Source organism: Seriola aureovittata, chromosome 6 (assembly GCF_021018895.1).
Source record: "Seriola aureovittata isolate HTS-2021-v1 ecotype China chromosome 6, ASM2101889v1, whole genome shotgun sequence".
NCBI classification, from domain to species: Eukaryota; Metazoa; Chordata; class Actinopteri; order Carangiformes; family Carangidae; genus Seriola; species Seriola aureovittata.
This window is the reverse complement of record NC_079369.1, coordinates 7013098-7507193: the sequence shown is the minus strand read 5'-3', so window position 1 is coordinate 7507193 and position 494096 is coordinate 7013098. Positions and strand designations below refer to the sequence as shown.

Below are 494096 nucleotides of genomic sequence, written 5' to 3'. Positions count from 1 at the left end.
GTGCATTTGTGTGTGTGTGTGTGCATTTGTGTGTGTGTGTGTACATGATTCAGAACTGAGGAGCAAAGCCAGCAAAAACATCAATGTGAGCCAGGTCTTGCATACACCGTCGCCCTCGCATTCTGCTCTGCCAGCTGTGTGTACACTGTGCAGTGTTTTGTTATATGACCCTGACTGACACTCTGGAAATCTGGCTTCATCAAGCTACTTTTAGCTCATCCCTCAACAGCACTGGAAAGTGTTGAAGTACATTTACTCAAGTACTTTACTTCAGTATTCCCATTTTATGCTGCTCACCGAAACACGACATATTAAAGAGAAATATTGTACTTTTTTTGCAATATTTACTCATACCTCATTTACTCAGACACGTGGCCAACACACATGGGCTTATAAGATGCAGAAAATACAGCTGCAGTGGTGAAACATTTGTCCAACACAAACATAAAGTCATACATGTAACATTTCGTGCAAACAAAATAATGCCCCAAAAAAACAGTCACTCCAAAAACATAGCTTTAAGTTGAATCGGGTGAAACAAATGAAAGATATTTTAGTAAAAAGTGGAGTAGTATAATACATGAAATGGACTTTGTCTTCAGGCTCACAGAAATCAGCAAATTATGAACACTGAAATTTCATCATCAAGTTGATATGGTGAACTGTTATTACTGAATTAATACTGAATTGTTAGAAAGCAGTTCAGTTTCTGATGAATGTAAATCCAACATTCATTCTCTTTTTGTTCTGTTTTTGGTCTCTACCAACTTCTGAGGGAAATATCTATTACAGCTGCTTAGGTACAACTTTAAATGCAGGACTATTACTTGTAACGGAGTAGATTTGCACTGCTGTATTGGCACTTTATCAGTCATTTTGATGAACAGCATAATAACTACCTCTCATTTTAATTTTTACTTTGAATGATAATGAGGTATATACTTTTTAATAGGATTATTAATAATTTTCAAAAACAGCTTGGATTATGCATTTATGAGGGCATGGAGAGAAAAGATGAATGAATGAAAACATGAAAAGTGCAGTGATGTTTCATGTCAACTCCACAGGAAGCAAGCAAATGAATTATTTTTCCCGCAGTGAAAGTGGAGGGCACTTAAAAACTGCAGCCACTGTGCCCAAAACAGAATAATATGAACAATGAAATTTTACAGAATTAGACAATTACAGTTTAAGATATGAGCTATTGACAAGAAAATAGATTGAACTCAATTGACCTGCCGAAGCCCAGCCTGAACTCAAACCTCCCTCTATGGATTTAAACTGGGTGCAGGCATTAAAGGGAGCTTGCTGTAGAGGCAATTAGGTTATGCGTCTTTGCCACAGACAGACGACCTCTCATTCTGTAATATTGTTCTGAAAGGCTGAACTCGCACTGCCACAAATGGAGACCGGAATTATCAGCACCACTTCAGCCAGAGTTTTGAAGTTGAGGAACTTTCTCACACTATCTCAAATTTCTCCCAGAAGTCGGCGAGGATCTCTGAATGTGGAATTTCCCAATCCAACGAGCACTCGCTTCACCGAGAGGAAATCCCTCCAGCATGCTCTCCTTCTGCACCAAGGACGTGACTGCAGCTCTCTGTGTAGTGGTCACAGATTTGCTCCAAGGCCTTCTGTCAGTAACATGCTGTCAGCACCCGGACAGTAAGACGGGTTGCTCCGTGGGGAATTTAGTCAACGCCACGTTAAAAAAAAAAACCCTCAGATCTGAGTACTTTTTCCTCCACTGTCTCTCCACAACTGGATTTTCACATCTTAAAAGAAGAAAGGTGAGGAAACCTGCTTTATTCTGCTCTCAACTACTTGCTACTTACAGGCTACTTACTGTGCTCGCACGTGAGGTTATGCGTGGAGGAAATGGCAGTGCAGTGTGGTCGTTCTAATGAACTTATGAAATATTAAATCAGAAAGATGTGTGATGTAGCCGCTAGACAGGCAGTGGCTGTATCCACACACCAACGCTCATAAGTTTAGGTTCTAATGGCGGCTTCCTCAGGGACGATACTCCAAGTTCCTTAGAAGATAAAAGTGCGCGCAGGCCATGGAGTGAATTGTAGGCGTTGTGAGAGTAGGTTTTGTGACCAAGGTGAGATAAGGTTCAGTAGTTTGTTTACTTCAGGAGCCACTCAATTCCTTCCCTCCCCTTCAGGACCACAATAGCTCACTGGCCAGCCAATCTCTGCTTGCTGATATCCTGCATTCCCCTGCACTCTGCATTCCAGCCATTTTTCTCCCTTTCCCCACTTTTTCCTCTTATCTTTCCGCCTTCACTTTATTCCCTCAAACTCCTTTCTGCCACCTATCTCTCTTCCACACTTCTTATTCTCTCTGTTGCTTTCCCTGCCTGGCTTTCACTCTGTCCTTCCCTGTGACTTTGTGTTTCTGCTGAGGCTGTCTGCTTTCCTTCATCTCTTCCTAACAGACACACAAACACAGCCATCCATCTATCCATCCACACACACACACACACACACACACACACACACATAGATTCACAACCCCATTCCCACACAAATGGCTTGAACTGTTTCATTAACCTCCCACTATTCTCTTTCGACCCATTCCGGGATTGTTGAAAGTGCCCGGCGAGTAAACCAGCGTGACTCACTCTTGATGTGGGGAGTGTGACAGCTCGCTACCAAAGAGGAGAGCTAATGGAAAGAATGGAGGTTGGACTGTGGTAAAACTAAAACCCACTTTTCTTTGGAGGCATCTATAGATGACTGGGCAAACTCTCTCCCATTCATTAGCCACAGTGCACTCCATTAGATGGTTAACATTTTCAATTAACTCGGCACTGCTGCCTGTTTAATCTGCCCCTCACTCTGGGGGAAACCTTTCACAATTTGGCCAATTACCCATCTCCACAAACCGACTGCTTTCAATGCATTATATGTATCAGTAGCAGCATGCTTCAGCCAAATTACACACAGAATGCATAAGGCATTAAGAGGGATCGTTTAGGGAGATGGGGTAATTTAAGAAGCTATTTCCCAAGGGCTAATGTTGTATGGATATGGTGCCTGTTTGTGTGTTCAATCATAACAATGTTGATGTCTGATGCAGAATAAAACTTAATTCCTGTGGGGATAATCTACAAGCACTGCATTGCTCCTGCCTTAGACTGAAATGTACACCATCAACAAATGAATCATGTCCTCAGACGTTTGTAGAGAGCGATGCGGGAAGCATTTCTCCAGTTTCCACATCTTGATAAAGACATCCTTTGTTTCAATATTATGAGTCAGTGAAAAAGATTTCCAATAATGAGGTTACAAGTTTTACTTTTCTTATATTTAACCACTCTTACTGTTGACATTAGTGGGGTTATTTACATTTTTCAGTGTGGCTGTGGTTTAATGTATATTGTAAAAACTAGGCAGCAAATGAAAATCTCACACATCAGAGTCCCATCAGAAGACAAAATCCAGCTTTTGCAATGGCAAAATATTTTCTGGGACCACACTACTTGTAGTCTGTGCTTTCAAGGCACAGAGAAAGGGAACTGCTATAAATGAGGTGGCAAACTGGAATAATAGCTTTGCAAACGGAAAGCAATTTAGAAACAAATAAACAAAGAGCTATAGAACTATTGTTTGGGTCAAAAGTGTGTGGATTTTGCTCAGCTTTTATTTTCATTTAGTATGAAATGCAGGAAAAGAGCAAGTCACAATGTGACAACGAGGTAGACCACAAGATGGTGCTGATATGGAGAACAAAAGCGAGGACCAATAGAAACACAGGTGCTACAGATGATAGTCTGATTACTGACTGATACAATAAACCTATTGGATGTTTTTTGCATGTTTATAAAAATATATATAAAGAAGTTTCTTATCCATCACATCTGCCTGCGCCTGGTGAAAGCCTGAGCTGAAACAACACTGGGCTTTGACTCTCTTGAATAATGCTGCCTGAATAAAGATAAAGAAGAGTCTCTGTTCAGTTTTCCAGTTAGTTCAGTTCAATAACCACAAATTTATAGCAGCTGAGATCTTTCTTCATTTGTGATGAAGACCTTATCAAACCAGTATTTTCTCTTTATTCCTTTGGATTTTTTTTTTGACACAGAGCCAAATATCTATCTCAAGTTTGTGAAAAACACTTCATAGTTCATAGTCAGATGTGTTCTTCACTTCCCTTTGTCCAGTAAACATTAAACATTGAACATTAAAGGCACTGGACAACCACACAGGTGTTTTCACTTATTGCCTGATGAGACCTGTGGTAAGGTCGGGGGTGGTTGAAGGCATGCTGGAGATTTCATGCGCTAATTTTGACACAATTTAACACAAATGTCTTATAGGATGAAGGATGGGGTGATGACAATTTATGTCCAAAGTTCAGAGGTCAATTTCACCATGACATCATCATGTTTTGCAAAAAAAAAAATTCTGGACATTATTCAGCACTGTAACTCAGGAAGAGAGACCATATTTCCTGCAACTTGGCTGGTTGGCGGAGTCAGAGAACTGCCAGGTGGTAATTCTAACCTTCATAAGATTAAAGGCCCACACAGGTATTTGCACTTATTGTCTGATTAGACTTCTGCTCACGTTCATGTTAGACAGAACAGTGCTGGGAAGGATATGGGATCCATCTACTAATATACCTTTTTCTTTCACAGGCTGTGCCCGGGGTATTCACCATCCTTACTCACTGAAATAGCCTGTTGGGGTACTCAAAAGGAATGGAGCCAGCATTGCTGTAACCACAACAAGTTGGAACCTGTGATTTTCTTGATATAACAAGTGAAGATGTCTGCTGTGACAAGTGTCTATAAGGACAGTAAAAGTATAACTTGTCCGACTGACAGGTGAAAGAAAACTACTGGGAGAATCGTAGTGCCTTTAAATCCATTTCCACTGCTACATTTGACTGGTATTAATCCTATTTCAATCTATTTCTTGTGTCACTTTTCCGTGACCTGTTCCCCTTCTTTCTGCTTCTACGTCAGGCGTGTTCACGGGCCCTGACCTCTGTCACAGGCTGATAAATGACAGCCAAGTCAGAGCCAGCGTCATCCCACCCCTTTGAATTTATAGTGTGGCCGTACTCTGCTGTTAGAGTCTCATCTGATTTCATTTCGTTCTCAGAAAAGAAAGGTGATGAGAAGAACTGATGAAATGAAAACAGTGCTGTCATCTTCTAAGCAAACTAGTTGTAACAGATTCAGTCACTTTCCTGCAGTGTGACACCATCTTCTACCTGACTGTCTTTTTCTCTCTGTCCTCACATTGAGTGGTATCTTTTCACTCAATAAAGTGTGAAGTGTGAAGGAACTTTAACCAGTACCTGTCAACTGAGCTCATCTTCTGTGGAATGTGTTGGTTTCTTTGAGCACTCAGTTGATCAAACATGTAGCTACTATTAGTGTTATTATTCTTGTTAACAAAAGCATACTGCATACAGGTCCATCTCTTTGCTTGCCAAAGAGCTGGCAGTCAAATGAAAGAAAGAAGTACTGGATGCTATTTATGATGACCTTGCTCTTACATAAGATGGAGTTGCTTGCTAAATGCCATGCAAAGTGAATATCAAATGGGTTACCATCACAATCCAGAGCACATAAAAAACATCTAAATTACTTCGGCACTGAAATCCGGGATACATAATTCTCCATAAATTATAAATGTCATAGTGCATCAAGCAGGACTTTGCTTATTAATTTAGTGGCTCTGACTCTAAATTCACACAGTAGCAGAGACTAATGGGGTTGGTGAGAGTACTCAGCGAATCATTAAAATCATCAACTTTGATCATCCAGGTCATTTCAGAGGTTCTTTTTCTCTTTGGGGAAAAAAAACACCACAAAGCTGTCAATACCCTGCAAACTGATGTGATGTTTTTTTGTTTACAGCTCAAGTTCGTCACTCACAGCAATTATTTCATGATGTTGGACTTGCCATGAACTTGACTTTAATTACAGTCTGTTAGTTGCTATGACGATAACATGGTTTGTTCTGCTGTGTTGGCGCATCACCAACTCACTCCCACTCAGGTTCTCTCACTGGCAAACACTGGGACACATGAGGCAGAGTGGAGCACATATACTCCAGAACGACACATTGATCGCTTATCAACTGGGACTCCTACACACATAATTGATTTAGAACTGTTAGTATAAAATATGATGAGCTTTAGGTCGAGGCTCTATGGGTGGCAATGTCATTTACTGGTCTGCCGCTCAGTTGGTCCCCCACTTTGATCCAGACTGAAACATCTCAACAAATTTTGGATGGATTGCCTTTAAAGTTTGTACAGGTATTCACAGTCCCCTGAGGAAGAAGCTGACTGACTTTGGTGATGCCTTGGCTTTTCCTCAAGTGCCATTATGAGGTTCACATTTTTGTTTTTTAGTGAAATGTCTCAACGACTTCTGAATGGATTTACATGAAATTTGGTACAGATCTTCATGGTTCCCATTGGATATATATCCTACTGACTTTGGTGTGACCAGGACTTTTCCTCTTGTCCCACCGTGACACTGATATTGTGTAATTTTGAGTGAAATGTCTCAACAATGATTTTATGGGTTGCCATGAGCTTTGGTACATACATCCATATTACCCTTCAAGATCATTTGTAATAATTTTGTTGATCCCTTAACTTTTAAGCAGGCACCATTATCAGGTCACAATTAACTTTATTACTACTTATTTCAGTTTATGATTAAACACAAAACAGATGACATACCCATCAGCCTCAGCTGTACTTTGTGTTTAGTGCTAGTTTAGTGCTTAGTATGTTTTGCTATTGGTACATAACCAGCACTAGTATTAAACAGCTGTTTACTAACCAGTCTAAAAGAAACGTCGCAAATGTTGTCATTTTCCGATAGGGGCAAACTGTAGCCCTCAATCTGCTCTGAAGAAGTAGTGCTGCTGACCAACAGCCACCACCACTCGCTCCCAGCAGGAAATCACATTGTGCAGCAGAGAAAACATACAAATAGCACCTTTAAACTGATGGAAGCAGTGCAGCATTTATTATATTCTTCCTCTCATTTAATCAGGTTTTTCCTTTAACGCCGATTTGTATCTTGATACAGAAAAAAAAACTGCACCCAAACACGTGTTGTTCAAACCAACTTTTATTTTTCTCAGAACAATTATCCATTTTGTAGTGGCAAACATACTCTGTAATAAAGCTATGTGCATGTAACATTTATAGTGCAATTGGTGGCCCAGATAGCTTAAAAGTGCACTATGTGAGGTAAATAGCAATTATTGTAGCTTTGTATTTCTGCTAATTCAGCCTCAGTGGCTACTCTCAGCCAAACTATTCATGCTCACTAAAGTCTAAGCTAAGATGCTATCATAAAATAAAGCTCTAAAGTGCAAATATTTGTAGAGCAAGTAAAATATTTACTACTTGGCCTGTTCAGCTCTGATAATGAGATTGCCAGGTCTTAGTTAATGAGAAAAATGACTCACATTGTGCCAGAGGGTTGCTAACCAAGCATGGCACCCGGTTACAGGCATTTACACTTTGTACAATCAAAACTTACAGGGCATCTTGGATTTTTTCCATACAGTGAGGCAGATCATGCTGTCTCACCCAGTAATGAATGCTTTCACCCTGGCACTGGCATTCTGGCTCAGACTGGGGCTTAGTGCTCAGGAGCCACAGTGGGGGCCAAAAATGTGCTCCACATACACGCAAACAAGGATGTTCATGGCAGACTCTCTGATCTGATGTGTGCCTGAGTGATGATCAAGCTGCTGTTTAATCTCACAGTTTTCCAGCGACAGATGTGCTTACATACTCACTCCTTAAGATGATTGACTGACTTTAGACGAAAGGAAAATCACCCTAATAAAGATGTCACCCTTAATTTTACACAGCCTCACTTCTCTCTGGCAAATCTGCAAATGAGTACATCTCGTCTGTGAGTGTTTTACTTTAAAAGCGATGAATGGAGTCTGGCTGCTAGGCGACAGTTGTTGCAGTCAAATCTAAAATTGCATCCCCCTCTTGCTCTCAGTCTTTCTGCTTTAAATCACCCTTGTAACATTCATGGGGATGCTGTTGCTGCTCTTCCTCCTTGTCAAACTATCTTTAGGGCTTTTTGTCGTTTCAGCACCTGCTCTTTCATCCTTGGTCTTGCGGAAACAGTAGACCCCATAGAGGCGGAATTTTTTATCAGGAAAGCCCAAGTGTCGGACGCCTGGCTGGGATCCTCCACAGCGAGAACGTGGGTTGACTATGGGGTAACGGATGCTGCCGTCCTCCAGCCAACCGGCTTCACAGCGGTCCAGAAGCTGGAACTTCCATGCTGCATAGAGCTGACCCACTTTGGCCACCACAGAATCATCTCGAATGCAAGCCTTCATTGCCTCCCCATAGTTCACCTTCTTAAAACGTTTGAGGAAGTACACTTTGCCTAGGGGAATATTGAGGGAGAGGAGAGGATGTTTGTTATAAGAACATGTGAAAAGGTGAAGAGAAACAGAGCAAGTGCATTGTTCAGAGAGAGAGAGATATGAGTGAGAGAGCGAAGCCCCAGAGACGAGCTGAGCCCTGAGGGTAGATATTCTCAGTTTTCCTGGCCTCTCCGCCTGATTGTGTTCAGAATATCAACTCATTCAAACAACTGTCTGGGCAGCTGCTCAAAATCAAAGGCAATACTCTGTCAGCGGGCAGCACTCTAACTCAACATTACTCTTAAAACGCTTCCATTTTTACTTTCATCTCACCTTAGGGAGACTTTTCGCCTGGCAATATTAAAGAAATGGGTGTCCTGATTGGTTTAATTGTTTTGGTGTACTGAGCTGGATCACAAGGTAGCCTCCCCTACGAAAGAAGCACAGGAGAAAGAACCAAACCAAGTCTTCTCCGAACAACTACTGCTATCATGAAAATCATGTCGCAACCTCAGCTTTGCACTTGGCTCAGCTATTGATTTTATGCTTGTTTATGTGACTGGTGGCTATTAGAGAGGCAGAATATTGTCTCATATTTCCCCAGGGGACATTCAGTAAATACCTTCCAGCTGGACGGAGACTGGAGCATCGGTCACGACCACTGCTGAAACCTCCTGCCCACAACAGACTGTCCACAATAATTAACACACAAGGGAAGCCATGAGCAATCATTTAAGGTTTCTGTCATATTACCTATTTCTCACTGAGGAATGGAATTGCTTCTTTGTCACAGTTTGGGCTGTCCCGAAACGGGTTTGCCATTCAAATAAAGAGCATTATATTTTATCTAACTACTTTTTAGAATGCATGAGAAGTTTTTAATTCTCTTTCAAACTTCAAAGAGGTGCATGCAGGCTTGAAGCCATGCTTTTCCAAACTGAATTTTTAAAATTAAAATTAAAATAAATAATAAAATTCCCTGTCAACCAATGATACAGTATGCTTCTCTAATGTGGTAAATGTCTTAAAGAAGTAGGAAATATGCTTGTTTCCTTTCTTGCCAAGAGTTGGATAATATGGTTAACACCACTGTCAGCTAAATATGAAGCTACAGCCAGCAGCCAGTTAGCTTAGCTCAGCACAAAGACTGGAAGAAGAGGAAAAGAGCTATCCTGGCTTCATTTGAAGCTAAGAAAATCCACCTACTTGCAATTCTAAAGCTCATTAATTAACATGTTACATCTGAGTTGTTTAACCTCTACAAAAACTTGTGAAAACGACAGGTCTGTACTATTTCTTTGCTGGGACAACTGCCTTCCTATCTCTGCTGTTTGCCTGTTTCTGAGAAAGAAATAGTTTGGTCACCTGTAAAAGAACAAATTCTTAAATTTTTACACTTCAGTTTTTGCACAGATTAAACAAATGTGTTTTTGAGTGAGATTTGGAGGTGGATTTTTAAAATTCTGGATAGAACCAGGCTAGCTGTTTCCCCCTGTTTCAGGTCGCTAAGCTAACCTAATGTTAACTAAAAAGACTATTAAAGACAACCTATCGTACAGACATGAGATTGGTACTAATTTTCTCATCTAACTTCTCAGCATAAAAGTAAATAAGCCCAAATCAACAAACTATTCCTTTAATAACCAATGTTGACTTGTTTCAACTGCCCAGAAACTACACATAAGTTTAATGCTACAAAAAACTAATCCAGCCTCCCACTTTCCAAAGTTTGTTTGAGCTTATGAACCTGGAGGTGGCATGTATGACGGAGACAGTCGCAGACTCTCTGAGGGAATGTGATGTAAATCAAAGAACTTGGAGATGAAAGGCATTGCTCGGCACCCAGCGGACTCTGTGGCCCGAGCAGGGCTGAATCAACACAGCTTGATCTAAATCCAATGGCCTTAGGCCTGTGAGATCACAGGCAGAGATTAGAGACATGGGCCTCATTTCCCCCACGGTCCAACACTCATGATACATCCTCTTTCTATACAGTATCACAACAATCCAGCTCCGCTCGTGTCTTGTTCTCTTCCAATCTTGAGCCACAGATGCTGGATACTGGGCAGGATATCGGCATTTAGGAGTATGATCGTGTATGAAAGCGTTTTGATCTTCAGATACACACATGCATGAGCACAAAACTGCAGCCGCCAACCTACATAACTCTCTGATTCTCACCATTGAGCTTGGAAGTGAAACAGAAAGCGTCATAACGCTCATCTTCCTTATGCCTGTAGCCATAGTTACGAACACCAGCGGGGGTGTCCTTGCGGCCACACTGGTCTCTGGGATGAGAGATAGGGTACTGGACTGAGCCGTCCTCCAGCCATCCAGCATTACACCAGTCTAGTCCTTCCAGCCAGGCCTGTGGAAGGAGATAATGTAGGTTGATGAGTTATACTGAAGGATTAAAAACATTATTAAGAGGAGAGAAAATGTGGTTTATCACCTCTGACATAACTTCATAACACTCTTCTTTAATGTGTAGGGATTTTAAAAGTGTGACGACAGACCTGCAGTAAGTTTTCAGGTCATATGCATATTCTTAATTTCAGAGTCGCTGCTGCTCCAAAGCTGTTGTATAAGGGTTGTAGCCTGTCAGTGCATCATTACATCTAAATATAGGCCTATAAATGAATGTACTTGTAGTGATCAGAGACCTCCACCCTACCCTTTTTCTTTCTGCCTTGAACATGACAGACTGTCCGTTTGAGGTGTGAATGTACCTTATGCAGTTGAGAGTGGGAGGCCAGGATGGCGTCCTGCTGTTTGCAGGCATCCTCAGCCTGGTGGTAGTTGAGCTTATAGCGCCCCTCACGGGGGTAGTAGGGAAACACCACACCTACAGTTGACAGAAACAAGTTTATTGTTGAATGTGAGGCTGTAAAATTATTAATTTCATGTACATCTCGTCTGAAGTGAAACATTTTTTGACCAACACTTTGGACAATAGCGAGTACAATTGAATATTAGATATACTGTATCATAGCCTTGACAAAATCCCAGATGGACCTAATTCCTGACCTTCTAAGTCAAGGTTGACAAATCCAGTATCATCTTCCATGTCATCGGTGACTTCACACTCATAGCGTCCATAGTCCTCCAGTGTGACATTTTGAATGATCACTGAGGCGTCACCAGGGCCCGCCTGCTCCAAAAACACACGGCCTCTGTACCCTCCAAATACACGCTGCTGCCTGTAGAGATTTCACAAAAAATGTACTTTCCTTAAAAGCTGCTAAGAACACAATTAGCAAGAAATTGTTCAAACGTAGATTTCTAGTAGGATACCTCTCTGAATAGCTTGAAAAAAAGTGTTTTCTATGAGTGGGCTCATAAAAATACTTACTCCATAGAAACATGATTTGTGATAATATAATATATTATTGTAGTAAAAGGAACTCAATCAGTCAAATCATCATACAGTATTGTTGGTTTGGGCCCTACAGCTGATGAACAGGAAAATTTAACCAAAACAATAGGTACAGATTGAATGAGTGAAAAATGTAGATGCAGAATTTACCTTCCAAGCGCCACAAAGACATCCTCAAACTGCAGTGCATCTGTCACTTTGGTCCATTTAATCCGGATGCGGGCAGGGTCCGTGTCTTCTGGCTCGTGATGGAATCTGCAGGGCAGAGTGATGGAGCCACCACGATGTGTCATCACTTTACCAGGAGCTGTCTGCACAATGACCGCTCCGGTGTCGTCCTCTGTGGGAAGGTAGAAGACAAAACTAGGCAGGATTATCAAAATAATGCATTTGATGATTGATGTTTGTAACTTGTCATCAGGGTTAAGACCTGCTTAAGACTTGGACCCAGAAACAGTTTGAACATTTATATATCCTTCTCACCTGGAATTGTAAACATATATTTCCCATATTCATGCCTGGAAGAATCATGTTATATAATTTCAGACACCCCTAAAGTGGACCATACCATTTCTTATTGACCTTGGTTGAACATCTCATCTGCCTGCCTCACTCCCATCAGTGGCTCACATCCTTAAAACTCTGTCACGTGCGTCGCACAGACAGGTAAATGTAAGTAGCAGTAGCTAATTGTCTAGCTTGTTTTGTTTCTGTTACTATCTTCTGAGGGTCTGAATTAGACTTGTGTCAAGTATCTACAGATGAACGCTACTATTAGCTAGTTTCTAACTCTTGCCTTAAGTTACAGTTTAGCTAACTAATTTTAGCTGGCTGATTGCACACCCTTTCATTTTCAGTGTTGACTTGGCATTTCACAATAAATATAAAATGTCATATATTATCAAATTTTAGCAAACACTGGTGCTCAGTCATGGGAAGTGAGACAATGGTGGACTGGCTGTTGTACAGATATGTTTTAACATCAATACAGAGTTTATTATTCAATTTTATTAGTCTTTGTGTGACTGTGTTGGTTTAGTTACTATTATAATAGACACTCTTTTCACCCTTAACTACAATTCTGAGGTACTTGGACTTTACTTTATTTTACGCTATATATATTTCAGAGGGAAATATTGTTCTTATTACTGGATTTATTCAACAGTTTTATTTAAACAAACAAGATACTTAAGAACCGTAACATTCAGTTCACTGAAGCACGTGCCTCCACTGTACTGGGTTCGCTTTTGCCCTGGAGAAAAGGTTCATCCCCCCAATTGTCATTGTAGAATTCGCACACTTGTCATTGATACAGTACTGCTCTCATGACCAGATATCTATATTCTGAATAGTGCAACTTGGTTAAATTAGGGGATAAATATTCATAAAAGTGCTGCATAAAAGTGAATGCCTAAGGAATTCCCCATTACCATTCAAATATGCACAGTTAAATCCTTTCAGTGCTGTTTGCAATCAACCTTGACACTGCCAATATCTGTCATTCATATTCTAATCATAAAATTCAATCTTTGATTCTCTTTGTGAGGGATATCACAGCACAATGCCTGCAAAATTGAATCATCGTCGGCTAATAAAGCCTGAGCTGTTTACTAGTTCAGTCACATTACACTCTCAACATTCAGCATATCAATAGTGGTAAACATTTTTTTATGAAAGGGTCCAGTGTGCAGTGTAGTCTCTCTTCTGCCCGGATCTGTCAACAGTTTACCCACTCCAAAATTTTAACCTCAGCCTCCGCCAAGAGCAAGTCACCAAAATCATCCAAGACTAATGGTAAGCACGGACTTCACCATCCAAATGGGCAATAACAAGATCTAGTTTGCATTTTTGGCAGACAATTGTTCAGACGCTGTTTGAGTTTGTACGTGCGTGTGTGAGTACCTAGGCAACCAAAGAGTACGCACATGACAAGTGAGGTGTAAACATTTAAAACATTTAATGAGCGGCTGCAAAAGGTTTTCTGCTATGTTGTGACCAGATAAAGACACCTACAATTATCCATGCCAGCCAGCAATTAGTCCTGTCACTGCTTACTGCTCACTGCAAAGTTGTTTATCACCAGCAGCCATGAAAGTTGTGTTTGATCAAAACTTTAAGTTCATTATTTCCCAACACTGAGCGCTAGGCTGCAACACACTGATGTAAAGACAAAGAACACCATGTTACCATTTGATTAAGGAGGCAGCAGTTTACAGACTGCTGTTAATAACTGATTGTGTTTGCAGATGGGGAGGGCTTGCCCCTGTCGCTGCACTAGTGACTGCTATTAGTTAGTAAGTGCATGCGTGAAGGGCTGGGAATCTGAAGACCTCTACATGCATTACACTGCCCTGGTTTGTCAGAGAAGTTCACACAAACCCGCTGTGCGCTATTTGCACAGCACAAAACAACTGACAGACAAAGTTACCAACTAACTGAAGGGTTAGATGAGACTAACAGTGAGAAAAGGAGGGTCAATATTGGACAGGTGGCTCGAAGCACAACTGCAACTGGATGATTTTGCTGCTAATAGTCAATTGTTTTCTAACATGTTTGCCACAACTTATGAGGCAATAATATGCCAGAGGTTTGTGTCTGCCGGCTCACTGTGGAGTTCCTCTGCCCCCAAGTACAATTTAATTGAGTTTTATTTATTTATTTATTTTTTATTTTTTTAGGTACTTTCGATCTAATGCTGCTTCATTTATGCCACTAATTCTCGAAAGGTTCAGAGAGAAATATCATACCCTTTATTCAACCACATTTATGCAGTGGCTCTAGTTTCTACTTACTTTGCTTAATATGCAAAGCAGCAAAGTTTGATTGTCAAGATTTTATATACAAAACATAAACAGCATCTAATCTATAATGTTGCTATTACCCTACCCAAAAAAGTAAATCAGCTGCATCTTTAAATGGCCGCTGCACATTAATGCAGTAGTTATAATTATTCAGCAATGCATCGTATGCAGTCTTAACACTCGACGTTATGAGTACTTTTACTTTTGAAATTTTGATTTTGAAGCTATATTTTGCACATACTATGTCTGTACTTTTAATTAAGTAAACAGATTGAATGCAAGATGTAATGAATCATTTTGACTTTTTGGTAATGCTGCTTTTAATCAAGTAAAGGAGTATAAGATATAAATATTGTGCCACTGACTGCAGCAAAAATAAATCTACAGTATCTCCTCTGAGCAGTTTTGTTGGGACAATACCAGGCAGGCAGGAGGAGGAGGAATTCAGTCATTTGAGAATATCTTCTAATACAAGAAAAGCTGTATATCTGTTCACTTCTGCTTTGTAGATAACATAGGCAGCCAGCTCTCATGCAGTCGATTATTTTAATCCCTGATGACATCAGTTTTCTTAGCAAGTAAATAAATGGAATTTATCGCAGTCCTCAGATGAACAGTTTGGAGCAGTGTTATTAATGGCTTTGATAACATGTTAACCTGAATTCGAGGGGAGATTCTTAGTGATAAACCAAGAAAATGAGTAAGGTCAAGTGTACTTCTACAGCCCAGTTTCACGTACAGTGTCTCAGTAACCCCTTCAAAATACTGCATTAAAACCTGCGAGTATTCCGAAGCTGCTTTTCTCCATTAAGTTTTTAATCTGGAACCCAGGAGAAGATTTAACGAGTGCTATACAATATCAGTCTATAAGTGACACCATGTTATTAAAACTGCACCATTCAGCCACCTCACTTCTGTGGGGGAAGTGTCTCTGCAGAAAGTGTATGCACCCTAAATCTGGGCCCATTTCAGTTATGCATATTATGAGCGCTGTAAGAAATATGGAAGAATAAAATGCCCTTACCAAGAACATGCACCACTTTTCTCCTTCCTTTTTCTATGTCAGCGGGGAGGGAAGTCACTGATAGGGCAGAGGTCAGGATGAAAACCACAAAGGACGTTTTCCCAAAGGTCATAGGGTCAGACCATTTTGAGAACTGCAGGAAAGAAACACAACAGAGAAACAGGAGCATCACAGGCTCACCTGAGGTGGAGAAACCTGAACAAATAGCACCCTAATATTCCAGGGGCACAATGTAGACCTAAAAATATATTGGTGAAGAGAAGCAGAAATAGGACAACAGCATGACATCCTGGTATTCACTCCAAAGAGTTGATAGCAGTGGAAACTTTGGTATGAAAGTGGGACCTACTGTACAGACACGGCGATGGAGTAAAAATTAGCAGTAGACTATAACCGCACATTTCCCTTGCACCCCGGGTAAAATCCTTCAGTCATGCTCAAACCTCCAAACATCATACCAGAGAACTCAACCTAAAGTGTTTAAATGTTGGGTATCACAGCTGGTCAGCGAGTTAGGGAAGAGGCAACAAACAACTTTCACAAAACAAGAAAATAAGGTTACTGTTTTTTGGTTTGAGAGTCATGCTCTAAAATAGCTTAGCACTCTGCTACACTCTCTAGCTTTAACCTGCCAGCTCTGTAGCTCACTGCCACAATATGAAAAAAAGAGATAGTCCTGACAGGATAGTCAAAACTTAAAGCTTGTTTGGCACTTTTTTTTATCCTCAGTGCCAAGTGCAAGCTGAAGGAACAGGAAGTATTTGGAAAGTTTTGAGGGAGGAAGGCTTGTTTCAGTAGAGGCCAATGGTAAATGGAGAAATATGTGGAGGCCAGAATGACAATAAAATCTGTGCTTTCTGTACATAGTACACATATATAATAGAGAAGGGCAGAAAATGCTACAACACATTTTAAAACTGTCAGTGGTGTCCAAAAGTCTGACAAGTGGTGTTAGACTTTTGGACTCTTGAACAATCTCCTCTGGCAGTGACCAATAATGGATCAGCTCCTTCTGGAAAGTTTCCGCTTCTTATTCTGATGAAGTGCTCATTATCTTTGTGCTCTCTCTAGATTAAGGATGAGCTTGTAGTGGATGCACAGATCACTACAGTGAGTGGCTTGTTTATTTTGACCCAATATACTGTATGTGACACCAGTGGCGATGGTGCATAATGGATTGTAAAGGAGGTAGCCCTCTGCAGAGTACAAACCTTCAACACATGCTCAGATACACGGGCTTGTCTTTTACTGCATTGTGCATGGAATAACATCATCATAACAAAGGAGTCAAGTGGGTATTCTGTTACTGTATGCACTGCTAGAGGTCTGCATCGTCAGTGTCACCTGTGAAAAATCCTCTCCTATGAAACAGCACTGCTGCAGTACATAACATCTGAATATGAAGACAGGCCTCAGTGAAGCAGAGTTACTAAAGCAGCTACTTCACATGCACATTGCACACTAAAAACAGCCCTGCTGCTGCATCATTTTTCTCAAGGTTAGTCCAGTGGTCATCCCTGCAGTTCTCAGCAAAAGAGAACTGCAGAGCAGATCCGCACTATTTGAGCACAGAAGTGAACTTACCATGGCTATCACAACAGGATTAATGCCTGGATGAAGCAGATGTGCCGCTGTGCGCCGTTTAACTCCTCAGCCAGGCTAAATGTTGTTCTGCAGCAGCACTCACCTCTCTCCTCCTCTCTCCCTCCCTCTCTCTATCTCTCTCTCTCTCTCTCTCTCACTCTCTGTTTATAGTCCCATCGCTGATCTCTCGCACTGCAGGGGAACCACCGGTGTTTGTGGGTCCCGCAGTCCTCCAGTGACGCAGCACACACTTGATTGTGCAGACTGCGTGGATAAGTCAATCACAGCAATGATTTTACACTGATTAAATGTTTGTGAATGTCTTTACTGTGTGTTATTGAATCCCATTAGTGTGACACTTATTGGTTTGAGTGTCACACTTTGTTTCAGTTAATGCAGTGAAATCTCATTAACTTTCAGAGAGAACATTGTTGCTATTAAAGGCCAATGGAGGCTGTTTGTGTCGATATTATGAATGCAGATTGAAACTGATCATTTCATTCAAGACAAATCCAATTCTTCCAAACAACTGCGGCTGAGGAAGAGAGAGATCATAAAGAATTTCCTTCATAAGTACGTTTCAATGAGGGCACAGTAATTCACATTAATGAATAATATCAGTGGTGCAATGTAACTAAATAGCCTATAATTATGTGAAGACAAATTTTTGGTAGTACGTCCATTTCATATGACAATACACTTCTACCTCAATTACTGGATAATTTGATTGTACTTTCTATATATAGATTTCTATATATCTATATATATTTATTTGGCACCTTTTGTTACTGGTTATTTTGCATTATATTCAATATATCATGATTAATATAATATTAATTCAATATATTCAATATATATTGATTAATATAATATACAGTATATGCTTGTGAAGCATACTATGAATTATTTTACTTTTGATACTCTAAACATATTTTGCTAATAATACAAAATGCACTTTTACCTAAGAGACATTTTTAATGCAGAACTTTTACTTGTAATGGCCTATTTTAATATTGCATCACTGTTAGTTTTAATCAAGTAAAGGATCTGAACATTTCCTCCACTCCTGAACAATAAGATGAATAAATACCAGACTAAACATGAATTAATAATGACATATTTACAATTACTCATTTGACAGACGCTTTCATCCAAAGCAGTGAGGGACATCACTAAAGCTTCAGTGCAGTAGGAGACCTTAGTGTTAGTATTATTATCATATCATGACTTCATCAGGGCCCATTTAAAGGGATAGTTCGGGTTTTTTGACATGGGGTCGTGTGACGTAGTCATCAATAGTCAGTGCATTACCTGCAGTAGATTCTAATCAGCACACGCCCAGTTAAAAAAGCTGACTGGTGGCAGAGCTATGTGTTGCTGTGCACATGTCAGGAAACGTAATGTATTGCCTTTTTATTTATTAAATAAAAAATGCCCACCAACTAACCTGGCCAAAAACAAGTGGTTAACAACAACACCACAGAAACAATACCCGAAAGGACACCAGATTTGATTACGGTGCAAATGACCAGGATATTCAGTGGGCTCATTGACTTTATTAGATTTGCCTTTGAAGACTGAGTCCAGCAATGGTGAGTTTGTACTGAAAGTAACCAGATTGGCTGTGCAGTTATGATATAGAGTTTCCAATATGTCAGGAAATGGTCAACAGGCTCACATGAAAGCAAATATTTTTTTTGCTTTTGCAGTCCATTCATTGAATTTTCAAGATGTTGAAAGCTGCTGCGGGGAGGCAAGTCGGCTCATGAGTTTCTGCATCCTATGCTCTTTGCTCTATATCCACTCACCAATGGAATATGTTGTTTAAGAGCATCACTGACATGTCTAACACTGAAGTCTCTTTTTAAGCACCATATGGGCATGCGGTGTGGACTCAACAAGAGCCTTCCATGATGGTTAAATAAGAGAGGCTCTTGAGATGATAGCAGCAGACAATGAGAAGAGACAGGACACTCAGCATGAGACAGCTGCACTTTGTGTTATGAAAAAACGAAACTGCGCTGATGGATACATTATTGTACGCTGTGCCGCTGAGATTCAAGTTGACTAGAGGTGTCTGGGAAGTGGACCTGTTAACTGCTGTGCATCTGCCAGAGTGACTGCAGTCCTGTGTGGCATCACTGCAAGAGCAGCTAGTACAGTTTGAGACATTAGGCTGGGTTCGCCCTGGAGCGTCACAGACCTATCAGCATGAGATGTAGCAAAAGAAGAAAAAAATAGCCCACAGACAATAAAGTGATGCTTTGTGGAAGCTAAAAACTTCAAGGTCGAAAACATTACTTTGACGGATCGCTTTCAGGCTTGAGCCAACAGCTTCAGACATCAACAGTCTATTTGATGTGTTATTTACCATGGTCTTTAATGATGGTCACTCTCAAGTGAGCAAAACATTCTCTGCCCTGTATCAAAAGGATTTAGACAAGACCTTTGCAGAGGAGTTGCTCCAGTTTAAGGCCCTCAGAGCAGAGCACAGAAAGATTATCCTTCTACAAATCTATTCCAAGTTGAGAAATGAACAACAGGCAACTTTTTCTCAAATATTGTTTTAGCAATGAGGATTTTTCTAAGATTACCTGTTACAGAGGAAGGAGGTAATTTTCTCCAATGAAATGCAGAGAAAATTAACTGAGACCAACCAATGGGGCAGAAACATCTACCTGCACTGATTCAGGGAGCTGGATTTGAGAATTTTAAATCCCGGTGTGTGGAAGCAAAATCAACATAGTTCTACTAAAGATATGGATCAAGCATTACTGTTTGTGCATTGGCGCATAAAAAGTGTCCATTATAGATGCGTTTTCAGTTCTTTCCTGGAGATGCACGGGTGAACAGAGCTGGCTATGTTGGTCAAAAATCAATGAATGCAGTAATTCAGTGTTAATGGTTAAGAATAAGTAAATATAAGTACAACAAGATGACTACTTACTGATGTATGCAGGAGTGTTGCCCACCACTAGATCATATGGTATTTCAGCATAAACATACCGGCTGAAGAGAGCTTGAGTCAAATGCAGCCAAATAGAGCAGACCGGTGCATACACTTACGTCCCACCCACCTTAAGTACACAAATTGTACACATTTATTTAGGAGCACAATGTAAACTTAAATGATGAAGACATAAAAACTTTATTTTTTTTTAAACACAAGACCTCAAGATTAAGTCATAATGCAGGACCCTTGTCATTTCAGTTGATTTTGTTATATTATGGTTCATATTCAAAAAGAAAAAAGAACAAAACAGGAGGAGAGGAATGTGCATTCAAATGAGCCACTCGACTGTCGACCAATCAGAATCACTGGTCAGACATGAATACTTGATTTTGAAGTGGTTTTGAGCTAATTTGATCCCATGGGTTGATAAATATACAAATGACATACTTTAATAACCAATGCCTTGTTATGTACTGCGTAACAAGTCAAAACATTACCTAATAGCCTCTTATTCATTTATGAATGAGGTTGTGTCACACATCCGTTAAAACATTTCCTCAAAATACATTTGCTTATATTTTAAAGGGAAACTCACTGGTAATCCTTACATCACTACTGTATGAATTCTTTAGTTGTACTTTTCACAGCCACTGCTCCACAGCTCCCCGGGGCCGCCTGCAAAGCCAAGCAGACATCTGCAACAGAGATCCCCTGTGACTCCCATCATGGGATTACTGAGCGGTTTGAAACAGCCACATTTGATTTAAAAGCCTCTGTCATACACACAGAATGCACAGCTAGCATGTGCAAGCAGGGGTGATGCCACACTTCAGCATGAAAAAGCTGCTGAGGGAGAGTGAATTAGATGAGTCTGCCTCTCTCTGTCTGTTGGCCTACTGCTCAGCAAAGTACAAGGGATAATTGCATATGAGTGGGTTACTGTTATTGATGGAGCAGGGACGGGTTGCACTGCTGTTTTAAAAAGCTTTATCTAACCACATAAATAACCCCTTTTATCTTTGTCAAGAAAACACGGTGTGTTCATTTAAATGACTGAACTGCATCATATTACTGAAAAGGTTTGGCAGATAGAGTCACAATTTGTCAATTACATAATGACATTACATGGTGTGCTGATAATCTGCTTTTTTGTCAGTCTTTTGCCTTTCATACTGAGAATAGTCCCCACAGTATTGACAATAGTTTCAACAGTCTTTCTTCTAATTAAATGCAAGAAAAACCTCTTTGACTAAGCCTGGTACTGTCACGGTTCTCAAAAAAGAGACCCAGGAGCACGACTCAGGAGGCAGATGTAAAAGTAAAGAGTCTTTACTTAGAAAAGAACAAGGATAAGAAAAAAATCCAAGCAGGCAAACAAAGTACAAAGGTATCTCAAAAAAGGTCAAAATCAGGATCAGGATCGGCAGCAGTGGAAAGAGAAGGAGCATGGCACAAAGACTATCTGGCAGAGAGCAAGTGAAAATGGACCAGTATGTGAGCTAATGAGGAACGGGGAACCGGTGAGTGGGTGAGTGGGGAGGAGGAGGAGGAGGAGCGGGTCAGGTGATACTGCTGTCGGAAAAGGCAGACAGGTGGGGGTGTCTGAGGTGACAGCAGAATTAGAACACGTATACACAAGCAAGTGGACTGAATGAATGAGAGGATGAACGAGCAGACTGAAACTCAAAACCATGACAGATGGTTATCTAAGTGTGTTTGTTAAGGCAAACAAACACAGAAGTCATTTATTTGATGTCTTTTTAAAACACAATGAAGAGAGTGGCAGCAGGCTATTTACCGGGCCACCCACATAGAGCAAGCACACAGCAGGGGAAAAGAAACAAAGAGGATCAAGGGATGTAAGTGGAGAAGGGATAAAAATGCTCGCAATTTGGGCACAAGGGATCAGACAGAAATGCAGAATGGCAGAGGCAAGTCGTGGTTTTCCTACTTAAACCGAGAAAGAAAACATGTCTTTTTTAAACTGAGACAGGCCGGTCGCAGCGGCAGTGTGTGTTGACCTGAGTGAGTGAGTGACAAGAGCTGCTGTTGAAGTATACGTTACCCTCTGCAGCACATGTTGGCACATCCTTGCCACTCAGCTCTGAGTAATGATCTGTGTTGGCTCCAGTGGTGTTGAGTAAGAAATAGCAAGAATATTGTCCATACTGAGACCCCCACAATGTCTATTTTACCATGTCTATATTACATGGTTGTGGGCTGACATGTGGACATCTCCAAATACTCCACTTATGTAAGAAAGTTTAAACTGCTGTTGAAGTCAATATGTTATTACTGGTTTATTAACTAATTTGGAGAGCGATGCAGTCAACTTAGTCAGTCAGCCAGGAGTCAATAAAAACTGCAGTATTTAATTAGCTTGGAAATACATTGTTAAAGTGCTATTTATATTGTTGGCATATATTAGAGTTTGATTTTTTTTAATCAATACACAAGCTGGCATGTTTACTGTTGAATTCACTAGAAACACGAAACACAGAGAAACAGAGGCCTTGTTGTGACATTCACTTGGTTGTTTGAAGCAGTTCAGTCATGCAGGCAACATAAAAATTCATGTCCAGTTTCTCACATTTAGCCGTCCACTGTCTGTGTTCAAAAGCTTCAGCAAAGAAAACTGCCATGCGCTTTCTTATAGGATTGAATGCACAGAAGATGCTTTGCACCATTTTATCCCATCCCACCCTCAAGACTTTTCAGGTTATGAAAGGTCCTCTGTTTCTGTAATACAATAAACACTGTTGGATGTTATTCATGTCTATATACCTTATAACCAGCTACTGCAGTCTATAAAAATGCAAACTCAACCATATGCATCCGTTTTTATGTGACATCTTCAGGAACAGTACAGGTCTGAGTATAGGTCTAAATATAAATCATAAATCAAAATGGTTCCAATGTCACGTTGGATGTATATATACATCAGGCATGTCCAAAGTCCGGCCCGGCAGCCAATTGCGGCCCGTGTTCAAGTTTTCACCGGCCCGCAGCCTCTGTCATAAAATCATTAATATGCGGCCCGCCAGCTCTGTTGACCACAGTATAAAATACACGCATACAAAATAAGCTATTTTACATTTCACCAGAAGATGGCAGTAGACCTGTGGCCGCACTCTCGCCGCCGTGACCCTTGTGTGATCCTTTCAGCCCATTTCTGACATGGCGACTGTAGCTAAAAAAAGAAAAATTGACAGCGAGGGCCGCCGCCTCCAGGACAAGTGGAAATTGGAGTATTTATTCGCTGAATTACGAAGCAGTCGGCACCAACAGATCCCTCTTGTCAACTTCTACCGCCAGCTGGATGAAGGCAGGTTCCAAGAGCTTCGAACATTTGCTAAGAAAATGCTGAGCTTGTTTGGCTCGACATACTTTTGCGAGAAGACATTCTCGGTTATGAACATTAACAAGTGCCCCGTTAGGACGAGACTAAGTGACTCTCACCTGTGTGACGTCTTGCGCATCAAAACCACTGTTTTTGAGCCAGACCTGGACTAGGCCTACATACTGCAGTCGAGATCTCAGTATCACCCTTCACATTAGTGCAGGTAGGATATGTGTTTAGTCCTCTGAGGTGAATAAATTCTAAAATCTCAGTGAATTGATTTTTTTTTGTGATGATCAAAACCAAAGTTTTGAATATGCACGGACCACTGTTTGAAATTAGAAGTTTACAGTGAGCATTTAATAGTGAATAATATGTAATGTTTCAAATGAACCTAGATATGTTTCACCTTCCCAAAAGTTTTTTTTCCAGACAGACTTTTTCTGCATTTTATGTGGTCTTCAAATATGAAAGGCAGATTGATTTTGGCAAAAACTTGAAAATGAAAAAAAAATGAAGTATGCCATTTGCAATAAAAATTTCATAAAATAGTTCATTTGTATTTAATGTTAATGGTTAAAAGAATGTCAGGCTGAATGGTCGGCCCCCGCACATTTTCACCTTTCCAAATCTGGCCCTCTTTGCAAAAAGTTTGGACACCCCTGATATACAGTATGTATATACAATAAGGAATAGTATAATATATATGGAATAGTGAACAGGTTCTATGAACTATGAAACAAGACTTTACAGCAATACTAGCAGCTCTGTGATAGTATTCTTAGGCACAGCAGTGCTTTGATCTGAATGTTCATTAGGTAAAATATTTACCATGTTCAACAAATCAGTTCAGGGTAGTAACATGCTAACAATCGCTAATTAGCACTGAATACAAAAGTGTAGCTGAGGCTGACAGTAATGTTATTAGCTTTGCAGGTATTTGGCAATAAACCAAAGTCTTGGACCTGATGTTATCACTAGAGGAAAAGTCAGATGATCCCAAAAGTCATTCATTATCTGGGAACAATGAATGTCTGTACCACATTTTGTGCCAATTCATGGACTAGATCAGAATAAGTAAAAAATAATGGTGGCACTAGAGGAAAAACCATGGGATCATGAGTCATTAGCACTGGGGTTGCAAGAGGAAATGAATCATGAATGTTTCCAAACATTTCGTGGTAATCCATCAACTAATTGGTCAGATATTTCAGTCAGGACCAAAGTGTTGGACCAACAGACCGACCAACAGGCCAACATCACAATCCATAGAGCCATGCTGCTAGCATGGCTAAAAACATTGCTATATAAATCTACTTTACTGACCAATCGGCTGTTGATGCATGACATGAGGAGTCAAAGCACTGAAAGCAAACATTTAAATAACCACTAAAGACAAAGATGATGAGCAAAATAATCATGTATTTTGGTATTTTGAAATTTGGCATTTGAAATAAAACAGCTCTTTGTGAATCATCAGATAAGTAATTAACTCCAAAGGTCAGAGAAGATTAAAAATTATTATTTTTCTTTGTACTTGGTATCCTTCTCCTCACTGTTTGGCAAACCTGTTTGCCCAGGGAAGGGGGCGATCTTCAGGAAGAAATAGGGGTTACTATGAACCCGCAGGGCCACCAAGATGGGAGTGGCAGCATAGAGCAAGTTAGTTACCAGCACACACCAGAAAACATCATTTGGGATACGAAATGGAGCTGTGGTACGAGGGTGGAGGGACCCTCCGATATGGGCCCACTGGCACTGGAAGGAGACACAGAGCAAGAGGTGAGACTGCATTGTCATAAGTGAATACTGCATATTGTAACAGAACTGATACGTGTACTGTCATCTGTTTTGTTCTATGTTCACATCAATGGCAGGTCAGTTAATGCCTTAAAGGGGCAATTTGTAACTTCTTCTCTGCTACCAAATGTGGTTTTTTGCAAGGAGTGGAAGGTGGTGATTGTCGCTTGACAAGAGCTTCGGCCATCGTTGCAAGACAAGGGGTCATAAAATGCTCTCTGAGCAGCGCCACGACTTCAGGGCAGATAAGGTTAACGTTGGTATCGCTTTCCATCGCTGGAGACAGTGGAATAAACAAAGGAACGAGGTTTGACGATGAACTCGTAATATTTCTTCTAGACTGGTAAGTAAATGTAGCAATTGCTATGTAGCAATAGCAAAACTTACAAATACGGTAGCTCCTTTAATGTCTACACATACCCTCCAGAGGACCAACTTGGGAGGAAAGAATTACTTTTTTTTCAAACAGCCATTAATCTACTGTGAGTAATGTACAGAAAGGGGTCTCTAATGGAGGTGATAAACCACTTCACAGAAGATGTACAGACTTAAAAAGCTGGCAATTTAGAAAACAGGGCAGCCAGTGTCTGCAGCCTTTTATAAACAGCAAAAAAAGACTTTAATCAAAGACTTGCCTCCTCATGGTTTCAATTTTCCTGTCAGATCAATATGGAGAAAGAGCACCAGCAGCTTGTTTATTACAGAAAATATACTTCAAAGGATAAATGTGGTCCAGGTAATTATTAAAAGGATGAGAGCTCACGTCAAGGAGTTTAATTACAGTGACACATGTCAGACCTCTTTCTACTGAAGATGCTGATCTGAGGTCAGTCATTATCGCAAGGAGTTAAAGCAATGCACCTAAATGTCAGTGCAGCACACTTCAGTATACAACACCTGTATCCTAATTATGTATCTAGAACCAGTTTCACTTATCGACTGTTTGTCTTCAGGGTGTTACCTGAATCATGGCTCCAGCAAAGAACACCGTCCAGTCTGACATCCATGTGCACCCGGGCTTGAGGAGACCGTAAACAAAGGCACCCAAAAGGGGCAGTCCGTAGAAGAACAAGTGCAGCATCTGTAAGAACAAATGTAACCCAATTATTCACTCACTGAACTAAACCCAACATTTCATCAGTTTTTTCTACCACATTTTGACTGGTATCTGTATTCTACAACATAAATTCTGTGGTTTAATGGTAACACACTGTAGGTGAGTTGATATTGATGATATAGAGATGATGCATTATAGTTAATATTCCAGTGAATAGGGATGGGTTTCTGGATACAGTGAAAACTGATGAATACAGTGACGCAAGGCTTTCCACTCCATCACTATCACTCTATGTTGTTGGGCCATGACCAGCACTCCAGCAGACAATTAATACAGCACATCCTCATTCTCCTTTGGCCTACACTGCACTTCACCTACTTACACTGAATACAGAAGAGGGCTGCTTAAAGCACAAAATACGATCACATGCATCCTATTTAACATGCTGCATAAAAATAGCACTACCATAGTGGAAAAAATATTTGGAATTTGCAGCAAAATCACAATAAAAGTTGCAGTAAAAATGTAGGTAAGTATCAAAAGCAAATGTGATCAGCTTTGTTTGCACTAGAGCATTAAAATTTTATCAATATTTTTACAGTATTTTGATGCTGTATATGTTCCCGGTGTTCCTGGGTCCAACTACGTCCAACTAACAGTGCATCATTTTGTCACTTTAATCTCATGTTGAATTTTATTCTGCAGTGTGACTAGTGTCTGCACCTGTTAGGTAAATGTAGTACAAAAAAAGTACAACACAACACCTCTGAACTGTAAAGAAGTAAAATGAGCTCTCAAAATGGAAATACTCATTCACTATCTCAAAATTGTTCCAAAGTGCAGTGCTTGAGTATTTTTCTACTTCCCAGCTTTGCACTCTCTCAAACACAAATTTGCGCCCTCAGCACAAATTACTACTTCCACACAAGGGTCATTACAGAGACTGTCTTGACCTTCAACTTAAAATATCTGGCGCATGAAAGCCAGTTTCCCACTTTATAAAACCCTCAAATTATACCACTGAACGGTTTCTTTTCATTCTGGCTCTGAGGTCTAGATGAATTCTAATGAGTTCAGCTCAGGCCCTGAAAGCCAATCATATATGCCCTTCGGTCTTTTGTTAAAATGTCGTTTTAGCGCTGCCACATCTGCCACATATCGTCCATCATCATCACTGAATAAAGAGGTCAGTAAATGCAGAAACAGTGTAGCCTTGTGAAACAAACCAAACTCATTTTTTCACACACACACATGCACTCAAGCATCCATGAGCCAATGTTAAACCCACACACACACACACCCATACACACACACAAACACAGATTTAAAGAGGCAACCAAGACATACTTTCACATGCTGCACACACACCCTCCTCCCACCCAGTGAGATGTTGATGGGGGGCTTTGGGCGAGGGATTAGCTTATCAAGTTCTCAGCATGCGGTTCGTCTGTCTGATCAATGACTTGCAATTGTGCCTAGACTGCCGCCCCGACAAGGTCTTTGGATAACCTATTGACAAAGCTGTGTACACCAAACAGAACACAACAAAACCCACAGCTGTGCAGGGTCAGAAGGAGAAAATAGAAAGGAAAGCAGACTCACCACCAGTCACAGTAATAATCTGTTATCCATCTTAAGCAAATGAAAGAGAAAGACAAAGATGCACTGGCCTCTCAACCTGCACTCATTGTTGTTGTAATGATGAAAAATGGCTCTGTAATCAGCTGCGAGTTCCAAGAGTGGAGGAGATAAGGGCAAGCCTCCCAAAGACTGAGAGTGATATCCATGAAAGCAGTGGTCCATTATGTGGCTGGTTATTTAAAACAGACTGGAGAGGAATTTTCAGGTGTTGCTGGTGGAGACAGAGAGGCTGAGTGTGGAGACAGAGAGAGAAAAAAACAAAACACCCACCATGACTCTGGGGTAGCCCACAGGATCCTTCAGGTAGGGTTCATAGTGCCTCAGGTAGACAGAGCAGGCCTCAAGTGGAGAGTCCAGAGCCACCTACAGGGGGTGGACAAAATAACAGAAACACCTCACAGTATAATGCAGTTCAATCGACGTAGATCATATATCATAGACCTGGACATTTCCTGGACAGTCTGAATAACAAACGAATCTCCAGATAGACATGTAAGTTTTCAGTGGTGTAATTGGTCATTAGAATGAGACAATGATTGTGGTTTAAGGATTTTTTTGAATATTTTTGGAAATAGCTTTGCTTGCTTGCAGCGAGTCAGATGATCAGATCTATATCACTCTTATATTTGCCCAGTAAATATGAAGCTACAGCCAGCCAGCTGGTTTTGTGCTAAGCTAAGCGGCTGCTGGAGGTAGCTTCACTTACCATACTGACATAACAGAGGTATCAATGTTCTCATCCTCCTCTTGTGTTGTTTCTCAAAATGTCAAACTATTCTCTTCAGTGACCTGTTAGCAAGGGCAGCATCTTAAGTATTACATTTGCACATCACGTCAATGATGTCATGTCACCATGTGGCTCAGAGTTGGCCCCCTTTCTAGTTTGTGTAGCTTCTGATGAGAAGGTCTTCTCTCACACTCTCAGAGGTGGTGGTAAATGCAGAGAGAGCGGGGGAATCTATCAAATAGGGCACTTCTATCTCTGCACAGAACTAATGCAATTAGTAAAATTAGTCACACCAGGAAAAACTACTAAATAAACCACGATTCATTCCTAATACTGTGAAATCCTTAAAAATAATAAACTAATCTGCACACCACCGCGTGTGTTTGTTGTTTATATTGGTATGTATAAATGTAGGGCTAGGCCTACACATATTGCTTGTCTGTGTGGGTAATTTATTTCTTACTAACCTGATTTCAATCAAGAGAACGTGAATAAAGGTCAAGAAAAATTATTCTGTGCGAAAATGTGAGTGGAATCCTGCACAGTTTCATACATGTACATTTTTTGGTGCGTACGCATCTTTCCAGCTTCGTACGTAATGTTCCGCAGGTCGACCAAGTTGAGGTCGTCCCACGATTCAGTGTGAATTCTACGCAAGGCTTTAGTACACGAGGCCCCAGGTGTCTTCCTCTGTCAGCTGATCCACACCTGCTGCAGGTGGGTCAAGTTCAGAGTCTGAGTGTCGATCATCGCTGAAGCTGGTATGGTGAGGAAGGACGCTGACCTTCAACCTGGAGGTGTGGGCTCGAATCTCAGATCGGACGACCTGAGGTACATTACACAAGTGTGGTTGTATGCGTGTTTGTGCGTGTGTGTGAAAAAACAAAACAACAAAAACTAAAATAACAAAACAAAACTACTCAAACAACAACTTAAAACGCTGCGTTCACGAAACTCGTCCGTCCGCTGCGATCGTTCCTTGCGCATTTCCGAATTTCCACGCTTTCCAACAAAGATGAACAGAACAGGTATGTCCAGGTGAGCCCCGGCATCTAGCTAGCTGAAGGGGCATTTTGGCTGCTTTTGCTTTTAGTTGACAACTGACATATCAGTTTCTGATGGAGGGCGGAAAAATTTCTTTTAATTATTATTATGCTATCATTATTATTAGGCTATCCTCACCTGTCTTCACTCAATGGCGGGTGTAGATACGGGTGACATGGCCAGAAAAAAAAAAACTTTCGCGATCGGTTTTCTATCGCTCGTTTGCGCATCACGTCAATGACGTCATGTCACCGTGTTGGAGCAGGCGCCATTTCTAGTTTGTCCTCTCTCACTCCACCAGTGTGTATGTCTTGTTTATATTGGTATCTATACTGTATATCTATATTCATAGATATATATAGAGAGAGGTGTTACATTATTTTGGTATTCATTATTGTATATCAATTTACTAATTGATGATGAAAGCAAAAAGGTCAGTAGTCAAATGACAGTTGTGCAGTTTATTTATTTGATTGTCTATGTTATTTGTGTGTCTATAAGAAAGATAGAGACTCTATTTTTGTTACTTTATTTTGGTATTTATGATCTTATATAATTTCAGTAATATTTTAGCAGATTAACAGGAATATTATCAGAATATTTCAGAACTTTTAACAGATATTTTCAGAAATATCTGCAGGTTAAATGGTTTGTTTTCAGAAATAATATCACAGGAATGTTATTAAAGAAATTTACAGAAAGAATTTTCAGACACACTGCAGTGATTTTACACCTATCGGATTTATTATAAATGAGTTATATTTTATTAAACAAATTATCATAACTTATATATATATATATATATATATATTGCACACCATACAAGCTAGAACTGCCACTGCCTGTTAGAATATGAAATAATAGCATAGTAAGTATGTTAAAGTACACTGTTTATAGATAGTTGCCTTAGGCTTTAAAGTCAGATGGTTTTTAGAAAATAAACACATAACATTCCCATGTGGGTCAATTAGTTGAATGTATTGCTTGTAAAAGCAAAACTAATACATCCTGTATGAACCCTCAACACTCCCTGGACAAACCACTCTGTACGAAGAACATTGCAGGCTACATGACTTTTAAAACTAACATTACAGCCCTTCCCTGAACTCTGTCCATTACATGAACGTGATGTACACTCACCAAGCCTCTGAGGATAGTGAAGGCCATGGCAGCTAACAGCAGCAGCACCAGGATCAGGTCCAAGGGACGCCACACGAGTTTCATGCTCTGAGCATGTTGAGCCTAAGGGGGAATGTCAACACAACGTACAGTATAGTGCTGGTTAGTCAAGGTCATGGTTTCATAGCATACTCACACTTTAATGAGAGCTGTGTTTCTGTAGAATGGAATGAATGGATGCATGAATGTGTCTTCTCTCTCCATGTTTTCATAGTAATTAAACCTGCATTAATTGATTTTAGCCACATAGGAGAACCAAAAATAAGCTATAAACACAACACTGACATATTCACCATTTAAGTTGATAGGGTGAGCTTAGACGGAGCAACATTAGCATTTATTTGAAGTCATATTTGTGTTCCCCTGACAAAAGTAAGTCCAATATTAAATCTTGTTTTAGCTATGCTTTGCTTTCCACCAATTCCTGAGAGAGGTATCTGGCTCTTTAGCTGCTAAATGCTCCACCATGCTCACCAACTAGTTGCTAGCTTTGTCCACCTGCATTTTGGTAGGCCAGACAACCAAAAGAAGGAGCTGAAAGATGCTAAAAAGGATCTTTTGCATAAAAGTATAAAAAAAATCACTCATTCAAGATCATCTTGTACTTAAGAACCATCTACTGTATATTATACGGTTAAGAATGACTCAAGACAATCACTGGATGATGTCATAGGAAAAAGAAGCACCAAAAGTATCATACAAAAATTTGGCAAGATATTGTAGCTCCACTTGTTGACAAACTCAGATGATCTTCTTTGAGATTCAAGTGAGCACACCTCAAATTCCTACTATCACACTGACCATCACCACTGTATGCAGTACTGCACAGATTAAATACCTTCCACAAACATTTGCTTTTTAAGCCTCTCCACTTTCATATCAAGGTCTAACCATCCGGACTTACATTGTATCCACCAATTAGTGGTCTGTCCTTGGGTCTTGTAAATAGTGTGACAGCTCCACATACAGGCATCAAAAGGAAGAGAAAGTTGAGCCAGAAAGCTGGACGGATCTCTGACCCATATTTACCTGCCAGAAAGAAAAAGAAAGAGATGTTTATTAGATGGTACTTAACCATACAAAGATGCACTGTAAACATTTCAATGTAATTCAGTGATTAAATAATTAAACTTCCAATTAAAACTGTTATAGTGCATGACATACAGTACAGTACGTCTATGATAACACAACAGAGAGAACACGTTGCCTGCAGACAAGTTTGATCTTGTGACACTTTTGTATGCAGTTTGAAGAGCCAACAACAGATGCTTTAAGTCTGTTCTCTGCTTTGTTCTGTGGGTTGTGATGGCAGGCGAGGCACGGGGCTGTGTGCGTTTTGTTGGCAGGCTGAACTGTGACACTGATGCTACACAGCAGTTCAGATGTTGACTTGATTAAAGCTTGTCATCACGGGACCGGTAGACGGGGAATAGAAGATGAGGCTCACCTGCCACAATCCCGGCAATGAACACACTCATGTTAGCAGACAAAGAGCCAGCCCAGATCAAGCCGAGGGTACGGTAGGCTTTCCTGCGACAGAAACCATAAATCAAGGGTGATTATGTTATTGTAGAGACTGTAGGTAATAGGATGACCCCAGAAGTTGTTGGTGAGTTCAAGTAACCTAAGTGGTATCCCAGAACTTCTTATACATCTGTCATATGCATTTTGTGTAATAGAAAGCTGAACAAAGTTTCTCCCAGTGGTAAAAGGCTGATATTGTTCAAAAGAATATTTCATTACTGTGATAGCCCCTGACCCAAGGCAGTGCTTGCTCTGAACTCCTGAACTCACTGACTGCACTTTATGACTAACTTACTCAAGAGAACCCTCTCTGTTTTAAAAAATACAGTTTTATTCAGGCCATTGTGATTCACAGGGTGCAAGTTGCTTAATATTATTTACTATTTATTTTTTTTAAAAAAAGCTAAAAATACAAAAGCTAAAATATTGGAAAATAATGGCTCTGAAGCTTATCATGCACTGTCGAAACTTTTAATCTACTGAAATGTATTCTTACTACATTCAGGCTTATATACACATATATACAGCTTCCACAGCCTTCTACAAAGTTGTTTGCTCAGGTAGATAGGGTATTGCCCGTTCTCTGTCATTTGAGGCAGGCAGTTTGTAGCGTGGAGTAAGATAAATGAGCTTGACAGCGGACTCGACCTGCACCCACCTGTCTGTTATCCTGCTGATCATCACCAGGTACATGATAAAGTGTGCTATTCCATCCCAGTAGCACATCATGATGGCATATGCTGTTCCCAGATAGGGCTCTCCCTGAAACACATTTCATGAATACATATTATACAGTATAGAGTGCTAATGATATGACATTTGGTTAACATGGCTGCCTGTGTTTTGATTTACTGTTTGTTCAGGGTGTTTAGCTAGATGATATGGCCTGAAACCTTCTCTGCTGTTGCTTAAATAATCTTTCAAAGAGGTTTTCAAGTCAAGTAGATTTTCTCTTATTGTCATTTAGTGCCATTATAGTGTCATTTAGCTGTGACATTAAGAAACCTACTGTTTTCTGGTAGAATTCCATAAAGCCAGAAATAATGCCGTCATATTCCAGGGCACTCGTCAGGTCAATGACACAAGTGAAAGAAAATTCAGCAAAAACTGCAAAGGAAAGAAAACATTCAGGGAAATAAAAAAAAAAGAACATACCTGACACTGGAGACACAAAAATATTTAGTATAGAAAGTCAGTGTTGTACAACATCAGCTTCAGATTTCACAGAAACCTTGACGTGTTAAGCAGCTTTATCAGCTTTGAACGTTATTCAGAGCCCACTGTGATTTTGAAAATTTTATGTAATTACTCAATCTGCTTTGTCTACCTTGTTTGAAAAATATATACACATATAAGTAAAAAAAATGCCAAGGCTGTAATACCAGAGAACCTTGTGTCTCATGAACGTCCCTCCAACTCACAATCTTTCAATCTCTTTTTACAGTTTTTTTTTTTTTTTCAAAACATTTTCCTTCAACTGCCCTATTATTAATTTATGTGACAGCATCTCCAACAACTCCTCCAACCTGAATGACCATATAAGTTGTTTGTCTTGACAAGATGGGGAGAAAATTAAGTCTCAAGCAGTGGGGTGGGATAGAGGCATGTTCATATTGAGTCCATGGGGAACAGACTTCTTCTATCCTCGGGTGATGAGTCCAGCAGAGCTGAAAGGCCACGTCCACAAGACAGAATTTTAAGTGTGGAGCTACACAAACCTGTGTGGCATGTGGATCTTACTGATACTCTTAACTAGAACTATAAACTTCTACTAAATATGCATTTTCCTTTCACTTACTACTCAAAGTCTGGCAAGAAAATAACAGATACCTACCATACCATTTGTGAATTTGATCTAATTTGAAAAGGGCAGATTTGAGCATCACAGAGGTCATTGGTCTTTTCAGTAGAAGGCATCTGAACAATTAATGGACACATAACGAACATCAACTCATCATCAAACACGGCATATTGGAGATTTTCAGGAGACCATTTGGTAGAGATGTCAGGTGGCTTGGACCATAACAAGAGCTCGCCGGTCTGCAGTACAGCTCAGGAAACAGCACAATAAAAAATATGGAGTGTATCAACCAGCTTTGGCACACACAAGGTGCTTCTGATCAGTAAACCTCTAAAGTATCTTTTAGAGGATAACATGCCCATTAGGCTGTTAATGACAGTTAATGTTAATGTAACCCAGATTGATTAGCCCTAGTATTGACTGCACGGGGTACAGTGCATATTCATGGTGCACTTCAAGGTAAAAAACATGGGGCAACGGACCCCCACATGGTTACAATTGTATATTTCACTTAGGGAAGTGTCACTGTTAAACACGATTTGGATGAACAGAAACAGCACATTAGATAAACGAGCATCTACACATAAATGTAAGGAAGTTGGACAAAGCACATGTCTGCTTCGGTGATTCATGTCTGATTCACTTCAAAGGAAACAGTTGCGAAAGCCATTACAAAGATTTACTGCCTGAACATTACAGAATGTCATTATAAAGAGAGACTGTGTGTGTTGTGACATGGGCGTTGCTCTGCAGATACCGCAGCTTAAACCGCTGTATCGCACCCCACCCTTCCGATCTGTCCTTCACACACAATACACAAACCCACACACACACACACACACACACATACACACCCACATTCTGTCTCTCCTGTGTACTGGTGTCTCTGTAATCCTCAGGACAATCAAGGGTATCTCTGACATCTAACAGGTGAGATAGCAGGGGGGATTATGGCTCTCTATCATTGAGAAGAGCTGGCCACAGCTTTGCACTCATTGTTATGGCTCTCCCATACAATGCTAGCATTGCCTTGGGCACCGAGTAGCAATATATCACCTTGTTTCTGTCCCACTAGCATTGCCCCTGGCATCAGCTGCAGGGCTGTGTTTGTGGGGAAACCCTTGGCTAGAAATGGAGAATATAGTTTGTCTGATAGCTACACACAAAAAAATGGTAAAATATGAGACAAATCCCATAGAAACGTTCAATTACGAACTGAACAAACTGAAAATGAACCTTCTCATGGTCTTCACAGTGAGCCAGTAATGGAGTCTGAATAGTATTATACAGGAGAAGTGACTGCAGAGTCTAGTCTTGTATTAGCATTTTCAAATAATTGTGCCTTTTGTCTCAAGGTCAAGCAAGTACTGAAAATAATAGCTAAAAGGTTAAGTAAGCACATGCACTGTGAATGTCCTCAGCCGGCAGAGGGTCAGTCATGCCTCAGAAAAGTCTGGCTAAGCTTCATGAGCCTGATCAGTCTAAGCAGCTTTCGACATATTGGGTGAAATCACTTCGAATACAATTCAGGTTTTCACTCCAAACCAGTGAGTGGTGAGTGAAAGCTCTGGAAATCCTTTTGTGGGAGTTGGATTCAGCTTCAGCACAATGCATAGTACTTATTAACTTCTGTGTAGCCACAAATTCCATCATTTGGAAATACACCGCAAGTTAGTTGGGAAATGCACATAGTTGTGTTAATTACCAAAGAATAAGACGTCTTTAGGTGGGTTGCCACGAGTGATGAGGAAGTAGAACAGAAATACAACCAGCAACACAGCAACGCCGATCTCCAGGATCACGTAAGGCCTGTGAAAGAAGAAAAATGTCACTGTTTTTGAAGAAAAATAACAACACATTGTCCAACACAATGTCACTGCTGCAATTCTAGATGGCAATCTCCCTCTGATTTTCTGCTTCATTCTCTTCACTAATTAGTTTCTCTCGTAGAAGTTGTGCCAGTCTTCTCTTCAGTATTAAATTAGTAAATGATGATGAATGGGAAGTCAGAGAGAATGATGATCACGCAGTAACACAGTTAGCACCGGGAGAAATAATGCAGAAGTGTGAGGGGAAATCTGTGTAAAAGATGCACGGTGTCCAGTGAGAACAAAGGCACTGCTGGTGTGGTAGTTTGTGTGCCTGGAGATTCCTGGTGAGATGGTAGTGTCACATTGAATTTACCCTTCTGATTAACTGTCATCTTAGGCTACTTCTTAAAAAAAAAAAAAGTAGCCGGTTCATATGTAATCCCAGAGCTTTTAGAAGTATATTATTTAGTTTGAAGCAATGACTATCATTGGTTTGAAGCGTCACTTGCTCATGAGATTTGGAAAGACAATGCTGATTCTGTAGTGCAAAATTTTTCAAAATAAGATTGAGTCTTTTTTATTGTATTATATGCATCGATCGGGTTGTTTTGTAATGAATGATAATTTAAAAATCCTAGAATTAGCTTGCTAGTCTGAACAGAATATCAAGTTTTTTCAAAGAAAAAGTTACAGAACGGTATTAATAATATTGTTTACTTCTAAAAACAGATCTGCAATATTTCACCCCTCATACTGCTGTGGTGGTATACGCCTACCAGAGCTTAAAAGCACAGCTTCACAAAGGTTTAATTAATCATAGGCAGAGGTGTGGGAAACAGCAAGCTAAGGCCATGTTAGTTCAGCACTGCCATCCATGTTTACTGGTCAAAGGTACCACTGCCTTGCACTGGAAAAGATTAATGTGCTCAAGGTATCTCCCATTAAACAACATTACATCCTCGGAAAACTCGCACCGTGTGCTTGCAGAAGGAAAACAAATGCTGCGAGAGCAAAGGGAAGCTCCCTCGCTGCCTCTTCAATTCAACACTACAGGAAGATTTATGCACACAATACTGTTTGTTTGGAGAGTGGAAGAGCACAAGGCATATTGTATGTCAAGAGCTATTTATCAAACTCTTCTGTGCAGTCTGTATTGATTGTCAGTGTCCACACATTCAAAAAAGAAAAAAAAAGATCCAGCAGAGATATTCACACAGGAGGAGTAATATCTGAGAAATGAGAAATATCTTATGGTCAAAAAAAAAAAAAAGACAGAATGGAACATGTATTTTACCGCTGGCTCTGTTTGTTCAGCCTATAGTGTTGTGTTATGCAAACATCAACTGTAGACAATACTATAAAAGCACTAACCCAATGAAAAGACAAAACAAAAATATTTGAAACGATCAGTTACAGCTTAGAAAAGTAAATATCTTCAACATCATCTCAGATTATCTCAAAAAATTCTGTTCATCTTGAGTTCTTTTTGTTCCCTATTCATTCCTTTTTACCCTCCAAGAGATGACAGGTTTATCATTTAAAGACTTTTCACAATTGGCAAATACACCCTGAAAATTGAACTCATTGAATTAGCAGTGCTCAACATGGTCAAGGATTTATGAGATAGTGACAGTCAAATACAGACAGAAAAAATGAGTTTTAAGCTTATAGTGTCCTCTGGTGGTGGTAGAGTAGGCCTATACTGTGTCAGCCCAAATCACCTGCACTATTACATTTATAATCTTTTAATTCTATGATAATTGAAACAGTTTCATTTTATTTTAATACATTTTATTACAGATAATAATTATATGCATTGTGGTTGTATAATATTGGTGTATAGCAAAAGTAATCATTTACAGCTTTTCCCCCAAAACAAACATTTAAAAGATTGGACTATATGTGGAAACTGAGCAATAAGAAATCAATAATGACTTACTCTTGAAACTCGGGGATGTTGTTCATGGCATAAAGAATGCCCAGGGCAGAAAATGAAAATAAAAACACTAAAGTCTCCATCTCTTCAAAAGCTGTTCCACCCCCCTCCCTGCAGCAATGCTGAAAATACAACACAGTTATAAGTTTTAAGTCAATAATAACCTGTTCCAGCAATAGGAACACTAAAAATATTGATATCAAAATTATGCAAAGACATCAATATATTCATGAAAACTGATGAAAATAAAATGAATCTTTTAAGAAAAATTGCATGAATATCATGAAATAAAATTCAAATCAAATCTATGGTTTTTAATAAAATGGAAGAGAAGCAGAGCAGGCTCTTACCGTCTGGCTACCCTTTCAGTGGATTAATCAAATTACAGCTGCCCTGAGGCAGACATGGCCTTTACTGGGGAAATAATGAAGTGGAGACAAAGAAGCTTTTGGGGGAAAAGTTATGCAATTTGGTTTTGTCAGAGATTTACATAAGTCGCATTAGAGAATAGGCTGACATTCCACTTTATACAGCAACACAAATTTTCAAGTTATACTGATTCCTGTTCAATCCGTGCTGTGTTTTATGTTTAATCCACTGTATATAATGCTCACAAATACTACAGTTTCTAACTTTGAGAACACTTTTGAGCAACATCCTGTCCAGTGTGAACAAGTCCATTAAGATTAGACACATCATACAACCCTTATCCAACACACCATGGCTCTCCAAACATTTTCAGCTGGTTTGCCTTTATCTGTGTGAAGCAAAATGGCCTAAGAATAATAAAAAAATTCTGCATATTGTTGTACATTGAATGGATGTGACGAATCTATAATATCTTAAGGGGGATTAAGCTCTGAAGATGCACTGGCACTTGGTTGTTTTTGTAGGCTCCCTTCATTTCTCTCTCCTTTTAATTCTTCCATGACACAATGGGGGACACGTCTTGACCTGAAGTATTTGAAAATGTTCTCACATCAAAAGACATTTTTGCATTTCAGTAGGTCAAAAAAGTCAAACAGATGTAGCTGGGTTGATTTCCTGCTACTGAAACTGACATCAAGTTTGAGTCTTCTAACAAGAATTTTTTTGCCTCTTCTACAGTGATGATTCATATAAAGGAAATATCTTTGACGTGTCCTCTGAAATGAGAAAGCTTGTACTGACACAGGCAAAAAATAATAATAAAATGTGAAAGACCAACTGTAACATCCTTGCATTTCTATCTAGGTACGCAGTTAGTGCAGACGATTTTGGCTGTGACGTGGCTCACACTGAAGACACTAACAGGAAGTGGCAAATATTTCTGCAGCACTTTCTCCAGTCATGATCAAAATTGGTCAGGGGAGGCAAATCCTCATAGTTTAATGTCTCTCGTTTACATGCTTTTGCTCAGCCCCTGGAATTACTGCTCGCCACTTTTACTCTTCAACGATTCTGTTCAAATGGCTACTGCTTCAATTCCAGCTAAGGTTGAAACCATTTGTTTGCAGAACAATTACAGTAGGGGGCGCCAAATTCAAACCTAAAGGGCAAATACCTTCCCAACATGAAAAAAAAGTTGCATGTAATTTTGAGATATAACATATATTTCTATTAAAAAAATTTAAAATATCAAGAATTGTTTCCAAACATTGTTTTAGGAATTGGTACACCACAAGTGTCTGCTGTTATTGAGTTCACCACTTCTGTTACAGTGAAGCTGTGAACTGAGTATCAGGGGCAATGTCAGTCCCAAATGAATGAATGAGTGTCCTCAGTGATGAGCTAAGATGCTTTATAATGGTGTAGTTGAAATGCGCCATGATGCATTTATCGTGCTTTTACATCCTGTATAATCAACCACTACCTCGTTGACACAAGACAATACAGCAACAATAAAGCAACAAATACAACAATATCAGGCAGGGAAGACAAAGCAAAAACCTGCCGGCATCTCTCCTGAATACTACCTTAATTTTGAACACAAACACACACACACACACGTACACACACTCCGCCCTTTGCTTGCTACCACCCTCCTTTGTTGGGAAAAGGGGGGACTGTTATACCAGGAAAACAGTAGCTTTGCTGGAAACAACTGGAGTTCTTCCAGCTTGGTCGTTCAATAACAGACAATGGACAGATGGATGAGCGACCTGCAGGATGAAGATGCACATGTACTCCATTTAACATCCAAAATTAAATACACTTTTATACAATAACTGTCTGCGGGGAAGTAGTCCAAGTGATTTTAGTAAAATTAAATGTATGAAACAGTAACAAAACATATTAGGTTGCAGAAAGAATCATGCAATGCAAGTCAAATGCAATGCAAATGGTTATAATTGTTCCTTATTCTTTTTGTTTAATAACTGGTTTAAACGTTAATGCCATTTATGCTCAGCATCAGATTTTACTATGCATTTGTATTATTTTTTTCCATATGCTATTTTATGTTACTGTGTGATGCTCTTTCTGCTAAGTCATCTCTGATTTTACCCAGTGAGCACTTTTCAACATTGTTTAGTCACTGGCTTGCTTATTATTATAAGTAGGAGTAGTAGTAGTCTTAACAGCTGCAGTAGCATTAAGTATGCTAAGTATTTTGATCTAAATTTTTGAAATGAAATAAAACTGCAAAACCTGATGATACTGTATACTAATTAATCTGAGGCTTTTAATTTATCTTTCGTGGCTGTTGTTCTGATATGTCTTTTTCCATGAGTAGTTGGGTTTTAGTGTAGAAAACTAAGGAAAAGTTGCCTGTGAATCTGAGGTTGTTTTGGAGATTCATAATTATCATGGCCACCACATTTTCTGACAGAAACATTCATTTATTTATCTATTTATAGACCTGATTCAATTCGTAGGTATGATCCAATTTAACATAAAAAACCTTCAACAGTTTTATGTTACACAAAGTTACACAAGGCGGTACGATATAGTGTAAACCATACTATGTAGTGTAAATTGAACTAAACCACACTCAAGTTCTTCAAACTGAAGTCTAATTTTCATAGTGGAAGTAACATTTTAGTCTGGCAGATTGTTTGCAAAATGTAAATTAATAAATAAGTAACATTATGAACATCACACCTGATTTAGCTTACTTTGAATTTGTATTACATAGCTATTATTCCTCTTTAGTGCGTTGGCAAAATGGCCAATAACTGAGCAGTAATGGGTTAAAGTCTTGTCTCATTTGCCATGATATGTATTTAGTCGTCCGAACCTAAACAGTGGCTCAGGTGTTCCAAACATGACTCTGATGAACTATTTATGGCCTGGCTGTTTTCTGCTCGCGATCAACAAGCGGCACTGCGCGTGACGACAGCGGCGGAAACATTTTTTCGCTATTCAAAATGGCACCTTCTCAATCAGGAAGTGGAGAAAACAACTAAGAAGAATAAGTTGGATAAAATTCCTCATTTCTGTTTCTTTGACGCGAGTCTTCGTTCAAAATCAGCCCGTGTGGTTGGGGTTTGGATTGCGACTAAGTAACACATTAACGGTAAGTGTAATTCGAGGATATTGTCAAAAGGCGACCGACACATCGGCAGTCGCCTTGAAACAAGATGCGTTCTGGACAGCCTCTCCTAGGCGCGCACGTTTTTTACGACGGGCTACGCCGCTTCTTCGGCGGCTGTCTTGAGTTAAACGTTATCACAAGGAGACGTTATCGCTAAACTGAGACCAAGGGAATGAGCTGAGACCAAACGAAATTAGGGTAGCTGAATCAAATAAAAAGAACCGTAGCATTATGGATATCTCGAACTTACTGCGCCAGCGTTAAGAAAGGCCAGGAGCTAACTAAGCTAGCTAGTTACTTAGTAATAAGCTATTGCTTTCATATTAGCTAACCAGCCAGTAATGTGGGTCATCGCAAAATACACTGCCAACGTTAGTTTTAAAAGAGAAACATGGTAGTTTATGTACTAAAAGTCTCATCTCAGGGTCAAAAGATGTATCTAAGATGTAAGATTTTCTTAAGCAAACCACATAGTAATGTTTTTTTTCCGTTAACCTTCGTAGACAATGTACAAAACGAACATACCCAGTCAGAAAACGCAATGAGCTATGCTAACATAGCTAGCACAGTAGTACGTCTGTTATTAGTAAACTAATTTGGGATATTGCTACATTTTGCCATCCGTGATTATCGTCCATGAAATTGAAGTGGACAAATTGTTAATGCTTTGTAGTCAACGATAGCTTGGTTGCTAACGCTTGTTAGATGTTGTCGTTGGTCGTTCGGTAAGCTAACAGTAGTGGCAGTAACACTGTAACGTAGAGCTTTAGCTGCTTTCCTTTGTGCTTGTGCGGACACCAGTGTGCCCCTGTACCTTCTCTCAGAGATCCAGATTCGGGCTCACTATGGTACTAGTTGTGTGAAAACGTCACATAAAACCCACGATGATATATATTTACATTGATGCATAAAACATACACAAACGAGGAAATATTCGCTAAGGCCAGTGGAATTGCTGGAAAGGGACTGTAGCGTTATAATCTCAGGGCACCTTGAGTTAGATGAAAATTACTGGAGCTCTCACAATCCTTTGTGGGACATTAGTAATAACACAGGAAAAGCTAACCAAAATCAAAGTTATAGTTGTAGACGTTTTTTATAACAATAAACTTTGGTGATCTCCGCAGTTACTGGTGTAATGTTGGATAACTGAGTGCATTGTATCTAGTACAGGAATGTATCCCCACATTTTTTCTTTGAATTATACAGAGTCGGAGCTTCGTATGCATCAGTGGCTTGTAAGAAGGAAATGCTTGCCAAGAAAGAAGTGGCTGTATTTAGTCTGCATTGCTTTATGCCACTGTACCATCATGATGTGACTATAGTGACAAACACGTCACTGGTGTTTTCTTAAATTTCCTGGATTGTGTGTTTTAATATAAAAAATAAATACATGGTCTCAAAATGTTAGCTTAATATGTGGCAGAAACCAAACGTAGGCTACTGGGATATTTGGTAATGATTCAGAAAACTGAGTGACCAGCTGGAAATGAAAATAGCTCTCACAAGGCTGTCCCCTCTAGTTCTTTTTCTTTCCTGCAATTTTCACTCTTTAGTTTCCAGTGTGGCTGTTGCCTGCAGCTAAAGCTAGTCAAGCCCCTTACAAGCCTTGACATAGTAGGTTGCCATGGTGGCTGGCTATTTTTGTAATTAGGTAATTTCTCCCTTATTGATGGATAATATTTGGTGATTGTGAAGTGAATAACAAGCTTGGTTCCCGTCACAGTTTTAGTCAAGTGCCCGTAACCCCAGTGGTGTGGTCAATGGCCTTGGTGTCATTTGCTGTCAAATTCCTCTTACAGCCAATATAGACTTTAATGGCAACAGAGAAGTTTAAATTGAATTGTCAAGCAGAAACAAAGATGAAAACCACAACTCACTACTCTTTTCATTGTTTCACCAGCCCAAAACCTAGTGCTAATACTTAATTATTATTAGATGCATATTCTTAGAGAGAGTCTTATTGGCAGGAAAATTGCTCCATCATATGATGTTCTTTTTGTTTTGTCTTGTGAATTGGTTACTTTTGGCAAGACGTACTAGTGTGCCATTTCACCTCCTGTCCAGGGAAATAAGAGCAATAACAGTAAAGGTAATCTCTGAATTGAGCTGGTGTATGAGAGTTAAGTTGTATGTTTGTGCTGCAAAGTTCCCCCTTTTGTAATTCATCACTGTGTTGGACAGTTGATGGCTGTATGCCCTGCAGGGGCTCTGAAGGTCACAACACGCCCGATCTGTTGATACCGTGTTTTGAGCCTACAGGAACTGTAAGGATGATACAAAGGGATGGGGGTGTTTCACAAAGTTGGATAAGCAAGTTAGTTAGATAAGTTTGAAAAGTGTTAAGATACATATTATGACATTTTCATTTTCATAAATGTAATGGTGAGGTTTTGTTTAATACATTCAGATAATGATTATAATAACCAGGAAATGGCATACTTTTTTTCGGGGGGATATTAGTTTTTGAGACACTCCCTCATGGAGTGAGCCCAAACAGCTGTGATCCATGGTTCAACCGTCGCTCATGCCCCCTGCTCTCTGTTCTCCCTCTCCCTTTTTTCCTCCCCTCTCCAATTGGTGCCAGTGATAAATCTCATTTATGGCCCATGGGCTGATTAGAGTGAGAGTGAAAAATGTGGGGTGGAGGAGGGGAATCAGGCCTAGGTAATACATTTGATTCAGTTCCTGCTTTCCCGGAATCTGGCCTTCATTTGATAATAGTTCATATATTAAACACAACATGGATATTTGGTCAGAAGAGAGAGAAAGAACAAGTGACATTTGTCAGGAATAAGTGGCCACAGTGTTCACCTCTACACTGTGACAAGAAACAAACCAGTCCTTTATGTGTATCCCATGTCCCAGCTAGTATCCAGACCTGGAGGTAATGTGGATCTCTCCCAAGCCACATAAGAGCTCTGTAAGAGATGTTTGAAATGCAGGAGAGCATGCCACTCTCTGGCATTCCTCGCCACTTTGCCTTAAGGATTTCTATGAAAATAGTGTGTCAGCATCCCTCTGAGAAATGAAAATACTGATTTCAAAATAAAACTCATCCAAGAAAGAAAGATGAGATTAATATCACTGTAATACCACTATGATTGATGACTGAATACTGTGTGTCATTGTTTCAGTTGTTGGCTTGGATTTCTAACCAGCCCAATGTGATAAACAGGGAAGGAAAACACAGTTATTTGAAGGGTGGCACGGATCCTGTGTTGTGAAACTTTGTAGTAGAGTAGCATATGTAGAATATCATACTGTATATGCCATATTTCACACCCACAGGCTTGTGATCAACTAATGCTTCCCAACACAGGGCTTTCTTGGCTGCAATTTACTATATAGCAGACCTGAGGACTCACAGTGTCCTTGTTTTCTGCCTTTTACACAAGATGAGAACATCAAATGTGTGTTATCCTAATTTGACCCCATTTAACTGGGGTTAAACATGCAGGTTTGACCCTCATTGCAAGGTGTGTTGGTAATGTAGGTCACTGGATATGAGACTTTTTCCCCTGATGTTTGGCCTGTGTTCAATTTAAAAGTGTTATTGGTATTTCCATATGTGATGGAGGCTACATTTTGATGTAGACATTAATAAAGTTTCTGCTGTTATTTTCTGTCTCATCACTTAAGAGTGCAAACTTAATGCAAAGGAGTTTTCAGTATTCTCATTACCTTTAGGTGACTATTGTAAATACAGTAGTTTCGTTTTTAATCAAGATAAAATCTCTTATGCATATTACAACCCTACTGCAGAACATTTTGACCAAATTTTTACACAACTCGTAGCAGTCCTGATCAGAGTGGAACAAAACAAATAACCAAAGTGAGTTCTTTGTGATGTGGGCGTTTCAAAACTTGAGAGAGGTGAACATGGTGTGCCTTTTAAAAACTGCCGTCTCTGTAACCCACTGTTTGACCACACATGTTGAGCAAATTAGTTTACTGTAACAACAGTTAGTCGAAGGTGGAGGCAGTCATAGTAAGACCCTGTCCATAGCCATATTATCACTGGCCACTGTAGTCCCCCCCTGGTGTGAGGGCACAGTGTTAGCAGATATGATCACTGCACATCACATCATAGACAAAGCATGCTACTAATGTGGAAAATTTGCATTCGCCAATGAATTTTCCTAACCCTAATTTTTAATCATTTGAAATTTCTTGTCTTGGTGCCTTAAGATTGTAGACAGGCAGTTGAATTGTTGAGTTTTTATAGTCAATGTGTCCATTAGCTAAGGAGAAGTGTATTTGCATTTCTAAATGTTGTTCTGAATTGTCCTTTAACAAACGTGTTGCAGGATACCCTAAGGCCTATGGTTTGGTGAAGTTTATTGAGTTGTCAATATGAGTAAATATTTGCCATTCTTGTTTTCTAGAGGACTAACACAAAATTGAATCCCCGGGGTGTTGACTTTAAATGTGTCCGTTACGGAGAGAGAACATCTTGTTTATCACAAAAAGGTTGAATCTTTATTGGTCAGCTGCTCTGAGCCCGTGCCGTTTCATTTAAACCCTGTGCCGAATCTTGATCTGCTTCGTCCTGCCTTTTATGCACTGTTGGCAGCCAGTTTCTTTATTTATCTGAACTTTCTTTAGTCCATAAAGAATGGTTTGATTAATCTCACATTACATGGTCCAATTGGATTTATGTGTGTTTTTGTATGTGAGGCAACAGTTAGTTTTCTTTCCCTTGTCTTTGATCTTTTTTCAACTCATGTAAAGCGTACCTTTAAAAGCGCTATATAAATGAAATGTATTATTATTATTATCATTATTATATGTCTTCAACCGATCCTTTACAGTTATGGAGGCAGTGTTGGAGGTGGGATTTGTGAAGATTAAATGGAATTGAGCCAGAAGAGGATGGGTTCTGGCAAGCATCGCCACACTTCTACTAGAGTATAATGCTGTAATACACTGGGATTCTGATTTCTCGTGTTAGTGATATTGTTTACTTGCATAGCCAGACTGATAATAGATTTTTAGGCAATATAGAAATTGATGTTTGAGATGTTTAAGACAAAGATAACTTCAATATTATTAATAAAGATTACTTAAACTGTTTTTAAAGAATTATGACCAAGATGTGCAGTGAGTGGGGCACTTTACAGTTGAAAATTAAATTTGTTGGTGCTCTCTGGTGTACAAACATTACTCTTTTTAAACATATCTTTTCTATACTGCAACTTCTTGTTATTTATCAGAGGGCATACCCTTATATCTGCTATGAGTATACTTACCTGCATACGAAACATACTTTGCACATTCACACTTGTAATGCACTCGAAGATATTTCTAGCCCCACGGAAAACGGGGCTGGTGTAGGATTTGCCAGGGCAGGGACTTGTCCTTTCATTTGGCGGGCACTTGTGTTCTTTTTCACTCAGGATAGTTTTTAGATTTACTTCACAGTTATTTCTTCCATCTAATCACTTCTATATCATTTTTTGACGACAGGTCAGGCCTAATATTCTGCACTATTTACTGGTCGCCAGTGGCATTATTGTTCAAGAGTATGATAGCAGCCTGAGTCGATCCTGTCGGTTACTAGCTGAAGCTCACAGATGAACTGAACTGAATTGACCTTACCATAGTGAAGTGGCACAGACAGACACAAACAGGCTCCCTGACACTGTTCATGTGGTGCAATATTCTCACGCTTGCCAGATAAGTGAGATCAGTCTGAGCCAAGCAGAGTACTGTCTAGATTTGAACCGCAGTAGGCCAAAGTTCAGAAAACTTCTACTGGCAACTTAACTCACAGAATTTCACTGTCCTGTGTATCTTAATTTTTGTTGTGATATAATCGTTAATTTGTGTGAGACACAGGTTTGCTCCAGTCCCCATTTCAGGATAAGCTTCAGTAGGTGCACAGGAATGCCTCCTGTTTGGGTTAGGGTTATGTACTATACATCATTATATATGGACAATTGGGTTTACAGTTTCTGCTTGTAAAGTCGCAACAGTCAGGAATACTCTTGCAATGCATGTTTGAAACCTGTCTTGTACAACGCAGTCCAGTTCAGTAGCCCAGATTTTGCTTTCCTGTGCCCTGTTGTTTTCTTGTGAAATGTGCATCTGATAGTTTTTGCTTGGTGTTACAACTGAGTCTCTGAGTAACCACGACTGAGAGGTGTGCAGGGGGTGGAGATTTAGAGGCAGGGAACCAGCTGCCTCCAATCAGTAGCAGAATCCAACTCAGGGTCAGACTGGGTGAGAGGCAACAGCCCAAACCATCGGCTTGCTGTGACAGGAGGGAGGGAGGAAGAAGAATGGACGTAGGGAAAATGGGGACATAGAGACATATAGTGGGACCTGGCTAGAGAGGGATTGTGATGGAAATAGGAGAGCAGCAGGCCGTTACTAGAGGAAAACAAAGAGGGATAGTGATGGAAATGGGGAAGTAGGCAATATCACTCGAGAATACAGGGCCAGTGATGGAGACAGTGAGAATAGAATGGGAGGGTGACAGAAATGCAGAGGATGATGGTCCATATTTAGAGAATTGGAAGGGCAGATATGAGTAGGGCAGATATGAGTAGACCACAGCATTAAAGTGGGAATTATTTGATGCAGATAAAGCCAACTCTAACAAGAGGAGTAATGTTGTTTCTGATGAAAAAAAAAAAAGTAGCACTGGGTATATACTGGGTACATGAGACCCCACAAAAACTAAAATGGAGTTATAATTATCAAATATACAGCATATATCCTCTCTTTCTAAGTTAGCACTTTACATTTGGCTAAAGTGATAGCATTTCTAAAACATTGTTTTGTGAATGTTTTGCAGAGTTTTCAAAATGACAGAATATAGCTTCCACAGTAATTACATGCAAAAACAAAGCACAAGCACTAACATATCGCTATTTCCAGCCTTCAGAATTCATTGAGTACTTTTTTAATAAAAATTTGTTAAGCTAATATCTGTTCACCTAACTAGTTGAACCAGAGCAATAAGAGTAGAGAGTTGCTCGCAGCTAGTGTGTGTCATCATCCCTCTGTTCTGAGGAAATTAGATGACAGAGGAAAACGGGACAAAGAGGCAGCTAAGTGGATCGTTCTCTCTTTGATCAAGTCAGCCTTTGATCTATTTCTGGTGGGTGCTGGTGGTGGCAGTAGAAGTAGAGGGATTTGCTCCCTAAATGAGTGTCATCAACCCACTGTAAACTATTGTTTGTGATCTTTTCCTGCTTCTCTGCTCTTTGCACCATTCTGCTGTAGTCGTCATTGTCAAACTCCTCTTGGCTCTCACCTTTCTTTCCTCTTTGCTCATTGGCCCTTTCTCTTTGCCTGATCCTTTATTTACCACAACAAAGGCATCCTCTGGGCCACGAGAGCTCGATTAAGTTCCCCCTTAATGGATAAATCACTTTAATGTCTCGTTCAGCTGGTGTTTATGGGCACGAAGATATTCATCATCATGGCAAAATGGTGCTGAATAGCCACTTGGAGTGGGTTGATGAGAATCTAATTAAGATGAATTGTTATTCCTTTTATAAGTAGCTACATCTTTGAACCCTTTTCAGTTAGGCCAAATCATTCAAATGACTGCCCGTTTATTCAGTGTGTTCCTCTGTCCTGTCCCAGTCAAGACAACCTCTTTGATAAATATTTGTGTGGCAAAATGCAATAACAACAGGCTCCTAAAACCAAATTTGTTTCCATTTCCTGGTTTTTGATAAGATGAAAGATTCGGTTACACAGTCATTCGATCATTATTTTCTATTCAGTGTCCTACCCTACTACTAGGCTGTTCACAGCTCCTTTGTGGCAATGTCTGTAATACTGAATGAAAATTCTGTTTGTGGGGAGGAGAACAGGAATGGATAGGTAGCTAATGTCTATGTGCTTAAGGGTATGCGTCATGCATGTGCACGTTTGGACATGTGCACACAGAGGCAAGTATAGGCCTTTTGTGTTGAAAAAGGTGCTGATTAATAATGTAGGCTGTTTTGAATGACAGAGCCTTGTGTTTCCCAGGGAAGTAACTTGTTCCTTTTATGAATATTTCATCACATTAACTAATGAATCCAGCCAGTCTAGGCAATCATAACCAACTAACAGCCCCCTTGCTGCCGTGGTGTAAAGCAGCTGGGCCCTAATTATTTCTAACCTGATTACTGGTGATGCTGATGGAGTCAGATTGGTGATGAGTGAGTGTTGTGCTTTGGATTGAATGATCGCCGTCAGCCAGCCTGTGAGTACAGAATACAAACGCACACTACGACAGGAGAGTTATACATGCATTTGTGTTTTCGTGGATGGATTACTGAATGGCCCGCCTCACCACAAAGAGATGCAAAACGACCACAAAGAGACTTGAGACAACCCCAAAGAAATGCAAAACAACTACAAAGAAAAATACTATTACAAAGGGACCTAAAACGATCACTGAGAGACGCAAAACAATTACAGCAACCTTTTTTTGTCTGTCATTCCCCTTTCCTGGCATTTCCACTCTTTGACTTGTCCACATTGACATTGCAGTGACAGCAGAAGTTCAGCAGGACAGCAGCAAAATCCGTGTCTGCACTGGATCAGTTCAGCTAGTACTGCTGCACATGGCTGTTGTAGCATTTGACAAGCACAATGATATACTCACCTATACATGTAATTAAAAAAATACATGAGCTTTTGATCAGTGTCACACACATACATGCAAACAGTTAAATGGCCAGTGTAAATTTGGCTAAAATGCCTCTTGTCGTTGACACCCTTTGTGCCGCATGTAGCTGATTTTGAGAATGTGGTTAATGATGATGAAGCCGAGCTGTGTTGAAGGATTTTCAGAGAACCTTAAGAAGGATTTAGTACCCTGCCAAAGAAAAGCAATGAGATGAGTGTGACGAGTAAAAGGAATACATGTGAGAGATGATGAGGACACAGTGGTCAACAGGACAGGGGGTGAGGTTGAAAGAATAAGCCTTGATTTTTCTGCTTTGTGCTAAGTGTCAACCTCAAGAAAATGAACTAATGGTGGGGACACAAAAGGAAGTGAGATAAAGACTATGCTTCTGTCTCCACCTTAGCAAAAGTTCTGCATTTTCTCCCTGTCATACATTCCCTTCTAGCAATGCACTTGCCACAGCATTTGAAGGGACACATGCATGCATTCATGTGCTCAATAGCCAATACATGTATGTGTTTTACTACTTAATTACTTAAATGCCTACTGGGTAAAGTTGTACATGACGAGAAAAACAGCCTTATTCTATTATATACACACAAATGGTAATTAGTTGCGGATGTGGAAATATGATTTGTATATCAACACTCCACATGTGAGTCTCCATTTGCGAGTGAGATGGCACACGCGCCAGGCAGGGTGGTTGTTCTCCTCGTGAGCGTTAATCATGATTTAGCAGCTTAAGGAAGTCACACTTCCCTGGATGATCCCCATGTGCTCTGGCAGGTACTGATATTTAGTAAAGGCCACCAGCATACTACCAGGGAGTCCACCACAGACTGCATTTTTAGTTCTCACCTAATGTACTGCCAAGCACATGTTGGGTGCTGTAACTAACAACACACATAGTAAACACACATCTTGTGTTTTTGAAGTGACAGAGCTGTGCTGCTTGTTAACCTCTGTCTGGCTGACAGGCACAGTGACTCACGCAGCCTAGGGGAACCGATGGCCTAGAATGAAGCCACACAGTGTCTAATTCGACCAAACCCCCATGTTTGCATTCTAGTCCATCTTCCGAGATATAACACACAGTCTGTCCATTTCTGCATGTCCAGCGCATGGTATATTGGCTTGTTTCAATTTTAAGCATTGTACAATTGCTGCATATGAAATGGCCTAATCTCCCTGCAGTGAGCTGTTGCATTAGGCCACCCAGAGAGAGAGAGAGAGAGAGACATGCATGGGAGGTAACTGCACAAAAACCAGCAGCAACCTTTCAAGTAATTAACAGATTTAAAAGATTACACTCCAAAAGAGTGCTTATCCCCCCCCCCTCTCTTTTTCTTTCTCTCTCTCCGTTGGTTAATAACAGAGCGTTAGGGCTTGTGTCTTATTTAAAAACTGCCTTTTCCTCTTCACCATATAGGACACACATTTGACTTAGCAGTCTTCATACAGGCTGTAAATTCAAATATTGACAAAGACGACATATTTTTAAGTTGGCAGAGGACCCAGAGAGTGCAGACCTCCACCAAGGCCAATACCCAACAACATACACCAAACTTAAAATAAGAAAATTCAAATTCACAGTAAATGATCTCGATCTACCCCAAAATTTAATAGGTTCTTCCCTGACCCCTGCCACATCCCTCCACCACATTTGGTGCAAATTGTTTGACTACTTTTTGCATAATTCTGCTGACAAATAAACAAACAAACCAACAAGCAGACATGGGAAAAAGGTTGAGGTTACAACCATACAGGGTTATAAAATGCTGTGTGTGCTGATTTTTGTTGAATGAACTACCCTGCGCCGCAGTGGGCATGTCTTGTTCTGTATCTTTTGTTTTCTTTGTCCCTTAACTCCAGCCCTCTTATCCCAGCTGATAGCTTTCTTCATCACCTCCCTCTTTCTCTGTGGAGGTTAGGAGTAGCAGGGGGTTTTGCTGTTTTCCGGTAATGAGGGGCCTTACAGGAAGGGGATATCTGGGACCGCTCTTGTAATAATCAGTATCGATTATCCTCAGAGGCTCACTGGAGGGCTGGGGGTTAGGGAAGAGGGGACAGCAAAAGACAGACATTTTTTCTGTTGCTAAGAGACAGTAAGAGGCATAATACTGTTGTCTGTGGTTGGTAGGGGGAATGAGTGATAGTACTATACTACTGGGCAATTATAGATTTCAGCTTTAACGTGAGCTCTCTGAAATACTCCTTTCATACCAAAAACTATGACATCAACTACTGAATGTGCTTTCAGACCGCTATCACGGAATAATTCATTGTTCAGGTATTTGAATCTACAACTGTAGTTTCATAAACATCACTGAAACCACAGAATTCAATAGAATGACATAATTGTATCAATTTCTGTTTAGTTTCTCTATCTTGCTCACCCACTTATAAGCTTGCTTTCTCTTTCCGTCACTCTATTTTCTTCCTCTCTTTATTTGAAAGCAGTTAGATAGTCATTTGGCATTGTTTAAGATGAGAAACTTGAGACCCAGGTAAAGTTGGGCTAATGTAGGATTATTAACCCAGGTTGAGTACTGCACATTAATCCACTCATATTCACTACAAATATGCATTTAGCCGTGGTCACCATAAAGGTGTAAAAGAATAATTCAAGAGCACCATGGATTAGTTTTGCCTATTTAACCTTTGACCTAAATTGAACTCGTAAGACATTTAAGAACCGTTGCTACAGCCAAGCCTGCAGTGTCCTTAGGGTGTTTCATTCAGTACAGTTCTGCAACACCAAAGAGGCTTCACAAGGCTTTCAAGTCTAACACAAGCTGCCTTGCTTTCATCTGGACTCAGAGGCTCAGAGCTGGTTATTGATATTCAAAAAATATCTAGTATCCCTGTCCTTAAGACCTCCTGCTTAGGAAGTTTGCCAGTTGGTTCTCTGCATTTGGCTTCCCCACATTTGCTTCACCCTTATCCAGACAGTATCACACTGGCAGCCTGAGGGTAAAATGGCCTCCCTTTGTGTGTATTGGCTATGTGAGTGGTGAATATGTTAGGTCAGGTCTCTCTCTCCCTCTCTCCCCCCCCCCCCCCTCCCCCTCTCACACACACACACACACACACACACACACACACATGCACACACCCAGACACACAAAGGCCCTCTTATTTAGACCCTCATGAACTCTATTAGGATTTATTACCTCAGCTTCGTCCCCAGTGAACACGTCTGGCCTATGTTCCATATTGGGGGCAAACTGGAGGAAGGAATGAAGGAAGGGAGAGTGGAAGGAAGGTAACAGTTTGATTAGTTTGGGGCAAGGGAGTGTTACTGACATTACACAGATGTGCATTGTGGAGTGCTGAAAGATTGGATTGATTCAGCTGTCAAACTGGTGAGATTTGTGGGATATCTGTTAAGCTTTCAATCTGAAAGAAGCAGAATGCAGTTATGGTTTTTTTGTATATTGTGCAGATCTATTGTTTGCACGTACTGGGGTAGTGAGATGAACCTCACCTCCTGCACATTAGTCCAATTTATATTTTCATCAAACCTCAGTAGTAGGCAGCAGAAGTACAAGATGCCAGCTTTTGACTCAGGGTTATTTGGTCTTAGTGAACCCATATCAGAACAAAGTAGGTCGTTGTGGTCAGTTTCCCAATTATAGGAAAGCATGTCTAATTTACTCAGACAGATTAAATAGGGAAATCATGATATCTGTAAATACTAATATTACTTACAAATTCTGCCCTGCCATCATATATCATTTTCATTTTTCTAATTCATGATTGTTGTGTGTATGAGAAGAAGAGATACAGGAGTGGGGAACCTGTTAGCATTGCAGGAAGTCTTCTGCCAGACAGTCTGGTCTAGCCAGTCAAACTTGTCATTATATAGGACACGCACTGCTTGAATTGTTAAACACGCATACACACATAGCTGTTCGTGACAGAAATGGGCCTCCTGAGTGCATACTATACTAACTGCCTGATTACGCTTTATGGCTCTGAAAATTTATAGAATTGTGCAGCTATAGCTGTATCAACATTTAGTCTAGGTTTTCAACATATCTGTAGCCCATATGGTTCACACTGTTGTATAGCTCCTATGGTGATTTTGATTGGTTCTTCAATAAATGTGGAACCTTCAGTGATGTCAGATGACAACCAGCTAAGGAGGGCTGTCAATCAGTGAGAATAAAGGCTTGTACTCTGCATTATAAATACGATCAATTTCGACAAATTCAGTTTGTGTTGTGACAAAGGCAGCTAGAATCAGTCTTGAAGTGGAAGACCAATTGTCTAATTTGCTTCATAAGATAAAAGTAATTTGTTATTGTCAAACATTTATTGGGATTTTATTATATTTCTCTTGTGAAATTAACTTGTGTGTGTGTATATTTTTATTCTGTGGCAGACTTAATACACTTTCTTAGACCACTTCTATGTTGTTGTTTGTTCTGTAATATTCTGTTTACATAAAATGCACTTCTATCTTCTTTCCATTGTAGACCAGTGTTACAGTTCTTTCAATGTTATATGATAATATAATAATGCAGGTGGACAGTTTTATTTAGGATGTGTTCTAAAAGAAGTGAGATTAGCCACACTAACTTTTTAAATGTATGTCTTTCCACATGCTTTTATATGTGTGCAGTATTTTGATGTGGTATTGATATTGATCACCATGTTCGCTGGTTCAATTCTTATGTTTCTCCCTTTCCCCTACATCCCCTCCATCTCCACTGTCATCCTCAGGTCATGGAGAGCATTTGCCCTTGTTAGAAGTACAACCTAGGACATAGCCAGCACGTGGGTGGCGGTCAGAGGGTGCGTAGCCTAAGTCAGCTGGTGGTCATGTGTGAAGCTGTGGTCTGATGCCCACCCTCCCCTCAGCGCTGGCCATGGACGGGGAGAACTACCTGCATCCAGAGGGCCCTCAGCTGGACAGCAGCTTGTTCTCTGTGGCCGCCTCTAACATGGAGGTATATTATTACATTAATTTGCATCCATATGCATATTCACTTAACTTTCATGGGTTGTGTTTTAAATGCAATTCAAATCACATTTTTGATAACTCCCTTTTGTATGAGCTCATTTTCATAGAGGTGAAATAAATTCCTTAAAGTAGATTGGGGCAGGTTAGTTTAGGTTTACATGCTCTTGCTATAGGATTTGTGTAGCACTTTGTTGAAAGTAAAAGCCTTTTTTGTTGAAAATGTTAGTATGGTATCATTTTAAATGTGCCAGGGGTCACTTCAGCAATCCCAAAAGATTGTGCTTAAATAGATTTAATTATGTAATAACTGCAGAACAATGCATTTTTTTCTTAGGAGTGTTGAATATAACCATGTTGAATGACATGCCTACAAACTTAAACTAGCTTGAACATATAGACTTTTTCTTTGTACACTTTCTCCACTATCTTATGGGTAAATATACTTCAGCTGTACCTAAATTTAAAAACACAACACCTCAAATATTTACTACTATTCATCAGAGCACTGGTGTATGTGACATCTCTGTGGTAGAGCACTCATCTAGAAATATGTGAGAAAGGAAGTGATCCTACTTGTGGTATTATTTGCCAGGCACAGCTGTTAATGAATTCTTTTCCGTTTCCCATGTAGAAGAGACCAAGTATTAAGGGGTCATGTCACCCAAATTTTCTCACTTATCCCTAGTGGTATCAAAGCATGCAGGGAGTTTTATGTGCCAAGGTTTTGAGATATTTGCCATCTGAGATTCTTACTGCGACTTTAATATTTTCCATGAAGGTAAATGGAATTTTGTTTTTGGTGCTCAGAGTGTTGAAAAAGTACATTTAGATTCAGATTAAATTTAAAATATTCCTTATCAAAAAGTCCCCAAAGAATTTGAGCACAGCAAACAAAATTCTATTGACCTCCACTGTAATGAGCTAATGACAGAAATTCTCAAACTAACCACATATAACTGAAACACTGCCTCTAAGGATAAGTGTTTTGTAATTTGCCTGAAGTGACCATTTAAGGGCTTACACAATTACACTGAATCAAAATGAAGTCAGCATACTCTCTGACATCAGTTACATGTGGTATTCCGAAGACCATGTGGAGCAGAGATGTTTATCTGAACATCCTGTGCATAGTGTTTCACCATAGTGCATGGCAGAATGCACCAGTGTAATGGTGGTAATAGTATTCTCTTTTGAAAATATCAAATGTAGTTTGATACCATGTAGTTTTTGCTGATAATTTTGCCAGAAGATACACCACTGGAGTGACAAACACATAGAGCATGTGTTGTTCATGTTTTAAAGTTATAGGAAAGCTTTGTTATTTGTTATTTTTATGCTTTTTACAAAGTGTGATAGATTTTCATTTTGTGTTTTAGAGTTCAATATATGCGTCCCCTGGATCCTGGGGATCCTTTCCTCAGCAGGCTGGATACAGCATACACTGCCCTATGCAATCTGGAAACCAGTAAGTGTATATAAGCTCACACAACATACAATATCTTGTATTACCATTAGCTAAGAATGAAAGAATATCAACTGAAAACATCACAAGTAAAGACAGTGTCTTTTAAGTGACTTTATGCGCTGTACACTGGTACATACATGGCGGTTGAGAGTCTTAAAGAGACTGTTCCATAACAAATACCATGTTCAGTGCTCACAACAGACGACAGATTCTTTAGATGAGGTCTGTAAACCGTTGGAAATGGGCGATAACTACCCACAAGAGTTTCGCGCATGAGATAGCAAAATGTCCCAACTGTAGTTATTGTGAGCATGATGTTTGTGCTGTGGGTGTCTTATGAAGGTTTTGCTAATGGCGAGCATGTTTGACAAATGCATTATTGTCTGAGACAGCCACATCCATATAACAAACAAATATACTTCCTTTATATGTGTGGATCTTAATAGGACACAGAGTTGCAAAAATAAAATGAAATTTAATTCATTACATGCAATACATGCTGCTATAGTCACTCTTATAGTCATATTACACTGGACAAATATGATAAATTCACTGTTGTTTATTTTGCAACAGAGACTATATTATCATAGAACTAATATAGATATAAAGAATAGAAAATAATGATGTTGCGGGTTATACTTGTATTTGAACTTTCCTGAAGATAAATATATAAATGTGTGGGTTAGTGTTTGAAGTGGAAGCTGGGTGATGCTGCTTCCCTCTTAGTTGAGTTAATATAAGGCGTTGTGTCCAATAATTGATGTGATGCTTTGCAATATTAAATGCCGGTGCACCAGCCCATCTTAAGTTTTCTCCTCTGAATTTAAAACTGTCTCAGTGGGGCCGAAATGTTGCAGACATTTGAAATCTTATGTTGACTTATTTTTTAGAGTTGATATGATCCCATTATTGCATTGCTGACACCTGGAGTGAGCACATACAATCTGGTCAATACATCACTTTTTAACCTGACACTAAATAACCAGCTCACGTCATTGGGGATGGTCTCCTTTATCTGACCTCGTTCATTTCCTGTAGAGGGTGGGCTGACATCTGCTTCACTATGGGGGGTTAATCGCAACATCTTGCAACTCGGCTCTGTTTTTATGACTTCACCGCTCAATGAGAGGTGTTTGTCTCTTTCTTAAACCATAAGGTGTGTGTGTGTGTGTGTCAAGGGCTGTGCAACACCTTGTCTACATTGGCCTTGTAGAGTAAGCAGCTTGTCAACCATGCAGCAGCAGCTGCAATCCTTGTCAGTTTCTATTCTGCATCCGTTGAGCCACAGTAGGCTGTGCATTACTGTGGTTTTTTACAGAGATCACAGCCCAATACACAGTCAAGGTAGTAGAAAAACACAGCAAATGTTCAACACGTTTTCTTACCTGGCTTCAGTGTAGCAGGGCTCGGATGTTGGTTTGAACTTTGCCCAGCCTTGGTGGACAGGGATTTCTATTAGGAAAGAGAATTTAATTCAATGTCACTGACAGTTAAACAACACGTCATGGAAAAGATATTGTCATGTAATGCTGGGGTGTGTTGCAGCATCTGTGAATGGTGAATATCAGCTATGAACTGTAAGAGGTAGTGTGTCTCCTGTAGGGCTGTGCAGTAACTACATAATGTCATGTTTTTGTCAAAAGATTTTGACACTATGATGACACACATCTGTGAACATCTACCTGTATGTATCCCAGCTGTACCATGATGCATGGACTACATTTGAGATTTGTGTGGGTTTGATATCTACATACAGTGTCTCTTTTGTGATTCTGTAGTTAACTTATAGAAAAACCTTTCATGTTTCAAAAATGAATTTGAAAATTTAGTCATCTCCAAATGTGTCATACTAAACATAACTCAGGAGGTGTTTCTTCTAGCAGTGGTGTTTTGTATTGTTATAGATGACGTGAGAGTACAGTCTGGGGTTTTCAGGTTCACTCAAAGTGGAAATTTCTGACATCAAGCTGGTTTTACAAGATTATTCTGTTGTAAAGACCCTCATCTAGACAGAACAATGTGGTTTGAAAAGGTATCAATTCAGTATTATTTTATGTCAGTAAATGTTTTGTCCTGTAGCAGACATGTTTTGAGTTCTTATAACAAAGAAACAAGACTCTGATCATGAGGTCACTCTTTATTATTTCAATTTCTTTTTTTTTGTCTCCACTGTTTGACCAAGTAAACAGGACAGAGGTCTTGAAGCTCCAGTTTTTGCATCTCTTCTTGTCATTACTCTACATCTTTTTTCTTCACTCAGTTCAGTACTTCTGATATTTAGTCATGCTTTTTATGACACTTCTTCACTCCTTAGTGAATAGTAGTATATATATATATATGTATGTATAACTTACGCTGACATTGTCAGAGAGCGGTTGAATCAACTCTGTAGGTATTGTTTGAGATGTTGGTTTTGCATGATACAAGGCAGTTTCTCAAACTCGGAGCTGGGAACTCACATGGGGTCACCTGATATTCACGTGAGGTTGTGGGAGACTTCCAAGATGGATATACTTTATATCTATTTCTGTATGTTTTAAACAAAGATATTCTGGACTTAAAATTTGGGGCAACTGACTAGAAAAGCCTGGGAAATCCTGTTGTCAAGTGTCCAGATGACTGTGTAAACCCCCTTAATAATGTGTCTGACAGAAGGGCTCTATTTTTGGGGTTCGCACATGGCGAAGAGTGCAACTCCACACCAATGAACTGGCATTTTCCTGGCGTGTACCAACGTTATTTCCTCGCCTGCGCTTGTTCGTCCTGGTGAGTCGCCATGCACCCCACTGGGAGGAGAGACACAGCAGAGGGTGTGCCAATCAAGCAGCACACTGCAATCCTGGTGCCAAGGATAACTGCCTCTCATGCAGGCTGCTGCCTGCCTGCTCAGGTCAACAGCTCAGCGCACCTGTGTTTGCACCTGTGTTTGCACCTGTGTAATATTTTGTCACTTTATTTGGTGAAGGCACACATATACACCCCTATAAGATCACACAAATCTCTTTATTCACGTGTTGATCATCTTTCCATTTTCATTGGTAAGATGATCACACAGAAAAAATAAAGTTTTATTTCAGTTATGGCATTAATGCCAGTGAGACAGAAGAAAGATAATAATGAGTGACTCTTAACCACCACCTGTCATCCAATAACAGCTTGCAGCCTAAGCTGATGGCCTTTCCTTTACAATAGTGTCTCCCTTTCCAGCTGCCTGCAGGCAGAAGGTATCTGTTCATTCTGCAGAAACTAATTGATTATGTGCACTGTCAATTCACATTTGCACACAGCAGACCCAGTGGTTCAACCACTGGTTCGGTTTTGTGGACCCAGCACAAGACTGTTGCAAAATAACCACAGAAACCTCTGTGCTTATGTTAACATCAAACTTTGTGGTTTCGATGATTTATTCTGTACAGTTGTAACTGCAGTGTAAATCAGCAGGGGTGTGGGGGACTGATTCTGTGAAAACAGTCTACACAGTCACAATTGAAACATTTATCTTCATTGGTACATTAGTACCTATCTCTACTTACTAATCCTCCCCTAGTGTCTCCATCCAAATTTTTAATCATAGTACAGGACCAACATGATGTGATAGACATTGTTTGGAAGTTTTTAATTAAAAAACTCAGGGGTTGCATTGTAGTCTGGAGTCCTATGGAAACGATGACGTAGACAAAGACGCTTCCTCATTGGGTCTTATTGGTCATGACCACCAGTGGTGAATGCAACTTAGATAACAAATTACAAGTGTCACTGACCTAGTTGTCTTTGCTAGCAGTCAAATTCTGCATTTAAATGCTACAACTGCCTTCGCTGTTCGTCTAAGGAAACCTCTCCCAAATTGTCAGTGCATCTAGCGGGGAGAGCGCTATGTTTAAAGGGGAGGGGTAGTGAATGTGATTGGCCTCCAACATGCTAAAATGTATAATAATGTATGTTCTCTGTTCCCACCTTGTATTTTGTTTGACTATCACAGATACTGTATATTGGTATCAACATCAACTGAACTGAGTCAACAATTTAAGTCTACAGCCCATACATATCACTAGATCCTTGGTATCTTCCCTAGTGATGCTCTGCCAGTCCCATACTATAACCATGTACATGTCTCACTGATTTTGGTCTGGATGTTAATATTTTCAAAAAAAAAACTGTGTAATGTAAAAACCTCTAAAAATAACGACCAGTGTTTTGAATATCTTCGGCAAACAGCAGTAAGAGTTTGTGTGATTCGGTCTGTCCCACACAGCTGAACCTGGATATTCGTTTACAGCTGAAAAATAAGAAACAGACCACTGAGAAACAGACCATTGATGTGATTCTATTTTATGTCTTGTATATGTCTGATGCTGAGATTGTCTTGAGTTATCAGTCTTGAAAGCTCAGATTGTTTGCAGCACTTAATGTTAACATGGCTCTGTGAGACAGGAACCCACTATAGACCACATTTCAAAGAGATTTTCTGTAGAAAAACCAGACCCTCTTTCTTTAACCATTTTCCTTTTGATGCAATGACACAGTGAGATGAGTCAAATGAAGCTCAAGGTGAGCTTTTTGATATCCTTTCTCTAAAGTTACGTTTAATCTGCTGCCTGTCATCTCTGTGTTATTTGCTGTTGATACTGCCGGCCGCCAGACTGGAGTGTTTCCCAGTGCTATGACTCAAAGTTCACTTATTGCACTCTGCTGATAGCGTGAGAGTTAAATTTCATGGGTGTGTTGGTTGTAAGGAAGCGTTCTTCCAAGGAATCTTTGCAGTTGGTTACTTACTGATGTCACTGTTTACTGTTTAGCATCAAGTTGTTCAGTAAACTCTTTGATAAACATCTGTGAAAGGAGCATTAAACCATTGATAATCACTGAAAGGGGTTTTGTTTTTCTCATGGTCACTTTTAAGAAACCTTTGTCTTTTAGTGAACACTGTTGAAATCAGTTTAAGTTACACAAAACTTGCCACAGTCATGCTGCTTATATGAATATAAGGACAAGGTTTTGTTTTAGTAAGAAGTTTATAGCATTTAAAAATCAAACATCAAACCTGGACTGAAAATCACCTTTTATCACTTGGAGAGTAATTCTCTCTTTTTCTTAACTAGCTAAAGCACTGACATAATACTCTTTCTATTTCTGTGTCTTTGTTTTTACAGTCACTTAAAGGGAATCTTTCCAAGTAAATCTGCTCTGGTCAAAGTCCTTCACTTATACTAATATAAGGTGTAAAGAATGATTTTATAATGTATATTAATATTTTATAATTTGTTTTCTAAGCTATTTCAAGTCCTACTGTAGTCAGCTGTAGCTGTTAGTGTGTTTAAAGAATGTTGAAGAGCAGCTATCCGGCTGGGCTGCATTGTAAATCTTTATGATTGAGCCACTTTTTAATGTTTGAAATTACAATGTTGTTCTGACACTTCAGGTCTGTAATTATGGCCATTATTTACTTTATCATTGATAAACATCATTCCAACCAGAAGTCAGATAACCTGGTATCGTTGTAAACTTCATTGATGGAAGCCAAATGTCTAAAAACAACATTGTTACATGGCCAATATGCTTTTAGCCTCAGATAAAAGATTGTGCAACGATAATAAGGTTCATGTGATGATCTGTACACAACCACTGACTGTGTAGTATGGGAAGGCTATGTACACAAACAGTAAGTCAATCACCTCCTTTGGCCAAGAGCCGCTAACTGGCTTTGTGCTTTTGGAAAGCAGCTGATGCCAGCCTGCCCAGACCTCTGCTGTAATAATATCACTGTCATATCATTGCTGACTATAAGGGCCAGGAAGGGGATTTCCAGTGCAGGTGATTGTTACCATTCAATGTGCTATGATCTTTCTGAGAACTAACCGATTATTAACCAGTATGAGCTCATGACCCTTTTTCTAGTTTATAATCATCGCTCATGAATATAGTTTATTTTCGTACTACTGCCACTGCTGCAGGTGCAGCCTGTTAAGTTCTAATTACATGACTAATGTAAAAAAACACATTTTTCATTTCACAATTAACATCATAATGTAATATGTAAATCACAAAATCATTATTTTAGTTAAAGTAAGGACATATATTTTGCAAATATTACACATGACACCTGTTTTGTTGTCTTCCAACTGCGTGTTTCACATGACTATTATAGTCCATTCATGGTCAAGTGATTGTGCCTGAAGTAAAAGTTAGGTTTGTGTAATGAGTGCAAGGCTGCGGAACCACAGCACATTCAAGTCAGCAGCGTGGAAACATTTTGGTTTGTTAAAAAAAGGTGATTTTGGAGAATCACTACACCCCTACTGATGATTATGACGGTTACCCTTGCCTTTATTTTTTCACTGTGTCGGGCAACATTCATTATTTGCATGATTATGGAAAACAACCATAGCAACCAAAAGTTTCCACCAAAAGTTTGTGACTTTTTCTTTTAACATGAATTTGTGCATCAGTGATCACTATTAGAGCATAAACCTAATTAAAAAAACTGCTGTTTGTATTGCGGCCCAGTGATATTTGCAGTTCTCTAAAAGATGATGTAGGGATTCTTTACAATAGAAACTCACTAAAAATAGAACATTTGAACATGGAAATGATTAAATATTGAATCTTGCAGCATGTTGTTGTTCAAAAAGGCAAAATAATCACAGGAACCATGTTTTTATAGACTTGATTCTACACACTGGCTTAGGGCAACCCTTTCCCTTGGTGTGTTTTGAACTTAAATCAATCAGTCTCACTGATCTCTGGCCCGTGCTTGAGGACACAGAGCCAAATCCTGTGAATAGCTTTGGCCAAGCTCATTCCCTCTGAGCCTGAGCCCTGGCACATGATTGGATGAGAGGAACATGGGAAGGTGCAGTTACAGTTCCACCTTGACAAAGCTTTGGTTTTGCTTTCATTTTGCCTTCACTATCAGCATAGTGGGTTGTTACATTATGACGACTTGTACTCAGCAAGAAACTGAAAATATCTCATTATGAGGTCTGTAGACTCGTTTCTGATAATTGGCAACACTGGGCTAAAGCAAAATGGTTGGTTTTAACAGAAGGTGGATGTTGGATCTTCACGCAGGTCAGAACAGTTGTTACTCTTTATCCCTTGACTTTCTTTTCAAACTTTTACCTCTTTCTGCCATGTTGGACCTATGTATAAGTGTTTCTGTCATTGTTATTTTATATTTCACAGATATACTATATTTTCAATTATTCATTCTTTGGTACTTTGATTTAGAAAGGTACAAGAGCCTATAGCTTCACTCCAATCTGGCATCAGCTTATTTCACAATTAAGTGATCGGAGCGTCGTCAGCAAACAAAACTGAAAGTGTTTTCACCTGTTAAGTTTGTGTAATGTGTCAGAATTGTTAAAACAGGATGTATTGTTGTAGTATAGTGTTAGATCACCATATTTTTGCTTTAAGAGCACTAGATCACCGTCTAAAACTGTTTTGACTGTGCCAATGACTGCTTGATCACACAGGTTGCTTTTTAGTGCCACTTTCATTTCTCTACTGGAGCTGCTTATTGCACATTAATAGAAGGCTGTCTCGGTACTTGCTGATTGTAAGGTCTAAATTTGTATGATGCATGTGTCACTTTTATTTGTGTACGTAGCAGTTAAAAACACTAAACCTCTTCTTTCCCCCATAGGCAATACCACTTGAACAGCAGCACTACCACCACCACTCCGGATGTGCACATGGACATGTACTCGGGATTCTCTGACGTAGACTTTTCCAGCCTCAACCTCCCTCGAAATGGAGATTTCCCCCAGGTTGGTTTTGTATATCTGGTGTGCATGTTGGCATATTTGTATTTGTGTTAAAGTAACACACACACACACACACACACACACACACACACACACACACACACACACACACACACACACACAGTGTAATGCCTACAAGAGCCACTATGAAAACACTCATACCTACTCAGACACAATTTACCATGGCTCCCACCCACTGCTTTCATCTTGTCTTCTGTGTGTATTCAGCTCAGCTTAATTTACCTTAGAGAAGCCTGATTAAAGCCTAGTGTTGTCTAGACGACTGCAGAAGTAGCTGCCCCATTCCTGTCAAGGCATGTCATTAATAAGACACTGTAATTTAACACTGTAATTCTTCTACACTTCCACACTGCATCTTCAGAAATCGATGCGATTTTCAGTCATGCTTGGAATGACTCCACAAAGTGAGATATGTTGTCTGGAACTTTGTGTCTTGAAGATTATTATCCCCGGAGATACAGCTATAAGAATAGGACATTCATTTCTGGACGTGGACAGTCAAACAGAGGTTCAGCCTTATACTCACTTGCATATTTACCCCACCATTCCAGATGGTTACTATCCTTCATTTGCATTTTCTATTTCTATGCACTTTTGTGCCCATCCAGCCAAGTCCTTATGGTTAGCACCGTATGAATAGGAGCCAATTGTAATGACACAGACCAGTGAGTTTCTAATCTGAAGCCTATTTGGGCTGAGCTGATGAGTGCCATTATGGAACCATATTAAAACACAATATGCTATGATGATGAGTTTTAAAGAAAGGCAGTCATGGGTTACCAAGCGAACTGGCAGTATCTCCCTCATGATTAGCCTGTCTGACAGGAGAAAAGGCATAGCAAACTGTTTTTTTCTTGGTTCAACATAAGGCCAAAGCAGTAAATAATAAGAGAGGCACTTCTTGCCTTGAATATGTGTTTTCTAAAGGTTCTCACTGGATAATAAATTGTTCTTATTATATCTCTTTAAACCTGACCTGGATTTTATGTCCCCACAAATTCAAATTGTGTTCTTGGTGAAAGAGCAGGGGTGAGTTTAAGTAAACACACTATTAGTAGTTCTGACAAAAAGGGTTGACAGTGAGTCTGTGGATTATCCAAAGTAACCTAGACATTGCTTTATTCTGGAAAGACAAGTTCCTGTTTAGTTTTAAGTGCTATGAGGACCACAAATAAAATTCCATTTGTGTCAGATCAGCATCTCAAAAAAATATCTCAAAATCCCAGTAGATAAAATTGAAACTACTCTGTCTGTGTAGGTAGATACCACTTGGTGTAAGTTTGAAAATATGTGGCCCAAAAGTCTGAGACCACTTTACCATTCACTTGAATAGGAAAGTGGTCTCAGACTTTTGGACATAACTGTACTTAGGGAGAGTTGACCCTAAATTGAAATAGAAACCGAAGTGGCATCCTACAGTATAAAACTACACACTTATACTGAACCAGTATTAATTTTCTATAAATAAAACCACTTATTCACATTGTTGGATAATGAAACCCATTGAATGGAACAAGCACAAGCAAGCATTAAAATTATCGCTTTTCATGCAGGTTATTTTATTTTAGTCACACATCTAATGCAGCATCCGCAAGACTTGAATGTGATATTAATAAATTCTACATTTCATTAATTCTAATGAAAAAGTACAAATGTGAAATACAAATGTTGAATAATCCACTTTAAAACAACATACTATAGATAAGTTTCACATGGAAGGATTTTCCTTCAGCGTCTGTTATTTGTCTCTTGTAGCCTAAGAGTTTGATAAAAGCTCAAGGTTACATTTTACAGTTAATTCAAGTTAATGTTAAGCAAGGTTTTGCCAGATTAAGTTAGGTTCTTAGAGGTGAACATTATTATGTGGCTGGCAGAAGAACACTTTCAGAAATAGTGTTTTCTAGATAGGACTATTTAGTAAGTATCACATCAACAGTCACTTCAGTTAAAAATCATAGGACATTCCCAGGTGACGTTACACCTTTGCAAGCTTTTGATGTCCGTTTTGAAGCTGTATTAGACTAATTTGTCCACGTTTGTTGCACACTCAAATTTCCAAACATCTCTGTTAACACACACTTTATACTGTATTTAACAATCAGCAACAGAAGGGAAGCACAAGTAGACAAACAAAGGCAAATGACACATACGAGTTTCACTTCATGTTTGCGTCCAGGTGTGTCAATGAGTGTTAGGGCTCTGTGGAAAAAAGAAGAATGTTTAATTTTAATATAAAGGGGGGGGGATTTCAAGAACTACACAGGATGGCCTTTATACATAAGAAAGTGATGTCATTGCATGTGGGGTTTCCCTAGTTTTTTGCATCTGCCCGTTTTAGCCAATCTGCCTATGGCTCTCTTCCTTACAGGCAATTACAAGAGTTCATGATTATGTGGTACATGTTGGATCTAATCATCTGTTCACAGATTTAGAAAAGTATGATGTGACAGCTGTCATTTATAAGTGGTGTAGTTTAAATTAGCTCCGTCATGATTGGTGTGTTCACAAGCAGAAAGTTCTGTTTCTTGGCACTGGGGATGTGGAATGTTATGGTGCCTGTGAAGTGAGAGAGAGATGTGTTCTGCTTGTGTTGTGCTTTCTCAGCTGTTCTTTCTAGTTTTGGACACTCCCCGCCATGTGAGGCATGCAGAGAAAATGTAACTCACGGGGTCTTCGTGACTCATCCACCACCTCACACTCAGCACCCTTTTTCATCCTCCATATTTCTCTCCCTCCTTCACCATCAAATGGCACCCTGCCTGTTTTTTCCTCAATATATCCACAATCAGAAAAGCCGGATTTTTTTGTTTTCTTTTCACTGTTGAACCATGACAGTACAGAAGATATTACATTTTGGCAAGTGTGACTGGGAAGAATATTTGATGTGATTGTTTTTTTTTTTTTTGACCGTTTGTCAGGTGACTGCCATGTTTACCTCAGCCACTTCCCTGTTTCAGTTAAAGCTGTATAGTCATTTTGGTTTGCATGGCTTTCCACAGAGTGTTTTAGTTTGTTTATGCAGTTCAGCAGAGCTCTGCTGGAATATCCTCATATTGTAAGGAAACACGCTGTGGCAGCATGTGGACAGGATGTCTATCTCTAGATTGCTGGTAACTTGAAAACAAGAGCCAAATGTTTGTTTGTATTGGATTTAATAGACTTCTCTTTGTGACTTGATATCCCTCAGATTAACAGTCAATTACAATATATCATTATCTAACAACTGAAACGGAATACATGAGCACTGTACAATGATGTGGACTTTTAATAACATTTATTCGATGTGGACAAGAGAACTGGGCTTCAATAGCACCAGAAAATGTCCCAATTACATTATAATAGAAATTTCCACCAAAACTTTTTTTCCCTTATGAGGCATCAAATTTCTCATAATGAGGTTGTAAGTAATTCATTCATATTCACTAACTGTAGTGACACACATTTATTTTTATATTATGTATTTTTTATTTTTTAGATATCTATATAGAAAGATTAAATAGATCTAGACAGCGGCTTTATGAAATTACTTACAGCTTACAGTAATTTATCATTTGTCATATGTCAGAATCAAATTGCTCGGTCCGTTCCAGGAAACTTCCCTTGAAATAACAGTTACACATTAAACCCTTTCTTGGCAAACTATTAGGACCCCATAAAATAAAGCATTATCAAAACTCTCAGCTTGGGCACAATAAAAAAAAAAAAAAAAAAAAAGATGAACAATGGACGCTTTGACCAAACAAAACTGAGGCTGCATCATATTTTCTGATCTTCATTAGCTCTTTACAAGAACGAATGACAGGTTGTGGCTCGCATTATGTAACTGCACTGTTCACAAACCACCGCAGTCGCACGTGCACACCTGGCTCATTTGTTGATCTAAAGGACGTGAAGCTTTTTGCAGAGTGTCAGAATGAAAACAAGACTTACTGGAAGGCAAAAAACCTGAACTCACTCACTAACCACTCTGGCTAACCTCAAAGAGAAAACAGCACTCTGCAAGAACACGCATTAATTCACGTACTGTATTCTTTAAGTATGCACACACACTGTACATACACATTCACACACTCTAAGGCACGCTTAGGCATATTCACAGTCTTACTCTCTCTCTACATACTTGCTCTGTCTCTGTGCGGTTCTTCTCAATATTACACACATGCTCTTCTGTGCACAGTGCACTTCTAGGAAGAGTTCTTTTGAATCAAGTCTGCTTTTGCAGCTCTTTTCAGTCCAGCTTTTTGCAAAATTAGAATCACTTTATTTGTAAATACATCATACTAAAAATTCTGAATGTGTCCAGCAGCGGTTATTGAGTGTCTCCATAGCACCCATTCGCCAGCTGGAGAATTAAGGTCAATGATTTGGTCATGAAAATCCCTGAGCACCCATGTTGGCAAGAAAAACCTACATCTATGCACAGAAAGCCCACATTTAGTGTCAAACTGGGTTGGAAAATAATAAGATCCACTGATTCCAGTAATGCATGCATTTACTTTTGAACCTTTGCAACATCACAGACCATATATCTGATCCATTATTACACTCTTACTTTGTGCAGATGAGTATAGTTCAGACAAAAATAAAAATAAAATTCTCCTCAGAATCCCATGGCCTCCAAACATACTTAATGTATCACACTGAATTACAAGGAAGTCTTTTTTTGAAAAATATGTGCACAATACATTTAGAAATGTCATTTTGATATAATTTGACGGAGTTTTTTTTTTTTTTTTAACTTAGCTTGAAGAAATCTAAGGAGAGAAATAGAAAGGTGCTCTGCCTCAGGTGTTTATTTTACTGGCAAAGAAGACTATCTTGTTTTTCTTGACTTATTGTTTGCAGCAAGCACATCATGATATAAATCAGTTGGTGTTTCTCGGTTACTTCCTTATAAGACACACTCACAACACAGTCATTTGGATGGCCTAGTTTAAAGAGGAAGTTAAAGGTTAATTTGAAGGGTTGTTAATAGGTGCCATGTTGTCCTCGTGTGATGTGTGCCCCCATCTAATCTAATCTAGTTTTAGTTTAGCTTTAGATGGTTCAACCTCTATCTATCCTACATTTTATAAGAAGTGTGTTGTGGTCAAAAACAAACATGCAAATATGCAAAGCATTTCCTTCAGCATAGTACAGGTACTGTATGTATGACTACAATCTAAACAACAATAAATTCTGCTTGTCTGTGACCTCAGTCATCCATATTACACACTGTCACCGGGTTTTTTGGAAAACAACCTTAAGAGTAAATATCCGCAAAGAGTGCATGTTGGGTGCTTAGAAATAAATTACGAGAAATAAATTGTGTGTTGTCAGTTAAGTCATGATGTGAAGGGATGGGTTCTTCTTTCTTTAGGCTGTGATGCAATGAGGTGTGTGTGTGTGTGTGTGTGTGTGTGTGTGTGTGTGTTGTGTGTGTGTGTGTGTGTGTGTGTGTGTGTGTGTTTAAGAGTTTAAGTATTCTACAGAAGCTCATTAATGATTCATCCCTCTCCACTGACCCTCTATGTCCCACTAACACACACATATTCACAAACACGCTCACATACACATTATTCAGAGGATTCCCACTCGTATGATGACACCATGGACAGGCGCCACAGCGTCTCTGACAGTCCGACTCCCCTTCAGTCCAGCAGAGATGGACATTACAGTACCTCACCATGCTGGCTTGATATCATTATTCCTGGAAGCTGGGTGTGCAAATGGACCCCTATTCCACCCATGAGGGAAATAAATCACATTATTCTTGTTTTTAAATACAACAAACGTCCTCATTTGTGGCTTGTAAACATTCTTTTTCTATCAGCAAAAGCTGATGTTACAACATTGTCTTTGATCACCATCTTGGATTTGTTGGAGTAACCCATTTGCCATCAGATTCCCAGAATACTTTTTTTTTTTTTTTTCAACAATTGTATCCGTGATTCCAGTAAGTGGGAATGTCCATCTGTGATATTTGTGTGATTGCACACAGATAGAAATACTGGATGACGACTGAAAGACCCTTTGAATTGGCACATTTGCAGCTTGAACTTGAACTGTTAATATACTTCTGACCACTTCAGCTGTCTTCTTGTTATTTTCAGCTGTCTGTAATGTTTTTAGCATAACCTCTATTGGAAGACCATGTGAAAACTCTCTGAGATGAATAAACAGGAGAATGTTTTCATAGGATAACTGACAACTCAAGCCTGCTGAGTTCAGAGAAGTAACTCACCTCACCAATTATCTAGACGACTTCTTTGGTTTTTTCTTATCAGCATTTGCACTTCTAAGCTGTAGATCATTACAATAATCACTAATCATTACGAGAATAGCAGTCTTGAAATTGAGCCTGTGCAGAGAAATAGAAAGACAAAGAGCAGAGTATGAAATAAGACAGGCAGCCAGGCAGGGAGTCAATCTCTAAATATAATGATCATTAAATAGTGGCCCAGGCCCATTAAACACAGCAGTAAGCAGCAGGGTGTGAGGAGCGGCCAGGTCCAGAGCACAAAACTGTTTACACTACAAATGCGGTTGAGTTACACCATGTACAGTAAAATGGGCCCGACTGCCAGTAACTCTAGTCACTTACCAACAAAAGCATCATTTCCTGAAAGCTCCTCCCCTCCTCCCTCCCTCCTCTCCCCACCTCTCCCCTCCCCTCCCCTCTGCTGCTCTCTCACTCACTCTCCAACCACCTTTTTGAGCTCTGAGGAACTAGTCCTCAAACACTATGACTAAGCCCTCTATGCAAATGCCTGACTGTCCTACCGAAGCAGGAAGCATGTTTTAGACTTGCCCGTGTCTCTGTTTGTGAGAGCAACAGAGTTTGTATGTGTGAGCTCATTGCCCAGAGCTTACCTGCGGTAGAGGCAGATGTGTGTGTTGAGGAACTGGGAAAGGACTAGTGAGAGTCCACTGCTGGGTTGAAGTGCACCAGCTGTAGGGTGAATACCAACACTTTGACCAACACATGGAAGAGGCTGTCGCATTCAGGGATTCAAGGTGAAGCAGGAGTTTATGTGTATGTGTATTTTACTCCCCCCCCCCCCATACTGCAGCGTTTGGACCCATGTCTCTCATGCAGTTCTGGACTAAATTGTATTCACAGCTGGGACGACCACTTCCCAAGGTTTGTTTGCTTCTTTTTGCCATATATTACACTGGTTCAAGTCTGTTGTTTTAAGGCTTGTGGTAATTTATATTTATACATAAGTATAATTGTGACATCATGGCGAGTAAGTCTTAAATGAGGAATTGTGACTAACAGAAAGCTACTTGTGTGAAGAGTTTTTATTGTCCTTATCGAGAAACTTCTAAATAAGACGAGTAAGAACTTTATTAACCACTTATGGCTGTGCTTTTAATTTTTTATTTCCTTGAATGAGTTTTGAAAACACTTCCGTGTAATTACAGTACTAATGGGGACAGGCCTATGATTTTTCTTGTCTCTGTTTTTTCTGTCTGGAGCCTGACCTACACTGGAATTGATGTTAAAGTCATTTATAATAGAGTTTATGAAAAGGTTCATAGCAGGTGACCGATCTAAACTTTAAAAAGTCCTCAGATTAGTTCCTATAAGATTTAATGTCTTTGTTTAATATCTAGTTACAACACTAATCCACCTTCTCTTAACTGAAAGAGAAAGATGTCAAAGAAGTTAATGCAGGGTATAGATTATGCCTCAATATTGAGGGTAGACCTGTCAGGATATGAATTTCTGTGCTGGCAAGCCATTGTGCCATTCAGTCACCCGTTGCACCATTGAGACTCTTATTCCCAGCCAGGAACTATGACAAATGATTGCCTGCCTCAATCCTTGCAGTCTTCCAGTAAGTGCTAGAACCTGATATCTTGTCAGGCTAAATACCACTCTTGTCTGTGTTGTGGGTGGCTATTAAATATGCCCATTGTTGCATTTCACTATGAATAGAACTGGAACGTTATTTATTTATTTATTGATCATTCATTAGACTACACTGTGTTTGTGGAAACTCATCATTCTAATGACTCTATTAGCGTAAGGCTTGCTGAGCCCATTTTCACGGAATTTCTGATTAAGCTGATTAGCTCACCTCACCATGTCAGCTCAAAAAGTGTGACAATTCACATGATCAGTGGTTATACGTTCAACAATGTTTTCTCTAATTAAATGAAAATGTACATAGTAGACTGAGGAAGAGCAGTTGATTTGTAGTCCTCGCAGTAATTTGACTGTTAAAGGGAAAATCATGATTTTTTTTTTTTTTAATTTTTTCTATCATTAGGCTGTAAGAGTTACTCACTGCATAATGTAATGAAATAGATGGTTAGATAAATAGATTAGCTCAGGCTACAAATGATCCTGTAGCCTGGGCCCATTTGCCTCTGTTAGTTTCTCTCCAACAAGCTGCCCGCTGACTGGCCATGTCTCCGTCCACAACATCTGTTAGTATCCAAACATCTATATCATGTAACATCGTGTACTTACCATCTTATGCCACAAAGTTTGTTCTACAGCCTTGAAGGATAGGTTTTATAGTCTGCCATAAAGTAAAGGACAGGTGCTCATGTGAACACTTAAAGAGGTTTTGCTTGCCATAATCATTCTTCCTGTTCATATTGGCCATTTAAAGATCCCTTCCCAATGTGTTTCCAGTGTAAGGGATTGGGGGGGACAAAATATACAGTCCTTGTTCCATGCAACATTTATCTGAAGTTTATGCAACATTTTAAGTAGGTTTCTTCTTTCTTCCTTAGTGAAAAATACCTGACTGGTTTTAAGAGAGACTGGAAAAAATGTGAACCTGTTCTTCTCTGGGCTGCCTCTCGGTGGGCACATGTTGTCAGTTTCCTGGTATTACATTAAACCTCAAACATGACCTCGGTGTGCAGCTTACGGGAAGTGAATAAACGATGGTGTGGATGAGTGAGAGCATGAGGGGGGTTGATGAGTGGTGGAGAGAATGGGGGAGTGAGAAGATAAGAGGATGGGTGCAGGTTTCCTATGCTGCAAATACAAAGGATGGATGGAGGAAAAAGGTTGCAGCCTTGTGTATCTTGCATGGCGTCTTTAACAATATCTAACCATGCAATAAGTAATCCAATCCAAGAGCATAGCGTTAAAGGTGTCGCATGTCAGTGCCAACTTGAATTGCAACTGTCAAAGAACTCCAGGATGGCGCAAGCTGAGAATATAACAGGTTGATATTCAGGTTAATTATTGTTGGCCTTAAAAAAACAATTCATGGCTACTGAGATGCAGGATCCGTAATGTGGAAAGTCTGTCTGGTCTGACAGGAGACAGAAAGCAGACTTTGCAGTAGGATGAAGATGTCAGTGCTGGGTGTTACGGATCACCAGGTTTTACTATTAACAAATTATTCAATCTCATTTGCATCAGGAGTCACTCGTGGTGATGACATAATGTAAAGATTTTACTTTTCTTGTCAATTGTTTGCGTTAATGTGTTATTGTGGTCTTCAAAGTATACCCTTTTGGTTATTTTCCTAGACATAAATAAATATAAATAAGTATCTCCAACAAGAATTATTGAGTCATATTTTTTTAGTTTGAAAAGTAAAAAACATTGTTAAATACTTCATACTAATCAGTGTTTCAGTAGATCCTATTGTAAACCACTTTTCATTCAAGGCTGCATGCCCTTTCTCACTAAACACTGTACAAATTACAGCATACAAACTATCATAGAGTAAAATAATACTACACTGAAACAGTCTCAAGTAAAAGAGGTAGAGCTAGATTCTTTGCAGTGGTTAGCAGTGTCATCTCACGGCAAGAAGGTCCCGGGTTCAAATCTGCTGGCCAGCTGGAGCCGTTCTGTTCCCTTCGTGTCTGCATGTGGCTGTCTGGAACGCTCCAGTTTCTTCCCTTTGTCCACAGAAATACATTTTACATGGCGCTAAGATTTGCCTGTAGGTATGAATGTGTTTGTCCATGTTTGCCCTATAATATACTAGTGGCCTGTGTTCGGTATGCCCTGCCTCTTGCTCACTGTGTGCATGTATGCCCTCTCACATTTAAATTTAAGTGTTATCTTTTCTAAGAAAGGTTCATTTGTTCACAGTTAAAACGCTGGTCTTGTCAGATTTTCCGTCAGGGAAAAAAAGCTGTAATGTTGTCTCTGAGCGTTTGAAGCTCATTACATCTATAATGGCAGAAAGACATAGTGCAGAATATATTTATTGTTTTATTTTTAAATTTTTTTGTTCATCTCTTTTGCCCTCTTGATGAGGTGTCACACTGCTTGACTAACGTGATCGAAATTTTGGGGCCGCTGTGTCCCATAACAGATTGAACTGATGCTTAATTATATTCCTGTTCTCCCCCAAAGTGAAACAAAGTCAGTAAATATTAGTTGTTAATAGCTTTAGAGAGTTCCTTCAGCTTGAGGTTGGATGGTTCACAGGATAATCAGGATAAAAACCAGCAAGCAGGTATCATTAGGGGAGAGTGTAGTTAACTTATTGTAATAGTCAAAGTGTCCCGTTGCCCCGGCCACTCTGTCCATGGTTGTAACGGAGTAAATTACCGTGCTAGTTACCAGTGGATTCTTTACTAAGAACCAAATCAGAAATTTACAGGTACTGAGCCGTCCATCCTGAGTCACAGCCTGATAGTAGTCCACTAACCACAGGTGTGTGAAAGTGTGGGTGTGTGTTATGCAGACAACAAGAAAGAAATGAGAACCTGTGAATATACACTTCATATGTTTGATTTCATACAATTTCCAAACCTCCTCATCGTCAAGTGTTGGTCTCCCACATAGAGCAAGTAAAAAAAGGATTTGGTTAAAACACTGCCTAATGTCAGACACAGAACTATGACTTTGAATTTCAACTTGGGCTCGACTGTATGACCTTCTGTTTTAATCCTCTAAGGATGATATAATTTTAACTGTGTGCAGCTACAGTACTGTTCTTAAAAGTTATGACCCAGTTGACAGTCGCATTGTTTCACTCAAAATGTAATAACATTTTAAGTTATTCTCCAGGCCACGTTGTCTGTTAGGGATGACGGCGTTTAACCATGTTGAAAGCGTTGTGTGGTATGCTGTGTTGAAATTTCTGCATAACTGAGACGTCATCTTGCGTCAACACTCCCTTCACATCCACTTTTCTCATCACTGTGGATGCAGGCTCACATATACAGTTAGTTTCTCACACACAGTTATTGTCACTGTTACTGTGAGTCATTTTTAGTGTGCTTTGTGTTTCTTGTTTTTTTTTTTTTTAAAAGCAACAATTCTGTTTCAGAAGCCCATCAGCTCTTTTCTTTACTTTTTCAAGATGTAGGTTTAAACTATATACTTGACACCAACCCAGAAAAACAGATCTGGTCCATTTTTTTGGCTCCTTCATCTGTACCTTTCATATTTTCTCAACTTGTGCTGTTTTACACATTTAATTCTTTTTGTTCTTCTTTGCCGGAGAGAGAATCTGAATTTGCCAGGTAGGTTTATTTGCTGGCAGCACCCTGTGTTTAAAGTCGTCAGCTCAGCGTAAGCTTCAGGCTCTTCTACACACACAGCTAGTTCTTTGAACCAGCTCCGTCATTCAGCTGCTTGCTGGTACACTTGACATGGCATCCTTTTATTTCCCAGAACATCTGAAAACACCGGAAAATTCCAGGAGGCTTGTAAGCAGCAAGTTGTCGCTGGCTTGTTTTACCCAGACTTGGCACTGCATGAAGGCCTGCCTGTCAGGAGGTTGTTGGGCTGGGTTATACCGCTTTGATTGGCCCAGGGTAGTTGGTCTGGGATCAGCTAGGCTTGGCTCTGTAGGGTAGACAAGGATAACCTAATAATTTTCTTTTGACCCCACAGCCATAAACGTGTAAATAGAATGAAAGTCATAATTTTTCTCAGACCATTGCCTCAAAGTAACAATAGAAAATTTAATTTCAGCTTAGTCAACCTGCACATTAGGAACAAACGGATATAAAATCCAAGTATAAATCAGTGATTAAATATTATTGCCATTAGTTTTTTAGCACCAGTGTTGGCTTTGCGAGGGTCCTAAGTGGAGCTCTTTGTAGTCAGTGAAACTGCTAAATCTTTGGTGAGGAGCTCTCTAGACCCGAAACCTTTGGTTGTCTGTGATACAATTTTTAAGTTCTTGAATGTAGTTTATGCTGGAGGTTGTCTGACCAAATTGTCTTACAGACCAAAACAAGATGTAAAACTTCCCATGTGTTCTCATACACAAATAAAATTGCTTTTTGACAAATTAGCTCCTCAATCAGATTTATGTCTGTATGCCAAAGACAGCTCATACTGTCCACAAAACACTTGTTGTGATCAATGACGCACCATAACAAATCAATTTAATATTGAAAATAAATAAAAATCGTAAATAGCAAGTTAATCAAGGAGCCAGTTTGCCAAAAAAGTCAGTGCCTGCTTGAAGTCTGTGAGAAGGTCAAGGAAAAAGAAAAAGCTCAGAGCTGTGCTATTAAAGTCACAGCCCAGCAGATATGTCAGGGATGTAGGACATGCAGACAGCTTGGCATAACGTAATCCAGAAAGAAAGAGAGACACCACTGGTGGCTTTTCAGTTCCTGACCCCAGACCCTCCTCATGTAAGAAAACACACACACACACACACACACACACACACACACACACACACACACACACACACACACAGACCCAAACATGGGCCATCAATCAGGTTCTGTTGACTGTATGGACAAGGTCAACAGCTGACCCTAGAAGGGAGAGCCTGGGGTGGGGCTTGTTTCAATCAGCTGATCATAGGAGTGGGGTGGGTGATTTAATAACCTACTGCCCCACCATCCCACCCACATACACACAGTACAGCTACTGACATATAAGACGCTTTCAGTGAACCTTCTTCACTCACTGACGAGGTTGTGCACGTTGGTTACACTGTTGTTTTACACCACCTACATTATAAACAAGAGCCTTGACATTTTATTTTCCTTTTATATCTGTCGTGTTTGTGATTTGATTCACACACCCCCACCATTATTTTTACAGAAACATTTTTAGACTCAGAATAAAAAGAGAGGATTGAAGGTGGTTCAGTGGTAAATGTGTTCAAACAGACCACAGCCATTTATGATTTTTTTTTTTTTTTTGTAAAAATGCTGTTAAACTTTCGTTGATTTTGGTCATTAGTATACTCTACAATGTACAGAAGTAATCTTAAATGTATGTGTGAAGTAGTGTTTCTAACGTGATGCCATCTCAGTCCTCGTTTAACTATGTGGCAGGTGATTTTATCTCCGGAAAAGACGTCAAACAACACGCAGATTAATATCAGTGAAAAGTTAAGTGTTGGGTTAAATAGATCCTCTTCCTGCTGCAGAATTCTGTGGGAAAACAAAATCGGATAAAGAAACACCGTGTGGCTGAAAGGGCAGAGAGGGATGGGAAACGAGGGGGATAGAGTTTAAAAGACTGGGAGAGAATAAGAAGGAGATGACAGAAACGTATGGGTGAGATGGTGAGGTCATTTGAGGTGTGTGTTTGTGTGTATATGTGGGTGTGTGGGGTAAGTGGGAGGCCTGGGTGACTTTCTGGCCTTGGAAAAGCAGCCAAGCTGGCAGTGTGTAGGAGGGGAAAGTCCTGGGCCTGGCCTGTCTGCCTGGGGCCTCGGTCTGGCCTTGCACTGCGGCAGGTTATTGAGTTTAACAGGATGTGGCTTAGGACTATATACAGAAGTGTATACCTGAATTTTGAATTTTGATAGCAGGGGGACATTTTAGCCTCTAATATAAAGTAACATAAATTAAAGGCAGAAAAAGTATTTTCTTTCTAAGATTAGTTCAAGAAATTGTCCACCTTTGGCTTGGTTATGGACTGCATCAAAAATAATTGGGGGGTCTTTCCAGGTGGGAACTCAGTAAGGAATCATGTCACCAGCAACAACATGTCGACACAACAACTGTTAATTTGCATCGTGCCAAAGAAAATGTGTGTGAAAGGAGCAGCTGGCAGCATGTGTATCACAGGAGGAATGTGGCTGGCCATAAATTCCCCAGGACAACAGTGGAGATAGCACTGACAAGGATTACAGAGAATTTGACCACACAAAATTGGGCAAGGAAAAGGGGATAACAAAACAACACACAAACAAACAAAAAAACTAAAACTGTCCATAGTTTGATTACAGAGGCCATGATTGTAACATAATGCAGCTTATCAGGAAAGACAAGCCACATCCCCTGAGCTTGTTCTTTTAACAACATGTGCTTAGAAAGATTCCTATCAGATAAACCTTACTTATATTTCAGTCCCTTTTTAAAGTGATCTCTGTCAGAAACACACAGCCATCATTGATGGGATTTTTAAGTAGAAAGGTTTTTTCCTTTAATAGGAAAGAGCAATATTTACAGACAAAGAGAAGTACGCAGGCAGATGGAAACTATTGTTTAGAAAGCAAACTAAAATATAGGACTGCTAGACTTCCTTGTATGGTAGTGCCTGAGCTTATCACAGGGGCTTTGTCGTAGCCAGTGTCATTGCAATCATTATTTCAGAAATGGCTGTTCCTCACTTCTCACAAGGCAACTCTTGAAGCTGCATGCGTAGCACAGAGAAATACTTTTTTACCTATTTGTGTTTGCTAATATTCAGTCACCTCATGAATAAGGATTCACTGGGATTTTTTTTATGGAGGGGGATATTGTGTGATACATGTTTCAGATTACTCATCCCACTGTAAATACATAAAGCTGTTTGTGGGTGGCTTATGCCTAGAAGTATATTTTTCCAGGTCTGATTTCTTAGAGCTGATAACCACCATCTTCAACCACAACCATCAAGTAACTCTGCAGCTCTGTAGGCATCTTAAGAGCTGGAGGAACTTGTTGCAGCTGTTGCAGCTTTTTTTTTTTTTTTCTTTTGCTGGTATGTGCTTCCATTAATAATCTGTAGATAGATAACTATCATCATCCAGATTCTAATAAAGTTTACTGTTTTGGAGGATACACAGTATGACATACAGTTGCATATGTTTGGTTTTTCTCATAGTATTTGAGCACACGATTGTTTAGATTGTGCCATGTCATAGACTAGTGATCAGATGGATGGTTTCAATTTTATTCTGTGAGTTGTAAGAGTGGGATATACAGTAATGCTGGCTTCAGCATTCATAGCAGAGGAGAGAGTCAACTGGAAGAGGAACACATGAAAGGCAAAAAAAAAACAAAAAAACAGAAGGGTGGACAAATGACAGGAAAAAACGTGCACATGTGGTTTCACATGTTCTTCTGTGTACATGTACACACAAACACACACTGATTTTTCTTTTCCTGCTATTCCCAGAAATTACAATAAAGATTTCAAGCAGATTTAATTCCCTGAAAGCAATTTTGAAAGAAACACATGCACACACATGCACACTCACATTCAGATAATTTCTTATTGCATAGCAGGGAGGGAGAGAGAGAAGGAGGGAGGGAGAGAAAGAGAGAGAGGCAGGATTAGAAGTTTCACAGTTTTGTGGCAGTGTGCTGTGGAAGGAGCCAGATTACCATCAGAGCAGTTGGAATTCAAGCCTTATCTCTGCTCGACAGGGCCCGGTCTTGAGAGCAGTAGATGAACTAACCCTGGGTACGCGCCTGCCGGGGGACTAACACTGCTGCCTCAGTTACGCTCTGCTTAACAACTCGATTAGCTTGGTACTGAAACTCGGCCATGTCTGGGTTAGCATCAACCGAGACATGGTCGAGTTGTCTGTGATTCCTCTGTATCAGGACTGTTGGTCCTCGTAATAACAACACTGCACCAGCACAGTATGCTCCATTACATTACATGGATTTACATGATGTCGAAGGCCTAGAAGTCACATTGTAACATAACGTGGAGCAATGACCCGCAGGTCTAAATACAAATCACATATTTGCAGAACAAATTGATTTAGGGCAAGTTTCAGCTTGAGCTTGAATTAATCCATTGTGACGCAGCACATTGAAGTCATTCAAATTTTACAGGTTTCATAACAGCTAACAATTTTTACAAGGTTAGTTATTATGACCGCTCTTCTTTTATTGCAACCAAACTTACTCTGTATTTTCATATCAAATCTGGTTAAGTAGATTTTTTTCATAATTTTTTATCAAATGATGGGTGTCTGTTCAAAACAAAACTTTTCGACTGATCCTGCTCATCCAGTATCGGTGTTTCATTGTGCTGTTTTCCATGGTGAAATACATGTGTCTGTGCTTTTGTGTTGTTCCGCAATTCTCTTTCTGTGGAATGATGCCTCTGGTTATACGGTGTCCCTTTTCCAAGACTTATTGTTTACTCATCTGTCCACAGTCAGAAGCGCCAAGAAAAGAGGGAACAGAGCAAGGGGTGAGAAGGGGAATAGTATGAGATGAGAAGACAGACAACTGACAAGATAAACAAACAAAATGGTGACAGGTTATGAGTTTGTGAGGTGGTAGTTATATTTTACAGGGACCCTACATCCCTCTGTCACCCCAGAACAGGCATTTTTTCCATTCAACTGTCTAAAGGGTAGAACAACTTTTGTGAGGCCGCTTTCAGAGCTCATGCCTGATCTTGCCATCAGGAAGCAGAAGCACACACACACACACACACACACAGACGCGTAGACAGACACAGGAAGAAAAGGAGAGAGAAAGGTAGGGTGAGAGAGTTGACGAGAGAAGCATAATCATAGAGCTACCAGCAAACACTGATAAGCTGAGTGCTGTACCCTTTAAAAAGCACTCTCTCCAGCACGCAAACATCTACATGTTATGCTCTGTGAGTTGTTTCTCTAACGTCATAAGGCAAAAATATACACATGTATCTGTGAGCACACACAGGGCTGGGTCTGTGTTTGTCTGCCTGCTTCTCATCCACCTCACTGGGCCCCATTCCCACATGATGTAGTCATGTTAACAGTAAGAGCTCAACATCTTGTATTCTCATGCCTGCAAAACATTTTCAGCTGAACTGTGAGCAGTGGTTGATACGCAGCTATGACAGAAGCCAACACAGCTTCTCCGCATTAATCAGTAGCAGCGTATTGTTGAGATTTTAGTCAGCATCACAATTAATCATTTATCTCCGTTTCCAGACACACAGTTTTTACTTTGGGCTCTCACAGCGCAGTATTGTTCTTCCTCTGTGAGTTGTCGTCAGACCTAATACCATATTGTGCTTCAACCCCCCTCATGACCACTTGTGGCTGTACACTTTCTGAAAAAATGTTGCTCTGGCTGTGCTGTATGCCTGTTTAAACACAGGACGGTTACAGAAATGTGTAAACTTAACTATATAATAGTGTGTTTCTTGGACGTTATGTAACACAGTAGTGTGCAGCAGCAACAAGACCTCAAGGGGAAAGGTTCAACATTTTGGGAAATATGTTTACTCACTTTCTTAATAGGGGCTGGCTTAGCACAGAGACTGGAAACAGGGGGAAGCAGTTACCCTTCTCATCTCAGTGAATAAGCATATTCCCCAAAATGTGGAACTATCCTTTTTTATGTGAGGTAAACAGTGAAATGAAATTGCTGAATTAGCATGTCGGACTCACTGGGTTGTGTTCAAGGCGGTGTCACGGTCCTCTGGAGGGTTTAACTGGAACATGGGGGTGTGGGAATCTCCATGCTTAGCCCACAGAGTATAAATATACATGCATAGAGTCACACACATTGAGGACTAGGAGCAGACACGCACCGACACAATAAAACGAAGAGATCCATACTCCCTTTTCTAAAAATAGTTTCTCTTCAGCTCAGCTTGTCTGTGTCTACCATGTGCTCTCCCCCTCCCCATCACTCAATCCCTATCTCCCCACATCCATGTTTATACGTCTCAGGGGGCCCAGGGGTGCCAGTGAGAGTCTGGTTAAAGAACATGGCATGCTAATGGTTTGGAAAGGATATGAATAGAGGGACGACTGGAAGGGAGCCATGGCTAAAATGACACACACAGACACAAGCACTTTCATTATGCTCGCTTTCCATTTTACATGCTCACTCTCACACGTCTGTGTGTGATTAGATTTTGTTTTGGCTGCTGGTGTTAGTCCTGAAAGAGTGCCGTAATGGCTGAAGTCCAGATTGAATGTGCCACCTTTTATTGTCTGTGGTTCACCTCCATTCATAGGTTTCTTATTTCTATGGTATACACTATTCCTCTGCTCCATGATGTGTGCTTTGTCTGATATGGTATATTTATTTAGGATTCACAGTCCTCCTTTAGTCCCATGAATCGTGATGCAAAGGGAGTGATATGAAAGTTATGTCTGGCTTGGTTTTGATTTAGGAATCTATGTGTCACTTTCACAGTATAACACCTCCTCTCTTTCTCTGCCTTCAGGACCTGTCCTGCATTGATGACCTCTCGACAAACTCTCTGTTCTCCTCTCCGGCTGACTCACTGTCGGAGTATGCTGATGCCCAGTCCTTCATCAGCACAGATAACCTGGACACAGTGCCCACCCTCTGGGACGTCAACACTAGTACCACCACACCAGCACAGAGCCAGCTAGAGGTCAGCAGCAAGCGCTCACAAACACACACACACACGTCATCATTACCAGACACACTGGTTACCACACCAACAGCTCATCTTACAATTACTATGCAACAAAAACTTTTTAAAGTAATCACATGCATGTGTGTACTGGGGGTAGACACCAAGCACCAGCAAGCCAGGATCAGATTGTCCTCTGTAAACATTAGTGCTGATCTGGCAAGCTGCTACAAGTTTCATTCTCACTTGGGATTTTCATGGTGTAGCAGCGTTCATGCTCATTCTTCTGAAAATACACAAATGCCACAATGATCCACAATACAACTGTGTTTGACCCAGGCTTCAGTGTTATCTACACTCAAAACAATAATTTTCTTCTATTAATATTTAATTTGATAGCAGGCAGAGCAGGACAGACATGAGGCGCCATGGTTGAATGAGGGATGTTCCCTGTGTTATTCACCCATTTGCAGCATAAATGCCTTAAGTCAGCTTATAGTGTCCTTTACACAGTTAATTGTTGTTGTTTTCAACACTTTTCTCTTTACCAAGAATTGACAAGTTTAACAAAAGCTAAAATCACTGTAAAAGAATAAAATTAGTTCCTGTCTGTCAGAGGATAAAATTTAACACGCTTCAAAAGTGATGTAGTCTGAACATAAAAAAAATTATTTGAACCAATTTCTTCACACACTCTTACTTGCAAATGCAAATCCATTTCAGTCATCCATTGTTCTTAGAACGTTCTCAATACTCAAATAGACTGACTGAATGTCAACATGTGGAATCCAGCTGTTCTGACTCTGCAGCCCGAGCACATCAGACTCCCGTCATACCACTTTGTTTCCTGTTGTCACAGTGCTGCATGAAACAGAATCTCCAAATTAGCAACTGAGATACGCATGAGATTCTGTAAATAATAATTATGTTTGTTTTTGGTGCACTACCTCTTCAAAGACGCTCATTGAACTGTAGTGTATCATGGTCTCCAAGCTGGTGATCTCAGTAGAACAACTTTGTTTTCAAATGTTGTTCCTCCAGTCCTGCCTACGTCGCCGCCGAAGCCTCTTTGAATTAGATGAGTCCGAGGATATCTTTTTGATTTGAATCAGAGCACATTTATTTCTCCTGCCTACTGAAAGCCTTTTATGTTTTCCTTTTCATTCTGCCCTCATTTCATCCATTATGTTTCCCACACACACGCAGCTTTATCTGCCTTTTTTGTTGTTGTCGCTGGCTTTTCACCGCCAGACAACAAATTGCATTTTGTTGAGTGCTGCTCCATCAGACATCCACGAAGTGCCCATATGCTCTCATGCACATGCATTACAGACAAACACATGCATACACATACAATGGTTTCTCGTGTTGTTTTTTGTTTCTCTTTTCTCATGCATTTGGCACTGTGTTTATTTGAGTTTGTATTTCTTCATTTTATGTTTTGTTGACAGCAGAATGGCACCAGCAGGTTTCATGGCTTGGCCAGTTTGGATGATATAACTGCTATTATCAGCACCCCACCTTTAGGAGGATTCCAGGTAGCCGCACCAACCTCTCCAATCTAATGTTGAAATGAAACCAAGCTCTCTAACTCAATGAGCCTATTCATCTGCAGTTCTCAGTAATGCAGAGATATGCAGATTGTGTCATATGTCTAAAGTGCTGCAGTTATTACCCTGTGTTTTTGCAATACAAGATAAACCTGAGACTGTTTTACATAGAAACATAACATGCCACTAATCAAAGAGTGAGGGTCACATTTTGACAGCGTAGTGCGTGAAGGTAGTAGTATGTGATGAGTGAAACTATGATCCTTGTGCCTTTTCTGGCAAGTCTATATTAACACACATGATGAAAGCATTGCTGCATATTGTATATATGGGACATTCTTTCCTATGCACATTGCATAGAGAACAAATAATACCATATACTGCATTGTCCCTTCAAGTTGTTTGTGACAACAATAAAAGCTTTGTAATATTGAGTCATCCATCAAAATGGGACTCTCCTCATTTCAAGTTTCTCTGATAGCATGCATCTGTTCTTGCCTGAATATGTAAAGCACTTTTTTGTCTACAGTTACAAACATGTTAAAAAAAAAGCCCTCTTTCATTCTGCTTTAGCTGATTTCATGCACTTTTTAATTTCATTTGTTATTTTACTCTTTCTCTGGTTAATATTCCTTGATAAGGAGTTCTACATGTGCTTTGCTGACTTCTTACTAACTGCTCACCCGCCTCAAACTTCCAGCTACAGTCTATTTACTAAATCGTCTTCACCTAAGCTGAAATAAGAAAATCCCAGAAACAAAACTCCCAAATGCCACGAATGTTAATGTGAATTACATTGATTAAATCTTTACGTTGTTTCCAGGCTCAGAGAACCCAGCCTCAACCAGAGGAGGAAGAGGATGCTGAGGAAGAGGAGTCAGAGGAATTGGGTCACGTAGACACATATGCTGAGTACAGACCTTCTAAATGTAGGCCACTAGACTGAATGTCAACATCTACTTACCTATTAATTCATCTACATTTTTCTTTTTAAATACGACATGACACTCCTGCAGTTTGCTGTTAACATTTTTATGTTCCCTTCTTTAACCCTCTCTTCAGCCACCATAGGAATTTCTCATCCTGACATAGTGGTGGAGACCAACACACTATCCAGTGTCCCTCCTCCTGACATCACATACACTCTGTCTATCCCTGAGTCAACTATCAAGAATGGCTTGCTGTCTGCTCTGCAGCTAGAGGCCATCATCTACGCCTGCCAGGTACACACACTTGCGCACAAAACATAAAGCACTTATTCATTTTGGGACTATAGATAATTAATGCTTTGATTATGTTAGAAAACTTTGTTCATGCATTTGCTCTTTATGCACCCTCAGCAACACGAGGTGATACTTCAGAACAACCAGAGGGCGGGCTTCCTGATCGGAGATGGGGCAGGGGTCGGAAAGGGACGCACTGTGGCAGGAATAATCCTGGAGAATAACCTTAAAGGAAGGAAGAAAGCACTATGGTAAGAGATTTACTACTCTGGTAGACCTCATGCAGGGGCCTTAAAACAAACTTGAAAACTTAAAAACAGCTGCAGTTTCTCTGGTTTACAATACTTGATTTATAGTTTGGTGCTTTGTGTCCAGTTGTATGCCAGGTTATATTGTAAAGTAGGAGCTAGTCTGTGCAGTAACCGGCTGAATTACTGACTTTCCTGTTCTTTCCCTCAGGTTCAGCATATCCAATGACCTGAAATTTGATGCAGAGAGAGATCTAAAAGACATAGATGCACCGAATATTCCTGTGCATGCCTTAAACAAGGTGGGTCCAGGTGGAATTAGTGTGACAGCCTGAGAACATGTATTTTATTCTTGGCAACAGCTGAAGTTATATATGCATCAGAGGAGAAAATTCAACAAAGCAAGCTATATTCTCCACTTTTAAACGTTTGATTTGTTTTTGTAGATAAAGTATGGAGACACAGCTACCTCAGAAGGAGTCCTGTTTGCAACTTACTCTGCGCTGATTGGAGAGAGCCAGGCAGGAGGGCAGCGGCGGACAAGAATTAAACAGATCCTGGATTGGTGCAAGCCAGACTTTGATGGAGTTGTATCCTTTCATTTTAAAAATGTCACATACATCATCTGTCCAGCACAGAACTGACATTCCATGTGTTGCTCCATCCCGCTTTCATTTGAACACCTTCACATCCCAACCGTGGTTTTACACAAATTGGCATTGCCTCGCTGTGTTGTTTGCCCTTGACCTTTCACCAATACAGATTATTTTTGATGAATGCCACAAAGCCAAGAATGCCACATCTACAAAGATGGGCAAGGCAGTGCTTGACCTGCAAAGCAAGCTGCCACGGGCCAGAGTGGTGTATGCCAGTGCCACAGGTAGGCTTACACCCAAATAGACACACATTCATACACCTAATGCAACACAATGAGGATTTTGAAATGTTATTTTTTTTCTGCCCCAGGTGCCTCTGAGCCAAAGAACATGATCTATATGAGCCGCCTGGGAATCTGGGGTGAGGGCACGCCCTTCAGAATCTTTGATGACTTCCTACACGCCATTGAGAAGAGGTTTGTAGGAAATTCACTCCAGAGCTTTATGCTTTCAGTCATGTGGATACATATCTTCATATCGCTGTGCTTACTGGAAAATTCCTTACAATTATTTTGCAGTTATGGCTGGTTGACCTGTGATTGAATCATGTTGAATAATTTATATGACAGAGGTGTCGGTGCCATGGAGATTGTTGCCATGGACATGAAAGTGAGCGGGATGTACATTGCCAGGCAACTGAGTTTCTCAGGGGTATCCTTCCGCATTGAAGAGATCGGACTGGACAGTGACTTCAAACTGGTCTATAACAAAGCTGCCAAACTGGTGAGCATCCTGCCTCTCATTAATGAGGATTAGTTGCTAATAGTGTGTCTTTATTATGTGTGACATAAAAAAAAAAAAAACACTGTACTTTAAACTGACTGTGAACATCTGGAATCTGTGTCCAGTGGGCGGAGGCGTTGCAAGTGTTCATGCGTGCAGCAGATGAGCTGGGCCTGGTCAGCAGGAAGTCTCTGTGGGGGCAGTTCTGGTCGTCTCACCAGCGCTTCTTCAAATACCTCTGTATTGCTGCCAAGGTCCGCTGCCTGGTGGAGCTGGCCCAAAAAGAGCTGCAGGCTGGAAAGGTCAGTACAGCACACTCTTGAACACTGACTCATATCGTGTGTGTATAATCTAGAAGAAAAGAAATCATCAGAGGAAGATCCAAGCAAGTGATTTCTCATAATTCCATAGATTGAATAGGTTTAGGTTGAATTAGTGAGGAGGGACTGCAAGCTCAGAATACTTTTTTTCAACTGTATAAACGCTGTGTTGATGCATAGTGTTGTCAGTACTTTGCTTTGTCTACGTAGCAAAGTTTTGGATCTTATTTGGTGAATCTACAAGTGTCAGTCAGGTTTTTTTGCACCTCCCAGTAAAAAGGTTGACTTGAGTGTGTTTTAGTTAAAAAAGATTTCCAGAAATGAGTCCTCTATAAAGAACTCCAGGTAAGGCAGTAGAAAAGTTTGGTTTTTAATATGTAGTTATTTTTTCTCGACCACAGTGCATCGTTATTGGCCTCCAGTCCACTGGGGAGTCTCGCACCAGAGAAGTCCTGGATGAGAACGATGGGCATCTCGACAGATTTGTCTCTGCAGCAGAGTGAGTAAAATGGAAAATGTTGTGTGTTTGTTTGTTTGTTCCAATGTTAATAGGTTTATTTGAAAGGATATTCACCAAAAATGACAAAATGTCTCAACGGCACTGTCTGAACAGTGAAACGCTCACTCACAGGTGTACGGTTTTACATTGTTGATACCTGTCTGACGCCTTTGACCCTGTTGAAGGAGTTGTCTGTTTGCTGGAAGCCATAGCAGTCTCTGGGTTTTTTCTATTTTTTTTGTTGCTACACCATACTGCCAAATTATTGTATTGAAGTATTCAGGCCATATTTGAGTCGTCACCATTTATCCTCAGTGAAACCAGGAAATCTCTTAAGATATTAGCAGCTATTTAATCAACAAACGACTCATCCAAGAAAAACAAGACAGCAGACATGCCTGAACGTCTGAGTATATTGGATCAAGCACACGTTCATCTGCGTGTCAACACCCGGCACTGACAATGAAGCCATATCAGGAATGTACAGAGTCTAAATGCCTCAACTACCTTGTGTTGTCCTGATCACTCTACTGTCAAAATAAAAGTTTCTTTTTCCTTTTCTCCTCTTCTTTTTTGCTTTAGGGGAGTATTTCAGTCCCTTGTAACAAAACATTTTCCTTCAGAGAAACAGAGAAGGGAGAAGGCACCAGGGAATAAGAGAAAAAGTAAGTGAAGAGGATGCATTTGTCACACCATGTCAGCATGTGGACCGTTAAATAGTTTGCCCATACGTTTTTTCACTATTACTGGATGTAGCCAGTCAGCTGACTTACCAGGCATTTTCCCTGCAGTGTAAATTTAACGGTTAACAGAGTGTTGATTGTATGTATCTATATATATACTCGATATTTTTGTATATCTGGTTGTTTGCGTGACATTAGGCACCTTTGATTCGGAATAAAACGCCCTTCTTCTTGCATTCTTGATTTATTACTACTTTTTTACTACTAAGTTCAAATGTCTTATATCATATTTTGGCTTCCAATCAGGGAAGCCTAGAGGTCGCCACCCCAAGGTACCTAAGCACACAGTGGACAGCGGCGGTGTGATCAACATCACTGATGACAGCAGTAGTGACTCTGATGGCATGGACACAGACTCCAACTCCTCACCCGACTCCCTGCTAGACAATGATGATGTCATCTTTGTGAACCACACTAGCTGCCAGACAGGTAGGGAGGTTCCCTTTTTTTTCACTGGTTTGTGTTGTCAGTAAGATTAATGTGTCTGAGAGTGTAGCAGAAGAAGATATTGTAGCCGTTTCAGAAGTGTCTCAATGAATAATATATATGTATAGACAGTGAAACAAGCTTCCACTCAGTACTTGACAGTGTAACCTTTTGCACCCTGTTATTTTTGTGACTTTCACCTGCTTGGATTACATAGTTAATACCCCCTCTGCTTTGTGTTCGCAGCAAGGATAGAAGACATGAAGCAGGGCCTCCTCAACAAAATATCCGTGCTGGGAAAAGAACTACCTCTTAATACCTTGGATGAGCTCATCGATAAGTTTGGCGGACCAGATAAAGTCTCAGAGGTACGAACCTTAGACACTCAACTACAAAACTCCAGCTGGTGAGATTCACATGTTCTTCATCTGTCGCCACCACCTGCATTGAAGTGAACGATGTAATTTCTTTATCTACAGATGACTGGTCGTAAGGGTCGTGTAGTTCGTCGTCCTGAGGGTAGCGTCCGCTATGAATCACGGGCTGAGCAGGGTCTTACCATCGACCACATCAACATCAAGGAAAAAGACCGCTTCATGAGTGGAGAGAAGGTCAGATACATCAAATTGAAATATATATATATACGTATATGTAATGTCTTGAATGGCTCCACCGTCTTCAAGAAATTCACTGCCTTCTAAACATTGTTCATTAAAATCTCCCCCAATATTCCAAACCTCACTCTCTATTCCAGTTGGTGGCCATCATCTCAGAGGCAGCCAGCTCAGGGATTTCCCTGCAGGCGGACAAGCGAGTGAAAAACCAGCGGCGCAGGGTCCACATGACCCTGGAGCTGCCATGGAGTGCAGACAGGGCTATTCAGCAATTTGGTAAGTTAAGGAAATCAATCTTACAATGAGCCTTTCAGAGGTAAAGGGGGAGTAAATGCTTGAGACTAAAACTAAATTATTAAAAGTAACTTACAGAAGAGGAAGAAGTCTGGAAAATGACTCATTGCAACTGACACCATTGTGTTAACTAATATGCGGCTTGAGTGTAATTTTTCTGCCGCTCTTCATCGTATAACAACTTGAAAGATGGACTGGTTTCTGTTTGTCAGGGGTTCATCAGCTTTCTAGCATTTACTGCTTTCAATATATATTTTTGAAACAGGTAGCAATGTTAGAGTCATAGGTTATCGGGAATATCAAAAGAGAAATTTGTAGGAGTAGTTTCTTCTTCAAGGTCAGGAGAGGGTCACTGCCCTGCCAAATGTTATTCCTCACTCTCATGTTTAAGCCAGAGGCTACCAAATTAGGACAAATGCTGTCTTGTCTGACTGAAACACTGCTGGTCATATGAGGCTGTGGTTGCTACCAGTTATTTCACATGGCATACTCTAAACATTTAACCTTTCACACTGAAAACAGTTGCAGTTGTTTAATCCATTACTGAGTATGAGCATTGCTTTGCTGCAAGTGACAAGGATTTAGAAAAATGCATTCTCTGTCTCTGCATCTTCAGTCCATCCCCCCCCCCCCCCCCCCCCCCACACACACACACACACACACACACACACACACACACTATCGCAGAGAAGTGGATGATGAATTAATTGGTCATAGTAATTATCAAACGTATTAAATAAGACTTTCCATTAGCGACGTCCTTTCAGCTTAGTATGAAATGGCGGGTTAATAGTGGGTTAATGCTCACATAGGCCAGAGCACACATTGTGCAAATAAACACACACACAGTAAAAGTTATTTACTCACAAGAAGAAAAAACATTCCAAAAGGTTTTTCTATGTAAATCAAGAGACTTGTTATAGTCGGTCAATAACACCTGGCTAAAACAGAGGATCTTCTCCTATCAGAGCAAAGATTAGTTTTCTCTGTTATTTGATATTGCAGATCCTATTCAGTCATCAGGAATACCCGCTTCTTACTTTTCTGTTTCTGATTATTTATCCTGTCTGTCAGTGGGTGCAGCATGTGTTCACATGAAATCAGTAACTTGTTTTTTGTTAATCATATATCATGATCATGTTTTGTGTGTCTGGTTGTTGACACCAATAAAGTCTGTTGAAACCACAGCTGTTGCACATACAGGGACATCAAGATAAGCTGGTGTGAAATTATTTTCAAATGACAAAATCTGCATCATTCCATACTGCTGGTGTGTCATTTCAAACCTTAGCAAAACAATACCTCATTTGTGAAGAATATTTCCCTCAGTAGTCATCTTTTTAACACTTTTAGTTGTAGAGACTGTGTCTTATCGTCATCTTTTCCTTGTCTTTTCAGGTCGCACCCATCGGTCCAATCAGGTGACAGCCCCAGAGTACATCTTCCTCATCTCAGAGTTGGCTGGGGAGAGACGTTTTGCCTCAATTGTGGCAAAGAGACTAGAGAGCCTGGTAAATATAGTGGCCTTATTAATGGGTTTATGTGGATGTGCATGTTGAATTCGCTCTTTTTATTTTGCACAATTTCTTTTGTCCCATATTTCCTTTGTTTTTCTTTTTAACTCAGTGAAATCTGTGTTATGGGGAAACAATCCTTTTCATCTTCTTGTCCTATGGAGTGTGAGAAGAATTGTTCCACTGTAAACAGAGAGGATCTGTGCTTTGTGTTTATTGATTGTTGTGCTCTGGGTTGCCATACGACTCTGCCATTTGCATCTTAACCCTGCTCTCACCCTCTGTACTTCCTGTTTCGTGGGGTGTTCCCTACACTAGAGATTCTCTGTAGAGTCTCTTTTATTGTTGGTTCGCTTGAAGTTACATCAACTTTTCTCCACAAACCCTCAAGAGACTCTGGGTCTTTCCCCTCTCCAGCTCCAGAATGGAAAACTGAATAAGCAGAAAAAAAGCAAAGAGCTTGTCTGGATAATTTATAAGTCTGTGGTTATTTTCCACAATTATCAATGCATTTCAGCACTAGCAGTCATTTATTTCCATAGTGACACAGCATGACAGTTCTTTTGGGAAAAGGGTAAGGAGGGTGCGAGGGAATGGCAGTTCCAGGAAGTCGTTCCCGTGTTTGCCAGCTGCGTTCGGTAATCTGCATCAAGAATAGGTCACATCTCGTCTGGGTTCTTGCCTGCCTGAACCCGATACAACACAAATACACACACACACACACACACACATAGTCACTGCAACTAGGCGGCTGAATACCTTTGCAATGGGCTGACTCCAGATCAGCAGTGAAGTCATATTTGGCGAAGGCATTCCTTTGTTTTGGTATCCCAAGGCATTTTTCTGTGTGGGCAGAGCCAGCAGCTGGCCACAAGGCTGGTCTGCTGTTGACTTGGCGTCTTCTTAACTTTCCTTCACCTCCCTCACAGTACATTTGAAATCTTAAAAGCACTAAAAACCACCAAACACAGGCTAGGATCTTCAGTATCCTCGGCATTCAATTTTACGTATAGATGATTTGCTTATCACTTTGCAAAATGTGTATTGAAGTCCTATTGAGGCACAAAGTAATCCCAGTAGACAGCTAAAGAAAAAGTTTGCCTTCATGCCTCAACCTCATTAGTTTACTCTGACACCCTGGACACACACCAGGCTGCGTACTCACATTGGTGAGTGTGAGTGTGTGTGCGTGTAATGATGCTTTCCCATGCCGCTGTTTGATGCAGAACAAATGTACCTGCATCTGACAGAGTTTGGACCCTTCATATTAGACTGTTGTCACAGGTTAAGTCCTGGGTTATTTGACTCAGAGTAGTTTCACAGATGAGACATCATTGATAAACCACAGAGTTATATCAGACTGATTATAAATATATTTGGCAAATTGTGTTTTAGATTCTAAACATTTTTTGAATTTGATGCCATTTCCTTGTGAATATATTCGGGTTTTGAACTGTTGGTCCGACAGATTTTTTATAGACCAAACGATTGATCTATAAAGTAATCTACAATTTAACTGTTTATGAACATAATGCAACCTTAAGTTAAAGTGGTGGTTAAAGTGTTTACAGTGGAAACCGTGCTTGGAAAATATGCAAATAAAGTTGTGGATTTCTACAAATTATAAAAAGTTAATGCAACATAATAACATCCACTGTATGACAATGTTAAGTAACTGATTGAGAAAAGCAGAATTAATAGCTCAAAGTCCACACCGATATACACTGTAATGTTATATTAATCCTATAATAATTGTAGAGAAACAATATAGTTTTTAGCTGTAGAAGCTGCACTCTCTCATCACTGTGTCCATCTGTACAAGTGTGTGATGATGCTCAGATGGCTGTTAAGCAAATACTGCTAATACTCATACTACTACTACTACTGCGACTACTACTCATAATAATAGTGATGATGATGATGATAATGATGATGATAACGATAATAAGAATGATAAAGATGTTGCTAATCCACTTTGCAGGGTGCATTAACCCATGGAGACAGAAGAGCCACTGAATCCAGAGACCTGAGCAAGTACAATTTTGAAAACAAGGTAAATAAATTTAAGAACCCGAGAATCATATTCTGATGTTCAATGCGAAAAATGTGCTTCTTTCAAATTTAAACTATTTAAGATTGTCTCTCTTTTAGCAGTATACAGTATCTGAGAGAATGTGTTCGTAATAACTGGGTTTCCCTTTTCTTGCAGTACGGTACCAAGGCTCTGGATAAAATCACCAAAGCAATCCTTGGCCACATAGAGAACAAGGTGCCCCCACCCAAAGGATACCCCGGGGGTGACGCCATCTTCTTCAGAGGTCTGTTTTAGCTTCAGTTGACTGTGCTGGTGAAGCTGTTCTCAGTTTACAGATGCTGCCAAAGTTTTCTATGATTAATCAGTGAAGCAAATATGTTTTTATTTATTTCAGACATGAAACTCGGAATGATGGATGTGGGCATCTTTTGTAGGGAGTCTCGCTTTGGGATCAGTACTGAGAAAGGTAGGGTACCCAAAGAGGCATGTGGGCAAATTTCATTCCAGTATGCTCAGGCCACCTACTTCAAAATATAACGCAGCTGTCTTTTGTGATCATCTGTCAACACAAAATTAGTTTCATTAACTGTTCCGTGTTCTGTTTTTATCTCAGACTGCAGCATCACCAAGTTCCTGAATCGTATCCTGGGCCTGGAGGTCCACAAGCAAAACCATCTCTTCCAGTACTTCACCGATAACTTTGACTACTTAATTGAGAAGGACAAGAAGGAAGGCAAATACGACATGGGAATCCTAGGTAAGGAGCTCAAGTGTCACTCATAAAGACCAAATTTTAGGTTTTACTTCAAGGAACAATCTGTAAACATAATGGTGGCCACAATAACAACAAATAAAAACACAGGAATGGAATCTGATATCACTTTAAAATGTATTGACAGGCCTTTTAATGAACATACTAATACTGGACAACAACTAAGTTATAAATCAATTATATCAGTAATTGTTGAAGAACACTGACAGTAGCTGCTGTTTGTCTGTCAATGTACAGTACCTCAAACTGGATCGTAATTGGCCCTTGAGAATTGAGTTTTATAAAGTTAGTTCCTAATCTTCTAATATTGGTAATTATTTTTGGTTCACTTGTTCTTTGTGTCTCTGACAGACCTTGCCCCAGGTAACGATGAGATCTATGAGGAGAAGCAGGAATCCTTCCTGACAGCTGGAAACCCTCAGGATGGACAGGTTGTTCTCTATAAGGTATGGACCGCATAACCTCATCTCAGGTGTCTCCGCAGAGGGGTTTTCAGCATTATGTTGTGAGACAATGACATCATTGTGTTATATCATGAGTTATCCTGCCATGTCTAACCTCAATTTTAAAGGATTCAAAATAAGAATTGTGTAGCACAAATTAAGAAATGTGTCGGCTATGTGGAGCTGTATGTAGAATGTATCGGCCTTGAGAGGGGCAACATTTAGTCTGAGCACAGGCATAATCTAGGCCAAGACTGTTCTTACAGCATCACACGTCACGTTAAGATGTGACCGTCTTTGCCTTGTAACAGACTGAACACTGCTTTGTTGTGCCTGCCAAGACAGCTTGAGCGTTATGAACCAGAAGCAGTGCTATGAATATACATGATGGCCAAAAAATGCAAATCTTATGCTCTCTCTTTTGAGTTTTATCCAGTACGGCTTGCAGGCTCCCAATAGACCAAACAATGGAAAGTTCACATTCAATGGCAGCAAAGCCATCTTCATAGATTACGAAACACATACTGTTGACTATTCATTAAGATTTTTTTTTTTTTTAAACATTTGCACTGCACACAGTTTTTGGATACAAAGAGACTTGGCACAACAGTGAAAATGTTCCACATAACCTACAGTCTCACAGGTAGTAGCAGCGTCTGAAGTTATGTGTTTTGTTTTGATGGATGTCACTTTGCTCGCAGTAAGACTGTGATCATACAGGCTTAGCCCAAGGCTAAGGAGCCTATGTAGACAGTAGTTGTAGGTGGGAACAGGATAATTACTGGTATTTTCTGCTTTTCACTGTCGGCTGCAGGCTAACCTACATTTGACATTTCATAGTTGGCAGCAGGGCAGAATGCTGCACATTCAGGACCAGTTTAGCAAGTAAAGAGAGAGACTGTTGGGTACATGCCTAACTGTGGTACACGATGAGTGTTATTCACTTATACATCTGTATAACTGCATGTTATGAATTATGCGTTCATTATGCCTGTTTACTTTCAGGCAGTGTGTTGTTGCTTGACTGCTTAGCTCCCCCTCATGCTTTGTCTGTGTTTTGTTTTTTTTACCCCTGTAGATCAGTGTGGACAGAGGTATGCCCTGGGATGAGGCTTACAGCAGGTCACTGAAGCTCAGTGGTCATGATGAGGGATTCTACTTATCCCAGAAGGTGAGTACATGTCATAATAAGAAAACAAACCTTATTATTTAAGCCATACCTCATAGAATAGCAATGTGATGACACAATAGATGTTCACAGAAAGGATATTCTTGAACAAAAATTCACTGTCTGTGCGACCTCTCCACAGCTACGAGGTAACCACCCATGTGTGCTGCTGGCTGAGCAAAGAGGCAAAAACTTCACTGTCTTCAAGCCCAACATCGGCAAGCAGACCCACCCCGAGAGCTTGGACAACCTGCACCAACGTTACCGCAAGGTAATGGCCCAAGTGTCTGTCGATGAACCGGTTAATACCAGTGGCTATACACTATATGTAGTCTCCATTTGTTTGAGAAAAAATTATCTTCTTAGTATGGGAAAGGTTTGACAAAAGACAAGGCAGCACATTTTCAGGAGTGACACATCATGCCTGCTAAAATGATTTGCAGTCACCATTTGGATAATTTAGAATATGGAGTCTGCTGCCCCCTCGTGGCCATGGAGAAGTACTGGACCAGGCAATATTAAAGGCACTGTCGAGCTGAAAAATGTATTACAGTATATAAATATATAACAGTGGGGATGATGAAGTTTCTTTTACATTCATGTAGCTGATTAAAACTTTACTACAGAGTGATGATTAATGACCATTCACCATAAGCCCACTGAACACTAGAGCCACCTACTCCTTTATACAATCAGTAATTATAAATCAGATAAAATTATGTTATGACTTTGGTAATAAAGAGGTGTCTTTAACTTCCAACGAAGTTTCTCTGTTGGTAAAGATGGATTTTTAGCTAATTTCAGTTTATGTTGCTTTTCCAGGTGACTCCAGAGGAAGCCAGAGACAGCTGGGAGAACCAGTTCACCTTCTCCTTCAAGAAGTGTAGCCATGCCAACTGGTAAGCAAGAATCCACAGTGTCCCTTGGGATTAATGGCTCACTACATGCAATCAGGCTGGTACTCATTAGGGCTCAGTCAGGGTGGATTTAAGGTCAGATGCCATTCCTAAGGATTTGCAGATCACCTGAGAACTAGTCATGAAGAAATAACCTGCAAGTCTCACATGTGACCTTGTTACCAGGTGACCAGTTAGTGGTCTTAAAATGTTTTTAAAATGTTACTATGGAACAGTCAGCCTGCCATGTATTTTTCTTGAAAGAGGGATTTGTAAAAATGAATTATAGGCTCCTTTGGTGTATGTATAAAAGATGCGACTTTTTCTTCTCTGTCTTCTCCCTAGGAATGGGAAGTGTAAGAAAATAGAGGAAGGCCAGGAGTGTCTGCAGGGCATGCGCCTGCGTCAGTACCACATGTTGTGTGGTGCTCTATTGCGTGTGTGGAAGCGTGTATCCGACGTGGTGTCTGACATCACCAGCACCAGCATCCTGCAGATTGTCCGCCTTAGAACGAAGCAGCATAACAAGCAAGTCGGTTAGTACATGCCCCTGCCAGAAGGATTCACACTTCACTAACACAATGCACATTTGTATTAGTTTTTAGATTTCACGCTGGTAGGAATAATCTCTAAATCTTGATAGAAAACAGGTCTAGCTCAGAGATTAAAATGTGAATTTGAATTTGCAGATCTCAGTGAGTTGTTTTCATGGTAGAGTGGGATGTTGTCAAAGAGCTGACACTTCTTTATGGCAAATTGAGGAAATGAAATGAAATTTTCCTATGATTTCACAAAGATATAAAAGATCATGAAATGGAGCACACATTATAGAAACACACAGCTGTGCATATTCAAAGTTAAACCTGTCTATCAATCAGTACATGTGCTGTGATATCACCGTTAAATGAAATAGTCAGAGTAGAAAAAAGTGTTTATTTAACTAATAATTTGGTGAAGTCTGAGTGTTTACTCTTCTTCTTTCCCAGGTATCAAGATCCCAGAGAACTGCGTGGCCCGTGTGCGTGAGGAGCTGTTGCTAATGGACGAAGAGGTGAAGAGAAGGCGAAAGGAGAAGGAGCAGCAGGCTGTGGAGCAGCGGCTGACGGAGGAGCGCATGCGTAAAATGGAGCAGGAGAACAAACACCTCCTGGCAAATCTGTTCAACTCGAAACCCATGCTTAACCAGTCCCTTGCTCAGTCTCTCGGCCAGAACCAGATCCTCAAACTGAAACTGAACCAAAACGCTGTACAAAGGACACAAAGTCGAGGCCTCTCTCAGCTACAGAGAATGCAAGGCCAAACCCAGTCCACTTTACAGCCGCCCTCCCAGAACTTAACCCTGTTGTCCTTACAGAGAAATCCCAACCAAACCCAGCAACGGACCCATAACTGGCCCAACAATCCCACCACCACCTCCACCACCAACCAGGGCCCTCTGCCCAACACAGTGAGTCACAGCTCCAATTTCTCTCAGTTTTACCCCCAGCCCTTCATTTCCCCTTTTTCACACATGAAGAACCCGTCTCTTCCACTCCATCAGGCCACACTGTCTCCCAGCTTGTCTTCCAAGAATCCCATGAATGAGATCTTGGACCTGACTGTCAGCTCACCTTCCCCCTCCCCAGACAGCACGGAGGGCGGGCTAGGTCTTGAAAGTCTGGCAGGACATGCAGCAGCATTCGGAGATGACTTTAATCTGGAGTCTCTGATTTCCCAGAATGCACCGAATGCCCAGCACGCTGCACAAATACAGCAGCCTCTTTTGCTACCACAGCAGCAGCACCAGCAGCAGCAGCAGCAGCAGCAACAACATCTGCAGGCCACACAGCAGCAGCAGAATCACAACCTGCTGGCCAACAACCACCCCCAGGACTTATTAGATTTTTTTGACTTGCCCCTGTCTCCCCAGATGCCCACACAGAAAGCCAGCCCTTCATCCTCTACCTCCTCCTGCTCTTCTTCCACGTCCTCCACGTCTTCTGTGTCAAACAACCTGGTTCCTCACGTCTCCACCGGCCTCATGAACTCATCCACCCTCATCCCAACATCGTCCTCCTCTTCTCTTTTCTCCAGCCCGCCCTCTTCTTCTTCTCTGTTTCCCGGCTCTTCCCCCTGCTTCCCCCCCAACTTTCTCCTCCCCCCGTCAGACTCTATGCCCTTACCCAACGGCCACTGCAGTTCCGGCACTCTCGACGTTCGTGAGGCTCTGAACAGCATGCTACAGGCCGGACCGGACCGCAAGTCTGTTATTCAGTACCGGCAACAAGACTAAGAGCTTAGAAACAGCAACAGCTCGTCTGGACTGTGTTTTTCTTTAGGTCGTTTTTTTTTTATTTGTCTTTTAAAGCAGAATGCGTCTTGTTCGCTGCTGTCTACGATTGCACCCCTCGGACCTACTCCCTCTCCCCTCAGGGCCTATAGTCACGTCACTGCCTGTCCTGCGCTCTGCTCACCCTTCTCTCCACCCACCTGTAGCGTTCACCTGCTTGAGGCTGTCGAGGTGATGGCGGGCTCGATCAATGCCAGATTTCTACACCAAAATGTGTCCTCCACAGTGAAAGGCAGCTGTTAAAAGAAAAGTGAAAAAACAAACAAACATGTGATAACTGTATTTTATTGAACACATGAGCTGTCCAAACAAAAGCTCATTCATTGAGGTGTGGAAATCTTTAATAAACCTCCCGCTGCTGATTTTTACGAGGTATGATCGGTGAAGTTGCTGGAAGCTCTAAATGCCTTTCACCAGTTAACACCACATCTTTAGAATTTGCTTTACTGTTACTTCGCTTCACAGCCATTTGTCTTGGCTAAAAGGCCGTATGCAAGGCTTGGTTTGAGTGATACAAAAGATAGTTAAACTGGAAGACAAGAGAAAAAAAACACATTAAATCTTTTAGCTGATTAGCCATGAAATGCCTCAGTTTTCTTTTTTTTTTCTTCTACATGCTCCCTCGTGTTTCTCTCCCTGCTTGTATGAACACTAGTGTGAGGAAAAAGGGAGAGGAAGAGCAGTCTGCTGTTGCAAACAGTGCCTTTGGAGAAATCTATAAATGCAGTCTTTAAAAATCCATGTAGCCTAATGTATAGATTTGTACTTTTGAGCGTTAGTTTTCCATTTTAATTTAATAAGGTGTTTATCTATTTAACATTTAGCCCCCTCAGTCAGTCAGTCATCATTTGTGTTACAATATGCTGGTGATGGTTTTCTAGAAGAAGCCTCCAGTGGGCCTGTATGTGCTTGTTTGATTGTCTGTGGATCTGCGACAATGTGCTAGGAGGTTAGAGTGTTAAGCAACATGGATAAAAATTGTGTCCAAATATTTTATCACTTTTTTTTTTTTTTTTTTAACAACAATAACATTTAGCGGTATGACTCCTGGTTTGATTTGACTTTGAATTTCTCAGGAAAGTCTCAAGAGGTTTGTTGGGTTGTTTTATGTGTCATTTTGACCAACGTAGGTAATGAAAACTTTGTTTCAGTCCTTGATTACAGTGGATGACAAATAATTTATTGTCTTGAGGTTTGAAAAGCAAATCCTGTTGTTTTAACAAAAGCTTCACTTTGATAGTAGCAACAAGTCCAGTTATCGTTGAACCCAGTGTTCAAGAAGAGTTCAAAATATAACAAATATCTGATTAAATGTGTTTCCATTTCAGGCATTAAGGCTATAAAAACATCTGAGACATGTAGACTTGTAAGGTTCACTGTGTATAATAGTACATGTTTAAAAACCTGTGAGATCTGGCCGTCTTTGAGTGACAATGATGCACTGTTCATGACAAAATGCCAGAATAAGTTCAAGTGATCAAAAAGCAATAAAACCATATTCTACATTTGTGATGAAACAGAAATGCAACAGTACTGTTAAAGCTGAACAGGCAAAGCTTTACTGCTACCTTTGCATGGTATGAATCTTCTTATTTCTGTTGTCTTTTAGTTAAATAGGCTCTGAAATGCATACAACCTTTGTATAGTAAGTTTTCACGGGATGAACGCAATGCGTTCTTGATGTTTTAGTCATCGTTATTATAAAAGTTATTGTTATTTATATTTAAGGGATATTTAGATTTTAGATATGTTATCCTGCTTATTAGAATAGTTAACGAAATGTTTGGTCAGGGAAGTTTCTAGTTTTCAAGATTACTATAAAACAAATTCTATTATAACCTGCCACCAAATACGATTGCACTGTTCTGTACTGCTGTACAGTGTCTGGATTTATTTCTGCTCATTTCAGTTTTGCTCTTCTCAAGTAGAATTGTTTCTCCAGCTTTGTCAGGTCCGCTCCAGACCTTTGTCAGGCCTTCAGTTCGCAGAGAGATACCAAAGTATTCCACAGACACCCCTAAAGTTACTGGCTCTAAGATATCAGACCTTTTATCAATCTCAGGAAGAAACCTTCAAGAGGTGTAACAGCGGGGCGTTAGCAGAAATATATCATTTCCCCTTATAACAGTGGTGAAACTAACCAATACATGTGCTGTTTTTTCTTAACTTTGTGCTGTGACTCTTGCTGTATTTATGTTTTAGACTTAATGTGATGGGTTTGTCATTTGTCCTTGTGAAAATGTCAGTGATTCTAAATGTTTATGCCTTCTTAGGGCAAAGATCAAAGGCTGTTTCTTTGTAAGGAACATTATTTCTCTGTGGACATTTTTATTTTTATTTGTGTTGCAGTTGTTGGACATTTAATTCCTGTTAAATTTGACAGATTTTTGAGTCGATTCGCACCCAGGTTATACTGAAATGTGCAACTGATCTGTCCAAGCCTTTACACCTCCCTCAGTGCAACAGATGTTTAGGTTCAGGTTTGGACTGACTGACTCCCCGTATCACAGATTCTTGTCAATGTTTGTTGTTTTTTTGGGGTTTTTTTTTTATTTGCAGCATCTGAAAATAGCATGTTTTCCTCATACCTTCATTAATTTTGCTTTTAATATTCCTCATCAGGCACATTCCGAGACATCAGTCTGCAAAAGATTTGCCTTTGATTCTGTGTGTTAAAGTCACACCTATAAAGCTTTATGCATTTGAGGGATATGGACCGCATTTTTAGGAAGAAAAGGCTTTTTTTTAAGAATCCTTTATTAGTGTAGTTAGGCCTTTTATCATTTTATTATCATTTTGCACTAAGAATGGCATAATCAAGTTACTGTTCTCTTGTTGGTTATGATTGAGCGTTGCAAGCTTGTTGTGTTTCTGATCTTTGATGGATTCCTCTGTGTATACTGTAACCATCTCTCTTGTTTCTCCACCGTTTGCATATTATATAAATGTTATCACTCTCAAATAATTTATTGCTAACAAAAAATGAAACAAAAAACATGCTACTGATTGTATTGTTATTGTATTTTTAAACAAAGCCTATTTTTTCTGTACAAAAAGAAACTGTGTTCAGCACTTTTATTCTGGGTTGTGCTTTTGTTTTCTATATATTTATAATTTAGATCCAAATGTATATATTGTAAAATTTGTGCCTTTCAACTAATTCTTTAAAAAGGTTTTCTACTCATTAAAGGAAGGACTATATGAAATTGCAATCTTAACTTTGTAAACAAATAAAAACTTGAAGATTGCTGAAACTGAGTCTCATTTGTTAATCTGGGTTGACCAGTTTTACCACACCCAGTTTAGTTTAGGAAATGGCCTTTGTCCCAACTAAGTGGGCGCAGTACGTGAGACATCTCTCCTTGCTTATTTAAACAGGTAACAGTAAAACTAACTGATGAGACAGAACATGTGTTATATACTGTGGTGGAAAGCACACTTTTTAGTCTAGCATATTTATTTTACAGCTGCTGCTCTTACTTGAATGAAGGACCTGAATACTTCTTCCAGCACTGATAAAGTGTAAAGGCTGAACTGTTACGCTGATGATGTAAAAACCTGTGTTCAGGCACCAACCAAAAATGTTTATATTCATACAAAATGTGAAAATATCCGGTTTCTGCCAATGATCGTCTGCAGTATCACATTATATATAAACTGTACTGAACTCATTTGAACTGGCCTCAATATGCAGCAACAGTTGAAGAGTCAAAGGACTCATGGACATTTGTTCAGGGGTGGAGGCCTTTTCAGGCATGAGTGCCTACAGGGGCTCATTAGCTTGCACACTGTTAGGACCCTAAGTTGGTCGAGGAGAAAGGGCGGTAACAAAAGTCTAGATGAAGAATTTGAAGAGTCCCAAGGTTCAGGATTTCAAAGGTTTGCTGCCAACATGAAGCACAGTGTAATGTCAGGGAGAGCCAAGGCCAAAATAACAAACACAATGACCCCCCCCCCAAAAAAAAACAAAACAAATCTGAAACTAATACAAAAGTAAAGGTTACAATACTGACCTCCCTGACTATCTCAAAAACAGGAGAAAAAAAGGGATTAAGACATTCACAAATCATACAGACAGGCACAAGCAGCATGGCAAAGAGACGGTTACAGCCAGATATGTAGAACATTTATAAGAGTTTACCTGAGAGATTATATACAGCAGACTATCTCTGCACATTTCTCCAGTGCTCTTTGTGTAAATGTATTCAAATCTCAAGCTCCATGTCATAGCTACAGAGCACGCAGAGCGACAATATGCAATTCAAAGAAGTAAATTGTTATAAAATAAAGTTTTACAGTATCATCTGTAGAGTTTGGGCTGCCTATTATAAATAAATGCACCTCTACTGATAATTCCTTTTTATTTGTCATATCAAAACAAAAGTAAATAACCACAACACAACCTCGCCAGACATGAAGCCCAGGCTTTTTCTATTCTGTTCACTTCATTTTACTTTAGTCAAATTATCACAAGCAAAATTGTAAAGAGGATTTATTTATGAGGACACGTTTCCTGTTGGTGACGCCGCACTGGCGTGATGACGTCGTGAAACTGAACTCACCTGTGGTTTTGGCCGCCGACGCCCCGCCTCTTCACCTGTCTTCAAGAAGATTTTGAAGAAAATTTTCAAACTACAGAAACAGCCAAGGCTGGCCGACGACACTTTAAAGATTTCGACAGGGGATTTCTAAACTTGGAGGAGTCGTGTGAGAGGGTGACCGTACGTCGACACAGTTGAACCTACAGAGAGGAAGTCTACAGGTGCGTTAGCTTCAGCTCTGTCAAATGTTTCCGGGTACACACAGGTGAAGCATGGCTATCAGTCCACATCACAAGTCTGACAGTAGGGGTGGGGTGGGGGATGCGAAATTGAAGTGTTTAATGAAGTAATTTTAAAGAAAACTTTATATTTTTGTGAAAGTCCGGCAGCTGTTACCTCACTCACGTAAGATTTAAGCTAGCCACGGAGTTAGCTTTGAACACTCACAGGCGTACAGCTTTAGACTGGATATGTACACAACTAGAAGCCCAATAGCATCAGCTATATCGTCTATATACTGTTTTCTTCTGAGTTTTCTTTGAGTACAGAGGTCTTTATGTCGGCTGTGTGGTTTGTTCAGTAGCATTTTGATTTAGTGGGATAAATCAGCTAGCTATAGCGTTGTTGTGTGTTGTGTTTTGTGCGGGCGGATGGATGAATGGATGGTTGGATGGATGGATGGATGGATGGATGGTTAGGTGGGTTGGGGTGGCTGACAGCTTCAAGCCCCACTTTCCTCATGCTCACCTTACTGGTTCTGCCACACATGTAGGTTTCTACCTGCCTGCCAGAGAGTTTCACAATAGTTTCGACTCTGCATTCCCAAACAGCTGCGTCTTCCTTTCCATTGAGCACAGTCAGTGTATTTACTCATACAATGTTTTACTGAGGATGATTCAGTTCTTGCTCGCTGTACTGGAAAGTTCCCTGTGACAGATTCGAGTCTTTGTGGATTTTAGAAATTAACTCCTGAATTAAATGAAATGTTTTGATCAGTGCTGAAGGCTTCTGTCAGGAGCCACCACCTACAACAACATCATCAGCAGCAGTGTGTGTGTTTGTGAGTGTGCGCGCGTGTGTGCGTGCATGTGTGTGTCAATATATGACATGTAAACAACTAATATTGCTATAAAGCAACATTGCCCACAATGGCCAAGTACTCTTACAGATATGAAAGACATTGATACCCCTGTACAACATGTATGGCAAAATCTCCAGTGGTATTTACTGTTGCCCTTACTCAACATTACTCAACTCTAAGTACACCCTAAGTACATTATTCAACAGATTCATTTATTTCTATTAACATTTGTTAACCAAACAGACATTTGCTTACTGATACGTGACGGTTACATGCTCAAGGTTGTTAACAGCTTTCCAAGTAGCTTAATGTTACATGTAATGTCCTTGTTATTGCCTTGTTTTTTATTTCACAGTCCAGTTTGGTTCAGCTTTAACAAACGCCAAACACACAAGTCTTTGTGAATTTGTATCTGCTGTCTTTATCTTTCTGATTTTAGGATTTATTCATAGAGGACTTTTTAAGCGTTGTGATTGATGCTGAATTGTTAAAGAGAGTGAATCAGTTTCTCTGTGTGTGTGTGTGTGTGTGTGTGTGTGTGTGTGTGTGTGTGTGTGTGTGTTTTCTCATAACCCATGTGAAGACATCTGTATGGGAGTCCAGGTAGGTGTAAAGTGGTTCCTTGCAGTACTTGAACACTGTTGACAGTACAGGACATGAGTAACTTGCAGTAACACTGTGTGTGTTTGGCCTTGGCCTGTGTAATTACAGCCGCTCTGAGGGCTCTGTAAACCTCTGGAGTATTTGTCCTCCGAAGCTCGATATTTACAGAGAAGCTTTGCTGTTTCTCATTAACCACTAACCACTGTATGTTGAAGTCAATGTCTCTGTCTGTCATTAATAATTATCAGAGTGGCTTGTTTGAATGATGCACTGTTGAAGAATTTCAGTTATGCATCACACTAAAAGTAGGCCTCTGTATTAACAGTGCAGCCGAAGTTAAGCTCTTAGCTCACCTGTAGTGGAACAAGGTGCTCTGGAGTTGAGTCGGTAGTTTGCATGTTGGTAAGCCAACAGGAGTGGCCTTAGCTTTGAACAAAAGAAACACACTGACAGAGCAGCCTCTGAGGTGGCTCTTAAGTCCTGAGACAGGAATGAGTGATTATTTACCTACTAGAGGGGGCACACCTTCAGTAAGTGTTTGTTTTAGTAACAGTAGTAGTTTATTTTCATGCCCGGTTTTCTTCAGACCTATTAATAATTCAGCCCTCGTGCCCCGGCTGACTAGAGGCCAGGTATTCCACCTGGCTGAACCTAAGCCATCTGCATCTGTTACTGTATGTGGCCACCACCTATTGTAAAACTAATACATTTTAATAATACAGACACCAGTCTTTGGATGAAAGTTCTCGGGTTTCTGAAGTGATAAGATGTTAACTATTGATATCACTTTCACCCCATGGTGCTCCCTCCTCTTTAACAATGTGGCTGTACTCCTGACGAGGCAGGGAACTGTTAATCAGACTCAAACAGAGAGAGAGAGAGAGAGAAAGATTGCTGCACGCTCATGCTTTGGGGCGTGCATAAATGTTAACCATGAAAGAGAGATACCATCAAAGCTGTGTTGCCACAGTGCTATTTCCTGAACCTGAAACACAGCAGGATCTGTGTAGGAACCCAGGAAACTTTACTCAGAGCAAGCAGACCTATACCGTAGCAAACACCCCGTCAATTATTAACAGCCCAGTGCTCTCATTCCCTGGACGTAACCATAGCACCCAGCAGACTGAAACTCAGCCAGCAGCCTGGGACCTGCTGCTGCTGCCTTGTGGGAAAGACTAAAAGTTAACCAAGAAGCTCACATACAACTGACAGTGGGAGCAAGCTGACCTGTTTGACTTTATGAACCTTTCAGAAAGGAAATAATTGAGGATACATCGCTAGTATAGCTAGCGTCATTGACACATGACCTGTCAGTCGGAGGCAGAATCTCAATTTATTACTGGGCTTTTTTTTTCTTTTCTTTTTTTTTAAATTTTCTAGATTTTAAATGGAATATTTTTAGGTGTCTTCTTGCTGTGGGATCTGTCTGTGGATTATTTGTCTTTTGGGGACTCACTGACTGCACAGACATTTACTGACCTGCACTGACCCATCTGGAGGTTTTTGTGTCTGTGAGTTGGTCAGCAGGTGTTTTTAACAGAAGAAGGAGGCAACGCTCTTATCATGAATCTGACGCAGCGAATTAAACTGTTGAAGCACTTTGGCTCTGTGCCCCCTGAGCCTCCACCACCACTCCTGGTGGTGCCTGTAAGTGGATGCATAGTGCTGCATGTAGCATTAACAACAGTGTTTATTGCAATGAGAGCCAGTACTGTCTGTGTTGTTCTTTAGTAGATCATGTTACCTGAACAATGTCTGTACATATTGATTTTAGTTGTATTGCACTAGATGCGTTTGAGGCCATGCTTCATAGCTACACTAAGAACAACGATATTATTGTCTTAAGAACTTTAAGAAGAAGCTTCGTCAGTCCCCACAGATCATTTGGCAGGTTCATTCCAATGTTTCCAAATAAGTGTGATTAATGGATTCATTAATGAATTAATTTGTTAAAGAAAAAAAAGAAGGAATAAAATAGGCAAACTTTATCTATAGACTCACAAATATGGTCTGTTGAATTACAAGGAATGTGGAGAGCTTCAGTCAAAGGGTTAAAGCAGTGGCAGTTCATATCATTTTCAGTGTAGAGAAGTATGTTGACATACTTTAAAGTAGCCAACGTTAAACTTTGTGGTATAAGGAAGATCAATAATTGATAACATTTTCTTCTGAGTCCCATTTCTTTGTATATAATCTTATATATTATTTATATCTTATTTCACAGTAGTTAGTATTCATCACTTCAGACTGATGCAAGACTGCATACCTGTCTGTCACATTTAAGATACCTCACTTTTCACTTCACATATCTATTTATGGGCATTTATGTACAGCAGTGCAGCTCCACCTTAAATCCACATTTGTGAAAGGGCACTAGAGAGTGACTGTGAGAGTGGGCAAAGGCTGGGTGGGGGAGGAGCGCTCCAGGTGAGGTCTCTCCTAGAGTTTTTTTTTTCCTTCTCTCCCCGCTGAGAGAGAAACATCACAGCTGGTCATATTACAGATAATTTTAGCAGGAGGATCAGGTTTCCGCTGGACAAAAGCCTTCATCTATTCGGCGCTGATCTGAGGAGGAAGTAACGGGAGTTGGATGACAGTGGGATCTGTGATTGTTTGGTTTTTTGGCGTTGCCATATGGAATATATGGCTGGCTGTTCATTGAGCGCCGGAGGCCGCAGGTGTTTTGTTCAGCTTAGAAATCCCAGTGGGAAATGGAAGTGAGGTTCACGGACCAAGTGGTAAGTAGACAGGGTGGAATACAAATGTTCTTACAGCGCACCACTGTGAAAATGCAGCTGTAAGAAATGAACAAAGGACATTCATTCTTTATGATGTATGAGTCCTCACCTAAAGGTTGCTTAGTGTTGGCAAGGTGACAAGCTAAAAGTCCAGGACTTCAGGTCGTGGGCTTAAACCAGGTTCTCATTGATAAACAGAAAATCTCTGTCAGCTTTATCTGTGTTTACATTTCTTACGTTTTTTTAGCGAATTTCAATTCGATAAACATCTGATCTTTACAGGAGCGTTTGCGGTTCATCTTAGAGGGCTTTGTTCCCGACTGTCTGATTTACTGAAACATCATGTTTGTGACTGAGATAAAGGATTTCTAGTGCAGACAGACATTGCTCTGCTTTGTTCAAACACCTGATTTGCTTTTTCAACTTGTTTTTAGGAAATTACCTAGACAGAGGACTGACAGCACAATGTCCTCCTTTACCTTCAGCTGTGGGTGGACATCAAATGCACGACATTCATCATGTAACCATATGATCACGTCCTACATCCATAGTTAAAGTTTAACTTATTGTATCACCAGTGTGCCATGATTCAGCTACAGTAATGTATTTGAATATAGGTCAGCCTGAGCGTTGCAACACTGTAGTGAAAGAGCTGTCCTCCTCAGTAGGACAGTTATGAAGTTGTATAACAGTTGTCTTTGCTCGTGCAGTTCAGTTTGCTTCGCTTGTTACATCCTGGTTTCTTATTCTTGTTTCTCCCTTTCAAATGAACGATGAATGAATGATCCAGATGTTTGAGGACTCTGCAGACAAGCTGCTGCTTGATTGTTCTGTCTTTGACTGACTTGTGATTTTTAAACTGACAGATTCGTTCATCTTTTCAAACATGGGCGGTCCACACTTATTTGTGAGCTTTGCTTCTTGCTTTGCTCACAATGGCCTGTGCACCCTCCAGCTACAACCAACTGCAGTGAAACAATAAAAGCTTCAGGTATCGATGTCGGTCTAGAATTCAAATGCAGTCAGAAAACCCATAGCCATCTTTTATTTGAGCAATCAGGTCGGTTTATGATTAACTTGGTCAAGCAAACAACCTTCGCACACTGTTCACCTACACTCCTGGTTATCACCACCAGCGACTTTGAGATTTTTGTGGTGATCATATTTGAGATGTTTACCCTTCAAAGAATAGTCTTTTATTTCGTTTATTTATTTATTACTATAACTGTAAGAAACTGAACTTCATTAAGAAATGCTGTTTATTGGCAGAATCAGTAAATTCATATTGTGTTTTTATACGATGTGTTTGGGGGAAGTTCGATACTTGGCTGGTGTTTGTGCTCTGTGAGTTCCTTTTTAAAGGTGTACATGTCTTCTGTGCTGCTTTGCTGATGCTAATACATGTCAGTGCCTTGTACTTTAGTGTTTGAACAAACTCCAGGCAGTTGTTTTTTTTTACTACAACAGTACATCACTGTGTCTCTGATTAGAGCTGGCTTTACCCTTTCTTATTTTAAGCAGGCGTCTTCTACAGTCGGTGGCCAGCCGGCACTTTGTTTTGTTTGGTTTTGAAAAGTCCTAGTATGTGGAAAATGAGAAACACGACAGGCATGCTGTCATGTTAGTGCAGATAAAAGTATGTGTTTTTTTTTTGTTGTTGTGTAAATTAGTGGTTTATGTTAAACACTGTCATTCAGAAAAAGTTTTAGGACAAAGATTTTACTCAAGACAGAATGGAAGAAATAAAGATGACTGTATGTAACGGTGGGAGATCCCCTCTTACACTGCAGTCGAGATGTTCTTTCTCTGGTGATTTCATAACACTGACCCACAAAATGTGTGAGATTCAAGAGCAGTTTCCTTATTGCTCCTAGATTCTGTTTCCAGACTGTGACCGTTTACAGAGAGTCAAAATGAGAGCGCTGTAGAGGAGGCACAGTGAGTCACTGAAAAGGGGAAATTAATTGTCCCTAGAGCTGCAACAACAACTCAGAACACTAGTCAAAAGAAAATTAACTGGCAACTACTGAATATGAAATTATTATTTTTTAACATTTGTTGGCTGCAGCTTCTCAAATGTCAAGATGTGTCGCTTTTCTTTCTCATATATGAGGGTAAGCTGAATATTTTTTTGGACTGTTGGAGGCAGCAAACAAGATATTTGAAGATGTCACCTTGAGCTGTGGTAAACAGTGACTGGTGTTTTTCATGATTTTCTGACATTTCATAGACCAAATTATGAATTGATTATAATAAAAGAATTGTTTAGAAGCCCTATTTGTCTCTGTACAAGGTTTTTCTGTGTTTGCGCCTACTGAACAAGCCCCACTGTTATATGTTGTCAGCATGAGTACACACACACACACACACACACACACACACACATACACACACACACACACTAAGTAGCCCCTCCTCCATACCGGTCAGGCAGGATTGAGACAGGTGAGAGCATGCTAAGATCAGGTTGAACCATACACACTCTTTCTACTCGGCTCTGGCTCAACTGTCCTCCTTGTAAGGACCTGGATTATATAATAGGATTAATAAATTATGATTTAATATTGTCAAATTTAAATATTCATTGGCTCAAGTATAGAATCCTTCTCATGATTGTTTTTTCTTTTTCTTTCCAGAAACCAGGCATGGAGGAGTTAACAATATGGGAGCAACATACAATAACACTAAACAAAGTAAGTGGCTGTTGAGTAATCAAATTATGAAGCTTCATTTCAGGAATAAACATGTTAGGGGTTATGATAAATTTGAAGAGCAGACCACTTATCTTTGGCGGGTTAGTGCTGTCTGGTCTGTGCTCAGTGGCTACAGAAATGCAGAGGTGAAAGTTGAGCCGCCATGTCTGGCACAGAGGCAGTTTCACTATTGTTTCCAGGGGTATTGTGAAGGATTTTATGGGTTTTGGGGTGGACCGTCCCTCAGACCTCTCACAGCTCAGACTCCAGCAGGAATTCAGATCTACACACCCTGCTGCACCAGCTGTTCACTGGAATGTGCTCCTTCTCCCTCTATCTCTCTACTGTATCTCCCGCACAGGCTCAGGCTCTACCCACCTACTTTCCTGCATTCCTTTCTCTTCACTTGTATGTCACTCTTTCATGTCGGAGCTGTGTTTTTATCTCTGTCTCATCTCCTTTTTTTAAAAAAAAAATAATCTCATCCTCTCATAATTGCAGGATCCCAAGTTCGGGTTTGGGTTTGCCATATCTGGAGGCAAGGACAAGCCTCACCCAGACGGGGATACAGCTGTGGTGGTGTCAGATGTGCTGCCAAGTGGACCAGCCATGGGACGACTCTTGTAAGTTGACTACCATCACCCTCGCTTGACTGGGGGAACATAAAAAAAAAACCACATGATCACTCGTCTGACTGTATATGTAAATTTACTTGGGAGGTGTGTGTAACCCACCTACAGAACCAGACTCATACATGTGTTTTCTTGCGTCTTGCAGCAACAAAGACCAAATTGTCATGGTGAATGGAACGTCCATGGAGAACGTCCACTCTAACTTCACCATTCAGATCCTGAAATCATGTGGCAAGACAGCAAATGTGGTGAGTATGGAGCCAAAGCACCAACCAAAAACACCTAAATTGCTTCCAATCTATGATGTATTACTGCTTACTTGTCTCTAAATCTTTGGCTGTCTCCATCTCTCCCTCTCCAGACAGTGAAACGCCCTCGCAAGATCCAAATCCCAGCCACCACCAGGCCGTCTCGGGCCGCCTCCCACTCTAACCTGCTGGACCATGACCCTCCCAGACGAACACGACGCTACTCTGACGGCAGCGAGAGCCAAGACGCCAATCACTACAGAGCCCGCAGCTCCACGCTCGATCGTAACGGGAACGGAAACACACTGCCGTTAATGTCGACGGGCTACAAGAGGTTGCCACGCCACGACGTTGCAGACAAGCCCATCAAAACTACTTTGGTTAAAAAGAAAATCACAGATGGTAAGACTTTGGGAACTGAGGAGAGAAGCCTAAGTTTGTTTGCCCTGAGTTTTTAGACAAAGATAATCCACACCTCTCAACCTTTCTGACCTGATTTCTGTCTGGATACCTGTTGTTTTCCTTTTTCTGCAGAATATGGACTAAAGCTGGGCAGTCAGATCTTTATCAAGCACATGACAGAAACAGGCCTGGCTGCAAAGGAAGGCACGCTGCAGGAGGGAGACCTCATTCTCAAGGTGAAATCAAAAGCTTTAACTCTTACAAAAAAAAGTCTTGAAGCTTTCTGAATTCATCAATAGTATATGAAACAATGAAATCCTAAGTTTTGTTTCCTTCAACCAGATCAATGGCATGACAACTGAGAATCTATCTCTGCTGGAGACCAAGCACCTGGTGGAGAAGAGCAGGGGCAAACTGACCATGACGGTCCTCAGGGACGACCGCAAGTTCCTGGTGAGCATCCCAGAGGTGGAGGACAGCGCCCCCAACAGCGAGGACGATCGGCGCCGAGACAGCAGCTCCGAGCTGGAGGGTGAGAGAGGGAGAGGGGGAGGGGGAGAGGGGGAGAGCAGGGGTAGTAAATGTGAGCATTACGGGCTGATGTGAAAGTGAAAGACACTCTTGATTACTCTTATTGTGTAAGAGAAAAGGTAATGACGTGAATGAGAGAAAATAAATGGAGGAGAATAAAATGGAGGAATCACTGGTTAAGGATTTTGACCAATCATTGTTCTTTTCCATTTCCCATCAGACATTTCGGACCTTGATGCAGACATCCCCATTCACAGAACATCCCGTCAACCCACCAGAGAGAAACGCACACGCAGGTACACATAACAACTACCCCTACACCTGATAACATGTGTAGTAGAAACAATAGTTGTACACCTGGGTGAGGCTTCATCTCAGTCTGTCTAAAATAAACCCAAAACCTGTTTCACCACTCGCATGTTAGTTTCATTTTCTAACCACCGAGCCATCTGCTCTCTCCTCTGCCTTTACACACTGATTTGATTTTAAAACTTAGTTGTTTGTGTTTCTCATTTACTCAATATGCCTATCCCACACCATCGTCAATATGGTTGTAAAGCAAACAGATGGTGAACACTGTGACAATAATGTAATACAAAATTTTAAGCTGTAGTTTGTGGTGTGGCTAAAACAAATGTGATTCTTTCAGTTCATAATGTAAAGCAGTAAAAATCTGAATTGAATTTCGATTTTTGAAAATGGCTCAATTTTTATTGTAAGAATGCTTTATTTTATTTTATTTTAATTTATTTATTTATTTATTTATTTATTTATTTATTTATTTATTTATAATCCAGAACAAGAGCTGAACCTCTTCCAGTCAAGTCTCGGGACTCATCGCCCGTGCGCTCCACCTTGACCCGTCCTCCTGCAAAAACCTACGCCTCTCGTAGAGGTCAGTCCTGCAGAGAATCACTCGCTCATACTCGCTCGTAACACACAGGTTGTTGATCACATACTCCGACAAACGCTGACTGTGTTACCTGTAGAGGTATTATAATATATAAATATAAGATTGTCTCAGTGTGACACTGAGTCAAACTGTGTCTGATACCGTTTTGGCAAAGGTTTGCTTTGTGTAGCTGCTGGAAGTCACATTGAGATTGAAATCCAGAGCATGTAGGTCTAAATGCACGGCTGGACAGAGATGATGTTTGTTATTGTTTCTTCAGCTCCATATGAGTCGGAATCTGATCGCAGCGCCTCTCCTCCTCCGGTCAGAAGAGACAGACACAGTCCGGACGTGAGGGATCAGTCCAGCAGATACAAGTCAGTTCAATTTAATTTCTTTTAACGATGACAAAATGTTGAACAAACTCTGTGATTGGAAAGCACATTCATGGTATATGAGTAGATTTTAAACATGTAGATAAGAAGAAACATTCAAAATGAATGATCATTTGAATGTTAAACAGATGAAATCAAATAAAATAATTTTGATTTAAGAATCTTTAGTTAGAATATTTATTGTCTTTTCTGGCAATATAACCAGGGTTATTATATTTATTTGATATGGAAATCTAGCAGGAATGTATTTCCTGCACAGTGAACTCAACAGCCAGTAGACGAGTACAGGACATTAAGAATTCATTTTTACATATTAGACTCTGTATATATGCGCACAAGACAGAAGTCAGCTTCTACCGTTTGAACCAATTCACAATAAAAAGCTTGAAACATTCAGACTTATTTATTCCAGTTTCAGTTTTAGTCTGCGTTGAAAGTGATAATAGCATGGATGAACACACTGCTTGGAGTAACTATCATATCGCTTTCAGTCCTTCATATTTACTTTCAGTAGAAACCTTCCATGTCTGAAATCTTTGTCATGTACAAGCACTCCCTCTTTAGAAATGTATAAAAGCAGCCAAGAAATCAGGTTTCTCCAGCAGTGAAGTAGTTACAGTGCTGTTTATTCCTCTGAATCCCTTTATTTAGTTCAGATAACCTAAATTCACCTTGACAGGTCATTAAACAAATCAGATAGAGCCGACAATTTTCAGATTGTTTAAATACATGAAAACACAACAAATGTGAAATAAGGTGTTAATAAATAACATTTTCTTTTGCTTGTTTTGCTCTTTCTGCAGAGCTCTCTCCGGTATGTCCACCCTCCCCAACCCCCGGTCCTCTCCTGTATCCCACAACCGGACCACCTCTCACACTCCCTCCAACGCCTCACGGCCCCGCAGGCCTGTGTCGGAGTCAGATTCTGACCGCAGCGCTTCCTCTCCTCCACGCAGACAGAGCCCACGCCCAGACAGCAGATACAAGTCAGGACAATGCTTTATTCAACTCAAATTAAAGGTTTTGGTGATGCAAAATGCTGATTAACAGTGTGATGATATCTCATCAATAGGATCAATAAATATACAAGGGGATGTCAAGCATCTGTATATAAAGAATTTTTTGCAGTAGTCATAAATCTTCCACATCTTTTGTCTCATCGGATTATTTTCTAACCATGTTTCCTTCTGTGGTCTTGTTATTTCCCGCAGAGTTCTCCCTGATCTGCCTCACCCCATCACTGTTCGCCAGGAGCCACCAAGGAGGGTCAGCTCGCCTCTCAGAGTCCCACCCCCAGGTCAGCGCACACACACACACACACACACACACACACACACACACACACACAAAAACAATCGAAGTTCCTTGTGATAGTACACATCCTGGACAACTCTTCAACAATATTTGCTTAATCTTTCAGTGTTTGCTGCTAAACAGGTGTCAACAGGCAAATAAAGGTCAAGCCAGAGCAAATACTCTCTATATTTCTATATTTATAAATCCCATTGCAAAGGAGAAAATGACTTTGCTTGTATAAGAGGAGTTTTTATGTCACATTTACCATGGTGACACATAAATAACAGGCAGCATAGAGGCTGAGAGAAGCTGGCAATTATCTGACTATAGTTGAATTTTAATGCAAACATATTAAAGGGTCAGTTCACCCAAATAATGAAAACATATTTGGTTTATTTTTAATATTTGGATATTTCAAAATGAATGTTTTATAAATGATAAAATACTATATGTATCAACTTAAACTTTCCCAGAGGGCGAAAAACATTATGTTGTGATAAATAATATCACAAACAACAGTTGTCATTTCGTGCTGCAGCACAGTAAGAGCCATACTTACTGCAGTTTTAAATCAGACATATTTCATGACCGTTTTTCTCTTTCGTCTCAGATTCTGAGTCTGAGTCGGACGGCAGCTCGGGGCCTCCTCATAGGCACAGCACCTCACACAGTCAAGACTCCCTCAGCAGATACAGGTACAGATGAAGGTCTGCCCAACCCCAACTTCCAACCCCCACCCACACCCCCCTCCTCCTGAAACCTAACAAGATCTCACGGACTGGAAACTGAACAGACTGTGCACGCCTTTGCCCTTATTTACATTAGCTAATCATACATTTTTATTTACTTTTAAACCATACATTACCCATTTCTGTCTTGTGATTGCTTTGCTTTGCTCATTTTGTGCCTTAAAGCCTCATTTTTCTAGCCTTTGCTTGATTTGTGTTTTTGACTGTGTACTGTGTGTAATTGTTTGTGTTGACATTTTGTTAACCAATGAAATAAAAGCGACTTTCACGGAACATGTCCCTCTCCTCTATGTGGCTAATAGTTGATTAAACAGAGGAAACTTATAAATGAAGCATCAATGTGCCAATCAAACATCTGTAAAATAGTCCCAGATGTACTGATCAGTCCTTCCCTCAGAGATACTAAGGTGAATATTCAACATTTCAGCAATAATCATCATATCAGCCACAGTTCCCCCCCCTTCTCCAGACGTAACTGAGATTTGTTGTCTTCCTCCTCCCTCACTCCCGCCTCCCTCTCTTCTCTTCCAGAGTCCTGCCCAATGTTGCCCTGCAGCCCCAGGTGGAACCACCACGATGGAGCGACGCCAGTGCCACTGCCAGAAAGCCGCCACAAAAAGGTTTGTGTACATAATGAAGTGCCTGATTGTGTTCGTAATGAGCATTATGATAAAGTTGTGGAGGGAGCTTTTGTGTGTTCTTGTTTGACTTTAAAGAGTTGTGTGCCCAAATCTAATATTTGTCTTTTGAGAAAAGCATACTTTTCTTGTGGCTTGAATCTAACTTTTCTTTTCTTCGTAATAATGTATTTTTTACCAAGTCATCTACATTTTTTTAACCACTGGTGAATGTAGTGCAGTATAAAAATGGTTCTTGTAAAAGCATTTAATTTGTGGTTTGATCCTCACAGCTCATTCAGATTCTGAGTCAGAAGCCAGTTACGCATCTGTCCCCCGCAGGGGGTCCACTCACAGTGGAAACTCCAACACAGTCAGCAACAGATACAGGTGAGAGACACTTGACACTTTAATGTCATAAAAATGTTGACTGTCTACAACATATGAGGTGTTTGTCTGCAAGGTTTGTCTCAACAGGCAAGTTACCAAGTCAAGCACCTGTTAGTCAAGTTCCGAGTGCTAAGAGACATCATATCGAAATGTTTCACAACTCAAATGTACTTTCTCATAACCAGCAACCATAAACATGACCTGAGGGACAAACTCAGTTAAATTTAAATTTAACCTCGACCAACACTGTTGACAGTAAACCTGCGGTCCATTGATAGTAACTAGAGCAGGTGTGCGATCAGAATATGGGCAGGTCACCGAATATCTGTTGATAATCAAGTGAAAATTTTGAACTGATTGGTCTTTAATATATGTCACTGTACAGTGTTGATAGCAGATTATCACAATAAAGTGTTATTGAAGGAGTCTGTCAGTCAGATTAGTCAAGTTCTCTCTGACACACAGATTGACTGTATTGATCCTGGAAAAGTTGTCGTCTTAAAAAAAAAAGTTGGTCACCAACGGGAGCTGGGGTTTGATCACAGTTATAGGAAAGATGCAAAAGCCAAGAAATTAAAATCAGTGTATTTAACTGGAAGTAGAATCAAACTCTTCAACCTGCTTGGTGAAGAAAACACAGTAGAAAATTAGCAATTCTTCACTGTGGAGATGTGTGAAATGATACTGAGTCAATGTCTGACTGGTTAATCTGCTACACGCACGCACACACACACACACACACACACACACACAAACACACACACGCGCACACACACAGAGAGGAGTGTCTTAAACACTCTGCACACACTAGTGCACATGACAAGACTTCCTGAAAAGATTGCATCACCTGATGTTTCAGTCTAACTGCAGAAAAACAACACAAGACATTTGATATGACTCTTGCGTTTCACGGTGATTTCACTCATGATCATTCTGTTTCTTGTTACGTACAAGAAGATGACAAAAAAAAGCTTAAGAGATATACTGCAGTTCTTTACATTCATTTTTCTTCCAATCCCTGTGCTCCTCTCAGAGTCCTCCCTGAGACAAAGACCACCTCGGTCGCCGTGAAGCAGGAGCCTCCGCATCGTGTCCCATCACCCACCAGACCACCTCCCGATGGTCAGTTTACTCTCCCCGTGTGTCACAGGCTTGTCCTCTTCCTCTCCTCATTTTAATTGTCATCTAAAGATTTAGACCAAACTCCTTGTCATCTCTATATTTCACTCAGATTCCTCGGAGTCAGACCAGCTTTCATATCTCAGGAGGTCTGGGAGCTCCGAGCGGGAGGAGACCCACCGCAGGTACACAGTGATGTTATTCACTTCATCAAATAAACAAACGAGTATTAAATCATATCGGACGATAATCAGAAATATGCTTACATGGAAACTTCTTCTACTTCTTCCTATTGTATATTTTCTCCCTCATTGGGACATTTGCTCCAGCACTGTGGTAAAGACGTTGTTACACGAACATCACACACATTATGTCTTCTCCTGCTCACAGTGTTCCTCGCGCTGCTAATGGAACCGGCACCCTCAGGTCTGGGATCTCAGTGAAGAGCAACCCACCACTCTACTGTAAGGCTCAACACTAGCAGTGATGTGATAAGTCAACTGACAGAAAATCAAGTTTGACAGCCGTTTGTATTCTGTCAGTATTGGACTGCAGTTGCGATTATTGATGAACGGTTTAGCAATTCATTAAGTAAAACTGCTACATTTCTGCTCCTGTTGTGGCGATGGCTCTAAGCTTTGAGATCTGAGTGTTTAAAGGGTGTGTTACAGATTTTTTTCGCCGATTCTTTTCTGGTCAAGCAGAAAGACTTGGTGGATTTTCTCTGGAACAAAGGAAAATAACTTCTGTCCCATAAAATGGGACCAGGATCAATAGATGGTGCGATAAACCGACTGCACATAATAGTGGTGTCACGTTACCTCCTTAAGCAGTGTTAAGGTTTCACTTTGAACTCTGATGGTACTTTTATGATTATTTTAGTCATTTTATTAACTAAATAAGAAATTAAGTGAAAAGATAAAGTGATAATGAAATTAAGAATCTCACAATTCCCATGCCTCTTCCAGCCAAGCCTGTAGAAGAGCCCATCTACTCCTTACCTCCAGATTCTTACCCATCACCTAATCCAGGGTGAGTAATTATGATAGTAAAGGTTTATTCATGTGGATAGCAACATATTTTTCTTCATGTTTGAACCAGTTAATTTACTTTCAAAGGAATTAAACCAAAATCTAATTGCTTTGCGTGCTTCTTCTGGCTGCCTGACTCTCCCAGGTACAGCTCCGACGTGCACACAGTGTCGTTCGTGAAGGAGGGCAGCGTGGGCCTGAGGCTTGTGGGAGGCAATGATGTCGGCATCTTTGTAGGTGGAGTTCAGCCAAACAGCCCTGCATATGACCAGGGGATGAAAGAAGGAGACCAGATAATGCAGGTGAGATACTGGTCCTATACTTCAGCTTGTGCTTATTTAGTTCATTATTACCACTTACAGCTGAAGGGTAATGAAGAGGTTAATATTCATTTCAGCATCTAGTTCCAGAAAACTTTGCCCTGTTTAGAGCCCAGTAGTAACCCCTGTTTGGAAAGTCAGCTGATTTTCAAGATTGTGGAGAGTTTGCATCAGTCTGCCAGGAATATGAGCAGTCAGCACAGTTCATGTTGTTTCACAGTGACTGTCACAACTCAGAGCAGCTGGAACAAGCACAGTTAAATAAATTGATTTATTTTGTTTTTTATTTATAACCAGAACGTGATCTTGTCGTTCAGGATGATAAATGATGGAAATCTCACTGTGACATTTATCTGACAACGGCAGATGTTAAATGTCTTTTTACAGTTTTTTAAAAATTTAAAACGGCTGGAGATAAAACGTCTTATCCCTCAAAATATTGTTACACACTTGTGTCTCTTTTTACTTTTTTTTCAGGTAAATACAGTTGATTTTGGCCATTTCACACGTGAAGAGGCGGCCAACTTCCTCCTGAAAATCAAGAAAGGAGAACAAGTGGAAATTTGCACACAGAACAAGATGGACAGTAAGTGTGGCATAAAACTGATCACAGGATAACTTCCTTTGAGTGACGGAATTTATCAATCCTAAATTTATTGTCTCTACAGTTTATAAGAAGATAATCAAGTCCAACCTGGCAGACAACTTCTACATCCGCACGCACTTCGACCACGAAGCAGAGGGACACATCGGCCTGAGCTTCACCAGAGGAGAGGTGTTCAGGGTGGTGGACACAATGCACCGTGGGAAATTGGGCAACTGGTTGGCCATCCGCATGGGGAACGACCTGCACGAGATGGATAAAGGCACCATCCCCAACCAGGCCAGGTCAGGAAGGGATAAAGAGAGATTTAGATGTCTAGTTTGAGCAAGAACCATAACTCAGCTTTTATATCTCCTGCAGGGCGGAGACGCTGGCCAGCATTGAGCAGGCACAGCGGGCGAGTGGAGAGAGGCAGGTGTCAGGACCCAGAGCTGAGTTCTGGAAACTACGGGGTCTAAGAGGGAACAAAAAGAATGAAAAGAATGTCCGTCGGAGTCGTGAAGACCTGCTGCAGCTCACCATTCAGGGCAAATTCCCGGCCTACGAGAGAGTCCTGCTCAGAGAAGGTTGTTTTGCATCCTCGCACAGATGATGTCATGTAAAATCACGCCCTAACTCGCTAACTAGTCCAACAGGTTTTAATGATCCTGAATTTTTTGTGTCTGCAGCTAATTTCAAACGGCCCATTGTCATTCTGGGTCCTCTTAATGACATTGCCATGGAGAAGCTGGCCAGAGAGATGCCTGATGAATATGAGGTGGCAGGTTGGTTTCTTCTTTTTGTCACTTTCTCACCTGATTTTTCAAGTTCAAAATAACAAAATTCCCAGTTATATCTTCCCTGTGCCTGTCACTTATTCTCCTGATATTCTATTTATATTAATATTTCATTTGTTTTTCAGAAATGGTTCCTCGCAGTGGAGGAGCAGAGAGCGCCTCCACAGTTATTAAACTGGACACTGTGAGGAGAATAGCAGAGAAGGTGAGTAGTAAGAGCCAGAACTCAGATTAGCAAATAGAAAAAAACACTCAACCAATCCTGTTTTCTTTTGTGTTTTCTTTCTACCCCTCACACCCTCTTTGCTTGTGTTTTTCTTTGCTCTGTATTCTCAGGACAAACACCCTCTTCTGGACATCACCCCCACTGCAGTGGAGAGACTCAACTATATCCAGTACCACCCGATGGTGCTGTTCTTGGACCCTCACAGCCGCAAGGACGTCAAGGCCATGAGGCAGAGGTACAGCCCCAACTCCAACAAGAGCTCCAGACGCCTTTACACACAGGCCCTCAAGCTGAGGAAACACTGCAGCCACCTGTTCGCAGGTAATGACACATGACCAGAGTCCTGCCATGTCACGTTTTACATGAGAACACATCAGACTTTATATAGTACAGTAGTCATGTTTATTTATCCATTTATCGCTGATAGATACAGGTGTAGTTGTACCAATTCATAATGTATATTAATTGTTTCTTTCCCGACTTCCCCAGCACGTATTGACCTGCAGCCCAACTCCAATATTTGGTACGAAAGTCTGAAAGATAAGATACGCCACCAACAGTCCAAACCCGTCTGGGTGTCCGAAGTCACGGTATGACACACAGCTCCTTCTGACTCACACACATCTGACTCTTTCAGGTTTAAGCCCTTTACTCTCACAGTTGTAGTTCAGCATGTTGCTACAGTCTCATGAAAAACAGTCAGAAAAGTCAACTTTCAATGTTTAGATTCACAACCTTGCATTTACTAATGTGTATGATTAAGTATATGATTAATTTGGAAGTGATTCATGGTTCCAGTAAGGAGGAAATTTCCTCAGCCCAAAAAGGAGCATGACATACGTGAAATAACAAACCCATGAAAGTTGCTACATTAGCGTAAATCTTTAATATGGATATTTAATTTATATTGTATATATCTTTAATGTAGATGTATACAAGTTTTCATTCTCACAAAAAGCTTAATTTAACGAGCTGGCACCTGTATTATCTATCCTACAGTTTAAACATCTCTTGTTGTCCAATAATACAACTTCTCTGTCTGTCCAGTTGGAGAGTGGTGGAGAGCAGGACTTGGATGCTCTGGACCAAACCCAGTCAGACTACCTCAGTGCTGCGAGTGACCTGGAGGACACTGACGGAGAGGCCTTCACAGACGGAGAGGCCTACACTGACAATGAGGATCTTGAGGAAGCTTATCCTGGTCAGGAAGCAGCCAGGCTCTCACGAGGCACCAGGCCAGCTGGAGCTGCTTTAGCCCGATCATCTGAGCCGGCCTCTGGGCACCGCAGCCCCACCTTCGATCCCGAGCCGCACGCTGACGCATACTCCGTCAGAGAAATCCCACCTTTGATGCACGTACCTGAACCCAGATCCAGCCAACGGAACAAACACAGCCCACCTCACAGCGCTTCTGAGGAGGAAGACCCTACTCATCGCAGTTTTACAGACTCTGACTTCAGCGCTCTTGATGCAATTGCGCCCACCACTCCATCAGATGGACCTCCGGATTTTATAGCCCCTGACCCAACCACTCAGCACTCTGTGAATGGGCCCTCATATGCTCAGGTGCAGCCTGAGAGCCCACAACATGCAAGCCTGTCTGCCATTGAAGAGAAATTACAGCAGGTAAATAAAATCTCTTGCTCTCATTTATAACTAGCAACAGTGAATATTTGCTGTTTGTCAGACAAAACAGACTGTTTAAATATGGAAACTGCAATATAGTGATGAAGATTTTTCCAAATATTGTTAAGAGACCAAATGATGAATCAAGTATTTTAGAAAATAATCTGCAGATTAATAAGATAATGATAATAATCGTTAGCTGCAGCCACCGTGTACTTAACATGACTGTGTGTTTGTGCTGTGTATTATAAATGCTGATGGAAAAACATCCCAACAATCCAATTCTTTAACCCAAATGTAAAGATTATGCTAAATGAGGAGGTAGGAGGCAGGTTTAAAGTCTCTATTAGTTCACTGGAACCAGTGGCTGACTGGAAGTTAATTATATTATATAACAGTTACTGTTTTAGAACATGGTCGTCAGTATTGTAAATGTGATTACGTGATTTGTAGTAAATGGTCTTCAAAATCCAGAATTGCCAATATAGTTTTAAAGTCACCCAAGAATCTGTATGAAACCAAGACTAGTCATGCTGTTCGTTTGCAGTGAGTTAAGAATCAGGACGAGCAATGAGGAGCAAAGATTATGAGAAATCCTTGTTTAAAACCGTTCTCGTCCTCTCTTCTAGGCTCGTGTGGCAGAGCCACAAGCTGAGGAAAAGAAAGGCCCTCAGTTCATCGTGTAAGTCTTCTGGGTTTATGGGAGTTATGAGAGTATTACCAGACTTAGGCTCTTTGCTAACTCTGACGCTTCTCTTCTGCCCTTCGACAGGCTAGCACACCATCACCAAGCAGTCCAGTTCAGACGCACGCAGATCCGAGGCAGCGACAGCTCTGAGGATGAAGAGGATGAAGAGGATGACATTGAATGGGGTCCTGCAACAGAACTCTAAACACATCAAGGATTAAAACTGGAGTCCAATAGGAAATTTCATCCGCCTCAAGAAACTCGTCTTGGATCATTTAGTTTTTGTTCTGCAGAACTTTAGTCACCCTCTTCAGATGTGGGATAGTAGAAACTCTTGTGTTCAAGATTACTGCAACTTTTTACTACGAGTATTAACATCTCAAAAAAGGCTCTCAGATCAACGTCAAAGTGCCTAATATCTTTCCAGATTTTTTTATTTAAATAACTCCATGTAAAACAAATCAGTGTGCTCTTTGTTTTTGTTGTTTTATGTAACATATTAACAAATTCTAGTTGTATTAGAAACTGAGTGTCTTTTTATGGAAATGTGCCAGGACATTTATGAAATATTTGAATGGCTCTTTTAACTTTTTCTACATTAAAGTATTCTCCTGATTTCAAAGTGGGTTTGTTCAGTCACACAGAATGGCAGAAGCTTATAAATGTCTCTAATGTTGAGTTTAATTTTTTACCAGGTTTCACATGAGTCAATTCAACCCTGATCAGTGATAATCACTCATAATAATGTAACTGATTACTTTTGATGTGGACAGTGGAATTTTAAAACAGGGTGTGACACAGAGTGTGGTAACAATGGCAATGTTGTGTGGAAATGTGTGAGTTGACGTGTTAACAACTGAGGAAAGTTGGCAGTAACCTGACCTTTTTTCACAAATTGTTTTGGTTATATGAACGTCTAAAGCACAATATAAACTGATATAAGTGTAAGATATTTTCACATAATAATAAGACAAAGAGCCTTGTGTCAAAATCTAGTTTTAATAACGTTGATAGATTCAAGTTGTTTTTAAATTCAAGTAGTTAATGTTATTCTTAGATGGTGCATATTGTTAAAGATCCCATATTTTACACTTTCCAGGGTTTTATTTGAAGTGTTGATCCATAAGAAGATATATTTGTGATTTTAAGAACCAAAAACATTCTCAGTGTAGTTTTATATCTCCTCTCTCAGGCTTCTCTCAGGCTTCTCTCTGGATTTCTAGTAACAACAGGTCAGTGAGCCAATCAGAGTAGAGACTCTGAACCTCTCTCCTGATTGGCTGTCTGCTTTTTGAGTGATCAAATAAAAATAAAGCAGATTGCAGGTAAACACTCAGATAAAACCAAATCCTGCAAGGTTGCAAGGTGGGTCCGGTTGGGCAGGACTTCGGGCATGGCTGAGGGCCAAGACTGCTTTGTTGTGACATCACAAAGTTCCAGAAGTCCTGGCGGCTCGTTTTAAGGTTCAGTTTCTGAATACAGGCTATGTGCATTTCTCTGTAGACTGAGGCTTTGATACTTTCACAGTATTAATACAGAACTTAGACCCGCTTTATTAGCAAAAAAAGACATGGAAATCTCACTTTGTACAATATGGGACCTTTAAATAAATGTGTGCGTAATCAAATTATCACAAACTAACAGGGGGAAAGGGAGGGGAGGGCATGAGGGGCCTGCAGCTCATCACAGCCCTGAGGCCTCCCAGCATTTAATCCATGCTTCACCACTATCACACAGTCATACTTGTATTTCACCAGGTCAGATTTCATAGTTCAGGCCTTTAGTTTAATGTGGCACTAATTATTATTATTTTTTTTAAATACATTTAAGCTTTATTGCACCTTTAAATAAGTTGAAGTGTTTTTAATATTTTAGTTTGAAAACCATCTATATACATTTATGTGGTTTGAATTCTCCACTTCATTTCTTTATAATTATACATATATACTTTTTTTTATTTTATTGTTATAATTATTTTAAACTGTTCTCTCAAAGACAGGAACTCAAACCACTTGAATTCATACAGAAAATATTTCAGAAAATATTTCCATAAAAGGCAAATAAAAAAATAGACGAGAGGCCTGAGATCCACCGTCTCTACCCGCCTCCTGTGAAGTGTCAGAGTTTGAGGCGAACACCAACATGTCAGTGTTAATTTTCTGTGCAACAGGTGCACAAAGAAGCTGCGGGTCACATGGTGGAAACACACGTGTGTCAAGATGACTTGATTTCTGTGAATTTGAACAAGGCGACAGTGCGCGTGTTTGGGTTAGGATGCAGTTCATTCTCGTTTGAAGTCAGTTTGCATTTATGTGAAAGTTTCACTTGTATGACAGTTTCTTGAGTGAAACTTAATCGGAATCAAACATCTCGGAACTTGGTGAAAAAGCAGTGTTGCACCCCTGCGTCCTCCTCCTCCCTCTGACGGAACTGAGCGGACACGCAGAGCGGATGCCGGGAGCGCACAGACAGTTTGCGGTGAGCTGCCTGTCTCTCCTTCAGTGAGCCTGCGCGGCTCGATGTGTGACAGCAGGAGGAGGAAGACAGACAGACAGTTACCGTGGCTGAAGGTTGGCCTGGATGGCACCGAGTTCCCGCTGAGCGCGAGCGGCAGAGCACCCAAGTGGCGAGTCGGGGGGTGGGTGGGGGGGTTGTGCGTGAAACTCAAGGAAGTCGGGATGGACGGGAAAGGCACCCTGAAGATGTTCACCAGGAAGAAACGGGAACTGATAAAGACGCCATCCATCTCGAAGAAGAGCCGAGCAGGAAGCCCCGGGCCGCAGAGCAGCGCATCTGCAGTGAGTAGCGCATCACTTCTGGTTTCTGCCCTCGACTGCTACTCACTGTACTGGTCTGTGTGTACGTGTGTGTACGTGTGTGTACGTGTGTGTGTGAGGTGTCAGATGACCTTCAGCTGCAGAGGACAGGGCAACAGAGAGGGGCTCCAGACCATTGGTGATAGTGTGTGTTTGTGTGTGGAAAGTCTACTTACACCAGATATAAATATTCTGGCAAAGTTTTGTGTGAGCGTCAACGGGACTGGTGTGATCAGGGTGAGGAACTGAAGTCCGTCCGGGTGGGACTGCTTGAAAACACTCATTATGGTGCAATTTCACTGGGTTGCATCTTCAGATAATTGTACGTGTGTGAACCTGAATGCATACTGACTCATATCTGGCTCAGAGGAAGTATATTTGCTGTGGGGTTTTCACCCATAAAGCAGCGTCAGGCTGCAGTGTCTGTGTGTGTGTGTGTTTGTGTGTGTGTATGCTCTTGCGAGATCAGTTTCAGAGTTGTGCTCTAGTTAGAATGGAGGCAAAGCTCTAGGGGGAAGGAGCATGCTGAAACGTGGTGGCAAAAGTAGCTACAACCCTTACTCTACGAGTCAGAGAGTTAAAAAAGCCGAGCAGAAAGGCAAGAACAGGCTGGACATACTGCCCAACAAGCAAAACGTATGGCTTAAACAGGTATGTGTGAGTATTTGGTTGTCATCTTGTGCATCCAAAACAAATGGCAAATCCCAGGGATGCTTTTCTGTTTTGTGTCGGAAATTATTTGCGCTCTGTAGTGGAGTGAGTAGTGTTCTTTGGCTTTGTTAGAGATGCACTTGTCAGGCCCAAAGAGCGTGAGGCATTAACTGCACTCTGAGTCTATCTTAACTGGGAAATGACATGTAGACCAGGCTTGAATAAAACTTTTCTGTGCATATTATTGGCAAGGTTATTTCCACTTCTGAAAATGTCACTGTTCTGTTCTGTTATTCTAAACAGTAAATGACATTTCTGTTACTGTACGCTCTGCTCGGTTTGCCACACCCGACAACTGCTTGGAGCCAGGAAGTGTTACACAACGTAACACAGGATCTTACGAAAGTCTTCATATGTGTGTTTACCAACAACAGTACTGCTTATGTTCAAGGCCGCAAAAGCTGAGAGGTGTCGCTCTGATGTCTCCATGCCTGTCAGGATGTGCTGGAAAGCGCGAATCATGTGATCATCTTGACCTTTTTCGCTCTTCCTGTCCTCTCTCAGCTGTCCATCCTCCAGGAGCAGCCTCGGAAAGATGCGGGCGACATCACCCTCTCCTCTTCCCCCTCCTCTTCTTCCTCCTCTTCAACGCTCACTCCAACCTCTGCCGGGCTCCAGGACCTGTCCGTGTCCTGTCCGGGTACCCCGAGCACCCAGCACAGCAAGATGCCGGCGATGGGCTGCCCGTCTCCCGTGTCCACCCTGAAGAGACCGACCGCCCTGAGCAGACACGCCAGCGCTGCAGGTCTGGTTCAAACGCATCAGTACCTGTTAATGACATGGCTGCTGTGTACGACCCATTGCTTCCACGTCTGAGCTGAAACAGACGAGCAAAATCTGGCCTGACAAGTATAAAATATCACTGTCTACTGTCAAGCTAATTTTTATTAGTTTTTAAATTCACTTTACCGTAAATGAAAAGTTTGAGAGTGTAAAGATGGATTGTGAAGCCTTGAGACAGTAGTCTGAAGGAGAGCTGCAACTAAACAGTGTTTTCACTTTTGATTGATTATTCTTTTTCAATAATTATTATTTTTATTTGTCTCCAAAATGTCAAAACGCGATGAAAAATGCTCATCCCACTTTCTCAGAGCCCAAAGTGACATCTTTAGGTTGCTTGATTTATCCAACCAGCAATCTGAAACTCAAACATATTCACTTTACAGAAATGTAAAACAGCAAAAAGCAGAAAATCCTCACATGTAAAGAAATAGTTTGGCATTTTTCGGAAATACTCCTAATCACTTTTTGAAGAGTTGGATGAGAGGGTTGATACCACTCTCATGCCTGCAGCTAGTTAGCTTAGCTTAGCATAAAGACTGGAAACAAGGGGAAACAGCTAGCCTTGCGCTGTCTAAAGGGAACAAAATCCCAGCTAAATCTCACTGATTAACACTTCATACTTGATTGTTTAATCCTTACAAATACCTGAGTGTAAAAAGGCGTATTTGCTGTTTTATGGGGAAACCACTTGAGACTCCACAAAGTTGCAAGTCTTTGTGCTAAGCTAACTGAGCGCTAGCTGTAGCCTTATATTGAACGGACAGGTATGAGAATGGTGTTGATCATCTCATCTTTAAGAACAAGAAAGTTTCAAATATTTTTCTAAATAAATGATCAACCTTGTTGTGGATTAATTCTGTCAGTTCAGTCTAGAAGCTCAGTGATGTTCTCTGTGTCTCCTCAGGGTTCCCACTCCAGTCATGGGTGTTCACTAAAGGCCAAGGGAAAGGGGTCTTGACCCCAACTCCTCCGTCTGAAAGTCCAGAGAGCACGGCCATTGAAGTCGAGGACATCCCCGCCCTGCTGAGGGACGTGGCGCGCTTCGCTGAGGCTGTGGAGAAACTGAAGGATGTGGTGCTGGCTGAAGGTAAGATCCACAAATCCACCTACAGAAACCTCTCCCCTGATGTCCCAATATTTCCCGTCTCACCTGTCCCACCTGAGTTTGGCTCCTGTCTCTTGTTGCATTTTGTTTCCATGTGTTCTTCGTTGAACTTCGCTCTCTGGGAATGAATCCTGATCCTCCTTTGCTGAAATGAATAATGCTTGTTTTCACCACTGTTGAGACAAAACACAGTTCTCCATTGTGTGTAACCAGGTATAATTTTCAGCTTGTGGGTTGTGACAGTGTGTCTCTTATTTACTTTCTCTTTGATGTCATCGGTTTGTCTTGTGTACATGCGAATTTGAACAATACTGTTTAGTCTCCCTCTTCCCCTTTTGTATTACACACCCCAGTCCGTTTCGACAGGGGGTTACACTGCGAGGACGTGAGGAATACACAAAAGGTTTTTGTCAGTCTTACATCAGTCCTGTTTACTGACACGTGTAATTTGGGGGGTGGGGGGCTGGGAGAGTTGGGGGTGGTGGCAGAACAACCCTGCACAAGCAAGCTGACAAGTGACTGTGCTTCCTCTCTCCAAATGAAGGGTTGCGTTTCCGCTGCGCCCACAGAGTCGACCGCACTCTTGTCTCCAGCAGGAAGCCAGCGTCTTGTTTACTGCAGCCTCGTACACACTCCTCTTCCCCTCCTCTGTGATGAAGGGAGGCTGAAAACAGCAAAACACCTTTACTTTCCTCATGGAGTGACTGCCATTTACTTTAGACTCGATTCCACCTGCCGAACAAACAAACTAAAAGAGAACCAGTGTTTTAGAATAAAGTTTCAAGTCATGAAGGTCTGGCATCAGGTTAGTCTCTCTTGTCTGAAAAGGGCAGATCTCTGTGGTTCAGAGGAGACAGAAAGAGATTTGTTTTCGTGTCGTTCTGTCGGCTGTTATCTGGGTCCGTTCTGTCATGTCCTCCGCCCAGAGTGAGCTTTCTAAACAGGAAGCCATGATGGATAGCCTCTGACAGAGCGGCTGCGTCCACACTTCCTACTCTGATAGGTAGCCTGCATCGCCGTGACCCAATGCCTCCTCTACTTAATCAGCAGCACAATCAGGCTTTCGGCCTTGTTTCCTCCCTGCTGCGATCCAGAGAGCTGGTACTATATTTCCCAAGCCTCAAAACTTTTTTTGTAAACTGAGAGTAAAGTGAGGGTAAGGTGATTTGTTTCATCCGCCACAGAAGGCAGATGTAGCACAGCACCAGAATTGGTCTCTAATCTTGCAAAACAATAGAAAAGACCACATCCTCCGAGGCACAATGTTCAGGTCAGTCTGTTCTTGTTGTCAGCTGCTGCTCACACACTCTCACACACATTTTCAGACAGACTGGGAGGATGGAGGGACCGGCTGCCCTCTGGCCTCCTCTGTGAGCAAGTTGCCTCCATTAGAAAAAGAGTGAACAGAGGAGGTGGCAACATTGAACAGCGTAAAGTTGACTGTGTGTGTGTGTGTGTGTGTGTGTGTGTGTGTGTGTGTGTGTGTGTGTGTGTGTGTGTTGTGGAGGAGGAAGTGAGGATGCAGGCTGTAGGTGTGTCACTAGTGACATCAAAGCTGAAGAGCTGACACCGTGCCTGGACTTGACCTGTCTGACACAGGTTTGTTTGTCACTGTCCGCAGACTGTCTGTCTCTGCTGTCTCCACTAACAGCAACAGCAGAAACACCGACTTGCAGACACTTAAAGGAATAGTTGGACATTTTGGGAAATCTGTTTTATTGGTTTTCGGGCAGAGAGTTAGATGAGCAGATCAGTACCACGCTCATATCTGTGATAGTGATAAATGTGAAGCTAGAGCCAGTAGCTTCTTAGGTTAGCTTAGCATAAAGACTAGAGACGAGGGGAAACAGCTAGCCTGGCTCTAAATCTCACTAATTAACACATTACATCTTGTTTGTGTTATATGTTCAACGGTGTAAGTATAGAGTGTGTTGTGTGCTGCACTATTTCTTGGACAGGAGCAATAACCTCCTGGATCTCTTGGCAAGAAAGCAAAAAGTGTTATTTTTTCCCAAAATGTTGAAGAATTTCTTTAAAACACATCCAAAATTCGCTGCAGTTAACATTTTATTTTTGGTCCAACATTACCACCAGGTTGTGATGCATTTGCTAACATGGACTTAACTCTTCATTATTGATGCATTCAAGGACACTGACCTCTGAGAATCATGAATTGTTACCAAACTTCAACCTTCATTGAACTCAAATTTTTGATGGAAGGGCCCTGAAGCCACCACAAAGGAGTGATTTCACATGGCAATTATGATGTAACTTTGACACAAAAAAATATTTAAAAAAAACTACTAGCTTGGCCCCACAGGTCTTGCTGCTTCATCCACCACGTCTCCTCTTTCCCTCCCTCCCATCCAGGTAAGGAGGGTCAGCGACCCATGGCCCATGAGTGTTTGGGCGAGGTCCTGCGGGTGCTGCGTCAGGTCATTAACACCTACCCTCTGCTAAACACCGTGGAGATCCTCACTGCTGCCGGAAAGCTCATATCCAAGGTCAAAGGTCAGTCGTTGCAGGGAAGCCTTAAACCAGCCATTACAGAAAATGAATTAAAACAAATGTAGACAGAGGAAAGTTTGTTTTGTTTTTTTTTTTGTTTGCTACGGAAACATTGACAGCATAGAATTTAATCATCTCCAGTTTATATTGATCGTGGAACATCCTTAGGTAATATACTGTAGTCACAGTAGTGTGATGTAACTGATGTTAGCGTATTGTCTATTCCTAACCACAACTGAAACTTGAACACATGCACCATTGTGATTTTTCAGGTTTCCACTATGAGGCTTGTAACGAGGCAGATAAAAAGGACTTTGAGAAGGCGATTGAAACCATTGCAGTTGCTTTTAGCAGCAAGTAAGTATCTGGTACACCTTTTCATAGTATGTCTTATTGTGACATTACAACCGTGTCGTCTTATGATAGGCCTCTGGTAATTACCACTACAGCTAATACAACTAAAGGCTGTATTAGAGTGCCAGTAATGTAAGTGCCAGTGAAGCCACAGTAGTGTCCAAATAGGTATTACAGTGCATTCAGAATGTATTCAGACCCCTTCACTTTTTTCACATTATGTTGCAGCTTAAGGCCAAAATCATTAATTTTTTTCTACCATCAATAGTCAATAATGATGAAGCCAAAAAATAATTTTTAGAAATTTGTGTAAATGTATTAAAAAAAGAAAAACTGAAATATGACTGACGTAAGTATTCAGACCCTTTGATGTGACACTTGAAATTTAGCTCAAGTGCCTCCCCATTTCTCTTCATCATCTTTGAGATGTGTTTACACCTTGATTGGAGTCCATCTCATGGTAAATTCAGCTGATTGGACTTGATTTGGAAAGACACACACACACACACACACACACACACACACACACACACACACACACACTCATCTGTCTATACAAGGTCTCACAGCTGATGATGCACACCAGAGCAAAAAACCAAACAATGAGGTGGAAGGAAGTGTCTGTGTTAGGGCGCAGATCTGGGCTACAGAAGAATCTCTGCTGCATTGAAGGTTCCCAGCTGCACAGTGGCCTCCGTAAATCTTAAAAGGAAGATGCTTGGAACCACCAGGACTTTTCCTAGACACATCAGGGAGAAGGGCCTTGGTAAGAGAGGTGACCAAGAACCCGATGGCCACACTGGCTGAGCTCCAGAGATCCTGTGTGAGTGTGTGTGGGGGGGGGGGGCCTCAGTACTGGATGTCTGGATGAAACCAGGCAACGCTCATCACCTGCCCAATAGTGATGCATGATGGTGGCAGCATCATGGTTCAGGTGAAAGCTGAACGGAGCAAAGTACAGAGATATTCTGAATGAAAACCTGGGCCAGAGCACTCAGGACCTCAGACTGGGCCTAAGGTTCACCTTCCAACAGCTCAGTGACCCTAGGCACACACACACAATCAAACATCTCTGGAGAGACCTGAAATGGCTGTCCAGAGAATCTGCACAGAACAATGTCAGAAAATACCTAAAAACCCCAAATCGAGATGTGCAAAGCCTGTCTAGTTATACGCAGGAAGAACTGAGGCTGTAATTGCTGTAAAAGGTGCTTCAGCTAAGGACTGAGTAAAGGGTCTGAGTACTTTTCATTATGGGGTATTGAGCGTAGATTGATGAGAGAAAACATTTAATTTAATGCATTGTACCTTTATTACAGACAGGATCAGTAGTGCTGTTTGTGTGTGTGTGTTAATGCGTACAAAACTGTCTATTGTTGGGAATGAAAGAGAGAGAAGTGCAGTGATGGTGACACATTTGCATGAGGCAGAGCTGAAAACAGGAAGTGGTTTTTCTCCTGCTGTATGACACAAAACCAAGTTGAAAATGTTGTTCACTACCTGACTGCTAAATGAACAGATTGCCACAGACTGATGATAAATCATGTTGACTTGATTTCCTTCACTTGAGACGAATTAAGATCAAATAGATCATTAAATATGGCAACTATGAAATGATCAAAGTCAGTATTTCCAAGATTAATGCCTTGACCTGACCATTTTAGATCTTTAAAAAATAATATATTGATAGTTAAAAGGAAAAACTTTCAGTAGAGGAATGTATTTGTTATCTGTGCAATTGAAGTATATTGCGCCAACAGTTAATCACATGTTTGTCGGTGGCATTTTGGGGTTGAGATATCTGTCACAGGAGGAAGTGAGCTGGCAGAGACAGTTGAAATCTGCCTGACAAGTCTGTTTCCTCATTCTCTCCTCTGTTTTACTGTTTTACTCCTTTTCTGTCATGAACTGAAAAACACCAAGATGGAGACAGCATTTTTCATTTTTTTTTTTTTTTTTTCTTTAACCTCCTACTTAGCGGACAAGCCAACTTAAAGACAGGATGTCAGAAGGATTTTACTTGAGTGGATGAGGAATTTGTAGAAAGTGATTTGATATACAGTGTGAAGAGAGAAACTTTAACCTGGTAGACGAGAGTAACTCGGATAAAAGTCATTTTGATCACTTCCTGTCTCCAGTGTACCTGTCGGTTTCCTATAACAGCAGGGGCATCTCCTCCTCCACTTTTAAAATCAGCTCTACACATCCCCTGTTGGTCTTTTTTTTCATATTCATATCACATGTGTAGCATGCGTGCTAAAGTGTCTGTTGTTTTCTCCTCAGTGTGTCTGAACTGCTGATGGGAGAGGTGGACAGCAGCACACTGCTCTCGCTGCTCCCCACAGAGAAAAGCAGGGTGGGTGAAGGTTTATCGCTAAGCAACCAACACTAGGGTTATCTCAACACAGTTTAACAGAGTTCAAACACCTCAATTAAATATAACTCTGCATAGTGATTTCCACTCCCAACTTTCCACTGGATGTAGAAAAAAAAAAAAAAGTCCCTGAGTTGATGATGAGCCTTGATCCATGTTCGTCAGTAATGAGTAATTTCTGTGCTGTGTAGTCGATGGAGAACTTGTACACCCCGACAGGCCAGGGAGCAGATGGAGGCCAGTTCAGGAGCGACCTGCAGGATATGGGTAGGCAGTCACTCACTCTTCCACTCACACTCCAGCTGTTGTTGACTCTTTCTAGACTCTTTTAGTGATGCTTGTGCACATCTGTCCTTCCATTCACTCTCATTTTGTCTTGTGAAAATGCAACTTTTTGATATATTTAGATGTTTGTGTAGCTTACTCTCCGTCATCCATTTACATCAGAAAGTATTGATGCAACCTTTTATTCAGACCATGAAAGCTTTTGCGTTTGTTGTTCCACTGGATGCCTGGTAGGTCTCCCCCTGCTGATATAAACACTGTGGACCACTGATGTGTTTCACAATATGAGTGACAGCTGATGAGTTAAACAGCTGCAGAAACGCAGACTTAATTGCCTAAAATTAAAGGAAAATAAAGACATGACAGTACAGAGCAAAGTGAGTGTAGACAGCCAAAACACAGAAGTGACAAACACACAGTTATCACCAAAATAAAACCTAAACAAAACACCAGATGTTGGAGGTAATCACCTTAGCGACGGATCCCCACATTCTATCTGCCTCCCACAAATCATAGTCAACAAAAACAGTTTGTTGTCATAGTAACAATTTGTGCAGTGACCCGTGTTTGTGCGTCGATGTGTAGGCCGAGTCGAGGAAGTGGATGTGATCTTGCAGCGCAGTGAGGGAGGGGTGGACTCGGCTCTGCTCTACGCCAAAACCATTTCAAAGTACATGAAGGACCTGATCAGCTACGTGGAGAAGAGAATTTCACTGGGTGAGTGGTCGACCCAGATAACATCAGATTAACCAATAAGTTGATGAAGTAAATAAATAAATCTTTATCTATTTATTTATTTAATTCATGGTGATGTTATTTGACTGTCAGAAAAATACGCAATTCTAAGACAAAAGTGGCGACTTGTGATTTGTATCTGTCATTATTATATTGAGAGACTGAGATCTGATAAGATAAATCATTATAAGGAAATAAATAGATCAGTCGGTTGTTGCAGCATTTGTGACTGTACACTTGCAACTTGTCCCATCCATTATGTTGTCACATGACTGTTCTTCTATTTTACCAGAGACTGAGTTTTCCAAAGGCCTCCAGAGATTATACCAATCCTGCAAACACAGCATAACACATGTAAACCTCTCTTTATTTTTTACCCACCATCTCTCACTGATTATCTGTGATACTAGATGTTAGAAACTAGAATAAACATCATGACATTTTGTCCATGTGTTTTTTTTTTTTTTTTTTTTGTTGTATATCAAACCTTTTCTTTCTGTGTTGTGCTCGCTCCCTCCAGCCCCACATGCCCCTCTTCTCCATCTACTCTCTGGCTCTGGAGCAGGACCAGGAGCAGAGCGTGGGGCTGCAGCAGGCCAATACCACCCTGCACAGCCAGACCTTCATCCAGGTAAAGGATTAGTGTTGTAACATGAACTCTTAACAACTTCTGTGAGCTCTGTTAATTCTTAAATCACCCTGCAGCAGTCACTCATAACCTGCTGCTGCTGTTAATACTGGACTGGTCTTGGTCCCGTACACATTGTGCTGATCTGTCAATGTGTTTTTCCCTGCAGCCTCTGATGCAGCGGAAACAGGAGCATGAAAAGAGACGGAAGGAGATCAAGGAACACTGGATTCGAGCGAAGAGAAAACTGGTACAATCTCATATTCTATATATATTTGAGCACATTTCTTTTTAATCTCGAAGTAACAGTAAGACAATGATGCGTCTTTGTTCAGTTGGAGTGTGAGGTCAACCTGCGAAAGGCCAAGCAAGTCTACATGGTCCGCTGTGAGGAGTACGACAAGGCCAAAACCGCAGCCTGCCGAGCCGAGGAGGAGGGAGGAGGATCTACAGCGAAGTCTTTGGAGAAGAAGAAAAGATTAGAGGAAGAGGCTCGCAACAAGGTATTTATCAGCAACTTCATTTTATCTGTAGTTTCTGAGCTTTATCGCTGCGGGAATAACCATGAAAATGATGGTTTAAAAACCAGACGTTATTTTTCAGTGAAACATGATAAGGCAGAATTGAAGTGATGCTTATGTGGCAGCCACACTCTCACACATCGACACACGATCTGTGCCAATCTGAGAGATTAAAAAAGAAACAAAACACAGAACAACAGAAGTATATTGAAATGTGTGTGTGTGTGTGTGCGTGCGTGTGTGTGTGTGTGTGTGTGCAGTCAGACGAAGCGGAGGCCACCTACCGGACATGTATAGCAGATGCCACAACTCAGCAGCTGGAGCTGGAGCACACCAAGGTCACAGTGCTGAGACAGCTGCAGGACGTCATCAAACAGAGCGACCAGACCCTGCGCTCGGTCAGAAGAATCACAAATAAACCTCAGAATACTGTCAACCGATGAACTCCTGTATAACTTGCATTTGTCTGCTCCTCCTCCAGGCCACCATCTCCTACTACCAGCTCATGCACATGCAGACGGTAGCCCTGCCCGTCCATTACCAGACTCTGTGTGAGAGCAGCAAGCTGTATGACCCGGGCCAGCAGTACGCCGCCCACGTGCGAGACCTGCAGTTACCCGAGCAGCCGAATGTTCACTACACATTTGAGACCTACTCCCCCTCCAGCTCGTCGTCACAGTAAGAGCTTCAGATGAAATGTATTTTTTTTTGTTGTTGTTTGTTTGTTTTGCTGAGAATTAACTCTTGACCCTCGTCAGAGTTAAGTTTATTTTCCAGAATGTTGAACTATTCCTTTACATGATAATACTTTGAATGTGTTTACCATATAATTCCACATTGTTGCAGGCAGGGCCACAGACCAAGGAATGACAGTTTCAACACAGAGCAGTCGAGCCACACAGACAGTCCTGCCGCCGGCGCGGAGACAGCAGCGGCTGACAGTAGAGACACAGAGGCCCACCGCAAGAGTAAGTGACGCCTGCTGCTGCTGTAGGCGACACTGCGCTGTCATCTTCGTAAAGATAATCATTTTCATTACTATTTGTTATTGAGTCATCCGGCCTGTTGATGAGTTTACGCCTGTAGTTCATGTGTTCATTTCACTGCATATAAACAGCAGGTAAAAGACGACACAGTGTCGGCAAAAGAAAGTGATTTGAAGTCAAGTTTTTCTAAGGTTTTTAAATCTAGAATTTTTTTTTTTTTAATCGTAGTGGGACAAAATAGACCAGAAAATGTCTGCAAGGATTGTATGTAGTCATGTTAACACATTACTCTTATACTGACTTCCATGTACTGTAGGGCAGGGCCACAAGTCATGGGGTTCAACAGTGAGCGATGACAGCGTTGGAGGAGATGGAGGCCTGGAGTCTCCCACTGCCAGCACGAGTAAGCAAGAACTCAGATTCACAGTAACATACACCACAATACCTCATTTATACATAACCAAAAGGAAGAAACCAAATGGCTCTTTTTCTCAGCTGAATTCTTCTTAAAGACACAGAGTATGTCTGAGAAAATATATTTAGTGTATATTTATTGCAGGTGACATCAGTAAAATGGCTCGGACATCATCCACTGGGACGATGTCGTCCAATGAGGATGCAGATGAGAAAGACGGGAATGTAGCTTCTTTTGAATCTCCAAGTAAGATTTTCAGATTGTCTTGTGTTTTGATTCTGCTGTTTGATTACTTGGCTAAACTGAGAGGAAACGTGGGCTGTGAGTTTCCCTGGAGTGTGTATGATGGGGTTCTTTCTCTCCAGACATTAATGGCATGGATCCTGACGTGGTGGTGTCCACCAGACCCTTCCGTAACATCGGCCTCTCCAAAGCAGCCCAGACCCATCGAATGAGGAAGCTGCGGACTCCGGCCAAGTGCCGCGAGTGTGACAGCTACGTTTACTTCCAGGGGGCCGAGTGCGAGGAGGTGAGCTCTTCACCATGTCTCCAAACATCCAACCCGCGGAGAGAAATCTGCGTCCTGAGAAGCACTTTGGGATTTGAATCTAGAGCTCTTGAAGTATCCCATTAAAGTTTTAGACAAGGTTCATCAAGCCTTTCTGTTCGTCTTCTGTCCACACAGTGTTTTCTCGCATGTCACAAGCGCTGTCTGGAGACTCTGGCCATCCAGTGTGGCCATAAGAAGCTGCAGGGCCGTCTGCAGCTGTTCGGCAGGGAGTTCTCTCAGGTAGCCAGCTGTGCCAGTGACGGCATCCCCTTCATCATCACCAAGTGCATTTCTGAGATAGATAGACGGGCACTCAAGATGAAGGTGAGAACATGTATTTATTCTGTCTGTTGAAGTGCTGATTGTGTGTGAATCTTTGCCGCAGAGAAGAAGTCTAAACTGTGGGGTATAAACCACTGCTTCCTCCTCGCAGGGCATCTACAGGGTGAACGGGGTGAAGACTCGTGTTGAGAAACTGTGTCAGGCCTTTGAGAATGGGAAGGAGCTGGTCGAGCTGTCCCAGTGTTCGCCACACGACATCAGCAACGTTCTCAAGCTTTACCTCAGACAGGTGCATGTGCAGCCATATTTTCAAGTGACTTGTGGCAGCAGTTAATGGGGAAAATGTAGCGATATCCTCTACTTGTTTTTAGGACTGTCAAAAGATCTTTCAGTCTACATGGATTATTTTATTACAATTATAAATGCCTATGAACACATAGACACACACATTCTGTATACATAATCATACAGTCACATACAGAGTATACGCACATACATGTACTCATATTGTACATTCACTTAATTTGTGAAGTTATGAATCCCTCTTTTATTAATCTGGTTTAATATATAGTAATGATTTGCCCTAAAGTTATTTGTAAGACTCTCCTGCTCCACCTACATGAAATGTTGTGTTCATGCTTAGTTCAACCCCTCTAACACAATTTCCCTTATCCTTCACCGCCAGCTGCCAGAGCCCATCATGCTGTTCCGCCTGTACAACAACCTGATGGGTTTGGCCAAAGAGAGTCTGCAGAGTGAAGGAGACGCACCAGAGCGAGGGGTGGCAGAGTCGGGCAGCGTTAACCCAGCAGTGGGCAGGGGGCCCGAGCTGGTGGATCTGGGTCCTGACACTGATCCAGATGTCCTAGTGCTGGTGGACAAGCTGAAGGAGCTTCTGAAGGTGCTGCCCAAGGCTAACATCGCTACACTGCGCTACATCATCCGCCACCTCCGAAGGTTTGTCATTATGCCACTCTCGGCGGAACAAGAAGAAAATGAAAAACCTGATTCTGTTCAATTTGATTTGGTGCAGAAATGTATTCCTGATCATTCCTCTGACTTCCTCCCTTCCAGGATCGCAGAGCTGGAGGAGGATAACAAGATGAGTCCCAGTAACTTGGGGATTGTGTTTGGGCCCTCCCTGATGCGTCCCCGTCCGACCGGGGCCACGATCTCCCTGTCCTCTCTGGTTGATTACCCCCACCAGGCCCGCATCGTGGAGACCCTCATAGTCTTCTATTCATCCATCTTCCAGTCCAAAACTTCTCAGACCCACAAAACCTCCCGGTCTGCTTCCACCTCCACTGAGCAGGTAGGTAGGGCTGTGTGTGCACTGAAGGTGGCTGTTCATCTCCTCAATTATCAAGTGTTTTTAACATTTAATCATACAAGCAGTAACTTCATGAGCTAAATTTTTGGACACTAAAATACACTGCTGAGCCTGTTTCTTTGAAATGTTGAACTTTTAAAGGCAATTAACGATAGGTGATGAATGTGACTGTTGTTTTATGGTCCTGTAGATTCATGTCACTACGGCTGATGTTGGCTCATAATGCATCTGCGACATTATTTTTCAGGTTGTCTGTTCACTTGGACTGAAAGATGAACTGATTAGAATTTGGTGGTCAAAGGTCACTGTGACCTCACTGACCTTACTAATACACCTATTAGTTGTCCGAATGTTAGAACTAATATTCTGCTTCTAAACACTAGTTTTAAAAAGGGGTTACTAGGTAATAGCTTTAGATACAAAGATTTCTGCCTTTTAATGTGAAGATTTAGGCAGAAGAATAAGACTCAGAAAAGGCAACCTGTTACATGTCATACAGTCAAAAGGTAAATAATTTATGAGCATGAACAAAACCTGGCGTAAAGGTAAGAAGCAAAAAAATGGAAGTACTGAAATGTCAGAAGATGCATTTCCTCATCCAGAGTTATGGCCTATAGTCTTGTTTTATTTGGAGCCTCCACTTCCCCCCTGATTTGCATTTAATACCCTGGCCAGACGAAAGAACATTTGACCTTGTTTTGATGATAAAGATCTCTTCATTTCCTCCCCCTCCTGGTTCAGGGTACTAATGCAGATGACAAGATGGGGAGCTCTGCCGCTGGAGAGGAGAGTGGAGGCGGAGAGGAGCAGAGTAAACCGGACTCTGACAAGACGGAGGAGGGATGTGGTAAGTTTTCATAAAGACTAGGTTTGCATAATACTGTTAACTTTGCCTTGTAGCTCCCGGTGAGTTACTGGTAGGTAGGTAAAGTAGGTGGAATACACATTCATCAATTCAAAACATGTAAAAAATCTCTCAAATTTGGCCTCAGGGTTTAACAGCAGTCATTAGCCTCTCTATCTCATTCAGGAAGTTCTCTGGGCTCCAGTGAGCTGCTCCCCGACTCTGACTCAGAGGTTGATGACAGCAGCCAGAGGACTGCCCACTCCCACACCCTGATGAAGCAGGAGAGCGAGGTGAGCATAGATGACGACCAGCTGAGCTACAGGGACAGCCTAGACCTGTCCAGTCAGTCTGCAACCCAAACCGACCCAGAACAAGACGCAGATCAGGACCAAGACAACCCAGAGGGAGGAGAGCCCCCTGCTCTGCCAGACAGCGGTCCCCCCGATGACGACACGGGGGCGGAGCAGAACCTGAGCGTCTCTCTGGCCGAGCTCAATGTGAACCAGTCCAACAACAACTACCCATATTCCCCTACTTTAAACCTATCAGGGCTTCCACTAGCACGTCTGTGTGGAAAGAAATTACCCCTGACGAGGAACAGGGACAGTGAGCCTGAGTTTGTCTGAAATCATCATTATATTATCACTGGAATTTATTACAGGAATCTGGTTTTTATGCATTAAAATCCAGGGCAACCTGCAACTGTGATGCTTATCTCGTATATTAAAATCAAGTTTTTATGTTTTTTTTTTTAACCTGTGTGGATGTTTGCAGCCGCATTGATCTATCCTGGCAGTGAAACCTCTGCATGCTTACTGCTGTTTGATGCAATTACTTCTGTCATTGCTAAGGTTTGATATGAATGAAATGTCAATTTCTAATTGAAAGTGTCTTTAATTTTTGCTCTTACAGTCCTGAGGAAATGTGGGAAGCAATCACATCACTGAGTAAATTCTCTTTCGAGTGCTGCTGGTTTCATTTCAGCACTAGAATTTAAAAAAATTAATTTAGCAGTTTCTTATAAATGTTGCCTGTAGTGCCTTTATAAGTGTTCAATCTATTTTAATAAAAATGCTTATATTTTAAAATTGTGTCTTGTTATTCCATTTATAATCTTGTTTTGATATGTTTGTATTTTACAGGCCAGAGTAAATACAAATGGGGAACAGTTACCTTAACCTGGGTAGGAACAAAATACCCAAAGTGAGTTTAGTTACTACCAATGGTGGCAAATCTCAGTGACAGAGCAATCACTTCCTGGTACTGGAGGAAGTTTACTATAGTGGGTGGTAACTTTGCATTGTGATGTGAGGGAGAGTAGACAGATAACCCTAAGAGCGTCAGTCCACCGCAGGTGCAGCATGGCCTTCAAAAGGAAAAAAAAGGTAGGCATCTAAAACCATTATAGCCTGATGTAGAATTATGAAATTGGTTTGCCCTGCTTTAAGTTAAATATTTGTTTTTGCAAGCAAAGGGTAAGATTACATGAACTGAACCAGTTCAAGGAAACAATATTTAGTTCCATTTTAAATCATTTATTTTACAAAATCTGTAACAAGATCAAATATTTAAATCTAAACAAAACAAGTCACAAAGAAGGGTAATCCATTGATGGGTGATGAAAGATGTAACATCTTCAATTTCCTTCACTGGTCCTCCTAAATGTTGATCCAGAAGAACATCTAGAAATAAGACATTTTATTTTTATTTATTTTTTATTTAAAGCATCAACACACTCATACTACACACATTTGTTTTGGCTGATTAGATCTGTTGTCTTGACTAAGTTGACACATACAGCGTTTGACTGATGTTATCCATCAGATGTATCTATGAGGCTATTATAACATGCTGAATTAGATGAATGAAAGTCTCAACCTAAACACATTTATTCCATATAACATACCCGTCTGTCACTGGACCAGTCTGTATGTGATGTACCTCCCAGCTGTTTCACTAGGCCTGATGATCTTTACGACCTGGAAAGGTTTAGGAAAAACAGCAGAATTTTAGGCTGGATTCTGGCACAATTCACACTGCAGGCAGTTAAATGAGTTACGACTGAACACAAATTCTGTTCCAAGTCTTCTTGTGTTTGCATACTTACACACATTCATTCAAATAGTTTCTGCTTATTAGCAAATAACATGCAAATACTGTCAGTGTGTCTTCAGTAGGAAGTATTGTTTATTATAACATGGGTCTTATTTTTTGTAGTTTGTGAAGTTTAGTTATTCATATCAGTGGTGCTAACACTGTATTCACCAAATTACTGATATCTGGGAACACAAACAACATCACAACAGCAAAGAAAAAAAAAAACCTGTTAAGACCTGTTAACATCAGGTTTTTGTCTGCAACGGAAAAGGGTACAATCAGCATTCACACTCAGGTCAAATGACTCTGCAGTAGATGCAGGTAATTATCAGCTCTGATCAGCGTTGTAAACACAACACCCAGGTGAACACGAAAATTTTTGCCCCTTTTCTGTCAGGGCACACAGACACTGTAAATGGGAATGTAAGAGTGAGCTGCAGCTCTGTATGGATGCATATGTCATAGATTCTATCAATTAAAACTGTCTTAGATGTCTTACCTGTCCTCTTTTTAAGCCGAAGTAGCGAGCCACAGGGTCCCCAGCCTGGATCCTCGGCAACTGACTCTCTTTTAATTTACTGAGGTAAAAATGTTAAGGAAGGACAACAAATGCATATTTTCTTAAAGACTATTATAAAGACAGTAGATACAGCTCAATTGTGGTGTTTAGGTAGATCAACTGCAATTTTAAAGGATACTATCTTGCCAGAAGTTCAGTCACCTCCTCTTTTGTCATAACAATGTGCTCTGGAACAAGCTGAAAAACAAAAAAAGAAATGCATTAAACACAAAAATATCCCTGAGGCAGAGCGTGTAAGATCAATTTGAAATATACAGTCGATTGGGATAATGCAGTGGACTCATTAGTATGTTGTTTACCTCATGCTCTGTGATGTTAATAAGCAGCTCCTGCTGTAGGAACTGCTCCAATATGTATTTGGGCGCCATGTCAACTAGAGACTGTAAGGAGACATTTCCATATATGTTTTTGCCAAGAGACCAACATACACACAGAGAGAAGTCAAATAACCACAAGACAGTCACAGCGTAATCAAGAGACATGCCTTTTCCTTTTCATCAAAGAAATGTCTTGTTAGCATTACTTTCATCTGACATTTACCTGTTTGGCTGAGGGTGTCATGCCCATCTGAACTACAATGATGGCTCGTGTGATGTTCTCTTCCTGCATCCTCTGACAGTACATCTTAATCGTTTTGATTCCCACCTTGGGCTCCTCTGAAAAGTGAGGAAAAAAATAATTTCATATTATCACAAAGATGCATGTGTCGTACAAAATAAACATAATGTTAATTTTCAAAGTTTTAATCACAAGAAAAGATAAGGGTTTATTCGACTTAATGCAGCACTGACTTAAAGTAAGGCATGCTGGTTTGAAATTTTGCTGTTCTCTGGGTACCACCTCTGTGATGACAGCTTTGCCCTAATAATCTTAATGCTCCACTGACACATATGAAGTGTTCTATGTTTTCATGCTAAGAACTTTAGATCCTTATCTCCTATTTATTTGATCTTCTCCTTATGGCAGCTCATTTTTTACATAAGGACACAAATACTATAGTTTTCATTTCCAGCAAGAAAGCTGTAAAACAGTTTAGTTCAGGAGTTTGTTATTGTAAAAGAAGTAATACCCTAGCAGGTTAGATATTTAACCCTTTGATTTATTTTATTTTCACACTCCTGACGAAATGGTGGCGCTTGCTTTTTTTTATTGTACTGACAGGAAATTATAAAAACTGTTATCTCTCACCTTCACTCATCATCCTATTTGTTTTCATAGAACATCACTTACATTTAATTCCACGTGTCAAAAGACTGATGTGAAATTGTGTCTAGGCATAGTCTGACACATTGAGATTAACACTCATATTTTTCATATAAAAAAACAAAAACAGAACAGCTGTGCATTCTGCAAGATCGGCCATTGTTGTGAGTTTACTGATGCAACAGGAAGTAGAATGTGTCCAACATGGCGGCAGGCTGTTTATACACCACCCCTGCAGTCACTGGCAGTTCACGTTGACCATCAGGTCATTCGAAGTCGAAAACGAACCCAGCTATAGTATGCGGGGCTGGATGGTTGGATGTAAGGTTTTTAGTATCTAATATTGGATGTGAACATACCGGGAAAGAAAACAAACATCTGGTCGGTGGGGTCATCGTTGTGTGCCACCAGCACAGTGAGGTCTGTGCGTCTGGGCCGACCCTCGCTGGGTTTGTCTCCAAACTGGCTCTTGAACTCGTCCAGTGTCTGGTCCAACTCGTCCTGTGTCACCAGGTAGCCCCGATCATGGCACAGCTGAGGGCACGTAGGTGAGGCCATAAAGTCAGTGAGTTAACCAGAAAAAACATACTAATTTAACAGTTAACTAGAACAAACTAGAGGATGTTGACCACTTCTAACAGCGACTACAATGCGATGTATGTTTTCCATTATTTTCGTCTCAACAACTCTCAGGCTTCGCAGTCTGAGAGAAGTGCTTCCTGAAAAACTCAGCTGAAAGTCTCTCTAGCTGTACCTGTACAAACAAGTACTGTTTCCGGTAAATCACACAAAATATGTTATGTAAATATGCGGCTTGACGGAACACTATCAACAAACTACCTCACACTGGCGATAAAACCAACAAAACCCCGTGTGTTCAACATGACAGAGCGGAGCCGCTGTTTAACTTGAGCTACACGCTAAGCTAGCAAGCTAAAACAAAAAACACTCAAACCCAACGGACCTGCATAATGGTTTTGCGAATCTTCCATAGCCTGTATGTTTCCTCTTCGTCATCCATTTCGTCTCAAATGTTCCTCTTTTAAAAAAAAAAAAATGTATTTAAATATATATATTTTTTGTTTAATTTATCACTCTCCTCCTCCTCCAGCAGACGACGCGACGCACGTTTTCGTTTACCGACGCAGCTTGATGACGCGTACTGACTGGTAGTGTATGGGTGGAGTTTGACAAAAAGCTACATTAATAATAATAATGATTATTAATAATAATAATAATAATAATAGCATTATTAGTAGTCATAATAATGATAGCAATAGTAATTAATAACCTAGCAGCGTTGTATTGATTGGCTCTGACCCCCCACCGCTGTTTCACAACAAACTGCAGGGCGGAGCCTGCAGCTACAATTTGGCTTTGGATCTGTATAAATGTGTCCTCTGTTCTAACAAAAATGAGACCATTACATGTGTTTTTCATATTTGGAGCTGTGGCAAGCAGCGGAGTACTCCTGGCGATGGTACTGTACTTTGTTTTATCCACAACGGTAACGTAACCCAAACGGTATTTGACGTGCGTTGCGGGTGTTATTTCCATTTTGCCTCACCGTGGTGGCTGTGATATGCTATTATCAACCATTCATTCATAGATTCTGCATATTAGCAATAATAAGCTAAGTGAATCTTTTTAGAGCACATATTTGACTGGTGAAGTTGTCGCCCAAATTGATATTTACTACAGTGTTACTGTTGCTCCTCCACGATTTGCATAACAAGTCCGATTGTCTGCCTGTGGGAGCACGATTATAAACACTGCGTACACAGGGAGTGGACTTTAATTTGAGCCTGCGTATTACTTCACTGAATGTGTCGGGGTGGGAAGAGTAGTACAAAGGTACAAGCAGCACTCCTCTGTTTGGCTGCTGGTGTCAGCTGATCAAAGCTTATCAATCTGAAACACAGCAACAGGCAGTCATTTTAAAGGTTTTATAACACAAGGCCATGTCAGCACGTTTCTGTTACAGCTGAAATTGTATTACTTCAGTGGGCAAAGTTTATTTCAGCTTATCCTATTATCCTATAGCAACAAAATCTTACAAATCATCAGTGGTGGAAAAAGATATTCAGGTTTAGGTAATGGGTTATTAAAGTAAAAGAAGTGATACCAAGCTATGAAGTATGAGTAACATTTTAAGGTAGCAAAAGTATAAGTAAAAATTAGGCAAGTAACATTTTAATTAGTAGTATCTGTTAAGTAATATGTACAGAGCACTAAATAGCGCAGTATTTTTCTCTGACATATGGTGGAATAAGATATGACAGCCTAAATTGAAAGTACTGAAATTAAGTATAAATATGTCATAGTTGTATATACATACAGTAATGGAGTAAATTTACTGAAAACTGTTTTAACACATATACAATTACTTCCTGTCCTGAACATAATGACTGCTCAGTCTTATCATGGAAAATCAAGATTGTACTGCTGATAGAAATCGCATCTTCCCTTTCTGACAATAGAACATCCAAAAATTTGTCATTTTGATAACATATCTTTCTAGCTAGTTTAATGTCTGTTTTGAATCACACAGTAGGCTATCTGTAAGTATTAATTAAATATATATATATATATTTTGGTTGGTACTCTGGTTTGTTATCATTTATCAATGCAAAGCCATAAAGCAAATTTTCTGTGCAGACTTGCCAGACTTGGCCTGAAACACACTTTAGTACCAATTTTCTAACTGTTTAAAACACTAAAACACTTGTTTTCCCTCATTATGATTATTTGGTTGAATGAACAAATGTTTTTGGCTTAGTCATGGTGAGACTTAGGGGGTTATGTGTGCTGCAAATCATGCCAATTCACTGATGTAACCTTTTATTTTTCGTCCTGATATTAAGCACATTATGTAATGGGTTTATGCATTTCTTCAGACTGTTGCTCTTTGCCCTGGCCACATGGTGTTCAGCCTCCCGTGGCCCAATTATTTGCTTTTATAAGGAGTCATCAGTCTTCATGAGTTTATGATAATGATGTGAACTGTGGACTACAGCAAATGTGCATTTCTGATGTGGAACAGCAGAGAGGGACCTATTGGAGAATCGGAGCCTATCAATTCTGTTAATGATCACATGGTCCCTTTACATGAGGACACTGGACACTGAGCTTCCTCAGTAGTGAGATTGTGGTTCAACAGATAGGGTGTAGCTGAAGCCACTGAGTGGTTTAGAGATTTGATCGCTCTCTGCCTTCAGAGGACCTTACTGAAGGGCAGTCATGCGCCTGATAGGGTCCACTGTCCTTTTCTCTGTCCTGCTGCAGGCTATGGTAAGAAAAGATGACATTTGGACTGAAACAATGGTTTATATTAAAGGACTGGTGCTTTTTTTTGTAGAATGTCATATTTTCTTTTTAATTTAATTAATCAGTGGAATAAGATCTATCAAATGTTTGTAAACTGTGTAATGATTTGGAGCCAGAAAAAATTCAACCCCTTTACTTTTTAAGGATGAAATGCTTGTATTTCCTGATTATTAGTGCTCCATCCTTGTTATCTAATACTCATGCAGCAGGATAGAAGTGTTAATGTTGGCTCATCTGTTATACAAACAAACCCGATTGTGCAGTTTTGAAATTAGCTCCTATCATTGAATTCTTTTTTTTACCCCTCTTTCTCCCAAACAGTCTGCCCCGACAGAGGACTGGCAGACGGCCACGTCTATTTATGACTTCTCAGCAACAGACATTGATGGCAATGAGGTTTCCCTAGACAGATACAGGTAAATCTATGCATGATATATCCTCTCCCTAAATGTTCTGCAGTGTCCCGTTACATGTCCACCAGCACTACAACGTTATGGATGTGTATCTTTGTGTTTACAGGGGGGATGTTGTCATCATCACCAATGTTGCCTCTAAATGAGGTAAAACCCCAGTAAACTACTCTCAGTTTGCTCAGATGCACGCCAAGTATGCTGAGAGAGGTTTACGCATCCTTGCCTTCCCCTCAAACCAGTTTGGGAACCAGGTACACTGACACAGGAGTGTTTTGTTAAAGCAGCATGATAGGACAGACCTGAGAGTGCACTCTGAACATTTTACATTATGTAAATGTGACAAAACGAATTAAAAAACAATCTACATGAGACTTTACAGTGTACTCTTTACTGATAAAGATGGAAGAGTTTATTCACAAAATTCTTTATAACTATGATATTTATGGTGCATTCAAGGGAAAAACAACATCATACTGTAGTAAATGAAATCAACAGCACTGATTTAGTAGTTTTCTTATTTTAGAATGACACTTGTTATATGTATAATTTGATAAGCTGTATATCTACTCTAAGGTCAAGGCCTGACTAGTACTCACGTCTTTTGTCATTTCTCACTTGTTTTACCTTGAAGGAGCCTGGCAATGAATCTCAGATCAAACAGTTTGCCCAGTCTTACAACGCTCAGTTTGACATGTTCAGTAAGATCAACGTGAACGGGGCCAATGCTCACCCTCTGTGGAAGTGGCTGAAGGAGCAGCCCAACGGGAGAGGTTTCCTTGGAAGGTAAGTGGCGAGCATGTGAATCGCTGAACACTGGGGCAAAGAGATGGGGTGGCACTTATCTTATTATGAAACAAAGGCCTGTGTGGGCAAGTTGGTGTATTTACACTGTAATGACATGACACTTCGACACACACTGGTAAATATGTTTTTGATTGAATGAAAGTGTTCACACTGATTATTTTCTAACAAATGATTTACTTTCATTCCTGCAGTAGTATCAAGTGGAACTTCACCAAGGTAAATATTAATTATCAGTAATTTATATTTTATGTACAGTATTTAGAGTTGATAAAGCAAACAATTCATTGTCTATGCTTGTAATCATTGCTAATATGGTGCCCTCTTTCTACAGTATAGCATGTTTGATGGTATAGAATGATTATTTGAAGGAACCCATAAGCGATTTTCATGAATTCCTTTATTCTAAAAGTGAAATAGTTAATTTTGTTTATAATGATTTTCCTATTCTCTCCCTCTCCAGTTTTTAATCAATAGAGAGGGGCAGGTGGTGAAGAGATATGGACCCCTGGATGATCCAAGTGTATGTACAAGCATCTGCCATTACTATACTTAGTTAGATCTTGACTGTTGTCCACTTGTATATGCTTTTTCTTTTTTTTCTTTTAGCTTTTATTTATCTGGCTAGATATATCATTGTGTAAATGATGAATTGAAAATTTAAATGAATAAACAAAACACCAAGATTAAGAGAAGACATATATTTTTGGATTTAAAATGGAGTTGAGAGAGAGAACTGTACGCTACTATAGCTGTAACTGCAGATACTGTGTGTTGTTACGTCTCTCCAGGTGTTATTAATACACTTTCATTACGACATGCAGTAGATGCCAACTTCTACTCTTGCTTTCTTTCCAGGTGGTGGAGAAGGACCTCCCCCAATACCTTTAAACTCCTAATGGATGACTGACACCTCACTAGCTGATTCTCTACTCATTTTGTCTTTCCATCATCCTTTCCCCTCTTTTCTTTGCCTCTCCGAGCATCAGTGGATATAGTTTGGATCCAACCCCAGACCAGTGACGGTCTGCTCAAAAACCCGCATGTCGGACAGGGCAGACCTGATGAAAATGGCGTGCAAACCTCCTGGGAGGATAACCAAGCTTATATTCATTAGTTTCTCTGGAGAAAAGGAGAGAGGATCCCTCAATCCATCATATACACTTGTAGTAGAGTAATCCATGGCATTGTTTTCCTAATAAAATGCACTAAGATTTTGTTTGAATTATGTTTTGTCTGGAATGTTTATTGTCAATCAGCTAACCATTGGGATTTTTCAAGTGGTGCTAGTGTTGCTCATAGAGTAGTAGTAGATTTTCATGTGTACAACAATCTTTCATGCATCTTTGTATGAAAGTGACTCAAGATCCATTTCTGTCAAACTGAAAAATGTGAATGTGTGTGAGTCAGAAAAACCTTAACAAGTGAGCACGAGAGCTTAAAATGAAACTGGGATTTGTCCTGGGTAGAAAAATGTATAATATTAACATTCTTATCTATTGGACATTGGATTTGTAGTACAGCAACTCAATACTTAGATGACAGGCACAGATACGATTTGTAGATATCATTTTACCTGTGGGGAGGAAAATATTGTCACATGTCTAGTCTAGAGATGGATGGAGAAACAATGATTAATCCCACTATCCCACACAAACCTGGTGGTTCGCAACCTGGGGGTTAGGACCCTACAAAGAGTAACAACATTAATCTCAGGGATTGCCAGGTGAGTAAAAGGATGGGAAATAAAACAACATTATGCTATGCAGAAATATTAATTTCACATTTTTTAAAAAAAATTTTTATTGTGATATTCTGAAGAGAAAATCACTTATTGAATTGCTCAAAATTCAAGGGGTGTCATGGAGACATGATTTAGGATCAATGGATCACAAGCAAATACAAATAAAGTGGGGAACCCCTGGCCTTTATAAGACTATAAACAAATACAGATGCCTCTTGATAATTCCATGATAGTTTTTTTTTGTTGTTGCTTTGTGTCCACAAGGATAGTGGAAGCAAATAGCAGTATGATGTTTTAGTCAAACTGCTTTTATATTAAACCAAGGATTGTACAGATGAATGTTCAGTAATATTGCAGTACCAATGAGTTCTTATAATACCATTGGTTCATGGTCATATGGCCTTTAAACATTGTCAGCAAACAAGCCAATATTAACAGTGTTATCAGCACTTTAATTAAGGGAAAACTACTTTTGCTTCTGAGCCAGAAACCTAATTAATTCAGCCAAAGGAAAGCATCCAATATAGTCCAAGTAGATATGATATATTTAGGATGCTGGGGTTTAGTACAAATGGTGATTAGTGAGGGCATAGGCCTGTTTGCTTTGCATGGGCACCAGTTAAGTCAAGATCAAAATGCAAAAGGTGGAATGAAAACTTGAGGAAAAGGTGTGGTTCTTAATAGAACCTATTTAATAAGATTGTTATTTTGATTGGGTTTTCAGATCTGAAAGCATCAAGATGTGATACTAGCGGAAATGCAACATAACATGATGTAAATAGTCAATTTTGACTTTAATGGTTTCTATTCCCAACTTTTCCTTTACTTTCCTGTTGTTTGAAACAGGAATACAGCGATGCACGTCAAAGGGGGATACTGATTCACCACAAGGAGATGTCACTGTCATGTGTCTATTCCCACTCCATCAGTTCAGGCTGACCTCTGAATGTGATTCAGAGCATCAAAGCGGACACACGCAGCTCTCTGCTGCAGTTCCCCCAGCCTCCTGCAGAGGGAGCCACAGCGCCCGGCAGCACAAAACCAGGCAGCAGCAGCTTCTGTAGCAGCAGCAAGTGCGGTGCGGTCGACCTGAGAGGAGCGGAGAGGAGAGGGCTCCGTGCCGCCGTCGTAAGGAAACATCGCACAGATGAAGGGACCGTCGCGAATTACTATCACATATTCTTCCGTTTGACTGTTGTTACATATCAGACAACACATTCCTCCTTCATCCCAGCGGGGTAGCACCGTCGCCGTGGGTCTATCATTCGGAGGGCTTTCCTGTTTTTCCTCCGGGAGGCTGAATGGAAGCAGCAGCCGAGGGAGCGGTCGGGCTGTCGGAGGCCAGGGACGGGAGCCCGCTATCCGGGGCCGCAGCATCCGATGATGCGGACACCGTCGTTGGAGTTAGCTACGGGATGGACGCCGCAGACATGGGTACGCTGTCACCTGTCATATAATCCCTTTCCGCCATTAATGTGAATTTCATCATCCTCATATCCATTTCCATTTAAGTGTCTGATGCTACCGCTGTGACCAAAAGTCCCGACTCATCTTTGCTAGCAAGGAATTGGTAAGCTAGGCTAGTAGCTAACTTAGCTGAATGGATGAGGAGAGCAGGTGAAGTTAGGTCCTATAGATACTGTATGTGTCACCGTATGATATGTATTGTCCATTCGTGTAGGCACAGTCGTGACTAGTCAGTAACGCAACAACCCGAGGATAGGAGAGGAATAGACAGATGTTTGAAAGACAAATATAAAGCATGGTAGAGCTGTAAATATTAACTGCCATATAGGAACAGTCAGGGGTGTAGCTACGATTTTTTACCACCTCTTCCACAGGAAGAATATTCCTCTATGTCCCCCTCCCCTGTTTTCAAAAAACAATATGTAGATTTTATGGCACCATGACTTATCACCACCTGTCACCGCCAGGCTGTAGAAAAACGTTATATATTTTTTTTGCAGAAATCATTAACGCTTTAATGTGGGCTTTCCATTTGGCACCATCTTGGCAGTTACTGGAGTCAGAAAATGCAACACTTGGCAAGGAGCAGGACTGATGAAGAAACAGCAGCCACTATGGCTGACTGAGACAGGCTGAGACACCTGGCACATAGACATTCATTTTTTATTTTATTTCAAGGGTGTTTTTTTTTTTTTCAAACTGACACTAATGCACGTGTTAGAGGACGTGAATTAGACCTTTTTCTCAGTAGACATTTTGAGTTGTCACAGAGGGAAACGCACAGGTGTTGGTAATAACATTAATTATGGCTCTGTTTTATTCAAGTGTCCCAGTAAGCCATGACAGTGAGCCAGCATGAACAATACCAGGTGCCTGAAACTGAAGGAGCTAAATGAAATTCATCCATCATTCATTTTATAATCTACACCTGTACTTTTCCTACTGTGGCATGTCAAAATGTCTTCTGTGAAACAGACATGTTAGTAAATGAGGCCATGGTTAAGATTAGACACATACCTGAAAAATTTGTTAAAGCAGGCATTACTTGTTTTTAACAGTGTCTCCCTTTACAGTTTTGTGCATTGAGTGAATAACTGTTTGCTGCTTTGTCACTGCTGTGTTGTGGCTGATTGTGTCATAACGTTACAGGCTGAATTTATTGTGTGTGTATCAGTGATGAGACACGAGGGAGGTGTGCTAAGATATAAGTACCCTCCTCTCCGATGTCTTTTAATCTGTTGTAAATTATTCCAGGAGGATGGAGCAGTATATGTGAAGGCAGGCCTAAGTGCTTCAGGAATTTTGTGTTTGTGTTTGTCAAGATTTAAGAGAAGGGAAGTTAGATTAAACAATTAGACTGGTTTAAAGAATAAAGAAAATTATGCTCTTTTCCGACATAGAGAGAAGGTTGTTACAAAACTTGTGTAGAGACGTAGAAGTAGACTCATGCATAGGCTATAGATGCCGACCATGATCCATTAATTACAGAAAATTCATCTGCACAAATCTCTATCTGCAGAATCTGTAAAAACAGGCTTGTCAAGTTCATCTGTATTCTATAGGCCAGTTGAAGCTGGTTGTAAAGGAGAGTTTGTCATATCAAATCCGCTTTGACAGACCCGTCCTTTACAGGTTTTCATCAGGAATTTTGATTTGAATGCATTTAAAACTAATTTTAGATTAACAGCACTGTCAGGAGGCAGTTAAAGGCAAGTTGTAGTTGTCCAGTAGCTAAGCTAATATATGGAGCATTATAGTATATATATATAAGACTGCATCATCAACATAGAGATGTGTGCTCCTATGTAAATGACACAGCATTATTTAATATAGCTTAGTGGCGACTTTAAAGTATACTATTGGATGTGGTTATGTCTGTAAATGCATGTATGTGTTTCTTTAGGTATATGTTGGGCTCTTGAGTCTAACTGCTATCAGTCATGCTGCATTAACTGGTGTTTTCATTGTCCCTGGTGTGAAAGGTGCTCAGAAGGCCTACCTCCACACAGAACAGACTAATGAACCAATAGCTGTCTAGTGATTGTTAATTGTCGAGCTTAGCTGTATCAGAGGATAAAAAAATGGAAGCAGGGTGCCTTTGGCTGCAGATGCCTTTTTTTCTAGCATGCTTGATGGCGCGTGCCTCATGCACCTGGGGCAATTTCACAAGTGTGTGCCTGCTCAGTCAGTGCAACCTTCACATGCAGTGGAAAACAAGGCTTTACTGGAGAGAGAGTGAGATTGCATGTGCAGATATACAGCGCTGAACAGATCCATTATTGACTACCACTGCCAAATGTTTTCAGGTTGATGGTTTACAGACAGTTAGCATTCACCTGTCTGTGCCGTATTTTGAGCCACTGGACATTGGCTGTGAGAGCATTAAAATATAATGTTTACAACAGAGGGCAACTCTTCATAGTATGATGTGATATGTTTATTCATTATTCATCTGTGGATCGGCTAATGCTGTGGGTTGAGTTGGTTTTAAATATTCCTCAGGCTGCCCTGATATGCTATTAGTGCAGCATTTAATAATTGCTTAAAAAATCCCATTAGATAAAAAGCCAGTCTAGTTGATACCTCGCAACAAGTTGTACAGTGAAACAAATTAGGATTTTATTCTGTTTCTAAAGATACCTGATGTGTCACTATGCAAAATAGACCGAAAAACACACATTTTCTAATACAACCTTTTCTAAACAGCCATTAGATACACACACATAAATCTTGTAGGCCGAAACATCTGCTATAAAGTAAACAGTATTCCTGCGTTGTAGCAGAGTAAATAAACAGACTACTGCTGTAAATCTGTGTGATTTCACTCATTAGTATCAGTCAGTAGCATGTTACTGACCAAAGCAGCCGTGGATGTCTCTGAAATACATGACTGCTTGAACAGAGATAAGATCAACATGCAAAACTTATTATATTACTTACATATACACTGTTCCTCATAAAGTTGGAATAAAATATTTTTTTTACCTCTTTCCATGAAATGATTGTGACAATGTGATTTATTTCATTTCACCTGGGTAATTGGGACACATAATGTAATCATTGCACCTGGTCAAAAGTGATTACTGATGCATTTGAATAGGAATAAACAGAGGATTACGTCTGAAACAAAATTATTTCAACTTTATGGGCAACATTGTATTTTAAAATGCATCACTAAAGGCTGCTGGAGTCAACCCTCTTAAACTGTGTTCTTTTTCTCACTATTTTAATCAAGGAATAAAGGCTATCACATTCTTAATGTCATAATGTTATCAAACATCAAACACCAACAACAATGAATGTGCAACCATCAGCTTCCTGCTAGTGATAGTATCAGACACTGCACTGCTCTATCATAGTTTCTATCACTATTTGACTTAATTAGTATTTCATCGTGCCATTTGTAGGATGATTGTATCTGAATATCCACCACAATTTTGAAGGTTAACCTACTTTTAAGTTGTCAATGTTATTCTTTTCATTGCTGATTTTGTGTCTGTCGTCTGATACAGAGCATTTGTAGGTTAAGCTAGTTTGTCTGATAAGCCTTGCAGCAGGGGTTGTTGTGGATCACACCATGACTCCCATGCAACATCTGTCAGTGAAGGGTCTTAAAGAGATAGTCCATTAACAGCTAGCTGAAAACTGTTTAAACCAGGGATTGTGTTAATTTCTATGACAGTGTAATGACAATGTAGTATTGGCGCTGCTCAATGGGAATGAATGCAAATGTCAGCTGCAAGAGTCCGGCTTGATTCTTACTGACTAGATGCTAGATGTTTTGCGCAAGATGTGGAATTGCTCAACGGAGAGCTTGGTTAACGTCAGAGCCTGCGTGTGTGTAATTGCAGACTGCAGCCCTCAGCTCAGCTGCTCTGAATGTATGAATACAACGATGTGTGGGTGTCACAGCTGGCTATTAAATAGCTGTCTGAGCATTTAGTCCCATTCAGACTCCTTCGTAATTTGTACTTATAGTCTCCTGTAAGCTTGACAGCATCGATCTCACTTATCGTCTCCCAACACTCATACTAATTTCCTCTCACCTGCCACCATGGCTGTAGGTCTTTTTTTTTTTTTTAAACTTCCTCTCCACTCCTCGCCTTACTCTCATCTCCTCTTACTCGCCGCTGAGTGAGATACAACTCATCTACTTCCTCCTCTGTGAGTGATTCCCTTGGCTCAGCCACTCATTTGTCACTATCCATCAGTCCTCCCCCTCGCTGTTTTTCTGTGTTCTCCGCTTTAGGCATGGCCTGTCAGAATTGCTGACGGAAGCACAAAGGGCTGTTGCCTCCTGTGGAATTTATCATCCATCTGTTTCCTCCGTATTATTCCTTCTACAAGGTCTCTGTCTCTGTCTCTGTCTCTCTCTCTCTCTCTCTCTCTCTCTCTCTCTCAGATCAGTTTGTATGGCTAGTTCAACAAGCTTTTATAGGAGTTTGACCCTCTGCCAGGTTGTTTGATGTCATAGTATTTAACATAGATGATGACGCAGTTCAGTTGCGTCTTATGTGCTGCTGATTTTCTCAGTAAATGGGGGATGTGTGCTACAGTTGCTATTTTAAACAGACACCACAGCACGGCAGGAGCGTTGTGTTTGCTGCTATCTGTCCTTGTGCTTAGCCAGGTTTTTTTTTCTTTTTCTGAGCGGTACCTGCTGGGAAGATCAGCGAGGGAGAGAGAGTAAATAAAGGAAGAAGAAGAAGAATTTTAGGCTTCTGTTGTGGTGAATTTTCAGTTGTGAAAGACTATATCTGTGCTGAATGAGGCTCTGGCTCAGTTTTATGCATGACTGTGGTGACATACTGCCCAGGCTTCCGTCAGAGAAGGAATAAAGCAAGGACCTGCTGATTTCAATTAAGAGAGTTACTGTCCCCACTGTGCAGTCTATTATTATTTCATAATCAGCACCTGGAGCATGTGCACAGTCAGACAGGAGCACGAAGCTGTCAAAGTTACCTGAATCACCCACATAGAATTAGTGGAGATTACTCTCAACGAAGAAAGCATTCGAGTGGCGCCTGCTTAGTAATTACACCCATTCTGGTACAGAGAAAATTGGAAGCAAGGTTAGGCAGTGTCCTGGTAGCAGCAGTGAAGCTGGATGATGATTGCAGAGCTAGTACTGGTTTTCCCTGTGTCTGTGTTGGTTTCTTTTGTATTTCCCTCCATTGTCCAAAAATAGAGCTGCACTATCTGCAAAAAAAACCCAAAAAAACATATTTCAATTATTTTTGCAGATATTTCGATATGTGATTACGATTACAGGTGGATTGGTTGTGTGACACATTTTACCTTCATCAGTAAGATTGCAGCTCCTGATTTGGATATTGCACTTGCCCATATTGTGATTTTGATTATATTTCGATTGACTGTGCAGCGCAATCCAAAAACAACTTATTAGGTGAAACCCCAAACTACCTGTAGATGTGATTGGTTCTGTGTGTGTCAGCCCTGTACTAGACTTATGACCTGAACAGTGTGTGCTGTGCACCCATTGGATGCTAAGATAATCTCCCAATAAGCTTTTAGAAAATTGATTAAAATGATTAACCGCTATAATAACAAACAATTTTAGATTATTTTTTACAGTGGTTAAAGCTCGTATTACTTTTCATACCCTAAGCCTTAGGCCTTGTGTCACTTTTCTACAAAGCATTTGAATACTAAAGTTGTGCATATCCAGAGTTGAGATAATAGAGCTGAGATGATTAGATGATTAATCCATTGAAAAAAATCATTAGCAAGTCATTTTCAATGCAAAAATGACAAAAATTCACTGCAATTTTCTTTCGTAGGAAATTGGATATCCTGAGGTTTTGACATTTGAAAATGCCCCATTGTGTTCTTTGAAATTGTAATGGGCAGTATTTATTATATGCCAAATAAAAAACGTAGGAAATAATTTACGGATTATTCAATAATGATAATAGTTAGCAGTAGCCCTGTAGGATAGACCAGATATCACTGAATTTTATTTTTTGTTATTTATGTTATTTATTTATTTATTTTAATCTCAGGTTGGTTGTTTTTTTAGAAGTCCTATCTTAATTAATAATTCTCTTACCTTCATTAGTTCTTTCAAATTCAGTGTTAGTGAATAGACTTGATCTTTAAATTCTCACCGTAGTTTCAGAGAAATAATCTGTGTTATTTACAGTCTCAGTCTGCTCAAAGTGAATTGCAAGCACAGTGGAGGACAGAGATGCTGGAGGGCATATGTAAGTTTAATGGGGTCTGAGCAGTGAGAAAATGTATTCATTCATTAAACAGTGTGAGCCTGGTTGGCAAATTCAGACTCCCTGACCCTGGAATAAGCAGCACTGTCCTCCTCTCTCATGTGATGGTGAATTTGCTGTGGATCCAGATCCTTAAGTAATCAAGGCTGCATTTTCTGGTGCCACTTCATTTGAAGTCTCTACCTGGCCTGTAGTGCAGATTTGTGTCTCTGGCTATGATTTACAGAGCTTTTTAGTGGCTAGTTTCTGACGCACTCTGTACCTACTGTAGTGATGTGCATTTTATTTATTAAATGAGTAAAGTGATGTGGAGATATACCTCACTTATAGTTAATACTTCTCTCCTTTATGCATATACATTCACGAAAGAGTTGTGCAAATAATGAGAGGAGATACAGTCAGTGTGTGTGATTATTTCAAGTGCAGAAAAGTTCCTGCTTCAGAGGTAGGATTTTCTGCCTAAGGGGCAGATTTGCACAGCCATGTTAAGGTGAGGCTGTGGAGGAGAAAATAGTTTATTCAGTTCATTACTGACCTGTCCATAATTCAGATTCAATATTATTAAGTAATAATGTGTAATAATTTAAGAATCTGTAATAAATGTTCTTAGTCAGAATTTTTATTGAAGCCTTGGTAAATGTTAAATTACTTTTTTACTACTTTAAATTAATGACCATTTTATCTCATTTCAATTATGGTATACCAATTTATTTTTCTGACCTTGTTCATGTCAGGCTAGTTTCAACCATATAATTGTGTTTTTTAAGCTTTTTTGCACCTACATTGTATTTCCAAATACATAGTTAGTAATTACTGCTTCCTTATATGTTGATAAAATTCATATTGTAAACACACAATGAAATACAGCTACAGTGCAAATTTTCCTCCACTTCCATGTCCACAGGTCTGGCCTTGCACGTCATGAAGGTTATGTTACAGTTTTAAGATTGTGTTGCTCCTAGATTGTGATATATCCTCCTGCAAAATCCCCTCAGTTATTACTGTTTTTGCAGGGAAAAGTACTTTGTTCACTCCTCTCCAGACTCTCCACAGATGCCTTTCTGTTTCCTCCTTGTTCCAACGGTCTGTGGCAGCTCAGTAAAGAGGACTCATTTTCTATACAGTTTCGAGCCAGATCAGCAGCTGCGGGCTGTGTTTGCTGCATTGTATTTTACAAAAGGCCAAGGCTGCTGTTTGTCTGTCAGTTTTTTTCTGTAGGTATTCATCTGGGCCTACAGTAGCCATGCTACTGAGGATTTTTCTTTGAAACCACAGGCAGTGCATACGACACACACTGCGCATAAAAGATAGAGGCAGCTTTCTGCAGGTTGAATGGTAAAAGATAGCGTACACCTTGCTAAGTAACTAACTGTATACCCAAGACTACTACACAACAGTGGTGTCAGATCATCTGCACTCCATGTATTCATTTAGATGGAAGTCTGCAGAGGTGGTCTGTGTGGTGCCGCATGTCAAAGATTAGTTTGTCTCAGGAGCACAATTGCAGTGTAACAGAGCATTTTGATGATGGCAGAAGACAACTAGTATCCCTGTTAAGACTTAGATACATGGTTATCAAGAAGCAATGAAAGTCCACATTGCTGTTTTTGTCACTGATGATATAAGCAGTATCATGAAAACCATTTTCTTAATAGCTGCTTCACCCTTAGATAATGTAATACAAATGTGCGACACATATATAAGAAGAACATCTTTCCATGACTCCTAATACTCTCCTCTCCTCCTCTCCTCTCATCTCCTCTCCTCTACTCTCCTCCCCTCTCCTCCCCTCTCCTCTCCTCTCTCCTCTCCTCTCCTCTCCTCTCCTCTCCTCTCATCTCATCTCCTCTCCTCCCCTCTCCTCTCCTCTCCTCTCCTCTCCTCTCCTCTCCTCTCCTCTCATCTCATCTCCTCTCCTCTCCTCTCCTCTCCTCCCCTCTCCTCTCATCTCCTCTCCTCTACTCTCCTCCCCTCTCCTCCCCTCTCCTCTCCTCTCCTCCCCTCTCCTCTCCTCTCCTCTCATCTCCTCTCCTCTCCTCTCATCTCCTCCCCTCTCCTCTCCTCTCCTCCCCTCTCCTCTCATCTCCTCTCCTCTACTCTCCTCCCCTCTCCTCTCCTCTCATCTCCTCTCCTCTCCTCTCCTCTCCTCTCCTCTCATCTCCTCTCCTCAGTCCATAAAAGGACCTTTTCCCTTGGCTGACAGCTTTCACTGCATTTTGAGGATCAGCAAGGATCATTAAGCTCAGTCCTGATCTGGGAGCTAAGTAATGAAAAACATACTGAAATTGCATAAGAGTTTGAGCACACACTGTGTGTGTGTGTGTGTGTGTGTGTGTGTGTGTGTGTGTGTGTGTGTGTGTGTGTGTGTGTGTGTGTGTGTGTGTGTGTGTGTGTGTGTGTGTGGTGTGTGTGTGTGTGTGTGTGTGTGTGTGTGTGTGTGTCATTTTGCCAGGAGGACTGAGCTGTTTTTAGCTTTGTCCAGAGAACAGGGTGCTGCTACTCAACCCTGCCAGTCTCTCCAGGAGCAGAAAAACCTCCCAGAGGGAACAGACACGCACACTCTTGAAATATCAATCTAATGTTATTAATACAACATTCCCATTAGCTATAGTGTCCAGGAGAAAATTTTAACTGAAACTGTGAATAATTACTGCAACTCCTCTCTTGTGTGTTGCTCAGTCCACACGTCATACATTCCCATAAACACACACATAGATGTCTGCATCCCTGACAGTGAGGATTTGCTGTTTTCTTGACTTGTGGAGGTGCATGTGTCCCTGTGGTGTGTGTCAATACAAACTACTATCACTATGGTGTTCATAATATTCTGTCAGAACTTGGCTGAGCAGCTAGACTCTTGCTCAGTAAATACAATTCTCTGTGCACCTCCTCACTTTCAATCTCCATTTTAATGTCTGCTGAGCTTTCAGGCCTCTCCAAGGAAAAAATATACTTTCATATCCACCTGTTCCATTAGTCAGATTTAGACTGGTGTCATTAGCTACTTTCAGTATTTTCCAAACCAGTCATTTCAGCTACTTCTCATTGTCAGTCTGAATGTTAAATAAATGGATGGTGAAGGCAGGCGGTAGATGCAGAGTACTGGCAGGTGTGGCATTTTATTGATGTTTGCATTTTGATAAGATTTCTTTTGTGAACCTTTCACCAGCAGAGAAATGTGGAAAACATGACTGTTCAGATAATGCGAGACACTCCTGCAATCATCAGTGAGTGTCTACTTAAAACAGATTATTTTTTAAAACAGTTGCATTGCCCTAACGCTGAAACACAGCAGACACAGTATGTTACAGGCAGCCAGCAAACCAGAAAAACAGACAGACGGTCACTTGACTTCCACCTGTCCTTGTGTTGGCGCCATCTTATCCTGATAATCCAGACAGTTAGTCTAGTAGCCTAGTGGGATTGGGATTAGGAATAGTAATGCAATAGTGACCATGACTTGGCTGGCTTTGCATTTAGACTGCTGTCTGTCTGTGAGACCTGCAGAAGATCCAGCTTCTTGTCTGGGTGAACCAGACTCAAGCGAGGCCAACTGGAGCAATGGGAAAGTGTGTGTCTGTTGTGTTTCTTCTTCTGAAACAGTGAAAAATTTACTCTTAGTAAATAAATGTTCTTATATTTGGACCCAGCAGCTGTTTGCCTGTAGACAGTCGGTCCATTATTCATCATCTAGTTCCAGGCTAAATGTCTTAAAGGGAGGTTTTTCTGAACCAGATGAGGGCAGGAAGCTTTTTATTAAGCCTGCTTGCTTCCCTGATGCTATTGATCATAATGGAGGATTTGGCACAGTGAAACGCTGTCGTCTCCAGCCCCCTGCTCCCTCCACACATTCACTGTATTATACAAAGTGTATGATATGCACTGACAGCAGAGGACGGAGTGGCTTTCCCCCTCTGTGCACACCGCTTTGTTCAGTAAATCAGAGGAATGCTGCAGGGAAATGTGTTTAAGGGAGAAGCTTGTGTGCCATGCCACCATGCCGGTTTAAGTCGTGTTAGTGTATTTAGAGCTGGGTTCAACCATACTTCCTACTGTAGTCTGTAAGTAGCTGGCATTGCTGATCATGTGTTTTCCTCTGCCTGTGGCTGCCTCTGTGTGTGTTTACATGCAGAAGAAGTAAGGATAAGCCGTAAGGATATTATTCTGCCAGAGTGCCGTAATTGCGAGGAACGTTTAAGCCTCTTTGAAAAGCTTAGCATTAGGAAGTTGATGACTCCTTAATTATAACTGTCGCCATCCAAGTAACTCTGCACTGATGGTCAGCTGAGAAGAATCATTGATATAGTCAGATGCGCACACAGATATCTACACCTGCACACCAGTAGAAGGAAACACTGACTATGTTTACACGCACATTACTACCAGGATTTTAGATTTTCCTGTTAATGTGATTGTGCATGGTAACATCATGTCCTAGTTACAGAAACACAGACAAGCTTGTTTGCTGGTTGGGCTGGGCTGGATTACTCTGATAGAAACCAGGATACAGTGACATGCAAACACTTATCCGTGTTTCTGATCACTGTCTGCCTTCTGCACATGTGTATCTTTGACAAAGGTAACAATAGACATGGTCATAAAAATAAAAAATCTGATTTTAAAGGAACAGTTTTCGGGAAATAGACTTTGTTTTCTTGCTGAGAGTTAAATGAGAACATCAAAATCATTTAATAAAAATAAAATAATACTGAAAATTTAATTGTTTAGTCTGTACATAAAAAGACGGTGGTAGATGAATTTGGTTACTTCACACAGAGCCAGACTGTTTCCCCCTGCTTTCAGTCTTTATGTTAAGCTTAGCTAATCATCTTCTGGCTCTAGCTTCATATTTAGTATACAGATATGAAAGTGGTATTTATGTAATTAAACAATATAAACATACAATTATTGACCTGCAGACAATGGTAAAAGGCAACAACAAAACTAAGTGGGTTCTTCTTCAACTCCCTCTGCACAGACAACAGAGAGTTATCAGAAACCTGGAGATCATTATATGTGTCTACCAAGCAATCATTGTGTGCTGAAAATGATTAAAGACGTGATAAGACCTGCAACACTAGTGCAAAGCCAAACATACTCTATTAGGACTTTTTACTGCCTCCACTTTTCCGTTCTGGACCGAGGCCAGAGACAGAGGATGAGGACCACACTGGCTCACTGGTGCGGTCATGGAAAAGTACACAGCCCGCTGGCTTCCGAGATCAAGGGCTCAGGGGTGGAATGGCCTGATGACACTGATTTAGGACCAGTTTGCCTTCCCTCAGTCTGAACACCAACCATCACTGTTGCATAACTGAGTGGAGTGAATTAGGCTAAGGTTGACCATAAATTAACATAAAAAAAAATTAAAATAAATATTAGAAAAGAGGGAGGTCCTCGAGGCGGCTCTGCCTGTCTGAACTTCTGTAGCATCCTGAACATGAGAGAACAAACAAATGACTCTCTCCTCTAATACTCACACTGTTGCCAGAGATAATATTACAATCCAACAGCATTTTTCACTGGGCAAAATACTGAAATAAGAGCTGACTGTATTTTACTCCACTTTGTACTGAGTAGGCTTTTAGAATTTGACAGTGTTATGGATTTTGGCTTTCTGTGGATCAGGTCAGGCACACTTTGACACAATAATCAAACGCTGCTTTGTTGTGGCCTGAAAAGTTAACACCCAATCGACCATCACTTAGCCTCTGCAGAGACAACAAGCAATCATCTCAGAGACTGCCTCTTACTTAGCTTGTCCTCGGGGAGTCCCAGTATTGATCCTATATGGGTCCGACATCGCAGTCAGTACGTCAATGCTGCCTACAGCAAACTATGTTAACAGTTAAGTGACACACACAATTTTTATTTTTTATTTTTGCCATTGCTACATAGCCAATGTTAGCATTAACAGCTGTTTATTTAGTCTTGAAGAAACGTTGCAAATTCAAGTCCTTAACTCGCCAAGAGCTGTCTCCAGTGGTGGAAAGAACTTCATCTACTGAGGTTAGCACGTTAACCAGTTAGCCCCTGCCCAGCCAGACCGTCTTGTCACTTTCTGATACACAGGCACTGTGGTGTCCAGACTGCCCTGATGAAGTAGCACTGCTCAGAGGATTATAACCTCTTGTCTTGTAAATGCAACAATAGCTGCAAGATTTGTGTTATCGGCAAGTGACCATCACCACCAGTCGCTCCCAGCAAGATACCGCTTTGTAGTATAAAAACAAAAACCAAAGATTTAATTTTGGAGAATTCTAACTACCGTGTCCAAAAGTTGATTGTATAACGTAATAAATTATGTCAATGGAATTATTTTTGTTGACATGTCATATGTTCTTGCGTGTTCGCTTAAAATAATGAGTGGGCTAATGGTAGCGGTCTGCATGTGTGTGCATTTGTACATTGTGTCATATGTTGCTTTGTGGCTGTGCTAATGCCCTATTTAACAGCAGCGTGAGAGGACATGTGGAAGGCAGCATCTGTCTGTTGATTCCAGGCACACGTGCCTTACTCACAAAAATGTTGGTTGACCTCAATCGGGGCACCATGGAAACAAGAGGGAGAAAAAGTGTGTGTGTGTGTGTGTGTTTGAGACAATATGAACATGGAGGCCAGAGCAGATATCTCTTATATATTTACTGTGTATACAGAGTCCAGGACACGGAAAGTAGTACTGGTTATTTCAACATCTCAGTGTCTCAGTAGTTCTCAAGACAAGTAGAATATCCTACCCTGAGTCGACTAGTCATCATATGTTTTTTCAGGAGTAGACATCTTGGGATCTGCACTATCCTGCACATCGTAAAGCAAGTTTGAACAAGAATGAACTTTGTTTGTGTCATGTGTCTTTTCATATGACTCTTTTAGTATTACAGTCACCTTATTTCATATAATGCTGTGTACTGAGGATCTTGTAGAAGCACAGGTGTTAATACAAAGTGTTTCATATCTACATGGGCTGTGTGCATTGAGGATTTATCACATTTAAGTGTTTGAATGAACTGGATTGTGACAAATCTTTATGGAAACACTGAGTTTACATGCAGATGAGTGAAAGTGCTATTGTAGTTTGTGTATGTTTTAAATTTGCAATGGTGATATTCAGTGATCTGCTCAGCTATGTGCTAACTTTCTTTAGGGCATATAGGTAGAGTAAACCCAGAATAATGTGCTGATATGATACATGTGATTGGTACTGGCATCAATACTGACTATTATTTAAGGGCTCAAGTACCAACCAGCTATTAGAGAGTCACTATTTCATACTTGTTCAATTATCTGAAACAGAAACAGAAGAACATGTAAATGAGAACAGCTTTACTGGGAATTTGGCTGCATTAAAAACTGGATATGTGAGCACAGAGAGTAGGACAGATGCAAACAGATAAAGGGCTGAAACCGACTGACGCTGTTTTCAGTTCTGTTTCTCTGTTGAATCAGTAGGAAATGCTATCAAAGTATGTAGATGTATCCACTAGTGCCTATTATGTATCCTTCATTTTCCCGGCCCATAAAACATTTTTATTACAACAGGCCAGTTCTGTTTTGCACCTGCCGTCTGGATTTTGTGTTTAGTGTTCCAAAATCACGTGCATGAATCCCCTACATTTTGAACCTCAAGTGTTAACATTGTGGTGTCCTTTTTAATGCACGGATGAAGCTCTTTAAGCAAATATACAAGGTCTGTTATAATTCTATGGTCTGGCAGCAGCATGTATGAATAGTCTTTTGTGAACTGGCAACAACCAGGGATTAAAAGTGTGACAGATTCCTCATATTAAAAAGGGTCAAACATGGGTTCAACATGTGATCATATTCGTGCATCAGGTTTGTGTGTGGAAATTACATAAATAAGTCAGTGTCTCGATTCGCCTCCTGTGGCTATCACTAGCCAGTAATGGACCTCTCCGTTAAGAATTGTAAGAGTGGGCCATTAAACCATCACATAGCAGTATGGCTAGGCAACAGTGTGAGCCAGAGGCTATTTATTTGGATGTGTCTATTTGTTGTTCCATTCCCAGAAGAACCCTACAGACTGCTGCTGCGGCATAATGGTGGAGTAGGACCTGTTTTTGCTCATGTCCTCATTCCGCAGCCTCTTATCATTGAGAAGGGTGAAATTACTTGGGTGCTTGTTAAAGGTAAATGGAGGAATGTTAACACTGATAACATGTTATCACAGAAGACTCCTGTACCTCTTGAGGTATATTTCTGCAAATAGATTTCAGTTTTTTACAGAAAAATCATCATGAGATATGGTGAAAACATTATATATATAATTATTTAATATACTGCTTTAATGTCCTGTTTTATTTAGATTCTAGCAGCTATAATGCCTTTATTTCCCTTAATATAATAATACTCATGGGTTGAGTTTGGTTCACAAATGTACTGGCCTTTTTTTGGCATGCAGTGCCTCAGGATATTCTCTGTATTTCTATCCCATCATGCCCCTATCTTAACTTCTGTCTTTGGATTTCCTCTGTTCACTGTGCTATACCCTCATCATCTTAAGTCTCTAAGTTTCTGTTATCACTCGAGTGTTATAGGATTATAGGAATAGCTGCAGGGCATCATGGTTTTGTCATTTGCACTCTCATTGACTTCTTGTAATCGTAATGTAATTACATTCCAGTCAAGCATTCTCATGAATTAAACAGCTAAAATTTAAATGTAGTTCTGCATGGCTCTTCATCTCCCCTCTTCCCAGAGCCATCTCTGTCCTGCCATAATTTAATTTATTCATAAATGGTGTTCCTGTCTGGGTGTACTACTATGTTGGTGAGGACAGGAATAGATGAATATAGGGGTGTAACAATCAGCAATCCATGGTACTGGTGGTGGTGGGGGGGTAACAGGTGCAGAATGGAAGAGATGCGGCTACAGTGAGAAACATGTCATACACTCTTTCACACACACACACGCACAAGTGCATGCATATTACACATAGGTAATAGGAATTAGGAAATGACAGAAGACACTTTAAAGAACCACACTTTGCCAGCCAATCACATGCATTTTCACCCTTGGACCTACATAGTAACATAAAAGCATGTGAGCGTCCTCTTTAATTATCTGCATTGCAAACAGTCATTCATCACTTTTTTTTCTCAAATTTTATTTCCTGGATGTTTCAGCTCGGAGGGAGCGTTGCCGGGATTGCATTGGCACGCTTAGGCTTGCTCATCCCAGTGTGAATGTGTGTGTGTGTGTGTGTGTGTGACAGAGGGAGAGAGAAAGAGAGACACAGCAGGAGGAGGGGTGGCAAACAGGCTATTCTGTGGCTCAGTCACATGGGCGTCCACGAGAGGCAGGCAGAGACAGAGACTAGAGAGGCTGACTATCAATTCAGCTGAAAACACAGAGTCAAGCTGTGAAGATGCTATCCCACTCTTCAGTGATACTTGGTTATGGTATATAGGTTGGTATATAGGCTGTTGGTGTCTCAGCTGGTGAGGGACACACTGGTTATGTACTGGTTATAGTTGGGGCTTCTGAAGATATAACCAGAAAGTGATATTTTATCATCTGTCATCCTTATTTGTCCTGAATTGTTCACAAGGCAAAAAATATCAGCACTGCTCTCTCAATTCAATTCGATTTCGATTCAGGGACAGAATGAATAAAGTGGAATCTTAAGCACTGTTGACTTTTGTGGACTCCACATCTCATAGCCAGAGATAATATCTCTTCAACAAACACAAACTGAGAATTCAGATCAGTGTGCAGTTGTTTTTTTCAGTCTGTCCCTCTTATAGATACGATTTCTGGATTTGCTATGTCAGTCACGTAAATAGTGGCAGGTCTGTATAGACTGTAATTATTCACATTGCAATTTACAAGACTGTCGTGACTCAAGGTGGCCAGTATAGCCACCAATCATCTACATTATATTATGACTTAAAATAACCTTTTTGTGCAGGTTGTAATAACTCAGTTGCCACAATATAGATATTTTACACAACATGCAGCCCTAACTGAACCACTTACAACAAGTGACCATGCACATAACATTAAGCACAGATGTACATATTTACTGAAAAAAATTTTACTGAAATTGTAAGAATTTGTATTGGGTCATTCAAATAAAAAATTAAATAGATTTATTCATTTATTGATTAGTTACTTATTTATTCAGCCTTATTGGTCACTTAAATGCATTTGTCAAAATGTCTTGTTTAAAGGCACAAAGCAGTGGCAAATAGAGCAAAAGACCTTTTTCACAGCAGAGATTTTGACGTGACATTGCAGAAAAATATATGACAAAAAAACATATGTAACTATTAAGATGAACATTTCCTGGTATTGTGTATGCGGGCTCACTAGCATTAATGTTATTAGGTTCACCTGTGCTTTTCCTCCTGTGACACGTCTGCTGTGAAAAAGGTTGATAGTGGTGTTTAACACAAGACCTTTTTCATGGGAGACATTTTGAAATGTCACAGTCGGAAAGACACAGGTGGAATTCATGTAATGGCTGTATTCCACTTAACGTGTTTCCTGGTTCACTGGAATACTGTATTGGGACATAGGTGGAATTAATAACACTTAATATTATTATTTCCACCTATGCGTTTCCTGATGGGACCAATCAAAATGTCTGCTATTCATTTTTGTGGTGTACTTTTACAAGCAGAACAATCATTATTTTTCACAACAAAATGTCTTTAACTGAACATACAGCATTCTCCCTTTTATTCCTGCTGCTGCTATGTAATGAAAGTCTTCTTCACCCAGCCACACCTGCTTAGATTTTCTCTTTACTTCTAAAAGAGGATATGTGTTTTTCACGAAGGATATTTTGATATGTCACAGTAGGAAAAGCACAGGAGTAAATAATAAAACTAATAATGGCTGAATTCCACGTAGCTGCTTCAGTTTCAAGGTCTTGGTGTTCTTCATGCTGGATCACTGTCACACTGTCAGGGCTTGTCTGCTGTAAAGAAAAAAAGAAAAAAGTATGTACTTTCAAATCTAATGCATCTATATCGGTGACCTAAAAAGCAGATCTAGTCCATCAAAAATAATTGTCATGTCATTAATAATAATAAAGCTGTTAAAACAGCCAGAAAATCTAGAAGTGAAAGAAAAATGGAAAGTGATTATATTTATATAATACATAAAATTAGAAATATGTCATCACTGATTTTACCCTCATTTATTTATTCACTACAGTCAGACTGTGCAGTTGCTGTTGTAAACATATTCACAGTTTCTTGATAAATTCCACCATCTGTGCGTCTGAGTGTGATATTGGTTACAGTGATAACAGAGAGGGAATTAATCAGTCTGACTGTTGTGCTGTCTGAATCTATCTCTCATCCCCTTATTTTCTCTTTCCCCTTTCTTTATTCATTTGCTCATCTTTTGTTCTCTTTTTCCTGCCCTCCTTAGTCTTCTCTGCATTATTATGCTGAGTGTCATACGTGTATAATCAGGCATCTATTTCAGGCCTTTTCAGGCGAAAACATTTCTGATTACATTTCTCTACTGCCTACATCCTGTTATTAGATAAAAGAAACTATCAGTGTATACACACACACACACACACACACACACACACAAAAGAATACCAGCCTCACTGTTGCGGCTGGTAATTATCACAACATAGTGTACCTTTTGTTGTACTTCTGAGATTTGTTAGACGCCATGTGTAATGTGTACAGTTTGCATTTTTGTGTTGTGTAACACATGTCAGCCTTTATAATATTAGCCTTGTAATGTTACAGTGTTAGCATGTACTTAACGGTCACTTTAACTTCAATAAACTCACAGGACATTGAGACTTTGCAGAGCTGCTCTTTCCATGTTAGTTTAGATGCAAAACGAGGGCCCCTGTGACCAACTTCAGTAAAAAGGCTTGGGCTTTTTTCAGTAAAGATGTATGCATGTTTTTGTATGTGTGTTTATGTTTTGTATGTCTAACCCTTTACATTTAACCTAAAATGTGACTGGGGGATTGGATTGTACTGTTGGCTACAAGTGGATATTGTTTATCTCTTTATTTTTGGTTTCTGTTTGGTCATAAACCACAGTATTGGACAAAGTCAGATACAGACCTGATGACCTGAGGGGACCAGGAATGAGTGGCCCAAATGTCTTGGCAATCCATCCAATAGTTGTTGAGATATTTCATTAAAAGCCACAAACATCAACCTGTCAGTGTTGCTAGGGGAAAAGTGAGGGGATCACCAAAGTCATTGGATCCATCCTCGCGGGACCATAATTGTCTGTACAGAATTTCATGACAACCCATCAAATACATGTTGAGATATTTCAGTCTGGACCTGAATGATGGACCAACAAACTGACATTGCCATACCACAATACATGTGTGCATGTTAGAATAGGACTCTGTGCCCTTGTGGCTGATGTTACTGTTTCCTGTGGTTCCTCTAGCTGACAGCTCCATACTTGTGTTTGACACTGTTATTACATAATGTTGGACTGCTGCATCCACCCTTTGGGATTCATCCTTGTCACAGAAAGAAGTAATGATGCTGAGTAATGGAGCCTCACGACTAACACTGTAGGCTCTCTCTCTCTCTGTCTCTCTCTCTCTCTCTCTCTCTCTCTCTTTCCCCCTCAGATGCTGCTGCTAAGAAAGCCTTCATCACAGAGGTGAGCTGCCATCCGTCCCCGTTATCCTCTGCTTTGTTATTCTTCTCTCTTTAGTTCATGTTTGATCGACCACATCAATATCTACTAGTTCTTTGATTTTAGCCAGACACTAATGAAAACCACGCTTGTTGCATGAAGACTGCCACAAATGTCACTATACCAGTACCAGAGAGTTTAATTTAACAAAATATTTATATGTCACTTAAAGTATTCTTGTCTGTGCTGGACAGCTTGGCTCACATTATCTTAATCCTCCTAATTTGATAAATCCCATCCATCTAACACTTCACCACAGTACTGTACGCTAAAGCAAACATTTAGAAGAATACGACAATTTTTTGAATTTTAGTTTTGATTCTACTTGCCAGCGTAAACGAAAAAGCTCAATGAACATTACTTAGCTTCAGCAATATGTACATGAGATGTCAAGCTTTGAAAACATTTCATTGCAGTGTCTATCATTGAAACAGTTTTTTTTTTTTTAAAGCAGATTAAATTCTCATTCTATGCACAGTCTGGGTTTGATTGATTCAGAGAATAAAGTTTCACTAAATAAAGATGCTTAGAACCAAAGTTTGCATTTTGCTTCAAAAGGAGCACCTGGGCTGCTCATTGAAAAACATCAAAGCTTTAAAATTGCTCTCATGCGTTAATACTGTGTCAATCCCCTTTTTTGATATTTAAATAATCAATTTTAATGAACAGGTGCAAATCCTCCTGTCCCCATAACACAAATCTCTCTCTTTCTCTCTCTCTCTCTCTCTCTCTCTCTCTCTCTCTCTCTTGTCATCAGATGCCCTCCTCCTCAGGCCAGCCTGGTCAGGGAAAGAAGATTGGTCACAGAGGAGTGGATGCATCAGGAGAGACTACTTACAAGAAGGTAACACAGACGACACATGGCAGCATGTTTTCTGGTTGAAAACAAATTCTTTTCTTATTTTCCCCATAAAAAGAACCTGAGAGAAAAATCTGAGACATTTTTGATGCCAATCGACAATAACTTTTCTTTTCACTCTGTATAGGATTGTGAAGTGTGTTTTATTTCTCTAAAGTGATCTGCTCTACCTCAGAATAGGACTCAGAATTGACAAGTATCTCACTCACACCACTTCTGCCTCTGTCACCCACAGACCACATCTTCAGCCTTGAAAGGTGCCATTCAGCTGGGCATCGGTTATACAGTGGGCAACCTGAGCTCCAAGCCTGAGAGGGACGTGTTGATGCAGGACTTCTACGTGGTGGAGAGCATCTTTTTCCCCAGGTCTCAGCTGCACAAACACACATACAAAACATACTACAGCAGTGTATTTCCAGTGCACAGATGGATAATACAGTATTAATGAATGTTGCAGGAGTGGATTTTTTTTGTTGTTGACTTATTCCCGTTTGATGTTTTCTGGAGAGAAATCTGAATTTGATTTCTGTCTCTAGTGAAGGCAGCAACCTCACTCCAGCCCACCATTTCCCCGACTTCCGCTTCAAAACATACGCTCCTGTGGCCTTCCGCTACTTCAGAGAACTGTTTGGCATCAGGCCAGATGATTACCTGGTAAGATTTGATCTGTTGTTTGCTCATTGTTGTGTCAGTGTTAGGGATGGGATCGAGAACCAGTTCCAGTTAAGAACCGGATGCAAATTGTCCCAAAGATTGGAATCGTATGCCCTCGAGCTTATCAATTCTTTATCAATGCCAGCATGTTGTTCAGCATTTTCAGTTGCTCAATGCAAAGCAGTGACATCGATCTCATGCATCTGAGCTGCTGGAAACTTGCAACAAGAATGAATCATGTTGGAAGGGAAGAAACGGTTTAACGTGTGGCTTAATTTCATGAAGACTGATGACAGTGCTGCTTGTGGTGTCTGTAAAATGATTATTTACAAGTAACGGTGGAAACATCAGCAATATGCTGACACATCTTTCTACATATCATGGGCTTAAATTTCAGGATCACCATGTATTTGACACTCTACACACGAGTGCCACTCGTATATCTCATGTTCCAATGAGATTATCGCCATGCAGGCGGGCTTAGCTGATTTTTCATAGGTCATAAGTTTTTCAGACTCACATAAAGAATCGAACCGAAAATCATTTTATTGGTATCAATAAAATCATATCAATTCCCATCTCAAACCGGTATGAATTAATGTGAATTCTTACCCCATGGATGCTACACATTCCTGTCTCCAGGAAATGTTGAGATTAGAACTATATTATGAAAATATAAGATTGTATCCACTCAAAACAATCAGAGAGCAACTATTAGTGATGTAAGTAGATCAGCAAGTGACAACGGATAAGAAAGTGTAAACACTGAAAATGTAAAGGGCAGCAAAAGAAAAGAAAAAATAACTAAGGGTAACTTCGACACGTGTGGAAGACAGGTGGGATGTTAGGAGAGAGCTGTGAGAAACCATGAGATAGCACAAGAGAGCGCAGAGTGGAGGAGAGAGGATGACTTAGGAGAAGGAAGGAAGGTCTGCAGCTTGTCTCTCCGCATCAGTGTGGAGGACCTGGAGGTTTGCGTGATTCACCGCTCTGCTCTGAGCAGTCTAGCAGATTGTACATACTCTGCTTAGTCACTGTTTATGCATGTTCCATGTGCATTTGTCTTTAATGTATTGGTACTGACACATGGATACACACTCTTCCTGCTCGTCCATACAAGTGTGCTGTCATCGATTTTGCACCTGACTCATTTTCTTAGTTGATGAGAAATTAAGATCTAGTTCTTTCCTCTGTCTTTCTTTATCTTGATCCATTTGCACTTACTCACTGATTTACTGTTTACCAGCGTGTGCTAACATTAGACTTTCACACCCTCAGAGGGACAGGGTGCTCTGATTGAATCTAATTGGTCTGATCAATAGATAGTGTTGTTAATCAGAGCACTCAGGTTCCTGTGATGTGACTCTCTTCCAGATACATGGTTGCTGCTCATTACCTGATCCTAAATCTAGACCTCTTGTGGAGGCAGAACATTTTCAAGTAATGTCCTAATGTCACCCATTAAGTATCATATTACATTCATAGTAGTAGAGTAGCCAACATTCCTGGAGTTTCTCCACACGTTTCCATAACGGATTAGTTTTCCGTAGAGGTCTTAATGAGGTGTTTGGGAGGAGTGTCTTTAAAAGCTGGGCGCCCTGTGCTCATTCATTCATTTATGTCTAACACGTTTGGCATGTACGTTGTTTTGGGTGTAACCAGGGTTTTGAGTACGAAACACAAAGTCCTTAAACATGACTGCCAAGCAGACAGAGTAATAAGACTAAAGAGCTATTACATAAACAGCACAAGAATAAGAGACAAACCTGAAACTATACATGTATTAAATACATGTGTGAATTGTATAAAAACAGTCAGCTTCATGTCAGTCAGCTAAGTCTGACTTAAGTGTGGAAGACTGATAACGATGCTGTAACCAGGTTGGGGCTGATGTTCACAGACAGCTGATTTAATGATGTATTTATATGGGAAGTTAAAGAATGCATAATGCTCATGTTGATCACATGATTCTGATCTTCACAGTGTTAGTCATGATTACTTTGTAGTGTTTAGCATATAGCTGTAGTTGCACACACTCCATTGGCTTAATATCTTTTTAGTAGTCCTTTTTGTTTCAGTGGGCTACCACATGACTTTGCTGCTAACAGATAAAGTTTTCATCGTGAACATATTCATCACTTACATTTCCCAACACAACTTCATCACCTTTAAGGTGGTTGAATTAGATCCTCAAAAAGACTTTCTTACCTGTTAAATTAGGCCTCTCGGTGGGAAGATGATGAGAACATCCAACTTGACTTGTACATGCCACAGTATGCATGTGACTGTTTCCAGTCAGCCAGCTAATTTTCCAGCTATCACGTGTTCAGTTGTTTTTGATGTGGTAAAAATATATGAAATGAAATGTGAAAAGTGAGCCATTAGCAAAAGGGAGGCGGAGGAAGCTTCACCTCTTTCAAAAATGTCTGTCATTACTTGCTTTTAAGCAGCGGAGAGAAATGGAGAGAATAGGCTGAGTACCTATCACATCAGAAGGAAACTGATGTGTGTATTAACAAACAAGTCTAGTATATAATCATCAAAAACATCAGAGTTCTGTTTCCTGTCCACTCTGTCTTTCTATGAATTTGCTGCTTTTGCTATCTTCTATCCTTGCCTCTTTTTTCAGCTGTTCTTTTTCCATGAAATTAGATTTAGATGGTTCAGAATAGCACAGACGGGTTTCCTGGAAAAGACAGGAAAAGTTGTTAATTGTTCCATGTTCCTTAAATAACAAGACAATGCAAGGGACAGAGAGGTGTGCCTGCCCAGGGGAACAGCTTTGGCATGTGACATCAAACCAGATCGCTTTATGTGGAGCAAATTTCCACAAACACTAACTAATATATATTAAACAACTATATATATATAACAACTGTAATTTCATTTGGATTAAGTGTGAGTGCAGTTTTGCTTAATACCACTTAATCACTCCATTTAAGGTTTTTCAAATTTTCTAAAATCACTTAATCTGTGTTTCTGTGTACCTGCAGTACTCTCTGTGTAATGAACCCCTGATCGAGCTGTCCAATCCTGGAGCAAGTGGTTCAGTCTTCTATCTCACAAAGGACGACGAGTTCATCATCAAGACTGTGATGCACAAGGAGGCTGAGTTTTTACAGAAGCTGCTTCCTGGATACTACATGGTAAGCAAGGACTGTGTGTGAGTGTGCGCGCAGTTAAAGGGTATGAATAGGAATGTAAACAAGATGTTCTTTGACAGTATATCTAAAGCGAATTATTTGAAAAAAAATATTTTTAAATGAAAAAAATCCAGCTTTATGTCAAAGTTCGATGAAAACAAAATGCGAAGCCTTAACTCTTACTTACTCAGGTCCAGTAATCTTCCCCTTTTTTCTCTCATGGTAGGCATGATGCATGCATAGTAATATATGGTTAATATGTATTGCTCATGCATACCAATATTATTCTCATGCAGAGCAATAAGAGCAACAGAGCAATGTCTTGATACTATTCAGTTGTCAATGCACATGCACATACAGTGAACACAGATTCATACATCCTGTACAAAAGGTGGGGAAGCCTGTCAGTGTGTTCATGTGTCTCGGTCTGAATAGGCCACCGCACACATGCAACTCTCAGACATTTTAAATGCCAACCTCTCCTTATGTTCTTATTTTGAGTCATACTTTTTAGATCTCAGGTTTATGTAAGAACCCAGAATTCTCTCTCCTCCCAGCGTGACATCAACAGCTCTATCATCTCCGACTGAAACCTCAGGCCATGCGGTTTCATAAGAGACCGGCCGGATGTACTGTACTTAAACCTAACAGAGCATGGCTCGCACCAACAATATCCCTCTCCCTCCTCTCCAGTCTGCAGGCTCGTTCTGAATGAAGTCAACCTGCAACAGCTCCATGTATGTCCATGCTACTGCTCCAGCCTCCAGAGTTCACGGTCCTCGGCCTCGTGTTTGTTCATGTGCCGCTAGCCGTGGCCAAAGACCATCGCAGGAATTCATTTAATCATTTAGGGATGCGAAAGGCTCAGCACATTTTCGGTGACCTTTTCCATTGTTGCGGTTGTGCTCTGAAGCATTTTCACAGGTGCGATTGGTGTAAGAAAGCGGTGTAATGAGAGTAGAGAGATTCAGGCTCATGAAGGCTGGCTGTAGCCTAAGGTCAGAGCAAGTGGACTAAGGAGACAAGACTGACTGAAAAGCACAAAAAACACAACGTAGATGGACACAAATAACACGGACTCACAGAAACAGCAATGTAGAGACGGGATAAACAAAATAAAGTGACTGGAAAAACAGACAACATGCAGATACCAGACAACAGATACCATGCAGGCAGTCATTGGTGGAGCTCCACATGTCTTCCACAGCTGACTGGCTGACGGTAGTTGGCTGGCTGAGGAGTCTCGCTCTGGGCAGCTTACAGATCACAGTGATGTAACCAACTCTTTCCCTTCTGTGTGTGTGCTCTTCTATTATAAAGCTAGTCTCTCCGTCCCCTCTCACGTTTTAATGTCTTATCACTCTCCCTGCCGCTATGACACTCTTGGTGTAATTTATTTTCGTTTATCTCTCACTCTGCCGCATGTTTTAATCCACTTTTTCCCCTGATTCCCTTTCACGCTTATATTTGTTCTCCATCCCCCTTTCCTCTCTCTCCTCTCTCTCTTCTCCCTCACGTGTCTGTGTTGCTGGCTCGTCACTGCTCTGCCCTCTTAACATTGACAGAAGGGTCGTATGTGGCTGACGGCAGAGAATGCTCTTTCTCTCTCTCCCTCTGTCTCTCTCTCTTTCTCTCTCTCTCTCTCTCTCTCTCTCTCTCCCTGTATAATGGTGTTGCAGCTGAAGGTCATTCACGAGTGCTGGGTCTTTTAGCCACACTTCCACAGTCATCGTTCATCTCTGTCTGCTCCTGTGTCTTTCTCCTCTTGTAGTTGTACTCCCGCATGCTGTGGGTTATCACTATATGATCCATTGCTCTCTCTCTCTCTCCCATTCTCTGCTCTCATCTCTCTAATGGGTCTGTGCTGGCACAGGTCCCAAGGTCAAAGCAGGTTTTTAACTGAGCACACAGCCCGACTAACCTCATTTGTGTGGATTGACTACTGAAATATTCAGCACAGATTGGTGATGGAGGGGAGAGACCTGTATGGAGTAAAGGCAGGACCATTTAAAAAAAATAGGAAAAGTTAGTCGTTAAAGTTCATAAAAAAATGTGTCCATGTTTAAGTTGAATTTGTTATCGCATCTAGAGAAGCGTTATGGATGACAACAAACAAGCTAAAAGAATATTTACACTGCAACATGCGCCCTGGATAAGGAACTTGAGTGATGTGTGTTGTAAATATGCGGGGCCATGAGATCACAAGACACTGAAATAAAAAACTCAGATATTTCAAATTGGGTTGAAAAGAGGGTGGATATACTAACTCCTCAATTTTAATCCTCCATCCTTTTCCTAATGCTGGCTGGATCCTAACCCTGTGGCTTGATGGTAACCACACTAGGCAGCATTGTAATCACAGTTTGAGTCTGTCCACTTTCATGTATCATAGCACTGTGAGAAAACTCTTGATTTGTGTTCACTCTGCACTCTGGTGTGATCAGATGACACATGTGTAACTGTAGCCAAAGTGTTTGTACACTGAGAAACGAGTATTGTTAATAAATTAACTGTCTGCACAACACGTATCACCTATCACATTGCTCATGTATTTTTTATTCCTTAACGGTCCTATGAAATGAAAGACGCCTCTCGTCTCTTGAGTCTCTTGAGTCTCTTGAGTTCCTGCTTATTGTGTTGAATGCAAAAAAATGTCAATTTTTCCACATACACTTGTATCAAAATCTCAACCTCTCGGATCCTGCACAGCATCAAGAACAATATCTTTGGCACATCTTGCTCTCAGGGACATATATATAAAAAAAGATCAGCCTTGTAATATGATTATAGACATTTCCCCACATAAACTGAGATTTGTGTTGGGTCTTTCCTCAAGATCCTGTCAGAGCACAGCAGCTCAAACCAATTTATGAGACCTTTTAAAGATCTTCTGCTTTCTCCCTCTCTTCTTGTGCCCCCTTTCTCCAGAACTTGAATCAGAACCCTCGCACTTTGCTGCCCAAGTTTTTTGGCCTGTACTGTGTCCAGTCGGGCGGGAAAAACATCCGCGTGGTGGTGATGAACAATGTCCTTCCCCGCGTAGTTCGCATGCACCTCAAATACGACCTGAAGGGCTCCACCTACAAGAGGCGAGCGTCCAAGAAGGAGAGGGAGAAGGCCAGGCCCACTTTCAAAGACCTGGACTTCATGCAAGACTTGCAGGACGGACTGATGCTGGACCAGGACACTTACAACGCGCTCGTCAAGACCCTACAGAGAGACTGCCTGGTAAGACAGATGAAGCGGAGACGGAGAGAATACAGTACAGCTGCTACGTAAAGACGTCCATTTACATTTTTCTGTTGCGACAGGCGTGAGAAAAACATGGCAGGATGGAGAGAGTATGAGCTGAAGGGGGAGATGGCGAGGATGGTTCACTGATTCTGAAGGAGGATCCATGTAGCACCCTGATCAAGAGTCTCCAGATAGAGGGAGTAGATCTCAGGCAGTAACGGTTAGAGGGAAGGATTAGAGGGAGGGTAGAAGGAAGGATAAAGGAGCGTAGAAGGAAGGATAAAGTGATGCCATAATGCAGTGTGCCAAAGGGAAAGAGACAGATAAAAGACACGTAGAGTAAAGAGGAAATGGAGAAGAGTAAAAAAAAAAAATCAGGGTACTGACGGTGCCCTGATCAACAAAAGAGGATCATGAATGGGAGTATATGGAAGGAGAACAGAGAACAGAAAGAGACTATTTATGATCGTTTTCGGCATTTCCAGGATCCCTCACTATAAATTTGAGCTTTTTTATGAGCATGAGGTTTAAACAAGGTGTCAGGTGTGGTAGCAGGCCTGTTCTTGTCTCTCGTAAATCACCCCCCCACATTTACATTCATAGGGAGTGTGCTGGGAGGGGGTGTATGCTCACACGCGTGCTCTCTTATACATTATTTATTCATGTGTGCATGCTTGTGCATCACTGTGTCTTATGTATGGCATTAACATCTCCAGTGTTACAGCTCTCACTCCCTCTGGTGCTGATACTGTTATGCACTCTAGATAAAAGCTTTCTTTTATACGGCACGTCTGTCAATCACTGCACACTTACATCTGTCTGTATATGTCCTTTGCTCAGGTGCTGGAAAGCTTTAAGATCATGGACTACAGCCTTCTGCTCGGGGTTCACAACATGGACCAGGCGGAGAGGGAGAGGCAGATGGAGGGCTCCCAGGGCGGCAGCGATGAGAAGAGGCCCGTGGCCCAGCAGAAGGCCCTGTACTCCACAGCCATGGAGTCCATCCAGGGAGGAGCAGCCTGCGGAGGGTCTATCGACACTGATGACACGTGAGTTTAGCCAGACAGACAAGAGGATGTTGGCAGCACAGTTCGGTGCTAAATGTCACTGCTGGCACATATTAATAATAATAAACACAGTGGAAAATAAATTAATAATGATGAATCTTTATTCAACTGCTTTTCCATACAACTGCAACTTCCATACAGTATTTCACAAGCAAATCATTTTAGACATTTTAACCTGTTCAGTCTGTAAACTTGTAATTTTCACTGACGTAGGTGAACTTTTTCAAAAAATTTTCAGAAATTTTGCCTCTTCTAATCTAAGAAGTGAAAAATTAAAAAAAAAACACAAAATGAGGTCAATTACTGCATTAAAACTGGCCTATAAAAGGAAATTTGAGAAACGATTTAAAAGGTGATCCTGAAGCAGGTTGATGACAGACTTGAGAAAAAACTACATCTCAGTTTAGACATCCAAATCAAATTGTATCAGATTTTCTGTCCACAGTTTAGAAGACACAGTAGAGCTGAGTATCAGCACCTTCGCAGTGCGGTGGACTCCGTGTGGTTATGGGATTATGGATTATTTGGTCAAAGGTGAATACTTACAGTGACAAAAGGATTGGGTCAAGAATTGAGCTCTGCAGGACTCTGTATGTGATGTTCCCTTAACAAGACATTGAGCTGTCGGAGGTGGAGGAGGAAAAATGAACCAGAGCGGATAATAACATCCCGGTCTCTAAAGATGTAGTTCTCAAGAGTGCGGGATTTATATAGATCTTCAGTGTGTAATGAGTGCCATTAAGTCGATGATACTCGGCTTGAGTTAGTGATTCAAATAAAGTTTAAGAGGTCAAAAATAGTGAACACTTCCTGTAATAAAAGCCTTAATCTGCCTGCTGGATCTAGTTTTTGTACAACAATAGCTTCCAAATACAAGTTGGTACTGCAGGAGTTTAATAATGTAGTTTGGTACTAGCAATTATTACTTAAGGATTTGTGCAAGATCTGGTGAAAACCTGCCCAAGTGTCTGAAGTCAGGGTTTGATGATCAGATTTGGACAGATAAACGAATGATTCACAGGATCTCTTCTCACGTCACAGAGCACAGCTGAAAACGTTGTTGTTCTTTTGCTGTCTGAATGACACCCTTACAATGCCGTTGTATTCTCCTTCTCGTTTTAGGATGGGCGGTATCCCAGCTGTCAATGGAAAGGGAGAGAGACTTCTTCTCTACATCGGAATCATCGACATCCTGCAATCCTACAGGTGATCATCACAGTGATTTACATGTAGTCACTCCTTCAGCTTTACATCCTTCAGTATGACACAGGCTTGAGGCCACATCTCTCTGCGTACATACTATACCTTCATATTGCAGCAGTACACTGAAGCAACGTAATTACATCATATAGCACATTTAAGGTTCTCAGCCTACAGGCATGTTGCTTATATTCAATATGCCTATGACCCTAATATATAAGACATGTTTACCATCAATTTGTTAAACTGTGCTTCTCTTTGTTTCTGCAGGCTAATCAAGAAACTGGAGCACACGTGGAAAGCTTTGGTTCATGACGGGGTGAGTTTTTAATAGCTCTGTGCATAGAGACAGCCAGTCAGATGCAGGAACATGAACTATACTGTGCACACAGAAGGTCAGCCAAAACATATGAACTCTTTTCCAATCAGGTAACAGAAGAATATCATTTTATCTTTTATTATTATATTATTCAGACATCATTCACGACATGTCTGGCAGTACACAGAGGAACAACAGTTACATTTAGCTTGTACCAGATATGATTAACTGTAGCCTCGAGCTTTATTTGTTTTCGGATCTTTGTGTGTACGAGGACTTTTATTAGCTTCATGTCAGGGAAAATTTATTGGTTTGGAGAAGAACTCGTCCGTCCGTGTGAATTTTCATCTCTTTCAGCTCATCTCCTACCTCATCTGTCCATCTCACTCCCCCTCAACCTGTAAACCTGTGAACATGCCCCTGCTCCATTCGCTCCACTCTCCCTTCTTCTTCACATAGTTATTGTAGAAGTCACAAGTGAGCAAGTCTATTTAGAAATACTAATGTTTGTGTGCTTGTGTTTGTGTTTGTGTTTGTGGATCTAAACTTATTTGAAGCCAGCTTATGGCGGAGCTATGGATTACTCAAATGTTAATTATATGCCTATCACCAGCCACAGTTGTCTTTTATGGAGCAAATATTTTAATGTTGCTGTGTACTCCATATAAGTTGCTCCTCATTGTTTTCTGTCATTGTCAGAAAGATGAACCATTACTGAGCTTTGATCGTTGTAAATCACCTTTATGGTCAGTCAGCCTTTATTGAAGTAACAGGGAGCGACACACAGTGTTGTGTGAACTGGAATTAGTGGGACACTCTCCTGCTGTCATGGAGATTGGACAATTTTACTGTTTTATTTGAATTAACAGTGTTCACGAAACAAACCCCTATTTAGAAATGTGTGTGGGCATCAAAATAAAACATGGGTCATTTTAATATCAACAAATGAAGACCCCGTTAATTTAGACACATAGGTTTACTTCCACAAACAAAACGAGACAAGTGCTATGAAGACTGGCAGCTCTGACCAGCCTACACACAACATTTTTGTTGTGTGCTGCCAGCTCTGATCTCGGTGGAAATTTGGGTACTGTATATCACTTACTGACTCAAGAGAGATTGATTTACTCAACAAAACAGAAAGAGACTCTCATTGTTGAATAAATGTAGCTAAAGCCATCAAAGCGAAAAAGCAAAATGGTGGCAGAAAATTTCTTGTACTGGAGACGTCGATCAGAGCCACAAAGTTTCTGGGAAGTGTGATAGAAAACACGAGACTACCTTCTTTATTATATCAATTTATTTTCAGTAATTATTCCAAGCTATCACACACTGAAAGTAACCAGAAATTTAACTGTTGTAGATATATTGACACTTAGGGATGAGTTCTCTTAGTCTCTCTGCTCAATCAACTCCAGATCCCTCAGCACCTCACGTCTCTTCATCCACTCTCTGTACATCATCAGCAATCTGATCTCAAGACCGAATCAGCCATATCACCCCCCTGACTCTATCACACACTGCTTACTCACGCCACTCTCCTACTCTGTAACACACTCGTACGCAAAATACAGTATGTGTGGGAGAACACGCAACCGCCTGTGCGTCACTGCTGATGATGATAGTGGATACTCCACACTTCTATCTGTGATACATACAGTTGGCTCGGTTACGTGAATGCATTCAAAGATGTTACTCATAGTGGACTCCAGTGGTGCTGATTCAAAAAGCTAACAATAACTGTGTAGGGTCTGTCTCCTCCAACAATCCTCTCCTGTCGGAGTCTAAACCAAACACCAAGTGTCATTTGTCAGTCTGCTGGCAGTGTGATCTCCGTCTGCTGCCACATAAATAATGAAGAGACGTGTCTGTAGCCTCGTGTGACTGTGTCTGTCCATCATTTGTCTTTTTTTATGTGTTGTCCCGTCTCATGGATTGACCCAGAGAAAAGAATTACTGAAATGGGACACGAAGGGACTAGTAGTCGTTTAATCTACTGTAAGCACTGGTTTGATCATTTTATCCATGCACCACTTGTCTCATTAATCTCTCTGTCTTTTTGTGTCTCTCCTCAGGACACTGTATCAGTCCACCGGCCTGGCTTCTATGCAGATAGGTTTTTCAAGTTCATGAGCAACACGGTGTTCAAGAAGAGTTCCTGTGAGTTAAATTTACATCAAGACACTGCCTTACATAGTCAAACAGAGCTGTGTGGGAAGAGCCACAGACGCAAATGTCAGATGCCAGGCTTTTCTCTCTTTTACTGCCAAGCTTAGACAGCAAAATCAGAGACAGTAGCTTACAGCCTTATTAGGTGCTGCTTCATGTCATGTGAGAGAACTGCATCAGTTTGATCCTTGTGCAGCTTTCTTTTGCAGCACTTTACAATGATTTTTGCAAAGGGAAAGAATTCCCTGCAACAGGACTTTAAACAGACATGATGTGTGATTTCCTACATATCCCAGAATGAGATCCAACATATTATCCATCCCCAACAGTGTTCATGTGTTTTGTCCCTCAGCTCTGAAGTCATCTCCATCCAAGAAGGGTCGAGTGTCATTGATGGTGCCTAAGTGCGCTGGTCCTGGTGCAGCCTGGTCAGCCAGCCAGCTGCCCTCTGAGAGGGATGAGAACATCTACGACCTGAGAGGAGCTCGCAGCTTCCCAACACTAGAGGATGAGGGTAAGTACAGTTGCAGAAGATAAGAACAGACGCCACTCAGAGATCCATAATTTACCATCCGCTGTCACTATGGGGCATCAGTGTACCATCACTATGTCACTATGGGGGATCAGAGTTTGACTTTGACTGCAGGCAGTCAAAGAGAAGTTCTTCTTTTCCAGAACTTAGCTGTTGGTCTTTGTGGAGGTCACTACATTACAGTTCAAAGTGCAGCTTCAGTCCACATGACATGACAGTCATTTACAGTCTCCTTTTGTAAACAACAACATCACTGATCTTTCCAGCCCTTGGTCAACAACAGGATTGTAGCTGTTGCCATGGGAAACAAAAGGCTACAGAAGCAGAATAGCACTTCAGAAGACATAAAGTAAATGTGAAATACTAAAGAAAAAGAAAAATTGTTTGTTTCTCTCTCTCTCTCTCTCTCTCTATCTGTGTCCTCCAGGGCGGCCAGATCTTCTTCCATGTACTCCTCCATCATTTGAAGAAGCCACCACAGCTTCAATCGCCACCACTCTGTCCTCTACCACCTCTCTGTCCATCCCTGAGAGATCCCCATCTGACACAGCAGAGCACCCCCGCTACAGGTAAAAACACACATGCACACACACAAACTGAAACACCAGAGTCAACCATTTCAATTTGAGTCCTGTTGCTACCAAAGCACAGTTGACATTGTATTTATTATTAATCTATTTTTTAGTATTAAATACAATATGTTCAACATAGTCTCGTTGGGCTAAAATAAAACTTTCTTTTTCCTTTTTCAGTGTTGTTCTGTTTTGTGTTGACTTGTCTCCACAATAGCATATCTGTGTTTTTCTGGGTTAATCTGACTAAAATCCTCAAGTCACAACTTAAACAGTAAAAATTCACATTATGCATCAGTAGTTATTTATGTGAATGTCTTAAGAGCCACACCCAATATGCTGCAGGTCTCAAGTGCAGCTTGTACTAACACTCTGTCCTCTGTCTCCAGGAGGCACACCCAGTCTCTCAGCCATGATGGGAGGTGAGTCGGGACCATGAATGCTACTTTCACTTCATAAACCTTTTTAAAAGTTCACTCAGCTGTTTTTTTTTTTTTATGATGTTTTGAGTTTTGCTAGCTCTATGTTTTCACAGCATTACACATTGCAGGGTGTGGTTGAAGGTTAGAGGAGAAATGCAAGGTCAGCCTGTTGGTTGGTGTGTTTTATGAGTAAGCCCATTCTTCCTGTTGCTAAGATGTGGCTGTGTGTGTTTTTCACATGTGTTTCATTTCCTCTGTGTGTGTGTGTGTGTGTTTTTTTTATGTGTGTCTGTTTGTGTTCAGGACCCAGGAGGAGCTACGTGTGCGTGAGGAGGATCAGCAGACCATCACAGTGGAGGTGGAGTTGAAGAGACATGACAGTGAGCCCACCATCTCTGTTCCACAGCCCTCGTCTGAAACCAGGTACATAAAACTCCCTGCAGACACGATGTCATTTAAAATAATAATAATAATAACAAAATAATAGATAAATGTACTTATTGTAGCTCTGTTTACATGAGCCCAGTATAAGTAACACAACTGTAACCCATGTATTCAAATATCACTCAGTTTAGTGAAATATTCCAAACATAAACCATGACCATTATTATATTGGCTTTACTGCTTTACTACCTGAGCGTATTGCCATGTCACAATGTAAACTGTGTTTTATGGTTTTATGGAATTTGCATTCACCTTGTCGCAGGTTATGGCCTTCGTATCAACAAGGCTATTGAGCAGTTCACATAAGAGTGACTTTTCTTTATCACATTGTTGAATTTGTTGGGTTTTCAGAAATCCGAAGAGATCTATTTCACAAGAAAAAAATGTCTGCCAGCGTTCACCAAATGGACCATGAATAATAAAAATGACACACACAGCTCGGTACCGTTTTCACCGTAAATGCCAAAAATAGTCACCTCTGTCATACGCTTCATGTAGACATGCGACCCTGATAGAGAATAGATGAGCTGTAGAGCTGCAGTGAGTCCTCCATGACCCCAATCATCATTTGACTCAGTTTGATGTGGCAATATAAATAACTTGCTGCCAGTGTCTCACCTGGGCTTTAGCCAGCTGTTAGATTAGCACACCTCACCTGTCTCAGACAGACAGACACACACACACACACACACACACACACACACACACACACACACACAGTTTCTAACATGACACACTGAGAGCAGCTTGACCCATTTGTCTATTGGGCGGCTCAGGGGTCTCCGGTTATGGACAGATAAATGCTACAGGCACTGTGTGGAGCAGGCATCTACTGCACAGTAATTAGGTTATGAGAGTGTGCACATGCATGTTAGTCTGTGTAGTATGTGAGCTGTGTGTGTGTGTGTGTGTGTGTGTGTGTGTGTGTGTTTTCTTTTAATGGGGTAACACTGTGAGGCAGACAAGGGGCCGAAGGGGCTCTGATATGGGGGAACCAGCCTGTAGAAGTAGGGCAGTGGGGCAGGAATCCTGCAGGCCTGGGGCTGCTCCCATAAAGCCGGCATGACCTGACACTTTGCATAATTTAACCTGATTTTTAATTGATTCAAGTTAATAGTAGAGACATCTAAAAAAAAAACACAACATCATGTGTAAGCCATGTGAAATAAATTCTGAGCAGAACCAAACAGAGCTGTTGCAATGCAATAACAGTGGGACTTACATTTTCTGTAAGCTGGGGTTAGGTCAGTGAGGATTAGGGTTTGGTTACTGAGAGAAACAAACTGAATAATTGGGTCTGATGCTGAGAAGACAGTGGCTAGACATATGGCCTGGGGGCCTAGAAGGAGCTGGTGGGGGTGGGGGTGGGCGGTGAGAGCAGCTGAGACAGCGACAGTCGATTAAATCTGTCTTCTCCGAGCAGCCTCAACTCACCTGCAGTTGTGGAGCTGGTTGACTGGGAGAGAGGAGAGGGAGATGAAGCAGAGGAATGGGAATAGGACAACTGATTGGAAGAGAAGACGAGTAGAGAAAGTGATTTGTGAAGAAAGACTGGGAGTGAGAGAAAAACAGTTGAACTGAGGAAAGGAAGAGTTGCAAAAGAGAAAAGACAAAGACAGAGAGTGACAGCATCAGTTCGAAAATATATGTATAGTTTAATGAAGATATATTTAGCGGAAATGAGAGATGGGGTGAAAGAGCCTTTTTAAATGGCAACCACCACCATCCTGTCCTCCTCATTTATTCAGCCAATCAGTTCCCTCTTTGAGATGCCAGTTCGACTTTTTTGCCTCAGTGGCCAGCAGGCAGGCTTTTCCTCTGATGGAGTTAAGCTAGACACAGAAGCTGAGAAAGCTATGTGGATGTGCCTAAATCCTTTCTAATAGTTGATGATCAGGCCAGGAACAATGAAGGATTGTGGTAGCACACAGCCAGCTGGCAAATCTTTGCTTAAGCAGCTAAACCACAAACACCCACACACACACACACACACACACACACACACACACACACAGATGTTGGATTTCAGTCAGAGCCAGTTACTCTAATAGGTTGGTCCTGTTTCTCTGGCCTGCTGCAGGAAAATGGCTTTTGGCAAGTGACCCAATTAAAGGCTCTTAATGTCTGCAACTGCTGTGTGTGTGTATATGTGCAACTAGGTTGTTTCTTTTGTTCTTAAACTACATGGACTCTTTGTAATAATGACTAATATCCTAATATTATAAAACAAACAAAGCAAAAGAGGTTTTCCTCAGAGGGAGTGGGGAGCACCCAAGGGAATGATGCAAGGACACTGTGCTAAGTAAAAAGAACAGGTGCAGCAGCAGTGGATGTGAAACTCGGCTCATGGAGGCAATAAAGGCACTTTAAAACCCTTAGTGTACAGTTGCACTTGTCCTCACTTTTCCTGTGTCTTAATCCAATCTAAACACACGACACGTAACACATATTTCTGGATTCAGTGTGACTTACACTTCCCAAGGACGTCATTATCTCTGATCATAGGGGAAAATATCCTTCTAACTCCAGGACTTGTCTGAGAATCACGAGTTCTCTCAGTTTTGTCTGAGGGGCAGCCCACAGTGTCAGACTTTGAATGGTCACTCATCCGTTTTTCCACAGTGAGGGTCCGGAGGTAGCTGGCGCCGAGGCTCCCGATGCCGCTGCCGCTTCCGACTGTTCGTCAGCCCCTGAAGCAGCCTCCTCCTCATCAGCCGCAGCTGCTCCCTCCTCTCCCGTGGCGACTGAGGAAGCCCCATCCAGTCCCAAGTTGGTGGTGGTGGAGGCGGACAGGGCCAGCCAGGTGTCCGGCTCAGGCTGCACCAGCCAGGCGTCAGTCGACGATGACGATGACGTGCCAATCACAGATATCTACTTTGTAAGTAAAACCCCTCTCTCACACACACACACACACACACACACACACACACACACACACGCACATATAGCCTCACACATATAAACACTTTTATGTACTTTTAGATGCTTTTAGAAATTGTTCCTGTGAAGACAAAAGTAAACTCATCTCAGACTAGGACTAGCTCTTGTCACTTCTCATCTTTTTGAGTTTCATATTTTTATTAAGTCATCAAATCATCTCAGTGTCAGGATCAATGTGTTAATGGTTGTAAAGACTGAGCTGTATGATGCTCTCCTACAGAGGCGTTGAGACAAGGACCACAAAAAACAGGTGGAGACTCAGACTGGTACGGGAACAAGAGCGTGTGCAGTTACTGCTTGATGTGTGTGGTGCATTCAGTTAAAGGACATGTTTGACATTTTGGGAAATATGCTTAAATACGCTTCTTGCTGGGAGTTAAATGAGAAGTTGTTATGCTAAGCTAAGCTAATTGACCGCAGGCTGTAGCTTCATATTTACAGTAGAGGCATGAGAGTGGTGTCTGTCTTCTCATCCAGCGAAAAAAGAGAATAAGCATATTTCCTCATGTGTCAAACTATTTCTTTGAACACAGTGTATTGCAGTGTGCACAATGTGTTTGCAGAGTGATAGTAGCATGTGCACCATCACTTTGCTGTTCCTCTCTAATACGACCTTCAACAGCTGCAGACACACTTGCATTTTGTGTAAATAACTAAAGCTTTTGCAATTTGTATATGCTCAGTCGACGGGAGCATCCTGCTAAAGTCAACTGTGTTAGTGTTGTGTTGGCAGGTGTAAATGTGCCCAAAAGCAGAGCTATAAATGAATGTATGAGTCTCAGGTTGAGCATGGAGAGTGAAGCCACTGATCAGAGTTACAGATAGAAATGTTCCCGCCTGGCTTCACTCCTACTGGGTGTCACCTATCAGGAATCAAACACCCTCTAATGTGGCATGAGAAATCCTAATGGCCAACAGGTTATTCAGCGAGCTCTCTCCAGTTATTTAACAGCCCTCTCAGCTGACGGGCTCTGGCTGATGCTCAGTTCATGCTTCAAAAGGAGGAGATACGCTCTCTGTACACGGCAGCAGGGGGTCTGTAGCGCTGCATGAGGCGAAGTGACACTGAAGTGTAACTACACAGAAACACGCTGCAGGCAGTGTGGTCACAAGTGGCCTCTAGGGAGTGACCACATATGCTGTTAACATACTGCCAAACATCCAAACCACACGTATCCTGGATATGCGATATGGATAGGAACATTAAAACTTTCAGGATCTCTACCACATCACTCAGTTTGGTCATTTAGCAGCTTATTCAGCCAACTCGTCGCTTGATCATCCTCTGCGCTCCCTGTGTGTTTCTGCTATCTCTGTCATCGTCGTCACTTCTCCTCCCTGACATCCCACACAAATCAGGTCTCTGCATGACGCTCAACCTGCTCTTTCCATTGATAAGCGCCTCAGGTGTTGGTTCACAACACTCACAGAGAAAAGAAAGAGCCGCTGGACAGAAATTTCACTGTCATCTGCTCCTATATTACTGAAAGTGTTTCTCATGGTTCAGGAGTTCCAGCTGCCAGAGGCAATTTCTTAACCAGTTCAAATCCTTATTGTTGTGTATTGTGAAGCGGTGGAAATACTTTCTCAGACAAAAATCCATTGCTTACATAATTGCTGCTTGTGCATTGAAATTTAGAAGATCCAGTTCAATTGTATATTGAACAACATGTCTTTAGTGGACTGTCTGTAAATTTGATCTAATTTCATTTGTTTTATTATTGGGTTAGGTTGGTTTATGGTTCAGCTGCTCCATCACAAAAACACTGCTGCCTTGAGGATCAAAATAAATCAGTTTTCAGTAACACTCAGCAACTTGCAATTCTACAAGAGCGAACATTTTTATACAAAACAAAATTATTCTCCTCTCTTTGCCTCTGTTTAGTGTACAAACAAACAGCAGGAGCAACCAGTTGTTGTTAAAGGCTTTAAATTATACAGGGTGTGTGGAAGAAAGAGGCGGAGAATATGTTTGAATTTTGATACAAGAGATAGCAGTCTTTGAGATCGTGTAGCTCCTCAGGGAAAACACTGCATCATTTAGCTGTGAGATGTGCGTGTGTGTGTTTGTGTGTGAGATGTGCGTGTGTGTGTTTGCGTGTGTGTGTGTGTGTGTGTGGTCACTTAACAGGTTCCTCAGAGTGGCTCGTGTCTGAATTATTCAGCCACTATCAACAGTCTCCACATTCACTTTTCATGATTCCCGCTTTGCCATCCTTCACCTCTCTACTCTACCACATCTGATTGTTTTTCTTCTTTTGTCTGCTCTCCTTCATCTTCACCTCTTCCCCTCCACCCTCCTCTGCTCTCTTCTCTCATTCTACCCCAACTTTTAAATAATTCTCACCTTCCCCTGTTCTATCTAGACCCGACTCTCTCTTCTCCACCTCTCGCTCTTTCCACGCCCTCCCTCATTCTCAGCTTTTTCGCAGTCCTCTGATTGTCGTCATGAGTCGTGATGAAAGTGGTGAGAGAGTAGCGTGTTGGGTGGTAGGGGGAGATGAAAATGGAGTGACTGCCACACCTGTGAATGTATTTGTCATCATTGATTCAGTGTAGCTCTGCTGGGTTACACACATCCATGACGCCTTTTCCATTTTCACCTCAGCACATTTCCCATTTTTTTATCGTGTTATTTCACCTGTCCTCACTCCTCTGTCCCTCATCTCTATATGTCATATCTCTTTTTGTTTGTGTCATGTGTCATGCTCCCCTGTTGTTGTCAGTTTCCTGATGGGAGGACCTGGGTGGTCTCTCCTCTCCGACAGAGGAGGAAATGCCAGTCCAGTTTGCCCGTAAGTGAGAAGAGAGATGGTAGGGTACCTGGTTGCTGTCCTGGTATTAGGTTAGATTATTGCTTGTTTGTTTGATGAAACATATGATTACAGTGTTGAGAGGAAACAAGATTTTTTTTGGAGTGTGCCGCAAGAGCCGCAGCTTGTCATGATTTGTGGTTTTCCCGCTGCAGGTGTTTGTGATTGTGTTGAAACTAAAAAACAATGCCTACACTCCCCATAGTGAAGACAATAAAGTGTGGGAGGAGGGTAAACAAAAGACAAGAAGCCTCTTAATTGACGGTGTCTGTCTTTATTTTAATCTTGTATTAATCTTCTTTTAAATTTGTTTCCTCACTCACTGACATCCCGCCTCCTCCCTCTTCGCACCTGTGTGGATCGTGTGTAAGCTCCAACGTGCTGAGCTTTGTGTGTGTGTGTGTGTGTGTGTGTGTGTGTGTGTGTGTGTGTACATGATATCAACCCACTCCACCTCCGTCACCATCGCCAACATACCGTGTTGCAGTTGCTTCTCTCTCTTAAAGGGCTGGTACCTACAGTGACAAGGAACCTACTGAAGCTCTCAGAGATTCTATGGAAAGAGCACTTTTGCTTGTTGGAAATGGAAAAAAAAAAAAACCATCCTGTTCTTGTGTTTTGCTTTGACTGAGGATGCTTTCTGTGTCTGACTGTCTTGGCATCCTGGCTTTCTTCCCATTCCAACCTCCTGATTCCCACTCCTCATCCTCCCCTGTTTGGCTGATGCAGCGACTCATCCCTCGCTCTGTACACCTCACTTTGCGTCCCAGGAGCTAGTCCGAATGGGGCTAAACAGATATATGATTCATACACACGTCAGTAAGACTCATAATATTTACAGCACTCCTCTTTACCTGCACAGCCAGTTATTTGCTAATATTTACATCTTTGTTCAAGTCTGCTAACCGCTGAAAGGATTTACACATCCTTTTAAAGACTTTTGTTCTATATGTCAGATTCACACTTTCAATGTGTCTCAGCAACATTTCCTCCTTTATGCATCCCTAATTTTCATTTCCTGTCTTGTCCTCTCTTCTCCTGTGATCTCCTGTGTCTTTCTCTCCTGCCTGCCCCTGCTGCTTGTCTCTGTGCCTCTGGCCTTTCCTCTGTCACTCTGGCCCCCTCTGCTGTGGTGGGTGTGTAAAAACAGCCTCCAGAGGACAGGACCTGGGTGTACTCTCCGCTACACTATGGCTCAGAGTCTAAGGCCCTGCCAGATGGGGATTGGGAAAGAGAGACAGTAAGTGAGAAGCATCGGACTAAAATATACAGTACAGGAGAAATCCCTTAGACAAGGTATAAATTCAGTCCTAGACCATGTTGTTTGGTGGTGATCGTTCATCCATCACAACAAGGATGGAAAGGATGAGTTGTAACTTTACCCTGTGTAAGAAGCTTCTACAGTAAATGTAGAGAAAGCTTTCTCAGGTCCCAAATTCTAATATTATTCCAAGGGTAGGCTTGGTCTGTGTCCAGAAACCCACCCCTGCATTACAGCATTCATTCCTCATTGATAAGTGGGTGGAAATGGTCAGTGGCTGCCTGCATGACCATTTAGTCCACAGCCAGCCATCCTGTTTCCCTCCAACAACAAGCTGCTCAGAGTTTACGACACCATTTTACCGCATCGGCCTGTGTGAAGCCATTACACTCATGCATCTCCAGACTCCCACAGCTCATGTTGTTAGATGTTCACAGTTCGAATGTGTACACTCAACCTACAGATGAGTCACATTTTACAGAACATGCTCATCAAACAATTGGTCCCAAATGTTTTCTTCAGTGTTAAGGCAATGTGGAGGATTTATTGAAGATGTAATAATATATATTGAATTTATGTGCTTTTGGTCTTTTAAGTTTACTTTGAGAGTTTATGGCTCAAGAGTTTATTTTCAATGTCAAAATACAAACCCAGACAGAGCTTTGGTAAATCTGACAAATTAGAAACGTGGGTCAAAATGGAAATTACTTCACTTGGCTTTGACTATTTTCCTTTAGAAGTTTTATATGAGTTTGTCCTTGGCAGGCTGCTTGTCTACTTTGTTCAGTGTAGCAGCATTTGCTCACAGTGCACTCTGTGCTATCCTCTGATTAGGTGTGATCGGCCATTGATTTTTTTCCAACTCATTTTGTTCTTCATCTTTTTCTCACCCTAGATATTATGTCCCAATCAGGCTTTTTTCACATGTTACAAAAGATAGAAACAAATATCAAAAATATTTGGCCCTATTGAAAGGAATGGGATGTTTCATTTTCCAGTTTAAAATACTACCACACTGCAAACATGCAAACCTTTCTGCTGTTGTGGCTCACGTCCAGCCCAGTGAACTCAAACACATGATGTGCTTAGAGTTGGGTTGGATTAATGGAGCAGATACAGATGAATTAAAATATTTCATGTTGGCTCAGGACACCACTATTTTACAGCATTAGTTGATCCAAGATATTCCACTAAATGTCTTTAAGATGCGAGCAGACTCACACTGCTGTAGCCCACAGAGTACACAAACCTTCACTCTATTATCACTTTAATGTGTGATACATGAATACTGTGCATCTTGACTTTTCCTATTTTCAGGTGTGCAGGGGTGTTTGTTATGCTAAACTTTTTTCTCCTTGCCTTACCCATTCTGTTTTCCTATGTCCACTTCCTTTTATAAATTACACTTTACTGTCATTAGCAAGTAATGCATGAGAAGATACACATTTTATTCCCTGTGGACATCAGTGTGTGTATGATGTGTACACTCTGCCTAATACATTCACTCTGTGTATCTCCAACAGTAAACCCTGTTCTCTGGCAGAGAGGAGCGAACGTCTCAGTGGAGAGGACTCATCTGTCTGAAGTCCAGATCTCAGCGGTAGCAGCAGGATCTCTGTCTGAGCCAGGATTTTAAACATGCATACAGAAACTGAACACACTGAGGGAGAAAGTGACTGAAAACCAGAGGGGGAAAAAAAATCCTGACAGTGACAACATCACTGATTTCCTACCATCCCTGCCTTTCACCCTTAACTAATGAAAAAGATATCAATTTAACATGTGTATGTGTGACATAGTGTGTATAAGGCTGTAGTCTTATATGTTTGACATACATGACAGACAGAAGTAACTTACTGTATGTTCTGCTTCACACAAGCACAGCCCCCCAACAGGCTCTAAACTGGCTGTCCCACTCACTCTGCAGAGCAGCACATAGAGTTGTGAAGTGAGGGGAGCCGCTGGTTACTCTGAATCCCCAATTCAAACATTTCTTTTTAATGATGTCTTCAATACAGAAGACTCAACGTAGAAACATGGGAGTCTCTGGGATAGTATAACAATGCTGTATGTTTGTCTCATGGCTTTAAGTTTTTAATTATTTAAACTTTGTTTCTGAAAAATCACATTTTCACATGTTGGATGGGTCCAAATACAACAGTTCTTTACAGTATGAGCCTCATGCAAAAGAAGACAGAGGCGAAAATCAGAGCTGTATCAAATTCAAAACACTTTGTCATTGTAGTTATGAGAAAACACTTGGTCACTGAATTAATCCATAATTGATCCAGAATCTGAAAATGAATTAATTTAAGATTTAGATTGTGTCAGTTTTTTTGACCCCATAATCTTTAAATATTAATTTTTAGCTCAGTGAGTGGATGTTTCTTAATAAAAATGCATTGGGAGACATACTTAACTTCTCATTTTACCATTTTTATCAAATGATCAAAGAACTTGATATTTAATACAGTAGAATAAGTATTATAAACACAGTTGTTCATATTTTGTACTGAGGATTCAACTTGGACAGTTTCATATCCATCCAGGCCATAGCAGCACTCCAACTGTGAGTCACTTAACATTGTCAGTGAAGGAAATTAATCGCACTGAAATTTCTAATGCCAGGACTTCCTGAAGTAGCTCCTCCCACCTCACAAACTCTACTAAAATTTGCATGGACCGGTTCGACCAATCAGGACAAGCTGACCAACCTCCTCCTTTGTACTGCCTTTCTATTCAGCACGCCGCATGCAGATTTCAGTGCGCTCACTGGGGAGTGAGTGGTCAAGCCTGTGGTGTTAAGAGGGCTGTGCTTGTGCTCATAGAACTGGAGTTACAATGATAACTATTGTTTGACCAATCAAAACAAAACCTCTAGACATACGTCATCCTCACATTTCCAGTAGTGAAAATATGCAGTTTAGTTTATAGAGGAAAGAATTAAAAGACATCATTTCCTTTAGTGAAGATAAACAGTGATTACAAGTTGTTGAATTCCTAGCATAATAATTTATATCAAATGTTTTTAAGTTTTTTTTTCTGAACGTTTCTTCAGCTGTTTTACTACTGTGAGCTTTAATTTATTTTGTCTGTTTGTATTTTATTATAAATCTTCACTGTTACTGGTACTTTTAACTTTGTAATGCTGTTTTTCTTTTCGATTTGCTTCCAAAGAACTTTAATTTTTGGTTTGATCATTACATCACTGCAGCTTTTTAGTAGTTTCCCAGTTTGTCATGTAAATTCAGTGTTACTACTTTTTTCACTACAGCTCTTGTGGAAACGGCTGAGGCTCATGACTATTGCCTTCAAAATTAGACGGCATTAATTACAACACTAAGGCAGCAGACATTGTCAGTCATTACAGTAATCTCCGCATCGTTACAATGTCTTCCAGTGTTGCCCTATTTTTGGACAAGACGCACACATTTTCTCTTTTTGTTTTTAGGTGGGGGAATAATCAGCATATCAGTGACATTTGATATATCTGGTCTCCCTCACCTCCTCACAATAGGATATCCATTGACTGGACATTTCAAATGTTTGTAGATGTAGAGCATCAGTTGTAGTATTTGCAGTCAATATCGTACCTGTTATCTGTATATTTGAATGAACACAGTGCGTCGCAGTGATGACTTGGTGAGACACAGCAGTTCGTAAATGGGTTGAATGTTGTTTGCACTTATAAAGAGGACCTGAAGATGAACTAGTGATAGAGGCCAAATAAACATAACATCACGTTATCATACTTTTTCAGTTGGTATATAGGAGTTTCTGCTCACACAGGCTGATATTTAGGCAGCATTTATTTTAGGGTTATCAAGTGTGTGTGTGTGTGTGTTGGTGAAGTCAATCACGGTCATTGTATGGTTAGTGTTTACTGTAGTCTCTTTGTGGCTGACATCTTAGGACTCTCAACTACGAGTTAAGTTAAAGTTCAACAAACCAATTTTTTAAAATCTAACTTCAGAAACCGTTTCTTCAGTCGGTTGGTATGTTTCTATGTGTGTTTGTGTGTAAGAGAGGACACATCAATGTCAGACATTGTAAAATAGAAATCAGTTCATTCTCATGTGCAGTGGCCAGTTGTAATCAGTTCGCTGTTGATCATCAGATGGAGACCATAGCAGCAATATTTTGTACAGTCTAGCTTTTGAGTTATTTTAATTGCCTTATTGAGAAATTTTACATGTAAGCCTATCATTTGTATTTTTTTCACTTGTGCTGTTGTATTTATTTTCTTTCTCATAGTTGTGCTCCTGAGAATGTGTACATAAAATTATAAATACATATATAAAGATATACAAATATATTTTCCATTTGAATCGGAGAATATTATTTTTATTTGGTTTTATTTTTGCTGCTGGGCAAGAAATGATTGCAATCTACATAATTTACTGTATCATATTCTTCAGTGTGTTTATTGAGATGCAGCTGCTGTATATTTATGGTCTATAAACCACAGCTGTTTCTTTGTAAGATATCCAAAATGGAAAGATTTGTGGGTTTTACTGCCCATGCAAATCGATAGGGAATCTTCCAACTGTTCAGCTGTGTTGTGTATGTGTTTTCAAATCGCGGTGTGCCCTCATCCAATAGAGAGAGTCCTTTACAGAGACATAGCATGATTTCAAAATGAATATGCATATCAGAAATGTGTATTTATGTATATCTGTGTATATTCATCTATTTATACGTGAGGATAAATAGATGGCTGTATGTGTGTGTTTGGACTCAATCAGAATGAATACAAAATAAAGCAGTTCTATGAATTGTTGTCCATGTAGATAATGTCATGTTACATTTTCATTAACTCCTTGATGAAATCATTATACATCTAATCTGAAATGAAAATTAGAACATCTTCAGTTGTTCTCCAAGCATGAGATTTGTCACTAAATTTACATGTAACCATTAAAGTAAATAGAATGGAAAATATAAGATCAATTACAAATGGTACAGTGTTTCACCATCATTAGTCAACACAGTTATTGCTGTATGCAATATTAATTCTCTGTCCTATTTACCACATTGTAGTTTGTCTTCAGTTACAACAGACAGCCCCTGAAGGCAACAGCTTTGCCAAATTAGTCCCAAGTCTTGACAACTCTAAGACTATGCATAGCAGAATAATTGTTTCCTTCCTGGTATTGTGGGATGTTATGAACATGGCAATCTGCCAGTTAGATTTTGAAATTTTGAGCCTGATGGTGGTGCTTCATGAGAGGCCAAGGGGGTTGCCAAACTGATCAGAAATTGTTCATGGAACAGTCGCTGTTGAGATAAGTTTCCCATCCGACCAAAATGTTGGACGGGTGGATTAACCAGCCATCACCATCCACGCCTGCCAGTGGGAAGAGAGGAGTGAATTTGCAGATGCAAATGCAGAATGCTGGGAACATCACCCGAGGCCAAGATTAAGTTACTCCCTTCAAGCACAGCCAGAGACCTCAAATGTCCATCACTGCCAGTATAAAGTAAGCTCAGAGCACACCAGAGGAGGGATCTCAAATCCAATATACCTTGTAATTTAAGGAATACAGAATAACTGTGTCATCAAAGGTCACTGTATATAAAGATGGACCTCAGTAAACGTTTTCGTTATGTGTTTATGGTCTGAATCGCTAGTTTGAAGTTTTCTTGATTAGAACATGTTCATTTTTCAAATCATGGTCCTATTTAAAAGAAAATAGACGTTAAAGCAGAGTGGGTTTAGGGCGTGATTGACACACAGGTCCGGATAGAGGCCAGAGTGTTGTCATTGTGTTTTCAGTTCACCAAAGTTTGCCTGAAAATGTCTTGTTCGGGGTTCAGTTTTTAAAAGGAGTCAGTTGTTCAATTTTTTCCGGTAAGTACATTTTGTTTTAAGCCTATTTTTTTGCTAGCCAAAATTAGCATCCCTGTTAATATAACAGTTCAGGTGAAGACGCACCTTGCTAACCAAGCTAGCCAGCTACTGCTAGCGTTAGCTGATAACTTAGCGATTGCTATGCTAACGGTACCTGGGCCCGCTGTGCAGGTAACCTGTGTCTACCTGGGTTAGCCCATGTAGGTGTTCAGTCAAAGCCCAATAAAAAGGTACATTTAATCGACGTTAGTCTAACGATGTTTGGTTTGTGTTTCTCCCACATGTGACCCAGTTTAAGTGATCTGTGTTAGTGTAATGCGCAGCGTAAATGTCAGTTAATACATTGTCCATCAAGACCTGTGACATGACCTATACAAAATGTGTAGAAAAATATTTGTCATATAGAAGATTGTTAATTTAATACTCAAACCAGTCCTCAACTGAAGCAGACATTCATGTCTATCTCTAGATCCTGTATTGTCACTGTTGAAGGTGAGCCACATTTAAACATTTCTACACATCATTGTTGTTTATTAAAGCCAACATAGAAAGTCTTGTGATTAATTACAAATTCAGGAAAAACTTCAATGTGTTGTGACCAGACATGCTCCATAAAAACCAACAAAGCAAAGCTTCATAAAAAACTTTATTTAACATTAAATCTACATTAATTTCAACAATTTACACCATTGGAGAGGTGTACAAAAGAATGTAATAAATTGATGAATTAAATAATGCGTGCAATTTACAATCATCTGTAGCTGACAAATTAAAGATAAAAGTTTGCATAATAAATAGGGGTGGATAAATCGTATTTAGTAACAAGTAGAAATTATAGTAGAAATGTAAAAATAATACTTCATAGCTAAGAGAGGATAGTGCAACAGTCTGACAGGTTGACTGAAAGCTATTGCAGCTGTCCATGAGTGATGGAGGTAATGTGCAAAAAGTCCAGGAGCCGTTATTGATCATCAGTCTGAGTGTGTGACACAGTTTATATGCACCAAACTCACAGTCTGAGGGAGAAACTGTTCTGAAGTCTGTTCATGTTCTGCAGCAGAACCAATTTAAAACACAAGGGAAGTATATGTTTTACACTGGTTTTACAGTTTAACGTTAGCGCACATGCTAACTTCAACTACAATAACATTACAAGTTACTCCTCACATGTATGATATTTGCCAAATGCGGTTGTATGCAATTTGCCTATAAAACTAATTTAACAGTTAGATTACCTCGAATTGTGACAGCTAACCGTGTTTGTGAAACAACCTGCATACTGGAAAATATTTAAATCAGATGGATGTTGCTCAATCTGCAAGAAGACAGGGCGTCAAACTTTGGAGAACAAAGGGTGCACTGCCTCTTCGTGTTCTCTGCTGTGCACGATGATTGGTCGGCATTTTCAGAAGAAAGCAGTTGATTGGTTAATCTTTTTGTCAGTCTATAAGATAACTTTTCCAATTGGTCCAAATCGACGTTGCTAAACTCACGTGCCAGTGCTCTTCCTTGAAGGCGGTTCCTACTAGCTGCCGGTGAAGAGGGCTGTTGTTGTTGTTTGTGGGAAAGTACTTCAAAAGTACAAAAACTAGTGTTGTAAAATGGGAACCCGAGATGATGAATACGACTACTTGTTCAAAGGTAATTTCTTCTTTAAAGGTGGACGAATGACAGCGCGTTCGTCCTCTTAATAACAGTTCGTGACAGAAGGAGGAACTGAGGAAGTCAACTAAGCCAGCGTTAATGCTAAAGTCAGCTCTGCTAGTAGCAAAGTGGTACACGATAACATGATAACATGACGACTGTCGAGCTAACTCTGTAGCCACCACTACTACCTATTATAAATTCACCCAGCTGTGTGTAGTACTAGAACAATTCCTCCCCAATAGTCTGATTTTTAACCCCGCAAACCAACCATCGAGTCCAGTGATGGCATTCAACGCTTGGGGAATTAGCAGGCTAACGTTAGTTAACTAAGCGGCTATATAAGCAGCTAGCATGCTAACATGAAAGCTACCTGGCCTCGTTATAAACAATCACCTGAGATGACCTGACGTTCACCCGAAACGACAAAAGAGTCAATGGCTGCTCTCTGACAGAAGCTGTACATTAAAACGGGTTTACTTAAAGAGTTATCAAAGCTCAGGCCACTTAGCTAAGTTGTCAAGTTGTTAAGCAGTGAACATAACCGCTCCCTGATTTTCTCTGTGTTGCTGATACGCTTCATCTTTTATCAGTATCGTTGGGGTTAAGAAGAGCTACAGTTAAAACTTAAATTAGGAGACAAAGGCAATTACAGACCTATGGTAATAAGAAAACCTAATTGTTACATTATAAAACAGTAATAAAAACAGTGAATTTATCTAACTAATCAGTGCATCCTTAACATGATGGGAAATGAATGTCATACAGATTAAAGTGGAAGTCCGTGAGCAGGACCAGAACTAATAGAAAAAGATCTTGCTGTAACTTATAAAATACTTAATATGCACTGCACTGTACTGTATGTATATTTTTACATTTGTGATCTACAAAGGTGATCTGAAATGACTTCACAGACTGGACTAAAGCTTAGAAATGTTGCTCTCACTGATTCTGTACAATGCAGTATGGATAGGGAGACTGCAAGCTCAGCTCCAGCATGATCATTCATATTTTAAAGTTTGTCAGACTTCAGTTGTAATTTTTTTGTGGGGTGTGTGTTTTGGTTCTAGTTGTACTAATCGGAGACTCTGGAGTGGGGAAGAGTAACCTGCTGTCCCGTTTCACAAGAAATGAGTTCAACCTGGAGAGCAAGAGCACCATCGGTGTGGAGTTTGCCACCCGCAGCATCCAGGTGGATGGCAAGACGATAAAGGCTCAAATATGGGACACAGCTGGACAGGAACGCTACAGAGCAATCACTTCAGCGTGAGTTTGTGTTTTTTAAGTGTTTATACAAGTGTATATTGTGCAGGGAAAAACAACAATAGAGTTGATGTACTCGTCTGGTTTTATCCGGTAACCAGGTATTACCGAGGTGCAGTGGGGGCCCTCCTGGTTTACGACATCGCCAAGCACCTGACGTATGAGAACGTTGAACGCTGGCTGAAGGAGCTGAGGGACCACGCTGACAACAACATAGTCATCATGCTGGTTGGAAACAAGAGCGACCTCCGCCACCTCAGGGCAGTGCCCACTGATGAGGCTCGGGCCTTTGCAGGTTAGTGTTGCCACTAGGTAAACAACAATGCATTTAAAACAGAGTCATGGAATTTAAGGAGAATTCTGTAAAACACAAACAAACAAGAAAACACTCCTCGGTTTGACCACTTAAACAAACCATTTACTTGACAAATATGCTGAACCTTGTAAGTTATTATCCAAGATGTGTAAAATTTATGTTGTGTCCACTATTTCTCATACTCAGAAAAGAACACTCTCTCATTTATTGAAACCTCAGCCTTGGACTCCACTAATGTAGAAGAAGCCTTTAAGAACATTCTGACAGGTAGGAAAAGTGATAAATTGCTGAACATAATTTGCAGCTTGCCATAAATCCTCAAGGTTACATGACTCCTAATTTTACTGAACCGTCACTGTTTTCTCTCATAGAAATCTACCGTATTGTATCTCAAAGGCAAATATCGGACAGATCTGCACATGATGATTCTCCAGGCAACAATGTAGTGGACATAAGCGTCCCCCCAACGATGGACGGGCAGAGGGGCAACAAACTCCCCTGCTGTCAAAGCCTGTGATACTTGTGTTTTCTTTTCCTGTTTGACTTTCTGTCAGTCTTTCCTCTCTTTGCCTCTGCTTTACTTCAGCTGTCACGCTGCTGTCAACATGATACCCTCATTGGTTCAGATGTCTCTGATCCAAGACTCTTGTAGCTGACATTCCTTTTTGCTGGTTTCTTTTTTGTTTGTTTTTTTCTTCCTCTGATCTGATTTCAACCTGTGTCAATATAACTTTATGACCTCATAATAGCTTTGAGAGGGAGGAAGTGTTTGCTATTATGAGGCTGATCTCAAAGCTGTAGTAAACTACAATTTCCTTTTTAATTAACCAGCGTTATGGTCCTATTGACCTGCTCCTGTTGAAGGAACGGTGAGGGATTAGCAGGCCTCTTTATTAGTGTTCCAAGTGGTTACTACTTGTCTCCTTTTCTCAGCCTGCAATGACTTATGATCTGTTAAAGTGGAATCCTGGTTTCATGTCTAGTTGACCTGATTCTGCCTGTCATGCAATACGGGTGTAGAAGAGGAGAGGAGAAGAAGGTAATGCATCAATACTTTGGAGTATTAATGTATACTCAATTTGGAGTTTGTGGTTGCCTATTTAATTTTAATTTCCCCCTCTGAGCCCTGTGCCCTCTGTGGCATTAAATTAGCATGAGCCAGACTGGCTGTGACTGTCTGACTTAATATGGGCAAGTGTGAAACAAATGAAGTGTTTTTATTTGTGTGTGCATGTATGAATGTGTGTGTGTGTGTGTGTGTGTGTGTGTGTGTGTGTGTGTGTGTGTGTGTGTGTGTGTGTGTGTGTGTGTGTGTGTGTGTGTGTGTGTGTGTGTGTGTGTGTGTGTGTGTGTGTGTGTGTTAATCTTAGTGCACAAAGATACCAAAGGAGACAGATGCAATCAGTATCAGTTTGGGTTTTCTTATTTATGCGTGTTCAAGGCTGCTAGTATTGCAGACCATTGCTGAATTTGGCCAATCCAGTCCAGGCTATTTGGGGAAAAAATTGTGTAATGCTACATAGCAAAAGTGTTGTTATAAATTGTGATGAATTTTTTTTTTAATGAAATGAAAATAGTATCAGCCTGGGACACGCCTAGCAGGCTGTCTTAAAATGAAAATCTTTCTTGCACTTATGTCCAAAATTTCAGTGGAATAAATCATCTTATATTTTTAAATACACTCAACATCTTTATTATTCAATTATATTTTCCTGATGCTTGTAAGGGAAACTGTGTTGGCTGAAAAGAACAAAATGCACTATTTGTTATGCTTCTTTTTTTTTTTTTTTTAAAGCAATTTCCCCTCATGTACCTTGAATGTGAATGTGATATCTGTTAAAGGAGAATGGATAAAAATGTGTGTGTAATCTGAGAACATTTTCACTTCGACTCCAGCCGGAAGCAGTTGTTAGTAGGTAAAATGGAACTGAAAGTCAGAAATGCAAATTGTTTACATGGTTGGCTGAAAAGCCACTTTCACCCATCTGGTAGAAATGCTTCCATGTGTGATTGATTCGATGCATTATGTCTCGTGAAATTTCACATTTCTTCAAATAATAGGTGTAAAGTCAGCAAACATAAACTTGTTTTGCTACTTTAACACTACACAGAAAATACTGAAGAATAAATAAACCTAATTCACATGAAGCAGGCATACTTATTTTTGGATACATTACTCACTCAGTGAGCCCATAACTCAACACTGTGTCTGCCACTGTTGTTTAGCAACTGTCATAGAGTCAGTGGAGCTGTTTGTACACAGCATGTACAAACATGCATGCAGCCTCACCTGACACTCTGCCTTTACAAATCCACACACATGATGGCCAGATCATCTAACACTTCACTGCATTTATGTATCAGAGGCAGGCTCCTTAAAGTACTGGATACTTGGCTTCAGACATTTTTCATTTTCATTTAAACTAATTTTTAAAACCACTTAATTTTAATAAAAATGGGTTTATTATGTACAACTTTGTAAATGATAATAAGGTTGTAGATTGCTTGTTCAAACTAACATGGTTAATTACATAGTTCTCTGGCTTCACAAGCATCGTTAACCACAATCAAAAAAAAATACAGTCCTACTTCTGCTTATTTTTCCTGGACGTTTTGCCCATGTGATGTTTTCGGGTTAGCGCCCCTCCCTTCACTTTGGTAAGCTGTTATTCACAACCCCATCTGAATTCGTCCGGATGGTGTTGGGCTCTCAGTTAGCCTGTGTTGATGTGTTCAACGCAGAGGCAGACAGCTGATGATGAGCCTCCTGGGTGTATTTAAAGACCTGGGAAAGCGGAAGTCTGGCCCGCTGTGTGATACCAGCTGAGAACCTCCAGCTAGCACAGAGCTGAACAGCGTCTAGCATTAGCCAACGGGAGTGCTGCGATTTGACCAATTCATACACACAGCGAAACATGAAACGAGGAGGAGATGCGAATATACTAGGGCGATAATGCCTGTCGCCGTAAAACACTGATAGAGAAGACCACACGGGGGTGAGTAGACCTTTTTAGTCTTTATTTTGACAGCAGCCGACAGCTAGCGGCTCACTGTAGCTGCTGACAGCTGGCAGCTAGCAGACAAAACAGCTGTGACGGGCACCGACTGGCCGCGTTTATTTACTGGACAATGAAATCAGGCAGCAAATTGATAGTGACAACAAAATGGACGTGGATAGCCGGTGCTTATGTCCTAAATATGTAAACCTGCAGCACTGCTATACACAGGGCAATTTGTGCCGCAACGCAGTTGTAGCACATTATGATATAGACATGACACAACCCTCTCAGATCCAGATGATAGTCTGGATCAAAGCTGTAACATCTGGCTGCCGCGGCAATGTTAGCTGCATTGAGTCGGAATGAAAAGGAAAATTACTTTGTCAGCAGGGTAGTTTTTTTTTAAAGGCATAATGTAGCAATATGTATGTCCATGACTATTTTTCGAAAGGTTACAGTTACATACAGTGTAATTGAATGTAAGTTTCTCATCTGAAGATTTGATTTGAAAATGCATTAGTCTGTGTGTCTATATGCATCACTAGGTTTAAAAGACTTGTCTGAGTTTTGGGCCTACCCTTTTTGTTTTTTTGGGGTCAGGGATTGTTCCTCTTAATCGTGCCTCCATGGAGGGATACTGTAACTGTTTTCCATTAATTTAAATGGGGTTAAAATTTCATCTGAAAAATTCAGTTTCAGGCCTTCAGGCTTTATCCCCTGGATAACCAGTCTCACAAAGCTTTTTTATATATTTTTTTATTGTCTGGCTCTGTTAAGTCTGGCTTTAACAGCCATGGCGTGGTTAAGAGCACCATAGCTAATAGCAGACAAGTTTAAACTGTCAACCATTTGGATATTGGATCACTGCAGTGGCAAAAACTAATATTCAGCAATGTAAATGTTATAGAAAAGAAACATATAATTATAATACAAAGAAATGTTACGACACTCAAATTACTGCGGCTCTGTTTTAGTTTTAGATCAAATGTTTTTTCTCCAAAACCTGTATTTATCATTATAGAGTGTAAATTGTTGTATTTATTATTTATAAGAAGATAGAATAAAGACACGATACCCCATAAATTATCGCAAGAATTTCTGCACCATCTGCCATGTTAAACCTCCTGTTTAAAAACAACACAACAACATCAGTGTTGAGCACAAAGGATCATATAAGGACTGGATTAATGGAGTAATGCAGCGACATGTACAGCTACATTTGGAGAGCCAGGCCTTATGTGAACAGCAACAACAACCCAGTATTTACCCCTGACCAATACACAAGTATGAGTGGCATTTTAAAGAAAAACTTGAAATGCCTACACATGTATCAGACACAAGCTTTTTTGGAAATTGTTGCTCATGTTATTACTCTTACTGTATCTATTGTCTCATCACAATAAAAACATTACACTTAGAAATATCCATTTATCCATTTCGACAGCAACACATAAACTACAGGCTGTAGCAAATTCAGCTGTGTCTTTAGCTACCTTATCTTTAGTGAGGGGTTATCTGAGGGGAGACAGCTGTTTATCAGTCTGCTGCACATCACACTCGCTGCCACAGACGATCAAACTTGCTTTTACAATGGATTAGCAGATGCTTTGGGCAAATTGGCCCATCTCCAAACAGACAGCTTTCTTTTAAATGACAAAATGTCTGTGTAGATAATGTTAGTTATTCTCACATGGCAGGAAATCATTGGTCCATGAAGCACACTTCAAGATGAACTCTGTCATAACATATAGCTAAGTGTACCTAGAACTAGGCTGTCTTGGCCTAATTGTAATTCAGAAAAATCATGATATTGTCACAATACTGTTGATAATATACTTGACTGACTGTTGTTGCTTTGGTACGGTTTATATGATATGTATATATGACATACAATATCTTGTCTCATTTCACTATTTTGAGTTTACATCTAACTGCTGTATCTTTACTCTGTTTATATTTTGCTTTTGAGGCAGCTTACTTTAGCTTCTGAATGATTTTAGAATGTATTGGGATACGTTAGTACTTCAAATTACTGAAAGTGAAAGTACTCATGTGGAAATGCCCATTTCATTTCATTTCAATATATTTTATGTTATTGGATTAAAATTATTGATTCATCAGTGTCTAAGGATTGCTTTGATGTTGTAGCTGGTAAAGGCTAATTTTAAAATGCTGCTGGGTAGTTTTAGCTACAATAATGCATAATAATTTATTTGTTGATTTATATTTTCGTTAATAATCTGAATCTATTTATAGTTGTAAAATAAATGTAGTACAATATATTGAGTACAAAGTAGTATAAAATGGAAATACTCAAGCCCATGTACCTCAAAATTCTACTTCATTACACTACTTGAGTAAACGCACTTTTTTCCAGCACTGATATTGTTTATGTGAAAAAGCCATTAACTCTCAGTCCTTCTCTCTTCCTCTGTTTGTAGAAACTACACTTCCCCAACGCGTGGAAGAGCAGAGTTCGTGCTTCCTGATCCCTCCTTCATCCCTATATTCTGAGCCTTCACACCCTCACCGCCATCTCTACAGCCAGCGTCTGGACACTGTAACCATGACGACAGGCGGGTGTTGCCACCTGCCTGGCTCTCTGTGTGACTGCGCCAGTAGCACGGGTCTATGGAAGAGTGTGGAGGAGGCAAGTGGTGACGGGTGCCAGGCGCTCTATGTCACCCAGGTCACAGCCATAGATGGGCGTTTGCTGTCCTCTGTGCTCAAACCCATGGGCACACAAAGGTGAGGCTGATTTACGCCTACCTGTCCTTTTGGGACAGATGTTTGAATTTTAACAGTCCTGTGCAGTTAACATGAACAGAAATGTCCTGGACAAGCAGCTCACAGAGGCATAACTGCCTCTTGATTCATGATGTAGGCCTTTTTACAGCGCACATTTTGACTCGTAGTAGAAAAGCACAGGAATTACTAATGATAGTAACAATGGCATTTGTTTTCCTCTTCTATTCTAGTGTTTTTAATCTAATCCAAATCCTATTTATTCTCAAAGGCATTGTATTGATGCTTCTTTGCCCTGATTCTGATTTGTTCTTATTTCTTGACCAATTTTTACTCACTGTTACTATTGTTAGTATGGCGCGTTTATTTATTGAAATGCTTTTATCGTCTTTCTGTAACTGTGAAGGACATTGTGTCTCTGGTTTTGAAAAGTGATGTATAAATATAATGTTTTACTTACTTGCTATTCAAGCGTCTCAGTGTGACAACGAGCCAACATGCTGGACCCTGAAACTGAAGCAGCTAAACGGAAATCAGGCATCATTGTTAATTTTATTATTCACACCGGTGCTTTCCCCACTGTGATACATCAAAATGTGTTCTGTGAAAAAGGCGTGCTGTTCGAGGTTCTCCTTGTAGGTATTTATCTTAACTATTTATACCCTGTAGGCTTCTTAATTTTTTCTAAATCTTGTAAGGTTTGTTACGTTACATATTATATAATTATTTATTGAATCGCATTTAGGATATTATGGTTATTTTTCAGATTATAGCCTCATTTTGAGGTTAATCTCGGATTTGTTGGAACGTATTACTCATGTATACATTTTTATGTAATTATTATATATGTATCAGGGGGAAGAAAGTAACATTTTACTTTAAGCCTTTTCAAATGTTTAATAAATGGTTTATACACTATTATGTAGTCCTAAGCAGATGGAAGTGTTTATAAATGTATTTGATCACTACTGTACCTCCTTCTGTCAGCACCCATAAGTGAAGGTGTTTAAACGGATAACGAATGACAATTTAGTAAAACACAGGTGTAGCAATGTAAAATACGTCTTCATAGGAGATGTTACAATTGGTGACAAATATTCTACATTGATAAACACTTTAAATGTGCTCATAACTTCATTTTAGTGTGTTATAAGCCATTTTTTAAATGTTTATTCACTGCTTAAAAGTTATAAATATGGGGGACTTAAAAGTGTTACCAAAATATATAGTATATATATGTGTGTTTATGGTAGCCTCCCTATTCATCCTCTGATCTTTTTGTGTATTTCATCCATTTTTGAGGTTTCTGTATATAATATATTTTTAATTGAATACGCAATACATGAATTTCCCCTAGGGGATAAATAAATTATCTTTCTATGTATCTATCAATCAATCAATATTGTAATTAGTAATGAGATTATCCCCTAGTTTCACTACACAATCATATATTTGGAGCTTGTGATCATGTGATTCTGGTTCCCTATACTGATTAATGCTGGGATTTCCTCTCTCAGAAAATTCTCAAGTAAATATCTGTTAACTTTGAACTGGTGTAGAGTTGAGTGTCTTTGCTGTGTGGCAATTCCCTTCAGCATTTTAGTAATTTTTTTTCATTTTGTCACAGTGATGGTCCCATCTGTCGTATTTGCCATGAAGGAGGCAACAGTGAGGGTCTCCTGTCCCCTTGTGACTGCACAGGCACCCTGGGCGCAGTGCACAAGAGCTGCTTGGAGAAGTGGCTGTCATCTTCCAACACCAGCTACTGTGAGCTCTGCCACACAGAGTTCAGCATTGAGCGCCGACCAAGGCCTCTCACAGAGGTAACAAAGGTCAATGCCCTTTGCCTTGTCTGCATCAATCTTTCTTCTTGCCCTTGTTATTCTCATTGGCAGGGCTTCATTGTGTGAATGATTGTGCATGTGTAAATGTAAAGAGGCTTTTCTTTTTTTTAACATCTCTACTTCCTGCTTGCTTGCCGTTTCATCATAGTGAGTCTTTTCTTTTCTTGAATGACTTAAGATCTGTTTTTCCCCTTTCTTTCCCCTTTCTCTCTATTGCCTTTCTTTCACTTCCCACAGTGGCTGCGGGACCCTGGCCCTCGTAATGAGAAGAGGACGCTGTTCTGTGACATGGTGTGCTTCCTGTTCATTACGCCCCTAGCAGCCATTTCAGGCTGGCTGTGCCTGAGGGGCGCTCAGGACCACCTTCAACTGGGGAGCTGGCTGCAGGCCGTGGGCCTCATAGCCCTCACCATCGCCCTCTTCACCATCTATGTTCTCTGGACCCTGGTAAAAAATAAATTCACATACATCAGGCTGTGGCTTTACTGTAATGCAGCCCTTTTTAAAGTACAATGAAGTAATTCATGCTATATCATCCTCCTCTCCTACCTGGTTGTCTCTGCAGGTATCTTTCCGCTACCACTGTCAGCTGTACTCTGAGTGGAGAAGAACTAACCAGAAAGTACGTCTGCTCATTCCTGAAGCCAAGGAGTCTAACTCTTCCCAGCATTCTTTGCTCTCTACGAAACTGATGAAGAAGCCTGCCAATGAGAGTATAGTATGAGACCAAATGATGGTGATGAACAGTGTCTTTTCTGTGTGGGGCTGATTCTCAGTGCATCATGCCAGCCAGCAAGACTTTAAAGAAGCACTTGTGGGCTTTTTTTTGTTGCTTATTTCCATTTTTTTCTTTGCCCCATCAGTACTTTTTTTTTCACATTGCATTTTTTTTTTAAATGTGTCCTTGTGTGGGTGCAAAACTGAGCACATTTCAATGGAGTCTGTCTGTTGTCGCGCTCGGTGTTGACCAAGCTTATGCAAAGGCACTGAAGAATGGACCAGCACATGAAAGTGAGGAGAGACATTTACAGAGACAAGGACACAGTCTCATCATCTACGATGTGACGATAACAACAGCTTACAGTGAAAGTGAAGTAAGGGATGGACCAAACTTACTTGTTTAGTGGACACAGATGACTGCAGAGTAGCACGTTGATTCATTGTTGTGCTGCACTGATGAAAGTGTGTATTCTGCTAGATACATGTCATATCTGGGCATGCACTTACCTTCTTTGGCCTTGTATTCTCTGCACAGCATTGACCATTTGGGAGCTATTTCAAGCACTTAAAGCATAGCTCTTTGATTATTTACATTTTACAATCCAGACGCCAGTACGCTGTCTGAGATCAGTCTTTTTAAGTTTAGCACAAGCCTGCTGGACGTCTTTCAGTGTTTTTTCTGCACCTGTTTTTACATCTCATCTGAGAACGGATGCCAGCGTAACATTAGTAAAACCAGAGATTGTGCAATATAACACTGTGGACATGGAAGTCATCACAGTACATGAAGAGACCTCTAACAACATGCACAGTCATGCATGCAACCACTGTCAGTAATTTTGGGGGATTTTCTTTTTACTGTTAAGTGTATTGTAAAATCATTTTTTAAACCACTAAAGAATGAACAGATTTACTATTCCTACTGAAGTAGGGTTTAACAGTGTCCTCATAGAGGTTCTTGTATTATCAGCACTTAACAAGTAGGTCTTTATATTTATATAGATCGATAGGAAACATCAAAATGGCTTTTAGAGGAACATTTCCATAAGTGTTGTTCGGTGGCTGATACCATGTACTTAAACATCCTTTTTAATGGCCTGTTGAAGTACTTAATTAGTAGCCATTTCTTTTGTTTTTTGTTGTTTTTTTTTTTTAAAGCAATACACATTGCTATATGTGTGTAGTTTCCATGGTCACAACAATCAGGGATATACAAACTTCTTGCCAGCTTGTATCATTCAAGTCATCGTTAAACATAGTTTCTCAGGAGGGGATGTTTAGTTACTGCCAGGCTAACAAAAATGTAACCCGCCAAAAATGACTTTCATGGTGGATACATTATGCAAGCACCGCTAAGGCCAAATCTGACTTTAGCTTTGTTTTGTATTTTCTTTCAAGCAGGCCACGTGCTCTTCTAGGTCCATTTGATGAATGTCGTCTTTTTCGGTGCCAACTTTCCCTCGTTACGTTGTGATGTTATCAGCTTTGTTAGCAGTTTGGGAGAGAAGAGAGAATTCACTTCTCTCTGTTGTAAATAGTTGGGTGCAGTTTGTACTCAAGTCGCTTATAGTGGCTGTTAATCGACCAGTCAGAGATGATCTTCTCTGATTAAAGAGGCAGAAAAACACAGACCACGGAGTCTGTCTGGTTTCCAGACTTCATGTCACTTTTGAACATGGTTTATTGCTTCATTCCATTTAATTTGGGTTATGAGGAAACGGTTAATTGCCTCTTGAACACACGGTGGGTTATCCACAGAGTGAGAAGGATGAAAATAAAAACCTCAGCAACGCTTGTTATACTGAGAACAATGTTAACACCAACATAATTCAGTCTATGGCCCTGATGAAGGCTCAGACTCAAACACACTGGCTTTAAAAATACAACACCATTATCCTTTCAGAGGTCATGCAGGTGATAAACCCAGAGTTCAGTATTGTTGGTATTATTATAAGTGTGCAATTTAAAATACCTGAGGTGTACTGCACAAGTGGCATTGGGAGCAAGGGAGCAACCTTTTAATCAGCTGATGAAAAAATTAATTTTATTACTACAAACTCAATTTTAATTAAAAAAAAAAAATCATTTGCTTCCGAGTTTTGTTCTTGAAATTTATAGCTTTGTCACTTTATTTTACTTTTTATTTTGATTGTCATACTTTGATCATGGTTTGTTCTTCCCATTTCTATACTTCCACTTTTTATTTATTCTCTACAAGATGGATCCATTTTGTAGATGCAAAAGCCTAAAAGTCTGTATTTTATTCTCAGTTGTGTTGATAATACCTTTTTATTTAAAATATAGACGGGAGACAAATTAAAGGAAAAACCATCATAAAGTTTCTTAGTGAGGTGTTGTCAGTCCAAAATCTCCCATTGGTGTTCAGCTGGGTTGAGATCTGGTGACTGTGAAGGCCACAGCATCTGACTCGCATCATTTTCATACTCATCAAACCATTCAGTGATCATTCATCCCCTTTGGATGGGGCCATTGTCATCCTGGAGGAGACTATGCATTTTTCAGGTTTTTCCTTTTAACTAGTCACTCATCTGTAGTTACTTAATAACAATCAGGCTTGAACAATATTTTACTTAAACTGGTGTGTAGTGTGGTGAAGTCACAAACAGACAGATGTGCTCTCAAGCATCACCTCCATGTCACAAACGAAATGTGTAAAGAGGAGGAGAGCCAGACCGTTTCAATCACCTTTTTCTTTTTTTTCTTGACTGTCAGTAAACATAAACAGGTTTCTTTTTCATCATCCACTGCGTTGATTGCCATACTTGAGAAACCTTGTGATCGGAAATTACATTAGAAGTTTAGTGGCTGCTTGTGGCTGTTGTGCAACATTAGCAACAGGAACAGGGTGCAGCTCAGTAGAGTTGTTTGGTGGGAAATTGACACCACATCTGTTTGACAGTGTAGAATTTCCAGTGACCGGTGTCTGTTGAGTTATTTCCTAGCCCTGGCCTCCTGTCTACACTAACATTACACTTTGGAACATTTATCTCACGGTGGGTTGTCCCACATACCGCCCCTGTTAATCGTTTGTTTGTTATTTTTTACTGATCTAAGAACAAAGGATTATATCCTGCAATACTTCGATGCACCCGGGGGCTCATCTGCCTTACAAGCTTATGAGTCATTTGATCATCTGTGTGTTTACTGTTCGTCATGAACAAGGCTTTACTCGAGTATTAGGATCTATCGGTGCACTGATTTGAAGCAATGTAAAGAGGTGCAGTAATTCCAAAATTGCTTGAAAACAAGAAACAGCTGAATTTCTAAGTTAATGTATTTTGATAGTTTGTATTGTATTGGAAGTATATACAACTTTGCCCACGAATTATGCAACACTGCTCCTTCTTTAGCTACCTGCCTATCCATGCCAGTTATCAGAGCTACATGAAACAGATCGTGTTTCATGAGACATCTACCATAATGTAATAATTACTTTATACATATTCCACAATTCAAACCAAGAAATGGATTTTAAATCATTGTTTTCTTTGTTTATTTCACAAATGAACATGTAGATGTTACTTATGTTGTGTTATGTTAAATAACATTTTTGTAATCTTTTAATTCTACATGTCTTCTTTGGACATGTAGGGTATGTTAATATGTGTCATTTGTTGCAATTCTTCAAGTATTCACATTTTAAATACTATGTGTATGGTGTGCTGTGGGAAAAAAAAAAAGAAAGATGTTGTCACCAAAATCCTGGTACCTGCAATCAGCCAAGAATCGTTTGCAAAGCAAATAAAAAAAAAAAAAATGTTGACAAATTATGACTGAACATTAATTCAGTTGATTTGTTTTGTTTAGATAGCTTCACCATTACAGTGTAGATGATTTGATTCGTATAATATAGCTGTTTACAGATCATCCTCTTAGCCCAGTGAGGATGAGACGTCATTACTGTAAGTCTGTTTTTGACCACGGCTCTTTGTAGCTCTTAATCCTGATGAAAAATAACCGCTGGTGTCAAGTTTTTGCCACTGTATCTCTGGAGAGTCACAGTCTCCTCGTCCTATTCACTGCATTTGGCAAATGTAAGCAGCTTACTTAGAAAAACATTATTAATGTCAGTCTCTGCCCTCCAGGAAGGAGGCAGACCCACTGAAAACAAAAAAACAAACAAAAAAAACACTAAAAATGCTGGGATGCTTCCAGTGGGTCTTGATTGGATTGGTGATTCGAATGAGGACAGGTTCAGCCTGTCTACTTAGCTATTGTGCTTACACTTGTAAACCTTTTGTGTACTGCACCATAACCTTGAAATTAGTGCCATGGCTCGGGAATTACTCAATCATGTTTCAGATTTAATCACATTTACAATTTCCTTTTTTTCTTTATTTGGCAGTTATCTAGACAACTCGTCTCTTTTTTACTTCTTAACCGAAATGCTCACCCCAACTTCACAGTAGTGGAAAAAGTACTGAGCTTTTTTTACTTAAAGTAGCAATAACACAGTATGACAATACTATAAATAAGAACACTGCATTCAAAATCTTATGTTAAGTAAAAATATATAACTATTATGAGCTAAAGGTTCTTAAAAAATCAAAAGTATTCGGTATACTGAATAGCCTAATTCGAAGTATTATATTTGTAATGTTAATTATTTGATTATCATTACTGATGCATGAACATGTAAGCGGCATTTTATTCCTGTCAAGGTTGAGCCAACTTTTCCAACTTTATATGGTAATGGTCTGGTTACTCTAACACTGCAGTATACTCTATAAATTCACCATGTTTTACATGTAAAATCTTAATTTAAAAAGTATCTATAGATGTAAAATAACTGTAGCACAGTAAAAAGTACAATGCTTACCTCTGACATGTAGTGCAGTATGGATAATGAGTACCAAGAAATTGAGGTACTCAATTATGGTCCAAGTACCTCAAATGGAGAATATATTAATACAACACACAACTTTTGACAAGAATTTTATTGTAAATTTTTACAGTTCTTAAACTGAAAGTAAAACAATGACAACTTAAGCCAAATATTCTTCAATAAATACCTAATGAGGATATTTTTGGCATAACTTAACTGATGTAAGAAGAATGTAAGAACCACACTGTCAAAAGGCATAATACTGCTTCACTGGGTTGGAGTAACTGCCTGTAGTTAATTTAAGCAGCACCATCTAGTGGTAACCGTTGAAATGTATGTCACAACCTCCCTGTGCATGACAGCGTTTCAGTAGAGTTCAAACAACTTCATAGGCTTCATTATGACAGCGACAGCTGCCTCGTTCCTGCATTGCAGGAACCTTCACATTGACTCCATGAACAACTCGACTAACCAAGTGACATAAAGGCTTCTTGTTTTCATTCATGGCAGAAGAGAAGAGCACGAGTGAGTTCAAAGGTATTATATAAAACAGCATGAAAGGTAGAAAGAAAAAGTATAGAGTGAAGGAGGAGTTGGCCGTGAGCAGTGCTACGGGAATAGAAAGTGCACAGGTGATGTGATGTCAAGGTGGATGTGGAGGAGAGGATGAGTGTCATGGGGTTGAGTGTCACAGGCTCTGGCAGCACTGGAGTTTGTTGCCCTTCTGCCCGTCAGTGGTTGGTGGGACACTTATGTCCACTACATTGTTGCCTGGAGACTCATCGTGTGCAGATCTGTCTGCTATCTGCTTCTGTGACACAATGCGGTAGATTTCTGCAGAGGGAAATCCAAGAAGAAAAAAAAAAAAGAATATTATGATGCATTTCATTTGTTTAAACTCCTTAAAACGTATATGTGCAGATGTGCAGCTGTCACATTAGAAGGGGAAATAGAATTGTGCAGCGAAATGGCTAAACAATCTAACTGTACAACTTAAATGTATCATGGTCATATCCATCATTGTACTGAATATTTTTTCATGCACTGGGTCTTGCTTTTCTTACCTGTTAAAATGTTCTTAAAGGCTTCTTCTACATTTGTGGAGTCCAACGCTGATGTCTCAATAAATGAGAGAGTGTTCTTTTCTAAAGTGGGAAGAGAAGAAAGGTACATTTTAAACATGTACAAAGTGGCTTCCCTTGTTTGTATTACTGCAGCGCTTGGTTTTATTTACCTGCAAAGGCTCGAGCCTCATCAGTGGGCACTGCCCTGAGGTGGCGGAGGTCGCTCTTGTTTCCAACAAGCATGATGACAATGTTGTTGTCAGCGTGGTCCCTCAGCTCCTTCAGCCAGCGTTCAACGTTCTCATACGTCAGGTGCTTGGCGATGTCGTAAACCAGGAGGGCCCCCACTGCACCTCGGTAATACCTGGTTACCGGATAAAACAAGACGAGTACATCAACTCTATTGTTGTTTTTCCCTGCACAATATACACTTCTATAAACCCTTAAAAAACACAAACTCACGCTGAAGTGATTGCTCTGTAGCGTTCCTGTCCAGCTGTGTCCCATATTTGAGCCTTTATCGTCTTGCCGTCCACCTGGATGCTGCGGGTGGCAAACTCCACACCGATGGTGCTCTTGCTCTCCAGGTTGAACTCATTTCTTGTGAAACGGGACAGCAGGTTACTCTTCCCCACTCCAGAGTCTCCGATTAGTACAACTAAAGCGAAAAACAAAAACTGAAATTTAAACTCTTACCAGGCAAGGATTCAAGGAAAATATGGCTTTCACATTTCAATCATTCCAGCAGTTATTTTGTGATTATTTGTGGCAACTTTTTACTCCTCCCATGTTCACTTCCATTTGCCTCATCCATTGCTACTGCAGCTGGTTATTTTCCTCTTTTTAAAATTTATTTTTAAGTGCACAGTAACTGACATCAACATACCACATTTATTTAACTGGATGATTTTCAACTGCAGTATTACAAACACTGATGCTGTCAATTACACAAAATGTATCAAACAATTAATTATAGGATTCACTGCAGTCAGGTTACCATTCAGTCATTACCTCCTCAGTCAAAGTGAAAGCGCAGACTTGTTCTGACTTTGTCCTGTTGGGAGTAGTGCCTGCTCTCTGGGAAATCTGACTCAACAGTTTCTCAAGGCCTCTTGTTCCTGTGTCGTTGTTACGAGTCATCACTACCCTCCAATCAATTTCCAGCAGCCACACTAGACCAAAGCCTCTTTTTTCTACTGTACTCTACTAGACAGATGTGACAAAGCTTATGTCTCTGTTTCTTCTTCCATAAATTCCCCAAGTATTAAAATCCCTGCATCCAAATTTCAGTCGATGCTTTGCAATGAAATGACAGTTGGTTTGAAGTACAGCAAAATAATCTTAATTATAGTGCTTAATGTAACTAAAGCTTGCTTTTATATCAGTATTAAGTAGAACTCCATCTTTTCTGATTTAAGACATCAGAGCAATAAAACTTAGTTAGACCCCATCATGTGATTTCTGAGTGCTTCAACATAGTGACACAATAACAAGCTGATTCTTATTCAGCAAAGTCAGCAGCATGTTATCAGGAAACTGAACTCCAAGGTGTAAAAGGACCATGTGAATAATGACTCAGTGATCCAGTACGTACATTAAAATTGATTGGTTTGGCCATCAGAAACAAAATAGTACTTTTCCTAATGAGAAAGTGGTCGCACACCTTTGGAGCCCACTGTGCCTGTGCTGTCTGCTCCTCAGTCCTTACATATAGAGCGAGTTTTCTCCCTCAAGGGACAGACCGCTGAGTGGCAACTTTACCACAAAGGGAACTCCTGTTTCCTTTTTCCATCAAATTTAACTGATTTCATGGGAGCGGCTTCAGAAAGTAAATCAATTTTAGTGCTATTTGGATGGTTACGGTTTAAGTATGGTTATAGCAAGGTAAGGACACGGTAACATCTCGTCGATGACAGAAAAGTTGAATTTACTTATTGCAAAAGTAATAGCTCCACCCGTTAGATTAGCTACTAGCCTGCAGGGCTACCTCGCCATACGCCCTCCTCTCTGTAAAATCTATGTAGCGAAACACATGGTTTGCAACAAACTTTGACACAAATAAAAGCGGCAATAGGCCCTAAGGTAAACATAAATATGGTGTTATTTAGAAAGAATGAGCCTAAAAAGTTGCCCAGGCTAAGAAAATAGTTGGGCTAGCTACAGTTAGCTGCCACCAGCTGATATTAACCTGACCACTGACGTTAACGCAGCTAACATTAGCATGCTAGCCTGAGCTTAACCAGTTTCCCTGCTGGATATCATCAAACAAGGTTATTCACAAGTCAGTTTCTCCTCGGCTTACCTTTGAACAAGAAATCATATTCGTCGTCTCTGTTCCCCATTGTTAGATACAATCACCTCTCCGAGACTGCGGCGCTGACGGAAAATACTACCCCTGCTCTGACCAGGGAGATGTGCTAAGATGACAGGAGACAATGCGCATATTGCGCAGGAAGAGCAGAGTCGCTGAGAGACGCAGTTACGGTAACACTACACTGTCACGTGATAGCGGTGCGTATCTTCAGGTACAGCAAGTTAAAGCGTAATAATGTGACAGATCCCCGCCATTATGACTTGTTCTCTGTAGAAATGTAATAACCTGACATCCTAGGCCCCAAAGCTGTCATATCTATAAAACTGTATGATAAGAGACATTGATTATTGATGAATTGCTGATTATTTGGCCTTTAAAATGGAAAATGAAACGTTTTTAGTTGCTTTTCATTATCCCACATAATATCCTGCCCAAGACTGCAGCTGAACACAGTTAAAGGTTTCTATTTCAATAAATTATTATTTTATTATTCTGTCAGAGTTCACTCTTGACCTTGGAAACAGTGGTAGCTTGACAAAACAATCCAAACTCAGGCTCCACTTATTCGCTTTCACGTGGTCTTTATAGTGGTAACAAATAAATAAGTAATCCATAGTATTGGCATTAATAATGATCAGCTACTATTTCCAAGGTCTAGAATGAAGTTTTACATTTAACTTGAGCAAACCCCATCCAATGATGAAGACTTTGTGTTATGGTTGAAATCACAAGAAACAGCTGCCAGGTGGATCTTCAGTTAGAACTGTTTTGCAAAACTTTGTTTCTATTGTTTTATGGTTTATGAAAAATTAAAACTACTGTTAGATTTTTTTTGACCCAACAACCATCCTATTGGATACTGGGATGTGTGCTCCTGTTTTAAAATAATCTTTCCAGGAAACTGTGGAGAACAGATTACTACAGAGTTTGTTTATGTCCCAGATGATGGCTGATCCAGATAGACACACATAATGTCAGGGATCACTGTGCAGTAGTAGCCTGTGTTGGGAAAGCCAGAATTTAAAAAAGATAGTAATTATTGCAGGACTGTTGAAATAGACTTTAATTTTAGTGTATTCGATGGGCTGAACACTGACAACAAATCAGAGCCAGCAGATGGTGCCCTATCCCTACCTACCTCAAACCTGCCTTAAATCCCATAAAATCCTTTAGGCCTCTCACTTATTCAGTAGTATGAACAATGACGTTACAAGTTATGAAATCAGCATTATATTTATGTACCATCTACATCCTCATGTTCCACCTGATCCTTTAATTTCCTGCTGAACTTCATCATTCACATTCAATAGGCTATAACATCACTGTAGGGGACTTTCCAGCTGTGTGGACAGCTGCTGAGCCTTTGCCACTGTATAAAGGAGGTGATATTAACCACTATCACCTAATATCAAAATTCTCCCCTCTCATGCTTATCTAGATTAAAACTGTTCAGCCTCAGCAGTTTGAGTTTAGACCACAACTCACAGCAAATTAACCACCACTAACCTTGTATGACGTGGTTTCATACTTTCACTAGATAAGAGACACTGCACTATTTATTGGTTGCTCGGAAGCTTTTCTTTTGAAAGACCCAATAGCTATACATTGACATTGTTTTTAAGATTCAGTAAGCTTAATTGCACTGTTCAGATGTTTAAGTCTTCACAGGTCAAAAGCAGGCAACATGTGCAACACCATTTTGAATTTTTTGTTCTGTTAACAGTTACCAGGAACAGTTTTTTCCAGCTCAGTCAGTGTCAATACCACAGAAGCTTATCTTTTCATTTCCTCTACATTTAAAAATGTATAAACACGTGTTACACACTGGCATTTGTGTCAGAGATTCCTAAGCATACAGGTGATTTCCATCCTCGTCACAAGTAGTTTCACCTGTGGATATTTTTATAAAACACCCGCCCACTCCACACATTGGCCAATCAGCGTTAAGGACACTCCTGTCTGTCAACCCGGTGACGGACAGGTCCTTGCTTCACTTTCAACGGAACATCAGTACGAGCGAGAAGATCCTGCTGATATATTATTGTTGAAATCTAGTCCAACTTCACAGTGAGAGCTGTATTAAAGTCAGTTTTATCGTGGGCATCTACTGTCCTCGCTATGGCAAAGCAACCCGCGCGACAGAGGAGCCAGCTGCCGAACTGTTACTATGAGGGATACCTGGAGAAGAGGTCGTTCAAAGATAAGGTAACTTGTTAGAGAGGGTCAAAGATTGTATGGCTTATTGACTCTGGGTCTGTATATAACAATTACTCTATTATTTTCATTGTCATTTAATCTGTCAATTTCCTAGATAGATAGATAGATAGATAGATTTTTATTGTCATTCAAACTTTACACAAGGACAAGTGCACAGCAGAATTAAATTGCATTACATCTGGCTCAAGAATATAAGAATACTACGATTATAATAACTTAATTCACAAATATAATTTACAGACAGGTATATTGCACACTGATATTAATTAAATGATTAATGAAGAAACCCTAGTTGACAGCGTCAGATTGGTTCTTTCGTTAAGCAACACTAAAAGATGTTTAATTTACCATCTCATGAGAAAAACAAAAGCAGCAAATCCTCAAAATTGAGAGGCTGGATTGATAAAATGTTCCTTGAGAAGTGACTTAAATGACTGATAAAATACTGATTGTTGTTGTTGTTGTTGTTGTGTGTGTGTGTGTGTGTGTGTGTGTGTGTGTGTGTGTGTAAGAGAGAGACAGAGAGACACAGACAGAAACATGATTCATTGATTTGAAGTTCACCAACTTTAATATGTTTTAAATGTCAGAGCCTTTCAGCACCTAATCGAGCGATAAATTGATCTATGAATTGATCTATGATGTTGTGAAGAGGAGCTCTGCTGTAACATTGTTGACCACTTTTACGAGAAGTTTAACTGTTTCATTCACTCACCTGCACTAGCACGTGATTGATATAACTGCAATGTAATTACATGCTTAATAGTTAAGTGCAGTGGTTTAGCAGCACACTTCAAACACAGCCCCAGGTAGAACAACCAGATAAAGAAAGGTTAAGTGTTGTTTTCCGTGGGCGGAGCCGCCTGTCATTAGATCATACAATGTCGCATAGTTACCTGTTATTAATGTGGACTTTGACCTGAGTTTTCCAGAAGAAAATTAGCATCTGTCAGACTGGTCTGACTGCTTCTCAGCTCTTTGTGCCATAAAGATTAGAGCGAGCCAGGAGCTGAGAGAAAAGTAAAGACGCAAACTGGTGTGGCAGGCTTTGCAAATAATAAATCCTGTGGGCTGTTCTGCCAAGCCCTAAGAGACTGTACACACTCACATGCACACTCACCTGAAACCATGTGAGAGCATGGGGGAAATGTTTTACCTGGGGCACCTCAGGCATATCCAAGATGAGCAGGGGTGCTCAGTTACATCAGGGGTTTGTTTGGCACTAATTTGGGATTCCCCTCTGTACAAACGTATCAATTTTACAGTCCAATACTTTTAAGCTGTTTTGAGTTCAGGTATTACTTGTAACACGCAGCGTCGGCGACACCTTTAGCTCTGAAACAGACAATAGAGATCCTAGACTTTGATTCATCCAAAAGTCCCATTTTACAAGCCTACACACAAATGAATCTGGTGACACAGTTACATTTCTTCCAGGACAAGCACACATTGATTTCAGTTGTAGTTATAAGCACCTGACTCATCAACTCAAATCTGTCTGGGTTTTTTTTCCTGTTTTCTGTGCTCGGTGTGCCGTCTTTCAGTCAGTATGTTTCTATTTTTTGTGTTTGTGCAGACATCCCGGAAACTGTGGACCTGCTTGTGTGGCAACATGCTTTTCTTTTTCAATGAGAAGAGAGACACTAATGTAAGTTATTTTGTCTAATAAATTACACGCATTTGGATGATTATTCCTCAAAAGAAATTCTTGATCAAGCCAACACTTGGGACTTTGTGTGTGTGTGTTTCATCAGTACATAGAGAAACTGGATCTCAGCGGATTGATCTCAGTAACGGACGACAGCAGCCAGGATCGTAAATTACACGCAGCCAGACTCATTCTCAAGATGAAAGATGGAAATGTCAAATTCACTGTGAGGAGAATATATAGAAAATATGTAAGTCATCCTCTCTTTTTTTTCAAAGTAATTCCTCTTATTTCACTGTTTTTCTCTCCGTTGTCTCTCTAGATTCCTAATACAGAAGCTCGTGAGCTATGGAAGGGCTATATCCTCTCTGTGACTGAGGTCTGTGGAGTATAACATTTATCTCACATTTTATTGTCTTATAAAACTTTAAATGTTTAAAATGTGAGTTTCATGAGACACTGATGTTTAGATGCATGAAAATCTGGGCAGATGCTGATGATTTCAGTCCATTTGTACAAATAAATTAAAGGAGAACCTGTGTGTCTCCCTGCAGCTGTCGGTACCCTCCTCTCTCAACCTGCTCCCAGGTCAGATCCACATGCTCAAAGAGGCAGTAGAAAAGGAGAAGGAAAGACTAAAAAATGTCCCTCCACCTGCTGACACCTCCAGTCACTACATCAGCCTCCAAGCAGACATGCCAGCGTGAGTACTGACGAGACACGGAAGTATTGATATTGGCCAATGTAAAGGGCCGACGCCAAGATACAAAAAACGTGACCAAAATTAAAATTTAAGAAAGAGCATTTTGAAATGAAAAGGGTCTTGAGTGGTAAAAAAAGAAAAGAAAGGAATGACTCAATTCAACAAAGACTCATTTGTTTTCTTATGAAAATTTGTGATTTTTTTTTTCAGTGGTTTTACCAAATTCCCAAACTTTTCTAGACAGAGTGGACACATGCATCTGGGTCTCTGCACCTTTACAGTTTATTAAGTTTTCATAGCATTACTGACCAGGCAGAGCTACTGTATCTGCACGTGTGGGGATTTTTAGGTTTTCAGACAAAAATACATATATGAAATGCTCTTTATATATTCTGTTTTTAATTTCATGTTTTATTGGCTGATTCACGGTATGAGCAGCTTTCAGAATTAAAAAAACAAATCTACAGGCTGAGAGCACAGCACGGTCTTTGCTACTTTGAATCTCAGACAAAACTTCACACTTCCTAGTTTTCATGTACATACATGTGTGGTCTGATGTGACGCTTTTTAATGAACTCAATGTTAGATGAATGACGTTTTTCCTTCTGTATCATCTGCAGTTGTTACCACGTCGTGTCCCGTCTGGAGGCAGAGCTGCTGCTTGAGAAAGAGGCCAAGAGAGGAAACCTGCTCCTGAGGCCTCGAAATGACGGGACCTTTGCTGTCACCACCAGACAAGACCATGAGGGGTACATACACACACACACACACAAACACACACACACACACACACACACACACACACACACACACACACACACACACACACACACACACACACACACTATAAAGTGTCGATGTGTTCATTTGTGTCTTCTGGTTGCCTCTTCTTCTCTATCAGCTCTATATTCAAACACTACCGTGTGAATCGTAAACATGAAGGGGGCTTCGTCATTGATGTGGACAATCCTGTAAGTATTAAAACATCTGGTTAAGCTTAAGGTACTTTATACTGTGTGAGCCACAGATAAAAAAAACTTCTGGTCTCTGAGGTGTTAGTCTGTTCGATATATCTGTCATATTAAACTGTTGTCCTTAAAACTAACAATAAGGTAAACTCATATGGCCTTTTTTTTTTTCCAAACTTTTGCAAGGTTTTATTGGAGGCTGAAGTGAGACTTAGATTAAATTTATTATGGGACCTCCTGGAAAAGAGGAGGGTGATTACCAGTAAACACGAGGGTGCAATAAAGATGATACGTCACATGAAGTGGCTTTAATGATGGCTGTCATGACTCACTGCTGGCATAAAATGATGCATGTGTTCAGTGTGTGTGTGTGTGTGTGTGTGCACGCGCACTGGCAAGTTGTTTTCACACCTGATTTCCTTGTTGGCACTAATGACTCACATCAGTAATTAATCTCAATTTCAAACCGTGATGAAAGTTACAAGAATGTTAATACTTATATTGTGGTAATTGAGTCATTTTAGATATGTAGTGCTATTAATATTAAAAACCTGTTTTATTTATTGGATCGTTCACCTGTAGTTAAAAACAGGCTGCTCCCTCTGCAGGTCCCCTGCACCACTCTGCATGATGTGATCAACTATTTAGTCGAGAAAACTGACGGGGTTCTGATTCCTCTCATCATCGAGGAGCCGTATGAAAAAAACATCTGTATGTACAAAAACTGAAGCATTTTCATCCCATGTTCTCCACAAGACTTATGTAAGTTGTGACTTTTTTTCTTTTTTTTTTCCTTTACAGCTTTCATTTGGTCTGATAATGAAAATGGAGAGAGAAGTGTTCAGCATGCTCCGTCAAACCTTGTCCTACCAAGTGTGCCTCCCAAACCAGGTACTCTTAAGACAAATGATAAGATGTTGTATAATCTTCTATTTTATGTTATAAACTGAGTTAACGTGCTTAAGGGAAAAGCAATACTGTATCTTAAGTGGTTGGTGAGTTTAGTTATCGTGTAGAGACGGAGTTGCATTGTTTGTCCTCTTACCCACACCCACACAATCACTCATGGTTTGCTTGCCTTTACGTCAGACACAGACAGGTAGAAATTCTTTGGTTTTTTTTTTTGCGGTTTGGATTCAAGCAAACAAAGACTGAATGTCTGGGCTTGTGGCCCCTTAAAACAATGCATTGTCTGCTTAAGACGTCTCTTCACACATTGCTTGGGTATACTGGACCTGACTAGTTAAACCAAAGTGGTGGATCAACCGATCTGAAAGACCAGCTGAGCATTACTGCTTGCGTTGGGCACTGTGACAGCAGTTGTTGTTTACCTCTGTCATTGTATTTTCAACCCTTTAATTTGTTATACAGTTGCTCCAAGAATACCGACTCCTGAACCAGTACCAGCACTAGTTATAGAAGAGGATTCGTGTCTATATGAAATGAGTGAGTAATTCTAGCAGTCCTATCAATCAGCCAATCTGACATTCCTGACATTTGATCTTCTGTCTTGCATAACTGAAACAGGTAGGACTTCATTTTTTCCATGGCTGCTACTAACTAATGTCTGTGTTCAAACAGTGGAGAAAGACATAGAGTCCGAGGATTCCTCAGCCACGTCAGGTGAGTCCATCTGTCTGAGCTTTCCATCTCAGAATACTCCCTTTACCCGCTGCACGGCTTCATTTTTAATTTTCTTTTTATGTCCTTTAGAGCTAGATAAGAAAACTCCAAAGAAAGCAATCCTGCCTCCGACTCCTGCTCCTCGCAAATTGACCCTCAGTACATCACCCTCGTCCTCTTCCTCCTCCACAAAGTCTGAGCTGAGACTGAGAACCCACTCAGACCCTCTAGCACAGAGTAAGTCCACATGTAGACCTTTACCTTCTTTAGACAATAAGTTGTGCAGATAAATTTGTGTTCTCAATTCATATTTTCCTGTTATGTCATTTTACTTTCTTGCCATAATACTGAAGCTCATCGACAGTCTGATATGCTCTATTCCCTCTCACAGCAATAACAGAGCTGAAACTAAAGTTGGAACAAAAGGCAAAGTGTGAACAGTGACCTCTCCTAGTGGGAGTCTGTTAAAGCCATCACCATCTGTGAAACAGTGCCTCAGCAGCTGACTCGCACCAGTGCAGAGCCAACCTCCCAGTCTGTCCCTGCAAGACGAACCAACGCACGGGAACAGAGATAAGCTGTTTCTACATGAACAACCTCTTCCTCCTCTGAGTCGATGCTCTGCTCCTCCTCTTCACTGGCTGCTGGTCAGCAGTAAAGCCACTCTGAAGATTAACGCTTTATTGATTGAACCTTCCCTTACACTCATTAGCGCATTAATCGACTGTAAAGAGGGATGTACGTGTCACTTTATCTTCACTGTGTCTCTTGTACATTTTGCACATTTACCGTTGACAGTGGTGTGCATTTTCTTAATCAATTTTCTATATCAGTGTTGTTTTTGTCCAATTTGTCATTTTCAATTGTATAATTTTATATATTTTTTAAATGTATCTAGTGACTATGCTCTGCCTTTACAGGCATGTGATATATGTATATATGTGTGTGTGTGTGTGTATATATATATATATATATATATATATATATATATATATATATACACATGTATATTACAGGGACGGCTGGTATAAATGGGCTAACAGGGCCCCCCCTTATCTTTTGCAAAAAGATGAGAAATTGTAAAAAAACAAAAAACAAAACAACAACAACAAAGAAAACATAAGAACAGATTGTTTTCTTATTTTGGTGGACACTAGAGCAGGAAAAGCATCAATGTCATAAGAAAAACAAGGGATATAGTTGAACGGGCTTATTTTTACAGCCCAAACACATTAACATCAACTACAATTTATCTTCGTAGTGTCAACTGTCGTGGCACGGCCCCTTTGATTTACTGATGATTTGGGCTAAATTCATTGAGACCACAGGCCACAGGCTTTTGACCAATGACGGCACAGCGAGCGGCTTCTGTAGCACCTGCTGTAGAGTGGCGAGGGAGAGGCGCGAGAGAGGCGCGTGACCGTGGGAATGGCGGGTGTTAGCATGAACGAAGTGGATTGTTTACTTTCTCATCCATTTTCTTCAATGTCTTCGGAGGAAACATTGGAATTGAAGAGACTGGGGGCACATCGTCCAAACGATCTTCAAATAACACAAAAAGACAAACCACAAAATCGTAAGTTTTCAGTTACTTGGTACCAACGTAAAGGACTGGCTAACGGCAAGTGTAGCTAAGAATTCACTTTTTCTGTTTTCCATGCTTGCTCTTTGGAGGACACACGGCTCGGACCCAGCAAGGAATTGTGGACTTGAAACATTTATCTGACAAAATTAGAAAACGTGTGTAGCACAAGTCATATTGTTAAATTGCGTAAAGCTTTCAGTGTTGGGAAAAGTTAACAACAACTCGATGAGGGCCATCTGGTTAAGAAAAACAGGCATTTGCTAGCTTTGGATTGTGGGCTAATAAATTTTGTGGGGCACGCGAGCTAGCTCTGCTGCGGTCAGACGACTCTGACCAGTTAGCTGATCATCTGTCAAACAAGACTAGCTAAAACGAATTACCTGATTGTATGTTAACTGTTTATGAACAAAAACTGGCTGATGAAATATCGCACGCACTATTTGTATATACTTTATATAAGTTTTTTTGTATTGTAAAACACTGTTGCTGCTGTAACTAGGTATCTCGGAAGTGATGCTGTTAGGGTTAGATTCAAGCGTGAACTATTGATGAGTATAATGCATCGTTACCCCATCCATCCAATATCACAACCAGCCGTCACTGTATATATATATATATGTGTGTGTGTATATATATATATGTATATGAAAAACAAAATGTACTACTGCCTCTCTCCCAGCCACATCAAAAATTAGCGGTTGGCTAAAGTAAACCCTGTTTGTGAATATATATATATATATATATACATTTGTTTTTCAGCGAAGTGAAATTCACTTTAGTATCTTTGATTGCTTTAATTCTTCAAATCAGACCCATGAACAAGTGACTTTAAGTATGTTCAATGCAGCACTTAGAAACCTGTCTATCTATTTTATGATGTTCTGTGCATGTACTTTTTGTTGCACTTTTTTTTTTTTTTACACTTCTTGTAAATGACATCCATGAACAAAGTGCTCTCACTCCTTTATTACCTCAATGACTGATACATTATAGTGGAAAAATTAAACTATTTACAATAAATTGTGACATTTTGTCAGCATGTGAAATAAAGTTAACATAATTCTCAGCTGAAAGCTTCTTTAAAGCATTGCAGGCTACAGTTATTCAGGAGATGCATTCAGAGGAAGCAACATGGCAAAGCAAGACTGTTACCATGTGTAATGTATGACAAGGACGCTACTCAGAGGTCGGGTGGTGCACAAATAAGGACTTCATAACACCAGTAAACAGTTTCCAGAGTTCACTTTTGTTTCTCACCCAGGTGGATCCAAAACCTGCCTAACTCTCACACCACAGTTTGTTAGCTGGAGCTACTGGCTAGCTATTTGTTATATTTGGACTACAGACAGCCCACTACTCATAACAGGATCTCTCTGCAGCAAATTAAGTGGCGTTATTAGGGATAGGACACATACATACTATACATACAAGCATTAGGGTGCAGTCAGGTGAATAAAATGTATACAGTACAGTCATTTCCAAAATCCTGAAGCCATGTCTTGAAGGCTCTATGACTCCACTACAAGACGTTAATTTGAGGAAAACTTCCTCTCTCTGTGCAGAGTCTGGCTGTCAGATGAAGCCCAACACTGACTCTAATGTAAAACTAACAGAACCTCAGCAGGAGGCTAAAGGACCCAGTTTCTTGCACGCAGATTGTAGGTCCTGACTACAAAGTGAAAACACTGTTAAGTCTGCATGCCCAAGAATTCAAATACAACACCCCTAATATGTGCTGTTCATTTCTTATGAGCCATGAGCCACTGGCAAAGTAGAGTTTAATAAATTCTGATTCAGTAATAAACTACATTCTATTGAGTAGCACTGTAGCACTAGGAGCAAGTTGTTATTTTGGTTAGATAGGTTGGTTGATGAATAGAGGCAGATTCAGTAGGTGATAATTACCACTAAGCTACGATACAACCAGGTTATACTGACACTGACACAATACATTGTTTTAAATTGAAATAGTGAGACCATTTCTTGCTGTGAAATATTCGCATGTTGGTACTGATCACCCGATTTAGCCAATCAGGTTGGAAATGACAAGGAAGGCACAGGGAGAGTGCGGACAGTACAGGGCTTGACCCTGCACCTGCAGCTGATCTGCATGACAGTACGGCTGACAGTTTTGGTGATGGAAAGGAAGGAAGGAAGGAAGGGCAGCGGCCAGCGCTAAATCTTTGCTCTAGCAGCAGTGGGACAGTGCTAAATGAATGTGTAGAGAGAGGAAAACTAGCAAGACTACACCTAACGTGTCCCAAGCAATCACAACAGCCAGAGTCATACATCTGAAGAATTCTGTCACTGAGGGCGCTGATGACTCGTGTGTTCCCAAAAACATTTTTTGTTGTCATGCAACACAGACGTGAGGAACAAGCTGAACCATCATACTCTAGTGATGTAACTCTTCCATGATGGCTTTGACCGCAGTCAGGGCAGAGGAGATTCTGCGGCGGGTGACTGCGATTGGGCAGAGCTGGCAAGTGTCCAGCTCTATGAGGTGGATGGATCTAGGTGAGGCTGGCGTTGGAGCTGCTGGTGCCGCTGTTCTTCCTCTGGCCGCTTTGCACTACACTGGGAACCTGCAGGCCTGTCACTACTGAGAAACTGCCATTCCACACCTGCAGGGGGCAGCACATTGACAGCCAGTTCATAAACAGAAAGGTCACAGCACACTCCTTTAGATGACAGACATTTTTAAAGAGACATTTCTCACCATGAAAGCTGGTATAAGTGGCTGCTGGAACTTGGTTTTGAAGGTGTGCATCAGCTGCTTGGTTTTGGCGTTGTAGAAAGACAGTACACCTGGAGAAAATAAAGAAGGCAAATCACACATATTTACTATATTAAAGTAGGGCTGCAACTGATGTGTTTTTTATTGTTGATTTATCTGCCAATTATTTTCTTAAATAATCAATTAATCATTTAGTTTATTATAAAAACAGTGGAAATTGTCAATTTCAAGAGCTCAGAAGTGATGTGAATATCTTACCTTCATCATAGTTGACGTAGACTCCTATACTGCTTGGGATCGGACAGTCCAGTGTTCGAGCCTTGTTGTTGTGCTTGGCTGTGAGGCTCTGCTGCAGCCAGTTGTTCAGGTGGATGCACCAGGAGGCGCTGCTTTTCCCCAGCTGGTCAAATCGGCCAAGGCTCCGCAGGGCTACCCCGACAGCGAAGGCCTTGCTTTCTTTGTCAAACCGCACTTCCCAGTACTGCTGGCCAGCGTCAATCATGGTGTCAGCTGTAATGAGACATAAGCCAAGGTAATACCAGTTGCAGTATCAATATTGAGTAGGCTGAGAGTTGTGGTTACATAACATTTTTAAAAAGGTATCACTTAACCTTTTCCACTTTTAACTCAGATCTGAATGTTTAATGTTACTCAACAATTTACACTTTAGTTATTTTGCTCCACCCAGTGAAGTTGAACCTCGAGCAGTGAAATAATTTATACTTTCAGAATAGCTCTGTTTCAAATAAATGTACAGCTGTAACTCCAGTCTGAGTTTTACTTGTACCTTGAGCGTATCCTTACCCAGCACTGTGTAGGACTCTGCTGTAAACCTGTCTCTGCCTGGACGGGCCGTCGGTGCTCTCTTAGGAGACATCAGGGCCGACCTGATCATAGACAGAGAGATGGTAGAGACTGTCAACGATTTATATTTCTGAGATGTATTCATAATGACAGTAAGTGACATGACCACAGGCCTTATGTGTGTTTTTTTTAGACCCCTGTTTATAGTCACATGCTTTTTTTGAAGTTCACATTTATACAAACCTGGCTGGAGAGTGCATCGGGGAGTTGGTGCGGTTCTTCTCCTTGCGGATGTCCTGTATCTTTCCTCCGCTGCTGTCCCATTCCACACTCAAGTCCTCCACCTTCAGGTTTTGGTGAGCCGAAGTAGAGTCCAGTTTGAAGGTGAAGGCTGAAAAAAGAAAAGGTGGCAGACTTTTTATTAACAGACTGAAAAATGGTATATTATATATCACACAATCCAATATTCTTTTCTCATTAAAACTAGTAAAACACCCTAAATAGCCACGTCCCACTGTGAATAAGTCTGCTTTACGTCTTGTATTCTCACCGTGGGTTTCTAGTGTGACCGGCTCGGAGAACTCTCCTGCCACAGCCTTGTTACACGCTCTCACTCTGAACGTCATGTAGCGGGTGTCAAAGCGCAGACCTGAGAGTAAAAAAACATAAGCGTCCATTATGAGTCAGCTTCATCAAAGTTCAGACAACAAATGCCACAAATCTCCTCAAAGTCCTGCTCCTACCCATCAGTGTGTGATCTAGCTCTCGTATCCCCTCCACCACCATCCAGGGGTAGTCCTCTCTGATGCGTGGCGGACCCTCGTGATTTGTCCGTCGATGTTCCAGTATGTAGTGGTCTATCTTATTGTCAGGCTCCGGTAGGGTCCACACTATAGTCACTGTGTTGTCACACACCTGGCACTCTGACACCTGGATCTCTGGAGTGGCGGGAACTGAACGTGCAAGAGAAGAAACAGCATTTCTGTTATGAGGGACATCCAAAATCAGTTTCAGTGCTTCACTGCAGAAACTGATGTGTGAAATATTAATTAAAGAGCAGATTTTGAAATCCTTCCCTTTTATAGGCTTCATATATTGTTACTGTTGTGTTTATCATGTCTGGTTGTTTGTATGAAAATTTCAACAAATAACTGATCACAAAAATGAAGTGAGCTGCCACATGGAACAAGGGAACTGCTGTATTTTTTAAAAATGTTTTACTACTTGGGGGCAGAATAACTCAAAGACACCTGACCGAGCCTTGTATAGTTTCATCTTGTACGATGCTATGGCGACCATGTTAGCACACAATTGTCCATTTACACATCGAGAAGACACAAGGCAACATTTAGAAGAGTCGTGTTCAGTGTTTGCTGCTAGAGAGCTGGTTTTTGCTGGAAACAGCTGCTCTCAAAATGAAACCGAGCCCTTCAGTAAATACAGGGGCTGTAAAACCACACCCGCTCCCTAAAGAGGTTAACAAGCCACAGACATCTGCAAAATTGTGTCATAACTCTCTGTGGTTCATCGCTGTGAGTGACCCCCTTTCTGAATACGTGTCATTTGATTAATAAATACTGAGAAGTGTAGCACCTCAAAACCAGACCAACAGGCAGCACAGAGCAAGTGTATTGTCTTAAATAAAGTGCAACACGGGAGTTAAAAACAAAGGCCCTGACTGTATAACCAAAGCATTCAAATGTTAATGCCTGTGTGTGGTCACAACTGATTTATTAAAACAGATTTATCTACTAAAGACTATATTAACCAGCATTTGTTGACTTTTCTTTTTGAACACTGGTTTAAAATATCACAACATAGTCAAAAGTAAAAGTAAAGAGGCATTTTCAGCTAAATGTACTTAAAGCACTGTAGAATGGCCAATTTCATTGTGTTGTATATAGATCATATTCCTGGATTATTATTATGAAGAGATGATGTTTTCACCTGTGTTTGTTTGTTTGTTTTGAATGCAAAAAGCACTAAACTGATTTGCACCAAACTTGATGGAGGAATGGTGGTGATCTGGTTAAAGGGGCAGATCCAGGAATTATTTTTTATTTTTTATTTTTTTAAATCACTTTGGTCAATTTCTCAGGAAATAATTTTTGGCTCTTGATGTAAAAAATACACATATTTATGTTGTTGAGATGTATAACTATGTACAATTTGTTGCAGATCCAGATAAAAATCCAGATCTGGTGGAAGAAAGTATTTGGCCTTGGCGGAGGTATGTGCTCTACTGAGTGCCATTGTAGTTACTGATGAACTGATGTGCAAACAGCATTTTACTGTTACAAGTGGTCGAGGTGGAGCTGATTTAAACTACCTCGTATGAATTGTTTGGGGTACTGTTACAGATTGAGCTGCCAGTCTTATAAGATGATTCTGCAACGTACCATTATTTTGATTAAAAAAAAGGGGAAAACTGTGTATCTTGAATTAAGTTTAAGGTGCATTGCTGAAACTTACTTTAAGGGGAAAAGAAAAGAACTTAAACAAATTGATTTGCATTAAAAACAGGCTTAATGTTACTTTTAATGCTTTTTTCACTATAGGAAAACTTGGTCTCAAATATGGAATAAGATTACTTGAGACAGAGGGGGTTTATGCAAAGAAAATATGTTTTTTCTCTTTGTAGGTTTCTCTTTAATTAGTAAAGTATCTACAAACTACAGCTGTTAAATAAATGTAGTGGATCAAAAGACACGATAATTCCCACTGAAATGTGCAGTATAAAGTAGCATGAAATGGAGAAATGGAAAAAATGCAGTATTGGTGTAAATCCACAGTTACATTACAATGTCTGCAAAATCTCTCATTTCTATCTGTCTTTGCATTAAAAGTAGAGCAGACCTGGGAGAAACTTGAGGCCCTGCAACATCTCCCTCTCCTGGCTGAAATCCACCATCAAGTGACTCATGTTGTCACTGGCTTTAGCCTTGAGGGAGAGGCGAAAGGCTGGAGCCATTGTCACGCTGCAGACAAAGAGACACACAGAGAGGCACAAACACACGGGATGGAAACAAGCAAGGTCGATTATTCAACTGAATCAGAGGGAAAAAACAGGTGAGTCTAGTACTGCAAACTAAGAAAACGCCACTAGCTAGACTTCTGCTACTACCACTGAACTCATCACCCTAACCCACACTTAAAAAGCGGAGCTAGAGAGGGAACAACACTCATCCAGGGAGGAGCTGACACAGGATGGTACAGACTTTAGAAGACAGTGGGAAACACAGAGACAAAAGACTCTCGAGTGGAACGTTTTCCATAGTGCTTATTGTCTACAGAGTGGGTGTGGTGGCTACGTGTTTCAATGCATGCATGCTACATTATGACACAGCTCATTGGTTACAGGAGGCTATGACAAAAGGGAAGCAATGGATGGCTGAGTACTATACCTATCCTTAATGTCTTTGGCCGCCTGGAGAGGAGAAGCAGAGAGGGAAAGGAAAAGGAGAAAGGAGAGATACGGAGCGAAGAGAAAACTGAGTTGTAGCCCATCATGTTGTCATTTGACACAAAAAAGTCGCAGGTGGCTGTGTTAAAATATCTGGTAGTATGACAACACAAGAAGGACAGATTAAATCATAAATATGGACACTGAAGTTCATCATTAATCATTAAAAATGCAGTCATAAACAGCGAGCAGGGGAACATGGCAGCGGCAGCATTACAGCAGCAGAAGAGTCGGTCAGTTACCTGAGTGAAGCCGTCCGTCTCAGAGGAGCACAGCGTCTGGTTGGCCAGCTCCATCAGCTCCTCTGAACTCTCCAGGGCTTTGGAGCAGGCGCTCAGCTGACTCTGAACAAAATATCATGTCACAGTCAAACAGAGTACGGTATCTGCAAACTCTCACACATTTGTCTTCAGTATAATGGGACTATTATGTTCTCTGCAAAGGCTATGGAGTTAGCTGCATCATTTGATAGTCATGGCTGTGTCCTGAGACTACAGAGTGCTGGATGCATGTACCAAAGATCAAGAAGTCATTTTTAAGTATATTGAGAAGAATTTAAAATAACAGCCTATTTCATTAAAGCAGGGTTGAAACGACAGTTATAAAAAATACTACACAGAAAAATCAGCTCTTTAGTGACAGAACTTTGAAATCAACAAGATTATTTTAGAGATTATTTGCCACAAAAAAATTACAATATTAAGAGTTAATTTCCAAACTATTATATTTTTAATCAGAGTTTTGAAAACAGCTTTTTAGTTTTTAGTCAGACGCTAAAATGCATCATTCATTCGGTGTTCATGTTGTGGCAAGATACATATGATACAGAATAAAGAGTTCAAGTCGCAAAATGTGCCGGTGATACATTTCCTGTTCACATTTTGTCAAATGACCACAAAAAAAAAAAAAAAAAAAAATCAACCACAGCTTGAGTACTTCAGACTGAAAAGGTGTTTCATTTTGTTCTACAAAAGCTGAAATAAGAACATCTTACAAATATTCATTCTAAAATACATTTGCTGTTATTTTGTGAATTAAAATGCAGAAACATCAGTAGTTACCTGCAGCTCATATGTGCGGCTGGCTCTCTCCTGCTTGATGCGTGTCAACATGTTTTCCTTCATCTCGTCCAGAACTGAGTGGAGGTTGGTGAACTCGGACTGCAGGTCCTCCTGCACTCGGCTGGAGTTTGCCTAGTGTCACAAAAAATGAGCAAGAAAACTGGATGAATACATGGACAGAGGAAAACTGACAAACTTTGGATTAAAATGAAGAAGATCTTAGTTCAGCAGTGTGTGCATTTGTACCTCCAAATTGTCGAGACTCTGTTTGAGAGTGCAGATGAAGTTTGAAATCTCCTCATTCTTCACGGCCAGCGTGTGGGTGATCTTACGCAGAGATTCCTGAAGAGCAGACAAAAAAATTCAACATTTTGTTACAGTTATGCCTGGAAAAAGACAAAGTCTGACCCTTTTAGACTGAAAAAGGGAAGAGCATGTAGTTTCATATTCTCCATCAGTGACTCCAAAGCTTGTGGCACAGAGGGCTGAATCACTGCAGGTTTCTCTACCAACCAAACATTACACCAGCTCTATTGAAGTGGTACTAATCAGTGTTTGGTTGAGGACACGAGCAGCTTTAGGCTTTCAGCTCCCTTTTATACATGATTAAACCCTTGTTCTTCAGACTGGATCAGAGAGGACTAGCTTCTGAACGCAGGGAAGGAGGACACTTCACGGGCGGAAGGATGCGCATTTTTAATTGAATCATGCAGCTCCAGGACGATTGAAGAGCCGACTCCAAGAGGACTGGACCCACACTGGGTCGATTATTATACAAATTACACCTCTGATATGTTACCACTCCCGTCGTATTTCCTCTCACGCTGTCTATCTCACAGTGAAAAGCCCATTCATATTCATACTGTAGGACTGTGTAATGTTTGTTGAAGCGAGAGGAGCTGCGCCAAGCCCCCACCCCCCTCCCTTCCAGTCCGCGACTGTTACGCCGATCCATCGATATGACAAAGTGGTCGATGGCTTGACCAAGATAAAGCTCACCTTCAACCGGACAAACACTGATTAAAATAAATAACGCGACTGTCAAGTACGAGGCTGCACTGCATCCACAAACTCCCCAATTTTGCAGCGTCTCCCCCTCCTTCCTTTGTACACTACGCCCTGAAACGGCTTCCCCCCACTAGAGACACCTGTTTCTCCCGCTCCGGCTCACCTTCTGGTCCCCCATCTCGCCGCACAGATGCACCGGCGCCGCTCGAGCCGCAAACACCGCCGGTATTTCTCCTCCGTCCCCCGGTTTTTGGTTTAGTAGCACGGCAGAGCTGGTACTGATGCTGCCGGGGTGCAATGCATCTTCGCACGGACACCAACCACCAACGCCTTTGGGCCGTAGTGCGTACAGCGCATGCGGCAGATGAGGATTCTGGGTAGTGGTGTTTCTGTTGTGTGAGTGAATAATGCTGCCTTCAGGTACTGTTGGACCAGACTGATAATAATTTTTAAAAGTTATATAAACCAGATTTTAAACAATAATATAGCAGCATTATTTTCTGTGTAAAGATATAGTGGAATAAAGGCCTTCTGAGTAAAAGATGAATCCGGTGTCTGGTACGGCGGCGCGTGCATGATAGTGCACGTATGCGAGAGTCCCCACCTGTTGGTCTTCCCTACATTTACAAACACACAGGGAGCGACCACGTGCATGATGCAGTTCAGCGTCCAGGTGAAAGCCACTGTTCACAATTTCCTCCTTTCAAGAAACCACGTTTTTATCTAAATAATAATAATACTAGTTTGGCTACCATGATGGAGAACCTCATGAGCTGCTACAAGGCTCCAGCTTGACCCGGATCTGTTTTTTTTTTTTTTCTTCCCCTCTGTGTGTAAGTAACTTGATGGCTACCTAATATTACCTGTTCTCATTAGCGACTGGCAACAGTACGCATGCTAACGTTAGCTAACTTGCTGTTATTGATATTATGAATTTGTTTGGCACATGTTGCTATAGCTAGCTAGCTTACTGCCAGCATTGCTGGTGTAGCACATCATGGCAACGCTGGTGTAGGTTAATGGTTGCAGTTGGGTTGTTTTTTGTTGGTTTTTGTGTACATGGCTACTTAATTCAGTTGTGCTTCTTGTTGAGTGTTTAGTGGCCACTTTCACTGGGCGTCCCGACAGAGAACTTGAAGGGAGGGTGAGATGCGACCTACAAAGCATTTGTTTTGGTCTGAGATATTGCTGCACATCTAGTGGCAGTGAGATCTACAGAACCTTAAAAACTTCTTCTTCTTTTTTCAAGTTTATCAATACCTTATTAATAATATATTTTGTTTGGCTGAAGAGTTAAGATTGCGTTTTAGGTATACTTCATAGACTGTACGTAAAAAGGTATAATTGTAAAAAGACACTATGACAGCACTAACCAAACAAAACTTTGTGATCATGCAATAAATAAAAGACAAGTTAAAACAAATGTAGATATTTTTATGCACTTAGATGTGCTAGCAATGTGCTGAAATATTTTTGATAAAATGCTTCAAGCTCCTGAAACCCTTCCAAGACTGAAATTAATCAGGGTGCAAAATGATTGCCTCTAATTTAAAACTGTTGTGTCTCTCATGAAGAGTTCTTCAAACATTTCTTCTTTACTTTACTTTTCATTACCATGTAGCAATTCTGAATTTGTCCTGGACCTTTGCTGGTGGTATAAAGGTAGTTCAATAAATTAATATCACACAGCTACATATCCAGGCAGCGTCCAAGTAAATATTCTTAAGAGGATTTGTTAGATAATGGACCAGAACAGTATCCATGACAGGAATGTATAACTCCTGGTTATTTCCCTATCCTGACATAACTTATTCAGCATCTGCATCCATCCACATAAATAATACATTTACTCAAGTACTGTTCTTCATTTTGAGGTATTTGTATTTTACTTTCATTTTATGCGACTATATACTTCAATCTAAGACATTTCAGACAGAAATATCTTTTTACACCTACATTTATCTGAAAGATATATTTATTTGTTACATGTCAGATTAAAATTTTACATGAAGAAACAAATGAAATAAGGTCATAAAATACAACATTAAGATTAAACTGGTAGCTCACTGGTGGCTTGTGACCCTTTTACTTTTTATACTTTGTATACTAACTTTTTTTGTTATTGCTTTCTACTCATATTTATTATATATATTATATGTATTTGAAATAACAGACTTTTACTTGTAACAGAGTATTTTACATTTAAAATACTCTTTTGTAGTATTGCTATACTTTTACTTAAAGGATCTGAATACTTTTTCCAACACTGGTAGTTAATAAGAATACCAGTATATTTAGCAAGGCGGTATTGATTTCCTGTCTGATGGTTTTCTGAAAGTGTAGAAAATCCTGTATCATTATTACATGGCAAATGTTTTTAAATATTACTTTGATGAAACAGTATAACTTTATCTGGAGTATTTTCTAAATAATGGTGGAATAACTAGTAAAAGGGAAGCCAAAACTCTGCTCACAAGATCCAAGAGTGATGACAATACGAATGTGTTCTGTGGATGTAAAAAATAGAGCATTTGTGTTTTTAATTACAAATCTTTGTCACTACAACACAAGTATTTATATTGTAACCAAATATGTAGAATAATACGTTTTGCTTTTGTGGCAAAGCTGGAATTGTGATAATAATGAACCAAAAACACACTGAAAATGTGCAACAAGTTACATGTTTCAGTGCCCTGTCAAATCTATTGTATGTAAACCACTGTCTTACTAAACAAATAATTTTACATAGTTTCTCTATGTATAATCTAAGACAGGACCTACTTTCAGGCTTGATGTGAAAAATCTTGAGGTTTCAGAAGCGATACACCGCCTGTAAACTTGAGATGTTTCATCTTGGCCTTTTCTTTACTTCACATACAATCAAATACAAAACACAGTCACTTATTATGCCACAACCACTGACTTAAAGGAAATTAAAGGCAGGTTTATAGCAGACAGAGTAAATCATTACAACATAACAGCATCATCTCATCTCTCCTGCATGAAGCTATACTGTAAGAAATATTATTATTATTGTCCCTGATCTCTGCTGTCTCAATTATTATATTATATTATGCCCATTATTTTATAGGTTGTGGTTGGAAATTGAAAGCTCTACCCCATCATACTTAGTTGTGTCTTGTCACCGGAAGCATATTGCTCCTTTTCTAGTAAGACACCGTGGGGACATGGTGAAATGCGTTTTCGCACCCTTGCACCAAAACCCACAAGGGTTTCATAAACCCCTCATATCGTCGTGTGCCCTGTTTTGTTTTTCACAGCAAGTCAGCACATGTATATTTATCTCAATGAGGAATTAGCTGTCTGACATCAATCTGCAGAAGTGTACAGGATGTAGGCTATGCATAGCAGTGGGGTAGCAATCGCAGGCCGTTTTGATGTCTTTCTGTTATGGAACAGCAGCGCTTTAATGTTTGATCTCCCTTGTCTTTTTCCAAGCCTACATTATTTTCATCTTTGGTTTCTGAATATACAACTTGCACTACAGTCAGCACCTTCTGTGAAAGCAACTCATTTTCATGGTACATTGATAGAAAACCCCTCCTCCCACCCACACACACACACACACACACACACAACACACACACACACACACAGGTTTCATGTCTACAGCTCTGTCAGATGTGCAGAAGGCAGGCAGCAGAGACAGGATGAGTTAAAAGAAGACCACCTCGCATATGACACAATGGAAATGAGGCTGAAGCAGTTGGCTCTGGTGCTGTTCACAGGTGAGTGTCCTGACTTGATATTTGACACATTAAGATGTTATTACACTGACAACAAGTATCCATATATGTCTAGCATGATGATGCTGAATGCAGTGATGAATGAACAGACTGAAATTTCACATGTGCAAAGCTACTGTAGAATAAAACACAGTTTCCTGTTTGTAGTTTTTGTTACTGCTGGTGAACAAACCAAAAAATTTTTTAATTTTAATGTATCTATTTATCTATTTACAGTGGCAGCAGCAGCTCTGGGGGGATCAGATCAACAATGTGTGATTGTGGGTACAACGCAAGTAAAAGTTGATTTGGGTTCCTCTCTGACTTTGTGCTGTCTTTTGTTTAAAGACACATATATAAGATTTCGGGTGAGCTGGTATTTTAACCAAGCTGAACCTTCACTGAACAACTCACAGAACATCTCTGAGACGATTGCTGGTGAAAATATCTCCACCCAAGGAGAAACACACTTGACGTTGCAAAATGTTATGCACAATAATAGCGGATGGTACTTTTGCAAAGTCACATCAGAGATTCCCTGTCATACTATTACTTACAGCAATGGAACAGAAGTAGTTATTGGTAAGTATACAGAGTATGCAAACATTTAATAAATGGTTTATAATCAAATATGATGTAGTTGTGAGCAGATGTAAAGTATATTAATGTACTGTATTTTAACTATATATCACCATAACTTCTTCTATGTAGACATTTTTTAAATAATCGTGGCTTTGTTTTACTACATTGTCATTCATTATCGTTTCATAAATCAGCCTCCAATTATCAGTGATCACAGCAGGAGCTATGGTTGCTGACAAATGCTTTCAATACTACATTATAGTGGCTTATAAACCATTTTATCTGTTTATATGCTGTATAGAAAATGCAGAGCTTTTATTATTATTTTATTAATGTTTTATTGTTATTATATTCATAAATATTGGAAATACTCTGGCTTGCCAAGACCTAACAAATGCTTGTTAAAGTATCGTTTTTTCCTCCGTCACAGCGCAGAGCTTGGAAAAAACAACGTACCCGTCACTATTAACGAGTAAACAAGGTGTGTGTGTGTGTGTGTGTCTGTGTGAGTTAGTTTGTGTGTGTGCGTGTGTGTGTGTGGATGCATACCCATGAACAATAATGCACCATGTATTTTTAGGACCCAGCACAGTCTGAGCTTGGTCCTTAAACTTTTCACCTCAATATTCAAAATATATCTGGTGGCAGGAAGTGTAGATTTTCCGCTGAACTGACAGGTTTTGAAGTCGTGTGTCCACTGGTGGAGGTGATAAGACCGTGGGGGTGAGAGATAAAAACTGGTCATGGGCTTTTCGATCTATTCCTGTGAGGTGTGAACTTCTATGGAAACCACAAAACACTTTAACACTTAACTTTATATTAGCCTCATTCTTGTATGTTGGCCCATTTGTAACCTGAGAACATGTTTTATACAGTATTTACTAAATAACACAAATGTTTTAAAATGAAATTGCGATTATGACTTATAATGGCTTATTAAGGATTAAGGACACATTGGCACAAAATATGATCACATTTCAAGACAAAGTTTTTCTCTTGTCTCTTTTCACAGTGACGCATCAAGAACAATCCCTACTCCCTTTTGCTTGGTGGGTATGGATCGTGTTGGGGGTCTCAGCTTTCATCCTGATGGTCCTGCTGATCACATATACCTTGCTGAGAAAAAGATGCAACAGAAGCGGAGGTACTCTCCTCTTCCTTTAGATAACGATCTTGATCTAATAAGACTACAGCAAACAACATCTATAGATTGTAGATAAGCTCTGTATCTACTGTAGTGTGAAAACTGCTCTGAGAAAAAGAGGGTGAGAGGTAAAGATGAAAATAATCTCACACAACCCAGTAAGATCAAATGTGCTCTAGTTACAGATGGATTCATTTCATTGCAAAGATTTCGCATTTTTTTTGTTTGCCTGTATTTCAACCAAAGGGAAAGGAAACACTTGATATGACAGCAGGTAGTTCTATCTGCCCAAACTGTGGCCGGTGGAAGCAAACTGAGTAAGCAAGAGGTATGTGTGGTTAGACAGCGCAGCGTGAGACGACTTTAGAGTGTCTGTAGGATGAACGAGGCTGCCTCCACCCTCCTGTGTGGTTTAAGCGAGGAAAGTATGAAGACATTAATTTCTAGAACAGACAAGGTCAACTTTTTGCAGGCAGAGCTCAGTGCAGGAAGTGCATACATAAGATCTAGCTACAACCAGCTGACCGGTATTGAGAACTGTGTCAGATATTTACAAAAAAGTAAAGTAAACCACCCACACCGTACCACACATCGCTTTTATTGCTTTGTGTCTCATAAAGACAATTTTACTTGCAATTGCAGCCTATAATTGACATGTAAAATACATTTCCACATAGATTATTGCTGAATTATTTGCTCTTTTAAAGGGATCTGTTTTGTCTTTACTGAAACTCTCACAGATGCATTTGATACTTCTTCAAAAATGAAGAAACCAAAAATATCAAAATATGTGTGAAACGCTCAAATCTTTCACTACTTTTGTCCATAGCTGAAACTATTAGTTGACTAATCGATCGGCAGATTAATAAGCAACTACTTTTATAACTGATTAACTATTTAAGTCATTTAATCATTCTGTGGTTGGAGCTTTAATCGTTTATATCATTGTAAACTGAATATCTTTAGGTATTTGACTGTTGGCTAGAGGAAAAAAATATATTACAAAATGTCAGCTTGAACTTTTTTAGCAGATGATTCGAGAAAATTAATATTGAGAATGTTTGTTAGTTGTCAAAACAGTAGATGATTTTTCTTCTTGTTGTTGCACAGAATTCAAATGTACACTTATCTTCAATTGGACCTGTAATACGACGAGTTAATGTCAGTGATCAAAACAGACATAGATTGCTTTTCTAATTATGTCCGTCGTTATTAAATCCTCACATGCAAAATATTTCAGCCACAATTCACACATCTTCTAAGTGTAAACAGTTCATATTGTCAGTGATCGGGTATTGTCGGACTGCTGAAACTATTGTTAACAGATGACTTTGAAATTCAGTCACCTAGTAACACATTCTTTACTTTTCAGTGCAGTTTATCACGTTGTCATTTATAGCTCACAGCAACTCATTCTCATTTCCGAAACACATTTACACACAGTGATCTGTGAGACATCGCAGGCAGACAACAGACCTCTCTGTAGTAGGAAGTAGTTTACAAGTGAATGACTTTATATACAAAAGATGTTAACCTCATTTTCAACACCTTGTGAATGTTAGAGTTCCTGCAAGACAGTGTAGTTTCTAATTTATATAATTGCCCTGATGAGACAGTGGTCTTTTGTGTATTATAGTTACTGTAAGGTGTTTACTGTGACTACGGGACACACTGAAAATGTGTACACTGTCATTCAGACGCTGTGAATGTAGACGTTTTAGTTGAAACTGATGTTTGGTCCGACTGATATAGTCAGCTGGCTGCTCAACTACACTGTTTGGAAATTAAATGTTAATTAAATTGACACGGTTCTTTTACCATTTAACAATCTGAAGTTTAAAGAGAACTTGAATTTTGGCAGCAGTGATGCACTGAATTCATCGACTTTTGGGGCATGGGTTAAACATTTTTGAGTGACGGCTTTTCATGAGACAAAACAAGTGTTGTGCTGTGAATATAAAATTGATGCAGTGTTTGCATTTCATGTTTTGAGAACATGACATCACAACTGGTGACAGTGATACAGAAAATGTGCTATGGAGAAGAACTGTAATGTGTGGCGCTTCTAATATGGCTGCTGTCGGGCCAGAAAGTGAAATGTGCTTCGGAAAATGTAATAAATTCAACATTGTTTGAGAGGCTCAGCACACGAACAACAATAATATCTGATAATTTAGTTACTTAAATTTTTTTTTTACTCCGAAAATATGTGCCTACATTTCCTGATGGATTTTTAATTTGCAAACGAAGCTTTGTCACCCTAAACTGACAACATAGACTGAATTGAAAACAGTATCTGTGAAACAGATACACAAGAAGTATTACAGCTTTCTGACAATAAATATTTGTCCATATATTAGGCCTATAAGTGGATCAGAGGAGTTTGCTCCAGTTTGAATGATTTGATATTTCAGCAACATGGATGTAATGACAGTAGATAATTAATTCCAAGGTAATTGCAGGCAGTGCCTAATTATGACTATAAATGAAGTAAAATTAATAAACAGGAAAATTACAGGTTATTTACCACTGTCCTGTTATATCAGGTATTTTATCACTGTTTTTAAATGGCTTTCTTTCCAAATATATGTCATTTTCCTTGCTTTACACTGTTACTGTCAAAAATCATTTGCACAGTAATATATAATATATAATTTAAAGGGTCAAACTGTATTTTATCTCACAATTTTTACCCAAATACATTTTATCCCGCTTCAAAGTAAATCTTCAGTGATGGAGGAACATTATGTTACTTTTATCTTTAACCTTTATTTAGTTCCTTTTTAGATGAGGTACATCCTTTGAGGGAATTTAGCCAAGAATGCTTTATAAACAGACAACATAACACTGACACAAATAACATTTTAGATTTAAATTTTTCCCACAACCTAGACGTGGTGTTAATGGCATATTACATAGATGGAGTTTGTATGTAACGACATAAATTCATCATGTGTTCATTCTGCTTTTACTCTTCAATGCATTAGAGGATCCTGTCTATATAAACATGCGTTGTTCTGGGGCAAACAAACAACCATCACCTCGGCCCGGGGCGCAAAACAACCACCTGAAGACATCCCCTTCCTCTGCAGACCTCCAGACCCCGGATAGATACGGCGAAGGCAAACGGAGGCAAAAACCGTGAGGAAGTCACGGAGCTTGTTTATTTAGACACGATTTAGACTTTTCTCCCAAACTGGACATTTGTATCTTATTTTATGTATTTCTTATCCTGTAAAATATATCTTTCATTAGCCGCCAGTAGATGGCAGAAGGTGCACAAGTAAATTTTTAAAAGTTTTTTTTTTTTCTTGTCTTTTTTTTCTTTTCTTTCTTGTTTCGAAATCTTATATTATTTGAATATTTGAAAAAGTTTCCAGCAGTAGTTTAATATGTTAGATAATAAAGTGGCAAATTGTTCTTTTTAGTGTGAAATAGTGATGAGACTAAAATTTTAATGTTTTGAACTGAATGTTTTAAATTAACTGTATGTTTATATTAAAATTTAAAATGCTGAAAAAGCAGTTTTTGTTGTACAGTTTGTAATATTTACATTTTAAATATGTGATGGTAGCATCCACTAATGGATCTGATACAATTTAATTTTACATTTTAAACGTGCGATTAAAACACACACTTGAAAAAAAAAAAACAAGTTGTCCAAACATTATTATTATTATTATTATTCCGTCTCATCTGATTGGCTGCAAAGTGAACGAGCACTTTTGAAGTAAGGTACAATCAAAAGTCACATGATCAGGCGCTGCCAGATAATCGCTCCCTGCAGGAGTTGAATGTGGAGTGAACGTTACAGGTGGAGCAGAGAGAGGCGCAGAGCCGGATCCGAGAGGAGACACGACACCAACAGCGGCGGTGTGGACGATCTTTTATGTGGACCACTCTGACAGCTCCGGGTAAGTCAGAGCTCTGTTACACGGACATGAGCCGCTGCTGTGACTTAGTGACTTGTTTGTGCGCAGGTTTGAGTCCCACTGGCTTTTTTATGTTTCCTCGGAGCTCGGGGCTGGTTGAGGGAATTGGATTGGCAGCCTGCGGGGCTGAAAGGAGCACAGACAGCAGTCTGTAACATCTCTGCCTTATCTAAAGATTATAGGATATCCCAATCTAATAATAGCAGCCGAGAGCTAGTCTAAGCAGTGGTAGGATATGTTGTACAAACACTTAATGGTGTTAGTGCCACTGTGAAGGGGGGCGAGGGGAGGGGGGTCATACTTGTAAGGTCGCCGGTACAGCTTCAGGACAAGTGCCACAGCAGTGAATGTGTGGTCAAATTCTGTGGGAAAAGTATTGCATCCACAAACCCAACTACTGTTGCTAAATATATAACTTCCCTTTTTTGTAATCCACTGAGAACCAACGAGCAACAATTGAATCTTCTGACTTTCAAAGGTAAAAAAACATTATTCACAGTAGTAAAGTAGTCCAGAAAACTTGTGAAAATGTGGATTTTGTGTGCCATTTTGGAGGTGTTAGTAGTGGCTTTCATTTTGAAAACATTGTGACTGAATTTAACTGAATGTTGTGGGAGTGAAAGTGTTAGTCAAGTGTGTGTTGTATCACAGCACATGATACATGTGTGGCTGACCGAGCAGAGGGGTAGCTGTACTAAATTCTGTCATTGCACTTGCTGGAAATTGCACAGGGGATTGCCCAATTTTATCTGTCACACTGCAGCTCAGCGGGGTCAGTGGGTGTCGAGGCACACAGCTAAGCCACAAATAATACTTTTTTTTTTTTTGACACTGGTTTGTTTGTCACTGCAGGGGTGTAGATCATAAATTACCCCTTGCAGCTCATGTTTAGAGGGACTCAGATGGACAGTGAACATAAGTCTGGAGAACCAAAGCAGGAAATAACACACCTTTACTGTTGTGTCTATCACATGATAGGCTCACATGGTATTTTTAACGCTGTGTTGGCAGCTATTTATAAGACCTGATCTGATGAAGCTGCAGGCCTGATACACAGGTGTGAGGAAAACAATATAATAAACTTCCAGTTTGTGCCACGTCTCCATCCATGATGTTCTGAATCAGTTTCAGTTAGAATATGTTTTTTGAAAGCAGCGTGTCACTGTCACCTCCATGATTATTGTACCATTTCTTCACCAATACACCTGAAAAAAAAGAAGATAATTGACCATTTTTGATTATCGATTAATGGTTATTTGCCGCTTTTCACTTTTATATGATAGTAAACTGAATATCTTTGGGTTTTGGACGGTTGGTCGGATAAAACAAGATGTCAACTTGAACCGTACCTTAGATTTGGACATTTGTCACTGTTTTTATGACATTTTATTGACCATAAATTAATTGCTTAATCAATAAATTAATTGTAAAATTACCCTAATACATATGGAAAGTAATTGGTAGTTGCAGCCCATAGTTTTGACTCAATAAAGTTCAATCAAATGACAGTCCATTAGTCCTGAAATCAGTTCCGTGGTTTTGATTTTAAATCTATATTGAAGTCGTCACCACAGTTTGTTTTCTTAGGTGTTCCTGTGTGTCAGTGAGCTTGTCCTGCATTACTGGTAGAGCAGGCAGAGGAGTTTGTGTGTTCATATTTTCCTTTTGTGCCGCAGCTCCTGCTGGGACTTGCCTGGGTGTTTGTGTGAGTGTGTTTAAGTGTACACGTTTTTTTTTTTTTTGTTACCACTTTGGGACCCTTTTCGGCATAAACCTCGTCGGGATCAGTATTCATTTCTGAAGTCCTGGTTAAGGTTTGAGTTAGGGTTTGAGTTAAGCTGTCTGCAATGAATGGAAGTCAATGCAATGTCCTAACAAGGGTAACTATGCAAACTTGTGTGTGTGCATTCAAGCATGCATTTACACTCAACCACACTTGTCTCATCAATGACAAGTAATTTGTCAGAGCAGAGACAACTATCTTATTGAACATGTTGCTGCATATTTATTCTGTTTGCTTGTCGCCTTTAGTTGTGTGAAGTGCTTTGACTGCTAGTTGTCCATTAGTTTAATGATACACGTCGTTGCAGGCTTGAAAACTGTACACACAGCATGTTTTTGAAGTATTGTTTTCACCTAATTACAGCTCCTCTGCACATCAAAACAAAAGGTGGTAATCTACTGTCATTATGATAAAAGAATGTTTTGTTTTAGTCCATCTGAGCTTGCGCAAATATAACCCAGTGCTGAACTGGGGTGTGTTTTCCAATGTGTGTTTCACAACAGTCTGTGTGACACAAGGAGTGTCAAAGGTGAACACCCTCCCACAACCGGTTTCCTGTTCAGGCCCCTGTGATGGAATAGTGTATCACAGCCAGCTCACCAGCCGGCCTGCCTGTGGACTGCTCAGCTTGCGTTTGATTGGCGGCCTTGCAGACACAGAGACAGGCAGCTAAACGGGCTACAAGCAGTCAGCACACCAGCCAGTGACTCAACCGGCATCAAACCTGCGGATCAGTTAGTTGGCCGCTCAAGTGAATCAGTTACAGCCGCAGGACGCCTCGCCCATACAGCCCAGCATTATGCATTCATACAAATGAAGACGTATGCTGGAGCCGAAGCTTACGCAGCCATGGTTCACTCCAGCTGTTTGACTCTTCACACGGCTTTTTGGATTTGGATTTGTTATGACTCACGGTGATGACAACAGTGTGCTTGTCTGTGCACGTTTAGGGTTTTATCTTGTATGCGGCACGCTGTTGTAGTGAGAGTCCATCGCAGAGTATTGTAGATATCATGGAGGCTCCTGAACAGGATATAAATATCCTCGTGCTTCAAGTGGTTGGAGTATCTGGAGATACTGCTGTAGGGCTTCTTCATCGTATTGTACAAGATCACGTGCAGCCTTTCAACCCACAGTTGTTCACATTCTTCTGCTTGATGTATAAAAACCCACCAGCGGCCACAGTGCTGACATTTTAGAAAGGTGCATGTAGGAAATATATACTCACATTTACATCTGGATTTACAGAGATGTAAAGAGACTATTTTAGTCTTGCTCTTGTTCTTTAGAAGTTCATCTTCCCTGACACTGAGTGTGTAGTTGCTGTATTTACATGCAACCAGTGCTTCAAATGTCAGGTTGACTTTCAAGAGAAAGAGTGTTTTGTAGTGTTGTTCATTGCATGCAGATACTGTTCTATTTTTCACAAATGATGTCAGTCATAAATATTAATGTCTTTAATGAGGTGCATATGTTAAAGTCCCGTATAGTCTTACAAAGGGGAGAGTATCAAGTTGTATTGAGCTGTTTAACACAGCAGTGTGTTTATTAACTGATCCCTGAGCAGGTTTCGCTGGCTTAACTGGAATCAGCATTGATCCCGTATAAACAAAAGGTGTAACTGCATTTCACACCAGTCTTTCACAGCGTATCCTTTACCTCAGTGTACAGCACACCTAATGTGATGGTGGTTTGATATTATTTTGGTCAGTGAAGTGTGAAAGTGGTGATGATTTATCCTGAGAGACGGAGCCGAGCTTTGAGACAGAGAAGAAGTGAAAATGTGTCACTTTACAAAAGGCAATCACTAAAGAAGCTGTTGCACATGTAGCGTAAATCCACAACCCATTGTTAATGACTTACTAGTATTAATAAAGGTGTGTCATTAATAAAGCTCCATAAGCAACTTTGTAATATGCCATCAAGTCGGCAGGTATTAAGATTGGAAAGCCATTAACACAATGGATTTTGGCGATGGTGTTGACCTGCCTTCTTCCACGAGGTAAGGGGGCAAACAGGCCATGGGAGGGTCCTTCCTGATTAATTAAAAGAGACAAAGCAAGCAGTAAAGGTGGAGGATATAGAGACCCTTCTCATCAAATTGGGGTCACAATATGGCAGTACAAGATTTCCTTTTATTCGTGCTTAATGTTTTATTCACAACATAATATGAAAATCTTAAAGGAGTTATTTGTAATTTTTGCTATTGCTATATAGCTAACGTTAGCATTAACAGCTGTTTACTTACCTTTCTTGGTAAGATCTCGTCGTGCTTGCGATACAATCGTAAGTGACAAACCCACAAAGAAATACAACAGAAAAGAAATGGAAGGAAAGTTTTAGCTTCTTTTAGCTAATTGTTTTTTTTTTTTGAACAGTAATCTCTGCTCTTATTACAGCTCTGAACACACTGTACGCCACCTGCTAAGCCCCAAATGACAGAAAGACAAAGTTAGAGACCAGCTGGTGAACATAGTGGAGCATTTAGTAGCTAAAGAGACACATTTTTGGGGAGTTGGTGAAGACCTAAATAGATCAAAACGGAGAGTAGATATTGGACTTATTTTTGTCAGGTGGTCAGACGACTCCAGATGAATGCTAATGTTGCTCTGTGACTGCTTGATGCTAAAATGTTCACCTTTCAGTGTAAGATGATAATATGAAATTGTTTACATCTTATTCCACTGCTGCCAAGCTGCCAACAAATCAGTGGATGCAACTTTAAATAAATAGTTTATTAAGCATTGATAAAGAAATGGTGCCATAAACATTTTAATTACTTGATTTACTTTTTTTTTTTACTGCTAAAATCCTCCTACTATATTATTTTATATAATTTGTCCAGTCAAATGTAAACATCCAAAGATTGAGAAAGAAAATTGTCATTAAGCCGACAGACAAAGCACAATGGTCTGATTGTACGAGAAAATCAGCTGTGTATGACTTACTACTGGTAACTTGTAAAAACCTCAGCTGTGTACCCCCACCCCCAAAACACACACGCCCTGTCCACACGTGCACATGTCAGTGTGCGAGTGTGACCCTGGATAAACAAAGGAAGAGAAAACGGGGACAACTGCTGTGTGCTCTTCTATTATTGTAGCCATACCTACCTGTCTGCACTGTTTGGAAGTATCTGTCAGACGCTGTGAAAAACAACCAGCAGTCATTCCATTCAGTTGTAGTGCTCAACCTACAGCCCCCTCCCCGCCCCGCTCAGCCTGGGGGGGAAAGTACGCAAGACATCGGTGCTCTGACAACAGATGAGCAGTCCTATACGTGCAGCAGCTCGTCCTGCTGTGTCAAGTAGCAACAAGGTGGGGAGCATGGCAGTTTGTTGCAAACGCACATTCAAAACCGAGGTTGTTCAGAGGCAAAGGGGAGCGAGCGCCAAGCCGTCTCTCGAGGAAATGTGGATGCTGCCGTTTTGGTTTCTGTCAACAGGCAAGGACTCTGCGGTGTGTGTTTCAAAGGATGCATCTCTATGAAATCTGCTGTATTTTTTTTTTCTCTGCGAGCTAAAATTCAAATAGAAGGTGCAAAGCAGCTGTGAGGTGCTGCTGCTTTGGAGCGGTGTGCACCATAAACATAAGAGTATAGTTTTTACATTGTGAGGCTGTTCTTAAGTATGCTTTGTGTGTTATTCTGAGAAAAAAAAGTGCCTTGATGAATTTTGAATGAGGCTGCGCCGCTCAGTTTGTCAAAAACAGTGAGAAACTCGCCAAAGAAGTGGTAAATCTCAATTCAGCATGAATCCCAGGATGGGGATGGAGTGATAAAAGCATCGAATCACTGTGATCTGTATGCATGCCCAAACCTGAACTGATCCCCTCTGCTGTTTGAACCCCACTGAGCCCAGAGGAAGCAGGTTCTTATCAGGGAGGAGGACAGGAAGACACAGAGAGTGGAGAAGGAAGAGAGAGTGGGGGTTGGTCGGCAGCATGGCACTGTGCAGATTTTCACTTAATATCAGTTTACTCTGTGAAGTTTACACAGCTATAACTGTAAGTGATGCTTCACTTCTCTGATGTAACAATAAGGTCATGATTGTTTTGCATACAGTTTGTGTTGTTCACGTATATACTTTCTTCATACTTTCTTAGACTATCATTTTCACTACATTTAAATCTTAGGTATTACTCAAATTGTTATAACAGCTGTATAATGTCTTTGTGGCCTTGAGTTTTCTTACCTCTGAGAAAAAACTCACGAGGTCTAATGAAATATGCTTTTGAGTCGTGTTATGGGAACTATAGGTTCCAGTGTTTGACCCACACAAAGGACTAAAAGTCAAGATATGTCAGCTTGACCATTGTGTTTATAATCTGTCTCTTGTGAGTCCCCCAGTTTAATGAAAATGCTATGCCAAATTTATTCACTGCCCCTTTTATTATGCTTGTTGTTCTCTAGTGAAAATTCTGAAGGATCATCTGAAGTCTATCTCTCATTCTTACTTACTGTCATACTGTGTAGTTTTGCAGATGCTAGATATTCAGTGCAGTAAAAAAAGAAGCAGCACTTTGCATTGCAACACACCAACACATGCACAGGAGAATCACTGAAAAGAGCATCTTTATGTCTCTGCATGTAATAATTATCCATGAATGATCAAGATTGAAACAGAATCAGTGGAAAGAAATCAGGTGGTTGAGGGAAATCAGCTGCCATAAGTAAATAATGTGTTTCTTTGATCATCTCATTCATAGATATTTTCATATCTCTTCTAGAAGGTGGTAGGATGAACATGATCTCCACCAGCATCCCTCACCAGTAGCTGGGCAGCATGGCTTCTGCTCCTCCTTGCGGAGAGGACACCGGCAGCTCATTAGCACTGCGCTGGAGGCTAACACCAACATAGATATACATCACGCAGGACGCTGACTTCAAACTCAGTCGAAGCAGGCTGAGCTGCACTCCACAGGCCTGGTTGGTTAAAACATCCGTATGAACTGCTTTGAAAACATGACTCGTGCCAGAGCAGCACATGTCCAGGACAGCGACATCACCGCAGCCTAACGACATCTGGACTCAGACCTTGGACCATGATCTGTCTCTGAGTGGTCGCTTTGGTGGCAGAGCTGGACTGTGCAGCTCTTCCACACTTAGACAAAACCTGGACTCTGAGCCATGTCTCTTCTCTCAGCTCTGAGCATCGTCTGTGGATTGATGCTCCATGTTTCACTGAGTGCACTCAACACTCACTACTGTGTCCCACGAAAGACTGTCCCTTACCAGAGTAAGTCACAAATTCTCATACTCCTGCTGTGTTGTAACAGTGTTTCCACCCCTGGGCTGGTCCCGTGAATACCAGATTTTGTAGCAGTTTAAGAATGCATTTGAATATTTTAACCATGATATACGAACAAGTGCTACAGCTTTAACTGCTTGGATTTTATGCTGGTTGGGAAACGCTCATTAAATTTAATGAATTTGCTTTTCTTTTTTTTTTTTTTTGCTGTGGGAGCTTTTTTTTTTTCAACTGTACAGCAGCTAAATGCAGCGTAGTGATGCAGATGTTCTCCTGTTTAGATGAGCTGAAGTTGTTCAGAGAAGAGGGGATCTCTAACTACTCCACAATGTTAATGAGAGATGACCTTGGGGTGCTGCTGCTGGGGGCCCGAGAGGCCGTATATGCTCTGGACATCAACAACATCTCAGTCAGGAAGTCAGAGGTAAGAAGATGTGAAGAGACTCACTGAGAGCAATCTGTTTACAAAATGTTAACAGTTTGGCACTCTGTTCTGATCAGTGGTGTGGTGTTTGAAGCTGATTTAAAATAACTGATGATGATATAAGATATAATAACTGATGAAACTCACGTGTCTGCAAAGCTCTTACATATTAACCTGAAAATGCTATTTTGCTCAGTGAAGCTAAAAATAAAACATCTTTTGAACTTTTATGATATTTTACTGCAGTGATGAAACTGTTTCATAAAATAATCATTAAGACTGACTTGACTGCCTGATCCTAGATTATATCAGTGATCCCCAGTGCCCCACCACCACCAACACCCACCCCCCACCCCCAAATTTTTATGGTATGACACCTTAAAATGAAGCCATGTCTATTTGTGACCCCACATCTCAGGTTACAGTGATATGGTTGTGAGTTACGGGCAGTTTTTTTTTCACTCAGTATGACTGATTTGAAGGTTTTTTAAGAGTCAGAAAAAGCAAACATTTGAAATAGGTTAAAACAAACACATAGTTTCATGTTACAGCAGTAAATATTTTTTGCATTCTCATGCCTTTAATCACTTCCTGATCCCCTGAGATTCATCTCAGTCCTGACCCCCGGATTTGAGAACCACAGGTTTGTATCCTATAAAACACAGCCTCTTATTATGGTCTTTTACTATTTGGAAATATTTCATTACATCTGTAGAAATTTTTGCAGAAATCAGTTGATGAGTTGTTGAACTCTTCATCGGTCTGTTGGTTCATAATTCTAGCTGCACAGCTAACAGTCACAACTGAAGAGGGACTGGTTTCCCAGCTTACAGGTACTGTGTAAACAGGCTGCAGCTCCTCTGTCAGGCTGTTGGGTTGCGCCCCCATTCTTGCGTGCTTTGACAAGACACTTTCCCTATGTTGATGCAGGTGTATTGGCGAGTTACCGAGGAGAAGCAGAGGGAGTGCACATACAAGGGAAAACATGCCGAGGTTTGTGTAATGTCTTTCAAAACAGAGCTCACATACGGTAACTTTTATCCTCGGGCGAAGATACAGCCTTTAAGGATGACTGTTGAGTGGAAGCAGTTTACTCCCACATACAATCTATTTCTCTGTGCATTTGTAAATCATTTATATGGGAGTGTTTTTTTCTTTTTTCCTTCCTTTTTAAGTCTATACACAGAATTCACTTTGAAGTGCTTTGCTTACAGCTTCGTACTCATAGCCCAAATAAAGGCATGAGTAGAAAACGCTTGTGTACAGCCTTGACCTTTTGGTCACCAGCTCAACTTCAGGCACACTGTGCAGTCAGTAAATGTATATGGCATGTTTGTATTTTTGCGGCTGAACTAACAGAGCTCTGACCTTGGCATGCTCTCTGCTGGATCTTGTTGCAGGTGGAATGCCGTAACTACATTCGAACCCTGCACAGAGTGAATGACACTGCAATGTATGTGTGTGGCACGAACGCTTTTAGCCCCACCTGTGATTATATGGTAAGTACAGAATATGAGGTTAGTTTAGAGCATCTTACAAACTGTTTTCTGTGGGCAGGAACTTTTGCCCTTTTCCCTTTTACTTTGATGAAAGACTCTCTATCGGGTTAATCAGTTGGCATTATTCTGTATTGTTTTTTTATTGTCAGCAAATATCATGAAAAGATCAAAAGCAACAATGTGTTAGTCCATCTTAACTCTTAAAAAAAAATGTCTCAAAAATATAGTCTCATTTTTTAAAAGAAGGCGCTGTGATTTTATAAAACACTTGTGTGCTATAGTTTTTACTAAACTTTACTCAAACAGAAGCAAGTATTGCATTCGTTGGGGACTATTTAAAGCTGCAGATTAATACCCATCTGGCGCGCTAGTGAGTATTTCAGGCGGTAGGACTGTGTGTGTGTGGGAGTCAAGATAAACTGCAGTGTCCATATTCATGGTAATGAAGGAACATATCACCCAGTGCAATGATGCGGCTCAATGTGTTTTTAATAGTTTTTGTACAACAGGATGAACTGTCTGTGTTAGGATACACAGACAGTTCAAGTGCCAGTTAGTAACATCATTTGATTGTTTTTGGTTCTCATGGGATTTGTTGACAAAAAGAAAAATGTATCTAGAACATCACCTGAGTTATTCTTTTAAGCCATGCGGCAAAAATTGCAGTCAGTGTTCAAGTCATTAGACAAAGGCTTTATGCTGCAGTTCCTTTAATGGCCGTTGTGGCTATTCAATTATTAGAGTCAACACATTGTCTCCTTTTTTCTAAAGTGTGTCTTGGTTGTGATTCAAAAAGCAGTTTAAGCCCATCCCTTCATAATGTCGGTGTTTGCTTATTTATTGCCTTTGTTGGGTTTTGATTTTTCGACAACACACAGTAGCTCATGAATGCAGTTTATTTTGGCAGGGAACTCAAATCTCAGAGGGCTGCACTCCCTTGAAAGCATCATCACGGAGAGTTAAATGGTTATTATGTGTAACTGCAGAACCACAAAACAATAATGTGAATTTGATTTAACAAAAAAAAAAAAGAAAAAAGAAAAGCAAACCTGTAAGTTTTAGTAAGAAATGAACATCAGGTTTGCTTTTCATGTAAAACAATGGCTGCGTCAAAGGTTGTTAATCATTGTAAAAACTTTTATATATCTTTTGTTGACTTTAGAAAATGGTGCGTAATAATGTCAATATATGCAAGTTGTGGTTAATGGGCTAAACATTAATCATGATAAGATATAACCAGACTCTCAGTACTTTGTCTGAATAAAATGACTCAGTTTTTCTTTCTTTTCCCTCCTTCAACAAGTTTTTCTTTCTTTCCTCTCTCTCTCCCTTTGTTTCCGGCAGACGTTTGCTAATGGACAGCTGAGGCTGCAGGGAAAGCAGGAGGAGGGAAAGGGGAAGTGTCCTTTTGATCCCTTCCAGAGATACTCCTCCCTCATGGTTGGTGAGTGTCTGAGTCAGGTTTTCTGCCAGAGGGAATGAAGCACAGAATAAAGCTGAACGCTCAAAGTGCACCAACAGAAAAGATGAGAGTATGATAAGTGTATAGAGATTAGACGAGCCACAAGACCGAGTTATAAATGTGACCTAGTATCTTTTACTGCTGCTACCTGCTCCTTTAACAGCTGCACTAAAGCAGAGTCAGTTCAGTTCATTAGTTGGCATATAAATGTGATATTGTTCCAACTCAATATGAATAATTGATTTCCAGGAATTTTTCCTCAACTCTTGTTCCTGTCCAACAGGAAATGACCTGTATTCTGCTACATCCATCAACTTCTTGGGCTCTGAGCCTGTGGTTCTGCGCAGTTCAAACTTGGCTCTCCGCACTGAGTTTAAGAGCTCCTGGCTCAGTGGTGAGTTCCTCAGCTGCAAAAAAAAAAAATGGCCATTTAAAGTTTTATATGATGATGATGTGCATGGTTAAGAGGAAAGTGACTGCAGCAGCAGTACTAATGCATGATGCGGTTAATGATATGTGTTGATATCTGACTTTTCTCTCATATCAAGTACTTATTTCACGTTTTGTGGTTTCAGAGCCAAACTTTGTCTACATGGACTTTGTGAGTGAGAGTTTTGACAGTCCCGATGGCGATGATGATAAAGTGTACTTGTTCTTCAGCGAGAACGCCATGGAGTACGATTTCTACAGCAAAGTTGCGGTATCTCGAGTGGCCCGTGTCTGCAAGGTATAAAAACGTCTAATCTATTCAAGATCTTTGGCATCTTCATGGAGCCTCATCTGACAAGTCGGGTTGTTGTGGTTAAAGCGAATATGTGCACATGACAGAGTGCTCTGTCTCTGTGTTTAGGGGGATATGGGCGGACAGCGGACGCTGCAGAGGAAATGGACGTCGTTCCTGAAAGCTCGTCTGGATTGTTCCTTCCCTGAACCCAGCCTGCCCCCCATTGTCCAGGATGTCTTCCTGCTTAAGCACAAGGACTGGAGGAACAGTGTCTTCTACGCTGTCTTCACCCCGCAGTCGTGAGTATTTACAGTAAAATCCCGTGGTTTTATGGCTCAGGGTGGGTGTTGACATAGGATAATCTAGGACGTATGCAGAGCAGTCAGTTAGGAGGAACAACAAAGGTGTCTATATTCACACAAAATTATTAGGTGTTGCGTTTGTTTCATTGTGTTTATTGTAATATAAGGTATTAAGCCGTTAATACTATAACTTGACTGATGTGTGATTTATTTATTCCATATGTAAAAAATATTCTCCAGTCATACAAATAAAACAGAAATGTATCAGTTTGTTTGACTAAATGTGTTTGGACTTGGTGTTTCCAGGAGCCTCTCCCAGGTATCAGCAGTGTGTGCATACAGCGTGTCTGCCATTAGAGATATTTTCAGCGAGGGAAAGTTCAAGACACCCGTTGCTGTGGAGACATCCCATGTGAAGTGGGTGATGTACACTGGAGAAGTGCCAGTCCCCAGACCAGGAGCGGTGAGTGTACCGCAAGAAATTTCGCTGCGTACGAGGCAAATCCCCAAAACCCACAATTGTAAATGGAGGTTTTGTGTTGCAGTGCATCAATAATGTGGCTCGTAAAATGGGGATGAATCGCTCTCTGGACCTTCCTGACAAAACCCTCCAGTTCATCAGAGACCGTCCCCTCATGGATGATGCCGTTCGTCCAATAAGAGGAGAGCCGCTGCTGGTCAAGAGAGGAGCTTTGATGACTCGGATCGTAGTGGACAGTGTGCTGGCGCTGGACGGACAGAGATACGCCGTCATGTTCACTGGCACTGGTAAACTATAGGACAGCAAAGTAGATTTTGTCACATTCAAGGAGAACTGAACTGATGTTGGAGTTATCAGAAAATTAGCATCTTTCTTAGCTTACTTTTCTGTTTGAATATTCTGGTTGATTAAACTTAAAGCCCCTGAAAATTTTAGTAGCTCTCTGTGATATCAAATTTTAATGACTGAGGGAGCATCAATCAAAGTTAAAGTTTGGAAAAAGATATCTTAAATTATTACTTTTTAAGAGTTTAAGATAAAAAATGTCAGCTAATCTTCTTCATCGGGACTGTGTGGGTGTGTTTTGATTGACAGTGCTGGCATCATAAGAAATTCCAAATCACCTTTTCTCCAGGTGAGCCCCACCCACTGCAAACCAGTGACAAAAGAAATGAAAAAAAAAAACAGAAATGCAGAAAACTCTTGTGTGAAATTCCAAAAATGACTGTGGTAATGTAGGAGCCCGTAGTTCACAGTAAGAATCTGCAATTAAGAAAGTTTTCAGGGCTTTAAAGCAGGATTAAGTAACTTCTGAAGGAAGAAATAATACATTCTTCCTCTCCCGCATGAAAAATTGAGTCAATAAGAAATAAAATGCAATTTTACAGCTACAACCTGACTTGGTCTGATCAGTAGCTTATAGCAGCTGTTGTCAGGAGACCTTTGACTGATATATTGTAGGTGTAACAGACATCAATGAGACAGATCAGCAGTTCACTCAGGATTATTCTCTCTACTTAGAATATGTTTCCGTTATTGTCATGTCTTATAAAACATTTGTTCAATCAATATCTTTTTCATTTGCAGGCTGATAGAGACGCAGTGATTTGATATGAATAGTGACAGGATACATCAAAGCCGTGATCTTGGTTAAAACTTGCGTGGTTAATGATTTTTATATAATTACTAAATGTCATTGGTATTTACTGTCTCCTGATAGACAATGGTTTTATTCAGAAGGCCGTCAACTACGACGGAGAAATGTTCATAATTGAGGAGATTCAACTGTTTGAAAACCCAGAGTCTATCACCATCCTGCGCCTCTCATCGAGCAAGGTAACTCAACACAGGCCCGAGATGGTTCAATAAAGTTTGTTAGCTCATCATCATCATCATTATCATCATCATCATCATCATCACAGGTTATGGTCATTTACTGCTACTGCTACTTTACTTGGTAAATATTACATAACAAGCTTGAGTCTAAATTTGAATATGTCGTCACTTAGAGACTGTAGAGAGGATGTAAAGGTGAAACACTTCAGCTGGTTAATTTGTTTGTGTGTGTGTGTGTGTGTGTGTGTGTGTGTGTGTGTGTGTGTGTGTGTGTGTGTGTGTGTGTGTGTGTGTGTGTGTGTGTGTGTGTGTGTGTGTGTGTGTGTGTGTGTGTGTGTGTGTGTGTGTGTGTGTGTGTGTGTGTGTGTGTGTGTAAACATAGGGCCAGCTGTATGCAGGTTCAGAGTTTGGTGCTATCCAGATGCCAGTCAGTAACTGCAGCCGCTATGACACCTGTGTGGACTGCATCCTGGCCAGGGATCCGTACTGTGCCTGGGACTTCTCCACTGAGCAGTGCTCCTCAGTCCACAGCGTACCCCCCTCCTCAGATACTGCAATGCAGAGTCTGAAGGAGGGTGACGTCTCACGGTGTCCTCAGCCAGGTACATTCCCTTACAGCGCATTGTTCACATGCGTTACTAGGAAGACTTTTTGTATGAACCAGTGTACCAGCAGCTGTATCTATTAGAAAGCATTGAAACCAACCGTGTGTTGGTGTGTGTTTTTAGATCCAGTCCCAGCTGTGGACTTCACCCTCGTCCCAGAGAACAACATCCAGCTGCCTTGCCAGCTTCACTCCAACTTGGCAGAGGTCCACTGGCGTTTCTCTGACCAAACACTTCACTCCAACCACAAATACTACATCTACAGCGGAGGCCTCCTCATCCTGAGCGCCTCTGAGTCGGATGCTGGCTTTTACACCTGTGACTCAGTAGAGCTCATAAATGGCAAAACATACAACCGAACTGTGGCGGTTTATCGTTTGCAGCTCTACTCTGGTCCGGCGGTGGGGGACAGCACCACTCCAGGCAATGAGGTGGCAAATTCCTCCGACTCTGTTCACACTGTGAATACAGCTGCACCAGGTCCGGTGCCAGATGAGGATAATGAGGACCCATCCCACGAGTCTCAAAGCGACACTGGCAGGGTGACTCGCTTAGAGGTGGCTGTGGCTCTGCTTTCGCTGCTTTGTTTCTCCCTGATGGGGGTCATATTTTGGATCTGGTTTCGAGGAGGCTGGGAATGCTTCAAGTTTGCACAGAGCGCCAGTGAAAGCGAGGGGAAAAGGCAGTCAGGCGAATACATGCACATCCAGAACAGAACTTCAGAGATAAAGCTCCTGGGGCCTGAGGCGGGGAGACCTTGCAGTGCCAATAATAATCACTCTGCTGTTGACTTCAAAGGGAACGGGGAGCACCACTTCACACCTATGGCCAACATTTCAAGTCTGGACGGTCTGGGATACATAAATGATGAGTCAGAGATTTAACTTTGCTGAGGTATAGAGTAGCAGAGTCCGAGGCCAACGAAACTGCACTAATCATCTTTCTATAGGTGCCCTTCCAACACAAGACAGTTCTCCGAAAGGATTTTCACATTATAAATTCTTTTGACTGGTGTCCTGTTTCTCCTCGCCAGTTTCCTTCACTGTCATTTCTGTACTCTAACCGGGCAGCTGATGTTCAGTTAAAACACTTTTTCTGGTGGATTTTTCACTCCAGGAAACTGCTGAAAAGACATTTTTTTTATATGTGTATTTTTTTGTATAATGACAAATTGTGAATAACTTTGTGTAATATATTGTGTACAGCCAAGACCTTTTTTTTTTCAACTATTTATTTGTTGTAAAGTCGTTTTTATTTCATCTTTAAACACTTGTAATCTACAAAAAGTCTTGTAAATATGGTCAACAACGGTGAACAAGTAGCAAACACTTTGACCTCTAATTTCAAGCCACATTTCATTTTATGGATAGTACTGTTTATTTAAGACAACATTGATCAGTCAGAGTGTACCATCACTCTTTGGCTGTTAATGATTGATCAGTACTCTGTGTACTACTCCTTTATTGGTGGCTGTTTAAAAAAAAAAAAAAAAAAGACCTACAGATGTACCTTTGTATTTAAGCATTCAAATGACACTCACAGGTGAAACAGAGTGAACGTCATACCTCCATCTTTCAAAACACAAAAATAATAATAAGATTATCTCACTCCAGTAAATGTTATATCATCATTGAGAGTGTCGTAGTGTAACGAGGGTTGTTTTTGGGTACACAGTTATATTTTAGATTCCAGGCATACACTGTAGTCTCCCTTTGGAAAAGACAACATGTCATTGGGATGTACAGGTGTGGGTGTAACTTTCTGGCAGTGGCAGTCAACTCAGAGACACAACGCGGATAAGAACCAAGTGTCAAACTTTCGGAAAATGCAGTCCTTGTTCATATGACAATAAACTTTATTGGGAGTTTGACGCGCATGTAGCTGTCAGTAATGATTACCTTCCCTCACACACAGTGGAGTGATGTATTTGAAAGCGATGCTGCTGCAACGTTTGACTGACGCGCTTCTTGTCTTGATTTTTCGAACAGATACTCCTGTGGATTGTGCGGCGGGATAATATCAACAAAAAAAACCTGCAGCGACTCCACGGTTATCTCAGACCTGTTTGTTGTCTGTTGAAGAAGACTCTGAGACCAAACTAAATTACAGGAATGTAGTGTGAATCTGCTCTGTGTTTTTCACACTGTCATTAACGGCAGCGCTCAGAGCCACCTCACGTTTCACCTCCAACAAGTACTGTAGAGATGAAAGGCCTGAAGTGCATCTCTTCTCAATTATTCAACAGTGCAGTATAAGATATTTGTCATGAACTGAATTAAGGATATATATTGATCGTATCAGGTGATAAATTAATAAAATATTGCCTGTGCAGTTTTTAAAAAAGTGCTTTCATGCTTAGCATAGACATATTTACACCAGGGAATTAAGACGATCCACGTTAGCTTTTTTTAGTGTAGTTGTTTATAAGTTTCAGAGAGCACTGTCTTAGATTTTTATTTTTTTTAGCTTCCCTCTCTCCTGTTCGTCAGTCTTCCTTTTCCTCCCAAGATTTAATGAGGTTTCCCCTCTTACTTTTATTTCTGGCTGTCTCTCTGAGTTCCTCTATGATGCTCGCAGCCTTTTTTTAACCCACACTTGGTTTCTTTGAACATTTCTGACTTGCATTTCTGAATAAATCAATATGACAACAGCATCTCTCTGCTAGGGTGAACAACTCTACACTGAGGATGAGGGATACAGAGATTTTATTTAATTTTTTTTTTGTACACACAGCAAAAATGGCCACCAACAGGGACAACCCGAGCACACGTGGTCCCAGTGGGTGACAGCTGTTTGTCTCTGCACTGTATTGTTCCTCTTAACAGTGTTTGAAGGTTAAAGATATCTAATGTCATAGACTATAGTTCAGTTGATATAAAAACAAAAACCAATAACCAACATAGTATTTATCTTTTCACACAGCAGCATTGTTTCTGTGTTAAAAGACTGCAAAAAATAAAATAGCCTATACAACAATGGTTCCTAACCTGTGGGTCGGGTCCCACTGGTGGGCCACGAAGGTATTGCAAGAGGGCTGACAAATCATTTGTGAAAAGATGTAACTATACAAAAAAAAAAAATATATATATATAATAAATGTTTTTAAGTGTTTTAAAAAGTAATGATCTTTAAAAGCATTAAAAATGTTGAGAAACTTCTTTCATAGTTTCTTCTCATGTATTCAGGCTCATCATTGTGATGAGTCGATGATAGGAACTTTTATGTTGTCGCCGGCCGGACCACATCATTTACTTGTTTGATATCTCAGTCTAGTTGCGCGCTAAAAGATTACATCCATGGCAAAAACTGGAATGTCAAAATGGATAGCAGGTTAGCAACAGGAAGAATTAAAAGGAAAGAGAGTCAAGAGACAGATGTTGAATCGACAAGTGACCAAACAAGAAAAGAAAATTGAGCTTCCCCTGCTTTAAGTATTCGGCCTTCATATTGTTCCAGGGCCAACATTTTTGAGATTTTCAAGTGCGCCATGAGGTGGAAAAGGTTGGGAACCACTGCTATTAGAGTTCATAAATAGTTCAACTCAGACCTAACCTACATCGCCAGCTGGTTATCAGACGTTAAACCATTGTAATTTCTCACACATTCAACTAGGACATACAGACACAATGAGAGTAAGAATATTTATTGTTGTTGCAATATTTAAAGGTCATTTTAACATATCTGTTATATTTTGTCACTTATCAAATAACAGAAAGAAAAAATAATAATCAAAATACTGAATTTGGCAGTTGGCCATGAAGGACACTTTTGTAACAAGAAAAGAAAAATAAATTGTCAAACTATGAGCCAGGCACCTTTTTCTTCCAGTTGGTGCTTCATACAGGCTTTGATTGGATTGAGGCAAAATTAAAGTGAGCTGCTATATTACCTGCATAAAAAAAGCCACATTCATTGGTTTTAATCAGATCATTCACTCTGAAATTTGTTGGAATGACAATTAGCCAATATCCAGTATCAGACTACACTTAAACAGACTGTGAGTACATTTGCATGCAAGATTTCACCTTACTGCAGATCCATCTACAGATGTTTTTTTTGAGAGATGTTTGTGTCAGTTTATGTTGGTTACATGAGGTCAGAATATTTGAAATAAAACAAAAAAAAATCCTATTTAACCCCACACCCATAATAAGCTGCATGCAAACACACTGCAGCCACCAAACACAAAAATTCAGTCTATCTGGGAGAAATCGAAAGCGTCGGGAACTGTAACAACAGCTGATAAGGTGCTTTCACGGCAGGTCGCTGACCACTAAAAGCAAACAGTGCAGTTTTGGAAATATAGAAACTGAGACTTGCTAAGGCGGAGTACAAACACATATAAAGCTTGGGTGTGATTTGTTTTTGTCATCAAAATAAGGGAAAGAGACAAGTGTTTTGGCACATCAGTACTCAGTGAGAAATCACAAGAGGATTAGGCACCAACAACTTTTGAATTGTTTCCAAACATTGCTTCACTGAAGCATAAGTCCAGTTTGACAAAAAAAAAAAAAAAAAGCAGCAGCATTTGTTAAGGCGACAGTCAAGCTATTTTTTCACATGCAAAATCTGTAGTAAGGCGCATCTCATGAAATCCCAGCCAAAGCAGGCAGGCATGGAGTTAGTGAGCAAAACAAATCAAAAATAAACTTAAATCCTGCCAGAACACACAAAGTACACAGAAAAGAATTCCACCAGATAAAAAGCGTGCTGTTTGCAGATTCTGTTGCTGTTTGCAGATTCTGTTGTTGCAAAAGGAAAAAAAAATTCTTCAGCATACTTCAACTTCTATCATGCAGTTCTAGTATAACACATAAAACAATCCTATCATAAATGTCCATAAGGCACACGTCCTTCACATACTGCTATCGTCAAACTGTTCACACTCTTTTGCGATTTCCAATTGCATATTTGTGAGACAGTTCATCTTCCTAAGCAAAATTTCTTCTGAGCATAAAACTGTAAATCTTTCATTCATTTCAATAAACTGTATGTAAACACAAATGAAATGGAATGGTATATTTTGAAGCTATCCCTCTAGTAGAAGTGAAGGGCTTTTAAAAAGCTTTGCTGACAAAACTCTTTGATAAAACATTTTATAGTGATCCTGTCCTCTCATTCAAAAAAAAAATATATATGCCTATGCATTTTGTCATGTAAAGGCTGAAATGATATGGCACTTTCAAGTGATTTGTTGTGCACCACAGAAATGGCCAGCTATCTGTCTCCATCCAGAGGTGGTGCCTTGCTATCACCAGTGACTGTTGTCGGGATAGCTTGGCACTGCAGCAGGGTACTGGGGCAAGCTTGGGCCTTGGGCTGTCTGAGCAACAGCATTGAACCCTGCTTCCCTCACTGGTGCACTCTTCCACATCCCGGTGCTCCACTCTTCCTGAGCGCGCTCCAAACTCCCGCCACCGCCACGATACAGTCTGTGCACCTGCCCGCGGGAAAAGAAAGAGGAAAGAAAGCAGTTCACAGTGTGTATTTGTGTCTGTTCTTAAGTCTCTCAGGGCAAAAACTACATTCAACAGTGTGTGTGTGTGTGTGTCTGCAGCATATGTGTTCACTCACCTTAATGAGCACCAGTGCCATTAAAGCAGTCACCAGAGTGAAGAGCAGAGCTGTGATAAGCATCACTATAGCGGAGCCCACATTTTGGCTGAAAAACATCACTGTCGCAATCCAGCCGCTTTGATGTGTTGGTGAGAGTCAGATGGAGTAGTACGTGTTAGTGTATCATACAGTATGGAATTAGCAAAGTGAATTTATTACAAGTATAATCCAAAATTACTAATGAGCAGTAAAGGAACATTAAGCAGTGAGGAAACGGATGCAGTGACAAACAGCATAATGATGATCGGTGTTACACTGACTTATAGTCACACATTGTCCTATGAGTGAACAGTGTTGTTATCACATGCAGATGTTCATTTACTGTCCTACTTTACTCAGTTGGAGAAAGACTGTTTCTGGTTAAACTTACAAAAGTAAAAAGATTTTTAAAAATGATTTTTTAAAAACAACTCTATTCCACATGGTCTCTGAGTAAGACTGATGTGGCATTTTTACTCTGAGAACTTATAAAATAAACACATACATTTATAATGTGCACATAAAATAAAAATACATCAGAAAAGACATTAAAATAAAGGATATAATACAACAGCGCTGTATCATATCAAGCATTTTCTAGAATTGAATTATTAAAAATGTAACTGCAGAAATAAGAACAGCATATTTGTACAAGTGTGAATAATATTATGTAATGTTATGACTTTGCTCAAATTCCCCTGAATTTAGGAGCCTCAGTGTTTAGAGTTGAACCCATGTGCAACTCAAATATATTTAAAAAATAATAAGAAGAAAAAGAACTCATTGTTGAAATCACTAATCACTAAATTACTATCTGTAAAGAATGCTTCATCTAGTCTTAAGGTCATGGCCAAAACCTTTCATCCCCTATTTACATCCAGCATCAAGACGCTGATGGCACAGCACACCGGGCTAACAAACTCAGAAACAGACAAGATTTGGCAATCAATAGAATTAAAGATTTGCAGATTGTGTATGAGTACCCAATACAGTTATTATATTGTTAACAACCACATCATGTGTTAACTTAACGGTTGTATTCTAGTGTTAAATCTATCTTAACTCTCTCTCTCATCTGATGGATAGCACATTTTCCGGCTGATAGAAACCCTCGTGACCTGCTCTCTGGTAAAACTGGCAGGCAACATGTACACAGTCTTCAAAGCCGGTTTGATTCAACTCACCATGTTCCCCAGCCAGAGATGCCTATAGTCTGGATGAGGGCCAAGACACACTGAAGGAAGAAGATGAAGAAGAAGGCCATGAAGTTGAACGAGCTATCGGCCCTACGAACAAGAAAAAAAAACAAAGAAAACAAATAAAGTTAGTGTTGCCCTATTTTTGTTGGAATGTTGCATCCGCCTACTGGTTGTCAACATGTGGGTCAAACTGACGACAAACTTACAATGAAACACGATGCATACAACTAAACAAGCCATGGAAAAAATAGAAATGTCCTCAGTAAACATGATTGGTGCATGAGCAAATCATGAAACAAGAAGCTCCATAGAAACATCATTTTTGGGCTCAAACATCAAGAGCTCAATATTGTTTTTTGCTGTGTTAATAGTATTTATCTGGTGACTCATCCCACCGAGACACTATCTAAAAGCATAAGAATAACTGATCCATGCTCTTAATGTTACATATCATAAACCAGAAATCTTAAGCAAACAAAACTCAGATGTTGTGTTGTGCTGACCACATCATTGTAATTGGTGACTTAAACATCAATTTTAACAACAAATCTAATGTGCTAAACGGAGCTTTCACAACATTACTGAAGCTTTTTTTCTCAGACCATCTCATACTCCAAACACCACTGACCTACTTCTACGCCATGGTCTTCCTGTTTCTACACTACCAGTTTCATTTTCCACTCCATCGTCAACAGAACACTTTCTGATCGAATTTAACGTTCACATCTCACATGTGACAGAGCGGCTCTTGAATCAGAGCTGCACCAGCTGAGACTGCCTGGTTCACTGATTTCTACATGCACACTTCAATGATCCTGCAGACACTTGGAGTGAAAATGGCACAATACTTTACTAGAACTTACTACTTACTATACTTTCACCTGGCCTAGCATTAATCATCGCTTGTGTAGAAAAATATGCTCTCTGGCAAGCCGAGTCCACCTTCTATTCTCAACGGAACAACAGAAACACCACCACATTTTTTGTTAACGATGAGAAGAGTAAAACCATTAAAACCACCAGCTGACTTTTGCTATTTTATACTGTTAATTTGAGTATGCTTTGTAAAATTGTTGTAGACCTGTATTCTACATCCCATTTCAGACAACCTGTTAATATAACTGCTAAAAAAAACTACACTGCAGTTTTAATAAATTGAAGTTAAAGTGGAATTTCAGATACGACTCTTGCGCATGAGATTTACCAGATACTAACCTGAAAGCTTTGTAAAGTGGTCTGAACCAGCAGGTATAACTACAGGGACTGAAGAGGATGAGCCAGAGCAGGGAGAATCCAAAGTTTGTGGCACCTCCACCGCCAGCCCACCACGCAATACATCCGATCACATTTAGGCACAGAGTGCCTGAATACACTGCAGAAGAGAGAGGACAGGAGATTTGGAGAGACAAGGAGAGGAGAAGAAGGGCAGCGATTGATTTCTGAACTTAGCAATAGTACAAGGAATGCCTCTCCCTCCAAAAAAAAATGTATGTATGCATGTAAAAGCACGTACTCATCCACAGTGTGTAGACTCTGCGCACCAACTGCTGGTGGGGTGTGGGGATTTCCTCTTCAATGTTCTGGTAAAAGCATGGCTTTATTCTCAGAAATTGAGGCAGGGGAGGAAAGTTATTAACTCGCTCTGAAACGGGGAGAAAAGTGTCATCATTAAAAACTATTTTACATTTGAATATTTCACATCATGTCTGAATGCACTTACAAATAGATAGATAGATAAATAAATAGATAGATAGATAGATAGATAGATAGATAGATAGATAGATAGATAGATAGATAGATAGATAGATAGATAGATAAGTTTTAAATGACAAACCTGCCATTTTGAAATCCCAGGTCTCCCCTGGATAATAGGAGTACACAGAAATCGAAATCAGCAGTTTACAGTCATACAGGCAAAAACAACTTTAACCAATTTGCATGTCTTTTTCTAAAATGTTGTTCTGATTACTTGTGCTTGTTTGGTTTTTGTTGTTTAGTTTTCTTTTTAACTATGCCTATGTGAAGTTACGCTAACTTTATGTGTGATATTATACAGTAGATAGTAGCTAAAGCGTGTTGTTGGGCAGCCAGCAGTCCCTTGGAAGCATACACTAGCTTACTGTCTCTTTATCTTACGTCGTTGCTTCATTTGACTGACTGATTAGCAGTTGACAAGAAGTGAAAGACCGTTACGGATTATAAATCCACAAAAAGCATAATATAGATTAGGCAATATTATCAAGATAACGTTTACCTCTTCACGTTTCCGTCGACAACTGCAGGGGTTTGGGACTCATTCAGGATGCGCTTTTCCGACACCGATCAGACACACTGCGGCTGCGCTGCACCGTTGCGCTTGTAGTTCCAAACTGTTTACATTCAACATGCTCGGGGGCCAGAAGAACTACAAGTCCCAGGATTCGTGTGAGCGGTAAACGGGAGACGCGTGATTCCAACATGACACCAGTTCGCATGAATCCCACCCACAGGCTGTATATCCCACCCATGCAATTACGGACTACATCAAGTCTTCAATCTGTAAACAGTACATGGCATGCCCTTATCATTTTAGAGCAGAGCAGTGAAACTCTTATTAAACTTATTCAGGGTAGAAGTTTCTTTCATTCTCATGGATATTTGACAACTTTCTCACTGATATGAACTGTGGTGCTGAGAGTGAGCGACAAAAATGTTTTAGTCTTATATATATATATATATATATATATATATATATATATATATAATGTATTAGGGAATATCATGCACTATGGATAACTCATGATAACTATCGCTAAGTAAACAAACTTCCAAAGAGCACTGGCCTCATAAACCGGACTTCAGTCCGACTTCTTTCTTTCATTTCACTGTCCCACAACATGGCAACCCAGACTTCTGAAAGTCAAACACCAAGGCCAATCACAAAGCCCGAAACATCCTTCAGAAGGCGTGCCCTGTGAGCAGCCTGCGAGACACAGCTAACATCTTTCGGGTTACAGCACAGGGCATGCCGGGCGGGTGGATAATATGTTTGTAACGAGAGACAAAAGATCTATTTAATTAATTTAGCTCACATAATTTGATCTTTCTTGATACAAATTAAAGCTTCATACAATTTTTGATGCGTTATTGTCCGTACAAATATTCTGAAACGTTACAATACACAAAACACCGAGCAAAGTACAACGCGGCTCTTTAAATCAAACACCTCTAGCGGTGATCAGTAACTTGGCGCTGACCAATCAGCGAAGGCTATTGAAGCAAGCGACACACTCCCGCCAATTCCGACTGAGGAGCGCGAGGCAGGCAGTGGGGTAAACCAAGGGAGTATGTGGGAGATACGGAAAGAGAATGCGTTATGTTTTATTTGAAATAAATTAGAATTACATGTAATTTAAATAGCAGCACAGCATCTGGTTTGTTATCGGGGACATTCTCGGGTGTTTATACGAACCGTGCCATTGTTTTGAAGTTGTTTTGCCCGAGAATACTACAAACGAGAGGAGCCCGGGGTCAGTGGTTGGGATGTTGGCCGCGGAAAACCCATCTGTGGACGGACATTTGGCAGCATCGACTCCCCGCAGAAGAGGTAAAGCTAATGCCATGTCTAACAGGCCTGCAGAGGGTCTTAACAACATGCCAAACGTTCACTACTATAATGTGGACTTGGTGCAGTTCCGTTTATACTAATTGGCGAGCACAACATAATGAAAAACTTTAGTTTAAAGATAAATCAGCCCGCTTCTCAATGCTCAGTTGGGTAAGGCCATTAACCTCGTTTTCCCCAACGACATCACTTAATGTCTGCTATTGTCATTGTTATGAGACAAACTTTGACTGATTTAATATGAAACTCGCCCGCTAACTTTTCAAACGTTAAAGCTAGCTGTGTATAGCTAACGTGCTACCTGGTCTTGGTTGCTGTTAGGGCTCGGTTTAGTTTATAGTCTGGCGTAGGGGAGATAACTTTGAGGATCAGATTATATATCAAAGGATAGGCTAATTGGGGGTAGATATACGGTTAGGTTCAGGCTAAGGTAAGTGGACACACATCGACTGAAAAACAGACTGACTAACCCTTCGACATAACACTGGTATTGCTAATTGCTATTTCGGAAGCTTTAACGTCAGATAAACAGTAACGTCACGTTAAAGTAAGTCATGCCTCAAAATACTAATGTTTTTCATCCACAAGTCTGTTGTTGTCCGTTAAAAGTGTATATATTTGTGGCAAACTTTGCTGCTAGCTCATAGCTACGCCCGTGGTACTTAGCAAAGTTGCTAGTTTTGTGGGGTTAGCAGTCAAGCTAGTCCTGTTAGCACCCCGTGAGGTAGTTAACGTTAGCACCAAACATAAAAGCCGGTCCCATAGGTGAACCTCTACAGCTGCTCATTTGTCGTAGATCTTCCCCAAATCCAAGGTTCCTGTGGCTGTAATAAATAATATTATAACCATTTGCTATAGTTGTTCGAAGTTTTCGGCGAGTTATTATGGCCAGGCAAGCAGCATTTGCTTGACAGCCCCTAAGGTGCGTGCCCTGCGGACTCGGCTGGGCCTGCTGCACCGACTTATATACCGGTTGGCGGGAGAGCAAACCAAACACAACCATTACATTCATTGTAACACCGTAACATTAGCACACCGACATTGCAAACTATTGTGACATTTAATGAAACATCTTGAAAAACGGTACTCTCGGGCGTTATTGCAAGTCGGTAAGAGTTTCACATTATCACGGGGTGATGAGTATTTTACGACACACAGTACAGTAGCTGCACTGGCATGTGGTTATTTCGGTAGTAAACTAACGTTACGTTGCTAAAAGCGGAGCGTTAACAGAAAGAGTGGCTGAGGGGAGTTGTTAATGTGTTAAATGTGTGATCCGCATCAAGGTTGTTATAGTTATTTCAAATGAGTTATGTACTGAGATGCTTTATTTGCAGTGATGGTCGTTTTAAGTTAGTACTGCTTTTTCATCTGCCACCAAACGCTTATCAATCACCCAGTTAGTTCAACATTTGTAAAAAAAATGGTCATTTATGGATTTTCTTCAACCAATTTCAGTGCTGGTGCATTATGTCAGACTTGTAATATTGAAGTTTAGTATTGACACTAAGTATTGTTTTCTGATGTGCCTGTGCTTTTGTTCTTTTCAGGCATGGATTGTAAGTCAAGTAACAATGCCAACAAGAAACTTGTACAAGGTAATATCAAATAAGTTTTTATTTTTCAAGATTTTTGACACTATTGAAAGATCATGACAATAAGACATTATCTGATTCCATTGATGATATCTAGATCTAGCATGGACAGTTGATAATTTAAACTAATCATGTCTTACGTTTACAGTGCCTATTAATGATTATTGCACCTTTGTGTATTCCTTCTGCCCTCTTGATTAATCCCCACTTTTGTGTATTTTTGATCCTCACTTTTGGTTGGTATTATATTTACATAGCGCAAGTTGAAATTATTGGAGTATTAACCCTACTAATACACACAAGATTTTCACAAGTTAAGATTCAGTTATGCTTTGTTATATCTGTAAATATAATATTTTAATATATTAATAATATTTTGTTATGTGAACAGATACAATACAGCAACTATTATGGTGATTCAGGGTGTTTATGTTATTTATTTGTTAATGTTTTTATTCTGCCTGCAGCTCGCCTCCCATTCAAGCGCCTGAACCCTGAACCTAAAGAGAACCAGCCGCCTAAACGCCCCTGTGCACATGCCTGTCCTGAACCTTCAGACAGGGAGAATGAGAATGAGTCCTCTCAACTCCCTGTGCACAGCGGACCACCCTTGGTTAATGGTCGTGGGCCCCTTGATGGCTTCCTGAGCCGAAGGTGCCCTGCAGCCTCAGATGAAAACACGGTTATAGATCTGACTGAGGACAAAGCTTCTCCTGTAAAGTGCCTTGTTTCACCTGCTCCTGTGTCTCCCTGCCTCCCAAAAAAAGACAAGCATCAAGGCAAAGACAAAACTGCTTCTCCTGAGAAAACCAGCAACATTGATCCCACTCCTAAAACACACACTTTAGACTGTGTCAATGATGATGAAGTAGAAGAGGTGGAGGATAAAGATGGGAGTCAGACAGAATCTGTCTCACAACTTGACACAACACAGGATTCTGACAGTGAGCCAGAGGAGCAGGATGAGTCAGGAAACGTTTCCAGTTTGGGGAATAAGTCCATGCTGTCAGCTTCATCAGTCAGCTCCATGTCTGAAAGCTCACCAGAGAAGTCCAAGACCGATGACCCTACAACTACAGTATGCAGTATTGCTTTTTGTTTAATCCCTCTTAGGGTTGTGTAAAATTAGCCAGTTTACTATCACACAAAATTAATTCATCTGTGTTTCTAAGAATTTGTTTGGTAATTCATCACACAGAAAACATTATTTCAGGGTGGTAATACAAAGTGTGGTTTTTTTTTTTGCACAATAATCTGTTATTGGTTAGAGATTTAGATTAGCATTTGCTTTCTACTTTTAATAACATTTGTAACATGTTAACTTGATGTTCACTCATGAAGAATACATAGCATTTGATTGATCAATAATTAATTTTTTTCTCACTGATTTTATCACACTAGGTACCTGCTATATTGACATACTAAAATATCTGTTTATTCGTACAAATACCTCTGCTGATAATGTAACACCAGCATTTTGAGGATGTTTGTAAGCTCATTCAGATATATTCAGATATTTTTTTACCAGAACATTTTATTTGTTGTTTCATATTTAATACTGTGAAACACCTACAGTATTTTGGTAAAATCTCATTCTTGGATATAGAACAGTATCAATATTATTGCAATGATTTGTCCAGATATAACTTGTGCATAGAAAATATCAAGTAGATCAGATGTCAGATAAGGATTATCAGATTTGTTTTCCCCCTTCTCCTCATAGGAGCCAAAGACCACCCCCAAGTCACCAGCAGATCAGAAAAAGATCAAGAGACGCTCATTGAAGGTCAGACTTCTACTTTTCAGTTTGAAAATATGGCTTCAAACACAACCTGATTTATTATCTGTTATTATTATTATCTGTATTTCTTACCCACTTCATCATCATAATCATCATCATTTATTAAAAGGGTTATTTTGCAATTATAGAGTTTACAAGAACAAGAGGACAGGCTTCGTTTGCGACAGGAGAAGGAACGGCAGAAGGAAGAAGCTAAAGCTGCAAAAGAGAAAAAGAAAGAAGAAGCTCGCAAACTAAAGGAGGAACGAGAAAGGGAAAAACGGAAGAAAAAGGAAAAAGATGAGCGAGAGAAACGAGAGAAAAAGGAGAAGGAAGAGAAAGAGAAGGCAGAGAGGTTAAAAGCAAAAGAAGAGCTTCGGAAGTCCAAGCAAGAGTAAGTAACTTCCTACTATTCTTAAGTCAATGTTTGTCCATTTTAGATGTTTCCCGTGCCATAAGTCTGTTGGATAGAACTGTTTTAACAGATTGATTTTGGTGTGCTTAAAATTTACCTCAGGGCCAGGCTGGAAGAAAAACGGAAGAAAGAAGAGGAGAAGCGAATGAAGGAGGAAGAGAAAAGATTGAAAGAAGAGAAAGATGTAAGTTAATGTAGAAGAGTGTTGGTATGAGCTATACTAATGGGCAAAAGCTTCAGTAAACTGCCCAAGGTAAAAGCAAAAAAACTGTAGGTCACAAAAAAATGAATAATCATGTAAATGTCCTAGAAAACGGACCGTTTTCAGAGTTTAAGAAGTTGGTTAACTTACTGCTTTCTTGCAACAATAGAAGTAAATGAAGCTTCGAAAGTTAATGCAAAAAATTCAGGTGCACAAACTTTTGTTGATGACTTACAAACCCCCTGTCTGTACAAAGGCAGTGTAAGTGAGTAACTGTGTTACTACCTCTGATGCATTGTTAGGACAGTACTGTAATGTAGGCAGTACTACTGCACATTCATATCAGACTGCTGAGGAAATTGAAAGGAAAGCAACACATTGGTGGGAACTAATGAAAGAGTGCTGGGAGGAACACTGAACAATATTTCATTTAAATTCAAGTTAAGATTATTTATTCTATGCTTTAATTAGTACGCTGAGACTTTTCTGTAACAATTGAAAAGACTGAGGTGACTGAAACTTTTGTGGTAGATTTGACTGAATAATTCTTGATCAATGTGTTTTTTTTACAGCGTCTCAAAGCTGAGAAAGCAGAAATTACACGGTTTCTACAGAAACCCAAGATCCAGCAGGCACCAAAGGTTAGTAGGTCTCACTCTTCAGAACACCAAAATGTGATATTGGTTTCACTTAACTTGTGAAGTTGTTGCCTAAAGCTGTTATTTTAACATCTTTACGGAATAATCTACATCACCAGTTTAAAAGGTGTAATGTTTGATTGAGTTTTACATGCTCTGATCTCCTGTACTACCTGCCCCCTCCTTTTTTTAATAAAAAATTTAATTTAATTTAATTTTTTTTTCACGAAGGTCTCGTCCAAATGTGCACATTACAACTTTTTTTTTTTGTGTGTTTTGGCCGTTTGTCCACATGCAAGCTGCAGATTAGGTCACTGAAAATGGACCTTTTTGTAAAACTCCAGGGAAAGATGTCCAGATGTTTTCAGTGTTAACATGTGGACAGGGTTAACAGAGCTTTTGACTTCTCACACCATTGTTGTTTACCTATTGTAACTGGGTAGAGTTATATTGCCACCATTTGTTTTAGCATGCTCTTGACAGTGTGTTTTTGTGTTTTCATGTGGACAAAGATTTTAAGAATGAAAGAGGAAATAACTACATACATGTGAACTAGGCCTAAAATGGGATTCCGTATTAGTAAGTACAAAATATTATAACTGTAACCTGTTTTGTCCCCTTGCCATTTCAGACGCTCGCAGCTGCATGTGGGAAGTTTGCTCCATTTGAGATAAAAGAAAACATGGCTCTGGCACCACTGTGTCGGGTCCAGTGTGAGGACTCTGTTTTGGAGGAACTTGACCGGTGTTTGCTAAACCCTGCTGCTAACCTGAATGGACTCAAAGACTGGATCGGGCAAAAGCCCCGCTGGTCAGGGCCCACCAAACCCAGGCAGGTGGACTCGCTCAGGTAAGACTGGAAATGGTGATGATCCTGATCTACATACTCTGCTGACCCTTCATGTTAGTAACCTGTATTTTTATTTCTGAAGTGAGGTTCGTTTTGTTTTTTCTGCATCTGATAAGTACATCCCAGCATGATGTTGATTTTATAAATATGAAAAAAAAAGTAATTGCATTGGTAAAGAAAATGCCCATTAAGCTTTGTTAATCCTTTGATAAAAGTATTTCATCCATACAGGGCTTAATACAAGGTGGCCTCGTCAGATTGCTTGGGGTTAGGGTTAGGGTTTTATCAAACCAACGATGCAGAACATGAAGAAGTTTATCAAAGAAAACCCTCAAATTCTCACATCTAAGAAGCTCAAACAAGCAATGAGCACCATGGTTCATGCATTGTCGTAGCTACCTCAGCCACATGAATTTGCTGTGTGGCACTTTCAGGGTGCGTGTGTTGAGTGACTGTGATTTTCATATACATATAATAAAAATGCCCCAACCTGGACTGGACTGGCAAAAAGCCAGAAGGAATGTTTGATACCACATGTATGCGTAAATATAGATTTGGAAAAATTATTATAAATGAAAAACTTCAGAAAAGATTTCCTCTGTCTTTATGGTTAATCATTATTCTCTCTCCATCTCCCCATGTATACTATTTCCTCAGTGAGTGTATTGCAGTGGACAGACCTAAACCAGATGGTGTACCGGACCGTGAACGTTACGGATCCATGAAGCTTTTGCAGTTCCATGAGAACTACCGTCCAGCGTACTGGGGCACCTGGAGTAAGAAGAGTTCACACGTCTCACCTCGTTGCCCCCTCAGACAAGACAAGGTAAAGCTATTTTGCAAAGTCATCTTTCTTTTCAATTTACTGAGATCCCAGCAGTCAGAGACATTACATACTTTTTTAATGGTAAATTAATTGTACTATATTGGCAGATGTAATGTAACACAGATCTGTATTAACCAAGAAACTAGATTATGTAGGTATGCTTTTCAATCACTTTTAAGTGATTTTAGAATTTAGCTTTGATTCAATATTTGCACTTGATCCAAGAATTGTATACCTGTAGCTTTGACGCTTACAGCTGTGGTCTCTCACCACAGGATTTGTTGGACTATGAGGTGGACAGTGATGAAGAATGGGAGGAAGAGGAGCCGGGAGAGTCCCTGTCACATAGTGAAGGGGTAAGTTTCATTGGAGGATGAACAAGTATAGGTGTTCCTTTTATTTCAAGTTTTATGTTTGTTGTGTCTACATCAGTGCCCAGTGTCGTTTGGAGAACAGAGATGTGGGCCACACATTAATTACAATAACAATTATTTTAAAACGTAGTTTATAATCATGCAAAAATATTGGCATTGTCCATTTTGAAGGCTTCATAATTGTTTGGAGATTAAAATGAAGTAAAGTATGAAATGATTTGAACCACAACATAAATGAGTCCATGTTTTTCTTTTTTAAATAAGATGCCATTTGTCTATATCACACCAAGAAAGTAGAGATGTTTAATGAAGTTAATATCTGAATAATCATATAAAATATTTTTGGAGTGTCTTTTCTGACTGTATCATCAGCGTGAAAGGAAATATACTTATATTATTTTTTCTGAACTTGAGCAAACAACAAACTTATTATTTATCTTGTGTTTTCACAACAAGGAAAGTATTATGAAAAGAAATGATAATTGTACTTTTTAAAAGACTTTGAACTCTTGGTCATTTTCAGGAAGATGAGGAGGAAGGAGGTGAAGGTGAAGATGACGATGATGATGACGACGACGGCTTCTTTGTTCCTCATGGCTACCTTTCAGATGATGAGGGGGCACTGGAAGAGGAGGTATGATGAGGAGCTGCAATATTGTCTCCTTAATCTGAAAGACAGATCTTTTAGATTTTCTTTTTTCAAAATTCTTCCCGTTTGCACCACTATTAACACGCATGTAACCTCCCAGGAGGGTGGAGACCTGGAGAAGCAGAAACTGCGTCAGAAACTGAAAGCGAGGGAGTGGGACGAGCTGATGTCTACCAAGAAGAAGATGAAGGTGCTGGAGCCCGTGGTGAGGGGCTGCGTCTGGAAAGGAGAAGGACCTGGTTTGGATCTCTTCCAGCCTTTTGCTTTGTGTCTGGTCGAGCCTTTACCCAAGGCAGACACCAGCCTCAGCCCAGAGGAGCAGTCACAGAAGTGTCAGAAAGAAGCACAGTGTAAGTGTGTGTCACCTGATTCACTTTGATATTTGGACTAACATTGGGAAAACAGCCTTTAGATAATGCACTACCAGGGACTACTAGTGCCTATTAGCGTGACAGCCATTGGATGACTGACTGTTTGTAGTTTTTGTGGTTTGTCTGGCTCCATCAGCTTTAGTTGCTCTTATCAGCAGGCATTACCATACATTGCCAGAAACTATTTTATTTATTCTGCATCTGTTAAACTGTTTTGCCAGAAGTTCTCTATATGGAAGTGAAGTGTTAGTGCTGCACTAAAGTACAGCAACACAGCACTATTGTTCTTTTTTCTTTTTTTAGTGGAAGGAAACTTAAAGTAAAATAAATTGTGTTGGTGCATTTGCCATCAGTTGCAAGAAAGATTATCATCATTGTATGCATGTTTTTTGTTTTTGTTTTGTTTTTCTCATCTGTAATTCCTGATTCAACAATCGCAAAACCACCGTTGAATGTCTTTATTTTAAGAATTGTTACATATTTAGTCATTCTAGTAAGTGCTACATTAATCCTGACTGTCCCATTTCTCTATAAGTAGGTTTACTTTAAGTTTATCTTGAATTAGTAATAATAAGTTTAAACTAAACTTATTATTAACTTATGATTAATTATCCGGTTTCTGCCAAATGTACCTTTAAAATGTGACCTGCCGAGGAGGTAGTTTTCACCTGCATCTGTTTTTGTCAGCAGGATTAGACAAAAGGTACTGCACTGACCTTGCTGATGGGATGGGCCAGGGAAGAGCCTCTTATATTTTGGGGCAGATCCAGATCATTGACCATGAATAAGAATTATTATTAGTATTATTATTAATTTTCTCTGGAGTCTGGTGTATGTTGTTTGATGTAGACCTAGGCTGAGGTCTGCGCTCTCTTAGCGTCATTCTATTTCTTATTTAAACGTTAATATTGCTTTACTCTAAAAACTGTGTAATGTTCTTTCTCCCTCAGTACTTGGTCAGCTGCTACCTCTGCTGCATGGCAATCTCAACAGCAGCAAAGTGATCATCACTGAGTTTCAGGAGTTTTGTCGTCAGCAGACCTCATCCTCATCATCACCTCCTGAACTGTCCAGCCCTCAGAGCCCAGCAGAAAACATTCCTACCAGGTGAAACAATATTTGGTCATTCTCAAAATGAAATTTTTAAATGGTAAAAGTAAATACTGTTATCCTAATGATAATCTAATCCTCCTGTACTGACTAAAACAAATGTTTCTCCTCAAACATCTCTTTAATAAGGAGTTTTATTGTAAGACATGTTTGCCTTTCAAATAAGTAGTTTTAACAAACTGCTACATCAAGATTTACAGTTTTTATATTTTACCTCAATTTTTTTTCCTTTCATCAGAATACACCTGAAGCGCCTCATAAGGAACAATGCTGTTTATGAGAAGCGCTCAACTTACAGACGCTGCTGCTGGTATGTGCACACAGAAGTCCTTTCCTCTTTTAGCCAGGAAGCTCTTCCAGTGCCCTGCCAGTGGACCTACCTCACCACAGGAGCTCGGGAAGAGTCCCGTGAAGAACCCCAGGTGGCCACAGGCTCTCAGGGAAACTCTCCCACTACACCTCAGACCTCCTCCACCACGTCTTCATCCTCCAACAAAAGGAAGAGCACAGGCAGCATGTCAATCACCAAGTTCATGAAGAGATGCACTGATCCTGAGCAGGTAGAGAAACGCCCTCAAACAGATCACTTATTTATTTACTGTGACATTTAAGTTTTTTTGTACCTTAGTTAGTAGGTGATTGATGCCCCTTTTGGCATATTTTCATAGAGATTATCATTTTATCAAGATTTTTACAAGTTTATTGTAGCTTAGTGTCGTATCAAATGGTCTTATTTCTCTGTCCTTGCCAGACGGAAGCAATTGAGGCAGATGGTTTTCAAGCTGACACTGAGGATGACGATGAGGACGACTGTGTCATCATCTCCACACAGAGTGGTGAGTTACACAGTAAGGATAAAAAGCTGTCATGGTCGACTTTATGTTTAAATGTTTAATGTTTTAAAGATTCAGACTTCTTAATATTTTTTGCAACATTGTGATTTTTAAGATGTATGATCAAATGCATATTGCTAATAAATTAATTTTAAAATGGGAGCAGATATAATTGTCACTTAGACCAGCTCTGGTGATGGAATAGGACATTGTGGCCCACATAATCAATTTTTACAACTACAGCTATATGCATACAAAATCTGTGTAGACATATTCTCTTATTACAGATAAGTCTCTGGTGGCGGATTAATTTGAATAGTAAAACAGCAATAGTTAAACATTTTTGTAAATGCACTCAGTGGCCTTCTTTCTGTGAGTTGAACTGGCATTATGCTTCTACAAAGATGCATGTAAACGCCTGAGAACCTATAAAGAGAAAGGTGTTGTGACGAAGAGTAGGTTGCTGAGGAGCAGACGCACACATTTCCCAGATCTTAATGTGCTGTACAGATCTGGGCATCAATTAAGCTGACTGGATGATCTAACTCCTGCTGGGAAGTGAGTTCACAACAGAAATAAACAAATGTTATACAAGTTGTGGGTTATGAAGAGTACAGGGATAAAACCTAAATGTCTCAGAGCAACCCCCATGAATATTCACCTCCAGTCTTTAGATGATAGGACTGATACCACTCATGTTTTGTCACTGGAGCTGGGAGCGAATTAGCTTACCTAGCAAACAGAGTACAAGCAAGAGGGAACTGAGCCTGGCTCTGTCCAAGGTTTTGAAAAAAATATGCCACAAGCACATGTGCACTACTTGAGGTGTGTGTGTGTGTGTGTATCTTATTTGCCCAGTCTAATAGAAATGTAAAAACAATTATTAAAATGCCTCACTCATTTACAAACTCTGGATTACAAACTGGATTTTATCAACCAAACTTTACAGAATCCAGTTTTTAGATGGCTGTGTAATTTATTTACTTTTTCATAAATTAAATTAAGTCTCATTAAATTTCACTCTCAAGGCCCAACCAGAGAAAACTCCTCCAACGAGGGAGACGTCCTCATGGAAGTCACTCCCTCCGACACAGCAGCTCTCCCTGTGGCCAGCGCTGCTCCTACACTCGCCACTGCCTGAGGACGGGATAAACCATCTCCCCCAACCAAGCTACTCCTGTTTCCTCATACATTTCTCCTTCCTGATATTGAACTCTACCGTGTCCAAGACAGAATGAAGTCTTCAAGCAAGATGAACAACCACACCCTGGTACAGGCAACTCGGCAGGCGGCGTCTGCTGAGTGTTATGAGTTCCCTCTCACCTAATATTTTTAAAGGAGCCACGAACCATTTTTCCAGTAAAATGTAATTGTGCATAAAATCTGAGAATCTGGCTTGATCATTGAGGGCAGGTTTGTCCAATGTTCACTAACTATGAGTCTGATTTTTGTATTGAAGTTTCAGTCAGCCTTAATTGGAACGTGAACGTCTTTCAGGCACTGCTTTAGCTACAGCAGTTTGGGTTGAACAGGAGGAGGAAGAGCAGAATTTAAATGCCTAATATTCACAAGAATCATCCAAGACATCAAGAACAGCATTATTTACGGTTTTGAAATGTTGAATTCATGATGTGGATTTCTTGCGCTCTAAATGTATATAGTTTACCAGAAATTAGAGTTGGGGAAATGGGAGGCTTAAAGTCCATCTGTACATTTCCCTTTGATTTCAGTGGGTGCATTTATTCTGCAATTTCCAATTCTGACAACTCACTGGTGTAGTTGCTAGATCTGTACTTGTACAGTTAGGTCCAGTGTCACCATGTTTTATAAATATGTATTTTGTGTATTTTCAAGAAAACTTGAACAGGATAAATTCATTAAACATGAATAAAAGTACTGCACTTTTATCTTCTGTTCATTATTCGCCCCTTGATCTGGGTGCCTTTGCTAGTGTGATGCTATCACCATTCAAACAGGTTAATATTTCCTATCAGGACCTGTACTGTTTACTTAATATCATGTTTAATACAGGAGTCTGTTCAGCAGTGACTGCTCAACAGTGAATCTAATATGGCTTTTTGTCTGTAAAACGGTAACAATTATTGAACCCTTGAAGTCTATATTTGGTAGAGGCATCTTTATCAACACATAGCTTGAAATCATTTGTGCACATCTGTGCACTGCAATTTTCATAACAAAGGTAACTTCCTCTTAAGTTTCCTGGAAAAGACTTTGTCACTAATTATAAGGGAAAACAATGTTTTTCCTTGAAAGAAACGCTTGAGTTAAACCCCGCTGAATGTATTAAGTCTTCATTTATCGGACACTTGAGTCTTTTACATGTTATGCTCACCTGAAGACAGATTTCACATCTTGGCATGTCCGGTTGACCTGCTGAATACACTTTTGCACCTGATATTTTTAGTACCAGATCGCATATTTCTCTCCAAGAAATTTAGGAGAAAATAAATCAGGAAAAAAAAGCTGCACTTATTCCCCCATCCATTGCAAAACTGCTCAAGTGCAGACAGGGTTGTCCTTCAGGATTTCTGGATTTTGCTGCTGAGGCAGCTACACAGAAGTGTTCACACCTGATGAAGCTGCCACCACCAAGATTCATGGTGGAGATGGTGTCTTTCTGCTCATGTAATAAAACGGCGTAGCATGAGTGGATTAGCAAAGAAAGCCGTCCATTAATGGCTTACATTTACGTCAGATATCCATATGGTGTTTTAAAGGTCTTGGTTTGTGTTCAAGAAAGCTTTTTAGGGAATTCAACATTGTAATGGTTGTTGTATTATACACAGTATGTCATGTGTCAGTAGTTGAAGTAAACAGACTTGCCTCATAATTGTGTTTATTAAACAAAAGTTATGATGCAGTGCAAGCGATTTTCTTTTTTTTTTTGTTTTTACAGGCGGGTTAAAAAGCAATAGAACACAACTCAGAACATCTGGACAGATCACAACTGCTCACTGATTAATTTAATAAGATTACAATGCTGTTAAAACACTTAACACCCTTCCATCGAATACCTGTGGAGTACAGAAATGTTTCTTATGACTTACATGGCCTTACAAACACTGGGAGTGTATCAAATCCTTCATGAAACCGATTCTTGAGATCAGCTTGTTACAAGTTGTGTTTTTGGTGTGCAACTGAAATTGATGCAGGTTTAAGATGGTGAGGGGAAAAAAAAAACCCTACAACTTTCACTTGGGATGTATTAGATGAGTGGTGAGAGGTAGGTTGTTGTCATCTTAACTAACCACCGGCAAGACGAGCTATAAATAGCTTTTACACATTTGCCTGGTGTATATTCATACAGCAAAACCACCACCAAAACAAATGTATTAACCTTCAATGACACGTTTCCAGGAAAAAAGGTGGATCTGAAACACTTAACATTAATGCCAGAGAAAGTTGCTTATGTGAAGTTTCTGCAGTGAACTAAATTAAATAGCTGTAATTTTACATTTTGGGCATTATACACACCTAGTGTTTTATATAGTTTTAAATAAAATACAAGAAAATATTTTGGTATTAGAATTGACAGCACATGTCTGACTCTCTGTATTGGGGACCGTATCTCTAAATATTTGCCTCAGCTTTAGACCAAGTCAAACTATCCAGAAAACAATGTTTGATTTATGATTCATGATCTGGGCTTGTGCTCATACATAGAAAAGTCATTACATTTGACCTTTTGATTATCGGAGCATCCACAAAAGCCTGTTTGTTGTACAACACTAAGGAGTGCAAGGCCACTGCAGAGCAGAGGACAAACAAACAACAGAAGCTTATGTATATTTGTGGTCACTGAGCCAGATTCATATCAAAATCAGACCAGTCGTCTATCAGATGACAGATTAAACAACTAGATAACCTTGAACACTGGCAAACAAAATTTAAAGCATTTCGAGCCAGTGCCAGCCTTGAGTAAAGCCAGTGCACTAACACCCAGTAGCTTTTGAAACCAAAGGAGCTACTGTAGGTGCTGAGATACTAAATACAATTCAATACTAAATACAATTCAAAAACAGTTTCCTATTCTTGATTTTATTCTATGTGACAGTGCAGTCAGATGTGTATATTTTATTTTTGTTAAGCAAGAGGGACTGTTTACTTAAAAAAACAAAAACAAAGGAGGAAGTGGTGACAGCTAAAACAAGGTCTCTCAACATGCCACATGAAGTATACCTGACTGGTTGGCTGCAGGGTAGAGCACAGAGGACTGCTGAGTCTGTTTACTACACAGCATGTACATTCAGGATGCATCACAAAACAACACGTGTCCCTTGCTTTCTCCTCTCCTCTGTTAGTTGTGCTTCAACAGAATGTGCTGCTGAGACAGACTGCAGGGTGACACAATCCCCACAGTGAAGACGGAGGGGTATGCTCAGCAGAACAAGCGCATTGAGGGTGAAGATGCCCCTAGTCTATCACTGCCAATGACGTAAGTTAGCATTTGTAAAAAAACAAAAAACACAATCATCACTAGTTGTTTGTAAGGAGCGATTTCAACCCTGAAGTGCCAGGCTGGAAGGTAGCAGGGAGAGTTCAGGGACAGAGTACGTCTGCTCAGTCAAGGGTCCGAATGGTTTCCAGCAGCTCTGGTTTGAGAAGGGTGGGGCTCTTTCCACCTGCAGCTGCAATATCTGCCTGCACAGCTGTATCCCAGGCAAAGGTGAGCAGAGCTGCAGGGACCTATGAAAAAACATACAGATATACTTAAATATTAACTGATTGTTCTATTAATTAATATGGTAAAATATTGACAAATGAATAGCAAGTTGTTACAATATATGAAATATTCTAAAATATACAAAAATATTCTAAAAGTGGTTTGTTTACAAGATAAATTCTTGTCTTCTTAAATCTGGCGTTAAATATTTTTCACAAAGATCAAAACAAACAATGTGTTGTCAAAATCATTTGTTCCTACTAAGGACAAAAATCTTCTGGGCTAAAATACGCACTTTCATTAAAAAAATGTCTCAATATTTTCCAACAAAAGCTGCCCACTGTAGTTTTAGCAAAAGTTGCTCAAAACAGGCACAAAGTGCATTTGTTGGGAGTATTTTTTGTGGTGTCTTAGCAAGTATAAACGGCAGCAGGACATTGTACAGTATGTGGCATTGAGTCATAATAAAGTACAATGTCCATGTTCATAATAAAAAATCAGTTTGGCTCACTGAAGTCTTTCTGATGCAGCTCGAGGGCACAGACAATACTTGTTAGTAGGATCAATTCACTGTCAGTTTCTGTCTCTTCATTGTTTACAGTTTCAAGAAAGGTCTCTGGTTTCAACTCACCAAGTTTCGCTCTGCGAGAGCGACTTCTTCAGCCTCCTCTAGTTTTTGACCTCCAGGAGCAATGAGCTCAAAGGGCTGCCACCCGTCCGCCAGGGACTCCCGCACAAACCCAAACAACACAGGCAGCCGGTCCCACGCATAAAAGGTCCCTGGGGTCACAAAATTGCATTTACTGTCTCACTGCCATTTGTATGAAGACTATCAGCAAAAACAATTTTAATAGGTTTTTGAAAATTACAACTATAACTCAACTTTTTTCAATAATACTGATTAAAAACTCTGTTCTTACCTTGTAACAGGTTTCCATCAGGCAGTCTGATCCTGAGCAGGGTGTAGTTGTATTTCCTTCTCTCCCTCTGCTCCTCTTTCTCCCTCATGGCTTTTGTGCGCAGCATGGCGTTCTTCTCCACTAAATCACTCCTGAGAAACACACACAAGACAAACTGGTCATGGAGTGCAGGCTCCCTCAAAGGTTAGTCTCTGCTGATGGACAAACACTAATGGACCATGGTAATGGGAGTTGTACGTGACACACAATTTGGTATTTTTTGGCTTGAACATCCCTACCAGGATACTAGTTTTCTGTGTGATTACATGCGTTTTATAGTAAAACAGTGCATAGTGAAAAAGGGAAATAGAACAAAAAGACTCAATCAATTGACTAAAGAAAGTGTTGCGATACAGTCTTTAAACTACCCTTCACCACTGAATTGAATTTACTGTTGACTTATTTTACATTTGCTATACATCCAATCTAAATTTAATCTTTTTATTAATGTATCAATCTATAAATGTAGTTCCTACAACTTAGACTGGAGCATCTGTTAACAAGGACTCTATACTTCTGCTGTTGCTCCCTCTTCAGCTCCTCTGCCGTCAGGTTGTAGAACTCTGAGGGCAGCTCGAAGCGTTGGGCGTTGGGAGACGGTCTGAAAGCTTGAGGCTGTCTGTCCAGCTGAGCTCTGATTGGCTCTCCACTCTGAAGTCGATCCCTCCTCTCCTTCATCAGCTCCAGGGCATCGGGACTCTGCTCTGGTAACACCAGGAACTCCTCATCCTCCTCTGATCTCCAGGAAAGGTGAGCACAAGTGAAAACATGTTATGACTGTTAATCAAGACTTGTGTTTGCCATGTTAACTTTTTTTTTTTTTTTTTTATTGATCTGTTGACTGTGATATATCAGTGAAAAACCACTGGCCAGTGCACAGAAAACAGCTTACGGGTATTTTTCAAAAGCATCAGGATTAATTTTTAATTTACCTTGACCCTCTACAGCAAACATAACGCTTATGAAGCCCAGGGCCTGCAGGAACTCTCTACTGCCCTCCACAGAACGCACTTTCTCCTGATACAGAACAAAAAGGAAGAATGAACTAAAAGAAATGCAAAACTCTTTCTCCTCAAAGGGATTCCATAAAATCTGAGTCTCTAGTTACTTACACACCTGAAACACCTTGTTGCTGAGTTTAATCTTCCTGTATTTCTCCTCTGTGGGACACTTACATATATTTTCCACATACCTGTTGAAAAAACAATGAACAAATGTGAAATAACAGGATAATTTTAAAATATTAAGTTAATGAATAAATTTAATTCTGAGAGAATAGTTAAAAAAAAAAAAAACAGCTCAAAAATTAAAGTCAATCTTAGTTGAACATAATCTTTCATCTGTCATTAGTATCATTGTCAATTACTGCCAAGTGTCTTACTTGCTTATGATGTCGACAGCAGTCTTCACTTTCTCTTTGTCTTTGTTAAATGTGTGGATCATCATAACAGAGGCCTCAACTGCATCCTCCTCAAACCTCTGACAGTGAAACAGAGTCCATGTTTTATCAACAGTACAAGCTAGGATATAATTGAATCCCATTCAAATCACAGTATTACGCTGCAAGCGCATTCCAATTCAAGCTAAAACAAGAACAAGTGACGATATCTTCGGACGTACCATTAAAATGGCCTCTTTAATGTGTACTTCCCTCTCACTCTTAGTTAAAGTGGCTCCAGTTAGCGGACAGGTGAAATACACACCTGACACTGAGAGACAGGCGGGATCTTTCACTGGCACGTGGGATCCCTGTAAAGAAAATGTTATTCACTAGTATCATCAGACTAAATACTTGTCACTGTAGGAATATAATCTTGAAGGTGATACTTCAGAAAACTTGATTTAACCGAACAAATCGGTATATTACTTACCTCTGCTGTAGCTGCCTTATCTTTTTCAGCCAGTGCAGCCGCCTCTGCCTCCAGTTCCCTTTTAACTATGAGCAAATGCAGAAAATCATGCCATTATATGTCCTTTCTAGTGGTCAGTGTATTTAGTATAACCAAAATATCATCAGTTTCATTAAAAAAGTGTGATTCTTTGGTCAAACTCTTATCTTGCAGTCAAACTATAGACTATAACCATTACCTACGAAGACATTCAAATGCCATCTGCTCATTAAATACTATAGTTCAACAGCTATATCCACTTTCCATAGATTTCATGGTTTGGGGATCTTACCTTAAAATATCAAACACATAGAATAAAAGGAAAAACCTCTACACTTTTGCAGCTTTTGCCATCAGCAAGGTAGCAAACAAAATGTGGCCTGATCATATAAGCACTAAGTAAAACATAAGACCTTCAATATCAGGAATGCACCAATTTGTTTTTTTAAGCCATTTGTTTTCAGCAAGTTGTCCTGAATGTGCAGAGAATTATAACATGTATTTTCTACGAAGCACATTCATCCCTTTGCCCTGATCTGAGTAACAGCCCCACATTTACATGTAATGACTTAAAAATAGCAACATTACTCAAAGCATGTTTGGTATCAGACACCACCCAGAGTGATTCATTACAAAAACTTGTGCATCACTGCAAATATGTGTGTTTACGTGTCTCACCCTGATTCCTAATGGCGTCCTGGGAGGTGTGGACCTTTGGCCGGGACTGCTGTTCAATCCTGGCCAGAGCTGCGGCTCCAGCCCTCTGTGCTCCTTCACTGGGAGCATGGCGGTTATGTTTGGCACTGGAGCTGCTCTGCAAAGCCTCAGGTTTGGTACTGTGGGGTTATGAGCAAAGAAAAGCCAAGTGAGGAGACATGTTACGACTTCACGTTAGCCCTAAAATCTCCCACTCATGAACTGAAGCTAACCCAAGCTATGTCACCGACAGCAAGCCCTCTATTTAACGAGCAGTTAAATCCTGGGTGGTTTAACAAACACTGCGAGTAGAAGTTTCTTTACATTGCTTAAACCATTGACTAAATAATCTTGTTCAAGGATTAACTGTTAGCTGCTCTGAAATTAGATGGACGCCTCCCACTGTGCTGAGTATTATATAATCTGTTGGCGCACAGTGTCAGACGATAAACGCTATCTAACAAACTGCAAAAGACCATTAATGAACATTGTTCTAGTGAGCTTTACGACATGCTTATAACAACCCAGTAATAATTTATGACTAGCTATCAGCTAACTCAATTTTGCACAGCGTTAGTCAGCTAGCTGAGTGGCTAGCTGAAGTTAGCGCTGTAGCAGCTGAGAAAAGTTTGCCATTTGCCTGGTATCTTGTGTTAGCTTCTTTCCAGGTCCCGCGGATTTAAATTTAATGTCTTTCTTAATGTCATCCAAAAACTTCTTCATTTCCGTTAGCTATCTGTGAAAATATGGCCGTAGAGACAGAGCACCCAGCCACTTAGCTAAGGGGAAGAGGACCAAAACAAAATTGCTTCTGCTGACTGAGAAACTGCTTCCGCCTCCAAAATTGGTCGTGTCGCCGCCTTGTGGCTGAGTTGAACACTGAAGAATAAAACGGACATAAGTGCAGTAATTGTGCTGCTTATGTTGTATAAAACATTTCTGGTTGGGATAGTGTGGGAAATAACTTAGATGCAAAGACCAAAGATCTGTGAGGAAGCATGAGTGACACAAGAAGGCCCAATCCCAATGTCCACCCTCACAGACTCACAGACTCTGACTTTCTCAAATAAATTGAAAGGGCAAATCTCAGCTTTGATCAATTTCAATGATCAAAAAGGCCAAATTGAGAACAATAACTGATGATATGACATAAAGTAAGAGAAGCACCTGCACAAAAAGTAATAAAACAATCATGGAGATGTAGTTGAACGGTTTATCTAACACTTGCTTTGAAGACTAATAGTTATTATGGGGAGTTGGCCTGTCAGTTAAGGACCTTGACAGAGGAGCTTAAGTGAAACCCAAAAGGTGGAAAAAAAACCCAGCATATATTATAAAAAGACAAACACTGATTTTTTTTCAGCAGTAACTCAGCAAGAAATCAGCAAATCAGCAAATCATGTTTCCAAATAGTTCAGAATTTATATGAGAGAGAAGGAGCAAAAAAAGAGGAAATGTACAAAAATACTTGAGTAAATGTTACTTGTCACCTCTGTATATTGACATTAAGCTTCTTTGACAAGGAATTTTCCAAATTTATCCAGAGTTTCTCGGTTTGTTTTCTGACATAATTCTTTGCGACATTGAAAATTTTAAGATTTACGAGGAGCACTTAAAAGCAGCACTCCTTCTGGCCGCACACACACACACACACACTCTCTCTCTCTCACGGCGCCGCCGTTAGTGCCACGTCAAACGTGACGTAGCCGGAGGTGTAGTCCGGGTGGGAGGTGCTGTGACCGCCAGCACAAAAAGTCATACAGCCTCTGGCTTTAATGGTCTTCAAACACAGAGGAGTCCTCGTGAGAGGTGAGAGTTTAATATTGAATTCATCATATCTTTTCTGTTTTCACTCAGCTGACAGTTAGCCGGATAGCTGCTAGCTAGTGTCTGCTCGGCTCTGGTTGTTGCCTCTGTGACTCGTGTGTTGCTGCTCCTGCTGAAGACAGAGGCTAACCACGGTGACTGATACATGTAATTTAGCTTGACGATACACAGCATAAGTCTTATTCTGGATAGTAGAGTTTAGTAAACGGTCTATTTCTTTACACTACGGTACTTCTGAATATTTTCCTGTTGCGTGTTAAACGAGGCATGCCTGCTCTGTTTTGGTGAGGAGAATAGCCCTAACTTCAAAATCCTGTGGAAGACTTGTCAACCCCTCCTGGAAACGTAAAATGTGGACCTTTTATCTTAGATCAGAATTATGTCATGCTTATGTGACAGCAATCTCTTTCAAGTAAATCTTTAGGCGTATATGACTACAGTCTTCAGCATCCAGTTCATTACAGTGGTTACTTCAGTCATGGTTTTACTGATGCTCACCATTGTAATTGTTGTTGCATTATAATGTAAGTGGTTGTGCCAGTCTTACCAGTTGTAGAAAATGCTAAGGTTATGAGTCAAATCTTCACATTCATACAACTTCATCTTCCTTCACTATGGCTAGGTGCCAGATGTGTAACTCTGGCAAGGGAATACCAAATTCCTTTCATTCTGACTGAACGTATCTAGTTTCCTCTCCCTTAGTATAATCAAATTTAATTGAAAGAAATATTAGAACCATCCTTAAAAACCCAACTCATGTGTGTAATGAATTTGTCTTCATGTCATGTAATTTCCTAAATTTCCAGAAACATACCCGAGGTGATCTCAGTGATTGTGGCCTGCTTACCACTCATCCCATGTTTTCATCTGTGTTTCAGTGTGACAGAGTTAATCAAAAGCACTGTTGATCATGGACCTCAGCGCCAGCGGACTCACCCAGAGGTTGGCTGAAGCCGGCCAGTCTCACCTCCTACAGTTCTGGAGTGAGCTGAGCCCTAAGGAGCAGGCCGACTTGACCCACGACCTGCAGGGGATGGACTTTAATGAGATCAGTGGATTCTTCAAAAACGCCATGGAGACATCCAGCAGCAGCAAACATGACAAGATGGATGCCCGCATGGAGCCAGTGCCCCGGGAGGTGCTAGGGAGTGTGACGAGGGACAGAGAGAGTCTCAAAGACTGGGAACTAGCAGGTGAGCTCCATTGAAAGTGTTTCTGCCTCAAAAATGTTTATTGTGCCCAAACCTCTATTTGTCAAAGTGCCATTGTTATAAGGAAACTAAGAGGATTTTATGGCAGTATTTGATTTTTATTGGATTTATAACAATGTCAGTACAATAGAAGAGAGAGAGGTATGAACTATTACCAGTTGTTAAACAAGTAATAGTAAGAAGAAAAGACTTGAGGGCAAAAAGTCCTTCAGAGACTACAGCCTTGCAATTAAGACTTGTTCAAATAGTCACTTATGGCTTACAGGTAAGAGAGAGAAAATAATTCCTGGTATCTGCCTGGGAAGCTTTGAGGGGATTAAAACATCACATGCTATGATGTTGAGATGGATCTGTGGGCATTCTGATAATGTGTTAACAATACTTTCAGAGGGATGAGAAGCCCCTTTAATCAAATCTTAGCTCATAGCTTGTTGCAAAGTCCTAGCTGAGTAGCACTAGAAACTCCCCATTTACCCTCCGTGTGGTTGTCTAAACTCACTAACTATCCCCAGTCTAACTCTCCCAGTCTCTGTAGATTTGAAATATGAGTGAGTCAGATTGTGTTGTTGATTATGCTTTTGCGCAATCCCCCTTGCAGTGAGGGTCTGACCATTTAGTGAGTGTGTTGGGTTTTTTTTCCAGAGGGAGGATGACAGTGGAGGTGGGCAGCATAGAACATCTGGTTTTGATCTGGGTCTGACGTAAATAGAGTTGCTGCTTGACCCTTCATGAGGTCACCCTGCTTTGTTGGGCCCAAATCTGTGTGCAGGGTGTGGTGTGTGTTGTGTGTGTGTCTGTGTGTGTGGGAGAGTAGTCAAAGTCTAGCAGTCCTGCCCAGTACAAGGGTATAAACCTTGTCTTTTGGCACCCACAAGTATAAAGAGTGCATATATTAAGTCACATATCAGCAGTTTATGTAAGATAAAACCACTGAACCAGTTGAACAGTTCAGGGCTAATTTAATATATCATATTGCCAGAGTCCAGTAGGACTAGACTAGTCATAAAATGTTGAGCGATGGCTTTAATGATATCATCAATAATTTTTATCAGCATCGTTTGTGGTTTGTTATACAAGTTTGTTATTATTTTTTCTAAGATGTTCTTACAAAGGTAATAAGAATGCACTATGGCCATCACTAGAGATTAGATACTGTGCTAGTAAATTGGGATTGTACACCATCATATCAATACGTGAACAGAGATATGTTTCACTGTCTCAAATAGACTTTAAAGGACTTGTATTCTTAAACAATCAGACCTTAATGCGACTATTTATGACTGTTCAAACTGTTCTGTGCCCCTTCAGGTCTTCAATGCATCTCTCAGAGCAAAGTGGCGGTCCTGCTGCTGGCTGGCGGCCAAGGTACCAGACTGGGGGTCTCTTACCCCAAAGGCATGTATGACGTGGGGCTGCCATCCCACAAAACCCTCTTTCAGATCCAGGCTGAACGCATTCTGAAGCTACAACAGCTGGCTGAGCAGAAGCACAAAATCAAGTGCTGTATTCCCTGGTAAGAAACCATGTTATGCTTTAGCAGGGTATTTAGGAAGAGATGATGACTAAGCTGTTTTAGTTACAATGTCAGTTGAATCTGCTGCTTTATTTGAGAAAAATAAACAGAGATATGCTACAAACACTATCTCCATATTTGCAATTAAAGCCAATAACATTTGTCCCAGTTGTGTTTGCACATTGACTTACTGGGTCAAATCACTGTGAGCATCAAAGGAATCTCAATTAAGGAAGTTGTGTTACTGGAAAAGGATTAGTTCCCTGTGGAGCAGGGAAATTTTGAAAGATAGAGATACCGGGAAGGCAGTGGAGTGCATAAAGTCTTTATAACACTGTAGTAAGGTCAAATGAACAATGAAGTTTATGTCAGAAATGGCAGAATGACATATCTCTCAGCAAGTCTGTTTTTGTAAAGGAGGTTGTTATTTTTTTATTGTCTGTCATGTACTTGAACTTTTATGCCCCTGGCTTGGGGTGACGTCAGCTTAGCTGTAAGTCTTGTTTTGTGAACGGTCTTTTATGTAATTGAAATGGTCTTCCTACGTTTATATCCCCCTTTTCCTTCAGATACCTGTTTTAAAGTTGTGTAAATTATATAAAATAGAAAGGAAAACAAATAGTGTGAGAATCAGGACTAAGTTCCTTTTCCGTTGCCTTCAGGTACATCATGACCAGCGGGAGGACGATGGAGTCAACAAGGGAATTCTTCTCACGTCATAGCTACTTTGGCTTGGACAAAAACAACATCATCTTCTTTCAGCAGGGCATGCTTCCAGCCATGGACTACAGTGGCAAGATCATCCTGGAGAACAAAGGAAAGCTCTCCATGGCCCCTGGTAAGCTCCCTCAGGATTTGTGATTTTTTTTTTTTATATAGTGCTTTCTAGTGTGAGAATGTCTTATTTATCAGTTCTCATGTTTCAAACCAGTCTGTCTGTGCTTGTATTTCAGATGGGAATGGGGGTCTTTACAGAGCTCTGGGGAATCAGGGCATCATGGAGGACATGGAGCAGAGGGGGATTGCGTTCATCCATGTGTATTGTGTAGATAACATCCTGGTCAAAGTGGCAGACCCCTCCTTTGTTGGTTTCTGTGTGGAGAAGGGAGCGGACTGTGGAGCTAAGGTTGGTCACCCCTCCTGCTCTTTCTGTCTGTAGCTGTCTTTTTTTCCCACCTGATTTGATGAATTGCAGCACTAATTACTGTAGGTCTGAAACTTAATTATCTGTGATTGAGGTCCAATTTCTTTCAATTTTGAAAATAGTATTTTTGTGACTACTATGGTCTTTAGGTGTGTTTCACATGGCAGTAAAAGTCTCTATCATCAGATGCTTCATTTTAAGAAAAGCAAGATTAACAAAGGTTGACACAGTAGCAGACTTATCATATTCCTGCCATAAAGTTGCTTGATACAATGAACTCACTCCACTGATACACTGATAAACTGAGACTTGTCTTTTATCAGACCAGGAAGTTATAATAACATTGCAGGTATGCACGCAATAAGGTTTAAGGTTAAAAAAAACATCCATATTAGTCACTGACATACTTAAGTGTGTTGTAAGTGGAGAAGAACTTTACAAGGAAACAAACTACTTCAGCAGTCAAACCTAATTGCAGGCTGCATGTGATCCAGTCTGATCAGTCGGTCAACATTTTAAATTCCAGGACGTTTGGTTTGCGGATGTAGATCAGTATCTTTGGAGTGTGTGGCAGTCTTGTTTCAAAGGGTGTGGTCAGTTTGCTGTCAAGCGTCTACACAGCCGCACTTTCTGCAGCTCACCACTGGGTGGCGATACAGGCTACTTTGTCGCCTCCTGTAGTCTTTTGAGCATTAAATTCATTACAGCTTTCTAGGAAATTTGAGGCTTGAGCCCAGAATCTTCCTCCACTTTTCATCATGGTCTCAGATAACATGGGTGTTTTTGAGAAGATGACACTTTTTCCTAAACAGTTGCTTTGGACAGAGGGTGCTCTCATTTTGGGGAAGGAAAAGGGTTTTTCAGGGTATAGTAGTTGTACTGGAAACCTTTCCACTAGCAAATAAACAGTCTTCATGGTTAATTGTTTTAACTTTTCTTAGTTTTTTTCATAATCTTATTTTTGTCTGGCTAGTAACAGTTATCAGTACAGCTAACATACTGAACAGGAAGCGACTCACAGAACAGGTCCATCAGTTTGAGATAAGTTTGAGATAAGGGTCGATGGAAACTCACAAAACTAGTTGTGAGTTTTGTCCTTTGTAGTTACAGTGATTTGGCCTCTGTTATATACTTAATTAGTCAAGAAAGACAGTGGTTCTATGGGCATAATAAAGGGAAAAAGGAGAGATAAAACATGAATAAAGAACAATTGAAAATGCACTGAGACATTTTATGTTATACAATTTATAGAGTATAAAGCAACATGATATAGAAGTACTGCATGTGATACTGTTGTTCTGGTAGGCGTTGTTGAAGCCCAAAGGACAACACTTATTGAAAGCTTAAGGGACCAGACTTAAACAAGATTAGAAAAATTGTTGAACTTGTGCAGAGTAGTTGAGTCAATTCTGCAAAAAATGCACTGGGTGATACTGTAAGTTACTTGTTGGCTGGCTTATGGAGCACTGAGTGGCTTGTTGCTATTGACGTCAGTTTGGTCTCCTGTTGTAAAAGTTGTTTGAGTTGTTGTTGCTAAGGTCACCACTGGTAGGAGATGCAATTAACAATAGACAATAAACCAGAAAGAGCAATTTGCAAGCATTAGGAAACGTGCCTTTGTTGACTCATAACCAAATGAGCAATTGCACGTAGGCATAAGGACCAAAAAAGTCCAAATATGTTGTTCAATATCTCCTGCTGGGGAAAAAGGATGTGGCATTTGTGACTAACCACTGCTGTCAGGCTCTCCATAGGTTTTGAAATAAATTTCCATACCATGGCAACTCTGTCAAAATACCTAATCAAGTTTCCTGGTTTTCTTAGTTCTTCTTATCACAGTTTTGCCCCCTTGTCTTTTTTAAAATCACGTTAGTCAGGTCATGTTTCTGTTGGATATGCAGAGAGATCCCTGTGTCTGAACTTCTTGTAAGTCAGACTGGATGTGTCTAAGCACGATATTTCATAGCAGTACCACAATGAAAACAATTTTTTTATCATATTTTCCAGCTAACACAGAATAGATTGAAATATTGAACTGAGGATCATCCAGACCCTGCTCCTGCTTGACATTATGAATTGTGCGGTGGAGCAGAGATGGAAGGATCAGATCAGAGCAGAGTCCCACCCTCCCATCATAAATTACTAAGCTCCACTACAGTTCATGTGGCTTCACCACCACCTCCTACCCCTCACCCCACCCTGCTCACCAAACCCCTCATCAGGACTCCACTCTGTAATTAGGAACCAACAGATGGGGAGAGGGTTTTTTTCATTTACTGCAAGCTTCAACTTACTGGCTGTAGAAAGTGGAAGGTTTTAAAGAGCAAAGTCCTATTTTAATGAAGTAGTTACTCGTGTAAATAGTTCAGTTCTCCTCCTTGTAGCTACAGTTTTTTTTTTTTTGTTCAACGAGTTACAAATTTCTTCTTGTGACTTAAATTTTCCAGGTGGTGGAGAAAACCAATCCAACAGAGGCGGTGGGTGTGGTCTGCAAGGTGGATGGGCGTTACCAGGTGGTGGAGTACAGCGAGATCACCCTAGCAACTGCCGAGAAGCGGAGTGATGATGGTCGGCTGATGTTCAACGCAGGAAACGTGGCCAATCACTTCTTCAGCTTTCCCTTCCTCAGAGACGTAGTACAGTAAGACAAATGCTTACTGAACATTTTTCTGTGGTTCTGGTTGCCTCTGGCATCAAGAGTAACTCAACATCATTATACAGTGAATGTGCAGCCAACTCTTTTTAAAAAAAAAAAATAAAAGTTTTTATTTAAATCCATCAGGAAGTACGAGCCGAAGCTGCAGCACCACGTGGCCCAGAAGAAGATCCCATATGTGGATGCTCAGGGTCAACTAATCAAACCAGACAAGCCAAATGGGATTAAAATGGAAAAGTTCGTCTTTGACATCTTCCAGTTTGCCAAGTGAGTTGCAGTGCATTTTTTCCACAGAGGGCACAGAGTGTGTGTGTGACGGTGTCAGCCGATGGCATCGTACCACAAACTAAAAGCTCTTAAAGTAATAAGAATACAATGAATATCTTATGCTCCTTTTGAAAGGTGACTGAGTTGCATTATGTTCTGCTGGCCTCCGAGCTCGGGGTTTGACTGGTCCTTGATCCGTCCTTCCCTGCATGAACCAACCCCCTTTTTCCAGTCCCGATCTCTATCCATCAGCCTCAGTCATGCCATTGCTCCGAGGTCTGGTCCAGCAGATCGGGCCTGCCAAGCTCTCTGCAGGAGGACGGAGGTTTATGAGCTGTTCACTCATTCCACCTCCTCCAATGTTACATGACATCATCTTTGAGTCACGCCACTGCTAATAGAACTTTACATCTAATGAAAGGATTCCTGTAATGATTGACTGATGGAAAAACACTGCAGACATGTCCAGCTTCCTTCGAGGTTTATTCGCCATATTTCAAAGTAGCAAAGATGAGAAATAGTTTTTTGGTGTTGCTGAGGAGATGGATTACAGTTGTGCCCAGACTGGCAGCTCTAGCAGAATCCAGATGGGCTGACTCACTTTGCAGCCTGATTTTAAAAAGGTCCTACTGTTTTCTCTTCTTTCTCAGTACTGTTTGGTCTAGGCTCTCATAGTCTTTTTGTGTGGCCACATGTGCCATATATTATGTGTGTCTTAGTCACAAGGCTTTCCACATTTGGTTGCTGTTCAACGGCAAAGTTTTGATAATGCTTATTTTATTAACTTCAACTATGTAATGCATCCTTTCTGACTCTTTATTGTGTAACAAGGCACGTGGCCTGATTAAGTGCTCCCGGGTGCAGTGCAGCCACACGCAGCATTGCAGGATCATGTGACGCACACTGGCGCAGAAAAACATTTCCCCATACACAATCATTACAAAAGAAAGGTGTCAAGTGCCTAGGTGATGAGTCCATTAACCTGTGGAACCGTGTGTCCTCAAAATGTCAACTTTTCATGAGTTACGTGGTTTTTTAAATGGTTTGTTAAACATAAGAGGTCTTCTCAACCTACAAAGCAACACTTAATCTTTTGTTTTTTATATAAAAAAAATAACATTTTTTTAAATCACCATGTAGATTACAGGAAAGAAACAAAGTACACAATTCATATCAACCATCTGCTGTGATGACAGTGCAGGCTAGGGCAGCAAATAACAATTTTTGCACAATAAATATTTGATTGTTTTTTTTCCAATTAATTTATCAATATAAACCTATAAAATGTCAGAAAACAGTTAAATATGCCTGTCACAAACGGTCTATAATGGTATAACGATTTATGATTATATAAAACAGAGAAAAGCAACAAATCTTACATTTGACAAGCTGTTTACAACGATAATATTATGTAGCTTGTCATTCCGGTACTCGGTGCTCTTTGCTGACGCTCTTTGCCCATGTGCTGATGTGATGCTGTGTGTTTCCAACAGGACGTTTGTTGTGTATGAAGTGCTGAGGGAGGACGAGTTCTCCCCGCTGAAGAATGCAGACAGTCAGGACGGAAAGGACACACCCACCACAGCCAGACACGCCCTCATGTCCCTCCACCACCGCTGGGTGCTCAATGCTGGTGGCCACTTCATCGACGAGAATGGCAGACGCGTGCCTGCCATACCCAGGTGACCACAGCCAGCCGGCTAAAATACACCATCATGCATGTCATGTCATGTCACTTCACAAGACAAACACTCTCCATGTTTAGCATGAAAACAGAAGTGGGTTCCCACCTTCCAAACACTCCCCACATGTTGTGTACAAACTACATGCATTGGCTCTTTTTGTTTTGTTTGTATTAGAAACATCATATTCTTTTAGCTTCACACTCTCACTTCCCCTTCTCTCATGCTTGGTCTTGCTCCTGTGTGTCCCGTGCAATGTTTCCAGAGACGGAGCGGCAGGCAGTGTCACAGATGATGGCAACAGAAAGTAATTATCCCCCTGCAGTACTGAGTGCATGGTGATGGGGTTTTGGCTTTCTTTCCCTCTCTCTCATATTTGTTAACACTACTTCTGATCCTCGACGCCCACTTTCCTTCATTACCACTGAAAAAAGGAATCCATGTGGACACATGCAGGGCGGCAGCCATTTTTCTGTCTGTCTTACAGTCAGCTGTGATGAAGGAAATGACAGCGAGGATCAGTTTAGATGACTGAAAACGCAGTGCTCTTAGTGTCCTGGTCAGATGATGTACAGTCATAATGATCTGCTGACAGATCATTTCCCCCTCAGATGGTTGCTACTAATGCATATAATGTATTGCATGCTGGGTAATGGGCTCCAGTCGCACTGTATAACAAACAGCAACAACTCTGTTGCAATAGGTGATGGACCTGTGGATTCGTGCGTGAAATAGTTACGACAAGGGCAGCCGATCTTTGCCTGCTAGTTTGCCTTTGAGTTTAAATCCACCTGCTTGTTTTAAAACTGAAACAAATGTGCATGTGCTTCAGCAACATTCGTGGCGCCCATGAATGTTATTCAGGCTCTTAAAAGGTGTGCTTCTTCCCTAATCATTCAGCTTTTCCTTTATTCTCATGATACAGCTGTGTGGACAGCTGCTCAGCAGAACACCTGAAACACCTGATGTGTGATTAGTGATTGTTGTCTGTAATGATTATCTAGAAATAAACAATCTGAGTGACAGTAATGTGGCGCCAAGTTCCTCCAGTTCGTCAAAAGCACTGGGTGGAGATGCATACGCATGAACTGTCATTCTTCTGTTTTCTTCTAGAGGAAGTCTGTTACGGGTCAGAAGACTAATCACTGGTCTTGTTTGAGAATGATGAAGCTCTGATTCTCTGCCTTTGAACTCTAATCACAAGCCACGGTAGAAGAACAGCTGTGTCAAGGACTCAGCTGCTTCTCTCGCTACAGTCCCTCTAGTTTTTTCAGTAGACAATCACTCATTCTGTTTCTTTTTATCTTCCGATCTTCCCCGAATTTGTCCTTTCTAACGCAGCCTGAAGGATGGAACAGACCTGCCAATCAAATGTGAGATCTCCCCTCGGGTGTCCTACGGGGGAGAGGTAAGGAGGCAATGCCTGATGTAGTAAATAGAAACTCCAGATGTTGTTCTGCTCCCGCTGTTAACCTGAAATAATCAGTCTGTACACCCACTACCAATGACCTGATGGTGTCTGTAATTCTTTAAGGGTCTTGAAGAGTTGGTGAAGGGACGAGAGTTTCATCCAACCCTGATGATCGACGAGCGTGGAGTCCACGAGCTGGTGAAGAACGGAGTTTAGACAATGAAAGAGAGAGTGAGAGAGAGAGAGAGGGACAACCCAAAGATCTACCTCCCTTTGTCTCTTAACGTTTGTAGGGAGAAACTGTGATATCAGCGCTGTGCAATAACAAGTGTCATGTGCATGTGTTCAAGACAGGTTGTTCTGTCCGAAATGAATGAACGAGGAAGTGTATCGTTTACTTTTCAGCGCAAGTTTTCTTTACTTTGTCTGTCGATGTCATTCATAGTTAATATTTGTTTCGAAGAGCACTTGAACACAGCATGAGATGAAGGACGAAATCCCTACTGACTGGGTGAAGCAGTCTTAAGGTGCATCTATTTATTTTCCTTATGAGACTTATTTTTATATGTACTGATAGATGCTTTATAGGTGGGAATTACCATCTACTCATTTTACCTGATTTTTATACGGTATTGGACTGAGATAAAAAGATCAGTACTCTGTTTCTTACTAGCATGTTATCAAGGTACATGGTATGGACTGTGGGGGGTATTTATAATATTTGCTTCTTTTCTGCTTGTAATCATGGAAGGTTAGATGTTATTTAGCTTTAAGATAAGCTATGATTTCTATCATCTTTATTAAAGAAATCTCCTGCTTGAAAAAACCTATGAATGTGTTGTCTTGTGTGAGAGTGCGTGTTCTGTACAAATAAGCCTACAATATGTGAATGTGTGAGTTTCACTTGCCAGTGTCTGCAGGGTGTGCTTTTTGCATTATAGCTCCTGGTGTCTTGAATCAGAGTTTCCAGCACATGGTTTATGTTTAAGATGGGCCAGAGCATGCAATGCTGTTGCAGCTATTCAGGAAATATTCTTTGTGGCTCCTTTGTGACTCGTTTTCTTTCTTACTCTCCAGCTCTGTTACTGCATTATGATGTGAAAGACTGCAGTATGTTTACTTTAGCAGAAAAACACCTACTTTCATGGTGTCCTAGTTTGTACACAGATCTCTGTTCAGATGCTTTAAAAACATTTATGAAACCCAAATATGAAGTTCTACTCCAGAGATATTTTTTTAAATGTCTAACAAGACAGCTATGCTTTTAGCTAAATGCTAACACTAGCATGGCTGCATGCTCTCAATGACGATGTTAACTTGCTGATGTTTAGCAGGTGTAATGTTTATTTTCTAAGCAAACTTACAGATTAAAGTATTAACCTGATGATGACGCTAGATGAAAAGTCATATAAATGTCCATAGGTGTCGAGACATTTAATGCAATGTCAACCTTGTGGTGGCGCAAGTGGAAAAGTCAGCACTAAACTCATCAGGATTCTTCCTCTGGGTACTTTGAATGTCAATATAAAATTTCATGGTAATCCATCAAATAGTTTAGATATTTCAATCTGGAGCAGTGGTGGACTGACTGACTGATCAACGTTGCTATCCCTAGATCGCTGGCATGGCTAAAAATGTACAAAAGCAGCTGAAAAAAAAAAAAAAAAAAATCAAAAATATCCATTCAAGTAGACAATAAAATCCTAAACTTTTCCAGCCATTGTGGTCCACTTTGCTGCAGGATAGTACGTGTCCCTCATCAGGAAACACTACACACCAAGAAACCAGAAAGACCTGAAGTCACTATGTCTTTTATATGAAACGTTTACACTTCCAAATAATCGTCTAATTTCTTTAGTCTGGTCAAATGGTTCAGGCGACATCAGCAGTAAAACACACATTTTATGACGTGAGTAGAAGTCAACCTCTCTGACACTTGACTCACACTTTTCATGGATCTGGTTTGGCTATTAAGGCAGTGACGAACTGCAGTGTTTGCGCCACTGAGTTTAATACAAAAGGTGATTTTTTTTGTGTACTTGGAGCACAAGTACAGGGTTTTATTTCATATGATCAAACGCAACAGGAGTCCAGTATGATTTTATACTAAAATCATGTATTTACAGCATTTTAAACTTAAAATACAGACTTGATGTGAAACCGTCTGAGACAGTAGCAACAAAAAACTCCCATAAATCTGTTATAAAATGACAGAGAAATGACTGCAGAGGATAGCAACACAAACATTACCTTGAGTTATAGTTGCTTCAGCCTCTAGCTGTCAAAAGAAAGACTCTTTTCAGGAGGAAGAAAGCTTTCTGATTGAGTGTTGGATTCGGCCTTAATTGAAACCTTATGTGTGGCATGTGGAATTCTGGGACTTTGGCGCCCTCCCAAGAATCCACAGAATGCAAAGTTTTTTTTTCCTGCCTCTCGCTCTCTCTCTCTCTCTCTCCCCCTCTCTTCCTCTCTTCCTCTCTCCCTCTCTTTCTCTCTCTCTCTCTCTCTCTCTTTTCCTATGTGCAGGGGTGTCTTACATTAGCCCAGTGAGTCCTAGTGAAGGCGCCTGACGGTCAGAGTGAATGAGCGAGCGAGAGAGAGAAGGGCTCGGGTTGTAACGTTCAGCCGTCTGACTCTCACTGGAATAATCTAAAACCATCTCTGAACAAATGGTCTGAAAGGAAAAAAAAAACATCTTAGAAGTAAGTAAGTCGTCCTTTTACATTTTTCACCTTTAACGCTTCATCCTTTTTTTTTGTCTTTGTTTTGACTGTAAAGGTGGAACTTCAAACTGTGATCAGCTTTTGTGAAACATGTGTGAATGTGAAAGTTTTCCTTGTAGAATTCCCCTGGTAAAGTCCTACTTGCATGTTTGAACTCACTGTACCTTTTGTGTGAAGCGGCTGCTGTTTGCATGGCAGACTAGAAGAGTGGACAGCAGAGCAAAGCGATGCAGTGCCAGATTCAAACTGCTCTGTGCTCTGCTGCTGCACATCCAGCTGTTTCCAACAGACGCTATCGCACATTGTTTTACTTTGCTGTGGTTGGCTGAAAATGTGATTAAGCCTCATTCCTTCATTTAAACACCTTTTCACTTCAAATAATGATCAGGGAGGAAGAAAAGAGTTGAAATGATGCATGTCTGTCTTTCTAAAAGTCATCAACACTGGAGAGGAAGCAGATCTCTTCAGCTTTTAAACCATTTAGTTTTATTGGGAACATGCATAAAATCTATCATCTTCAGACGTGTTGGAGCTGTAATAATTTAAGTGTAATTTTGTCTGTCTGGACAGTGTTTACTGGCCCATACAAATGACTGTACTGTGCAGAATGGCACCAACTATCCTTTTTTACGAGCGATAAAAAAAAAAGTGTAACTAATATAAAAATTATGTGACTCTTATTTCACTGCCTTGCATCAAGCTCACACACATCTTTGTTTGCTTTATTGTGGTGGGGAGGTTAGAAGAATGTTTTGGAAAAGTTGAACAACTGAGTCTTTATGGTTACTTAGATTCTCTCCGAGTTGACTGTGGTCAGCTGATGAAATGTTAAATGTTCAAGTTACAGCTTTGAAAAAGATTTCTGTCCCTCGAGTTCTCATCCTGCTTTTGTGTCGTGGAGGTGGTGTGTGTGTTCTTTAGTGTTATGTAGGTGTTACGTGGATGGTATGTAGGTATCCTGCTGTGGTATGCGGGTGACAGATGTCCACACAGAGGCCTCTTTTCTACCTCGCTGAAGTTATTTGGTAGGTTAACCCTACACAGAGCGGTTATCTGAAGAGTTAAGAATATGTATGAACTCTCAGCTCTGGCATTGGAAGCAGCAGACTGGTCAATGGATTGATTGTTATGGAGAGGTCAAGATGATCTTAAGGTCATTCTTGGTAGCTCTATGTGTGTGTGTGTGTGTGTGTGTGTGTGTGTGTGTGTGTGTGTGTGTGTGTGTGTGTGTGTGTGTGTGTGTGTGTGTGTGTGTGTCTGTGTGTGTGTGTGTGTGTGTGACGGGGCAGTTTTAAATTGTGCACATGACTGCTTTTTGTTTTCGTTAAGAATATGGCCTTACAGCACATAACAGCTGATGCTGACCTCAAGGCCTTCTTAACACGAGAACTGAAATGATAAGTCAGTTAATCCATTAGTTAGTTGATAATTAATCAATGACAAATTTCAGCGTAAATGTATGTGATTTTGTCGCATATTTGTTGTTTCCTGTTTCTCTAATCTGAGGATTTACTGCTTGCCTCTGTAATACTACTGTATCTGATAACATACAATGGGTAATTACATTGTTACATGTATTATATTTCTTATCTATCTATCATCATCATTATTTATAATCTATAGATTAATTAATGATGTTAGGTGATGGTAGGTGTTTGAGAAAGGTTTACTACACTCAGGCTTTTAACGCTTAAAGGGAAATTCTCCTTGAAAATACAGAAACACTGTTCGAATCCTTTTTTGAATGTTCCATCCACAATGATTAAATGATTACAGAGATTACAGATTAAATTATCCATTTTGCATGCATACAAACTGCTCTGTAGATAACATAGTGTCATCATAGTGTCTATCTTAAACATCAGGGGTTTTTTTATTCTATGATCCAACCCCCCCCCTCTCTAAAGTTCAGCCACTTTCTCTGCACAGTGCCAAATTCTGGAGAAGAAAGTACAAGTCGACAAAGCGAGTTTCAGAAAACAAAAAGTGGCATTACAAAATTTGACCACAACTTAAGTCCTGGAAACACACTGATCACCACAGATTGCCAATTTATGGTGGTGTAAGAGTATCAGGGCTAGGAAAGCTTTATCAGGGTAAATAAGTTCTTTGTCAAAGCAGAATGGAGAAGCCATTGCTCCTGACAGGGAAATATATGAAATGCCTGTGGTGGATGTCAGAGGGGAGTGGTTAATGTACTCATATTCAGTACTTTTTATTTGCTCAGACAGTTGGAAAATAGAGAGGGAGGGAGCTTTCACAGGGGATTTGATCCAAAGCCTTCACTCCATTATGTGGGTGTAATTTTACTTAACTTATACTGAGATGAACACGCACACACAAACAGGGGCAGACAGATAGAACGAGAGAGAGAGTACAGATGGAACCACATTAGGAGTGTGTTATCACTGCATCTTTCTAACATGTCATTTCAATTAGTAGCCCTCCAGTCTACAGCCTGGAGGCTGACTGACATCCTCACATACAGACCTTAAACACACGCCACAGCAAAGGCTGTAATTTCAACCCCACATTCAAAGTACTGCACGGGAGGCACCCGCTGCTTACTTAGCGTAGCTGTAACTCGACACTGACGTTGTTTGATTGGAAGTGTTTTCAAATCAATGCTTCTGGCAAGAGAAAACCAGCTGTGTGCTCTCTCTAGCTGAGGTGCTTACTGTAATTTGGTATAAATAGCGGCATTTCAGGGAACATCGTCCCCTAAAATACTGCACTGTTGACTTTGCATCCCGCACATGCTTGAACTTCAACCCTGCCCAAACCAGCACATCACTCATCACCTACCGTTTGACGGGGATTAGGTTACATGAAGCCTAAAGAACACTGAGCATCTGTCCCTCGTATTTCTGAGTTTCATTTACTTGTTTGTCTCCGACTTGAGGTCCACTTCTTAAACCAGAGGTGATTTAGCTCTAGTTACAGGAAATACAACAAATTCAATTGCTTCTGTGATATTTTGCAATAATTAATGCAGTGAATATAAGGTTGTCTCTCACAGAGAAGGCTGCTTGAACCGACATATGGTCATCGGTCTTATTCTAAACACAGATCGATCTCCAAACCAAATGATTATCTAGGAGCAAAAAGATAGATGCACACATACAGTAACACTCAGTAGTCACTGTCTAAATCCTTCTCTGTGTTTGCACATGTGGCCTTGGTGTTATTCCTCATTGTATCTCTCCTGTTTACATGTGGCAGCCTCTTTGTGTTTGTCTGATGCTCATTATCAGTCTCTCCACCTCCACCGTCTCAGTTCCCCCTGTCTGTCCTAATTGCAGGCTGTCAGGGAAGATCTGAGGTAATATTTCACCATCAAAAGGACCTCATGACACGCTGCAGACTTCTACTGTGTACAAATGACAGTCAGGGCAGTGAATGAGTTGTCGCTGCTGACGTATCATGCTGTAGGGACAACGCTTTGGTCTTTCAACTAATTTTTATCAGAATGTTTCAGTGTTTTTAATCAAGCGCTTTACTTTTTACTTGTCAGCTGCACTCACTGGTTACTTTGCAGATTTTACACTAAACAACATTTACAAAAATCAGTGCATTGTCATAGTTAAAACCAGTGATCCCCAACCTTTTTATGAAAGTTCAAAAAAAAAAAAATCAGTTTTTGATTGAGACCTCGCATCATGTTGTCAATGTGTAGCGTAGCTCTACAGAGATGTTTCTCCTATAAACTTTTCAGATTGTTTCATTGTTCAAATTATCCAGTATTCACACACAAAAATAAAAGATTAGATAAAAGTAAAAAGAAAACATATTTGTGGAGCAGAACTTTTTCCTCTTTCCTCTCCCTTTAATCTTCTCACGACCGGTCAGATTTATTTGTGACCCTTTGGAAAGAGCCCAACCCTAGTATATTGTATACAGTATATGAAGTAGCTAAAACTAGCTCCTCCTTACATTCTTGTACATTTACTTAAATCCACCACTGTGTGTTACCTTGTTAGTGTCAGACTTCATTCATTATTTTCCTGCAGAGTGGAGCAGAACAGAATATGATGTTGTCCTTAGTGAAGGTAACGCTCTTCCCTCACTGGTGAATGTAAGGTGCAATAATCAGTGCTGGTATTTAAGTCGTTATATACTTTGTTTAAAAACTCAGATGTACTTTTCCTGTTGAAATTTAAGAAAGCACTTCCTTGTTGTAGTTGAATGCACAAGTGCTCCTGATTTAAGCGGCGTGCTGGGGATGGACCTTTGCTTTAATGGGGGAAATGGAAAAAAAAAAAAGAGCTTCTTGGCGTGGGCTGCTGTTTTTCCAATCTGACAGTGTAGCTGTAAAGTTCAGGGCCTGGATATTCAATCAAAATGGATTTCCAGTCAAGGATTTTAGGCTACTCTCCTTACATAAGAAACACAGGCCTGGTCATTGCACGATAGACACATTGAACAGTTATGAGTCTTTGTTGAAATGTTGCTGGTGGATTCAGCAGGTAGATTAAATACAGTGCTGTCTGTGAGTGTTCATAAGTGAAGTAAGTGGGCCTACAGCTTCTCCTGCAGTTTCTCATTTTCTTCCTCCCTTGTGGCCTCTAAACATCAGCTGGTAGCCTTTACGAGCACCTGCACACCGGCTTGAACAGTTCACGTCCTCAGGCAACGAAAAGTCCCTAATGGCACCATCAGCGAGGTGTTACAGCAGGTGTGCTCCTGCTTGAGCTTGTCTAACCTATAAGTGAAAGCAGTTTCAGGAGCTCCCTTTGCTTTATCACATAGCATATGGGTAGGAGAAAGTCATCACATCGCAGAGAGTGTACAGGAATCACCTGCAGCTCTGTAGCTTAGTGTGACCTATGACCTGCTTGTGACACAGCAGAAGTGGGTACAGAGAGAGAAATATGTCGCAAGATTCACTGGATATAAAGCCATTGATATGAAGAGTATTGCAGCTTGTGAAGCAGCACAGGACCTCAGCTTTTTAACTTTTGGTTTCATATCACTGTAAAACCTTTGCTTATGAAGCAGAGTCTTGTTCTAATCCACTCTATCATAGAGCAGTGCTCAGATCGGCCGTGTATATCATTACATACATGTGTACGTGTTGTGTGAGGGTGTGTGATATCCTATTATTAACTTCTCCCCAGGGGTCATATCTTACCCAGACAATAGAGGATTGTTTTCTCTTCTAGTCAAGACAATTTAATTAAGCGTGTGTGTGTGTGTGTAAGCCTACATGCACATACATGCGCCTCATTCTCAGATTTTACTGCCATGTGTTTACACGGCTCCACCTGGGTCTGATTGCGAAATGTGATTCGGATTTCATGCATTCCCATAAACATAAAATACCTGTGATTTTACAGTCTTAAGGGAGCACCAAGAGGATGTAATAGGAAGCATATGTGGATGGTTATGGTGCAAAACATATGGGCATACTGTACAGCAGGCCCAGCACCAACAGCGCACATAAACACACACATGCCCATACTGTATATGCGGTTTATAGCTCTAAGGCCTACACGTGATTTCTGGGTTGAAGTAGCAGAGACGAACCTGAGTGAAATGTGATCTGCCAATTTTTAGCAGCTCATACACCATTATTTACTGTTTATTTATAGTAGTTTTTTTTTCGTTATTGGACAGTTGATATTAGAGAGGCAGATGATAGGGGGTTACAGAGTTATGACATGCAACACAGTCCTGCAGCTGGAACTGAAGTAGGTACATTGTGGTTATATGGTTTGGGTATTTACCACCAGGCCACTGGATGTCCTATCATTGGACCAGATAGAGCTAAATGCAAATTTTCATCTGTGCTTCCTTTGACATACTCTCATACAGTACCATTATTGGATTCTTTCCCAAAATGTAGTGAAATATGAGGTAATTAAATTTGTTTGGTGAGTTATTTTTGAAATGGAAACCTTGTGAAATATAATTTAATATATTATTGTGGTGAATCCTAATGACTTTGGTGATCCCCTGACTCCTCCTCTCGAACCAACATGAGCTTCACATTTTGGCTTTGAGTGAAATATCTCAACAGCTGTTTGATGGAGGATTTGTGCAGACGTTCATGTTCCTCTTAGGATTATTTGTAATAACTTTATTGATCCTGCGACTTTTCATCTTGAGTCACCGCCAGCTCATCATTTGTCGTTTGTCCAGTATTTTGGTTTGTGACCAAATACCTGCAAAGCTAATAACATTCCCATCAGCCTCAGCTGTGTTTAGCGCTAATTAGCACATTTTTAGCATGCTAACACAGTAAAGTGAAATGGTGAACATGGTAAACGCTATACCTGCTTACATCAACATGTTAGCTTCATCACTGACATTAGCATTAGCACGCTGACGTTAGCGTTTAGCTAGCTAACTGGTTTGAAACTGCACTGATGGACTTGATAATCTCCTGATTTTCACTGCAGGGTAACAAGGAAAATGCAGAATGATTATGCACTGATTATGATTATAATTTACATTCATTAAGAGCATGAGTAGATGTAAAAGCATGAATACAACAGCTAACATTTTAATGTCAAACTTGCAAATTAACTTAACTTATCACATGAAAGTATTCTAATTACATTTCCCACTTTGATCAATATGAAGTCATACAGATTATCAAAGATTATGACCCGTGTTTGGGATGTGTCATTATGACAGAAGAGATATAACTTTACAAACTTCAGACTTCTGTACCCTCCTCCTTTACCGGCAGCAGATATGGGTCGGTTTTTGGTGGTTGGATGGTGAAATGTTCGGTCGTTCTTGACCCTCTGAACCTCTGCTGGTTGCTTCCTCTTCTGCCGGGGCCCACGTAAAACCCCAAATGTTGACTCTGCTGTGTGTGTGTTTGTGTGTGTGTGTGTGTGTGTGTGTGTGTGTGTGTGTGTGTGTGTGTGTGTGTGTGTGTGTGTGAGAGAGAGACAGAGGCAGAGAACAGAGCCAAGTAAACCTGTGTGTTGACTTTACAGACTTTTCCCAGGGTGCAGGACCTGGTGGTACACCAATGTTACTCTGTGTGCTGCGCTCGACCCTCCCACGAAAATCTAATTATTCATACAAACAAGAAAGTCTGGGAATCAAACAAGTAAAACTGCTGTCCTGTTTGCAATATAAGCGTTCTGCAGGGGGACGAGTGTGATTCAAGTTTCATGGGATGTGGGACGAGTAACCGTAGAGGTGGATGTTGGTGTGTGAAGTCTTCATATTTGTTAAAGTGGCTAGAATAGTTAGTTAGTTGAATTGTAATAATTAGGGAGCTCAGCAGTGAATCTCTAACGCATCGTCCCTCGGATTAAAAAATGTAGGTAAAATGTGTGTTTCTTGGTTGAGCTCTGTGTGAGTTTGTGGGTTTCTGAGGGGAATATCTGTCCTTCACCATTTCCTGGACTAGCCAAGAGGGAGATGATATTTATGGGGCACAGACTTTTTTTTCCCCCAGGAGCAGAAATTCAAGTCAATAGTCGTTCTATTCAGGAACGTTCAGCTCCCAGTTGATACAATAAACTCTGCTTGCTGCCTAATAACATGTGGTGTTTACACTAAGCTGCTTGAATTCAAACGAAGGTTCAGTCAGAGTGATTAAAGTGTGTTCTTTCGTCTGAATGGTGCTGTGATTGAGTGCTTTAGCTGCAGATATCTTTGACTATATCTGGACACAGATATTACTGTGAGTAACTGGCATGTGAGACATTGTGAATTAATGTGAAATGACATCCCATAACTCCGACTGGTACAGATGATACAATAATTTGCCACCACATTCAGGTACATTTACCACATATGGGTTTGTTTTCATGCTGAAACATGCTGGTTTGAAAAGATTTTCAGATATAGAAAAGTAGGTCTAACTGTAGATGATTAATGCAGGTATGCTCAAACACATTTCACCATTCATTTTGACTCTACATGTATTTTTAGAAATGTACGCACACACACACACACACACACACACACACACACACACACACACACACACACACGTTACCCATTTAAACTCATATTGCCAAATACACACAAATTAAAGTTTAAATGGAATATAAAACAAACATATTTTACTTTAATTATCCAAATATGGGATTACTAATGGGACCTGTGGAGCTGGTGTCTTGGGGTCTGTGGTCAGTCAGACCCCTGGTGGTCAAAGTTTCCTGAGCTCAGTTAATGTGTGCGTACAGTTAACATTTGAATCTGTGAGACTAAATGGTACATAATGTGAAATTAATTCAGAAATATTATTTATAGGGCCTTTGGGGCCCCAAGCTTGTGTAATAATGTATCAGTCGTTTTAAATCATACACACATTAGCAAAACAATTCTATTATGTTTTAGAAATATTTCCCATCCTGGCATCAATAGGCAGCTGTACTATGAACACAGATTGAGCTTTGAATATATTAGACATAACACCAATGTGTGCTGTCCCAAAGAAGACACAAACATGTGGTAAAAAAAAAAAAAAAAAAAAAAAAAAAGCCTCCTCAATTATGTGTTAGTAAAGTTATATAATATCCTGATATTGCGTTTGGAGGGACTGGACACACGGGTCCCCTCACCACACGGGTGACTAAAAATACTTCACTGAGGGACAGAGCAGTCTCCTGGAGTAGGAATATATGAGGCCAGTTTTCCTTTAGGAGTTATTGCCCAGACATTTATAATTCATAGTCTGGAGGTGCTGCATAGTGAAGGTGGGACCTGAACTCTCCTCTGTTACGTCTCTGTCAGTCTCTATAGTTATAAACTGGTGAAGTAATGGTCGTTTCTGTGACCTTGTGTCTTCTCACTTTGGTCACAACCCTTTAACACTTCGATTTACATTTGATGAGAAAATTCCCCCTTGGAAAAGTGAAACAGTGTCAAACAGGCTTTTCTACTTCAAAAGGCCTTGTTTTGATTACTTTACACACTTTCCGCTCAGGTTTATTTTTTTTGCTCATATTCTGAGCACTTTTAGAAGTGTCAGTGGACCTGACTTATTTTCATAAAGGTGACGCAGGAGTACGCTGTGTTGCAGTGTGAACAATTTTTCAATTTTGATTCTTTCAGGTCTGACTGAATTTAGAGCTCAACAGTCTATGACCACACACTAGCGGCTCTGTGAGGCTGTATTTAGCTAGTTTGAGCTAAATGCTAATAGCAAATAACAAAGCTAACATGCCGATGTTAGGCAGGTTTAACTTTTACCATCTTAGTTTAGCATGTTAGAATATTTGCTAATTAGCACTAAGGACCGAGGAGTGGAGTAACCAACACACCATCCCCCGACCCACGGCACTAGCATTGCTAAGAGCAACATATCTGCATCTTCAAGATACATAATGTATACTGAATATAATTCAGTGTAGTAAAGTGAACGTCAATATACTGTACTTTTAATCAGTGTTATTAATAAAAACATTTTTACTAAGACCCTCCAACAATACTTTTTTGACACCAGTTGTGTCCCTCATTGGACATATTACTCCTCCTTCGACACACACCACCTTGGTACGTCCATCTCGACTTCCTCTTTCTCCTGTTTTTCTCCTCGTACCTGCTCACATTGGACTGCCAGCACTTTTTTGTTAGTCAGCTAAGTATGAGCTCAACCCATGGTTACACAGGAGCGCAGAGTTTACCTCAGACCAGTCATATACAAATCAAACTCAGCCTGCTGGATGGGTGTTAATTAGCAGTGAAATGTCCACCGTACAGCACCTGGAAGGGGATATTTTTCTTCAGTTAAAGTTTAACTTTAAGAATTTCAAAAAACATTCACTGTCCCGTAGTATACACTCCTGTACGCTGAATGACAAAGGTTCAGACAAACTACAGTCTATCTCTCCGTGCTCTGCTCTGACATACAGGTGGGGAAACCTATGTGACCTAGATCTCCTTTCTTTTTCCTGCTCTGTCTCCGCCATGAGAATAAATTCATGACTGAAGGGTTTGTGCAGCTGCTCCTCGTTGCGGGCCTCTGTCTCCATTACCCCATCTCTCTTTTACCCTTACGTGAGAAAAGGAACTGTTAATGTAAGATGTAGCTGTTGGAATGAATTTTGAAGTGCAAACAAAAACGTTGCACCTCTTAATATGAAATAATTGATGGAATAAAGTATAGATCATTATGAAATTATATTATATAAATTATTATAACGGTCCTTTGTGTGGAAAAAAAGTTTAATGACAGCAAGAGCATAATAAATAAAAGGCAATGAATACACGGTGAGTTATTATTTAAACCTTCAGATGATTCAACAATGTTTTTATAAGCTTATTACTTTATTTATATATAGTCTTTCTCTGAGAAGGTTTAAATAAGCGAAGGAAAAAATCCTGGAATAGATAATTTTTGAAAGCGAGATAGGGCACGAATAAGTTTTTCCTGCTGTATTCCTGTAAGCCGAGAACGAACAGAAGTTTCCAGAACTGTGAACCTGTGCCTCCATAACTTCAGCGCTGCTGACTGAGCTGATGTTACCGAAGCAGAAGCCAGTTGTGGAATAACAGCTGTTCACTTCATACAGGTATCGAGAACACAGCTGCAACCAAAGGAGGCAGTAGCAATACAACTGATACACAGGAAATCCGCAGTTTAACAATCACTAAACCCTGACCATCTAGACAGTTTCTTGTGTTATGCTCAATTTAACTTATACTCAGAACATAAGAATAACAACAATGGCTTGGATCTCATATTTGCTGTAATTCTGGGGAGAAAACAAAGTAGAGAAACTGTGAGAAATGTGTCATCATAAGGTGTAAATTGTTGGAAAAGCTTTCAAAAGTTCCAAAATAAAAGTTTTCCCACCAATTTAACCAACTAGAAACCACATACATTTTACATTAAAACCAACTACTCTCTAAAACCTACCATTTAAATTTGACAAAAGCAGTTTTCTTTCTCTTACTTCCAGGCAGTCACTGATTTCAGTACATGTCAGCGCTGTGTGAAAATCACCCCAGAGAGAAAAGAGTGAAGCTGGGTGGATGTGTTCATGTACTAAAGGGATGCTTCAACATCTGAGACTTAAGACTTGACTGTTAAACAGACTCTCATTCTCATTTTCTCTATGTCCATTTTTTCGTTTTCCATTTGTCATGTTGGTATGATTTTCCAACAGCATAGTTTAGTAACGCCGCTGGTGACTGGCCGACTGTCAAAACTTAGATATCCGAGCTTTTTACCTGCATGTGAATGTACCACATGGCAGACTTTACATTGTTAAGCAATTTCAAAGTCTCTACAAATAGATGTTCTTACTCCACTGATACGTGCTGAGACCTGTGGTGGTTTACAAGGTAGGAAAAAAAAGCTTTTTATCAATTTTAAAGCTATATTAAAGTGTACGTGATTTGTACTTTACTGACATGTACCAAAAACGCCTATGGTAATAAAGTGGCAATAAAATACATCTATCTGTGTCTGTAACCAACCCAGTGGTGTCATGAGGCTGTCATACTTATGCAATGCAGTGGACGGAGGAAAAACAACTGTGTTAGTGTTACATCCTCACCACTAGTGGAGCATGACATGTAACATTTGGTGTGAGGGTGGTGCCAGAGGAAAGGCCATGTTATTGTCTAAAATTAAAACGCTTTTCCTTGGTGTGGTGGTCATGTAAGGACACATTAGACTAAGCTTGTTAGGCTCAGCTGTGCCGAGTTAACTGTGCTCAAAGACCAGTGTGTTTGGAGGGTAATGCTAAATATAGCATGTGAACATTTAACATATTCACATGTTAACAGCAGCTTTATAGCAATGCTATGTATGATACGATTGATCTCAAAGCGCAGCTGAGGCTGGTGTGAATTTGGTTTATGAGGTTCTGATATATCCTGTCGTTAAGTGTTTGAGTAGACGTGATGATGAGAAGTGGAGGGAACACCAGAGTCAGAAGAATTCATCCTCTGGGAACCATTTACGTCTATGCTACGTATTACGGTCATCAAGCCAGTCATTTTGGATATATTTCACTCTGGACCAAAATTGTTGACAACTGAGAGACTGCCCACCATCTCCAGTTATAGCATGCTTTGCTAAATGGTGAGCACTACTGTAAAAAGTCTGTGATTTGCAGTAAATGAGCTAAAACATGCAGACACACAGCAGTATGGTCCTTTGAGAGTCTCCAGATGTAGAACCAAAGGTCAATTCTCCTCCCTTATACAACACAAGCAGCCTTTACATAAATGTTGGCCAGCACATGGTAAACATATTTTTGACTTCCAAATGCACACAAGCCATCGGGTGTTTGTGTTTCATTAGCTATGAAAAGCCAAGAGGAGTTAAGTTTAGTAAAGGGGTCTCAGTGGGAAGTGGCTGTAACCTGAAGCTGCAGGAAATGGAAGCAAGAAAAGCAGTGATATTATATGTAGGGGACACAAAGAAAGAGGCAAGTCAGGTTGTAATTAGTGCCACAAAATTCATCAACACTGGTCGCACGAGAGTGTTTTGAGTTTGAGGTCATTTTTACTACAGGTTTACTTTAAAGGTATCCTTGAGCACTTCTTAATTAAAGAAAGATTAGTGTTATATTTCCAAATGCACATGTCCAATCCAGCTGAGGAATTTGTTATTTAATATCAGGTATCTTTACAAGTTTACCAATGCTATTCAAAAATAAAGTAAATTTGGGCATGACCTCAAAATCAACACGTCTGGATTTGTTTCCCATGGACAGATTGCAGCAGATGTGAACCTGCATTTCATATATGTCAGAGGTTCATTTGGACAGAGGTCAACTGGAGTGTTAGCAGACAATGTTACTGCTGGTGGAGGCCCAATGTATATGAGATTTTAGGAATAGGGCTGTTATAATACAGTACAGCCATTGACAGCTGATTTAACCGTATGTGAATGAGGGCTTGTACTGTGGCCCAGTCTCGTCCTATTGTCCAGACCCAAGTGCTAGAGGTCTGAGCGCCATCCTGCTGATTCTTCTGTTATTTCAATGGAGAGATGTCAGGAAAATGTTGTTTTTGGCCAGTGATGAACACCAGGAAATGTCTAACACACACACACACACACACACACACACACACACACACACACACACACACACACACACACACACACAGACTCTCGTGTCTTGTGAAAATTCCCACAGTGCTCTGGTAGTTTTGTTTTGTGTCACGTGTAATTGGGTTTAGATAACCCTGCTTTGGCCATGTCTTTTAGTATTTAAATTGGGGCCTGTTGCCTGTACAACAATAAATATTCACAATCATTACACAGTAGCTAAAATATCAAGAAAGCATTAAAAAAAAACAAGTTTCTTTCTAACTAATATCAGAAATGAGAGGTGTCTGTATAATTCTGTTACAGAAGTTGTGATTAACATGACGTGAACAATTAAAACGACCCTCAGTTATATAACAGAGACTTTGAGCAGCAGTAAAAATGCCCCAGTTGACTTTCCCAGTAGTTAACTTGGCAACGATCAGATAACAACACAAGGTGAAGCAAATGTCAGAGAGAGAAATCTTTTATTCCCAATGTAAACATTTAATAAGCAAAGTTTTTACGCGAAGCTAACAAAGATGTCCGCATTTACTTGTTTGTCCATTGTTTTTGTGCTTCTAGATTAGTGCAGTGAAATCATAAATGAAATATGGACAGAAACGAGTTGAAGCTAGTTGTTTTTCTCTGCTGTTGGACTAAGTGGTCAGTTGGAGGCGGCTTGTTGGCGCTGCGTCTGTCCAGCTGAAGTCATGTCTGTGACTCAGTGTCTCAGTGTCTCTTTCCCCTCTTCCGCCATCATTTGTCGTTTCATTTATTCATTCACTCGTTCATCATTTATTCCAACAGTTAATGTGCGTTATGAAAACTTACAAAATAGAAACCTGCATTTTAATTGAATATGAACTGAGACTATTCTGTCGTGTACGACTGATACTGAAATATCACCACAGTTAGAATTTAATAGGCCTTTTCTCATAGTGTGATAAAGCAGTGAATTAATGGAAATTCCACTGGTAGGTGGCAATTATTATGTCTTTTATTGAGTGAAATAAAAACATGCTTCTAATTAAACCCCAATTTTCCCCTTATATATCTACACAAATGTTTGGTTCCCATGAATACAGAGGAGTAAATACAAATTAAAATGTGTTCATGCTGCACCTTATATACCAAACTATTTTTAACGGTTTTATCCTTGTGGTCGAGCTATATATTAAACTGTGTCACTGACATTTTGTGTTTCCATCTTGTCTTTCAGATTGGAAGCTTGTCTCTGTGCATGTGTTTGGGATGAAGCACCTGTGGGACATTCACTTCCTCCTGCTCATCCTCCTCTACCTGTTAGCAGCCGTCACGTCACAGGTCAACCCAGGTATGCGCTGCCATAAGACGGCAAACTACATCTTCCATTTTCCAGGATCTGGGCGGCTGTGTTCAAGTCTCACATTGCAATGAGATCATATTCAAGACTTTGTGAATACTATAAAATGATTTTGTGAGTTTTGGGTAGTGTCTTGGGGTTTGGTGCTGCAGTCCGGTAGTCCAGACTGTGACTGATTCAGATTTTGGATAAGTGCTGCTTTGTGGGAGCCATGTGGTCCCCTCTCTCTGGTTTGGCCACTCTGATCCCAGCATGCACGTTTTTCTCCAGCTCTCCCGCCACTGTACGGGTGGTTTTTGTGATGTCAATGAAAACGGACTAATTTTTTTTTTACAAGGATATAGAGTAGCAACATTTGGTGGGTAGAGACAGAATCAAGCAGGAATCAAAGAGAGGGTTTTGGTTATTGTTGAAATTTTAGAAATACAGGACATATTTGCCAGTAAAAACCCTCAACTGGCTACTGTTTATGATTTCAGTCACAAAGCGTCTGTCATCGGTTTGAGTTTTACTTATTGTTGAAAGGATAATGAATGAATAGACTCAGATCTAAACAGTTATTAATGATGGTTTTGTCAAAAAAAAAAAAAAAAGTTCAACACAGTTTACAGGTCACACTGATCTCACTCTGCCAAGTAGTTCTTACAAAGAAAAAAAAAATAACTGTGGAAAAAAAATGCCCCATCACTTCCACATCCTCCCGCCTTACTCCACCCCACTTCCACTTTCAAAATAAAACTTTAAACATGATATTTCTTCAATGTTTTTAAAACTGTAAACCCACTTACATTTTGAGAAAGTATGAAAATAAAAGCAAACATGAGGTCATGATGACAGCCATATTTAAAGCTGTGCTGAAGGGGTTTTCTGCTCTGGTCCAGACGGAAAACTACAAACGTTACATTCTTATGTTTGAACATGGAGATTTTTAACAACAGTTGTTTTCTAGAGTGTTTATCCATATTTTGCACAAAAACACACACACATTTTAACACACTTTCAAACCTGGCTCACCCTATTTGACATTCATATGTTCTTTGAGCCAAAACTAACAGAGTGAAAGAGTGTTTTATAAGGAGTTTAAAGAAAGCGGGGGGAGAAACAGAAAGAGCGAGTGAGATAGAGATCATAGAGAGTGTTTATAGAGGGAGTTTTCAAGTAAAAGAGTGTGTTCATGCTGTGGTTGCTTTCATGCATATGTCTGTATATGTTAATAGCTACATTTCTGACCTATTTAATTAGATGTGAATGTAACATAAGATGCCTTTAACATTTAAAATTCCCTACACAAACTTGTAGATATTGTAGCATTTAGCATTCAGCACCGAAAAATTCTATATTTTATGAGACCTCTTCTCAACTACACTTAATTAAGGATGTAAGTGTTTGACCCCAGTGGGACTTCTCTCTCTGTTGTCTCTCTTCTTTCCTTGTTTTTGTCAGTGCGTCCATGCATGTGTGTGTGTGTGTGTCTGTGTGTGTTTGTGTGCATGCACACGCATGCTGTGGATCCAGCTATCCCACTGGAGTCTGTGGCTAATGCATACCAGACATTCTGACAGCAGGAAAGTCCATTGAAATAAGCTCTGTCTTTCTCCCCAGCACTTGTGTGTGTGTGTGTGTGTGTGTGTGTGTGTGTGTGTGTGTGTGTGTGTGTGTGTGTGTGTGTGTGTGTGTCTGTACGAGTGTGTGTGTCTGTACGAGTGTGTGTGTGTCTGTGCGAGTGTGTGTGGTGTGCGTTTCCCAGTATTTGACCACTCATAAGTCATGGAAAGGACTGTTTGTGCATCTGATCATGGTCAAAGTTCAACAAGTTCACCATTTAAGACAAAGTTTTGTATTTAAAATCTGACCCAAGGATTTTCTCCACTCAGAAACCAACAATGATCACCTCCAGTGTCACTAAAAGCTCAAATCGCAACCCGCTCTAATATATGGAAGCAGGGTATATACACCTATAATTCTGCCTAATGCTTTAGTTCTGCTGCATTGAGAAGAGGGTCATTTTTCCACAGTCTGGAAATATTCATGGCTGAATTTAGTAGAGCTGAGATGTTGAGTGATGCCAACTTTCCCCTGTTTAAAATTCCCAAGCAATGGAGTTATACCATCCCTGTCTTTCCCATTTTACTCGTGAGTGGGCGAACTTTATTTCACTGTGGAGAGAGAGGAGGAGGTGTGGACATGAACGCAGGCCTGGGCAGAGCAGCCAAATATCATGCAGTATTATTATTGTGTGGGCTACTTCCCATGAGGATGTTTCGAATAAATCCTGAAGGAATGAATGAATGCATTAGAGCTTTCTCTTTCAATCGTCAGAATCATACATCACTGTAATAACTTTAAAGTTAGACTGAATGAAGAAATAATATTCCTCTTACCAATCAAAAGTTGACTTCATTGCAATGAAATGCATCCTTGCTTCATTTAAGTTTTGCTGCTACACTCTTACTTGCTCTGGTATGACCAGCGACTTCTGGTAGCTAATGTTAGCCATTTTGAACAAACTTTAATTACATATTGCGTGTGTCGACAATACTGAGTCAATTTGCTGATTATATTAACTTCTTATACTTGCGCTACTTCTATGTTATGTTCAGACAAATCCCAGATAATCATTATGTTAAATTTTAAGCAAACCGTAACTGAATGTCTTGGAAGCAGTAAAATTTTCTGGCCGCTTGGAGGCAGCAGCAAAACAAGGTCTAAACACAACACTAACATATTAATGCATTATAAAGTTGTTGTGGTGTTCGCTAACAGTTGTCTAGTTACACATCTAGCAGACGAAAGAAAAAATTTGCATTAATGGAGTCGTGTTTCTAGCCACCTGATGAATAAAAGTCCAAAATTTTCTGTCCTTTTAGCTCTGTTTTGGTGTCACCAAACTCCTCAGAGAAATATTTGGCTCTTCAGCTAGCTCTGGCTCTTTTAGCTAAATGAGACTAGCTAGCTGCTAACTTTGTCTGTCTGCTGTTTGTTTTTGTGGTGAGCATATAGATTCCTGTGGGTTTAGTTGATTTTTTTTTTTACTAATGACAGCTGTGACAGTGAATGAAATTTAAAAATTGATGATGATTTGCAGGCCGTAAAAACCAAAACAAGTAGCTCAGTGTGAAAAGCTCCATAGAACTTGTTCGAATTGCAGGGATTGGTGATAATTCGGGTGTTGGTTCATCACTACAGGTGACCCCTTTCATATTGCATGTAGTAGGATGAGCCATTGTGAATGTACAAATATTGATTAGCGCAGCTTTAAAGCAACTGATTAAAAAGGGTCTTGAGCTGTAATTTCATAATTCCCACTTGTGGCCACAGTGGCTGCTCTTCAACCCTCTACAACGCCTGACATATAACGGACAGGTATTATGTAGCAGATGTGAACAGCAACTTGCATGCTTACAGTGTGTGTGTGTGTGTGTGTGTGTGTGTGTGTGTGTGTGTGTGTGTGTGTGTGTGTGTGTATTTGGAGTCAGTGGTTGGACAGCAAACACCACAGAACAAACCTGCCTTTCAGTAGTGGGAGAGGGGGTTTGGTCCGTTACTCCTTCATCTCTCTCTCTCTCTCTCTCTCTCTCTCTCTCTTTCTCTTTCTATTCCTCCACCACACAAGGCTGGTATTTTTCCACCTTTTTCTGGGGTGATATTTTTAGATTCTGTGGCCAAATGTGAAGCCAGAAGGGTGGTGGGGTTGGTGTGTGTCTTGTGTTGTGTGGGGGTAAATCTGCGTATGTGTGCATGTGTCCAAATGCACACACTCGACTGACCCCACAGCTCACCCCAGGGGTCACCTCTGAGTGGGTTGGGTAGATAAATAAACACAGCAAAAACCAACATTTGGAAGAGCGGTCATCCGGCATGATATACTGAAACCCATTTCTCTCTCTCTTGGACTCTCATAGGATGTGGTTAAAGACTCTGATAATGACTCCTATTTTCATCAATTATGTCCCAGGCAATTGCTGTGTTTTCCCCAAGTGGTGATGTTGCACTGTCTGTGGTCTGTATCACTGTATATTTCTGGCAAGACTTCATAGAAAACTTATGTCACCACCTCATACCACATGACAAACACATAATGATCCCAGCATTTCCACTAAGAGTACCTTTTGGATTTTTGACAATGTTTCATCCTAGTGTGGAGACAGTAGGAGTAAAAGAGGAGCCGCTGCGCTGTGCTCATCTCATTCTCCGTCTCAATGCTTGTTTACACTCTTCACCTCTGCTGGCTGCTTTTAAGTGCAGGAACGCCAACCACCTCAAACCCCATAACCTCTAGCTGGACTGGCCTGCAATAGCAACCCTGTAACCCAAGGACAGATACAACGTTTTAGCTACTAGATGCCAGATATTATCATTCCTAATGTTCCACTTATTTTTCAAATATTGGCGTTCTTTGTCATCTTATCCTGACCTGATTTGATTTTAAATCATTTGCTGGAGATCTTTGCTGTTGCACTTGAAGCAGGTTCTGACGATTTGTGTTTTACTGCAGCTATCATACGTGCAGTTCAAGCACCGCACCTATCATTGAAATGATTTTATAATTACGTAGCCAAGGATACCACTAATATGCAGAGAATATGAGATGAGTGAGATGGTTTTGGTTGATGTGGTCTGCTTATAGCCAATGCGATCTGGTGTGAGGAGAAAAATAGGAGTGGAGGGGAGCGGAGGGGAGGGGTGTAAACAGTTAGAGATAAATGATGAGGGCTGAAGTGAAGAGGGCAGTGTGGAACAAAGGTTAGAGAGGACAAGATGAAAGGAGGACAGAGGAGGCGAATGTAGACATCTGGAACAGTTTTTGTTTGTGCCTCCTTCAAGCTGTCATTGTGTCACTGCCAAGACGAAGCCTGCATGCATGTGTGTGGTTGCATCTACGCCTGCTTTTTGCTTTTCGCTGTGTGTGTGTGTGTGTGTGTGTGTGCGTGCGCGCGCAGACATGTGAGCGGTGTATCAGGTCATGAGTCCCAGTCCCAACCCTTTAGGGGTTTCCACATCTTGACTTTTGAGCAAATATTTGGAGGAGATCAAGAAAAGAGGAAGAGAGAATCACAGGGAGAGAAAAGAGAGGAAAGAAAGAGCAGGAGAGAGACAGAGAGGGCCTTGAACCTCCAGCTCTGCTGTTGCTGGCATCTTCTCAAAGGTTTTTCTGTGAGACAAGGGGCCAGGCGAACAGGGTCAGACCTGCTTTAACTTCTGCCTCTGGCCCCACTGAAAGCCACAACCCAATGCTATCACATACACAGAAATCGAGTTGTTCCAAAGGCCCTTTCATCCATTAATGAGGCTACCGAGGGGTCATATCCTGTTAGATGGATTTATCAGTGTCAGATCAAAACAACCCAACCCTGTTGATAACACATGGTGGAAAAGTGCCCTTTCATTTTTCCCCTTCCACCTAGGAATCTGTAAATTAATTGAGAGTCTTGTAAAAGTTGATAGATACCACGTTGGCTGTGTCGCGCTCAGTTAGCCGCTAACCCACTGAGTCTTAATGAGATGAAGATTTTCCAAATCACTGTGTTAACTTTAATCAACTCATGCCACTGAAGGGGAAAGAAGAAAAGCGAGAGGGGAGAGACCACACAGGAGGAGAGGACAGAGAGGAGACAGAAAAAAATGGAGGATGAGGGGGTGGAGGGGCATGCAGGAAACAGAGGGCATATTGCTTCTATTGACCACACAGTGGGGGCGGGATGGGCTCGAACCAGCCAGTTTTACCACACACACACACACACACACACACACACACACACACACACACACGCACACACACACAGTAACTAAGTCCTGTACATGTGCTTGATACCAGTGCTGTTTGGACTGGCAAGAGACACTGGATGGATCCAGCTTATTATTTCAATAAAGCAACCACAATTTGAGTGCAAAGACTGGATGTGTGTGTGTGTGTGTGTGTGTGTGTGTGTGTGTGTGTGTGTGTGTGTGTGTGTGTGTGTGTGTGTGTGTGTGTGTGTGTGTAGTCCTCTCACACCACCTCCCCACTGCTTCACCCAGCACTATCCATCACATTGTGCAGATTTCTTGACAGGAGCTGGGAATTAAGTAGTTCTGTCTTAGAAATGTCTGAGAGCGTCTGGTGAATGTTTGAGTAAGGTTTTGAATTTTCAGCACCGACCAGCGCTGTGGTTGGTCTGAGTGAAGCGAAGGGAGCTGCTTGTTTCAGCAGGTAAATACCAGGGGTAGAAAGACTGCTCAAATATCTTGCTGTTATATACTTAATTATTAATCAAGTTGAAGAAAAAGAGTTTATGAGTAACAGATACTTTGTTCCATAACATCGCTGTCAAGAGGCCCCTGTGAGATCCTGGTATCAGTACAATACAAAGTAATAAGAGTACAATTTTAGTGTACCCTGCCAGCTGGCAGTGGGGGAAGAAGGATTCAGAGTCTTTTTCTGAAAGTATACTTATTCACTGTGAGTTAAACTGACATCTCTCTCAAATCTGTCTGTTGCTTACAAAGCTACTGCCAAGAGACAGTTAGCTTAGCTTAGCATACATGTAGCCTGGAGTCTCAACTCCAGCAAGGTGACAAGACTCACTGAAGCCACTTAGCTTGACCAAGAAATAGTCCTACAACTTGACATTTTTACACATTATCTTTTGTTCTGGTTAAATAAACTAGATATGGAGTGCTAATTAGTGAGTTAGTGAGAGGTTGTAGTTGGATGTTTACCTTCAGGCAGCGCCAGGCTAGCTGTTCTCCACTGTTTCCAATCTTGATGCTAAGTTAGCACCTACTGGCTAGAGTTAGTACTTTGCATTTAGCCAGCATGCAGCTAACGCTCTGCACTAATCTAGTGTTAAATAACTGTTCATTTTCAAAAAGAAAGCTATGTTCCCAAAATGCCAAACCATTCCTTTAAGTGAAAGTTGCATTACAACACTGTAAAAAAAAATTGTGAATCACTCGGAAAGAAGCTAAAAATCTAAAATCAAAATATTCCTCAAGTCAAAATATGCAGGTATTAATAGCAAAGTATACTTAAAATATAAAAGTAAAATTGTACTGCATAACATCAGATTTTTTTATCCTTATTTTAGGTATTTAAAATCTGAAACTAAAAGATAACACGTAACTAAACAATCATAAGAATGTAGGAGAGTAAAAAAGCACAATAATTCCCTCTGGAGTAGAAGCATGAAGAAACATAAAAATTGAGATAATCATGTAACATACAAGCACATCGCTATTATATGTAGATACAATTGAATATGAATAAATGTACTTATTACTTTCCACCACTGCCAACTGGACTTTGTCAAATTCAGTGATTTCTTTTCATGACAAATCTTTTTCACAGGTTTCTTTGTAAGAAAAAGTGGAACTAAACAAAAATGTCATATTTTCCCAGAATGTGTCATAAAAGTATAACCTAAGATCTTCCTGTAATTCTGGCTTTTCAAGAACTACATAATCAAAACTGGACTTACTGTAAGTTTCAGTAGAATTACTGCTTTCAGAGTGTAGTAAAAAAGTGCCGGTAAACAAAAAAAGCTACTCTGTAAAGACAGCACTTGTAATTAGTCACTTCCCCCTTTTGGTAAATAGTGTTTAAGGCAGAACAAATGGAGGATGTTCGTCTGGTGGTTTTTCAGTGACCTTCATTGTTGTTTCCATATTCATCCACTTGTCTGCTTATTTCTTCCAGCCTTTTAACGAATTGTGTGTGTTGTGTCACAGGTGTGTGTCGGTATCCTTTGGGCATGTCAGGAGGGCAGATACAGGACGAGGACATCTCTGCCTCCAGCCAGTGGTCCGAATCCACTGCTGCTAGATATGGCAGGTAAGTCTTACACACACACACACACACACACACACACATATATACACACTCACATGCGCATAGACGCAAACTCTCAAGCATGCTTCATAGTATGTTTACCCTGATAATGAGTATGTGTGTGGGTGGTTTATACCATAAGGTGCCTGTGCTTGTTTATTTGCAGTAAACCACAAGCTGGGGTATCAGTTCTACTTGCAGCAACATGATTAAGCGTGTGTGTGTGTGTGTGTGTGTGTGTGTGTGTGTGTGTGTGTGTGTGTTCAGCAAAACTTGGGTGGCCTTCAGTAACTATCAGGATAATGATGTAATACACTTTCCCCATCCATCCTGGCTGTGTTTTCTGTCTCGCCCAGCTCCCCCTCTCCCCTTCCAGCCCCTTGCCCAAAATTAACACTTTAAGAATTTACGACACAGGCTCTCACCGAGGTGTTTTCATAACGGGCCGTAAGAACTGAAATCCACCACCGCACTCACTTCTACTTTCCACTCACCTTTCCCTTCCCATCCTGTCCTAATTCTTCTTCTCCCTTGCGCTTTTCCCTTTCCTGCTGTAATTCTAATACGAACATCCACCCACTGTTATTTCAATTTCCCTCCTTCCCTCTCCATTTGTCTCTCTCCAGGTTGGACTTTGAGGAGGGCGATGGCGCGTGGTGTCCGGAGATAACGGTCGAGCCAGACAACCTGAAGGAGTTCCTCCAGATTGACCTGCGCTCGCTCCACTTCATCACCCTTGTGGGCACCCAGGGTCGACACGCTGGAGGCATTGGTAATGAGTTCGCCCAGATGTACAAGATTAAGTACAGTCGCGATGGAAGCCGCTGGATCTCGTGGAGAAACAGACAGGGCAAACAGGTAAGTCAACTTATCAATCAATGCATTGATTGGGATGTAACCCTTTTCTTCTGGTTTGGTTGTCACTGTATAATCTATTCTGACCTTTGTAACAAACTTCTGATAAAGATGCATGGTCATATTTTTATGGCCTATCATTGCCTCTACCTGGTATGACTGTGTTTAAAGAGATAATAGAGATACTGAAATAAATCAATATTCTTTCATTATCTTTAAATGATATAAAGAGGTCATGACTTTACTATCATGCATATTCAGTCTTTCTTAATCGTTAGTGATCAAGGTGTGTTTGTTTTATGTGCAGGTGATTGAAGGAAACAGAAACGCCTACGACATTGTACTCAAGGACCTGGAGCCGCCCATCATCGCTCGCTTTGTCCGCTTCATGCCGGTCACTGACCACTCCATGAATGTCTGCATGAGAGTGGAGCTCTATGGCTGTGAATGGCTGGGTAAGATGATGCTGAGGTGGCGACTCAGACTGATGACTGATGAGAAAATAGAGGATACGTTAGGACGGATGAGCAAAGATCACAACTGAGCTGAGGCCCCGGTCCTTACGTCTGAGGCTGTAAAAGATCAGGATCAGCTGATTCTCTCTTATCTTTGAATTACAAGCAGGGCAATGTTGTTTAAACAACACTACTGACAACGTACTGAATAACCACTTTAAGCTAATGTTTCCAATACTACCACTATACTTTTGTTTTTCAAAAAGTGTTGCACGAATCACAGTTTTTGTCTGTGTACAGTTTCCAGTTCAGGAGCGATACTTTGACACCATTGACTCTGTTCTTTTCCTTTTGTTCTTTCACTTTAACCACAAATTTCAGGTTCTCAGGCTCAAAATCTAAATCAAGTTTAAATTTGGTCTTTTGTCTAGATTCATGCCACGTTTGCATTTGTAGTTGCTGAAACTTTCTAGGCAGTCAGAGATCAGCACCACCAGCCCCCTAATCATTTTTTCCTGTATTTTGTACCTGTTGCTGGGGCTTTATTTAATAATCCAATATTGCAACATCTCTTTATAGATGGCCTGGTGTCGTACAACGCTCCGGCGGGAGAACAGATGACCTCGCCTGCTTACCCGGTTTACCTCAATGACTCTGTCTACGATGGAGCTGTCATCTACAGGTGTGTGTGTTTCTGTGTGTTTCGCTGTTCCCTCCTCACCAACTTAGCTCCTTCTGCTTTCACACACCACTTCCCTGCTTCATCATTGCTCTCATCCTTCGTCAGTACTTTTCCCCCTCACCTTGTTGTTGCCTGGTCACCATGGTGAAAGCAAAGAGACAGGCGGCGGTGAGTGGGTCATGGTGGTTTACTGTTAGGCAATACCTCATGGGAATGACTGAGTCAACCGTGCTTACAAAGTTTCAAAACCGGAATGAAAAAAATCGTCTTTTGTTGACATTAGTGTTTGGATTATGGCATGGTGAATAATGTCCTCCATGACACAGACCTCCTTTCCTCTGTCAGGGAAACAGTGCAGAGGGAAAAGAAAATGGCCCATATTACAATATCACAGCCAACAGCAGAAGTGAGGAATTTGTTTTGTAATGCTGCCACCTGGTGTTGAATAGTTGTACCTGTTAAAAACATTTTGACAGAGGTGATGATCGTTTGAAAATAAAGGATGGTTCTCCTTGTTTCCTGCCTCTTACACTCTCTTTATTTTTCTCAGTATGACAGAGGGCCTGGGTCAGCTGACTGATGGAGTGTGTGGTCTGGACGATTTTACACACAGTCACGTCTACAATGTGTGGCCTGGGTATGACTACGTGGGCTGGTACAATGAAAGCTTCCCCAGTGGATATGTGGAAATAATGTTTGAGTTTGACCGCACACGAAACTTTACCACCATGAAGGTGATACTCCTGATAAGTCACACTAATCTTTTCTTTAGTGTTCAATTTTTATATCGCTCATCAGTACTAAAACTCTCTCCATGTGTCCCACGTCTAGGTCCACTGCAACAACATGTTTTCCCGGCATGTCAAGGCTTTCCGGCAGGTGCTGTGCCACTTCCGCTCCGAATCAGACTGGGAGGCCACGCCGCTCTCTTTCAGCCCTGTGGTGGACGAGAAGAATCCCAGCGCCCGCTTCGTCACAGTCAACCTGGCCAATCACATGGCCAGTGCCATCAAATGCCAGTTCTACTTTGCTGATGCCTGGATGTTGTTCAGTGAGATCACCTTCCAGTCAGGTATAGACTGAAGAACTGCATGTACGATATGTAACTGCAGTAAGATGCCCCCTGCTAGTATTACATTCTTATATATTATACTGTAAATATTAATTTACCATTGTTTGTATATGTATAACTGTATATTAGTTAGACGAGATAAGAAATTGTTATATTATATCCAATATTCAAACTCTATATTAGAATATTCAGATTTCTTAACTAAAAGAAACTATTGAAATCAGTTGATGCTGTGATTTAATATCAATAATTGGTGTCTTATCAGCTGTGTGCCATCTGCCCTTTCAGATACAGCCATGTACAACACAACTTTGGCTCCACCTAAGACAGGACCGCCACCTAACACACAACCAGGTTAGTGATCGCAACACACACTCACATGCACACGTCTATAGTAAAAGTATACGGTATACAGTATGAAACTACTAAATAGGGCCAATTTTTTAACATGCTGGAATAATGTAAATAAATTGTTATATATTGATATATGTTGATTTATTTTTATTATATACTAAAACAGTATATTATGTTATGACCATTGGTATACAGTAAATACTGTAGAGAATGAGCATGTAGGATGGATTCAGGACAAACCTTATTACTTATCATAGCAGGCAGTAACAGTAATGGATTATTTTGTAATTGTAATCTATTACTGTTACTGAAAAAAACCTACGTAATTAAATTACAGTTACTAATCAAAATGCTTGTGTTACAAAGGGGTTACATCTGAATATATTCTCTTCTGTAAAAAGCTGATATCATTCTGTTGCTTTGCATCTTTCAGTTGAGCAGGAACACCTTCTTTTGAAAAGAAATCTAATAACACTAATTAACTTCATTCAGCGTTGTGTTTTCATTAAATATTAACTTGGAGAGGCCATGAGGTTGTGATATTGTCTGTTGGTGCCAATAAGGCAACTAAATTAATGATATCGAAAAGTAATCAAATGTAATAACTTATATTACTTTGATTTTGCGGTGAATACCCCTCCCCTCACCCTTCCCATTCCAAGTGTGTACGGGAACCTGTGGTGGCCTTAAGGTAGTGTAAAAATGCAAAAGGCTCTCTCTATAGCCAGTGTTTGGTTTTTTTTCCTTCTGGGCTACTGTAGAAACATGGTGGTGCTCCGTGGAAAAGGACCCGCTCCCTATGTAGACACGAAGGGCTCATTCTGAACAAAAGCACAACGATTCTTAGTGTCAGGTGATTATACACCAATAAAACATAATTACGAATATTGTATTCCATTTCTGCCAATAGATCCCCATGATACTACACACTGGTCCTTTAATGTTAGACTTGTTACACAAGCCAAATTATCTGCCTGTGAGAAAGGTCTATTCTGTGTTTGACATTTCACAAACATCTGTTTACATGTTGAAAGTAAAAACTATAATTCACTCCAGTTGTTTGGATGGGCAAACACCTCGAGACTAGTCTGATTTAACTGCATATGTATTGTATGGTCCCCGATATTTGCACGCTGTCTCCATTATTGAAGTTTTATCTCCCTGTTCCCTCCCCAGAAGATGACCCCACGCACAAAGTAGATGACAGCGACACCCGAATTTTGATTGGTTGTTTAGTGGCCATTATCTTCATTCTTGTGGCCATCATTGTCATCATCTTGTGGAGGCAAGTGTGGCAGAAGATGCTGGAGAAGGTGAGATCATCACTCATTCATTGAATAAAATGCATCAAGCAAACACGAGCCTTTAGATGTTTGTGTAGATTTTACACCTTTTCATTAAGAATTCTGAGTTTTCCTTCGGGAGGTGGTCAGATCTGTTCCTTCACCCCCACGTCCTTTATTCTAGGCCTCCCGTCGGATGCTGGATGATGAACTAACTGCTAGTTTGTCAATACAGAGCGAGACGTTCGCCTACAACCACAACCAGTCGAGTACAATCAGCGAACAGGAGTCCAACTCCACCTATGAGCGCATCTTCCCCCTCGGTCCAGACTACCAGGAGCCCTCACGCCTCATATGTAAGCTGCCGGAGTTTGCACAAAGCTCAGAGGAGCCAGGTAGGTGAACACACATGTCTACTTACAAATACACATCAGTTTAAACTGTTATTCACAAAAAACACGCTCAGACACTTATTGACATCCCTAGTTACAGTGTCTTGTATTGTGTTCCAGCTTCTACCAGCACAGCAGCATCTAAATCCACCACAACAACTGTTGTCCAAGATGGCGTCCCTCACTACGCAGAGGCAGATATTGTAAACCTGCAAGGAGTGACTGGAAGCAACACATACGCCATCCCTGCACTGACTATGGACCTGTTATCAGGGAAGGATGTTGCAGTGGAAGAGTTCCCACGAAAACTGCTCACCTTCAAAGAAAAGCTGGGAGAGGGCCAGTTTGGAGAGGTGCGTGCCCTTCTACAGCTTTAGATGAGGTGAAAGCAAAAGCCACGTCATAATTTTAACATTCATTCTCCTCTCCTCTCCTCTCAGGTGCACCTGTGTGAAGCAGAGGGAATGCAGGAGTTCATGAATAAAGAGTTTTTATTTGACATCCCTGAGGACCTGCCAGTTTTAGTCGCTGTGAAGATGCTCCGTTCAGATGCTAACAAAAATGCTAGGTACTGACTCTGGGTGCCTCTTCTGGCCTGTAACTTGAATTGTTAATATGAAGTCAATATAATTCTGATTTGTATCAGTGTAAAGTAAGTCACTTGTGCATATGCTTTTGTGTTGGTAGGAATGACTTCCTGAAAGAGATAAAGATCATGTCACGTCTGAAGGACCCAAACATCATTCGCCTCCTAGCTGTGTGCATCTACAGCGACCCGCTCTGCATGATCACAGAGTACATGGAGAACGGAGATCTCAATCAGTTTCTGTCCCGCCATGAACCCGAGGGACAACTCGCTCTGCTCAGCAATGCACCTACTGTCAGGTGAGTTAAGTGGCTGCTGCAAATACATGTTTACATGTTTGTTTTTTCTTTCCCAGCCTATGACGCTATCTCTTCTATCTCCTTCCCAGCTTCAATAATCTGTGCTACATGGCCACTCAGATAGCATCGGGGATGAAGTACCTCTCCTCTTTAAACTTTGTTCATCGAGACTTGGCCACACGAAATTGCCTGGTGGGCAAGAAGTACACAATAAAGATAGCTGACTTTGGCATGAGCAGAAACCTGTACAGTGGTGACTACTACCGCATCCAGGGCAGAGCTGTGCTGCCTATACGCTGGATGTCATGGGAGAGCATCCTGCTGGTGAGGACTACTACTAGAAAATTCCTTGGTTTGATATTTCCTTGAAAAGTCAGGCATATTTGTTGAGCTTGCCCTGCGTTAATGTGTATATGTCTTAGAATGGAACCAACAATGCAGATTGTGCATGAAAACAGGCTAATCATTATTTACACCGTCTTTTTGTGCAGGGTAAGTTCACCACAGCTAGCGACATGTGGGCCTTTGGGGTGACCCTGTGGGAGATACTAAACTTCTGCAAAGAACAACCCTACTCTCAGCTCACTGATGAGCAGGTGATAGAGAACACAGGGGAGTTTTTCAGGGACCAGAAAAGACAGGTGAGTGCTGTTACAAACATTTCACCTGCATGTAAAAGTCCGTGTATCCCCTGGTCTTATTTCTATCTCCCTGTCGTGCAGATCTACTTGCCTCAGCCTGTGCTGTGTCCAGACTCGCTCTATAAGATCATGCTGAGCTGCTGGAGGAGGAACACAAAAGAACGGCCCTCCTTCCAGGAAATACACCAAGCCCTCCTGGAAATACAGCCTTAAGCCAGGGCTATGTTTAAGACAGTGATTCCCAGTCTGCTCATCTCTGGAAGAAATGGTGCTTAACAAGAGTAGCAGACACACTCCAGGTTTAAGCTGTCTTGTTTCAGTAGATTAAAAAGGTGAGAGCCACCTGTGGGCTACGAGCTACAATTTGGGAAACACTGTTCCATGGACTTAACACACTACAAAGATGGACTACCAGAGACATTTTGTGTGTGTCCGTTTGAGTTTAATTAGCACAATCACGCTGGCTAAGATGTTTTTATAGGCATACAGGTATTCTTAGGAAAATCTATTCTGTTTTATAGTGCACCAACCCTGACACACATATGTGTTGCGGAAGCCAAAATTACATGTAGCAAGTGACATTCGGCACTTTTAAAAATATATTTTAATTTCATTTGTTAATATGAGTTTAAAGTTCCCCATGTTACAAACTTATGAAACGTTGTTGAAGAACTGTCTTGTGTTTTCTTCTGGAGGACTGCTTGAATGTAGAAGGGAAAAGTGCAGCAAACCATTACTGTTACATTTCATTATATTTCAAGTATTTCATCTCAGTTGCTCAGACAAAATCCACGTCTTAAATCAGAATATTAAGTAACTCAGTCTTTCTCATCTCCCTGCAGTTTTCCTACAGTGATTTGAACATGATGTGTATATGACTGTGTATTTTCAATAGATAAGTCTAAATCTCAAATATCAATATTTTGTACTTTATATTTATATGTTCATATGTGTTTGTTCTGTTTATGTTTTGTTTATATATGTGTGTATTAATATGCTCTTTAAACTGATGTGTGTGGAGTATCATATTTGATTTGATTCAGTAATGTTCTGAAACTTTGGATTTTCACACCAAACAAACAGAATACAGAATACATTTATATATATTTTTTTTTTCTCCAGTGCAAACTGCAAAATCAGGAATCCGGGCTGTGTTTTGGCCATGTGCTATGTTGGTTCAACAGTATGTTTACAGTCTGTATCAGTGGAGAGATGTTACTAAGTGTGTTGTGGATGTTGAACATGTTAAATAGAAGGTAAATAGTCTTTTAAATCAGGAATGTAGAGGAGGAAATGGGAATATTCACTTTACATCACGTGTTTCATTGGAACCAAAGAACTGGTATGACTGCTACCGATCACTTTCACAGTGGTTTATATTCGCTCATATATTAGCTGGATCCTTTCTTCATCTTTTCTGTTTTTTTTTTTTTTTTTTCCCCCATATGGAATAATTCTGTGTTTTACTCTAATAGCTTGAACTTCATACTGCATACCACTGTTTCAGCCTGATCAGCTGCATTTACAGGTTCTGAACTCTTATCAGAGGCCTTTGTCCCACTTACCTCGTACTTAAAAGACACTCATGTCCGCCCTAATGCATGATGTGTCAACCTATATGTGGAAGTCAGTCTTATCTTTCTGTACTTTGCAAGCTGGGCAAACAAATCTGTACAAATCTGTTATATATAATATTTGGTTAGGGGACAAATCTGGGTGTTTGTGAAGCATGTGGTGATTCTCATTGAATAAAAAAATCTTTTCATGTCATTTACAATCTTCTCAGTGTTAGAGGCAGATGTAAAGATGTTATTGCACCCTGACAAATTTCCTGATTTGTTTAGTTTTATTACATCTTTGTACTCAAATGTTCAGTGAGAATGTTTTTATATACTTAAAACAAAAGTTGTACATTGATAGACAAAATACAAATAAAATTGAAACAGGGATGTCTATCTCTTTGTGAGCTCTTGTCTTATTCATAGGAGTGAGCTGAATAATCCATACTATGGGGGTGGTCCTTGAAGCTCAGCTGACTGGTGTTAGGATCTCATTGGCTGGGCCCTGCTGTTGCGCCCAATCACAGCCTGGAGGTGGAGTGAAGAGTGAAGAATAACATTGCATGGACCAGACAGAAAACTTGTTGCATTGAGAGAACATTTGACCGTTTTCTGTAGTTTGTTTCCAGTTTGGACCTGAAAAGATGAACAAGGTGGTTTTGGTGACAGGAGCAAATAGGTAAAGTCTGTATTTATTGTTATTTATTTTACTTGAAATTTGGCATCTTAAATGTTAAGTATTCATAACTTTCCTTTAAGATCTTTATGAGCTATAAGAAAATTTTACCTGTTGGCTATTTGATTGTATAATTTATGTTATTTATTTATTCATTAGACTTCCTGAAATCTCTCTCCTGGCAGAATTCTAGTCAAAATCACGTCAGGATTGTGTTATTTACAGTACATTAATTTGTAATAAACAAGATTATTTTGGTCTGTTTTACGTGCTATTATCTTGAAATGCCTGGTGCTGGAGTAATAACAGTAGTAAGTGTTCAGGAATGCATTTCCTTGCAGTGGCATTGGCCTGGCACTTTGTGAGCGTCTCCTCTCCCAGGACACTGAGGGTCTGCAGCTGTGTCTGGCCTGCAGGAACATGCGTCGGGCTCAGGCTGCTCGCTCTGCCCTCCTCACCTCTCACCCCACAGCTCAGGTGGCCCTGCTGCAGATGGACACCAGCAGCATCTCCTCCATCATCAGCGCTGCACACGAAGTTAAACTCAGGTGGGAGGATGGACTCACAGCTGCATCAAAGTCAAATACACATTCACACACCCAAAGTAATTACTGAGCAGATTATGTTACTGGTTCTTCAGGTGCGTTTAGAAATCTGCAGGATAAAATATCCATGTCTCTGCTTGTCACTTGCAGATATAACCGACTGGATTACCTCTACCTCAATGCAGGCATCATGCCAAACCCACAGTTTGATGTAAAGGCCTTTTTCAGAGGCCTCTTCTCCAGGTACATTGTTGATTTGAGATGTTCCTGACTCCTGAAGCTCCTCCATGTCACTGTGTAGTATATAAAGGACAATACTTTATAACTTTGAATTCTTCTGTCATCTATTTCCCATGCTGCATTTCCAGAGCTCACATTTCTATAATGCTTTCATTTCAGCAATATCATCACCATGTTTGCCACTGGCGAGGGGATTCTGACGCAGAAGGACAGTGTCACCTCTGATGGCTTGCAAGACGTTTTTGCCACCAACCTCTTTGGTCACTTCCTTCTAGTGAGTCACTGGTACTTTGTCAAACTGATAAGTTGGTATTTTGGTCTGATTCACGTGTAACACATTGTACAAAAGCATATTTCCTTCAGTTCTCCTGTCAGCTGTTTGCCCTTGGAACAGAAATAGGTGATACTGGATCTGTCTGTCACTTAGTACCGATGCTCATTAAAAATTAACAGTACGTACTGTCCTACCCATGAGGTCACTCACTGCGGACACTGTTCTGCTTACTGTGCGTTTGCAGGTGAATTCTGACGTGTTGCCATCAAAGAGAAATCTTGTCAGTTCCTGTTTACACTTTTAATACATTACAGATTCACCTTTGCTGTTGTATTCACACATAGTTTAATTCCTTTTACAGTTGGACAGTCAGACAGTTGGAGTAAAAGTGATAAATCTTTGGTGAAACATAGGAATTTAACCTTGTTGATTAGTTTAAGGACTCTGAAAGGAATATCGTTGCATCTACATGGGAAGAGACGGCATATCATTGTTGTTGTTGCTTAAAATCTATCTCTTAATTAATCAGTTTAAGTTATATGTAATGTACAAGTGAAAACATGACTAAGATACAGTAATATCTCACATACATCAACCAAGTTTCTAAATTTAATTAAAATTTTGTTGATTCAAATCAACAGCCTGTCTGATTCCATCAAATTGGAAACAACAGCATGTTTTGTTATTTAAGGATGACACTGAGCCTCAGTGACTTGTTAGGATGAGCACTCTAATACTGTGGAGTTCCCCCTGTGTTATGGCCCAGATCAGGGAGCTGGAGCCAGTTCTGTGTAACGCAGGTCGGACCTCGCAGCTGATCTGGACCTCCTCCAGTAACGCTCACCGCTCAGCCTTTTACCATGAGGACATACAGCACCAGAGGGGCACCCAGCCCTACAGCTCCTCCAAATATGCCTCCGACCTGCTCAGCCTGGCGCTCAACACACACTACAACAAACAGGTCAGCTCACACACACTGCACATGCTGTGTATCACCCGAGCCTCTGAGGATATTGATGACTGTACTGCCCTTTTGCTCTCTAGGGTCTGTACTCATCTGTGATTTGTCCTGGTTTTGTGATGACCAGTCTGACCTACGGCATCCTGCCCTCCTTCCCAGCATTCCTCTGGACCCTGCTAATGCCTATTTTCTGGCTTGTGAGTGCAACTCTCACAGTGCAAATAACTTACACATACCTGTCCTTCCAGTTAGTCTTGATTGTCTATATGTTGTGTGTCTAAAATCAGTATAAAACCAGTTTTGGGGGGTATTTGTTTTATATCTGAATCTGTCTTACATGATCACAGATACGAATGTTCACCAATACTTTCACCCTGACACCTTATAATGGAGCTGAAGCCCTGGTATGTGCAACTAAATTTCTAATTTTCGTACACAGTTTAATACAGATTAATTCAGAAATGCTGCTCTGTCTTCTAGTTCTGGTTGTTTAAGCAAAAGCCTGAATCACTGGACCCACAAGTCAAGTACCACAGCTTAACGTCTGGACTGGGCAGCAACTACACACAACCACGTAAGGTAAGGCAAAGTATACTGTGCTTAAAAAATGTTTAAATTGTCTCGTAAAATAGTTCACATAATGAGTTATGTGTCTTCTGTTCTTCTTTGCAGATGGATATTGATTTGGAAACATCTGAGGTTTTGTATGAGAAATTATTGCATCTAGAAAGTGAAGTGAGGAAGAAACTGAAGGAAAAGCAACAATAATCCCACAGTGGTCCTGCAGGATCTGGATCATCTTGCTGCACACAGTGCCTGGATGGAGAGAGCTTTATTCCTGTCTCACAGGTCACTTGGGAGCAACATTTACACTGGATGTCAGACTTCGCTATAATAACATTCTTCATGCTCAGCAACATGCAAGCCAGAACTGAAAGCAGGGGTGAACAAGATACAGTGACTCTGTAAGTTTGATTTGCTGTTTCCACCTGTATGTGTATCAGGCTCAAAATAAAATGTCTTGTTTGGTAAAGAGTTTAAAATAAAACTGAGCATTGCCCGTTTTCATACCCCTCTTCTTTACTCCCATTCACTCTAAAGTATGATATTATATGATGAGAACAACACATATATGGATAGTGGGATAGGTCACCAGCCTTTCAGCCTATGCGGTGCAGGAGGGACTATATCCGATCTGGTTGTTAATGCCATGATCCTCACGACAAAATGCAGTGCAATCTGACAGCAGACTGTCAGTGTCATGCCAGAAGTTAACATAAGCCGTCTGTTTGAGCGCCTCAGCGGTGTACGGCGGTGCCGGCGGCACATGCGCACAGGCACACCTGTAATTCCGCTCCGGGGGATCCGCAGCGCAGCAGACGTCCCCGGGTTCCTCTGCTTGTTTCCCAGTCCCGCACTCCTCCTCTGCCCCGCTCAGTTTCGGGTTGCAAAAAGCCCAAACCATCCCGCAGAAATAGACGAAAAAAGTGCCCATGACCATAACCATGAGCGCGTAGGACTCTATCATGGCTTTGTTGACTGGAGATGTCATCTCAGGATGCGCAGGGACGATGATCGGTCTGAGTTCCCAAAGTGCGTTCAGGAGGGACTGTCAGTGCGAGTGGCATCTTCCATGTGGGTTGGACCACTTCAGTAACGCGAGATAGAGACATTCAGAAAATAATTTAGCCTATTGCTTTCGAGGTCACCTCTCACCTTAAACTGAATGCATGAATGGCCATTATCACGGCTGTGTGAGAATAGCACTGAAGCCCAAATGCCAGCAAAACAAACTCATTCTGATATTAACAAAATAAAACAAAAAAAAAGGAAAAAAGTAATGTTGCACAAAAATCCAAGCACTCTGTAATTAAACATAGTTTGTATATAATTAAACCCCTCAATCACTGTCATTTTTGAGGATTAACCTTGATTCCAATAAAATCCAAATGGAGAGTAATGTGTGCAAAGATGTCAATACTATTTGTAGTATTAATTAGGCTAATATTAACCAACATACTGAATGCAATATTTCACTTTCAGAAGATGCAGTTTTGGACCAAGACTGAAAATGTATATCACGTAATATCACATGATTTTCAGGTGCTGCATACTAGTTCCTGTATGATGATTTAATAAAGCTGAAAAACTCAGTGATAAAGCTGGGGACAAATCAGCAGACAGAGACACCATTGTTCAGACTCACTGTACGAACCCAAAACCAGTATTTAATAACTTTCAATCCTGTTTGTATTTGGTTGTCTCTACTGAGTGTAAATACAAGTAGGGATGTAAATAATGTAATTGTACATTTGTATCTTTGCTACAAAATGAGATGCAGACGGATTATGAATGAGTGCAACTATTTAAACGGGTCTTACATGCTTTGAGTCATTTTGTCTCCCTGACAATCACTCATGTACACAAGCCCAACAGCTGGCAGGGTTTGACTGTCCTTTTAAGGTCAAACACCAGCACCCACAACTCCCAAAATACCATCAATGATCAATGAGACATTCAGGCTGAGTGCCTTTCTCTGGGGATTGATATTCCAATATGTTAGCCCACGTTTTAAAAACTAACTTTGCTGGGTTGAGGCATGCGAAAATTTTAAGATTCCAGGATAAAGCATCCTTTGTGAATGTTTTTCTTTTCTAAAAACCTTTAAAAAATCTAAAAAGTAGGGATAATATTTTGTTGATCTCCATTAGGATTTAGATGTGGCACTGTAAAATTCTGAGGACACTAGGGAATTTCAAGTTGAAATGACAGAGAGTGACGTTTGTGTAGTAAAGGTGAATTGCGTTTCCTGTTTATGATGAAAGTTATCAGGAAGACATAGCTCATAGTGCTCAGACACTTTACTGAGCACAAACTTCCACCAGCAATGAGCAATTCTCCAACTTTCAAACCTGCAATCGCTAAGAATTAGTGTTTTTTCCTTTATGTCTTTTGATTATCTGCTAAAATACCAAATGAAATGCTGTTTCACAACTGACTTTATCAATCATTTAATGGTCACCTTCCAAAGATACTTTATCTGTGCACCAACTACATTTAAAGATTTCTTAGATTTCTTTTGTCGTCAACGTCTTTTGGAGATATCTCAGATAGCCTGTATGTCTAATAAACAAACAGACTGACTTATGCATAAACAGACACATGCTGATAACATTCGAAACTGATAAAGACTGTAGCCTACCTGAAACAGAGCATATAAATCATGTTGAACAAATGTGTGCATTCACAAACAAACTGCAACTCACTACCCTGTGTTGTTAACTCATCTCCCCCTGCCCCAGCATCAAGCAGATTGTGCTGAGAAATGGTGAAATTATGTTTCCTGTAACCTATCGGTTATATATTCCTATATCCTACTGGTCCCTCTCATCATGTTTTCACTCTTATCTACAGAACCACATTCGATATGGATCAGGTTATATTACCCCAAGGAGTGGTGCTAACTCCATATCTACATGCAAATGTGACATGTTGTTTACACTAGCACTACATTGCAGGGTTTAAAAAGAGCATGGGGCTCAGTGTAGTGTGAATACTTATTCTGAGCCACATCTAAATGTCAGGACAGTCTGTCCACTGTGTGGAACTTTGCTGAAGATTTTGACAGTAATTTCTCTTTATTTTGTATTCTAACATAAAATGTAATGGCAGCTAACATGAGAACATGCTGTCGGCTGAGGTTTGCAAAGATATTAACGCGGTATAAAACATAGGTGACGGAGTATTTGAGCCATATTTAGGTTTTAAAGCTGATCCAGTGTTGTGGAACAGCAGGTCTGAGGAGGTTTTCGCGAGGAGTCAAAACAAGAGTGTGTACGAGGGCACCCATGCTTGGCTTCACAGAGGCTGGAAACACTGGCGAGAACGGCATTGTGGGTAGTGTAGTTTTTCCATTAACGTGTCCTGTATCCAGGTCCATTACTGATCGCTCTGAAAGAACTACACGCCCCACCCGCACCAGCTCCGAGGTCCCGGATGTCTATCGCGCCGGAAGAGAAGAAGGTCCTTTTCCCAGCCATCTTGTGGCTTCATCTAGCGAAGTGTTCGCACCAAGCCTCGTAGAATCGGAGGAAAATCCTGCTGAAGGGGCGCCATCATGCCCGGACAAATGCAAGAAGGTTTTGGCTGTGCCATAACCAATCGGTTCGACCAGTTATTTGACGACGAGTCGGATCCCTTTGAGCTGCTGAAGCAAGCCGAAGTGAAGAAGAAGAAGGAGGCTTCTGCTCCTGGTGCCGCCAAGACTGCAGCCCAGGCTGCCAAGCAGCCGAAAAAGGAGTCCCAAAAAGACAGAAAGGTTCCACTAGCCGATAAGAAGGAGGAGACCCAGGCACCCGTCCCACTCAAGAAAGATGGTAAAAATCAATATCTGCGTTTTAGGTTTTAGTCAAGCTGCTGCTAAAGGTTCGAAGCTAACGTGCTAAGTTGCTGCTTACTAGCTAGCAACGGTTCATAAGCTCCCGTGACATGAGGTCCGCGTGGCTGCTTTTGTGTCTCGGTGGGCTGTCATTTACGGGACAATGACATTTAAACAAACGTGTATTGCGATGGGAGCTGTGCGGCTTAAAGGATTCGGTGATAAACAGTTTGCAGGCCAACTTGTTTTGGCTTGTCCCCATCGGCCTTGTTGAGCAGGTGGAACCCGACAGCCTGGGTAACCAAAGAAAGTGGCCTCAAAGTGTTCAGATTTGACTCCTGTCAGATCGTGACTGTTAGTAAGGCCACTTGTTGCTGACTTTACCCAGAATAGGCCAATAGCAAGTAGTTTCTATTCACGTTATAATACGTATTTAAATAAAATCGGTTTAAGCGAAATCCGACAGATGCAAATTCAACTCGTTGATAAAATAACTTTAGATAGATTTAAATTAGTACATCGAATTGCTGGTGTGTTTGTCACTGACACATTAGGAGCAGCAGAGCTCTCATGGTGATGAACCTCGTGGTTGAGGTGTGGGGCGTGTTAAAGCACAGCCTCCAAACTGCCACTTCCCATTGGCGCACAATACATGCTCAATACATGCTCAGTGCATGCGGTCGACCTGCTTCTGCGCATTAACTTTTCCCGCTTATAACATTATAACTTTTAATTGATAACGTTGCCTGTTAAAATTAGGTCAACGTTTGTATTCTGATGTTGCAATATATCTGTTCCATCTTTAATTCGCTACTAAATTTTTACATACAGAAGTGTAAAATATAGTGTCAGGAAATGACTGGATACCTACTCACAGGCAGTTAGCTTGCCATTATCATCATGTTAGCCTGCCAAGTAGGCTCATAGCTGTTTGCTTGGGAGAAGATGAGACAGGTGCGACGACTATGGTGCACCCAGCTGCTGCTGTGTCTTGGAGGGTGTCTATTTTGGTAGCTGGTGATTTAGTCAATGGGTGGGACTGGGCCAGACGTGGTCAACCATGTGCCATGAAGGGTTAAAGACTATCAAGGTGTTAATTCCATCTACAGAGTAACTGGGTGATTTAACTGAGAAACACACTTTCAGAATAGGAATTGAATGATAATACAGCAAACTCGTGAATAATGTAATAATGTAAAACCACTCACCTCTGTATTAAATTTCTCCCACAAGATTGATACATTTTGTGCACTTAAAAGTTTCAGTAGTTTACACCATGTTTATTAATCTGATTACACTGCAGACATGGAGTTGCAGAGTATTTAATAAATTGACCCTACCAGTTGAATGTTTTTGATTTTGCACATTAATTGGAATTATTTGCTCCAGTTAAACAGAACAATCACCCCCACCCCCCCACCCCTCTTTCTTGTGTGTGGTGCTCAACAGTGGGTCCTGATCTATCAGTGCTATTGGTCCTCTAATCCTCCTGTTTTGGTCAATCCTAGGTGCTGGCATGAGGAGAATGGGCCGCAAGCCGGAAGGTGATGGCTCCAGACCCCAGGGCGGCCAGGGAGAAGGGCGCCCCCCCACAGACAGACGGCCTGTGGACAGGCGGCCACCTCGCCGCTTTGAGAGGCCTGCTGGTGATGCTGGCGAGAAACCTGAGGGTGGTGAATTCTCAGTGGAGAAGTGAGTTCAATTTCCAATCAGCAGATGTTTAATTGAACATTAATCATAAGTGTAAGAAGAGTAGAGTGCGTCCACTACTATCATAACTTTTACAGGGTGTTTTCTTGTTCCACATGAGGCAAAAGCAGCACTGACTATGGGGTGTGGGTAGGGACATCATGTGTTAAAGGCGTTGTTTACGATGATAAGGCTTAGCTTGTTAAAGCTTTGCCCAAACTGCTGCAGGCACTTTTATCTCAACAGTTTACTTGTGTTGAATTGATATAACATAAAAAATATTGTAAATTATCCAAATGTAAATCTAGATCACCCTAGCATTAGTCAACCTAAGCTAAGTTAATTATAGTTTCCGAATGAGGAGAAAGGGTAAGTGGATAATGTATATTTCTGCCATTTGGACCATTCAAGTTAATGTGAGGATTCACATTTAGAACTGATAAGATTTTGGTTTTTGATCTTTCTGAAATGGGGTGTGTTCTCCACCACACCCTTCATCCATCTGGCTTGTAGCCAACAGCTTGCTAGGCTACATTTGTAGCATCTTATACCACTGTGCATTGTACCTCTTTAATTCCAAATTTGATGTGCTTGAAAACATTTAAGGAACAAATATTTTATTTGCTTGAAGTTCTGTTGTTTAACAACAGCAAAACACTTAAGTGGTCACTAAAATAAAGCCTGTAGATGGCCCTGCCTTAGTTCTAAGCTTCTGACAGGCATAGAAACTCTTGCTTGAAAGATGTTCTTTGTCTATCACTCTAGACCCATTGGTGACAGGCCGATGAGAGGACGCGGCGGTCCCAGAGGAGGCCGTGGAGGCAGAGGACGCGGCATGGGTCGCAGTGATGGCTTTGATTCCCGAGGAAAACGTGAATTTGATAGACACAGTGGCAGTGACCGATCGTAAGTTCTTTCAGTTCTTTTGTAATCCTTGAATAAAATATAAATTTGTACCAGGTCCGTTAAAGACCTTTTGAATGTGTTTTTAACGCAGTGCATGTGTAATGATCCTGGCTAAAGCAAATGTTGTTTCAGTAGTCTGAAAGGTGAGGAGAAGCGTGGCGGAAGTGGATCTCACAACTGGGGCACCGTCAAGGATGAGCTAAAGTAAGTTCCTATGTATGCAAAATGACTAACTTTGCATGATGGGACATTAGGCAGTTAAAGAGCATGTGCTCTTATTGAAAAACTTGAATAAATGTTATAAGTTTCTCCTTGTATGATGTATTTTTAGAGAGCCCCTGCTGGTGGTTTATGGTTTGCCAAGGAGTTATAATCACACTTTGAGATGTTTTGGATAAGTGTGTCTTGATAGGTCTGGGTGTCTTTTTAGATGTCATCACTTCTAATTCTACTTATTGACTCAAAATCATATTGTATCCTGGTTCAGAACTGTGGCAAATAATTTGAGTAATAAGACTTCAAATTGCACAAAATACCCAGTTCATTGCTTACACCCAGCTAAAACATCTGATACAACAGCTGTACAATAAAACCCAACATAAAAGTTACAATGTGTTATTCTTTTTGGGTCTTCTGTGAAATTTGACCACAATTTGTGTGCTAGCTCCCGTCCACCAGATTGTAGACACTACATGTGCATGATGGGCAATGTAAACAGCAACAAGGTCCAAACTTCACTTACAGATTTCCCAGTTTTCAGTAGCTAGCCTTATGTTTTGGTCACTAGGATGTATTGACCTAATCATGACTTTTTTTTTTCCTACATAGTGAGCTTGACCAATCAAACAACACTGAAGAGAACCCTGAAGGAGAGGAGCATCCACCTGCTGACTCTGAGAACAAGTAAGTTCCTTTCTTATCTATCTTGTCCGGACTCAGAAGAATAAATTGTGAAGAGATGTTTTTGGTTTTGCTGTGGCCTCCAGTTCTGTAGAGTGCAATATTACTTGTGTGTGCAAATCAACCTGAAGTTAAATTTAAATGTAAATTAAAATGAATGTCAGTGATGTTAAGGCCACTAGCAACGCTCAACTCGGTGTCTCTGTTTTAAAGGGAGAATGAGGTAGAGGAAGTGAAGGAGGAAGGCCCCAAGGAGATGACTCTGGATGAGTGGAAGGCCATGCAGGACAAGGAACGGGCCAAGGTGGACTTCAACATCCGTAAAGCCAACGAGGGAGCTGATTGGAACAAAGGATTTGTGCTGCACAAGTCCAAGGCAGATGTAAGTCAAAATCAGCTGCACTCTTGAGAAATGTTTTATATTTCACATTTCATTTTGGTGTGCCTGATCATAATTTGAGCATCATCAGTCATTGTAGACGTTAAAGATTTTTGGCAGGTTATTGGTGTCAAATAAGACCACATTTCTTTCTTTCTAAAGCAGAATAATAACATATGTACAAATAGGCATTGGACGGACAGCCACCCACTCAGTCTATTAAAGAAACCCCCTTCACTGAGGTTTCAGTTTGAGATTTACATAAATGCAAAAATAAAGTCAAATGTAAACTAAAAGCAATATTAACACCGACCCTCAGTTTTGCACGCAATCTGAATGTTGCAGAAAACTCTTTTTCACCTTCACTCTGCATTTTCATTTGAGATATAGAACAGTTGAGATTGAAGCAGGTCACTAAATGGTTACTGCACTAACTCAAACCAGACATATTGCTCATACACTGGCATTTAAAAGTGAGCACAGACCCACGTTGAGGCAAGAAGATAGAGTTGAAGATTTTTGAAGACAGGAAATGCAGGCCTTGATAGGATGTTTTGTTCCTAGAACGTTGTCAATTGGTACAAGCAGAGTTTTGCTCACCATGTTGTGTTCATGTGTGTAATATATTTGCCATTGTCCATCACAGGATAAGAAAGGTGAACTGATTGACCCTGAGGTTGAGGAGCCTAAGGTAAAATCTCCACTGCTGTTGTGCAGTATTTGAAATCCATTGATACTTCTAAACAAAATAAGACCAAAGCTGTAAATGTCCAAAAAAATAATCATAATTGGCCTTCCACCCCTACTTTTGTACTTCAGGGAGAGGATGAGCACCACTTCCGGAAGCCAGCCAATGACATTACGTCCCAGCTGGAGATCAACTTTGGAGATCTGGGCCGTCCAGGCCGTGGGCGCGGAGGACCACGTGGTGGCCGGGGTGGTCGTGGCCGCGGTGGTGGTGGTGGTGGTGGTGGTGGCGGCGGTGGCAGTGCCGTTGCCGTTGGCGGTGAAGCCACTAGGCCGGTCCGCGGAGGAAGGACTGACAAGGTAGATAATGTTATGGAAGTCTAGTTGTGTCATGTCACCCAAGTATCTGCATTTTCTCTGTATAATAGGGCCACTGTTGGAATTGAAGAGTTCATGGATGGTCACTACCATTCCCTCCTTGTATATCACATCTTCATTTGAATTTTCTAACTCCTACTTAATGTTGGCTTTTCTTTGCAGTCATCTGCGTCTGTGCCCAATGTGGACGACCCAGAGGCCTTCCCAGCCCTGGCCTAAGCCCTGGCTGCTGTCCCTCAGGCCTACAGGAGCCTCCTGAGCACCTCCACTACGAGGCTTGCATGTTCCTGGATCCTTCAGCAAAGTGAAATGATGGAGAAGACTGTCATTAACTATGGCACTCAATGTGAGGACTGAGTTTTATCCAATAAAAACAAAACAAAGATGGAAAAAAAACAAAGTAAGAAAAAAAAAAAACAAAAAAAGAAAAGGACTTCTTGCTACTCTGGAGCAACTTATTGGTAGAGGTTTTGTACTTGGAAACAAAGTAGCAGGGATGTTTTCATACAGTATTTTTTTCAGAGGTTATGCATTGTCCATTGATAAATTTTTGTAATTGCTGCTTGAAAATATGCATTTCGAAATATAAGCATAAGAAGAGTATCTTTAGCTTGGTGTGTGCCATTGCTTGCTTGCTTTAAAATAGGCACTGCAGAGTTCCAACCCAAGCTCATAAGCTCTGCCACACCAGGTATTTCGGATGAAGTTACAGCTTCACTCATTGAGATTTATGGATTTTTTTTTTTCTTTAGCACTGGGGTATTGTTTTATATTTTATACAGGAGGTCTATTCTTCTATGATCTTCGGCCTGTAAATCTTGACTATTTTCATAAATTCTTTCAGAGACTGTATTTCACATGGTGCAAATAGGACACCCCTTGGTCTTTGATCAAGCGATGCTGTCTACATTTGAATGCATTGATGAAATGGCACCAAAATCTGTATTAAGGTTCTTTTGTACTGAAGTGTTTTGAAGGAGGAACATTAGGTCATTTTTGGAGGAACGCATTGGTGATTACTCTCCTAAATTTGCTGTGATCCTGAGACATTTGTCAAGTGGATTCATTTGAAGCTGAAAGCTACTCCATGTCTTCTGCTTTACTTATGTTTGGGGTGCAGTTCACCATCTAATGTCTCTTCCTCCTTGCTCATTTCATCTCTGATTACTCACCATGTGCAAAGTCAATCAAAGCCTTTGTTTTACTGCAAAGAGTGATAGGGAGAGGAAGTATCTTGAGATGCGGCTGTGGCCCCCCCTCAGACCCTCTCCGACTGTTTACACACTCCACTCGAGCATCCTTCCACACATGTCAACTCAGCCCAGCGTCAGTTTGGTTCTGCTGTTTGTTCTGTGCTGATATTTTCCTCCACTGTTGACTTGCCCTGTAGCTACCACAGTGGCACCACTGCATAATTGCTCTGAAAGAAATACAGTCGTTCATTGTGTGGAACAACTGAAGTGCTCTACAAATGTGTGAATTCTAGCCCTGCTATTAGAGACCTCTGTCGGTAAATAAAGATGGTCGATAAATTTTTTGCGTTGTCACTTTTTTTATCCTGCCTACTGGCAAAATAATTAAACCCAAGTACAGTTCACAAATTGTCTTGATTCTGCTTACAACTACGTACGCACATGCTGTCTAGTATAGGTTACCTTTGTGCTTGGTGAGTGTCCTCACAAAATACTTTTGTGGACAAAACCTGTTAAGCATGCAGGTCAAATGGTCTCCTCCCACCTCAGGTTTTTGTTTAATAAGGTTTGAAAAGTTTTTTTTTTTAAAGTTTAACATGGAATTCTGACCAGTGCTTAACCTGCTGCCAACACTCACAAATACTCTTGTAAACCACCCTGACAATCAACTGTTTCAGACCAGTAGTTCATACAAGAGAAAGAAGACATTAGGCCTTAAAAAAAAAAAAAAAAGATGTTAGTACTGGGATTAAATCATTTATTTTCATAGATAATAAAAATGACAAATCACATTCTCCCAATAAGGTAGCAATGAAAGTAACTGACCAAAAGTCTGAGTTACACTAATTGGGAAATAGAGACAGTGATTGGTTGCAAATCTATTAGGTAAAATGATACTCCAGTTTCCTCTTGTTGAAGATGTAAAGCAAAACACTACGTAACCAATTTCAAACATCTCAGTGTTAGCCATGCTAGCGACATGACTCTTGGTAGGATAATGTTGGTCAATCAGCCAACTTTTTCGGACAGACTGAGATAGCTCAACTATTGATCAGATGGCCCTGAAATTTTGTATAGGCATTTGTGGCTCCCAGAAGATGTATCCTATTGACTTTGGTGATTTCCTAATCTTTCCTCTGTCACCACCATGAGGTTGACACTTTTGGCTTTTAGTGAAATTTCTTAAATATTAAAATGATTGCCATGAAATTTGGGGCACATTTTCACGTCCCACTCAGAATGAATTGTAATAACTTGTGATCCCTTAACTTCTCATCTATTACTATCATTAGATAAAAATGGTAACTTGTTCAATAGTTTGGCTGATGACCAAATACCTGCAAAACAAGCTGTTCTTTGTCTTCAGTGGAAATAAGCACTTGTGAGCATTAAATGTACGTAGCTCAAAGCACTGCCGTTCCTACATACAGCCTCACAGAGCTGCTAGCATGGCTGTAATCATTCCAAATATTTCCTTTTGTCAAATGCTTTAACATTTTGCACACAGTATTGCAATTGATTGTTTGTGATTTTGGTGTCAGCAACAACATTGGCACATTATCTGTCATGCTGCGATTAGATTAGGTAGCTAAAATAAGATTGAGGTAGCATAGATGTATTTAAAAGCACAGCTCTGGTCGTAAATGTTTTGAGTATTCATAGAAAACATTTTGACATGTCACAGTAGGAAAAGCAGAGTGGTAAATAATAAAATGAACCATGGCTAAATTGCATTTAGCTGGATCAGTTTTAGGGTTTTTCCAACCCAGTTCAGATGAAACACCTCCACCATGTGACTCAAGCCTCGTCAAGCCTTTTCAAAGATTACTGACGATCACAGTGACACAGAGCTGAGGTAAGTGATCTTTCAGTTAAAATATACCAGCGAATAAAATGTAATAAGTTAATCTAACATTAAGTTAGATTAACTTATAACATAAGTTAATCTAACATTAACCCTTTCTTCTCATGCACATTTTTTAAAGCCTGCCAGACGTCCAGCGCACAAGCGGGTAAGTTAGTCATTACGTTGTGTGCACTTTTGGTACACTTGTTGAATTCATGCAGTACTTGCATTTACACCAAGGTCTCATACTGCACCGAAGCTTTCATGATATCCTTCACTTGTAACTTTTGGATCAAAGCGACTTCCAAAATGAGTAGACATGGTGTGTGCTCAGGACAGTACAACAACGTAGAAAAGTACCTGCACTTGGATGTATCTTTGGTGGAGGCTTTCGTCACACGGAAAGGGGTGTTGTTTCATCTAAACTGGGTCAGAAAATGATAAGACATGTCCCAGTATTGTGCATTGTGGCACACTGTCATGGCTTAATGAGACACAGAGCCATTGTTAATGTAATTTAATAACACCTGCGCTTTTCCTACCATGGCAAGTCAAAGCGTGTGCTGTGAAAAGGGCCGATCAGTGCCGATCTGTCAGCATCAGGATTGAGGCCTTTTTCCAAATACCTCATTTCAGCCAGGCATAAAATGTTGATATCTGATATACTCATGCAGCTTGTGATGTGTTCATTTTGGTTGTGGTATTAGTGTGTCTAAAGCCATTCTGAAGAGAAAACAATGGTAATGCATAAAATGAAAGAAAAATTACATTTGAGTCAAAAATGATTCCTGCATAACAGCACAGACAACTGCAAGACAGCTGTTACAGTTCTGATCAATAAGCTAAGAGGTAGTTCATGCACATCCCAGCTAGGTGCGTGAGCCAAAAAAACAGACACTGAAATCATTGTTGTGTCCAGTAGCTTCAATTTCTTTCATCAGTTCTTCCTCTAAACGTTCTTCTCACTCAAACCTGATCTCATCAAAGAGTTCTGCTTTAGTTTCACACTAACTGTCCTGAAAGAAGTCACTACAGAAGTCAATTTTGACGGCATCCAGAGTCAACTTTCCTCCAAAGTTCAACGTTTCTATGAAGACGTTTTGAGTAGGGAAGAAACCCAGCATTTCTTCCTCCTCCTCCTCCTCCTCCTCCTCCTGATCCTCCTCCTCCATAGTTCCCATCCCGTGTGATGAGATATAGTCAACGGTTGTGTTTGTGTCCAGAGAGGTCTGTGTGTGGTCGGAGCTGTCTGAGTCATGCGAGAAGCTCTTGATGTATGTGCTCAGAGGGTACAGCTGTGTGGCCGTCTCTGTCTCCGGGCTGAGGCCGATCTGAGGACGGAGCTGCGAGGAGACGTTTTTAGATGTGGAGATGCCATTGTTCTGCTTGGGCAGCTCCTCCACATCCACCAGGATGGGCTCTCCTTCCTCCTCGGTTACACTGGAGTTACTCAGCTGTAGCTGGAGGTTAATCTTGCCCTGTTTGGGAAGAAGAAACAGGCTCAAACTAGGAACAATAAGCTGAAATGTAGCTTGAATTTTTTTTCACTTTTACATAAATACCTTCTCCTGTGTACACTCTTTAGCCCATTTGCTGTTTGCAGGATCTGGCACAACATCGAGCATGAGGCACTGGAAAAACACCCAGAACCTGAGGGGGGAAGTAGAAAACTGCTGAACAATCTGGAAACTTGTTTTGGCAACATAACAATTAATTTTTGTTTTGCTGCATCATTTCTTTGACAATAGTTGTGTGTTTTTCTGTAGAACGGTAGATGAACAAAATAATGTAACGTGAGCTTGTCGCCCATATGGAGGTGCTGTTGCTCACGTACTTTTGCTTTACTGCTGAACACTGGCACAGGCACAACAAAAGCACCACGATCATGAAGGCGACGCCACACACCAGTAAGAGCCACAGTGGAGTTTCTTCTGTAATAGTGAGAATAAAACAGGGAGAAGATGTAAAGTTGCAGCACATACATTTTTCTCCTCTAGTACAGTCAGTTAAAGTAGTGAAAGAAAAAAAAACAAACAGGTAATACAGCCATACCATATCATAAGAGATTAGCAACTCCACATTAAACCCGTACTGTCTATTACATCACATACTGTACATTATTTAAGCAACAGTACGTCTGCTGTTAATGTTATTACACAATCACTGTCATTGTAAAAAATTCAGCTTAGAGTCTTAAAAACGATCCATTATAGCCAACAGTCATCCAGGACAACCAGAAGCAGGTGACAGGCAACTAGTGGAGACTCCAAGATCGTCTCATCAACCTCAAAATGTCAAACTATTCTTTAATAGCAACTGTCAAAGGTGTCTACCCTGGATAAAGAGCTGGATTTTTAAGCTTGGAGGGCCCTCTCCTGCAGCAGTGGAGGCAGACATCCACAGCCAGTAGGCAGCTGGAGACAGGTTTTCGATCACGTGCATCCTCTCTGATGCTGCCACGGGGTCTGAAACACAAAGTCGTATACACACAGCAGTCAAGCTGACTGACTGTCTGCATCCAAAAGGTACATGCTACAAACAAGGTGCTGTCACTACAGTGTACGAGTAGTTTCAACCAAATAAGGGACTGTGTGAAAATTATTAATTAGAATTATCTTACATTTTATTTTAATAAAAAAAGCAAATTTTTATGTAAATAATCTCAAAATTGTGAAAGAAAAAAAACGACCCTCCCCTACTCTCTCTTCATCAAATGAAAAAATTTAAATTCCCTCCCCCTTTCCTGACATCCCTCCCTTTGCCTCCGTTACTGACAATCACAGATAAAGTTGTTCTTACAAGGCTTCTGGTGTCCTCTTTCGCTCTCCAAATAGATGGTATAGTTGGTGATACAACCCCTCCGCTGGCTCCTGGGAAGCTCCATCCATGTCACTTTCACTGTGTGCCCCTCAACCTTCTCTTGGGCAATTGGACCAGCTTCTGGGACTGCAACCAGCAGCAGAACCCAAAAACAACACTCAATGAATGATGAATAATAACAGAATATTTTAAACAACTTAATACCTAAACTGAAAAGTTGTATTCAGCATTATCATAATATTATGGTTCAGAAAATTACAGAATAATACTAAAATAGTGCTAATCATGCTGTATAGCTCCTCTCCGATCTTACCTGACTCCAAGGTGGTGACACCTCCAAACCTTTCCCAAGTCACTGAGCTCTCATTATAGACACTATACACTGCTCCCTCGTAGCACTCATATGGCTTAATATCTGCATACAGACAGGTAGTGGTAAACAATGGTTGTATCATTTTGTAAGACAAAAAAGACAAAATAATAAAAGAGAAAAAACATGGCTGCCAACACCTAACTTAAAAAGATCCACATCAGAGAGACACCAACATGGCTGAAGTGAAGAACTGTATGTCACTGCCTTTGCCTTTTTGTGTTACTCCACCACCGCATGTCTCACCTGTAACGACTGCATGGTTGTCATTTCTGCCCAGTCTCATCCATCTGAGCTCCTCCAGCTTGAGGCCCACTGGGTACCACTCCACCACATACGCAGCGGGTAGTCGTGCAGTTTCAGGCTTTCTCCAGGAGATGGTGACTGCTGATACTTGCACATCCTGTGAGGACTTGGCTGGAGCATGTATGAATACTTGCACTGCTTCATACAAGACACAAACACAGACACCACCTTCATACTTTGTTCAGTATTAGTAAAGCTCTTACTAAACAAGCTTTTAACTGATACAAGGTTTACTTTTTTTTTTTTTTTTACCTTTTGTGTGATGTGCTGTAATTCTAGCAGGAGGGGACAGCCCTTTGGAGTTACGAGACCACAGTGTCACTTCACAGTTAGCACAGATCGGGATGGTATAATTCCTGTCATTGCTACTGACATTAGTGACAAAGGCCAGTCTAGAATCTGGGCTGTCGACACAGACAATGTAGTCTTTAATCTTCCCTCTGGAGACAGAACTGTTCGCTTCCTGCAATCAAAAAATAAAGTTTAAAGGTTTACCATTGAGTTTGATGCCATACGTTTGCTAAACAACAAAAGAAAAAGCTATTGTGTTGTGTCTATTACTGTCTGTCTTTACAGGATGCTCAGAATGAACACACTGCAAGATGACTACGTACGACACATCATTTCTGTTCAGCTGCTCTTTTCTTGTAAACTGAAACTGTGGTGTCTGCAGTCAGGTTTCACTTATCTCTCGCTGTCTTTATGTGACAAATGAATTTATGTGTGTGTGTGTGTCTCTGTGTCTCTGTGTCTGTGTTTCTGTCTTTGTGGTAAATGGTAGGGATGTGTGAGCATATGTGTGTACGTATGTGAGAAGGTGTCACCTCAGAAGCGGTCAAGGGTTGACCTTTAGTTTGTGGAGAACATTGTAGTGAAGCAGGAAGATCACAAAGTGTTCCTATGGTGACACCACCAGACACCAACCCACACAGATGGTGAGTAAGAGGACAGGGAACCCATGGAGAGTGCTGACGCTTAAAACAGTACTGTCACTCACAAGGGCTCCACCCCTCCAAAACAAAGAGACTGGGTTTTTAATGCCGTCAGCCAAATGGTTTATTAACATATAACATCTGAATTTACATTCAGGAAAACCCATACGCAAATGTTATACATGTAGATGTGTTGAATTTCCATGTATGAAACATATGTACATATGAAGTAAAATCATATATGTATTTTCAAGTATAGCCTATACATGTAAAAGTTACAAATGAAACCTATTAGAAATTGAAATAATGTCATATATTGACATATATGTAATATATAAGCTAAGCATGTAATGGAAGCTAATAAAAACATGTATTTTAGCATGTCTTTTAGCATGTCTGTTTATATTATGTTTATATCTGACATACGTAAATAAACAAATAGAAATGTATGTTTACATTTTATAAGAAATTATTAAGTAAATCCTGTACGAACATATAGAATTTTAATCAGCATGTTGTTTTAATAAAGTTGCATTTTACTATGAGTATTTCATATGTTATGAACTTATATCTGCTTATATCCAGAGGATGTATATATGTCATAATAATATATCCTCTTATAGGCAAAACATATGGTAACATTACTCTTGATATAGGAACATATATGTTATTATATGTCATAAGTCATAATATATTACGGCATAAAATGTCGTAAAACATTAAGGCATAAAAATGTGAATCGTGCTGATCCACACCTGCTGCAGGTGAGTCAGGTTCAGTGTATGTTGGTCGATCAGCGCTTAAGCTGATTCATTGAGGAAGGACGCCGACCTTCAACCTGTAGGCTAGGTATGAAATCTGAGCTCAGATGACCTGAGATACGTCACACAAGTGTGAGTGAATGTGTGTGTTGAAAAATAAAAATAATAACCTATAATAAAACAGCATAAAAGATTGAGAATGTCAAATGCTGTGTTCACATTTGTTCGCATCATACTATAGTGAGGCATAAAAAAGTCAAAAAACGTCACAGTATAATAACGCATAAAATGTCGTAGTATAGTAAGGCAAAAAAATTTGAAAAAATGTCATAGATAATAAGGTATATAACGCCAAAAAAGTGACATAGTATAGTAAGGCAATTATTTTGACATTATATGTTATTGTTGTTTTTTGCCTTACAATACCATGTCATTTTTTTGGTGTTATATGCCTTATTATTCTATGACGTTTTATTCCTCACTATACTATGAAGTTTTTTGAAAATTTTTTGCCTTACTATACCATGTCATTTTTTGGCGTTTTATGCCATACTATACTATGTCGTTTTTTGGCGTTTTATGCCTTACTATACTATGACGTTTTTTTGAAGTCATATGCCTTGTTATAATGTGACATTTTATGCCTTACTATACTTTGACGTTTTTTTGAAATCTTTATGCCATACTATACTATGTCGTTTTTTGGCGTTTTATGCCTTACTATACTATGACGATTTTTCAAATTTTTTTGCATTAGTATACTATGACATTTTTTGCCTTACTATACTATGTCGTTTTTTTCACATTTTTTTTTGCCTTACTATACTATGTCGTTTTTTTGGAGTCATATGCCTTGTTATAATGTGACATTTTATGCCTTTCTATAATATGTAGTTTTTTTTAAAATTTTTTTGCTATGTTGTTTTTTGGCGTTTTATGCCTTACTATACCATGACGTTTTTTGCAAATTTTTTTGCCTTACTATACTATGTTTTTTCAAATTTTTTGCCTTACTATACTAAACGCCAAAAAAGCGACATAGCATAGTAAGGCAAAAAAATTTCAAAAAGCGTCAAAGTATAGTGAGGAATAAAACGTCATATAATAATAAGGCATATGACACCAAAAAAATGACATAATATAGTAAGGCAAAAAAATGAAAAAAAATGTCATAGTATAGTATGGCATAAAACGCCAAAAAACGACATAGTATAGTATGGCATAAAATGCCAAAAAATTACATGGTATAGTAAGGCAAAAAAATTTGAAAAAACGTCATAGTATAGTAAGGCATAAAACGCCAAAAAACGTCATAGTATAGTAAGGCATAAAACGCCAAAAAAGCGACATAGTATAGTAAGGCAAAAAAATTTGAAAAAACGTCATAGTATATTAAGGCATAAAACGCCAAAGAACGTCATAGTATAGTATGGCATAAAATGCCAAAAAATTACATGGTATAGTAAGGCAAAAAAATTTGAAAAAACGTTATAGTATAGTAAGGCATAAAATGCCAAAAAATGCCATAGTTTAGAAAGGCATAAAATCAAAAAAAAAATTCATGGTATAGTAAGGCATAAAACGCCAAAAAACGTCATAGTATAGTAAGGCATAAAACGCCAAAAAATGACATGGTATAGTAATGCAAAAAAATGTGAAAAAACGTCATAGTATAGTAAGGTACAAAACGTCATAGAATAATAAGGTATATAACGCAAAAAAAATGACATAGTATAGTAAAGCAAAAAAATTTGAAAAAACGACATAGTATAGTGTGGCATAAAACGCCAAAAAATGACATAGTATAGTAAGGCAAAAAAATTGGAAAAAACGTCATAGTATAGTAAGGCATAAAACGCCAAAGAATGTCATGGTATAGTAAGGCAAAAAAATTTGAAAAAACGGCATAGTATAGTAAGGCATAAAACGCCAAAAACATGACATAGTATAGTAAGGAAAAAAAATGTGAAAAAACGACATAGTATAGTGTGGCATAAAACGCCAAAAAAGCGACATAGTATAGTAAGGCAAAAAAATTTGAAAAAACCTCATAGTATAGTAAGGCATAAAACGCCAAAGAACGTCATAGTATATTAAGGCATAAAACGCCAAAGAACGTCATAGTATAGTAAGGCATAAAACGCCAAAGAATGTCATAGTATAGTAAGGCAAAAAAATTTGAAAAAACGTCATAGTATAGTAAGGCATAATACGCCAATAAACGTCATGGTATAGTAATGCAAAAAAATGTGACAAAAAGTCATAGAATAGTAAGGTACAAAACGTCATAGAATAATAAGGTATATAACGCCAAAAAAATGACATAGTATAGTAAGGCAAAAAAATGTGAAAAAACGACATAGTATAGTGTGGCATAAAACGCCAAAAAACGTCATAGTATAGTAAGGCATAAAACGCCAAAAAATGACATGGTATAGTAATGCAAAAAAATGTGAAAAAACATCATAGTATAGTAAGGTACAAAACGTCATAGAATAATAAGGTATATAACGCAAAAAAAATGACATAGTATAGTAAAGCAAAAAAATTTGAAAAAACGACATAGTATAGTGTGGCATAAAACGCCAAAAAATGACATAGTATAGTAAGGCAAAAAAATTTGAAAAAACGGCATAGTATAGTAAGGCATAAAACGCCAAAAACATGACATAGTATAGTAAGGAAAAAAAATGTGAAAAAACGACATAGTATAGTGTGGCATAAAACGCCAAAAAAGCGACATAGTATAGTAAGGCAAAAAAATTGGAAAAAACGTCATAGTATAGTAAGGCATAAAACGCCAAAGAATGTCATAGTATAGTAAGGCAAAAAAATTTGAAAAAACGGCATAGTATAGTAAGGCATAAAACGCCAAAAACATGACATAGTATAGTAAGGAAAAAAAATGTGAAAAAACGACATAGTATAGTGTGGCATAAAACGCCAAAAAAGCGACATAGTATAGTAAGGCAAAAAAATTTGAAAAAACCTCATAGTATATTAAGGCATAAAACGCCAAAGAACGTCATAGTATAGTAAGGCATAAAACGCCAAAGAATGTCATAGTATAGTAAGGCATAAAACGCCAAAAAAGCGACATAGTATAGTAAGGCAAAAAAATTTGAAAAAACCTCATAGTATATTAAAGCATAAAACGCCAAAGAACGTCATAGTATAGTAAGGCATAAAACGCCAAAAAACGTCATAGTATAGTAAGGCATAAAACGCCAAAAAATGACATGGTATAGTAAGGCAAAAAAACTTGAAAAAACGTCATAGTATAGTAAGGCATAAAACGCCAAAAAAAGACATAGTATAGTAAGGCAAAAAAATTTCTAAAAAAATTCATATCAAAGAAAGGCATAAAATGTCACCGTATAATAAGGTATGTAATGCCAAAAAAAAAACGACATAGTATAGTAAGGCAAGAAAATGTGAAAAAACGACAGTATAGTAAGCCAAAAAATGTCATAGTAGAGAAAGGTATGAAATCTCCAAAAAACGTCATAGTATACTAAGGCAAATAAATGAAAAAAAACGTCATGGTATAGTAAGACAAAAATTTTTTATAAAAACTTCATATTATAGAAAGGCATAAAATGTCACAGTATAATAAGGCATATAACGCCAAAAAAACGACATAGTATAGTAAGGTATAAAATGTCAAAAGAAAGTCACAGTATAGTATGGCATAAAATGTCAAAAAACATCACAGTATAGTATGGCATAAAACACCAAAAAAGCGACATAGTATAGTAAGGCAAAAAAATTGGAAAAAACGTCATAGTATAGTAAGGCATAAAACGCCAAAAAAGCGACATAGTATAGTGAGGCAAAAAAATTTGAAAAAACGTCATAGTATAGTAAGGCATAAAATGCCAAAGAACGTCATAGTAAAGTAAGGCATAAAACGCCAAAGAGCGACATAGTATAGTAAGGCATAAAACGCCAAAAAACGTCATAGTATAGTAAGGCATAAAACGCCAAAAAATTACATGGTATAGTAAGGCATAAAACGCTAAAAAACGTCATATTATAGAAAGGCATAAAATGTCACAGTATAGTAAGGCATAAAACGCCAAAAAAAGACATAGTATAGTAAGGCAAAAAAATGTCTAAAAAAATTCATATCAAAGAAAGGCATAAAATGTCACCGTATAATAAGGTATGTAATGCCAAAAAAAAAAACGACATAGTATAGTAAGGCAAGAAAATGTGAAAAAACGACAGTATAGTAAGCCAAAAAATGTCATAGTATAGAAAGGTATGAAATCTCCAAAAAACGTCATAGTATACTAAGGCAAATAAATGAAAAAAAACGTCATGGTATAGTAAGACAAAAAAATTTTATAAAAACTTCATATTATAGAAAGGCATAAAATGTCACAGTATAATAAGGCATAAAACGCCAAAGAGCGACATAGTAAAGTATGGCATAAAACGCCAAAAAATGACATGGTATAGTAATGCAAAAAAATGTGAAAAAATGTCATAGTATAGTAAGGTACAAAACGTCATAGAATAATAAGGTATATAACGCAAAAAAAATGACATAGTATAGTAAAGCAAAAAAATTTGAAAAAACGACATAGTATAGTGTGGCATAAAACGCCAAAAAATGACATAGTATAGTAAGGCAAAAAAATTGGAAAAAACGTCATAGTATAGTATGGCATAAAACGCCAAAAAATGACATGGTATAGTAATGCAAAAAAATGTGAAAAAATGTCATAGAATAATAAGGTATATAACGCAAAAAAAATGACATAGTATAGTAAGGCAAAAAAATTGGAAAAAACGTCATAGTATAGTAAGGCATAAAACGCCAAAGAATGTCATAGTATAGTGAGGCAAAAAAATTTGAAAAAACGGCATAGTATAGTAAGGCATAAAACGCCAAAAACATAACATAGTATAGTAAGGAAAAAAAATGTGAAAAAACAACATAGTATAGTGTGGCATAAAACGCCAAAAAAGCGACATAGTATAGTAAGGCAAAAAAATTTGAAAAAACCTCATAGTATATTAAGGCATAAAACGCCAAAGAACGTCATAGTATAGTAAGGCATAAAACGCCAAAAAACGTCATAGTATAGTAAGGCATAAAACGCCAAAAAATTACATGGTATAGTAAGGCAAAAAAACTTGAAAAAACGTCATAGTATAGTAAGGCATAAAACGCCAAAAAAAGACATAGTATAGTAAGGCAAAAAAATTTCTAAAAAAATTCATATCAAAGAAAGGCATAAAATGTCACCGTATAATAAGGTATGTAATGCCAAAAAAAAAACGACATAGTATAGTAAGGCAAGAAAATGTGAAAAAACGACAGTATAGTAAGCCAAAAAATGTCATAGTATAGAAAGGTATGAAATCTCCAAAAAACGTCATAGTATACTAAGGCAAATAAATGAAAAAAAACGTCATGGTATAGTAAGACAAAAATTTTTCATAAAAACGTCATATTATAGAAAGGCATAAAATGTCACAGTATAATAAGGCATATAACACCAAAAAAACGACATAGTATAGTAAGGTATAAAATGTCAAAAGAAAGTCACAGTATAGTATGGCATAAAATGTCAAAAAACATCACAGTGTAGTAAGGCATAAAACATCATATTATAATAAGGCATAAATATGTAAAGAAACTTCATAGTATGGTAAGGCATAAAAATGTCAAAAAACATCATAGTATGGTAAGACATAAAATGTCAAAAAACATCATAGTATGGTAAGACATAAAATGTCAAAAGAAGTCATAATATAGTAAGGCATAAAACATCATATTATAGTAAGGCATAAAATGTCAAAAGATGTCATAATATAATAAGGCATAAAATGTCATAGCATAATAAGGCAAAATTAAAAAAAAAAAAACGTCTTAGTATAGTAAGGCATAAAATAAAAGTGTCAAAAAAAGTTTTGGCATAATAAGGCATAAAATGTCAAAAGACGTCGTAGAATAGTAATGCATAAAACGTCATAGTATAGTATGGCAAAACAAAGTAAAACTGAGTCACCAATTAACCTAATGGACATTTTTTTGATGACATTATGTACCACTGTGATATTCTCACGACGTGAGCCTTCAGATGGCCCCAGCCCTTTCAGTCAATCAGATGCTAGCATGCCTAAATCGGTTGTATTGGAGACGTAGCCTCTTGGAGGGCACATTGGAATGATCTTATATGAGTGAACGAGTTCACTGAAATATTGGTATGGAGAATTCTGTCCTCCCAAAATATTGGTAGGGACGCACTGTCCATATGTAATCCTACGCCCTTGGTCACTCACTATCATTCAGCAATTCAAACTGATGCAAAGCACTTACTCAGAAAAAAAAATTAAGAGTACTTTATTTTGACAAGATTCAAAACTTACCTTCCAGTAAACTGTCAGGGATTTAAAGTCAGCTGCAGATGCAAATTCAGCGTACCACACATCCAACTTTTCTGCAGGAGCTAAAACAATAAAACATCCATTTGTCACTGCATCATAAAACTAAAATCATATGTAAGAATGTTTTTTGTGTTTGGCTTCACTGACTAGATTTGAGTGTTTTTTAATGAATGAGTGTATTAGCATCATGAGTACTGACATTTTGTGTCAAAGTTATTCTTTATCATTTGTATCAGTCTATGACGTAATGCTTTGAAATCCTTTTATAGTGATGCACATCCACTCTGCAAGTCTGTTAAAGTTTCCTATGCGAACTCAAGTCTGGCGGCAATGAGTAACAATTCCAAGAAACCTTGTAATTACTTCCTTTAAAGATTAAGAGTTGTTGTTGCTGTTTTTTTTTGTTTTTGTGAAGAATAGTTACTTAAAAAAAAAAAAAGATTTACTTCTAACTAACTCCTGGTGTTTTCTGTGAATTGGGTGATACTTTCATGTGTGCAACACCTACTACAAAAAGCAAGGGTGAATTTCCTCTTCTGTAACACTGACCCAACACCAGCGACAGCAATGTACGTATGACATGTGACAACACGGTGGGGAAGAAAAGGTCACTCCACCCTGTAATTTGTGTACAGTATGTGGGAAGTTCAGAGCTTCAAGCTTCATTTTCTGCACTGCTGCATTAATCTGCCTATACAATGAGACGAGTGGTCCAAATGTAAATGTGGATAAACAATCACACTGGGGGTTTCGTAATCATACATTGGATATATTTACATTAATGCCAACTGTTTTCCAAAGCACACTGTGAGTTTTCAGATTGATTCGTGATTCAAGTCATGATTTTTTCAAATTACAACACAGATCGGCCTACTTGAAGTTAAATACAAGTTACTTTAGAGTCATATGTTTCTCTGTTGGTGAGTTTAAGTGCAGTTGGGAAACTGAGACTTGAGTGTTAGCTACGCAAAGAAACTACAAATTTCACTTCACTATATTGTAATGACGTACATGTAAGATCATTATGCGTCTTTTGGATGTGTTAACATAGTTTGTAAATGCAAAAGTGTTTTATAGCCAACCCTGAAACAATTAATTGGTTTTGCAATTGTTATTTTTAATCATACACAAGTGGGGTCTGAAGGAGTTTAAGTCCATTTCAACAAAATACAACAGTTGAGTAGTAAAATCAACACACACTCACAACTGCACTTCTAGGAGAGGATGTTATGGCTTTCACAAGAAAAGGCAACAAATTATTTATTGTGACAGATAAGCTTCCTGAATTATGTTTCACATCTGTACGTTGACTTTCATACCGTCCTGTCATGAAACCAGCAGCTGTTTAATCACCTGTGTGGATGTGAAATTTTTACTTTTACTTTAGTGACTTAAATTCAACCATCAGACAGAAAATGTTGACCTAGAAAATGAAGATGACTGACAAACAGGTGTAATTCATCTTTTACATCATTTACTGAATACTTCAATAAAAAAAAGATGTAAGGGCCAAAACTGTGTCTACTCTGACCTCTACTCCTCCTGCTGCTGCTGCTGCCGTTGCTGGCTGTGCATGCAATACCAATCATGCATCAAGTCTGCACTTTCATAGCTTACATTTCTATATATCTTCACACCATCAGTAGGCTTGAACATATACATGTATCCTGTGATATTTCCCATTAACCACTACTGTCTTCTTCATCACTTCACTTTTTTTCTCTCTGGTCCAGTGTCGGCTGAAGAGACTCCACTGCAGTTTACTGAACACATTTCATAAAATATTTTCATTGTCTGAAATTTCGTCTTATCACTAATGGGTTTGCTCTCAAACCACAACCCACTGAGGCATGTCTCAGTGGCTTATCAATATTCTGCAGACAAACAGACGTGAGCTAATAACTTCCTCAGAAAACACAAGCAAAAGGAAACATTAATTCATTGATAGCATACATAGATTAAGAACGACAGAGATACTATAAATACTCCATTCAGATCTGTTAGTCTTCAGACGGAAGCAGTAGTGCTTCCTTTCAGTATAGTGCAGGAATACACACAGTAAGGCTCTTTTGAACACTCATCAGGAGCTGCAGGTTAGTAGTCAGTTACTTACCCTCCTCTTCAGTCAAGCAGGAAACGTTTAAGCTCCACTGACTCCACAAGCCGGTGCTAAATTTGGATCGGGCTCTGAAATAGTACAACCTGTAGGGCTCGAGAGACGAGATGGACCGGTTCTGAACTGTACTCGTCTGCACACCCTGAGAGTAAAAAAAACAAAACATTTATTTTTCTTCTTTTTTTTTTTTTCATTGACGTAAACTTACTCATCCATCCCAAAGTGACATTTACTATCATCATGTAAGGGCATCTGATAGAGGATTAAAGGTCAAATTAAAGCTTTTTATTGACTCTTCATCAACCTCACACTCATATCTACCTTTTAATTTGAATCAACAGTAGACTCATGAGGTCAAATCTTGCAGTGTATGCCTTCAAAGGTGTTAAGTAATCCTCTGCTATATCGATTGCAACTAAATGTTCCCAGCATCTGGACCAATCTAAAGCGTTAAGAGGTCTTACTTGGTCTGGATAAGATGTCCATGTCTGCTCTGCTGATTTGTACTGGATCTCCAGTTGTTGAGTGATCACAGACTGCTTCACTTCGATGATGCACTCCCGGGAAGAGCACTGGGGTTGGCCAAGAACAGGAGTCGATGGCATCACTGCTCACATCAACAAAGCCACCACAGAGGTTAAAACAAAACTCTTGAGCAACTTTCACAAGATGAGCACACAAGGTCAGTTTTTGATGTTTTCTTTACAACAAAAGAAAGATAAGATTCCAACGCGTCATTGCATCAGTTGAAAGGATGATGGACGGAGATTATCAACAACCATAAACTTTAGTTAAGCTTTGTGGCTGTTGATAAAGAAAGACATACTTCACTGTGAAGCCGGTCTGAAGTTCCACTATCATTTCATGCCTTACAAAACACCTTGAAACTGTCATTACATGTGTGAAAGTAGCAGCTCACAAACTGAATTCCCTAGAGCTTGGCAATGTATGTGGGTCTCACCAATGTCTCTGAGAGTGTAGTTGATGGTGGAGGACACTGCAGAGCCCAGTGAATTTTCAGCTTGGACCCACACAGAGATGAGCTGGACAGATCTGGACACAGTGAAATTAACTGACGATACATCAGTTCCCTTACTGGAGACATTGTGCACATCTGGTCCATCAGTGTGATTTCTTGGTACAGTTCTCACCCTGAAACACACAAGGCCAAGTTTCATTTGACAGTGTAAGATCGTTTGAAACTGCACTGTGGGATTTTTTTTTTATTAGAGACAGATTTCGGTCAAGTTTCCTTTCTTTTTCAAACTCACCTCAGCACTGAGCTGTCTCTGAGATACGTATCCCGTCCTCTGTTCCAAGTGCAGAACATAACTCCACTTTTATCATTTATGACCCTGTAGTTGCATGAAATGTTTTTAGGGCGATCTGGTGGGTCTGAAGGACAAAGCAGACAAAGAGAAATTGAATTGAATGCGTCAAAGTGCAGCAGTAAAATAATTGAACACGATGCCAACATATTAGCAATATCCAATTAGTAAGTATTACTATCAGTCATTACTGATGACAGTCAGAAAAATTAATTAATAAAATGCAGAAATTTGGTAATGTCGTCAATTACACTGGTTGAGCAGGTTACATCTTTTTAAGGTTTTCTAGTGTCATCCTGTAACAAGAGTTTGTATTGGTAATATTTTGTACATGTCCAAAGACTGCACATATCATATGTGTCAAAAAACAAGCCTCTCAAATTAGAAATGGCTCTGTGGTATGACACTAAGCTGTGGCCAGCCTTCAACATGTGAACAGCGTGTACTTTAAATAAAGCAAAGAAAGCAGAAGCAGCTCTGCAGCCTTTTTTTCATTTTTTTTTTTTACACCTCCTGTAGTTTGAAAAGTTAGTGAAAGTTTGAAATGAAACACCATGCACTGGAAAACATCCTGCAAGATTTCTGTATCTATTCACATGAATTTTACATGAGCGTAATATGTAAATAGATTGATCTCATCACAGTTAAAGCTGCTGGCTCATGTTGAACTTGCATGATGGGTGTGGTATATGGTAACTCATCCATTAAAAGCTTGGACAATTGAAATAGAGAAGTGTTTAATCTGTGCTTAAATAAACTTTGCAGTGGGATAAAGGTTTCAGAGAAGAAGGCCTTATCCCTTCTGTACTTCATACTCACATCCAGCTTTGATATCCAGTCCACAGGGGTCCGGTGCAGGACAGTTACACTGTCTCAGGGTACAGTCACAGTTACAGCTGTATGTTCTGTTCTTTGTTATGTTCACCACATTAAAATATATGGTTGTAGAATTTAGTTCTTTGTGGTTCTGTAGTGTGGGTGGGTGGTCACTGAACATGGATCCCTTGCACTTGCAGTTAAAGGTGCAGTAAACCCTAAAACTGGAGTCTCGCTGCACCAAAGGTCCAGCACTGGACCAGATGGAGCAGGATTTCTCCCCTAAAGAAAGAAAGAATGACTTAGGCTATAAAGGCTGCAGTCAGATGTTCATCATGTCTTATAGCCAGTGGGTTAGTTATCTGAATGCAACAGATTATTAATAGTTTATTTGTTGGATTTGGAGCAGATGAGGAAGTGTGAACCTGCACACTTGTCTAATACAAAAAGTTTTTAATAAGCACATTTTTACAATAATATTTGATCTAACTTTCATTCAAAAAATACAAATGTATCTTACATGCCGAGAGAGATGTTAGAAGTGTGTATCCACACAGTAGTCTGAGCTTACCTATGCAAAGCTGCACCGCCAGCAATGTAACGGCAGTGAGGATGGACCATGTTTGGGACATTGTCGCCACGAGTCATCAGTAACCGTCTCCTTATATGACTCTTACATTGTAGCAGGAGCTGCTAATTTAATCTTAAAATAAGCACAAGTACACACATGCAGTAGGTCAGTTATGTATTTGAATTAAGGCGATTTTGGAGATGCTTATTATTGATTGTCATAATGATGAAAAGTGTTACAGTATCCCCATATAGGCTATATGAAACCATTGATTCTAAGCACAGATACTTGGACAGATGTGGAGCTCCGGGCTCAAACTAAACCGCATCTGCGTTCAATCAATAACGATGGTGATGAAAACTGGGAAAATAAACACCCAATGTACTCACCGATACATCACATCCCAGTATTAAATCCTTGTGAGTGATATGAAGCTCTATCCCTCATCGTAAGTCGCCCTGAACATTATTGTAGACAAGAGTCGTGCGTCCTGCTCATAGACTGTATGTAGAAAAGTCCTGCCTTTGGCAAAGTGGCCGCGGAGACTCCGTGTAGGCTCCGCCTCTGGTGTACTGTGCAACACTTCACTCACAAATGAAGTCACAGTTCACCAGTGAAGCCAGACACACACTGGCACAGCTGACATATACATATATAGCCTATATATAAAAGAAGGTTAGAATTTTCCAGTTCTTGGGTTTTAATTTTTTAAGCCGTATTTGTATTTTTAATTAAGTAAGAAGTCTACTGCAGCTTCTTAAAATCAGTCCCCATGCAGGTTCAAGCCTCTCTTGAATCCCATTTAGAGGAGGATGAGAGGACTGAATCCAACATGATGAGGTAACTCTTCAGACAGATGTGTATATAATGCAGCTGTCAAACACAACAACTCCTCAGATTAACTTTGATCATCACATTTTCCACACAGAAAAAGGTCTCTCACTCTGTCAGTCGTATCCACATGTGGTGCATTGGGGGACTTTCCCCTGTAGCTGCACCACAGTTCACCTTTACATGCACAAGTACAACAACGCAAGGCTCAATATTACCCTATTTAGAATAAAAATAATAACTGCACTGTTACACAAAAACATTAGCAAGGTTCTGTTCTGTTCTGTTCTGACAGCCTCAGTGTGTCGACATGGAAGAGACCCTCCTGAAATTTTGATTGCGAAGGAGGAAGTGAGACAACTCTCAGGAAGCCCTGAAAAACGGTGTTTAAGTGCAGGTGGTGCATGTGTGAGCAGAACTTACAGTTCAGGTGCAGATTACTATAACCTTACACAGAGTCATGATCTATGGAAGGGAAAGCACCAACTGACTTTTATGTTGGTGTGTTTTGGAATAATTTCACACTTGGCATCACACGACTGTCTCAAAACAGAATGGCTAACTTTAGAGACAAACAGAGGTCACACCCTTGTATTGAAATACAAGGAACTCTCTCAGCAGTTGATACAGGACAGTTATTTTGACTTAGCATTTGAATGATAATGGTTTATACTAACTTCTTTAGGGTGGTCAACAAGCTATAACTGACTTTCTACATGGTTAATAAGTAATTCATTCATTATAAAAATCCATTAGACTGGTTTATAACCTTCCCTTATATGAAACTAGATTTGATTTAAAACTGTAGGACTTCATCCTTCATCAGTAATGTAGCAATTTTGGTCCAGATCCTTTATAGCTGTATTTCAGAGGTGTACACACTAAAAAATGTTGGGTTATTTTGGTAACCCAATTTCTTTGTTACTGGTGTTGGGTTAAAAATTTTGGGTTATTTGTAAGAGTAACCCATTTTCTGGGTTATAGTGCTAATATTATGACAAAATTCACTTTAATATAATTCATAAAGATATACTAAATACTTAAGCATGCTGTAAACTCAATTATAGCCTATGACTGAATAATACACAGACCTAGTTGGGAAAATTTTAGAGTTGTCCTTCTGTTTCAAAAAAACAACCAAACACTATTCAATATAACCCAACTGCTGGATTGAATAAGGACAAACCCCTTTTTTGGGTTATTGCAACCCAACGGGTTGGGTTAATTTTTTTGACCCAACTCTTGGGTCAAATCATGCAGTGTCTGCCTTCAAAGTGTTAAGTAACCCTCTGCTATATCCATTGCAACTAAATGTTCCCAGCATCTGGACCAACCTAAAGCGTTAAGAGGGCAGTTGGGTTAAAATTGGGTTATTTTTTAACCCAACTGTTTTTAGTGTGTATGAACTCTCTATTAGAGAGGTTCCTTTATGTATTAAAGAGCTTAATCACAAGACTTTAATTGCTGAACATTTGTACCAAATTGCATTGCAACCCATCCAACACATTTTATTTAAAACCACAAAGGTCAATTTCGTGGTGGGGCTAGAGGAAAAGTCAGGGGATCACCAGAATCATTTTGGTGCATTGTCAGGGAACCATGAATGTCTGTACAAACAGTCAGACCTATCACCGCTCACATCCATAGAGCCATGCTGGTAAAATGGCTAAAAAGATTTAGGAAGTCCATCTGCAAGTAGATGTGCAGTCACAGGTTGTTTTCACAACCCAGCAAACTCAATGTTGTCTTTATGAATGCTTATTACTGAAGCATTGATTTACATTGATTTATTTAACATTATTATTTATTATAAAACCTTTAGTTAAGTATGCATTTAGAAAAGATAGTGCCAACATAACTACAGTGAGGAATTGCTACACATTTATTAGAATGTCCTTTAATCAAACTCGATTTATACATTTTTGCCCTTTATTAACTTGGTTTTTAACATTATACAGTAGGTGAAGTGGTGCTTGAGTAATGCTCTCTTGAAAGTCAGTTTAGTAGTGCAGATTGTCCTGTTTGTGTCATTCCCATCATCGCAGCTACCTCTGCGTGTCGCAGAGCGGCGTGCTGCTGACAGCAGTTACCTGAGGGAAGTAACCACCAATCAGAGTTGTTCCAATGGTAAACTGAGACAAACAAATGTCGGCCATGTCAGGAGTCATTATGTCACTCTGTTCTAACTCCAAAGAGGGAGAGTCAGTCCCCCTCCTCTCCGCTAAGAAGCCTCTATTCAAGACACTTGTTTCAGGTGTTTTAGGCCACAAAAGGCCACCAACAGAGCTGAGAGTGGGTCCCAGGGGCGAATCAGAGAAATCCACCTCCACACTGGACAACAAGCCTCCCAGTAATCCACCAAATGCACTCGAACAAAAGTCCTCCTCCTCACTTGCTGGTGTGTCCCTTTGCTCCTCTTCTGTCTCCTTCACCTCCTCTCCTTGTGGAGCCAATGTAGCAATCTGAGGTTTGTAGCTGACATGATCCAGCTGGCTGTCAACAAGCACTGTCCTGGTATCCGATGCTAATAAAGGTGTCTCTGCCATGGGTTGTCCTGATCCAGTCTGGGATACTTTGACATGGATGATGGGATACATGTCGTCCCTATCCTCAGAGGAGATGAAACTAATGGGGCACAGCGGAGGGTCACTGTGGCTGGATGAGAAGGATAGTTCACCGTCGTCCTGCTGGAGACCAAAAAAACAAACAAACAAAAAAAACAAAGCATAGTCAGACTTGATTGACTCACACAAAGTGATTAATACGTTTGTTGGACAAACATGCGTTGTCAAGTCTCTTGTTTTCACTTGCAGCTCATCACAAAGTTGTTGTCAACAAAACAAAGTAGCTGGATGCTGTCAAAGTGAAAGCAGAAACAACTGACATCACTTCCTATTGTTTCACAGAGCGGTAAACCTCAAGAACTATAGAGTTTTTACTATATTTTAAAATTGTATTAATAACATTTTTGATAGTATATTCTTCTGCTCTTTTTGCTGGTGTTGGTGCAGTTGTTGCATATGCTAGCTGTTGCTGTTTTGATTAATGTGGTGACAGTACGTCACACAAAAAGGGAAGTATGAATGTCAACACAGTTGGCCTCTTTAGCTCCACTATGATTACCTTCAGCAGTCTGATGGCATTACTGTTTCCAGGTTTTGGTAGGTTTTCAACAAGCCAGGCAGGTCCCCAGGATATACATCTTTGTTTAATCCTGAGATGGAAAGACAGTTAGGTTTTCAGTATTCAAGCTTGATCATGGTGGTTTAGTATCAGGTGTAGTAAAGGTACATTTACAGAAAAAAAACAACACAGTCTTATTCTGCAAGTGAGATAATGTTATAATGAATGAATCACATCTCCACAGCTAACACAACCACATTCTGCACAGTTTTTGCCACATGGTTAAGGTTTCTGTTCATGTTAATTGTGTGGGTTCTTGCTTCATATGCTCATGTTGCGGTGTGGTGGGCTATTTCATGAAATCAGCCACAACTGTATCAATCTTGATTACTAGTAAAACAAAACCAGTGCACATTGGAAACTGTTTGCAGGAGCCTGAGAAAAATAGACAGTTATGGTTATCCTACCAGAATACTTTCACTATTATTAGATGATGTCTGTTGTGTGATGACTGTTATTTTCCATGAAACAATTATTAACATAAAACATTTATTAAAACAATATTGTTTAATACTAATACCTTTTCCTCACACAACTCCAGCACAGCAGGTTGGCTATGATCGCTATGAAGAGGGCAAAGATGAAAACAATCACAATCACCAGGCCAACTAGAAGAGATGAGGAGGGAAGCACAAAACAGTTGAGTACACTAGTTGTCGTAACGGTAAGAAAGCAAAGTTGTCTTTTCTTCTCATTTAGAGCTTCCTTTAGCTGAAAGGGTTGCACTGAAGACACGGGCTTACTAAGTTGGTGTTTGTGTTTTCAAAGGGACGATAGGAGACTGACCTGCAGGAGCTGCAGGCTGAGAGGAGATCTTGATCCCCCACGGCCCTTCTCCTGCTGAGGTGGATGCAGTCAGCTGCAGATCCAGAGCTCCTTCAGGACAGTCCAGCCACATCTCTCTGGGGCCGGAGCCAGGCAGCATCACTGGAACGAATCAAATGAGAGTCAGGATTTCTTTGAAGCAGCACAATTATTAGATATTTTAGTTATTTCAACCTGCAATAACTGATTTTTTTTTGGCCACTTGAGGGTAGCAGAAACAAGTTATGAATATAACATTGACATATGATCATCAAGTTTATATGGTGAACTTGTTAAGAAACATTCGCTTATCTACATATCCATGAAAGAGCAACATTACTATTCATTTCAAGTTGTGTTTCTCACCACCTAAGGAACGTAAGTCCAAGATTCACTCTCTTTTAGCTCTGACTTTGGTCTCCACCAGCTCCTGGGGGAAATATCAGGCTCTTTAGCTGCTAAATGCTCCACTGTGTTCACCAGCTAGTCTAACTAGTCTATCCGCTGCTTGGCGTGAGACTAACAATGAACTGAAATTCGCTATTAAGCTCTGTAAAGCCGAGGGGAGTTGCAGAGTAACGACATAACTGTTTGTAGGTTCATCACTACAACTGACCTCTTTCACGTTGTCACATTGTTTTCATCGTCATTTCATATATTGCTATTGTGCTGCTTTAAGCTTTAACACATGCAGTTGTTCTTGACCTTGAAAATTACACAAACAATGTCAATCTGTTGGTGGAATTTGTGGTGAGATTGTTATTCCAACATCTGCTTTTGAAGTCAAAAATAAACTTTCAGTTACGGACTGAAATTTGAACATCTACAAATCCATGAAAATTGGAGGAACAAATCAAAAACACTGCAAAGACCCTGCAGATCTGCTGAGGGAGCTGCTGAGATGTGATTATAAACAGCTTCTTTGTGGTGAGATTGGTTTGTCAAATATAGATTCTGGAAAGTGTTCATCTCTAAGATCTTATTTATGACCCCGGTTAATCTTGCTGTTTGCTAAAGAATTTACATTTTCAGAAGAGCCCAACAGTACATTGAGTTGAAAGGATCATTTGTATTTACTCTAGTTTCATGTCAGAATGTGGTTTTGACAGTGTGGTGCTGCCACAGTTGCTATCACTAGACCAGATTGACTGAAATAACTTTAAGCCAGAGAGTGCAGATCTCCACCAAGGGCATTATAAAACAACATACACTAAGCTTCAGAGAAAAAAATTCAAATTGATAGTAAATGATTTGGATCTGTCACAAAATACAATGGGTTCTTCCCTGGCCCATGCCCCATCCCTCCACCAACTTTAGTGCAAATGGGTTTAGTACTTTTTGCATGATCCTGCTGACAATTAAACAGATATGGGTGAAAACATAACTTCCTCTGCAGAGGTAACAATGGTGTCCTGTATGCACATAACATGTCGTATTAGAGAGAGGAAAAGGTAAGTTCTCAGGTGCTTTTACGCTGACATTCCAGAAATAGTGTATGAGACAGGCTGGTTAGTAACAGTCTTTACAGTTGCATGTGTGCATATAGCCACATGGCTTCCTGTTCGTGGTCAAAGTCAGTTCTAGATAACTCTATGATTCACTGACAACCAGTGTATGAAACATCAGTGTGTGTGAACAGATGTATTAACTTTGACATGCACATGTTCACTCAGACAATCAGACAGGTTCAGCAACAAATAGTTTAGATATAGGATAAATAGAGACAAAACTAGCAAATGTTAATGTACAATGATGAATTTTCTTAATTAATGTTGTAACTTTGAAAGCTGTATTGTTTTTATTGTATATTGAACCTACCCCCCTCCGTTTGTGTGTTTCATTGAATAATTAACCACAAAAAATAAAACAATTACCCAACACGCTCGAAATTCACCTCATTACTGGAAGTAAGAGCAGAAAAACCCTGCTGATGCACTGAAGCTTTGTGGGAGGGGAGTATCAATGAATTGCTGGTTTCACACTTTCCATTATCTAACGGTGGTTAGTGCTGAAACACAATCTATGCATACTACTGCATATATGATTTCCGCCATGAGTACATAGGAATAGGTGTGCCGTAGCCTGACCAAAGTAAAGCACACACGTGAGCATAGGGTTAAATGAGCACTAAAGAGCTCTTGATGTACAAAGAACAGGAAATGACTCAAAGCCAAGGTGTATTTCCTTCAAACCTTCAGCTCAAATCAAAGGGTAATTTAGTTGTGAAAGGGCATGTTAAAATTCACAGATTATATAAAGCAGCTAAAGAGTTTTAATATAAAGGTTAAGTTCACCAAAATTACAAAAAAAAGCCTAGTTTCTCACTCATCCAAATGGTATGTATCCATGCAGATAGTTTTGTGGTTATTACAGGATAAATTACATTTTTTTAAAAAATATAAATCTTTGAGGTTTTGTGAGTTGAGTGGAGGTGAACAGAATTTTGTTCATGGTGCACACAGAATTTTAGGAATAAGGAAATAGAAAACTTTGGATTCAAAATAGCCTGTATCTCTGTTGGGATACAACTAACGAATGAACTGTGAGAAATGTCTATCACAGTGCCACACAGTGTAAGACAAACAAACACAAAAGGACACAGTACACCTGCTCACCACGCCATTCTACGCTGTTGGAGTCCAGCGTCTTGACATGGAGGGTGTAGTTTGTGATGAAGCCCCTCTGCTGGTCTACAGGCAGCTCATCCCACAGGATCAGGATCCGCCTGGCCTCATGGACTAGCACGGCCATGTTGGGACCAGACTTTGGTTCTGAAGGAACACAGGGAGAAAGAGAGAGGGTGATGGGGGAAGACTCCACTGAGCGTGTGTCTGCTTTATATCATGTGCTGTCTTGAATCCATATGCAAAAATCTGTCACATGATAAACTCAGTAGTTGAAAAATGTCCGTCTTTACATTGAAAAGTGTGCTAGTAAACTGGTTTTGGGGACATGCTGAGTCTATGTGTCTTACTCTGTTCTTTGGAGTAGACCAGGCCGGATGATGGAGCACTGACACCTCTGGTGGTCACAGCATACACAGAGATATTGTACCTCACACCTGCAGTCAGACCTGAAAAAATACAGGAAAAATTAACTCTCAACTGTAAATATTCAAATATTTGCTTATGAGCTTCTGATTCAGTTTTATTAAGATTATCATATTCATTTTTTATCCTCATCAGGTATTGAAATGATGAAAGCACAAACTGGAGTAATTCACCAATTACCCACAAGAGGTCACTGCTTGATCTCAGTTGAAGCCCTTGCGCCATGTTGTGGATAAAACATTTAGTGGCTTTAATATTATTCATGTTTTGTTTCACCCTGTCTGAGTGAGCAGGTTCTACGCTGTCATTGTGCCTGGTCATGGTGTTTCTGTGGTGTTCTGTACCTGTGATGGACGTGTTGTTTTGGTTTTTGTCCAGCTGTTGCCACTGCAGCTGTGTCGCAGGTACACTTATCCACTCCACCACATAGCGCATCAGTTCTCCTCCAGTTGCAGCCTGGTGTTCGGGCCTTGACCACGACCAGGAGACGAGCACAGCGCTGCCACTAGCTGCAGGAGCCAACTCTCTCAGAACAGGTCCAGAAACACCTGAACAGAAAGTGTTACACTTTACTGGGCTTTCTTTAGAATTTAAACTTTGACATTTTTTTAGTTTTGAATAATTGTGTACCTGAGTGTGTGAGTGGCAAATACGCTGGTGGAGATGACCCATATAAAGTGACAGCACTGACGCTAAGTGCCTGAACCTCTGCTGATACCTGAACTGAGCACTGGCTGGGTGTCGCAGGACAGGTCACTTCCCGTTTCTGATCATTAGCCAGAAAGATTTTGTATTGTTGCACATCGTCACTGTGGTCCTCTGGAGGTGGAGGCTAGGGAGGAAGTCCATTCATCACTTCAGGTTTACTTTTCTGAACATTAAAGGTAATTATAGGAATAGTTTGACTGTTATTCTACAGTCAATTTAATCTGTACAAAAAAAGTAAAAACTTTAGGAGTAAAAACAATAAGGTGTGATAGATAAAGTTGTTTTTACCATAAACACAACCTTTTGACCTAACTCTTTGCAAGAAGGAGAATAAACATATTTCCCAAAATGTCAAGCTATGCCTTATATCAAAGAGCAGTGCAGGGTTTCTCTTTATAACCAAATGAATGTATCAGAATAAATTCATTCGTTCATTCATTAGCCGTGCCGCTTATCCTTGCAAGGTCACGTTGGGGCTGGAGCCAATCCCATTTGGCAAGGGCAAGTTACAGGTCTATCACAGGGATGACATATAGAAACAACCATACACACCTAACCTAACCTGCATGTCTTTGGATTGTGGGAGGAACCTGGAAGTGACCCACACAAGTACAAGTAAAACATGCAAACTCCTCACAGAAAGGGCGGCCGGCAGGTTCAAACCGATAACCTTCTTGCTGTGAGGAGACAATGCTGCCTATCAGAATATCAACATAAAAGCCGGTGCTTATGAATCATTATCACACATTACCTTCCACAAGACAGTCAACATCCGCTGCCCATTTGGCTGGAGGCTGCTGAACATCCTCCACACATGCAACTGCTGAGATGGAGCTAAAGATACGTTAAAGTACAAGACGTGCGTTGTTGCATGATTGACGACAGTCCCGGACATTATCACATTCAGCTGCATTTGTTACGTGGTAGATAAGAATTCTGACGTTAAGGTGAAGCGCTTGCCTTTTCCGGGGCTTCTTCCCATCACAGGTGGGCTCCATCTGCTGCAGAGTGACCTTTTGCTGGAGGTCGACCTGGGCATGGAGCTGGGCGTGCTGGCATGGGTCAGCCCTGACGCTGAACGACATGTTCTCATCTGGAACTCATATTCAGTCAGAGGCTTCAAGTCGTCTGCTCTTATCAGACCCTCACTGAGCTCTGCTCCCTCTCTCACTTCCTACAAAACATCGAGAGATTAGATCACCTACACACTGTCTGATAGAAGCTGACGCTGCAGATAGCCACAAAACTATCATCTTACCACAGAACCATTACGTGCGCGGAGCCGGATGTACGGTTTGAGATGCACCGAGGATTCAGTGGTTTTCCACTGCAACACGGCTGCTATAGAGCTGTTCCCAAACTCTATCCGTGTAATATGAGGGGTCTCAGGTATCACTGCAATAAAAAAGGACACAGAAGTAGCATTAGTGCACACAAGTGACAGTGACTGTGCAGTGAGTTTTCAGCATATCCAAATATACTTATATATTATATATATTAATAATTCAGTAATGACTCAAAAAGTCAAGGCTGATGAAGTGACATGACACAGCGGCATACTGTATGTAGGGTTAGATGCAAAAGGTTAACAATTAATTTCAAAGAGATATTACAAAAACAGAGAGAGAGTTTAGCTGATAGCCAGGTCAAATCAGTCACACAGTGACGATAGAACAAATGTCTAACTGCAGCAGGTCAAAGGCTGACTGACATGTATTTATTAAGAAAATACATGATAAGCCCGATGAAAAGATTTTCTCTTTAAAAGAAGTGTGTTTATGTAGCTGTACAGTCATTCATAAAGATATGTGTTTAACGGAAGTGAGAGCTTACCAATATCCTTTACACGCATGATGAATGGATCAGACTGAGATGCTCCAAAGTGGTTGTAAGCAGTGATGAACAGCCGGTACTTAGTGTTTTCATCTAAAATTCCTTGTGGTATTGTGATTGCTTCAGCATCCTGGATCTGAGCTGAATGTATCTGGGTCCCATTTTCTCTGAAAATGTGTTTTTAAAAAAAAGAAGCATATATTAAACTGTAGGAAGACAACAAGAAGCAGAAAGAAAACAACAACAGCTTCGTTTGACCTCAGAATAACACCATACCTGTTGACTGAAATGCTGTAGTTAGTAGAGAGGTGCGTTTCCTGTCCACGCTCCCATGAACAGTTTATAAAGTCTGACCTTGTTGTTTCACAGAAAATATTTTCAGGCTTATCAGGAGGGACTTCAAGAGAAAAAGACGGGAAACAAAATAGAGAAATAATAAAAAGCAAGCCATTGTTATTTTTTGTATGCAGGCTGAGAAACACAAACTAATACAGTGTCTTTCCTGTGGCTTTTGGCACACTAGTCCTCCCGCGTTTTTTGGTTCCACATACTTACACTGTATGACAAATCGAAACATGCTGCTCATTGACAAAAAGTGTTTGATCACATTTCCCCAGAGAGAATAATAGGAGCTGTTCCACAAATACTCAAATCAACTCTTTTTGAAGTCTTACAGTTTCCTCTAATTTTAAAATAGAAACATGGTTTAAATTTGAAATAGGTCACCACTATGAAATCAAGTTTTATGCTTTTTTAAGCCCTTTCTTACTGGATATTAGTTAAACACATGTTCATTTATTTATTCTGCTATGTCAGAGAAAGCTAGAGTTTAACCTACAATCGTTTGAACGCTTCCTTTCCTTCTTTCAGAAGAAAAGGCTTTGACCAGCTGTGACTGGTGTTAACCAGATGTGAACCAGCAGTTAGTCTCACAGACACACAGCTGTGAGATACAGGCACATTTCTCTATCCATTGTTGCCAGATTGGGAGGTTTTCTGCGCAGTTGAGAATTTTTTATTCAATTGGGCAGGAACATATATTTGTACTGGTTTTTATAATTGGATGCTAATTTTGTTCCCAGTTGTGAGTTGTGTGCTTGACACGCGATGATGGCAGCGTCACACACACAGTAAAAACGTGGGAAATTTCCTCTTCAATGGTTAATATATCATACAAATATCAGATGTTTTTATCTATGAAATAAAAAAGGGGGACAGTCACAGGTTCATGTATTTGTAATAGTTCTACTAAAATTAACTATAGTGACTGATAAAATTAAGTCACTCTTCAATTATTGAATTAACTGATAAGACTTAACTTTTTCTTCTCCTCCAATCTTTCCCTTCTTCTTTTCTTCACTTGTCCTCCTTCTCTTTCCACTTAATTCTTCACCCTCCTCACTTCACTTTTTACTCCCTTAATTTTTCCGTTTCACTCTCTTCCTCTTCCTGTCCAGTCTTTAACAATAAATATTACATCAATAAATTAAATACTTTGGTTAAGAAATTCCCATTGCTTGCCTCTTTATTGTATTTTATTGCTTAGAATAATAAATAATAACTTTTAGACACCTTCTTCTCTGTCAAATCTGGCAACAGTGTCTCTGTCTCTACACCACTGTGACTACAGAACTAACAGAAATAGAAGAAAAGTAGAGTGAAGGCATAACGCTGAATCACCCACTCCACTTGAAAACAATATTATTTTTAATATTATTGTTGTTGTTGTTGTTGTTATTATTATTATTATAGATTATTATTAAAAACAAAATTGCAGCTACCTGGAACACCAAAGCAACAATTTAGAAAGCCCTAGCAACCACTTGGAATGCCTTAGCAACTGTCCTAAACACCTTAGCACTTAGCTACCACCACAACATTTTAACAACCATGATAACACACTTAAGCCACTATTTTTTTTTTTTACCATCTGCAGTATCGGGTTCCTAGCAATGAGATGGTAACTTAAATTTTAAATGTGTATGTACGTTTTTGTTTGTTCGTAATTCTGTATTTTCACATAAATTCCTTTAAGCAAGTAATGCCGTTTCTGTTTAATCCATAAAGTCTTAATTCTATGTGACTGTACATCAGAGCCAAGTGTACATACGCCCACCATGTAGGTCCAGTCCATTGACAATATAAGACAACTGATCCTTCTTCAGCTTGCAGACCACTTGAGATTGTGGCACCCAGACCCTCGGCAGATTAAACATCACCACGGTGCAGTTGAATTTCTTCCAAGCCTTGACAGCCTCACCGTTCAGCTCCAGGGATATTGTGGACCTGGAAGTCATAAACATAACTGCATCTGAACAAAACTTTAGCTTTTTTTTTTTTTGCTCAAGAGGAAAAACATTAAAGAGACACTGTTGAGATATCTGCATGAATTATATACATAAGCAAACAGAAAACATATCATAGGCCTATCAAATATTTGAAAATGATATTGTCTTGTATTTTCTACCATTCCTACCTCGGTTGACATTCTGTGGTGTGGCAGTACACTGTCAGGTTTGAACCCACGAGGAAGAGCGGGGCTGGCTCTACTGTCAGGTAGCCAAGGTCGTTGAAATGCTGGCAGCCAGCAGGGAGCAGGGGGCAACCTGTCCACAAAAGGAAGACAGAAGGTTTTCATAGAAGTAGTGTTATCCAAGGGTGACAAGTTATTTTTAGGTTTTAAAAAAACAAGTATGATTAAAATTTGCTGGTGCATATGAATACCTGCTGCACAGTAAACTGTAAATCCCATCTATGCTGTCAGGGACGTGAATTTGCGACAAAAAGTACCTCCTCTATTCCTAATTTTATGATCTAACTCTATTACTGGCTCTGCAATTAGGCATGCCAAGAAAGGTTTGAGACAAAACTATTACACACTTTCGTCTCGTCGCTGTGGTCAGGGCTTCAAAAGCAAAGTGTAAAACCCCAACAGTTGCCAAACTGTCATAAAGGGACTGAATGAGGGACTGAAGCGCAGCAGAGAGAAACAGGCTAATAGTTTTGATGTGGCTAGACAGATAAATACTCACGCTGGATGGAAAAATTGAAGAGAAGTATGAGTATGCATTCCCAAATTGTTGAGGGGAGATTCATCTCAGCTCATCTTTGTTAATCTCAAAGAACCCATTTAGGATGAATCAGCACCTGTAACAGAAGTTATTCCTACTATTAATCACAAAACATTTCTTTCTAAAGAATAACTTACTCCATGCATCATTGTCCATACATAAAGTGATCTTCAAAACTTACCTCAGCCATCTGCGAACAGGAGAAGGCTCTGTCTAACATGAGGAGGAGACGCAGTGCTATGTTGAACTTCTCATTTTTTTCAAATGCAAATTTGTAGCTGATAAGACAAGCAGCTCCAGTAATAACAGCCTCTATGATACACGTGCTGTGGCAGATACCTTTAGATAAGGGTGTTCTTATCAAGACACGGACTGACAAGGTTTTAGCTGTAGTCACATTTTCTGAGGGATTACTGGCTTTGTGAGACGCATCTGACTAAAATCATCTCCTTTGTGCAAATGAAACATCTTTAAAAGAGGCCAGTGACCTAGTTTGGTGGTATTTTGGCAAAGACGTTGAACCTTCAGACTTTGGTGTTCTACTTCAGATGTCTGTTTTTCATCACCACAAACGTTCAGATGACTTTAAATGTCAGCTGCTCTCATTAAATGTGCTGCTGCCAGCACTTCGTAAAGTGATCGACCCAACCTGTAACATGTTGTGTGACATCAACGTATGCTTTGAAAAAAGGATGCTGACTGTAACTTTTTCCTACTGGTGCTGACACTTCTTAGGGTTTCTTACAGTAATTCTACATGTGCTGAAACAGTGAATGGTAAAACAAAGTTTTAGTCAGTAAATACACTGTTGATTCATCAAAAATCACAGCAAAAACATCAGAAATAATACACTCATATCTCTCAACTGATAATAAATATAAATGGTTTGCCCTATAAGTGGTTATCTTAAAGTTAATAAAACAAACTTACATTTTTAGCTTGAAAGAGGTCATGTCACATTAAAAGAAATCAGCCAATATCTCATTCTCACTGGGCTTCTTGCTTATATTCATCATCCCTCAGTGTCAAGTGCAATTATGAGGAAAGATTTGCACAGACTGAGACCTTGTGAGGCTACTGTACTTTTGTTATTTTCCATTTCTACCTCCAAAAGCTTCAGAGGGAAAACCCAGAAGTGAGAGCGTGTGTATGTTCATGTAAAGATAAAAGAGACCTCAAGCTGATGGGTTTGCTAAACTACTATGCCCTCATACAAAAAGTGAAAGGTTCATGTCAAGAAAAACAGCTAAAACATTTATATGTGAAGTAGTAGAAGTTGGTGTTTTATGCATGAAGATATAATAGTATATATATTATAGTATATATTATCTATCTTTCTTTCTATCTATCTAAGACAGCAAACATTGTGAAAGCCTTCAAATGCAGGTGTAATTGTTTATTGACGATTTCTGTCACACTAATTTCAAACATCACATAAACTGATTATCCGGTTTACTACAAACTAAATAAATTTCCTTACAACAACAGATATGGCAGATTGCCAGGCTGATAAACAGCACCCAGCCTGGGGGCATGGTATTCTCTCACTGAGTGTTTTTCTCACCTCCCAAACCACAGACTGAAACCACCATGTGAACATGTACAGGTCTGAATGAGATGCATGAAGTAAACATCAATCTTATTAATTCACACACATAAAGTTTTAGAAAGTCAGACAAATACAATGTGCAGTGCAAAAATAGCTCCCATTGATTAAAAAAAATCTGAATGTTTTTTTAGGATTTTCTTTGCATATTTGAATACAGTGGTTTACTTCAATGCATAAAGGTTTATTGTAAAGGCTGACTGATTGAGAGCAAGAAAAGTAGCCTACTTCTACATTGTGTTTTACTCCAACTTGGTTCAGTTTGGGACAGTTAGTGGTTTATCGTGGTTCGGCACATAGACGATAAGGTTTGGGACAGTGAACGCCTCCAAGCCTGGACTCCAGAGTGGGCTGCTCTCCAACAGGTGGCGAGAGGGTAAACCTCTGAAGGAGGGAGGTAAAGAATAGGAATAACTCCATCCTGGCCAGCTGTTCCCCAAGACACACGCGCTTACCTGAGAATACACAATATATCGGATGAGTCGGACTCACAAAAGCTTCAAGGGATCCGCTTTCATCACATTATATTACTACAGCTCTGGAACAACCTAAGGATAAGATGGAGACACTCATCCCCTCCCAACTATCTTACCAAACAATTTAAGTAATGTTATGGCAAACAGTTACACAGTCAAACTATTGATAACAGGCAACTGTTTTTTTCCATTTTCCTTCGTAAAGCTTGATTTAAACAACATGTAACTGAGTTTTGGAGGGTTGTAACTGCTGACTGACCTGCTGAAAAGGGAAGGAAAGCCTCTCTCTTCCTAAATTTACCATCCTGGTCCAGAAAGTGTTGAGGGTTGAAGGAGTGTGGAGTTTCCCACATCGACTCATCATGTAGGACCGAGTGCAGTGTGGGTATGATTATGGTGCCCTGGAGAAATATATTAATCAAAAGCATTGACTGGCCTGAAAAACGTCAAAAAGGTGATGGTTTTGGAGTGAGTGGCAAAAAAAGTAGGGCATTCAAAAACTATGCCAAAAAATATAATATATAATAGAAAACAAACAGTTTAGTTCTTTCTAAAAATGTCCATCATGTACCTTTGGAATTGTGTACTTGTCGAACGTGGTGTCCTTGTTTGCCATGTGGACCACATTAAGTGGGATGATGTTGCCCATTCTCTGGATCTCATGGATGACTGCATCAGTATAGGGCATGTTTTCTCTGTCAATCACAGAGGGCTGTCTGGATGAACCAACCACAGCATCTATCTCAGCCTGGACTCTTTCTGCAAACAGTGAGAACAGGAAACATTGTGAAACTGCATAAACAGAGGGGGAAATTATGTGCAAAACCTCCCTCCTTTCCACTTTCTCTTTCTCAGTCAGCACAGGGTTGACCTATGAGAGGCCCCTGATACTATAAAGTTATGTCAAGATGCATGCAAAGGATGCAGGCATGGGGAGGGACTCACACACACGTACACACGCACGTGCACACACACACACACACACACACACACACACACACACACACACACACACACACACACACACACACACACACACACACCTTGTATGTGAGGGTAGTAGATCATGTATAGAAGTCCCCAGCGTAAAGTAGTAGTAGTAGTTTCAGTTCCAGCACCAAACAGGTCCAGGGTGCAAATACACAAATTTTTTAAATCAAAACCAGAATCTTTGTCTTCCTTCTATTAATGACAGAAAGAGACAGTAGTCAGTTGACATATTTCTTTGGAAAATGCATTCTGAACAAACATGGTACAGTCAAATAAAAACGTCTCTCACGTCTCTCATTTCTATGAGGAAGGAATCGATGTAATCTCGTGGTGAGGAGGGGTCAAGGGTTTCTCTGTGTTCTTTGATCTTGATTTCGATGAAGTCAATAATCTTCTGTAATAGAGTGAGTATCTTCTTGTGAGGTCCAGGCAGCCACTTCATGAGCCAGGGCATTGCGTTGTAAATCTACAGAGCAGGAGGACAGATACCAGCTCATCTGAGAATCAGGCAACAGTTCACCACTTGAGTACAGACAAAGACTTTCTAAACATCAGGCATTACCATTCATGGACAGTTGTATGTAGTTGTGGTCCACTTATCACCTCTGCCAAGGAGGTCATGTTTTCACCTGTGTGTTTGTTTGTCGGAAGGATTATGCAAAAGTTATGGAAGTAATATGAACCAAACTTGGCGGAGGGATGGGCCAAAGAAGAACCAATTCAATTTTGAAGCAGATCTGGATGATTTACTATGATTTAAATTTTTTTCTCTGAGGTTCGGTGTATGTTGTTTGGCCTTGGCGAAGATCTGATGGGTTTTCATGAATCCCACCACCTGCTGGCAGTAAACAAAATTACCTGTAAGCCCATGTCCAGGAGATTCTTCAGTGCTTTAGTGTGTTTGTTTGTTACACATGGTGGTGGAAAGTAACTAAGTACTGTACTACAGTGCAGTTATGGGGTATTTATACTTGAGTATTTCAAACCAATTCTTCTTCTTCTACTCCAATATCCATCCATCCATTTTCTACTGCTTATCCTCTAGTAGGGTCGCGGGGAGGCTGGAGCCTATCCCAGCATCTTTTCGGGCGAGAGGCGGGGTACACCCTGGACAGGTCGCCAGTCCATCGCAGGGCAAACACATAGAGACAGACAACCATTCACACTCACAGCCACACCTATGGTCAATTTAGAGTATCCAATTAACCTAGTCCCCATTTGCATGTCTTTGCACTGTGGGAGGAAGCCGGAGTACCCGGAGAGAACCCACACTGGCACGGGGAGAACATGCAAACTCCACACTGAAAGATCCTACGGCTGAGCCGGGACTCGAACCCGGAACCTTCTTGCTGTGAGGCGACAGCACTAACCACTGCAGCTAGCCCTCCAATATATATTTCAGAGGGAAATATTTTAGTCTTTACTCCACTACATTTATCTGATAGATGTACAGTGGAAACCTGATACAGTGATGACATCTGTGCAGGTCAAACAGATCATTATGAGTGGATGATTATTCTTTATTTAGTTGTTTTTTATTTAGTTTCATTTTAATTATGTTGTAATGGAATCCTTTTAAAATATTGTTGTTAAAATACACTATTAATTTCTGATCTCTGGCTGGATAAATTTTGATTTTAAAAAGATTACTGTGTGCACTATGTTAGCTAACCTGTATCACCAAACTTTCCTGTAGGGACACTACATCACTGAAGTTCTGAAGAATAGACTTGTAGTGCTCGTCAGTGTACTCAAATCGATCCCCAAACACCAAGCAGCAGATGATGTTGGACACAGCATTGTTTATCAGTGGCAGGGCATTAAAGGGTTTTCCTGTAAAATAAATAGAAGACATAGAAACAACAAATAAATATATACAGTACCAGCCAAAGCCATATATGTACACATTTATATATGTATATATATATACATATACATATATACAAAATAAGATTTGTTTAGTGCCTTGATGAACTGCAAAAGCCTCAGTGAGATATCGGCACTCCTGCTGGATGGATGGCTCCAGGGTTTTCTTGCCCAAACCAAAGTTTCTGAGAGTATGAAGAGCAAATCTCCTCTGCTGCTTCCATGGATTACCGTTTGATAACACAAGACCTTTTGGAAAAACACAATATAGCATTAAACCATATGTAACAGGACCTGAATGTAAATACCACAAACTAAATGTTAATATGCTTCACATGGTGTATGTCTGATACTTCTGGCCTCACTGATCATGAACTAGGAACTGTTTAAATAACCTGCAACGCAGACTACCTTTATTCCCAACTGAATCAGCAAACAGTGGTACGATGGGACGATCTGTGAAGTCCTCTCCTCTTTGGACCAGGGCTTCTCTCACAAGTTTGTAGCCATTAATAACCACACACCGTCCACCAAAGATGCGAAGGCTGAAAACATTTCCATATTTCTCACATAACACACCAGGTTTAATCTCTCGATTTGCCTTTGACAATAGTGACTCTAGGCTGTGTAAAAAAAATTGCATTATTATTGCAAGTGTAAATTTGTGAGTGCAGCTATTTGAATAATGCAGCCTCACAAATATTACATGTCTCATGAAAAAAGACCACATTGCAAACATGACTGGGTGGCTAGGGCGTGACTCCACATGCAGTTCCTATTAAAGCCACTAGAGGCTGGTTAGAGAAAACTCAAACAACTGCAGACCTCATCTTTCATTCTTAATTGGTTTGCATCTTATTATTTAAGTCTGGTGGTGACTGTTTCTTCAGTGAAATATTAAGGGTAATAGGTGGCTGTGTTTGAGGGCAAATCTGTGGCTGTCACCACGTTGAGTAAACAGGCAGTGAGATGTAATTCTGACACATTTGATGATGAAGCATACGGTACGTGGCATCACTGAAGAGGAGGCACTCCAACCTAGGATAAGGTCCAGGTTATGACAAGGTATTGAACAAGAGCTTTTCTTCTCTCTCTTTGTTCCCTGTGCAACCTGGTGGCCCTTCTTACAGTATTTCTTACTATTCTTGCTTGTAAAGTGTTTTCCACAGAATTTATTTTGCCAATATTTGAGTTAGGGTTAAGGTAAAAAAAAAAAGCTCATCTCAAGACATTCCCAAAGAGATTCAATTTAGTAAGAACATCAGTAAATATTTACATTTGAGAAGCTGGAACCAGAACATTTGTGGCTCAGAATGAGTTAAATGATTAACAAAGAGTTAAAATGGTTGCCAGTGAACTGTCCGTCAACATTTCATAACACTTGATGCAATGACTTGAAACTCAGGAGCTACCTAACCCCTTTGGTTCTACATCCAGTGCTAATGGTGGCACTTCACTTGATTACATAACACAGGGGATATTTGACTCTGTTTAAACTGGGCCAAACAGCTTGGTTGAGTTTTTATTTTTGAAGGCTAAGTCCATTTCTGCAGTCTTCTTGCACATGAGTTAATGGTTTCTTGCATTTCCCAGGGGAACTTGCCTGAAGCTTATTCATAGCTCTGAAATGGAGTTTTCACTTCCTGGACTTTTCATTCACATACATATTTATTTATTTGATTTTGAAATGAATATTACTAAATAAAAAAAAAAGTAATATTTATTTAAAAGTGTAGAATGTGCAACGAAAAGCAATGGGTAGTGGGTACTTGATCCTAAGGATGTTTTGTTGTTTTCTCTTGTTTTTTCTGAGCCATTTGACTGAACGGCATTCACACTGTATTTATGGAGACATACCTCTGTGAACTGCAGGTGAAGTCTGGTGGGATCAATGCGATGAATATCCCCAATCAAAGGCAGAGCCCACGGTCCAGGAGGAAAGTCTGACGGCACTCTGTTCTTCAAAACATCAGCCAACAGCAGGAAAACGCACAGAAATATCAAAATGCTCCAGGCGTCTATCCACTCCAGGCCGAGTACACCGTATATTGTCTCCATTCGGCGGCTTGTTTATACTAGCTTACTTGTTTTACAGCTGTACATGTCACGACTGCACAGAGCTCAATCAAGTTTGTAACTACACTGGGTCCTTGTCTTACCTCCAGGAACCAGAGAGGTAACTGTGATAACAAGACAGTGTTTCCGGCGTTTTGTTTTTTCAAAATAAAAGCGCGTGTGTGCCTGTTAGTGGCGGAGGAATAACTCAGATACAAGTAAACGTCCTGCATTAAAACAATTACTTAAGTAAAAGCACATTAGGCTATTACATTATAGTCAAAAAATTCCCATTATGCAGAATGACCTTATCATACATTTTAGGCCTATTTGAAGAAGGCTATAGATGCATTAATGTGTAAGCATTAGGACTACTTTAATGTTGCAGTTGCTGAAGGTGGGGCTAACCCTAACTACTTTATTTGCTGCTGGGTGTCCTAAATGGTCTTCATTTCTCCAGAAGGCTGTTTAATGGTTAAGACTTTAATTTAGACATAAGGCTATATATATATACAATTACTGAATTATTTTATTGCTGCACCCTTTGACACTGGGTCAAATGTGTCTCGCCGCTAAACCTATGTACACATCTCTTACACACACATGTATAAAATCCATCTACTGTACAAAAACTATAATGTATTTGAATATGACTTTACATTGGTACTTGATTTATTGATTGATCAAAGATAAATGATCTTATTAAAATGATTGGGAAGACCACCTTGTGTCCCTCACATGCAGTGCATGTGCAACAGTATGGTTGAAAAGTTCAAGCTCCAGCCTTGTTTTTCACTTCAGAGGTCCTGAGAGGACGTAAGTGTTACATAACATAACATTCCCTTGCTGGGCTCCTGTTTTTCCAGTTTCCTCCACTCCTCTCCCAGATAACGTAAAGGATCGAACAGAGGACCTTTTGAAATATCTTCATCATGATTTTTCAAGCGATTTTTGATTGCATGGACTTTACTGGTTGGCTCTTGTTTGGTTTTGTATTGTTACTTTTCACTGATGTGGTAAGAAACTGGAGGCCTCACAACTTGCCACCTGGACCCTGGGCCATGCCTTTTCTAGGAAATGTCTTCACTGGAGTTGACTTCAAAACAATGGAGAAGGTAAAGTGACCAGTTACACTTTATGGAGTATGTGCATCTGAGTTTTTACAAAGAGAGGAAGTTTTTTAATATCCATGGGGCAGAGGGTTTAAATGGAGTAGTGTTGTCAACATGAGGAGAGCAAGGACTAATGATACATACACATCATAAGATTGCAATTAAAAAGTGCCAGTTTCGTATCAGTGTGTGCTCATGTATTTCACCCAAACCAACTTTTATTTTCTGCTGCTTGATTGACAGACAGCAAAAAAAAATAATGCTGCACCTCATGGAAAATGACTCAAATTACAGTGATTGTTACAAAGACCAATGCAAAGGTTCAGATTTATCACAGTCTCATACAAAAAATGTCAATCGTCACTTATTGAACATCGGATACACAAAACAATGACAAACTACATCAACACAGGGCAACAGCATGCACAAGGTGAATTTAGCAGAATAATAGAACCTTTTGTAGCAGTGGTTGCAATGAAGAACTACGTCAAAGTTTGTCCTTTTTTTTAGTGAAGTATTGATGTTATTTGACACACTTTTAGCATTTCAGCTGACAAAACAGCCTTTATTTCTATTGCATAATTTATATACTGAAAGTTTCAAAATGTCTTTGACAAACATTTCCTCTCTTGAAAAGTATATTGTTTTTAAATACAGCTTGCTCAGGAGTACGGCCCCGTGTTTAGCTTGAGAAGAGGCAGCGAGAGGATGGTGTTTATTTCAGGATACAAGATGGTCAAAGAAGCTCTTGTCAACCAGCTGGACAGCTTTGTTGACCGACCTGTCGTTCCTCTCTTCCATGTTGTCTTCAAGGGCCTTGGTGAGTAGGTAAATAAAATGGTATAACAAATGGCTTTTCTCCATAACTATAACCTGAAATCGTGGTTTGGACAGCCGGCTCATGTGGGATAAATTATAATGTGAATGCAGAATACGCGTAGTGTTGATACGTTGGTGTCTACAACTCGTCCCTGTCTAATAGGACGCACCAAACTCAGCCACAGCAGAGGTTAGGGAGTGACACCAAGCGTTTCTGTTCATCGTGCGTCGGACTTTGTGCACAGCCTGTTTGCTTTGTTAACAATTTGATATAACATTTTCACAGGCATAGCTTTGAGCAATGGTTACCTGTGGAAGAAACAGAGGAAGTTTACCAACACTCACCTGCGTTACTTTGGAGAGGGCCAGAAGTCGCTGGAAAAATATACTGAAGTGGAAAGTAACTTTCTTTGTGAAGCTTTCCAAGAGGAACAAGGCAAGTGGATGGCTCGTGTGACTTACCTTAATTGTTTGTTTAGGATGATTTATCATTGCTTAAATTTGATTTACTATATTCCCAGGAAGACCATTCAACCCCCACTACACCATAACCAATGCAGTGAGTAACATCATCTCCTCTGTGGTCTTTGGACATCGCTTTGAATACAGTGATCAAGGCTTTCGCAAGGTTCTGGAGTTGGACAATGAGGCCGTTTTGCTCGCTGGCTCTCCCCAAACACAGGTAATTCGTCTTTTAACTATTATCTTGTGATCACAAAACAAACTGTACAGATGGTCTATAACTGATATGAGACTTTAATTACATCAAACAGCTGTATGATGCTTTCCCTGGCTTGCTGAAGTACCTGCCAGGACCTCACCAGACTGTCCACAGCAACTACAAAGAGATCGTGATGTTCCTGAGGAAGGAAATAGAGAAGCACCAGGAGGAGTGGAACGCCAATGACCCTCGTGATTATATCGACGTTTACCTGGCGGAGATGGAGAAGGCAAGATGTTTTTACATTCTCAATAATGCCCAGTGGAATATTGTTAAACTGAGTTAGTTATTTTCCCTTCATGGTCATTTCAACAAAAAAGCCAATTCATCAGTCCATGAATGAAAAAAAACAAAAAATGAACAACCATCATACGATGCACAAATCAACCACATAACATGAATATAGTTTTCACTTTCACCATGCTGCACACAACTCTGCTCAGATTGAAACACATCCCATCCATCCATATAAAAGATATTTAGAGTTGTTCAGAAATTTAAATCAACTCTTCTTGAACCCGACACAGTGTCTTCATATATGTCAACTGCTACAGTCACGATGAGCCAGTAGTCTCAAAGAGGTTAAATTTGTGTGAAAGAAAGTCCACGATCCAGTAAATTATTACTATAAAATGTCATGTTCCATCTCTGAATGATAATGTATAAAGCAGCCTCTAAGAGCAAAGACCTGTGCATAACCTCATAAAATAAACTTTTTTTATTCTGCCAGAAAAAAGAGGATCCTCAGGCGGGCTTCAACACTGAAACCCTGCTGGTTTGCACCCTCGACCTGATCGAGGCCGGGACAGAAACAGCTGCCACCACTTTACGCTGGGCGCTCCTTTACATGATACACTACCCAGAGATACAGAGTGAGTCAATTCATCCTCATTTATCATGTTAAGGACTCGAGTATTCTCATGAAGGTTATAATGGCCAATGAGCCGTCTGTTGTGTACTGACTGACTGCACTCCCTCACTCAGAGAAAGTCCAGGAAGAGATAGGCCGAGTGATCGGACAATCTCGCCACCCCACCATGGCCGATAGGCCCAACCTGCCCTACACTGAAGCTGTCATCCATGAGGTCCAGAGGATGGGAAATATTGTTCCGCTGGGATTCCCCAAAATGGCCAGCAAAGACGCTACACTGGGAGGATACTTCATACCCAAGGTACGGGACTATTTACCAGAGAATGACAGGCTGTAAAAGTTGTAAAATTATTAATACACAGCTGATATAAAAAAAACATCTCATCTTTTTCCAGGGCACAGCTGTAGTGACAATACTAGCATCTGTGTTGTTTGATAAGAATGAGTGGGCGACTCCAGATAACTTCAATCCTGAGCATTTCTTGGATTCAGAGGGTCAGTTCCGAAGGAGAAACGCTTTCTTGCCATTTTCAGCAGGTTTGTTCTTTACTGTTTGATTTCAGTAATACAATCTGACTTACAAGAATTGGTGCCAACATAATTCATATTTGGCACATGTATCATATGTGAGGAATCTGCTGATCTAAAGCGGCTGTGGACTGTTTCTCCACAGGTAAACGTGTGTGTTTAGGGGAGCACCTGGCCAAAATGGAGCTGTTCCTTTTCTTTGCATCCCTCCTCCAGCGCTTCACCTTCTCTCCCGCTCCGGGAGAGATGCCCAGCTTGGAGGGTGTGCTGGGCTTCACCCATTCCCCAGAGGAGTTCAAGATGCTAGCCATACCTCGCTGATGTTCTCCACTCTAAACAAAAAGCAAGCATCGCTGAGCAGGATCAACATATTCTCCTTCAAGACCAAAAAAATCAAAGTGGAACTTGGAAAACATTTTGCCACCAGATGTAAATAAAACCCAATTACCCTCAATGTGGCTCTTGTGTAAACCTCTTAAGACTGTGTTGGTTTGCACAATAAAAACCCAAACTTGCCTTTTAGTTTTGCTGCACTCAGAAGTACATCTGGTTTAAACTTGGTACATGTCGTTCATCATTATTACATGGAGTTTGGTGACTTGCTTGCTACAAATGTTACAGTTACTTTACTAAAACTAAACTAAAAAATAATCTGCTGTAACATATATGTGTCCTGATCCAGTATCTATCAGTGGCGTGACAAGCTTTTATCTACAGGTTCATTAACCATCGTTCCTTTGAGTGTTACCTAATGTAATGACCTAATACGGACAATGTATTGATTACATAAGGGTTTTAACTGCTCTGTTTGGATTTATATAACACAACAGTGCACTCTGACACACAAACAACTCTGTGAACTTTGCATCATTTAATGACATCTATGATGATGGATATGCAAGTTGTTAAGCTTCAAGTTTCAACAACTCCAATAACAGTGTCTCCCATTCAATAATAAATAATACTAATAACAAAAACCCTTGGTTATATTTGTTGCCTATGATTTGGTCTATGCATTGATTTCATTTCATTTCCTCATGTTGCTGTTAATGGATCACACCTTATCCTGTGATCCACAGCTGTAAAGTATTGTATATCAGACATGGTCTTTAGTGTAGAAGACACATTCGTGGATTAATATTAACTTCTATATCTAACAGTGATTTATTGAAAGCATGAATAGCTTTCCACAAACAAATGCCAAAAAAAAGATGCATAAATGTTCCTTCTTTGATTTTGCATCTAGGATAGTTTGGGGAATTATCCTCCGGGAGTTTTAAGAAGGAGTCAAAATAAGATGTGACAATTCTCAGATTTGTAATTGGGGTGGCAGTCAGCACTCTATCCAGTAATACTATTAACTTAAACTGTTAATTATTTTCAGTTAATGAGGGAATTTACAAAACACATATATTGAAACTGTTCTTTAAAAAAAAAAAAAAAATCTGTATTAGTTATGTCGTATTTTGTTCTTAAATCAATAAGTGATTTTTGCTGTTCCTTGCAAAACAGTTGGCATAAATGATTTACATTTCTACCATTTCTCAGAAAATTCTAATGCCTTTTATTCCCACTGCACTTTGTGTTGTTGGCTTGACACCTGGAATCATCATCACATGGTTTATGTCAAAGTTATCAGGTGTTATCTTTAAGCTTTTCTTTTTTTATTTCCCATGCCACATCATTTATTCATCATCTATCAGACAGGTCATAGGCTGCACAATGAACATTGAGTCTCTGTCTAAGGTCACTGAAACACATACTGCTCAGCAGACAATGTTGTTGCTCATGAGTGATGAAAACGAAACTATTTTGAGCCAAAAAAAATATTTAATTATTTATATATATGCTTTAAGTTTCATCATACCTGCCCTGACAGAGGTCTTGTTTGTCAAGGCAAAGGTGGGCGTATCTGAAGCTGGTTATGTAACTACAACGTCACAAGCACCTTTGTACTGTGTCTGATTACTTTTGTTGTCTGTCCAGTTATGTTGGTGTGTGTTAGTGTGTAGCCACTGAGCGTGAACAGGCATTATACAAACACAGGTGTTTTCAAGTGAGGAAGAGGAAAATCTTGAAAATCACAGACCTCCCTCCTGCTGCTGCTGCTTGGCTCTCTTTCACCATGTGGCTTTATAATTTTTTGTTGAGTTTGGACCTCAAAGGAGTGTTGCTCTTTTTCTTTATTTTCCTTCTTATAGCAGATTATCTCAAAAACAGGAATCCACCAAATTATCCTCCAGGACCACCGGCTCTGCCCTTTGTGGGGAATCTATTCAATGTGGACAGTGAAGATCAACACATTTGTTTTTCCAAGGTACAGTTCAATACATAGGAGGCTTCACCTCAGAAGACTTTTTATTATTTAAACTATATTTTGTCACTTTGAATTTTTAAAGAAATTGTTGTGCATATTTCTAATTTCAAATGTGAATTTTATTAAGATATTCTAATACATTTCAACATGGTAACTGATTTAATAGAATTTACAATCAGTTCAAGATCCTTCACAAACACTATTGTGCAATCACTCTTAGGATAGTGGCTAATGTGTGCAATAAAAATAAGTATAACTTTGATCAAATCAAATTTAGTAATTCATCGAGAGAATCCATCCTTTCCTCCATTTTCTGCCGCTTATGTAGGGTCGGGTCAGTGGCAGCAGGTTCAGCAAAGTAATCCCAGACCAGATGAGATATATAATCTCTCCAGTGTGTTCTGTAACTGTGATCTTTCACTTCCTTGTCACCTTGTCACCTTGTCACTACCCAAAGATCATGACCATAGGTCAGGGTTGGAATGAAGATCGACTGGTGAATCAAGAGCTTTGCCCCAGTTGGTTTCTCAGCACTTGAGCAAGACCCCAAGATACCTAAACTCCATCACAAGCCATAGAGAGCAATCCACCGCTTTCTGGCTGAGAACCATGACACCAGACCTGGAGGTGCTGACCCTCATCCGAGTTGCTTCACGCTTGGCTGCAAACCACGCCAGTACATGCTGCAGATCATGGTCTGATGAAGACAACAGAACCACATCATCTGCAAATAGCAGAGAGAAAATTCTGTGGCCCTTAAACCGACTGCGTCTTGAAATCCTATCCAAGGCTTTCTCCAAGTCCACAAAGCACATGTAGAGTGGATGGGCAAACTCCCATGATCCCTTGAGGCATAGGTTTTCCCCGAGAGGCCGAGCAGTGAATAATTTGAGCACACACATTGAAAATTAAAAATCTGCTGCTCAGAAAGAGTTCCTTCCACCTGCCGATACTATCCCCAGTTCAATCAAATTAATTATTGAAGTAATTAATCTGGAGAATGTAACTTTAAATTGTCTACACACTTCAGGAAATGTGCATTTGCATTTAAAATGTTTATAAAAAACGTAGAAATAACCGACAGATACTGACATATTGTGGTCAAATTGTACATATAAATGGAAAATTCTAACATCTAAGCACACTTGACACACCTGGTAGCCCATTTGTTTCTCATCGAGCATTGGTAGGTTTTGTTTCTGAACAATTTAAAATGCAGTAGTGTTCAGTGGTTCATCAGTGTTTGTCCCTCTCTGATGTCTCCAGATGGCTGACATCTATGGGAATGTATTCAGCATCCGATTTGGCAGCAACAAGATGGTGCTTGTGTCTGGGTATAAGATGGTGAAGCAAGCCTTAGTGACACAAGCTGAAAACTTTGTGGATCGACCATACAGTCCAGCCAGTGACAGGTTTTACTCAGGAACCACAGGTGTAAAAATTTTTCTCTTTCTCTTATGTCATGCAGTGGAGAAATTAGTTCCTGCAATTAACCCTTTAACTTCTGCATGCTTGTGTGCAGATGGTCTGTTCATGAGTAATGGTGAAACATGGAAGAGACAGCGGCGATTTGCCTTGTCTACCTTGCGCAACTTTGGTTTTGGCAAAAGCATCATGGAGCAGAGTATCTGTGAGGAGATCAAATACCTACAGGAGGAGATAGAGAAGGAGAAAGGTTGTTTAAAATTAATGCATTATAAAATCATAATCCTACATGAGAAGGAGCAAAACCTCCTCAGCAAAATATAGTTGTCCTAACAAGTGGACTTTTCTCCTCCAGGTGAACCTTTTAGCACAGCAGGCCTCTTCAGCAATGCTGTGTCCAACATTATTTGCCAGCTGGTGATGGGGAGACGCTTTGACTACAGTGACCACAACTTCCAGACCATATTGAATAATCTGGCCGAGGTTCTTCGGCTGGAGGGCTCCATATGGGTTCAAGTTAGTCAATAATCTGAGTTTATTTCAATGATAGTCAGAGAGACAGCGCTCTGGTGGGATTGTGTCGAGTTGATCTTCATTAACCACCTGGGAGGCCCATGTCTCTGGTCAAAATTCAAAAGGTGAAGGGAGATAATGTGAATGAAATTTTCCTCTAGCTGTATGAGACGTTCCCTGGAGTGATGAAGCTCTTGCCAGGTCCTCACAATGACGCGTTCAGGCACTTTGACGCTGTTAAAGACTTCATCACTCAGGAGGTAAAGAGGCACAAGGACGACCTGGACCACAGCAATCCCCGGGACTACATTGACGCTTTCCTCATTGAAATGGAGAATGTATGTGAACAACTGCATTACACATACAGCACTTTACAGTTGTAGCCCTCTCCATCACCTGCTAATCATTCACTTTCCTCATCTGCATTTGTGAGCAGCACAAAGACTCTGACCTGGGCTTCACTGAGACCAACATGGCTCTGTGCTCTACGGATCTGTTCCTGGCTGGAACAGAAACAACCTCCACCACTTTGCAATGGGCTTTGGTTTACCTCATCAAAAACCCTGACGTCCAGGGTAGGTGACTTTGAGCTGCATGCTAATATCACGCTCATAATTACAATGCTAGCATCATAATGTTAAGAAATAAAAATGATAAATATGTTCACCATCTCAGTTGAGAATGTTAGCATGCTAACATTTGCTAATTAGCACCAGATACAAAACTGTGGTTGATGGGAATGCCATGTTCTGTGCAGGTAATGGGATATTAACCTGGTACTGGTGAAATTCAAAATTTTTTACTTGGTAATGGTGCGAGATGAAACATTAAGGGATCCGCAAAGTTTATACAATTCATCCTGAGGGGACCATGACTATATGTATTCAATGTAAGAGCAGTTAAATTGTTCAGATAAATGTTTTTCTCTGTAAAAATGCAGTTCAGTTAGCAAATAACGGAGGCACTCTTTGCAAGCACGTGTCAGCAACATGAGAACATTTAAAGAACATGTATATTAGGGAAGTTGTAAAACATGTTACACCTCTGTTTGATAAAACAAAGTTGCTGTTGTGTGTTAATGTGAATGTCAATGGGAATCTGACCTGGCATGACTGCAGGATCACGGTGTTAGATTACAGATCAGGGCATCAAATGCAATTTAAAATCTTTCTCCAATTGCTATAAGCTAAAATCACTGCTTTCTTGAATATGTAGAAAAAGTCCATGCAGAGATAGACAGAGAGATTGGACAGACCCGCCAGCCCACTATGGCTGACAGACCCAACTTGCCTTACACTGATGCTGTCATCCACGAAATCCAGAGGATGGGCAACATCGTTCCTCTTAACGGACTCAGAGTGGCTGCCAAGGACACGACACTGGGTGGTTACTTCATCCCCAAGGTGCATCTATATCACTGTAATTTAAAGTGTGAACAGGATTACAACTTGACAAAAAATGGGGAATGAAAAATGTGAGGGTTGTGGCTGCAGCATAGCTTGGTGTAAGCCTGTTATGGATCTTGTTTTTTAGGGCACGGCTGTAATGCCCTTCCTGACCTCCGTGCTGATGGACAAGAATGAATGGGAGACTCCGGATACCTTCAACCCTGCGCACTTCCTAGATGCTGAGGGAAAGTTTGTGAAGAGAGAAGCTTACCTGCCTTTCTCTGCAGGTTAACCATATTCACCTCAATCTTTAGCATAACCTGAACCACAACATAAGTGTTATCCTGTGCTCTTACACCTCCATGTGTGTGCGTTTGTGGACTCTTCAGGGAAGCGTGTGTGTCTTGGAGAAGGCCTGGCCAAGATGGAGCTGTTCCTGTTTTTTGTAGGTTTACTACAGAAGTTCACTTTCTCTGTTCCCGATGGAGTCGAGCTAAGTGCAGAGGGAGTCACCGGATCGACACGAATACCGCACCCCTTCAAGGTTTACGCAAAGGCTCGCTGAATACTGTAACATCTCACTGAACAATTTTCCATTTAATCAACGTGTAACAGACGTGACCCAATCAAAAACACTTAAGAAGAGAAAGCCTTTCACTGTTGTATGATTGCTTCATGTACTGAGGGACTGTTTAGTCTCTCTGTCTGTACATTTAAATCTGTCTATTGAAGTTATTGTTTCATTAAAAAAAAAAGTTGATTGTACAGTTTAAAAGTAAAGTTTGCCTTTGTCCCTGTAGTTATTAACGACAGTATGTACATACATACTTCAGAATGACAAGCACGATGATAAGTTATATGTCATGTATAAACCATTAGTAAATAATAGACTGAAATTATTTAAATTAATTTAAACAAATGACTAATTATTTATTGATATGTGTCAGAAACTTGGTTTACGTCATCATAACAAAGTCAGTCAGTTAGTGGAGCTGTTTCAACACGTAAGCTGGTGGTGACTTATTTACAAGCCACTTACTTTGGTGGCAGCATGAAGAATAACACTGGTAGACAGCAATGACAGCTACAGCGTTCACTAGGATTGTCTTATTTGCTACAGACAAACTTATACCCTGTTCATAATTTGATAGATGCTACAATTGCATTACAAATATTCCATCTTGTCACTTTAGAAAATATTAGTACTAAATACTGATACTAAATGTTGTAGCATAAGCCCACCGCACCGGGGTAGCATTGAGCTGTTTCTGGCTGTAAATGAGGTTGCCTCTCTCCTCCTCGACACAACACACAAAACACAAACCATAAATACAATGCCCAGAAAAAAATATATCCATATGATAAACCCTTCTAAAAAAAAGTCTTCAATTTCAGAATCATCACTTCTTTTTTTTTTTTTTTTTTTTTTACAAATCTGCAAAACTTTTTGTGTTCAACTTGTGATAAATAACAATAGATGGAAGTTGTGACTTACTACAATGCTTGAACAATTTAGCCTTTACAAAGCAGACTCTGAGGTTGTAACCACATACATGTGTTAAAAACACCTACATACGCTTTATTAAAGCAGTACAACATATACCTTAGCAGCCAGTTTGGCATCTTCAATCTCAAACAAGAGAGGAGGAAACATTTCTGCTGTAAAAACATTTTTGACAAATTTGGTTTTATGTTATAGCCTGGTTCCCCCTTCATAATGTCTGTTATTGGCATTGAGTGTATGTTTGGTTCAGTTTTCAGCTTATAACTTACTTTGTATTATTTATTTGGTAAATGAAGGGGCATCCTGACTTTCTGTCTCACACACACACACACACACATAGATCATTATATCTACATAAGCTGTGAGTCAGCAGAGTACCAGCCCATCTATAACTAGGAACGGATGATGGAGCGACAATGTGATCCGAATCAGTCTCTTGCTCTTCTCAGTTCCTACTCTGCTTCACAATGAGGCACTTTCTCTTTCTGTGGCTTGATTTGAGGGGAATTCTGCTCTTTATTTTCACCGTTCTCCTGGTAGTGTATTTTCTGATAAAAAAGGATCCACCTAACTTTCCCCCGGGACCACTAGCTCTCCCTCTTTTAGGAAACGTCTTCAGCATTGAACCTAAACAGCCTCACATTTACCTAACCAAGGTAAGCTGACAGCATCAAGACATTTTATCTAATAGAATTTTTTTTTTTTATTCTGAAAAGTTCACCTGAACAACTTGAGCATGTCCAAAAGGAGAAAATAACTATTCATTAATACTTAAATTTACGGTCACTGCTTCGTATAAGTTAGACAGGCCCTTAAGCATGGGGAGGCTACCAAACTGTCTCAGTTTATTTGTGGCTTTGCTGCAATATAATATTAAAAGTTTATATAAAAAAAACAATGTTAAAAACCAGTTGTTATTAAGTTACAATGTTAACTCTTATCAGAGTCACATGCTCAACAATAGGCCGCTTATTGTGTGCTCCTGCGTCCACAGCTTGCTGATGTTTATGGGAATGTGTTCTGCATACGTCTGGGGAGACACAAAACAGTGTTTGTGTCTGGCTGGAGGATGGTGAAGGAAGCCTTAGTGACACAGGCTGAAAACTTTGTGGATCGGCCTGACAGCCCAATGGTGAACAGAATTTATTCAGGGAACTCAGGTAAATCACACAAGCCCGGAGTACGCTCGTGGAGTATATCGGTATTAAAGTAGTCAGAGCCCTGTCTGATCAATGTTTGGTTTTCCCATTGTCTCAGCTGGTCTTTTCTTCAGTAATGGGAAGGTGTGGAGGAGACAGCGGCGCTTTGCCATGGCCATGTTACGTACCTTTGGTTTGGCCAAGAGCTCCATGGAGCAGAGCATCTGTGAGGAGAGTCGACATCTACAAGAGGCGATGGAGAAGGAGAAAGGTTGGCACCAAAAAAAAAGAAAGACAAATACACAGTGTACTCAGACTGAGGATATTTCTTCTGTTCAGGTGAGCCATTTGACCCTGTGCCCCTCTTAAACAACGCCGTGGCCAACATCATCTGCCAGATAGTGTTTGGGAAACGGTTCGACTACAGCGATCACAACTTCCAGAGCATGCTGAAGAATCTGACTGAGATGGCCTATCTGGAAGGATCCATATGGGCCTTTGTAAGACGCAAGAGCAACACAGACACATGCTTAAGAAGACAGATTTGTTACTGCAGGGAGTCATCTGACTCTGTTTTGACTGTAAAGTTTTTATAGCCGTACATTTTCCAAGCCAGAGTGAGATCTTTACTTGCCACTGGATAAAAACAACATTGCTGAATTAGCCCCTTGTTTCCTCTCCAAACAGTTTTATGATGCGTTCCCAGCGCTGATGAAACACCTGCCAGGGCCTCACAACGGCATCTTCACCAACTCCAAATCTTTAGAGGCGTCTATCAGGAGAGAGATTGACAGGCACAAGTTGGACCTGGACCCCAGCAACCCGCGGGATTACATTGACACCTTCCTGATAGAAGAGAAAGTATTATGTTCACATTCTTGACTTAGACTGTCGTTACCTATGTGAAGAGAAAACTTACTGTTTCATGAACTGACCCCTCCACTCTGCCTACAAAGCATAACAGACGCAGTGAACAGGGCTTTGAGGAAGGAAACCTGGTTCTGTGTTGTCTGGATCTGTTCCTGGCTGGCAGTGAAACCACTTCAAAGACTCTGCAATGGGGCCTCATCTACCTCATCACGAACCCTCATATCCAAGGTGGGTGTTCAGATGAGACAAACTCATCTCATAGAGGTTACTTTAACCGACTGATTAAACTCTTTCATTTCACCTCGCAGACAAAGTCCAGGCAGAGGTAGACCGAGTGATCGGACAGACACGCCAGCCCACCATGGCCGACAGACCCAACCTGCCTTACACCGACGCTGTCATCCATGAGATCCAGAGGATGGGGAATATTGTTCCTCTCAATGGATTCAGAATGGCTGCCAAAGACACAACACTGGGCGGTTACTTCATACCCAAGGTCCATCTACTTAAAATACACAACAGCAAGGGAGTCAAAAGAAAACCAATATGCAGCGGTGGAAGAAATACTCAGATCCTTTAAAGACACTTAACCTTTGCTGAAGTGCTGATGAGAACATTTGACATGACTAAACTGAGGTTAGATATAAGATAAGAAAATATATTACGTTTGCCTGCGACATCCCTTCAGCAGAAACCCTGAGATTGAGTCTTTACCCTTAACACACCTTGTCGACTATCAACAAGGTGTTCGCACTCAGGCGCTCAAAAAGGTTTATCTCTTCCTATCCCTCCGTATAAGTACAGTCTAAGACAAACATTAACTCTCTGTTACACCATAAATGTGCTTACACTCCTTGTGCTGTAACTATAGAACTACAATTTGAGAACTGTAACAGTGAGTTGACTTGTTTTCTCATGGTTTGTGCAGGGAACTTCTGTGATGCCAAACCTGACCTCCGTGCTGTTTGACAAGACTCAATGGGAGACTCCAGACACCTTCAACCCCGGACACTTCCTAGATGCTGAGGGAAAGTTTGTGAGGAGGGATGCATTTTTACCTTTCTCTGCAGGTACACTTCACATTCAACTGAAACTTTATACTTGAATCATTATGCGATGTAGGAATAAAGTGACGTAACCGTGGATAGATGGTGAGAGTTGCTCTTGTTTTCCCCAGGAAAGCGTGCGTGTCTGGGAGAGGGCCTGGCGAGAACGGAGTTGTTCTTGTTTTTCGTCAGTTTGTTTCAGAAGTTTTGTTTTTCCACTCTGGACGGAGTTGAGCTGAGTACAGAGGGAATCATCGGAGCCACGCGCACACCGCACCCCTTTAAGATCTACGGCAAGGTCCGCTGAACCCCGTCACCTCTCCCCTCCTGCAGACCATATGCTACAGTAGATAGACAGTAAAGAGCATGTGTGTGAAACACTGGAGCTGATAATGCAGGAACAAGGAAATGTTTCATAAAATAAGTTATGAAGGGGAACTATTACCTGCTTTTTTTTTCGTCACATCACACAATCAAATAATTTGGGACAGTGTGATGAAATACCCTTAGACTGAACATCATTGTGTAAACACCAAGCAGCAGCAAAACCCTGCCTCTTTAATCGTTAATGACAAATTCAACAAATATCATGTCATGTCTATTATTTGCCACCAACTTTCAGTTGGACTGCTGCCCACTATAAAAATAAATCTCTTAAAGAAAGCCCAGATTTCTTCCTTTTAGTCTCTTGCAGGTCATCTACGTGCGTGTACGATCGGATCTGTCCTGATGTGGTTGATTTGTAAATCGCTTCTTTATTGTCACATCATGTGAAGATGCTGATGACAGAAAATCACCTTTGCTTAAAACACCTGAGAGTCAAATGATTTGTGAATGGACAGTGTTGAAATGAAATGCAGCAGATTTTGGCTTTAGATTTTAAAGAGTGCAGGACTCTGTGTTTCTTTATCTTAGGATCCAAACTGAGACTGATGCTTCTGAATGTAAGACAGACTTATAGAAAAAAATGTATTTATTCACAAGAAAACCAAAGGCTTTAAAATTTTTACTTCTTAAATTCCTAACACCTTCCTCATTTTTCTTCATTTACACACAAACATGACACGACACATGAAGTCTCTGTGCTGTGCTACGTTTGATTGTACTTCTTATTTTTATATAAACAACACCGTTTTTTTTTTTTTTTTAAATCAGCATATCTACAAGGATCATCCACTGCAAAGGAAAACAAAAGCACTTTGACACGTCTGTAGATCAAATGGCAAAACCATGATAACAGAATGCCCCTTTAGTGTTATTGCAAACATACAGAGTAACAAAGCAATCAACTGAAACTAGTGCAGTTTAACTTAAGACCCCCTAAGATCAGACAGCCAATATCCCACAATACCAAAGAGAACAACTGCTCCTCTACAGCACTCTTCACTCTGAACTAAACACGTCCATGATTAAATACAATATCGACTACAGTAATCAAAAGTCTCATATTACAATTTGCAGGTACTGTATGAACGCTGAACCTGGTCCCAACATTTGGATCAAAAGCTGGTGTTAAATCATGTTTACATTAGAGCTGTACAACTTCATAGATTATCATCTTCATTACTAACCACTAAATAAGATTCAACATATTCAGTGAATCGAAAGGCCTGCCAGTTTTCATTTAAAGCATGCTGCCAGTGAGGAAGTCACATCGCACTTTAGGAGTTTAAAATACATGAGAAATACATTAGTCCTGGATTTATTTAGTAAGATTTGCCGTTGCAGCACCTCTGAGATTGATCACTTAATATGACTTGTAGGGTTTTCACAGCTTTACATGATGGGCTTGTTCCATTCTAGTAAAAACAAAATTTTAAGTAACTGATGTTTCATGCTTAAAAGCAGTTGGTGGCCAGCACCAAATATAGCAATCATTTTCTTAAAGACATCTAAAGCATATCTGTCTTTTTATCAGTCTGCTGGATGACAACGTTAGTACCCTCTTCACTGCATAGTATGATGGTTGAGTTGTACATACATCAACAATCATCTGAAGTTACATTAAATTGGCATTAGCATTCAAGTAACCCTTGGAAAAAAAAAAAAAAAAATCACATTCATATATTTTACAGGCTCCAATTCTGAATAAAATTATTGAGTATTTAAGAGCGAAGGCTAAACTGATTATAGCAAGTGTTCAGCTGAGACTGCGGTCGGCAAAGCAATAACACAGAGAACTATGAAGTATGCTCTAAAGTCTATTCTAGGGACAGTGTGCGCTACTTTAGCTAGTGAGGTGAACACAGGTTGTGGGTTAACGCTCTACGCAAGGCCAGCTTGTAGCCAGTGTGTTGTGGGACAGTATGCTATAACCGCAGGTGGGTGACTTAGAGGGTTGTGTTTGATAAGTAAGTCCCCATCAGTCCCAACCAGCTTATCTGTGACCCCTCCCCGAGTGCTGAGAGCAGATGTGTGTAAGGTCACTTGAGTGCTCACTTGTGGGAGGGAGGGCATTTTTCCCTTCACCGAATAAAGGTGAGACATTTGGGTCCGTGACGAGGTCTATTTGGAGGTAGTGGCAGGCACACTGATGGAAAGCGCCCGGCGTGGGGCGTTTGAGACTTGGCGCTGCTGGGCCAAGAAGGACTGGCCAGGGGACAGCATGGAGGAGGTTCGTCCACCAAGACGTGATTCAATGGCCAGCTTCTGATTGTTCAGACTCTGAGGAAGACAACACAGCATCATTTTGATGGTCAACTTTCAGCTCCTCATATAATGTACAGTAAATATCAATGATGTCATGACAGGCAGGATATAAATCAAAGAAAATCGGATCCTACCTTGTTATACCACGCTGTGACAATCAGCTTCTCCTCATACTCCCTCAGCCTTGCCTGCTCACATTGGCGCTAGGAGGCAACATGAATTCAGTTAACATCAGAAAACAAATTGTATGTAAATTTTTTGTATTTCTTGTATTTTACATTTTTAAAAAGACTGAAAACAAGTCAAAATGCAAATTTACTTCCAGGGTGAGAATCTGCTTGTCCCGGTCTGCAAGCTGGTTCCTCAAAGCCTGGATCTCAGCCGTGGCTGGATTCAATTTAGGGTCCAGCGCTCGAATCACCTAAAAGCAGGACAGAAAGGACGCCTGTGAAATACTGATTCTGGATTAATACAACTAGAATAAAATACAATAATAAAAATAAAAATGATTCTCTAATCACTCACATTACGAGCTTTCTCCAGGTACATTTTGTACCTCTCTTCCATGGCCCGCATGTCATCATCCTTCTTCTTCAGAGCAGCCATCAACTCATCCACCCTCAAAGCTTGGAGGCATGGAAGTCATTATGAGATTTCGCCTAAGTCACATTGTGCTGTTGTGTTTTGGTGCAGACAAGTTTTAAATATTGCATCATACACTCCAAAGACTGCAGGGGTGAAATGATGCGATTGGTGACGTGAGACTTACAGGTCTGAGTGTTGTCAGGCTGAAGGTCCTCCAGCAGCTCCTTCTTCTTCATGATTTCGTCCTGAGCCTCGTTCAGCTGGACCCTGAGGAAACAAAGGCCGTTTCTTTACCTCCCTCTGCTGGAGAAGATGGAAATTCATTTTACATCTCCCAGCTTATCAAAGCACTGACCCCAAGACCTACACTTACATGTGTGCATCAAGTTTCCGCTTCAGGTTTGACTGAAAGAAAATTAAAAAAAAATTCAAATAAATAAAAAATAAAAAAACACTTTAAAGCATCTACAAATACAAAGGTTACATTCGTTAAAAGCAACAACAATTTTTCACTGCAAAATACATTTGAAAAAAATATAGAATGAAGGTACTTTTATCTCTAAATCATTTCAAAATTTTGACTGCAAATATAAACTAGTGTGATTTTCTTGTGAAAAGCCATGCCAGCAAAAACTCTGAGAGCCTAATAAGATTAATTCTGTGGGGCATTTTCACTGTATTTGTGCCAATGAATGTTGGCACACTCACATCATCAGGTTTGGCCGCCTGACTCTGCAGAGCCTTCTGGAGATCCTCCACCTGCTGCTGCAGCTCATTGACCCGCTCTCGGCTCAATCTGCAGATTTGTCACAATGCAGAGGAGGGAAATATCAATGTGGGGGAAGGATACATTTGAAAATGGAGTAAAGCTTCTATCAGAGAAATCAACCTCTATCGCATCCATCTGGTGGTCGTCTTACAAAGAGACAGAAACTCTGTTAACCTGTTCTCAGTGTCCAGCTCACTGCGCGTCTTATGTGCTTCCTCCAGCTGAGCCTGCAGAGCCGCAATCTTCTCCCGCTCACATTCCTCCTGCTGCACTCTCAGCATCTTGTTCTCATGCTGCAGCCTGATGAACTTTTCTCTGAACAATCACACAAACTGTCAGTATTCTCACTCACTCACACACACACACACACACACACACACACACACACACACAAAACAAGTCCTATGTTGTCAGAAGCAGCATCTCTTACCTGTACTCAATGGGCATTAATTCAGCTGCCAGGTTATCATGGCTCGGGCTGCTGGAAGGAAGCATCCCTACATGGAAAAATTATGTGCATTTTACAATATCAAAGTGACAGGTGGGTCAATGTTGTTAGCTCTGACTACCCAGAGACATACCTGCTTGGGAGAGCTGATGCTGTTGAGCCTGAGTGCATCGCAGCTCCTCATTGATCTCCTTAAGAGAATCTCTTTCAATGATGATCCTCTAGTGGATGGGATGAGATTTTAAAAAACAGTACAAGTGTAAGTAAAGAGTTTTACAGAGTGGCATTTCCTCCCGACACATTTCAAAAGCTGCCACACCTCTTTCTCCTTCATCACAGTGTCGTGCTTCTCCTCCAGCTTCTTCATATCATAGGCGAGGTTGTCTGCTCGCCTTGTCTCCTCGGACAACTTCCTGTGTAGCTCTTGGACCTAAAAGCAAACGTGAACACACAAAATGGTAAATACATATTTCCTAGCGAGTGGCATTTAATTATGATGTGACTTTTATTTGGAGGTTGGAGTTTCCCTTTGCGACCATCAGTTACCTGTCTCTTGTATGTCTCGAGCTGTGCACGAGCAGCGTTGGCTTTGCGTAGCTCTTCCTCCAAGCTGACAGTGTTTTGCATGTAGGTCATGTTATTCTCCTCCAGCAGCTTCATCTGCCTCTTCAGATCGCCCAGATTCTCCAGTTTACGTTTGTATGTTTCCACTGAGGCCTCCAGCATCACCACTCGATCTGAGCAGCTCCTATATGAACACAAATTAAATGCACAAATATCAATTGTTACGGCTGGCTCAAACACCGAACATAATAATGGACACCACACCAGTAGGAAGGTACTGCATATGAATTTATTACAGTAACTTAAGGACAATGCAGGAATAAATGGAGACCAGATACCTAGCACCAGAAAGGTGCTGCTGTAGCAGGATGGAGAGAGAGCGAGCTGAACAAAGAGGACCTGCCTATATAGACTCAGCCCACTAATCAGCACAGGTGTCTGCCAAACAGATGATCAACAGGAAACACCAAAATAAAACAGGATGTCACACTCCCCCCCATAAGATGGCACTTACAGGTGACATTATTCGTACACGCGTGACAGAGCATCAGCTACAACATTTTCCTTGCCTTTCTTATGTCGAATGTCCAAATTGTAGTTCTGAACGATGTTAGCCCGACGCATAAGCCTCTGGTTGCTATTATACATGCGATGTAGGAAAACCAATGGTTTATGATCTGTATAAACCAGAACAGGCTGCACAGAGGAACCAACATATACCTCAAAATGCTGTAGAGCCCACAGCAAAGCCAGAGCTTCTTTCTCAATCGTGCTGTAGTTCTGCTGGGTCTGTGAGAACTTTTTGGAAAAATAGCAGACAGGGTGATCGATGCCTGCTGAGTCTTCCTGGATCAGAACAGCTCTAGCACCAGCACCACTAGCATCGACCTCTAGCTTGAACGGAACAGCAAAGTTGGGGACAGCAAAAACTGGTGAATTACACAGGACAGCTTTCACAGCTTGGGATGCCTGCTCACATCTGAAATCCCACACCAACTCCCTAGCAGGACTGACAAGGGCAGTCAGGGGAGAAACAATAGTAGCAAAGTTACGACAAAAAGCCCTATAGTAACTGGCGCTTGGTGATGGGAGCTGGGTACTCAGCAACAGCACTGATCTTAGCTGCACGGGGACGAACCTGTCCCTGACCTACTTCCTTGCCAAGATAAGTGATGGTGGCTTTTGCAAACTCACACTTACTCAGGGTCAACGAGGCATTTTCAAAGCGCTGGAAAACGGTCAGGAGAGTATTCATGTGACTCTCCCAGTCAGGTGAATACACTACAATGTCGTCTAAATAGGCCTCACAGTTAGTTACACCACACAACACTGTCCACATGAGTCGCTGAAAGGTGGCAGGGGCGTTACGCATGCCAAATGCCATTACAGTATACTGAAAAAAGTTGTCAGGGGTGACAAAGGCAGAGATATCAGAGGCTCTCTGTGTCAAGGGAACTTGCCAGTAACCCTTAAGCAAATCTAGCTTTGTCACATAACAAGCTGTTCCTACCCCATCAATGCAGTCCTCAACACGGGGAAGAGGGAACGAGTCAGGTTTGGTTACACTGTTAACTCTCAGATAGTCTGTGCAGAACCTAGGAGTCAAGTCAGATTTTTGGGACCAGTAAACAGGTGAGCTCCAAGAACTGGTGCTGGGAACTGCAAGACCATTACAAGTACTCAACCTCTTTCTGCATTAATTCACGCTTGATAGGGATCACACGATAAGGATGCTGCTTGATCGGAGTACTATCACCTACGTCAATATCATGCTGCAATACATTTGTGCAAGTGGGTACATCTGAGAACAAAGCAAGATGGCCACGTATCAGCTGGAGAACATCTTCCCTTTGAGAGTCAGAAAAATAAGACACATGAGTCTCTAGATTTACCAACTCTTGTGAGTTCTGCAGCCGGGCACCCAGAGCAGGCGCATTGTCTTTAGTCAAACCATCATCAGCAGGGCAAGTGTTAACAACTGAAACTGCAGCAATACAACTCACTTCTTTTGAAGGGCTTTGTTCCTCTTGAGACCGGGCAGCATACAACTTCAACATATTGATATGGCACACACGAGACTTACGCTTCCTGTTTGGAGTACAAATTACATAATCTGTGTCCCTCAGCTTCTTCTCAACCACATAAGGCCCAGCATACCTGGCCTGTAACACTGACCCAGGTATAGGCAGAAGAGCCAATACTGAATCTCCAGGCTGGAAAGAGCGCGGCACAGCATCTTTGTCAAATTGCCGTTTCATTCTAAACAGAGTTTGCCATGGCCTGCTTGGCTACTTCGCAGGCATGATGGAGACGCTCTCGAAAGAAACTCACATAGTCAAGCAGCTTCACAAAAGGTACAAGGGTAACAACAGTGACAGCTTTACTATGAATGTTCAACACTAAACCCCAAATCCTCACTACAGCTCCTTCACACACAAAGAAGCCTCACACCGGTCATCATGGGCAGCCGCATGCTACTCTTAAGATGGATTGTGACATGTCTAACCTCTTACTCTAGACTAACCCAGTTCCCTATCTAACTCACAGGGTTACTACCTTACTTTACCTATTTATCTTCAGTGATGCACCCGGGCACGCCATAGACCACCCCAGGGCTATCACACAAAAATAACAAAGTGGTGTTGGTCTCTCTAGCACCCGTCGGCTTACTCACTGGGCAAGTTCAGCAAACTACCTCATGTGGCTGCACATACATGACCTCACTAACTACCCAGAAACTAAATGACTACGTTTGTATCCCGGACGAGCCCCCATTATTATGTTACGGCTGGCTCAAACACCGAACATAATAATGGACACCACACCAGTAGGAAGGTACTGCATATGAATTTATTACAGTAACTTAAGGACAATGCAGGAATCAATGGAGACCAGATACCTAGCACCAGAAAGGTGCTGCTGCAGCAGGATGGAGAGAGAGCGAGCTGAACAAAGAGGACCTGCTTATATAGACTCAGCCCACTAATCAGCACAGGTGTCTGCCAAACAGATGATTAACAGGAAACACCAAAATAAAACAGGATGTAACACAATGAACAAGCTCATGTGCTTTGGGCCACTTCAATCCAACATGTAAGATTGGGACAAAATCGAAAAGTAGGCAAAGTGAATGGAATTAGCATTGTTTGATAAATCAGGGAAAGTGCACACTCCAAAGTAAACTTTAAGGGTGAGTACTACATCTGGCAGTTGGTGCTACATCATTAGTTTCAACTGGCACAGATGAAGAACATTGGCCCTATGAATATATATTTTTAACTTTTCAAACATGTTTAGAGTTATTTCACTTCCACTACACTGTGTATTGAGGTCGTTTTCCTGCTTCTTCTTGTTTGTGCTTCAGCAAGAATAACTCTCTTTGTCAAGGACAGCAAAACACACCATCAGCTAATTTCACTGATTAGTTCATCTTGTCTGGTTGAGTTTTTGCTAATCAGTGAAATCATGTTCCTGGCCTTCCCTCTCCATCTAACTGCCTAGCTGTCTGCTAATTTCTCATTAGGAGGCAACAAAAGATGTCTATCTGTTTACTGCTCCTTCAGCCCTGCCTTTTTATTTTACTTGGTTTATTTTTGTGGTCTGCACTCTGAGTTAAAGAGGATCCTCTACCACTTTCCTACACAGACCTGAGAACGTCCAGTTCATCTCTGAGAGCTCGAGATTCTTCTGCCAGGCTGGTGAGCTCGTCATTACGGTGCTGCACCTCAATCAGCTGCTTCTCCAACTCTTCACAGTGGATCCTGTAGTCATCCTTGGCAGCCTCCAGCCTAAAAGATGCAAACACACATAATCATTCAGTCTCTCACAGTCACACTGAGGTTGCTGCAGAACATTTGAGCAGGAAGTGACAAACCTGAAGTTCTCCTCCTGCAGTGTCTCCAGTTGTTGCTGTAACTGGCTGTGTTTCCTTCCTGAGGGTGTGCTAGGGTCATCGAAGGTGTCGAGCTGATTGGCCCGATCAGTTAGGACATCATTCTCAGCCAATAAGCTGTTTCGTTCCTCTTGAAGAACAGCCACCTGTTCAGGTACAACAAGATGTTAGAGCCACTCACAATATACAAAAAAAAAAAAAAAAAAAAAAAAAAAAAAAAAAAAATCACATCAAGTCACCAGGGATATTTTATGATGTTGACACTCTCTTTGGTCAATTATTTCATGCAAAGCAGCAAAGTCACATCTGAGCATCAAAACACAGACCCCTTATATCACTTCCTCTCCCAGCTGTTAAAGCAAACAGTGGAATTAATCCATGCTGGAAACAGAGCACAGACAACGTGCACTTTAAGCAAATATGTTAATAAATGGTTAGTTGAATTCACTTCTCACCCATTCATCTCAAGTATATTTTACCACCATACATTGGACTATTAGTCTGAGATTAATTCATTGTCATTGTTTAAAAGTCCTGCATGTGTACAAAACACCTCCAAGATGAATCAGTGTCTCACATCAGAAGCTACACATTTAAATCAGGGCTGGGCTACATGGTTGAAAGCAATATAATAAAAAGAATAGCATTTTTCTGATATACATGGAAAATGTATGCAAAAAAACATGATAATAAACTTTTTGTTCCATGCTTTGAACAATGTTTCAGTCATTTACCTTAGACAAAACTTTTACACATGTAAAATGAAAAAGCTGCAATAACTAATTTTGTTGTCTATTATCAGTTAGTTTAAAATCATTAGACAACAGGATTTTATAAAATGAAACATAAGATTGGAATTATCAGAATTCATAATTTAATGAACGTTCATAAAAAATAATATTGAAACTTTGCCCTGCCTCTAACTTCTGTTGTTCTCCTCTATAGGCTGTCCTGTAATCCTATATAGACAAAGAGGCATTTTTAAATAATGTGATGATTGACTGCAAAACGCTTACTATGACAGAGATGCCCCTGGGTGAATTGCTGAATATTAAAACACACGTTGTAGGACTAGTCTGGAACAGGATCTTGATTGAGCCGTCTGTTAGCTGAGTTAGAGTAAACATTTTGAGCAGCTGGTTTAGATGGGTTTAGTTCTGCCGAACGGTCAGCCATGTTGGACTTACCTCGCTGCGGCGAGAGATGAGCAAGACTGGGGACAGAACAAATCAATCTGTCGAGAGTCCAGTTGAACAGTTGATCAGAGGCTATGCTAAATTTAGTCTGCCTGTACAGTGCTGAGTGAGGCCTTCTAGCAGTGCCAGAGCATGGACCAGTTGCCACGGTGTGAGCCAGGAGAGCCCAGACTGTAAGCTCACAGTCCTTCTGCCACAGCAGCTCCAGACAATGGACCCAAGCATTACAGCGAATTACACAACTCCTGTTTATACTGTACCACAGAAGCATGCATGTGTGTGGGTGTGTAGACATGGAGAGCTGGATATCAGCAAGAAAGCATTGAGCTTAGACGGATGTAAATGAATCATATTAATGTACATGTTTCTGTACACAAGTGTATGCAGAGTGTGTGTGTGTGTGTGTGTGTGTGTGTGTGTGTGTGTGTGTGTTCTATTCACCTGTATGTCCAGCTCTTGACAGCGTTGGGCTAATGCTTCTTTCTCAGCTAAAAGTTCAGCAAGATCCTCGAGGGCTTTCTTTAACTGCAAACATGAAGGAGAAGCTGAAGTAAGTAACACACACCTCACTAACTCATGCATACCAGACACACAGATACACTGGTTCTGCTGCATTACTTAGGTCAGAAGACTTGACAGGCTTTAAACCTTTTTTTATCACTCCCTCTTCATGCACTGCATATTTTCCGTCTTCACTAAAGCGAATCTAATGTGAAATCATCAAGGTATGGCCATTTTCCATTTTCACCCAATGTTAAGCTTGTTACACCTCTCACCGTCCCTCTGCCTGACGCCCAGAGCACTGCAATGTGCAAGGAGAGTCAATATTTGAGTTCTGGGATTCTCTGCACAGTGATCATGCTATTCCTCACACAGATCCATAAGAATAAATGTCTCACTCCTTTGAATTAGTGACATTAGCTTCAGCTATGATGCTAACTGTCTGTCAAATGTTAGACTGGTGACTTAAGCAGTTTAATACAGTACATTACAGTCCAAAGGATGAGTAAATAAATTGACTAGTCGATCAACCAACATAAAATTACTGAATGAATCATGTTCTAAGCACTGAGGGTGGTTTTACTTGCTTTTCTCCTTTTTATATCACTGTAAATTAAACACCTTTAGTTTTGTTTTTCTGCCAGTCAGAAAAAATGTGAAAGACTTGTGATGAGCATCTGTCATTATACAATTTGTAGACCAAATACTGAATTAAATAAAATAACTTGTGTGTTCTTTTCAAATGAAAATAATAATTTCAGATAGCTCTAACACACTTGAGGGGTTCTTACTGTGCTCCCTTTGCTGTGGTTAAAGATAGACCCATAATATATATGGTGTAGGTTTTTCTGTTCATACCCAACAAGCTGGTCATAGAGACCGCATCGCCACTTAGTTAGAGAATTTCATAGCAGAAGGAACATCATTTAGAGGGATTTAGATCTCTGTAGTAATAACACTGACCTGCTGTTCCAAGTCCCCTGACAGCTCTGCTCCAAATGGGGCCATGGTCTCTTTACTCATGAGCTGGAGAGAAAAAAAATGTCACTGGATTTATTATACAGACTCATTAAAGCCTCCCTTAACAACTCCTGCTGCTGCCAAAGTCCCTTTGAGACAGACACTTTGAGGAAAATTACAGTTACTGAAAAAAATGGTACAACTGTTCAGCCAAACTTTTCTGGACATTTTCAATATCTCTAAAATATGAAGGAGAAAGTTGGTGTTAAGATGGACTGACCTCCTGGATGGCTGTCATGACAACATGCTGCACAGACTCCTCCAACGTCATGATGATCTGAATGTATTCTGTCAGTGGAGTGAGAAAGATTCATTAAACACATTACTTAATACTTCTGTGTGCTGGTTCCAAATGTACAATAACACTGCCGTCATTGATTTCCGAGTCAGGCTGCCTGATGGGCTCTGCCTTTGTTAGTGCCTTGGCAGGACAATAATTAAACATTGTTTGGCTGACGGCCTTAACCTAACTGGATTTTGATGGAACAGTTTCCCCTTCTATCTGCACTGTACAGCACAGTTATACTGCAGATATTTGAGTATCTGTCTGTGTCTCATTTGTGCATACAAATTGCACACAACATAGAAGCAGTCACATGCCTTGTTTACGCTCACATCTGACAGCACAGCCGAGTATGAGCTGCAGCAGCCTCCCCAGCTCCACAGGGTCTGAATGCTCTGCTACCAGGGCCAGATCTGGCAAGGGGAAGTCTGATATCTCCTGGGATAAGACCTGGAGGAAGAGATAAAGCACTTAAAATGTGAGTGTGCTAACACTTTCTAAGTGAACAAGTAACAAGTGAAACTGCACAAGTTTTCAAATCAAGACAAAAAAGTGGCAGCAGAGTATTGCTACAACTAAGACAATTGCTGAGCAAAATATTTCAGTCACGTGTTAACTTAGCAAAATTAAGATTTTAATTAGAAAACAATGCTGGGCTTCAGTACACCATCGTATTGTGGATGTATCGTGTACCAGACTTGAGCTGCTTGTTTTGACCTCAACTACACACTGCATTTTCTTTATGAAAGTCACCTGGGACTTTGCACTAGGTAAACAGTGCATACTATGAGTCCCATAGGCACCAAATGAACACACGCACGAGGAGGATGTTGTTTTCATGACCACAGCCTACCTCATTATAATAGTCAACCACCATCTGAAGGATCTTCTTCAGGTTGTTCATCTGAGAAGATCATACACAAGATTGTGAATCATTATGAACTCAGTTTATAGTGCAAATATGAGCCAATAACCTTCACACGCATATAATAATCATGCAATGATAAAATTAAAAACTTTCAAATGTGCACATGTGAGAAAATAATAGGCCTAGCAGACATTTTGACATGTAATAGCTTTCCTACTAATAATATTAACAATGACTTGGCTATTAAAGCGTCCCGGTAAGCCATGACAGTGTGACAGTGAACCGGCATGCAAAATAGACACTTTTCACAACTCGTCAAAGCAGGAAAAGCAAAGGTGTAAATAAAAACATTAAATAATAATATACCAGGGCCCTGGAACTAGCTCAGCTAAATGGAGGGCAGCCATCATTAATGTTATAAATTCCACCTGTGCTATTCTTTTTCTTGGCTTTACCAAGTCAATATGTCTGCAGTGAAAAGGGTTTATACCAGGACCCTGAAATTGAAGCACCTAAATGTGCTTTTCCTGTTGTCAAATGTCAAAATGTCTTCTGTGAAAGAGGCCTATTGGGGAGGAAAAAGCAGTAGCAGGGAAAACACAGTCACAGCCAAACAGAAAGAAAGAAGGGGACATGACTTTTTTTTTTTTTTCTAAATCACCCTTACTGACATATATGGACAAACATACATGTACACATTTCACCAGAGGAGTCAGAGCGCAGGGTCAGAGTGCAGGGTAAGCCAGGAGAAGCCCCCCCCCTGGAGCAGGTAGGAGGTCAGTGTCAAGGACAGTTGAGTAGGATTGAAGCAAACAGAGGATTTAGCACACAGGGGGGTTCAGCAAAACATGAAGAGGAAAGTCAGAGAGGACACACGGAGGACCAGCGAGATGGCATTGCTCTGTACCTTCAGTCTCCAGTTGTCCTCAACATCTGCTTTGATACGACCCAGCCATCCATCGGTGAACCATGCTGGGTCTCTGCAGAACACACACAACATGTTGTATGTATTTCAGGAGGTATTTCTGAGTGCTAGTGTTGCAGTTTACTTCTGTCAACCCTTTTACTTAAGGCAGTCATTTCCTACATTTCCCAGAATTACTTTAAATGATCCCTGGAAGACAGGAGGGTTCTTTCATTCAGCTGTGCATTCTACATGTAAGTGGGGAGAACAATAGTTATAGCACAAACAAGTAAGGATTAGTCTCACCACTCACTCAAAGCACAACAGACTGCTGCTTGAAAAGAAACTCGCAAATCCTTCCTCTACTATGGATTTCTCACTAAATGAATCAACACTGAGGATTCTTAAAAAAGTTATTGTCCTTTGATTTTGAGTGTCCAACCCTTAAAATCTTGTGTTTACACAATAAGCTTTTCTATTTATTGGTTTTAAGTGGAATCAATGCAGTTAAGTGGTGAACAAAAAAAGCTTCTCCTTTGCTTTTCTGGCTTAACTAAAGTGCCAGGCCGCTGCATGGGATGTGAGTTATCTGAACCAGAGACAACTGGCTGTAAATAATGTATCTGTAGAGTGGCCAGATATCATGATTAATGGGGCAGACCCTATATGTCGTATTCTTGTGTGTCTGTGCTGTGTATGTGTGTGTGCCCTCTCACATCTGATGCAGTGCCTGCGATATTGCCGCTCCAGTGGTCAGCTCCTCCACTGTTCTGCAGGGCGCGAGAGTGTTAAAGGTCTGCAGCTGAGAGACCAAAAACACAGCATCATCACAGGGGCAGATCAACAATCCATGGAGAGTACGGGGAATAATGCAGTTGTGTGTTATTAACCAAACACTCAACACTCAAGGGTTTCTCCACAACAATGCAGATGTGCTGAGGTGGTGGACTGATCTCAAAAACCAGTATGAAGAATAAGTACCAGATAGGAGAGAATTGAGGTCTGAGGCAAACTGACAGATGGATGGATAGAGAGATGGCAGGTTGGACTGCAGATAGTAGTGGTAAAGAAACAAAAGCTCAACAGACAACGGGCAAATGTAAATAATTCAACTAGCAGCAATGGTGTAAGGTGAATTCTCCTAGGAGAACATCTCAGCGTCTTGGACACATCCTGACTGAGGTTCACTCCCACCAACTAAGGTGTCAGTCCAAATGGAGAACACCATCATTTGAAAACGTCAACATCTAACATTAAAATTCAGTCCACTTTTTGGATGAAACCCTGGTGGGATAAGTTGATCTAACCCCTTACTTAGTAATGCTGTTGTTCAACAAACACATAAGTAATTGGAGTGGCTTGGATACAGCCGCAGGATTTAAATCAGATGAACCTGATGAGAGATCTAATTAATCAATCCTTTATCCGGTTACTAACGCATAAGGTAGCCAACAAAACATTTGATTCACACCCATAGACAGGAACAGGTGCAGCAACGCTAGCTAGCTACAGTTTGAAGGTACTGTACTACTGCTGGTGTTAGCTTCATCATTAATCAGTTGCATAACGTTAACAAACAAACAAAAAAAAGAGCCACATTCCACAAATATCTCCTGGTTAATTGGATTAGCACCTTAAATCCGCGAGGATCAACTAAACTGAACGACATTATAGTCTTTGTAGCTCCTAGGTGGTAACTTTATATTCACTAGCCTGCGGTATATGCTCCTCACCCAGCTACGTTTCGTGCCGGTGCACCAACGGTTATAGTAACTGCCGCAACTGAAGCTAATCTTTGTAATAACGACGTACAACAGTTGCTGTTTGACCCACTGAAGATCACCTGCTCTGGTTCATATTTGCCTAATTTTTCTCTCAGCTGGTGAACGGTGTTTTTCGCTGACACCCCACCCCCACCACCTACAAACAGGTAATGAAATCGACTCCACGGTCTCCTTGTCTCAGGCGACACATTCACAGAGGCAAAGACACTCACCCACACAATGAGGCTCTCGACCAGTACTGTTTTGTTATCGTCCATTTCTTCCGTTTCAGCTGAAATGTTTAAATCCACCTGTCAGCAAAGCTCTTCCGCTGCTTTCCTCTTCATTTGACCTCACCTGCTGCCAAGAGGTAGATCTCTAACGTCAAATGCGTACAGAGGAGAGTCGTGACGGAAGGTTCCGCCATAAAAACAACGTAACATGTACGTGAATGGTGCGGCTTCTTACTTATTTGACGTTTACTTGCTCGTGTTAAGGTGAACTGGATACGAGCCGGATCCAATCAGCATCGACATCCAGGATGATTGACGGCTATTTAACCCAGTTGTAGCCAATCAGTGAGTGCACTCGGCAGTTTTCTATTTCTATACGCCCACACTATGTGGACAAAATCAAAACATTTGTCATCCTTGTGCCTCAAGTGGTTTTCCCTCATTATTGATTGGCATGAATAATTGAGTACAATGAAAGAAAGACAAATATAGGTTACACGGATTAATCTGCGGATCAAAGTGTGACAGAAGTAGGCCTATTCACATTTTCTATTTATCCAATAAATAAATTGATAAATTATAGTAATTATTATATCACATATAATTATTAATTATATTATCATATACCAGATTATTTGATCATTAATAAGGTTGTATTGTAATGTCCAAACAATATTTTAAAATTGTAGCTATGGAGGTGAAGCTAATTTTAACTACATATTGTTAGGTAGTTTAATCCCTAACAGTGCATCATATTTTAAAAACTTGTTCATGTTTTAATCTGTAAAAATAAGTAGGCTAACAATAGCTGTCAAATAAATACATTGGAGTAAAAGGTAATGTTGTAGAAGTGCAGAGTAAAAATGAAATATTGAAGTAAAGTATAAGCACAGAAAAGTTGTAGAATTACAGTACTTCAATAAATTTGTTTACATCCCCCCAGTAACTGCAAGATGAATCAATGGGTTGTCAGGCTTTGTTTTGTCTGCCAAAAGTTCAAGTGATAGCGCTTGCCCAACCAACATTAAATCTTAATTGCAGCTGGTTTCATGTTTGACTACGTGACCTGTGTAAAATACTACATAACTTGACCCTACAGTTAACAGAGAGATAATCCTGCGCAGTCAGTTTGCAGGTTTTGCCTGGAGTTGGATATTGAATGCAATCAGAATGGTTATCTATTTTAGTCATATTTTACAGGCTATAATAACAAGAAATAGAGAGTCTTTTCTCTAATCAATGCTCTTCCCAGAAAGTATGCCAACCCTTCCCTGAAGGTAAATCATTTCTTATGAATACAATAAACCTCCTCACGTTATCCATTTACATATGTCACGTGAGTGTGTGTGCAACTGACACTCACAGGCTACAGTGGTTCCTAATACTTACAGCTTTAGTCATATAAGATAACAAATCTCACATGTGTCACCTGCTGTCTTCAGCCACAATATGGAAAATCCCAAACAAATCATACAGATGATGAGATCATGTGCATGTGTGGCCTTGTTATGTATTAAATTTGAATTTGGTTGAATTTCTAAATCACCCAGTAAGAAAAAGGAGTAAGTGATCATCAAGTGTAGTTTACATGTCAGACAGTGTGTGTATTGCCTAACTGGACCTCACAAATGTGGCCTGCAGGCGTTGCCTCTGTCCTATGTTTAACTGTCAGTAGGTAAGCACCTCTCCTCATTGCCACTCTGCGACCCTGACCCTCACTGACTGATGGCTGCTATTTTTAGATGAACTGAACCACAATGACTCCCTCTTTTTAGCTTCTATCAGAGGTGAGGTGAAGGGCCTGTGTAAATATTTGCCAGGATATTTCTGCAATGGCTGTCATGGTGAACTATGTGAAGATTATCACATCTTCACTCACTGTTGAGAGAGAGATTTTTTGTTTTGTTTATTTAAATAACTGACATTTACATTTGCTACAATAAGGCAAATACAACAGCATGTACTACTTACCACTGTATTTTGAATCATTTGGTCAACACTTCCATATTTCCATACATTTCTTTTAAAAAATGGTAGAGTATGAGAATGATATTTTAGAAATTGTTGATTACAGACATCTACCTTTTTTTTCACACCTAAACCTGGATCTATGACTGGCCTCCTTTCTGTCACTGGGTTTATTATCTACAGCTGAGGTGCCTCTCACCAGCCCTCAGTGTAGTAAAGTGTTAATGTCAATGACAGCCACATGCATTTCACAACCAATAGTTTGTGGTAAGAGATTAATTATGTGAAGCAGTGATGTTAGCAGAGTAAACTTTAAGTAAATGATCAACAAAGTCAGATCTAACCTTCTTGAACACAGTGTGGGAGGGACCTTTTCTTGCTTTGATCTGGTGGCAAGTCATGTGACCCAAATAGTTTGCCTCTGACCAGACTGAGGGGAGAAATATCTTCTTTTTGCAAGTAACAAACCAACAAAAAAAAAAAAAAATCATCACAGTCGATTGTGAAGGTTTGTAAGTGTGTTTTGGAGTTGTCCCACTTTTTACAAAGCTCTGCAATATTGATCTGCCTGCTTTACTTGTCCCTTCCAAACAGGAAGACCAGCTGACATTGGAAGGTGTAGTAGTTGATCATTGACAGGCAGCTCCAATTTATTTTGGACAGTGATGCCGTCTGGTAACACTTCATTTGACTCTAGGAGATAGTGACTAACTGTCAGCTGCTGTTTCTAGATCAACAATGCATCCGTATCACAAATCTCAGTCCAGGTGAGTCTTATTTTATTACATTTGGCGGTTTTGTTTGTTTTATTAGATCAAGGAGGAAATTTGAACAAGGCTCTTGGAAATAAAGTGAAATGAGTATGTTTTTGATCATGACGCCCAGAGTTGCTCCACCTGATCTATTAAAAATACTGAATCTTAGGATCCAGATAGTTGCCTAAAAGTTTAAGGTAATGTCATATATGAAGCTGTCATACAAAATTTTCAAGTGTTTTTAATCACATAGTTTAATTTGACATTTAACACAGTTTATATCAGAGCAAAATCATAAAAACATGCATGTGATATGTTTTTCTCAGGTATTAATTATCTGTTTATGTTTCAGTAACTGCCTCAGAAATTTAGTAGCTGGTTACTGTATATGTAATATGATGATTGTTATTAAAGATGCCCAATGAAAGTTACTAAAGATTTAATTAGACTGTTTATATAATTTCTTATATTAATAGTTGTAACTTTCCATTTAGATTTATATTGGAAGTTGAGCTTTAAAATCATTCAGACAAACAGCAGTCCTGCTGGGTGCAACATGTCAAGTAGCAGCTAATCTGTCAAACTGCTGCTGTTGGAGCCTCAGCGTATATAATCCACATGCAAAAAACAGCTGAATACAATCAACCTTATCTCACAAATCATTGGTTTTGTGTCAGTATCTCCTCACTAGCAGATATGCAGTATTTAAGGTGCATGTCATGTCACGTTGCAGACCGGACCATCTGCCCTCTGAGGGTCCAGTGGGTCAGGGTCACCTCGGGTCATCCAGATCTTTGGTTTGTGCACCAGAGCAGTCAGCATCAACGTATATGAGCTGCCACAAGGTGAGAGCTTCACTTACTCACACAGTAAGCAAGGATATGAAAGTTTGCAGATTCTGTAGTCCACAGTTGTTATTATTATTTGATGTCAATAGGGTTACACTATTGTTTGTCAGAGTAAAAACCAACCTACTATACTTGATCCACATATTTTAACTTCTTTCAAAAGGATTACATTGATTAAAAAAAAAATCAAACCCCAATATTTCTCTTGGTTTCGATTTTAAACAAACAGTGACGACAGGACCAGTACACAGGCAGTAAACAACATTATTCCTGTAAGGCACTCCTTTGTAATGATTATCGTTGCTTTTATTAGGGTCACAGTCTGGTTTAGAGAGCTGCTGCCAAACAAATGATAATCATCTTGCCGTTTACATAGACCTGAGCCTAATTGAAAGTCACTGAACACGTACTGTGTATCTGTTGTACTGTATGTTATGAGGGATCATCAAGGACTTTTTTAAAGAATTTTTGGAGATTATATAGCACACAGTAGCCAAAATATGATATCTGGCCTTATGTTGTTGTTTTGTTTTTTTTTAGAATTGTCAACTTTTTTCTTTCTTCTTCCTCTTTCTTTTTTCTTTTATCCTATTTCCTGTTTCCTGTACTTCACCTCTTGTCTGCTTTTCTTCTCATCTCTTCAGGAATCTGCAGAGTTGTGTCCATCCACTGGCCATCGAGACTGGCACTGTCCAGTCTGCCTGCAGACAGCCAACTTCCCAGTCCAGACAAACTGTGGCCATTTGTTCTGTGGTACGAGATAATAGACACACACACACAAACACACACAAACACACACACACAAACACACACTGGCATGATTCTTGAGTATCAGAGCAGACCCGGTTTATTCTTTCATTCATGCACCTGCTCACCCAATCATCCACTGTGTGAGATGGGATTCATTCATTTTTCATCCATCTTGCTCACCTGTTGCATCATGTGCTTATGTCTTTGTACATGCCAGTCATTGGCTGATCAGGTGTAGTATCAATGTGCTGAGGCCTGTCTGTTTCAACAATTAACTGTTGCCATGCTATTTAATAAAGTGTTAGATTATCAAAATGGCCCAAATGTGATGCTAACATTGACTGTTGAATTACCCCAGTCCCTGATTAACCTCGAATACTTTAAAGTCAACAGACTTTGTAGTGACACGTACACATGTGTGACTCAGAGGTGTACTCCTCTCAACAAGACACACAATTGCAGCTTACACACAAACACGAGGTGAGGCAGCTCAGGGGCAGCTTCAGCACGGTTCATAAACAAGGCAACTCTTGTTGTGCATTAGATTTAGATTAAGAAAAAGGAAAACAAAAGAGGAAATGTATGTAATTTATTAAAAACTACTCACATCAAGCACATGAAAGCACACTCCGACTATAGTATAAAAACAATACAGGTTGAGGTACAGTATATATCAGGGCTGCTCTGACTCGTGTGAGCTGTGCTAGTGCCACGTGTCTAGATGGCACATTGGTTTTAAGCATATCTAACAGTAGATCAAGGAAATTTAGTGACTATAGACAAGTGAAAGAACATTGAAGTCAATTCAAGTGCAATTCTCCAAAAAACTTGAGTACTTTTGTTTGTGATTGTGATACTTAAAACAGTTTCCTCTGCACCTGACCCACTCACCTGTCTAACCCCTGCCTTTCACGCCCTTGAGCAGAAATACTGCATCTTCATTGCATTCTTGTCATACTAGTGGATTTTATTGCAGTGTAGCCACAATATAAACATTTGCATTAGTCGTCATTATCGTGTAAATTGTTAAATATTGGTTAAAAGGAGCTGATTCATGTGTTTGATGCTGCAGCTCCCTGTCTGATCACCTACTGGAGACATGGCTCATGGTTGGATGCAATCAGCTGCCCTCTCTGTAGAGAGAAGGTACAGTATGCACGATGATCATATGTAAACACAGTCAGTTCAGAATGAGTGTGAACGTGGAGTAAAAATGCTTGTGACTTTCCAGGTCAGCGTGCTGTGCCACCTGTTCAACGAGAGTCGATCAGACCGGCAGTCAAAGGAAGTTCTCGGGGAAATCACAGATTACAACAAACGATATTCTGGGGCCCCACGACGGGTGAGTATTCAATCTAACCTTCAGACATAACATGAAACAGCACACACGTCCTTCCAACACCTCTTTGAGTCTCAGCTGAAAGTGGCCTAGAAACTATTGATTTTCCTTCTTCTCACCTGTCTGGTTGGAAAGATGAGAATTCCTCCACTGTTTCCTGTGATAATAGCTCTGGTAACAGGAATACCTCTTATGCAACCTCCAGGATGTACTGTACTATACAACCACCAATTCCAGACAATGAAAGTATCTGGTTAACACACGTAGTGCTGACACACCTTGTTGCTGTGGTATCTTGGCTTAGATATGAGTACAGGATGGAAATGTTATGGAGGATACTCTAGGAGTAAAGGACGGGGGCCTGAAGAGGGGGAGCACCTCTCCTGGCTTCCACATCCTTACATTGCTCAACAATGACTTTTGTACAACGTGGCAAGTTTATGTTATCATCTATCTGTACCCAGAGAATGACCATGTATGGACATAAATGTTGGTTTCGCTCTTCTATAGGCTGTTAGGATTTGGCTAAGAGGTGTCAAGGGAATATTCAGCCTATAAATTGTATGAGTTTGGGACAAACGGGGGAGATCCTTATTGGCCTTGGATCCTCTCACAGGCTGTTTTTGATGCTTGTTCAACGATGCTGTGCCTTTTTGTAATAAACCTTTTTATATACAAATGAGCCGGTGTCAGCAGAGATTCCTTCATCATCATCACATCATTGCAAGAGAAGAAACAACATTGCCCAACCTTGGTTGAACATTTTCTTTCCTTTGAAAGATAACTAATTTCCTACATGGATCTCCTTCACATAAATACCTTTACATTGTGGTAGGGCTGTTTGCTAAATGGCGATGTTAAAGGGCGCCAATCTCCAAAGTTTGGCAGCTGAATATTGAGTTTAAATAGATGTGGACTATTTTTTTTTCCATTCACTTTTAAAATATATAACTCAGTCTTTACCAACAAATAAATACAGAATGTTTTAATAAGAAACCAGTGACCTACTTCTTTTAATACTATCTTGTACAATCATTGACTACTGCGCTCTGACTTGTCCTCTTCTCTTGGCCACTGACAGGTAACAGACTACCTATGTGACGCGCCCCTGCTCCTGCAGTTACTGGCCCGTGGACTTGGCACCATGGGATGGCTCGTGTCGCTGTTTTTCTTCAGAGTAGCCCTGTGCTGCGTGGGGACAGTGGTGTCCATCTCCTCCCCTCCTCTGGACCCTGTCTCCTCATCATCAGCAAGTCCCCTGGAGACAGACCCCTCCCTCTGCGGGCTGCTCGGGGTCCTGGATGACCTGGTGGTGGTCATTCTGCTCCTGATCTGCGTTATCAACATCAACCAGCAAATGGTGCCAGAGGGAGGACGACACTCTGCAAATGCTACAACGTCACAAGGAGTAATGGGGAATTCACTGTAGATAGATGCTGCTGTAGCGTGTGAGTACAAGCTGTTTGACATGGACTTTTTTTTTTTTTTTTTTTTAAAAGAGATTTCTCCCTTCTGGCTGTAGCAAGTTGAATTAGTGAATGCATGACAATTAAAAACAAAACAGTGTGTAGTAGCCAAGATGTTTGAGACAGTCTCAGCCTCTCAGACTGTTGACGCAGACTCCAGGCCTGTTTGTCAAGTGTTTACAGAGCCTGTGCAAGAGTGAGAGCGACATCTTACAATGTTATGCTGTGTGTTGGTTCAGCTTTGGTTACACATCCTTAAGTCCCTCAGGCCTGAAGAGTTTAGCATGTAGCTTTTTCATCCATATTAAATGGGCAAAATGTTCAGTGTCCACTGACTTGTCAATTAAAAAAGCACATTCATAATTTACATTTTAATAATCCATGTTTTTTTTGTTTTTTTTTTAGCATCTTATCCCCAAAAATCATTTTTACACCTAACTGGGCAACAATTTTGCCACTTTTTTTGACATCTATGTAAATATTTTATATTGTATGAATTTGTTTTTATGTGTAAAATAAAGAATATTTATTGTCTTATGTGGCTTTTCTTAATCTACAACACACAAACGCTACTTCTTCTGTGTTGATTAATTTATTAGCAAGTTTGGTTTCTAAAGTTTCAGCAGAGCAACACAGATAATGTCAGCAGACCTGATTGGTATATTAGTTATGTAACATATAAAGTTATTGCCAAAATGAAACAACTACAAGAATCCACAAGTCTCACAGTTATAAAGTATTACAGCAGACATAATGCAAATAGACCATGTACCACAGTAAGTTAAACAGTGAAGTACACCACTGAGTAAGTGAACAGGTCTTAAAGTTTTAGTTCAACATCCCAACAAAGACAATACTATTTTGACAGCACCTGGGGTTAAAACAGAGTATTATCACTGTAAGTTGCTGCACCAGGCAGCTGCGTTCTTGAACATGCGTAACCAGGGTGAAGGTGTCAGAGATGGTCTGAAGTCCCTCGGGGCCCAGGGCCACTGCCAGCCCAGGGTGCAGCGCTCCGGGTGGGGCATCATGGCCAGATGTCTGCCGTCCCTGGAGCAGAGCCCTGCAATACCCTGCGGGGAGCCATTAGGGTTCAGAGGGTACTCTTCAGTGGGACAACCCTGGTCGTCAAGGTAATGCAGGGGGGCGAGCCCACCAGAGATAATCTGGTCCTGAGCCTCGGAGCTACGGAATTGCATCAGACCTGTGGGAAGGAAAGAGGTTGGGAGAAAATCAATATTAAACACAGCTGCTGATTAGAGAATACAACCGACCTCTGACATGGGAATCAGCAGAGTGGTTGTTGTGCAAGTTCCAAACTTACACACCGAGTCACCTTTTGGTGCTTAATTATGATCCAACACTGCATTTGACAGGTATTTGTCACAGCTTGGTGGTTTCAGGTTAAACTGCTGCCAAAGGGTCTACAAGAACCAGTTTTTCTAACACTTATGACCAGTTAAGAACTACTACTGCACATGATCAACTCTCTGAGAGAGTTGACTTGTTCCTGACTGTACCTTCTCCATGTGCAACCCAGACTCCCAGAGCTGATCCCTCCATGCCTCTGAGCCAGATGGAAGGGGACGCCTGGATCCCAACGCTGACGAACCGCGACTCAAACCTGCCAGACTTGTTATGGGTCAGGACCACCTCAGAATCTGGGTGAAATTGGAAAAGAATAAAAAAGCACTTTAAGCTCAGTAACCACTGCGAAAAGTCTCCTCTGTGATGACTATGTTCTTTACATATCGCTTTAACATTGTCTCAATTCATTATATTACCAGTAATTATTGTAACTGTAAGCAATATTTTCATTGCTTTTCCTGCCTTCTCCTCTTACCTGCTCCATTCTGGCCTTCTCCCACCCAGCCCAGTAGGGCGAGTAGCTGGCAGCCATTACACACACCCAGACTCAGTGTGTCATCCCGTCGCCGAAAGTGATCAAATTCAGCCTTGGCCTTGGGGTTATATGCAACGGTAGCAGCCCAACCTTTCATGAAAGGAGAATGAGGTCACACAAAACAAATCTGCATTTAACAGTTGTCTGGGAGTTTTTGTGTGTTTATTTACCTTTAGCGGATCCCAGGACGTCTGCGTAGCTGAATCCACCAACAAACACTACTGCTTTGAAACGCTCCAGGGTCAGAGAGCCAGAGCACAGGTCCTGCATCGTGACATCCCACACCTACACACAAATACAGACAGCGGTCATGTAGATCAGCTGTACAGCTGAGGTAAACACAAACCCAGTTGATAAAAGGTGATTATACCTTATACCTACCTCAAAGCCGGCCATATACAGAGATACAGACATCTCTCTGTCTCCGTTACTGCCCTCTTCTCTGACCACTGCTACACGAGGCTGCCCTGCAGCTGAAAGAAAAAAGAAACACATCAGAAGGATTTATGATCAACAGAAAATGTGTCAAATCACAATCTAAATACTCGAATGTTAAGCTTTTCATTTTGCAAATGTTAATACCTTTTATTTGTATTTATTTTATTAGGAATATCTTTCGGTCAGACCAAATTTAGTCTTCATTTGGACTTATTTTGATATTGAGAGAGATAAAATGATTAATCGCAAAATGAAAACAGTAATTAGTTGCAGCCTTGGAGTTCACTAAATTATTGTACATGTTACCCATTCTCTTTAGGCTTACTGAGCTTGCTGGACAATTCAGATGGGTCAAAGGTGAGTTTGAAGTAGGGCTGTGTCCTCTTAGCCAGCCCCTCCTCTTCCTGTTTAACACAGAGCTCATTGGCCTGAAGGCGCTCCAGCTGGAAACTGGTGTCCTCCCACAATGCTCTCAGGTTAGGCAGCGGCTCTCTCAGCAGCTCCCGTCCGTCCACTTGAACACTGACCTGGGAGTCGAGTGAGAGAAATAGAAAAAACAATGATCATTACCGATGAAGTAAAAAAGGTTTCAGATGCATGTTCAGGTTGATGTCTCACCGTAGCCTCTGGTCCGAAGCCGCAGGTTCTGCCGATACGGTGACACTGCACGCCTGCGTCGCTGAATCTCTGACGCACTGTTTCTACATGAGCCTGTGAAGCCTCCAGAACCAAACCCAACTCCTCGCTGAACAACAGCTCCATCACTGTGCAGCCAAAGAGGCAGCAAAAGCACTGCATGAGTTTATGTTGTCATGCTTACAGTGTGAATGCTATTATGTGCAATTTACAGGGAAACAAAACCGCACGTCAACTCACTGACCTCCAGTTCCTTGTGATGACAATTCAACATCGATTCCACGATTTCCTGCGAACGCCATCTCCAGCAAGCAGGAGATGAGGCCTCCATCACTGATGTCATGACCGGCACTCAGCAGACGATCTGAAAGAGAAAACGCATCCTAATGTTTTCTCCTGTGTTTTTTCTTCCACATTTTCTAATAACAATCTACTTAACGTTGAATAGCTAATTTACTTAAATTCAAAATCAAACTGACTCACTGAATAACAGTATAACAACTTCAAAAAGGCAGAAAATACCCAGTAAAACCACTAGGTGGCTGTGTCAATACAGCACAAAACTGTTCTCTAACGGACTGAATCACAGTACACAAAGCTAAACCCCCCCCCCCCCGTCTGTGGCAGGTAGTACTGCGCCTGCAGGTGCAAGCTGACCGTGTATGAGTGTCTGAGTGGTGTTGAAGCAGGCAGTCAATAGTGCTGGCTGGTCGAGGTCAGGAGAGCAATCTCCCAGCTGGCTGTAGCACTGAGCCAGGGCAGAGCCTCCCAGCCGATGATGGCCTGGACTGAGAGGAACCCACAACAACACGCCTGCAGACAGAGGACAAAAGGTCAGAGGCAGGCTGTCTGTTGTTGAATATGTGTGTGTGTGTGTGTGTGTGTGTGTGTGTGTTAGAGAGAGAAAGATGTCTATAGTCTGAGTGAGTGAGAGTTGGATAAAAAAAAATAAAAAAAAGACGATCAGAATAATTAAAAACTCCATAGGTCTTATTTTGACATAAGATAAAATTATGGCAACCACACATGGCTTTTTTTTTATTGATTATGAGCTATTGGATCTGTCTGAGTGTATCATACCTTCGCCATCTGGATCCTCGAGATCAGGCGTCACAGTGGCCGTGATGTCAGGACAAACAGCATATGCCGAGATAACCAGGGCACCTGAAACAGAAGCAGAAGGAAAGCCAAGTTTAATCAAAACACACACACACACACACACACACACACACACACACACACACACAGTGAGAGTACCTGGGGCTTTGACCGTCTCTTTTCCCACTCTAGCGGCCATACTCAGAGAGTCTTTGCCCCCATCAATGGCCACCCCCAGTTGACCCATGACCTCACACATGGCTTTGCAGGCCTCCCACAAACAAGCTCCTTCACCGGGCAGCTTGGCCGCCCACATCCAGTTCCCACTACACTTCACATCCTGAAAACACACATCCAGGACATTCTTGTTGGGGTAAAAAACAAATCATTGGATACTACAATAATGATCCTATTTTAATAGGTGGGGACAGAAATTTGTGTTAGGTATTTTGCAGGTGTCACTTGATAAATTTCCCCAGTTGACTGAAACAGATTCCTTGAATTTCTTCACGCTCTCAGTTATCCGCTCACCTTCAGCGCTGTGACTCTGGCAAACACCAGATTGGTCAGAGCTTCTCCCACAGCCATACGAGCCCCCGCTGCAGGACAGACCAGCCCTTTGATTGGCTGCTCCCCGATGGCCGTCGCCGCTCCCTCTAGGCTGAACGGTGACAGAGCAACAACAGCCACGTCGGCCAGTGGGGTGTGAAGAGGGCCGACACACTGTTGCTGGGCAACCAACCCAGTTACAGACCGGTCCACCTGAGAGGGGGAGGGAGTGAAGACATGAAAAGCCACATGCACAAATTCACTTCTAAAAGACACAGACAGTGAAAGTCAGGGATGTAACACAGACCTTATTGGTCAAGTAGCGTTTGGATGCCACAGCAGGCAAACGTAAAACTCTGCCCAGAGCATCTTTGACTGTCAGCCCAGCAGGAAGAGCGAGCAGCTGATGGGTCGGGGTCAAACGCTCCATCTTAAACTCCTTCTGAGGCATCTTTCCCAGAACCCAATCCAGCTGAAGGTCGACGGGACAGCGCCCTCTGTCTGCCTGATCACGGCTACCCCCCTCGTCATCCACCAGCACAATCTGTGGGAGAAATCAGATAGAAAAACAAAACAAAATGAGGATGATCTAGGAACTGATTCAGAGAGATACTCGAGGCTTTCCAGCCATATGACCTAGCTAGTGACCACTGATCACAAAAGGCAGATTGATCGGTACACTGGATGTGCATTAATCGACTTGATCTAGGCTGAAACGTGCCTTGCCGTCTCCGGTGATGTTTCCCACAAAGTCAACAGGACACTTCTCCCTCTGACACACCCTCTCCAGGAAAGACCTGTCTGATGGGCGGAGCAGCAGGGCATTGCTCTCCTGATACTCTGCTCCCCACAGCTCCAACACACTCAAGGTGGGGTCACCTTTCTGCACAGCAGATACAGGGGGAAGATGACAAAAATAAGAATGAAATAAAACGAAAACTAGAAGGTGTGTTTGTGTATCCTAGTGTTTGTATCTGTGTTCATTTGCTGATTACCTTGAATCTGCTGCAGTAGATGACAGCTCCAGCTGGCTCACTGAGCTCCTTGAGCACATTACCTACAGATGAGAATATATCTCAGTTCATTAATTCTCGTCTAATTTCCTAAGCTTTACATAAATGCAGAAAAAAAAGCTCTGTTTCATACCATTTCCTCCCGCCCCCTGATCATGTATACTGCAGACTGGATTCCCATTGCTTCTTTCCAGGCATGCCCTGAGAGCACGATTCATCTTCTGCTCCATCTCAGCATCTCCCCTCTGCACGGCACCCAGATCCCTGTCACTGGAGTTGTCCCCCTGGACCTACAAGCCAAATAATTTTCAAATACACTGAAACGTCTGCACCCGGTGGGGGGTCACTGTGATTTAATGTGGCGCCCCTACTTCTACAGAGGAGGCCGCTCCTCCTCCCACGCCGATCCTGTACACCGGCCCCCCGATCTTCACCACTTCCATTCCTGATCAAAAAGAGCAGCAGAGGGAAATTGTGAGTCATTGATAGACGTGTGTAAATATAGCCTCTGCATTGACTAAACTCATTTCACATGCGGAGTTGAAACGTTACCAGTCTCTGCCTCTTCTTTCTTCACATGTGTATCTTCAATAGAACCGAGACCACCACTGAACATGATTGGCTTAATCCACTCTCGACGCTCACCGTTAGCCAGCCGCATGCCAAAGGAGCGAGCAAAACCTGGAGGAGGGAATTATAGAAATCAGCACACAATTAATCAGTAGACTGACATAAAATGTATTCAAATTCATAACGGACTGTTTCTGTACTATTATAATGTAGAGAAACCTCCAAACACATGCCATGTTTACAGTTTTACAGATACTACAAGTAGTTTCCTTTTTGTCTTTTTGTCCAAAAATATCTTCATAAAGTTTGGCTGCTTTCAATTTCTGCTATTATTAGATTTGCATCCATCAGTTCTGTTCCGTCACCTGTTTTGATTCCGGTGAAGAAATAACTGTTCGATCCTGAAAGGCTTCAGTATATATAGCGCAGGTTTTCCTACCTGACAGAACTGGTTCTCCAAACTTGTTGCCATAGTCTGACGCTCCATCACTGGCCTCGATAGCCACCTGCAGCGGAGGGGCGAAGCTAGAGGGATACTCCCAGCCCTCTCCTTCACACTCCCAGGGGAGAACGTAACCTGGAGAGGACGACAGTCAGAAAAGACGCCTTGGGTTAAAAATTATTATGTGTGTGTGTGTGTGAAGTACTTTATACCATATATTTATGCCCCATAAATAAGATGATTGTAAATGAGGAAAGTGAAGAAACCTGTTTGACAGTTTCAGCAAGTCTGACCTGGTATGTGCAGATTGCCGAAGCAGTATCCTGCAGTGCCAGCGATGACGTGGCCTCCGCGTCCGGCACTCTGGACATCTCTGATACGACCTCCTGTTCCTGTGGTGGCGCCACTGAACGGTGCTACACCTGCATGTCAGATGAGAAAGAAAATTATGATAAGAAAAAAAGAACACATAGAAGATTTTCTACACACAGGAAAAAGGACGCGTATGTTGCAATTAAACATCATTTTGTGTGTCCAGACCTGTCGGGAAGTTGTGTGTCTCTGCAGTGAAGATGACATGTCGCAGTGAGCGCCGTGTCTCATATGGGCTGGCTTGGGAAGAATCTTTTGGGTAAACACACTCCAGTTCCATGCCTTTGATACCACTGGGGGGAGACACACACACACAGACACACACAGACACACACAAACACACACACACACACACACACACACACACACACACACACACACAGTCAGTGTCAGTGTAAAATGTGGACACACACACATTAACACACAGCATCTGTGGTTGCTGTGCTGCTTCCACTCCTACCTGCTGTTGTCACAGAACTTGATGACGTTGTTCTGGTTGCTGCGCCGCTGGGTGTCCATTATGAGACTGAAAAGAGTCTCCTTCTGCTCCTGCCCATCGATCTCCATCCGCCCCCGGAAGAACCAGTGACGACTGTGCTCGCTGGGAAAGAAACAAAGAAGGAATTAGAAAACATAAGAGAACAAAAAAAAAACACCCAGAAACAAATATTTCAGAGCCAAGCAACACAAAGCTTTGCTGCTAATCTGCTCACTGCAGAAAAACCCCACCTGTTGGACTGGGCCAAGTCAAAACACTCCACACTGGTGGGGTTCCTTTTAATCCTCTGGAACATGGATGTGTAGTAATCCAGATCCCAGGAGTCAAAGGCCAGACCTGCGTTACGCACAACACGCACACATAAGATTATGAATGGCCATAAAAACAATATACGTGTAGAATTTGTTCTTATAACATGCAGACATCAACCCACACAAAAGTCAACACTAATAAAGATGCAAAATGAATCAATCAACAGAAACACAGACACAAACACAATCACACAGTGAGATCACTTCCAAACAGTGATTTTTATCCTCTGCATGCTTCAAGAGACCGGAAACCCAAAAACTATTTCACACAATTTTGGTTTATGTACAATTCAATTAAATTCTGTAGAATTTAATTGAATTGTACATAGAAGTATGCGCTGCTTTAAAGCTACGTCATGTCACTCATGATGTGTGTCCCTTCTATTAAACAACACATTTAACTTAAGTTGGGTAAAAGCGAAATGGATCCTTAGGAGAAATTGAGCAGCTATAGCGTCAACGAATTTCATATGGGTGATTTTTAATTATATACTTAATTGACCAGTTGAGCATGGATGAGCCTACAATGTATGTACTGAAATTATTCTCATCTATTTGAGCAGCTTGTGAATATTAATGAAGCTGAGCAGAAGTGAATAAGCAGAGCATGAACATAAGCACGCACAAAGCGTTCTGTCAGTCTGAACCTGGTCATACAAAGACAGGAACAGTTTGTGAATATGTAAAAATCAAATGCATCAGTTTTTGTGCACTATGTCTGTTTTGGAAAGAAAAGTCAGCTGAGGAGAGCTGGACTTCAAAGCCTTGATACGGATAAACTGGTTAAAAACACCAAACATGTCAGATATAAAAAAAGATCTACTTATTCAGTATCTGGTTTTCCATTAAAGAGATGGAGCCTTTATCTCTTTTTGGGTTTCATTTGCTTTCACAGCACATTAGACGCACACACACACACAGATGCACGTGTGAGATAATGAGCAGCATCATTGCTGTCCTGTGACTTTAACCAGCTATGTAATCATGTGACATTATTACCTCCATCAGCACACACAGTGTACTCACAGATAGCTGCAAGACTGAAAAGAGGTATAGAGAAAGAGAAAGGTAGCAGTGCATTAAGTCTGAGTGACAAAAGAGGAAGAAGAGCTCGAGAGAAGCTGAGGCTGAATAGTGCAAAGAGAAAATTCTCTTAATCTGGAAACTGTAAAGGGAGTCTCACCCAGATCATTGTTCGCCGTCTCCAAGCCTGCACGACCCTTCCCCAGGATGTCCACCTCAAACACTGGCTGTGGTTTGGTTTCCACAGTGAAAGAAGTGATGGGACGCTGATAGATACACTCTGTCATACTGTCATACAGACACTCAATCAGCTTCTTTATATCTCCATTGAGCTTGGTATCACTCTCTTCCTTTTTGGGCTGGAGGGCAGAGAGAAGCACAGGCATAAAGTGACAAAACAACTCTGAGTCAGTGACCTATAAAATCATTTTTCTGTGTGTGTTCAAACCTTGATTAGAAATCTGCGAGACAGCTCGACCCGTGTGACATTAGTGAGGCCTGCACTCTGGCAGATGGACACAGCGTTGGTGGACCAGGCGGTGGAGAAGTTCAACCTGAGGGGCAAAACTGCATCAATATCAAGTGGAGACCATCACATTTCAATCTTTTGCTCTGCTAGTGGCAACTGAATGAAAGTTAATCTGACTGATATTTGATATGTTCTGTATTTTCAGGGTCCCACGGCATCGATGGCATCCTCACCTCTATGGCATTTTCTACGAATATTCCTGATAAACTCAGGATGAATATTAATGTTTTCTGACCTCTGCTCTACTGACACTTACACAAAAGGAATATTAAAATAATGACCAGATTATTATGATATTTAGGGAACACAATCATGATGCTTGGAGATGTTATGATATTTTGGACCCTTTATGAGCTTTCCACACCGCCAAACCTAACATTTTTAGTCCCTTTAATAAGTCTCTATGAATAGAAAATTCTGAAGGATAAAAACATGCTTTTATTTGGTGAACATTGCAGCCTCTAGGGGTCAGTAGTGTGTCTTCAGACTTGTTTTGTTTATCTGACTTGTAGGAAACTGTGATGAAGATGCTGCTAAAAGGTCAGGAACCTTGACAAGTCAAGAATAAACTCTCATACTCATCAAATGGAAACCTGATATCAATCTGTGAGAGTGTTTTCATGTATGTCTGAGTTAATACGTTTTAAAATGTCTCCTGTATAATGAAAATAAAGCCAACTGTCGGACAAAAGCAGAGCCACAACATGTAATACAGGTAATTTATAAGACTGCGAGGGAGCAGCAGTACCTAGGTCCGATCTCCACCAGTTTCTCCCCGCTGCCCTCTGTGAGGTTTGCTGTCTCCGACAGGGGCTCTGCCTGCAGGGGAGGACGAAACAACCAGACGAGAACCTCCTTCTGCTCTGCACTGAGACTCTCACAGCCTGCAGCAGAGAGCAAGGACACAAACTTTGCAGAGGTGGAAAACATGGCAAATGGATCGATAGAATAAGGAAACATTCATGTATATGTATAGTATTTAATCAGTTATTTTGCCGTCCGCAGCCTTAAGTTATTAGCTGTCACACACTCACCCGTCAGCTCCACATTGTAGCACAGCTCAGTGGTGATTGACAGCTCGGGGTAGAGCTTGGCTGCCCGCTGTAAGGCCCGCCCGCTCACAGCTTCATTACTGTAGAGCCGCACCACAGCCATGACTGACAGAGAGACAGAAAAATAAATCCTCTTTAAAAACTGAGGGACTTCCATTAATAAAATCAATCACGAAACGTCACAGATGATTGATTTCATGAAATTGATGAAATTGATCGACTCAAACTTATTAAGTGCATATTCTACAGTAACGGATCACTAAATCAGAGGGCAGAGGTCAATACTGATGATCAATAATATGGAAGGGCTCACATTTTCTCACTGAGGTTGAGCTTTGTCTCCAGTTCAGACTGGGACAAACCAATGCTCAGATGGCTGGCCACTAATGAGAGCGTGCAAAGCCTGGAGCCTGGAGTATCACCACAGACATGAACACACAAGAGTCTCCATGACATCTAGGAAGGTCTCAATGTGTTCAGACCATGAGGATTACATTAAACAACCAAGTGATGTATAGATGTTAAGTTAATTACAATTCTTCTGCAAACATGATTTAATAATGTTGATGATTTAATCAAAATAACATGGATTGTAAACCTGCAGAATCTCAATTTATCTACAGACTTGACATGTGATCACTGCTTCATGTTACATGTTCTTTTGATCAAAAATACCGAGTGTTACTATATCTGTGTTTTTTATTCAGGAGTTTCACAACAAGCTGACAGCAAATAACTTGTGCAACATGTATGTTTTTTTTTTTTCCAGTGGTGATGTTATGGCTAATTCTGCACAATGATAAATGCACGTGTCTTTCAATACTAATGCAAACCCTCTGAATACACACACACACACTCTATCTCTCTGGGACACTGATTGTGTACATGTTGGAGGTCACACACTGCGCGGTCAGGAGCTTTCTGTTAGTCCTTAACCACACCAGATGCAGTCCCCTTTCAACACACACACACACACACACACACACACACACACACACACACACACAGACACTGATGCGACCTAACAAAGAGTATCAAAGAGCTCGTCTACAGAAACAACAAGGTGAATACAGAAGACGCAACTTCTTAACGTGTGATCTAAGTGACACCAGGTGACATGAGACAATAGAAAAATAATTCCTCGTTACTTTTACATTGTGCACAGTTTCCTCTGTCTCGAACCGCTGCGGGGAAGCTAAACTTGCTAACTTTTAAAAAAGAAGGTAGCAGAGTTAGCAGAGAGCTAGTCAGTGACGTTAGCTAACTTACGGGAAGCAGCTTCAGCGGTTGGCTCTTCTTCGTGTAGGATGGAGAGTTGAGTTGCCGCTCACCCCTGGAGTCCTGGAGAAACTTCTGCTCCTCTTGCGTGGACAGAAGGAGGTTTGGTTGGTGGAGGTCTGTCTGCACACTGACAGGACAGGATGGATGGTGGACCTCTGCACCCACGTGTGAGCGCTCCTAATGTGTGCGCATGCGCGAGTGCTGTTCGATTTAATTGAATGAGTGTGGATGATCACAGAACTAATCTTATAGCTTTTAAAAGTAAGTTGAGGAAGAATAGCCTTGTTTTCTTATGAGGGAAATGACGTTATCCTCATTATACAATGACACTGGCCTGTGCCCTTGCTTCCACTTTGACAGTGAGGTTGTGTCCTCAGTATTGATTGATCCTCTGGAGATTATTTCAATTTACACTCTACAGTAAAAACTCAAACTTGGTGGTTACAATATAGGCTGCTTCATGTGTTTTTACAGTCAGTATTTAATTTTGGCTATGTTTAGGTCAACTAAATATAATAAATACATTTAATTTAATTGTCCTTCATGCTGTGAAAGAAAATTGTAATGCTTTATTTTAAAGTCTCTAAAATTTACTGATAATCTGTTGGGAAGTTACCTCTGAAAAAACAAAGTAGTCTCTGCTACATTTCATAAACAAAATAGAATTAATCCAAATAATTAAAAGTTTTAGAGATATTCTTCTTGGTATCTATTGGCATTTTTGAGGATGGGGTGACTTGGACTAATGGCCTTAGTATTTCTTATATCCTGGCTTTGGTGATACTGATGAGAAAAGTTAACATTCAAACAAGGACTGACTCCAACCTAACCTTTTTTTCTCTCAATGAACTGGCTGGATATGGCTAAATCTTACATGTTTCTACTTGTACTTTTACCTACACTGGTAGTGGTGTTAATCGTTTCAGGGAGCTTGGAAAATATCTGCAGGATGTGCAGACAGAGTGTCTTTGCTGGAAGTGTTGAAAGCACAGAATGAAACTACTCCCACACACAGAAGAACCAGGAGCTGCAGTCTTAGATATATTTAATAAATTAAAGCCAAGGTACAAAAAAACAATGTACATTTCATACCTCCCTCCCCTCCTTCATCTACCGCTCTTTCTTTAAACTGTGACAAACATTATTTTTATTTCTCACCTCAGAATGAGACCACGATACAGACAGAGGATCAGTGCTGAACGTCCAGTCATTCACAGTTCAAATCAGACTCTGAGGCAGGATAGCTCACACTGTAGAGCTGATTCTTACCTCCAGTCTCAGTCTTAATCATGTCCTTCTGCAGTGTCTTACACACTGAATATGTTTGTCCCCTGAATCCCGAAACCCCCCACAAAACACATACATGCTACATGTCTGCAGGCACCTCGGATAAGACAGAAGGATTAGACTGAGATAAAGTTTTATCAGAGACCACAAAGTACATTTCGATGCTGAGTGTTATAAGATGTCAACTGGTCCTGCTGATTCACAAGACAGACTATTTTTACAGCCGTCACATCACTTCACCAATAATGTCTCTGGCGTAATGGATGAGCACAGAATGTCGGTGCCAATTCTTGTTGCAAACACTAAATAACTCTCTCAGAGATTTTGTTTCTGAACTCTAATCCTTCTCGGTCCTCTCCAAGGCAGTGACCCAGATGAATGAAAGGATTTTGGATAGCTTGTGCACAAGCATTGTGTTAAGAGCAATAGTTGGTGTCAATAACAGATAGATGGTTGGGTCTGGTTGTTGACTATCCCGATGATAAGAAGGGTTTAACGCCTGGGTGCGATTGCCGAGCAGCAGAGGTGAAATACCAGACGTGCCTGGTCAGCCTTTAAGAAGAGGGTAGTCTGAATGAGTGTGGTGTGAAGAAATGAATGGGCTCTTTGTTTAAAAGTTATGGATGTGTACTGTAGGTCCAATATAAGTGCACTGAACAAGTGGAAAAAGTTACATCTGTGCACACACAACCTCTCATACATACAGGTATGAACACACGCATACACTCAAATACACAGAAGTGTTCAGCAATAACTGTTAATATTCACAACTTGATTAATATTTTTGCACGATTACAGTGACTAAGCAGTCCAACGTCAGGATTATTAATCCCCTAATCCCTCCAAACACTCAATTGCCCTCTCAGTTTGCATCCTGTGCCTCTTTCTCACTGCCAGCTACTATCCTTCCGCTTCCCCTCCAGCCATCACTCTAGGCAGTCCTGCTTTACCGAAGGGACCACTGCATAACAACCACTCTCTACAACCTGAGGAGACTGCAGTATGACCGGGTAGGACTGTATGCACATGAGGTACAGCCCTTTACACAGAGGGCTAGGCAAGAGAGCAGACTGTTTTTAGTCCCAGTTTTCTGTTCTTCGGCTTCTTTTTCCACTCATACCCCCTTAAAAGGCATATATAACAAAAAAGGGACTTATTCACGAAACATTTCATGATAATTTGGCAATACGGATCTCCTGGGGGCATGAGTGGCAGTAAATATTATTGTATTAATGTCATTTTTCCTGCAGAATCCCCTCCTGACATTGGTCCTTCTCTCTTCCCATTAGCAGCAGCAGGACTGACGACCACCACCTTTCTATATGTGTACATACATTTATATACTTAAATTGATTTATTTTGAAAAATAATGTCAAGTAGCTACGTATGATACCACTACCATTTTCATATGGATGCTAATCACCAGGAAACAACCTAGGAACCACAGGAAGATTTAGAAAGGCAGAACAAGACAGAGATAGAAGGAGGCGTGAGGCAGCATGCTGGGAGTGCTGCTCGAAGCTCTTCCAAAGAAAAGACCTTTAAATAAGAGGAGAGAAGAGAAACAATCAATCTTAGAACAGAAAAAAAAATCGGAGCAGGGAGGATAGCCTCCCAAAAGCCACCGGGGATTTAATGTTTGTCCTTTAATCCAATGGCACGTCTGTGTTGGAATGGATCCATGTCTTGTCCTGCGGCGGGGCGGGTAATCATTACAATCATTTCATGATATCTTCACTGACTGGGTTGGTGAGAACTGTTTTGTTGTGGCATCCAGCTGGTTTGCACTGAGGGCAGAGGTCACGATTAGGTGAGAGTTCGAGGGTAGAGTTTCAGTATTCAGCGGCGTACTCTGTGCCATGGAGCCCTCTGCACAGTAGTGTGAACTCCTTCACTATGTCCTTCACCCTCCGCTTGTTCACTCGTTCTCTGCATCACAGAGGAGGAGGGAGGCAAAGAATAGAGAAAAAAAAACACATAATTATAGAGTATATGTGAAAAATCATGTGCTTGACCAACTGGATGCTCTCATTAGCTAATAAGCCTGTCATCAAATGTCCGGCAGCGTACCTGAGTATCTGCTGTGAGAAGTTGTCTTTCTGTTCAATTGTGACCCGTGTCGACGGGAACCCTGGAGGCTGCAGAGCCTCCTTCAACCACACAGCGAGCAGAGAGAAGCAGTGCTTGTTCAGACAGAAAAGCACTTCTGCGAACTGGTCCATCAGGCTCCGAGATGCCCCGCCCCCGATGCCCTGGAGAGAGTGGAGGAGGCTTTTTACATGAGGGACTTAATTACAGTGAAAGAGCAAGAAAAGTTTGAAGTGTGATAACACAGCAAACTGCAGCAACAGTGAAATGATGAAACTTTTCTGTGGTGTGATGTGTAAATGTGTAATGTGGTGCTTCTCACCTCCAACACGGCCTGTATCAACAGCTTGCCATCCTCCTGCACCACCCTGGCCAATGGAGGCACATCTGAGCAGTGGGGTAACAGTTCAGTCTAAGGCAGACACACAAAGAAAGCCAGATGACTCATTTATATCTAAAATGATGGCTTTCATGTTTGCAAAGTTTTAAGTTGTGTGTGTTCATTTGTGTGTGTGTGTTCGCTCACAAAGAACAAGCACGTTGACTTGACTGTCGGAGCTTCAGGAAATTTGAGTGACAGAACTCCTAGAATGAAGAAGAATGGTGTCAAACATTTACAGTTTGTACTTTGTACTGACAGGCACATATTTCACAGGAACTGTAGCAAGACACACAGTCTAGTGTGTAGAGGTGCGTGTTTGTGTAAACGATGTGCAAACTTACCACAGTGGAATACTGCTTTCACATCAAGACTCTCAGACAAGAACAAATCGGGCTTCCGTTTGAGGGCCTAAGAGGCAGATAAAGGCATTAAACAGAGTATGTTTCTGTTGGCCCGACCCAATCGGTACTGCTTCACCACATTCCACTGCATAAGCTCCTTCAAAATACTGCTATCAACAATACCCCCTCAGCCTGGTAGCCGGATCTGACAACAACACAGGACTGAGACCAGATCTGCCTACCAGGCTATAGTACTCTCTCCATTTGTTTAGGAAAAACTATATCCAAACTCATACAGAGATCCTCCAATGCAGAACTCAGCAGGTATAACAAACAAATTACAAAAAATCAAACTTTGAAATCATTGGAAACTTAAGTCAAACTAAAGGCAATGATGGTTTTGGCTTTGTTTCTTGAAATCAATCTTACTTGAAACATTACTTTTCCTTGTTTTTGGTTGACTGGATTGAATATGCAACAGAAGTGTGTAAGTAATTAACATGTGCAGATAAAGAGAAATACAACTCATCTCGTAATAATGAACTCATTCAGGATGGAGGAGAGGAGAGAGGGAGAGAGGGAAAGGGAGAGAGATGAAGGTCAGATCTATCCAAAGATAGAAAACAAAGGAAGAAGAATGAAGACGGAAGACAAAAATATAAAACAGAAGAGCCATCAGCCAATTTGTCTGAACTGATTAATATTAGTTGAATATTAATTCACTTGGGCTTTGATTGGCTCTGGGCTGGAATGACTTCAGAGGAAGACTGGGCTCAGAGACTAACCAGTCACCTGGGACCACAACGCTCATACAGACGCTGTTACATCAACTTCCCAAGAGCGCAGCGTCAACTAAAATATTTCATCTAAGGCTCTGAGTGTGTTGATGTTTTTCCAGGGAGCAATTGTGCCCTGATGTTGACTTAAGTTTTTTCCTTTTTTCTGTTAAGTGTTTCAAATGGTGGATTTTCCGGCATAATATACTTATATGCATAAATGTCTAATTTTTCCATTTTCTATGCAGCATGTAGAGCCATGTAATAAATCAATGATAATTTATCGAAGGATTACATGGTCCTCTGTGAGTCATGAGAATTTTTTGTCTTTCTCAGCTACAGACAAAATATAAGATTTCCACCTAACTGTGACAGCATGTCTACGCAGTATTTTTAAATATTGATATAAAAATAATTTGCAATGATAATCAGGACACTTGTGCAAAACAACCTGCCATATCAATGTGATTTTTAGAGGCCATTCAAGAGATCTGTGTATACTCTAAGGTCATCAGAAAGAGATGAAGGTTGTTTCTGCAGTGAAAAGAAAAACCCTACATGAGGTTAGTACTATGTTTGTGTGGCGAGGTGACTGTTAGAATCAAAAGTGTTTGAGGAGAGACAGACATCTCTTTTTCAAACATTTCCCTCATGTTTCATTCCACTGCCTCGCCTATGTGATGGGACACCTTAGGGCCCAGTAACAAAGAACAGAAAGAGATATAGAGAAGGAGAAGAGGACAGAGAAACAGGGAGAAATTAGAAAAGGAGAGAGAGAAACCCAAAGTGAATGAAATAAGAAACCAAAAACACACCTGAGCTTGGAGTTGCATAAATGAATCAACAATATCAGGATGATCCCTGGGTCCTAAAATATAATAAAGATGAAACTTAAGAAATCATAAGAGAATAAGAATAATATACAAACAGCAACTGAATAGATTCAACAGTCATGTGGAAATAAAAGAGAACTCAAAAATATTTCATTGAAATAATTCACAGGTGAATAAGGAACAAAGGGGTAGAAGGAGGGGGGGGGCATATGAAGCTTTGGCAGAGTCTTGAAAGAACAGACCAACCAAAAACAAAAAACAGGCAGAAGACAAAGACATGGGTCTGTTTGGAGAGAAAAAAAAAGAAGTAACGAGAGAAAAAGAACAAACCTAAAGAAACAAAAGTGGGTTTGGAGTGGGAACCCAGGAGGCACCTCTGTTACTGTTACAGTTTGGAGGAAAAGGGGCACCAAACCTGAATCAATCCCGTTTCACCTCTCTCCCATGAGACACTGCTGGAATCATTGTGATCAAACAACAATCAAAACATTTCCTCTGAGATTTAAGTAAGTGCCTCAGGGAGAGAGGTGATCATCAAGGGTTCATTCAGAACTGGTCGATAAAATCCCCTTTGCTTCAAAGGTGAACCCATAGCCATCAGTTTGAATCACTCTCAAAGATCAGGAAAGGTTCTGATATCACTACCTCCCTTATGCTGGACACAGACTACAGGACTTTTTAAAATGTGACAGATTACAAATGATGACAAAATTAAACACACAATTCCTGTAGAGGCTTCTTGACTGAAGAATCCACATCGAGATTCCTGACTTTCAAACATGGTTTACTCCGATGGCTTAAGATTGATGTTGGAGGTACTCCAACAGCAAACTTGTAATAAAACAGAACAAACGTCTGTAGTGAGCGCCCAGCTTTAGATGTTCCCAGACTCCAAACAAGTTTCCTGCTCAATACCCCCCTCCGGCCCTCATCCACACACTCCTTGAAGAAATACAGGGCTTATTCAGAGGGCTGTGATGAGGAGCCCGACTCTAATCCTAGCACAGCAGTGGCTGCAGCCGTATTGAGCTGACCTGCCCTGCTATGCTATATGTCAGCCGGCTGAATAAGCTAGTGGTCTCTGTGCTGTGACTGTATCCTGTACTGATACTGTCTACTGAGAGGAACCTGCTCAGAAAAGAAAGAGTTTAGAGGCAGGAGGAGAGGCAGCCATTACTTAACCATTCAAAGCAGGAAAGGAAGAGAGGAAAAAAGGGACAACACAAAGGGAGGGGGAGCGGCAGACAGTCCTGATACAAGTACTCTAGACCAAGTGTAGTGAATTTAATTATCATCTCCTTGATGTCCATCTTACGTTGAGTGAAAATCAGAACATTAGTCTGGCCCCGGGGTCACGCACATGAGGATGAAAGTCATTTTCATGCAGCCCAAACACATTAAATTCATCCACAACTTCATGAATGTAAAAAAATAAATAAATGAATTTAAAAAATGGAATAAGCAAAGACTAAACTGCTCAATATAGAAAACATTGCAACATGTTATTTGTATAAGTTTAAAGCAAGCACTTCAATGAGCTTAAAATCATCTAATCAATGATCGGTGGCAACAGCAGTCTGCACTGATAAAAACATCATTTGAGTCTTTTCAATGCATCGAGCAGACAGACCACTTTGTGTTTCCACTTACATTAATGAGTAATGAGAGCAAACGTTTAAAGGTTGACTGTGACAGCAGAGTCCAGTGACCTCTAACCTTTTGTCATTTTCCTATTTACGGCCTCCAGGGTGAGCTGTTTCATTGTCTAGAAATGTAGCAGCACATCAGGAATTTGGGGCATATGTCACCATAATATACAAAAACTATGAAACAAATTTGTTTTCTTTTATTTTCACAAATTTGTTTACAATGTCACTCTTTCCCCTCCCGCTACACAAAGTTATGATTTTCAAACCCGGGAAATCAAATATGATCAGAAGCTTTCAAAGTTCTACCACTGATTTGAACAGAAACAGTTCACAGTATTCACAGTCGCGCCCCTGCTGGACCCCCTACCTTGCTGGAAGATGGACAGTGTTACCGAGGTAACCAGCTCAAACAGAGCCTTGATGGGTGGGAAGTGGTCTGTCTCACTGGCAAAGATATGCACCATCTGAAACAGCAGGACTTCAAATCAGACACTCACTATGTTTACTTGCACAAAGATACCAGGTTATTACAGGCTGCAGCAGGAAATCAGAGAATGCAGTAACCTGATTACTGAAAGAACTGTGTTTACTTACAGCTGGTTAATATTAAGACTTCTCCCCTTCTCCAGGCCATATTTCAGAACCAAGACTAACGTGTTATTGGTGACATTTGACATTGCAGCCTGGTGCAGTGAGTAAATAAGCTCTATAATAAGAGCACAGTTTTCTTTTTACTATGAAAATGTATCTGAATTTTAAAAATAACCTACCCCCTTATAAATATTTATTTATTTAAGTGTTATTTTCAGTTACAGTTGGACTTGGCGTTAATTAGTTTGGGTACAAAGATCCAAATGCAATGAGTAATGGTCTTTCATCCCTTCACACTGCTGCCACAGTGTCACTTTTCCTGCCTGAGGTTATTGTCGTACACATTTAAAAATTCATATAAATGGCCAAGAAATCTGGTTTCTCGAGCAGAAATCCACCTCTGCTAATTGGATTTCTCTCACCTTGGTCAAAGAAACCAAATTCCTTTTGTGTTGCCATGACATTTAAAAAAAAAAAAAAAAAAAAAAAAAAAAAAAAAATCAGGTTACTGCAGAAAGACAAAAATAATCAGACTATGCAGGTGCAATCTCAAACCTATCAGTAGGTGTATATAACTCTGAGGAGTGAAGAACCCATAATATAATAAGATAACATAATTTATTATTTGTTACTATTTGACTATGATAAACAAATTGCAATGAGTACTTTGGTTGAATTAATATCAACTGGGTAGAGAAAAACATTTATTTCTGAATTGTATAACTTTAAATTGAAAGACTAATTTCCTTTTTTAATGAGTTTTAGTCGTACCTGGTCAAACAATTGCTGCTTGAGAATCTAGTCATCAAACACAAACTGTATACTCATAAATCCTGGACTCCTTGGTGCGTAGCTTATTAGTGCATACACACCCCTTTCTCACAAAGCTCTAAGATCTCAGCATGTAAATACATAGTAGGTGTGTGTGTGTGTGTGTGTGTGTGTGTGTGTGTGTGTGTGTGTGCGCATGCACATAAATGAGCGTATACCTGTCGTGTGAGGTCAAGGGCTGAGGCCTGGGGAATTGTACTGTACATCTGCCCAAGCATCTCACTTAGCTGAGACACCATGGGAGCAAACTCATGGAGCAGAGTCTTCACCGACTTCTCAAAGATTGCGCACACCGCCTGAGGAACAACATGAGATCAGCTTCACTGAAATGTCATCACATCTCCGTGTTATTCATGGACCATGTTCTACAAAAGCAGAGGTTTGACTGTATCTGGGTGCACATGTTGACAACTTACCTCTACAACTTGCGAATCATTGAGCCACTTGCTGAGTACCGTCTGTATGAGAGCAAACACCTGCTGCAAAACCACCACCACCTGACACACACATACAAACTTCATTAAACTTTGATAAAATGAACAGAAAGCAAAGTAATAAACAAGATGTAGAATTAGAGATTAGCATTTATGCATGGGTGCATGCCTATTAGCAGAATTACCAATGACTATGGTTGAGTGACAGGGCACAATTTTCCTGTTGGCCACCCTCACTAATTCAACCAACGATAGCCGGTGTATTCAGTGGTTGAGGCAGCAAGGGGATGGGGGTGAGAGGAAAATAACTCATATGGCTGCAAGCACCATGTGACCCACTGTAACTATAAAACTGCTGTGTACTACATTACAATGGAATATATTTTAAGTTTATATTGGCCAATGTCTCTCACCCATAGATTCAGCCTATCACTTATGGTCAGTGTACTTGTTAAATTGCCCAACCCTGCTCATGAGACTGACGATGTGTGTGTGTGTATGTGTGTGTGGTGGCTCACTGGGTTTGGTCCAGGTGGGGGTGGGGCTGTTTTGACAGGTGGTGCTGAGCCGTCCGCTGACTCGTCATCCTGCTTGCTGATGTCGAGTGTTGTGAACAGGTTGGACAGCAGCCCCAATATGTGGATGATTGCCAATTTATTGGAGGGATTAGGCTGAAAGAAGAAAACAACAAAAGAAAAAAACAAATAAATTATTTCAGCTGGCTGGTATACAACCTAAACCCGCTGTCCATCTGGCTCATTTAGTGCATTAGTTTCTGCCTTGAGAAATAACTGCTACAATATTCAAGAAGATAAACAAACCTTTAAGGCTAGACATGCTACCAGAATTTTACTCCTGAGCAGGATAAGCACTTTTGAAAATGATGGATGGAATATCTATATCAGCTAAAGAAGATGTTAAATGTGATGCAATAAAGTGAGCATTTATCAATAACAGTTTTGGTAACAAATTATTTTAGCCATTTAGCCAGATACACTCAATACTTTGGGTCATTCTGAGGCAACTTAAGAGAAATTTTAAGGCATAATTTAGGGCATTTGTCATTACTACTTAATAATACAGTAGTTAATCAACAAATGACTATTTGATAAATAAGAATTAATTTGAATCCAAGTTAAAACACATTCAGCAGTTTGACAGAGAGAAGGTAATGGCTTGTTTTCTTACCAGTTTTCTCACTGACATCTGCATTTACACTCACACACACCTCCCCCCAGGTAAAATCATTAATTATAGTTTCACTAGCGGTACTTAATCATTGCTCTGTCTCCATGGTGATGTAATGGAGCCAAAAGACTACGAATAGGCCAAAGATGTGGCTGCCACACCCTTGAACCGCCACATCTCTCATCTCTACCTCCCTGCTACTTTTACTATACAGCAGTCATCCTACAACAACAGCAGTGTGTGAGCACATTATGCTCGACTTCCTCATCAGAGTGACTCCATCAGCTTTTGCTGTCAGCCCTGTCAGACATCATGGTCATTCATCCCTGATGTAATGTAACCTGAAGGCGTCCCCACTAGGTGCCACTATTTGTCCAGCTCCCGACACAGCACCTGATTTCTTAGTCTGATGTAATGCCGATACATCAAAAAGCTAGACAGAAAACAATAAGAGGGGAAGGAAGTCGGAAAGGATGGATGTGACAGTGTGTGACAGTGTGTAAGTGTGTGTGTGTGTGTGTGTGTGTGCTGTGTAGAGAGTGAGTGGTGAGACCGGGACAGAGATAGACACAGAGAGAAATGAAAAGCTTCATCTAAGATGACGTCTCTCTTCACCCCACCCGAGGTCTTTACCGAGTGTAGAACAAGGGATCAGGAGAAAATCTACTTCGCTCCACATCCAGTAGATATCAAACTGTGTATTTTTAGATAAGCACGACTCCATGTTTGTACTATCCAGCGTGACAGTCACAACATCCAGCCTCCATTAGACCTGATGTTTAAGTAGGCTAAAGAATTTTCTTTTGCGTGACCGTGTGCATGAAAACGTAAAAGCGCGACCTACTGTCAGTTTGTGTGTGTAGACACTTTTTCATTTTCTGAATTCGTCTTGCTGTGGTGTATGTGTGTTTGCATGAGGGAGAGAAAGTGTTTTTTTGCTGCTTCCATGTGAGTCACTAGCCCATGGTGCAGGGTCAAATCCAATCTGGTCCCACAGAGAAATGTTCCACTGCAGTGACACCACACAGACACAAGGCCTGTTCCTATTGGCCAGAGTCCAACTGTGCCTGCTCTGTGTTTGTGTGTGTGTGTGTGTGTGTGTGTGTGTGTGTGTGTGTGTGTACTGTTACACATTGGTTTGTGTACACACCGTCTCATCTGCTAGCTTCTCCAGTTGCTGAATGTATGGGGTGATGAGAGAGTGAAGGTTTCTTAAGATGTCTTCCACAGGGAGAGCAGAGAGCAGGAAGCCCAGAGCCTGCATCAGCCACATGCACTGACTTGTCTGCAGGAAGAGATGATCACAGGTTTTTGTTTGATTTCAACCATGACAGCTTAAGAGTCATTCAAGAGTTTTATACTGTACAGACAGCACAAACAGATTTTTCATAACACATGACATGTCATTCTGCAAGCAAGTTAAAAAAAATGTTAACAGCATTCCTTATTTAAATGCCACTTCTTGAACTGATTGCCAAAACATAAAGCGAGAGGACAAACACTGACCTTGTGGATCTGCTTTATAAGCACCTCCTTGAGGAAAAAAAGAGTCAGAGTGATGGTTCTATTATTTTGAAAGTACAAGGAAAAGTGACTTCAAAATAATACAGTTGAAGTGATTTCAAAGAGTAAATGTTATTTCTGGAAAGCAGGAAGATTACAAAAATCTGCAGCACTATAGCCCTTAAAAGTAAGAAGAAAATATTATTGGCTCTTGCACTTGATGTAGACACACATACCTGAGAGACAGCTACTATGTTGGTTGCGTAGGGTGGCAGGTCATATTTGCATTCCCTACAAATTTTCTTGAGTGTAGAGACAGAGGAAACAGAGAGGTCTGGGTTTCCTAAAGCCTGTAGCACCAAGGGCAAGACACTGCTGAGCATCACTGGGTGGTCTGCTAACCATTCAGCCAGAGCACCTATAGGGAGTTCAAATACAGTTCAGATACTGAATGAGAAGCATTGTTTTTTTTCTGCACATTTAAATGACATTTAATTTGTTTTAACCATCATGATACCACCGGTATTTGTCTCACCTATTGTGAACATCACTGTGTCCGCTAACTGGACATTGTTGATATTGATTCTGGGGATGAGTCCTATCAAGCCTGGGATGACGTCAGAGTAATTCACATCTATCGTCTCTGCTATGGACTGGAAGCCGTACAGCAAAGCTTCTGTGTGCTGGAGGAGGGGAATACAATCAGTGTATTTGTGAGCGCGAGATGACAATAAAAAAGCAAGTACAAAAGCTTGAGGTATGAATAAAAAAAGGTTAAGCATGGACAGTGAGAATAACTCAAAAATCAACTTGAAAAAACGTTTCAAGTAGTTTAAGTCCTGTAAATACACATTTTAACTTTCTTTCAACTGTTCTTTAGGTTTATCTTGGAGTATGTGGACTTTGTGCATGACAACATAAGTATAATAAAATGAAAAATAAAAAACAATGCACTACTCTTCAAAAACTGGTTTATGAAATCTAGTGTGACACATATTTAGCACTGGCTTCTGTGCGACACTAGTAGAGACAGAAAATAGTTCAAAATATCTCTTTGCTCATCTATGTGTGTATGTCTCACCCACCTGCCACGACGTGGGCTGCTCTGCATTAGTCAACAGTCTTCCTAGTTTATCATACAGGTTACTCAGCAGCTCTGCTCCTAGCATCTCATACACGTACATGAGTGTGTCTGAGATATCCACCCTGGAGGACAGACATGCACAAACAGACATTTTAAGGGCAAGCGATGTTGAAACCTGATCTGTTAATCTATTTGCCGGACAGGTTCTGCCCTCTCAGCTGCCAGTCCAGTGAGAGTCTATTAGAGAAAAACACACTCATTTGCTGACCAATCATCCTGTCAGTGAATAATTTCTGAAACACTCAGGCTGTCAGTGAAACACTTGCACACAACAGTGCGCAGCAGAAATAGGCATGTACGACACACAGAAGCAGAGTAAGGAATACAAATGCATACAAACAAAAATACACACACCTGTAGATCCTGAACTGCTCTTTCTCATCTGAGGACCAGGATGCATACTCTTGGTCAGACGGGAACTGGGCTTTGTGCAGCAGAACATCCACCAACTGGAAATACACTGGTCGGTAGACCTGCAGATACACTGCCTGCTTATCCGACTCAAACGACATGATTTCATCCTGAGGAGGGAGGACAAGAATCAAGGACAAGAAGAATTTGTTTTGGGTCTGGAAAAAAAATTATATATGCACTTAATGGACCAAAAACATCTGTTCTGGCATGCAGCGTTTCCCACACAGAGGCTTCTAACAGACACTATTAGAAAACAACAACACACTAACTTAAAGTCTCTGTCTACAAATTACCAGCTTACATAAACCAAGAAATTGATTATGTTGGATAACACATAAGACAAAAAGCAGATGTAATTTGCAAATTTAGTAATTGCAAATTACTAAATGGAATAATTACCATTTAGTAATTTGCAAATTGCAGACAAAGGCCAGACCCCAGCAAGTTGCACATTTATACCATCAGGATGTTCAGAGAGAGTTCATCTTAACGTGTTTATACAGTCTAACGACAGATGAATGTTTCAAGCAAGTGCTTATTGAGCCATGCCATGGACATTGAGAGTAACTCAAAAATCAAAGCTAAGCTAAACTAAGCTCATTTTGTAGTCGGGTTTTATGTGTGTAAATCATGCCAGTTAGAAAATGTGCAATGACCCTTTATTTGTCCAACTATCATAACATTACTTTAAAATTAAGTTACAGTAGACAATGAGATTAGATTTGAACATTCCTTACTTGTAGTGTGTACCAGAAGGTGAGTGTGAGGGAGCTGGTGGTCTCATTGACCGGGTAGTGGCCTGGGATGCCCGTACAAAACATGATCATGTTGACTAAAGCCAGGAAGCTCTGCCAGTGATCCACCTGCTCCAACAGAGTCCTAGAAAAAGAGGTGAATTCAACAGCTGTCTGATACAGTTGGTACACAGGTAAACTCGCACCTTTCTCTCTCACAACAACACAAAAAGAGGAGACATGGCAGAAGTACAGACTCCACACTCAGACACTGGACAGAATATTGTTTCTCTTATATGGTCGCCCATTTTGTTGAGAGTTGTTTAAAAACTGAGATTTGTGTTTTGCTATTGTATGGGCAAAAACAAACTTTATAGGTGTTGCTTTCAATATAATTGAATTAGAGAAAAGGTGAAAAAAAATTTTTTCACATACCTGGAGTGGTTCTCTCCTAGTGTGACAGCGATCCGGCAGATACCATGGCAGGTCTCCATGTCTCCATTCTGAACAGCCTCTCTGAGCTGCTCCTGGAGGGCCAGCACTTGAGGAACCAGTTTAAGCAAAGTGTTCACATATCTACAACATGAACACACAAACACAGACAGAAAAACATCAGCATTAACAGCTAAGAGTCTGGTTCATTTCAAGAAATTGAGTTAATACCAGACACAGTCCTGTGCAAGGGAGAAGAACATCTCATGCACAGCCAGCCTCGCCTGGTGAATACAAATTGACTCACACCGCTCACAGCTAGGTTGATGTATTTATTGCTCCTTCTCAAGACAAGTGTTTATTTCAAATCAAATCTCAGTCCAAGTCAGTCCAACCTCTGATCCAGCACACCCACCCCTAAAAACCCACACATCTACCAGGGAACCAGAAAATCTATTCAAAGCTCCTGCTCAGAGCTGTGCTGCTGTCAGTTATTATACCGTCTTCTTCCTGCTGTCTCAGCCATCCATAATTCCATAACTCCAGCTAAAACACACCCCCACCCCCCCCCCACACACACACACACACCTCAGATCTGCTCATGTGACAACACCAGACAACATCCTCCTGTCATCCTTAATGACAGCCAGTGAAGGGGTGACATTTGTAGATGAAGAGCATGCGCGTATGTGCGCCTGAGGAGATTATGTGCATGTGCGAATGCTGGAAATGTAAACCATATTACGTGTGTGACAGTCCCCGGGGGGGTTTGTGGTATGCAGGCAGTGCTTCATCTTTCATGAGAGCATGAGTAAGGACATGGGTCCAGGTCGATTGATATTCATCAATGACACAGCAAGGTTGCGTGACTTTAACAGTATTTGGAGAAAAAAACTGAACTCAACCTAAAAAACTAACTCAGGTTTTTCTTGAAGGTTCTAATCTAGGGCTGCAACTGCTGTGATTTCAATTATCAATTCATCAGGCGATTGCTTTGTCAATTTATCAACTAAACATTTAATCCATGAAATGTCAAGAAATTGTGAAGGAAAAAAAAAAAGTACTTCTGATTAGGAAATAAACAATTATTCAAATAAAACTGTTGATTAATTTTCTGTCCACTGATTAATCAACTAATTGTTTCATTATTAATGTAATCCTATATAGAACAGCAGTAGCCAAACTAAAAAAGTAGCCAGCAACACTGATATGCATCCTCAGCTCTGCAGGCTAAATGCATCTCTTACCACTGTCCCGAGAAGCATTTATTATTATAATTTCCCTAAGGCCCTCTTATGAGCTGAGGACCTGGATCTATGGTCCTGCGTTATGAAGAAGAGTCCCCTTCTCAGCAAACTCGCTGATTCAGCCTTCTTTGGAGAGAGCTCCACCCGCTGTGCAATGTGATGTGTATGAATCTGGCCTCCATCTAATAACCCCGTACCTGTGTGTGTACTGGCCTACATCTCTGTGTTTGGCTGTCTGAGTAACTGTGAGAGAGCAGCGCAGGGACCCACTGCACTTTACTCTGAGTGAGTGACCGTGTGTGTGTGTGTGTGTGTGTGTGTGTGTGTGTGTGTGTGTGTGTGTGTGTGTGTGTGTCTGTGCACGTGTGTGTTCATGTGAATGGCAGACTGCACTCATGCACTCAGAAGATCATTCATTTTTAACAAGGTGCTTTGCAAATGCAGGTCATGCACTCTTAGCTCAAGAAAAGAGGACTTGGTGTGTATGTGAAGCGATTAAAAGGGTATAATGGATTTGTATGTTTTCCCATTTCCCTCATAAGAGATGACATTCTGGAGGTTCCTCTGAGAGTGTCTGCTGCAGCCTCCTCTTCTCTACCTCATATCTGTCCGTCCTCTCCCCTTACGCTCCCTGCCCTGCCTTTATACACATTCTGCCTCCTTCCTGACTCCTCCTTTATTCCCTCCCCCTCCCCCACCTCTGATCCCCTCTGCAATTACTGCAACACTCCGAGACAGGGGAAATGGGTTGCCTGGCAACAGGATGCAGCTGGACCAATAGCATCCCCCAAAATGAGTTGACTGTAATGTGTTTAAACAGAGGGAGAGAACAAGAGACAGGGAGGAGGGCTTAGTACTGATGGTGAGAGGAGAGATGGGGGAAAAGAAGAGCTCAAAGAAACAGGCAGAAAAGATAAAATAGATAAGATAAACAAAGCAAAATCCACAGATGGAAAAATTACTTCCTCGAGAGGATGGGGGAAAAAGACCTTATGCCTGGTCTTCTAACAGATTCATTTGTTGTCCTTCTAGCTTCCAGACACAGACACAAGAAACAAAACAATATAGCTACTCAAATGTAACCCCATGAATCACACAAGCCACTGACAAAAACAGAGGCCACATGTGTCTCAAGAGACGCTACTAATGAGACAGACAAGACTTTTGGGAGGATCTGCTCAACATGCTCATGACACAGGGCTGTGATCAGTAGGCTAACACAAAAAGAGAAAAAAGGGGGAAGAAATTGGTTTTGTGGACCATCGTCCAAAGAAATTGAGATTTAGAAAAGAAATCAGAAGAATCCCATCTGTAGCTAACATAGTATGTCCTAGGAGCCCAGCAACACTTGCTGAGGCGGAGGACGTTCTACCTGTAACTCCACTGCCATTAATCGTCTCCCCACCATCTGCTCGGCATAATTTCAGTGTGTTTAAACTGACTTGTCAGCAGCAACTTCACAGATGCGACCCCTCTGTCTGTGAAGCAGTGCAGAGGTATGGAGGATGAAGTCTTTTATTCTAGCACACTTTCACACCTTTCCCTGCCCTCCTTCTTTTTTTTTTTAGCACCCTTTCTTCTCTTTGCATCGTCCCGTCACCACCGCCCTCTCTTTCTGTTTCTCCCTCTCTCTAGGGGAGGGGTAATGGGTGCCTGCCATGTCTGAATCAGCCAGGGCATGATGACATCTCTCCCCAGCTCTGTAGCCATAGCAACGCCAGCCAACCGAGAAATGCCGCTCTCCTCCCCCTGGCTGTCAACCTGCCCTATATCAATCCCTTCTTCCTTCCTTCCCTCCATCCCTCCCTAATGGCCTTCCAGTGCCCACCCTGTCTGTTTCCTGCTATTGGCCAATGCTTCTTTTTTCCTCTCCTCACTCTCCTCTTCTACCTCCATTTTTGTTCAATGTAATTTCTAGAGTTATTACCATAACAAGCTTTCATGCCATAGCATCGTTACTTCCGTCTTCTGCCTTTTTCTTGGGTTGATATGCCAGTATGAGCACACACCGGCAAATATTTGACCTGTGGAAGTACTACAGGGTCTTGTGTGTTTTTATTGATGATATTCATGCAATAACCATGACAGTACACACCTTTGGGAGTCGGGCTGTGAGATGGCGTTGACTATCGCCTCTACCGCTGTGTCGAAAAGCTCTGGGTCAGGCAGGGCACTGAAGCAGTCGTGCACCAGGCCTTCGCTCTCGCTGAGGGGCACGTCCAGCAGCACCCAGGATGACAGGCAGCGCAGCACGCGAGCTTTCACTGCCCCGGGGCTGTCCGTCCGTCGCAGCAGTTGTTGCAGTAAGGGACACACTGACCCCCACTCCCGGCCCAAGGCACCCCGAACCTAGAGGGAGGATTAAAACAAGGGTTAGACTGATAGTGTATTGCACATGTATGTCACTCTCTTTGATGTGTAGACCTGGGTATAAAGTTTTTCTATACTGGTATATACTTTTTACTGACACCAACATGATGACTTCTTAATACTTTGCTTTTTGGAATATACAAAGCCGGCCGATATTGAATTTTTGGGGCTAATGCCGATACCGATATTAGGGAGTAAACAAATTCCGATATCGATATATTGGCCAGTATATATATATAAAAACAGATATCTAACAGATATAAAAAGATATTTAATGAAAGCAGGATATTTTACAGTTTGACAATAAACTTTATTGTCCAAAATTACATCAATGCACTGAAACGGTAAATTTCACTCGGAATTAAATAAAACATCTATAACTAAAAAACATAAGAACAAATATGTGTGTATATATATATATATATATATATATAATATATATATATATATATATACACACACACACATATATATATATATTTAACTAGAATAAAAACAAAGGATCAAATATACATTAAATGCAGCCTATATAACTTCACCCGAGCATTTCCACTGCATTATTGCTTCTTAATAAGGTATTCATATCAGCACATATCAGAGAATCTATGCACCGGTACCGATATATCTGTAATAGACCGATAAATCGGTAGACCTTTAAATAATACAAACCATTATTATCTACAAACCTTTGTTTGTTTGTTTTTTGTTGTTTTCAAAATATCAGATATATCAGTTTTCTGACATAAAACAGTTAAAAATTTGTAGAATTATTAATAGAATTATGATTTCAAAAGTATTCACTGCCAGTTTCTGGTCATTTTCAATACTTTGTACTAAAGACACAATTCAGTCAATTCTCAAAATCCAAGAATCCACAGAAAAGGCAACCTGTGAACACTGCACAGATGGTCATCACCAGCCACCAAGAGCTGTGAGAGGGTGTTGTCTGCAGACATACCTGTCCCTTCCGGTACTGTGGCAGACGGCTGGTTTGGAACTCTTCAGGCAGGACGGTGAGCAGCTCCAGCAATGCCAGGCAGCGTGCCCGCCCATCCACCCCTCCCCCCTCCTCCTGAAACACCCGCACCATCTCTGCCACTGCGCCTGGCCAGGCCTCAGGCATTGTGTTGAGCGCCAGGGAGGCCAGGGCCACACATAGCCGAGTGAGAACCATCTTGGAACCGGAAGAGAAGCAGGTGATCTGGGAGAACAGCTGGGTCTTCAGAGACTCGTACTGGTCAGTGGGGATGTCTGACCAATAGCGAGAGATCTTGGTGTGAAGTGCACTAGCACCAAAGTACTGGATCTCTGGCACCTGTGAGAAATGATAAGATGGATGCAAATGATGCAAAAATGTTTTTTAGTGTGCATGTGTGTTTGTGTGTCCATGTCAGTGTGTGTATGTGTGTGTGTACACTGTACCTTATCCGGGTTCAGCAGGGCCCAGCAAAACTGCCAGGCCTGAGGTGAGACCTGGGCCTGCATTAGCCATTTCTGGGCCAGATTCTTGTTTTCTATATTGGGATCATAGTACAACTGGTGGAGGGCCTGGGAGGAAAGAAGAAATAAAAGAATAAAACTGAGAAAAGTCAAAAGAATCCATACAGTCTGTGCATGGTTGAACTTTGTACTAACAAAGTCCATGAGAGAAATGTTTGTGACTGCACTTCACACATTTACAATAGTGTGTGTCAGAAAAAGCAGAAGACAAAAACTGTCCTCTGAGCTTGTTTAGTGGAAAGAGCTGGTTACCTTGAGAAAATAGCATCTTTTTCTTGCTCACAAACAGACACATAGTAGACAGTTGACTGCCAAAACCTGAACAATGGATAAAGCAATGACCTGAAAACAGCGCTTTCTGAAGTACAGCTGTGAGTAATTTGAGTAGTTGAGTGCAAGGAGAACACGAAAGCCAAAGAGAAAGAGAATAAAGGATGAGTGTAAGAATGGGAAATAAAAGAAGAGAAAGCAGGAGCATTAATTAAACAGACACCTCTAACCCTGGCAACGCCAGAAGAGAGGTTTAGGTGCTACTCTGCAAAAATGCCTGTTTTTTTTTCTCTCTGTCTCACACAAACACACACATATGTACATGCTCACTGAACTAAAACCGCTGGCAGCCAGCACTAAGTGTCTGACAAGCAACAGAGGAAAAAAATCTATTCTCTCGGCTTCTGATCCTTGTCTTTTACCCCTGAAGCCTGCTCACATCAATTCCTCCACCACCAGCCACTCTCTCCCTCTATCCTCCTCCCTCCAGCCCATGAAACATCCAGTTTCATTACATACATCAGTTTTCTATCTTCATCTCAGTCTTCTTCTAAAAATCTACATTTCCCCATTCCCTCATTTCAGAAGTTTAGGCTGTCTAACAAGGGAAGATCAATAATACTGTAAAGAAACCATGATGGATTGGAGTACGATGATGTAATTGCAGCTGTGGAGAGGAACATCAACACAGAGTCAGTCTCAGGTGGTGTTCTCTCCCCGTTTGCCATCCTGCAACGCAATTATCTATGTCTCTACTTACTGTATGTGACACTGGACACGACTGGCTGAGTGTTAATGAGCTGATTATTTGTCGGCGGCATTTGTACTTATTTGTGTGAGAGGGAGCTATAGGTGCACTTACAGTATGCACAGCAGGTACTGTATATAAAGTACATATGTGGCTTTGACTTTTTCTTAGCTGGTAGGTATCTGGATTCCATTAACATCGACCTCTACCATGTTTAGGTTTTCATTGAATGCTTTTTTATTTAAAACTGAACAGGTTAACATAGAAAGAGCTGCGTGATAAAACTAATGAAATATGAATGTGTTTATGTGTTGTGATTTGGCAAGATCTCTCCATGAATCATTATTAAGCCTTCATTCTAAACAGCATTAAAATCAAGATGGTTTTTGTTAGTCAGCTCCACTCGGCCCTTTCTGTAAACGAGGCTGTGATATTGGAGTTAAAAGCAGCAGCGGATCATTACCGCAGTCCACTGTGTGATCGCAGGCCTCTCCTTATCCGATCCCAAACAGCACCATGTCTGTGTCTGAGCATGTCTGTCCTTCCTTGGTTTATTATCAAAGCACGAGACACAAAACAATCTGTTCATTTTGCCGCTTTAATCTTCTCAAAGAACCACCGCCTGTCTCCTCCTGGAAATCACATCAGACATTCAGCAGTTATCTCCACCAACAGTAATTGTCCGTTATTAATAGGTTCTTAAAACAAGCAAAAGAAATGAATACCTCTAGAAATAGCAGTGTTTATTTGCAGCTGAGGCAACAAACTGTGTCTCCAGATGGTATAGCAACCTGCCTGAACCACCTGGCTTCACCTGAAGATGACATACTCTTGGCAGACACTGTCAAAGGTCATTAGCCTCCTCTCCTGTCCTTTTGCAACAGGAGGAGGGAGGGAAGGGGGATGCAAGTGAAAAAGCATGGTTCAGTTAGACAGATTCACCATCTGCTCTCACGTATAACCAGTCTTACTGTAGCTAGTATATGCTATACAGGACAAATATGAAGCAGCTCAATTAGGGAATAGCCATTATTCCTAAATACTGATTTCACTTATTAAAATAAGCAAGTACAAGACAAGAGATGTAGATAACAAGACGCAGATTGGTTTGAAAAAGGGCATCATTTTTATGATGTTTTCGTTAACATCAGAGAAATCTCTCTTTCCCCAAATGCTTATGAGTATAAATGCAGAAGTCCACACACACACACGTCTTTGGATACTGTTCACACACAGCAGGTAGCAACACCTCTTTGCCATGGGTTCACTGCGTTTTCCAACCATCTGTCCACTAGAGTGTTGCACTCGAAGTCATCATAGTGATGGGGGGGCAGTGCTGTTTCTGTACTGCAGAGGGCAGAATCACACCACTGACCCATTGTGACACTGTGTTATGACTGTGAGAATCAAAGGCATGCAGAAGAATGATGATTAATGAGGGAACCAAGAAGAATAGTTTGTGTGAGAGCGTGCGCGGGTGGTTGTTGACAGCACACAGCCAAGACAGAATTTAAGAATATCATGTTGCCAATAGTGATCAAGTCTCAGCACATGAAAAACAGTAACACAAACAATTTCCATTTTACACCACACAATTCAGAAGAAAACATGCATTCACTGTCATATGTGTATCATGTAACCTACAAGACGTGTGTTTCATCTTGAGCCTATATGCATTTCTGTCAATAAGTATTCATAATTATCCCTTTTTTCCTTCTGAACCAGCCTGCCGTGCCACAACAAAACTACTCAATACACCATGCAGAATTTCTCAGTGTCAGATGTCTCTGCCTAGCTTTGTTCTGTAATATGTAAGCTGGCAGGCTGAATCATCTCCTCTGCTTTTAGTTTCATAAAACTATTTAATAGGGAGACAGCACTTGTTGTTGCATACATCTTATCCTAACTTTACTTGAAGACAGTTTCCAAATGGCAGAGGTGCATCACAGGCAAAGAACCTGGGAACTGAGCACTACAGAATGAGCACTGACAACCTCCTATGGAAAGCATCCAGTGTGGGTAGTGGGCTGCCCAGGTGATTACAGATAATTACAGTAACAGAATGCCATCCCTGACGAAGTGCCCTTGAGCAAGATGCTGACCCAGTGCTGTGCTGGGCTTCTTTCTGATGGTACAGTAGTTGTTTGGCTAAGGGGAGAAATGCTAAATGAAAAAAAACCCTGACGTGCACACTGTTCAACAGCACAGTGTAGACCTCTGACTTTAAAATCCACTTGCTTGGTAGATAGTGATTCTGAAGCTAATTATAGTCAAGCGGAAATTTAAGGCGGCATACGAACCCATTCATTATACACACAAAGTTACTGACAATGTGGTAGTTTGTTTCACTGACCCAAGACTGAACAAAGGCCTTTCTATTGGACACATACAAATACTGGGCCAGGAACCATCATCTCCACCACAGCCCACAGTACAAAAGTGACAATTCTGCACTGCTGGTCGTTTTTTCATTTCACTCTTCTTGCAACTGCAGATGCTCGCATCATCTTATGAGAGGCACAATTTCTCTTTCTGTTGATGTCTTCAGATGAACACTATGACATGTCTGCTGGTGGTGTGAATATTTACAGTACAGTTACCTGCTGCTGTGACTGTCTGGCAGAGAGGAAAATAAAATTACTGGTAAAAGTATTGAGCTGATGGTCTGATGCAGACACTAATATGATGCTTTTAGGCGCACACACTGATTCTAAAGAAACCTTTTGTCTCCCCTTTATTCCACTGAATGAACAGCATCGTGCTGATTACATAAACAATTAAGTACAAATATGTCATTCTAGCCAAATTACCTAGAAAAAATATCTCACCAGTCGAAATATGCCTTCGAAATATAGTTGAGTCTTGGGAGAACAGTATCTCATCAATGTTGAAATGCAAGTGCAGTGTAATTACAAAAGTGCTCATACCCTTCATGGGATATGTTTTTTCAGATGCTGTTTGTCGTACTTTATCAGTTAATGAGATTACTGATAGTGCCGTACCACTTGTAGCAGACTAATTCTGATTTTACAGGATATGAAAATGCACCATATACTATATAAACCCTAAAAAAAAAAAAAGACTCAAATATGATAATTACTGGCATCTTTGTACTGTTGGGGTATCCTAAAAGAGGAAAGGCAGATGAGTTTGATAGTCAGAGTTCAGTGTCTTAACGTACATGGCAATGACATCATAGATGATGAAGCGAAACATTTTTTATTTAAAATCTATTGTTTTCTGAACAATCAATACACTGACATTTAACCACAGCTGGCATCTCCTTTCTCATATTATCGGATAAATCACTGAATGCTGAACATATATCCGACACGTGCATCAGGCAATTTTTGGGATAAATATAATGCACTATTTTTGCTAAGGTATTTTTGTAAGCAGTGGTTTACTGTCATTGTGCCTAAGACAGGTACTGGAAAATCCTATTAACAAATAGATTGATGTGTTGAATATTACACAGAAATTAATGAGGTAGGGTATCAGTTACTTTCTCTGAGAAAGATCTTATTAAATCATAACTAACTATTTATGCAGTTGTTAGTTACATTAATTATACATTTACTTAGGTATGCACACAGTACATAGTAGTGTTTTATCCAATTTTAGTTAATGTGATCAAAATTAGAGGAAAAGTTCTGTTTTTTCTTTACCCCCACCAAATTACAAAACAATACATTCTCACAGACGCCACTCTTTCCACTTGTAGAAACGAAACATGAGAAAATGAAAACAGAGATTTTCCAAAGGGAGACAGGACCTTGGTGTTTGTAATTCTCCCTCTTTTTATTAAAGCAGAAGGCACAGTATCAAGCCAAGCCATTTCCTCTTCAGGAATGAGCCTCTCTCCCTCAAACCTGCCTCTAATTATATCTGTCGCATCACCAGCCTCCTCGCACCCCCTCCTCTTTCTTTACTGTCACTGTCACAGACATCGACCCTGTCCCACCCCTCCCTCCCCTCATTCTCCAGTCCATCTCATCACATCAACTCTGCTCCTCCACAGGAGCAACTCTCTCTCTCTCTCTCCCCCTCCCTCTCTCACCCACCCTCCCTCTCTCTTTCTCTCTCTCTCTCTCTCTCCATCCTCCCCATTGTCTCCCCACCCATCCACTCTCGCCCAAGTGACCACCCAGCAGGGAGATTCGCCACAGCAACCTGGCAGCCACAATCAGCACTGCCTATATTCAATCCAACACAAAATAACACAAGACCCAGACAAGCATTTCACAATGACAGGCATGGCGATGTATTGGCGGGCTACAACCTGTCATTTTGCTCTTATCTGCTCATTCTTTCTGAACATCGGCCATTCAGTAAAGACTAATCTGAAAACGCCAGAAGAGATGTAACAGGGACAGATGAGCTGAATCCCTGTATGCAAGGACAGACATATTACCCCATCCCATATGATCCTAAATCTGTAAAAATTGATGCACTCTGTGATTAAAAAGCAAATAATGCTCTTACGCTTTATTTCTCTAGCAGTTTGTCTCATTTGAAACATGACGACTTACTTAGTCCACAAACCCCTGATGCTCTGTAAGCCAACAGGCTGCTGACAATGACTTACTGGCCCAAAAACTCACCTTCTCTACGTTTTCCACCGTGAAGTCCAGAGCGTCCGGTGTGGCTGCTATCCTCCCTGGTGTCTCCATATCTCCGCTGACACGGAGCTGTCAAATGATCAAAGAGGAGCAACACATTCAGGAGCTAACAGCACAACATTAAACTCCCTTTTCTAGACAGTGTCGTTACCGTAATATTTCCACAGTAGCAATCGGAATCTGTAAGTCAGTTGGACGATCTCATAAATATAGGTTTTAAGGTTCACACGAGAAGCTAACCGGCAAGCTAACATTAGCTCGGTTAACTTAAGAGCGGGCTAGCTAACGCTAACCTCCACTACAGACGAATTCTATAGAAATGGCTAGCAACACTATGCTAACGCCAAACCAGCTAACGTAGCAGGGCATGTAACTTAACGCTACTCTGGTGACAAATGATACCAAGCGAAACAGTTATTCTAGCCTTTTCCGAGTGTGACAACATTATCAAAACAGTGCGGCCTCCGTGTATCATCTATAGGCTGTCTAAACGACCAATATTTTCACACCTTTCTGTCCTGCGACGGTTTGAGACGATGCTGGCAGCTCCCTGCCGCTTTTCTGCCTCTGCTCCGTCACCAGGAGCTTTCTGCTACATTCAGGCGCTGTGGGAAATAGCGTAACCACAGCGTAACTGGTCAAGGACCACCCAATAATACGCTAAATGAAACAGCATTTTCTAAATTCCCCAAATATTTAAAAGCGGAGAAAAAAAAATAAACAGGGAAATCGTCTGTTTTACGGTTATTCATCATTACTAAGTTATGTATTTATAATTAGCCTTCTTAAATTCTCCGTGCAGCTTCATTCATGTGTTTCGTTAAATCATTTAGATGAAACAACAGCTATCTTGTGTTTCAGTTAGCTTTTTTTTTTATTTATGCGACCAAAAGCACTTGAATTCTTGTATATGAACAACATTTGAATGCGTCCCCCGTTGATAAACGCTTTATGAAATATCGAATTTGAACCTTGAATCCATGTATGAACCTTGAATTCATGTAAAACCTTATATTTATACATTGATTTTAGCAGCAAATTAATATTGTTTGCAGCACCACACGAACCCTCTAAATGCGTCTTACATTCATGAAAACATTGAGGATGTTTCAAAACATACAAAATTAGACAAATCATTGGCTATTCATTAGTGTATACCTCCCCCTTACGGAAGGAACATTAAGCACCATGTAATACAATATAAAAACACCATGTGTATATATGCATGAACTCATACAATAGCATGTATTTCACAATAAATTCAAATATTTTTTTCCATTTTCTCAGTAGGCTAATTACATATGACCGTAGATTGTGTTTTTGAAATATTTACATTTTATTCACATATACAGCAAATATATGAAGAATACAGATTCTGTTCTGCAGCAGTCAATTTAAGGAGTGCTTAGCTAAATAAATAAACAAACTGTGTAAATAATGAACACAAATTCATAATTGTTATAGGGTTTTCTGCTTGCCCACAGCTGATTGGGAATAAATTTCCTATGAACACTGGAATTATTATAAAATCTTACAATTCATGTATGCAGCTATTCATCAATTTATTAATTTGAGTAAGGTTACTTAATGTATACAGCGCGCATGTCACTCACTCACAAACACAAACAATTGCTGTGTGCAAGTTACTGTTCATTCTTATTTATCAAGGGGTGGGTTCAATATATATGGTTGGAACATAAAAGGTTTAGGGGATGTTGCACAGCTTAACCCAACCAAACTGAGGAACAGTGTTAGGTCTGTAAATAATGTGGCAGCCTAATAAACATAGATGAGTAAAACATCTCAGTGATGTATAATATACCAGACAGTTGACAAATTAATGAAAAAACCAAGATAAAGTGTAGTAGTAAGGTGTTGAGCCAAAACATTTTCAGTTCTTAAATTGGGTTGAGATCTGGTGACTGTGAAGGCCGCAGCATATGATTAACATCATTTTCATCCTCATCAAACCATTCAGGTCACCAAGGGTGACTGGTGTGCACATTTAACACATGGATTCAAGAGACATTTAACCATTTATTTTGTTCAGGAAATTCAGCAAAGAACTGATGGATGGATGGATGGATGGATGAATGATTTCTTCAGTACAACAAACAAAAGTAAATACCATTGTCATTGTCTGGAAGAGGAGGAGGTGGCAGGCCCCTGCTGGTGGGCCCAGGCTGTTCCTCCGGGACATTGAAGTTTAAGGACTGTCCTTGTCCCACCTGTACCAAGGACAGACCCTTTGCTGAAGGGGGAGTTTGGCCAGCACCTGGAACACACAGACAAGGTTTACAGCTTCCATTAAAAGATAAATCACAGTACAGATTACAACACACCAACACAGCTTTATAACAAACTCTTACCACTGAGTTCTCAATTTGATACAAATCAATTCAAAGAGCTGGATGTTGGTCTGAGCCATCAATGTCAGGCTGGCCAGCACTGCCTCTCTAATGGCCAAATAGTCCTTGATGATGAAGGATCACCAAGTCCTCACTGTCCCTCTGGACCACGTGGCTGGTTGCAAATGGCCTTCACCAGGCGGCTGGCACTGGCCCAGTTTGCAGTGCCCAAGTTCAGTTCAAGAAGGCGACTGAAAGATAATCATAAAGAACAGTGTGTGTTAATATAGAGCTGATATTCATTAAAGGAAACAATGATATCTGAAGTGAATCTCACCTCTGGAGACAGGAGGTGTTCTTCCACGTCGCTGCTTCTCCTGGTATCTGGGAGGGTAGAAAACTCGCTATTTGTCCTGCTCTGTCTGGCAGGTGTTGCCAGGAGCTTGGAAGTACTTAGTACTGGCTTGAGAAAAAAAGTTTTGGACCAAAAATGAATTTTATGTTTGCGTGAAATGGTAATGCACAATATACTTAATCACAAGCTATGAGGCCTGGGATGAACCGTTTAAGGTGGAAACCAGCAGGCTGACCCGCCCTTTATTTTTACTACTTAACAACATAATAAACATGACTTGAGAAAATATAATGAAATGAACTCCCTCAACGCACTCAGGAACAAAGGTGAAATGATAAAGTGAAGCCGCTGAAATGAAGGGCAAACAGAGAATGAGCTCATGACACAAAACAAAGAACATCCAAAGCACCTGTGTGAGCTGCCCAGTTAGCACACCTGTTCTCCGCCTGCTCTTTGGTCCAGCTGTCATGTGACCCCACTTGCAACAGTATACGTTATTATTTAAGTAGTTTTTTTTAATGACCGAATCAACAGATTAAATAACCTTGATGAAATTAATAAATTGATGAATAGCTACATACATGAATTCGACAGTTTGTTTATGTATTTAGCTTAGCTCTCCTTAATTTGACCGTTGCAGCCAACACGTTTATTGAACACGCGCAACTTTTACTTTGAAGACGAGCTGTTTCCGGCTCTCGACTTCCTTATTCAATTTTTATTGTGCAAGTTGGATAATGGACCAAACTGACGCTTTAGTGCGCTGAATTGAATTACACGTCTTCGGTCAGTTTAATAACACACGCAAAGCGTTAACAGTGTTCAGGCAGCATCGGCTAATGAAGAACGAGCTCACAAACGTCAACATACATTTGCATTTAGCACAAGTAGGACAACGAAATTAGGCAACACGCCCTAAACTGGCATTTTTCATTATATAACGTGAACAACTGCAGAAGAATTATGCTTCATGCACGGATCGCTGGGAGTGTCATCTCATTGTATTGTGTTTCACAGACTTGATTTTCTCGAACTAATGTGTGCTTTTTCACATCTCAGCTATAGGGCAACAGCGTCCCCATGTGGGCCAAAGAAGACATCACAATACATCAAAACACCCACTTGAAAGCGTCAGATTATATATATGAACTAAAATCCCTAGCATGGCATGGACTCCATGTTGTCCCAGATGTAGAATTGTCTTTATTAACTTCTTCATATACATATATATATGTATACTTCATATACATATACATATATATATATATATATATATACTCTATGGTACAAGTCATTGGTCACTGGTGCGAAAACAGCATAATGATTCGCAAAAAAAACAAACTTCTGTAATCATCGAATAAATTTCAGAAGCGATTGTATAAAGGCCTTATATAATTAATAGCATACAACAACAAATTACTAGTTAATATAATATAGATATGTAAGACAGGTTAATAAAGTCCCCGACACATTGAGTAATCCAGTCTAGAGAAGTATTATTGTGCGAGTGATACTGTGCGTCAATCTGCCCTGATGCACAGTAACACATTGTGTAGCCCAGCAGTTGCATGGGTTTCTGTTACCCTGATATACAGGCTCTGTGTGGGTAGGTGTCAGTCTTTGTACTGAATAAGTGCCATGGCACGGAGTCAGACCCACTGACTATTTTGAACAGGGAACACGTGGCACTGTTTCTGGAGAGAGAGCGAGAGAGAGAGCGAGAGAGAGAGCGTGAGAGAGAGAGAGAGAGAGAGAGAGAGAGTCAGGACGCGCACCCTCCTCCCTCAGTCCCTCCAGCCACGCATACACTGGCAGAGCTGCTGACTGTGGTGGGTAGGACAGTAGCCCGTACAGCTGCCTGGGATTTTTAAACTACTCCATTAAAGTGTGGTATCGGGGTGTGGACGAGAGTGACAGGCCACAAGTGTCAGACAACAAGACGAGCGGGAGCGATATTTGTTTTGTCATTTTCTAACTGAGTACTTACAGAGGAGAGAGAGAGGATGGAGACCAAACTCTGGACTGCCCTTTGTGCGCTGCTGCTGCTGCTCATTAACTTGGGATCCGCTGACCACAGTAGGTCCTGGTTTGTTTTGTTTATTCCATCTTTAGTCTTTGGATTGTCATTGTTTCACATGTTCCGGTTTGGGCTGGGGCAACACGTCATTAATCTGTGCTAGAGATTGTCATGTTTATTGTACCAGCAATCTTCTCTCACATGGACGCGCACGCACGCACGCACGCACGCACACACACGCACTCACAGGTCACTTTTGGGGACATCACATAGATAGATTCGCATTCATTTCCTGGAGACTAAAACCCTAACTCCTACCACTAGGACAGGCTGCCCCAATTAACTAACCCTATTCCTTACCCTAATCCAACTTGTCCCTAAATGTAGCCTGTGACAGAGACATACACACACACCAACCTTACTTGCCTCCAGGCACCTGTAGTGATTTTGAGCAGATATTGAAATGGACAGAGCTGGAGTGAGTTGACAGTAAGTAAGTTAACTAGTTGTACTTGTTTCGCCATAAGGAGACAGTTGAGTATTTGTACATTTGAATTGCTCTTGTATGTTTTCTTTCAAACCTTGACATCAGAGGGAAACGCTTTGCCATCTCCAGTAAAATGAAGGTTCAGTTTCATACTTACTTCATTTTATTCAAATAGTGCTTTTTGTTCAAGCAGCCTCACACTTTGTCTTTCACATCACTTCTTCGACACCCACGACCCCACCCCACCCCGCTTCCCTTCTTCCTCTTTCTGCATGTATTACAATTGCATACCTTGCACATATCCTGTATTTCACTCTCTCACACCTTCCGCTTCCTCTCCTACCTGTTCAAAACACTTATTTCTCCTCCTTCTCCTCCTACTCTCTCTCTCTTTCTCTGTCATCACCTCTCACATAAAAGTAAAATGAGACTACTGACATTTGAAAAGATTTTACTGGGGTGAACTGTCCCATCAGCTCCTCGAGTTGAAATTCAAATGAACAGAAAACAGCACAGCTCCACTGGGGGACATTTATTGGCTGTAAATGAGCAGGGAAGTACATTGTGATAAATGACACCTCTAACTATGTGCAGCAGCACGCTGTCATTTCACTGGCTTCATGCTAATTGGCTTCCCTCTATAGCACAGTATATGTAGACTTTATGCATAGATTTAAAAGCAGTGCAACTGTATCCATTGTAGCAGGTTCAGTTTATACTGTGACCAGACCTTATACAGTATATTGACTGTGTTTTCCTGTATTTGCATAAACGTACAGTTCTGAAGTAAAGCAAAATCCATGATGCTTGACAGGTAGAGCTTTTTGACACATATTCAAATATTCTCATAGTAGTAGTAGTCTCATCACTTTAAGGAAAGGTGGATATCGCACTTTTTTAACATTCTCTATAAACATTCAACCCTTCAATTTCATTTCTCTTTCTTCATTCTTAAATTTTTTTTTTACAGACAAAACCCTTTTCTGGTTCACTGTAAATCTAGATAGCCTTTCTCTCTGACTAATCAATAACTTGCTCTTCTGGATAGTAATAATTATTCTACATAATAATAATTTGAGTTAAAACTGAACTCCATTATTTATAGTCTCATGAAAAATAATGACAGTGTAGAGCTTATGTGAAGCAGGATTTAGCAAGTTAAAGGAAGTGTGTGTGGAGACAGGCAGATTTAATCATCTCCTTGAAGAGGAAATGCTTTATTTTTAATGTGATTTGGGTGAGACTAGAGACAAAGTTAATTTCATCTTTGACTGTTTGTAATATATAGTTGATTAATAATGAGTTAAAGGGTAAATGTCCCACATTTCGGATGAGTTTTTATGGCTGGATGATTTCAAAAAGAATGGGAACTTTTCTTGTTTACAGTGTAATATTATATGTATGTATGACCAGAAGCATGACATGCTGCTTGAGAAGTCACACACTGGCTGCAAATAAACACCTGAAATAAGTGGAGATGAAAAGGCAAAGGGCAGCGTGTGCAGAGATGTTTCAGTCCTGTTTTCAGTTCCACTTACATGGAAAAATCAGTTCAAAATGATCTGCGCTACTGACTCCGAAAAATCTCCAGTCACATGCTGTGAAACCTGTACTACATGGTTTTACAGAACCACTTACATACAGAAGTCTCTCCCGCAGAAGGTATTACTGATAGGCACTTCCAGCATTGAGTGTTGCAGCAGCAGACATCTGCTCGAAGAGAACCCATTGGCTGTTCCTCTAACTGGCAGGGTCAAGAAGTGAGCAAGAGCTATTTCCCCAGGTACAGGCTGCACTGGCCTGAAAAACTGTGAGTAAGACCCTGTAATATCAGGACAGAGGAGTGAGCAACAGTGAAAACAGTGGCTCTCTTTATAAATCTACTCTGCACACACACACACAAACACATATATAGACATACACACATATATATACAGACATACTACCTCAGCATTTGACCTAGGCTGCTCTAATGGAGCCGAAGCAAGGGAACAAGGCCAGTATTATGCAGCCAGGCACCTCTGTCTATTTATGTGTGTCTGTTTTTGAATCATTTAGCAGTTCAAACAGGTCTCCCTCTCTCTGTTTCTGTCTCTCTCTCTATCACTGTGTGTGCTGATGAGCTGCGTGAGTGATTATGGAGGTAATGAAAGGCATCACGGCAGTGTGTTACTGAACAGTAACGACATTACATTACATTAGTGCTCTGGTCTTCATCAAAGGGAAGCGGGTAGAAACAGAGATGAAGTCTGGTACAGTTGTGCGAAAGACATCAAGATGAAGAAGAAAGAGAGACAGTGAAGGAGATGGAAGGCCTTCATTAAAATGATATTACTTTAAAGACCAAAAATTACTTGCGTCTCATGTGGGTTGTAGTTGATGCCATGCAAAGTAAAAGTTAGAGTCAGTCCTCATCCATTTTATTTTGGACTCTGAAATGATCTTTTACAGTAATTTGAATGTCATATTTCTGTATCTATTTAGCTCAGTGGTTCCCAAGATAAATCTGTGTTCTCACAACATGATTAACAAAATAGATGAGAAAAAAACAGCATTTCCTGCTACACAAATTATGTTTTATTCATTCATTTCTTTAAAATGGGGAAACACTTTTCAACAACCATACGAAGGAACATCAGTCCTTGGGGAAATTGCTCGCGACCAGCTTCACTTTGCTTCACTCTAAAGGGTCACGAGTCAAAACCGGTTGGGAATCGCTTCATTTAGCTCCCGATGCAAAAGAAAGTCTGGGTTTGCAAAAATGAATATGACGTTATTTTCTTCCCTAACACTTTAGGAGGGCTGTAAACTCTAAACTGTTTGCTCTAGGGAGGATGCTCACTGATCGATACAAGACTGTGGTGCACTGAGCATGTAAGGCTATTAAAGTGCAGCACTGCTTTGCTGGAAATATGTAAACATAGTCAGCTTTTTTTCTTTTTGTTTTTCAGTTTTAATAATTGTTGTTTGGATAAACACTGGCCTGTGTTGACTGGTATACTCTACGTTAATACAGATGGTTTTGACACACTGTCTGTCTGTTGCCCTATGTTTGGTTGGAGTAATAGGCAAATAAGTTCTTAATGGCTCTGAAGATGAAATTGGTGATTAACCAACTTTGGCACTGTCCTCTCCTCATTAGTAAAACGTGTTCTTGGTGCTGGGGCGGCTCCTGAGAACACAACTGCAGCTGCCGTACCTACTACTAGCCCGGTACCCACCAGACATCCTGCACCAACACTAAATGGCTCTGACACAAACCCAAGTTCCAGTGGCACCAGCAGTTTGAGCAGCAACACAACTACCTTCCAGACACCCGAACTAAAGAAAGATAATGGTAACTATTCTACTCTTGATTATAAGAAAGATTTCATAAATAAGAAATGACAGAAGACTGAAAAAAATCACATGATGTGAAGATGTTGGAAAACAAGGTGATAGGATGTTATGGTTATTATATCTGTCTGTTTGAGGTTGGTCAGTACGGAAGTTTTGTCACACTTCAGAAGAAAATAATAGGAAGCCAAGCAGCAGGTGGCTTAGAGTTTAGGAGCTATATTTAACAAAGTCCTTATCTCTGCTCTCCATGTCCAGAAGTGGACCACAGAGTGAGTAACAATCATGCCACAGACACAACAGAGGCACAGAGACCAAGAGCTCAGTCTTTAAAAAACTAGAGCACAAGAGGGAGAGAATTTCAGAGATGGTGTTAGATAAAGGAGCGAAATAAAGTAGTACGACTGAGTTAATTAAAGAAGGTGCAATCATGTTGGGAGAGCAATGGTAAAATATACTTGCAGAAAAGTTAGCACTGAAGCGATGCTGTTGAAGAGAGAAGTGATTAAATGCTGTGTGACTTTTCACAAAGGGTCGAGAAGGGTGGAAGTGAAATACTCCCCCCAAGATACACACTGTCTCTCTCTCTCGTTTTACGCACACATCTGTGCTGATTCACACATTACACTCATAAACATATTCACATGTTAGCACACATTTTTAGGCAGTTTGTTTTGTGGAGAAAGACAATTTTCACTTGTACAAATTTAAATAGCTGATATTGTCTGTGGTGTCATGCCATTCAGATAGCTGCGGTTTTGATATGCAGCTTGTAGTCCTCTGCCTCCATCCCATTACAATGGAGGTGAATGGATTCTTTTTTGTGGTGCTCACAGCACAGGAAGATTTACACTTTAACAAGCGTCCAGAGCCAAGCTAGTGGCTCTGTGAGACTGTACATAGGCACAGTGATGCTTTGTGCTAAATGTGAGCACCATCCTGCTAACATACTCACAATGACAGTGCTACCATGCTGATATTAAGCAGGTTAAGCATAAACCCCATGTTCATTAAAGTTAGTTAGGTAGTTTGGCATGTTTGCATGCTAAAATCTGCTGATTAGCACTAAACACTAAGTACAGCTGAGGCTAATGGGGATATCATTAATTTTGCAGGTATTTGGTCATAAATAAAAGTATTGGAGAAATTGAAACTTTGGCCTGATGTTGTTGCTTTATTAAAAGTTAAGGGGATCATCAAAGTTTTTACAATTCATAACTGCGGAGAAGAAAAATATCTGTACAAATTTCCTAGGCCAAATGTGTTGTAGTTATAAGGACATGTCAGTGTGAACCACAAATGCCAACTTTATGGTGGCAGTAGAGGAAAAAGTCAGACAATCACCAACATTATGAGGATACATCTTCTGAGGTCAATGAATGTCTATACCAAATTTCAAAGCTATGAATGACCGTTAAGGTATTTCAATCTGGACCAGAGCATTGGGCCGACCGGCTGACCAGTAGACTGACATTGCCATCTCTGCTGCTCACGTGGCTGAAACATCTGTTTCCAGGAAAAAAATTCCCTTGTTGCTGATAATCCACAGAGCAGTTTTCAAAGGGACTATTTCTTTGTTAGAAAGAAGTCTCGGTAAAAACACACTCATGAATGATTTTTTTTAACAGTAATTTTTAAATGCTGTCCCATAAATGAAACTCCATTTACCTCCAGTGTATTTAGGTGGAGGCAGAAAACTAGAGATGTATATCTCAAAACCTCAGATGAATGAATGAACTAGATATCATTAGAAAAGTGTGATGAAACATTTCTATTAGTGATTTAGGTGAACTGGTCCCTTAATTCATCACATTCTTACACGAGCATACACATTAGTGTGCAGTAGGTCAGTGTTGGCATGCTGAGTGCATACATGCAGTATTTCAGCATGGCAGAATAATCTAGAATTATCAGTATTTTGTCGATAACATTTTCTCTCTCTTTCCCCAGACACCAGCACAGTCTCTCCCTCTGTGTCTGTTACTCCTGAAAACAATGCAAACAAAACAAACAATGCAAACAAAACAGAAGAGTCGTCATCGTCGCAAATTCTTCCTTCCGAGGGCCAGGCCACCACTTCTCACGTCCTCCCTACCACCACCACCACCACCACAAGCCCCTCACAAACAGCTCACAATATCCCCATAGACACACAGCCCACCAACACATCAAACCATCCTACATCGCTACCTCCGGACTCCACCCCACCCTCAAAGCAGCCCACCCACCCCACAGTACACTCATCCACTACCACTGCCACCATTCCCCCTACCAGCACCCAGTCCAATTCAACGTCCAGCACCAGCTCCTCTCAAGAGCCCAACAATTCTGAGTCGCACACACTCACATCGCCACACACCTCACAGTCCGACGGACCGCAAGACCAACCAAAGTCCACCGTCACCCCGCCGAGCAGGACCTCCACCCAGGCCAAAGCCCATGCTGATACCCCCTCCCAGCTTAACGTGGGGGGTGACAGTAAGTACATAACATCTTCTGTGTTGTGGTATATAAATAAATGTGTTCTGGACTATTCACTGGCTGGATATTGAGAGAGACAGAAGTGAATTGGCTTTACGAAAAAGGCAATGCTGTGCTTTGTTTTCCAGCACAAGTCCTTCCTTGCTTCTATGCACACACACACACACACACACACACACACACACACAAACCACACATCCCCCGTTTACATCTTCAACAAGCACTGTCACCACCAAGCACTCCACAATTATGGCTCTGTTTGGGAACGGGACAGAGGCAGTCATGGGACTCAGGCCTTGAGAATGCTCTGTTTTCCTTCTTTTTCTGTCTCTCTCCCCCTTTGTCTGTCTGCTAAATGATTTATACGTCTACTTTCTGTATCTGTACTCTGCGTGTCCAGTATCTACTGTAGATAATTTTTATTTTTCCACCATTAGAAGTCTGTTTCCAGCTCAGGCTGACACCATTAAGAAAGAAAAAAAAAGGAAGGAAAAACTGATAAACTTTTCTCAGCTGACCAGCCTGTGTGAATACAGTCAAACTATGAAGTCTCTCTGATTCTCTCAGTCTGTGCGGTTTTATTAGGCCATGCTTGGCATCTCGCCTCTTTCCATTAGCCAGAGGAACAGGGAGCATTCGCTACTCTGTGGTTGTTGTTACTTTCAACCAGAGGATATAAAAAAACAGCTAAGTTTACAAAACAGAATTCCATAGCAACATCCGTATACAGAAATACACAGACACTAACTCCTCCCACAGAGAGATAAACAAACACAACAGACCTCAACATAAAAACGTCCAAGACTGATGATGTTCTTAGAGATAAAGCAGCACTCTAAAACTTTATTATATGCATCTACTATCCTATTTAAACTTCTTGATTCAAAATCTTAAAATCATGCTCTATGAATAAATGTACTTGCTCAACAGTGAGCTCAAGCACTTTACGGGCAAGGTTAACATCACTATCCTGTGTTTGACATTTCTGTCCTGAGTTACATGATGAACTCTTGAGCTCAACATGCTGCTGCAGCATCTATATTTAGTTTGAGTCACAGCATCAAACAGCCATTTAAGAGCCTGTAATTCTGCTATTTTCACCATGTGAAGTCGAAGTAAAATCCATGTTAAACTCTGCATGCCAGATTGTTTAGTTGGGCCATGGTGTGCTAACAGAGGAATGGGCCCCTGCTCAAGTATGTCCTGGGTTTTTTTTTTGTTCCAGCGACGATGGTCCACGAGTCTCCCACGTTAGACCCTCTTCTGGCTGGCCTGGTGTCAGCCTTCATCATCACTGCTGTCATCGTCACTCTGCTCCTCTTCCTCAAACTGCGCCGAAGAGACAACCGACCGGAGTTCCGCAGGCTGCAGGATTTACCTATGGTGAGCACAGCTTGACATCCAGGCAACAGCTACAGTCCTGTCTCAGTGAAAATATTCAGCCCGTCAGATACTGTCCAGCACAGATGCGAGATATACTGTTACAACCTCACTAGTACTTATTTGCTATGACTGCAGATTTATTGCTACAAACCAAATCTGCACCACTTTCTGATAAGGTATCGTTTGTAAAGCTTTTATGAGTTGTAACTAATGGCTAATGCTTTACAGGTCACTCCATCCATTATATCAGTTATTCTATCAGCTATATTTACTAGGCATTAAAAAGCCATTAATAAGAGCAATTTCTGGGTTGCCAGGTTGGTGTTGCTCCTCCTCTGGCAGGATCCTTGCTTTGTCTGTGTAATTTTATCAGGATTACTACATCAATGGGCCATTTGACTTTCCAGAAAATAGCTGCAGAGCATTCAGAACAAAATATATTTATAAAATGTATTACATATAAAAGTCCACAGTGCATATTACTATACAACCCCTTAATTACTTATAAACATATAATTCAGAATGAGTGACTCACTTTTGCCATTGGCTTATTAGACAGTGAGAAACGTGATAGTAAATTTACCTTCGACTTAGCACACCACAAGAGCTTATGAAAACTTTTCCTTTATAAATAAATGAAAGCAAATCACAGAATTTCTCAAAATATCAGTATTAATAAGTATTCGTTTAATGACTTTCTAATAAAGTCTTATTAATGGTTTCTAACAGATTAATAAAACATTAGTAAATTATTTATAAAACTAATAGTTACAACATATAAACCTTTTTACTAAGGATGACTGTACCATAAAATCTATTGTGTTATCTAAATTTTAAGCACTTGCGACCATCATGTGTAATTAGTTGTTATGTTACATTTTTTCTGTGCAGGATGATATGATGGAGGACACACCTTTGTCGATGTACAGCTACTGATGGAGGCATGACTGAAATATTTGGCGCCCAAACACTCTCCTTCAATCCAGGCTCATGCCGCAGCGTTCGCCATAATTTGCAAACAAAGAATCCTGGGTAGGTGTGAGCAAATTTCTGGCTTGCTTTCATTTATCCAGATCACTGACATGTAGGAAAGGGCATGATTGCAGCTGAAGTGGACAATGAAGACATCACCCAAGATGGGGTCCCTTTGGAAAAAGTGTATTTTGATGCCTGTAATTACAAATTAGGTCAGCGCCTCTGTTCAATACTGTATGCTTAATATTTTCCAGCCCAGCTTTTGGGGTTGTGTAATATATTTTGATTTCCCTTGAGATGAAAAGCATAGGTGTGAAGCACAAGGCATCGTCAGTTGTACCCATCAGTGTGATGGCATTTACACCTGGACACAGATTCGGCCTGTCCTCCCAGACTCTGGTTTAATTCCCTTAGTCCGCTAATGTTGTAAAGTCCAGCAGACAAAAGGTCTAGCAGTCTGACTGAGAGGCCAGAGAAGAGAAATGAAAGAAGAAAAAACAAATGGCCTGATTATCGAGTTAATGAGGTTGCACTTTACTTTTTCAGGAGTGGGGGAAAAAAAAAAAAAAAAAAAAAGTGGACAAATATTTTGTGCGTGAGAATAAGTTGTGTGCGTATGTACAGTAAGTGCAGGCATAATAGTGTGTGTGTTTTAAGTGTGTGTGCATGTGTGTGAGTATGTTAAGAGTGCATGTATGGTTTTTTGGAGGCAATATTTAAAAAAAAAAAAAAAAAAAAAATTCTGTGGTGAAGGTCCTGCTGCCTTGACGCCTTTATGAGTTTGATATGTGCAGTGTTTTTTTGTTTCTTTCCTGGAGTCTTCCATCCAGGAGAGAGTGCCTTATACAGTACAGGAACAGCTTTTATTGTATACTGTATTTATATTGCAACCAACTAACTTCCAGATTTACCAGTCATTCCCAGTATTTTGTGCAATTCCATTTTAAACGCACACTCAGGGCCAGGTAGCTGCTCTGACTTGCCTGTGTTTGAAGACTAGCCTTGGGGGTGTTCAACATGAGGCACTCATTCATACGATGACAGTTGCAGACTGAAATTGGCCAGTGGCCTTTCCACACAATGTTAGCATTGTCCTGTGCATTGTAAATACTACTGATGACTGCGTCATGCAAAGACAACTTTATGAAATCTTAGTTGCTCCTTACTTGCTTAGTTTTCACCGAACACAAACACATTAAAAATGATACATGGACTGACCTGACAGCACCTTGTTCCCAGAAGGCAAGTTCAGAAATATTCCATTGATTTTACTGTGTATAGACCACGCTGTATTTTCGCTTTACAAATGTGCAGGAAAATGTGAGAGGAAGTGAGACACATACAGGATGACAGAATGAGCCCCATGGATACAAAACATACGCAGCTCCTGTTTATTTAAGGTAGAGCCTATGAACTGATCCATCAAATGTGTAGCGATTTTAAATCAGGCTTATGAATCGGAGCTAAAAGCTGTATTTGTTCTTCATTTGTCAAGTCATTTATATAGCACATTTAAAAACAAGAGTTTTTGTGCCATGAAAAACTACAGATGGGTGACAAATTAAAGCAAACCCAACATAGAAGTACCTTAGTAGTACTGAGCCCCCAGAGCAACTTATAATACTTCTCCATAGCATTATTCAATGAATCCTTGTTTTTCCTTTCCATTTGTCACCTGTCTGTACGTCCCCTATTAAATTTAGATTCCTCATTTCGGGGTGAACATGTCTGTATAGTCCTGTATTTGTCCATTTCTTTAAGTGTCAAAAGTATCCTGAATGCATAATGAGGCTTTGCTGCCTGATGTGATTTATGGACTGTTGGTGTTGTATGATTAAAGGTATTTTGAAATCATACTCTACTACATTTCCTTTTATTCCCACTTCAGATCTGTTATTAACAGAGTTTGTTGTAAACAGCTCTTTGACCTCAGGACCAATCAGAGCACAACGCTGCTCTATAGAGGCAACCACAGAAAGGCAAGCTCCTCTCTTTCAACTTTAACACAGACTTTTATTGTTAAGAGCTGAAACAATAAAACAGACCTTCAATGAACATATCAGTGCACTGCTATACTGCAGCACTACTACACAATACTTGGCAAATGCAATAAAACAGCAATAGAAAGCAGCAATCTTATTTATCAGCCATTATGTTGCCACAACAGCAAATAGATGACCCTTTTCTTCATGAAATGTCTTTGACCATGATATTAACAGCTGTACAAGAAGAGTGTAAGAAGAGGTTTCTTAAAATACTGTTGCTGTCACTGCGCCGTGCCATTTATTGTTTTTTATTTGGGTCTTCCTTTGCTCACTACTGATTAGTAAGACAACCTGCCTAGTTAGATGAGCTGAAAAGTGTCTGTGGTCACTTTTGTGATCCAAGCCACCATATGCACACCCTGCTGAACACCTAACCTGCCCATCAGCTCCCCCATGGCTCTGCACTGTGGTCTGGGATCCTCGATGGGGGGTGTCTGGATGCTGAAATATTTAACAGCTTGACACCAGGCCTGGCACAGTGTGACTCATGTCAGACAAGACAGCATAAAGGGACTCTTGACTGCCTTAACTGAGCTGTATATATAAAGAAATCACAGTGGAGGTCGGGTTGGGGTTGGGGTGGGGGTGGGGGTGGGGATGTGGGCGCCTTGATGTTAATGATGTTTGATTTCTCTTTGTCCTCACTTCAACTGCATTACCAGGAATCAAAACCCCATCACTCATCAGATTCCTTCTGGATTTAAGAGTGCATTATGTCAGGAAGAAAAACTCATTAAATATCCATTACTCTGCTACACTTAGCATTTCATGCAGCAAATGATCACCAGCTAAAAAAGGTACAGTGAATCTTTACACTTGATATATGACTGTACATCAAGTCATCAAAGATTGTCAAAGTGCAATATCATTAGATTTAAGTTAAATTCGTTATTCAACAAACTGATTAATTGAAAAATACCAGCTAAAGGCAATATAAGCATACTGTAGGCCTTTATTTTGCAAATCAAAAGCACCGTGATGAGGGGTGTCTTTATGGATCCCACTGTAGTTATGGGCAAAGATGAAAGTCCTGCCCAAACCTTAACACATCAAACCTTTACCTAACCCCAACAATCTGTAATCATAACAAACCTAAGCATAAGTATTTTTAGTCTTGCCTTGCCTCAAACCAAACCTTGTGGTTAAGCTGGCCTACCAGAGTTGAGGACAGTGCTTCTGTCCTCAACTCTGGGAGAACCTATAATTTATCATCAGTGATGTGCATCATGGGTGCAGAGGGTGTTTGCTTATTTGCTGACCCAAAACTCTGCCATCCACCATCATAAAAGGAGATGTTTTCTGAATGAGAAACTCACAAAAAAAAAAAAAAACAGCTCCCTGCCTCTTCAGTTTGTTCTCCAGCGTCCTATCAGTCTCCACATGTGGACATAGTTACTGTAAATGATTCAAGACATTTGCAGCTACAACAGTTATCAGCAGTATGTGTACAGTCCTTGCAGACTTCAGCCTCGTCACTAGCTAGACTGAGGGAAAACAATTCTTTGTGATGAATACTATTTTAAATGATGTGAATGGGACTAGACTGACTTTGACTCACTTACACGTCAAAGTCAAAATAAAGATTAAAACTAGTTGATTGTGTGATCTCACACTTCTGTTATTCTCACAAATAACTGCATTTGAGAATTTCTCAGACTGAAAAGAAATTTCCCCACTGCTATATTTGATTCAGGACACATCATATCCAAGCAGGTCTGTTAAGCAAAAGCAATAATACCAAGTAGGATGACATTATTACTCGTTGCCAAGTCTGCTGCTATTGCCTTTCTTTGTCTCCATTCCTCTTCCGTCAGGACAACAAAGGAAATATGCCATATGGCTGGTTGTGTTTTCCTGGCTATTTCTATTTTTAAAGTTTTGTGTTTTGCAACACAACTCCAACTCAAAAATGTACTGATCAAATGAAATCAGTTTGAAAGCATTAATACATCTTGGGTAGTGTATTAGAGTCAGAAAAAATGTCTGTATGTCTTCCCATATTAAATTAGAGAGCTTCACCTTAGAACAGGTCAGAGGTCATCAAGACTTAGGTCAGATCCTAAATCTGGGTTAACAATGTTGTCAAGGAGATCGAGATCATCATCATCATCATCATCATCATCATCATCATGGCCATCATCATGGCCATCCTCTAGATCAGATCCTGGACCAGCAAAGTTGCTCCGTCTGGACTGAACACTCAGATGCACCCGTGGCTTCTGATGCAGAGCTGTCAGAGGTAAAGAGCAGAGGAAGAGCAGTTAACTTGTGTGTGAGTGACTAAGTGCCTCTTTGCTGTATTACACCGTGGGATTAGGTTGGAAGACATTCAAATGTTTTCCCATAACAACTGTGTACCAGTATGAGTGTGTGTGTGTGTGTGTGTGTGTGTGTGTGCGCGCGCGCGCGCGCATGTTCGTGTGTGTGTGTGCATGTTAAATTAGCCTAGCTTCACGGGCCCAAAATCACTCTGGGAAACATTTAGACCAGAGATCGTAATCTCTTCCGGGAACATCAACCTTCTGTTACAGTAAGTCAGTAAGTTGAGCAGTGCATGCGCTTGCACACTCACGCACGAACATGCACACACACAGTACAAAATTTTGCAAGAAACAACTGGCTTTGCACAGCCTGGTGGAGAGGAAATTAGAACTTTACTGATTTATCTGCAGGCGGAGGAACACAGTAGGACTACAAACTTATTCACAATGGTGCTATACATCTCCAGAGTCCACTTTTTTCTCTTCTTGTCTTTCTACACTTCTTCTCGAGATTTAAATATATCATCTCTTGTGATATGTTCAAAGGAATAGTACAACATTAACAACATTTGGCGCTAGACAAATAAAATTTAATTGAAAGACTGACAACAGGGGAAAACAGCTAGCCTGGATATGTTCAAAAGTAACAAGTACACTCACCTCTAAAGCTCAGTTTGCAACATGTTTGTTGGTTTGTGAGATCCGTACAAAAACTAAAGTGACTTTTTACACTTTTTCTACACACTCGGGTCAGTTTTATGGGGACTATTTACAGTACTACTTGGTGGCTGGGAGCAGTGATGCCCTGTAGTAAACATGAAATTACAAGGGAACCAGCAGAGACATTCATAGATTCTTCTAATCTAAATCTAATAAAGCGAATAAATATATTTCCCAAAATGTCAACCTATTAATTTAACTTTATCTAACTTTATAGTCAAATGGTAAACACAGACTAGTACTCTCCACAGTGAGTCATATCTGCTGAGATTAATCAGAGCAATGGTTGAACCAGATGTGTGGGGGAGGGACAGGAGGGGGAACTGCATGTCCCATCTTGCTAAAACCATCATCGGTGTGTACCGATCTGGTGCCCTATGTAACGTTTTCTGTTGGATGGAGCGTGTGATCCAATTGTCACAACACGTTTCTGTTGCTGTGCATGTAGGTGGACAGAAGGCTTGTGAAAATTATATAATAGAAGCATTTGGTGAATATGACTCAGCGTGCTGTACTTTAATAGCTGATCTTGCACAAGGCAACCATGCTTTGGCGCCTTTTTCATTCATCCTTACCGGGCTCTTTGTCATCCAGCCATGACAGATCATCTGAGCTGACCTCGGCCAGGCTGGGTGTTGGACTAAACTCTTCTGAGTCTGAGTCTGGCTCCACAACTCTGTCAACTCTGACACTTCTACTGTGACCATGTGGGAGTGCGAGTGGTAATGCCCCTGATTCAGAAAGAAAAATGTTGTTAAATAGTTTTATTACGCTGTGTGTGTGTTTGAGAGCTTAATTGGGAGAGAGACCTGCCTGATGTGTGTGCTGACAGTGAAGGTGTTGGTGCACGTTCTCGAAGAACAAGCGTCCGGACCTCCTCCTTCAGTTCTGACACAACTGTTCTGTTGTAAGAGATTAAATGTAACATATGTAATCCATAGAAAGATGAAACATAACCTCAGACACACACATATGTGCACACACTCACACATTTACCTGATCTGGCGGACCTCTTGCTGTGTGTGTGAATACTGAGAAACAGTCTTTGCCAGATCAGTGCTGTGAGTTCTGTAGCTGTCTGTTAGCTCCTCCAGTGTCTAAACAAAGCACACAAAGGAAAGGTTAAGGATCTGAAAGACAAAAAAAAACACACATCACACAAGCAAACACAACTTGTGTGATACAATGTGTGTATACCTTGCAGCTGCGTTCGTACTGTCTCCTGGTCTCTCTGGCCTCTGCCTGCTGGAGGAACACGTCCTCCTCCTGTCTCCCTGTCAAAAGGAAAAGAAAGAACTGACGTTGTGAGCAAGACTGTGCCTGCCTTTGCTTTGTTGGCCAACAGCGCTTATGACATGTGCAGTCCCGCAGAATCAATGCAAGGGCATTATGTACGTGTGTGTGTGTGAGTATGTGACTCACTTAGCCGTGCTTTCAGTTGGTCCACCTCTCTCCGCAGGTGCTCCAGTTCCTCTCGGCGAAGCTTTGAGCTGAAACTGGGGGCAAAGAAAGAAGTGGTGACAAAACTGGTGTTTCATTTCCTCTCTTGGTCTTTCCAACAAATTAAAATGTCACCAAGAAGCCTTTGTAGTAGCAAAGACTTTTTTAATTCCGCATGAGATGTACATATTTTCATGTCAATCACGAGCTGGACCTATCATCAGTTTAGTCTGCAGTTATGCCCCACAGCTCCACGCCTAATGCACCTTTCCTCCAGGTTGCCTAGCGACGTGGCTCTGGTGATGTGTCCCCGAAGACTGCTCAGCTCACGTCCCACCTCTCTCCTCCACTGTTCCATCCTTCTCTCTGCTCCTGGACTTTGGCCCCTCTTTGATTCGTCCCTCGCTCTTTCACTCTCCCTCAGTGCCTCATGCAGCCGGTGAACCTCCTCTGTAAAAGAAGAGATTTCTATGAGTAAGGGTTTTTTTCCTCCTGTAGGAGTCCTGCTTGTGGACAAATCCAAATAATTTATTAATAAGTTTAATTATGAATGAATATCTTCTCCTGATGAGCCCATCTGCGCCATTTAAACAGATGACATGCCCAATATGCATATAATGCCAAGTAAAGGCTGGAATAGCCTGCTTACCCCCTTCATGAAGGTTTTGTTTGTTTATTGTGATTAAACCACTCAATTCAGTTATTTTTAATACATACTGTAAAGCATTTCAAGCACAATACGGTTTTAAACATTTTAAATGATAGTGCGGAACAAAAGTTAAAACTAGAGGTTGCATGCAGGTTGCAAAGAGAGAGGTACGAATTAGTATGTTTTAAATTGTCTGTTATCAAACAGAGATAACCAAGCAGGAGGAGGAAGAGAATTTTATAATTTTAGTACTGCCGCTGATAAAACTGTCACCAGCTTTTTCCTTTAGTGAGGCACACACAAGCTTGGGTTAGGAGTGGAGTAGTAGAACAACAGCAGTTCATAAATGTATGCACTGCTTTTCATGAAAACAGCGGTAGATAAAATTAAACAGTGACAGTAACAGGGAAGTAGCAAAGTGAGGCATGAAGAGGGGTAATATCCGTTTTTTTATTTTGAGTTTTGGATCAGTTAAGATACCTGAGTGATCCAAAAATAAATAGGTACAGTATTCAAGATGGGTGGCTATGTGGACATGAATGACTTTTACCAGGTCAGAGATTCAAAATGAAAGACTTCGAATTATGAAACTGGATCTGACTTCCAAATTCAAGTGTTTAATCAGCTGCATTTAATACAATTTGGAAGGTACAAACATGTCAAAAATCATGTGTTAATGATTTATTTGTGCCAAAATAAGTCATGTAGCAACTTGAGAGTTTCTGGCATCTGTTTATTTTTCATATGTGATCTGGCAACATACTTTGGGCGTGACCACATTAAACAGAGTTGATTTGGATTAGAACGTTTTTCTTCTAGTAGACACCGACATGAGTCAGGTATTGCTGTGTTTGCATAAGGACAATGTGAGCCAGTATAAACAGAGATAAGTTGTCATGGCTCAGCAGTTACCTTGTAGCGTCTGGATGTGACGTTGTTGTGACTGTCTCTCCCTTTCCATGTCATGGATGTGCTGGGTGAGGGACTCAATTGCCTTGTAAAAACATTAGGCAGAAATGTGGAATTCTGTCACTGCTAACAACACTGTAATAAATCACATAAACGCAGCAACTTGAATTTTCACTATGGCACTTGATCAAACAAATAATTGTACACCTGCTTCATTAAACAAATAATCACACACCTGGCTCTGTATCTGGAGTTGTGATTGGATAGCCGTTAGGTCTGCCCACTGCACACCAGGACTGAGAGATGGGGAAGGCTGTCGGAGAAGGGGGGCTCGAGGGGGAAGAGCAGGAGGGTCCAAATCCGAATCATGAATCCGCTCCCTCATGGGATACAAATCTGGAGAGGAAGAGGAATGTGTGGTAGGTTGCCCACAAAAGGCTCAAATCAAAACAAATGAGTTCAAACCACTCTCTGTCATAATGTGGCCTGAACTGTATTGTGAAGTCTGAAAGAGAGAATGTTACACACTTACACAAATAGGTAATTTCCCATTTTAGTCATATTCATTAATCTCAAACAGGTCACCAACCTTCGCCTCCTTTAGAGAATTTCCCTGGTGAGGTCAGTCTTTCCTGAGGACAAAAACATTTTTCAGATTGAGAGGGTTTTCCCACACTCAGTATCAGTACGCCGCCTCCGTATCTGAATAACTAAGTTACCATGTTAAATTTTTAGTGGAGCATTACTGCCATCTATTGATAGCTACAATAACAACAATATACAACTGACCACAAGACCACAGTTTAATGCGCAAGCACAATGCACAGTAGGAGCACACACTCTTTAAAAGCATAATGTGTTTTTAATATATATCATTATCTCTTATTTCCTGCAAGACCAATAACTCAGGAGGATGATAGTTGAATGTACTCACCCTCATCTTTGCAACGCTGCCATCCGCTTCAGACAGGATACAGCTCAGCTGATTGTCCCAGTTCATGTCTGAGTGTATCTAGAAAGAAATGCATCAAGGGAAGTTAGCAAATGCATCATTCATCGGTTTTAGTCGGTTAAGTCACGACTCACGGTGTAAACGGTCATGCGAGACAGTGTCAGTGATGTTACATCAAAGAGCAGTAACTTTAGACGTGTTTTGTGGCTGGTTGGTGAGGTAACAACCAAGCCAAGGGCTCTCACACTTTCCGGGAGATTAAATTACAGCAGGCCTGGGTATTTGCACGTTTGATTGCTTATCAGCTATCAGCTGCTACTCAGGAAAGTGTAGCTGTGTGCAGGCTCTCCGGGAGTGTAATAGGTCTGCTTAAAAAAGCTTCTCGTCCCGTGGGGAATATCTCTGCAGTTTGCAGGAGCAGCTACAGATTTAAACTGGAAGTGATGCTGCGCAGGACCCCACCCCCACCTGCTTAATGTCGAAGACACAGAAAAATGCACTCTAAACACTTCAAGGTCATATATAACTGGACCGAGCAAACGTTAGATAGCAACTGTTGGCATAACCTAAGCTAATTCCAGTTAGCAGCAGTTTTATGACGACTTTTCTCTTAGCGTTCATGTTACTGTCTTGGTAGGCAGAAAAAAATAACCACCGCCTTTAAGATCCTGAATCATTTATGCTTTATCTCTAAAACGTAAAACGCGTTGCTGAAAAATATGTAGTATTTAATGACAAACGTCTACATTTGCTAGCTGGCTAATCAAGCTACTCACAGAAAACCTTGCGACTCCACTTTTAAATCCAGGAGCCCACAACGGCGACGTGATTGCGTATGACGTATCCGCAGGAGTATTCTGGGTATTGTAGTAGGTGGTTATTCTACTCTTTGCCTCTTTAGTCACAAAATCCCGAAAATACTGCAGTAGAATTGCTCCGAAACACATTGTATTGTGTATCGTAATGTAGCCATCCATTTTGTCAGAACAACTTAATGCAAAAAAACTTTCGCTTAACTCTATCTTAATTTCTGACACTGGAGACACAAAAGAACACCATAACCCATAATACCAAACTCTGTGTTGACATGCAACAATGGCGGCTACCACTCTGAACGTGAAAAGTGTGACAGAACTGTTAGAAAGCTGGTTACCAAAGTTGGGATTTGAAGTCTATCCTCTAAAGGTACCGTGGCACTAGTTTCTCTCTAGCGTGAAGCTTTGACAGCAAGAAGGGCTTCATACTGTGTAAGACAATTCACTTTGAAAATGCTGTTTATTTGTGCTTCTGTGCATTTTCACAGGTTGGTTGGTATAACTCGGTCCTCCCTCCGTCACTGCGCCTGGCTTTCCCTGATGACACCCTTGCTGTGGTGGTACTCAGCACTCCTGCCATGTTTGAACAAGCCTTCCTGCCCTTCCTGAAGGAGAGTGGCTGCCATGGCATTTCAGACCCCATAGACCAGTGTGTCAAACACTGTGTCACCTCTGCAGTCTCACAGGTGAAGGGTGTGGAGAAAGGGACGGACAGACAAGACTTTTATCTGACTACATCCTGATATAAGCTGTCCGGAATTTGAATTGAAAAATCATATAGTATAGATAAGAATACAATACAATAATGCATAAAATGTCGGAAAGCAGTCCTACAGCATTGTCCACAGTGGTCCAGTAGATGTAATTATAGCATTAAACGCATGACAAAATCCTCTCTTGCATTTTTTTTCTCATGATGTATATCATTGTATTGTTCAAACCTAGTTAGAGATAGTTAAAGATTGTAACTACAACTATTTTCATGATCAGATTGTGACTGAATATTTCCCTCTCCACTCCCTGCCCTGCAGTGTTTTCCAGGACAGAAGGTGGATGTGATGTATGACTACGAGATGCTGCCGAGCAGGAAGCCGAAGTTCTTGGCACAGACTGCAGCTCACGTGTCTGGAGCAGCTTTCTACTACCAAAAATCTGATGTCACAGACCAACCCTGGGCTGAAAAAGTAATGCTTTTTGTGGAATCTGATCGGTTGCTGCCTAGATGAATTTCAATACTTTGTGGAGCAGCATTTCCCTTCTCATCTCTTCACCTGAGTTTTGTGGATCTCCCTCTGTTTACTCACAGAAAATGTTTGGAGTGTGTGTGCACCCGAGGTTTGGGGGCTGGTTTGCCATCAGAGCTCTGTTGGTGTTTGGAGATGTGACGGTGGGCTCTGAGATGGTGCAGCCTGTTCCTCCTGACTGTGTGCCCACCAGAGAGGGCAGGATACAGCTGCTGGAGGCTTTCAACTTTCACTGGCAGGTACAGCACTTCAGCACTGTCACTTATAACACCTGTGGCACACAATAAATTGACAGAGGTATACTAAACTATTTCATGTCAAACACAACCAGACAGATGGCCTTTAGATAGACTATCCATGTGTTGGAGGTTTTGTTGTCCCATGGACACCACTTCTGTGAAGATTTCAGTTGTCTGAAATTTATTTGAACTAAAAAGATAAAATATGGGTGTGAGATATTTTTGATTAATTAAGGAATTTATCATTTATTCATTTCTATTTTCTTCTACATCGAGCCCCTCTGTTAGAAGTCTTGCTAAAATCTTCAAAGCATTTCAGTTGTTCAAGCTAATATTATGATTTACAAACGCTTTCTGCACCCCATAACTCTTGTATTCTGTTGTTGAGACCTACAGTACTTTAACCTGGATGTGGAGCTTGTGTGTTTATTGGTAATTTAACAATAATGTGACAGCCCTTAGATAGAAATATTGTATATATTCATTTTAATTTAGGTAGTTGTTGAAGACACAGTTTCTTTACAGCTTGATTTTAGTTCAATTAACGGTTCTGAAGTCATATCAGTGTGTAATTTGCATCACCAGGACTGGAGCTACAGAGACATCGTTCGTCCAGTCCAGATCTACTCTCAGAGACAGAAGGACTACTTTTCCACTCGCCCTGCTCAGCGTTTTGCTCTGCTCAAAACTTGGGGCTTCCTGCAAATGGAAGACCATCAACCTGAAACCAACGCAGATGCACAGGGCCAGGAGAACGGACATGGCTGACAGAGAAGAAGAACTGCTGTGTGGAAGTACTGCCAACTCACTCTAAGCATACACCTCAACTGCTTGTCAGACCTTTAGTTATTTTGATTGAACCCTGTTCTACATGGTATGTGGGATACTTTTCCAGGACTTGACTATGATTGTTCACTTCTGCAAGGCTGTTATATGATGTTTTTAAAAACATGTTCACACTTCGTCAAAATACTGTTAAAAATTACCTGACTGAAAGGCAGCTACTTTTATTGTGTCATTTTATTTAATCCTGATTACATTCATTCATAAATATTGTATGAGATCAATGGTAAGTCCTCAGAGCTGTCTGCGGAAAAGCAATAACAGTTGACTATAATTTCTGACTCAGTAAAATGTTTTATATTTACAGAACCAGCACTGCTCCTGTTGTTTAAGGGTGGGGGATTTTTAAAAATGTTGACTGGATCTTTTTGAAAGTGCCAGTAGTCTCTCCTGCTCAACAAACCAGAGGAAACAACATTTGTTCTGTCATGTGCTGCCATATTTTGAAGAATGCAATTTATTAGCTTGTGTCATAGTGAAAGCAACAGACTGTAAATGTGTAAATAGCAACAATGACTCATACTCAGTATCAACACACGAAGCCGTCTATCAGCAGCCTGCTTTGAACCTGCACCTAGAAGTACACTGACTATTACTTTTTTGCTCATCTCGAGAATGTTTTTATTAGTCTAAACAGTGAAGCTATGAATATAATCAGATTTTAGGAAATGTTAAACACCTATAAGTGAACCTAAATATAAAAATTGAGCATATAAACAAAATCTGTCAATCAATGACCATCTTTCTAAAGAAGAAACCCGTAAAGGATCAGTCCACCAAGTACTTACAAAACTCCCCTCCATTCATCCATCCATTGGTTCTATTGTTTTGTCCTTGTCTCCAGTTTACCTGACACTCGTCTTGATGAATTATATATTATGTGAGCTGCCTCTGCCCCCAGCCTGGTGACAGACTGTCAACGTTCAACTGTAACTATCTCCCTCTGTCACTGAGTCAGCACTCTACCCTTTTCAACACCGTCACCCTGGCCGTACTTGGTTTATCAGCTGTTTTTTCTTTCAAAAATGTTTTTTAAACAGTAATTCACACAGACACATTAACAGCTAAAAGCTGCCCCAAACAAGCAGCAGTGCTGCACTGAGCAGCGTCCTCAGGCAGTGAGGACTTCAGCGTACTCTTTTTCTGTCTCAAAGATAGAGGAATAAAGTAGGAAACTGTATGTATCAGCAGTTCTGCAGTAGAAATTCATTGCAGGTCATGTCCGTAGTTCCACCTCTAGATGTCACTGTTCTATTGATAATGCAGGCTGTGGCTTTATGCTGCTGTCTAAAGCATCTGCAAATGCTCAGCACTTGATAAAGTCAAGTACACACTCTGCAGATAACCTGCCTCAAGTATACCATCTACTCACTGTAACTGCAAAGTGATTCTTACTGAACTATTTGATCTTACATTGTATTCATTTAAACAGCTTTATTCTCACTAATATCATTATTTACACTTTGCCTCCTTTTTATGTAGAATTATGAGAACCCGTCCTGCTGAGCTGTCTTAGCTTCATTTCAGATTTTCTGTTCATTGCAACACCCCACTCTTTCCCCTCTCTCTCTCTCATTGCATCCCTCTCCTCACCCCCTTCTCCCTCCCGTGCTATTCTGTCTATCTGTGTACTGAATCAGCATTTCAGAGCTGTATGCCGCAGGCCTGCAGAGAGGCAGACCATGGAGTTAATTATACTCCCACAGATACTCGATCTCTCTACTATCCCCCTCCTCTGTTACTCCATCCCACCTCTTTCTCCCTCTCTCCCACTTTCTCTCTTTCGATGTATATGTCTTGAACTCTGCAGTTCAACTCTCAGTCCCACCATGAGCTTCTAAGGATGCCTGAATTTCCATAATAATCACATCAAACGACTTCTTAATTCTTTAATTTCAGTACATTAATTTTACATTACATTTATGATGCATTTTTAACAGAATTACATAACTAAAAGATGATTGTATTTAATTGAAGCACAATTTTTGCAAGCACAAAACTAGACGACAAGAACCAAGCAGGCACAGAGAACTGAATAATACCCTTGTTGCAGTTTTTATCTTCATTCCTGTTTATCCTTACATCCTCTCCTCACTCCTTTGATTCTTCCGCAGTTGGTTTTGAACCCAGACATTTATAATTTTCTTTAGAGACAACTGACAGAGTGAGAAGCCAACCCTCTAGTAGTTCTCAGGAATTGCACATCTGTAACTCTGTTGTTGTGGGCGAGAAGGCTGTTAGCTTTGTCCTCTGAGCTGAGTAGCCTGCCTCACCATCTGCAGCTGGAGATACACTGATATCTAATGGTTGAACGTTTAGGTTGCATGTAAGAAATGAAACAAAAAGATGTGGAGAGTCAGGGTGAGAGCTGCCTGTCCCCCCTCTGTTCAGCATCCTGCAGGAGTCGGTTGTCTCCACAGTGCAGCTTGAGTTCTGGCAGGCAGAGCTTTACCGCTGAGCTCTCATGGATCCTGTGTTTTTGCTGGACTGCAGAGGCAGTTGTGCACTTCGGCTCTTGTGGGACACAGGAGGTTACCAGCATTTATACGAGGAGATTATAAACTAAACTGTTTTATCTACATGATCCACACAAAAAGTCATGAAGAAAAAAAGATTACTGATAGATTCAGACTATAAGATTCACAGCATATTGTGTAGGTTTAACACTGCTTTGAACAGTTCTGGGATGAATCCCACAGTAAAGGACAATAAAAGCTAGTGCAGGGTCGTTGATCCTAAAAGTAAATGAGTTTAGAATCAGTTTGTTAGAAGAAGCAGTGTTAACAGTCTACTGGGTGCAGCTCTTCAAGATAAAAAAAAAAAAAAAACAGCAGGCAGTGATGACATGTTTGTGCACATCAAGAATTATCTGGTGCTGAAATAGTTTTAGGCACAGATGAAAAAGAAGAGAAAGAAAGGGGGGAAAATGAGTGGTGTTTCATGAGTTGTGCATCAGTGAAGCAGTGTTATCCGCCCACAGACATCAGTTAGCAACAAGAGAGGGGAAAGGCCAGCAGCGTACCAGCAACAGAGGAGGAACTGAGCTCTGAGTGGGGGGAGGAAAAGCCCAGCATCCAGAGAATTTTTAGATTTAAAATGTGATATTTAAATTACTACTGAGTATTTCAAAATGAGGAAAAAAGGGAAGCTTATGCATAGATGGAGATTTATACTGTTCTCTCTCTCTGTGTCCTGCATTCCTCTCTCTGCTTACTCTGACACAATATTCTCACGTATTTCTCACAGAGGCCCTCTCTCTCTCTAAACCACACTGCCTCAGTGTGTGCATGTGTTTCCAGAGGTTTTGAATTTTTTAAAACGTCTCCTTATCAGTGTCTTGGATTAGCATAATTAAATAGTCCTATGCCTCAGAATTCCCCCTGCAGCCAATCAGCTTGTCAGCTCTGGTTGCAGAGGCCAATGGGTGTGAAGAGGGAGTGGTCAACCAAGGACAGAGGGGTCTGAAGAGAGAGAGAGAGACAGACAGAGAGAGAGAGAGAGAAAGGGAGGGGTGGGCAAGAAGCGGGCTGTCCAATTATCTCATTATCAGACTTACCAGGCGATTAAACGAGAAATCCCTCTTTCTTCATACACAGAAACACTTGACACGTGTGAAATGAAAAGAAAAACACGGAATCTGTTCAAAAATGACAAAACCAGAAGTATCACGTATGTGCTACAGGCTCAAACATGCAGTGAATATACCAACATACACATCTGAAGTAGTCCGTCAGACAAAAACACATGAGTTCAGCCATGAACCATCACTGAGTTTGCATGCAAACAGAAGACTCTCACTCCCATGATTAACAAGTAGGGCAATAACAGAGCAAGTGATCATGGGCATTCATGTAGTGGAAAATGCTGTAAGCAACCTCGCAGCTATTGGGATGTCCACATGTGTGTATAATTTTACTCTCTGGTATACTTAAAGCAGGATATCTGGACAGAGATGTTACAACAGCATTATTCCTGTTTCTCTCAAGGGGAACAACAACATAACAACATCTACCTGACACCACATCGTCTCCACTGTAAAAACCCACATCAAAGAGCGGTGAGGCAGTCAGACAGGAGAGAAGGATTAGCCCAAGCTAAGGTTCCCTTTACATAATCCACTGTTTTAGATTAGCTTCATTCCCCTGAGAACGTGATATATTTAACCCTTTGAAATGGAGAGGAGAATCGCAGCCTCACACATCTACGATAGAGACACACACTTTAACAGTTTATTTCCAAGGGGTACGACATGAATGGAGGTTCAACACTTCAGACTCACTATCGTTTACAATGTCTTATAACAAGAACATAGTTGCAGCATAATTAGATTTTATTCTCTGACATATACATTTCTATTCACTTAGATCTGTGAGAGTGTGCATGCACCCAACCCGGTTTTTGATATAATCTTTGTTAGTGCGTCTAGCAACTTTATAAATGAGCAAAGCAGTTTAGTTACATCAGTAAATCAATCTTTGAAAATGTTTCCTCATTTTTGAGAAGAGATGCTACTTGATCCCACTTGACATCCAATAACTGAGCTCAGCTGAGCAATGTTCCTGTAACCCACCTTCAAACTACAAACATCACAGAAATAGGAAAAGAACCCCCAGTTTTGTAGATATGTGGGGAATACTGCACCAAAACCACATATACATTCACACATGAAAAAGGTCTAGTGAAGCCTGACATGCTAATAAACTGAATTAGGGTGTTGATTGACTGTTTGTTTATAGGAAGGAAAATAACACAGAGCACTTACTGTAAAGTGACTACAGAGAGGAGGGGCTTTCCTGCTCTGTTCTGCTTCTTACTGAATGATTACAGTTAGCTCCAGCCCACCATCCCTTGCATGCCTGGTGTGCTGCTGTGGTTCAGGCTCACATGGTAATACCGTATGAGCTAATTTATAGCCATGCATTAAGTATTACATCACAGCTGTCGATGAACTCTAAATCTGCCTCTTGTATGAGATCCAGAGCCACAGTAAGCCCTGCCCACAAGAAACTGTGAGGAGCAACGTTTACGTCATCCTTCTCTGTTTTTCTCTCGTCGTGTTTCTCTTTCTTTTTTCTCCTGTTTTCTGTTCCTGCACCTGTGGGTGATCCCTCAGGCGAAGCAGCAGAGAAAGCTGTGGAGAATATTTGGTCACTTACTGACGTTTTTCTGCCCGATGTCCTCCTGCGGCCTCTTACTTCCCTCCCTTGCTGTTTCCTTTTACTTCTCCTCCTCACATGGCTCTGCAGCCCCAGAGAGGCTGGTTTGTTGTGTCGTGTTGCTGTGCTATGGAGGAAAATTATGCTCTCGCTTGGTTATCATTACCTGTGATTACTCTCTGTGGGGTCTTTGGCTCTTTGTGCGAGTGTTTGTGGGCTTCAAGACAGAGTGATAGCACAGTTTGGATAGGAAGCGAGGACATTGTTCTTGTTGTTTGACGGTGAAGTTAGTAGACTTAGTACACTTTTCCCTCTCGCATTACTTGAGTTAAATTGTACTGTGCTGATCTGAGCACAGACTGTTTTTAAAACAGCTCACCCTTGTCTGCACAGCTGGTCATAAACCAAAGATCTTGGGTTGAGAAATACTTACAGGCTTTAAGCATTATGTGGTATGTGTGTGTCTACCATCCACCCACACTATCATACATCCTGTGTTTTGCATCCTGACCATAGCATTACTGCAGTGTGCTGCAGGCTTAGAAAACACTAAATACACTCAGTTTGTATATTTGTATATGTACCTCTGTGCATGTTGATGCATTTTTATATAAATGATCTCCATCCTTAGAGCTACATTGCCTCTACATTGTAGTGGCTGTTATCTGCTTTTATTAAGTCCGTATTTCATGCACATGCACAGAGTAAACTATGTAATAAATCCGCTTTGAATAAAGCAAGTGCTCCTCCTGTTCAGTGTTTGACCTTAAAGTCAGGAATGGGCTGGTGTGGTGACTGGGGATTTAATCTGATTGGTAGTTTAGTGTCAGTGAGCAAGTGAGCGTCCCTGAGTAAAACATCCTGCGTAATGGAGATGGTCAAAGGTCAAAGCCTCATCCAAGCCAAACACTAAAATATTCACAGGCGTATGTGGAAATCCATCTGAGAAAGCAAGAAGAGGCTGCAGGCTTTGCTTTCAAACCCTCAGTGCTCAGTGCACCTGTCGTCCACCATTCAGCATCGATAAGTGTAATGGGAGAACAGCTGAATTCATTAGGCTCAGATTGACCTGCTATGACGAGCAATTTAGTTTCAAACACAGTTAGGCACCTGCGGGAGAGAGGAAATTAGCATTTTAAATAGGGACGATTATAGGCCAGGCCACTGTGTGTGTGTGTGTGTGTGTGTGCGCGCATGTGTGTGTGTGTGTGTGTGTGTGTGTGTGTGTGTGTGTGTGTGTGTGTGTGTGTGTGTGTGTGTGTGTAGCTACGCACACAGACATCTCCCTTCTACTCATTTACTTGAGTGACACATTGCCATGGTTTATGCCATCTGACATATTGATACAACATAATGCCCTCGCCCACGCCTCAATGCACTGTTTTATAAATAGGATGCCGGTGCTGAACGCAGCTGGAGAGAACTTCTGAGAGCACTTGAATCTGACACAACACAGAGGAACCAAGCGGCCCAACTCCTACATTTAGCTGGCGGGCCTTACAATAGTTACCAGTGTGAGCATTTAAAGTACAGATGGCTTTGATATGATAGTAACAGCATATCAGCTTTAAAGAGACACAGAGACATAGTCAGTATGGAATCAAAGCTAATGTTAGCCTATGAGTGGTTTAGTTGGTCATTTAGTAACTCCAGAGTTATTTTATTTCCACTATTTTTATTCTTTTTTCTCTGTCTTTGGGAGAGATATTTAATTAGCCAATTTCTGCTAACGTCATGACTGTAGGGATGGCAATGTCGGCCTGTCTGTTGGTCAGAACTTCACTTTGGTCCGGACTGACTTATTCATTCATTCTTCATTTTGTCTAATTCTTTGTCAAATACCTGAAAAACTAATGACAATACAGACCAGTGGCTGTTCGTGGTATGCATGCTAACATGCTAAACTAAACACTAAAACAATCCATTCATAATTAAATACACTGTTTGTATATGGTTTGACTTGATAAGGAACTGCTACAAATACATGACACAAGAATTTAGGCTAATTTAAGCTGTTTATCTGATCTGATTACAGGGTTAGCAGAGGGGCTAACCTCAGCCTAGAGAGCCTCTAAGTCTTGTTTAAAAGTTCAGACAAGTTCAGACGGTCATATGGGCCTAATTTTAAACATACATTGATTTATTCTTTAATGTAAGTGTATGCTTTTTACAGGATATGCTCTTGAAGAATGGAGATGCACCATGACACAACAACACACACACATGACAACACAAAATGACATGATTAAAGCATAAAACAAAACAAAAGAGGTTGGTACGTGGAGGATATATGACTAGGTGCTACTTACATTCACTCCACTCCGATTCACTCCAGCATGTAAATGCTCTCCCCTGCGATGGCACTCGCTGTGCTAAATCCATTAGCACTTTTCCCTACAGTCATAATTTATCTCTCTCTTATCATTTGGAGCGAAGGAAAAGAACTCATCTCCGTTTTCTAAAAGGCCAACAAGCCATGCTCGTAGAATGACTTAAGATAAATGACTGAGGTTTTTTTTTTTTCCTCCAGCTTAGTATCCCACCTTGTAAGGGACCTCAGATGGTTCCTCTAACAGAGGCACTATGTATTCACACCAGCTGAAGAAGACAGATGAAAGATAGCATAAAGTGTTTTACATATTCTTCCATCAACAATCGGTAATGTATGCTTTTAATGTTTTTTAGGAAAGCGTATGTAGTTGTTCCATTTGCCGGAAAGTGTCAGCGTAATCACAGCGTCGAGCAAAAATAACTTCTTAGAGTAAAACGAGCTTCCTGAAGAGCACCTGCTGTCAGAAGTCTGAAACGCCAAAAAGTTTTTCTCTGCAAACAAGGCTGAGAAGGTTTTCATTAACACTCATGTAGCTAACCCCCCCCCCGACACACACACACACACACACACACACACACACACACACACACTGGGTTTGGGCTGAGTCAATCTTGTCGAGAGCTACAAGCATCTGCTCCTCCTGACACACACACACACACACACACACACACACACACACACACACACACACACGTACATACACATACATGCACACACAGAGTTGTTATGTCAGATCGATAGCAAAGCATCTTGGTGAAAAGAGGGGGGGCCCATGTGGAGGAGAGGAGACACAGAATTGTATCGCTTATTCTCCTCTCCCTTTCTTCCCATCTTTTATCCTGCTCTCTCATGTATTGATCCAAAAATGGCAGTTTTTAGCTGCAGCCTCCAGCAGGATATCCGACCGTCCGACCCTGCTTTTCACAAGCTCTCTCTCCTTTTCTGTCTTTGCCCTCTTTCGTTTCATAAGTTCATGAGGGAAAGTTCATCAGAACCTGCTTACGCTGCTGATGTGTGCCATGCGTGGTTGCTACCTTTTACTGATTTTGTCCCATAACATGAGCTAAACAGTGAAATAGCAGCTTCTTGGGTGATTTTAAGTCATAGAAAAGGGTTTATGTCATCCTGCTGGGGTGGACGTGTGAGTAAATCTCTTCAGGGAGATTGTTATAGATAGGCAAGTAAAGGGGTTGCTAGGCAGATCTGCACTTTGTGATCTCTAGGGAAGCAATAAAGATCACCACCAAAAGCATCAGTCCACCACAGATTTGGACAGAAGAGGAAAATGTGCTGGAGTTGCAGAGTTCTGTGAATTATTGAGTTTATATCGGTATTCTCCTGAGACTAAACTGCTGGTGAAAGAGGATATTTTACATAGGAGGTGTTGCACAGATTATTCAAATGTTCTGACAGAAGCAACAGGATCTTGTTTTCAAACCATCATGTCGTCCATTTCTAAAAAGTCAGCTGTAACTGCTCGACTTTGTGCAGGACCTCTGCGGCTGTGAGAGTTTCATCTGAGTGGGTTTCTTCTCGGCTATATTCAGTGTCTCCAGAGAGGAGTCAGACTAAACCTAAACCTGGAATAGGATCAAGAGGCCATCCATCACACAAACACAGCTACTATAACCAGCCTCGTAAAGTGCTGAGCCAGCAGTTTCTGAGAAAAGGGCATTTGAGAATCTCTCCTTTATTTGTGTTTTGTCAAAAAATGTGAGGTAAGCGTAAATGCTTTACATTTCCCTGAGGCTGAATAGGTGACCTTCGGAGGATGTGCCTTGTCATGCAGAGGGATCATTTCAATCATGAGACCTTCTGCAACAATATAAGGCCTTCTCCATCCCATCCCAGTCCTCTACTTCATGTTCAAACTATCCTCCATGTGCAGGCCTTCTGCTCCATGTCTGAACCTTCTCCTTGATAACCAGAGGCCTCTTTATAACAGCTGAAGTACACAAAACAGGGCTTTAAAGTTGCTTATGCCTCTTCTCACATAAAAGTTGAGGGTTATAAAAACAAATGTGACAAGGCATGCGTACATGTGCAAATACTCCACATGTGTGAACCTTTTTGGGACAGTGGAAATTGGAAGATTTTCTATGATCACTCTTATTCATTTCATCATAAGTTTAACACTCAGTTCCCAAACCCTCAGCTCACAGAGTGGATGTACTAATGTCCACACTTGGACACAGCTGCTGAAATGATGATACCAGGATTCTGCTTTTCATGGAGAGGCACTCATTTCTCTTCCACACCCAGGCCCTCTCCCTTCATGATGAGATCCTGTATTTAATTCATGTGCGTACTCAGGACTTCTCCCGGATCCATCCACACACATGCAACAAACAACTCAGACACTCCGCCTAACTTTCTCACACCATTACACGCACGCTGGTGCAATAGACTGAGAATAATACACTTTGTATTCATAGAGAAACCTATTTAGTGACGACTTCACAGAGG

At 40.5% G+C, this 494096-nt stretch overlaps 35 protein-coding genes across 66 annotated transcripts; 21 read left to right on the top strand and 14 right to left on the bottom strand.

The window, feature by feature from the left end:
• Nucleotides 1-7096: 7096 nt before the first annotated feature.
• On the bottom strand, nt 7097-17373 carry hapln4 (hyaluronan and proteoglycan link protein 4). Its single transcript, XM_056377682.1, has 7 exons — nt 17173-17373; nt 15589-15721; nt 11914-12103; nt 11415-11587; nt 11117-11232; nt 10569-10755; nt 7097-8407 (listed from the first exon to the last, which is right to left on the bottom strand). The coding sequence occupies exons 1-7, from the start codon at nt 17173-17175 to the stop codon at nt 8019-8021; spliced, it is 1191 nt and encodes a 396-aa protein (XP_056233657.1). The 5' UTR covers nt 17176-17373; the 3' UTR covers nt 7097-8018.
• Nucleotides 17374-24882: 7509 nt separating this feature from the next.
• tm6sf2b (transmembrane 6 superfamily member 2b) lies at nt 24883-38141 on the bottom strand. The gene is made up of 10 exons (XM_056379062.1): nt 37989-38141; nt 35944-36047; nt 33447-33544; nt 33096-33199; nt 32361-32443; nt 31818-31942; nt 30875-30976; nt 28234-28326; nt 26227-26346; nt 24883-25223 (listed from the first exon to the last, which is right to left on the bottom strand). The coding sequence occupies exons 1-10, from the start codon at nt 38066-38068 to the stop codon at nt 24987-24989; spliced, it is 1146 nt and encodes a 381-aa protein (XP_056235037.1). The 5' UTR covers nt 38069-38141; the 3' UTR covers nt 24883-24986.
• A 3176-nt stretch (nt 38142-41317) lies between these two features.
• On the top strand, nt 41318-102519 carry si:ch73-63e15.2 (protein strawberry notch homolog 2). 5 transcript variants are annotated; one of them, XM_056378235.1, is made up of 32 exons: nt 41318-41481; nt 54866-55092; nt 56483-56571; nt 64217-64340; nt 82657-82830; nt 84267-84350; nt 85186-85291; nt 85425-85585; nt 85703-85836; nt 86045-86135; nt 86280-86423; nt 86596-86713; nt 86800-86905; nt 87059-87212; nt 87338-87514; nt 87934-88031; nt 88614-88696; nt 89021-89203; nt 89447-89568; nt 89680-89811; nt 89955-90090; nt 91507-91619; nt 93604-93675; nt 93832-93940; nt 94052-94123; nt 94271-94414; nt 94781-94875; nt 95951-96043; nt 96183-96311; nt 96863-96939; nt 97282-97472; nt 97923-102519. In XM_056378235.1, the coding sequence occupies exons 2-32, from the start codon at nt 54985-54987 to the stop codon at nt 99206-99208; spliced, it is 4905 nt and encodes a 1634-aa protein (XP_056234210.1). In that variant the 5' UTR covers nt 41318-41481; nt 54866-54984; the 3' UTR covers nt 99209-102519. The 5 variants fall into 5 exon arrangements, with proteins under 5 accessions (XP_056234210.1, XP_056234209.1, XP_056234211.1 ...); XM_056378234.1 differs by having other exon boundaries at nt 84264-84350; XM_056378236.1 differs by lacking the exon at nt 84267-84350.
• Nucleotides 102520-103844: 1325 nt separating this feature from the next.
• Nucleotides 103845-124078, top strand: tjp3 (tight junction protein 3). 4 transcript variants are annotated; one of them, XM_056379139.1, is made up of 30 exons: nt 103845-104027; nt 110865-110921; nt 111423-111544; nt 111699-111801; nt 111915-112203; nt 112336-112439; nt 112546-112735; nt 112955-113030; nt 113532-113629; nt 113907-114003; nt 114825-115007; nt 115233-115318; nt 115928-116012; nt 116598-116686; nt 116977-117073; nt 118107-118195; nt 118305-118377; nt 118583-118656; nt 119161-119224; nt 119369-119525; nt 120021-120129; nt 120212-120431; nt 120508-120713; nt 120816-120911; nt 121049-121128; nt 121260-121470; nt 121639-121739; nt 122197-122775; nt 123405-123457; nt 123548-124078. In XM_056379139.1, the coding sequence occupies exons 2-30, from the start codon at nt 110874-110876 to the stop codon at nt 123666-123668; spliced, it is 3900 nt and encodes a 1299-aa protein (XP_056235114.1). In that variant the 5' UTR covers nt 103845-104027; nt 110865-110873; the 3' UTR covers nt 123669-124078. The 4 variants fall into 4 exon arrangements, with proteins under 4 accessions (XP_056235114.1, XP_056235112.1, XP_056235113.1 ...); XM_056379137.1 differs by lacking the exon at nt 103845-104027 and adding an exon at nt 106712-107137; XM_056379138.1 differs by lacking the exon at nt 103845-104027 and adding an exon at nt 107924-108228.
• Nucleotides 124079-125971: 1893 nt separating this feature from the next.
• Nucleotides 125972-141781, top strand: arhgap45b (Rho GTPase activating protein 45b). 2 transcript variants are annotated; one of them, XM_056379334.1, is made up of 24 exons: nt 125972-126261; nt 127495-127735; nt 128678-128860; nt 131249-131389; nt 131659-131743; nt 134024-134096; nt 134306-134381; nt 134985-135116; nt 135427-135488; nt 135655-135765; nt 135932-136012; nt 136098-136265; nt 136544-136681; nt 136765-136961; nt 137130-137251; nt 137586-137672; nt 137829-137930; nt 138050-138213; nt 138370-138558; nt 138668-138805; nt 139202-139473; nt 139591-139828; nt 140588-140693; nt 140877-141781. In XM_056379334.1, the coding sequence occupies exons 1-24, from the start codon at nt 125983-125985 to the stop codon at nt 141317-141319; spliced, it is 3828 nt and encodes a 1275-aa protein (XP_056235309.1). In that variant the 5' UTR covers nt 125972-125982; the 3' UTR covers nt 141320-141781. The 2 variants fall into 2 exon arrangements, with proteins under 2 accessions (XP_056235309.1, XP_056235310.1); XM_056379335.1 differs by lacking the exon at nt 125972-126261 and adding an exon at nt 126328-126930.
• Nucleotides 141782-142207: 426 nt separating this feature from the next.
• On the bottom strand, nt 142208-145728 carry polr2eb (RNA polymerase II, I and III subunit E, b). The gene is made up of 8 exons (XM_056379338.1): nt 145538-145728; nt 144933-145107; nt 143911-144026; nt 143670-143750; nt 143489-143547; nt 143290-143368; nt 142600-142672; nt 142208-142375 (listed from the first exon to the last, which is right to left on the bottom strand). The coding sequence occupies exons 1-7, from the start codon at nt 145592-145594 to the stop codon at nt 142607-142609; spliced, it is 633 nt and encodes a 210-aa protein (XP_056235313.1). The 5' UTR covers nt 145595-145728; the 3' UTR covers nt 142208-142375; nt 142600-142606.
• A 178-nt stretch (nt 145729-145906) lies between these two features.
• On the top strand, nt 145907-150339 carry gpx4a (glutathione peroxidase 4a). 3 transcript variants are annotated; one of them, XM_056379340.1, is made up of 7 exons: nt 145907-146053; nt 148222-148316; nt 148420-148564; nt 148945-149096; nt 149309-149333; nt 149578-149637; nt 149973-150339. In XM_056379340.1, the coding sequence occupies exons 1-7, from the start codon at nt 145988-145990 to the stop codon at nt 150003-150005; spliced, it is 576 nt and encodes a 191-aa protein (XP_056235315.1). In that variant the 5' UTR covers nt 145907-145987; the 3' UTR covers nt 150006-150339. The 3 variants fall into 3 exon arrangements, with proteins under 3 accessions (XP_056235315.1, XP_056235314.1, XP_056235316.1); XM_056379339.1 differs by having other exon boundaries at nt 145973-146080; XM_056379341.1 differs by lacking the exon at nt 145907-146053 and adding an exon at nt 147683-147864.
• A 1543-nt stretch (nt 150340-151882) lies between these two features.
• Nucleotides 151883-197634, top strand: pip5k1ca (phosphatidylinositol-4-phosphate 5-kinase, type I, gamma a). 2 transcript variants are annotated; one of them, XM_056379336.1, is made up of 18 exons: nt 151883-152292; nt 171163-171194; nt 171988-172074; nt 172325-172455; nt 172626-172743; nt 175737-175889; nt 178815-179114; nt 179961-180169; nt 181310-181393; nt 181658-181706; nt 183782-183866; nt 184228-184389; nt 184835-184976; nt 185369-185401; nt 185705-185824; nt 188468-188723; nt 192749-192838; nt 194383-197634. In XM_056379336.1, the coding sequence occupies exons 1-18, from the start codon at nt 152160-152162 to the stop codon at nt 194383-194385; spliced, it is 2187 nt and encodes a 728-aa protein (XP_056235311.1). In that variant the 5' UTR covers nt 151883-152159; the 3' UTR covers nt 194386-197634. The 2 variants fall into 2 exon arrangements, with proteins under 2 accessions (XP_056235311.1, XP_056235312.1); XM_056379337.1 differs by lacking the exon at nt 192749-192838 and having other exon boundaries at nt 151885-152292.
• A 2561-nt stretch (nt 197635-200195) lies between these two features.
• Nucleotides 200196-204081, top strand: LOC130170499 (ras-related protein Rab-11B-like). Its single transcript, XM_056377803.1, has 5 exons — nt 200196-200351; nt 201425-201620; nt 201719-201912; nt 202120-202200; nt 202305-204081. Exons 1-5 carry the CDS (start codon nt 200312-200314, stop codon nt 202448-202450), a joined length of 657 nt encoding a protein of 218 aa, XP_056233778.1. The 5' UTR covers nt 200196-200311; the 3' UTR covers nt 202451-204081.
• Nucleotides 204082-204538: 457 nt separating this feature from the next.
• Nucleotides 204539-214032, top strand: marchf2 (membrane-associated ring finger (C3HC4) 2). Of its 2 annotated transcripts, none has more exons than XM_056377800.1 (5): nt 204539-204929; nt 207374-207680; nt 209305-209509; nt 209759-209968; nt 210087-214032. In XM_056377800.1, exons 2-5 carry the CDS (start codon nt 207499-207501, stop codon nt 210243-210245), a joined length of 756 nt encoding a protein of 251 aa, XP_056233775.1. In that variant the 5' UTR covers nt 204539-204929; nt 207374-207498; the 3' UTR covers nt 210246-214032. The 2 variants fall into 2 exon arrangements, with proteins under 2 accessions (XP_056233775.1, XP_056233776.1); XM_056377801.1 differs by having other exon boundaries at nt 204544-204929; nt 209305-209500.
• Nucleotides 214033-215181: 1149 nt separating this feature from the next.
• LOC130170497 (ras-related protein Rab-11B) lies at nt 215182-218612 on the bottom strand. Its single transcript, XM_056377802.1, has 5 exons — nt 218454-218612; nt 216614-216809; nt 216322-216515; nt 216152-216232; nt 215182-215921 (listed from the first exon to the last, which is right to left on the bottom strand). The coding sequence occupies exons 1-5, from the start codon at nt 218491-218493 to the stop codon at nt 215776-215778; spliced, it is 657 nt and encodes a 218-aa protein (XP_056233777.1). The 5' UTR covers nt 218494-218612; the 3' UTR covers nt 215182-215775.
• Nucleotides 218613-220455: 1843 nt separating this feature from the next.
• On the top strand, nt 220456-233598 carry LOC130170860 (signal-transducing adaptor protein 2-like). 2 transcript variants are annotated; one of them, XR_008828050.1, is made up of 14 exons: nt 220456-220670; nt 222259-222330; nt 222437-222556; nt 222653-222709; nt 222885-223033; nt 223654-223782; nt 223935-224004; nt 224610-224712; nt 224803-224892; nt 225373-225447; nt 225583-225624; nt 225715-225861; nt 226016-227200; nt 232929-233598. XR_008828050.1 is itself a non-coding variant. In XM_056378534.1 (13 exons), exons 1-13 carry the CDS (start codon nt 220584-220586, stop codon nt 226066-226068), a joined length of 1194 nt encoding a protein of 397 aa, XP_056234509.1. In that variant the 5' UTR covers nt 220456-220583; the 3' UTR covers nt 226069-227777. The 2 variants fall into 2 exon arrangements, 1 of the variants encoding a protein (XP_056234509.1); XM_056378534.1 differs by lacking the exon at nt 232929-233598 and having other exon boundaries at nt 226016-227777.
• Nucleotides 228161-236602, bottom strand: fsd1 (fibronectin type III and SPRY domain containing 1). Its single transcript, XM_056378533.1, has 13 exons — nt 236446-236602; nt 235521-235616; nt 235275-235406; nt 234456-234557; nt 234155-234177; nt 233607-233728; nt 231494-231703; nt 231301-231399; nt 230994-231141; nt 230751-230833; nt 230205-230456; nt 229929-230017; nt 228161-229833 (listed from the first exon to the last, which is right to left on the bottom strand). The coding sequence occupies exons 1-13, from the start codon at nt 236458-236460 to the stop codon at nt 229723-229725; spliced, it is 1482 nt and encodes a 493-aa protein (XP_056234508.1). The 5' UTR covers nt 236461-236602; the 3' UTR covers nt 228161-229722.
• On the top strand, nt 233744-245382 carry LOC130170861 (uncharacterized). 6 transcript variants are annotated; one of them, XM_056378539.1, is made up of 6 exons: nt 236752-237115; nt 239901-240031; nt 240266-240610; nt 241041-241091; nt 241623-241754; nt 244742-245382. In XM_056378539.1, the coding sequence occupies exons 2-6, from the start codon at nt 239989-239991 to the stop codon at nt 244897-244899; spliced, it is 729 nt and encodes a 242-aa protein (XP_056234514.1). In that variant the 5' UTR covers nt 236752-237115; nt 239901-239988; the 3' UTR covers nt 244900-245382. The 6 variants fall into 6 exon arrangements, 5 of the variants coding, with proteins under 5 accessions (XP_056234515.1, XP_056234514.1, XP_056234513.1 ...); XM_056378538.1 differs by having other exon boundaries at nt 239742-240031; XR_008828051.1 differs by lacking the exon at nt 236752-237115 and having other exon boundaries at nt 237152-240031; nt 241046-241091.
• A 145-nt stretch (nt 245383-245527) lies between these two features.
• Nucleotides 245528-263638, top strand: si:ch211-129c21.1 (uncharacterized protein LOC563087 homolog). Of its 4 annotated transcripts, none has more exons than XM_056378933.1 (14): nt 245528-245668; nt 252197-252705; nt 252999-253141; nt 254072-254134; nt 254542-254640; nt 255985-256084; nt 256386-256496; nt 256678-256829; nt 256953-257125; nt 257435-257591; nt 257674-257896; nt 258829-258944; nt 259327-259546; nt 259673-263638. In XM_056378933.1, the coding sequence occupies exons 2-14, from the start codon at nt 252597-252599 to the stop codon at nt 260431-260433; spliced, it is 2427 nt and encodes an 808-aa protein (XP_056234908.1). In that variant the 5' UTR covers nt 245528-245668; nt 252197-252596; the 3' UTR covers nt 260434-263638. The 4 variants fall into 4 exon arrangements, with proteins under 4 accessions (XP_056234908.1, XP_056234911.1, XP_056234909.1 ...); XM_056378934.1 differs by having other exon boundaries at nt 245556-245668; nt 252200-252705; XM_056378935.1 differs by lacking the exon at nt 245528-245668 and adding an exon at nt 246031-246164.
• scamp4 (secretory carrier membrane protein 4) lies at nt 263177-268803 on the bottom strand. Its single transcript, XM_056378939.1, has 7 exons — nt 268598-268803; nt 268178-268204; nt 267857-267985; nt 267559-267715; nt 266329-266430; nt 265124-265241; nt 263177-264989 (listed from the first exon to the last, which is right to left on the bottom strand). Exons 2-7 carry the CDS (start codon nt 268182-268184, stop codon nt 264801-264803), a joined length of 702 nt encoding a protein of 233 aa, XP_056234914.1. The 5' UTR covers nt 268185-268204; nt 268598-268803; the 3' UTR covers nt 263177-264800.
• A 553-nt stretch (nt 268804-269356) lies between these two features.
• Nucleotides 269357-281485, top strand: chaf1a (chromatin assembly factor 1, subunit A (p150)). Of its 4 annotated transcripts, none has more exons than XM_056378929.1 (16): nt 269357-269929; nt 271498-271545; nt 272010-272620; nt 273266-273328; nt 273472-273716; nt 273840-273921; nt 274512-274580; nt 275209-275426; nt 276084-276252; nt 276528-276608; nt 277150-277260; nt 277376-277625; nt 278597-278753; nt 278995-279316; nt 279508-279592; nt 280618-281485. In XM_056378929.1, the coding sequence occupies exons 1-16, from the start codon at nt 269866-269868 to the stop codon at nt 280728-280730; spliced, it is 2688 nt and encodes an 895-aa protein (XP_056234904.1). In that variant the 5' UTR covers nt 269357-269865; the 3' UTR covers nt 280731-281485. The 4 variants fall into 4 exon arrangements, with proteins under 4 accessions (XP_056234904.1, XP_056234907.1, XP_056234906.1 ...); XM_056378932.1 differs by lacking the exon at nt 269357-269929 and adding an exon at nt 270002-270100; XM_056378931.1 differs by lacking the exon at nt 269357-269929 and adding an exon at nt 270246-270377.
• Nucleotides 281486-282429: 944 nt separating this feature from the next.
• Nucleotides 282430-288637, bottom strand: ubxn6 (UBX domain protein 6). Its single transcript, XM_056378937.1, has 11 exons — nt 288458-288637; nt 287800-287957; nt 287104-287168; nt 286853-286981; nt 286614-286711; nt 286349-286424; nt 286165-286249; nt 285747-285966; nt 285194-285324; nt 284905-285053; nt 282430-284296 (listed from the first exon to the last, which is right to left on the bottom strand). The coding sequence occupies exons 1-11, from the start codon at nt 288538-288540 to the stop codon at nt 284171-284173; spliced, it is 1320 nt and encodes a 439-aa protein (XP_056234912.1). The 5' UTR covers nt 288541-288637; the 3' UTR covers nt 282430-284170.
• An 870-nt stretch (nt 288638-289507) lies between these two features.
• uap1 (UDP-N-acetylglucosamine pyrophosphorylase 1) lies at nt 289508-300358 on the top strand. 2 transcript variants are annotated; one of them, XM_056378769.1, is made up of 11 exons: nt 289508-289626; nt 290523-290837; nt 292164-292368; nt 293031-293206; nt 293322-293494; nt 295960-296153; nt 296295-296435; nt 297929-298117; nt 298383-298424; nt 299459-299525; nt 299652-300358. In XM_056378769.1, exons 2-11 carry the CDS (start codon nt 290555-290557, stop codon nt 299742-299744), a joined length of 1563 nt encoding a protein of 520 aa, XP_056234744.1. In that variant the 5' UTR covers nt 289508-289626; nt 290523-290554; the 3' UTR covers nt 299745-300358. The 2 variants fall into 2 exon arrangements, with proteins under 2 accessions (XP_056234744.1, XP_056234745.1); XM_056378770.1 differs by lacking the exon at nt 298383-298424.
• A 133-nt stretch (nt 300359-300491) lies between these two features.
• ddr2a (discoidin domain receptor tyrosine kinase 2a) lies at nt 300492-332938 on the top strand. 2 transcript variants are annotated; one of them, XM_056378766.1, is made up of 17 exons: nt 300492-302230; nt 316435-316548; nt 324265-324367; nt 324991-325222; nt 325527-325674; nt 326254-326356; nt 326907-327090; nt 327188-327428; nt 327717-327782; nt 328959-329095; nt 329301-329460; nt 329578-329810; nt 329898-330025; nt 330145-330342; nt 330432-330666; nt 330834-330983; nt 331065-332938. In XM_056378766.1, exons 2-17 carry the CDS (start codon nt 316467-316469, stop codon nt 331194-331196), a joined length of 2532 nt encoding a protein of 843 aa, XP_056234741.1. In that variant the 5' UTR covers nt 300492-302230; nt 316435-316466; the 3' UTR covers nt 331197-332938. The 2 variants fall into 2 exon arrangements, with proteins under 2 accessions (XP_056234741.1, XP_056234740.1); XM_056378765.1 differs by having other exon boundaries at nt 329250-329460.
• Nucleotides 332939-332981: 43 nt separating this feature from the next.
• On the top strand, nt 332982-336302 carry hsd17b7 (hydroxysteroid (17-beta) dehydrogenase 7). Of its 3 annotated transcripts, XM_056378774.1 has the most exons (9): nt 332986-333221; nt 333560-333766; nt 333914-334006; nt 334163-334277; nt 335044-335238; nt 335322-335435; nt 335586-335642; nt 335719-335817; nt 335911-336302. In XM_056378774.1, the coding sequence occupies exons 1-9, from the start codon at nt 333187-333189 to the stop codon at nt 336004-336006; spliced, it is 1011 nt and encodes a 336-aa protein (XP_056234749.1). In that variant the 5' UTR covers nt 332986-333186; the 3' UTR covers nt 336007-336302. The 3 variants fall into 3 exon arrangements, 2 of the variants coding, with proteins under 2 accessions (XP_056234750.1, XP_056234749.1); XM_056378775.1 differs by lacking the exon at nt 335586-335642 and having other exon boundaries at nt 332984-333221; XR_008828065.1 differs by lacking the exons at nt 335586-335642; nt 335911-336302 and having other exon boundaries at nt 332982-333221; nt 335044-335435; nt 335719-335808.
• Nucleotides 336303-339251: 2949 nt separating this feature from the next.
• Nucleotides 339252-346091, top strand: serbp1a (SERPINE1 mRNA binding protein 1a). Of its 2 annotated transcripts, none has more exons than XM_056378772.1 (9): nt 339252-339614; nt 341125-341308; nt 342071-342211; nt 342347-342415; nt 343040-343114; nt 343325-343493; nt 344137-344181; nt 344310-344537; nt 344718-346091. In XM_056378772.1, the coding sequence occupies exons 1-9, from the start codon at nt 339356-339358 to the stop codon at nt 344772-344774; spliced, it is 1227 nt and encodes a 408-aa protein (XP_056234747.1). In that variant the 5' UTR covers nt 339252-339355; the 3' UTR covers nt 344775-346091. The 2 variants fall into 2 exon arrangements, with proteins under 2 accessions (XP_056234747.1, XP_056234746.1); XM_056378771.1 differs by having other exon boundaries at nt 342344-342415.
• Nucleotides 345055-364638, bottom strand: il12rb2 (interleukin 12 receptor, beta 2a). 2 transcript variants are annotated; one of them, XM_056378767.1, is made up of 16 exons: nt 364406-364638; nt 364017-364148; nt 363449-363727; nt 362573-362696; nt 362263-362453; nt 361766-361908; nt 361299-361443; nt 359168-359247; nt 351343-351553; nt 351031-351228; nt 350728-350829; nt 350394-350540; nt 349928-350059; nt 349429-349525; nt 349157-349244; nt 345055-349072 (listed from the first exon to the last, which is right to left on the bottom strand). In XM_056378767.1, the coding sequence occupies exons 2-16, from the start codon at nt 364075-364077 to the stop codon at nt 348602-348604; spliced, it is 2469 nt and encodes an 822-aa protein (XP_056234742.1). In that variant the 5' UTR covers nt 364078-364148; nt 364406-364638; the 3' UTR covers nt 345055-348601. The 2 variants fall into 2 exon arrangements, with proteins under 2 accessions (XP_056234742.1, XP_056234743.1); XM_056378768.1 differs by having other exon boundaries at nt 351031-351225.
• Nucleotides 364639-366715: 2077 nt separating this feature from the next.
• il23r (interleukin 23 receptor) lies at nt 366716-378138 on the bottom strand. The gene is made up of 17 exons (XM_056378588.1): nt 377678-378138; nt 377458-377572; nt 376902-377031; nt 376536-376711; nt 374702-374822; nt 374426-374592; nt 373851-373987; nt 373534-373766; nt 373344-373488; nt 372515-372716; nt 372229-372432; nt 371809-371907; nt 371450-371605; nt 368817-368957; nt 368551-368638; nt 367971-368061; nt 366716-367534 (listed from the first exon to the last, which is right to left on the bottom strand). Exons 2-17 carry the CDS (start codon nt 377519-377521, stop codon nt 366893-366895), a joined length of 2796 nt encoding a protein of 931 aa, XP_056234563.1. The 5' UTR covers nt 377522-377572; nt 377678-378138; the 3' UTR covers nt 366716-366892.
• A 739-nt stretch (nt 378139-378877) lies between these two features.
• On the bottom strand, nt 378878-384613 carry LOC130171324 (cytochrome P450 2J4-like). Its single transcript, XM_056379269.1, has 9 exons — nt 384292-384613; nt 382846-382999; nt 382534-382683; nt 382241-382401; nt 380858-381034; nt 380622-380760; nt 380150-380337; nt 379838-379979; nt 378878-379557 (listed from the first exon to the last, which is right to left on the bottom strand). Exons 1-9 carry the CDS (start codon nt 384490-384492, stop codon nt 379382-379384), a joined length of 1488 nt encoding a protein of 495 aa, XP_056235244.1. The 5' UTR covers nt 384493-384613; the 3' UTR covers nt 378878-379381.
• Nucleotides 384614-385319: 706 nt separating this feature from the next.
• LOC130171312 (cytochrome P450 2J2) lies at nt 385320-389518 on the top strand. The gene is made up of 9 exons (XM_056379258.1): nt 385320-385604; nt 386259-386421; nt 386707-386856; nt 386942-387102; nt 387194-387370; nt 387872-388013; nt 388126-388313; nt 388408-388549; nt 388686-389518. Exons 1-9 carry the CDS (start codon nt 385422-385424, stop codon nt 388859-388861), a joined length of 1482 nt encoding a protein of 493 aa, XP_056235233.1. The 5' UTR covers nt 385320-385421; the 3' UTR covers nt 388862-389518.
• Nucleotides 389519-390530: 1012 nt separating this feature from the next.
• LOC130171311 (cytochrome P450 2J4-like) lies at nt 390531-394948 on the top strand. Its single transcript, XM_056379257.1, has 9 exons — nt 390531-390857; nt 392124-392289; nt 392380-392532; nt 392638-392798; nt 392957-393133; nt 393232-393370; nt 394011-394198; nt 394329-394470; nt 394573-394948. Exons 1-9 carry the CDS (start codon nt 390666-390668, stop codon nt 394746-394748), a joined length of 1494 nt encoding a protein of 497 aa, XP_056235232.1. The 5' UTR covers nt 390531-390665; the 3' UTR covers nt 394749-394948.
• Nucleotides 394949-395145: 197 nt separating this feature from the next.
• LOC130171314 (cytochrome P450 2J2-like) lies at nt 395146-399568 on the top strand. The gene is made up of 9 exons (XM_056379261.1): nt 395146-396343; nt 396682-396847; nt 396945-397097; nt 397166-397326; nt 397514-397687; nt 397783-397924; nt 398005-398192; nt 398625-398766; nt 398874-399568. The coding sequence occupies exons 1-9, from the start codon at nt 396155-396157 to the stop codon at nt 399047-399049; spliced, it is 1491 nt and encodes a 496-aa protein (XP_056235236.1). The 5' UTR covers nt 395146-396154; the 3' UTR covers nt 399050-399568.
• Nucleotides 399569-399953: 385 nt separating this feature from the next.
• Nucleotides 399954-414591, bottom strand: hook1 (hook microtubule-tethering protein 1). The gene is made up of 22 exons (XM_056379256.1): nt 414418-414591; nt 413138-413223; nt 412425-412497; nt 411503-411553; nt 410967-411099; nt 410587-410654; nt 410310-410372; nt 409287-409370; nt 407632-407795; nt 407405-407545; nt 403740-403941; nt 403513-403623; nt 403327-403414; nt 403176-403242; nt 402920-403060; nt 402685-402772; nt 402350-402381; nt 402161-402243; nt 401917-402017; nt 401711-401812; nt 401526-401594; nt 399954-401406 (listed from the first exon to the last, which is right to left on the bottom strand). Exons 1-22 carry the CDS (start codon nt 414460-414462, stop codon nt 401248-401250), a joined length of 2151 nt encoding a protein of 716 aa, XP_056235231.1. The 5' UTR covers nt 414463-414591; the 3' UTR covers nt 399954-401247.
• Nucleotides 414592-415241: 650 nt separating this feature from the next.
• Nucleotides 415242-422080, top strand: si:dkey-183n20.15 (RING-HC_RNF170 domain-containing protein). Its single transcript, XM_056379259.1, has 6 exons — nt 415242-417152; nt 417874-417985; nt 418633-418741; nt 419811-419884; nt 419970-420080; nt 421159-422080. Exons 1-6 carry the CDS (start codon nt 417124-417126, stop codon nt 421504-421506), a joined length of 783 nt encoding a protein of 260 aa, XP_056235234.1. The 5' UTR covers nt 415242-417123; the 3' UTR covers nt 421507-422080.
• A 36-nt stretch (nt 422081-422116) lies between these two features.
• Nucleotides 422117-433433, bottom strand: pfas (phosphoribosylformylglycinamidine synthase). Its single transcript, XM_056379255.1, has 28 exons — nt 433248-433433; nt 431961-432083; nt 431675-431810; nt 430846-430951; nt 430558-430756; nt 429294-429399; nt 429025-429165; nt 428733-428857; nt 428486-428614; nt 428190-428327; nt 427733-427861; nt 427552-427625; nt 427314-427470; nt 427163-427224; nt 426889-427050; nt 426475-426711; nt 426150-426380; nt 425778-425958; nt 425601-425684; nt 425178-425333; nt 424765-424884; nt 424503-424648; nt 424210-424411; nt 423828-423919; nt 423617-423731; nt 423387-423536; nt 423064-423204; nt 422117-422747 (listed from the first exon to the last, which is right to left on the bottom strand). The coding sequence occupies exons 2-28, from the start codon at nt 432079-432081 to the stop codon at nt 422437-422439; spliced, it is 3951 nt and encodes a 1316-aa protein (XP_056235230.1). The 5' UTR covers nt 432082-432083; nt 433248-433433; the 3' UTR covers nt 422117-422436.
• An 854-nt stretch (nt 433434-434287) lies between these two features.
• On the bottom strand, nt 434288-459299 carry LOC130170930 (importin-13-like). Of its 2 annotated transcripts, XM_056378634.1 has the most exons (23): nt 459153-459299; nt 458626-458712; nt 452926-453051; nt 452462-452818; nt 451229-451482; nt 447890-448030; nt 447458-447599; nt 446661-446827; nt 446248-446368; nt 445698-445845; nt 445399-445580; nt 445166-445192; nt 444810-444944; nt 442990-443142; nt 442454-442534; nt 442196-442333; nt 440983-441079; nt 438949-439001; nt 437358-437424; nt 437161-437219; nt 436957-437046; nt 436617-436798; nt 434288-436475 (listed from the first exon to the last, which is right to left on the bottom strand). In XM_056378634.1, the coding sequence occupies exons 2-23, from the start codon at nt 458692-458694 to the stop codon at nt 436379-436381; spliced, it is 2886 nt and encodes a 961-aa protein (XP_056234609.1). In that variant the 5' UTR covers nt 458695-458712; nt 459153-459299; the 3' UTR covers nt 434288-436378. The 2 variants fall into 2 exon arrangements, 1 of the variants encoding a protein (XP_056234609.1); XR_008828055.1 differs by lacking the exons at nt 434288-436475; nt 436617-436798; nt 438949-439001 and having other exon boundaries at nt 436967-437046.
• Nucleotides 459300-463129: 3830 nt separating this feature from the next.
• On the top strand, nt 463130-473879 carry LOC130170818 (uncharacterized). Its single transcript, XM_056378467.1, has 5 exons — nt 463130-463422; nt 466993-467187; nt 469137-469664; nt 470893-471050; nt 471942-473879. The coding sequence occupies exons 1-5, from the start codon at nt 463350-463352 to the stop codon at nt 471984-471986; spliced, it is 999 nt and encodes a 332-aa protein (XP_056234442.1). The 5' UTR covers nt 463130-463349; the 3' UTR covers nt 471987-473879.
• Nucleotides 473880-474206: 327 nt separating this feature from the next.
• LOC130170817 (uncharacterized) lies at nt 474207-481990 on the bottom strand. Its single transcript, XM_056378466.1, has 13 exons — nt 481778-481990; nt 480984-481061; nt 480639-480681; nt 480285-480445; nt 480053-480134; nt 478758-478941; nt 478474-478547; nt 478249-478325; nt 478048-478148; nt 477865-477953; nt 477627-477782; nt 476090-476300; nt 474207-474764 (listed from the first exon to the last, which is right to left on the bottom strand). Exons 1-12 carry the CDS (start codon nt 481976-481978, stop codon nt 476101-476103), a joined length of 1446 nt encoding a protein of 481 aa, XP_056234441.1. The 5' UTR covers nt 481979-481990; the 3' UTR covers nt 474207-474764; nt 476090-476100.
• mmachc (metabolism of cobalamin associated C) lies at nt 481990-485597 on the top strand. Its single transcript, XM_056378468.1, has 5 exons — nt 481990-482186; nt 482305-482502; nt 482848-483000; nt 483123-483299; nt 483885-485597. Exons 1-5 carry the CDS (start codon nt 482097-482099, stop codon nt 484065-484067), a joined length of 801 nt encoding a protein of 266 aa, XP_056234443.1. The 5' UTR covers nt 481990-482096; the 3' UTR covers nt 484068-485597.
• The last annotated feature ends 8499 nt before the right edge of the window (nt 485598-494096 follow it).

What these genes read in the sequence shown, in the direction of transcription:
- hapln4 (XM_056377682.1), bottom strand. An exon ending in AAAAGTGGTGCATGTTCTTG is followed by an intron (nt 12,104 to 15,588) that starts GTAAGGGCATTT and finishes ACCTTCCCACAG; the next exon opens with AGGACGACACCGGAGCGGTC. An exon ending in TGTCAACCTTGACTTAGAAG is followed by an intron (nt 11,233 to 11,414) that starts GTCAGGAATTAG and finishes TGTCAACTGTAG; the next exon opens with GTGTGGTGTTTCCCTACTAC.
- tm6sf2b (XM_056379062.1), bottom strand. Translation starts at nt 38,068, where the DNA reads ATGGAGACTTTAGTGTTTTTATTTTCATTTTCTGCCCTGGGCATTCTT. An exon ending in TAAAGACGTCTTATTCTTTG is followed by an intron (nt 33,545 to 35,943) that starts GTAATTAACACA and finishes TTTCCTTTGCAG; the next exon opens with TTTTTGCTGAATTTTCTTTC. An exon ending in TTGCTGGAGCCATGATTCAG is followed by an intron (nt 25,224 to 26,226) that starts GTAACACCCTGA and finishes GTCTCCTTCCAG; the next exon opens with TGCCAGTGGGCCCATATCGG.
- si:ch73-63e15.2 (XM_056378234.1), top strand. Translation starts at nt 54,985, where the DNA reads ATGCCCACCCTCCCCTCAGCGCTGGCCATGGACGGGGAGAACTACCTG. An exon ending in AGATTTGTCTCTGCAGCAGA is followed by an intron (nt 88,032 to 88,613) that starts GTGAGTAAAATG and finishes TTTTTGCTTTAG; the next exon opens with GGGAGTATTTCAGTCCCTTG. An exon ending in CAGGGCTATTCAGCAATTTG is followed by an intron (nt 90,091 to 91,506) that starts GTAAGTTAAGGA and finishes TTGTCTTTTCAG; the next exon opens with GTCGCACCCATCGGTCCAAT.
- tjp3 (XM_056379137.1), top strand. Translation starts at nt 107,054, where the DNA reads ATGAATCTGACGCAGCGAATTAAACTGTTGAAGCACTTTGGCTCTGTG. An exon ending in CCAGCCATGGGACGACTCTT is followed by an intron (nt 111,545 to 111,698) that starts GTAAGTTGACTA and finishes TGCGTCTTGCAG; the next exon opens with CAACAAAGACCAAATTGTCA. An exon ending in CTGCAGCCACCTGTTCGCAG is followed by an intron (nt 121,471 to 121,638) that starts GTAATGACACAT and finishes CGACTTCCCCAG; the next exon opens with CACGTATTGACCTGCAGCCC.
- arhgap45b (XM_056379334.1), top strand. Translation starts at nt 125,983, where the DNA reads ATGTGTGACAGCAGGAGGAGGAAGACAGACAGACAGTTACCGTGGCTG. An exon ending in AGGGGGCCGAGTGCGAGGAG is followed by an intron (nt 138,214 to 138,369) that starts GTGAGCTCTTCA and finishes CTGTCCACACAG; the next exon opens with TGTTTTCTCGCATGTCACAA. An exon ending in TCAAGCTTTACCTCAGACAG is followed by an intron (nt 138,806 to 139,201) that starts GTGCATGTGCAG and finishes CTTCACCGCCAG; the next exon opens with CTGCCAGAGCCCATCATGCT.
- polr2eb (XM_056379338.1), bottom strand. Translation starts at nt 145,594, where the DNA reads ATGGATGACGAAGAGGAAACATACAGGCTATGGAAGATTCGCAAAACC. An exon ending in TTCGCAAAACCATTATGCAG is followed by an intron (nt 145,108 to 145,537) that starts GTCCGTTGGGTT and finishes ACGTGCCCTCAG; the next exon opens with CTGTGCCATGATCGGGGCTA. An exon ending in TGACACCCTCAGCCAAACAG is followed by an intron (nt 143,751 to 143,910) that starts GTAAATGTCAGA and finishes GTCTCCTTACAG; the next exon opens with TCTCTAGTTGACATGGCGCC.
- pip5k1ca (XM_056379336.1), top strand. Translation starts at nt 152,160, where the DNA reads ATGGAAGCAGCAGCCGAGGGAGCGGTCGGGCTGTCGGAGGCCAGGGAC. An exon ending in AGAAAGCCTTCATCACAGAG is followed by an intron (nt 171,195 to 171,987) that starts GTGAGCTGCCAT and finishes TCTTGTCATCAG; the next exon opens with ATGCCCTCCTCCTCAGGCCA. An exon ending in TCTCTCAGCCATGATGGGAG is followed by an intron (nt 185,402 to 185,704) that starts GTGAGTCGGGAC and finishes GTTTGTGTTCAG; the next exon opens with GACCCAGGAGGAGCTACGTG.
- LOC130170499 (XM_056377803.1), top strand. Translation starts at nt 200,312, where the DNA reads ATGGGAACCCGAGATGATGAATACGACTACTTGTTCAAAG. An exon ending in TGAGGCTCGGGCCTTTGCAG is followed by an intron (nt 201,913 to 202,119) that starts GTTAGTGTTGCC and finishes TCTCATACTCAG; the next exon opens with AAAAGAACACTCTCTCATTT. An exon ending in CTTTAAGAACATTCTGACAG is followed by an intron (nt 202,201 to 202,304) that starts GTAGGAAAAGTG and finishes TTTCTCTCATAG; the next exon opens with AAATCTACCGTATTGTATCT.
- marchf2 (XM_056377800.1), top strand. Translation starts at nt 207,499, where the DNA reads ATGACGACAGGCGGGTGTTGCCACCTGCCTGGCTCTCTGTGTGACTGC. An exon ending in AAACCCATGGGCACACAAAG is followed by an intron (nt 207,681 to 209,304) that starts GTGAGGCTGATT and finishes ATTTTGTCACAG; the next exon opens with TGATGGTCCCATCTGTCGTA. An exon ending in CTCTCACAGAGGTAACAAAG is followed by an intron (nt 209,510 to 209,758) that starts GTCAATGCCCTT and finishes CACTTCCCACAG; the next exon opens with TGGCTGCGGGACCCTGGCCC.
- LOC130170497 (XM_056377802.1), bottom strand. Translation starts at nt 218,493, where the DNA reads ATGGGGAACAGAGACGACGAATATGATTTCTTGTTCAAAG. An exon ending in ATATGATTTCTTGTTCAAAG is followed by an intron (nt 216,810 to 218,453) that starts GTAAGCCGAGGA and finishes TTTTCGCTTTAG; the next exon opens with TTGTACTAATCGGAGACTCT. An exon ending in TACAGAGCAATCACTTCAGC is followed by an intron (nt 216,516 to 216,613) that starts GTGAGTTTGTGT and finishes TCCGGTAACCAG; the next exon opens with GTATTACCGAGGTGCAGTGG.
- LOC130170860 (XM_056378534.1), top strand. Translation starts at nt 220,584, where the DNA reads ATGGCAAAGCAACCCGCGCGACAGAGGAGCCAGCTGCCGAACTGTTAC. An exon ending in GCCGTATGAAAAAAACATCT is followed by an intron (nt 224,713 to 224,802) that starts GTATGTACAAAA and finishes TTTCCTTTACAG; the next exon opens with CTTTCATTTGGTCTGATAAT. An exon ending in AAGTGTGCCTCCCAAACCAG is followed by an intron (nt 224,893 to 225,372) that starts GTACTCTTAAGA and finishes TTTGTTATACAG; the next exon opens with TTGCTCCAAGAATACCGACT.
- fsd1 (XM_056378533.1), bottom strand. An exon ending in AGAGTCCTACACAGTGCTGG is followed by an intron (nt 230,457 to 230,750) that starts GTAAGGATACGC and finishes GTCTCATTACAG; the next exon opens with CTGACACCATGATTGACGCT. An exon ending in CACTTATACCAGCTTTCATG is followed by an intron (nt 229,834 to 229,928) that starts GTGAGAAATGTC and finishes TGCCCCCTGCAG; the next exon opens with GTGTGGAATGGCAGTTTCTC.
- LOC130170861 (XM_056378536.1), top strand. Translation starts at nt 239,644, where the DNA reads ATGCATAGCAGTGGGGTAGCAATCGCAGGCCGTTTTGATGTCTTTCTG. An exon ending in TGGAACAGAAGTAGTTATTG is followed by an intron (nt 240,611 to 241,040) that starts GTAAGTATACAG and finishes CCTCCGTCACAG; the next exon opens with CGCAGAGCTTGGAAAAAACA. An exon ending in AAGATGCAACAGAAGCGGAG is followed by an intron (nt 241,755 to 244,741) that starts GTACTCTCCTCT and finishes TCAATGCATTAG; the next exon opens with AGGATCCTGTCTATATAAAC.
- si:ch211-129c21.1 (XM_056378933.1), top strand. Translation starts at nt 252,597, where the DNA reads ATGTCTCTTCTCTCAGCTCTGAGCATCGTCTGTGGATTGATGCTCCAT. An exon ending in GAGTGGCCCGTGTCTGCAAG is followed by an intron (nt 256,830 to 256,952) that starts GTATAAAAACGT and finishes CTCTGTGTTTAG; the next exon opens with GGGGATATGGGCGGACAGCG. An exon ending in CAGTCCCCAGACCAGGAGCG is followed by an intron (nt 257,592 to 257,673) that starts GTGAGTGTACCG and finishes TTTGTGTTGCAG; the next exon opens with TGCATCAATAATGTGGCTCG.
- scamp4 (XM_056378939.1), bottom strand. An exon ending in ATCTCTGGCTGGGGAACATG is followed by an intron (nt 265,242 to 266,328) that starts GTGAGTTGAATC and finishes AACACATCAAAG; the next exon opens with CGGCTGGATTGCGACAGTGA. An exon ending in TGGCACTGGTGCTCATTAAG is followed by an intron (nt 264,990 to 265,123) that starts GTGAGTGAACAC and finishes TCCCGCGGGCAG; the next exon opens with GTGCACAGACTGTATCGTGG.
- chaf1a (XM_056378929.1), top strand. Translation starts at nt 269,866, where the DNA reads ATGTTGGCCGCGGAAAACCCATCTGTGGACGGACATTTGGCAGCATCG. An exon ending in GATTGAAAGAAGAGAAAGAT is followed by an intron (nt 273,922 to 274,511) that starts GTAAGTTAATGT and finishes TTTTTTTTACAG; the next exon opens with CGTCTCAAAGCTGAGAAAGC. An exon ending in GATGCACTGATCCTGAGCAG is followed by an intron (nt 279,317 to 279,507) that starts GTAGAGAAACGC and finishes TGTCCTTGCCAG; the next exon opens with ACGGAAGCAATTGAGGCAGA.
- ubxn6 (XM_056378937.1), bottom strand. Translation starts at nt 288,540, where the DNA reads ATGAAGAAGTTTTTGGATGACATTAAGAAAGACATTAAATTTAAATCC. An exon ending in AAGCTAACACAAGATACCAG is followed by an intron (nt 287,958 to 288,457) that starts GCAAATGGCAAA and finishes ATAACCCCACAG; the next exon opens with TACCAAACCTGAGGCTTTGC. An exon ending in GGACGCCATTAGGAATCAGG is followed by an intron (nt 287,169 to 287,799) that starts GTGAGACACGTA and finishes ATTTGCTCATAG; the next exon opens with TTAAAAGGGAACTGGAGGCA.
- uap1 (XM_056378769.1), top strand. Translation starts at nt 290,555, where the DNA reads ATGGACCTCAGCGCCAGCGGACTCACCCAGAGGTTGGCTGAAGCCGGC. An exon ending in CAAAGACTGGGAACTAGCAG is followed by an intron (nt 290,838 to 292,163) that starts GTGAGCTCCATT and finishes GTGCCCCTTCAG; the next exon opens with GTCTTCAATGCATCTCTCAG. An exon ending in ACAGATGATGGCAACAGAAA is followed by an intron (nt 298,425 to 299,458) that starts GTAATTATCCCC and finishes TTTCTAACGCAG; the next exon opens with CCTGAAGGATGGAACAGACC.
- ddr2a (XM_056378765.1), top strand. Translation starts at nt 316,467, where the DNA reads ATGAAGCACCTGTGGGACATTCACTTCCTCCTGCTCATCCTCCTCTAC. An exon ending in ACTGCTGCTAGATATGGCAG is followed by an intron (nt 324,368 to 324,990) that starts GTAAGTCTTACA and finishes GTCTCTCTCCAG; the next exon opens with GTTGGACTTTGAGGAGGGCG. An exon ending in CTATGGCTGTGAATGGCTGG is followed by an intron (nt 325,675 to 326,253) that starts GTAAGATGATGC and finishes ATCTCTTTATAG; the next exon opens with ATGGCCTGGTGTCGTACAAC.
- hsd17b7 (XM_056378774.1), top strand. Translation starts at nt 333,187, where the DNA reads ATGAACAAGGTGGTTTTGGTGACAGGAGCAAATAG. An exon ending in TCTTTGGTCACTTCCTTCTA is followed by an intron (nt 334,278 to 335,043) that starts GTGAGTCACTGG and finishes GTTATGGCCCAG; the next exon opens with ATCAGGGAGCTGGAGCCAGT. An exon ending in TAATGCCTATTTTCTGGCTT is followed by an intron (nt 335,436 to 335,585) that starts GTGAGTGCAACT and finishes ACATGATCACAG; the next exon opens with ATACGAATGTTCACCAATAC.
- serbp1a (XM_056378771.1), top strand. Translation starts at nt 339,356, where the DNA reads ATGCCCGGACAAATGCAAGAAGGTTTTGGCTGTGCCATAACCAATCGG. An exon ending in ACCGTCAAGGATGAGCTAAA is followed by an intron (nt 342,416 to 343,039) that starts GTAAGTTCCTAT and finishes TTTCCTACATAG; the next exon opens with TGAGCTTGACCAATCAAACA. An exon ending in CTGAGGTTGAGGAGCCTAAG is followed by an intron (nt 344,182 to 344,309) that starts GTAAAATCTCCA and finishes TTTGTACTTCAG; the next exon opens with GGAGAGGATGAGCACCACTT.
- il12rb2 (XM_056378767.1), bottom strand. Translation starts at nt 364,077, where the DNA reads ATGTCCCAAACATGGTCCATCCTCACTGCCGTTACATTGCTGGCGGTG. An exon ending in TACAGCACATCACACAAAAG is followed by an intron (nt 351,229 to 351,342) that starts GTAAAAAAAAAA and finishes TCTTGTATGAAG; the next exon opens with CAGTGCAAGTATTCATACAT. An exon ending in TGTCACCACCTTGGAGTCAG is followed by an intron (nt 350,541 to 350,727) that starts GTAAGATCGGAG and finishes TGCTGGTTGCAG; the next exon opens with TCCCAGAAGCTGGTCCAATT.
- il23r (XM_056378588.1), bottom strand. Translation starts at nt 377,521, where the DNA reads ATGAATCTCCCCTCAACAATTTGGGAATGCATACTCATACTTCTCTTC. An exon ending in AAACAACACGTCCATCACAG is followed by an intron (nt 371,908 to 372,228) that starts GTACAGAACACC and finishes GTATTTTTTCAG; the next exon opens with GTCTGACTGCAGGTGTGAGG. An exon ending in CAACAGCGTAGAATGGCGTG is followed by an intron (nt 368,958 to 371,449) that starts GTGAGCAGGTGT and finishes GATTCGTTCCAG; the next exon opens with TGATGCTGCCTGGCTCCGGC.
- LOC130171324 (XM_056379269.1), bottom strand. Translation starts at nt 384,492, where the DNA reads ATGGAGACAATATACGGTGTACTCGGCCTGGAGTGGATAGACGCCTGG. An exon ending in TTCACCTGCAGTTCACAGAG is followed by an intron (nt 383,000 to 384,291) that starts GTATGTCTCCAT and finishes GTGTTATGTGAG; the next exon opens with AAATATGGAAATGTTTTCAG. An exon ending in TTTCCTTCCCTTTTCAGCAG is followed by an intron (nt 379,558 to 379,837) that starts GTCAGTCAGCAG and finishes GTGTATTCTCAG; the next exon opens with GTAAGCGCGTGTGTCTTGGG.
- LOC130171312 (XM_056379258.1), top strand. Translation starts at nt 385,422, where the DNA reads ATGATTTTTCAAGCGATTTTTGATTGCATGGACTTTACTGGTTGGCTC. An exon ending in ACACTACCCAGAGATACAGA is followed by an intron (nt 388,014 to 388,125) that starts GTGAGTCAATTC and finishes TCCCTCACTCAG; the next exon opens with AGAAAGTCCAGGAAGAGATA. An exon ending in TTTCTTGCCATTTTCAGCAG is followed by an intron (nt 388,550 to 388,685) that starts GTTTGTTCTTTA and finishes GTTTCTCCACAG; the next exon opens with GTAAACGTGTGTGTTTAGGG.
- LOC130171311 (XM_056379257.1), top strand. Translation starts at nt 390,666, where the DNA reads ATGTGGCTTTATAATTTTTTGTTGAGTTTGGACCTCAAAGGAGTGTTG. An exon ending in AACACATTTGTTTTTCCAAG is followed by an intron (nt 390,858 to 392,123) that starts GTACAGTTCAAT and finishes TGATGTCTCCAG; the next exon opens with ATGGCTGACATCTATGGGAA. An exon ending in TCCTCATTGAAATGGAGAAT is followed by an intron (nt 393,134 to 393,231) that starts GTATGTGAACAA and finishes ATTTGTGAGCAG; the next exon opens with CACAAAGACTCTGACCTGGG.
- LOC130171314 (XM_056379261.1), top strand. Translation starts at nt 396,155, where the DNA reads ATGAGGCACTTTCTCTTTCTGTGGCTTGATTTGAGGGGAATTCTGCTC. An exon ending in CTCACATTTACCTAACCAAG is followed by an intron (nt 396,344 to 396,681) that starts GTAAGCTGACAG and finishes CTGCGTCCACAG; the next exon opens with CTTGCTGATGTTTATGGGAA. An exon ending in ATTTTTACCTTTCTCTGCAG is followed by an intron (nt 398,767 to 398,873) that starts GTACACTTCACA and finishes TGTTTTCCCCAG; the next exon opens with GAAAGCGTGCGTGTCTGGGA.
- hook1 (XM_056379256.1), bottom strand. Translation starts at nt 414,462, where the DNA reads ATGGACGATAACAAAACAGTACTGGTCGAGAGCCTCATTGTGTGG. An exon ending in TCGCAGGCACTGCATCAGAT is followed by an intron (nt 412,498 to 413,137) that starts GTGAGAGGGCAC and finishes TGTGTTCTGCAG; the next exon opens with AGACCCAGCATGGTTCACCG. An exon ending in ACCTGGAGAAAGCTCGTAAT is followed by an intron (nt 401,813 to 401,916) that starts GTGAGTGATTAG and finishes TCCTGCTTTTAG; the next exon opens with GTGATTCGAGCGCTGGACCC.
- si:dkey-183n20.15 (XM_056379259.1), top strand. Translation starts at nt 417,124, where the DNA reads ATGCATCCGTATCACAAATCTCAGTCCAG. An exon ending in CGTATATGAGCTGCCACAAG is followed by an intron (nt 417,986 to 418,632) that starts GTGAGAGCTTCA and finishes TCATCTCTTCAG; the next exon opens with GAATCTGCAGAGTTGTGTCC. An exon ending in ATTCTGGGGCCCCACGACGG is followed by an intron (nt 420,081 to 421,158) that starts GTGAGTATTCAA and finishes GGCCACTGACAG; the next exon opens with GTAACAGACTACCTATGTGA.
- pfas (XM_056379255.1), bottom strand. Translation starts at nt 432,081, where the DNA reads ATGGCTGTGGTGCGGCTCTACAGTAATGAAGCTGTGAGCGGGCGGGCC. An exon ending in GACACACAACTTCCCGACAG is followed by an intron (nt 428,615 to 428,732) that starts GTCTGGACACAC and finishes TCTGACATGCAG; the next exon opens with GTGTAGCACCGTTCAGTGGC. An exon ending in CACTCAGACACTCATACACG is followed by an intron (nt 424,885 to 425,177) that starts GTCAGCTTGCAC and finishes TTTCTCTTTCAG; the next exon opens with ATCGTCTGCTGAGTGCCGGT.
- LOC130170930 (XM_056378634.1), bottom strand. Translation starts at nt 458,694, where the DNA reads ATGGAGACACCAGGGAGGATAGCAGCCACACCGGACGCTCTGGACTTC. An exon ending in ACTGTCCATCTTCCAGCAAG is followed by an intron (nt 439,002 to 440,982) that starts GTAGGGGGTCCA and finishes ATTATATTTTAG; the next exon opens with GACCCAGGGATCATCCTGAT. An exon ending in GAAAGCAGTATTCCACTGTG is followed by an intron (nt 437,220 to 437,357) that starts GTAAGTTTGCAC and finishes TCTTCATTCTAG; the next exon opens with GAGTTCTGTCACTCAAATTT.
- LOC130170818 (XM_056378467.1), top strand. Translation starts at nt 463,350, where the DNA reads ATGGAGACCAAACTCTGGACTGCCCTTTGTGCGCTGCTGCTGCTGCTC. An exon ending in CTTGGGATCCGCTGACCACA is followed by an intron (nt 463,423 to 466,992) that starts GTAGGTCCTGGT and finishes TCTCCTCATTAG; the next exon opens with TAAAACGTGTTCTTGGTGCT. An exon ending in GGCTGCAGGATTTACCTATG is followed by an intron (nt 471,051 to 471,941) that starts GTGAGCACAGCT and finishes TTTTCTGTGCAG; the next exon opens with GATGATATGATGGAGGACAC.
- LOC130170817 (XM_056378466.1), bottom strand. Translation starts at nt 481,978, where the DNA reads ATGGATGGCTACATTACGATACACAATACAATGTGTTTCGGAGCAATT. An exon ending in GCAGCGTTGCAAAGATGAGG is followed by an intron (nt 480,682 to 480,983) that starts GTGAGTACATTC and finishes TTTTGTCCTCAG; the next exon opens with GAAAGACTGACCTCACCAGG. An exon ending in CTAGGCAACCTGGAGGAAAG is followed by an intron (nt 478,548 to 478,757) that starts GTGCATTAGGCG and finishes CTTTGCCCCCAG; the next exon opens with TTTCAGCTCAAAGCTTCGCC.
- mmachc (XM_056378468.1), top strand. Translation starts at nt 482,097, where the DNA reads ATGGCGGCTACCACTCTGAACGTGAAAAGTGTGACAGAACTGTTAGAA. An exon ending in ACCAACCCTGGGCTGAAAAA is followed by an intron (nt 483,001 to 483,122) that starts GTAATGCTTTTT and finishes GTTTACTCACAG; the next exon opens with AAAATGTTTGGAGTGTGTGT. An exon ending in CTTTCAACTTTCACTGGCAG is followed by an intron (nt 483,300 to 483,884) that starts GTACAGCACTTC and finishes TTGCATCACCAG; the next exon opens with GACTGGAGCTACAGAGACAT.